Source organism: Diabrotica undecimpunctata, chromosome 3, assembly GCF_040954645.1.
Source record: "Diabrotica undecimpunctata isolate CICGRU chromosome 3, icDiaUnde3, whole genome shotgun sequence".
Taxonomy (NCBI): Eukaryota; Metazoa; Arthropoda; class Insecta; order Coleoptera; family Chrysomelidae; genus Diabrotica; species Diabrotica undecimpunctata.
This window is the reverse complement of record NC_092805.1, coordinates 165,039,164-165,615,879: the sequence shown is the minus strand read 5'-3', so window position 1 is coordinate 165,615,879 and position 576,716 is coordinate 165,039,164. Positions and strand designations below refer to the sequence as shown.

At 33.4% G+C, this 576,716-nt stretch overlaps 12 protein-coding genes across 21 annotated transcripts; 5 read left to right on the top strand and 7 right to left on the bottom strand.

The window, feature by feature from the left end:
• The first annotated feature begins 36,291 nt into the window (after nucleotides 1–36,291).
• Ldh (Lactate dehydrogenase) lies at nucleotides 36,292–86,324 on the top strand. Of its 5 annotated transcripts, none has more exons than XM_072527453.1 (6): nucleotides 36,292–36,647; nucleotides 61,229–61,358; nucleotides 61,722–61,839; nucleotides 62,158–62,505; nucleotides 65,768–66,009; nucleotides 75,327–75,863. In XM_072527453.1, the coding sequence occupies exons 2-6, from the start codon at nucleotides 61,236–61,238 to the stop codon at nucleotides 75,489–75,491; spliced, it is 996 nt and encodes a 331-aa protein (XP_072383554.1). In that variant the 5' UTR covers nucleotides 36,292–36,647; nucleotides 61,229–61,235; the 3' UTR covers nucleotides 75,492–75,863. The 5 variants fall into 5 exon arrangements, with proteins under 5 accessions (XP_072383554.1, XP_072383553.1, XP_072383551.1 ...); XM_072527452.1 differs by lacking the exons at nucleotides 36,292–36,647; nucleotides 75,327–75,863 and adding exons at nucleotides 49,648–49,799; nucleotides 83,142–86,324; XM_072527450.1 differs by lacking the exon at nucleotides 36,292–36,647 and adding an exon at nucleotides 49,648–49,799 and having other exon boundaries at nucleotides 75,327–75,873.
• A 14,241-nt stretch (nucleotides 86,325–100,565) lies between these two features.
• Best2 (bestrophin 2) lies at nucleotides 100,566–216,436 on the top strand. Of its 2 annotated transcripts, none has more exons than XM_072527447.1 (12): nucleotides 100,566–100,733; nucleotides 163,992–164,102; nucleotides 169,126–169,297; nucleotides 175,578–175,707; nucleotides 190,889–191,127; nucleotides 195,980–196,114; nucleotides 201,405–201,512; nucleotides 205,183–205,425; nucleotides 206,641–206,896; nucleotides 212,203–212,399; nucleotides 212,500–212,754; nucleotides 215,644–216,436. In XM_072527447.1, exons 1-12 carry the CDS (start codon nucleotides 100,663–100,665, stop codon nucleotides 216,100–216,102), a joined length of 2,376 nt encoding a protein of 791 aa, XP_072383548.1. In that variant the 5' UTR covers nucleotides 100,566–100,662; the 3' UTR covers nucleotides 216,103–216,436. The 2 variants fall into 2 exon arrangements, with proteins under 2 accessions (XP_072383548.1, XP_072383547.1); XM_072527446.1 differs by lacking the exon at nucleotides 100,566–100,733 and adding an exon at nucleotides 101,893–102,103.
• A 7,808-nt stretch (nucleotides 216,437–224,244) lies between these two features.
• LOC140436125 (zinc finger BED domain-containing protein 5-like) lies at nucleotides 224,245–224,742 on the top strand. The gene has a single exon (XM_072524833.1). It carries the CDS (start codon nucleotides 224,245–224,247, stop codon nucleotides 224,740–224,742), a length of 498 nt encoding a protein of 165 aa, XP_072380934.1.
• Nucleotides 224,743–227,808: 3,066 nt separating this feature from the next.
• LOC140437750 (rho GTPase-activating protein 1-like) lies at nucleotides 227,809–262,544 on the bottom strand. 2 transcript variants are annotated; one of them, XM_072527448.1, is made up of 8 exons: nucleotides 262,254–262,544; nucleotides 262,067–262,192; nucleotides 246,024–246,315; nucleotides 241,361–241,678; nucleotides 231,880–232,058; nucleotides 231,159–231,356; nucleotides 230,879–230,985; nucleotides 227,809–228,304 (listed from the first exon to the last, which is right to left on the bottom strand). In XM_072527448.1, the coding sequence occupies exons 1-8, from the start codon at nucleotides 262,291–262,293 to the stop codon at nucleotides 228,134–228,136; spliced, it is 1,431 nt and encodes a 476-aa protein (XP_072383549.1). In that variant the 5' UTR covers nucleotides 262,294–262,544; the 3' UTR covers nucleotides 227,809–228,133. The 2 variants fall into 2 exon arrangements, with proteins under 2 accessions (XP_072383549.1, XP_072383550.1); XM_072527449.1 differs by lacking the exons at nucleotides 262,067–262,192; nucleotides 262,254–262,544 and adding an exon at nucleotides 249,217–249,505.
• Nucleotides 262,545–272,734: 10,190 nt separating this feature from the next.
• Nucleotides 272,735–282,891, top strand: LOC140437748 (armadillo repeat-containing protein 8-like). The gene is made up of 8 exons (XM_072527445.1): nucleotides 272,735–272,950; nucleotides 273,011–273,829; nucleotides 275,656–275,822; nucleotides 275,936–276,156; nucleotides 276,529–276,800; nucleotides 278,545–278,811; nucleotides 280,292–280,434; nucleotides 282,610–282,891. The coding sequence occupies exons 1-8, from the start codon at nucleotides 272,915–272,917 to the stop codon at nucleotides 282,644–282,646; spliced, it is 1,962 nt and encodes a 653-aa protein (XP_072383546.1). The 5' UTR covers nucleotides 272,735–272,914; the 3' UTR covers nucleotides 282,647–282,891.
• Nucleotides 282,892–287,852: 4,961 nt separating this feature from the next.
• On the bottom strand, nucleotides 287,853–290,824 carry ICA69 (islet cell autoantigen 1-like protein). The gene is made up of 3 exons (XM_072527443.1): nucleotides 290,476–290,824; nucleotides 289,009–289,644; nucleotides 287,853–288,744 (listed from the first exon to the last, which is right to left on the bottom strand). Exons 1-3 carry the CDS (start codon nucleotides 290,685–290,687, stop codon nucleotides 288,363–288,365), a joined length of 1,230 nt encoding a protein of 409 aa, XP_072383544.1. The 5' UTR covers nucleotides 290,688–290,824; the 3' UTR covers nucleotides 287,853–288,362.
• A 1,494-nt stretch (nucleotides 290,825–292,318) lies between these two features.
• LOC140437747 (adenosine 5'-monophosphoramidase HINT3-like) lies at nucleotides 292,319–298,052 on the bottom strand. The gene is made up of 3 exons (XM_072527444.1): nucleotides 297,619–298,052; nucleotides 295,914–296,101; nucleotides 292,319–292,712 (listed from the first exon to the last, which is right to left on the bottom strand). The coding sequence occupies exons 1-3, from the start codon at nucleotides 297,803–297,805 to the stop codon at nucleotides 292,677–292,679; spliced, it is 411 nt and encodes a 136-aa protein (XP_072383545.1). The 5' UTR covers nucleotides 297,806–298,052; the 3' UTR covers nucleotides 292,319–292,676.
• Nucleotides 298,053–302,076: 4,024 nt separating this feature from the next.
• LOC140436284 (adenosine 5'-monophosphoramidase HINT3-like) lies at nucleotides 302,077–303,550 on the bottom strand. Its single transcript, XM_072524991.1, has 3 exons — nucleotides 303,129–303,550; nucleotides 302,833–303,026; nucleotides 302,077–302,303 (listed from the first exon to the last, which is right to left on the bottom strand). Exons 1-3 carry the CDS (start codon nucleotides 303,319–303,321, stop codon nucleotides 302,268–302,270), a joined length of 423 nt encoding a protein of 140 aa, XP_072381092.1. The 5' UTR covers nucleotides 303,322–303,550; the 3' UTR covers nucleotides 302,077–302,267.
• Nucleotides 303,551–304,734: 1,184 nt separating this feature from the next.
• LOC140437745 (bridge-like lipid transfer protein family member 3B) lies at nucleotides 304,735–354,514 on the top strand. The gene is made up of 20 exons (XM_072527442.1): nucleotides 304,735–304,932; nucleotides 305,941–306,142; nucleotides 314,642–314,833; nucleotides 319,023–319,248; nucleotides 322,395–322,561; nucleotides 322,915–323,062; nucleotides 325,997–326,095; nucleotides 326,331–326,479; nucleotides 331,020–331,206; nucleotides 338,585–338,677; nucleotides 339,995–340,176; nucleotides 340,278–340,574; nucleotides 340,838–341,206; nucleotides 341,413–341,569; nucleotides 343,283–343,501; nucleotides 343,558–343,853; nucleotides 344,691–344,825; nucleotides 346,306–346,581; nucleotides 351,070–351,244; nucleotides 351,485–354,514. Exons 1-20 carry the CDS (start codon nucleotides 304,889–304,891, stop codon nucleotides 351,748–351,750), a joined length of 3,879 nt encoding a protein of 1,292 aa, XP_072383543.1. The 5' UTR covers nucleotides 304,735–304,888; the 3' UTR covers nucleotides 351,751–354,514.
• Nucleotides 354,515–364,784: 10,270 nt separating this feature from the next.
• Nucleotides 364,785–371,096, bottom strand: LOC140436283 (uncharacterized). The gene is made up of 3 exons (XM_072524989.1): nucleotides 371,014–371,096; nucleotides 367,570–367,738; nucleotides 364,785–365,012 (listed from the first exon to the last, which is right to left on the bottom strand). Exons 2-3 carry the CDS (start codon nucleotides 367,736–367,738, stop codon nucleotides 364,810–364,812), a joined length of 372 nt encoding a protein of 123 aa, XP_072381090.1. The 5' UTR covers nucleotides 371,014–371,096; the 3' UTR covers nucleotides 364,785–364,809.
• Nucleotides 371,097–371,839: 743 nt separating this feature from the next.
• Nucleotides 371,840–476,060, bottom strand: LOC140437744 (fatty acid synthase-like). 2 transcript variants are annotated; one of them, XM_072527439.1, is made up of 29 exons: nucleotides 475,907–476,060; nucleotides 453,943–454,085; nucleotides 451,522–451,692; nucleotides 449,907–450,114; nucleotides 443,092–443,295; nucleotides 440,518–440,798; nucleotides 432,203–432,345; nucleotides 431,598–431,739; nucleotides 428,648–428,861; nucleotides 425,535–425,723; nucleotides 416,699–416,996; nucleotides 415,432–415,528; nucleotides 412,300–412,576; nucleotides 411,278–411,513; nucleotides 407,755–408,100; nucleotides 406,258–406,524; nucleotides 403,476–403,881; nucleotides 397,066–397,811; nucleotides 394,126–394,282; nucleotides 393,801–393,966; nucleotides 389,749–390,220; nucleotides 387,280–387,435; nucleotides 386,625–386,876; nucleotides 381,398–381,551; nucleotides 380,307–380,511; nucleotides 380,074–380,224; nucleotides 376,007–376,307; nucleotides 374,522–374,782; nucleotides 371,840–372,200 (listed from the first exon to the last, which is right to left on the bottom strand). In XM_072527439.1, exons 2-29 carry the CDS (start codon nucleotides 454,067–454,069, stop codon nucleotides 371,847–371,849), a joined length of 6,981 nt encoding a protein of 2,326 aa, XP_072383540.1. In that variant the 5' UTR covers nucleotides 454,070–454,085; nucleotides 475,907–476,060; the 3' UTR covers nucleotides 371,840–371,846. The 2 variants fall into 2 exon arrangements, with proteins under 2 accessions (XP_072383540.1, XP_072383541.1); XM_072527440.1 differs by having other exon boundaries at nucleotides 453,943–454,070; nucleotides 475,907–476,033.
• Nucleotides 476,061–489,129: 13,069 nt separating this feature from the next.
• LOC140437742 (fatty acid synthase-like) lies at nucleotides 489,130–574,732 on the bottom strand. Of its 3 annotated transcripts, none has more exons than XM_072527436.1 (29): nucleotides 574,605–574,732; nucleotides 572,117–572,251; nucleotides 570,374–570,544; nucleotides 568,334–568,541; nucleotides 565,530–565,733; nucleotides 562,225–562,505; nucleotides 557,826–557,968; nucleotides 557,062–557,203; nucleotides 554,827–555,040; nucleotides 551,377–551,565; nucleotides 550,975–551,269; nucleotides 550,346–550,442; nucleotides 547,784–548,048; nucleotides 543,974–544,209; nucleotides 539,996–540,344; nucleotides 535,466–535,732; nucleotides 532,563–532,965; nucleotides 531,246–531,991; nucleotides 523,775–523,931; nucleotides 522,876–523,041; nucleotides 517,894–518,365; nucleotides 513,861–514,016; nucleotides 510,873–511,124; nucleotides 507,908–508,061; nucleotides 503,524–503,731; nucleotides 499,076–499,226; nucleotides 495,355–495,664; nucleotides 491,855–492,115; nucleotides 489,130–489,538 (listed from the first exon to the last, which is right to left on the bottom strand). In XM_072527436.1, exons 2-29 carry the CDS (start codon nucleotides 572,241–572,243, stop codon nucleotides 489,185–489,187), a joined length of 6,978 nt encoding a protein of 2,325 aa, XP_072383537.1. In that variant the 5' UTR covers nucleotides 572,244–572,251; nucleotides 574,605–574,732; the 3' UTR covers nucleotides 489,130–489,184. The 3 variants fall into 3 exon arrangements, with proteins under 3 accessions (XP_072383537.1, XP_072383538.1, XP_072383539.1); XM_072527437.1 differs by having other exon boundaries at nucleotides 574,613–574,732; XM_072527438.1 differs by having other exon boundaries at nucleotides 574,601–574,694.
• Between the last annotated feature and the right edge of the window lie 1,984 nt (nucleotides 574,733–576,716).

The following is a 576,716-nucleotide window of genomic DNA, read 5'->3' as shown; positions in this document are numbered from 1 at the left end:
TTACGAGTATATCGAACTCTTAGAAAATGTAGTAAGTTATTATAACTCAAGGTGTTCTCATAAAAGTGTGGTTTACGTCATTTTAAATCATAATCCTTATTTTTTTATTTTTATTAATTTCAAATAAAAACAGATACAAATGTGTGTTTACTTTAAATAAAATGTAGCAAACTAAGCCAATACCATTTAAACAACGTTATAGTTAACATTTTTAGGAATAATTAAAATAAAATAACTAAATAATAAGTTTAAACCTTGGCTTTCTTTTTTTGATTTTTGTTATTGTCTTTGGTAATTAAGTCTTCGTGAGGCAGCGTATCATAGAAGTAATGCACATCTGCAGGTAATAAAGACTTTAGATCTTGAAGGTCCTTCCATTTCTTTGTGGTTATTTTTAATCTATTCGAATAAAGTTGATCGTAAACCAAATCGTGATTGACGGTGTTCTTTCTCTGAGGAAGGAGTTCATATTTTTGATCATGGGCCACTTTGTATAATATATCCCCATTTGGTAGGTATTTTAAGCCTCTAAGATCTGTTACCTTCAAATCTCCTTTTGATTTACCTGGACGAATTGAGCTGTAGCAAAAGTTTTTAGAGTTATTGTAGTTTAGAAAAAAAGTGTGGGTGAGATAGGATACTTCCAAAGGTGCAGGATTCTTCCTGGCTTCTGATATTACCGAAATATAGTCTGAGGGTAGGAATATTTGCCGATTTTTTAGTCTTCGTTCAATTAGACTGTGGTTAGAGTCACACTCCGTCTGAGTGTGGCCTCTTTCTAGAAATTTTTGCTCAATCTCGACTTCATACTTGGAAGCTAAAACCGATAAACTGTTCGAAAGGACGACATTCCTATTCTGATAACCACAGCCGTCTGAAAATATTATAACATTTTTCTTTTCAAAGGTCAAATATTGTTCTAGATGTTTTATTAAACACGTAGTGAATACAGATGAATCAATGTCTGCCTCAGTCTCATTCCAAACGAAATTCATGCTGCGATGGTTTTCCAAGTTATATACTGTAAAGTTATGTACTTGTAACTTTGTTTTATAGTACAAAAAACTAGCCTGTAACACTGGACACAATTTGATTGCCTGCACGTCAACGACAAAACAGTAAATTTCTTTATGGATGGCTCTGGTTTTATCGGTTTCTTTTTCGACGCGTGCTAGGTCTTTTGCTCTAATGTGGGATGCGTATTATTCATCTGTAACCTGTTTCATCTTGTAAGATGAACATATATCACATTGGTCCTTGCGTGGTTTAAACAATGCTAAATTCATTTCGTCAAATTCTGTAGAGAATTTACAATTTGATAATGGTACCTCCCTGTCTTTACATTGTTCTTTATAAAGATTATATACTTCAGTTTTCGATTTGAAATTATGTTCCAGGTATAACTTTTCAGTAGACTTGCGGCAATAGTGGCTCTCTATTTTAGGCAGCCTGTTCAGAAACTCTCGTAAATTCTGTACTCGCAAAAAGTCCTGTTTTGCTTTTGGTGTAGACTCTCTTTTTTCTTTGATCCTTGTTTGCATCATGTCACAACTTTCTAGAAATCCATCTTTTCGTGCCGCACTTACCCAGTTCTGTACCATCTTTTCTCCTACTCCTAGTGTGTTAATGAACATCAATTTGCAGACTTGTAATTTATCGCCTTTTATTGCCAGAAAGTATTCGTAGGTACCACTTCGCCTGGAAGGTCCATCTACATAACATCTTTTTTTCTCCTTGTATGTAACCATATGAGCGAAGAACATCCTTTTTTGTTCCCAGGACATTTTCCAATATTTTAAAAATATTTCTTTTCTTAAGTTTTCTGATATTGTTTGGCAAAAGCGAGTCGGCGCGGTAGCGCAAAACTTCGAGACACAGGCTGGCTTCATTTTACGTTCAGGGCGTAGAATATCATGTTTCACAATGTTTTGTAGCCTTGTATAACCAGTATATTCCCTTCCTAACATTCTTGACTGTTTTGTCTTGTTTTTATCCCAGTTCTCCGGATTCGCAACTTTGCGCCTTTTCATTAATCGGACTTCTTGATCTGCTGAATCTTCGATGTTTTCTTTGAGCCTCTCACTTTCTAAGTCAATATCTTCGGGTTCTTGTACATTTCTTTGACCGCCCAGCTCTGCGTCATTAGTTTCTTCTGATCCTTTATCTTATAAGTGTTCGTTGTTGATTTCTATCTCGTGTTGTTCGTTGTCTAAATTTTCATTGTCAGTTTTTCTTTTGGATCCTTGATCTTCATTTTTATATTGGGGTTTTTATTCTATTTTACGATATGCAGACAATACACTTATTTTAACGTTTGCGCAAAGAAAATCAATGACTTACCTATTTTATAGCTGATTTATAAACTAATTTTAAAGGTCAAACGAATTACTACCAACACGCTTTGCCATTCTGTGGGATACCCAATGGGCTACACCGTGGGATAAGATGAGTTGGAAGTAAACAAACAACGCGAGCGGGTTAGGACTTGTTAGAAATCGCGGGAATGGCCACCTAACTATTTTATTTAGGTTACGAGAATTTAACAGCATATAGGGATGCACGGTTGGTTGCATTTGACACAAAAATATGAACTTTCAATTTTTTGTGGGTTACGATCTGTCAGCATTAGGCTATCGATAAGTAGAATTATTCAAAATAATACAAGATATAAATAATATTTTTTTTTAGTTATATTGCATAACTAAAGGTTTGTCCAGCTGACTTTAAATTTAAAAAATAAAATTCAACAATTTGTTGATAAAAAATATAAACTATCAAAATATTAAATTGATCAATGTAATATCAATGTTTATATGAATACTTTCAAGTTGTCTGGACAATAAGGTATAAAATAACCGAAGTGCTGCTTCAATTGCTGGGCATGCTGCCACGCTGATAATTTATTGGAGGACATATCCAAAAGGTCAGTCTCAGGATAGGTTCTCATCGGACTAACAATTAAAAAATGTCCAGGGGTAAGGGAAAGAAGGCTATTTGGGTTAGACGACAAAAGAAAAATGGGACGAGAATTTAATATCGCCTCTATTTCAGTAAGATAAGTTTCTAATTATTTGTATGTTCCTATTCTATACATTCCAAGGAAAGTGCTTAATTAGCTAAGATTTACCATCTCCAATAATTCAAGTTTCATCATGGTTGTTGAAACACGTATATGTCTTCCTTTTAAACATTCTACTAAAGAGTATTTAGTCCAACTTGAATTTGGTATTTTTGGTATGAAGGGTAACATGTTGGCCTAGAATGAACAAGAAAAAGTTTAAAGACGCTAGTGATATTTCAGTAGGCTATGGCAAACTATATTTTGACACAAACCTTCACTAAACATTCTGTATACACGAGTTCTAATAACATGTTCATAGTTATTGGTTAATGAACGGCAGAAACTGGTAATAAAGTTGTCCCAGCCTTTTTTTCTAATTGAAAATAATTTAATAATTTTAATATTAGTCTTTGTTTCTTCTCGGTATATCTCGGCATATTTAAAATACTTTTATGACAATAAATACAAAATTTAATTTTCACTCTAAAATGTCTGAAAATACTAACCTGGAATGACAATTATCATTTTATCAGTTGACATTGTGAAAGTATTGTCAAGATCGAGAACTTCTGCGTCAAATTATATTTATGCGTATCATTGATTGGATATCTATTTAGCGTATTATAAACTCCAACCAATTATACATCCGTAAGTAGAATTCGCTTTAATATACAAATACCCGTAAACGATACATAATTTTTTAAGTTCTATGTATAATAATCACAGACTCACTTTTTTTTCTATCACTTCTAGCTTAATGCGTTAGAGAGAATTTGATCAACTATGACGCACTGAAAGAAGGGTTTGGGACGAACTATATATCCTACAGTGCGAATTAAATGGTTCTTAAAGGACTTAACCGCGGCTTCCGAAATTGGAGACATTTGGGCGGTAAAAAATGCCAAGCGAACCTTTCAACATCCGAATATTTTTTACTGGCATTTTGATAATCTGACGAGTTAAATAATACGTGCAACTCGCGACTTGCTCCCACGAAATTGGTAGCATTATCCGAATATATTTCTGCACATTTTCCTCGCCTAGCACAAACACGACGAAAGCTAGCTAAAAAGGTTTCGGTAGTTAAGTCGTTTACTAGTTCTAAATGAACGGCCCTTGTAGACATACACACATACACTGCGACGTCTACCTTTAATCGTCTACGATTGCGGAACCTTTTCTCCTTGATAAACAAAGGACCGCAATAGTCAACCCCAGTTTTATGAATAATATTATTATTCAACAAAACTTGCATACAATTTATTACTTCAGGCCTTACTAATTTTAATTCAGGAACTTCGATCGAATCCATAATACTTTTCGGCTATGAAGATTGGGTTCGCGATAACCAAGACGGACCGATTTGCCAAATATTATTTTCTAACAATTCTGAGGGAAGCTGACGGCTCAATAAAGAACCTGCCGCGTTGTCCAACGAGGAAACGTGCTGCCAATGACTCCGACCAGTTAATATTTATATTTCTGCAACCCGGCTAGCGACAAATATGCGAAGAAGATACGGCTAAGTATTTATCCAGCTCGAAGGACCATGTTTTAACTCACTATTAGTTTACCGTGAGGTAGAGTTGCTATAAAATATTATTTTATCAAATTAAAATAATATAAGACGACAATTTTCATAGAACTATTTATTCCTTACTATAAGAGTTTACAGAGCTTAGTTTCGCTGGCTACTAACTACAAAAATACATTAAAGTTACAAAAATGCATAACAGAAGTCTCTAATAAAGGGGAGGTCGTTTCTAAAAACTGTAAAATTTTACCTTGGGGAAAAACGTAAATTACACAAAATCGTTCATATTGTCCTTCTCAGAAACACATAAATATTTATTGAACAATAAACGCTGGATTCAACTAACTGTGAATGCTAAAATACCTACTTTCTAAAGATAGTGATTATAATAGAAAATTTTTCCCAGAAATATGTAAGGGTGAATGTATTTCAATCTTTTAAGAGATTTCCGGAAACTAATTCACACAAACTTAAAGAATTACCGATATAAATTTAAAATAATAAAATAAAATCAAAAACAAAATGAACTAAATTGTAAGGAGACGGAACAACCGTGGTGATACAATTGTGGTGTTATTATCCTTGTGGTGCTACACTGCCCATTTGTATTATTTTCTTTCTCATTTTATAAAAATAATAATTCCTAAACTGGCCTAATAAGAAAGTAAATCTAATCCATATATTCGGTTATACCTATAAAATATTTTCCGGTCCGCCCATTCTAATATTTTGGTTGGATAGAAATGTATCCATTATATAAGTATAAGTAAACATTATGTATAGTTTTATGAACGTCGGAGCAGAAACGTTGCATAATTTTAAGAGATATTCCTTTCTTCTGTTTAAAAAGAAATTTGTAAAAGCTGAATGTTTTCATTGTTAATTGTTTAATTAATAAATTAGTTCTGCATTGCTGGTAGGTACCTATTGGTTTTGTAATAAATAGGAAAATTGTTAATGTTTCAACTGTCACTTGTATTAAGTTTATGCTTAGAAATAATAGAAATACATAGTTGATTCCTAATTCTTTGTGCTAGAGGCCATGATAAATCTTCCTCTTTATAAAGAAAGCCACATTAGTGTGATATGACGCCTTTAGTTTTTGAGGTTAAATGGTTTGCAAATCAAACAAATATCCTATTGTCACAACAATTAATTTTAAAACATTTTACTCGTTTAGGAATATATCATTAATATTAATGCTCTCTCTGAAGAAAATAATGAGCTGGTTGATTACAAAGTATCTTGTAGTTATTTCTGAAGTGGTAACAATGTAGAGATAAATAACAAAGAAATCATATTGACTAAAAAATAAGAAATGGACAATCGTTAAAATCAGCAAACAAGATTTCTGCTGAGCAAGGAACTACAATAAACAAAAAATATACAACTTATTTATAAGAATTTTTATTTATAAATAATTTATATTTATATTTATTATATAACTTTATTTATAAGAACTTTATTACAACCCTGACATTGTCATCCTTAAGACCGACAAAGGTAATGTCACCGTCATTCTCAACTCTTCTAATTATTTCGACAAAATGTTCGAACTTCTTACTTCAACAGAATACAAAAGCGTCCCAAACGATTTCACCACATATCTTGTACCCTCTTTATGGACCCAGGAAATGGCTCTCGGGCTTCAGTCTGGTAGAGGTATCTTGGTCGGGGTTCTTTGCAGCTCAAATGCAAGAGATACAAGAGTGAGGTACGGAAGAGAAAGAGCAGAAAAAAGAATTTTGGGCGCCACCCTATCTGCGGATAGGGAATAGAGAAAGTTAACAGACACGAGAGAGATAAGAAAAGACAACGAGAATAATACGAAAAAGACTTCCAAAAATCCATAAGCCCGATGTTTCCTTAAGACCCATCGTCAGTGCATACAAGTGCCCCACTCAGAAATTGACAAAACATCTCGCATTATTCTTACAACCATTTGCCGAAAACCCTTTGTCAAAAACTGTTTTCATTTCATTGATCTTCTGAAAAACATTTCTATTTTACCCTCAGATATACTAGTTAGTTTTGACATTGTTTTTTTATTCACCAACATTCCCATCGATGAAACCATTTCCATCTTGGACTCTAAACATCTTATCCCCAAGACACATTATCTCTCATAAACCACTGCATGTTTAATACATATTTTTCATTCCAAAATCATTTCTATCGTCAAATCAAAGTTGCCCCAATGGGATCCCCCTCCCTCCCTTAATAGCTGATATCTACATGGAACATTTCGAAACAGCAGCCCTGCCCTCATCAAATCTCAAACTCACCTGCTGGTTAAGGTACGTTGATGGCACCTTTGTCATTTGGTCCCATGGTAAAGACACATTAGATCTCTTCCTCTCATATCTGAATGGAATACATCCCAGTATTCAATTCACGATAGAAATTGAGTCTGAAGCGTCTTTGCCATTCCTTGATGTTCTTATTCAGAAAAACCCACCTCACAGTTTTTCCTATTCCGTGTACATAAAGCCCACTAACACAAACCGTTATCTCAATGCCCAGTCACATCGTCACCCCGCCCAATTCAATTTAGTTATCAACACTCTTATTTCCAATTCCATAAGACTTAGCGACAAAAATCACGGGTCATCCGAAATCAATTCAATAAGGCAAACACTCTTACAAAACTCAATAGGAGCATTCAAAGACATCTACACCCCATTCTATCCAAATAAGAAACCTTGCCGCTTTAACCCAAAATCTTTCTATCCAGGTGTCACTGACAAGATCAGTAGAACTCTTATCCCTCTAAACGTCAAAAGAATCTTTACTACTCACTCCAAGTTGTCCAATCTCGTCAGATCCGTATAAGACCTAATTCTCAATGAAGACCATGGTGTCTACGAGATACCTTATTCCCGTTGCTCACGTAGATACATAGGACAGACAAACCGACAAATCCATAACGGTATTTACGAACATCCTTTATCAGTCAAGTATCCCTCTTCAGAATGGCTCCAAAATGAGTCCATGAGTATATGAATATTTGTCTGTCTGTCCTTTATAGAATATCGTAAACTATGCATTTGATCATCTGATGATTATGATCTTTAGCAAAGTTGTTGTGCATGAATCAACCAAGGTTTCTAAGTTGGTACGACCAATTTTCGACAGATGGCGCCATTGTCATTGCCAATGAATTTCGTATATTGCCGTGACAGTTCATGCCGATTTGAATGGACACCTAAGCTCTGACGTCACAGTGGACGAGGAATTTAAAATTCTTTTCAAACATTTCTAATTTTTGTGTATTTGTCCCATAAGAAATTGGAAATATTTTGTTTTTTTAATTGTTTGAAGAATAAATAAAGACTTTTGGCTTCTTTTGAGTTTGAGAATTCTGTGAGATTGGTATTATTTGTTGTTTGTGAATTTGTGAGGTAAGAATATCAAAGGATTAAGATATTTACTATAAATGTTCCTATTTTAAGATTATGTTATTGTTTGATTAAAACTTAAATTATTTTTTACTACATTACTGTACTGTCCTTTTTTACTGTAATACTGTACTATATAACAGAGTTTGACATACTTCTATAATGTTAAATCTCTGCTTCATTCAATGTGCTTATTTTTATACATAAAGAGATATAAGAGAAGGATCTTTCTGTTGTATTTTAATAACAATTCTTTGCTTAGATATTCTCTTGTATAGGTACTTCGGTGGCATTTTTAAGCTTCTACATGTAAATTATTCATTGGAGTTGATTTAATAGCACCTAAACAAACCCGTAGAACTGTATTTTGTAACTATTCTTCTTAGGATTCAATCAGATGCAGAACCATATAGTATAGAACCCTAATCTATGATTGATCTATATTAATTTTAAAGAAAAGTAAAGATATACATTTTATTTAATATACATAATAATATAGATAAAAATATATATTTTATTTATTATAAAAAATGTTGGTTATATTGCTCCCTAGAAACTTACCAATTTATGCATTTAAACTTTCTACGGTGCATCGTGCAGAACTATTGTACATAAGCTAATTATAAAAACATTAACCCTTTTCCTCGACCGCGTATCTAGCTCTCGGCTTTCGTGACCGGTAAACCTAAAACGACTTCAATGCAAATTAGCCTCACTGAGAGGTTACTAGTAACAAAAAATCATTTTCAAATCTCTACAAACTTTCCATTTTTGATTTTTCTTTGCTGGAACATAAATTATAACTATTATATTGAGGTCTGTCGGTAATAGTCGTTTAGATTGAGTGATAAAGTAGTTATTAACCGCCATTAAGATACAGCTACAAACAATGTATTGAAAATGTTAATAAAAGCTAGAGAAGCGAATAAACAAGTAGTGTTTAGGGTTGGGACATTGTCCGTTGATTACTTGTTTCGTCTTAACTTCTATTTTAGCCTACTTCTTTAGCCTACTTTTTTAGCCCACCATTATTAGGGGAAAGTCGGTGAATTGTGCGCACTTAAGAAAAAATGTTGATACTTTTTAAATATAATGTATATAATTCTAGTTTAGTTCAATGCATAGCTCGAATTAATCAAATATTACATAAAAAATACGTTTTCTGATATATACATTATCTTACTTGTATCGAAATATGTAAAAATTATAGTAGGAGAGACCGGGACTTGTTGCGCAACCGTAGTAAGCAGGGGTAAGCAACTGCAGTAGTTAGTGACATTGTGTGGGTTGATTGGCATGTCGGCGATTGTATCATCAGTCAGTTCAATTTGCTAATCTTGCATAACCACTCGTTGAGGTCTTTATCATTTATCGACAGTTCCGTTGGTAACTAATTAGCGAGGTCTACCATTTCAGCAATACAGTTATTGTTAACTTTTCTATCACTTTTCGCTTCAATTTGAAAAAGCTTTCGCCATGACTTTTGCAAAGTTGTTACTCTCACATCATCCCACGCTAAAGCTACCCAGTAAGACATATCCTTAACGGTGATCTTGTTAAGGACTGCTGTCACAGTCATTCCCTCATCCAACTAGGTCAACAACACTTGGAGAAGCCTTCGACGATACTTCCGTTTAATAGCCTCTAAAACTCCTTGGCCCAGAGGTTGGATGAGAGATGTGACGTTTGGTGGCCAGAAAACAGCTTTAATGTCACTGCTAGCCAACGAACTTGCATCTAAATGAGATGGCGCTTTGTCCCAAAGAAGAATAGCTTTTCTTAGTAGGTTTTTCTTTTTTTAGTAGGCCTCAACAACCCAAATAAACTGTATTGAGTAATATAGTTTTCACTGAGTTGCTGAAAAATAGTTTCTAAGCCAGAATCTCTTCTGGTGTATTTGAAGCGTGAGCCTTTGGACCTGGTAGACGAAGCACTATGTTTTTTTTTGAACCGTGCGAGTGTTCTTTGAGATAAACGGAGTTTTATACCACTTAAAACCCTTTTTTCCATATATTATTTTTTTCTTTTGATCGCTATCTTTCTGCGAATCTTCACTCTCCTGTTCACTAACCTCTGATTCTGCTAAAATGGTATCAGAATGTTCACTTACACTAAGCTCTTTGTCTTCATCCTCAATTAAACATTCAGATTCTGTATTATTTAAAGGGCACTTTATGACATCTTCATCACTCATCAGACTCACCAGACTCATAAGCACGCAAAATTTCTTCTTACTCAGCCTGAGTCAACGCTTTGCTTGTTAACGCCATTTACTTCTATATTGAAAATTATAACGAAAATTGTACTGTGGTGTCGCACCGATAAATATTTTACAATAGCTAAACAATAGATAAACAGTTACGGTTACAGATGATTTGAAACTAAAAGAGGTAAAGGTACTAAGAATCTAAGTACTAATTCGGTGTCTTGAGTTGCTGGTACTGACAATCGCTGTTGCCCCCCACCAGGCAGGGATAGGAAATAGATAATTTTTATGATGCTATATAATGATGCCCTTATCATTTCTTCTGAAAATGGAACATTCCGCTGTGTTAACCGCTGTGTTAACCGCTCACATAAATACATGGCGCAAATTACAGAATTTGCAAAAATATACAATCGATATCAAGTGAGGAAATATTATTAGCAACCTTTTGAAAGAAAAATCTTTTGACCTATATACAAATGCACAATAGAAAATAAAATTTGGCGAAGAAGATACAACTTTGAACTATACAAAATATACCAGGATCCGGATCTCATAACATTCATTAAAATAGGACCGCTGCGGTGGATGGAACATGTGGAAACAATGGAAGAATGCGAAATATCAAACAAAATAAGCAATCAAGTGCCAGTAGAAAAATAAACAGAAGAAAGACCAAAGAACAAAGCTGAGATACATAGAACAAATAGAAAATGATATAACAACCTTAGAAATAAAAAATATAGAGAAAAAATCACGAATGAGTTCAAAATGGAGAAGAATCCTGGAACAGGCAAAGGATAGTTTCTAGAAAATTTTCATAATCTTTAACCAGACATATGATACTGAAGAATGAAAGACATAAAAGCCTCAATTTTAATATTTAAACAGACAACTAATTAATATAAAAACCACGATAGGTTGTTTAACATTAACATAAATTTAGTCTAATTTAAATTCCTCTCAAACATTCATCAGTAGTTACGTCAATGGTCCGCAACGTAACAAATGATCTTGACGCGCTTTTTTAAGAAAAAAAAATGATTTAGCGTTGTCAAGATACATACATGAGAGATCAGAGTACATGTTAGAGACTAAGAACACGTTTCGTATATAAATGTCATAATTTTTATGATTTGTAGTTCGAGAGGGTTTTGCGATCTTGACTTTCACAAAATTGCTAAAACAGTCAACTATAATTTTATTACTTTATTTAATTTCTACATTTGATTGTTTATATTACATAACAAAGTATTAATCGTCAATGTTCATTCCTAATATTTTCTACATTTTAAGCAAACAGGTCTATGTGTTACTATTTAAACGCAAAGGGAAAGAATCTACAAAACACAGAAAAATTTAGTTTTTGTTGACTACTTTTAAAATAATGTCAGGTTTTTCGGTTGGCTCCATCTGCAGTGGCGACGGGTCAGGGTCGGCAGGGTCGGCAGTGCCGACCCACAGATATTATAGATTTTTTTAATATGTAGTTTAATCAGTATTTCAATAACTAATTATCGCGGGGAATATGTTGATGTCATTTGTTTCTTTGAAATAAAAAGAAAATATCTGTGAGATAATACAGACTATATTCTATTCATCCGAGATCAAAGTCATGCATCCGACTGGTGAATTCTTATACAGACAGACCCGTTTCGGCAAGCCGATCCCAAACTTGATGATTTGCATGTAAAAATCAATGAAATATTAGTCGATAGGCAAACAAATATACATTTCTCTCCGTACGTATTTAAACAGTAGGTACGGCAGAATTGAATTTTCCGATGCTTCATTGGTATTGACCGCAAATGAAATGTTATTTTGGGATAAGTACAGTGAAAGTGCACTGACTGACTTTTCTGAGATCTTATCGATTGATTCGTTTTGTATTGATTTGTTTTAATTTTTTAAAGTAATACTGTGATAAGTTATCGTTTAAAATTACGCCAAAGAATATCCAAGGGAAGGTTAATTAAAAATTATCCATCACTTTTTTAATAAAATAAAATTAGAAAATGAATTAAAAGTTTTATATGCTGATCCAAATATTTTCGGAAGGTGGGATAAGTTACAAGATATGTATAATTGTATATACTGTAATTCATCACAACAAACTGTTGTCGAAATCAATAAATTATCAATTCTTGCCTCAAAAGAGTCAAAACGTATTGTCCAAACACCATGAAACAAGAGAGAATGTCAAGCTTGTCTCAAATGTCAATAGAAAAAAAAAATCTCTCAAAAACTCTAATAAATTTTACGATGACGTTATAATCCATTTCGCTACTTCCAACCAACGTAGACTACAGTTAATTTATAAACATGGTTAGGTTCTAAATTTATAACAAAAAACCAAAAACAAAAAAAAACAAAAAATCTCCTATGATGATTGAACCTTTTTATTAGACGGGATACCTATCTGAAGGGACAAAAAAAACCTTGCCGATCCTGTCTCTAAAGCCACGAGAATATCAGCAGAAGAAGGTTCAAAATCAGGGTTCCGAAGATATCCCAGAAATCTCCTTGGACGAAATTTACAAGGCTCTAAAAAAGATGAAGAATAACAAAGCTCCGGGGGAGGACGGTGTCGTCACGGAAGCGATAAAGATAGGAGACTCAGTACTGATATCCAAAATTCAAAAGCTCTTCAATCTATGCCTATGAAATCAAAATATCCCAACAAAGTGGAATAATTCAATAACTGTACTCTTACACAAGAAGGGAGATATAGCAGACCTGGAAAGATACAGACCAATCAGTCTCCTTAACCATCTTTATAAATTATACACCCGAATAATAACGAACAGATTAGAGACAAAGCTGGATTTTTACCAACCTCGGGAACCAATGACATACTACAAGAAACTGGGCTGGAGATAAATTTCGAGAAAACCAAAATGATGACCAATATGGTTCCCAGCGAAGAGATACAGATCAATAACAACAAGGTAGAATTAATCGATAAATACACATACTTGGGTCATGAAATTAGAATAACTAGAGACAACCAAACCTGCAAGCTAAATAGACGAATCACGTTGGGGTGGGCGGCATATGAAAGGATGAGAGACATTTTTAAAACAAATATCCCAATTCACCTGAAAAGGACCAATGCATCTTACCAGTCTTGACCTACGGAGCCGAGACCCCTAGAAAGCTACTGCCGAAAAACTGAGAGTAACACAAAGGCGAATGGAGAGATCAATGCTGGGCCTGACATTGAAAGATCGCGTGAGAAATGAGGAGATACGCCGACGAACTGGCGTAGAAGATATTATACTACGAATCAATAAACAAAAGTGGAAGTGGGCTGAAAATGTTGCTAGAATGGAAGACGGAAGATGGACGAAGAGATTATTGGAGTGGAGACCAAGAGCCGACAAGCGAAGTCGAGGCAGACCACCCACCCGATGGACCGACGACCTAAGGAGAATAGAAACAAACTGGATTGCAGCAGCTAGAGATAGAGAGAACTGGAGAAGTTTGGAGATTCCACTTCCACTCGAACATCGACAAGAAACAGACCATCCAGAGAGACTTGAAAATGGCAAGTGAGATCTTGCCGAAACGTCGTCAAAATGGTTTTTATCAAAACCAACAACATTTAACGCGGAGTCAAACCCGGAATACCATTGATATAATATATATATATATATATATATATATATATATATATATACACATGCAACTCCATCTCAAAATTAATATTGTGTTTTATATAGCAAACATTTGAAAGTTCAAGAATTCTTACTTTTGTTAATGTACACTTGAATGTCATCCCTTGGACGGTGAACGTGACTTTCGTCTCATCGGCATCAGTCTAACGTAATCTTCTGCATCCTTAATTAGAAAAAAAAATGATCAAGGCTATTCCAGTTTGTCTCTAACAGTTGTTCGATAGCTACTTAACATTTATATCGCTTTGTATTTCCTAAGAATATGATGTATCTTTTAAAGAACACCGGCGAGATAGCCTTCGATTAAAGGAGATAAAATGATTTCAATTGGAATTACAAAGATTTTTTATTTGTGATTTCAAATATGTGCAAAATAATAACTACGCTCGTTACGGTGCAATGCATTGTTCCTTTAAATAGAATACATTTAAAATATCATGACCTCTTCTGCTAGTAATATAGGAGTATAAAAATTAATATTATTTTAAATTTATGTTCTAGTTATAAACAAGGGAGTAAATAGAATCTTTAATAATTTGTAGAAAAAAATATTCAGCCATTTGTTAAATTGAAATGGAAAATATGATCGATAAATGAATCTATTGATGAATAAAGGTAAACTCAAAAATAAAATTGCAGATAGCATATACACTTGAGTGAAAAAAAAATGATGACTTTTTCAGAATTTACATAAATGTCGTAAATTAATTAATCATGAGATTTGATTAGATCAGCTGAGGTGGGAAGAAAAATTCTAATCATTTAGATTTATTAAAATACGTTACGCATATATTATTATATAACTTAATATAGGGGTCCAGTTTTAGAATTATATATGTTATTAAACTTTGTTTTTTATTATTCAAGGATATTTGGTTCATAAATTGAGTTGAGATGCAAAAAATTCAAATACAAAAAATGACTAATTTAATTTGGTTGATTTCAATAGAATTTTGTTTCTAATTTGAATAATACCAAGTATTAATATTCGATTAATTTATTATAATAATTAACAATGCATGTGATAAAATTAACGACGTTTATTTATTTATTTATTTAGCGAATGGCATACAATGAAATTACATAATTGAACAATTAGACCAGGGAAGTAACGATTTTTCCGAGACACTCTTTAATTTAGGTTTTTATAGTTTATTTTTATGAACGAGAGAGTAATTAGCATAATTTTAACTGGTAGCTCCGACCACTCCATGGGCGTGCTCAAGATTAATTGAAAAATTACTTTGAATAATTGTAAAAAATAAATGAATTATTTCAGTGTTATAAAGTGTTATGTGTATGTAAACAAAAGTGACCTCTTTTATCACACACTATATTAGAACTGACTGGCCTACATTAAAAAGGGTTTTAAAAAATTCACATTTTTTTTAATTTTTAAAAATTACAAAAGAGAAAAAGAGTTTTTAAAACCGTCTAAGGTATGTTAAATAGATGAATAAAAATATTAATATAAAACTTACAGCTACTTGTTACAAATCCAAATCAGATTCAGAAGATGAACTTTCAGAACCAAGATTTATAATAACTGGCTCGATCATTTTATCAGTAATATTGTCCAGCTTCCACATTTTTTCCTCTTCTTTAATAGTGTGATTTACTGCCTTTTCCCAGTTTTCAGGTTTTACATTATTTACGGCCTCCAAAAACAACTGTTTAACATCATGAATTTTAAAAGTGGTATTTTTTCTTGAAACTTCACTCTTTATCTGTGCCCATACCAGTTCAATCGGGTTTAATTCACAATGATATGGTGGGGATCTAAGTACTGTCATTCCACGATTTTTGGCAATTTCATCAATTTCGTATTTTTTAAATTTTTCTTTATGAAGGGCACACAACGAATAAAGTTCCTTTCTTATAGATCCGGGATGGTACGTAATATTTTTTGAACTCAGCCAATTCTGCAAGTCTTTTTTTAACCACTTGGTTGTGGGCAGTCCTTCTATAAGTCTGGAGTGATAACTTGCATTATCCATTACTATTACACAGTTCTTAGGAAGAAGATCTATCATTTGTTCGAACCATTCTTGAAAGACATCAGCGTTCATGTCTTCATGGTAGTCACCGGTACGAGTTGATTCAAAAGTTAATAAACCACCTTCAACAAAACCGTCTGAACTACCAATGTGTACTATTATCAGCCTGCGTCCCTTTCCTGATAGTGGGTTTAAACCAGTAGATAAGTTATTTAGAAAAGCGTGCCTTTGACTTGTAACAGTTTCATCCTGCCAAAATTTATTTGGTATATGACCCTCGTTGATCCATGTTTCATCAAGATTAAATATTTTTCTTTTTTGGTTTCTCATTTCCTTTATGGTTCTTAGAAAATGTCTTCTCCATATGACAATATCGCTTCTTTCTAATAAAATAGACTTTCTGGGATTCTTTTTCCAGCGGAAGCCTATTTCTTTTAAAAGTTTCCATAACGTACTTCGACTCATTTCTGGGTAATCTTTATCATCTCGAACTGAGACAAGAACTTTATCCAATGTTGGAAATTCTTGTCTAAAGAAGAATTCATGCACTTTCCGTCGAAGTCCTTCTTTAAAATGATATTCTATTTGAAATTTTGGTTTCCCTGGAGCATTACGTGGCATTTGAAAACTACCACATTTCTCTTCTTTAATAACTCTGTAAATCGTAGATTTCCCAACACCAAGTGTACTGCTAACTAACTCAACGGTCTCATCAACACTTTCACATAAACGTTTGTCTGTAAATGATTTAAAACAATTAAATATTAATGTTTTTTCATTAACTGTTAGAGGACCAATTTTTCGGCGTTTACACGGCACTTCCAAATTTTCCATAACACTAGTATACACAATAAACTGCACCTTGCAACTGAAGTACCTACTTTTAGTGAACTGTTAAGAATTTTGAATACGCCACTTGGACCTTCCTATATACAAAATGGAAAAACCCACTATCACATTTTCTGTGGAATAAGTTTGGAAGGTAATTATCTAGTGAATTACTGTCGTAGATTCCTGGAATTAAAGAATTAAATGTTTAATTGTTGAAACCCTTACTTCGTGGAATGCACTCATTTCAGATAAAATAAAACGTTTTATTTTATCTAAAGAATTAAACTTTATTTTGCAAATAGGCAAAGAATTAAACTTTATTTTGCAAATAGATAAAATAAAACGTTTTATTTTATCTAAAGAATTAAACTTTATTTTGCAAATAGGTAGGTACTTATTAAACTTTTATTTGTTATATATAACCAATAAAATAAACATCTTACATTTCTTGCAAATTCATTAGTACCTGTTAACCTCCATCACTCCGACACTGGCAACCTTATTTAGGGATTAGTAACCCTCAAAACTATTGTATTCTATTCTGCTCCAACCTTTATACCTGGTGGTCATACTCAATTTAAAATTGTTTTCCTATATACTTCTGTAAACTTGTTGACAAATATCTGTTTTTCATTGAGTCACCCGTATCAACAGTTTAGGGATTTGCATACATAATTTATTGTTTTATTACTCTCTCATACATAAAAATACACTATAACAACTGCTTCGATAAACTTGATGATAACAATATGTAATAAACAAAATATTCAAAAGATTAGAGTCATTTTTTACTAATAAACAATATATAAACAATGTAAGATGGCTAAGTATTTGATTTTAAATATTAAACGTGAAGACCGGTAAATTATATGAAAAAGTAACAAAATTTTACTGAAAAACATAGAAAATCCCTTAAAATGAGAGTTTGTAAATTTATTTTGGAAAAATACTACTTTTAAAATAATAACTTTTCTAAAAACGTACAAAAAAACTTTGATTTGAATTGAAGCGAAACTTCCTCCACGTCCTCTAGACTTTCTTCCATGATAATTGCCGAATAATTCATAAGCGAAGATACTTCCGAAGACTAAATGACTTTCAGTTTTTTGGCTGGAGTTATGAAGGAAAACTGTGATTTTGTACAAATCATAACTGTTTACAATACTAGTATCATCGAGAAAGTAATAAAATAACTTCAGCCTCCACCTTCGTGACTTCCAAGCTAAATTATAACAGGAATGGAATTGGACAAAGAGGTCAACTCCACCCACATGTTTGTTGTATTCCGCAATTGCTCTTGGACATTATATTACCATCGTGACACCCTCTTTAATTTTACACATCACATTACTCGTTTCTGAAATTTTCTAAGATTTTGAAAAAAATGTTTTACATTGTGCAGCAGCTTACAGTGTTTCGGGACAAGTTGTCGCAGTGTCGGAGCACGTTGCCACAAACCGTTTTTTTTAATTTAATAGATTTATTTTAAATTATTTTTATTTGTTAATAAAAAGTACAAAAATAATATACTATTTAATAAACACCAAGTTATTTATCGTTATCTATTACTAATTACGCTCCTCATTTAAGCAATTAGTATATGAAAAATCACTTTAATCTTCACCAGCGCATTCACAATGTGCACAGATGTATCTTCTTCACCAAATTCCATTTTCTTTTGTCTCTTTATATATCTGTCGCAATATTTTTCCTTCCAAGATGGCTAATAATCTTTCTTTACTTTGACAAAAAGATTATATTGGGTTGTATATTATGTACATCATTATGTATGATGATATCGATTGATTATTTTTGAAAATTTTGTAATTTGCACCGTGTATTTATGTGCGAAATATATACCATATCACAATGTCCAAAGTTCAAAAATATCTCACCATGGAGTGTAGAAAGGAAATGAAAGAGTGTTTAACACAACGGGACGTTCCATTTTCAGAAGAAATGATAAGGGCAGCATTATAGCATAATAAAAATTATCTATTTGCTATCCCTGCCTGGTGAAGGAATGTAACAGCGAATGCTAGTACCAGCTCAAGGCGCAGAGGAAATGGGCGCTTGAAACTGGACTACCACAAATATGACTGGAGCAGTTTGAATGGTTGTAGTACTGCGATGGGAAACGCAACGGGAAAACGACCATATTATATTTTCAAAAAAACTAAACGGCAGACGAAAAAAAAATTGCCCTCAGTCCGGGGCATTTCTTAAATGAAGAGATGGTGCGAATAACTGCTCATTGAGATTCAAGGAAGTGAAGAGAGAATCCAAATATATGACGGGATAGTACGCATTGCCTTCTAGAATGTATATATATATATATATATATATATATATATATATATATATATATATATATATATATATATATATATATATATTTAGGGATTCTACAGTATTCACTGCCTTCCCTCGCTCAACCGTTTCCATCTCTCTCTGTTGTTCCATTCTCCATCGTTTAGTCCTCTCTTACTCATGGCGTCGTCTACTTCGTTCCTCCAGGATTTTCGGGGTCGTCCTCTTTTCCTCCTTCCTATGGGGCTCCATTCGGTTATTCTCTTTATCCATCTGCTGTCGCTAGTTCTTCTTACATGTCCATACCACTTTAGTCTTTTTTGTTCTATATATGTTAGTATGTCTGTTTCTATTGATGTTCTTTGCTTTATTTCGTCATTACTTCTCCTATCCATTCTTGTTACTCTGCAGCATCTTCGCAGGCATTCCATCTCTGTTGCTACTATCTTACTGCTGTTTTTCTTGTTTATGATCCAATTTTCAGCCCCATATGTCATAATACTTCGCAGTAATGTTTTATAAATCTGCGTTTTTGTCTTCATATTTAGGTGTCTATCCCACCATACTGAGTTAAGTTGTCGGATTGCTGTTCTTGTTTGTCCTAATCTTTGTGTAATTTCTTCTAGAATGTACGCAGCTTATTCATGCCACGCCACAAAACGCAGAAGATGGATACGTCTATTATTCAGGGGGAATCGACGCGGAGTAAACATCAATATGGAATGGCTATAGTAGTATCGGACAAAATGTTGCAGTCAGACACAGACTTCATCACTCGAAATGATAGAATAGCAATGTTTAAATTACGAACAATCCGAAGAAACTTGAGTATCATTCAGGTCTATGCTCCAAGAAGTGACAATTCAGAGCAAAAAACCGAAAAATTTTATAACAACATAGATAAAATAATGCAACTGACAAAAAGAGTTAAGATAACAATGACCATGGGTGACTTAACCGTCAAAATTAGTCGTTATGTTGAAGAACTAACATAGGAGAAAAAGTTGTCGGTACCAGAAACAATAGGGTAGATAGACTTGTATCTTTACAAATCTATCTTAAAGAAGAACCAGTAAATAGCCAATATCTTCTTCAAACAATATCCCAGAAGGAATATTCCCACTTGAAAATAACCTGCAGACATGGGAGATTGAATTTTTAGGAATCAAATTGACTTAATTTTAATCGATTACAAATTTAAGAAGCCCATAAAATCTACAAAACATACCCTGGAACTGACATTTATAGCGACCACAAAAGCAAGTTATATGGATTTTAGTCTAAAAGGGGTTCTGACAATTTTCATCAGGAACTTTGTTTAATTCTCTTGCGACCAATTGAAACTCACAAATTTCCGCAACCAGACGATGTGGAAAACAATAAACAAAACATAATTCACGATTGCGTTGCATCCTATGTTCTCGTATTATGAAGTCAACAGACGGGCGCTAAATTGCACTAAATAAAACAACACGTTTAAAGTAGCACTGTTCTTCATGTACAAAACCTTACTGTATTCCTTGTTTTTTTGTTGAGCGTAATGTTAGCAAAAAAATCGAATAAAAAGTTTTGACTAAGAGTGATGAATGCTGACCATTTCGTGGTGGAGGCGCCACATCGTGGTACCTGTCCATCAGCGACCATGAACGCGACATTCGACGTAAAATGTCACGCCCTGCGTCGAATGTCACGTCATTCACGTTATTTCACGTAACATTTCACGTCGAATGTCGCGTTCTGCGTCGACTGTCACGTTCTGCGTCGAATGTCTATGGCGTAAAGAAGAAGAAGAGATCAGGCGATAAGCGACCACTTCTTACGACCCTCTGGTCATTGCCGATCGCTTCTTTTACTTCTTATACATCACGATGAGTCATAAGCCGTTTAGGCACTATGACGTAAAGAAGAAGAAGAGATTAAGCGACAAGTGAGCACTTCTTACGACCCTCTATACAGCGTTCCACGTTAAGAAAATAACATTGCGGAGATAGGGCCATGTATTTCTTATGGACGATAGAAGCACAGTGATGCCACGATGAACGCAAGCACGATTCAGGGTTGTATAATTTGTATTTTCGTTTTCACAGACATGAATTAAATTAACGTTTTTTAACGTAATTGACCAAAAGTGCTCATTCGAAACAAGAGATGAAAAGCAGGGAAAATGATTTTAATTAAATAAATAGTATTTACAAACGATAATTTTATTTTATCTTATTTTAATTATAGTAACGACAGTTTATTTGGTTTTCGGTAAGAATATCATATACCATGAATCATAGAAATCGGTAGAAAATATTGCTTAGTTAAATCATGCACTTTGCCGGCTATTAAAGATTTAAAAGCAAATAAACGGACCGCTTGGAATGCATATATCTAATTACTAATTGCAACTTAAAATAATACGGTGTGCGTATGTCAGCGATTTTATGTCGTTCTCTGAGACTACATAATGATAATAAGGCTTTGTGGTTCTTCAGTTGTTATTCTGACTTTAAAGTTAAATGTTAATTGAAAATGGAAATTCGAAAAATATATCGACAATCTAGTAAACCGCATTCCTGAGAGTTTTGGCAACACTGATCTCCATAAGCCTAATGTTATTTTCTTAACATGAAACGCTATATAGTCATTGCCGATCTCTTTTTTTACTTCTTGTACGTTCAACGAGCCATCGACACGTTTCCATCGAGACCCTGATGGACAGGTACCACGATGTGGCGAGTCCACCACAAAATGGTCGGAAACCGGCCCTATACATCTACTACTTACCACCAATGCGACATAATATGTGTAAGTACCATGGTACAATGAATACACATGTAAGTACCACGTCACCCAAAGAGCAAGATTAGGTGCGACACGCGCATTATACCTCATGGGGCTTAACGTGTTTTAATAAAAAAATCAAAAAGTTCAACATCTGTTACTCATTATCAAAGAATTGCCTTTTATCCTACTTTCAACTTCCTTCGTTCATTGATGCTGTGAATTGTGGATCTTTAATAAACTGTCTTATTTGAAGAGCGTGGAATATTCCAGATTTCAGTTTTTCTTTGGTTATTTCAGGAAATTTACGTTAAAAGAAAAAAGGCTATTAAAATAACCATATGTTTGACTAATTTTAGTAATGGATAACTCCACAATCAAAAAACCGACAGCACACATTTATAGCGCTAGTTGAACACAAAACGATAAATATAAAAACTCTCCTACATATTTACAAAACGACCCATTATTAAATAACATGTTCCACTGTACTTACTACCTAAGCGAGTACAAAGCTGTTAACACCATCAACATACACTGCACCTTTCCGAGCTAAACCAACCAGGCTAGAAGAAAACCAAGAGCTACAATTCAGGATCCTCGACCTATTAATGAACGTAAATATCCCATTATTCCCTGAAGAGGCTACAGACGCCTAAAACAAGGACCTCACCCCGGAAGAGCACTCCTCATATCGTAAATGAATACAGACGCATTTAAATGATAATGTATATGATTTATTCACATCAATCTAACTACTGGCATATATTAATGATTATTAAGTAGTTTAAACGAATACGCATCACGCACTTTCAGAACCAAGTTTCTACTTAATGATATGTCATGATTTGCTTTCATTTTCAATATAGTTATGAATATTAAGTGCATAATGATCGTTAAATGAACAAAATAAAGTTCTAGTAGTTCCTAGAAGTGTGTATGTGCAAAAGGTTATCATTTATGTCACTCGTGCGTATTATTTTGGTTGTAATATCTCTGACCCAGTTAGTTGTCATTACACTATTAGATAATACGCATACAAAACATATTCATATTATGTCTTTTACGTCGTTTTTGTTTTTATAACAATTGTACTTTTCATAGCGTAACAGTGGTTCTTTCTCTTTTCGTACCTTCTCTTTTTATGAGGGTTTGAGATCAATGTTTTACAAGTTTTTTCTTCTGGTTGCATATTTTTTTTTGGGCAAACAATTTACCCTTTATCTTCTACAAGTCCTCCGTGCACAACGACTTATAAAAAGTAATTGTCTTTGTTAGAGATAAAATGAGATTTTGAGAATCTGTGCATTTTATAACCCACAATCAAAATAAAATTCCATTTAGTTAGCTGTATATCATAATTACGCTTATAAATCAACTTTGTTTATCATTTAAATTATTTTAATTAAATATTCTTTTACTCCAGAACAGAATATTCAATTAAGATACTTGCTTTGAACCCATAAATTTACCTCAAAAAATTTGAAGGGTTTAGTTGATTTTTTAAAAGATATTTTGAGATTCTGTGCATTTTATAACCCACAATCAAAATAAAATTCCATTTAGTTAGCTGTATATCATAATATATCAAAAGTTTTATTTAAAAATCCTTTTTAAAAGGTATATAATTAAAAATACCCTTTTGGGCTACATCATAACAGAACGTTTTCGGACTAACTATTCCCTCAACAGTGCATATAGTGATAAGGCCCTTAAATTAACATTTGCTACTTAAAAATTAAAGGGAAGATATGTGAGACAAATTTTTGGGTTTGATAATAATATAAATTTTTGTGTAAAATGAAACTGAAATTAAGTTACCAGTTCCAAATAAGGCCAAATATTCAAGATTTATTTAATGTTACAATTTAATATTTATTTATTTATTTATTTATTTATTAAGTATTTGATTCTTAAATTCGGTAGGTAACATGTTAGGAATAAGTATACAAGACTTTCCCCCACTTATTGTTACTGAATAAAATATTACAGAATTTATAACTTAACGTGGTTTTATTTGGCGTCCTTACCACTCCTTACCTTTAGTATATTGAACGTAACATAACCTCAAAAACTAAAATCGGATATTTTAGTAAAACCATTGTTTAAGCAAAGAATATAAGCGTCTATATTCTTTGGTTTAAGTGAAACATTTCAGCTCGTTTGATGAATGTGCCTGATTTTGTCGCAAAAACCCATTATAATACTTCTTGTTTGTCTACTTTTTATAAGGAAAAAACAAAGAAAAAGGGGGCTCAGCATGTGAAAACACTAAAAATTTTACTAATTATCTTAACAAAATTAAAAGGATTTAAATCCATTACTGCCCTGACATATCCTGCCTAAGCGTCTCCCCCAGGCCTTTTTAAGTCTTCCTCTACTACTCCTACCAGAAACCTGGTAAGATGAACATTATTAGATAATTAAAAGAAAGGACTAAAATTGAATAATATAAAAAAGAAGTATTTGTAAGTCAAAGAGATATGAATGAAGGAAGTGAAATAAAAGGAATCCTGGATTTCATTCATACCAATAAAGAACAATGGCTTCAATAATATTAAAAAATAATGTAATAATTATACAAAAAAAATGTGGGGACACAGATTAATTAATTAATTAATTAATCTATCATCAAATTTCTCTATCAAGATGAAGGAACGAAGCGGCGAAGTCAACAATCGCCTCGCGGTTTCCAGCGATTCCAAAATATCAGGAAACCAGAAATTTCAGAAGACAACAGTACATTCCTTTCTGAGTTGCGAACAATTCTACAAGTAGCGCCACATGTTGAGAATCCAAAGTTAAAAAGAACTGTATTTTCAAACTGTTGACATACCATATTATAATAATAACGGATAGATGGCAGTAAATCCGCTGGGAATTACGATATTTTAAAATTATATTTATAATAATTATGAAGAACTCACCAGCGTCGAAGGATGTGGCCAAAGCAGTAAAACAGATCAGACAGCGATTGGGAATTAGAAATGACGACGGTGGATTTATTCAGAGCAGCTGTCGACAAAATTAAATGTGGAACGAAGTGATGTGTGAACGAAGGTTTATAATTAAATTAACTAGATGGCAGCACGATCTAAGAATTACTTGATTTTAAAATCACTTAAAATTATTTATATTGGTAATTTCAAATTTTCATATTGTAAGTTGTTATTCATAACTATATACAAAAATAATAACAGTTAAATTTATCTATTTTGAATTTATCGGAAAGAGTAATTTTTAACTACTCTATTTTAGATTACTTTACCTAGATGGCAGAACAGTCATCTGGTAGACGCCATAATTGATAAAAAATTTAAAATACAAAATGACGCATATTATACGTCTACATTCGTTGATGAAAGTCAGTGATATAATAAACTATAAATAAGATATATACAGTTATTATCTTTGTATTATCTTTATGGTTTACAAAAGAAATATTATCGCTCATTTATTAAAAAGTACCTAGATATTTTAGAATTTTTTTTAGAAGATTTTTCCAGTAATTAATACCGCTAGAGAAGACCTGTGCAATTTTCTATTAGAGAAACTATTACCCAGTCTTTAACTCTAAGATAAATTTATACGAGGTCCGGGCTACGACAATTGATTGAACATGAAAGGGAAACATTTAGGGCTTCAGAAGCAGATTCTTGATATCATACGAGATCATCATACCAAGGTTTGTTTGATATAATACGAGAGGTATATAATTATTTTTCTGTGTCCCCATATCGATAGGATTAACTAAAAGAGCACGTGAAAAATCTAACTTTAAAACCGTTTAGTGAAACAATAGATACTATTATACCTATAAAAAAAGACCTTAAGAACATTATTACTAGGCATTCAATGCGTTAATTGAAGACCCCACCAGAGAAACGAAAACAAAAATGGATGCTAAATCAATAACTAAATGTATAGAAATATTCAAATTTTTGTGTTCAGTTGCAATTTCGCATGATTTATTATCAATAATTGATATATTAAATAAAATCTAAAATTCAAAATTCTAAATTAAATATAACGAAATGCATTCAAGGCTTAGATAATCTTAAAAAAATTTTGGAATTCCAACGATCTGACGATAATTTGAAAATACTAGTCTAATCGGCAACGATACTTGCTAGGGATTTAGGTATTGATCATGAATTTTCTATCTCGAAGCTTAGGAAAAAGGTCTGTTTATTTAATTACGAGGGCAGTAATGAACGAGTTTCAAATTCCGTCTATTTAGGGCACATACTTAGAAATGATAAGTACGAGTTTTTGCAGCTGCTTATGAAGGGTAAAATCGAAGGAAAAAGGTGTCCTGGTATGTATACGACAAATATCCTGGCTGAAAAACATTCGCGACTGGACCGGGTTAAATACACAGACGCTCTTAAGAAAAGCAGAAGATAGAGACGAATTTGCAATGGTTATAGCCAACCTTCATTAGTGGAGACGTGACTAGAAGAAGAAGAAGTGTGTACAATAATAGTATATTGTTTTGTTAGGAGTAAAAATTATACTTTTTGTGGTGATATTGTACGTTTGTACATTAAACCGAGAGACAAAAAGTCATTTTTACTCCGAATGGAACAGACTATATTTTTTCAACATCGCTGTTGAGCTTTTGACTTTTACACTTTTTTGCCTAGGCTTAAAAGTGCTGCACTAAAAATTTTTATTCTTAGACGGGTAAATGCGTTTTTGTGATCTTTACCTCTTTCTTTTCCCTCCTGACGGATCTTTTCCTTCTGTAAATATCCAACATCAAATTGATCTGATTTAGTACATTTTACTTTTTTTTTTTCAATTATGTGAACCTGTATTATCGGAAGATTATAATAAGAATAAATATCAGCGCCTGTGTTGATTTTATACAACGTCCATATCTTTAATTTATTAAAAAGTAATTTTTCTGATTTCTAATCAGTCTCGCTTTATTATTTTATTGGGATTTCCAGTTCCAGAATTAATTGTGGTTTATTCTCAAAAATATAAAATATTCAGAGTAAATTTTTAAACTGATTGACGTTTGATATGTGAAATAATTTTATATTTAGCGTTTTCAGAAAATGCATAGCTGGAATCACGAGTATACAAACGATATAAAAATATCTCCCGCATGACAAAGGTCACGTACCTGCCACATGTTTTAAGTTGCGATATAAATACCAGACGACCACCGGACCACCTGTTACATACTCCGATATAAATCAGTGTACCCTACTTACAGAAAAAAAGCTTATACATTTCAGTGTAACAATTTAATTCCAGGTTAAAATTTTGAAGTAATTAGTATGTTCAGTAGATTAAATTGTATAAAAATATATTGCTTTGCTTAATACTAAAAATTTTAACAGAATCTCCTGATTCCTGTTACTATCACACGAAACTGATTACTCTAGCTAGAGACATCTCTATCTCTCTTATTATCCAAGAACATCCATATTAAGACATAAACCTCTACATATTTCTTCCATCATTATTTATCCTGGGCTATTTGCATTTATCTCGGTGCAGTAGGTTACTTCGTTGTATTTTCGCTGTGTTTCTATATCATCTTTATAGGCTATTGATTATGTATTTTAGAAAGGAACTACAATGTTAAAGAGGTTCTGTTGCTTCATATGGTCAACGGACCACCAAATATGAAAAAACCGCGAAATTAAGAGTACGTTTTTGAGAAAGGTGTGAATTGGTCCCTACGCATTAGGTGCATAATGAATTCTATGCACTTTTCGTACATGCATCCTCTCTGACGTCTTCTTAAGGGCTATCGAGGTCTCAGTCTCCCGAGCCCCCAGACACTACTACACTGATCACCTGATCACTAATCAATGCATTGATGAATGATAAATGCATTGATTAGTGATCAGTGCAGTAGTTTTTCATATTTGCGGGTCTTTTGAACATTTAAAAAAAGTCCTTTTAGAAACGTTTTTCCTTCTGTTTTGGATATAATCAATAGTCTATTATAATCTATTTATTATAGTAGACATCATGTTTGGCAGCTTTATGTAAAAACTCTTAGTACACACTGATTGAAGACCATTTTATAATATTGTTACGAACATGCTTTCGGCATGGCCCATGTAACGGTTGCATCTCGAAAAAGGCATCAATACTTGGGAATTCCAAGTTTGGCCAAATCCAAGTTTCTAATTGATTCGATGCAGGGAAATTCCACTTTCGCTACGTAAAACAAAGAATTTGTTTTACATAAAAGCAGGTAGATTTTCTCTCATCAATCAGTCGAGCTTGCCTCTTCTACTGTAGACCTAGTCGGTGCTATTATTGTTCCTACTAAGTTATTGTTTTATTTCTGATTTTTTTTTATATACCATTTTATTTTAGCATTATTGTATATTCAGACCTTTTCAGGTTAGAATAATACATTGATCTATATTTGTTCATGTACTGATTGTTTGATATTTTATTTGAATATTTTGATTGTTTATTTTTCTTGTATTTTGTGTCTAAGTTGTTCTTCCGTAAGTTAAGAACACTTAGAAATATTTATCTTGCTTTTTCTATTTTATATTTTGATTTGTACTTTGTCTAAGTAGTTCTTTCCGGTAAGTCAAAGAACTCTTAGAAATATTTCTCTGAATATTTGACTTGTTATTTTAATTGTGCGTTAGAAATATTTTCATAATCATTGTTGCATTATTATTTCCGATATTTTATCTAAGATATTTTCTTCCTTAAGTTCAGAAAATACTTAATACATTTGTCTCTTTCATTTTCTATTTTATGCTAAGTTGTCTCTTCCGTAAGTCAAGAAACACTTAGCAATATTTCCACATCTTCTCTGTATTTGATTTTTCGTATTTGTAAGTCGTTTCTTCCGTAAGTCAAGAAACACTTATAAGTATTTGTATTCTTATTTTTCCATATTTGATTTTCTTGTTTGTTTTCACTCTAATTTGTTTCTTCCATAAGTCAAGAAACACTTAGAAATATTTCCATACCTTGTTTCCTATTTACATATTTCATTTATCTGTATTTCTGTCCTAAGTTGTTTCTTCCGTAAGACAAGAAACACTTAGGAACATTTCTGCACTTTTCTATTCTTTTATCTTGTGTATTTTACTTTTCATTCTAAGTTGTTTCTTCCGTAAGTCAAGAAACACTTAGAAACATTTTTTTTGCATTGTACTTTTATACCATTTTATTTTTCTTGTTTACTAAGTTATTCCTTCCGTAAGTCAAGGAATACTTAGACTATTTTACCTGTTCTGTTTTCTATTTTTGATCTGTTATTTTGTAACTGCTCCTTGGAACTGTTACCTATAACAGATACTTGTCACGGTAACCGTTATTTTATACCAGTAGAAGTATTAAACCATTTTATCAGTGACAAGCAAAGATGGTCAACACCCGGTCTAATTCCGAGGACAGGAAGAAGTCCGTAGAGCCGGCGATGGGTCCTACAGGCCCAAATGCCCCCTCTCGGCAACAAAGGCTGTGATTAGCAAGAATGAAGACGATGAATGAAGATGAATCTTCTTAAATCACTAGTTCATTATAGTTGGGGAGCACTACTAAAAATATATCGAGCTCTTATTCGCTCCAAACTTGACTATGGTAGTGTTCTCTACATGTCATCAAGTTCTAGTGAACTAGAACGTTCTCTACATGTCATCAAGTTCTAGTGAACTACGTTCACTAAATGTAGTCCAAAATACTTCCCGTCGACTCTGTTTAGGAGCATTCCGATCCAGTCCGGTGGAAAGCATTCATGTAGAATGTTTCGAACCTTCGCTTCATCTAAGACGACAACAACTTCTACTGCTCTATTTCGCTAGAGTTTCAGCAAATCCCACAAAAAACCTCATCTGTAATAGACAATTACCAGTTACTAATAATACTAGAATGGCACTGTCCACTATAGAGATGTTAATTCCTTATTTAGATATCAATCTGTCGACCAGCCCTTTCACGGTCCCTCAAACTCCTCCATGGATATGTAAACTTCCAAATTTCAATATCGAATTATCCAAATATAATAAGAATGAAATATTACCTTCCGTTATCAAACAAAGATTCTATGATGATGCATCTAAGACTGAAGAAGGTGTTGGCTGTGCTTTTACAACGACTACAACCACCGTCAACTTGTTTCGACTCTCCAGCAATTGCAGTATTTATACTGCTGAACTATATGGAATACTACAAGCGGTGAAAACTCCACTCAACGATGATAAAACTATAGCAATCTGTACGGACTCTCTGTCCTCCATGCAGTCCATAAGAAACGTACATTCTATCCACCCAATAGTTCAATAAATCCAGAGTATATGTAATCGTCTTCAAACTAATGGAATTACAGTAACAATATTGTGGGTCCCATCACACGTTGGTATTCCAGGTAACGAAAAAGCCGATCAAGCAGCAAAACAAGCATGTTCTCTTAACGTAACAACAGACTTTCAAACATCATCAGATTTAAAAAGAACAATCAAACATAAAATAATGGACCTTTGGAATGATCATTGGAAAAGAAGCAATACCAAGTTAAGCGTTCTACAACCAAACATTTTCTACCACCAGCTCCCACCAATGAAAAGAAAGGACAAATCTATCATTCGAAGATTGAGAATAGGGCACACACGTCTTACACATGGACACCTAATGAATTCCAGTAATCAGATTTTGTGCCAGTACTGCAACAGCACGACTTCCGTAACACATGTACTTCTTGACTGTCAACACTACCTAGCGGCCAGAAGAAAATACAATCTTGGTAACAACCTAAAAGACATACTTATCTCAAACAGCAGCAACCTCGAAAATGTATTAAACTTTTTAAAAAACCCAAAGTTATACAATTTAATTTAAAACAAAATGTTCTATAAAAAATGTGTTATAACTAATTTGTACCCAATGTAAAGTATTAACCATGTAAACATGAATGTAAATTGTACCTGTGTCAATGACCATTAGCTGTCGAGACACATATTTTCGAAATAAAAAAAAAATTCTACTTAACCGGTGCCCTGAAGATGACATTTTATGACATTTATTTCTACAACTTTGTTTAACATGGACTCATATGGGCAACCAATTCATTGTTATTTTTTATTTATTTATAAATATGCACTAACTCAATTAATATTCCTATAACCTATAATATAGAGGAAGTTTTGGTATTCTCAGCATATTCTAATATGGATCTTGTAGTGTAAAAACTAATTCTGACCAATCTGTGCTGTTATATTAAAATAAAATAAAATTGACTATGTAATAAATACAATTATCGAATGTCGAATGTTCTATTGCTTTAAAAAATTTAACCATGAGTGGTTAAATGAATATGACCTTACATTATGGTAAAATATCAGATAAAATATAAATGAACTTTACTATAATACACTATCTTGCCTGTCTGTAGACACGACTACCAAATTTATCTGGAATTTAGATATTCTTATGACTCACAAAGTGCAATAAAATATTTTTGTTAAAAAATTTTGCCAATATTTCTCCGAAATATTATTTATAGCGCGTGAAAAGATTTTATTTAGTTATCATAAGATAATCTTTATCGTCGTACTTTTATACCACGAGCATATCCGTTGCAACATTTTATCATTTTTATAACTTATTTCGACATCTTGATAGGAAATTAAAATCAAAGATTGTCTAGAAAAGATAAACAAAACACAAAACATAAAGAAAACAAAATATTTCAATGCACAGGATTAGGTCTTCTTCTCATTGGCGATCCAACTGGCAATTGTAGTTTTGGAAACTGTTGCGCAAAAGATTTCTGCGGATGAGCGGTCGAACCATCTCCTCAGGTCTTTCATCCACGAGTTCTGGCGTCTTCCTACTGATCTTTTATCGTCTATCGTCGTCAAAAAGAGGTTGTATGTATTCTTTCCATCTCTCTAGTTTGTGTTTTGTACCTATAATTATTTCGTTATTATCATTTTTTAATATTATTGCTTGTCTCTTTTTGTGTCTACCTGTCATTTCTTTTACTTTTTTATGAATATTAAAGGTGTCGAGTTGTTCGAGTCCTAGGCATTTTGTTGCCAGCCAGTTTTCTTTCGCCTCCCTGCACTTTTTCTGATGATTTTGTTGATTCGCTTGTATTCTATTGGGCTTGTTTTATGTTTTCGTCTTGTCCATGAGGTCCATGATCTCTTTCGTTATCTATTCTTGTTTTTTGTTGTGTTTTATGAACCCGACGTCTTCTTCTTGTATCTTTGTTATTTTTGTTTTTAGAGCAGTCCATGTTACTTCAATGTCTGTCTGTATCAAGTTTTCGATCGTTTTTATTTTTTCCTCAAACTTGATACTTATTTCTTTTTTCTGTTTATGGTTCTTCAGTTGTGAGATGTCTATTTTTCTTGTCACTGTTTTCTTTTTGACTTTGAGAAATATTTTTAATCTAAAATCCATTATAACTGGACTGTGATCGCTATGTATATCAGCTCCAGGGTATGTTTTCGTAGATTGTATGTACTTCTTAAAGGTGTGATTGTGCAAATTGAAGTCAATTTGATTTCTAACAATTCTGTCTTTTCTGTCTGCAGGTGATTTCCATGTGTATAGCCTTCTAGATTAGGTCTATTGGAGATATAAAAACAATATATTAGAGGTGGGAAAATGAGTAAAAGTAAATGTATGCTATGGAAAGGTGTCATTAGTGAATCTAATAATTGTGAAATTATTTTTAATAATCTTCAACGTAGTATATATTTCCATAACTTATTGGCTGAATATTTAGTTCCATACACCATAGTTAGTTGGCCTTAGGTAAATTTATAGAATTTGCTTTGCAGTTTCATTGGAATCTTTCTGTCGAAACATACGTCTGTCATTGTCATATGTTTTTGTTGTTTACTTGTGAGAGAAATCAGAGGATTCAGCCAAGTTTTGTCGAAAGTGTATCAGATCTACGACGTGTTTTATCGGAACGCAGTTTTTTTATAATCTAGCATTGAGTTGATTACTGCCACATCTAAGGTATGTGAAATAAGCTGAACTATCAATTTTTTGATCTGATAAACGATCTGTGAAGAGAGATAAGAAAATCACACTTATCGACTCCTCCTATTCTTTGATTATACAGTGACACTACCTTTGGGCTTGGTACTTCTATATATATTGTCTATTCTTGTCCCATCTCTGACACGTATTATGTAGAGTAACGTCAACAAAATTTCTACCAAGAGTCACCACACTACTGTCTACCCATTTCGTCAAAACAGCACCAGAATTTTGACACTTGACATTTACCTTAAAGCCTCTTTCTAACTTTTAATTATTATTTATTACTTGTAAACTGAGAAGCTGGAAAAACTGGATTGTGGATGATATTTCATAAATTACTTTTATCCACTTCATATCTTTTTCTGAGATTCTGAGAATTCAAATACCCCGTCGCAAACTGATGGGTGATCTGGCAAGATGCAACGTCTGATTCTTTGCGCGTTGCTCTTGAACTAGTAACGGTTTGAATTGTTAAAATATCTTCTATTTCCTCAGGAACAGGACGATTGAGCGCAGCAAACAGTTCATCTGAAAATAAATAGAGTTGCATTAAAATTGTATGTAATGCAGTACTATTTGAGTTATTTTTCCTCTTGTGAGAATAACCTACTTCGTCCGAGCCATTAACTTCTTCAGACATTTCCATTTTCTTTCCGTCAGTAACTTCTTTCAGTACGTGCCAATCATCGTCGTGTTGTTCAGTTTTATGGTATGTCCCTCTTGAGACATGTGCAAGGAACGACGTTTTTTCTCTCCTGTGGATGGCATTCCGATATTTTTTCCGTCTAACATGGATTCTTTGACTGGTCTGTTCGATGTACGATTTCTCACAATCCCAACATGGAATCTCATATACTTCTTGATTTTCTAACGATATTGTTGTTTTTGCAGATGGTAAAATAGTTAAGATGTTTCTGTCGATATTGAATATAATTTCTATGTTGTGTTTTCTTAGCACTTTTCCTATTTTCTCTGTTGTACCCTTTACATGTGTTAGAATGGTTTTTACAATCTGTTTTTCGTCTTCTGTTTGGCCCTTAATTATTCTTTGAGCAATCTGGGCCAGTTTGATAGACGTTTTTTCTTAATACCACTTTCATATTATGCATTTAATTTTTGTTCTTCGTCTGTCAGTCTTTCAGATCTTGTAATCAGGGTTCTGACCACTGAATGTAATTGTGCAGGATGGTGATTTGAATAATCGTGTAATTATCTGTCGGTATATGTGGAATTTCGGTATACTCCTTTATTATTAACACATCTAAAAAAGATAATTGTTATATATGAAGTTGTTCATTATCTTCCAGTTACACAGTAAACTGAATTTTATGGCGGATATTATTGATGTGTTCTAATAGTAACTTCTTGTTGTTCTTCACCATGTGTCGGGAGGATAAAAGTGTCAAGCCAAAGTTTGGGTTTGTGTTGTCTGTTCCTATTGCTCGCTGTTCTATTTCTTGCATAAATAGGTTTGCTATTAGCGGTGACAGTGGTACTCCTTCAACTTGTGTTATTTAAGCAATGTTTTGTGAGATTTAGAGTATGCTGTGGTATTGGATATTTTTTCTAAATATTTCTAATACAGCAACATTCGTAAAAAGTGAAACCATATCGAAGCTGACTAACAAATGTCCGTGCTCAAGAGTTACATCTTTTATATGCTCGATGAAGGGGCTTGCATTCTTGATGTAAGTATCCGCCTTTTCTACGTATAGTTGTAGCTGTTCAGTCAGAAATTTTGCCAGTGATTGTAGAGGAGAACCGATAGAACTAACTATTGGCTGCAATGGTAATCTTTCTTATGGACATTGGACAGACCACAGGCCGTAAAGTTTTGGATATCTTGACGACTTCTCTCTAGGTATGAGATAAAATTGTGTTCTTTCTTGATGCCTGAGGCTTTAATCTTGGCTTTTTTTTTTATTTTCTCTAAATATCTTTTGAGGATTAGGGTTCAATGAGATTCTTTTATAGGCTATATTAAAATATGTCTTTTATTTTTGCTTCGTAGTATTGAATATTCATTACTACCGTAGCGTTGTCTTTGTCAGCTGGGAGGACGATTATTTCTTTGTTTTTCTTCAAAGAGCTAAAGAGGCCGAAATACGTATAAGCGGCTTGTCGCTGTCCTGTATCGAAACAAAAATCTAATACCGTCATGTTTTATTACTTTAACCAGCAACTGAATTCACTACGAATTTTGACTATGATGAACGGCATGTGGAATGCAATTTTTAGATTCCCTTTGCCGAGTAATTTATGGAGCTGTTTTCTTTGCAAGTTTTAGAAGGCACAGTGGTAAAAATGTGAATTCGGTTTCGCCAGGTAGAAATCGTTTGATTTCTCTTTTTGTTTTTAGATGGCGTAGTTACGTCCGTATATAGTTTGATAACTATTGTCTAGGACGGGAAAGATTTTTGTTTGTATTCAGAGCACTGGCGATACCGCTCTGAAGAGACCTAAAGAGGTCGAAATACGTATAAGCGGCTTGTCGCTGCCCTGTATCGAAACAAAAATCTAATACCGTCATTATGTAATATATATATATATATATATATATATATATATATATATATATATATATATATATATATATATATATATATTTTAAACTGGACCAAGAAAGTACTATCTTTTTCTTGTAGTGACTATCCGTTTCGGATGTTGGCGATGGCGACCATCATGGCAATCTACACTTTGCACGCTGCTGCTCTGAAAAGATTTGTGCTTGTTGTGTTAAACCAGGTACATAGATTCTTCAGCCAGGAAATCCTTCACCTTCCTGGGCCTCGTTTTTCCACTACTTTTTCCATGCAAAATTAGTTGCAGCAATTCATATTTTTCGCTGTTCCTCATGATGTACACCGAGATATTCGATTTTGACTGTTTTTATTGTGGTTAAGAGCTCTTTTTCTTCTTGCATTCTTAATGAAACGTCCTTATTAGTAACGTGGTCAATTTTCTCGATTGTTTAAATTTTCTTGTAGGTAGCGTCTGTGAGAGTCCACAGCTCAACTCCATACAACAGTATGGGAAAGATATAACATCTTAGTAACCCGATTTTTATGGGCATTGTTAAATCATGACATTTGAATATTTTAGTCATTTTTTGAAATGCAGATTTTGCTTTCTGTCTCCTACATTTGATTTCTAGGGAATGTTTGAATTGAATTGACGTTACTACTTGACTCTAAAACACGTTTTAATATAGATCTTGTTACTATGTCTTTTTATAAGTTTATAAGATAATTTTTTTGTACACATATCCACCAATAACAAACAATTATTATAATCAATTTTACTAATCGTAAAATATTGGGATGTAAAATATTTCATTGTATACAAATTTTAACTACATCCTGTAGATAATATAGTACGAAGAGCACATGCGTAAAAAGTCCGTTAAAAAGTGAACGAACGGGAGAACGCGTACATGCCGAAACACACGATCGCTTTGCCTTGTATTCTGAATTTCACATTGAAAGCAAACATGACATCATATAAAATGCAACGGTACATTCGTGTAAATGCAAGATATATTGTGCAATCTTCTATTATGAAAGGTATTGTTAAATTGACAAAGAAATTAAATCTTCGTACCATAGGAACCTAATAGACAAGCAGATGTTTTCGACAACTTCATAATATTTTCGCGCTTTTCTTTTACACAATCTTGCGCGTTGTGTGAGTCATCCGCTCTAGGGAGTTCCAGCATTTCATGGAAAGCGAAAGTGGAGACCGGCGCATGCGTTCAGTGTACCACCGATATTTTAAATGAAGTAAAGGTCACCTTGATTCCAGTAAAAGTTCAAAGCTTTTGCGGGATAACATTGTCAGTGTTGTGCTCGTGTTTTTTGAGTTTGCCGGTAAGTTTGAGCTTTCGTTTATATTTACTTTTTGGCGATAAAGAGGAAGTTGATAAATTTAATCATGTATTGCTAATGAGAAAGTTAATTTGAAGATAATTTCTTTTAAATGGGAATATGCAGATAAATATTAAGTTGTTATAGAAATATAAATGATACAGCTGCTATATTTTTTTATAAAATGATCTAAACATTTTTTTGGTTTAGAAATAATTAAAATGTACACTGTTTCTACTTTCTGTTTTGCTTGAGTAGGTACCTATATTTTATAATACAAGTATTTATATACAATTTGAACCTATATTTTATATTTGCTAGATTTTAAATAAATAAGGCGGAAAAATATTTAAGGAAAATATTAGAAGCTTGTTTTTAATTTTAATTTTTAAAATAGTTAATAACAGTATCAATCTATTGCGGTTAGTTTAATTTGTATCATTAATTTCGGTTTCTTCCTGTATCTGCCTACAAATTACTCTCATCCATATTTTTATTGTGTATGACTGTAGGTACCAACTACATAAGTTTATGGCTCCGTAAGTTGTGAATTATTAACATTTCCCTTATTTTTGTAAATATATTCTAATATAGTCCAGTCTTCAGAGAGTTGACCCCTAAAAATCATACGAACAAGCTGAATTTTGCAAAGAATATTAATTTTGGGACCCCAAAAAACTCGGCTTCCCTCTTAAACCCCCCTCGCAGTGGGGTAAAAACGTGAAAAAATCGATTTACCAAGAATCTGTACACCGTAGAAAAAAATGTTTCAAATAAAAAATGTAGCTGAGATAATTTTAAAGAACAATGTTCCTAAGCATTTTTGTGTAGAATGAACCGTTTTCTTAGAAACAACTCTTGAAGCGACCGTCGATTTTGCCTGTCAGTTATGTACGTGCGCGAAATCAATGTTTAATAATATTTGTATCAGCTGGACGATAAAAATTCGATATCTTTTGATCCAAATGTCCTATCGACAAAAATCAAGATGCGTTTTAAAGGCAAAGAGTGCAGCTTTCTTACTATAAACTTGATCACTTTCATTGACCAGTTGTAGTAAACTTTTCATGTTTAGAGTTCAATCTTTAAAACATATGACATGAAATTTCAATTTTAAGTTGTGGTAACAAATATGAGGCATTTGAAATATGAATAAAAAACGCAGAATTTAATGTTTTACATTACAAACGATCACATGTCACGAAAAATGCATTAAGGAAGACTTTTTTGGGTGTAGATTATTGCAGTAGTTTTGTTCTTTTGAAAAACGTACTAATGTAATTGAATTAATTGAAAATTATTTGAAAAATAATTAATTGAAAAAAAAGTTTTAAATGTTTTAGATCGTTTGTTTCGTGAAAGTTTAAATCCAACTTTTTTTTTAAGCATATTTCAAATGCCTCACATTTGTTGTTAAAACGCAAAACTAAAATTTCATGCTATAGCTTTTAAAGGTATAAAAGTAATCAAAACTTCATCCTCATTCAAATTCGACGTGCAGTAAAAGTAAACAAAACCAGGCTATGCTACGTAAGACTCCATAGGCGTGCGGTTTTGCTTTCATATTTCCTATCAAATTAATAAAACAGTATGTACAATTAAAGATTTGTTTACTATGAACAACGAAGATAAAATATACAATGTTAGTATTATTTTCAAGGAAATTCAAAATTAGCTTCACTACTGTAAAATAAAAAGAAACTTATGGTTTGACAAAAATAATAAAGCAGTAATTGCAACGTTGTTTTGACACTTAAACGATAGAAATCGAAACATCAAATACACTTATTTTTTAAAGTAAATTGTGTGTTAGTTCGCCTCAAAAGAAGTAACTTATTATTATGTTTTCAGTTTTTATTTGAAAAACAATAGAACTCACGTGATCCAGATTACAAATGTTACCAGAAATTGAAATCTCATTTTATATAAATTTCGTAAATTTGAATACAGATATACCTTAACTTAAAATGTTTTCATAAACGAAAATTTTGTATTAAAAAAAAATAAGGCGCACTTGGAGAAGTGCCGCCAGAAGTAAAAACTTCTTAAATTGCGTTGAAATTATGAGTATTATTATCTAAGAGCTTCCGGTTTAAACGGGGCTGCCAGTCATGAACTGAGCTCTTAATCGCACCCCATTCGTTTTTTAAGGAAAACTAAGTTTCAAACAAAAACCTATGCAAATGTCCGAGAAAATCATTCGTCAAAAATAAAAACATTCTACATATCTGACTAATAAATAAAACAAAAAACTCACAGTGTAAATTAATATTTTATTCATAATCAGAGTCTGACGTGCTGCTCTCATTAACTACGTTAATTATCAGTGGTTCAACTTGAGTCTCAATGATATTGTCAAGATCCCAAATATTTTGTTTGACTTTCTGCTGAACATGCTGTATACATTTAATAATTTAATACGAAAGCAAAACCGTATGCCAAATTTTGATTTATTGACTAAGAAGGCTTCTGGCTGAGTACAAAATAAACAACTGATCAAGTCCTATCACGCGATATAGAAAATGAAAGGGAAAGATATAACGAATATATTAAGATAGAACATCAATTACATATCTTAATAGATTCGTTATATCGTCCCTTTTCATTTGCTATGTCGCAAGTTAGGTTTCGATCAGTTGTTTATTTTGAACTTAGCCAGAGGCCTTCCTTAAGTCAATAAATCAAAATTTGTCTATAGTAAATTTATTTTCATTCATAGTGCCCTATGATATCTCCTGTGTAGTGCCATTTTGGTAGTCGCCATGTTTTTTTCTATCTTAATATATTCGTTATATACTCCCCGTTTAATAAATATCGACAACCGAGTTGAAGAAAGCGGATATTCAAAAGTGGCTGCGATCAAAAGTTTTGACAATTCAGTTCTAAAAGTCGAGCTTTTGACTATTGTGAATAAACATAAAAAAAATACACTATTGTTAGCATATTGTAGATGAAATGGGTAAAGAAAAAAGAAGGTATTCACAGGCACTCGAGGTAGATTCTGAGTAAAATATTACCTAAGTTACACTTTGAGTTTTTTGTTTTATTTATTACTCAGATATGTTGAATGTTTTTATTTTTGACAAGATTTTTCTGACCTTTGCATAGGTTTTTGCTTTGAAATTTCGTTTTCCTTAAACCAACGAATGGAGTGCCATTAAGAGCTCAGTTCACGAGTGGCAACTCCGTTTCAACCTTAAATATTACGTTAAAAACATTTTTACACATTTAATGTAATTGTATTTTAATTCCGTGCATTACAATAACGGATTCACGTTATTATGTTGTTGGAAAACCTCATTCTAACATGTTTATTCAGTTATTTTCAGTTCTGTTATTCCTGTGAACGACTTATGCTACGATGTCTACTTTATATTTTCATATGTATTTCATAATACAGGAAAATATAGGTTTATACATTGTTAAAATCATGATGTGGGAGTGCCCCTCGTAACAATCATACTGTTGACGGTTTATTTATACTTACCGCAGCTCTATCTTGTATTTAGTGTAGATATGTTTAGAAAGGTTTTCGAAGCCCCGCCCATTGTAATGTCAGAGGTGAGGTAGTCCATTAATAAACACAACTGACCGTTTCCACTAAACAGACTCGAGTTTCAAAAACTCGGGACTCTAAAAACAAAACGAACTGTTTCAAAACACGCCAGTCTTTAGTAAAGTTTGTGAAAAGTTGCTATTTTGTTTTATTGGATACGAGTTTGTGTTTTGTTTTGTTTTTATTTTGTCCGTTTGGTGGGAAACCGCCATTAGATATTACATTTAATTTTAAAACAATTTTTAGATATTTAATTTAATTTTATTAATTCAATGCATTACAATAACGAATTCGCATATTATGTTGTTGGAAAACCTCATTCTAACATTTATTAATTTAATTTTATCTTTGTTATTCTTCTGATCATAAAATATAAATGATATCATTTATTATAAATATAAATGAATAAATTCAAGCAATGTAATTCCCTGACGCACGCCCTGGGTAATGTATTATCACTAGAACAACAGTGGTCCAATTAAGTTATAGCAATTCTTCCGCGTACAAGGACTACTAAATGATATGGTATGCTGAGTTTCGTATACGATGTCTATTTATATAGTTTATGAGGTGGATATTATGTACGTTTATACATTGTAAATCGTGATTTGGGAGTGCTCCTCGTAATATTCATAATGTTGATAACGTGTGTTGATTTGTTTACTGCTACTGCATCTTTAAGATAAATTTGGTTGTAGTTACCAGTAAATGAAAGGGATAGATTGTATTGATCTCGTGAGAATCATAAAAAATGGCAGTCGCGCCACGTTTATTTATTTAATACCGGTACAAAATCTGAGTTTATTTGCGGAAAAATACAAAAACTGCATATAAAAGCTCTTTACCTTTAAAACTCATCTTGATTTTTGTCGATAGGTCACTTGAATCAGAAGATATCGAATTTTTACCGTCGAGCTGATACACATTTTATTAAACATTGATTTCGCGCGCGTAACTGACATGCAAAATCGACGGTCGCTTGAAGCGTTGTTTCTAAGAGAACGGTTCATTCTACACAAAGAATTCATATGAAAATTTTTGTTTAAAATTATCTCAGTTACATTTTTTATTTGAAACATTTTTTTCTACGGTGTACAGATTCTGTGTAAATCGATTTTTTTGCGTTTTTACCTCCCTGCGGGCGGGGTTTTCAGTGGCATTTTCGTCTCTGGCGACTGGAGTAAATATACTGCTTCTCCAGTACACTGACATTTGTCCTTTTTCCATAATTCTATAAAACAAACTTGTAAGCTTATTCTGTCCACACTTCCCCAGATATTTATTTATTTTATTTATTAAAACTTACAAACACCACCTAGGTAGTAATTACATGTAAGAGTGCTCATTACTTGGTATAAAAATATACACACAAAAAATACAATATACACACAAGTACAAAATAAAAACACAGAAAGTAAAACACATTAAAAAAAAGACACAAGTTAATAAAATTTTAAAATTCAGTCCATTACTTATCTATTCATAACATTTTTTAATATCCCTTATACTACAGGTAAAGAGGTCTATATCACAAATCTTTACACTGATATTGCATATAGTTTATTATTGCACAAGAATTATATGGACTACAAGAAAATAGGTCATTACTGTTTACCCTTAGGTTGACCTTTGGCACATGAAACCTAATAAAGTTGATCAAATCAAACCACATGTCTTATATTTAACATTGTTCATGATATTATGAATAAACACAACACAATGCATGTTTCTTCTTTGCCCTAATGACTGCAAGCCAAATATTTGAAGCAACTCTTTTGATGGCGTAAGGTGAGTATACACATTGTATTTCTTAAGGTATAAATACCTTATAAATCTTTTTTGTACCTTTTCTATATGATTAATATGAACTTTGGCTTCAGGAGTCCATACCACCGATGCATATTCCAAGTTTGGTCTGACTAAAGCGTTATATAGTCTAATGGTTGTGTTTATACTAAAGTGTTTGGAATTTCTTATTACAAATCCCAATACTTTGTAGGCCTTATTAACAATATTTATTTAGTGTTCATTAAATTTCATGTTAGCCTGTAAGTATATTCTCAGATCTTTACATTTGGTTTTCCTAGATACTACACAATTGTCAATTCTATAATTATTTTGAATGTAGTCGATTTTGCGAGTAAAAGATATGACTCTACACTTCTTAATATTCAAGATCATATTGTTGTCCCTTAACCATTCCACAACTGAGGTCAGGTCCTGCTGAAGTAACTGACAATCATTTGAAGTATGTATAGTCTTAAAAAGCTTAAAATCATCAGCATAGATCAAACTAGAAGAAAATTTAAGAGATTGTGGTAGTGAGTTGACAAAAATTAAGAAAAACAAAGGCCCTAAGTTGCTCCCTTGGGGGACACCAGATGTAGCCTGAAATTTATCTGATAAACACCTACCAATTTTGACTCGTTGAAACCTTGAATCCACACACGATTTTGTAAATGTACAAGCATCATGCGAAAAACCAAACTCATTCAATCTCGATAAAAGAATGCCATGGTCAACCATATCAAAGGCCTTTGAGCAGTCAGTCATTATTAAATCTAATTGGAGTTTATTATTTATTGCCTCACTAGCAAAATTAGACAGAATGCACAGATTACTAGTTGTGGATAACCCAGGCAAGAAACCATGTTATTCTGGAGAAAATTCATTTTCAAAATTTTTCAGTATATTCATATAGAGAATAGATTCAAATATTTTAGCCAGGGAATTAAGGATACTTATAGGACGATAGTCTTCTATATTGTTTCTATTACCTGATTTAAAAACTGGAGTAATGGTAGCCTCTTTGAGTTTGTCTGGAAAGGTGTTAGTTTTAAGAGATAGATTAAATAGATGTTATAATGGCTTTTGAAATATATCAAAACATCCTTTAAAGATATAGGCAGGGATATTATCACTACCTGTGGCCTTTTTTGGCTTTAATTTTTTTATACTAACCTTCACATCTTCTTCACTAATAACTGAAAAGTTAAAAGATCGCTGTGAACTACCCTGATGTGTGGATGATACCTGATAAATTGAGCTAAAATGATGAGAGAAAGCCATGGCAATATCCTGAGGGCCTGTATATGTATGATCATTTAAAGACATCTCGTGAGGAAAACCGCTGGTTTGTCTCCTACTTCTTATGAATGTCCAAAAACTATTTGGGTCATAGAAAATGTTATCTTCAATAGCTTTCCTTATTTTTATATGTTTGCTTAATTTTTTTTTTGTCTGATTTTTTTAATAAGGTCTATACTAAAATAAGCTGGATATTTCTGTTTTTGTCTATTTTTAATAATTTTTTTTTGGGATGGCTTGATCAATGCAGTCATACAATTTATCGTAAAATTGATTAATGCAATCTGTAGCAGTTATACAATTATACATATCTGACCAGTCAGTGTCCCTTATTAATTGATACAGAAGATTAAAGTCCCCCCTGGCATAATCATACCTATAAGACTGTTGTATATTACTCTCAGTGTATGAATTATCTTTATATTCTAGTAACATTTCTAGTGCCGGGTGATAATAATCTTCAGGTACCAAAGGAGACCCAGACCTAGTTAGATTGGTTATGGATATGTTTGACAATATAAGATCAAGCAGTTTATTTTTACAATTTGAAATTGTATTATATTGATTTAAATTGTTTAGATTTTGAAATTCTTTAAGCAAGCTGCTCTTTTCACAACTTAAGTTAATAAATCCAGGAATATTAAAATCTCCAAATATGATAATATTAACATTTTCTGACAATACTTGGTTGTTATAAAGTTCTAAAAGTTCTTCATAAATATCTAACCTTATACCAGGAGGTATATATACACAGGAGACATAAAATGAATATGTTTTAAACCTTACCTTAAGTAACAAGCACTCAACAATTATATTACAATTAATTTTAATACTTTCAGATGCTCCAACTACCCGAGGTTTCTTTATTCTTAACTTTTTTTCTGGGATGTTTACAAATATTTCAATTGCAGGATATGTAATATCACTAGCCATATTTCCCAAATTATACTAGGACTTTCTTCACTAGCTCATTTTTTATACTATTTTTGGCCTGAACAATTATTCCCATCTTTTAGCTCATCCACAATTTGATTTTTTGCATTGATACACAAATACAAAAATAGAAAAGAACCTGGAGCCTAAAATACATCTTCCCGAAAGCATGCCCAAAAGGGAATGCCATATTTTACATTATTAAAAGCTAAGAAATGAATAGTAGAGCAGAATTTCCAAACTAAAACCAAGTTTTTGATTAATTCTGATTGTTCAATCTTTAAAAAAATTCTTTTAAAATAGATCTTTATATTGCAGTAAGTACATAAATCGCAATGAATAATACTTATTATAATAATACAAAATTATAATAAAATTATTAACACAGCCCAATCCGCGAGTTAAAAAAAACTTCGATTGTCACCAATGGTTGGTTTACTTCTAATATTAGAATCGTGTATTTTTATATTTTTTAAATTGATACATCAGTGAAACTGTTATAAATTTCTAAATATATCCCTTGAAACAAGTTTTTTTTTTAAATAAGATGCATAGTTTTAATTCCTGTTATTTGGAACACAAAACACAAATACCATTGTTAGTAAGAGTAGTTTTTATTTTTTTGGAATAATGATAATTCACTCGGTTCAACCCGAAAGACTGTTGAGTTTAATACTAATTCTTGTAATAATACTATTTGATTCCCATCCTTAAGAGTAAACACCTGATCTTTGGTCGATCTAGTTTTGCTGAATCTGGCCTTGTATTCCCCTACAAAATTTTCTACTAAAGGTTTAGTCTACTTAATAGGCTATTCGCTAAGATTTTGTACGTCCAGATTAAGCAGGGAGATTCCTCTGCATAAAGTTGGAACACTTGGTTTTGTTTCCTTTTTTATGAATAATGATTATTACTTTTGTGCCATTTTGTTGATATTTTCTATAAGTGTTTGTGTAATTGTCTATGTAAAGTCTCCCCTGCGTTCTTACTCAACCGGTATATTCTCGGAGCCTGCAGCTTTTTCCGTTTTTCAACTTTGTTAGTTAGCATGTCAATTTTTCAGCATGATCGGCTTTATTTTTTAATATTTTTTTTATTTTAACCAATAAGATGAATCTTCAAGCTGAGTCTCAATAGACCACAGCGTGGAAACTGCTCTACCAGAATTCCGAGTTCCAACAACAAAAAATTATCATACTCATGTTCTTCCGTTCTAAGATCTGGTCCACTCGCAAGAATCAATAAATAAATAATTTTAACAGAAATAAAGGGTCGTGACGAGTCATCGCTTAGTGGGAGATACTTAAACAAGACATGTTTGTGAAGGGGATTGTTATTGGTATGACCCAGTCCCAAATTATTTTCATTTATTTTGTTTCCAGTACTTTTTGGTTTTTGTCGTTGTGTGTAGTTATCGTTATCAACTACACTGACCGGCAAAAAAAGTGGCCACTCTATATACAAATTTCCAAAAATAACAATTCATTGTAAGTTTTATGCACTGTTTCATACTGTATATTCAACATCTTTCGTTTTTAAAACAAACAATGGCCATTACTGCTTGATTCCTAGGATGCGTTGTTCAATACAAGCACGGTTTTCTTGAGCATTCACTTTTCTTGAAGCCATTTTGTAAAGTTGTCGTTGTTTAAAGTATGTTAATAAGGTCTCAATTAAACTACTGTATTGGCTGAACATATATTAATCATATTCATACATTACAACATGATCATGTCGCCCATTGTCCCCGTTGGGAAGTGGTGTTGAATTGACATTGACATATTTGACATAGTTACCAGGTTTACGTTAAGCCTATCTTACATTAATGTCAAACACCTTCCCCTTAAAGATTAAGGCATACCCTAGGTTTAATTGTACGTCCGAATTTTGAAACATTACATTTCTTACTATCATTATTTTTTGAGCAGCTATAATGAGGACTTACAATATCAGTATTCCTATGTTCATTAAACAAATTTGTTAAATCATTATCCTGAATACATACATTATTTAAATCATTGTTATCATTATCCTTATAACTATTTGGGTTTGTGTGTGGATACAACTCAGGTTCAAGATACATGTCTGCTACATCTGATTTTGTATGTGATGGTCTTATGTGTCTTGTGTTTCTTCTAACTATCCTATTTCTTTTTCTCTATCTTCTGTGTATGATTAATATTTCCTGTGTTATATTGAAACTGTAAATTTTGAGACCTACTTTGCTCACTTGTTCTGCAGAATTCTATAGCTTTATTTAAACTTAATTTGTCTATTCGCAGGAGGGCTTCTCGTGTGGTCGGATCCCTAATTCCCATAACAATTTTGTCTCTTAATGCCTTGTCTTCACATGACTCATCGGGATCTAGGGCATTGTAATTGCAACTTCTAACCAAATGTCTGCACTCTGTCAAAAAATGTTCAAATGTCTCCCCATCTTCTTGTACTCGTTTTATAAAGTTGTACCTCTCAAAGCATTCGTTAACTCTTGGGTTCACATACTTATCTAACAGCTGCATTGTGAATTCATACTTATTTAGTTCTTCATCAGGGATAACAAAAGTAGCCATAATCCGTGCTGATTCATGGCCAATAATATTTCGCAGGATGGATAATTTCACCTGATCTACAGCGTCGTGTTGTCCTGTTGCTACTAAATAATCTTCGAATGAAATTTTCCAAAATTTCCATTCAGAAGCGGCACTCTGACCCTGGAGGTCGAAATCTTGGGGTAACTTAACATAACCTATTTCATTGACCATGCTTGCCATTTTGGGAACACTTAAATTTTTCTTTTTAATAAACTTAGCACTTAACTTTATCCTTGGACACGTAGATTCCATAAATTGACTGCGCCATGTTTAAAGTATGTTAATAAGGTCTCAAATAAACTACTGTATTGGCTGAACATATATTAATAATATTCATACATTACAACATGATCATGTCGCCCATTGTCCCCGTTGGGAAGTGGTGTTGACTTGACATTGACATATTTGACATAGTTACCAGGTTTACGTTAAGCCTATCTTACATTAATGTCAAACAGTCGTGGATCATATCGTTGTGATAATCTCCAGTACGCTGACCAGATTTGAAGATTAGGAGACAATTTGGAACAAAACCCTTTTTCCTACTGGATGTACAATAATTAATCTCTGACCTTTGGTAACAGGAGCCTTTAAATAGTTGTTTGAACCATCATCCTATGAATTAGATGTAAAACTGCTGTGGAGATATATTTCATTAGTATAGATAGTATCATAACCCTCTGCTTTATATTTTTTTTATTTTTCTTAGATAGTCTGTTCTTTTGCCTCGAATATCCATTTTTTCCATCAGTATTTTTCTGCTGTCCTTGGTTTTTGCCATTTAAAACCTAATTTCTTGACCACTTTTCTGAACGACGATAATTTTCCTTGGAATCATCATTGATATCATCCTTAACATCGTTGTAAACAGCTGACATTGTAGACCTACTCTAATCGTTGTGTGTTTCTTATAATTTCTTCCTCATAAACATCGACATTTGCTTTTGGCTTTGGCTGATTGATTTTTTTTTCTGGCGATTTAAAGAGGTTTCGCGAACTGCCTGAAGGAGATGAAAAATCTGAAACTCTCTTTTCTTCTTTAATAATTCTTTGGACGCTGCTTTTAGAAACTTCAGTGGCTTAATAACCATATTCAAAACAGAAGATTACGTGTTTGTTTTTTTTCTTGCTCCTTTTTCAAAAATTGATACACTTTATATATAGATAATCTATCGGCCCTGACGTTTTATCGCTGCCTGCTGAGGCCTAAATGTAGAGTGAAACCTGTGGTAAAAGAACACTTTTTATAAAGGAAGAACTTTCATGCTTTCTTCCATACCTTTCCATCTAAAATACTAAGTACCTATTTATTACCTAAAAAATAAAAGGATTTTCATATAAAAAATTTTTAGAAAAAAGTTGCTTAAATGATTTTATCATCTTATTTTATTTTTGATGTACGTTTGTTGTACGTTTAATGTTAACATTAGGTTTTCCGATTATGCATCGATCTGAAATGACAGAATAACTTTGCTTTTTAATAGAAATTTTTTATAAACAAATTTACCAAGAGATAAAAAATACTAAATATTATATTATAAACTGGTAAAGTCACGATTACTAACGAGAAAAAATCGTTCCATCATAATTATTATGTGATTAAAAAATATGTGATCAATAAAATTTACTAAACAAATTACTATGCGAACAAGGTAGGTCTTTAATTCATGATTTTGTTTTTCTTTATTACTATAACAGTCGACTTCCCTACTGGTCGATTCTTATCGTCATCAAAAAGTATACTCATGTTTTGGCATGTCTTTTTTCAATCTGGCTTCCATTGTATCCATTTTGCCTATTTTGTTCTTCTGCTTCCATTTTGTTGTATTCAGTTTCATTTTGTGCCATACGGACTGTCAGAGTTTTCATTTGGTCTGCCCATCGTGTTGGAGATCTTCCTCTTGGTCTTCGGCCGACTATCTTTCCTTTTACTATAAATAGTTTCATAGTTCCCTTTCTTCAGACTATTTGGCCGAAGTAATTTAGGTATGATCGGTTTATTTTTTTTTAATAGCCTATTTCTTAGACTAAGCTCTTCAGAATTGACAGATTGATGCTATGTTCTGTCCAAGACACGCGTAGACTGACATTTCGAAGGCTTCGATCTTACTTCTATCGATTTTTTTAAGAGTCCATGTTTCAGCTGCGTATGTAGCAATGGGAAAATAAGGGCATTGACCTACCTCAGCTTAGTATTTCTTGTTGTTGTTCGGTCCTTCCATATTTTAATTAATTTACTTGTTGCAGTTTTCGTCATTGCTAGTCTAAGCTTGATTTCTGAGGAGCTATCACCATTGTTGGTTATTAGGGAGCCCAAGTACTCGTATATAAATCTGTCTACTACTTCGAAATCTAAATTTGGTGTATGTGCGGTAGATTATTTGATTGTTTATGATCATTATTTCTGTTTTTCGGTTGTTGATCTGAAGTCCTAATACTTGATGATTTTTTTTATCATTTTTGGGTTCCTTTTATCAAATAGCTGTAGCTTCCTTCCCAAATCACCTACCTCTTATAGTTAGTATCTTTCTAGTTATTAGTGGTCTGTGACTTCCTTTGTGAAAGTTAGTTGTTGCTCCCGAAATGAGGGACTTTTGACATTATTGCAGCTTTTTCTTTTTATTTTTGTTCACGTACAAAATATTATATTGTAGTTATTGTGTTATTCATAAATCGATATTATCAAAGTTCTACTTGTAATCAACAAAAACAAATATAGAGAAGGAGATAAAATGAATAATTTTTTATTTCTGTTTAAGAGTCTGTTATGTATTGACTTTGTTGATTGGCTGCTTAGAGACTTTTATTGACATATGCAACATATGTCAATCAAAATGTTTTATTGGTACATTTTTATGCTTTTATCAGTTCATTATCAGCAGTGATACATTTACCGCTAAAACCAAATTTGTTGTGGAAAATACATAATAACATGTATATACGCAAATTGATTTTTGCAAATAAGAAGTTGGTGTGGCGTGGTTTGTGGTTAGTTATATTCTTAAACGGTAAATTATGTTTTATCTGCTTTAGTTCCAACTAGAATTTTACCTACATCGTTTAAGTAACACTTTTAGATGACTTGTTACCTTTTATGTGCCTACGTAGCCCACAGCTTTACCGCTTAGCTATTTATTGTTAATACTTACAAAAAACTTAAAATTTATGAGGTCTAACCTTGTACAGTATTATATTTTAAGATTTTTAAAATGTTCGTAGTTCAAGTAGTTTTGTAATATTTTGCGATACCAAAGGGTTTTTTTCTTTATCAACTTATTAGTACCTATACCAGAATACATTTCATTCTTAAGGTTTTATTTTTCAATAGAGACCAGAGGATTTTAAATTTTATGCCATTACTTTTTCTGTATTTTCTTCTTTCATTATTCTTCTTCTTAAAGTGCTCCTTGCCCAATGGAGGTTGGCTACCACAATTGAAAACTCTTCTTTGTCTTCAGCTGTTCTTATTAGCTGTTCAAAATTTAGCCCTTTCCATTGTCGGATGTTTCTTAGCTTCGATAGTCTTTTCCTTCCTAGTCATTTCTTTCCCTCGATCGTTCTTAAGCTTCCCTTTTTTTGCTGCATATATATGTTGTCCTCTTTAATCCTGTTTTGTGTCCATAATTTTTTGTAAAGTATGACTTCTACAGTCTTTAGGTTTTCTCTTATAGACACAACAACAGTGTTGAGGTTGGAGGATATATCTGAGTAATTTAGTAACGAGACTAGACAAACCATGTTCTAGAGCATGAAAAGCGACGAAACTGTTCTTTGATTAGAATTATCATATAATGAAATTATAAGTAGACTACTCAAACAATAAAAATCTTAAGTTTACACAGAAACCTGACTATTTTGATCTCCATATACATGACTACTAAATACTTTGATTGGGATCATTATTTAATACTGCTACTACAGTTATACCTTTTTGGTATACTTGAAACCCTAATACATATCGATATTAATATAGTCGCGGTACATATATTGTTAAATGCTTTAAATGCGGCAAAGTTTCATCCCATTTTTTTTACAATCGACCGGGTGCATGTGCGAAGTATTTTAGTTGGGAAGCAGTTCGTTAATAGAGTGTAGAGTGTTGTTTGCCGTAATTTAACTATTTTGAATAGTGATGTGACGCCGTGGGACAATGTGGTTAAAAATATTGCGTAAAGTTGATGAATATTATAAGAAGATGAGGCACTTCCACATTAATTGTGGAAATTATTGAATTGAATGATGATAGTGACGCAAAAAATGCGGAAGAAGTAGAAAATGAATTAAGTGTACAAGTTTTTAAGTGATTCCTTGTTAATTGTTGTGTTGTGTAATTAATATTCCGTCAAATTAGAAGTGTAATAATGAGAAGGCTTTCATTTAAAAAAAAGTTGCTATATTTTAAGGTTTCTATATTTGTTAAATAAACTTTGATCTGTATACTTCGTTAATTTTAGATTTAACTCCGTTTTTATAAAAATCTTTTAGTATCAATAATTCTAACAATAACAATAGTAATTACAAAAGCTATTCTACATCGGTTATCAATGCAAGCAGGCGATAAGAGGGAGGGTCCCCGGAAAGGGAAAATGTAAAAAATAGTCAAAATTAATTTTAGCACAAACGATAAGTATGTCCTGTTTTAACGGTATATAATACCTAAGTAAAATACAAATATTTCTAATTAAATATGATAATTACAAGCACAACCAGCTACTGCACTATATTAAATCAGAAATATCAAAGTACTATCAAAACCTACAAATCCGAGCAGTCTACTACATTTTTTCTTATGGCAACTTTAAGCAATCACTCGCTTTAGAGATACTTATTGATTTTAATTTACGAATTGTTTTGAAAAAATTTTAAATATTGTAAAATATTTCAAATTTTATAAACTAATAAGCCAAACATATAGGAAGTATCGAAAATATGTTGACTTTTGTTACAATATTATTTATCACGATTTTCCTTTTTGTTCTACAATTTATTGGCTATTTATTTTAATTAGCAGATATTTTTGACGTTTTTGGAATGTTTCTTACTATTTATTTTTCATTTTATTTTTTTTGTTTTTTCTATAAATTGCTACATTATTTAGGATTCTATAGCGAAATTGTTTTTTAATTACTTTAATAATAACCAATCGAAGTGGAAATTTAGGTGACGGCTAAGATGTCTACCTACTTATATGCTGGTTTCTTTTATCAGCTTTTTTAATAGTCGGAAAATTTTATGACCCCTGGGTCATTTATTTATTGATCAATTTGTTAAATGCGAAACAGATAGTTATTATTAATAATAATATAATTTGTAACTACGAGTATATAAGCCACAAAAAATGGCCTAATCTTTTAAAGTGTTTTAAACAGGTAATCAGATAATTTTTATACTAAGTAATTTTAATTGAAAATATCCAAAATGAGGAATGTTTCTTATAGAATTTCCTTTCCTTGTCTTAATATGTTTGTATTTTATATTTAAAATTGTTTTGGAGACTGCAAATTTTCAATCTTGTATGTTTTCCTTCTTTCTTTGTACGTGCTGTGGAGCTCATTGACTACCTTATCCCCTCCATTTGTTTTTTTCTTTCTCCCTTTTGTCTTCCTGTAAGTGTCAATTTGAGCATCCATACATACTGCTTTCATTGTATGTCATCCAGTATTGTGCCTTATATTCCTATGCGTTTCTTGATTTCTAATTCTCTCCCTTCTCGAAGTCCTTAGTGTTCACTTCATTATATCTATATGTTCCATATCTTTTGCTACTAAACGCTTGTTTTTAATTCCCTGTATATTTCATGTTCCTAACTACGCAATACGTTTTCGCTGCCAATTTTGCTTACTGTTTATTCCATCTTTTGTAATGATTTGATTATGTTTACTAGTAAGTGCTACTTTCTGTAGGGAGTGGATTACTACTTCATTCTCCTGATCTCCAACCTGCAGCACTAGGTGATTTTACTTCAGTGTTTGTTTCTCTATATTAGGTCATCCAAGATTATATAGCTCAGTATAACCTTCCATTTTTGAGTCTGTTCTTCAGCTCCTCCAACCATGTCCTGTAATCTGAGACAGAATTCATGTTCTTCTGTAACCTGAGACAGTATCTAGAGTACGTTTTTACCTATGTATTTAGTGGCTTTTAACATGTACATTCAGATAGCATTGATGATGGAGTATTAATTCCGAAACCGTTCTGTGATGTAGCCTGATAGGGTTTTTAATATTATATCTTTTATAAAGAAATTTTTAAATATATTTTTTGTGATACATGGTATACAGCCAACTACAGGAATTATTTAGTTTCCTTGTGGATCTTCGTTATGTGTATTAAAATTTTATTTGACTGGGCTATTATGTCGGTTTCTCCAACAAGACAAACCAACAGTTTGTGTTCAAATTTTCGAGGGTTGTTACGCTATAATAGTGACCGGTCTGTTACCACTTAAGTTTACTTTCTTTACTATGTTTTCTATGTGTTTGCTCAACGAACTATGAAAAAGGCTATTCTGAAAGTCAATATAAAAATATAACGAAAATAATATTTCAATATTTATTTTCATTATACAGTATAGCCCGAAATAAACAGTACTGAAACTGAAACATAGGTCTATCTTTGAGCGCGCTGATATACCCAAATTAACTAGTATATACCTGTCAAGTAATCCTGAAACAATTCATTAGTAAGGACTAATTGTTAAAAATGGTGTTAAGTAAAGAGGAGAAAGCGTTTTTGGTGGAATATTATTTTAGCTCATACGGAATCGGCCGACGTAATGGTCCGATACGTGTGTGATCAATGCTCACAACGGTTTAATAAACATTCTCCAAGTAATGCTGTAATTTTGAAGGTTATTGAAAATCTCAGAAATATGGATAATGTATTGTGCCAACGAAAAGAAAACTCAAGAGTCCCATAACAATAACCATGAACATGCTTTTGGCTGAATCTTGGAAAATTCAAAAGCTAGCCAGACAAGAACAACTTTACATCGTGATTCAGGTACATCAACAATTTCATTCTCAAAATATCGCGATAGAGTACAATATTGCGCCAGAATTCTTTCGATACGGTATGAAAATCCTGAATTTTTGAAAAATGTATGGTTTTCAGATGAAGCACATTTTCATTTGTCGGGCCATGTAAATCTTCGCACAAACCGATTTCTGGACTTTGCCAGACCAGATGAAGTTCAAGAAGTTTCTTTACATAGTACAAAAGTGAGTGTCTTGTGTGCAGTTTCGGGACACGAAATCACTGGTCCCTACTCTATCTAAGAAAATGGTAGGCAAATCATACTTAATCGACAGAGATACATACAAATTTTAAAGTGCTTTATACCTGATCTACATCAATTCAATTTCAAAACCAATTTTTTCAGCAGGACGGGACAACTTGCCATACTACTGATATGACAGATTTAGTTCACGATTTACTGACTTTCCTTACCCTTCATATTCTCCAGATTTCACATCTCCAGACGCATACATTTGTGACAGTGCTAAAGCTGCCGTTTTTAAACAAGCGCCACAAACCATCGAGGAATTAAAGGATACAGTTAGATCCTTCTTCGAGGACGTGAGACAACCCTTATTCCATTATATGACGAAAAACTTGGAACATCGGTAGAAAGTCTGTCTTGAGCGAGGAGGAGTACGTTTAGAACATGTAATAAAGTGTCAATAATATGTATTTCTTAAAACAGTAAAATAATTACGGGTTCAGTACTGTGTAATGTAAACATAGCAAGGAAGTAAAGAAGGAAAAATTAAGAGATAAGTAGCCTAGTAAAGAGTAATAATTATTTAAGTAATTATTATATATTCCAAATTAATAAAGAATAAATTCGACACAGTTTAACGTATACATTTCAAATTAAAAACAAAACAATTGACCCAGTTTAACACAAGCCTGAATGTTTAAAAAATTACGACACTTAGACCTTGTTGGAAATTAATACAAGGTACGAATTGTTAAACAAGTGATAAGAATTGAGCTGACTAAGAAGTTTTACATAGCGTGATCCAGTTTAACACATGGAATAGATGGCATAATCAGCGAAAACGTAGAAACAAATCTCCACTTCGGGCGTGACAAAAAGAATCTAAGGTACGAGTTGGCAATAGATAAAAACGGAACGAAGCGGGCCAGCGGGCACTAAGAGCGCGGCGCCCGAGAGTGGCCCCACGCCAGCGGGGACTAGTGGGAAGTTGGCACTCTACAGCGCTCCACGCCAGAAGTGTGGAGATCGGACGATACGCAGCCAGTGAACGCGCTATTTAACTCGACGGGATAGTGTGACGTATAAGTGCCGGCAACTGGAGATTCGAAAGTTCGCGATCTCGAATCCGTGTAGGACTGGAGGCGTATTCATTAGCTAGAGCCTAAATACGCTAAGGTAACTAAGATCTATATACTAACCCAAGGTATATCTAATGATACGGAATTGTCCGACCTTTAATTCCTTGCTTTGTCTCTTCTCGTCTCCCTTCGCGCCTGATCGAACATTATTGGTCATAACTGATATTTTGTAGTGTACAGTCTATTTAATACATTGTAAACTCGAAATTTTTTTTTGTTATTCCTGGCCGTTACAGGTAGAGACTAGAAGAGATACACATTTCGCTTATGCAGTGCTCCGGCTTCTAACGTAAGCCCATAGCCTCTCACTCTTTACAGGACCTGAGACCGAGAAGTCCTTAATCCCCTTCCTTCCAAAAATTTCCCTACCCTCTTGTAAATCCGCGAGGGCGGAACCAGTCAGTCCAGACTAGTGGAACCAGTAAGCCTTGCCCCGCTCGCGGGGATAAGTATCCCCTAAGAATTGTAGATGCATTGATAAGGATATTGAGACAGACGTCTTCTACAATGGTGACAGTCTTTATTAGAGTGGAGACAATTCATTAGAGGGGATTATTAGATTTATTTACAGCTTCAATCCTAAATTATTACAGCTAGCCACCCCAATTTACTACAACTGTTTATTTTGGGCTATACTGTATTTACTTACATTTTCTTCCTGTTTTTATTGTTTACTTTACATTTTGCTCCCCATATATTATTATTAATATTAATAATATAATTAACAGGAATTTTTATTGCATATCATATTTTTTAGTATTTTGATGATAATGTCAATGCATTTTTAGATATGCACAGTAAGAATATTTGTTTTCGTATTAACTGATATTGCATATTATAATCATTTAATCCAAAAATTTGATTAAACTTTATCTATGTTATACTAGAACTATATAATACTGTTAATACGTAGGACACGCGGATAATAAATTGTTTACAACAAAATTATTTGTGTCAATAAATACACTGAGAAACAAAGATCAAATAACCTTTTTAGATTGTAGATCTATTGTTTTCTGCATATGCGATGTCGTCTATATAACATAATTATAAGGACATCACATTTCCTCTCCTTTGACTCTCCTTTAACCGATTGCTCGGTTATTAAAATAAAAAAAGAGTTCAAAATCACATACACAGTTAATTCTAACTTATTAATTTCTACAAAATTATAATTAAATATAAAATATTTATTTCAAGTTAAGAATATTAACAAAGATGGTTTTACAAAGCGATAATTAACCAACAGAATATTCTATGGTCAATAAAGAAAAGGTAAGATTTTCAGTTACACATAAAAATCATGGAAATATAAGACTGTTAATAAATGTTTAAAATGTTTGGATAAATTAATTATCCATAAAAGCCCAATTAATTAATCAGCGATAAACATACGAATAATAATTAAATTAACATTATTCATAAAAGCAAATCAAAAATAGAATCAGTGATATATGTATACGAATAATAATGAAATTGGTACGATTATTAATGGAAGCACATCAAAATAAAATCATTGATACATATTTGAATAATAGTGAAATTAGAAAAATTTAATAGACACGATAAAGTTAATACTTGGTAAATAAACGCAAGATGTTCTCAAACGATTAGAATGTTCAAAAAACGCTACACAATATAATGAACAGTTCAGAAACAAATAATTGTAAACTTATTCGCTCCGTGCGTGACCATGGTAGGGGTACCTTGAAACGATGCCAGCGTGCGTAGCGGCGAAATATGACAAAATTGGACACTATCTTTTTACGCATAAATTTTATCAAAAATGTGCAAATACATGTTGCGTATTTAGTTGTGCTAATAATAGCAAAAATAGTAAGTGTAGTTTTTATAGGTTCCCAAAGATTACATATAAATTAGAGAAAAGAAAAAGATATATCCGTGCTATTAATATGAAAAAGGAAATATCACGTAACCTCATTTTTATCCAATTGAAATATTTAAATAATTTACCTTAAATGATATTTTATAAGGCTTCAAGCTAACTGCAGACTGCCTGATGACTTTAGCTTTTATATCATAACTTTTACTATTACTGTTTTTAATTATATGCTCTTTCACGTGAAAAACTTGATTTGCCAGTACTAGATTTTTAACTTTCCTTTTCCGTTTGGGCTTAAAAAGATATATTATGATGAATTTTGAGAAACCCAGCTTTTAATACTACATTTATTTTGTACATAAACTGAAAAAATATAATTAAAAAGTTAATTATTAATAATTGTCAATTTCGCCTGTATTTAACAATGTCAAACATATGTCATTAATGTCATATGTTTAACCTGAAAATTGGTAGGTCCAAAACTGTCAGATGAAGGCGGTAGGTGTCGCGTCAGTCACGCACGCAGCGAATAACGCATAATTGTATAATAATATAACAATTTTACACTAGTACTTGTGTATAGAAACAATATAATGTATATAACTTTGTACTTTACTATGGGGATGGCTTTTGGCCGCGAAGAATTGTGAACACCTCACTTGTGGCTTGTGGTAGCTTCAGAAGCCAGATCATGATTCTCTTTCCGGTGTTGACACATCACGGCCGTAAAAGGAGATGGAAATTGCGATAGTGATGCTAATATCGCTTAATTCGTCCATTTAGTGGCATTTCCATCCCTTTGATTTGTACCTCCCGCATTTAAATGGAGTTGTGGGACGACGTAGAAATAATTCTCATTTAATAGTCCATGAAAAGTTGCGGAACTACAACAAGATCACCAAGGCACATTAAGAGTAAGAGGAATTTTAAAAAACACAAAAAAAAACACCTCATTTTAATTTATATAACAAATGCACTTTATATTGCAGTTTCGCAATTGTAAATAAACATTGTTAAAATATTAACAGACTTTTTGTTACTTTTGATTCTCCCCGTATAGTTAGCCAAGAGTCCATTTACAAAAACAGGAGACACTATTGAACAATTAGACGGTTGTTAATACATTGTTGCAAACAAAAGACTTTTATTTCATACAGTGTTGTTAACAAAGAAGCACAGAAAAATTAGTGGATTTCGTTAAAGTTGCATATCGCTTGTGTAATAATACACACCCAATCAAAGTTTTGCAGTCAGTAAGAGTTAGAGTCGTTTCATTGTGATCTTGCGGTTTCTCTTACGTAAAATTGTTGCATTTACAGGGTATTTTATAGATGCAGTTCTTTGATAAGTTTTGTGTGTTGTTGCGTTTGGTTTTGGATAGGATAGATCTCAGTGTGTTAGCTGTTTTCAATGTTTTTGTAATGTTGTACTTATTTCTTATCAGTTTTAATTTTTCTCATAAGCACTTTACATATGGCATTGTGGTCATCTTGAATCCGTTCTTATGAGTGTAATTTAAATATCTGTTGGTGTGGGTTGGTTTTCTGTAAACTTTGGTTGCATATTCTGTGTCCTCTTTTGTGATTAACATATCCAAAAAGTGAAGTGAATTGTTGCTTTCATTTTCCATGGTGAATTTGATTGATTCTTCTTTATTTTTAATGCCCATCAGAAATTTATCCAATGCTTCTGGTCCGTGAGGCCAAATTAGAAATACATTATCTACATATCTCCACCATATTGTGGGTTGTTTGTCTCATTTGTTTACAATATTTTGTTCGAAATCCTTCTCTTTTAATAATGGAGATAAATTTTATTTGTAAAAATCGTTATCTAGTTGGAAATAAATATGTTGTGTGTGCAAAGTATTAGAATCTGCATGAAAGCTGATACAATCAGATTGCGTGAATACTAATTTACCTCTTAATGTTTAAAGTTTTTTCCAATGGTATATTAGTGAAAAGACTGGTAGGAATAAATAATTGTATCGAAATTTAAAAGAGACATTAATTACATAAGACCTAGCACGTTTAACCAAAAAAAATATTAAAAACAAATTTTCATAGTAATTTTGACAGTATTTGTTCTATTTTGGAGCAAAAATGATTTCATATTCTTGTTCAGTGACTTAAAAAAAACAAGAAACTCCCAAAGTTACATTTTAGAACAACGTTGTCACAATTTGCTTCGTCTAAGTGACTTTTTCGGATCTACCTACTACGTAGGCATTAATACCTCTATGGAAGATTATCACTACATTTTTGCGCGGTCGTCCGATACTTCTTCTGCCGATTTGTGACTTATCCCTTCCTATTTTGACGACACGGGTCTCCTCCATTCTGCTTGTGTGGTTACTCCATTCTTTTTTCTATTTTGTCTCCATTCATTTGTACACTGTACGTTACATTTTCTTCTAATGTCTTCACTTCTCTTTTGATCTCTCAGCGTATTCCATGTAATTCTTCTCAGTACTCTCATCTCTGCCGTTTCAAGTAGCCTTTGCATTGTGACTGTGTCGGATCTTGTTTCTGAGACATATGTCATTATTAACATCCAGTCTATTTGCTTTTTGTACTTGATCTCTCACTTCTTTGTCCAGGTCTCCATAGCCTGACAGTGTAATTCCCAGGTATTTTGTTTCCATTACTTGTTCAATACTGATGCCATCAATTTCTATTTTACATCTGGTTGGTTCTTTTCTAACTACTATTATTTTCATTTTCTGAGATGAGATTGTCATATTAAATTCTTGTGCTTTTATGTTAAATCTCTGGACCAGTTTTGCATAATATCTTCATCTTTCTTTTTTAAGTGCCATCTCCGCGACGAATGTTGGCAATCATCATGGCTATTCTGACCTTCGAGGCAGCTGCTCTGAACAATTGCCTTGAGCTGCAACCAAACCACTCTCTCAGGTTCTTCAACCAGGAAACGCGTCTTCTTCCTACGCTTCTGCTACCATCTAATTTTGCTTGAATTATGAGTCTTAAGATGTTGTATCTTTCGCCTCTCATCACATGTCAGAGATATTGCAATTTCCTTTCTTTTATTGTATTTTTCATTTACCTCTCTCGCCCATTCTCCTTAACACTTCTTAAGGAACTTAACAATAATACTTACGTCTCCTAACAATAATTAGCCTTATTCTGAGGGCCATCTTCGTCTTGTGCTATCAATATTGCGTCGTCTGCGTAACAGTATTTTTCTTTCTTTGTTTCTCATTCTGTATCCTTTTCCTTTGTTAACGATAATTTCATCCATAATTAAATTGAAGAGTATAGGACTCAATGCCTACTCTTGTATTATTCCGCTGCCTATTTCTATAGGTTCTGTAAGTTGTAGATCTATTCTGACTTCCATTTTATTGTTTTGGTAGATGTTTTCTATAGTTTTTATAATATTTAGGGGAACTTCTCTATTATACAGAAGATGGATTACATTTTTGAATCTACTCTGTCAAACGCTTTCAGACACAGACATGCTGGTCTATTATACTAATAATTTCTCAGTAATTTGCTTTATAACGAATATTGCATCTGTACACGATCTTCCACTACGAAAACCCTGTTGTTCATCTGCTAAACTTATTCTTTCATTTATTAGTATTTGTAAAATTTTTAGTTGTAAGTTTTAGGATAGTATTTAACAAGTTTATACCTCTGTAGTTTTCTGGCTGTTTTTATCTCCTTTTTTTAATAATAGAATTAGTTCGCTCGTTCTCCATTCTGCTGTTATTTTATCGTGCTGCTCCACAATATTTAAGTAATTCGTTTGGTATCCCGTCTTTACCTGTTGCTTTTCTGTTTTTCAGCTTTTCAAGTATTCTACGAACTTTGTTTTTTTCCCATGTTTTTCTTCCATTTAAAAAACATCTTTATGACAAAATAATTCCTAAGCAAAAAATTTCTAAAATTTTTCGTCACATATTATTTTTTGCTTCATTATTTTGTCAATGCATAAATATCCTGTATTAAAATATTTTATACTAACTGAAATAAATTTAACTAAATCACGTACCAAGGTAAAAGTTATACGACCTCATTACCTAAAGCAAAACTCGACTAAAATTAATTATAATCGGTATAGTACTCACACCGTTCTGTCGTGTAAACACCCAAACGTCAAACCATGTTTTAAATTATTTACATAAAAGTCAAACTTTGCGGATTAAATTATTTTATATAAAATTTTTATTTTCGTTTTTTATTTTCAGCACCAAAATGAGTGTCAAAGAAGGTCTGTTTACCCCTGTGGGGGAATCCATTGAGAAGACTTCCAGTAGGGTCACAGTTGTTGGTACAGGAGCAGTAGGAATGGCTACTGTTGTGAGTTTGCTGATGCAGGTAAGCATTTTTTGTATTTATATTTTTGTGTTATATTTAGTTATGTTATTTATAGACTAGTTAAGCCATACTACTTCTGAATTGTCTGCAGGAGTATTTGTCAGAAGTATTTGGTTCCTATCCCTTTTTTAGTTCTTTTTTCGTTAAGATTTCCTCAGGTTTATCTAGTAAATTATTGGTTTGTATATCATTCAAAATCTTAACATTCAAAATAAAGGCCTAAGTTATCTTTTTTTCGAATCCATGGAAATTAAAAACTACAGACATAATTCTGAATGACCAACTTAAGACAAACAATTCTCCTCTTCAACTTATTCAGTTAAAGACTATAAAGTGTATTTTTTATTTTTTTTTTATTTTTAGGGTATAACCCATGATGTTGTCTTAATGGATGTAATGGAAGACAAGCTAAAAGGTGAATTAATGGATCTTCAACATGGAGCTTTGTTTTTGAAAAATCCCAAAATTGTTGCGAGCAAAGGTAAACATTTTAAAATTAATTTAATTTTTGAAATAATTTTTTAAAGCATTTAAGAATATTTAATTTGAAATTTAAAAAGTAATCGATATAATGTTGGTAAATTAGATCACTCATTGCTTGTAAGTAATGCTAGGCAATCATTTTCATGACGGTCCTAAAAACTTTATCTTCGAAACATACGCATAAAATACAAAAAATATGCTATGAACTTTGACTGGGACTAATTTCCTTTTTGGAGACATATATTTACGAATGAGGCAATGTCAGCTATAACTAAATACCTTTTCCTTGCTAATAAAAATATTTGTTTGCTTTTAGATTACAAAGATTCAGCAGGTTCAAAGATTTGCATCGTCACTGCCGGAGCCAGACAACAAGAAGGTGAATCACGTCTAGATTTAGTCCAAAGAAACACCGACATCTTCAAACATATCATCCCACCTCTAGTGCAGTATTCCCCCGACACGATTTTAATGATCGTCAGCAATCCGTGTGATATTTTGACGTACGTGGCTTGGAAATTGTCAGGGCTGCCACAACACAAGGTGTTTGGTTCCGGAACCAACCTCGATACGTCCAGATTTAGGTTTTTAATTTCTGAGAGGTTGGGCTGCAGCTCCAACAGTGTTCACGGATGGATTATTGGAGAACACGGTGATACTAGTGGTAAGTGCAGATGTATTCCAATTTTTTTACATTGTTTTAGTTTCTATATTCTATGGTCCTCCTTACTAATATAATTTTAACTTATATCAGTATCCATATTTAAGTCATACGGCTCAGCTAAGTTAAGGAGAAAATTCAATCATCTCAGATATCTACGGTATCAAGGGATTAACATCTGGTGGAGTTCTTTTCGTGTTATTGAGTTCTAGATGATCTGGTATGCTGGAATATCTCCTAAAAATTTTCTTACCGATCTGTTGTGGGCGTTGCTACAAATACTGTTTTTGATGTTCTCTAGGGGGTCTGTGAAATGACACTTTTAGTAGAATGGGAATCGTAGTCCAAATTTCATTTTAGGATAAAGGTCGCCACTAAATGAGGAGTAACTTAGATTCCCAATCGGATAAAGGTCGCATCAAAAATGGAAGAAACTTGGATTCTCAAGGGATAAACTTCGATTGCTACTGGAACAAACTTGGATTCCTAAAGAGAGCCCAATCGGATGAGAAAATGCAAAGCTGAATAAATGTGAAGCTGAAATTAGCTGAAGCTTACCGACCTATATCATTATTATCATGTATATTGAAGACTCTCGAACGCATGATTAGGCTGGATTGGTTACTAAGGGATCAAAATCTTTTACCCGATAATATGGCTTTAAGAAAGGTTATGGAACAACTATTTAGATTCCTCAACAACTGTTGTAGACATTCAGACAAGTTTTTCCAGGACCAGTTATGTACCCGCTTTATTTTTAGACATCAAAGGTGCTTACGACTCGGTCTCTCTTACAATTCTCCAAGAAAAAAGATTAATTTTTTTCATATTCCAGCACAGTTCGCTTCTACCATTGTGAACCTGTATACAAATAGGATAATTTATTTAAAAGATAATTATACTCTTATGGGAGCTAAACATTAATACCCACAAAACGAAACAAATGATTATCAGCAAGGAGAATATAAATGGGGCTCATCTTTACATTAATGGGACGCAGATAGAGCGAGTAAAACAGTATTGCTTCCTGGGAACTATTATAAACGAACAGTGGAGCAATGTACAGGAAATAAAGTGCCGCATAGGAAAGGCAAGAACGGTCTTTAACAAAATGAGCGCCATCTTCAAAAGTCACAACATATCCCTAGATACAAAAATGGGACATTTGAGATGCTATGTTTTCTCTATGTTGTTGTACGGGGCGGAGGCATGGACGCTTACAGACACCACTATTAAAAAACTTGAAGCATTTGAGATGTGGCTTTATAGAAGAATGCTGAGAATATCATGGACAGCAAGGATCACGAACAAGGAAGTTCTAGAAAAAATGAAGAAGGAACCAGAGATTGTGTTTACGATCAAACGCATAAAATTGCAATATCTGGGACACGTTATGAGAAATCAGCACTGTTACTCCCTGCTGCAGTCTATATTGCAAGGTAAAGTCAAAGGTAAGCGAGGACCCGGTAGAAGGAGAATATCATGGCTGCGGAATTTAAGAACATGGTTTAAGAAAACCTCAACGGAGCTGTTTCGAGCCGCAGCGAGCAAGGTCATGATTGCCAATATGATTTCCAACATCCGAAACGGATAGGAACCAGAAGAAGAAGAAGGGAGCTAGACTTAATAATAAAGGATTACCTCAGGGCTCCGTTTTGAGCGCTATTTTGTTTAATATTTAGGTAAACATTACATCTACACAACATAACTATTACTAATATTACATTTATTACTGTACAATATGCAGATGATTTCTGTTTGCACACAGAACACAAGAAATATCAGCAATCCATTGAAAACTTGAATAGTGTCTGTGGTCTCCTTCAAAAATGTTTTATAGAACATGGTTTTAAACTATCTTGCAGTAAATCACAAGTTTGTTTATTTACCAGACATAAATTTCCTAATGTTAGTATAATCAACATAGGTGGACACCAATTTTCCTTTAAAAATTAAATTAAATATCGGTATCGTTAGCGACTTTTGTAAAATAGATTACAACGTGTATATGAGCGTCCCTGGGTGGTATAGAGGCAATTTTAGCATGGCCAATAATTCTCTTAAGAACCTTTACAGAAATTAAACGTATACTGAGTGTGAGGAAGAACCAAGGTGATGAGAGCCAGACTAAAATGGAGATGGGTAGGACATATACCTAGAATGACGACTGGGTAATGGGCAAAGAGGTTATTGGGATGACGACCAAGAGAAGACAAGAGAAGCGTCGGTTGACACCTATACGATGGGCAGACGATTTAAGAAGACAAAATAAAAACTTAATAAGAGTGGCGCAAGACAGATGGGGTTGGAAACACGAGGAAGAGGCCTATGTTCAGCAGTGGACTTTTAGGGCTGGATGATGATGCCTGACTGTTTTTAGAAAATTTAATGAAATAAACTAAATACAATTTCCTTCTAATATTATTATAATATGAGAATCTCCTGTCATTACTTTTCTTAGTTTTTCATCAATTATATTTTTTTTCTACTTGTATCATTCGTAAGAATCTCCTCTGCTCTATTGGTAATTTTATGTTATTTACAAGCTATACATTTCTAAATAATTCGTAGCTGTTCTAACTTTTTAGATCCATTTGCCGTGATGGATTAGTCTACTAGTTTTTTACATTTGGTACATCTACTTACAAGTCCTAACAATTCCTGGCCTTGTTAACCAGTTGCTTCGAAGCTACTCTATCCAGCAGTGTCTGTGTCCTTAAATCTAATCTGGATTTTCAGTGTTCTTAAATCTCTTGCAACGTGGTCCTGCCATCGTGTCTTTGGTCTCCCTTTTGGTCTTCCTTCTTCTGGTTAATCTTTAGTAATATTTCGCTGTAATAATAGGATGTGATAATCATTTATTATTTGCTTCAATTACTAACTTATTTAATTTTCATCTTTTCTCTGCACATTTCTTATATGCTTTACATTACTCTTTTGTAATTAGAATTACAAAAGAGGAATTAGGAGGAGGAAGAATTAGGAATTACACACAATAGAGCATTTTGCCACTTTGTAGATTGTCAAGATGATAATATATCATGAACTTTTCCTCAAGAACTTTCTAACCATCGATGTACCTAAAAGTTTTTCAGATTGAAATAGTTATCTCTCTCATCTCTGCGTAATATAAGGACCACTCTTTCATCTAAAGGCGCCAGTTTTTAACAACAACCACTGAAAAATTTGGACTGTAGAAACACTGGTTGTTAATTTTCATACAGCAAAATCATTCTTTTGGGTTTAATTTTTTTTTTATTTTTAGTTCCTGTCTGGTCTGGAGTCAACGTCGCTGGAGTACGTTTGAAAGACGTTCAACCCAGGGTTGGTACAGATGACGATCCAGAAGAATGGAAAAAGCTTCATTCACAAGTAGTAAATTCAGCATACGAAATTATCAAACTAAAAGGATATACCAATTGGGCTATAGGTCTTAGTGCAGCCTCGTTGACCAATACAATTTTAAAAAATCTTCATCACGTCCATGCAGTATCTGTCATGGTTAAGGTAAGAAATACGTAGATATTTGTACATGCACTAAATTAAAATTATCACAAGGTATGGCTAAGCAGTTTAGTATTGAATTGTTTTTACTGTGATAGAAAGATATGTGCTAGAAAATATTAGCCAAACACGAGTTCAGTGTTTTCGATGGTACAGTATTGAGAAAAAAATACAATTAACAAAATTAACAACAAAAAAAGTAATTGACTTAAACAAAAATATTCTCTAATGGTCTATCTGTATTAATTATTCCTCTATCATATTCGAAGGTCATTTTGAATCAAAAATTCACATCCTCGAAATTATGTAGTAAAACACACTACTTATAGGCAAATAAAAAAATAGTAACAAGATGGACCCCATTGTAAAAAACGAAAATATAACAAAAAATTATAATTGGTTTCAAATGAGTGTAGAGTAATAAATCATGAAGTGTCATAAAATTTGCCTGAATTTCGGTGTCGTCATGGGCGTAGGCAAATGGACGGATGTCAACTTCGTCGTCAAAAATTGATGTACCTCAAAATATCATATTTTGGATATTTTGTGATAACCAATTTTATTTAATTTTTCGATTAACTTATTCTTCAAACTCGTATTCCATTATATGGTCATTAAAGCTAATTACATTTTTATTTATAAAAACAAGTTCACTTCCTTACTGAACGAATAAAAGCATTAGAAGAAACTGATAAGGGTATGACGCACCTCCTAATATTACTAAGAACTAAAATAAATCAACATGAAGACTAATAACGCGTAATGAGGTTTTACTTACACTTTCATTATAATCCCTCTTTTATTTTATTATTATCATTCGACATTCGACATTCGAGTTAGTAATTGTTGCTACACCAATTAAACGTACAGTAATATTGTGATATAGAAATAGTGAAAAAGTTATAAAATGGCGACATTTACTCCAAAGAAAAGAGGTGTAAAAAATTCTCCGCTATCTGTTAGTGAAAAAGTTATAATTTTAAATGTATATGATTGCATAAAACACGATCACCCTAGTTTGTCTGTGCAAGAAAGTGTTGAGCGATGTGCCCGAATGACTGGAATTGGACAGTCCACGATTTTTAAATTATTGCGAGAAAGAAAGATATCAGGCCAGTTAAGTCCATGCAAGAGAAAATCAGGAAGACCAATAAAAATCTTAGGTGAAGACACCAAACGTGACATTCGAAGAAAAGTTCATTCGTTTTATTTTAAAAAGGAAATACCCACCCTTGACAAAATACTAATGGAGATAAGCCAAGATAACGATATTCCTTTGATATCCAGAAAACTTTTATGGAAAACTTTAAAAAGTATGAATTTTTCCTGGGAAAAGCACAATCGAAAGGCACTATTACTGGAAAGTGATGAAATCATTTGCTGGAGACGAAAATATTTGAGAACTATAAAACAGTACCGCAGAGAGCACAAGAAAATTTTTTATCTTGATGAGACGTGGATAAACGAAGGTTATATAGTCCAAAAAATGTGGCAAGATAAAAATGTAACAAGTGCTCGCCAAGCTTTCATAGAAGGCCTTTCGACGGGTATTACTTCCAGCTGATTCGGTCGTGGTTATGGATAATGCAAGCTACCATTCAAGGCGCATAGAGAAGGTACCAACTTCAGCTTGGAGAAAGCAAGAAATTATTAACTGGCTGTCAAATAAAGGTATTCAGTTTGAGACGAATTCAATAAAGAAGGAACTACTAGCCGTAGTAAAACAACATAAATCTCGCTTCATAAAATATGCCGTAGAAGATGTAGCAGAAAAGTATAAAGTAACTGTGCTACGCCTACCGCCATATCATTGCGAATTAAATCCCATAGAACTTATATGGGCACAAGTTAAAGGATATGTTGCAAGGCACAATACCACATTTAAAATGAAAGATGTCAAGGTATTGTTTGATCAAGCCATTATGGAAATCACATCAGAAAACTGGCAAAAAGCAATCCAGCATGTTTTAAAAGAGGAAGATAAAATGTGGGAACTGGACAACTTGGTCGATCAGGTGGTTGACCCTATAATTATAACACCAGGGGATGATGACAGTTCTTCGGATGAAGACTATAGTGATGTAGAATTGTAATAACGTATCCAGTAAAGTTTTTGTAGTTTTTGTGAATAAATTGATTTAAACTCCCCACAAGTGTTTCAATATGTAAAGTTCATTCGTGTGTGTTTGTGAGTATTTCCCGATTTCGGTTCGTATATATTTTATTGTTACATTTTATATTTTTTTAATAACACTGTTCTGCTGTATTACATTTTTATTTCCTTTAATATGATTTTTAAGAATGCATATTCTTTTGTCAATTAACCCACTAGCGCGCCTCTGGCTCAGTGTTTATCTGTCGATAACAATGGACTAATCCCTTAAAACAGGGTGATACCTACCTGCTCTTTATGAAACGACAGAATTTTGCAATGCGGACGGAATTTATTGACGGATTATTGACGGATTACCCTGTAGCGCTTTTGAATACTTCATGAGATTTTATTACTCTACACTCATTAGAAATAGATTATAAAGAAAAATAATTTATGGGCGATCTGAGGTGGGGAAGTGGAAGGGGGTGAGTTTTTAAAGGGTAAAACGGGCTGATTACGATTTCCGGCAAAACTAAAAGTCCAATGGAAAAAAGTTAAATAACAAAATTGTAGGTAATAAAAAGATCTATAGTCAGTCCATTTCCATCATATTGATAGCACATTATGTATGCAAATCCCTAAACTATTGATACGGGTGACTCAATGAAAAATAGATATTTGTCAACAAGTTTACAGAAGTATATAGGAAAACAATTTTAAATTGAGTATGACCACCAGGTATAAAGGTTGAAGCAGAATAGAATACAATAGTTTTGAGGGTTACTAATCCCTAAATAAAGTTGCCAGTGTCGGAGTGATGGAGATTAACAGATACTAATGAATTTGCAAGAAATGTAAGATGTTTATTTTATTGGTTATATATAAAATAATTTGTGGCCGTAACAGGGGCCGATTTGTAAAAAAATGAATATTATTTTAATCAAATTCCATTTAGATTCACTGCTTTCTTCAAAATCTAAGGAATCTTCAACTTCAATGTTAATTATTACCGGTTCCAGCATTGCATCAGTCATATTATCCAAATTCCACATTTTATTTTCTTCCTTGTGAGCATGACTAACAGCATTTTTCCGGAGTTACTTTTGATAAGGAATGTTCTAATAATTGTTGTAAGTCTTCTAATTTAAAAGTTTTGTTGTTGCGTCCGACTTCACCCTTTACTTGAGACCATATATTTTCTATCGGATTCAGATCACAGTGGTATGGGGGTAAACGTAAAATAATTACATCACGGTTTAATGCCATTTCATCAATTATATATTTTTTATAAGCTGCTTTATGTTGCCTTACAATAGGTAATAATTCCTTTTTTGTCGAATTCTCCTTGTACTCAATTGCGTGTTTATCCAACCATTCGATTATCTCTTCTTTTTTCCATGCCGTTGTTGGCAATTTTTCTGCTAGTCTTGAATGGTAACTAGCATTATCCATGACTATAACAGATTCCCTTATATTTTCCCTTCTTTTCGGTACTTTTTAATAGTTCTTAGATAATCTCGTCTCCAACATACAATGTAATCTTTTTCAATTAGAACGGATTTTCTTCTATTCTTTTGTCAACGAAATCCCATCTCTCTCAATAGTTCCCATAATTTCTTGTTGCTTATGATTGGTAACTGGTTCGTTTTCTCTAATTAATGTTTGGATTTTGTCCAATGTTGGAAATTCTTTGTTAAAAAAAAATGAGTGGACGCTGCGTCTTATCATGTTTTTATGTATTTCTTCAATTTCCAAGGGTTTACTCCCTCCACTCTTCTTGGGAGATGAAACAGTTCCTCCTTTTCTTTCTTTTAGGAATCTATAAATTGTTGCTTCTCCAACCCCTGTCATATTTGAACACATGTTAACGATTTCACGAACATTATTTAAAGGGCGTTGATGTACAAGTGCATCGTGTACATTTAATATTATATTTTTCTCTCTTAGACTGAAGGCACCTTTAAAACTACACTTAATCGGGATAAAACCTGTTGTCGACGTCATTTTTAAATGCAAATAACAAAATATCGACACCAAAAACGTAGGTAGGTAAGACATGAACAATGTACATCTACAAACTAAATGGAAGATGCAAACAATTTCTAATTTATATTATTGGCATAAGCTGTAATGTGGCATAAAAACTACTTAAACTATCATTAGTGAAGCGTTATCAGTAATTCCAGGTAGACGTTCAAAGAAGGTATTCTTTTTGTGTCAGGCGGTAACTTGTATAGAAAACAATAATCACCTTTAAATTACTGTTTACATTAATTTATTTCGTGAAACATTGAATTCTCTCGTTAATCACCCGTGTATAATTAACAATAATCGTGTGGCATATATACCCACGTTTTTTACGGACAAAAAAGGTATAGTGAGATTAGTGGACACTTATTTTACAGAAGATTTTTTAAAAGAAAATGAATTGTTGACGGCATCTTAAAATATTAATTTTTTTTATTTATTTCAAAACAAGTATAGGGTGACGCCTATGGTTTTTTGACCTATTGAGGATTTGCATACATAATGTGCTATCAATATGATGGAAAAGGACTATACAACTTTTGCATTTAGGTACACTTTTTCACATAAACTCAAATTTTATGCGAGAAATTCGAGTTTTGGTGTTTTTATTTTTATCTTCCACAAAAAAATTTTTTTTCACGAAATTTGGTTAAAACTTAACCAAATTTTTAAGTATCCCCAACAGACTGTAATTTTTTCTTATTTAAAATGTTTATTTAATTTGTCGGAAAAGCACCCTAATCTTCAATCGAAAATTCTCACCTCAAAATATCTACTATTTTTAAAAAGTTATTGCGTTTTTTGTTCGTTGAAATCTCTACTTTTTGATGGTATAAAAAAGTATACATTACTACGGCGAATTTTCTCAGAAAATGCAAAAAACGAAAAAATTTTAATTCGAAAAATTTAACTTTTTTTCCATTGAACTTGTAGTTTTGCTGGAAATCGTAATAAACCGTTTTTTACTCCTAAAAATTCACACTCTTTCACTTTCCGACCTCAGATCGAATATAAATTACTTTTTCCTTAATTTTTTTTATATTTTTTTCTTTTTACAATTGATTACATTTTCTTACTTTTTTTTTGTTTCAAAAATTATCGGTTATGGCCTACTAGGGTAAAGGCGTTTAACGCCACAGGGTAGATTTTGGATCATTTCAGATATCCTGGCTACTATTTTAAATAATTTAAGAACCTGAATTAACGTATTTTGTCCCCTAGGGTTTTCATGATCTGGAATACGAAGTATTTTTATCCCTTCCGACTGTACTTGGTGCCAATGGTGTTGAATACGTTGTGAAACAACAATTGGCGAGTAATGAACGCTGTTCTTTGAAATTCTCCGCTGCTAAGATGTCAGAAATTCAAAGAGACATCAAGTTTTAAAATCAAAATTCAGGAAACTTATTTTAACTATGATTTTCCATATATACAAATATATTTTCTACCAAGTATATTATTTAGTGTTTAAATGTTTTTAATAATAAAAGTGCGTTTTGAAACAAACTCTTAAAGAAATGGGATAATCGTAAATGATAATAAATAATAGTCAATCACAAACGAATGTTAAAATGGAGGAAGATATGACAGGATTTAATCTAAAGTAATCGGGTGTCCTCAGCAAGCAATTTAATCAGTTAATAGTTTTACCTTAATACCGGATCACTAGACAAGATAGGGATGAATAAACAACAGTTCCTTTCGAAACCAAACTTATTAGAAGATTTATTATCTGACATATGTAATAAACAAAAATATGATATTTTATTGTTCTAAAAAACTCATTAACTTATTAAAAAGCACAGGTTTAAGGTGAAAAAATGTGAGAACTCTCCCTGAAAGACCTCACGATCAGTATGGAATTACAATTTCTCGAACCAGACATCGCAAATACTGCTATTCTAATATTCTCATCGTTGAGATGTACGATACTATATGTGTACAAACCACTATACCAAATTTGTATTCCGAGAGCCAATCAACTATAATAACTTAAAATAAAATGTCACAGCACTACGTGAGTTTATAGAGACGGACCAGAATGAGGAGGACCTGAGGAAATGGACAGAAATACTTTCAGTTAATTCACAACACAAAGTTGCTACACTCTTTTAATAGTGGGAGATAATTTAGGTGTTAGCGTAAGAATAGCAGAATTAACAAATATAATTCGATCTTAAAAACACAACACACTCAACGTTTTTAAGGTATAAGCTGCGATAAACCCCGAAAGACTTCCTTATAAGAGAAAATTTAATTTCAAAAAGGCAAAGTGGAGCAATTTATCAAAAGTAAAGCCAATACCAGAAATTTTGTTGAACTCATTAAAATGGCATCCACTGGAGAAGGAGTTCATGTGGAGGCCAAACCACGTCACCATCGACGGTATAAATGAACCGTATGCTGTTCCCCCTTCCCACTAGCAGTAGTGATTGATTAGTGATCAGTGTAGTAGTGTCTGGGAGATCGGGAGACTTAGACCTCGAACGCCCCGAAGAAGATATCATGAGAGGATGTCAAAAGCTCAGCGCAGTAAGAATTGACGCGGTTCAACCCGGAAACCTTGTTAATAATAATTTTTGTAATAGTATTAATCTTAGCTTTAGGTTAAATTGTACTAACCACCATCTTGTCCGCAATCTTCTGTTTTCAGTTTTAGACTTTTGTTGACGATTTTGCAGTATGCTTAACATCGGTAATAAAATAAGTTGTTGATTATCTATAGTAGTGACTTCCTCATTTTCTAGAAATATTATTTCTTTTAATTTTGGGCAAGATCTGTACTTAAATACTTTTCGTCGCTTTAAACTCCTGAGCTGAGATTAGTGCACCATTTAGTGTTTGGTCGTGTTTTAATCGAAGAGGTTGTTGTATTTCAACATTCTGTAGTCGATCTATGAATGCTTGTACACCAATTCGTTCCAGAAAATCTTTAAGTGCCTGTGGGTACGCCAAAGGCAATAATCTTTTAATATCAGATTCATATTCTTGCAAGCTTTCGTTATGCTTTTGATATCGAACTTTCAGCTGACTTTGAAAAACTTGTTTTAGATGCTGTTAACCATATCTTGTTAAGCTTGAACGAGAGAGGTATAACTAGGTCCAACTGGGGAAAGAAATTCAAGACGGTTGCTGCCTTTCCTCGAAGCTACACTATCAATGAAGCTGCCATTTCTTTCTCAGTCCAGGCATTTACTATAGCTGCAACTTTGAATTGAAAGCGATAAGTTTTGCATGCTATTTGGCCATCGACTGTGGGTGGTTTTAAAATGTGGCTAGTTCTAGTTGTGTCTGATTCAACTATGGGGGATGATGAAGCTGTTTGTTCTGAAACAATATTAGATAAAGAAACTTGGGTATTAATTTTCCTTTAAAACTCAACTATTTGTCTTTCTAAATTAAATTTAAAATCTGTTTGATGTTGTACCTACTATTTTATTTTCTAATTCGTTTTGTTGCTGTATTATTTTATTTTTCTATTCTACTCTTTCTAATTTGTCTATTCTACTAGTAATTTGACTTTTCGTGAATTTGAGATAAACCATTCATGAATTCTACCTCTACTTTTCCACACCTCTCTTTTTCTTCTTGTCTACTCTTCTCCTTCACCTCCCTACGCTTCTCTTTTTGCTCTTTCTCTTCTTGTTTTATTTTAAAAACCATGAAGGTGGTCCAGAGGTACCCATTTCTTTATCAAATTTAGTAGATCTTGTAATAAACATAAACAATTACTTAACTCTCTTTTATCCCACCGCTGTCACCAATGTTACACTTCTTTAAAATTATTTTATTCTAACACCAAATTATTTAGAATACTTCAACAGAATGACAACTAAAAACTTCAAAATCTCAATTACAACTCCTAACATCTGTTTATATATATTTTTTTCTGACGTTCCAGACTTCACTAGACATTTCAGCATTTTTCGTTGACATCTCGAATATTCTAGCCTTGTTTTTCCTCAAGGGACTTTTTATATCTGGGATAAATCTTAAAGAACTTTCATAACGATATATATATAGAACCTAATCATATGATTAATCAAGTCTAGTATGTGAGCAAGATGGCAGAAGGATGGTAAAAGGACATCTCAACAAATTGCCGAAAAATAAACAATCTACGTTTTGCAGACGACACAGCTCTTCTTGCAAATAGCCAAAAAGAGTTAATTGGTCTCATACCACTTGTTGAAAATGAAGGTCAAATATTTGGTCTTCAGTTAAACAGATCAAAGACAAAGATCATGACAGTGGATAGACTACATAACAATCATCCACACATAACCGCGATTGACTGTTTTAAATTGGTGAGCTCTTATTTATATCTGGGATCATTGATCACAAACACGGGGTCACTACAGGAAGAAATAAATATGGAAGGACTCTCAAATTTCACGACCTCTAAAAATGAGGTTAACCGACTGCTTAAAATTCCCAATACGGATATAAATCTTGGACCCTACGATAAGCGGAAAGAAGACAGATAGATGCCACTGAAATGTTCTGTTGGAGAAGAATGTTAATAATTTCGTCACGGAATCCGTTAAGGACCGACCACAGGACAAATATTTCAATTTTAAAAGAGCTAAAAGTCAGCAAAGTCCATTTCCAACAATTTAAATACATTGGACATTTTATGCGAGCAGATACAGAAAACATGGAAAGACTTATTATCCAAGGAAAGGTAGAAAGCCGAAAATCACGAGGAAGATCTCCAACAAGTTGGATCGATCAAACTACAGGCATATGCAAAAGACCTATGCATAAGTTAAAAGAAATGATCAGAGACAGAGATCTTTGGCGACGGAAATTACACGACATCATGATGACCACTATGCTCGCTCCCGGGGGCCAGGATTGAAGAGAGAGAGATGTGAGCAAGAAACCTATTTGGCTTGTACGGCTGCTTTTAATTATAATTCTTAGAGTAAAATGCACATTGTACTGTTTTACATTAATTTAGTTTGTCAATTACCATATACTGAACTTTTAGTTTTAATATCTAAAGTAAAGTTTTCTTCTATCGATTTGGTCTACATAATAAATAGTAAGTATGCCGTAGTGTGTGAGATTTATAAGAGCGATGTGATATAATATATGCTTTAGCGATACCACATATCTATTTTTTATATACATATTCTGCTTTTGAATGATAATTTTTTAATGTACACCAATATTAACACCTTATTTTATGCAGGGATTCCATGACATCAAATCCGAAGTATACTTATCTTTACCTGTAATGCTGAATTCAAACGGCGTTAGTCATGTCATTCAACAACATCTTACAGACGAAGAAACAAAGGCTCTTCAGAAATCTGCCGCAGTGCTGGAAGAGGTGCAAAGTGGAATAAAACTGTAATTTTGGTTCCTCTATGTGTGATATACCTTTAATCTTATTTAATTTTAATTTATTTGCTGAATGTGTAGTATTATTTTTGAGGATAGACTGTATAGTTTAAGCTTATTTTGAAGTATTTTTAGAATTTTACTATGCTTAAATAATTTATTACAATTCGCGAATATTCGCGTTTGTTTAGGTGATCATTTGCTGTATTATTTTTATATATAATTCTCTCTGTTTCCTATTTTGACTGTCTTACCAAAATGAGTTTGACTGGACAAAAAGTACTAAGTTGAAATAGTACAATTTCTTAGCCCAATTTCCTACTTCACTACTTTTTTCTTTCGTTTATAATAGGTACGAAAAATTAACTTTTTAAATCAGTAAATTAAATCTTATTTATCTATTTTTTATTATATTGTTAGTTGTTTCGGTTTTGACAACTTTTATATTAAACTTTATTTATTTTAGTTTAATTTTGTAATTCCATATAGCTGCCACGTCATGTATTATTTAGACTGATTTTTATTGTAATAAATTATATTTTTGTATGATTCCTTTGGAAAAAACTATTTTATTTTAAATTTACACTGTGACTGGAATTTACATATATTTATTGGAATTTTTTTAATCCAAAATAAATAATTATATTAAAAAAACTGTATTTATCCATTGGTACTATGAACACAGACTAAAAAGCAATCAGAAGATAAACTTGCAGTAGATAAAATGCTGCCTTTTGTATTTCTAGCACAAGGTCAATTGGACAGAGGAAATGCTCTCGAAAGAAGAGCCAGAATTGTATTGTTATAAATTTTGTTATTAGATAGATCATTATTTTGATGATTTCTTAAAACAAAATATTTTTCGGTACCCCAAACACAGAAGGCTGATATGATTATACATATGTATTTAATAGATCATCATTATACAGCCTGTAACTGCTGAACTAAGCCTCCTTCAAATGCTTTCTCGTAGTCCACAAAGATTAAGGCCAGTGGTTTGTTGTAGTGCACTGTTTTTTCTTTAAATGTTTTTTCTGTTCTTTATGTCGATGGAAATCTAGTTTGGGAATTAATCGTCTTGTTAGTATCTTTATGAACAGTTTGTACATATGGGAGAGAAGACTAATCAGGCGCCCCCGAGAGGAGACAAATTCGGTGGATCTGTCGGATCTCATTTATCTAAATCTTCGTATCTTCGAATATGAACATTATTAACTACCGAGTTTGTGTGTTTTTTGTTTTTCTTTTTTAAGTTAGTTTTAAATGTTGAGTAAATTTTACAGTACATATATAACATCTATAATAAACTACATATCGAGTTGTAAGTTATGGACTATAAAGACCTGTATAGACTTTCTTATAAACTCTTTGTCATCTTTTGTATTTTAGAGAACTAATGAAGCTTTAGAAATATAAAGCGAAACGTCTTTGATTAAACTAATGAAGTACCGCTTTCATCTCTCTGTTGTCCCATTCTCCATTGTTTAGGCCATTCTTACTCATGGCGTCGTCTACTTCGTTCCTCCAGGATCTTCGGGGTCGTCCTCTTTTTCTCCTTCCTATGGGGCTCCATTCGTTTATTCTCTTTATACATCTGCTGTCGCTAGTTCTTCTTACATGTCCATACCACTTTAGTCTTTGTTGTTCTATATATGTTAGTATGTCTGTTTCTATTGATGTTCTTTGCTTTATTTCGTCATTAGTTCTCCTATCCATTCTTGTTACTCTGCAGCATCTTCTCAGGCATTCCATCTCTGTTGCTACTATCTTACTGCTGTTTTTCTTGTTTATACCAATTTTCAGCCCCATATGTCATAATACTTCGCACTAATGTTTTATAAATCTGTGTTTTTGTCTTCATATTTAGGTGTGTATCCCACCATACTGAGTTAAGTTGTCGGATTGCTGTTCTCGTTTGTCCTAATCTTTGCTTAATTTCTTCCTCTGTTGTTGCCTTTTTCGTGATTATAAACACCAGGTGTTTGAATTTATCCTTTCCTTTGATTGTTACGTTGTCAATCTGTAGATCTTCTGTGTCTTCTTCACTTGTAGATAGGTACTCTGTTTTCGCGAGATTAATATCTAGGCCAGCCTTGGTATATTCTTCTTGTAGTTTCTTCATCATGTAACTGAGGTCTTCTTGGTCTTGTGCAATCACTACTTGATCTTCTGCAAAGCTTAACGTATATAGGTATTCGTTTCGTACCGATACTTCCATGTCTTCACATTTTCTTTTCCATGTTCTTGTTGCGATTTTAAAGGACACTTTATTTTCTTTATACAGAGCTCTTGTAGCTTCTATGAGTTCCGTCTGTATTTCTAATTTGTACATTACCTCCCATAGTTGTGACCTTCTCAGGTCCACAAATGCCAAATGTATATCTCTATATTTTGCTTTTTTCTTTTCCAACAGTTGTTTCATTGTGTATATGTGGTCTATGCATGATCTTTCAGCCGTGAAGCCTGCCTGGTCCTCCCCGATTTTGCCTTTTATCGCTTGCTCTATCTTTTCTCGCAGTATATTTCCATATAATTTTCCTATTGATGATATTACGCTTATTCCTCTGTAGTTTTCGCATCGTTTTCTATCTCCTTTCTTAAATGTAGATGTCATATAATTTCTCCGTCCATTACTTTGGAGCTATTCTCCATTTAGGGCTTTCTGAAATATCCATTTTATCATCCGGTGTAATTTTTTTGAGCCGTACTTTATAAGCTCAGATGAGATGCCTCCAGGTCCCGGTGCTTTTTTATTTTTGATTACTTTTATGGCCGTTCTCATTTCAATATCTGTTATTTCTATTTCTTGTTGTGGGTATCTGCTTCGTCTTCGCCTGTTTTCTTTTCCAATGAATTGTGATCTTTGTTCTGTTAACAGTTCCCTGTAATAGTCCTTGCACTCCTTGTCCTGTATATTTCCCAATTTAATTTTTTCTTTTGAGTTTTGATTTAATCCTTTCAGTACTTTTTATGACTCCGAAGTTCTTGCACGTCCTATGTATGTTTCAATATTTAAGCAGGTTCTTTCCCATTCTTCACTCTTTTGTTGTGTTATTTGTTTTTCACTTCTCTATCTTTTTCTCTATATTCTTTATAAACTTTCTTAGCGTTGTTTGTAGTCAGCCATTTTCTGTATAGTTGCTTTTTTTCTTCAATTATCCTTTTTGTTGGTTAATTTATTTCATAATAGTGCTGTTTATTTGTTATATGTTCTTTCTCTCCAAGGGCTTCGAATGCTGCCTGTTTTATACTCGCCTTTATATGCTCGTATATTTCTTCGATGTTGCCGTATCTGAACTCTATTAATTTTTGGTCTAGACATTGTATAGTTCTCTTATTGATTGTTCTTGGAGTAGTTCTATATTGTATTGTTTTTCTCTTATAGTGTTTAACGGTTTTTCTGTAGAGGGTGTCTTGTTATGTTTCCAATGAATACCCATTTTTGCTGTCAGTAGTTTATGGTCCGTTCCACATTCTGCTCCTCTTCTCACATCTTTTATCTTTATTGTGGTATCTTGTTTGACTATTACGTAGTCTATTATCGATTTCAGCTTTCGTATTTCTTGCGTCCATGTATATTTATGAATATTTTTATGTCTGAAGAATCCGTTGGTGATTTTTAGGTTGTTTAGTTCGCATAATTCAATCAGACGTTCTCCGTTATCGTTCTGTTTATCCTCTCCAAATCTCCTCACTACTTTATCGTTTTCTTTCCTCCCGGTTCTGCCGTTAAGTTCTCCTGTTATAATTATCTCCACGTTCTTCTTGATTAGCTCTATTTGGTGTTAAAGTTGTTCCGTGAAATTTTCTTTTTCTACTCTCGGGGAATCGTCTGTTGGTGCATATACTCCGAGTATCACTGTCTCTTTATCGTATATGTCTATATCCATTTTAATTATCCTCTCGTTGATTGATCCAGAAAATTAATTACTAAATTTATTAGACAGTTAGAACTGTTCTTAACGAACAGAGTCTGTTTTAGCTCCGGGATTTTTAACACCCTCCGTTCTTTACCTTATCCAAAATAACCTTGGGCTTCGAAACTGCTGGAGGCTAAAGATCCTATTTTTCTATCTTAAAAACCCATTCAGGGAAATTGGTCGATATCCTACCACGAGGACCTAGGCGGATTGGTAGGTGGTAGACATGAAGAGAAGGAGTTTGAGATTTGGATAAAATAATTGTGGGATTTGGACTTGGTTTCCTCGGTTTATGAGTAGAAAGAAAAATTCAGTAGCTCGGGAGGGTAGGGGAACTAATTCCTGAAGTACATCTATTCTCTATCGGGCTCATATACCGCTTAATTATCACATATATACTTTACAAAAAAAAAATAAAACTAACGGAATATATTCTATTAAACTTTTAGTAATTAACACAACAAAAATTGATATTATTTATTTGTTTAATGTTATATTTTGTACAATACAAATAAAAAATACACAAAACAAAATTCTTTTTAATTTGTTATATACAGTGTGACAAGAAATATACCTGAAACCCACTTATACTCTTCATATTCACTCTGGGTAAAGCAACAATCAAAGCAAGAGCAGGTGGAGGCTGTCCACAAGAAGAAAGAATTCTATCATTTCTACTTTGAGCAACCTTAGTAATAATCTTTTCATCAAAAATCTGTCCTCAAAAGACTTTTGCTGTCTAGGATACGCTGACGGTATTGCAATAGTCGTCAGGGGAAAATTCGCCTAGATATCTCCCAACTGGGAGAATGCAGGTAGCCCTAAATATAGTTGATACCTGGTGTAAACAAGTATGACGGGCAGTCAATGCTCAAAAAACACCAATCGTCAACTTTACAAATAAGACAGAATAACAAGGCCTAATACCACCAGTGCTAGCAGAAACATAGATTCCACGTGCCAAAGAAACAAAATACATAGCGTATACTTTGATCACAGACTTATATGTAATACTCATATACTGATAATCACACAGAAAGCTACTATGTCCTTGGGCAGATGAGGAAGAATGTAGTAAAATGACCCTTAGGTCATACACAAAGGTTATTAGACCAAATGGGTCTGTGATGTGGTGGATAAAGAGGCAGCAAGTGGGAGCAATAAGGTTGTTAAGTAATACACAAAGGCTAGCAAATATGTATATTACATGGGTCATAAAAACAACTTCTACAGCAGCGTTGGAAATTCTGCTGAATCTTTCACCACTTCATATCCTTATACAGGGTGAAGTCAGATCTGTGATGCACAGATTAATACATAGTCATATAGACAATAGAAAGCTAACGAGGAACTAAAAGCAGATACCTTTATAGGGTAACCCATCGATACAACAGCTATGAGATATAGCTTTTACAATAAATTCAAAATTAATATACCAGGCAGGGAAGACTGGAAGGAAGGTGTACCCATAAAAGAAGAAGCCTCCTATTACAATGATGGCTCAAAATTATCTAAGAGTGTAGGAGCCGGTATAGTAGGGACAAAGCAAGTGATACATTTTCCGAGAAGTCTAAGGATGACACAATTTTTCAGACGGAAATAACGGCATTCCACTACTGCGTGGAAGAAATAGAAAGTCAGAAAAGAATGCACCCGCCCAATTGCCATCTTCACAGATAGCCAGGCAGCGCTTCTTCTTCACTTGTCCGTTCCGAACGTTGGCAATCAACATGGCTATTCTGACTTTGTTTACGGCAGATCTGAATAGTTCAGCAGATGACAATCCGAACCATTGCCGCAAGTTTTGGAGCCACGAGTGTCTTCTCCCTGGACCCCTTCTGCTGTCTATTTTCCCTTGAACGATCAGCTGTAGTACTCTATATTTATTATGTCTCATAACGTGACCCAAGTATTCCAACTTCTTTTCTTTATACTTATTCCTACCTCTCTCTCTTTACCTATCCGGCGTAGTACCTCTTCGTTGGTCACGTGCTCAGTCCAGGATATACGTAATATACGTCGGTAAGCCCACATTTCGAAGGCCTCTCCTTTTTTCATCAATGTTGCGGTCATTGTCCACGCCTCCACTCCATATAACAAAACCGGGAGTACATAACATTTCAGAAGTCGAATTTTGAGAGTAGGGTGAGGCTTTTAGAGGTGAAAATTTGCTTCATGCTAGTGAACGATGCTCTTGCCTTTTCTACTCTTATACGTATTTCCTTCGCTTGATCCCAATTTGAGTTAACTGTTGTTCCCAAGTAGATGTACGAATCCACGTGTTCAATTCTTTCATTGTCTAATATCAGTTGCTGTGGTGGTTGTTGGGTTTTGCTTACTAACATCCATTTGGTTTTTGTGATATTTAGTCTGAGTCCGTATTGTGCACTTGTTTTTTGTATCTTACTCATTAGGCAACTCAGTTCCTCCATGCTACTTGCTCGCAGTGTCATCAGCATACCTTATGTTATTAATTATTTCTCCATTTATCTTTATGCCTTCTGTGCTTTCCTTCAGCGCCGTCTTAAATACTTCTTCTGAGTATATATTAAAGACAATAGGAGACAAGATACAGCCCTGTCGTACCCCTTTCTTGATCTCAATTTTATTGGTCAATGTAGATCCTACTTTCACTTTAGCTGTTTGGCCCCAATAGAGACTCGCTATTGTTCGAATGTCTCTGTAGTCGACTCCGATCTTATGGAGAACTTCAATTATCTTTTCGTGCTTTACGTTATCGAATGCTTTTGCGTAGTCTATAAAGCATATGTACACGCCTTGTTCATATCTCTGCAGTGCTGGATGAGTACCTGTAGACTAAAAAGTGCTTCTCTTATCCCAAGAGAATTCCGAAACCCAAACTGCGAATCTCCAATGTTATCCTCGCATTTTTTGCTTATTCTGTTGTAAATAACCTTGGTGTATGCCTTCGAAATGTGGGTAATTAGACTTGTCATCCGATGTTGATCACAAGACTTTGCTTTTGGTTTTTTCGGTATGGCAACAAAAGTTGACTCTAGCCAGTCTTCAGGAATCTCCCCGTTGTTATAAATATTGTTAAAGAGTCTGACGAGTGAGTCTAGAAATTGACTGTTTGTTTCGCACAGCATTTTCAATACTTCCCCGTATACGTTATCGTATATAGGCAGCGCTTAATAGATTCAATTCTGTTGAGGTCAATTCTAAGCTAGTATGGGATTATGTGCCCTAAATAAACTAGGAGACCGTAGCAAGTTTACGGTGACCTGGGTACCAGGAAATGGGGTCATAAGAGCAACGAAAAAACAGATGAAATAGCCAAATAAAATAAACCTCATTAATGCCATTTATTGGACTGGAACCCTTCTTTATAAGAACAGCTACAAGAATGTGGATAGCACACAAATGTCTGGAATGGTGAAGGAATTCGCTAGGACAAAGACAAGCGAAACAGTTCATTATATAACATTCACCAAAATTTACAGCAGACCTATTAGGTAGTTAGTAAAGACACGAAAACAGTCAAAGCCATAGTAGGTCCGCTAACAGGGCACTGTAAGTTGAATAGGCCGTTGAAACTGATGAAAACAGTAGAACACATTTTGATACAGCTTTTACGCATCCCGAATTTCGATCTCCTGGACATAATTTGTTTTTTTTTTAAAGTTTTGTCTCATACATCAAAGTGAATTTGGACAAAAATTTATTTTAATTTATTTTTAGTTAAACTATGGTTGATAGATAATAAAGTATTTCTTTTTTAGGGTCTTCACGGTGTAACCGACGAAGTTTACCTCTCTCTTCCAGCTATGTTGGGCGAAACCGGTGTTGTCAGCATTGTCAACCAGAACTTAAATCCAGAAGAAGACGGGGCCCTCCAAAAATCTGCTAGAACGTTAGCAGAATGCCAAGCAGATTTAAAACTTTAAACGCCAAAAAGTATACTCGTAAAAAAATAAGTACGCACTAAAACTAAAAATTATTTATAGAAAATAGACAATTGTATTTTACTACAGTCATCAAATATTTTTTAATTTTACAGTATTAGAAAAGCAAAATATGTATGCAACACGTTTGTTTATTCTACTTAATAGACGTAATGTGTTTAAAGTAATTAGTATATTAACACGTTTAATAAAAATACCAAAGAATATTTAAAATATTATATAAAGTGTCTAGATTTCGCTCCGTGCGTGACTGACGCCACATGTACCGCCTTCATCTGACAGTTTTGGACCTCCCAATTTGAGGTTAAACATTAAATACATACGAAATTGGCGAGTATTAATAATTACTTTTTTAATTATATTTTTTCAGTTTATGTACACAATAAATTTAGTATTAAAGACTGGGTTTCTAAAAATTCATCAACTTTATCTTTTCAACCCCAAACGGAAAAGAAAGGGAAAAATCTAGTACTGGCAAATCAAGTTTTTGCATGTGGAAGAACATGTAATTAAAAACAATAATAGTAAAAATTATGATATAAAAGCTAAAGTCATCTCGCAGGCTGCAGTTAGCTTGAAGCCTTATGAAATATCAGTTAAGGTAAATTATTTAAATTTTTCCTATTTCAATTGCATAAAAATGAAATTATGTGATATTTACTTTTTCATATTAATAGCACGAATCCATCTTTTTCTTTTCTCTAATTTATATGTTATCTTTGGAAACCTATAAAAACTACACTCACTATTTTTCCTATTATTAGCACAATTAAATACGCAACATGTATTTGCACCCATTTTTGATAAAATTTATGCGTAAAAAGGTCCAATTTTGTCATATTTAGCCGCTATGCACGCTGGCATCGTTTCAAGGTATCCCTACCATGGTCACGCACGGAGCGTGAATATACCCAGTTAATGAAGCATATACTTTTTTTTTGTTATCTTCTATTGATCTACACTTTGTATATAATCAGTATCTAGTCAGTTGTGTCCGCTACTGGAAATAGAGTTCCTTTAAACGTTTTCAAATTTTTCTATAATGTGCAGTTGCTATCCAGTTTTTCATTAATATCTTCATTGCATCTCCCCATGTGGTATTTCAGTTTTTGCAACTTCCCTATGAAAAACATTCAGAAGTAAACATGGGCAGACTACTTTTGATACATATTTACTAAAAGTAACTATAATGAACCACCAACATCAGAAATGACGACAAACGAAGAAATAAATATTAAGAAGGAAAAGATAAAGGAAGTATTAAGGACATAAAAAAATTAAAAAATCACCATGAGAAGACAGAATAACGAATGGACTATAAATCCAAAAAATATTAGAATAAAATAAAATATCACAAGAATGGAGATCAAGCATCCTAATACCTCTCTTCAAAAAAGGAGACAAATCGGACTCGGAGAATTGCAGAGGAATTAGTTTATTAAATACAACACTAAAATTAAAAGTGAAACTGGAACAAACCATGAAGTGGAGATATCCAGGAGTGGCTAGTATACCTGTTGAATACAAAGCACGTGGTGTTCGTGTGTATTAAGGTATAAAAAATGCTTATTAAAAGCTTAAAATTTTTATTTTAAAGAAGATCTTTTCGGAATTGAATCATTCCATCATCAGTTTAATAAAAAGTTGTTAAAAACATTGTATGGCCACATAAAAACATTGGAAGGACAACCATTTAATACTGATGTCTCATCTGGTCAATACTATCAAAATTAGAAAGACGTCATATCTAGGACACATAATGCGCCATAGGGAATTTGAGCAGCTCCAGGTAATATTAGAAGGCAAGATTGAAGGTAAAAGGGGCATAGGACGAAAGAAAAAATCTTGGCTATGAAACATCAGAGATTGGACCCACACAAGAGGAAATGAATTAATTCATCAAGCCCAGAACAGAAATTTGCCATATTGATCACCAACATCAACAGAGAAGGCACTTACAAGGAGGAGGTACTTATATCCTATATCATTTATTCTTATCTATTTTTTTCCTTCTTTGTACTGCGAGACTGCGAGAACTGAACCCATTTATCAATTCTTATCTATACTTCACAAATTAAGATTAAAATGACAAGTAGTAGTAAAAATTAAAAATAATGCATTACTCCAGTCTAGATTTTATTTCTTTATAAATTCAACTACTACAAAAAACAAAAAATGTATAGGCCAAACCTTCAAAATGCTCACGACCAATAAATTCTTGGTGAATCATAAGGTTGTAACTTTTTTACAAAATGTGTCAAATCTCATCTACAAATAAAAAGCAAGTACTTAAAATTCAATTAGTAACAAATCAGTTCCGCCTTCTTTACATTCACGAATTAAAATAATAGTACAGTACTTCTGGTGGGATGATACTATTAGTACCGCCTTTATTTTTGATTTCGTCTATTACTGCCAAGTTAGAAATATAGAAATCACAAATTTAATATCTTAAACAACTGGAAATCACACTAATCATCCAGAACTATGTTAGCAGATGAGTATTACAACGGAACTAAAAGTCTCTCGTAGTATACGCAGAGAACAACCCAACACAGTTGTGTCTCTGTTATTCTAGGGTATACGGGTGATATGCACAATTGTTTATCTAAAATTAGTTTTTTTTTTCTGAGAAGTTACTCTATGTCTATGTTACTTTTGAAATATAGTATAAATATATCTACACTCGATGAATTACATAAGTCCCGATGCTCAATGATATAATCCAATTAAATACCTAGTAAGATGTATATTTTTAAAGAGTTTTATTTAAGATACCAAAAATGACACCAAACAAAAAATGACACCAAACAAATACCTGTGAAGATAAAAACCATTTTAAGTAAAGTAAAAATAGAATCTATACAAAATACAGTAAGTAATGTTTGGCCACCGCGATCACCACCACGGGATTGTCAAAAATGTTTTTTATGTGGGCCATGTAAATAAAATATATTTTTGACATGATCACTCAATTGCGGAAATGGTTTTAAATCTTTGTTTTCAAAGATTGACTGTTATAAATACTGCCATAAATATTTCTATTTCTTAGAACATTTAGATAAATTTTGATGACCATAGTAATCACCAATATAGTATTAACGTGGATGTTGTCAACACATTTGCTTAAATTGATTTTACTGATGTAATCAGTGTATACACTCCTTTGTTCAAACTAGGAGGTACTAGATGAAAATGTAAGTGATATACAGTATGAGAACCGTTTACTTTATAAATTCTAAAATTGCCAATGAAATTGGCAAAAAGTGAATTAATAAAATGATTTAAGTATTAATAATGTAGAATTTGGCATTATTTATAAATATATTGGACGTTGCTTAATTTAGTCATTAAAGTAAGAATATCTGACAGAAAAAATAGGAATGATGGTGCATACAGTCTAAAAGAATTAACTATGGATTGAAAAATATAACTAAATACATATATACAATCACACTGATAGACTGTTTAATGATTGAAACGGAGATATCATCATTCATTTTACTTTGATTCATATACAGAGAAGGCTTTCCTGATTACATTTTTCCGTAAGTGGGTTATTATAATGTTTATCTATCCCCGTCACAGACATGTTCTCCCTAAGCATCTCCCACTAAGTCTTTCTTGATCTCCCTTTTCTACTCCTTCTAGAAATATTAGTAAATTAACATCTCGATGTTAAACATCGATTAAACGATGTTAACTATCTTCGCCTATGCTTTCTCATTTTGTAGTTAATTAATGCCATCTAGTTTTTACCTTCCTCCTCTATGAAGTGCAGATATACGACGTAGATGCAAGGTGTAGAACATCAAGAACTGGGTAAGAAATAGAAGAGTAGAATGGAACGATCATATAAGCCGAGTGACAACAAATAGAGTAGTAAAGACGGGAAGAGACTGTTCCCCGACAACTTACTGGAGGCACATTGAAAAACAGACAGAGTCATGTCTACACAAACAGAAGCAGAAGAAGAAGAGTTTCTGTCCCTCTACTCATTTATCTAAACATTCTCATTTTCGTCACACTAATTCATTGTTACACTTTTTTTAATTGCCCAACATTCAGTTCTGTACACCATAGCTAATCTTAAGGCAGTTAACAATATTTTCGGTTTGAATATTTATTGCTATTAATATTTACATCATCATAGTCATTATCATCTTAGCAGTGGTTCATCATTGAGCTTCAACAGCTCGGATCGTTTGATTAATAATAATTCTCCACTCCATCGCTGTAGAAATCTACCACTTTGGCGTTGACTCTGAGGCCTTCCTTGAACCACTAACCGCTCCATTTTGTGGTCACTTCGATAAATATGACTAAAGAACTTTAAAATTCTAGAGTAGACAATACTAGAGAGACGCTAATTGGATTTTATTTCATCTAGAACCTAGATATTCGTCCTTCAAGCCGTCCATGGAATTCGAAGCAGACGTCTTCATATCCACACTTCAAAAGGGTCTGTGGGTCTATCTGGTTTTTGACTGTATATGGAAAAGAGCTGCTTTTACTCGTTATATGCGTCTTCGAATTTCGAGTTCACAACTGCCTGTGTTGTTAACTAGAGCTCCAAGATATATCAAAGACGAGACTACGTGGCATTCCCGCAATAGTTCGGGTTTCAGGAAACTGTTCTTGGCGATCAATAACCATGATTTTGGTTTTATTTGTAGATAACCATGAGTCCAAACTTATCACTTTATACCTCGAGTTTTTTTAATTAAATTAGTAATTTCTTCTGGAATAGACGGTAGAAGTGTAGTTTGAAGTGTAATAGATATCTTCACCCAGCCTAGGTTTACTCCTCCCTCCTAACCATCCAAAACTCTGCGCATTATGAATTCTGAAGATGTTAAATAATAAGGCAGTCAGATAGGCATCCGTCCATTCTTGTATATGCCGGGTTATCTCGATACAGTTTGCTAATAAGGTGAATCAAGTGTTTAGGTAAAAATTGTCTTTAGTATGTTCCATAGTTTGTCCCATCTAACAAAACATATAAATATCGGGATCTGATATTCTCTGACTTTTTCTATAACGTTTCTTACATTAAGGATTTGTTTTTTCTCTATATAGAGTTCTTATAGTACCTCTACCCTTCACAAATCCTTCCTGCTCAGGTGCCATTTGCCAACTTATGAAGTTTTCTATACGATGTTGCAGGATGTAGATGATCACCTTACCATATTATATTAAATCATATTAAATCTAGTAATCTATAGTTATTACAATTATTTGTTGTACCTTTCTCATGTAGAATATTAATTGTTGGACCTTTCTTACAATCGATGTAATATTCTCACGCCACATACCGGAAGATGCCCAAAAACATCAGCGGCAATGAAATCATAGCCTGCTGCTTTATTTCATTTAAGTCTTTTTAGAGCAAATTCCACCTTACAAAAAAGTATGTCAGGTTCAGATTCAATTCAGTATTTGCATACTCCAACACATTACATCGATTTATTTACATTGATTATGATGATTTATGATGTTTTAATTGTTAAAAGAAAACAACAAAACATGTAAATAAGCACTATATAAAAAAGTTATATTTTTATTTCTGTTCAATATACCATATTGATATATTCTCAATAGTCAACAATGAGGACATTTGCCAATGGACTGATTTGTTTTTTGCGATGTTCACGGCTGTGAATAATAATATTTATTACTCATGGATAATTGTTATTATATAAAGAAAATTATTTATAATTTATTATCTACGGATCATGGAAAAAAATTATTTTTGTTATCAATGTTTCGAGTTGTGTTATGTGAATCTTTTTGTGCAATTGTAAGCAAATAAAATAAATGGTGCTTAAATCTAAAATGTGTTGTCTATTCACTTCCAATCACCAGTGAGTGTAACCAAAACAAAAAAAGAAATAATATTAAGAACTAAAATTAATATATTATGTAGGTATATAAGAGGATATGTATTCAAGATACAAAGAAATATTTATACAAGAGTGGGGGGACCAAGAGATATTTTGGAATTAGATTTATGGTGCCGGAGAAAGTAAACAAAGCAGTTGTAGATTTTCAACCAATATCAGACCGAATATGTCACTTGAGAGTAAGAGGAAAGTATAGGAAGATCAGTATTATTATTGCACATGAGCTCACTGAAGATAAAGAATTAGAAAGCAAAACAGAGTTCTACGAAAAATTAAGCACCCTAATAGGGAATATACAGAAATATGATCTGTGATATGATGTGTTCTCGGTCTTACTTTATAATAGTCGAGTCTTGGAGCGTGAATAAAAATTATCTAAATCGCCTTGAAGCTTTCGAAATGTGGTATTATACAAGAATTTTAAAAGTTTCTTGTGCGGGGAAGATTTGAAACTCCACAATCCTAAAACGTCTCAGCAAGACTACTGAGATTATCAAAAGCATCAAGAAGAGAAAGCTGGAGTACTTCAAACATGTAATGAGAAGTCCCAAATATAGAATGCTACAAAATATTATGCAAGGGAAAATAGCAGATTGCTACTAGAAGAAGAATGCTCCTAGCCTTTTAACTGGAAACATAATACCCTTAGGGATATACCTAAAAACAATAGGAATTTGCTCGTGGCGAGTGACATTAGAAGCCCCGTCTGCAATCACATAAAGAGGCTGACATTTCATTTCCTTCTGAAGATACTTTAGAATTACATTTTTGAGAAAACGTAAAATATCATTTTGAAGGTAGTTGTTAAGATAAGTGCAGTTTTTTGGGGTCAATTCCAAGTATGCCTTAAATTTAAGGTCATATTGTTTAAAAATTTGTACAATTTTGAGAAACAATATTTTTTAATTGCTCTCTTCCGTATCATTATGACCACGAAAATATTTTCCACCTTTTGCTACAACTATAATTATATCAATTAGTTTTTCTATATAACTTTATTTTTTTTTGGATTAGAAAATTGACGGACTTATTCACGTAAGAACTCTTCAAAGTTTCTGTACTAAATTCATGCTAATTTGTATTTTGATTTAAATCGTTTTGTAAATTTATTTTATGATCAAAATCCACTAGAACTAAAGCAGCCTCTATCAATCCAGGCTTAATTTTGTCGTTCATACCAAAACATCTGCAAGAAAAACAGAAAGAAAGTTACATCTTTTGTTGGACTATATTCCAACGATTTGGAATACCGTGGGTAAAAAAGACCGACTTCTCATGTTTTTTCCTTTTTCTGCTATTTTAGCTGGAAATTATTCTCGTTTTGGTTGGTAAGGAACTTATTAGATCGATCTAGCGTTTTTACCTTGTTCAGTCTGACGCCTCTTCAAGGAAGTGATACTCCTTTTTTGTGGAGTAAGGGGGGTGTGGTAGACGTGATGATGAATGCTTGTGGAGATGTAGTGGATTGCTAAAAAGCTGGGGTTCAGAAGGTGGCGTGTGTGTGTGGACGACACACACGCCGCCTTCTGAACCCCAGATTGCTAAAAAGCTGGGGTTCAGAAGGTGGCGTATGTTATAATGAAGCGCACAAGAAGAATTATTGGTGAAGAAGACCAAACAAGTCGAAGGAGGTACTTCAGGGGTTATCAGCCATACTAGGAACGGTTCTTTCAGCGTTTTTGATATGCAGTTGTTAGCTGCTATATTTGATGGGGAATGATTCTAGAATATCAAAATACTTATCAGGAAGTTCGTGTCCAGTGTTGTGTAGAAGTTTAGTTGGAGGGAACGGAACTTTTCTTTTAGGAACCCTGGTGAGTATTTGCCCTCGGCGATTGCATGGCGTCTTTAATGTTTATTTGGCTCGGTTGTTCGAGCCTGTGATGGTTCGAAGGACATACCTCCTGCTGAGGGATAGGATTCTGTCCTTAAACGGTGTTAGATTAGCTACCTGATATATGTGTGTTGATGGATAATGACTGCATTTCCTCATGCAGAATCTAAGGATTTTCCTTTCGGTGGTCATACTGGTGTTAATTTGGTAGCTGTTAAGAGATGCGTAGACGTATGCCTTGTATTCGATTATCGGTCTTATAAAAGTTTTGTAGGTGTGCAATAATGTTTTAGATGGCGTCCTGCCCATTTTACCGGCTAGCACTGCCAGGAGTTTAAACCTCTTTCTCACCCTCTCTAGGGTTTATTGAGAATGTCAATTTTCTAGTTGAGAGTCCTGCTAAAATGAACTCCCAAATAGGAAACCGAGTTTCTGAGAATAAGGTCCTCTCCTAACAGAGTTATCCGGCCATGAACATCGCGACAATTGGAGGATTTGAATAAGATTACTCTTCATTTATTGCAACACCTAATAACTCGGTGTAAGTAGTTTTGTGCTCTTCGAATACAGACAATTGTCCACGCTCTCTGTGTGGCCCTGACGTGAGGAGTGTAGTGTCATCCGCATACAGAAGAAGGGTTTTCGATCTACGCTGTGGGCGGGGAATGTCACTATTGTAGACTGTGTATAATATTGGAGCAAGAATTGACCCCTGGGGTACTCCAGCTTGTGGAGTAAAGGGTGTGGATAAAATGTCGCCAACATTGATCCTGATCGTCCAATTGGAGAGATAGGAATTTATTATTTTACCAAAAGGTGTAGGCAATCCAGCAAGGTGGAGTTTTTCGATCAGGCCTGTGTGCCAAACTTGATCGAACGCCTTCTGGACGTCTAGGAATATGCCTATGGCGTGTTTGCTTTCGTTAAGTGATTGTGAAATGAAAGTTGTTGCTTCAACCAATGCATTTTGCGTGGAATGTCCAGCCCTGAATCCGAATTGGTAATCTGGAATGGCGAGAAGAGCGTCTAGGAATTCTACGAGTCTTTCCTTTAAGGATCCTCTCGTAGACTTTACCTAGGATGACCAGTAGAGAAATGGGTCTAAATGATTGAGAGTTGGTTAGGGATCTCCCTTGTTTGGGAATCATAACTGTCCTGGCCACTTTCTATGAAATTGAAAAATAGGTCAGCGTAAGACATGCATTGGTTATCTTGGGGATAATATTCTCTGGAAGATTTTTAAGGCATCTTCTATGAACGCCATCTGGGCCAGGAGATGTGTTTTTTCGAATGTTACACATCTATCCTCAGTTACAGGGTCATCATCGAGTGAGGATGAGGTCCTAAGTGTGTCTGAGGGTAATAAAATATATCTTCCACTCTCCGTTCGGCTTCCCTTTTGGATCTTTCATTAAAATTGGGATTATTAGGGGAATCGAGTGCGGCCTGGAGTGTATTTTTGAAGGCTTCGGCGTTGTCTTGTGGATTACTAGAACTTATTCGATATATACTGCAAAAAAGAAACCACAATACAACTCTTTTAGATAAAAATGGAAATACTATGATAACGACTGACGAAAAACTAAAACGATGGGAAGAGTATATGGAAGAGCTCTTCGACGACGAAAGAGGAAACCCACAAGACTTGTCTTTTGAGGACAGAGAAACAAGTGCAGAAATTACAAAGGAAGAAATAATGTATGCACTAAAGAACACCAGAAATGGAAAAAGCCCGGGGCCAGATCAACTGCCTATTGATATCCTTAAAATAATAGAAAATGAGTACATTGATGTCCTCTTAAAGCTTTTTAATAAAATTTATCAATCGGGTGACATACCCAACGAATGGTTGACCTCAACATTCATTTGTCTCCCAAAAAAGAAAAATGCTAGAGAATGCACCGACCACCGTACCATAAGCCTGATGTCTCACACACTTAAATTGTTTTTAAAGATCATTCATAAACGCATTTACAAAACACTTGATATGGATATTGAAGAAACTCAATTTGGATTCCGTAATGGCGTAGGTACCCGTGAAGCTCTATTTGCATTCAACGTACTAATCCAGAGATGCTTGGATGTGAACCAAGATATGTACGTCTGTTTCATAGACTACAACAAAGCTTTCGACAAAGTCCGCCACAAAGAGCTAATGGACATCCTCAAAGCAAAACAAATACAACACAATGACCTTCGAATTATAACAAATCTATATTATAAACAGCAGGCACACGTACGCATTAATGAACACACATCAGAAGAGTTCGAAGTTAAAAGAGGAGTGCGACAGGGGTGTGTATTGTCACCACTACTCTTCTTCTTCTTAAAGTGCCTATCCGTTCCGGACGTTGGCGATCATCACGGCTATCTTCACTTTGCTTATTGCAGCGCGGAACAGTTCAGTGGTAGTCGTGTTATACCACTTTCGCAAATTTTGAAGCCAGGAAATGCGTCTTCTTCCCGGTCCTCTCTTACCATTTACTTTCCCTTGGAGAATTAGCTGGAGAAGGCCGTAACGTTCTTGATTTCTCATTACATGACCTAGATATTCCAACTTTTTAGTTTTGACGGTCATGAGAATTTCACATTCTTTCCCCATTCTACGCAGGACCTCCACATTAGTAACTCTGTCAACCCAGGATATACGTAAGATGCGCCTATAACACCACATTTCGAAAGCTTCGAGCCGATTCATAGATGTAACAGTCAGTGTCCATGCTTCCATTCCGTAGAGCAGAACTGTGAATATGTAGCAGTTCAATAGACGGCATTTTGTTTTTAATGATATGTCTCGACTGTTGAAAATAGTTCTCATTCTAACGAATGCTACGCACCACTACTACGCACCACTACTATTCAATGCATACTCTGAAGAAATTATGAAAAGAGCTCTTGAGGGAGAAACAGCGGGAATCAAGGTCAATGGAACACCAATTAACAACATTAGATATGCGGACGATACTATCATTATAACAGACAACCTCCGAGACCTCCAAAAGCTAATGAACAAGATAGTTGAGTATGGAGAGGAATATGGATTATCAATAAACACCAAGAAAACCAAATTTATGAGGATATCAAAAACCCAAAATAATGGTGAAAGCCTGACAATTAACGGTAGTGCTTTAGAATAAGTTGAAAACTACCACTATCTTGGCACAATAATTAATCACACAAACGATTACTCCAAAGAAATCAAAGTTCGAATAGAGAAAGCACGTACAAACTTCAATAAAATGAGAAAGGTACTTTGTGCAAGAGAACTGAAATTGGACTTGAGAGTTAGGCTGGCAAGGTGCTATATTTTCTCGACTCTGCTTTATGGGATAGAAGCATGGACACTTAACGCGTCGACTGCTAAAAAGTTGGAAGCATTTGAAATGTGGGTGTATAGAAGAATCTTGAAGATATCATGGACCGAGCATGTAACAAACAACGAAGTCATGAGAAGAATCAACAAAAGAATGGAAGTATTGGAAACCATCAAGACACGAAAGCTGCAATACCTGGGGCATGTTATGCGTAATGAGAGATACAACCTACTTCAATTGATTATACAAGGGAAAATCCAGGGCAAGAGAAGTGTAGGAAGAAGAAGAATCTCATGGTTGCGTAACTTGAGGGAATGGTACGGATGCACATCAATTGAACTATTCAGAGCAGCAGCATCTAAGATCAGAATAGCCATGATGATTGCCAACCTCCGTCGCGGAGATGGCACGTGAAGAAGAAGATTCGATATATCTACCTTATTTATACCCTACCACGAAGCCCGTTGTGGTCACGTCTATGTAACTATCATAATGACAACTGCAGAAACTAAAAGATATTTCTCTATTTTGAAATTGATCAAGAAGTTTACAAGGAATACGAGATGTCGGAAGAAAGGCGCTTGATATGTCCATGCCCATCGCAAAAATTTAGTTGGAGATTTCTGAATTCAGCAAAAAGGTGATAAGGGGATTAACTTCTACAAAAACAAAAAGATTAAGTTTCATTTTAAGAAGTAGGCTTTTGGTAAGTACCTATTTATTTTTTCTTATTCCCGAATCAGCGCTCCCCTGAACAAAATTATCACCAGGTGTCCCTGCTCTTATATAACATAATTTTCCTCGTTCTAGCAACTCGGAAAAATCATTAGAAAAATATTTAAATTATGAAACACATGCAAAAATATTCGATTATTCAGAAAAATGTTTGCTTAAATACGCATATAAATAGTTATTGCCTCAACAATATTAGTCAACATGAATAACCGAAGATAAATAATGTCGTTATTTTATCGCTGTTAGTTATGTTTGTTAGTATGCATTGTTTAATATTATTTTATTAACGTTTTTGAAATAGTTTACTGATTTGTCTATTGTTTTTTAATTTTACGATATTGGCGACAAAAGTTCATAAAACGATGAATATTGACGACGTATATTTAGAAAGGATAACTTACCTCAACAAAAAAGTTTTTGCTTAAATTTAATTTAATAGTTTTAGTTAACAAAGAACAACATTATTGTTTATTTTAACTTTAACGGAATAATATAAAATTATAGACAAAAGTAGTTAGATTTTATATATTTAGGTAAACATAAATTTAGTTTCAGATATGGATTAAAAGCATTAATAATGTGGTATATTTAGTATTATCCGTTTTGTATGGTACTCTATACCATTAAAACCAGAGACTAAAGGAAATCATCATCATCATCAATGTTGCTACAGCCCTAGTTGAGCCTTGACCATCCCAGTCTATTTCGCCACTAGTTTTTGTTCATCACCAACTGTTGCCAGTTTGTTGCGCTGATCTTCCTCGCCTCCTCGTCCACAGCATCCCTCTATCTCAGTTTTGGTCACTTCTACTCCTATTTCCTACTGGTACCGCTAGTAGGGGTGATCTGAGTAGGTGATTTTCATTTGCTTTTGACACATGTCCAGCCCATCTAAACCTACCTATTTTTATGAAAGATATTACATCTTTACCATTAACTATTTCTTTATACTTCTCGTACAATTCTGCGTACAATTGCGTACAACTCTTTATTCTGCGTAGTATCTTCAAATAATAATAAATATCTCCTGCCAAAAATAGATGAAATATTAGAAAATTTAGACAACGTACTTCACGAGTTTTAAAAAACTTCTTTGTTGTAGTAAAAAAAAACAATGTAAAAAACAATTTTTACATTGAATCACTTTAAATTTTTACGTATATCTTTTGATCTACCAATAGTCCAGCAACAATCGAAAGGATCTTCTTCTTCTTTATCTATATAAGCAATTCTGCTTGTTCATTGGCGGATTAATACCTCTATGAAAAGTTGTCAGTCCATCTTTTGCGATGTCGTCCGATACTTCTGCCGATTGGTGACTTATCTCCTCAATTCTGCTTATGTGGCTATTCTATACTTTTTTTCTATTTTGTGTCCATTCATTTATTCACTGTACGTTACATTTTCTTCTAATGTCTTCACTTCTCTTTCGATCTCTCAGCATATTTCCTGCAATTCTTCTTAGTACTCTCATCTCTTTCGTTTCCAGTAGCCTTTGCTTTGTGGCTGTGTCGGGTCTTGTTTCTGAGGCATATGTCATTATTGATCTTACATTGGCTTTTTAAATTCTTGATTTCATCTCAGTGTTAATGTGTCCATTTCGCCAGATATTGTTATTAAGGCATCCTGCCAGTCTATTTGCTTTTTGTACTTGATCTCTCATTTCTTTCTCCAGGTCTCTATAGCTAGACAGTGTAATTTCCAGATATTTTATTTCCATTACTTGTTCAATGCTGTTGCCATCAATTTCTATTTTACATCTGGTTGGTTCTTTGCTGACTAGTATTGTTTTAGTTTGCTGAGATGAGATTGTCATATTAAATTCTTTTGCTCTTATGTTAAATCTGTGGACCCGTCTTTGCAGACTATTTTCATCTTGGGCTATCAATATTGTGTCATCTGTATAACAGAGTATTTTGATTTTTTTGTTTCCCATTCTGTATCCTTATATAGGTTTTCATCCACGCTGATTTGTATATGGAGGCTTAAAACCATTCGATAGCTTTTCTTGTGTTCAAAAAGAACAGCGACTAACAGCTTCCATTACAGATAGTGTTTTTTTAGTCCATCATATTCCTTCCAGATAATTTGTTTTTCCTCTTGTGAATGGGGTCTACTACGCGACGTAACAAGGTCACAACATAAGAAGAGCCCGAAGATGTTGCCAACTAACGTAATCAAATGCGTTTTGATAATCCACGAAACATATAATTGGTACTGTTTTTTAAAGTATTTATCCTTATATGTTTTGCTAACATATTTAATATTACTGAGAAACAACCAGTTTTGTATTGCCAATACGACTTTATTTTTAAAATCACCGCCGGCTTCATGTAATCATTGAAGATAATTGACATCAATAATTTTCTTGGTTTTCAAAATCAATTTTTTATTTTATGTTCCTTTTCTATCTAAACTTTGTTTGTGCTTCGGATTTCAGAAGATAAAACGCTTGCAATAGCAGATTATAAAACTACGGTTAATGGGTTAAAAATATAGATTTGGAAATCGCCAGATAAAAGTATTGCCTTGATTTATAAAAACAAAGGAATAGCGAGCTTGAAATTAATTATAGCGGAATTACATGACCAAGTCACGCACTGCGAATAGATTAAGTGAAAGTTCTTTTAACAGAAAAGTACTATCAATTTATAATTCCTTTCAATTAATATTAATAAGAGTGGATATTATCAATCGATACAGTAAAAGCTATATCGAAAAACTATTGTATTTATTTACATTAACGCATTTTTTAAGGTAGTCGAAATAGTTATTCGGCATTACGTATTTATTTCCAACCGCGAATGCTCGTCAACCATAACATCTGCTTCCTTCCAATTTTTCTGCGGCCCTCGATTTTACTTTTTATTATAAGCTGAAGGATTTTGTATAGGTCCCCTCCAAGAACATGTTCTAGGTATGATATTTTTCTTATTTATACTTTTAAATAATTCACGAAATATTTGCTCTATTTAATACTGATTCGTTGGTCTGCATAGCTGTCCAGTGTATTCGGAACGTTCTTCTCTGCAACCACAACACAACGTTTCTATGTGATTGATCGTATAAAGGCTTGGACGTACCTATCATACAGCCTTCCGATCCTATTCGTAGACTAGCGTAGACTATTTGTGTTCTTGCTGTGGAACGATTGTCATTTGATGTTTGCAAGGTGTTGTTTTCTAAAAACTGAGATTAGGATACCATGATAATAAATTCCTTTTCTCTTTAGAAAATTTCTTTTTATTTAGTACCTACACCTTGAATGTTTAAAATTAGTTCAAATTTAATAGAATAAAATTTGATGTGGAAGCAACTTTTTTTATGGAAGATTTTATATGGAAATACTAATTTAAGGGCTTTCTTATCCACCACCAGAGAAAAAACCCAGTACCTTCTGCTGACTAGAAAAAACCCAGTACCTTACATATACAGGCAAGATATTAAGAACAATAGCCAAACACATAAAAAAGAAAGGAATAACACCAGCTTTCAGAACAACAACAACTTGAGCCAAAATAAAAAGCACTTACACAGTGGTGTATACAAACTTAAATGTGGCGACTGCCCAAAAACTTACATCGGCCAAAGTGGTAGAACTTTTAATAAACGGATAGAAAAGCACAAAAGGGCTTTTAGTAATAGAAAAACAGATTATACGTACGCACTTCACCTTCTGACACATTTCAAATAAATGTAGCTTATTTATGTGTTCTTGCTTCAGTGTCCAGCTTTCAAGTGCATATTGTAGTATCGAAAACACGCAACTTCTCAGAATTCTTACTCTCAGTTCTAATCTAAGGTCTTAATTGCAGCGAATTGTTTTTATTTTTACAAACATGTTTCTTGCTATTTCTATCCTTTCTTTTTATTTTGAAAATAACCACATTAATCACGAAGGTCTTTAGCGGAATAAAGAAAATACAATAGGTGTACAATGTATGAATTTAGATTACATTATAAGTAATGTAATCTAAATGATTCCTCCATTTTTCCTTTCATAAATTGAGGGTCATTGATTTTAATAATTACGAAGACTATATAATATTTCTTTGTTAGAAATATGGCTATATTGTTGTTCGTGAAGGTTTACTGTATAAGTCTCAGTGAATTGAGTCAGATACTATTAAAGAATATTTGGTTTGTGCTAAGAAAATGTATTTTAATGCTTGTAATATGATATTAAGTTCTCCATTTAAGATATCAAATAAATATTTGGTATCGTTTTTCAATAATACTGCGGCTTCTACACCTTGGGAAGACTTATATGAAGCAGTGAAGATGTAGGTGTATTGTAATTCGAGACTATTTGATAGAAGATTGGTATCATATTTATTATATTATATTGATAATCTATGGAGAAATACTGTGTCCATTCTTTGACCATGTTCTGGAAAAATTTTGGAGATTTAGAGTTGATATGTAGCCGTGATCTCTAATATAAAAAGGTGGTGTGGAGGTGCTATTTTGAAAAATTGATTTAAAACGATTGCAAAAGGTGTTTTGGTGAGCAGGAATTGATGCGAGCGATGTTAGTCTTGAGGCATGTGATAAACTGAGAATTTGTCGTCTGAAAAATAGTGATGGTTCGCAATATAGGCTTTGTACAAACGTTGTTCTGTAAGCTCATAGATTTATTCTTATTGCGGTGTTGCGTATAGTATCTAGGCATTTTAATACTAAAGGGGGAGCAGATGTATATGCAATACATCTGTAATTTTGGAGCGAATAAGATTTCTGTATATTTTTAGTAGCATCAGACCATTAGATCCCCAAGACTTATTTGCTAAGCATCTTAATAAATTTAAGCTTTTTTGACATGAAAGAGTTAGCCTTTCGATGTGATTTTTCCATGATAGACGTTTGTCGAATATCATACCCAGAAAATTTAAAACGTTTTGGTACGTCTTAAATTTTATTTCCCCCCCCCCCCTAATATTTTATTTTCATTGGACCGTTATGATCGCTATATCTTTTGTATATTCTGGATCTCATTCTCATTCAAGACTTCCTTTCTTCCTGTTCTTGCATTAGAGTTTCCCATTACTCTTATTTCTTTTTAATTGTTTACGTTTTCTAGTATTTTTGTATAATTTAGTATTTACTATCTTATTATAATCAATCAAAAATAGTTGCAAATTATAACCAGATAATCAGATAACCAGATGGGAATCAAATAGGAGGGCCATAGAACTAAATGAATTGCTAACAAATCTTATTTGATAAACAAAAAAAAATCGATATAGCTCCAAGATCTTCCGCTGAAATCAGACATATGTTAGAGCAAGAACGAGCATTTCCTCAATCCACACGCCAAACCTTTAGCCAATAATAAAATGGTACCAATATGCACGTTGCCCAGCAACCAGTACCCCACTATGCACGTGTATTTACCTACACCGTTGATTAACAACCCACTTGCTTGCTAGTTAGTCTACGTAGAACAACGGAGGTGATCTACGGAGGAGTCTACGGTACCATTTGTTGAATCATTGTTACATCGTGTTTGTGAAGTGAGAGGAAAAGGGCTAAGCCCAGTGTGATAAATTAATATGACTGTCACGTATGGGGAGCAAGTAGCAAACGGTAGTACCTTCGGATGTTTCTGGAAAGTTCTAGGAAGGTAAGTTTTTCATTGTTTGTATGCATTGTAGGAATTGTTAGAAAAATAAAAAGGAGACCAATACTATTGATAAATCGTTGAATATTTAAAATTCTTTAGAACATTTTCAATTTTCTCTTTTAAACAATCGACTGACTTAAATAATTGGGTGTTTACATGTGGGGTTTTGATAATCCATGGAGGAATGCTGTGTCCATTTATAAACGATGTTCTGGGAAAATGGTGGAGATTTAATGTTGATATGTACGGGTGAACTCTAATACAAACAGGTGGTGTGGAGGTGCTATTTTGAAAAGTTGATTCAAAGCGATTGCAAAAAGTATTTTTGTGAGCAGAAATTGATGCAATCGATGTTACTCTTAGACCATGTGATAAACTGAGAATTTTTCGTCTGAAACATGGTGATGGTTTTCCCACTTCGCAGTATAGGCTTTCGTATAGCAGTGTTGTGTATAGGATCTAGGCATTTTAATATTGGAGGACGAGCAGGTGTACATGCAATACATCCGTGATCAATTTTTGAACAAACAAGACTTCTGTATATTTTTAGTAGCATATTTGCTAAGCATCTTAATAAATTTAAGCTCTTTTGACATAAAAGAGTTAGCCTTTCGATACGATTTTTCCTTCATCGAATATCATACCCAGAAAATTTAAAACGTTCTGTCTAAAACATTTTCCATTTTCTTTTGTATATTCAGAATCTCATTCTAATTCAAGACATATTTTTTTCCAGTTCTTGCATTAAGATCTTACATCAATATAGTTTCTTTTTGATTGTTTACGTTTTCTAGTGTTTCTTGTATAATTAAGTATTTACTATGATCTCATAATCAATCAAAATCAGTTGCAAATTGATGGAGCAAACTGTAGAAATAATGATCTGCAATAATCGATAACCAGATGGGAATCAAATAGGAAGGCGATAGAACTAAATAAATTGCTAAAGAATCTTCTTTGATTAACAAAAAAATCGATGTAGCTCTAGTTCTTCCGGTGAAATCAGACATATGTTAGAGCAAAAACAAGCACTTCCTCAGTCCATACGCCAAACATTTATTCAATAATAAAATGGTACCAATATGCACGTTGCCCAGCAACCAGTACCCCACTATGCACCTGTGTTCACCTACACCGTTGATTAACAACCCGCTTGCTTGCTAGTTAGTCTATGTACAACAACGGAGGTGATATCGCGCTTCTTCTCGATGTCCGTCTACGGTACCATTTGTTGGATCGTTGTTACATGGTGTTTGTGAAGTGAGTGCAAAAGGGCTAAGCCCATTGTGATAAATTAAAATGACCGTCACGTATGGGGGGCGAGTGCCAAACGGTAGTACCTTCGGATGTTTCTGGAAAGTTCTAGGAATGTAAGTTTTTCATTGATTGTATGCATTGCACGAATTGTTAGAAAAAGTAAACCAGTACTACCGATAAATCGTTAAATATTTAAAATTCTTTACAATATTTTAAAATTTCTCTTTTAAATAATCGACTGCAATAACAAATACTTTAAATATTCTTGCTCACCTAATATAAATATTAAATAGATTGCAACAAGTTGATACCACCATAAAACCCTGTTTAACATAGTTTGGGTTACTGAAATTGTTCGGTGTCTAGCTTAGTCAAATGAGCAAAAAAATGTAAATTTGTTCATTTTAATGAAATTATTTCAATTATATATTTAATTTTTATATTTCAAATATTTCAGATATTTCAAAAAAATAAAATATTAGAGACGGCTACTTTAAAAATTTCTACCAAATTTCGACAGCAGTTTGGATGTTAAAACACTTCATCATAGCATCTATACTCACAGCGGAGTAATTGCTGCCCTCTTTGGGCTCTTCCTATTCATTTGTCATGGAGAATCAGTCCCTATTAATATTTTGAATTTACAATAATTGGTTGTGTGACTTGGCGTCTTCTACAATATTACTCCGTTCTTTCCTCTTTTTGCTTATGATTTTCCATTTTCTAACTCCCATTTTCTTAAGGTCTGCAATTATCTGGTTCTCCCATCTCCTTTTCAGTCTTCCTCGTGGTCTGTCTGATACTGGTACCCATTTGGTGATTTTCTTGATAGTGCTTCTGTATTTCTCCTTCCTAGATGTCCTATTCATCTGAGACTCTATGCCTTGATAAATCTGGCGGTGTCTTCTCGTTTCAAAAGTTCTCTTACTTCGTAGTTAATCAGTTTTATAAATTCATTATTACCTAAACTTAATAAGGGATAATTCCCGGCAGTTAGCTGTATACCATATAGTTAAAAAGCTCGATTATAAGTAAAACTCTTTTTTATTTATAAAGCGTTTGTCTGAGTCTTTCTTTCTTTTCTCATACTCTTCTAAATCTTCTTCTCTACCTGTCTTTAGCCATTTCTTTCGTGATAGCTTTTTTTCCTGGTCGCTGTTTCGCAGTCTTCGCCGTAATATTGTTTTTATTGTTTTATTCAGTTTTTTTATTTATGTAAAACCCTACTCCATTCTTGCCTTGTTTGTCATCTCCACTGTATATAAATACAATGCTTTCTATTGTGATTTCTCCTTTTTTTTTCATCTTACTTCTTGTATCGCCGTGATGTCTATGTTGTGTTTTTTGAACTCTCTTGCTACTTCTTCCATCTGTCCAGTCCATGTTGCTGTTATACTAACATTGCTAAATAATGTCTTAATATTCTATGTTGCTATTTTTAGATATTATTATTTTTGCTTCCTTTGTATTTTCTCTTTTTTGTTCCCTGATCTTTGGGCGTTATGTTATCTTTTGTTGTTTTTTTCTTGCTGTCGTTATCAAGTTTTATCTTATCCTTATTCTTTGCTAAATTCGTTGCCGTTGTGTGAGTTCTATTTATGTTTTTTGCTAGTGTTTGCACCCGTGTTCATCGCTATTTTGTCTTCTTCAATTTCCACAAGTTTATGATCTTTCTGACTCCATTTCCATACTGTCTCATCTACTATCAAGTTCCTGTATGCTGTTTTTACTCGTTTACCTTCGGATCTAAAATTGTTTGGTTCTTGTCTAATTTTCATCTGAATTTCTATAAATTTTCTTCAAAGTTTTCCATCTCTATAATGCCCTTTTGTGGTCCTATTTTCGTTATTTCTTTAATTTTGCCATCTACTTTCAGTTTAGAATTTGGTCACCCCATCTTTTATATCTTTACTACTCCGAATTTAGGTGATAGCCAGGTATAATCAGATTGTTCTTAATTATTTCGTTCTCTAATTTCGCTACTCTATTGGTTAAGTCCAAATTTCTTCTCGTTTCTTTTTCCATTTTATCAATCCTCTCCTCCATTTCGTCCATTTTCTGTTTAAGTACCTTATTTTCCTTTTTTCTATCTTCGTTTTCTTTTCTTAGTTCTTTAATCTCCTGTCTATACTGCTTCTGTTCATCTTTGATTTCTTGGACATCTGTAGTTAGTTTTGTTATATTATCAGTAAGTTTTTCTAACATTTTTAGTGCTAGATCCAATTTATTTTCCTTTAGATTTTTTCCACTTTCACCCCTCCTCCTTTTTTGGCTATTATCCGTATCATATTCGTTATTGTCACTAACACATTATTGGTTTCCGTTCGTTCTAGTTCCTGTAGTTTCTACAGCCCCGCGAAAGCGACAAAAGGCCAGTCTTCCTGTCGGATATTTATTCGTTATCGAGGCTTTAATTACTACTCTCTTTTTATTTCGATTTCCGAATTAAATATAATTTACTTGAATGCCGGCAACGTCGCAAATAATTTTAGGCTAGGCTACTTGCTTATATCAGCTGACCCTAATTAGATTTATCAGTGTAATATTTACCTGGTTCTTTCAGTTTACAACATTATGGATTTCAGCTGAAATGCTATGGATTCATAGCTGAATTCAGTTAAAAAGGGAATTTTTATCACTCTACCATAGTTACTACATAGGTAATTTGTATCTCGCGAAAATCGATATTCTTACGGACAGAAACTATAACAAGTTAATATTCATTCAACCAATGTTGCGGCTTCTTTACTACATTAAGTTGCCTTTAATCTTATAAAACTTACTTGTAATTTCTCTATTCTGTCTCTGTTCTCGGCAGAGTAGTCGGTATTTTTAGTTAGAGTTCCCAAATAAACACAGTTTTTTACTCTTTCGATATAGATTTGCCCCCAAAGCTTAAAGTTTCATATGTCAACTTTGTCTTTTTAATGTTGAGGAACAATCCGTACTCCCCACTATATTTTGTATTTTGCCCATCAATATAAATATCCAGATCATTTAGACTGTCGCTAATTATTACTGTATAATCTAGGTATCAAATATTGTTGATCGGGATCCTGTTGACTTTAACGCCAGTCACCATCTTCCAAAGCTTTTTTCATAATTTTTGTATTTTTATTTTTTATTTCGCACCATATTCGTACTTTAATTTCTACTATACCTATCTTATTGGTTATAATAAAAAGTTAAAATTAACCTGATATCGCCAAGGACAATTTGTAATTAATATTTTAATATAAAATTCATAAAAAAATGATGCAATAAAGTTTGATCTCTGTACAAAGACAAAAGATGTAAAATTCAATTATTTTTATTAAAAAACCTGCATCAGCTTTAAATTAGCAAAATTACTGTTGCGGTGTAAACCCAACTCTGGTCGAGAGAATGCATGCACCTTTCACTGGTGGCGCTAAGGTCATAAAAATTTTTGTTGTGTATTCGATTATAAATAATTAAAAGGTGAGTTAGGTAAAAACTAATACTTTGGGACATGCTGGTAAATTTAGATTTGGAAGGCCATTGCATTCATATTTAGATATTAAGCAGAAAATTTCTCTGCTGTGGGAGAATGAGTATGATATTCTAAGCGTATTATTACTTCAATCATCAGAAAGAAGATTACTTAATTATGACATCTATAAAAGTAGCATAATATATTTGTCGTCAATAATTTTTATTAATACGAACTAATTTTCTGTGTTTTATCAATTTTGCTCATTTCTTTATGAATACATAACTTTAGAACCACCCTATATTTTTCTGATATTTGGTACACATATATCTCATTTAGGACAAAGAACAAAAATAAGATATAAAGTAATTGTGACCTTGAAACAACACCGTGTATATTGAAATTTTCAAAAAATCCATTTGCATATTTGAAAAGAGCACAACAAATTTACTGCATTGACTGTAGCTGCACGCACATCATTAAAAATTAGAATTTAATATAACATAAATAAAAAATATACCAACTATAACAATTGCTCAAAATGGCCTGTATTTTGATCTATACAATTCGAAACGAGTATTAATTTCGGAAGAATACACTTGTGATTTTAAATTACTCCAGATATATAATAATCTACTGGATTAAAATCAGGGGATATTGTAGGCCAGTTGTGAGGATTGATCCATGCATTACCAAAATTATCATTTAGAAAGTCTCAGACAATGAGCCTGTAATGGTGCCTGAGATGATGCACCATTGAGGTCTCAATCTGCCTACTAAGTGTCGAGTGACGGCCGGTCTAGTAAAATAAAAATAAAAACGTTTATTACCCTTATTAATATAATTAACATTTCACATCTAAGATACTTCAACTTAAGATATCGTAGCCTTCTTTCTTGAAGTCCCGCTTCCGCACCGTCTACTCGTTGGACAGCTTCCTCTCAGATCTTGAATTTTTTCCTCCTGGACTCCTTGGCTTTTTTTCTGTAGGCACTTGTTTTCGGCATCATACCTACTTTCCTGATTGGCTCTTCGGCAACCACCATGCTAGACCCTGATCATATGTTCGATCGGTCTTTGTTTTGATCTGAACATCCTCTGGATCCGATTCTTGGCGAGGATGTCTCTGATCTTAAGGAGACTTCTTGTGGCTTGGTGGAAGAAGTATCTTGTCCCTTTCTTAGCCACCCTCCTCAGTCGTGTATACTGGAGCCTCTCTTTGATGGTTGCATTTGTTATACTTTCTTCACATATTCATTCATTGATGATCCTGTAGCATGACATTTCTGTAGCTTCTAGTTTCTTCCAGTTGGTTTCCGATGTGGAGCTCCATACTGAGGCAGCCTATAGCATTACCGATCTAACGTAGGGGTATAACTGGATCTTCTTGGCCTTCGTTAGTGGACTGAACCTAAAAGTATACGGAAGTATTAGTTTTTTAGCAGCATTTGCTTGATTTGTTAAGTGTTCTTCGTGAACTTGAGTTTCCTGTCGAGATGGACTCCAAGATACTTAAATGAATCTTCTGATTGGATTCTGTTTTCTCCCATTGTTATTTCTACTGTTGGTGGACTTGTCTCCTGAGTGAACATGATGAATTGCGTCTTTTGGGTGTTCATTTTGATTTTCCATTTTTCAGTGTATTCTGTGATTCTTCCGAGGTGATTTTCTATGGTTTAGACTATTCTTCTGTCATCCTTTCCTGTTGCATATATTGCCGTGTCGTCTGCATAGAGGACTGTACTTGCTTTTCGATCTGTTGGTAGGTCTGAAACAAAAATGTATAAAATGGGCGAGAGTATACTGCTCTGAGGCGTTCCTTCTTGGATTTCTTGAATTCTGGACGTCTGGCTGAAACTTGAATGGTTCGATTAGTAAGATATGTGTCGCATATGTTAACTAAGTAATGAGGTAATCTAGCTCTGTCTATCTTGTAGATTAGTGCCTTCTTCCAGACCGTCTCATATGCCTTCTCGATGTCTAGGATGACCATTCCTGTCTTCTGTTTCCTGTTGAATCTGATCTTCGTGTCGCTGATGACTCTTGCTAGTTGGAGTTCGCAGTTTCTTCAGCCTTCTGTAGATGATTTTCTCCAGGATTATTCCTGTTGTTTCCAGTAGTGAGATTGGTCTGTAGCTTTCCGGTCTTCTTCCGTCTTTCATTGGTTTTAGTAAACGACCGGTCTTACCCTGTGTAGCTGTTTTTATACTTTAAGTATACGCGGAAACGGTATGCGCGGAAACTATCTGAGCGGGATGGGTTGGGACGGGGGGTTGCTGAAGCCGGCAGCCTTGTAGAGTCATCGCGCGTGTTTAAGCTGTTAGGCGGATGACGCTTAAATCACTCTACACTACAGTCCAAGTTACAAAAAGAAATTTTGCATAATGTCTGTAACGGATTAAGTAAGCCATACTTTTGATTTCTGGTTACAATTTACTAGAAATTCAGAGTCAATATTGAAGAGTCCACGACTTAAGCTAGCTTTAAGTTTTAAAGAGGCGAGACTGTTCGGTTTCTGGCTTTATCGGCTTCTACTTTTACACTCATAGCCTAATCTTTTGTACAACATACAACCGACGAAGCGGCGTTTTTTACAGTTTTTTTTTATATTCAACTTAAGCAAGTATTTACCAATTCAGTACTAGTGTCAAGGATATTAAATGTTTGCACAAAAAAGTTATTTTTGCAAACGCTTTAACACCTAAAATAAGTAACTAGAGGATTTGCGTGTTAGTTATGAAGATATTACTATTGACAGTCAATAAATAAAGTAATTAAATTTATTGTTTCATTTTTTAATAATATACTATGAGAAGTAGATGCCTGAAGGTTATTATTTAAGACTAAACGCAATTATCATGAGAAGATTTTTATTTTTAAATGTTTGTTTTTGATCTAACAATTTACATTTTTTATGATAAGGTGTTCTTTCGCGAGCTTATATTACCATAAGTTAAAAATATGTTTTAAATAGTGTATTACAGACTTTTATAGGTCTTTTCAATTTAATTATTATTCACACATGCACCGCATTTTCTGGAACCGCTTTATACAAAATTTTACTTTCGAAACTTTGTCTGGTCCCTAGATCTACTGTCATCCAAAAACTACCCCATCATCCCCTAGCGCAAAAGTCACCCATGTGAAAATCGAGATATCATCAAAAATGTTGAAACTTGGTTAAGATTTTGTTTAAATAATCTTTTCAAACAAATTTTAAAAATTAAGACTTATTCTGAAGAAGAACGGTAAGTAGTAACTTTTTTCAAAGATAATAGTGATCGAGTTGGAGTTAAAGCGGCCATTTTCAAAGCTCTGGAACTCAGTAAAAATTCATTATTTCAAGTTAGAAACTACTTAAAGTAAAGTTTAAATATATATGTAAAGATACATGTACAGATTTACAAGATTCTGATGTGTTTTTCAAAATTATTTTATTGCAAAACCTCTGTTGCAATAAAATAATTCGTTAGTCAAGCAATCGTTGTCAGGGGCAGGTTTGTTCAGGTAGTGTCTGAGACAATGCACAGCCCTAAATATAGTTGATGACTGGCGTAAACAAGAGAGACTGATAGTCAATGCTCAGAAAACACAAATCGTCAACTTTACCAAAAAAACAGCACTACAAGGCCTAAAACCACCGATGCTGGGAAGAACAGAGATTTCATTTGCCAAAGAAACAAAATACCTTGGGGTATATTTTGATCATAGGCTTACATGGAATACTCACATTCTGAAAACCACACAGAGAGCTACTATGTCCCTGGGGAGGATCATAATAACCATTGGCTCGGTGTTGTGATGGACAAAGACGTAGCAAGTCCTATATGGGCCCTATAGTCCTTTTCAATGCCTGGATATAGCTATGGCTACTTAGTTTTACAATTAAGTTAGCATAAACATTGTTTCTCGGAAACGGTTGCAGCAATAAATTGTTTCTTGCCGAAAAACTTCAGTAATAAATTTGCAAATTAATTCATTGCGGTTTACTTTTCTAGTTTCATCGTTTTTGGTCGATATCTCGATTTTTCTGAAGATGATGGTGTAGTTTTTGGGGATTGGTCAATGTACCAATCAACAGCAATTAATTAACAATAAAATATGCCTCCAAAATGGGCCCTGTAGCCTTTTTCCTTGAAGAGATTCAAGTATATCTATGGCTTTGCTGGCTTTACCGTAAAGTTAGCATAACCATTGTTTCTAGGAAACAGCTACAGGAATAAATATTCCCTTTCCGTAATAAGTTAGCAATAAATTATAGTCTTGATCTGAATTCGGCCTTATACAATGGATATTTATTTTTCTGGACTAAATTCCTAAATCGTCAATATATGTTATACTTACATATAAATATAAGTGTGTTCATAAAGTATACAAAATGCAAAAAATATTGATTTTCTTAATTACTTTACTTGTATATTCAAGGCCACATCCAACACTTGTGGTAAAATAAATTGAAAATTATTAAAAATTATATACGCTTATATATATATGTTGATTTATTATTGATTTTTTATTGAATGGCCGTCACCAAAATAATGAAATAATTATTGATGATGTGATACGCTCCACACACACATGGAAACTAGGAAATTACCTATTAAACAAAGAAGATAAAAGGATTTATCGAATTACCTTTATTCCGTTGGATTTGTATGGACTAGTTTACAAGCATTGTTATAGAAATTGTGACAGCGGACTTTGTGGTGTCCTGTGGACTACCCATCTAACATCAATCTCTTTCTTCAATATATCTTCTTCTTTCGTGATTCATGAGAGTATTTTTCACTTTCTGTTGCCGCTCGTACATTGACTACAGACTGTATGGCTATGACAGCATGCAAAAGTAAGGAGATGCATATCTTCTCATAGAAATTGGAGCCCATCCACCGTGAAACATAATTTTCAATATTATTCTTACTAAAATGACTGGAAGGAAATTAAGACATTAATAAAACCATGGTTTTGTAAAGAGACGCCAGCTGGAATACTTTGATCGCATTATGAGACACCCTGAAAAATATGAACTTTTACATCTGATCACTCAGGGAAAGATCCAAGGTAAACGTGGTCTCGGTAGAAAAAAAAACAGCACCACGTAAGACCATGGACTACATCATTATTTAGAGCTGCTGTCACGGTAGCGAATATGGTAGTCAACATGATTTCCAACGATCGATAACATTCATGGAACTAGAAGAAGCAGTTGTTAGCAGCAACAAAAATAATGTTGCAAATAACTGGAAACTCTTCTGTTTGCTGGGGTTTTCTTTCTGTTGAGGTTTTCGGTGCTTCTGTAATAGTTTTTTTTTCAAAAGTCTATAAATTGTTGCTTCTCCAACTCCAGTCATTGTTAAACACTTGTTTTAGAAAACTATACTACAAACAGTAGTAGTGGGGAGTTCATATGCAATCCGGTATCTATTGCTGATTTGTTATTATTTATTAATGCAACTGTCTAGTACTTTCTGTATACACTATATGGAATAAGGAATTTCGGAATAACATTTTATGGCTCATATAAATTTTATCGAGAGTTACTGTTGAAGTGTTATCGACAGAAAATCCTGTGATGTTTCCAATCTAAATACTCAGCCTATTTAAAAAAAAAATTTAAGAAGTTACCAAATAGTTAAAGGCGTTGACTTGTTTTACTTAACCAATGAAGAAATGAATCAACATATGTATATTTAGTTTTTTTAACGATTCCATTATATACCTCCACAACTGCTAGGTACAGCCTTGAACGTGCGACTAGTACTGAATAAAAAATGCAAAAAAATTATACTTTCCAATAATCACGTTGTTATAATATGATGTTGAAATATTTCTAAATCGCACTTAAAACTTTAAAGAAAGCTATAACTAATTAGCAATCAAGGTAACTGTTTCACATTGTGTATTGTTATTGCCTAATTACATGGCGACATTTTTGGAACAAAAACGAAATAACAGAAATAGTTAAAATAAAACCTACTCTGACATTTATATCATAAAATAAACCATTATTTACTTTATTTGCTTGTTGATTGTTTTATAATTTTCGCGAATGAATGAATTGTTCAAACTCCCACTTAAAAATCATTTCCAATAATGCTTATTATTCCTTGTTAAAAAACTAATAAACACATTTAGGGGAATGCCGGGTAAAATGGTCCCCTTGGGTAAAATGTTCGATTGTAGGTTACCTCAGCTGCCAGAGCTGGAGGCAGTAGCTAAATTATTTCCCTTTTAAATGAAATACAAAATAAAAATAACATCAATCCTGTGAGAATATATAATAAGGATGAGTCTGGTATCTAAGACGGTCCCTAGCAAGTTGCCCAAAATTTTACCACATAAAGGGCGAAACAGGCTGGTGACCTAACAATCGCTGAAGGAGGTTAAAATATCACCGTTGTTCTCTGTGTCATTGCTGGGGGTCATTCATTCCTCTAGCAATAATATTTCCCCGCAAACAAAGGAATGAATTATTTTTTCAAGGTGTTCAATATGGAACAGTTCTGACATCTTCATTCTCTTTTTAAAGCATTTTTAACAACATACACAGTGCTCAGTTGAAAATTCTTCTTCTTTAAGTTCCATCTTCTATCGAAGGTTGGAAATCATCATGGCTATGCGGACTCTGTTGACTGCTGCTCTAAAAAGTTCTGCACTGCTGCATTCAAACCATTCCCCTAAGTTCTTAAGCCAGTATATTCTTGGTCTTCCCACATTTCGCTTTCCTCGGATTTTGCCTTGCATAATAAGTTGCAATAATGCGTATTTTTGCCCTCTCATCACATGTCAGTTGAAAATAGGGTCGTATTATTGCTTAATGATCATTTAAGCCACAAGTCTGCCGAAGCTATAGGATACTGTAGTGAAAAATGCCAATATTATGTTGTCGTTTCCTCCACATTGCACGCACGAGATGAAGGCATTGGAGTATTTTCACCTCAAATTGCGTATTTTAATAAAGAAGTTATTTTATGGCTTATACAAACGGAAAAGTCGTAACTATGTATAATATATCTAGATTGTTTGGAAAATCATATCGAAGAGCTGCCAGCCCTAACAACTGACTCAATGGATGCGAGACAACAGGTATATGTCGTTTTAATCCGAACATATTTACAAATTGGAAATTTAAACCATCATTTCGATTTAGATTATATCAGCTTTTTGGAAATAGTCTGGGGGGATTATCGGAAAATGAAACTTTATTTATTGCAGCTTCAAATCCTGAATTTGTTGCTTCAAACCATAAAGTTGACATTACAAGCTCGGTAGTTGATAACTCAAGCCTAATTTTCGAAGTTCAGAACAGTAAGGTGGCGTTAAAAGGAATGAAATTCCATCATCGCTGGGGGCTGGTTTATAACTGCATATGATATATATCCACTACCCAAGGACCTCCTAAGGCAAGTAGTTCAACACCTTTGGAAAGATCAACTGTTTTCACCTCTACACCCAATTTTCTGTTGACAAAAGGTAATTTGGCATCAAGCAGCTAGAAAAACTGTAAGCAGAAAGGTGTTTAGAAAAAAGAAAGAAAACAAGAGATTTGATGATGATGAAGACGACGCCTCCTGTATATTTTGCTTGGAATTATTCAGTAAATCGCAGACGAAGGAGTTTTGGATTAAGTGCAACTTGTGCAATAAATGGTGTCATTTATGGTATGCGTGTGTAACTGGAAAGCAGTATTTTTGCGATTTTTGTAAATAGAAATGCTTTATTACCTTTTCAATACAAAAGAAATATAGGGGAACATTTAATCTCATGGACAGGGTCCTTTTACTCTAACTATGGTGTAAAACGGTTACTTTAGAGCTTTTAAAAAATAATGTTATTTTTCTTTTAACTGCATTCTTAAATATAATTTTTTCAAAGAAATATGTTCTGATATGCCCCTCTTATTGTTTGATTAAATTATACGTAATTATTGCATTTTTTTGTTATTTTAGCCTAAAAATGTTACAGGGGCTATTTTGTCCCACTCTCCCCTATATTCTGTCAAAATGAAGATTTAGTTGTAACAAACACATTACCAAATTACCAAAACGAAGATTATAGGTATACAGGAAAACATCCTGCTGATGTAGCTAATGATAAGATAGCTAGAAATCAAATAGATTCATTTTTAAAACGTAACCAGAAGCTGATTCTTTCGTAAGATTATAATCCAGTATTAGCTAAAATTTTAGCTTAGATATCAGCTTCTGGGTACCTTTTAAAAATGAAGTCTATTTGATTTCTAACTATTATATCATTAGTTCCATTAGCAAAATGAGTTCATGTATAAAGAAAACAATGATTCCAAACCACCAATTTGGCTTTAGAAATAAACATTCTGCCATTGATCAGGTACACAGAATTACCAACGTAATTCATATCTGATAGATATTCCAGAATTAAGTAAGAAGACGTGTACACAGATCTAAAAGAAATCAAATGAGGAGTCCCTCAAGGAAGCGTATTAGGTCCGGTCCTTTACCTGTTATATACATACGAAATATCCAAAACTAGAAAATGATACTATAGCCACATTTGCAGATGATACTGCTGTCTTATCATTATGTGATACCAGCGAAGAAACAGCAGAAAAATTACAGTTTTCTATAAATAAAATTCATAATTGGACTAAAACATGGAAAATCAAATTAAATGAATCTAAATCAATTCACGTTAATTTTACAAATAAAAAATCTAAAGAAATGATGCGTAAATACCATACTCATATCCGCAAAATACTTAGGTATCACACTTGATGCCAGACTTCGCTGGAAAGTCCATATTAAAACGAAGAGGGAAGAACTGGGTATCCGTTACAAAAAAATGTATTTGCTAATGGGAAGAAATTCTGTATAAACAAATACTGAGACCAGTATGAATGATGGTTGCCAACTCTGGGGATGTGCTAAGACAAGTAATATCCGGATCATCTAGAGATTCCAGAATAAAGTTTTAAGGAACATCGTTGATGCTCCTTGGTACATCAAAAATGTCGAGCTCCACAATGACCTTGAGATGGAAGATGTAGATAAAGTTTTCAGGAAGACAAACAAAAGCTTCATAGTCATGTAAACATCGAGGTCATCCAGCTACTCGATAATACTGGGTTAGAAAGAAGATTTAAACGAAGAAAACCTTTTGAGTTACTGTAAAATGTAGTGTAAAAGCAGAGCAGAGCAGATGTTTTTGTTAACTATAGTGGATACTTGTTAGACAAAATAAAATAACATCATAGGTTCAGCTCTTAGAATTTATGTATGATTTAGTATTTTAACTTAAAGAAGATTTGATAATTGGTCAAATGTGACCAAATTTCAGTGGTATAAACACAGCTTTGGTTTTTAATAAAAAAATGTATATAATCTTTGTTTTGGTAATCTGAACTATATGTTTGATACAATTTAATCTTCATCTTGACAATAATAATTAATATTGGCAATGAATTTTAAATGGTACTAGAGCAATTTATAGATTTGGAAAAAAGTCACAAAACAATCAACAAGGTAATAAAACAAATATAATTTATTTTATGATGTAAATCTCACAGTAGAAGGTTGTAGGATTTACAAGCAGAAACCTGAAGCCAATAAGAATATGAGTTTTTGAATAAATCAAATTAATATGTATATTTAAGTACTTTATGCAAAAAAATCATCGGAAGCTTTGTTAATAAACGTTCTAATTTTTGCGGGGTCAGTGTGGAAGAATTTTTTTCCTAGAAATCCTTCAGATTTTCTAATATATTTAATCATTGAGTAGAATGATCATAATGAAAATGGTTTGTATTTTGCATTTAATTCAGAGAAATTTCTACTGTTTTGAGGACAACATTCGTTAAAGGTTGCTAAGTTTTGTGATAAATGGACTAATCTTTCCAGTACCAAGGTAGATTTTGTTGGTGTAGACAGTTTTTGACGTGTAGACATAAAAAACTCCTCATTTTCATTTATCTAAATGCTGCATTCCTCTAGAAATACTACATTCTATGCGTGTGATACTTCGACTTTTTTAATTTTGTTTCCATGATAATATTTAATTTGAGAAGTTTGGTTACTGAATTGCAATCGGATATAAGTATAATTAATACCTCAAAGTACCCCCTAAAAAAATAATATATGGCATTATAATGCAAAAACTACAAGTATATTTACCAGAACATTTAAATATATTTTAATGAGATATGTTTCATAAGAAGATTTTATGAATTTACTAATTTTATTATCCATAAATACATGCCAACCATGAATGATTTTAATCTTTATGTGTTACTATGTGGGTATTTCTTATTATCTGTAACTGCACTCGGTTCACAATTTGTTGATAGCTCACTACAAGTTTAACCCTAATTAGAAAACTGAAATACAGAGAGGATAGGTAATACGATATAATAGTAAAAACCAACCTAAAACTGACGGTTTAAGACGTTTTCGACTAACCCACCTTATATCTGAAGGAATACAATACCTTATAATCCTATTACGGGGGTATTTTGAATGGTTAGAGATGAACGACCAGTGTCGTAGAGTATATGATTGAAACATTTATTTGAACTAAATAAATATATTTTTTAAATTGTACTTATGTAAATTGTATTTTTTAATAAAACTTATTTATTTTATTCAAAAATAAAAAGTTTCTTGCCATTTGTAAAAGATACATTTATTTAATTAAGGAAAAAGGCGCCAAATGTCGCCTGGCATAATTTCCATTGTGTTTTAAATGTATCAATTATTTTCGAATCCGTAGAAAACTAATAAATATTTTTGAAAAATTTAAAAGCAGAATGAAAGATTACATTATTACTGAGGGCAGAAAGTCCCTGAAAACTTCTACAATGTTTATTTTAATATGTTATGTAACAGGGGTGAAAATAAAAGAGAAAATCTAGTATAATTTTTAATTGAAAATATTGCATGCAAAAGAAACTTTTTATTTATTCTAATAAATATTTCACTCTGCCTTTAAATTTTTCAAAAATGCTGTTTAGTTTTCTCAGCATTTGAAAAAAAAATGGATACATTTAAAACACATTGAACATTTTGACAGGCGACATTTTGTGCCTTTCCCCTTTAATACCTTACGATTACAACTATTATTACTTACCTTATATAATTACGATTAGAAAACTATTCAAATTCAAAATAAATAGGATCAACTTCGGAATCCGAGTCATCTTGAGGGTTAATAATTAGCGGTTGTGTCTCTACGGTCGCATCAATTATGTTATCAAGATCCCACATTTTTTGTTCTTCTTCTATTACATGCCTTACTGCATCTTTTCAGTTTTGTTCTGTAATATGTTGTAAAGACTCGTATAACAATTCACGTACAGCTTGTATTTTATATAACGTATTTTTTCTAGCCACATAACTTTTCATTTGTGCCCAAATGAGTTCAATTGGATTTATTTCGCAGTGGTAGGGTGTAAGTCTCAGGACTGTAATGTTTCGCCTTTCCGCCATTTTGTCAACTACGTATTCCTTGAACTTAGATTTGTGTTGCCGGGCAATTTTTAGAAGTTCTGCTTTTACCATTCCATCTTCGTAAGGCAGATACTTATTCCGCAGCCAGTCAAGAATATCCTGTTTCTTCCACGCAGTCGTTGGAAGTCTTTCTACTAGTCGTGAATGATAAGATGCATTATCTAATACTATCATTGAATTTGGTGGTATGTGTTCAATCATCTGCTCAAAATACTCTTCGAAAACGAAAACATCAGCTGTCATCTCCTCGTGATAGTCTTTTGTGCTTTTGGACTGAAATTCCAACAAACCATGCTTAACAAATCCTTTTTCACTGCCAATGTGAGAAAGTATTAATCTACTGCCTTTACCAGAAGGTGGGGAGATACCAGTAGACCAACCTTCCATAAAGGCTTGCCTGGAGCTTAATATATTTTTATCTGACCAAATTTTTTTTAGAGTATGACCTGAGTTTACCCACGTTTCATCCTTTTAGAAGATGGGTCTTCCTTCAGCCCGGAATTTTCGTATGGATCTTAGTTAATTTCTTCTCCAACATATTATCTCCTCCCGGTCAATCAAAAGTGATTTTCGGTCTGATTTCTCCCACCGGAAATTTAATTCTTTTAAAACTTGCCACAATTTAGTTCGTGCGATATGAGGCAAATCCGGGTCGTCTCTAACTTCTTGTAAAATTTTGTTTAGGTTTGGTATTTCTTTTTTGAAAAAAAAATCCATGAATTTTCCTTCGAATACCATTTTTGGCAAATTCATCAATTTCAATAGGCTTTTTCCCTCTCTTTAAGTGTTCGTTTGTGTTTGGGTTAGCTATACCGTGTTTTTTTCTTTCTGATAGGAACCTATATATAGTTGACTCTCCTACGCCAGTCATGTTGGCACAACTTTCGACTATGTTGCGAACAGTGTTTGTGGGATTCTGAGAAACCAGAGCATCGTGAACATTCAGGACAATAGTCTTCTCTTTTGGTGAATAGACAGACTTACTGACTGTACGCAACAGTGCCGGTGTAAAACTTGATGATATTGATGATGAAGCCATCACAAACAATCCAACAAAACGAGCACGAGCGAAAGGGACGTATATGTTCGTAGGTATATGGAATAAAAAATCACTCACGCACTGCATATAATTCGCAAAAGAAATATTCGAGACGCTAATTACTGCCGTAGACGCGGACACACCGACGAGCCGTAAATTACATGCGATCAAAAACGTACTAAACAAAAAAATTGTTTTCGTTCGTAATAACTTCACCCTTTTAAGTTAAGTTTCGAATATAAACTGAACAAACGAGGCACGTGGCCAAAGCATACCCATTATATTATTAAAAATCTGGGGAATTCCATCCTAATTATCTTGCAACGAATAGTACCTTCGGATATGAATTCCAGGTTTTTGTAGTAAAGTGATTAAACGCGAAGATTAGTATTGAAATATCCACAAAGATAAGGTATTCTTATTTACAAAATTGTTAATGGTTAAATTCTTATTTTTATTAATATAATATAATTACATAACATTAGCCGTGAAAGTTTTAATTGCTTTTTTTGCTAAATATATTAGTATTAAAATATTATTAATATTATATATAACAGTATTAAAAAATATTATAATATTATTTAATGAATAAACACCTCAGGAACGCCTATGGTTTACGACCGTTTTATGAGTTTGAGGCACATTTCGTGCTCTCAACAATTTATGAACGGAGAATAACACAGTATCATCTTTATTAAGTAACTCTTAGCAATTTAAATAAAGGAGTTAAATTGATGTTTTCTCATTGGGTTTCATGTTAAACCTTTCGAATAGATAGAGGGGCAGAATGATTGGCTGTTACTGTGGCAAAGTTACTCAAAGGTCAATATTGTCTTATATTGTGTCCGGTAAATCTCCATTTCAATTTTGCAACTTCTTGTCTAACATCCCTCACTTTTGTTTTCTCTCTTATCCACTCGTTTCTCTTTTTATCCATTAGTCTTATGTGCAACATTTGTCTTTCCATTGCTCTTTGGGTTTTTATGATTTTGTCCATGTTTGCTTTTCTAAATGTCCACGTTTGGGAACCATAAGTGAGAACAGGGAGTACGCATTGATTGTATACTTTGGTCTTAAGATGCTGTGGATATCTTTTGTTTTTAACAATGTAGCTTAGTTTGCTAAATGCCACCCATGCCAGTCTAATGTTTTATGTAAATAGATCGATCTCAATTTAATAAAAATACATTGTGAACTATGGATACTTCTCATCATGTATCTAAAAATATGTTAAGTATATACACAGATAACACTTTTTTTGTTTTCCACCCAAGTCACAACATGGGAAGAAAGAATATCCAATGCAACCATCAAGGAAAGGCTACAGTACACACCACTGAGGGGGGTGGCCGAGAAAAGGACCAGGTACTTCTTCCACCAGGCCACAAGAAGACTCCGTAAGACCAGAGACATCCTCGAGAAAAACAGGGTCCAGAAGATGTTCAGAAATACCCATAAGCTGATCGACCACCTGATCACAAACTAGCCGGATAGATGCCAAAGAACAGCCAACCAGGAAAGTAGGTACGATGCCACAAAAAGTACTTACAGAAGAAGAAGCCAGGAAGCCAACAGCAGAAGCCCAGGAATCCGAGAGGAAGAACCATCTACATCAGGCGGTGCAAGAGCGGGACGTCGGGAAGAAAATAAGATACTTAACAGTTTAAAATGTATTTTATAATGGCAATAGACGTTTTTATTTTTGATTTTTTTTATTTTTATTTTAATATACCCAAGTCACTGAGTTTTTTGCTATAATTTGGGTAAGTGTTTTATTATTTTTATGCTTAGTTTCCACCTGTTCATTGTTTGTTCTCTTGTCTGTTTGTAGTTTACTCTGATGATGTTAATAATCATTGACGAAAGCTTAGACTATTAATTAAAAAGCATTTCTAACGAAGCACCCGAGTTTTATTTTGCTTCCTCAGGGATAAAAGGGTATCTCCCAGCATTATCTCCTTTTCACTATATATATATATATATATATATATATATATATATATATATATATATATATATATATATATATACATTTATGTATATATTATTACTATTACAGCAATTAATATTAAACTTAACAATCTTCCCGGTTGAACCGCGTCTATTATCACTGCGCCGAGCTTTCGACATCCTCTTTGATATCTTCTTCAGGGCTTTCGAGGTCTCAGTCTTCCGAGCCCCCAGCCACTACTACACTGATCACTAATCAATGCAGTGATCAGCAAACCTTTAGAATTAGTGTAAAACTTTTGAGTTAGTCCAAATAGTTTGTGTCTAACACTTCTGTGCCTATTAAGTGCTATGTTTAAGCAGGTTAAAAAAATTGAGGAATACCATTGGGAGGAACTCAACAAACATTAGTTTTAAAATTGTTAATGGAGAAAATTTGCTCGTAAGTCAAATCTTTTGTGACTAGTTGTAAATAACGAAGGCACCGCTTAGGTGTTCTTTAAATAAAAAAAAACAAGCGAATCAACCAACTATTTAATAAAACCGTTATAAACATCTCAAGCCGCTACTGCTTTTCATTATTACTGACAATACAATCCTGGTATTGACAGAGAAAGTGGCATACCGAATTTACCGCGATATACGCGAAATATTCCTTTTGTTATTTTACTCTTTCTCCAACTATTGTCACGTATAACATTTGCGCCGCCACAACACCTTCTAGCATGCCATCTAGGCGTGCCATGGATCGAAATTCTTTGCACGTCATTAACCTATTTTAATAAAGAAAGGCAGATAGGCTACGAATTAAAAATTATTGATTAATGTTAATATTTATTAATACTTAATAAAGCTTTTATCTTTTGACATGCTATAAATTTTCATCAAGATAATTTGCGAAATTGCACCTATTGGCATGGGCACTATATTCATTGATAAAGACCTTGCAGACGATTCTTTAAAGGCAAACACGTGTGTTCATGGCCGAATTCGGAACAATTATTCACAAGACAAATCCTAAAGATAATTTAAGAATGAAAGGTTCCGCATATAGCATAAAAATGCATTTTTATATGTCTCAGTATTGAATGGTGACCAATTATAGTATAATGGTTCAAACAAGGGGTGTGTCAATTATATTGTATTTAAATAATTACTTTAAAAAATAATTTACCAGTTTCCTTACCAAAGCAAGTTTTTAGAATAATATATTTTGCATCAAGCCTTTCTGAGCATGTGGGTCTTAACTCGCCAGAACTTCACGCAAAACAGGCTGAATGAAGTATTTCTAATCCTCACAGTGCGTTTCAAAAGTTAATAGGGATGTAATATGGATGTATATCAGATATATCCTATGGATATATCTCTGGAGGTAGGGGTTTCTCAAGGGAACATATTGGTCAAATTATAGAAAAACCTCGAGAATACAGAAACATACTTGTTTATTTGTTGACTACTCCAAGTCCTTCGATAACGTAAAATGGGATAAAATGTGGCATATACTTACCGCTAATGGAAGAGTTAATAATGTGACAGAGAAAGTAAGGTAGAAGGCTCCTTGGTCAATGCTTTTTGCTGATAATATCTTGTTAGTAGAGGAAAGCAAAGAAATGTTGGAGAAGGTCTATTGAAGAGGGAGCACTTAAGGTTAGCAGGTCGAAAACTGAGTAAATGTGGTTGGGAGAAATAGGTTGCGGACATAAAATTGCTTGGAGAAAAACTAGGACGAGTAGGAGAAAATGGGACACTAGATCGAGAAACTGCCTACAGGATACAGGCTGGTTGGTTTAAGTGAAAGCAAATAAGCGGGGTACTTTGTGAACAAAAAATAGTGGAAGGGCAGAAAGAAAGGATATACAAGAATGTGGTGACATCTGCGTTGGTGTACGGCGGTGAAGTGTGGCCTGTAAAGAAGATTCAGGAAAGGAAGATGAAGGTAGCTGAAATGAAAATGTTACGATAGATGTTGGGGACAGCATCAGAAACGACTTGATTAGGAACAGCCAACTTGACTACAGTCTCAAAAAAGATTGCAATGGATTGGCCATGTCGTAGGGATAAAACTATATGGGACGACGGATAGAGCTGTTAGAAGTTGAGGGAATTCGAGGTAGAGGAAAACCGAAGAGAAGATGGAAGGACTGTGTGGTAGAGAACTTAAGAGAGAAAGGTTTAGGTGAAGAAGAAGATCCGATGGACAGAAATGAGTGGCGACGGAGAGTAAGGTATAGCGGCCCCTGAAAAGAGAAAAGCTGAAGAAAAAGAAGAAGATACCTAGCTGGAGAACAAAAATAGTAAATAGCAAGGAATGGAGTTTAATCACCAATTGGGCAAAATCACACAAACTTGTGAAGAAAGACGTCACAGAACAAGAAAACAATAAAAAGATAGAGTGTTCCCCCGCGAAAAACTGATCAGAAGAGCTCAAATAATGGGGGCTTATACTCTTGTCGAAGTTGCTCTTAAAGACCATCAAGGATATTTTACTTTTATATGTGGGGATTTTAACGCCAAAGCAGGAATTAAATCCAGCCCTATAGAAACACTACTGGGAAACTTTGACTTGGATTGTAGAAATGAACGTGGCGACATACTGTTAATAAACAGTTTTTTTTTTCAAAAATAAACCACAGAGAAGATGAACATGGCAAAGTCCAAATGAAAAAACTACTACTACTATCGGTTTACAGCGTTCTCCGGCGCCTTCCGACTCCTAACCGCCATTCTTCTCTATTCAGCCATAGGCCTGGAGGGATTTCTCTTTCCTCTAGTTCTTTTTCAATTCCCTCTCTCCAGCTTTTTCTCGGCCTTCCTCTTTTCCTTCTCCCTTGTGGTGTCCACGTCAAAATCTGTTTTGGAATCCTGTCATCTGGCATTCTCTGTACATGGCCAAATGAAAAAACTCAAAACGAAATAGATTTTATTATCACGGACAAAAACACACACCGTTAAAGACATCACGATTCTAAACAGATTTGTTACCAGTAGCAATCATAGAATGGTACAAGGTAAAATAGAAATAAGAAGAACGCAACTATGTCGGTGAAACTATATAAAAACACGGATCATATCCCAATCGGCAGAGGAGTCCGACAGGGTGATATCTTATGGCCTAAACTGTTTACCGCAGTACTAGAATATTCTTGTAATAAACTTAACTCGAAAGAGAAAGGCCTGAACGTTGACGGTAGAAGATTATCAAATTTAAAATTCGCAGACGACATAGTTTTGTTCTTGGACAACCTCAAGGGGATATGTACAATGCTACATAAACTTCAGTTAGTGTGTGCTAGTGTGGGTCTTAAAATAAACATCTCCAGAACAAAATTCATGACAAACCTAGTCATGAATATCTAACGGAAATATCAATATTGGAGACAACGAAGTAGAGCTGGTGGGAAAATACATATACCTTGGACACGAAATAAAGATTACAAGATACAACCAAATATGCGAACTACGAAGAAAAATAAACCTAGCATGGGCAGCCTATGGAAAACTCAAAGACATCTATAAAAGCGATATACCAATTTCTTTAAAACGTAAAACATTTGACAAATGTTTGTTGCTTGTGATGACCTATAGTGCCGAAACTTTTACATTGACAGCAAAACTTCAAAAAACTGCAAATAGCTCAGAGGAAAATGGAAAGGTCAATGCTGAGTATATCGCTTCGTGACCGAGTTAGAAATGAAGACTTAAGACGAAGAACACGAGTTACCGATGTAATTTCCCGAATTGCCACACTGAAATGAAACTGAGAGAGACACGTCGCCCGAATCAGTAATAAAGGGTGGACGAAGAGATTGCTTGAGTGGCGGCTTTGAGGTTAGACAAAAGAAGTAAAGGAATACCCCCTACTCTTTGGACTGACGATTTCAAGAAAATGTCAAGAAATTGGATGAAAAGTGCTCAAGATAGAGCACAATGGACAAAAATGAGGGAGGCCTATGTCCAGCAGTGGACTTAAAGGGATGGGTGATGATACTCCTGTCAATATATGTACAGGCCCGTATATATATGAAAATTACTAAATTCTCGGGAAGCACCGCATTGAGATTTTAACAACTCGACGTTTCGGCACCCATTTAGTTCGGGTCTCAATATGCCTGCTCCCCTCACTCGTGACGTACCAGTATCTTGTTTTGTAAAAATACAGGAACCGTCAAACGGCACTTAGGTCTCAATCTGCCTCACCTCATTTACCTAATCGCGGAAATTTTTCCGACCATGAATTCTATAATATTGATACTAAAACAAAATGTAAATGTTTCTTTTTCAAAATTAGCGATTCATTGCAACAAAAGTCAATGAGATTAATCAGAAATCACGCCGTCATTATGTATTGTAGATGCATTTTACTTTTATTCTACGAAGTAAAAGACAGTTTAATGTAATATCGATTTCTAACGCAAATTTCACTCTCCAATCGGAATTCTGTATCGACTATTGATCATTAATTAAGCGACTTTCATCAACATGTAAATGTAAAACAGACAAAATCAGAACACTGATAGTTTATTATTTTTGAATTGCAAAGGAAGTTTGGCAATAACATTTTATTACGTAAATATTCCAGTTTGTATAAATCGTAGAACTCTGTATTATGCGGCAATTATAAAATAAATTGTGGTTTTATTTTATTTCAGTAAGCGATTCTCGAGACATCGTCAATTAAGTTATTTAAAGATAATTATAGTGAATCGTATTAAATGTTTGAATTGAAAATAGTTTATTCTAGGATAGGTCTTATTTAACACAATGCCAGTATTGGGAGAAGCATAACATGAACAAAAAAACAGTCTTTACTCCACCCTTTTGAGCATATAGAATATAATAGAAATATGCTTTATTGTCACTGAAAATTGTACAATATTGTACTAAGAACCCTAGCCGTGCAGTTGTTAATATAAAATCAATGTTTTCAAAAGTTAAATTAAAAAAATTAATATAAAATTACTTAAATTGGGAATCTTCCGGCGTTCTGTGTTTCTGTGTTTTTGCTGATGTATTTTGATGTTTCTTCACAATAATAACATTTTAATGCTACAGATCTATTAAAGGTAAGATCATTTACTTAATTGTTTTTCATATTAGATGTATGGCTAATAACACTCTTTTAGATGAACTGATAATGCTCATTGAACAGTGGGCGAAACGTCTTCAATAAATAGATAAAGTAGCACAACTCTTGTCTTTTTTATCTCCAAATTGACCGAAAACATCCCATTCACTTACGAGTACTCTTTATATATATATATATATATATATATATATATATATATATATATATATATATATATATATATATATATAATGACTAACTTCGTAAAAATGTTTTTAGTAAAAACTTCGTAAAAAATTATTTTGAGAATTATCTTGAATTATTTATTAAACACAATATTGCTATTATTTATTGGAATGTGATTTGGAAATTCTAGAAGCAATTATCAACTTGATAATTGGAATGTTCATCTAATAATATAGTTTATCAGTTCCAAGAGATCCCAGAATATCAAAAATGGAGGTATAATATCATTATTATTATTGGTCATAATAACTTCCTTTTATTTATTTAATTTATTCGCGATTGACTATTGTTATTTGGAATTGATTATAGTGTAGTTGATTAGGAATTTTTTATCTAATAAGCTACTGCATGCATTATTTACTAAATGTATATATTATCATAAAAAACTAATTATATATCTGTCTTATCACATAAACTCGAACTGAAACAAAAAAGTGATTATTTTGTATATTGATAAAGTTTTGTGTCTATTTTCCCTTTTTTAAAGACTGGAAGAGACTTTTTTTTATAATCTATTTCTAATGAGTGTAGAGTAATAAAATCTCATGAAGTATTCAAAAGCGCTACAGGGTAATCCGTCAATAATCCGTCAATAAATTCCGTCCGCATTGCAAAATTCTGTCGTTTCATAAAGAGCAGGTAGGTATCACCCTGTTTTAAGGGATTAGTCCATTGTTATCGACAGATAAACACTGAGCCAGAGGCGCGCTAGTGGGTTAATTGACAAAAGAATATGCATTCTTAAAAATCATATTAAAGGAAATAAAAATGTAATACAGCAGAACAGTGTTATGAAAAAAATATAAAATGTAACAATAAAATATATACGAACCGAAATCGGGAAATACTCACAAACACACACGAATGAACTTTACATATTGAAACACTTGTGGGGAGTTTAAATCAATTTATTCACAAAAACTACAAAAACTTTACTGGATACGTTATTACAATTCTACATCACTATAGTCTTCATCCGAAGAACTGTCATCATCCCCTGGTGTTATAATTATAGGGTCAACCACCTGATCGACCAAGTTGTCCAGTTCCCACATTTTATCTTCCTCTTTTAAAACATGCTGGATTGCTTTTTGCCAGTTTTCTGATGTGATTTCCATAATGGCTTGATCAAACAATACCTTGACATCTTTCATTTTAAATGTGGTATTGTGCCTTGCAACATATCCTTTAACTTGTGCCCATATAAGTTCTATGGGATTTAATTCGCAATGATATGGCGGTAGGCGTAGCACAGTTACTTTATACTTTTCTGCTACATCTTCTACGGCATATTTTATGAAGCGAGATTTATGTTGTTTTACTACGGCTAGTAGTTCCTTCTTTATTGAATTCGTCTCAAACTGAATACCTTTATTTGACAGCCAGTTAATAATTTCTTGCTTTCTCCAAGCTGAAGTTGGTACCTTCTCTATGCGCCTTGAATGGTAGCTTGCATTATCCATAACCACGACCGAATCAGCTGGAAGAAATTTTAACATTTCCCCGAAGTAGTCTTCGAAGACATCCGAATTCATGTCCTCATGATAATCTCCCGTCCGACACGACTCAAAGCTTAACAAACCTTCTTTTAAAAATCCTTCTTCGCTTCCAATGTGAGCAATTATAAGCCTCTTCCCTTTTCCCGAAGGCACTTTAATACCCGTCGAAAGGCTTTCTATGAAAGCTTGGCGAGCACTTGTTACATTTTTATCTTGCCACATTTTTTGGACTATATAACCTTCGTTTATCCACGTCTCATCAAGATAAAAAATTTTCTTGTGCTCTCTGCGGTACTGTTTTATAGTTCTCAAATATTTTCGTCTCCAGCAAATGATTTCATCACTTTCCAGTAATAGTGCCTTTCGATTGTGCTTTTCCCAGGAAAAATTCATACTTTTTAAAGTTTTCCATAAAAGTTTTCTGGATATCAAAGGAATATCGTTATCTTGGCTTATCTCCATTAGTATTTTGTCAAGGGTGGGTATTTCCTTTTTAAAATAAAACGAATGAACTTTTCTTCGAATGTCACGTTTGGTGTCTTCACCTAAGATTTTTATTGGTCTTCCTGATTTTCTCTTGCATGGACTTAACTGGCCTGATATCTTTCTTTCTCGCAATAATTTAAAAATCGTGGACTGTCCAATTCCAGTCATTCGGGCACATCGCTCAACACTTTCTTGCACAGACAAACTAGGGTGATCGTGTTTTATGCAATCATATACATTTAAAATTATAACTTTTTCACTAACAGATAGCGGAGAATTTTTTACACCTCTTTTCTTTGGAGTAAATGTCGCCATTTTATAACTTTTTCACTATTTCTATATCACAATATTACTGTACGTTTAATTGGTGTAGTAACAATTACTAACTCGAATGTCGAATGTCGAATGATAATAATAAAATAAAAGAGGGATTATAATGAAAGTGTAAGTAAAACCTCATTACGCGTTATTAGTCTTCATGTTGAATTATTTTAGTTCTTAGTAATATTAGGAGGTGCGTCATACCCTTATCAGTTTCTTCTAATGCTTTTATTCGTTCAGTAAGGAAGTGAATTTGTTTTTATAAATAAAAATGTAATTAGCTTTAATGACCATATAATGGAATACGAGTTTGAAGAATAAGTTAATCGAAAAATTAAATAAAATTGGTTATCACAAAATATCCAAAATATGATATTTTGAGGTACATCAATTTTTGACGACGAAGTTGACATCCGTCCATTTGCCTACGCCCATGACGACACCGAAATTCAGGCAAATTTTATGACACTTCATGATTTATTACTCTACACTCATTTGAAACCAATTATAAGATTCCAAAATAGGTTTTAAGACTTAAAATATTTTAAATAGTCTCTTGATCTTTTCTAAATCCATTTGCAATTAACATAATTCAAGGTGAGTGTTTCATATCCGATATATTTATGAGCCGAAAATCTTCTGGATAATTAGTATAACCTGAATGCGCAACATCAAGGATTGGACAGGATTAGAAATCCAAACCTCAAAAAGCACAGGAAAAAAAGCACAGGATAGCGATGAACTTGCACTTGTGTGAAATGCCATAATAGATGAACGATATATCAATCAAATTCTTGCGGGCTCATGGTTTTTGCCCCTAAATATCTTGCTCCCTGGGAACTATGTCACGACCCATAAAATTCCTATCTACACTTTATTTCCCCCTCCACATCCTACCCAACAAAAATATGGATAAAACCAGATGAAAATCCGTAAGTTAAGGTGGAGGCTATCGTGCTCAAAACAGAATGGTCGCACGTCACGTGGCCTCTAACGAAAAATAGAAATTAACAAACCAAGGAACAGAGTTGGAGAAAAAACTACGAAAGGAAATGAAATATTAACAATAGTCGAAGAGTTCTATGCAGAGCTATATATATCAAGAGAAAAAGATAAGAATACGCAATCTCCAATTACAGTAAAAACTGGAGTACTAAACCAAGGATCAAATTCAACGTCCGATATAACAAAATCAGAAATCAAAGAGGAAGAAACTGAAAAATAATCGAACCCCAGGCGAAGATGGAATAGTGTCAGAAGCATTAATGGTGGGCAAGAAGTAGAACTTGTAGATAAATATAAATACGTAGGACATGAAATTATGGTTGGCAAGGATAATCAGACCCATGAACTGGAGAGACGAATTGGTCTTGGGTGGGCAGTATATAGAAAACTAAGAGAAACTTTTAAAAGTGAGCTACCCACATGCCTGTAGAGAAAAGTATTTGATCAATGCGTCATCGCAGTGTTGATAAACAAAGCAGGAACACTTACTTTAACAAAAGTCTCGGCTACCGAACTAAGAGACACACAAAATCTGGATGAGAGTGACGCAAGATAAACGGAGTTGGAAACAAGAGAAAGATGACTATCTTCAGCAGTGGACAGAGATATAGAATTAGATTATAACAACCTGGGTATAACTAGAGACGAACTATTGGAAGATGCTTATCTGAGATGTGTGAATGATGTAGATATTTGGTATACCCCGTGATAAAAACTCATGGAGAAATGTAGTTAGGGAGGTTAACCAAAGATAGAGATAAAGTCAAAGATAATGATGAAATAATGTTTCTTTCTACCATTTTCTGGTGCATAATAGCCTATATCTAAATTCTTGTGTCAGCTGCGATGTATCTTCATTTATTGATTATTATTTTTTGTTCTACAATTACGAGACAGTACATAAAAATTAAAAATTATCAAATAAACTAATTATGTTGTTATGCTATCACTAAAAATGCTCCTAACTTTAACAGCAAAGTGAAATAATATTAATAACTTTTATGTAGAAACTTTACGTCAATACTCTAATTATTATGTATGATTAATAGCTTTTGTATATGACTAACTACCACGTAAATTAAAAATTAAACGTGACAACAACACATTTTTATTCTGTAACTACTTAAAATGCCTATAAATATAAAGCAATAATACTTCCTATTTTATTCGTTTAGCTACAACTATTGACTTATTTCAAACAATATTTAACATGTTTTAATAAATATTTTAAACATTTGAAAATTTGTTTTTTTTTTAATCAAACCGGAAAACCTTTTCAAAGAGCGGGCAGAGCCCGAATGGAAAAACTAGGAACGGTCTGAACCACTTTTCAACAGCTAGTAGTAATTACAGAATGGTAACATCGTCGATAGAAATAGACTATAGGAAAAAAAGATACCGCATGATCAAAAAGTAGTCTACAGCTACCTGAACAGAGCCTAATAATATAAATCCATTTGAAGAAGACAGTATTCCTGTACACCTTGAATGACATGACAAAAGAAGCTATAGAGGAAATCCAGAAGATACGCTGACAAAATAAATCATATAACGAAAGAATCTAAGTCCCCAAACATAAGCATTAATGGAAGAGAGGAGAAAAATGCAAAGTAGTAGGAGCAAAAAACATGATAAAATTAGACAGATAATTATATTTTAAATAAAAGGCTGACTTTACTGTTTGCGGTCCAGTATTGGCCTACGTCTAACTCCTCCTGTTTTTTCAGGTCGTGGAGGTCGTAGGTAATAGAGCAGTTTGGGCAGCTCAGTATACGTTCCATGTTCTGTAAGGCGGCACATTCGCATTTATTCTCTGTTTCGTGTCCCACTTTATTTGACTGGTTAAAAAATAAATAACTTTATGGGATTTATAACAAAAAGAGGTCAGAGGGTAATGAAACCTACTAATTTCGTTTGAAAGTTGTATAAACAAATACTACAACCAGAGGAACCAGTAACGCTCTATCACCCCAACCCTAGTTATATACATATACCATTGATTTAAAAATAGTTACTTTATTCGTATATTTACAAAAAATAAAAATTCAACGTTTATATATCAAAGAGAGTAAACGGCTCTAGGTGAAAACCTACCGGAAGTAGATTGGCAGTCAACGTGTTAATCAAATCTTTGTAAAATATAATGATTTTTACACGATAGATATATTAAAGAGAAGCTTCTGTACTGGCGTTGTATAACTTTTTCTCTATTCGCGATAGCCAATTCCTACAGGGGGCGTTCAAGATTTCAAAGATGGACGATAATTTCGGGAAAACAAATCATTTTGTCATTTGATCTCGAAGCTATAAAACGTTTAATATAAATCATTTACAAGTGTGTTTTGCCAAAGTAAAAGTTGGAGTACGTTCTTCAAAGTTTATTTGTTTGTGATTCGTGTTTGTACATGCGGCAATTGTCTCCCAAACCTGAATAAAAATAAAATTAAATGTTTGTTTTTTTACAGTATGTCTGAAACACGGAAAGTAAAATTTACATTATCTCAATTATTTTTCTGGTTGCAAGGACGGCAGAGACCTTTAGTTGAGGGTGAGGCAGTTTTTGGAGCTGGCCACGTTATATTTTGTAAATTACGCCTTACGTTTTCTACTAATAACTTCATGAGACCTTTGGGGCAATTTAGCTGATGGAACAGCATTTTTCAGTCTTCTCAATTTAGTTTCAGGTGTTACTATAAAGTAAATTAGATATCAATATATTAAAATATAAATAATATTTTATTCAACACTTATTTGGAAAGTAATCGTTCTCAGTAAAATGTACACTGCACAGTCATGTACTTGGTTATAGGTCTGCCAAATTATTCTCATATTCTCGTCCAGCGGAAACTTATATATAGAATTCTTTTTGTGAATTATAATAGGATGAACATTGAGAAACACTGCAATAGATTTTTGAAGTCAAAGTCATTGTTAATTACAATATATACCGGTCGCTAATATGTATACAAATTAATGACAATTTCAATGATTTTCCGAAGTGGATGCTTTTGAAATCTACCACCAGGCGTCGCCCACATGGCGGTTCCTTGCGAATAGTAAAATGCCGAGGCAAGCGTCGCGGAATTAGCGCCAGGAAATAGTTGGATTTACGCGACGAGGGACTCACTCGTATTATACAACATGTAAACTTTTTCAATTTTATTAAAATCTATAACAATGATATTAACTAACAGCGTCTTTATGTACTTTCGAATGTACAAAAAATTGTTAAAATAAATAAATTAATTTTGTAAACCGATGATTGTAAAAAAATCGCAAATAAATAAATAATAAAAATTAGTTTATTAAATTTTATAAGTATAATATTAAAAATTAAAAAAAGTGGAACAGTAGGCGGTACTGCTACTTTTTATTAGTTATTTTTTCATGCAATTCATAATTTAAACCTGGTTAAAGTAAATTTTTGATGACTAGAAATGAATTGATCGAGAGTAGTGAATCGATGTAAAGAACCGCATATTTGGGAATCTACCCGTGACGACGCCATCTTGTGGCGCTAGTTCCGTGACGCACGCCTCAGCATTTTACTGTAACACTTTTTTTCTTAACACAGTTCTTTAATTTAATTATTTTATTGGTTTAAATTAAAGTTTTCAATAAATATTTTTTGACTCGTACACTTACTTGGTTAGATTTTTAGCTCAACAAATATGACTTGTTAAATCTAATTATTTATACATTTTAAACACACGACAAAACGTCGGTTTTGAGATGAAATGTATCGATAAGCTCGAAAAGAATTCTAACGGTCCACCTGTCTAGGCGACCTTCACATTGGGTAACACAAAAATTATATTCAAACGTACATCCACAGTAACTCAATGTCTACCTCTGAATATTAAAACTGATTGCATTTAAATTAAAATTAGAGTGATCGTATCTCTGTATTCGAGGTGAAGTAAATGAAATCCTGACAAACAGGTTCTAATGTAGTGCAGAAGCAATAATAAATAAGGAAGTTTGTCTAGATAATAATTATCTCTGCGTCACAATCTGTACAGAATACAGAGTGAAGCTAGGAAGGGTCTAATTATTTCGGAAACAATTTAGACGATATTTATACAATTTTTTTGTACGGATTATACATTATAGTCACCATCAAGGACATATCACAAGATAGCAAAGACATATCATTTATAATTTCTTCTCCGGCAACAAACTTTGCTCAATCTTTTCATGGAAAGCCTCACACTTATTTCTTTCGGTTTGTAATTTTTTTTAGTTTGTCGATTTTTGTCAATTTGTCTAAAAAAATAATAAAAGTTAGTGTATAAAGTAAATTCATCATTATATTAGACAGACTCATCAGTATTTACATTGGACATAAGGAAAAAACCAAACACTATTCCTTTAATTTTAATAAAATACAGATTTTAGAAGAAATGTCAAGCTATAATAAAAGATGACTGTTAAATCTATATACATTATAATTTACTTAATGAATTCTCAACACCTACCAAAACAATAAAATGGAAGTCAGAATAGATGGACAACTTACAGAACCTATAGAAATAGGCAGCGGAATAAGACAAGGGGATTCATTGAGCTACACGCTCTTTAATTTGATCATGGATGAAATCATCAAAAGCGTTAACAAAGGAAGAGGATACAGAATGGGAAACAAAGAAATAAAAATACTCTGTTAAGCACACGCCGCAATATTGATAGCCCAAGATGAAGATAGTCTGCAAAGACTGATCCACAGATTTAACATAAGAGCAAAAGAATTTAATATGACAATCTCATTTCAGAAAACTAAAACAATAGTAATCGGCAAGGAATCAACCAGATGTCAAATAGAAATTGTTGGCATCAGTATTAAGCAGGTAATGGAAATAAAATACCTGATAATTACACTGTCTAGCTATAGAGACATGGACAAATAAATGAGAGATCAAGTACAAAAAGCAAATAGACTGGCAGGATGCCTTAATAACACTATATGACAAAACAGACAAGTTAACACTGAGATAAAGTCAAAAATTTATAAAGCCAGTGTAAGACCAATAATGATATATGCCTCAGAAACAAGACCCGACACAGCCACATAGCAAAGGTTACTGGAAACTGCAGAGATGAGAGTACTGAGAAGAATTACAGGAAATACGCTGAGAGATCAAAAAAGAAGTGAAGACAGAAGAAAATGTAACATACAGTGTATAAAAGAATACACACAAAATAGAAAAAAAGAATGGAATAACCACATAATCAGAATGGAGGAGACCTGTGTCGTCAAATAGCAAGAGACAAGTCACCAATCAGCAGAAGTATCGGACGACCGCGCAAAAGATGGAATAACAATCTTCCATAGAGGTATTAATCCGTCAATGAACAAGCAGAATTGCTTATAAAGAGGAAGAAGAAGAATTACCAACACATTTGCTACGACACTAGCACAGCTTACAACTTTAAATGCACAAATCTACCTACCACTACCCTTCGTTATTAAGAAATTTATTTGCCTCCTTCTTTATTATTTTAGTTATATCAAAAACAGTATACTAATAGCGGCAGAGCAGGTAATAGGAGAACGGGAAAAGCATTGAAACTCAGAGTGGTTTGATGCTGAATCTAAACTGAATTGTAAGGCAAATAAACGATGCGAGGATAAAATATTTACAACTAGGAACAAAAAGTAACAAGGAAGAGTACAACAACAAAAAAGGGAGGCAATCAAAGTATGCACAAAAGAAAGAATAAGAGAGAAATACAATTTAAAAATAAAAGAGATATGGATGAGCAATTAAAAAAAAAACGTACAGAAAATTCTATAGAGATGCGAGACAACTTTCAAAGTTAAATCTAGGGAAAGTTTTTGTAAGAATAATGATGAAAATACAGAACGAAAAGAAATAAAGAAGGAAGGAAATAATATTTTCATGACCTACTAAATCACGAGGATACATAAGAGGTGAAAAAGAGGTATGGTGGTGAACCAGCAATGTGAAAAAAAATACATGGTTAAATATGAGATGATGAAACAATCCGTGAAGAAGGGAAATGGGGCCTTATACACCAATATAAGAATTATGTTTTACTTGTAACTTGTATGATATTAGACATATCATACAAAGTGTTTTACAAACCTATCTACTAATGATCAAATACAAATACTGAGGCAAGTGTTAGAAAAGAGCCACGAATATAACATCGACATAACCAATTTATTTACTGATTTAGCAGAAAAAACTTTATAAGTCTGGTGCTTATGGATATACTGAAAAAACTATTCAGATTGGTACAGTTTACTCTTGCTGACACGAAAGTAGGTAATAATACAAAATATGACGACTGGCAATGAGATCAATAACGGTTTAAGACAAGGAGACGTTTCAAGAGACAAGGAGCCATATCTAAAGTTGACATCTGAGGGAATATTATATGAATCTTAATGAGCGAGCATTAAAGGAGACTTTTAAAAGTCTTGAGAAAGGGACGCGACATGTAGGATCGAGGATAAATCAGAATAAAACCAATTATATGTTTACATCAAGGGCAAGACGAAACAATAGAAACTTCTTCGAAAAAGGTCTCAACAGCTTTGAAAAGTAAAGCCATTAAAAAACTGCTAACTTTTAAAATGATAAGACAAAATTCGAAGACGCAATTGTACAAAACACTAATAAGACCCATCGTGAACTGTGGTTGTAAAACATGGACCCTGCTGAAGACATAGATGCCGTGAAAAGTTTTGAAAGGAAAGTGCAGAGGAAGATTTTTGGACCTGTCCGGGAGCAAAATGGGTGTTACAGAATCCGCATGAACTTTGAGCTTGAGTTAATTAAACACGCTGATATAATAAAGTTTCTTAATCTCATAGAATTCGTTGGCTTGGCCACTTGTTTCGAATGAGCAATAAAATAAATACAAAAAATATCACCGAATGGGAGCCGGCGGGAAATAGACAACGAGGCGTTCTAGAAAGCGTTGATTAGAAAGTGTCGAGAATGATCTAAGGATTAGGGAAGTATGGAATTTGCAAGGGGCATCAATGACAAAAGGGAATTAAAAGCAATTGTGGAACAGGAAAAAACCTATAGTGGATTGTTGCGCTAGAGTAAGATGATTAAATACCAGAATAATTATTAACACATAATATTATATTATAACCAACATAATATATCTTGTTTATAGTGTTAATAATAATGTGCAATATTACAGCAAAAATTTTATTTAATTTCCGACCCATTAGACTAATTAGAACGATTAAAATAACCAGGTGACTGCCCTGAAATCATGTATTTACTATTTACCAACGTCACACCATAACTGTTTTCTTTCGATAGTTATGTCGACTATGCAGTAATATCCATACATTCTGATTGAGTTTATCCACATTACCTCTTTGATTTTTGCAGAGATAGAGATAGAATTTGCATATTTATTACCTTAGTTACATTATAAATTCCATTAACGAGAAAATATAATGAACGGCGTAGTATATACGTAAATCATTAATTGAAAATGAAACATTTAAAAAATTAAGGACGTTATTAACATGCTGTTTGTACCATACATTATTAAGATTATTCATAATGTAATTATGCTCTATCGTTATTAAATGTATAAGGTACCATCATCGGCTTTTATCTACTTCCTTTATAAACAAACAATCATCATTATTAGCACGGCAATTTTATGCTTCCAGTTGTTGATTTTTAAGGTTTTTAGGTCTTGTTCTTCCTGTTCCATATATCTAAACCTGGCTCTTTCTTTTAGTTTCTTCCCATTGGTACCTGCCTTATAATTTTCTAAGGAGCTAGGCCTTCCTGGATCCGTTCTGCGTGACCCATCCACGAAGTCTTTCAATATGGATTGTACAATTCAAAGTTGTATCCCCTTCACCATACCTTGTTTTCTCGCAACCCCTTATGTATATATCAACCGCGTCGATTATCACTGCGCCGAGCTTTCGACATCCTCTCTGATGTCTTCTTTTCGCGCAGAAGTAGCATACTGCTTATGCCATATTGGGGCCTCCAACGAATCGAAGAAAAAAGAACGTTCAAGTGAAGTAGAAAAATCAATTCAAGCTAAAAAAGATAGCTCAGCTACTACATCTTACATTCCGCCAAAAGAAGTAAGAACTGATTCATTTGCACCCTGGCCAATGTATATGCATGCCCAACCGAGATGTAAATTACCATCATGTAAATAATTTTCTTTCATTAAGTGCTCTAAGTGCGGTTTACATTTGTGTTTAAACAAAACTAATAACTGTTTCGTAACAGTTCATTCTACGTAATTCTTTAAACTTACAAATTTAATTTTTAGTGCCCAATGTAGCATATCTGATACAACCCGTTTTTTTTTGTTATTGTTTATTATAGTATATATTAACCAAAAATTTTTTTTAAATATTTTTCCCATATTCTGTACCTTCTAAAGATATAGGAAACTTTTTCTTTTCACAAAAAAAAAAATTGGACAGTGTAGGTTAAAACAACGTCAGAGTATCTGTGCCGAAGAACTTTGATCATATGATCATATTATTGTGGTTCGGTTTTATTATACATTTATCCCCTAAATTTGTTTCGGCGCCTCATTAAGTTCCGCATATTTAATTTAAATTATACTAAAGATTCATCAAGTACAAAACTAATGTCGTTCCTTTTGACTGAATTGTATCTATCTACACAGCTAAAGTTTTTATAATATTTGGTCCCAAGGTTGACCAAGGTTCGAATTTTACAATGATAACAGGAATTAATGTTTAATTGTTCTGACCAGGTAACTTTATGACCAGATGCTTGTTTGATTTCAATTCGTATACCACATTGATGTGTGGGAATAGTTTGTTCATTATTTCAGTTAAATACAATATGTGAGCCAAGCTTTTCGCTCACCTCCTTGAATTGTTAAATATTTATGATACAATCAAATAATTACAATTAAATAATAATTAATAAATAATTACTTTTTCCTGATATGGTACAAGGATATGAACAACAATTGATTAAGGTATATCCATTTTTATAATATAATATGTTTCATATACTGGTTTTACATGACGGTAAAAATCTTAAGGGGAGTGAGACAGGGGTGCATAATTTCACCACTGATATTCAATCTGTACTCGGAGTACATTTTTGAAGAGGCTCTAAAAGATATTGATGAAGGCGTCTCAATAAATGGAGTGAAGCTCAATAACCTGCGGTATACAGATGATACAATAGTGTTTTCGAATACCATAGAAGGGCTGCAAAACTTAATGAAGAAAATAACGGAAACAAGTAGAAAATATGGACTGGATATAAACACCACCAAACGAAGCTAATGATCATCAGCAAGGAAAACATAACTGAAGCAAATCTGTATGTAAACCAAATGAGAATTGAACGTGTCTCACAATACAACTACTTGGGAACTAATCATTGAGTTGTGGGACAATACCCAAGAGATTAAATGTCGCATTCTTCTTCTTCATGTGCCTTGTCCGTTCCGAACGTTGGCAATCAACATGGCTATTCTGACTTTGTTTACGGCAGATCTGAATAGTTCAGCAGATGACAATCCGAACCATTGCCGCAAGTTTTGGAGCCACGAGTGTCTTCTCCTCCCTGGACCCCTTCTGCTGTCTATTTTCCCTTCAACGATCAGTTGTAGTACTCTATATTTATTATGTCTCATAACGTGACCCAAGTATTCCAACTTTCTTTTCTTTATACTTATTCCTACCTCTCTCTCTTTACCTATCCGGCGTAGTACCTCTTCGTTGGTCACGTGCTCAGTCCAGGATATACGTAATATACGTCGGTAAGCCCACATTTCGAAGGCCTCTACTTTTTTCATCAATGTTGCGGTCATTGTCCACACCTCCATTCCATATAACAAAACCGGGAATACATAACATTTCAGAAGTCGAATTTTGAGAGGTAGGGTGAGGCTTTTAGAGGTGAAAATTTGCTTCATGCTAGTGAACGATGCTCTTGCCTGTTCTACTCTTATACGTATTTCCTTCGCTTGATCCCAATTTGAGTTAACTGTTGTTCCCAAGTAGATGTACGAATCCACGTGTTCAATTCTTTCATTGTCTAATATCAGTTGCTGTGGTGGTTGTTGGGTTTTGCTTACTAACATCCATTTGGTTTTTGTGATATTTAGTCTGAGTCCGTATTGTGCACTTATTTTTTGTATCTTACTCATTAGGCAACTCAGTTCCTCCATGCTACTTGCTAGAAATGTCGCATTGGAAAGGCAAAAAGTGCATTCTTGACTATGAGTTCTGTGTTCAAGAGCCATGACCTCACCCTAGAAACAAAAATAAGGCTCCTTGAATGTTATCTGTACTCAGTGCTTCTGTACGGAGTAGAAACTTGGACATTGAAGGCGGAAACTCTATCAAAACTTTAGGATTTTGAGCTATGGTCATACAGAAGGATCCTGAAGATACCATGGACAGAAAAAGCCACCAATGAAGAAGTACTGCAAAGGATGAACACAACTGCGGATTTGGTCAACATCGTGAAGAGCCGTAAGCTGCAGTACTTGGGACATATAATGAGAAATCAAGGCAGATTCAATGCATTTTGCAAGGTAAAATTGAAGGAAAAAGGGCCCCAGGACGTAAAAGAATATCCTGGCTTGCTAACCTGAGAGCATGGTATAGAAAGACCTCAGCACAGCTATTCCGTATTTAGTATTCCGTAAGAAGAAGAAGAAGAAAAAGAAGAAGAAGAGGAACATGACGGTAACTTCCTTCCATCTGCTGTACCAGCATGAACACCCTAATCACTAACATCTATTCAGGTAACTATGTCATAAAAGTTACATACATTACTTTGATTTTAATAATCTTTTATATAACAACTCACAAAGTGCTCACAATACTCCAGTCGTCAGAGACGAAAACGCGACTGAACCTCTAAAAATCATACGAACAAGCTTAATTTTGCCGAAAATATTAATTTTGGGACTAAAAAAGATGCAAAAAAGTTTACCCTCGGGCTTCTCCCTAAAACCCCCCTCGCATAGGAGTAAAAACCCAAAAAAATCGATTTACCACGAATCTGTACACCGTAGAAACGATCTGTACAACGTAAGTAAAAAATGTAGCTGGGATAATTTTAAACAAAAATGTTTATAAGCATTTTTTGTGTAGAATGAACCGTTGTCTTAGAAACAACGGTTGAAGCGAACGTCGATTTTGCATGTCAGTTACGAGCGCGAAATCAATGCTCAATAAAATTTGTATAAGCTCGACGGTAAAAATTCGATATCTTTTGATTCAAGTGACCTATCGACACAAAACAAGATGCGTTTTAAAGGTAAAGAGTTCGGCTTTTGTATGCAGTTTTTGTATTTTGCCGCAAACAAACTGAGATTTTATACAGGTGTTAAATAAACGTGGCGCGACTTTTGCCATTTTTTATGATTCTCACGAAATCAATACAATCTATTCCTTTCATTGACTGAATACTATGAAGTTTCGATAACTAGAGCCTAACCTTTAAAACCTATAGTATGAAATTTTAGTTTTGAGTTTTGGCAACACATATGAGGCATTTGAAATATTCTTAAAAAAACGGTGGATATAACATAAACTTTAATACAACAAACGATCTAAAACATTAAACATTTAAAACTTTTTTTTCAATTACACTAGTACGTTCTTTAAAAGAACAAAACTTCTGCAATAATCTATAATCAAAACAGCCTTCTTAAATGCATTTCCCGTGACGTGTGATCGTTTGTAGTAAAACATTAAATTCTTCGTTTTTTAATCATATTTCAAATGCCTCATATTTGTTATCACAACTCAAAATTGAAATTTTATATCATTCGTTTTAAAGGTTGCTCTCTAAAAATGAAAAGTTTACTACAAGTGGTCAATGAAAGTGATCAATTTTATTGATCTCACGAGAATCGTAAAAAATGGCAAAAATCGCGCCACGTTAATTTATTTAACACTTTTATAAAAACTGAGTTTCTTCTGGGCAAAACACAAAAATTGCATACGAAAACTGCACTCTTTGCATCTAAAACACATCTTGAATTTTGTCGATAGGACATTTGGATAAAAAAATATCGAATTTTTATCGTCGAGCTGATACAAATTTTATTGAACATCGATTTCGCTCGCGTAACTGACATCCAAAATCGACGGTCAATTCAAGCGTTTTTTCTCATTGTTTCTAAGGGAAGGGTTCACTCTACACAAAATGCTTATAGACATTTTTGTTTAAAATTATCTCAGCTACATTTTTATAACTTTTATGCATCTTTTTTGGGTCTTTTCAGAGCAGCAGTTTGCAAATACAGATTGCCGTGATGCTCGCCAACAGCCGAAACGGATAGGCACTACAAGAAGAAGATATTACGACGTGTCTCATCTTATTTTCACATTTCATTTGTCCTCTTCCAATGGTTTCTGATTAAAATCTCATTCTAACTTAAGCCATACTTGTCGCATGTAGTATAAAATTAGAATAGTTAGTATATCTTCTTCGTTTCGGCTTCGTTGTACGTGTACAATAAGGAGAAATAACGCTCTCAACTATCAGCCAAATGCTCTTAATGTGGGGGTCCTGGATAATAGAACTCCAACATAGTTTTCTAACCGAATCAAATTCAGGACAGCGCATTGTTGCTATAATCCCGTTATCATAATGTGGCTTATTCGCGAACTAAAATTGCTTACTTGGGCCTCAAGTCTCCCTAGGCTCAGTTCATAGGCTTGGTGCTCAAGAGGTTGGGCCCTACGTGCCCGGGTTTTTTGTGGTTTTTGTTAATTTTTTGATGGCTTGCGCCGGTTTTTTGTTAGTATTTTTCGTTTTTTGTTTTTTTTTTTTTTTGGATAAGTACCTGAAACAATAATCATAATTAGTGTATGTTTATACTATATATTATGTATTATATATGTATAATGATATTCAACTTAAAAGCAACTGGGCCCACGCGATTGTCCACGAGTTTTTCGAGCTACGAACTATCTTCTTTGTGTGGTGTTATGTTATTTGTTGTAATGTTTTCTCGCTGGTGTTTTGTTTTGTGTCTGGTATTTTTATTATATTTTTTTTATTATATTTTATTCTACTATTTGTTGTTTGGGTCTTTTGTGCTTCCATCTGTCGAAAGCGTCGTACCTCATTATCTCTCGCATTATGTGACTTTGATGGTTCTCTATCTGTGCGAACTTTGTCCTTGCTTTGTCTTTAATTATTTCAGTCACTCTAATTTGCTGCAATTCTCTAAAGAGGAACCTTTCTGCAACGTATCTCGGTAAGTTGGCTGCTTCTCTTAGGTAGCTGTTGTGTGCCGCTTGTATTTTCTTTTTTGATAAATTGAATATGTGTCCCCATGCGAGAGATGAATATGTTAGTATAGGAAGAATTATACTATTTATTAATCTTACCTTCGTTTTGATTCTTAGTTTGCTTTTTCTTTCTGCTAGGCCTCTTATTGGCGCTTTAGCCATGTTGTCTTTTTATATCGTGGCGTCTACGTGTTTGCTAAACGTTAAACTTTTGTCCATAATTACTCCGAGGTATTTCGCTTCGTTTTTCCACTCGATAGGGTTGTTTTGCAGTCACTTGTTCTTCTGGTTATTGGTGCCTCTTTTTGAAAAGTACAGCCTGCATATTTTCGGAGTTTAAAGCTATTTTCCATTTTAAACTCCATCTTCTATATTATCTAACGCTGTTTGTAGGTTGTTTACCACTATGTCAACATTTCTGTTTGGCCGCAATCGTTGTCTCTTCGGCATATAGACTTAGTAATGTACCTGGTGTCTTAGGTATGTCTGCTACGTATATGGTGTACAGTAGAGGTGACAGTACCGCTCCCTGTGGCACTCCGGCCTCCGGGTTCCCGAGTTTGGACAGGACTTGTCCTATTCGAACTCTGAAACTACGATTGCTTAAGTACGACGAGATTAGTCTTGTCTTTGCCCCGCTGTAACCGTAACTTCTCATTTTGTAAATCAGAGCTTTATGCCAGACTCTGTCGAAAGCTTTGCTTACTTCTAGGAAGGTAGCTGCTGTATACTGTTTTTCATTAAATCCAGCAGAGTACTTGTAGCTCACTGGAGTGCTCTGATCTGAAACCGAATTGTGTTTCGGGTATAATGTCTAGTCCATTTGTTTCAGCTTGGAGTCTGCTGAGTATTACTCTCTCTACAATCTAGCTGATTGCAGGTAGTAAGCTTATTGGCCTGTAATTTTGCGGGACTGTGCTGTCTTCTCCTGGCTTTGATAACATTATGACATGGGCCTCTTTCCATCTGTTTGGGAATTTCTTAAATCTTAGCATCGCAGTTATACTATTTGTTAAATATATACTATGGCTCTCGCTGGTAGATATTTTAGAACCCTGTTCGTTATTTGATCTGGACCAGGTGCTTTTTTCGGTGAGCTATTTTTAATTAACTCGTTTAACTCCGGTGATGTAGAAGGGATAATTTCGTTACGATTCTCGGGTCTTTCTCTTTGTCTTTCGACTTCTTCTATGACGTCGATGTCCTCGTCTGGATGGTAATTTAATGTACACTCTCTCGAGAGTACTCCTCATTACCTCGGAATAATGCTCTTCACTCGTTTCCAATCCATTTCTATATCCAAACTGACTAGTATTTTGCTGAAAATAACCAACTTATTGTGCATTACTGTACATCGCCCACATCCAGGAATATTTATTATTATTAATTATTGTTACGTTTATGATGTCATAATTCATGATCATTAACTCAGTGAAAAGGAATTACTTGGAATAAAGTGAAATAACATTATAAAAATAGGTAACCAGTTATTACCGATAATAATAAATATATTTTATTGTAAAATAAATTCGTAATATTCACTGGTTATTTAATATCCTTGACAATGCAGGTGCGCTGAACTCCATTGATGGATTAACCACGTAAATAATTTTTCCAAAGAATTCTTAGGAATAACCCAAATTGTCTAGCTAGAGGATGGTGAAATAATAATTCGTTGAATTGTTTTTTCAAAGAGTAGGTAAAACATAATTCGTAGATATGTATACGCTTGGGTTTTAAGAAATAGAATCAGGAGCGACCCGGTTTCGCAGTATTTTCTTGTTGGATGCTTCACTTGAATATTTCATATCATTTGTTCAATAAACCACAATAATTGTAATTAAAATTAAAAGATGATTAAACAATATAAAATAATATAAAAATAAATAATATAATTTGTAAAACGTACATCCATGTAATACAGTTCTTGAAAGTTGTTTTTTATTCTCGATTATAATAAAGAAAAAAATAATAAAACAGCTACGGAACAGACCAATTAGCGGAAGTTCCAAAAAGAAGACCAAATTCTATGGAAGTTACATGTTTCTTGCTACATTTTTAGGAATGCTAAATATAAATGAGTGTTGGTTGAAAAGGACGACCGTAACAATTGTAGAAACTGAGAGATATGAGTCTATTAAATACGATTTGTGAAAAGACAGGTCAGTTAATGACAATATTTTTGTTACTAAAGAAATTATCGAAGAATGAAGAGAATTTAATCTAGAAACGCATATGACATTGATAGATCTTTGAAGGATGCCAAACTATTTGAAATTTGAAAGGAGGAGGATAACCAACAGCTAATTCAATAAATTTAAAAAGTATATATATATATATATATATATATATATATATATATATATATATATATGAGTACAAATGTCACAATTAGAACGCAATCAACCGAAATAAAACATATTATTTTATATGGCATTAAATCACAATCATAATTGACATTTTCTCTTTCAAACCCTGAAAATCTAAACGAATACTTTATTAATGTGAGTAAAAATATAACATCAACTATTTTGTCACAACAAGATCCTAATTTCTATGTCCACAATTCAAAAAGGGTCTCGAATTCATTCTTTATAAGGCCAGTTAATAAATCTGAACTGATCCAAACAATCAGTAGTATCAAAAGCAAATCTTCCTGTAGTACTGATGGACTTTCTATAAAAATTTTCTTAAATCTCCTAAAAAATGTGATGGAAGTCCTGGTCTCACTAATTAACGATTCCTTTGAAAAAGGTATATTTCCAAAGTGCCTAAAGAATTACTACCGGTCCTATACAAAATTATTGAGAAACTTGAATAGGAACAGAATAAATAATGATAAAAAGGCAGCAGCAGTTAACAATTTTTTTTGCTTCTTAACAGTTGCTTCTGTATATTTATTATGTCGTCTTCTTTTGTTTCAGTACCACAGAAATGCCCTTGATCTAAAAATTGCACCCATATTCGTATCGGTATTGTGCTACCAATATAAATTAAATTATTTTGCATCGTAAGTATCAAAGGTCGTTCACTATCGCAAAAACTAGATTGGTAGTGGCAGTTTAATGGGTGGAAATGTACTCTCTGTTTTAAATATTAATTGTACCTCTCGTGGGTTATGTTGCAATTTTTAATACTGCCTATTACGTTATTTGCATGCATTAATAATAAATCTGTATTAGTCACGATTTAAATGTTGCATTAGACTGAATCAGTATCTGCTTATTTGTCGTCCTAGGGTTCGATAATGTTCGTAAACCAACTAATGGACATGTGAACTCTTTTATATTTACACACTATATTTTTTGTGCAACAAAAAAGCTTATTTGATATAAAATACCAACTGCATTTGATTTATTCTATCTATGGTTCTGTAACTATTATTTTTCTTGTGCCATTTCTATATTATCTACAATATTTAATGAGAATTAAAGTTCGCATAATTCCCTTTGTCTCTATGTTTCTGTCTTGGATCATATCACTATTAATCTCATTTACCGGTATGCCTTCAACGTTTTTATCCCACTAAGTTCTAAACCTCTTCCGAGTCATAACCCTGTCACTATTGTTTTGTATTTATTGAAGCACAGACTAACACAACATAACTATTTATTTACTTATAAAACGGTTACATTTAATTCAATTAATCATAGCAGCGTGGAGATTCAGAGCTGCTCCTCGACATAACATAACCTCACCCAAGCCTGTCTAATTTTTCCGAAGTGTATACTGTTTCGATGCAGGATTAATATTTATAACATCTCCTCCCTCGTTAGAGATCAAGCTTAATGGGAGCTTTTACTAATCTTCCGGAGCGGTATTCATTGTTTATTTTGTTATTAATATAAAAATACAATACAATACACTGCAACATAATTCAATATAATAATACAATAGCAAATTAAATTAAAATGCAATATTCATAAGTATTTAAAAATGTCAATAATATACATAACTTTTCTACTTAAGCATTTGTTTAATTTACCATGTAATAATATTAATAAAAAAGTCCTCCCCGACTGGGAATCGAACCTCGGTCTCCTGCGTGACAGGCTGGGATACTGACTACTATACTACCGAGGACATGACACAAACGTATTTCAAAATTGACAGTTCTGGGTCATACAGTGATTTATTGAGATTATTATTTTGAAATACAAAAGACTAATATATAATAATATTTAATAAATAATACAAAACATATCACATAAATAATAATATTAATAAATATTTTATTATATATATATATATATTATATATATATATATATATATATATATATATATATAATATATATAAAATAATAAATATATATACAAAAGGAACATTTTTATATTCGAGAGAGGAAGAGAGAGAAAATATATCTTCTGTTTCTCTCTTACCAATTATCTTACATATGTAATGATTTCACAGATTCACTCCCATACAAATTTCCAACGTGGAGCGCGCGTATAGAAGTATAACTTCAAAAACTTTTTTCAGCCCCTTTTATCCTACTAAATCACCCTCGAAACTTTTCAGCTATTTAATTTATATTTTTATTTTGTGTATTATACACATACCTACCACTTTCCTTCATAAAGCTTTAGATAAGATTTTCTTCAAATTTTTTGCTAATTATACTGGTGTATTAGGTTTTTAAATATTGTGTATGTTCTTCTTTCTGTACCATGCTCATTACTGAACGTTAGTTTTTGTATTGGCTATCATAATTTTATTCACCGCAGCTCTGAAGATTGACTACGAAGATTGATTAAATCAGTCATGTAGGTAACCAAGCCATGATATTTTTTTTTCGACCGATATATTTTGCCCCAAATAAAAATATGGAGGACTCCATAACGTTCTCGGTGTCACCTGACATCGGCAAAATACTCCAATTTTCGTATTTTTAGAGTTTTCACTACTTGAAAACTGTAAAAAGAATGTTCTTGTAAACGTTCTAACTAATACCTCTTCATTTCTCACTCTGTCAACCGGGAATATGCTTAGCAGCCTTCGATAAACCCACATTTCGAAAGTTTGGTCGTCAAAATGTTAAATGTCGACATTATTTTAGGGAGTTGAAAGCTGGACGCACCCTAATTATATCGTTATTAAATATTGTGTATAACAAGATATATAGGTATTATATACTATAGGTAAATATAAATACAATCAGACTACAGCTGGACATATAGATGAAGAAAAAAAGAATGCGAAAAGTGAAAAAGTGTGCATATATTTTAAATGATTGAAACATTTAATTTTTAAATATTTTTATCCTTTGTTGTATAACTTTACCCAATAACGCATCTATATAAAAAGTTTTGGTTTAGTTTATTTCTGTTTATACTTTATTAAACTTATACATATAGGACAATAAAGAATAGAAACAATCACACTCAGATAAAGGTTGACAATTAGAATTTAAAGCTGATTAAAATAGTTTAATTGTTTGATCAAGGTATGTGGTCTATTTGGATGAACAAGCGAATCTTTGTCCATGATTCGCTATCTAATAATTCTGATATGAACAGGGCTGTTTGATTTTATAATAATCCACATCCTTAAACTTAAATACTTAACATTGCATGTTTTGCAATCAATTATGATAATAGTAGAAATATTTGTGTTTGATTCACTACCTAATAATTCTGATATGAACAGGGCTCTCTGATTTAATAATAATTCTCATTCTTTAACTTACGTACTTACCATTCCATGTTTTGCAACAAATTATGATAATAATGGTAGAAATATTTATGCTTGATTCACTTCCTAATAATTCTGATATGAACAGGGCTGTCTGATGATAATAATTCACATTCTTAAACTTACATACCTAACATTCCATGTTTTGCAATAAATTATTATAATAATGGTAGAAATATTTGTGCTTGATAAAGCCATTGTGATTGGAAAAAAATGTAGTTTACTCTAAAGTCTGAAGTGATTACTGGATTCGAAGCAGTAAAACAAACAATATTTTACTATTTATTGAATACTTTTAATAATAAGAATCTTAATAGCCAACGGCTATTACAATACAATAACAAACAACATCAAGTGAACTCTACTGACTTATTCTATACCTAGTTACAATCTGACGTGACATACGTCCCTTTTAAAATCAAGACTGGTACAATATTGTGGTATTTTAACACCTCCCCTCAATTCCGCCAAACTTAAAACTAATTATTAAACAATAGTATCAGATAAGTATCAATCACTATTAGAAGTAATACTACAGATACCTATACAGTCTTTAAATTTTTGGAACTTAACACAAGATAAGGCTTTTGTCATCATATTAGCACTCTTATGTCCGCTGGGTACATATACCAGTTTAATTTTATTCTCAAAAACACAATCTAATAAAGTCATGACGAACATTTATGTGTTTAGATCGTTTTATTTCTAAAGTGCAAGCAATCTTTATGCATGACTGATTGTCTTCAAATATCAATATTGGATCAACAATTTTACAAATCATGTCCTCTAGTAACTGTTTAAGAAAGAGACCCTCAGTTATACCGTTTGACAAAGCAACACATTCTGCCTCAGTACTAGAAATTGCTAAAACTGTTTCTTTGATTTCCAGAAAATAATATTACTATTAAAATTCAAAACAAATCCTCTTACACTTTTCCGATCATTAATATTGTAAGCAAAATCAGAGTCTACAAAAGCATTAATATTTATGATAGTATTATTAGATGTTACATCATATAAGTATTATTACATATAAGTGATCCAATAAGTTGTTTATAAGGCACAATAGAGAGATCATTCTCATTTTTAATTAAATTTAATTTTGGTTGAATAAGCAGATCCAAGGGTTTACAATAATTCATATTAAAATGGTTTAAAACTTTTCCAATTAAATTCTTCTGTGAAATTAATAAAAAATAACCTTTCTTTTCAATTTCAATACACAAAAACACATTTTTATTTTAATTATTAGTTAAATCTTTCATTTCAAATTCTGATGATAATTGCTCTTTTATGTTATTTATATCAATGACATTATTAGATATTATCATCAAATCATCTACCCAAATTAGCAAGTAAGTATTACATTTTATATATACACAGGGATCTACAGTAGTGGGAATTGTGGTATTTTAACAAAGTCCAACCACAGAGTTATATTAAATTTTATTAACCTAGAGATCGAACTCCCTATGATCTTATTAAGGTAGAATTGATGCCGGCTAGAGGGCGCTATTATTCGACGGAAAAAAAATAAGTTGGCAAGAATTTAAAAATTAAACTTGACTAAAAATAAGAATATTTTGAAATATCTCGCTTATGTTACCGGTATTTATGATTTTTCTCATTAAATAATGATTTTAATGATTCCTTCTTTCAACATTTTGTCTACTTGTTTATTGATTTCTGTTTTCTGTCCGTATGGTAGTCTATACTGTTTTTTGTAGTTACTACTCTAACTGTTAACTCTAACTCTAATGTTAAGGTCTCTGTTTGTAGTTTGTTTTAAAGTCGTTCGACTCTGTCTACCGTTTATTTTGTTTCCCCCATGTAAAAAATATTGAACTTATCTAAATTCTGTATTTTAGGTCTAAAATTTCTAATTCTTATTTCTGTATTGTTTACATTTATCATTCCTACAGGTAGCATACCGTTAACTGGCTTAGCTATCAATCCTGCGGTAAGAACTCCTTCGCAATCTTTTTGTGGCATCACAACGTATTCTCCTGTTTCTGTTCCTACATTAAAATAGTGTATTGATACTAAAGTTTATTGTCGTTGATTGAGAATTCATGTCCTAATGTAATGATGTCTTCCGATTTTTGTAATAATTCCTTATTACACCATAGTGTCCCCATCGTGATCGTACTTCCCGATACTCCATTTAATTTGATCTGTTTATTCTTATTTATGTCTTCGTCATTATCCAAAGATTCGCTGAAAAATATACTAACAGCTGAGCCGGTATCAATTAATAGTCGTATGTCCTTTCCTATGCAGGAAGATGCGTGCACTGATGGTATATTCGTTCTGCAGCAGGTAATTGAAAAACGGAAGGCAAGGAATCTATCTACCCACCTATTGTTTGTAGATTTAGAGAAGGTTACGGTATCTTTAAAAAACTGTTTCAAACATTGACGAAAGTAGGTCTCAGTAGAGAGTATGTGGATACTATCGCAAATATATACAAAAATGCAAGAAGTGTCGTTAAAGAAGGAAACTTTATATCTGAATCATTTCCAATAACAAAGGGGCTTAAACAAGGATGTTGTCTATCTCCGACCTTATTTAAAATATATATTCAATCATCGCTAGAGCAGTGGAGGAAACAAGTATCCGGAATGGGAATAGACATAGACGGTGGTAAATGTCTAATAACTGTATTTTTCGCAGATGATCAGGTAGTCGTAACGAATGATGAGGAAGACATGGACTACATGTTTAGAAAACTAAAGAAAGAATATGAAAAATGGGGCCTCAATATGAATATGTCAAAGACTGAGTACCTATCTTAAAATAGGAGATGATGAAGAAGATCCAGAGTTAGAAATTAGAAACACAAAAGCATGTAATGAATATAAATATCTCGGATCTATAATATCTAAAGAAGGCACTACCAAAAGAGACATCGAAAACAGAACGCAGCAGGGAAAAAAAGCGGTAAACATTCTAAACTCTCTATTATGGTCTAAAGATATTAGACAAGAAACGAAATTGACAATATATCGAACCTTGGTAGAGCCTATTATGACTTATGGGGCAAAATTTTGGCACATCACGAAAAAAGATAGAAAAAAATAGAAGTAGTAGAAATGGATTTTTTAAGGAGAGCGTGTGGTGTATCCAAAAAAGATCATATCAGGAATGAAGATATTGGAAGGAAGACAAATACTGTATATTCCAGTGTAGACAGAATTGAAACGAGACAACTAGTGTGGTATGGTCACGTGAAGCGAATGCATGAAGATAAATGGCCAAAGAAAGCTTTAAATTACATACCACAACAAAGAAGAAGAAGGGGAAGGCCTTCAGTTGCCTGGGAAGAAAATGTACGGCACATAATGAGAGATAGAGCCATCAAAGAAGACGAATGGAGGGACAGAAAACGATGGCGGGCGAAATGCGAGAAACGGCGGAGGTTGTAGGAACCTCGCTTACACACACATGTCCTTTGCTTTGAAATATGTCGTTATGTAGTTCAATCCATTTATTTCGAATTGGTTAGCTGGTTAGTCACGAAATAAATCTACTTCGGGTAGTGTATTTTTTCTTTGTTCACTCGTCGCGAAATATGTTCCTGCTGCACTACCTCCTCAATATATCCTGTTTGTTGTGTCCCTTGGTTGTTTGTCACACTAATATTTTAGCTAAGGAACAAGTTTACAACATTGATGTACTTTCGTGTTCCTATGTAGGTAAATATATCAATTAAATCTATTAAACTATTCTTACACTTATTAATGAGAGTAAGGGTTGGTTTCCCGTACTCTACAAATTATTCTAAACCACAAACACAAATATTAACCAAATTATAGTACAAAATCTATGTCTTATCTAATTATGACATTTTGACCAGTAGATTATCTTCCTTTAAACTTTAAAAACCACTCTCACTTAATTCCATGTAAATATCACAGAAACAAGTGAAATTTTAAACCTTCTTTATATTTTTTGCCGCTTTATTTGTTTCATCTATCGGACAACATGCGCACTAAACTGTAAAAAATCGACTTTTCATTTATTTTCCCCCCTATTTCTATATCTCACTTATTATTACTTCATCCTCATAGTCCTTATTTCATTATTTTTTTTAGGATTGAATTATTTTATTAGAAATTAATTTCTTTCATTAGAAATCAATTTTGATGTATCTGTATGTACCTTTCTCATTCCTTGAATGACTTGCTTCCTCAGCTTTGGCTTGGCTTAATATTATAGGACTAATGATTGCCATCTACAGTCACTCCACTAAATTTTTTCTGACTTCTTCTCCCTCCCTTCCTTCCTATTTAAGGCTAGGATGTAAACAAAATCATATTTTAGTCTTTTGTACAACTTTCATAATAAATAAGTTACTTTTAGTGGGTTAACACGGGAAGATGAGGCAGCCAATTAAGTACGAGAAGGTTTATGTGACGTATCTTCCATTGAACTCCTTTTATATCTTTTTAGAATCAATTTCTAAATTATAATCACTAGATTAAACTGCACTGCTTTCTTAATCAAAATGACTGTAACAAATGGAAATATTTCTACCACCATTATCAAACCGCAAAATGTTAATTATATTAGTTTAAGAATATGCATTATTAAATTAGAAAACCCCGTCCATTGAAATAACTCAATTGATGAATCATGAAAAATTTTATGGGAAGTTTAAATATTGCTACGGTTATTCAACTACAGAGATCCCCATTCGTTCTTTTGGGAATCCCTTCTTCTCGTTTGTGCAAATCTTTATCTACCTATATAAGTTTTAGCGGTAATCTGCTTTTCATTATATAGGTTGGCTACTACAATTATTGCAAACTCGTCTCTGCCTTCAGCTGTTCTTATTAGCTCTTCAAAATTTAGCCCTGTGCATTGTTAAATATTTCTTAGCCACGATAGTCTTTTTCTTCCTAGACCTCTCTTTCCCCTGATATTTCCTTTTACTATTAGTTGAGCATATTGGTACTTAAAATTTCTCAGTATGTGGGCTAGGTATCATGTTTTTCTAACTTCCACTGTATTGAAAAGCTCTCGTTTCTTGCCTATTTTATGCAGCACTTCTTCGTTTTAAGTATGCAATGTGCATGAAATCTTGAGGATTCTCCGGTAGATCCACCTTTCAATGGCCTCCAATTTATTTCCGGTTGATGTTTTAAGGGTTCACGTTCCAGCTGCATAGAGAAGAGTCGACCAGACTCTTAGCATTATGATAAACGTAGTCGAATTCCGAGTTTTATTCGAGAATCACATAGCAGTCTTTTCATTATTTCGAAAGATTTTCTGACCTGTTCTATTCTCGATTTTATTTCTAGATCAGGATTAAAGCTGCTATCGATCCAATATCCCAGGTAATTGAACGTGTTGACCTATTCTAAAATGTGACCGTTTATTGTGCAAAATTGAGGTACATTTTGATTTTTTCGGATTGTCACCACTTTGGTTTTCTTAATGTTTATTTTCGTACCAAATTGCTCACAGACCGAGCTGGTCATGTCGATGAGTCCCTTGTCACTGTAGATCCAAGTCGGAATTCACAATCAACACCGTATTATCTGCATATTTGAGGCTGTTGATATTCACGTCATTCACCTTGACACCATCCTTGGAATCCTCCAATACTTCTTTGTCCACCAAGAGAATCTTTGTCCATGATTCACTACCTAATAATTCTGATATGAACAGGACTGTCTGATTGAATAATAATTCATATCCTTAAACTTATATATGTACTTCACATTCCATGTTTTGCAATATATTATGATAATAATGGTAGAAATATTTGTGCTTGATGAAGCCATTGTGATTGAAAAACAACGCAATTCTCGAGGATTCTCCGGTAGATCCACATTTCAAAGGTCTCCAATTTATGAACTACTTAAGATCAAGATGCACTTCTTCGTTTGAAGAATGCGATGTTCATGAAATCTTGAGGATTCTCCCGTAGATCCACATTTCAAAGGTCTCCAATTTATGAACAACCTAAGATCAAGATGCATACCAGACCACTGGAATGCAGCAAACAAAATTCTCCTTCATATGAAAGGTAGGAGATAGGATCTCAGCTTTATGCTCAGAAAACTAGAAGAAGAATATAAAAACAACGGAATGGAAATAAACTTAGAGAAAACCGAATACCTAACAACAGAAAACAAGGATATGAGAAACCTAGAGATAGACGAGGGAAGACAAATAAATGGAACAGATAAATTCAAGTATTTAGGAACCATAATATCGAACCAGGGAACAACAGAAGAAGATATAAACAACAGACTGAGACAAACAAGAAACTGTATAAGACAACTAAACTCAGTGTTGTGGGATAAGAACATTACGATAAAGACAAAAAAGAGAATATATAATACCCTGACAAGAAGTATCCTGACATATGGGTCCGAAAACTGGACAACAAACAAGAGAAATAGAGGTAGAATAAGAGCAGTAGAAATGGAGTTCCTGAGGAGAAGCTGTAGACTTACAAAAAGAGACAGAATTGAAAACGCAGAGATTAAGCGGAGAATGGGAGTGCAATCAGACATAATCGACTATATAGAGGAGAAGAGACTATCCTGGTACGGCCACGTCAGAAGAGCGGACAGAGGACGCTGGATAAATAAAATCACAGAATGGAGCCCGATTGGAAGAAGAAAGAGAGGAAGACCCCGAAGGTCATTCAGAGATATAATCGACGAGGCTATGGAGAAAAGAACTCTGCGAGATGTAGACTGGAATGACAGGGAAAATTGGAGAAAACGGTTGAGTGAAGGAAGACAGTGAAAACTGTGGAAATCCTTAGTAGTAGTATGAAAGGTAGCAAAGAGAATATCAGAAACTACAGACCTACTACTAGTCATATACAAGATATTCACAAAGCTGGTATCAGAAGTGGATTCAGTAGCCTAGATCATATCCATACGCTTCGAGAACTAATGAGTAGAGCTAATATAAATAATATAGATTTTTGAGCGTAATACTCTTTTTTTTGAAAAGGCTAAAATAAAAACCAGAATGCTAATAACAATATTAATATTTGTGCTCCCTTTCTGTCTTAAAAGAAATTTCGTTTAGCTTGCAAATTATCGCACGTTATTTGAATTAATTTACAACACTTTTGTTATATCATCTACAATTACCAAATTACTTTTGTAATGGCAATTCAGCACTGACCAAAAATTAAATAAGCGGGTCTTCGAAACTCGGCTTAGACATCACGTGGAATGGTAAGAACAATGTTAAAATGTAATCAGGTATGTCCAACACGAATAATAACTACATGAACACACATTATGCATATAGAAACTTTTTCTGAGAATATTAATCATTGGCAGACGGGAATTCAAGACGTGTTCTTTGAACGGGAAGCTTTAACAAGTACTTACAACTTGTTTTTTAACCACAGGTATTGTTATGGATGTAGTATTGTTTGCTTCTTTTATTTATTTTAAAAGGAAATATGAGAGTAAGTTATTATTTTATTGGTTTACAAAATAAGTAGGAAGACATTTGCAATGGATGACTACCAAGCGTCACATATGTTAATGTGTCCGTAATTCCTGTTCTTAATGTAACAGCTTTTATATTAATACAAAAGCGTGTTTCACAATTTAAAGACTAAAACGTCTCCCAATTTTGCGTGTTTATTCGCATTATGTGGGAATTTCCAATAGGAACAAAAACAACCAAAGTCTTAGCACTGAACGCACGAATTTAAGAAAAACTTGCTTAGAAATTACCCCATTAAAATATTTGTGAAGTATTTATCTCAAAATATGCAAAATACAAGGTTTTGCGATTGAGATTTTCAACATCTGTTTATTAGTGTATCTAATTACACGCCAAACGTGTTTTTATATCATGCAAATTTCAAGTTTATATCGATTAATTAAAAGATAAGTGTTTTACTTTTGTTAAATATAATTACTACATTATTATACAAGTACATCAGATATTCATTATTAATAATCAGGATTTTATATTATTCTTAATTCAGTAACATTATAAAAAACAATGGGAAACCTTCCAATTTGCATCCTACTTCTTCTTATTCGCCTTTTTTTTCTTCCGTATATATTAGATACTTTCAGGGGCGCCTGCAGCGGGGTGCAAGTGATGCAATTGCACCCCCTGGCCGGAAAGAAAGTACATAGCTCTACATTATAGTTATATCTTTTATATTAGTTAATGGTATGTGTAGATGCAAATTCACTCACCTGAAAAGCAGATGCACCCCCTGAAAATAATCCTGACGGCGGTCACGGATACTGTGGCCTATTTCTATTTATTTAGTTTTTGTTATAGTTTATTTTTATGAACGAGAGAGTAATTAGCATAATTTTAACTGGTAGCTCCGACCACTCCATGGGCGTGCTCAAGATTAATTGAAATTACTTTGAATAATTGTAAAAAATAAATGAATTATTTCAGTGTTATAAAGTGTTATGTGTATGTAAACAAAATTGACCTCTTTTATCACACACTATATTAGAACTGACTGGCCTACATTAAAAAGGGTTTTAAAAAATTCACATTTTTTTTAATTTTTAAAAATTACAAAAGAGAAAAAGAATTTTTAAAACCGTCTAAGGTATGTTAAATAGATGAATAAAAATATTAATATAAAACTTACAGCTACTTGTTACAAATCCAAATCAGATTCAGAAGATGAACTTTCAGAACCAAGATTTATAATAACTGGCTCGATCATTTTATCAGTAATATTGTCCAGCTTCCACATTTTTTCCTCTTCTTTAATAGTGTGATTTACTGCCTTTTCCCAGTTTTCAGGTTTTACATTATTTACGGCCTCCAAAAACAACTGTTTAACATCATGAATTTTAAAAGTGGTATTTTTTCTTGAAACTTCACTCTTTATCTGTGCCCATACCAGTTCAATCGGGTTTAATTCACAATGATATGGTGGGGATCTAAGTACTGTCATTCCACGATTTTTGGCAATTTCATCAATTTCGTATTTTTTAAATTTTTCTTTATGAAGGGCACACAACGAATAAAGTTCCTTTCTTATAGATCCGGGATGGTACGTAATATTTTTTGAACTCAGCCAATTCTGCAAGTCTTTTTTTAACCACTTGGTTGTGGGCAGTCCTTCTATAAGTCTGGAGTGATAACTTGCATTATCCATTACTATTACACAGTTCTTAGGAAGAAGATCTATCATTTGTTCGAACCATTCTTGAAAGACATCAGCGTTCATGTCTTCATGGTAGTCACCGGTACGAGTTGATTCAAAAGTTAATAAACCACCTTCAATAAAACCGTCTGAACTGCCAATGTGTACTATTATCAGCCTGCGTCCCTTTCCTGATGGTGGGTTTAAACCAGTAGATAAGTTATTTACAAAAGCGTGCCTTTGACTTATAACAGTTTCATCCTGCCAAAATTTATTTGGTGTATGACCCTCGTTGATCCATGTTTCATCAAGATAAAATATTTTTCTTTTTTGGTTTCTCATTTCCTTTATGGTTCTTAGAAAATGTCTTCTCCATATGACAATATCGCTTCTTTCTAATAAAATAGACTTTCTGGGATTCTTTTTCCAGCGGAAGCCTATTTCTTTTAAAAGTTTCCATAACGTACTTCGACTCATTTCTGGGTAATCCTTATCATCTCGAACTGAGACAAGAACTTTATCCAATGTTGGAAATTCTTGTCTAAAGAAGAATTCATGCACTTTCCGTCCTTCTTTAAAATGATATTCTATTTGAAATTTTGGTTTCCCTGGAGCATTACGTGGCATTTGAAAACTACCACATTTCTCTTCTTTAATAACTCTGTAAATCGTAGATTTCCCAACACCAAGTGTACTGCTAACTAACTCAACGGTCTCATCAACACTTTCACATAAACGTTTGTCTGTAAATGATTTAAAACAATTAAATATTAATATTTTTTCATTAACTGTTAGAGGACCAATTTTTCGGCGTTTACACTGCACTTCCAAATTTTCCATAACACTAGTATACACAATAAACTGCACCTTGCAACTGAAGTACCTACTTTTAGTGAACTGTTAAGAATTTTGAATACGCCACTTGGACCTTCCTATATACAAAATGGAAAAACCCACTATCACATTTTCTGTGGAATAAGTTTAGAAGGTAATTATCTAGTCAATTACTGTCGTAGATTCCTGGAATTAAAGAATTAAATGTTTGATTGTTGAAACCCTTACTTCGTGGAATGCACTCATTTCAGATAAAATAAAACGTTTGCAAATAGGCAAAGAATTAAACTTTATTTTGCAAATAGATAAAATAAAACGTTTTATTTTATCTAAAGAATTAAACTTTATTTTGCAAATAGGTAGGTACTTATTAAACTTTTATTGGTTATATATAACCAATAAAATAAACATCTTACATTTCTTGCAAATTCATTAGTACCTGTTAACCTCCATCACTCCGACACTGGCAACCTTATTTAGGGATTAGTAAACCTCACAACTATTGTATTCTATTCTGCTCCAACCTTTATACCTGGTGGTCATACTCAATTTAAAATTGTTTTTCATTGAGTCACCCGTATCAACAGTTTAGGGATTTGCATACATAATTTATTGTTTTATTACTCTCTCATACATAAAAATACACTATAGGCAGTATTATGATTATACATCATAATGTCCTGTTAGATCATAAGTACTTAAAATGTTCTATTTTTTCTATAGGACGACTCATCATCATTCTCTTTGCCTTTATCCATATGCGAAGTCGGCTTCTCCAATTGCATTTCTCCATAAGTGTCTATCTTTGGTCATATCAATATTAATACCATTTACCGAGATGTTCTGCGTATTCTAGGTTTTCTTTGGTCTTCCTCTCCTACTTCTCCCAGGGACTTGAGCAAATCAGCAATTCTTTATATTGGGTGATTAACGTCTCGCCATTGAACATGTTCGAATCATCTTGTTCTGTGCTCTCTTATTCTGGTGTCAAATGGTGCCACTCTATTTCTAATTGTAACCTTTTGTCACTAGAATTATCCATAAAAGTACTCCTAACTCCGCTATATGCATTCGTTGTTCCTCTTTCTTTTTAACTGCCCAACATGCAGTTCCTTACATCATAGATGGTCTTAAGGTAGCTTTATATAATTTTCCTTCCACTTTCATTGAAATCTTTCTGTCACATAACACACCAGTCGGTTCCTTTCACTTCATTCAATCCCCCATGGTTCTACTGCATGCATTTCCATCTATGTCCCCATTGTAACACTGTAACACCGATCACAGGTACTTAAAAATATTACTTTTCACAATATTTCACCATCCAAAGATATCATTTTATTTGTAGTAACTCCATCTTTAAATGAACATCCCAAATTTTTTTTTGCCTTATAAAATTTTACATTTTCATCCTTTTTTCTATTATTTTAACTGTATCCATTTCAACTGCCTACAGTTGTTGACAGTTGAAGGTAGTCGAACAGGTCAGTTGGCAGTTGGCAGTATACCAGGAACCTGATATCGTAATAAAACATATTAAGATAGTACGTCTGAGGTGGATAGGGCATGTAATGTGGATGGAACAAAATGACCCAGCTAGAAAAACGCTCCTTGATAGACCCATTGGTCAGAGAAGAAGGGAAGACCCAGAACAAGGTTCCTTGATAACATCGATGAAGACATGAGAAATATGGGAATACGTGCTTGGAGAAGGAAGGCGATGGATAGAGACGACTAGAGAAAAAATCTTGAGGAGGCTAGTTGGGGAATGATGTTGATGATGATGACATTTCAATTTCTGCTGACTACTCTCACTTTTTGCACGTTGACCACATTAGACTATATTTTTTTTCATTGCACCGATTTCCTAGCACAACTATCGTCCTAGTAATTTATCATTCAAATGCTACAAATTACAGCATCTACAACTTTTTTACGACAAAAACAACTTTTTTCTGTAGAGTACCTACATTTTTGCAATATTTACTTTAACTTAACCTCCCCTTTCATCCTACTTCCTATTTTCGAATAGCTTGGTGCACTTCGAGTCAGAAAGTTGTCATTTAGTATATTATATGATCATGAATAAAATTTCTAGTTTTAAATATCCAGAACAGCAGATAATTCGTAAATTTTCTGTTATTTATTTAGCGTATGGACTTTCTCAGTACGATAAATATACAAATACAATAATATTTACATATATATTAAATATATTATTTAAACACTAAAGATGACAGAATGAATGACACTAAATATTAATGTCCAATTTACATAGCCATTCAATTGCTTCTGGGGAACAGTCCGCAAAGTCCTGGAGGTTTCCACGGTAGGCACGATTCAAGCAGTCTGAAACACAATGGCTTATAGTCTGTCTAGATTTTCCGCAATCGCACTGTGGACTTTCTGCACAACCCCACCTGAACAGCGAATCAACACATTTATCATATCCGGTACGTATACGATTAAGCCTTGCCCAAGTGGACCGGGGCAGATTTGATCCGATGAAACCCTGAGTTGGGGTGGATATCTTAATATAGTCCGATTCTACTGTTGGCATCCATCTTGTTGTCCATTGCCTATGTATATCATAGGAATTACCAATTTTTCGGGCAGATCGTATTGGAGGATTTCTAGATCTCAGTCGCTGGTGCTCTTTTGAGATGTCTGGGATATCTTGATGTATTGGTAATTGTACGTTGGCTATAATTTTCTGGTACTCTCTCACTAATGCTGCTGTACGGCGTAGATCTGGTGGAGCAATATTGCTCAGAGTAGGCAGCCATCTCACTGGCGTTGGTTTTATTGTCCCAGTGATTATTCTCATGGTTTGGTTAAGTTGGACATCGATTTTGCTTGTAAATTTTCTGTAAAGGATAAACTTAAAGTAATAATCTTTCGTTAGTTTTATAATGGCCAGACGAAGATTATTATGTAAGAAATAATACATAATAAATACATAAGAAATATTTATATTTTTATATTAAATAAACATTTAATCACAGGCCACAAACTTTATAGACCATAATAACAACATACTAAAATAATAATTTAACCAATATAGGAAGAAGCTTTGGATCGATAATAATGTGTTTACCTGCTAGTGATTCGATTAATTTTTTCAATTCTAATACCAAAGTCGTGAGATCGATGTGGTTTTTCAAAACAGTAAATATTTGTATAATTAAACATATTAGCATTTGTTTAAGCCCGAGGATAACGATGTAATTGAGAAAAATATAGACAAGACGTGCCTAATTACCATAGGTTGAATCGTCCTTCGTAAGAATTTACGTATTAGAAATATTTAATTAATAAATGCTGCGAATTTCGTTATATATTTTTGTATTAATTGCGGTGTTTTAATTTTTAAGAAGCTATTTAGCAGAGGCGGCTTTACAAATATTTTTATGAATATAAATTTTTTAACAACCAACTTGCCAGTCAATTTGTTTTGAGTTTTCTCTTTACAAAAGATAGGGTTGGTACTTATCTACATTTAATACTATTGTATTGTATTTTCTATTTAACAGTTAGTACAGCAAATATTAAAATCAGAAATTTTTTTCTGTTGTTTTTATTTTTTTATTGCTTTTTTAAAAATTTTATTGTGGTTTAGCCATATGGCTCTCACTTCCTTTAAGGGCAAAATCACTCATCCTAAATACCTACGGTATCAAAAGGATTGAGCTCTGGTGGGACTCTTTCCGTGTTATCGAGCCGTAGGTGACTTTATATGCTGGAGTGTCTCCCAAAAATTTTCTTAAGCATCTTTCGTACGTTGAGGGCAGTACAGCTTTCTGCATGGGCATATAGAGATGTTCATTCTCCAGTTTCCCATTTAAAAAACCGGTTTTTTATTATTTTATATATTTTAAGAGGTTCTTTGGAATGATCCAGTAGTTGAAAGAATAATAGGTATTATCTGCGTACTTTCCATTCCCCATTGTCTTCGTATTTGAATTTCCAGATCTCTATACTTAACGATCTTTCTCATGGTGACAATAACTCTTCGTTATATTTAACACGCAGATAATTGTTGTTAAGTCTGCTCCCAGTCATTTCAAAGGTAAGACATTGAAAAATTTTGTTGAGAAAAATCAAACCTATATTGGACAAAAAAGGTCTCATACCTGACCATCAATTTGGATTTCGTAACCAACGCGCTACAATAGAACAAGTTGACAGCTTATACACAACAATAAGTACTAGTCTGGAAAACAAGCAATACTGCACTGAAGCCTATTTAGATGCCTCCCAAGCTGTTGACAAAGTGTGGCACACGGGACTTCTGGAAAAGTTAAAGAAAAACCTACCTTACAATTACTTCTTCTTCTAGTGGTGCCTATCCGTTACGGATGTTGGCTAATAGCATGACCATTCTATCTTTATTGACCGCAGCTCAAAATAGTCCTGAAGTGGTCAAGGAACACCATTTTCGTAAGTTCTGGAGCCAAGATATTCTTCTTCTTCCTGATCCCCTCTTTCCGTAGACCCTTCCCTGTAATATAAGTTGCAGCAGATTCTATCTATGATCGTTTCGCATTATATGTCCAGAATATTCTAGCTTGCGTTGTTTCACAATTACTTCAAACTGCTTAAATCATACTTTACAGAAAGGAGATATCCAGTAAGGTATAGTGAAGCCTATACAAAACTCTATCCCATCCCATCTGGTGTACCTCAGGGTAGTGTACTCGGACCGATCCTGTACCTGATATATACCGCTGAATTACCAACAAGCAATAATTTAACGCTTGCAACATTTGCAGATCATACTGTTTTCCTAACATCTCATAGTAATCCAGCAGTAGCATCAGATATACTGCAACTACATCTAAACAAAACTAATGAATGGTTTAAACTCTGAAGATAAAAAGTAAACCCCTTAAAATCTACACATTTTACATTTACTCTAAGAATACGTATATGTCCCCAATTTATCTGGACAAATGATTAACATGGACCAAACATATATGGACGAAAAGACTACAAACTAATAATAAAACCCGTTTGGTCATATGGTTCGCAACTCTGGGGATCAGCTAGCAAATCAAATGTTATGAAAATACAAAGATTTCAATCTAAAACTTTAAGAACAATCGCCAATGCCCCTTGGTATATCCAGATGGATGCCTTAGATAGAAATCTGCAGGTAATAACAGTCTCTGAAAAGTGCAAAAGAATTTGTGAACAATATCAAAACAGGTGGGGTGTGCATTTTAACACCCTGGCATAAAATCTTCTTAACAACTAACAAGCGAAGAGATTGAAGCGGCCCTTGGACCTACCAAACCGATCCTGACAATGCCTACAGTACTGGAAGCTACGCCTTCAACAGCGCTCAGCCATTGTGATCTGTGCCGCTTTTAGTATTCGTGTTCGCTTATCTGTGTATGTGCACATCCCACCGGTAAATAAGCCACTATTTGTGTTCTGATGCTTTGGTCAGTAGACCTTACATCTCTCTGACATTCTAAAGTTTTACTTATTGGTTTTATTGTGAAACAGATTGTAAAAATCTTGGATGTTATTACAAAAAAAAACAAAAAAAATCGGTTGCCTGTAAAGTCGGTTTTACGGGCGAAGATTTTACGTGACAACGTCTTTTTCTTGGTAGAATATTTACTGATATGAATATTATTAAATTGCACAATAGGAACAAGGAATTGAATAAAAATAAGAATTGCACAAATTTTAACTATAGAAATATATTTTGTTCACTAAAACATTGTACATGTAAACTTAAACTTAACTAATTTCTATTTGAGTGATTTTGTTAAGGATAGGACGATGATAGGAGAAATATGAAATGAAAGGAAGTGTTTCTGCTGTAATGTGTAATCCAACGCCAATAACGCTCGAGAAAGACAGAGACACAAGCACGCACCGATTCAACGCGCCTAATTCTCTAGTCCTGCGCGCGCAGCGGACCGATCATGTTTGAGTGGGAGAGAGACGCAAGGCATTCGCCGGTCCGGCGGGCCTCTCTCTCGTTCGGTGACTCATCGTAACAGACGTGAGCGGGCGTTACACTTTTTCATGAGTGACTCCGAGCCACAACCTAATTTAAGACGTTGTCACGTCAAAAAAAATTCCGAAGTGGAAATCGCAACGTCAAATAAACAATTTTAAAGTAACATTTCCAACAAAAATAGTAAATTTCATTAAGATACCACAAGAAAAGTATCTTTATAACAATATTATATTTACAGAATCGTAAAATCAATGTGTTAAACATGACAAACAAAAATAGTTTAAAAATCGCTAAAAATTTGTCAGAAGATCAAGGAAAAAGCAATAGAAAATTTCAGTTTGTTTCCTTTTTCTTTTACTTACATAAATAATCTGCGTTTACATTTCCCACGGTCAAGGTTTTAACCTATTATATAATTTATAATATTCATAACTAAACTTTTGTTTTGTTCGAATAACCTATTATGCAATATTGTGCAAAGCAGATTCTTCTCCAATAACTATATTTTACTTTAATTGCAATTTGAAACAAACACTAATTGAATTTTTTCTTTGTTGCAGATGGAGAGGAAGTGTGTACAAATTAGTGTGGAGAGAACTTTTAGCCTATTTATTTTTATATTATGTGATAAACTTAATTTATAGGTTTGCATTAACTCCTCCTCAACAGAGGTAAGTAAATTTCATATGTATTTGAATTATTGTACAGTAAAGAACTGCAAAATGATTGAATCCCTTCATATTTAAATATCAAAACATTCAAAAAAATCTTCATCTTTCTCTATTTTATCTTGATTATTATCTTTGGCTTTATACGTATGCCAGGAGAAATGTAATTATCTAATTACATTTCTCTAAAAGTGTCTAACAAACAAACAAATCAAAGAATTAAAGAGGGTTAGGGGATATAATTATGTGAAGAAGTAAAAGACCTTTGCGTTGGAGAATTATCTCTGTCTTTTGCGACATGCAAAATGTCCGGTTTAACTCAAATTTTCTTGCCGCTTAGCTCTTCCAGCTTTCCAAACATTCTTGTGTGGATAATGCGAAGAAATACTTTAAGGGAATGTCTCATTAAAACTGAGTAGTCTGTGGTTTTTGCATTTTACCGTTTTTTGTAATTTAGAGATCATTATAAAGGTTGAATTAAGCTAACCCTTTGGAATGTGGCCAGTGTTATTTATGACATTGAAAATTGTTACCAGCATATCGATGTTGTCATCTTCCTATGTCTTCCGTAGTAACCCCATTCGATCCTGGGGCCTTGCGCAGTTTTGCTACTTTTATAGTGCACTCCACCTCGGTAAATGGGAGGGCTGGATAAATTTTCCGTGGGTAAGTTTAGTAGTTGGTAGATGCGGTCTATTATCCATAAATAGGGACGAAGCATAGTCTGTCCAGATTTTAGCTAGTTCTTCCCGGGTATGTCCGTAGTCTCCGTGATCATTCTTCAGGCGAATCTCATGGTGTTTCTTGTATACACTCGAAATTTCTTTAACCTTTTTATGTAGTACAAAGCTGTCTGCCTGTGCTTGTATTTTTGTTGGTTTTGATGTATTTTGTACTCTCTGTGCTGCTCCATTCGGTCAAGTATCTCTTCCGTCATTCACTCGTTTTTGTGATTTTTTCTTATTGCGATTGCTTCGTGAGTATTGGCTATAGCCATTTTTATTTCCTCGATGCAATTTACTTGTATGTTTCTCAAGTTCTCGTTGATTTGCTTACTGTATGTAGTTCTAAGGTCTTTATCTCACATTAATTCTCTTGTGTTTATGAATTCTATCCATCTCTACATGCGTCTTCATCTCTGTCGATGTCTTCTCTCCAGCTTTTTCTTGGTTTTCTTACAGAAACACAGTGTATGTAAGGTGTTAAATGCCCATTCCTTCAAATTTCCTTTTCCACATCTCTAATGCCTTTTCAAGGAATATTTAAAAAGCATTGGTGAGATGCAACAACCCTGTTTTAGATCTTTGTTTATTTTGATGTTTTCTGAAAGTTTATTCCCTATTTTTATAATTGTGAATATTCAAAATAATTTTATATTTATTGAAAGTTATAATCCTTTCTCAGAAACTTGGGTACTTCTTAATTATAATATTCTATACCTAAACAGATTATGTAAGTAAAGAGGATTCACAAATATACTGCCTTCATTATCCTAACGGAATCTTAAAACTGATGGTAAAGTAATAAAATTAATCTTCCCTTATAAATCTTCTATTGTTGAAAATTTGTAAGTTATCAAGACCGACTTAAATCCTAATTAAATAATTCTGAAAATTTTTAAGATTCTAAATTCTAAGAATTTGAATTTGGTTAATTAGGTACTTAAAATTTATAATCTTCAATACCTTGTTATTAGGGTTAATTTGAGGATTTTCAAGGAATTAGTGTTTAAAAATTAATCCTTAAGTTTATCTGTTGTATATCTTAAAATATATTACAATACATGAAGAAAAAGAATTGCCAAATAGTTTACTGAAAGCAAATAATTTACTATATGTAACATATAAAGTAATGACTGGCATATTAGAGACAGACTAACAGAACAAAGCATAGGGGATTACTAGTACAATTTTAGAAAAGGAAGATTCACGATAGACGCTATACATACGCTAAAAAAAGTGATAGAGAAAACATACGAGTACGACGGAGAAATACATATACTTTTCCTACACTTTAAACAGGCGTTTGACAGACTACTAAATAGAAGAAAAATGATCCAAGACTTAAAATAGAGTAATATACCAAATAAAATTATAAGAATGATAGAAATGGCAATGCGAGATTCCCAAGTAATAATAGACACCGGAAGAGAAACAACAGAAATTATAAAAATAAAAAATGGAGTAAGACCAGGAGATGCGCTCTCAACGGTAGGGGAGAGTCCTACAGTACCGTCACCTTAAGGTTTATCAACAAAAAAATCAAAATGCTAAAAAGTACATGTTTAATACTTCCTGTCATGTATGAAATGACTATTATGCTGTCAATGAAAGTAATAAACAATCATAATGTTTCAAAATAATCACTTTATTAATGAAAATTAAAGATAAGGAAAAATCAAACTTTATAAAATTGGCCTCCAGTACCGGCCAGTAAATATATTACCAATTAAACAATACAGAAATCACAAATATATTGTTTGGATAGCTCTGATATGTTCGCACAAGCCTCATGAACCCAAATATTACAGTTTCCACACTGTATCCAATCCTCTTCATGAGATTCAGTGCACAAAGGACAAACTGTCTCTTCTTCAACCGGTCTGCTAGGAGGAGGTAGGTTTTCATCTTTATTTTTCCTACTTTTCTTACTAACATATCTTCCTGACAACAAGCTTTTACCTTTCTGAACATATTTTCCTGAGACCTTATTTTTTTTGTTAACGTCATTTTCCACAAGTAAATTCTTCCCTCGTTTAAGTGATTCGACGCTTGTTTTGCCTGCTTTTTTCTCTTCCAGCATTTTTTTGTATGAAGAACCAGTTATAATTTCGCTTTTTTCAGCTTTACGACTCCGGGCAGTTGCTCTTCTTTTAGAAGCATCAGGAACCGGTGAGAGTTCTGTAAGTGCAGCTTTAAAATTGTCTGTGGATAGGTCAATTGTAGCTTCTTCTTGAGATTCTAATTGCCGCAAAAAAGCAATTTGTGATTCTCCATTAGCAAGAGTAGTTTGGTTGTCGGAATGCACAGAATTTGTAATATGGGCTACGAGATCAGGAGCAGGAGTAGTAGATGTTGGTTCTAGCAGTTGGGAAGATAAAGGCAACGGTTCTGATGTTGAAGGTGTTGCTTCTAGCAGTTGGGAAGATGAAGGCAATGATTCTGACGTTGATTGTTGTTCTGTAATGTTGGTTATTTTAGAACAAATAAAGATTTCCATTCGAGAAACTCGATTAAAAGCTGAAGCACCTAAGCCAGCAATCTCGTATTCACTGATTCTAATACCGGGATTTAATCTCATCCACAAGTCACATGCATTATTATAAGCAGATTTAAATGGCTTCATGAACGTACGATCTAGTGGCTGTAGCTTATGGGTCGTATGTGGTGGGGTGCTAAGCATATGGATGTTATTTTTTCGGGCAAATTCAATAACATCTAAGTCCTTATGACTCGCATGTCCATCTAAAATCAGGAGAACTGGATTCTCTGCTATAGGATTAGAATACTGCACAAAATGATGCATCCATTTGAAAAATAATTCGGCATTCATCCAGCCGTTTGGCTGAGCTTCGCCTACGCTCTCATTTGGGGCGTTAACCATTAGTCTTTCATTCATTCGGACTCGTGGAAATATAAAATATGGTGGAACAAATTGACCTCCAGCGCTCATTGCAAAAAGCACCGTCACGTTCTTTCCACGTTCTGCTGAAGTCAGTTTTCCTACTTGTTTTTGGTTTTTAGTAGCTAAAACTTTGGCATGTTTTTGGACAATGCTGACACCAGTCTCGTCGCAATTCCATATTTTATAAGGAGTGAATTTAAACCTCTGTATCAAAGTCTCTAAACCATCAAAGAAACGCTCAATCTGAGGTCTGTTAAATCCTACTGCTCTCATTAAGCTCGTTGATTCAGCACTCCGCAATGATAAATCACTATGTCTTTTCATAAAAGAATAATAATAGTTTTTCCCTGCCATTTCTTTTTCTTTATTAAACTGGTGAGGTAACTTCAACTTCTCTGCCAGTTGAAAAGCAAGACGTAAAAATTCTTGCCTGTTTAAAGGCATTAGTCTATTGGCCAAGTCTTTAACATGTGTCGCCAATGTTTCTTCATGTTCAGGTGAAAAAGTATTGTGAAAACGACCCATAACTGGCTCAATGGATATCTCTTTATTATTTTTAATAGCACTTACTCTATCATTCAATGTAGTTCGTGACGTGGTATCTGATAGCCTTCGGCAGCTTGGCGTGCACTCATCTCATTATTCAGTACCTTTTCCACGGCTTTTCGCATGTTCGCAGGATCCCAGCTGCCCTTTTTTGCCTCACATGAACATTATTTTTATCACTTGGCATTTTTGCGTACCTGTAAGTAAAAGAAATCTTTTAAAAACGAACTTTATTATTGGCCGGTACTGCAGGACAATGCAGTGGTCGGTACTGGAGGAAACGAAAAAAAAAATAAGTTTGTTTACAGGTAAAAACAAACGCACAAATATTGATTTAAAGTATACTTTTTTATAGTTATATAAGTACACTATACATACCAGGAGTTATTTGTTTTAAACTGGATCTTAAAATGTTGAAAATCACCAATTATAATACCAATAATCATCACCGTACCATCTATTATAGGTTTGTAGAACTTTCAACTGGCCGGTACTGTATGCCGGCCGGTACTGTGGGACTCTCCCCTACAACGGTACTATTTTTTATTCTATCACTTGTATATATATATATATATATATATATATATATATATATATATAATAAAATTTTATATATATTGTATATTTATGTGCAGAACGTTTTTATAAAAATTAATGATGATTTTCTACTCTAATTTTTTATGCTGAATACGCTGTGTTCAAGAAGGCACTATATTTTTGAATGTACCCTACTAACACGTTTAAAATTCGTCGTCACTGTTTTATGGCATTACGTTTGGGATTATCCGCAGTCATAAAAATTTTACTATTATCATTTTCAAACGGAGTGTAACAAATATTTCCTCTTTGTTTTCAGGATATTTGAAAAAATTCGGCTTTATTTTGGTCAACAAAGTGAGATGATACCAATGTCTTTCGTATTAGGTTTTTATGTATCTTTAGTGGTAGGCAGGTGGTGGGACCAGTACAAATTGCTGCCTTGGCCTGATACTCTTGCCTTGTTCCTCAACGCGGGCATTCCAGGCGCGGTAAGTACGTATTGGTTTTATTCATACCTTGCAAAATATACCATAAAACTGAAATAAGATGTAGAATTAAACTGCAAAAGTTATGTATTTTTTATTGCATATTTACTATTATTATATTTAATATTTAAAATCTCTAAAACCTCCTCGATTAATCCTCCTAGGGATTATTATCCCCAGGTAGTTCAAATCCAAGGTAGTATCCCCACAAAAATGTTCAAAACGAAAATGAAGAACTGATGATCGGGTAGACACGAATTGAGGACCAAAATGAAATTTTAAGTAAGGGTTTACTTTTATACCTGAAAAAATCGCACGAATTGAGAACCAAGGAAGGTATAAAATATTATTAAAAGTACGAATCCCAATAATCGTAGATGTTTCTTTTCGGGAAGTTGTATTATCTACACCTAGCGTAAACAATTTTGCGTTACATTTATTCACCGTACATGTCCAAAACTTTTCACCACTTTTAAGCACTATTTTTTCACGATACTTGTAATCATCCAATACAAGTAACGAGTTTCTCTTTTCACTTGAGATCATTTTAATTTCACTCATTTTGACTACCTTTCAAGACAGCTCAAAATAAACTAAATCTAAAATAATACAGTATTGCCCAAAATAAACAGTCTTGATAATAAATAAACTGAAACTGAAACATAGATGTCTCTTTGTGCGCGCTGTCATATTCAAATTACCTAGTATAGACCTGTCAAGTAATCCTTAAACAATTAACATAGGTGTAATTTTATCTATGAACAATTAATTATTAAGGTCTAATTGTTAAAAATGGTGTTAAGTTCAGAGGAGAAAGTGTTTCTTGTGGAGCATTATTTTCTCTCATACGGAATCGGTCGATATAATAGTGCAAGTCTGCAATACTTCACACAACGGCACACAATCAATTCACACAACGGTTTAATAAACATTCTCCAAGTAATGCTGTAATGTTGAAGGTTGTTGAAAAGTTTAGAAATACAGGTAATGTATGGTGCCAACGAAAAGGGAACTCAGAGCGTCCCAGGACAGTTAATAACATCGATAACCATGAACGTGTTTTTGAGCGAAAATCCGAAAGCCGGCCAGACAAGAACAGCGTTGCATCTTGGCTTAAAACGAACTTCCTTGCAAAGAATCCTGAAGGAGCTGGGTGCATTTTCGTTTGTGATTCAAGTACATCAACAATTACATCCCAGGGATTATCACAGTAGAGTGGAATATTGTGCCAGAATTCTTGAATTACAGTATGAAAATCCTGAATTTTTGAAAAATGTATGGTCTTCAGACGAAGCATATTTTCATTTGTCAGGCCAGGTAACTCGTCGCACAAATCGATTTCTGGGCTTTGCCAGACCAAATGAAGTTCAAGAAGTTCCTTTACATAGCGCAAAAGTGAGTGTCCGGCTTGCAGTTTCGGAACACGGAATCATTGGTCCATACTTTATCGAAGAAAATGGTAGGCAAGTAACACTTAATCAACAGAGGTATATACAAATTTTAACACGCTTTATCCCTGATCTACGTAAATTTTTTCGTACACGTAATTTGGTATTTCGAGACCAATTTTTCCAGCAGGATGGGGCAACTTGCCATTCTGCTGTCGCAGTTCGTCAATTTCTTCAGGAACATTTTCCAAATAAATTCATTTCACGATTTACTGACTTCCCCTATCCTGCATATTCTCCAGATTTAACATCTCCAGACGCATACATTTGGGGCATGACTAAAACTGCCGTTCTTAAACGGGCACCAAAAATCATCAATGAGTTAAAGGATGATAAACCTTTATTTCATAACATTACGAGAAATCTGGAATATCGGTATTCCAGATATTAATAGTAAATAAGTCTCCCTTGAGAGAGAAGAAGCTCATTTAGAACATGTTATAAAGTGTCAATATTACGTATTTTTTAAAACAATTAAATAATTACGATATAGTTATAGTGGGCAGAAGTATGAGAGACATGGTGCAGTGTTTTACAAGGCTTGCGGACGCAGCAAGTGAATTAGGACTTGTGGTAAACGAGGAAAAAACCAAATATATGTTGGTTTCTAAAAACCCTCGAAATATCCAACAAAGAATTCAAATTAACAACCATACCTTTAAGCAAGTCAAAGAATTTACATATCTTGGATCGCTAGTAAACGCAACAAACACGACAAGCGACGAAATAAAAAGACGCATAGCAATAGCAAACAGAACTGTTCACGGCCTTCAGAGACATTTAAAAAATAAAAATATAAAACGTGCACTAAAGCTTAATATATACAGGACCTTAATAAGACCAGTTTTGATATATGGGGCTGAAACGTGGATCTTATCTCAAAATGATAAAAGACTTCTTGGTATTTTTGAGAGAAAAATTCTTAGAAAGATTTTTGGGGCCGTAAATGAAAATGGGCTATGGCGTCGAAGATACAACTTTGAACTGTATCAGTTATACACCGATCCAGATATTGTGAAATTCGTTAAAGTGCAGAGACTTAGATGGGCTGGACACATTGCTAGGATGTCAGATCACGAATACACGAAGAGATTAACATTTTCAAAACCAGAGGGCACAAGAAGCAGAGGACGACCACGAATGAGATGGATTGATGGTGTGGAAGAAGACCTACAGATTCTAGGGGTTAGAAGATGGAGGGAAGTTGCCAGGAATCGACAGGAGTGGCGACTTCTTTGTGAGCAGGCCAAGATCTACAACGGATTGTCGAGCCACTTATGATGATGAATTACAAGTTCAGTACTGTTTATTTTGGGCTATACTGTATTTTATTCTTAAATATTTCCTTACTCATTAAAATCTCGTTCGGTCCGTAATTCGGTGCACTTATTTTGGCTTTTCAGGTAGCGGTCCTCAATTCGAGAACACCGTGATGATCAACTCTGTACGAATAACGAACTTTGACCTTAACTCACACCTAAACCCACATTTCGAAAGTTTCGATTTTACTTCTATCGATTTTTTTTGAGAGTCGATGTTTATGGGAATGGGAAAAATAAGGGTATTGATCAACCTGAGCTTAGTCTTTCTAGTGTTAGGTTAGTGTTAGGTCTTTCCATATTTTAATTAATTTAGCTAATGTGGTTCCACTCCCGGCGATAGTTCCCGAGGTACTTTAAAATGCCCTTTCGTCGCCGAGTCTACGTCGAACACCTACCTGCTAAACCAGACCCTCTTCTGTCATCCAGCGATCACTTCCGAAGCGCTACCTTGATCCACAGACTGTCAGCAAGGAGGCTCCCGTCTTGTTCCAGGTAGCGCGTGAAACAGGCTTCCTCACAATCTAACTCACACAGTCTACCTCATACAGTCTGACTCACTTTTCTACCTTCAACTTCCAGCATCTTTCCTTTTTATCTTTGCCGTTGGTCTAGCTGTCTTTCTTTCCCTTCTTTCATCTTGATCACTGCATGGATATAGTTGTGTACGCTAGTCTGACTGTGCTTTATTTTTAATCATCCTCTCGGTCATTTCTCTCACTGTAACAAAATTCACACCTGTCTCTCTTTCCATTCTGTTCCTTTCTACTACCCATCTGTTACACTCATTATATGTGTCACAGTCTCCGAGTGTCCACAGTATAGGCATTCATCTGTGTCAGCCTTTCCGAACCTAGAGAGATAGGCCTTAAAACACCCGTGTCCTGTGAGCACCTGCGTTAGGAAATAATCCAGTCGCCTGTGGCCACAGTCCACCCAATCTCTTATGTTCGGGATCAGCATCTTTGTCCACTGTGCCACATCCTCCGTGCTGTTCCATTCTTCTTGCCGTCATTCAATTGACCTTTCCCTTTAGTGTCTTCTCTCGGCCATAGTAAGGTTTGGGTCTCTTTTCATAGAGCTCTTTTCTTTCCACCCCCAAAACATCCAACGGAACACATCCAGTGGTGCTGCTGCAGACACAGTCCTGTAGACGCATGCCACTTGCAACAGACTTGTGCTGTCCACTCATACTATGAGCCTCCTATAGGCTGTTATCTCTACCGCCCCGCTCCAGACTGGTGCCGCGTAGAGGACGATGGACTGCACAACATCGTGTAAAGTGCTCCTCCTTTCGGATTTGGGTCCCCTAATATTGGGCAACACCCTCCCAACGCACCACACTATGTGCAGATTTCCGGGTCACCTCCATTCTGGTGCAACGTCACTCCTAGGTACTTAATTTGTTTCTCGAGTGTTAGACATGCCCCCGCACATTGTAGTTCCACACTTTGCCTGTTCCTTTTCCCTTAAGAATGATGGCTTCGGTTTTCTCTGCCGCAAGTTTCAATCCGTGCTGCGGTATAAATTTCTTTACTACGCAGCCTGCGTTCCAAACCCGGTATTTGAGATCTGGTTCATCCCGGGCCACTACCAGTACAGCGAGGTCATCCGCGAATGCGAAGGGGATTGTATCCTATCCGTATTTACAGTTCATAACCCCGTCTTATGCTAAGTAATAGCATCGGGCCTAGAGGAGCCCGGCCGTCAGGTCGACCTTCTCCAGCATAATCCTTCTCACGATACTCCGCCACCACATTCATCAGGTAACCAGGACATTCTCTCCTCCATTACCTTCATTACCTCGTTCCACTTCAGCGTATTGAATGTATTCTTAACATCGAACGACAGTAGGGCCGCCCAGCGATGTTCATCCCTCTGTTGTGCAGTGCTTCGAGTACACTCGCGATTAAAGTCCTAGAACTCGAAACCGGTAGCTTGTATTAAAAAAGTTTATATAAAATATTACCATTATTTTAACTCGCCGTATACGCTCACAACTATTTCACATTAGTCCTGGGACATGCTGTATTTAAAAATCACGACGAAATATTCACTTTAACCAGAGATTATTCTATTATAGTTATTTTTAGTCAGATCCAGTAAATCGGCAACAGCCGCAAAGTAACCAGTTCTTTAGTTATGCAGAACACGTTTTTGCGATGTACGATTTAGAAACAATAACCTTCTTGGCGCTGAGGGTATTGCACTACTTTTCCTAGTTGTTTTGATACTAAAATATGTGTCAATCAGCTTAATCGTTTATTTAATGTTTACATCATATGTCATTGATTTAGTACGTAAATGAAAATTTGGTACTTAGTATTTTAGATTAATTCATTTGATAATATAATCACTTTTACTAACCTTTTTTTCATCATTCATACCAGAATGTTTAACATCATTCATCGGAACGACTTCTACTTTTTCTTTTTGTTTTTCTTGTTCTACTTTCTTCTTATTGTAGCATTTGTTGTGCTTTACGTAGATCTTTGGTAATAAGTACTATATCATCGGCAAAACGCAGATGATTGAGCATTTCCCACTTCATTTTAAAGGCGTATTCGAGGACCGTTATAAATAATTTAACCAAGAGAGTGCCGCACTGTCTCAGTCTCAGCTTTATATGAATTTCTCTGGTGGTATCATGTAGTTTTACACGCATTGTGGCGTTTTGGTAGAATGTTTGTACCAACTTTGTAAGCCGGTAATCTATTCTACTAATTGTTCAGAGCAGTTATAAGGCTGTCTAATTCCACGGTATCGAAGTCTTTGTGAAAGTCTACGAAGATAAGTACCAGTGATCTGTTATATTCTATCGATTTTTCTATTAAGGTTTGATTCCATTTGACAGATATTGATTCACTTTCCGTGATAGGACTATCCAATAGAATCCAAGGGACTCTAAAATAGTTCCTATCGCTACCCGTATCTTCAATAAGTCTAAAAATGAACATCAGTAAGACCAAATTTATGACAAATTTGGTTCTAAGCGAACACCTAACCATCCGAAATCAAGTGGTAAAATTGACAGAAAAGTACATATATCTCGGTCATGAAATCAGAATAAGCAAAGATAATCAGACTTGTGAATTTCAACTACAAATAACACTTGCTTGGGCGGTGTATGGTTCACTAAGAGACATCTTTGAAGGCAACATCCCGATAGCTATGAAACAGAAGACATTTGACCAATGTGTTATGGAAACAATATCCAAGAAATGGCAGCAAGATGCACAGAACCGTGAAAAGTAGCGAAAAATGGGAGAGACCTATGTCATTTGTCCCCCTAATCTGTGGTCTTCCCTTGGGTCGTTTTGATTCCCAAGTTCTTCCCATATGTAGCTTATTTTGTATTTCTATTGTGATTTTCTCTAAGGTGTTATTAATTGTTGTTAACTCCTGGTTCATTTTATAGTGTCATATATAGCATAAGAAAACTTCTCTGCTAGGTTAGGAATCTTTTAGATTTAGCATGATTTAATTATAATATCTTCTCAATATTTTTTATTGCAGAATGAAAGACAAAGACTGATGAGAAGAACTATAGTAAGGTACGCTGTTTTAGCTTATGTTATAACATTACAAAGGATATCGCTCAGGGTGAAGAAGAGGTTTCCAACTTGGCAGCATGTTGTAGATTCAGGTCAGTAATCCAATATCCAAATTTATGTATTTTGATTTATGTCAATGTTTATGTAAAACAAAGGTAATGAAATACCAGGATTCTCAGGAAGCCTTAGAGAGCATACAAGGTGGTACAAAAGTTTAATTAATCTCACCAATTTAAAGGCGATAGTAACAAAAAATATGATACAAATTATAATTTTAAATGACGATCGATGTGATACACAGTATCACTCAAATTTAATGTATATTTTATTATTAATTATTTTTGTGGGAATTATTCGAATTAAAATGTAGTTATTGTAGCCGTGTTCATGTACATGAAATGGTGTGTAAGCCTTTATCAACACGAACCCATATATTTTCGGCAATTGAAACTATGTTATAATTGAAAAACATTAGTTCCACTAGCACCTATGCGGGATTTCATCTGAAACATTAGCGTTTTTTGCAATTTTTTGCAACGTGATTCGTCAACTATCGAACGCGCGACGTACTGATGCTTGAAAGAGAGCAATTCAACCGGATTTACACCAACTTAGATAATGACGGTAATAATGATAGATTTTCCCCAACGGAAATCAACCGTATTTAGAATCCAAATGAATGCATCCTGCTCGTCGGCAATTATTTTCATTAAAATATAAATCGTATTGTAATTTATTTATTGTTTTCTTGTTAAACTGGTAGGTAAGCAGTTAAATAATCAATGTGGAGATCTTCATCGCCGATCTTAGATAAAAATAATACGTAATCTGAGAATATACTTGACTTCGAGGTAATTGATTATAGCGTGGCACAGAGTTATTCACATTTATAATTTTATTTGACCATCATTTATAGAACCAAAGCAGCTATTAATTCACTTTATGCAGATAATCAACAAAGAAATGTAGGGGAAAGGTGTACAACATGACACAGTGGGGTATAATGGCATATGGCGCTTATATATACCGCATTCATTGTTCAGGAGTGCTCTCAGAATCTCAGAAACGAATATCTAATTGTTGCGTGGGTACCAGTCATGCTAGTTTGCGTATGGTTTGCGTTTCAGTCGGTTCCGCTTCATCGGTCAGAGTGGGAGCAGGTTCGATTATTTTATTTTTGGCATCGAAAAGTTTTTGGCGCGAAATATTAAAATCTGCTGTATGCTGCATAAGTTATTGTTTTGTCAAAAATTGTATTTCTTTAAATTAAGTTCATGTGGGGTAAAATGGTATATTGGCGTAGAGGGTAAAATGGCGTAGTATGTATTTCTGGTGAAATCCATGCCATGTCTTTATATGGGAAGCATGTGGAAGTTATAACCGTGTTTTTACTGGTGGCAAAATTTATCAAAAATTCCCCATTCTCGCTTGTTTCATTGTGCAGTGGATATTTTCCTGTTGTGCCATAGAACTGCGGCTCCTTGCCTATTTTAGCATTCATATCACCCATTTTTGGGCGCATTGCCATATACTATCTCCAGCTGTTGGTAGAAGCTTTTTTTGTATGTTGTTCCTGTTCTTCTGTTGGGCAGTGACTGTTTATCATTGTTATAGTTTATTTTTATGAACGAGAGAGTAATTAGCATAATTTTAACTGGTAGCTCCGACCACTCCATGGGCGTGCTCAAGATTAATTGAAAAATTACTTTAAATAATTGTAAAAAATAAATGAATTATTTCAGTGTTATAAAGTGTTATGTGTATGTAAACAAAAGTGACCTCTTTTATCACACACTATATTAGAACTGACTGGCCTACATTAAAAAGGGTTTTAAAAAATTCACATTTTTTTTAATTTTTAAAAATTACAAAAGAGCAAAAGAGTTTTTAAAACCGTCTAAGGTATGTTAAATAGATGAATAAAAATATTAATATAAAACTTACGGCTACTTGTTACAAATCCAAATCAGATTCAGAAGATGAACTTTCAGAACCAAGATTTATAATAACTGGCTCGATCATTTTATCAGTAATATTGTCCAGCTTCCACATTTTTTCCTCTTCTTTAATAGTGTGATTTACTGCCTTTTCCCAGTTTTCAGGTTTTACATTATTTACGGCCTCCAAAAACAACTGTTTAACATCATGAATTTTAAAAGTGGTATTTTTTCTTGAAACTTCACTCTTTATCTGTGCCCATACCAGTTCAATCGGGTTTAATTCACAATGATATGGTGGGGATCTAAGTACTGTCATTCCACGATTTTTGGCAATTTCATCAATTTCGTATTTTTTAAATTTTTCTTTATGAAGGGCACACAACGAATAAAGTTCCTTTCTTATAGATCCGGGATGGTACGTAATATTTTTTGAACTCAGCCAATTCTGCAAGTCTTTTTTTAACCACTTGGTTGTGGGCAGTCCTTCTATAAGTCTGGAGTGATAACTTGCATTATCCATTACTATTACACAGTTCTTAGGAAGAAGATCTATCATTTGTTCGAACCATTCTTGAAAGACATCAGCGTTCATGTCTTCATGGTAGTCACCGGTACGAGTTGATTCAAAAGTTAATAAACCACCTTCAACAAAACCGTCTGAACTGCCAATGTGTACTATTATCAGCCTGCGTCCCTTTCCTGATGGTGGGTTTAAACCAGTAGATAAGTTATTTACAAAAGCGTGCCTTTGACTTGTAACAGTTTCATCCTGCCAAAATTTATTTGGTGTATGACCCTCGTTGATCCATGTTTCATCAAGATAAAATATTTTTCTTTTTTGGTTTCTCATTTCCTTTATGGTTCTTAGAAAATGTCTTCTCCATATGACAATATCGCTTCTTTCTAATAAAATAGTCTTTCTGGGATTCTTTTTCCAGCGGAAGCCTATTTCTTTTAAAAGTTTCCATAACGTACTTCGACTCATTTCTGGGTAATTCTTATCATCTCGAACTGAGACAAGAACTTTATCCAATATTGGAAATTCTTGTCTAAAGAAGAATTCATGCACTTTCCGTCGAAGTCCTTCTTTAAAATGATATTCTATTTGAAATTTTGGTTTCCCTGGAGCATTACGTGGCATTTGAAAACTACCACATTTCTCTTCTTTAATAACTCTGTAAATCGTAGATTTCCCAACACCAAGTGTACTGCTAACTAACTCAACGGTCTCATCAACACTTTCACATAAACGTTTGTCTGTAAATGATTTAAAACAATTAAATATTAATGTTTTTTCATTAACTGTTAGAGGACCAATTTTTCGGCGTTTACACGGCACTTCCAAATTTTCCATAACACTAGTATACACAATAAACTGCACCTTGCAACTGAAGTACCTACTTTTAGTGAACTGTTAAGAATTTTGAATACGCCACTTGGACCTTCCTACAAAATGGAAAACCCCACTATCACATTTTCTGTGGAATAAGTTTAGAAGGTAATTATCTAGTCAATTACTGTCGTAGATTCCTGGAATTGAAGAATTAAATGTTTGATTGTTGAAACCCTTACTTCGTGGAATGCACTCATTTCAGATAAAATAAAACGTTTTATTTTATCTAAAGAATTAAACTTTATTTTGCAAATAGGTAGGTATTTATTAAACTTTTATTGGTTATATATAACCAATAAAATAAACATCTTACATTTCTTGCAAATTCATTAGTACCTGTTAATCTCCATCACTCCGACACTGGCAACCTTATTTAGGGATTAGTAACCCTCACAACTATTGTATTCTATTCTGCTCCAACCTTTATACCTGGTGGTCATACTCAATTTAAAATTGTTTTCCTATATACTTCTGTAAACTTGTTGACAAATATCTGTTTTTCATTGAGTCGCCCGTATCAACAGTTTAGGGATTTGCATACATAATTTATTGTTTTATTACTCTCTTATACATAAAAATACACTATAGGTTGAAGAAGTGGGTGCAAATTTTTATCTTGCATATCCTTTCACTGACTGCCTGGAAGTCTATGATTGTTGACTTAGAATCATTATCAACCACAAATGCAACTCCACATTCTTTGCTTCCTTGTTCCTTCCCACTATATAGAATTGTGTGCGTTTTAGTTTCTCTGACACCTTTCCCCAGCCATTTTGTATCCTGAAGAGCAGTAATCATGAGCTTATATCTTTTAGTTCTTGCAGAAGTGCGGTTTGAGCTCCTGGTTTATTTAGTGACCTCATTTTCCAGTTTCCAAATATATAGTCCATGTTTCGTAGCTTGAGTAGTGGCAGTAGTGACTCCTGAGCTACTCGATCCACCCATTTGTTACCACAGGCGGATTCAGCATTAACAACGTTACTAAATAATTGTAATGTGCAAAGTTAAATATTTATATCTATTTTATTAGTGATCATTAGACTTCGGCAAATATGCATATTGCATATTTTGCATGTTGTGCATATTTTATGCAAATATTTCATATTTTGGCATATTTGTATAAAAGTTTGCATAAAGTGCATAAAAGTTCAGATTTTTATACTGTATTTGAAAATTTTTAAACATACCAATTTATTTCAATTCTTGTATAAAATTTTGTAGTCATTTTCAAGAAATGATCTAAGTACGTAATCTCTACAGGTACAAAACATTTACAATTTCAAAGAAGATCAATTTAAGTAGCCCTCAACATTCTTAGAAAGTCTCGGTCACTGAGGCATTCAGTTATTGGATAATCGCTAAGGGTTCGCTCATTTGCATTTTATGATCTAATCCCCAAATCTATCTACAATTTATTGTATCTTAACAGCAGGTAAACGGCTAATAGTTTTGTTCCTAATTTAGGGATTTTCCAAAATCTCCCAGTTTATTGAATTAGGTACCTAAACATTTCTAATTTGATGCTCAGATTTGTAAATCATTTTTGTTTTGATATTCAAAGCGTAAACACTCGTTGTGCGTAACAAAAAGGAAGATTGTGATTTTATAATGCCTAAAACAACCAGTGCTTCAACTTGGATTAAACCTTATAAAGAGCTGTCTATGGATATGGGAAAATCTACTGTTCAGTCTGTGGCAAAATTGTAAGTATCTAATATTTTCTATTAAATATCTAATATTTAATACATACAGGGTGTTTCCAAATGACACTTACAACGTTTGACTGTAGATACTTCTCGAAAAATTGAACAAAACGATATAGTTAATGAGGGGTCAAACTTATTTACTTTTCGAGATACAGAGTGTTAAAATTAAAAAAAAATTAAATTCTTTTAGTTAATAACAACAATAACTTTAAAACCAATAAACGTATTTACTTGAAATTTAGTACTCGTAGGTTGTTTTTAAATGAAAAATAGCTTCCTTTAGTGAGAAAAAATTGTCCATGGTACAATACAATGGTGTGTATTTAGAAAAAATTTTCACCTTTACTTTTTTTTATGAAGTCAGCTATTCTAAAACACAATTATTTTTATTGTAATTGAATTAACAAAAAAAAACTTTTGTTGAATTTTAAAATAAGTTATATGATGTACTAATGGTTAGTAACAAAAACTAATTTGTGGAATAATACTGCATTTAAAACACTTAGCGAGTGTTTTTTTTCCAAACCAATTATTTGATTAACCAAAAACACCTTGTATATTTTTATATTTTAAAGGTTGGGTTAAAATAAAGGTTTTTATTTTTATTTATAGATAGCATGTGAGAAGAAATTTCAGATAGATCAACATGTGAGAACTGCTTCACACATTGCAAAAAAAGGAAAAATAGGAGGAAAACATCAAACTTCAATGGCTAAATGTTTCCAATCTACTTCAAAAAAATTAGATGAGCAAGAAACTTTTAATGAAGACTTGTGTCGCGCATTAGTGTCTGCAAACATACCGCTTTCAAAATTAGCAAATGTAAATTTTAGTTCGTTTCTAAAAAAATATTGCAAACTTAATGTTCCAAGTGATCGGTCTCTAAGAAGAAATAATGTGAACGGGCTATACTCGTCGGTGTTAATTAATATTAAGGAAGAAATTGCAGATAATTATTTTTACATATCTGTAGACGAAACCACTGATTCCTCAGGAAAGTATATTGCTCATTTATTGATTGGTGTTCTTAAAGAAGATACCTTACCAAAATCTCATCTTATTTCATGCCAGCAACTTGAGAAAACAAATGCTTTAACAATTTCGCGTTTTATACAAGAAACATTAGCAATTTTTTTTCTTCCGACAACTATTCCTTCTAATAAATTACTGCTTATTTTATCGGATGCTGCTCCTTATATGGTGAAAGCAGGACAAAATTTAAAAATATTTTTCCCAGATTTAATACATGTTACTTGTGTAGCGCATGGATTAAACAGAGTTGCAGAGGAAATACGAAAAAAGTTTCCTCTTGTAAATACCATGATATCCAGTATCAAAAAAGTATTTCTTAAATCTCCTATAAGAATTCAACTTTATAAACAAATGCTACCTAACATTCCTCTTCCACCACAACCTATTTTAACGCGATGGGGAACATGGTTAGAAGCAGCTAATTTTTATGCAGATCATTTTGTTAAAATAAAGAACATAATTGATACGTTAACAGATGAAAGTTCCCAATCTCTTTTGGATTCTAAACAAACTTTTCAGAGTAACTTGCTTCAACAAGAACTTTCATTTATAAAATCAAATTTTAGTTTTGTTCAAAAAACAATTACTCAGTTAGAATCACCAAAACTGTCATTGTTCGAAAGTACAGCATTAATAAAAGAATTTGCGTCATGTTGCCGGAACGTTAGAGGTAATATTGGAAAAGATATTTTAAAAAAATTTGAAGCTACTATGGAAAAAAATAAAGGTTACCATATTCTTTCTGAAGTAGTCAGTGTTCTAGCTGGAAATATTTCGGAAACAATTAATTTAGAACCAAATGTTTTGGTTAATTTGAAAAATGCTCCCGTTACATCAGTTGATGTTAAACGAAGTTTTTCCATATATAAATATATGTACTCAGACAGAAGCCACAAGTTTTTGTTAAAAAATTTTGAACACCACTTGGTCATTTATTGTTACCATAATTCTAAATAAGTTTATTCATACTTAAAAATGATGTAGTTACTTAAAATAAATGTAAATCTTAATGAATAGTAGGAAATATTTAGTTATGTACACTTTTTTTTTTTAAATAAAATTGTTACTATTTTACGATTTTTTTATTTATTTGTATGCATATTTTGTAAAATATTTGCATATTTTCGGGTAAACACGTGCATATTTATGCGCATATTTTCTACATTTTTATTTGCATATTTGCCGAAGTCTAGTGATCATTAATGATTATTTATAAGCAGGACTCATAATCACCCTTTCACCAAGCAATAAAATAGATTACACTAATCTATAGATCTCTATGGCTATTATTCCTAAATTGATAATAAAATGTGCGTAGAAAGCTGTGTTGCAGTTAAGCATCTGTGACGCATGTAATAAAATATCAGATGTATTCTACAACTTCATTGTCTTGGTGGTAATTGAGTGAGTAATTGAACATGACTCTTTCTTCTGTTCAACTAGAGATAAATGTGGTACATGCAATTTATTTAATTATATATTATGTAAATATGCGCCGGTTAATTGCCAACAGGGAAGCTCAGAGATTTTAATATAGTTTTATCGTTGTATATGTCGGTATAATATGAATGGAAAAAATGTTAAATAATTGAAATATTGCCCATATTTCTTCTGTCTATTTTACAATGTGCCTCCAAGTAAATTGCCGTTCCATCGTTTTCGTGGTATTCTCACTGATCGTCTTGCTATTGGGGAACCGTCTCTCACTGATTAAATCGGTGGACCACCAGTTACACCAGCTGATTGTAGAAGAGACCAGTGGTTCTCAAACTTTTTTAGTCGCGGCACCCTTGTAGGGCTAAAAATATTTCAAGGCACACCAACCTTTGAAGCGATTTGGGAAACACAAAAAATAAAACAAATACAATTCTGAGTGAATACAATGAAACTGTTTCGATAATATTTTCATTATATCCTTTATAATTATGAGAATCTTTGCAAGTTTGACCCTCAAATCCCTTGATGCTTGAAGTTTGTTTCTGTATTTGTTTTTAATGTAAGCATATGCGGAGAAAGAAGACTCACAGAGATAAATCAATGTGAAACACACAAGTTTTTTCACTGCAACCTTGCCAACAAGATTATATTCTGAATATTCCTGCATCCAGAACTCTTGGCTTTCTTCACGGTATTTGAGTTTTAAACTATTATCTTCGCTAATCTCAAGTAGATTTTGAAAAACTTCATTTGTCATTCCGACCGGTTTATTTTTTGGGTCGCATGAAAACGGATCCATCATCCAGGTATATAAGTCATCTGAATCAATGTCAGGAAAATAGTTTACAATACTTTCTTTCAAACCTTGCAAATGAGCAATAACAATTTTAAAAGAAGATCGTTTGAGGATTGATTTCATTCGTTATAACAAATTCCTGTTATCGACAGAAATTTGTGAGCTCCTTTTTTCAACACATGCTTTGAACAATATAACTTTTTTACGCAAGGCTTTGATTTTATCTAATTATGCTCCTCCTTTGCCTTGAAGAGAAGTAGTGGTTTTATTTATTATTTCGAAGATGTCTGACAGGTATCCTAATTTTAGCAGAGAATTGACATCTTTTAATTCTTGGATGAAAGACTCCTCTGTAAATGTGATAATCAGTGGATCTTTTACTTCAAATAGTCTCTCTAAAATTGTTCCCTCGATAGCCACCAGACCTCTGTGTGGAGGAAAAGATTGAAGTGATCCATACCCATTTCTTCAGCGGTGAGCTTTAAAAGGTGTGCTTGAAGCGGACGGCTCTTCACATGGTTTACTATTTTCACAGAATCATCCAATACGTCTTTTAAATCTTGCGTCATCTTTTTAGTTGCCAAAGAATGCTGGATGCATTTTCTGTCAGTGCCACGCTCCTCTAATTTTACCAACCATTGCAGCCGCTCCATCACTGCAAATATCCACACATTTACTCCATTCTATATCATTTTTTCTTATATACTCGTGGATAGCCTTGAAAATTTCCTCACCAATGGCATAACTTTTAAGCTCATAAGAAACTTTTAACGCATAAGGAGTTCTTCTTCTATTTTCATCCCGAATGGAAACCTCACAAACACAAGCAGAACAGCAAGTCCAGCAACTTCAGTACTTTCATCAAGCTGTAAACTGAAGAATTCACAAGTTTTTAACTATTTATAAGCTCTCTCTATACAAAGTCTGAAATAGTGTTAATTCTCTTGCTTATAGTGCTGTTTAACATCTGCACATTATCAATCTTCTTGGTCATATCTGGACCTAACACGCATTGTACGACATCTTTCACGCAAGGTTTAATCAGTTCCTCAGCAATGGCTGAGCCATTTCCAGCTTTTTCAATGTGCAAACCAACAATAAATAATGCTTCATTGACGTTTTCGTTTTCATTTTTGCAGACTCTTTCCATCATGCATGACCCTGCCTGAAGAGATGAAGCACGACGTTCGAAGGTTTCTTCGGCCTTATCGGCTAAATCAGGATGATTACTTGCCAAATTGTCTTTTTAATTTAAATGGAATCAAGCACCCATTAGCAACAATTTTGTGACAATTAACGCATTGGCCTTCTGGTGCCTGTTTGTTGCAAACTTGAATAAAGCCATATGACGTGAGATAGCTAGGATCATACATTTTTACTTACTTTATGAACTGGTGCATTCGTTTCTTGAACGGATACGAATGTTTTATTGGACAGTCTAAAAACAGACTACTCTTGTCCGCATTATAGACTTGGTCAGGAAGAAGACCCAGTTATTCTACTTTGTCTTTAAAATGTTGGATAAATGGCTGCACTGAGGATTTGTTGTTTGACAATTTTTCATCCGCTGTAGATAAGAGACGGATAGTAAATCGCTTTTAAATTTATCCAGCAACGCAAGTGTCAGAATAGGCCTGGATATTTCTGAATCAATAGAAATTCTTCATGGGCTTAGATAGGGGTACATCTTATCAACACAGCTTTTTAATTTGTACCCCGAGCATATTCTTAAAGAGGCATTTGCCAGAATTTGTGTCGGTATCAAGGTCAACGGAATTAAGATCAGTGATCTATGATATGCGGATAACACTGTGTTGCTTGCGAGTTCTGTGGAAGAACTGCAGTTATTAATTGACAGTGTTACTGGAAAAGAAGATGTTGGAAAAACACCGATGAACGACTACATAATTACAGCATAAGGTATTGAAATAAAAAAAAAATGAAAATATCATTTATCTCTGTTCAAATAGAAAACAGAAATAAAAATCCGCATTGAAAATATCAGAGCAATGTTCTTTCCAATGAAAAAAGTATTATGTGGATGGAGAATAACTTTAAATAAGACCCATTAAATGTTACATGTCATATTCTCCACATTGTAAGGAGTCGAAAGCTGGACACTTTCTAAATCTCTATTAAATGAACTTCAAACTTTAGAAATGTGGATATATCGAAGGCTGTTACGCGTACTGGGCTGGTAGATTGACACATGAAGAGGTTTTACAACGTCTAAAAAACCAACCCGACGTAGTTAAAATTGCAAAAAGACCCCAAAATTGGAATATTTTGCCAATCTCAGGCGACACCGAGAAAGATATGGAGTCCTTGCTCTTATTACTCAGGCAAAATATGTGGAGGTCCCAGTCAAAGAAAAGCATCATGGCTTCGTAATTCACGTGAGTGTTCTTCGTCGTCACTTTTCAGAGCTGCGGTGAATAAAATTATGATAGTAATGGATATGGTATGAAGGAACGATTATGACAAACTTACGTTTCTAGTCGCACGATCACTATCAATAAATGATGCGAAAATCGAATACTGAATTGATTAAATAGTTATTGATTAATTTCTTCTCTGTTTTAGTTGTCTGACTGATTGTTAACCAGTCGGATAATAGGTATGAATTCAGTGGAATATTTCTATTGGTTTTCAAAGAAATTTTTATCAATTTTTTATTTTACAGACAATTTAACTAATAAACTTGATGCTTATTTTATACATAATTTTGCTAATAATTAATAACTACTGTAAGGAAGTGGAAACGTTGGTAATTATAAATAAAATAAATGATATAATTTTACGAGGCAATTGCAAAATCAATTATATTTGCACATACGAGCAAATAAAACAACCAACAACATAATTATAGGACTACTTGAGTTACAATTGATATAAATATACTATTGGCAAAAACTTTCGTCTCGTTACCCGTTTATTATCCACAATTTTGTATTTACGGACGGGTCCAACTAAAAACTTAATTGAATGGTTTCATAATGCGGAACAATATTCAATCAAAAAGATATAAATCATTATGCGGTAGTTAATACTGATTGCTCTTTATTATAGAGTATGGTGATATTTTATATTTCTGTTAAAATCAAATTCCTAATTATGAAAAAGTTTAACACGTTTAGTGCCGTATCGTTCTATTATAAAGAGCCATTGAAAAAAGCGTATCATCATCATCATTCTCTTTGTCTTTGTTCCACATGTACATTACAATCACCTCCTATTTTGACTTTCTCCTCTGATGGAATATCACTATCAGCAATTATATAAACTCCATTTCCAGTGTTACTTTTCCCTACATTCCACAATTTGTATCCTACGCTTAGTTGTTTCGCCCTTTGTCCTTTTCACCTAATCTCTTGAATACAAGTAATTTGTACTCTACTTCTTTAAGACTCTATCCGAATTTTTCTAACCTGTAATGTTGTCCCCCCTGAAATAGTCATCATCCGGAAATCTGAACGAAAGCTCAGTTTGCTTCATGAACATTTTACCTCAGGGGACGCCATCATTTCAGTACTTATCCATTTAGTAAATATTGTACTATTCATTTCACCATGATAATCTGCAGTCAAGGATTTAGATCAAAATTAAAAATTGGTTTCTGAAATAAAACTTTTGCTGAACCGGCATGAACCACAATAAATCTTTTTCGATCATAACCACCTGGTTTACGTACATTTCTGCTGCTGTCATCCTGCCACGACATCATTTTATTTCCCCTACAAAAAATCCATGTTTCCTCTAAAAATACAACTTCTCATGGATATGTACTATTTCTCTTTTCCATGTATTTACGTAAGAAACACGCTCGTTGTGCTGCGATATGAGTTCTTTCCAATTAAAGCTCTTCGATGATCACCCTTTTAAATTTAAAGACCAAATCTTTTAATATTCTCCTCAAGGATGTTTTACTTGTAAAACAATTTATTTAGTCAATGTCTTTAGTAAAAAAAGTTGTTTATTTTAATATATTACTATAACATGTTAAGTCCTACTCGCAATTCTCAACAGAAAGTTGGTTTACTTACTATCCTGGTACATATTACGAGTATATATTGTATTTCGAATTGTCATTTTATTGTCCTCAGGTAAATCAGTAGTTTTCGTTTTTAAACGAGGTCTGCTTTTTCCCGGAGAAGATAAAACATAATTTTTTCTTTTTTTTTTTCGTATATTGTATACTGTTTTCGCGGAAAACATAAACAAAATTAATGGAAAAATAAAATACACTTACCATAATATTTTAAACTCCAATATAAAATTAGTTGTGAAAACAACTGTTTGTGTAATATAAACAACTTCCAAATGCAAAAACAGGACAAAAAACAGCAAAAAATTCAACAAACTGACAGACACAAGGAAACAAACCAGAAAAAAAACATCACAAATTGTACTTAAAATCTGAAAACGTTCTCAAACGTTTTTTTGTACATTTCTTTTCTATGTACTGAGTCTATAGCGTTCCTAAAAATAACATGTGTCTTTACTAGGCGGTAGCGGTTTGTCTTTAGTTTCATGCGTGAAAGGCAATGATGCTAGATAAAAGTATGTGTTTTACCTCGACGGGTATTAATGACGCACGGGTAAAGAACAATGGGCTCAACTGTATATCATTTTATTGGATAATTTATCAAAACATTTGTAATCAAACCGATATATCATACAAATAACTGTAATGAACTGTTTGTTCTGCGTTATTTAAAATGAACAACGGATGATCTCCAGGATCTGGCAATATAGCTGTAGAGTTACTTAAAGCAGGAATTCCACTCCTAATAGAACGAATAACTTTTCTAATGAATCAATGCTGCCAACAAATTAAAGTACCATCTGAATAAAAAACCCCTCACCAAGTGTCCATCTTTAAAAAGGGCAATCGAAAAGATCCTAACTGCTCTTCTTCTTCTTCTTTAGATGCAAATCCACTAATGGATGTTAGCGATCACATTTTCCATTAATTCTCTATTTCTTGCAATATGTATCAGAGATTGTATGTCGTTAATCCCTGTCCATTGCCTTATGTTTCGGAGCCAGGACATTTTCTTGCGTCCCATTCCTCTCTTGCCTTCAATTTTACCCTCGATTATAAGTTGGAGGAACTGGTATTTGTCATTTCGCATGATGTGACCTAGATACGCCGTTTTCCTTTTCTTGATGGTTTCGAAAAGTTGGCGTTCTTGGTTTATTCTTTTAAGGACACCTAACTGCTACAGAAGATTAAGTGTCCTACCTACTTTCGGGAGATTGTTTGAAAAGATAATAAATGGAAAAATACAAGATGATGTAGGACATCTAATTAGCGAAGACCAAAGTGGATTTACGCCTGGTAGATCTTGCACTGATAACTTGTTTATACTCCAACAATTAATAGAAAAAAGAATAGCGGTTGGTACCGAAGTACATCTAGCCTTCATCGACCTAGAAAAGGCTTATGATACAGTTCCAAGACTTAAATTGTGGCTTAAATTACAACAACTCGGCATTAGTCCATACCTTTTAGAAATAAACACAGAAGTATACAGGGATAATACTACTTACCTAAAAATCGGAAATAGACTATCAGATCCAATAAAAGTAACTAAAGGACTAAGACAAGAATGCAGTATGTCACCCTTACTGTTTAATTTATATGTTGAGGCAGCCCTCCAAAATTGGAAAAACCACTGCCAGAGAATGGTAATCCCTATAGGAAATTACGTACTGTTCTCCCTGAACTTTGAGGATTACCAAGTCGTCCTAGCTCAAGATTCTTATGAACTAGAATTTATGATAAAGCGTCTACACAGAGAATATGTAAAATGGGGGTTACAAGTCAGCATGAAGAAAACAGAATATTTAGTTATCAATTCAGATGCAAAGTTTGAAGTGTTGATAGACGAGGACGTGGAAATCAAACAAGTGGAAAAATTTAAATATTTGGGTGCACTCATTGATAAGAACGGCTTGGGAGAAAACGAAATTAAACACCGAATTAATCAGGGACGTAAAATTGTGGGATGTCTGAACTCCTTATGGTGGGATCTCAACATTTCCAAAAGGAACAGAAAAAGAATATGGCAAACCATGGTTGAATCAGTTCTTTGTTATGGCTCTGAAGTATGGACAATTAATACAGACCTAAAGAGAAGATTGTCGGCAGTTGAAATGGATTATTTGAGAAGAAGTGCTAAAACATCAAGGCTGGAAAGGAAGACCAACGAATCTTTAAGAAATAACATGAATGCTACAGAAATGGTCATTGACAGAATAGAAAGAAGAGGTTTAAAATTGTTTGGACACCTATTGAGAATCCTGACAAACGTTGGCCCCAAAAATTTCCAGATGGAAGCCCCCTAGAAGAAGAAAAAGAGGTAGACCTCAACGCTCATGGAATGAAGGAATTAGAAGAGCGATGGAATCAAGAGGTTTGGAGGAGGAGCATGCCTTGGACCGCGAGGATTTGCGGAGGAGAACGGGAATACGGCGATAGCCGTCTCCAAAATGTGTTTGTTAATATATTCGCTTGTTAAATTATCATTTCTAATGTGCGTATAAGACTGCATTGTATAAAATAGTTTCTAATACGCGTATTTGCTCCTTTATGAAACTGGGAAACAATGAGACTGCCTTACAACCTCGTTTCAAATCTGGTGGTTAGAAATTGTCGAAAATAATTCTTATCAATTCTTCGTATGTCCCTATGACTATATAATTACGATTTTAAAGATAAAACAATAGTTGTAAAAACAAATTTCATTGTCGCAAAATATTGTTAGTAAATAATTGTTTTGTTTGTATCCCTATTATTTTTATCTCCATCGCTTGGTGCCAGGGTTTACGGCGTTTTTAACAAATTCATTTCAATTGAAGGTGTATTTATGTAGTAGGAAAATAATATTTTGTTGAAAACTTTGGAGTTTTCACCAACAAAACTTAGTACTTAATAATGTCTTATGAATAATATTTCTTTTGTAGGTTTGATGATGGAAAGCGAAAAGAAAATTTTCGAACTGATGGACGGTAGAACGCCAATGTCAAAATACTGGATGCCGCTTGTGTGGGCTACGAATATCATCAACAGAGCTAGAAAGGAGTCGATAATAGGGAGTGACCATATAGTACAAACGCTTTTAATGGAACTGTCTGATATAAGAAGGAGGCTGGGAGGTTTGATAGGATATGATACTGTTAATGTCCCGTTAGTTTATTCACAAGTAAGTTTCTTATTAATTACATTGCGTTATCAAGTAAAAGTCCATCAAAATTGTTTTGAAAATTATTATTTTTATAAATAAACACGTTGTTTATTTGTTTTTGCGTGCAAATGGTATGCACCTGAGGGATTACGTAATTAAACTGATAATTAACAAATAAACGTTTAATGAAGATGTTAGCTATTTTAATTCATAATAGGGTATATTAAAGGAGCTCTTTTATAATGCTTGTCTTTTTTAACCATACTAAGTATACCTGGAATGCGATATTTAAAAATATTGTTGCATTCCATGAAGAGTTCGGTAGTAGAAGTTAATTTTTTTTATTAGTAACCAGAATTAGTAAACAAAACATTTAGTAAATTCAAGACAATCACATTTAAGAACACAAAATTTCCCATTAGATAAATTTTTTTAGATAAAGAGAGTAAAATTTTGACACACAAAGTAAAACATTTAACGTTATTTGACTCAAGAGTGAAATTATAACGTTAAAATTTTACTCTAGAGTAAACATTTAACCGAGTAAAAATTTAACATTACACCGTAACTGAATATAGGATAAATTAAGGCGCCTACAATTAGAGGCATTTGTGGCTACTCCTATTCTCCTACGTATTTCACTTGCATAAGAGCCTGCATTACTAATGTAGGATCCTAGATCATTGAGCTCCTGAACCATTTCAAACTAGCCCTAGGCTAAGTTGTTGGCAGTGAGTTTCAATAATCGACCATCATAATTTTTGTTTTTTGTTTATTGATCTTGAGACCACATCTATTGCCTTCGGTTTCCACTAGCTGTAGCAGGATTGACATTTCTTCTTCAGATAAAGTTATTAGATAGAGATGTCGCGATTCCATTTGTCAAATGCTTTTCTAATTATACATTTTCGATAGAGTTGAAGAGACTTGGAAATAGGATACATACTTGACGAACTCCCACACTGACTTTAAAAGGTTTGGACTTACAGTTATGGACCAATTATTATTCTCGTATAGACTCTTGACCAGAGCTGACATATGATCAGGAACTACCATCTGGTGTAGAATTTTCCACAACACTTCCCAGCTGCAGTATATTTTGCAGTTGCACCTTTCTTATAAATTGGAGTAAATAGTAGAGTGGGCCATTTGCCGATTCTGCATATCTGATTGCACAGTTCTAACATTAGTTGGAAACTACATCGCCATTCTTTGGGAACTAAAAAGATGCCGCAAGATTTGAAAGACGTATTGGATGGTTCTGTGAAAATAATAAACCATGTGAAGTGCCGTCCGCTTCAAGCACGCCTTTTAAAGCTCAGCGCTGAAGATATGGGTATGGATCACTTTAATCTTTTGCTCTAGACACAGGTCCGATGGCTATGGAGGGGAACAATTTCAGGGAGACTGTTTGAACTAAAAGATCCACTGATTATCACATTTACAGAGAAGTCTTTCATCCAAGAATTAAAAGATGTCAATTGTCTGCTAAAATTCTAATACCTTTCAGACATCTTCGAAATAATAAATAAAACCACCACTTCGCTTCAAGGAAAAGGAGGAGCACAATTAGATAAAATCAAATCCTTGCGTAAAACGTTACATTTGTCAAAGTATGTGTTGAAAAGAGGAACCTCACAAATTTCTCTCGATTACAGGAGTTTGTTATAACAAATGAAATCGATCATCAAACGAACTTTGGGAAGGTTTGGAAGAAAGTATTGTAAACTATTTTCCTGACATTGTTTGACTTCCTGACCCGTTTTCGTGCGACCCAAAAATGAACCTAATTATTATTTAAATGGGAATAAGCCACAATTAAAGGTTAAAGTAAATTTATTGACGTTTCAATTTCCACTTCGGAAATCGTTTTCAAAAACGATTTCAGAAGTGGAAATTGAAACGTCAATAAATTTACTTTAACCTTTAATTGTGGCTTATTCCCATTTAAATCATAATTACTTTAAAATGCCACAAGAAAATAGCTTCAGAACAATATTAAAAAATATAGAATGACAAATGAAGTTTTTCAAAATCTACTTGAGATCAACGAAGATAGCAGTTTAAAACTTAAATTCCGTGAAGGAAGCCAAGAAGAGTTCTGGATGTAGGTATATTCAGAAAATAATGTTGTTGGCAACGTTGCAGTGAAAAAACTTGTGTTTTTCAGTTTCATATCGACTTACCTCTGTGAGTCTTCTTTCTCCGCATATGCTTACTTTAAAAACAAATACCGAAGCAAACTTTAAGCATCAAGGGATTTGAGGGTCAAACTTACAAAGATTCCCATAATTATAAAGGATATAATGAAAACATCATCGAAACAGTTTCATTCATCACATTAAGTAAGGATATTTGAATATCAAATGTAGGTACTGCACATATTTTATTGATCTGAAATAAAGTTTATATTGAAATCAAATGAGGCTCAGAATTGTAATTATTTCATTTTTGCCGTTTCCCAAATCGCTTCAAGGGTTGGTGTTTCTCGAAATATTTTTAGCCCTACAAGGGTGCCGCGAATAGAAAAGTTTGAGAACCACTGATCTATAGCATAGTTTCTGGGTTTCAATTCTCAAGCAAGCTTCACTTTCTGAAAGAGATCACTTCTTTCATTTCTATGTACGTGGATTTATATTTCCTGGCAGATTTTATAAACATATTCATCTTTATCTTTGTGATATCACCACTGTATTTCTCTCGACAAGTTTTATAATGATAGACAAAAGTATAAACGTGAAAGTAATTTCCAAAGAAATCACATCAATGAATAACAAATACAAGATACAGACTTGTATAATTTTTAGTTTATTCTTCCACGTACAGAAATAGGAAATAGTGAATAAAATTGAATGCCTGTGAATAAGTTTCACAAGCTAATTACAATTACCGAACAAAAGACTGATTCATCGATATGTTGGTCAATAAAATGATAAAAGCAAATAACAGACGACCTTGATTTTATTATCCACAGCCTCCGTTACCGGTTTGATATTTGCGAATTCCAAGAAAATAAAAACAAAAATTTACTTGTCAAACTACTTGTTTTTCAATGTGTATTTACTTTAATAAATCATTAATTATTTATAAAATGCGGATGAAGTGTTTGAACAGGAAGAAAGGCATAAATCTGATGCGTTTTTAAACTGTTTGTACTTTAGATTATTCAACTTTCAGACATAGGCTTTGTAGACCTGTAGAGAAAAAAACGTGCATTAATTGGTGAATTATTGAAAACAGCACAGCGTTACAAAGGGCAATGCCTGAAGTAACTTCCAAATGTTTGCAACTCCAAACTGTTGGTTATAATTTTTTTATGGCACTTTGAAGGTACAAAAAACGGTGTTTTTTGATTATTGTTATTATATCAAATTCAAATTCAAATCGTCAAAGCGATTTTGTTTAAACCTGACATTTTATAAATACAGATTTTGTTTAACAATCTTAAAGTTAATAACAATCTTTTCATTGCATTTTCTTTGCGTGTACACCAGGGTAATAATTTCTATTAACAACATACTATAATCTTAGTGTTGCACCTTAATAACCATTCAGTATTATTATTCATGCATTTAGAAGATACTTGTTTTACGTTGTTGCCTTTTGCGTAAGTTAAGTACGAATATATAAATATGCAAATATGTAAATACTAATAAAAATCAATTAAAGCATAAATCTTAGTACTAAGAGTTACAAATGATTTTTCTTTATAGACTCTAAACGTCCGAACCAGCATATTTATTGAAATAAACAACATTTAACGTTAAATTGTCTGACGATATGCAATCAACTTTTGAAACCAGTTACAATTGTAATTATCTTCATCTCTCGAGATATGAAAAATACTCAATGTCAGTAATTTTTTCACAAAATTACTTTAAATTGTTCAGTGAGTTATGATACAGGGCGTCCTAGACATGCTTGGCCCATTTTTGATGGAATACGTCTGAATATGGTTTATCGTTTTGTTTAATGGCGTTGAAACTTATGATATCTCCATTATTTTGCGAAATTTCTAAATAAGCTTGAAAAATGACAATTGACAAATGACAAATGACAATTGTACCACCAAAAGTGCCTTACAAGCATAGACGTAATATATTAAAATAGACTGAGCAATAAATAAAGCAAAGTGACGACGATCATCTTAGATTTCGTTGTTCCGTCATTTTCGTCTTACATCAAGTAAGCATAGCAGAGTCTCTTTTTGGTGGAAATAGAGCCAGTGGGGAGTTTCAATGCTCTAGAGAGAGACAGATCGAACAACGACGAAAGAGGTTGTCGTCACTGTTTGTTGCTTGCATGCTCAGTCCATGTTAATATATTACCAAAGAATATAGACGCATATGCGTAGACACCAAATACAAGTATGTATCTGTATAAAAAAATGAAGAAAATATTCAAAAATGTTTAAACTATAAGGCCATATCTATAGATTTTCGGTCTATACACCGACATTTATACAAAAATGAGCAGCATCACTGCAGATGATTTAGGGATTTCATCGATGAAAATTGTCGATCGAAAATTACCGAACACATATGTCTTTGACTATGGTGGATTACGTTCAACTACTAGGCATAGTTTTTTTCTCTTAAACAATTTTGCTTTTCGCAGATACGATATTTTGCATTAAGGTGTTCGCTATATGACTTTATGAAATCTATATAAATATTATACGACCGAGAGTAAAGTCTTTTTATTTTTCTTTCATAAATAGATATTTGCATAGTCTCTTTTATGCAAATATCCATTTTACTTTTCTTTTAGGTTATGTTCAAGTGAATCTTGTTTATACCCGTATAAATGTTTCTGATATTTCAATATTAAAATATTAATTCACTATTTTTTTTTACTTCTTCTGTTTTAGGTAGTCTCACTGGCATTATATGTATATTTCCTGGCAGCTTTATTTGGACGACAATTCGTTCCATATGCAGAGAAAGAAGACTTGGGAAAATGGGATCACGTCGACATGTACTTTCCATTCTTTACAGCCATTCAGGTAAAGTGCCAATTTCTCAAAATACCACTATCAGTAACTTTGAAAACCTAAATAGGGACCCACATTTTTGAAGTTATACTTCTATAAGCCCGCTCCACGTTGGAAATTTGTACGGGAGTGAATCGGTGAAATCATTACATATGTAAGATAATGAGTACGAGAGAAACAGAAGATATATTTTCTCTCTCTTCCTCTCTCGAGAATAAAAATGTTCCTTTTGTATATATATCATCGAGTTAGAATATATGGAGAAGCTATGAGCATAATAACGTGTGTATTAATAACAGCGTAGGTAGGCGTGGCTAACGATGATACCAATATGGCGGTGGGATCATGGCCGGACTCAATAATATTAAAACTACTATAAAAATATGACTAGTTATTCAGAAGATTTAATCATAATCTAAAAAAGTGCAATACATTTTTAATAAACTATGATTTATTTATCCCGCGGTAAACACTAAAAACACGATATATTATACATAAAGATAAATTAATACAGTCAAATACTATTAATTTATTCTCTAAAGTAAGGGCCATTACTTTGTTTACATATTTGTATACTAACCTGTAGAACGTTATTCCTGAAGATTTTTTATTAACATTGGTTCTGCTACTGCAACTACGTTGAGAACGAGAAACCATTATTATGCACTATCACAATATATTATTACATTTTCTATAAAAGTATTATAAAACTAAAAATATTCGAAAAACAACAAACGTAAACAAACATATACGATCTGTCAAAAGTGTCAAAACAATCTTAACGATATGGCCGAAGTGAGGTCGTTTTTAGTCACGTGATGCCCTCTCCATAGATTCTAACTCGATGATATATATTTAATATCATAGGCATTTTCTTGACATCCATATTTCTTTCGCCTCCCTGCACTTTTTTCTAATGATTTATTTAGACGCCTCCTTTATTTTAACGCCTCCCGTTATCTCCCGTAGTGGTAATTGCCAATATCTTTATGGAAGACTTCGAGACACGAGCACTATCCACATTAATGACCAAACCACATGTTGCCTACGATATATTGACGATACATTCGTCATTTGGCCCCATGGCAGGGATGCTTTGGTGGCTTTTCAAATCCATCTGAATAGTATACATTCTAGTATCCGGTTCACGATGAAGGTAGAAATTGATTATTTCTACCGTTTCTCTCGACGTTATTATAAAGAAAAACCAATCCCAAAGTTTTCATCACTCTGTTTATCGAAAATCCACCCATACCAATCGTTACTTGCATGCTAACTCTCATCATCCACCTTTACAAATTATTTCAGTCATCCAAACAAGCCCTCATCCAAAACGGCTACCGCGAAAATCACATCAATAGGAGCATCCACAGATATCAATCTCCCACTCAATCTCAAACAAAAGATTCAGACCCACATCATACAAAGCTTTTCGTCCTTACATCAATGGTGTCTGACAAAATCGACAAAATTCTTAAATCAAGAAGAATAAAGATACTATTTGCCCCTCAACAAAAACTTTCCTCTTTTGTCCGATCAATCAAAGACGACATTCCAAATGAACAAACACGAAGTATATAAAATTCCTTGTTCAGACTGCGCCCGATCCTATATAGGCCAAACAAATTGTAGAATCCAAAATAGGATTTATGAACATTCCATTTCTGTTCGCAATTCCGATTCAATTTTAGCTCTAGGTCAACATCATCTTTATACAGGTCACAAACTTAATTTTAAAATCTCCAGAACCATAGCCCCCATCCGCTTCTATAAATCCGAGAAACCATAAAGATATTTACTTGATTCCATACTTTATAACAACTCTGTATTTAATTAATAGTAATTACTACTAGCTTTATTGAATTCCACTCAGTACCCGAAAACCACCAAAAATATTCCGAATCGAAGGGATTATGTCGTATTTAAGCAAAATTTCTGTGGAATCAAAAGAATGAGAGAATACAATGGTATTTTATGTCCAGACAACCATATTATTAAAAATTATCCCTTGGGTACCTTAACACCTGTCACGTACTTTGTACTGATCTATTTTGTAAACAATTTACATTGAAAAATATCCGATGTACATATTGTGCTTAATTCTGTTAGTCTGTTGTCTTTACTTGTCTGTTTATTGTATGTAATCAAACAATCTTGCGACTGTTTTACTCCATGTATTTACTTGGATGTTCTGTTACATCGTATTCTCTTGAAGCGTTCTCTTTAGCCACAACTTTTAAAGTAACTATAGTGTATTTTTATGTATGAGAGAGTAATAAAACAATAAATTATGTATGCAAATCCCTAAACTGTTGATACGGGTGACTCAATGAAAAACAGATATTTGTCAACAAGTTTACAGAAGTATATAGGAAAACAATTTTAAATTGAGTATGACCACCAGGTATAAAGGTTGGAGCAGAATAGAATACAATAGTTGTGAGGGTTACTAATCCCTAAATAAGGTTGCCAGCGTCGGAGTGATGGAGGTTAACAGGTACTAATGAATTTGCAAGAAATGTAAGATGTTTATTTTATTGGTTATATATAACCAATAAAAGTTTAATAAGTACCTACCTATTTGCAAAATAAAGTTTAATTCTTTAGATAAAATAAAACGTTTTATTTTACCTATTTGCAAAATAAAGTTTAATTCTTTAGATAAAATAAAACGTTTTATTTTATCTGAAATGAGTGCATTCCACGAAGTAAGGGTTTCAACAATCAAACATTTAATTCTTTAATTCCAGGAATCTACGACAGTGATTGACTAGATAATTACCTTCTAAACTTATTCCACAGAAAATGTGATAGTGGGTTTTTCCATTTTGTAGGAAGGTCCAAGTGGCGTATTCAAAATTCTTAACAGTTCACTAAAAGTAGGTACTTCAGTTGCAAGGTGCAGTTTATTGTGTATACTAGTGTTATGGAAAATTTGGAAGTGCCTTATAAACGCCGAAAAATTGGTCCTCTAACAGTTAATGAAAAAACATTAATATTTAATTGTTTTAAATCATTTACAGACAAACGTTTATGTGAAAGTGTTGATGAGACCGTTGAGTTAGTTAGCAGTACACTTGGTGTTGGGAAATCTACGATTTACAGAGTTATTAAAGAAGAGAAATGTGGTAGTTTTCAAATGCCACGTAATGCTCCATGGAAACCAAAATTTCAAATAGAATATCATTTTAAAGAAGGACTTCGACGGAAAGTGCATAAATTCTTCTTTAGACAAGAATTTCCAACATTGGATAAAGTTTTTGTCTCAGTTCGAGATGATAAGGATTACCCAGAAATGAGTCGAAGTACGTTATGGAAACTTTTAAAAGAAATAGGCTTCCGCTGGAAAAAGAATCCCAGAAAGTCTATTTTATTAGAAAGAAGCGATATTGTCATATGGAGAAGACATTTTCTAAGAACCATAAAGGAAATGAGAAACCAAAAAAGAAAAATATTTTATCTTGATGAAACATGGATCAACGAGGGTCATACACCAAATAAATGTTGGCAGGATGAAACTGTTACAAGTCAAAGGCACGCTTTTGTAAATAACTTATCTACTGGTTTAAACCCACCATCAGGAAAGGGACGCAGGCTGATAATAGTACACATTGGCAGTTCAGACGGTTTTGTTGAAGGTGGTTTATTAACTTTTGAATCAACTCGTACCGGTGACTGCCATGAAGACATGAACGCTGATGTCTTTCAAGAATGGTTCGAACAAATGATAGATCTTCTTCCTAAGAACTGTGTAATAGTAATGGATAATGGAAGTTATCACTCCAGACTTAAAGAAGGACTGCCCACAACCAAGTGGTTAAAAAAAGACTTGCAGAATTGGCTGAGTTCAAAAAATATTACGTACCATCCCGGATCTATAAGAAAGGAACTTTATTCGTTGTGTGCCCTTCATAAAGAAAAATTTAAAAAATACGAAATTGATGAAATTGCCAAAAATCGTGGAATGACAGTACTTAGATCCCCACCATATCATTGTGAATTAAACCCGATTGAACTGGTATGGGCACAGATAAAGAGTGAAGTTTCAAGAAAAAATACCACTTTTAAAATTCATGATGTTAAACAGTTGTTTTTGGAGGCCGTAAATAATGTAAAACCTGAAAACTGGGAAAAGGCAGTAAATCACACTATTAAAGAAGAGGAAAAAATGTGGAAGCTGGACAATGTTACTGATAAAATGATCGAGCCAGTTATTATAAATCTTGGTTCTGAAAGTTCATCTTCTGAATCTGATTTGGATTTGTAACAAGTAGCTGTAAGTTTTATATTAATATTTTTATTCATCTATTTAACATACCTTAGACGGTTTTAAAAACTCTTTTTCTCTTTTGTAATTTTTAAAAATTAAAAAAAATGTGAATTTTTTAAAACCCTTTTTAATGTAGGCCAGTCAGTTCTAATATAGTGTGTGATAAAAGAGGTCACTTTTGTTTACATACACATAACACTTTATAACACTGAAATAATTCATTTATTTTTTACAATTATTCAAAGTAATTTTTCAATTAATCTTGAGCACGCCCATGGAGTGGTCGGAGCTACCAGTTAAAATTATGCTAATTACTCTCTCGTTCATAAAAATAAACTATAGATTCTGAGGACAGCGGTGTGTATCTAGATCTTGGTTAGGTCTCACATTGCTGGTATTGGAAACTATGAAATCCGGTATTACTAAAAACATTTAATTATCTGCAGTGCGTTCTTATAGCAATACAGAGTCAAACTAATTTTTGCATTGGTAAAATGGTTAATTATTGTTTTTCTGCTAACAGTCGTTTTTAATACTTTATATTGAATTTAGTATGAAGTATGTTTTTAGGATTCATTTTTTTTTTCGGACATGCCTATTTCCAAGGTTCCTCTAGTTTGAAACATCCCTACTAGGCTAATAAACGTGGTTCAGCTTAGTTGAGTCTTCTGAAGTGTCGAGAACTGGCCTATTACTGATTTAGTCCGGATAGTGAGGTATTTTAAGGGCTCAGAAATCGAACCTATTCACCGGTATAACCCTAAACATTGCCCTTGCTTTCAATAGGCACTTTATCTTTTAATTTAATATAGTCAGCAGGACTTTCCTCTGAGCCTAATGACTACTTGCATCTGTGTTATGTCAATAAAAGGACTTGTTGATGTTTAATAGATTTATAAGATAATCATGGCCAAAAGTATCAAATTTGTCCACTTTATCCTAGTTGACATAGTATTAATATTTATGTGTTTCAAGATCATGTCAGTTTTTTCTAATAATTTTACCATATTACATTTTAATTTTGTTTTTTAGTTTTGCTTCTACGTAGGATGGTTAAAAGTAGCCGAAGTATTGATCAATCCCTTTGGCGAGGACGACGACGATATCGAACTAAATTGGCTCATCGATAGGCATATCAAGGTAAGAAGATAAATATGTTTACGCATTAGTGTTTATAAAAATGCCAACGCAAATTTATTGAAGTAATAATAATACGTTGTGTTGTTTGTTTGGCTATTGTTTTTATTTTTAACTGTTTGTGTGACCGAAAGACGATTTTTCGTTCTTTTTATTTATTTATTCATTCATTACATTTTTTACGTTGCCATGATCCTGATGCAGCATCGGCTTCCATAATTACATTTCTTCATAAGTTTCTACTATCTTCGTCTTTAGCCTGTTTGCATCCACTCCTGGACAAAGGCCTCCTCAGAATTTATCCATTCTTCTCTGTTTTGTGCTATTAGGTGCTCGTTTCACCCCACTTTTGCTTTGATGTCGTCTCGCCACCGTTTTTTGTGGTCTTGCTCTACTATGACTGTGCTCGCGTGGTCCCAAATGTACAATGTATATATATAAATTAGGGATCACTCGAATAGTGGTAGGTTTTTCGGTCAAAAGGTTTAGAAAAAAGACAAAGACGGTGGCTACTTCATCTATTTATTTGAAGACGTTTCGCTATCTAATCAGAAAGCATCATCAGTTCATCTAAAAAGAATAATATATATATATATATATATATATATATATATATATATATATATATATATATATAGACATTGTGTTGTGAAATCTCATTCCAATGTTTTTCAACACTACTTATGATTAAATCTAGAGGCAAATTAGTAAAAAGAGATGTTACATCAAAACTAACTAAAACATAATTTTGTGGTAATTGGAAATTATTAATGAAAGAACTAAAATCAAATGAATCTTTAATGTAAAAATTGTTGTTTAAATTATAAGCATTAGTTAAGATGTCAGTGAGGAGTTGTGCTATTGGTCCATTAGGAGGGCATAAAGATGAAACAATTGGTCTCATAGATAAAGTTGGTTTATGTATTTTTGGCAGAGCATAAAACCGTGGAGCAATAGAATTATAAATTTTGAGCTCTTTTGCTTTTTTTATTATCAATAAATTTCTTTATGTTTAATTAAGATACTAGACAATTTGCTTTTTTTTTGCAAAGTACAAACAGGACCCCTTCTAAGTGTAGTGTAATACTTAGTATCATTTAAGAGTTCTCCAGTTTTTTGTAGATAATCCTCTTTGTACATTACAACAGTTACGTTACCTTTATCGCTTTTGACAATGTAAATTTCAGGATGGTTTTTAAGAAAAAGTTTAGTAGGACCTTTTTGGAAATGGTTTGTATTAGCAAAAGTGATAATAGTTTAAACAAAAGATCAGAAATTCAAAATTTAAGCAAAATTTATAATTATATTCTTTCTTTATGATTTATATATAAAACTTGTAAAATGTCATATTTAATTCTCCATATATCTGTTACATTCTTTCAGACATCTGTCAACGGTGAATAAATCTTCTTCTTTTTGTTACTAAACAAAAAAGAATGTTTAAACGAAATTTTACTTTTGGCAATATAATTGTCAAAAATAAAAATTTTATGTTGGCATTTATGACATTGAGGCTATTTGTAATTGGTTGCTATTTGAACTTATTGATAAATTCAATTATTTTTGTATTAAAAAAAATGTTTTCAAAATTATAAAATTTTCGGAGAAACATTTATTGGATTAAAACATTTTTATATTAAATATTTTGAAGATGTATTAGCAGTAATTTTTTACTTACTAAACTAATTTTTATTTGGTAAGTTAACAAAAATTGTTTTTTCTTTTTAGTTCAACCTTGTAAGTATTTTGTCTTTTTTAGCTCTTGATAATAATTGTAAACACAATTGAAAGCTCGAGAATAAAAAAAATAGTTAACCAATAGCCCTTTTATTGACTCCAACCCATCCAAAACAGTTATATATTTGTTCCAAACGAGTCACAAGTACTTCTTTTTTCTTATTCTTATATATATATATATATATATATATATATATATATATATATATATATATATATATATATATATATATATATATTCGGCGATTCTACAGTATTCACTGCCTTCCCTCGCTCAACGGTTTCCATCTCTCTCTGTTGTCCCATTCTCCATCGTTTAGGCCTCTCTTACTCATGACCTCGTCTACTTCGTTCCTCCAGGATCTTCGGGGTCGTCTTCTTTTCCTCCTTCCTATGGGGCTCCATTTGGTTATTCTCTTTATCCATCTGCTGTCGCTAGTTCTTCTTACATGCCCATACCACTTTAATCTTTTTTGTTCTATATATGTTAGTATGTCTGTTTCTATTGATGTTCTTTGCTTTATTTCGTCATTACTTGTCCTATCCATTCTTGTTACTCTGCAGCATCTTCCATTTCTGTTGCTGCTATCTTACTGCTGTTTTTCTTGTTTATAATCCACTTTTCAGTCCCATATGTCATAATACTTCGCACTAATGTTGTATAAATCTGTGTTTTTGTCTTCATATTTAGGTGTCTATCCCACCATACTGAATTAAGTTGTCGGATTGCTGTTCTTGTTTGTTCTAATCTTTGCTTAATTTCCTCCTCTGTTGTTGCCTTTGTCGTGATAACACTCATGAAAACCATTTAAATTATATTTTTCGGAAACTAAACGCTATGTGCTGGAAACGCAACGTGCACGATAATATGCCACGACCTTTAAAGCTAGTTCTCCAGACCTTAGTCCGACAGTTTTTAGTTTATGTCCAAAGAGTGTAGTGCATTCAATTGAACGATTATGGCATACATATTGTTTTGATTTTGTTTTCAAGAAGAAATTCCGTACAACTTCTAAATGTGTTTACCTTGAGCTTTGCATTAGTTAAACTTGTATTAGATTTACCTAAATAATCATAAAATTAATATTCTACTGAAACATTTACATAATGTATGATTCTTAAAGACCGATGTAAAAGTTCAGTGAAGTCGCTCGACTACATCTCTCAAACAAGATCGAAGAGTACGAACATAAAGACACGGAGGATTGACCTCGAATGGCACTATCGTTACCAGATATTTTTTATAGGCGGCGTTGTGTAAATCTTTATTTTTGTTTCAAATGTTTAATCCTTCCCTCAGGTGTTGCTGCACACTTTCGATTCGTTATTGTTTACAGAGCCACGTGCTTATACTAACTCACAAATCAGTATCAATAACAATGTTTATGTATTGTTTTTGTTTTTAATTAATGTTTACGTGTTTATTATATTTTGAAAATAGAACTATAATTATTAGGTTTTTAACGTTGTCTCGCATTGTTGTTGAAATTAAATATTTATGTGCTTTCGGTTTGCCACTAAATCTTGAACTTGTGTTTTCGCTCATCATAGTGACAAGTCAATTGTATGTCACGAATTTGCGACTTACTTGGACTATCACTAGACACTCGACAGCCAATGGTCCACTCTACAAGTAAATTGCTCTACTAATGAAAATATGAAACAAGTAATTTCTAAATTGATTTAAAATTAATTAAACTGTATTAATTTTTATCACTGCACTATTTATGACTTTCATGGTGAATTTAATACCAGCATCGACTACAGTTTTACTTAAGTTGGCACTGTAACCGGTGGTGTTAGTTTTGGCTTTTGATTTTTTTTTTCTGATTGCTTTTTCTGCTATAGTCAAATATGTATAACGGTTTGTGGGTTTTTTTCAATTAGATAAAGGGGATTCATAATTTCATTAAGGCTAATTCCTATGTTGTTTCAGGCTTCCTACATGATTGTTGACGAAATGCATGAAGAACATCCTGAATTACTGAAGGACCAATACTGGGACGATATAATTCCGAAAGAACTTCCTTACACAGTAGCTTCTGAGCATTATCGACGAGAAGAACCCAAAGGTTCTGCAGAAAATTACAAGATTAAGGCTCAAGATGCTGTTTATGCCAACGTAATGAGTCCGACCCCGAAGAAATCTCTAATTCCGGAGGACGTGTATGCCGATTATGTAAGTACAAAAATTTTCGTGCGTTTTGTTTACTCCCTTCGTCCTTTTAGAATAAAGATTATTCTAGAAGATTTAAAATTTTCCCCTAATTTTTAATTTTATTTTAGTTACTGAAAAGCACAAAATATGTGGTTTTTATAAGATGGCGCTTCAGTGTATAACATTACAATTTTCGGATAGTATTGTGGATGTAGGATTAGAAGTGATGGTCCAGCTCTTAATCCTATTACTTTTTGTCCCTAGAGTTTTATGAAAAAGTGCATGAATTCTGTAGAAATTATAAACGAACAAAAATTGAGGAATGAAAACATTGGAGTTCCAAATTAATTTCGTCAGAAGCCAATAACTTTCGAGAACATTAGAGTTTCCCTTTTTTGCGTTCCTATATATATATATATATATATATATATATATTATTTGAATTCAGCACGTGGAGGCTCTGTCCTGGCAGCTTTGCCGCGTCGGGCTGAGGAGTAGTAGACTCTCTCGGTCGACGGTCAAAAAGCAAGCCAGCAATTCTTCTTCGGGGTGTTTTCTTCAAGGTGCGGGTTGGAACTGTTGTTGCGTCAATGTCGCTTATTTTCTGAACTTGATGATGGTCTCCTCGTATTATAAAATACTAGGTTCATCACTCACATTACTTAAACTGTCGTCATCAATTGTATTGAAAAATCACAACCGGAAAATACTAAATAACTGCCTTAGGAATGAACGAATAGTTGCGTAAGTCTGATTTGCACAACTATTTCCCCCACTACTACAGAGATTTCGTTTGACTGTTGTGCTGCTATCTGTGAGCAAATAGAAGAGGTATGACTTACACCACTGTTGCTTCTGATAGATTTGAATATGGAGATTTTGAATATGCACTTATCTCTATTTTATAAAAAAAGTGACTTACACCACTTTTCCTTTCACCGCCTCATTTGTAAAATATTCTACAGATTTATAAATAGATAAATAATTAAGACTCAATAATGTTAGTTGCACAGGGAAAAATGTGTCAATATAACATGAAAAAGAAACTGTATCTTGATAAAAACTAACTTTTTAAAGAACAGGGAGGCAAAGATATTTCAAGAAGACGATGTTAAATTAATGGTGATCAAGAGGTCCAGTATATTCCCAAAATAGTAACAATATCTTCTTCGTTTTTTGTAATTTATTTACACTCTCAAATTTTCAGAAAATAATTAACTTTTATTTTTGCAATAGGAAAGTGTTGATACGCCCATAGTTGAAAGAAGAAAGAGCAACTGGTTTTCTAGACAAATATCCAGAACAGGCATGGGCTCGATTAGATCTGCTTCAACAGCTTATTCTTCAGGAGGTCTTTTTGGCCGACATAGGTACTCTGTGGATGTTAATCCTGAAAATGGTCAGCTGCCGGGAATGCCACCGCCTAAAATGTCAATCGCCGACAGATTTGTGGGAAGAAAAAGCGGAAGGACCAGGAATTTGAAACCAATAAGTAAGTATGTGGGATAAAGTGATTTAAATGAAGGACTGAAAAATTTTGACTTAACCACTGATATAAGAATGGATATGTTCATCATCCCATCTAAACCAACAAGCTGTATCTGAGCTAAAAATGAGCGAAATAGGCATAATACAGTGGCAGGTAGACGAGATGTGAATATTCTGTTCGTATATTATATTGTAGCGTGTTTAAATAAAACGAGCGGTTCTAATTTATGTCAATATATTTATTTATAAGTTTACAGCGCGATAATATCTTATCAACTAAACTAACTAATATCAGCGCTGCTTATATATACAACTTATTATGTACTAGAATAATCTGGAATAGCCCACCTCTATTTCGCTTGCAGTAGCACCTCGGACCTACCCGCCAGTCAATAGACCATGAACATTCTGGAACACAGATCATCATTTTGAGATGCAACCGTTACATGGGGTACGTCGAAATAAGCTCGTTCGTTACAATATGTACATTATTTTTTACTTCGTAGCAGAAAGTTTTAAATTATTTCTACATGACATTTCTACATGAGTGTTCTTAGACATTTTATGAAAAATACCAGGTACCATCTAGTGCCCTTTGAGAAAAATGAAGAGAAGGAACAGATAATATTACTGTAGTAGGTTTTCTTTATACAATCGCGATTTCAAGGTTATTTTTATCATCAGTCAAGCTCACATTGTGTAAAAACTTAAATCCAAAAACCAGTAAGATCTGCATATGTTCCCACTTAAGTAGTAGAGTACAAAGGTACCGCCTACTCTGATGGCCATAAAAGAAAACAATTTAATAATAATTTTTTCTGTCCAGAACCGCTTTCTGTAGCTTGAATGTATGTAAGACAGTATACACCACTTGTCCATAGTCTATATTGTTGGCTGATAGTCAGGGTTATGTTTTGATACATTTTGTACGAGTTTAACGAGTTGTAGGGGTCCGTACAATGATAATTTATTAAGTCAAAATATATTTTGGCGTCCCAAACACAGGAAGGTCATACGATTAAACATAATTTATAAAACACAAAATAAAACTTACGAAATTTATTCTAATACACATTTATTAATTAATCCAGTCACAAATTACAATTTAAGTTGGTAACGTGTATAAAAAAACAAAAATATATTATTTATACACGTCTCCAAAATATAACTGAGGCCACTTGTACTCTTTATTTTGATTATAACATTTATACACAACTTACTTACTTTATCGTGTCCGGACATGTCATTCATAAAATTTCGGTCCAGTATCGGGCTACGTCGGTTCCATCTTTGATGGCGAGCCACAAATCTTCGAGGGTACATCGATGAGGACAGTTTCTGCATGTAAGAAGATATTCCATATTCTGTGTTTCTCCACAGTCACAGTTGATTTTACTGGAGCGACCCCCGTTCTTATCCTATTCATAGTTTTCCACGTTTTAAAGTCTAGGGACTGGCCGGTCCATTGAACCTGGGCAAGAGAAAAATACTCAGGCGGTTCATCCTGCACTGTTCCAAGGAAGCTTTATTTAGATTTTAGTCGCTTTCGTGGTGTTCGAGCTTTGTATAGGGCATGCCGCTCTTCCACGATCTGTTTAATTTTCTCTATGTGCTCTGCAACGCCTCTGCGTGTTGAGGGTTCTGCAAAACCAGCTGCTTTGTATAGATTTGAGAGTGGCGTTGGTTTCATGCACCCCGTTACAATTTCCTGCATGTCTCATTTAGCGTAGTATCAACTTGTTTGGTGTGGGCAGATCTGCCCCAAACGGGGCACGCATATTCAGCAGTTGAGAAACACAGTGTCTGTGCCGTTGTTCTTAAAACGCCAGGACGTGCGCCCCATTTACGTCCCGTTAGCTTTCTGAGTATGCTGTTCCTAGTTGTTACTTTCCCTCTCGTTTTTATGCAATGTTATCTGTAGGTGAGGGATCGGTCCAGAGTTGCTCCAAGATATCGTCACCGTTAATGTGAAGAGAGCTAACCAACAAAAGTCAGTTTCGAGATAATGAGCATTTTAGATTACCATGTCCAGGAAAAAATACATTTTAGCTTATAACTTTCCTGCTCATTGAACTATTCCTAAAATTTTTTAAGGATTTATCAAACAAATTGTTACCTACTTTGTACTGAACCAAACACTAATAAAACATTGATTTATATGAGAGTAGAAGGGTTTCGTTCACTTAGCTCCATTCACCACTAGATAACTTTTCACGAGTCATACTGGTTTTTTGTTGTGTGAAAAGATCTAAGTCTACGAAATTAAGTAATACAAGGTGATATTATGCTTAAAATGTTTAATTTTGGATACAAAAATAACACAAAAGTATAATAAATTTAATTTAGATTTTAGTCTTTAACATTGAATATTATTTAACAGTGAATATACAGAAATCTTATTATTTTATCGCTACTTGGATTCCGAATCGTCTGCAGCGATTCTCTCTATTGGTTTTAAAAGTCGGAGGTAGTAATCATGGTAGGTGGTTGGGATAGTACTTGACCTACAAAGATCTTGTAGATCTTTTAGTTTCTTAGGCTCTATTCCTAAAGCAGAAGGATAAAGTTTCGGAACCTCACTGAAAACATTGTTGTCAACTCGAGTGTTTCAACGAATGCACAATTGTTTGAAGTCTACCTGACTAAGTTGTGTTTTATAGAAGATTATATCAAGGTGTTCTTTTCTATATTGCAGCCATTTGATATTTAGCCACTTCATAACATCGCCATCGACTGTCTTTGTTTTATTAATAATTAATTTTTCGCTGTAAGTTTTAAAATCTATAAAATGACTGTAATCTAATTCCTTAAAGACGTGTACAGGGTGATTTACTTTGGCTGTTCTTGCCACTGTGTACCAGCCGTCAGGCACATATATATTTATTTTTTATCCCCTACTTTCAATCGCAGAATGAACGCTGTCGCATTCCATTTTGGAATGTCCGGATTCCATGAATTTTTGATTAATAATTTGCAAATTATCAAAAGAAGACAAAGCTTTTATAAACATTGCAGATAAAATGAAATTTCTATTTTGACCTATTACAGTATCAGAATAAAATGTTACTTCACTCACTTCAGATGGTAGCTCAGAAAGCATGTTCCATAAGCATGTAGCTACTTCTGATGATCCTTTTGTACCATTCAATGCATGCCACATGTAGTTAATAGCAACAGTAGTTTTGAGATTATACACCGTAAAATTATAGGTATTTAGTTTCCGTTTATAATATAATTGCCCCACATCTAATTGGGAAGATAAAAATATTATCAATTTTAGCACGATCTTTGTCAATTTTCTTATGCTCTCTAGCCTCCTTCTTTCGAAGTTGATGTAAATTGTATTCATCTTGATGTTTTTCTTTTTCGTCTTCGGTTTTTTTGTGAATGGCGTGCAAAAGCTACATTGGTCTTTTTTTGGTTTATGGAAACCATAGTTAAATTCGGTGCTGAATATATGTTTATAATAATAAAACGACACTAAATCATCTTCCTGATACTCTTCGCAGTATTTTAAATAATCCTGGTAAAGTCGTTTTCAGATAAACCAGAAGGTAAGTATTTCCTTTTGGTTGAACTTTGACAATAGTGAGAATCAATCAACGGTAGTGATTTAATGTGATTACGTACTACCTCCTTTTGATTATCTGGGATTTTATTATTTTATTATTACTATTTGTGATAAATACGACATTGTACGTTTTTAATTTGATTAAACTTTTCTTTGCAACAAGATTTTACACTTAAATCAATTAAAATAAATTTAATAATTGTTACAATCGAGTATACCATGAGATTATTTACCATGAGATTTTGCTTTAACAGCAAACCCCAGCTAACGATAAGGTGACTAATCGACTATCGTAATAATTTATCTGTCTGTTGTTATTTGCACACTAAGCTCAAGCGTCTGATAGCTCTGTTCACCACTGACAATATTTTCAGTACCCGGTGGTGGTAAGTGGCATAGATCACTTCACTTCAAAAAATAAGGATTGTGAATTCACTTAGCGTCCTTTCACACTTTAGAATATAAACCATTTGAAACAACATATTCACTTAGATCTCTTCACTACATTATACAATCTTTCTTTCTGATTGCGATGCTGCAGTTAGCTCATTTTTAAGAAAATGTGGGTTAGCTCTCTTCACATCCACGACGACGATATATAGGTTGGTTTGTGTATTCTAATGTATTACCATTCCATGCAATTTGGAGTTCTCGCTTGGCTTCCTTTGCGCGAAGGTGAAAAGCGCAGACTTGGGTTTTAGAGGGATTGGGTCTCAGGGAATTCTGCAGATAGTACGCTGTCATTGTTTTTAAGGCAGTTTCAAGCTCTCCTCCACTTCTTCCAAACTATTTCCTTGAGCACATATTGCAAGATCGTCAGCATAGAGGAAGTGCTTGGTTTCGGTCGGCGTAGGTTGGTCGTTTGTGTATATATTGAAGGGCATTGGTGCTAAAACACTTCCCTGTGGGAGGCCATTTTTTTGAACCCTCCACCTACTTTCCTTACCCTCCAGTATAACGAAAAAACGTCTGTTTTGCAATAAGGAATATACGACCTTACCCAGATGGAGGTCATTGAGAGTGTCGTATAATTTGCGGAGCAATGTTTTGTGCCTTACTGTGTCACAAGCTGCTGTCAAATCTACGAAAGCAGCCACTGTTATAAGTTTTTCTTCAAATCCTTCTTCAATGTGTTCTGTTAGTACGAGGACTTACCGGTGCAAGATTTGCTGGGTCTGAATCCTCCTTGTTGTGGGATGAGGTGGGATGAGTATGAGTCTCTCGTATAGTTTAAAAAAGTGACACAACAGCGAGATAGGTCTGTAGCTACTGGGGTTTTCTGGGTCCTTTCCTGTTTTAACAAGGCTATTACTTTAGATTTTCTCCATGATTTGGCCTAGATGCTTTATTTGTTCACTGCATATATACACAACTGAAATGAGAGGCTACAGATATTCGACTAAAATAAACATAAATTACAAAAAAACTAACATAGACAGGGCTAAGTAGACCTATATATATTAGAAGAAAGAACGATATTGAAGCATTAGAAAGTTGGCACGACGTGAAGTTGAATTAAATACAGAGGAAATAGAGAAAGTAAAAGTTTGAATAGGCATACTAGGGCAACAATCAAGGACAAAAAATCCCATCCCCTTGATCCAAATGTCGCTTCCAACTCGTGCATAAACAATCAAATATACGGAAATACCTTTGAATATATTTAAAACAAATATATTCAAAGTACTTAAATATATTTTGTAGAAATTTGACATAACATATTTTATTTTTATGTTTAGAAACTACAGGAATACCTGTTAAGAATCGACCTCGAATTCCTACTCCCGACGTAACGAAAGAAGTTTTAGAGCGAGAAAATAAACTAACACAAAGCGCAAGTAACATCCAAAATCAAATGTCTGGACTGACACTAATGTCACAACAGTTGCCAGCAGGGTATCCTTCCTACCCTTCCGTTGATGTTCCGCTTGTACAGGTAAAGCAACTAATTATCAAATCTATTTTAAATTTCATTAGACTAGAGAATTACTATGAATTGCTAATATCTTAACGTCACATGTTTGTGTTCATATTAGGTGGTTCTATCACCAATCCAAGAACTCGACGGCACTGGTTCGGTGAACAACACGTTGCACCCGAATCAACCCGGCACTGCTGCACTAGCACAAGCTATACTTTCCCCTGGCCTCGGCCCGGTCCTTACCACACCAGTTAGTGTACCTATGACTGTTTCACAGCTTACATCTCTCCAGTTGGCGTCGCATCCCAACAGTCCGTTACTGGCGAGAGCATTCGATCAACAAACTCTTAGGAGTCCTGCTTTTATACAGGTAAGTAAAACAGTTAAATATTAAAGTAAACGATATTAAAATGCGACAAGAAAATTGTGACGTTTTTTTTAACTGTATATTTTCTGCCTTCATATGTCACAGTTCTAGTGCAGTTTGGCTTTCCCCCACGATAGACTCATTTTTACTACTTAAGAAAGACATACGCTACTCGATACTCTGAAATTTCTGCTGACTTTTTGCACGTTGACCCAATTTTAACGCATTTCTCGTGATAGTAGTTTCTTATGCAAATGCTACAAGCCGTGCATCTACAACATCGAGTTAGAATCTATGGAGAAGCTATGAGCATATTAACGTGTGCATTAAAAACGGCGTAGGTAGGCGTGTCTAACGATGATACCAATATGGCGGTGGGATCAGGGCCGAACTCAATAATATTAAAACTACTATAAAAATATTCAGAAGTTATTCAGAAGATTTAATCATAATCTAAAAAAGTGCAATACATTTTTAATAAACTATGATTTATTTATCCCGCAGTAAACACTAAAAACACGATATATTATACACAAAGATAAATTAATACAGTCAAATACTATTAATTTATTCTCCGAAGTACGGGCCATTACTTTATTTACATATTTGTATACTAACCTGTAGAACGTTATTCCTGAAAATTTTTTATTAACATTGCTTCTGCTATTGCAACTACGTTGAGAACAAGAAACCATTATTATGCACTATCACAATATATTATTACTTTACTTTACTTACTTAATCAGTAGACCCATTTGTACCTTTCGGTGTTGGGCCGTTTAAAATACAATTCATTACATTACACTATTTGACAGTCTTCTGAGGTGTCCTAGCTCTTAACGAACTTTCTCCATTCCTTCCTATTGGATGCCATCTGTGTTGCTTCCTGCCAAGTCTTACCCTTACTCTGTAGTATCTGCGAGATGTCACTGTTCCATTCTTTAATGGGTCTTCCTCTTCTGTTCTTCCCTATTGGTTTGGCGTCCCACACTCTTTTAACTTGTCTATTATTGTCCATCCGGGTTAGATGTCCGAACCATGCCAATTTTTTCTCTTTGATTGACTCGAGTATCGGTTTGATTTTGAGTCTTTCTCTTATTTCTTCATTTCTGATTCTATCAGTTCTTTTTACTCCTATCGTTCTTCTGAGGTATTTCATCTCTGCTGCCTGAATTCTGCTCTGATGTCTTTTGTTTAATATCCAATTTTCTGCTCCATATGTCACTGTAGGTCTATATATTGTTTTGTATATTGTCATACATATATATTATTACAATTTCTATAAAAGTATTATAAAACTAAAAATATTCGAAAAACACAAACGTAAACAAACAATCGAAACAAACCAAACAAACATATACGATCTGTCAAAAGTGTCAAAACAATCTTAACAATATGGCCGAAGTGAGGCCGTTTTTAGTCACGTGATGCCCTCTTCATAGATTCTAACTCAATTATCTACAATATTATGTATTTTGCAATGTTTACTATAACCTATTCTCTTTTACTATAACTTCCTTTTTTAATCATTCTAAATGATTGTTCTTCAAATAATAAGTGTGATAGAAAATATTTGTCAATGTATTTAATAATAATTAAAACTATATAATGCCAATTTTTAATGTATAAGAGTTCTTCTTCTTCTAATGGCGCTACAACCCTTTGTGAGTCTTGGCCTGCTTAAGAATGTTCTTCCATTCTGCCCTGTCGGATACTTTCCTTCGCCACTGCCTGATGTTCATGGTTTTAAGATACCTCTCTACGTCGTCTATCCATCTTTTACGGGGCCTTCCTCTTGTTCTCTTTCCTTGGGGCTTCCACGTCTGGACTACTTTTACAGCTCGATTATCTGGCATTATTTCTAGGTGACCAAGCCAGTTTAGTCTTTGTGACTTTAAAAATCTAACAATATATGCGCTCTGCATTAGTTCATCCAGCTCGTGGTTCATTTTAATTCTCCACGAACCATCGCTGCATTGGGTTGGTCCAAATATCTTCCTTAGTATTTTGCGCTCAAATATTCTCAGTTGATTTTCATCAGTGGTTGACAGGGTCCATGTTTTACATCGATATGTGACCACTGGTCTAATTACTGTTTTGTAAATTCTAAGCTTAGACTCACGATTCAGTAACTTACTTTTCATTAAGTCTTTGTATGCATGAAAGCACTTATTACCGCTAAGAATCCGTGCTTGTATTTCTTGACTGATGTTGTTATTGTCATTTATTGTTGAGCCTAGGTAGGTAAAAGTGGAGGCATATTTGTAGGTATGATTGTCTACCTTCAGATTCTCATGTTCATTCGATTTTGTACACTCCATATATTTTGTTTTGCTTTCAGTCATATATAGACCAAACGTAGCAGCTTCTCGTTTCAGTTCTATAACTTTTTCGATTAATATCCTTTTGTTGCGGCTTATTATGGCAACATCATCCGCATATGCGCATATTTGCATTGATGTTGTATTAATACAGCCGTTTATATCCAGTTTTCTAACAACAGCTTCTAAAGTTAGATTAAAAAGTGTGGTTGATAAGGCATCAACTTGTCTAACTCCATTTTCAATATCAAAGGCCTGCGTCATATCTCCATCTATTCTCACCATAGCTTTGGAACCGTCCAGACTCATTCGTATAAGTTTAACCAACTTATTGGGTATCTCTAACATAGATAGTTGTTTTAACATCTTTTGTCGATCTACTTTATCAAACGCCTGTTTGAAATCGATATACAAGTTGTAAATAGGTATGTTATATTCAACACATTTTTCATGTATACCTCTTAACATATGTATTTGGTCTATGTATAAGAGTTACTAAACCTTTATTTAAAGAATAGTTGCGTCTTTTTAGATTAAAATCCATTTAATAATGTTTGGTAATTCATTTTAGGCTTTCGAAGCACCTGTTAAATCACCAGTGACACCACACCAACCCCTCACGCTCACAGAAGTACAATCGGAAGAAGAAATACCGACGATTAATAGGAGAAACAATGATTCCCCAGCATCAGACGCATCCCACGCTTCAAAGGGGTCGATAGCTTCTAACACAACAGCTTCAGTTACCTCCAACAAGTCTTTAGATCTACCCTCAGCCGAAACTGATACAGATACAGTTGCTCTGAGCAATTTCGATGGGTTGCCCAACCTATCAACACCAGTAGCTCAAAGAAAAACTGATACTCAAAGCTCCGCTAGTTCTAAGGAAGAAAATTCCTTGAGTCCCAGTGCTTCAGCGCCAAATTCCCTTGCATCTCTCGGCGCCACCCTAACAGCTGACAGAATAAGAAAAATATCCTCACAGAGTGTTGTCGAGAACGCTTCGAAAAAGAGAGAAGTTTATGTATGAGGATATACACGAATTAGTGCACAGACTGTAACTAAAAAGGTGCTATTGGTAGGAAAAATTATTTTGTACAAAATGTGTTACTGTAAGCACGTACTGTAAAAACCTTGTGGTCTTCTATGTCAAATATATCTAGGTAAGACATATAATCCTCTAGCAACACTAATCAAATATTTATTATCTACTGGTTGTTTTATCTATTATTATTCTTTATCTCGCTCCAATAAGGGAAAACTTATTAATATTCATTATATTCTACATGAAGCTGTTTCCCTGCCTATCTACTGTAATATTTCTATTTTTATTTTTTTATATCTATAATATATGTTTGATTTTATATAGGATTTCAATTATTTATCAATATATAAATATTCAAAAATTACTTAATCATTTCAATACGATTTTAGATATTTTATGAAGTTTTTTGTTCTATTATGGTTATACAACACACATTACACATTATACACACATTACTGGGCCGTAATACGAAATTGTGCCATACTGAAGCATTTTAAATACATTTATAAACATTATTTACTGTGGAAATAAATATATCGTGGGACGTATAAGTTCCAACGATATCGAACTATTGAAGGGTCTAAACAATAACCACGTTGCTAACACCCGACTCTCTCTCTTTCGCTCTCTCTGGTATTAATTTAATTCACAAAGTTTCTTGAAGATTTTAGAAATATTTACTATTCTGTAATTACTCACCGATAAGTTTTCAAGACCACATCGTTTATAATTACTTGCCTTAGGTGCGAAATTTTAAAAATATTTTGTATTAAGTATCAGATCCTTCCTTGACAGTTTTTCTTAGAAAAAAACATCTACATATGTTCAACCTATACAGACATACCCATTTAATGTGCCAGCTATAGTTGTATTTCGTCTTTTAACCATGTAACATAGATTGTTTATTTGTGGCCATAAAGTATTGTGACACAATCATGACCGAATTCATAACAAAAGGCCCAGTTTTATAATTAAACAAAATGATTAGCAGTTGGATATTATATTGTGAAAATAAAAATTAGAAATAAACAATAAATATAATCGAATGTTTTCGTTCTTCGTATTGTTAAAAAAAATCAACTTTCCAACAAACAGCAAAAAGTGGTGGTATGTTTCTTCTACCTTAGGCGTCCCCATAGTTATAATTTTATTGAATTATAAAAATTAAGCCTAAAAACAAGCCAGTGGCACGTAACTGAGAATATAATGAATGTTACAATCTAGCGATCTCAGTCCTGTTTCTAGTATTTTCCTTAAGTGCCAGCTTCTCTTAGAAAGTTTGAAGCATTATAAAAATCCGCATCTTGATACTACCGCCCTGAACAAGTCATCGAAATATTATCGAAACTAGGCTCTCAAGTTATTGAACCATTAAATGCATCTCCTTCCTCCATATCTTCTTCCCTGTAAATTCAACGTTGTGTATGAATGTTGTTGGTAACAGATAATGTATTTGAATTTTTCATATTTTTTTTTATTAAGGTACTTTTTAACATGTTATTTATCTGATCTGGATGATTTTTTATTACAACAATGTTAGCTGTGAATTAGCAACGCGAAGATTTCAATACATTCTGGCCCGTACGAAGGATTTCGATTTGATATAAAAATTTAGATCATCTAAAGATTTAGAAGATCTTCAAAGCGGTCCAGTTTCTGATATCACGCAGCTAAGACAATTTGTTCTTTCAATAACTCTATTTTACCCATAATCATTAATTGAGGCGGAAGCTAGAAGAAGGGTCTATATGCTAAAAGTGTATTTTGAGAAACAAAACGTAATATCGTAGAAAAAATTAATAGACTGACAGGAGAACAACATAAAGAGTTTAATTCGGTGTTCTCCGAAAGAAGGGCCCATAGGTCTATAAGCCCTTATTCGAGCCACCGCCTCAATTGAGGAATATAGTTTTTTCGTTACGTATCAAATAACCCAAATAACTGGTTTTTAATCGTCCTTAATAATTGTTTTTCTGTATTTGGTTTTATTTATTCAGACTATTGTTATTATTTAACTTATTCAGACTCCAGAACTATTCAGTCTTCGTTTAGACTCCATAGAGAACAACAGACCAAGCAAACAAGTTTCAAATGGTCAACGTCGTATGGTAGTTCAGTCACACAATATATCACTGGTTTTCTTCCACTTCATCCATCGCAGCCTAATTCAAACCTTGACAAAGAAATGAAAAGAACCAAAATTAATCAAATGATTGCATTAACAACAAAAAACTAGGGAAGAATCTATGAAGGAAAACAATTTAAATGCTCTTTAGAACAAAAATTCCTAAAAGACTAACAAAATAAAAATCGGAGATCGAAACAAGAAAGAAAAAAACTGAGCTGAGAAAAATAAAGCTAATACAATCTACAACTTTCTTTTAATGTAGGGGAAAGTGACTTGTGACCACCCCCTTTATTCTTTGATGATAAAAAAAAACAAACTTTGGTGAAAAAATATGTTATATCTTATTTACATTGCTACATAATAATAAACTTTATTAGGCACTTACTTTTGTTCAGAGTAAAACATCAAAATATTTTTAAAAAATGAAGAGGCCGTCATAGGCACACGTTATTTAATGATTTTAAATTGAATTTAAAAATTGTTAAAAGGTCTGATTTTATAAACAAAATTACTTTAAATTAAAATATAGTTAAATTAAAAAAAAAACTTATATTTACTAAATACTTTTCTTTTATAATGAAAAAAATATTTAAACATTACAAAATAAACAGCTAATGTTTTTCTGGTTGGCAAATATCACAAATGAAAGTCTTTGATGACCTAGTGATACTAGCCGTTGCAGTTCTGCCACTTTTCAGAATTGGCAAATGCTTCTGTATTCATCCAGCAATTGTCTTGGCAAAATGCTACACTACGTACAGGTGCACTCGGCTTCCTATGGCGTTCATACAAAACAGCTGTATAATTTTATCCACGTTCAGCGCTGCTAATAATTCTAATTTTGTTTCTTTCCTTTGGTTGCGAGAATTTTGGAAGGTTTTGTAGGGACTGTGCTTATACCAGTTTCGTCTACATTGTAGATACTTTCAGGAGAAAACTGATATTTTTCCATAACTTATATAATAGAACTGAAAAACATCCTAATGTTCTTAGTATTGAAAGCCTGAGCTCTTACGATAGATGTCTGCTCAGGAGTTCTGACAGTTATCTTTAGGTTCCTTGCGAGAAACCCGTTCAGCCACTTTTTACCTGTAATGAATTTTTGTTTGTTAAATCGGTGGTTAATTTTATGTTTCTCCGCTATTTGAAAAATAAGCTTTCTTTATTCTGTATTGGTATTGGCGGCTTAATTCTGTACTGGTTTCTAAATTAACAACATGCTTTGCTATTTCGGCTTCAAAATCTACAAAAAATGTCAAGTGTAACACAAAAACACTAAAACCTTTTCATTTTTTCATATGAGAATGAGAACATAACCTTATAACACGACTACCGTATGTACATTTTTTTTATAGCAGCCACATTAGACACTGATATTTCAACAAAATTCGTTTAGAAACTAAACGGCCCATATCGAAAGCATACAGTGAACAAAATAGGCAACCAGAGATACATGCCTGGAAATAAAGGATGAGGGCTAACCATCGAGCAAAAAGACTTTTTGCTCGATGGGGCTAACACAACTCACTTTCCCCTATAATAAAATGTATTAAACATTGATGGTTGCCAAACTATTTGCACAACAGTTAAAAGTGAGAATATAACTAGTTCGTTGTATTAGAAAAAATAATTTTCCCTGTTGTGTTGCTAGAGAAACTGCTAATAAAGCATGGAATATGTGATATTTTTAGACTTTACGACTTGTAAAAGATTAGTCCATGCTACAAATAAAATGTTATTGAAGGTTATGTATTTGTAGTGTATAAATTTTTAACATTTTATTCAGTGAGTTTATCACACAAAGATATCATAAATAAATGCCATTTGTTTTATCATTTTATCCATATTTATGTATTAAATATTGTTTTAGATGTAAAATACCAACTATTGTATTTTTGAAACATTGCTGATACTCATTTATTTTGTTTATCTTTGCTTTGTAACACATTTAAATATGTAATTATGTAAATCGATAATGAATTTTGTATTTAAATAAATGTAATTTTATAAATACCTTGCTGTATAAGTCATATCATCGACGTTTTAAAATATGACATGAACATAAATGTACATATTTATATATTACCAGTGGGAATAAAAGTTGGTTTAAATCTAAAGAATTTTTCATTATACGTCCACAACATAGTACAAAAATCAAATGTCAATAAAATCTATGGACGATATTAAGTTTTGAATGTGAAAAATGTCATTAAGGCCAATATTTAGATATGATGTTCAAATTATCATGGAAGTCTATAGTCAAACATCACTTATAAAGTAAAAAATGGCGAATAAATAATTTTAAGATTGTAAAAATTAGCGTTAGAGATTCTGAAGTAATTAAAAAATACTGTGCATAATAATTGTTCTCGCAGGTAAATCGTTACAATGGTTTCCCTGAAATTGAAGTGGACTCATCTGTCGTCGCAGACTCCTCCGCAGTCCATGCTTTTGAAACGATAACCTGACAATCCTATTAAATTTTGAGTATAGTTTATAACATGCATATATAGGAAGTGGTTGACACAGATATCTTGTGATAACAATCGCTATTTCATACGTAGAATATACGCTATTTCATATTTTCTTAGTAGAAAGCAGTTAAAATTCACCGTCAGATAGGTTACGAACAAAACATTATGAAGGATGGAGTGGAGTAAATAAGAGCTCCGTCAAACAGAGGAAAGAATTTCATGACGAGGAAAAGCGCGAGCGACCCTCAATGATCACTGACGATTTGATGCAAAAGGTCGGTGCAAAACTTGGTGATTTGATGCAAAACGTCGGTATCTACGAAATCTTTAAAACTACAATTCTACAGAACTGTATCTTACTCATCATGATCTGTAACAATTTCATAGATACAGAAATCATAAGATCACGTAGATAGATAACACAAATTTAGTAAAACAACAATCCGTGGAATGACGCCGTCCAATATCGTCCTAGAAAGTTTAACCAGTTTTATATTATATATTCAAAACATAATTTGAACATGCGGAGTAAAGAAATCGTTTTACTGTACAGCCCCGATTTAGCACTCAATGACTATACTTTCCAAATTTCTATGACGACTGTTAGCAACGAGTAATTCTGTTTTTGATACACATTCCCGTACAAAAAGTATGCCCCTGGCAAAATGGAAACTTGTAGACGCGCCAATTTTGCTCAACACTTTGAAAAACACTGAAGCACTCCCGCCTGAGCTTTTATATATTAAATAAACTAATTTAAAATAGTTTATGCAAAAGTAAAAAGTGGGTAGTATAGTGGAGTGAAGAGAAACTAACAATGACTAATTTTAGTAACATAAGTTCCTTTTATTTGGAGTGTTTTAATCACAATATTGATACTATCAAAAATAATAAATAGGTTCGTTAATAGATACATATAAATTGTATATTAAAATTTGTTCATAAATATAAGAAAAAATGCAACAAAATCACAGTACACTGATAAAAATACTACGACGATGAAAGTAAGGGAAAGGAGCACTTAAATAATTTGCATTTCGTTTTTTAAATATTGCTACTATCAAATGAAAAGTAAACACAGACTGTAAGATCTTAAAACCTTATTAAATATGATATAAAAAGTATACACAAGGTGTCCCAACAACATTGGCTACCGGCTATATCTTGGCTAACTACAATTATTGAGTGGCGGGAAAAAATTTCGTATTTAAGTCAAGGAAGACAAATTTATATAAATTGTTTTGGAGTTTCAAATATGATCGTTAGCCGGCGCAAATAATATTACTGAATTTACTAATAATATACTTATTTACTTTTAATATAATATCATGAATAATATGGAACTTAGTATTCATTCATAACAGGCATTTTTTTGTGTCAGTAGTAACAAGTTGTCAACTCCATGGACTTTTTATGACTCTTAGCGACTTCTTTCTCTGAAATTTGATTAAAATTTAAAATTATGGGATTTTAACCAGAGGGTGCTTTTCGTTACAAATCTGACTTTGCCAACTTATAGCAGTGGCGCACCGAGGGGGGGGGTTGGGGGTTAAAACCCCCCAGGACCCTATTCCGACACTGTTACTTACACATTTTAAGGACTCAAAATGGAGGTAACATTATAAAAAAAAATTTGGTGACCAACCAAAACCCCCTCCACCAGAGGCAAATTCTAGGTGCGCTACTGACTTATAGTACACGTGATTTTATATAGATGTTAGCACTTAACTCAATTATAGAAAAAATATAGACTTAGCAACTTTTTACACTGACCCCTTTAATTATAGCAGAAGGTTTATTACTAAAGACATTAGACTTTTAAAGTGTATTTGGTACCATAACATTTGCGAACAATCGTTAGGTTTTGGATGTCGGTAAATACTATTTAAAGGCTTTGAAAAGACGTTTTATACAAATCAGCGTGTGTTTAATCGACCATGCTGCTAAAACATCTTACCGTGAAGCAGTTACGTAAGCAGTTAGAGATTTGAGTGGTTGCAAAAAGATCATTCAAGAATAATTTAAGGAAGTGCTCATCACCAATGGAGAAGACCCAGACCCATTTAAATTTCAGTCGGCAGATTATTTGGGAGATTTGTTTTTTCTCCTAAATTTACTGACCCAAGTTAACACTTTGAAAATGCATACAAGAAACCAACAGTTACGTTGTTGTTAATGTTCTTTTTTATTACGGAGTTATAATGAATGAGCTGTCTGTAATCTAGTCAAAAAATCGATTTGTTGTTATTTAGTAGTAGGGGTAAGTGGGAAATTATAATTAAATGCACTTTTTTCTAATATCTTCAAGATAAATAAAGATATCAATACAAAATCTTCACCGTCACCTTAAACTAATTTAAATCTTCAAAAGGATCATAGAAACATATCACCTATCATTTAAGTTGTTAACAAAATGTAGAAAAATCAATAGATGTGAAGATAACTCCCTCTAGTAGTTGCCACACAGTCAATTGAGATAAAAAAATTCCATCTGTATAATTTCGGCAAGATTTAGAGCGCCCTCTAGAATTATAAGTTAAGAGTGTAACAAAAAAAAGCTTAAGGCAGCATGGTAATCATAAATTAAGCTTTGAAAATATGTATTCTGCGCTCCCTAAATTGTGCGTTATATTTGGAACTCCAAGCTGTGATTTATTTATTTACCGAGCTCAACGGGCCTTGGGATTACATTACAAATACAAATTAAATTACATTTTCATCCAAATAGACTATGTATTTCATTTCTACCGTCCTTGCACAGCTTTCAACTTTCACTTGCACATCTTGAATATTATCTTTCCATTTTTCGCGGTCTTACTTTTCTCTTTTTCTGTAAGAACTCCAAAATAATGTCTATAAATTTGTCTTGATTTACTTAGTCACAAATTGGAACATCCTGTATAAATAAAAGATGTGAAGCTAATCACGAAGTAGATAAAAATACCAAGAAGAATACATAAGGGAATTATCAACATAAAACTGAAAGAAAGTAATATCGAATAGAACAAAAAAAGTATAGTGCATGAGGAAAACACACACCAATCGTTGTGAACATACAATGCGGTGAGAAATATAATAGCCTATAAATAATGTACCGAAGCCGGACCCGTGGCGGCTTTCAGGGAAGAAGGTCGCATGAATGACCTGACATTTCGGTATGAAACATACAATATCGTACACTGGCGATACTTCGCTACTTCAGTCGAATTATCCAGAACGCCTTTTATATGACTCTTAACAGATTTTCTATTGTCAACTAGGTCAGAGGTTCTCAAAGTGGGAGACGCGGCACCTTGGGGTACCTCAAACATTTGCCAAGGGTGACGTGGAAGATTTAAGAAAAATCGAATAACCGGCCACTGTAAAACAGCACTATAAGCAAGAGAATTCACACTATTTGAGACTTTGTAGAGGGAGAGCTTATAAATAGATTAAAAACTTGTATTCTTCAGTTTACAGCTTGATGAAAATACCGACGTTGCTGGACTTGCTGTTCTGCTTGTGTTTGTGAGGTTTCCATTCGGGATGAAAATAGAAGAACTCCTTATGTGTGAAGAGCTTAAAAGTTATGCCACTGGTGAAGAAATTTTCAAGGCTATCCACGAGTATATAAGAAGAAATGATATAGAGTGGAGTAAATGTGTGGATATTTGCAGTGATGGAGCGGCTGCAATGGTTGGTAAAATTAGAGGGGCAGTGTCTAGAATAACGGTAGTGGCAGAAAATGCCTCCCGCAGTCATTGTATCTTACATCGCCATTCTTTGGAAACTAAAAAGATGCCGCAAGATTTAAAAGACGTATTGGATGGTTCTGTGAAAATAATAAACCATGTGAAGAGCCGTCCGCTTCAAGCACGCCTTTTAAAGCTCACCGCTGAAGATATGGGTATGGATCACTTCAATTTTTTGCTCCACACAGAGGTCGGGTGGCTATCGAGGAGAACAATTTTAGGGAGACTGTTTGAACTGAAAGATCCACTGATTATCACATTTCCAAACAGTTTCATTCATCACATTAAGTAAGGACATTTGCATATCAAATGTACTATATTTTATTGATCTGAAAAAGTTTATATTAAAATCAAATGAGCCTCAGAATTGTATTTTTTTTTCATTTTTTGTCGTTTCCCAAATCGCTTCAAGGGTGGGTGTGTCTCTAAATATTTTTAGCCCTACAAAAGTGCCGCGACTAAGAAAGTTTGAGAACTACTGAACTAAGTTATCTCGAATATTATTGGATACATACATAAAGACCGATTATTGTTATGGGAGTCGATCTTACGCTATATTTTTACCGTTACAATAGTCCTAGTTTTGTAATATTTTTACACTGACTGGTTTCTGAACCTTCCATTTAGGTGAAAATCTGTTGGTTATGTAATGTAAAATCGTTACGAACGAAATTTGATATATGATTAAATTTATGCACGTAAATAATTTCTCTTAAGGATAAATCAAAATACAAATTTGTTTAACAACACATATTTTTTTAATAAATAGTTTTTAATTTGAATATTATAATTTTTAACTTTATAAAATGTTATCACATATTAGGATTTACAAAAATAATAAAGATTCATACTAAGACATATTTTGTCAAAATAAAGATACACTGTAAGGACATTACAAACAGTTCATTTTGCTACAGGTACTGATTATCATTTCTGAACTTATCATTATGCTTGTGTCTAGTTTTAGTTGAATAAACAGGTTATTGAATAAATTAAAAAACGGTTTGTTCCTGTTTTAGATAAACGTTAATTTCGTTATCACACAAAAATATGTTACAAATATTTTAAATAACACCAGCACTGTTTAAGAAATATTAAATAATAAACTATTTACACCTATTGACTATAATTCATTGCTCAAAAATAGCATTTTTCATTTAGATACAATATTTTGTATTTAATCCTTTCACGAACACGTCGATCCTGTGATTCAGCATCTAAGATTTTAGGTCGAATTGGGACCAGATTGTCAGAACCGACATTATTTAAATAATTGACAATTGCCTGTATTTAATTATGGTGTCTTCCCATAATAAAATTGCTTGTTTTGTGGGGTTTGACTTCACATTGATCTTAAAGATACAAAAAAGATTTCAATATCCAAGTATCAAGAGACACAATCAATGTTCGTTATTACGAAACGGCGGATTACAGCTTTCAAAGAATCCCGTTACATTGACCTAAAATGTATTGATATAAGATAAGGCTGCAAGAGAACGACCTCAAAGTTCAAGGTTCATTCTGATCATTTTTGGTACTTTTTGTAGTGGAAATAGAATGGTTAGTTGGATCGTGACGTATGAGGTGTCATGTGAGAAGGTTTAACGAATAGAATTCGATGACAAAGAAAAATTAAACATGGCAGCATGCCAAAGGAGCTTTAGACGCTTTTCTTTGCTACTATTGAACCAATCATGACTTGAGAGGTATCATATAACAAGATTTAGCAAATAGAATATGATGGCAAATAAAAATTAAACATGGCCCATGCCAAAGGGGCTTTAGACAGGTATCTTTGCTACTACCGGACAAATCATGACGTGCGAGGTATTATATGACAAGAATTAGCGAATAGAATACAATGGCAAAGAAAAATCAAACATAGCGGTATGCCATAAAGATCTTAAGCTTATATCACCTAAACCCATTAACGTACAAATAGGTACGAGATGTCATATGACATGATTGTCATACGACGACAAAGAAAAACTAAACATGGCGGTATGCCATAAAGATCTTAAGCTTGTATCACCTAAACCAATTAATGTACAGATAGGTACGAGATGTCATATGTCAGGATTGTCATACGATGACAAAGAAAAATTAAACATGACAGTATACCAAAGGCGCTTTAGACACATATCATAAAGACCTTAAGCCTATATCGCCTAAACGTCCGGACAAAAATCTTTTGAACAGAAAGTAAAGCCATTACCTTTCGTCTGTCAAGTCTTCTTCTTTTCATCCTGCAGCGTTTCCACTTATTCTTTTCGTCTCATGGCGTTTTGTATTCTTCTTTTCGTCGACTTATGTGATATGTCAGCTTCTTCTCAATGGGGGTTAAACAAAATCATTAGGAATAGGGTTAAGCAACATTATTAGGGGTGGGGCTAAGCAAAATTATTAGGGATGGGGTTTATGTAATATTATTTTTAAAAGCGTCATAAGCATGAATAACACAGCTCGTTGTTAAGTCATTTAACGTCCACTGCTCGACATATGCTTTACATAAAACATCCACCGCACACGTCACGATCCAACTAGCCGTCCCACCCTCACTACAAAAGAGCCAAAAATAATCAGAATTGACCTAAATTTTTGGTGGATGCGCAATGCTAATTATTATCGGCGCATTCACCAAATCTCACATTTTGATGCCTTCTCTTGCAGCCTATTTACTACAGTAAATGGTTCAGAAAATATTTGACCGTCGTACTAGGACGCACCCTATATATGTTACTAGTAGTTTATAAACAATATATATATATATGAGCTTTATCTAATTGGTTCGAATTTAAATACTTTATCTTCCATAGTATCACTGAAAGCAAAGTTCATTTAGGACGACACCATGTTCTAACAAATATGCAAGTAAATACTTCTGTTTATCTGCGGTAATAAATATTTAAACAGTGCCAGCTCTGATTGTCTTATTTGACGACAATGAAAAGTATTCCACGGTCACTAATATTTTGTCCGTGAAAGGGTTAATCAGATCTCTTTTTCGAACTAAATGAAAATTTTTTTCTTCAGTTGTATAGAAAATCGTCACCAAAATTAACAGATAATTGCCACCAACTCACAAATTGAATGAATAGTTGGGTATACTGCAAAAATTCAGAAAACTGAATGTTTTAATAGGTAAAAGTGGTGGCAAATAGTTATCGAAAATTGTCCCGATCCATCTAGAAATCTTGTACAAAATTCGTAAGATAATTTGTCTGATAATAAAATTAAATTGATACAATTCCTCCTTTTAAACGCTAAAAATTGCACTGTGGAGACGCTTTTGATCGAATCGATCACCATTGGAATGTGGAATGATTTCATATTCTATGAAAAAATGGCAAAACACAAATCAAATTTTACAGTTTATTTGTACTAAAAAATAATGTTGCTAGAAAGTAGAAGATAAATAGAATAAGGAAAATATATTTAAAAAACTCGGCTGCAACATAATAAACAAAAGATTCTGTACATTCATCACTTATTTACCTTCAGAATATGGTGCACCACAGTTAAAGTGTTACAGTCAGTACCTTGCTTTTCAAGCAGTCTAATTCCTATATACAAAAACATAAAATGTTTACAATTATCCATTGCCTTCCTCTCCCTTACTATTATCTCGCAAATATTTTCACACAGGGTCGCAAGTACAAAAATTACATTGATAAACGTTTACTCTAAATCATAAATATCTCGTTCTGATGCACTAATAAGAACTGCGTAAACATGTTAATGGGACCTATGGCAGCTAGTGACATCGAAACTGAATCGGACCACACTAGGTTTGGTCCAAAGACTACAGCTAGGTTTTGTGCATTCATTTTGTTTAAGTCAGACCTTTCCATTACCTAAAACCCAGGAAAATATATTAGTATTAATCAAAAATTTATTTTACAATGTGCTTCAGAAAAATATTTTTTTTTTTTCTATTTCTTCAAATTTTAAATGTGTCTATAGGAATTAAGGAACAATCTAAGAAACTTCACCTGTTTGCAGCAGTTAAGGCAACAACAAAGGAAGAAAGTAAGCAAAGATTAGGACAAACAAGAACAGCAATCCGACAACTTAATTCAGTATGGTGGGATAGACACCTAAATATGAAGACAAAAACACAGATTTATAAAACATTAGTGCGAATTATTATGACATATGGGGCTGAAAATTGGATTATAAACAAGAAAAACAGCAGTATAATAGTAGCAACAGAGATGGAATGCCTGCGAAGATGCTGCAGAGTAACAACAATGGATAGGACAAGTAATGACGAAATAAAGCAAAGAACATCAATAGAAACAGACTAAAGTGGTATTGACATGTAAGAAGAACTAGCGACAGCAGATGGATAAAGAAAATAACCGAATGGAGTCCCATAGGAAGGAGGAAAAGAGGACGACCCCGAAGATCCTGGAGGAACGAAGTAGACGACGCCATGAGTAAGAGAGGCCTAAACGATGGAGAATGGGACAACAGAGAGAGATAAAACGGTTGACCGAGGGAAGGCTTTGAATACTGTAGAATCCCTGAATATATATAGTAAAATAGCGGGTAAAGCGATCATAATGCGAACATCAGGTGGCAGGGTTTTGGTTTCCCTGGGTAAGTAGTACAAGATGTCTCAGCCACCCTATTTAACAGATTTAGACTCCTGCAACTTTTTCCTTTTCTCAAAAATGAAAGGGTAGAGGTTAGCCACAAAAGCCGCCTAGCTAGAAGAGTTCAAGGCCACACCAAAAAGTGCATATCAGAAGTACTTCCAGGATTACAAAAAAGTGCTACTTCGAAGGGAACAAAATAGTTGTTGATGAATAAATAAATTTTTTGCGGGTAAAATAAAAATTAACTTTTTTTAACACATCTCGTATCGTGTTATTAGTGAGTTTGCAGGTAGAAATGGCAAAAAACAACCACAAATTGCTTAGGAACATTCCACTGTATTTTACAGATCTGACTCCTAGCGAGTACCAGCTCAGATTGCATACTTTAAAAAATGCTAAAGGTAAAAGGATTGTGATCAAATGAAAGTAAAGTTATTGAGAAAACTTAAGCATATTTAGTCATCAAAGATATATCGTTGTACAAAATTCACTGTATGCCTATAGGTTAAGTATACCTGCTCAGAGCTGTAAGAGAGAGACGACGAGAAAAAGACGAAGTTGAGTTTCAAGCTGGTGAACGTATGCGAAGCATTGCTCACACAGCTGCTGGTGTAACCAGCCGCATGAGATGTGTCACCGAAAAAATGTACAATTTTTATATAAATTTTGAAATCAGTAGGCGACTATATTGACGAAAAATTTCGAATTTTGGCTACAAGGTATTGTCTTGCTAGACACAAACTGTTGTTTCAACTCTATAAATAACCAAGGAGTTTCCCTAATAGTTTCCCAGTTCATGCACACGTATACATTCTAATAAAGTATCTGAAGAGTTTTTTTATAGTCCAAGATCCCAGAGCGATCAGACATAACTTATTTTCACACAGATGAAACCTTAGAGTCTCAGTATCGTCTCGCGTGTTTTGAATACCTGCGTATTTATGAAACTTGCTGAGTGACACCTGGGCAGATACCAGGTCAGAAAGTTAACTAAAAATAAGAGCTATTTAACTTAAATTTACATAACTGATTTTTATACAAATTTAGTAGAATATTATTTTGAAAATACTGTAATAAGTGTCAGACACTTGTCATGGACCAGAACTTTTGTCAGACGCATTAAAGCTCCACTAAAATTAAATGAACTTTACTTACTTTTACATGTCTGATTTTTAAATATGTTATTAATGGAACTATAATAAAGTTATATTTAATCAGTCAGACAAAATAAATGACCAAACACCCCTCAAACACAAAAATTAGTTAACCAGAAGTATGAGCGCGAGAGTGCTGTGCGCATGAGCCTCGGAGTAAAAAATTCAAATACATTAAGAATACTTACTGTTTTCGATCCGATTAAATATTTTTGCATCTCTATTTAAAAATCAGACATGTAAAAGTAAGTAAAGTTCATTTAATTTTAGTGGAGCTTTAAAGCGTCTGACAAAAGTTCTGGTCCATGACAAGTGTCTGACACTTATTACAGTATTTTCAAAATAATATTCTACAAAATATGTATAAAAATCAGTTATTTAAATTTAAGTTAAATAGCTCTTATTTTTAGTTACCTTTCTCACCTGGTACCTGCCCAGGTGTCACTCAGCAAGTTTCATAAATACGCAGGTATTCAAAGCACACGAGACGCTACTCAGACTCTAAGGTTTCATCTGTGTGAAAATAAGTTATGTCTGATCGCTCTGGGATCTTACTCTATTACAGAGAGGAGCTATTTTTTGACTCTATATTCTAGCAATATAGAGATGTCTACATATTAGTAGGAGCATTCGCTTCAAAGTTGAATATTTTAAACAAAATTATTCTACTTACCCTGGATAAAAATCTAATGATATATTTTAAGACCTTGTAGTTGTCTTCTGGTAGCTTTTCCATTACAAGTATGGACACCAGCCTCAGCCTTTCATCATTATTCCAACCTAAAACACAAAGGAACATTACATAATCTTACAATCCTAATTAATTACATAGAGTGACAAATTCCACGTAAGGAACAACTGTTAATGTATTCGTTTAGAAAGACTTTAGAAAACTATTTTGATATTTAATGTAAATTGTGTTTTTATATAGTAATAAATATACAAATACTTACTTTGAAATTGTACAATTTCATCATACAATTCATAAGTCAACAGAGGTTCTTTAAGTTCTCTCAAAAACTTTTTCAGTAATACAGCAGCTTCATGAGGATCATCGAAAGGTACCTTTTGGCCAGTATTTGCGATTTCTTTCAGACTTTTAACTTTGTTAGCGTTGGCGGACCTTCTAAATATACCCTCCGTTTCTAATGCTAGAAATTAATAAAAAAATGTAACATTGTAAGTAAATCATAAATTCTATTGACTGTAATCATTATTAAGTCTGTTTAAACGGTGAAAATTAACGATAATAGTATTTAAAGAAGAAGAGAGTAAATACGAAATTTTAGATCGGCGCTTTCTTAACACGTTTCTCCATTGATTGGTGCGAAAAAGATCACAATTACACGATTGCATCCCCGCTCAAATTGAATGGTAGACAGGATGAATCGAACGATGGGCAAAAATCTTTACAGAAATTGTATCCTAACATTGTAACATTCATAGTGAAGTAAATTACCAAGACGTAAGCTTAGAACACGTATACACTTTGTGACTCAACGGCACCGGTGATCAGTTCTGATGGATTATAGGCGTGGTCATTCTTAGAGGTGGGAAACACAAGAAAGGATAGATACAAAACAACAAAACAGAACAGAGAAAGAAATAATTCTTCAAAAAAATGGCGCCATTCTTCATCGGAAAATTATTAAAATTGAAGTAAAAAATGCTTACCGTCAGGCTGATCTAAGTATTCTATACATTGTTTCACAATAGGCGGAATGATTACATTGTACTGATCCCTAATATACTGCAGAGTAACTCCGAATTGTTGGGTAGGGCACGTCGGCTCAAAAACAGAGTCGGGGGACGTTCTCGATACTGGAACCTCCCCTCCAAGTTTCTTATCGTGTCTAAAATTAAAAAGAAGAACAAATATTATATATTATACTGTAGATGAATTTTGTAGTACAATCTACAATATTCTGCAAAATGCTTACACACCAAAGGACACAAAAAGAATAAGGCGAAGGTAAATATAAATTTCTGTTAATTATTGTCGTACGCCACTGGTACCTAGGAATTTTTTGTAGAATTTTTAATACCTCCCTTTTAATGATTGGATCTCAAGAGAATACTAGAGATTTGGAATTGTATTTTGCAGAATTAAACAATTAGCTACATGATCTTCTTCCACTCGAGACATATTTTTGTACATAACAAAAACCTCTGTATGGAACCAACATTCAAAATATATCCTTAATAAAAACAGTTTTATTTTCATTTATACATAAATACACATTTTCTGGTTTTACAGCCGGAACCATTTCCATCTTTTAAATTCTACGCCATTGACGAAATTCCAATTCTGGTGAGTACATACTTTAAATTACTGACTATTCTTTACGATAGTAGCGATAAAATAATGATTTTTCAAGAAATGTGACGTTAAAAGTAGTGTTGCTGATTAATATGTTTTTAATTGTTAAATTATTAACAATTATCGATATCATTTGTGGTGAGTCTTAGAGTCTTCTTCTTGCAGTACCGTCTCCTATCGGATGTTGGCTACCATCACAGCAATCTTCACTTTGTTGGCTGCAGCTCTGAACAACTGTATTGAACTGCACCCATACCACTCCCTTAAATTTCGCAACCAGGAAATCCTCCTACGTCCCACATTTCTCTTTCCCGAGATTTTTCCTTGGATTATGAGTCTAAGCAGAGAGTACTTTTCTCCTCCCATTATGTGGCCCAGATATTCCAGTTTTTTCGTTTGTATGGTTTTTATGGCTTCGCATTCCTTCCTCATCTTCAGCAGAACATCTTAATTTGTTACTCTTTCCGTCCATGGTATTTTTCACCTTCTCCTGTAACACCACATCTCGAATGCCTCAATGTTTTTGATGTTTATCTTTTTCAGTGTCCAGGCTTCCATGCCGTACAGCAGAACGGAGAAAACATAGCACCTTAACATTCTCGTTCTTAAGTTTATATTTATGTCCCGGCTGCATAGGAACTTTTTCATTTTGACAAAGAGTCTTAGAGTAATTATTATTTCAATGGGAATAAGCCACAATTTACAAAAAATAATAATTACTTTAAAATGCCACAAGAAAATAGCTTTAGAACAATAGTGAGTCTTAGATATTTCCAACACATTGTTGCAAATTATAGAAAAAAAAAGACTTTCTTGGTAATAACAGAGCCTTAGGGAGGAGACACAGAAGAGGTATCTATTTGTACACTCAAATGCAAAAAAACGCAAAGGAGAAAATTTTGGACAAATTCAAAGTATTTCAGTTTTTTTTTATTTTTAGCCCTATTTCGATGATCTTTTTGGCACACTGTAAAAATTTATAAATTTTAATTTAGTATGGTGAGTTTTTTAATAAAATTTTGTATTTGACTTATTATAGGGGGTTTATCGAAAGGTGGTTTTTTATCCTAACATCCTTTTAAAACATTCTGTGGAATAATTCCGTTAGCGGATTTTCGTAAAACCTCGTTTTTCGGTTGCAACCATGTTTTCTAAGTATTATGTTTTTTGTTTCATGAGAAAATATGGATTGGTATATTTTTAAGAGCGAAATGACTTTGCCACCCACAATTTACGACTTTTCCTATTATTATCATTACATTTTGTATTCATTTGTAATACGACGATGAAGGCTTTAGTGACTGATATCGAAGGAATGTCATATCGATATCCCAGAAGCACTGTGTTTAAATAATGATTAAAAGCAACGACATGATCTTGGTTTTAATGAACAATGATAACAATAACAAAACATAAAAAAAACAACTTAAATGTAACTTAACCTAAGTACGCAAATAACAAAGAAAAACTACTAAAAAATAACTTAATACTTTGTATTGCCGCCCCTAGCCTCTATAACTGCCTGTCCACGTCAGCTCATATTGTCTATGAGGTTGCGAATATCATCTTGCTGGATGTTTTGCCATTTGTCTTTTAGAGCCAAGCGAAGTTCGTTAATTCAGGCTGGTGCGACTTCGCGACCTCTAATATTTCTACCAAGCATGTCCCAAACGTGCTCTATTGGGTTCAGATCTGGCGAGCACGCTGGCCAGTTCATTTTATTAATACCAACTTCCTCTGAATATTGCGTGATACATATTGCAGAGCGGGGTCGCGCATTATCTTGCATTAATAGAAAATCATCGCCGATATATTGAGAAAAGGGCACTACGTGATTGACTAAAATTTCCTCAATATACCGGTGTGCAGTCAACAAACCCTCAACAAATACCAATTTAGTGTGCACCTCTCGGGATATTCCTACCCATACCATCACCGAACCCCCTCCATGGCTAACGCGGAAGCTGAAAAACTGAGCGCACTCCTCAAATCTCTCTCTAGTTCGACGCCATACTCGTTCTCTCCCATCTGATGAGTGAAGACAGTATCTCGACTCATCCGTAAAAATAACATTACTCCATTGTCCTAAATTCCAATGTAACTGTTCCCTGGAAAATTGTAGTCTAGCCACTCTGTGCCGTGGAAGTAATTTGGGCCCAGTTGCTGGTCTGCAACTTTGCAAACCAAATTCGTGTAATCTTCGACGAACTGTAAATAGATTTACATTATTGCCTCGAACCTCTTGAAGCTGATTTCTTGTTTGCACCACTGTTAAATAACGATCTCATAAAGCGTTGACTTGTATAAAACGTTCATCTAAAGCGGTAGTTTTGCACTTCCTGCCACTTCCGCTTTACGCTAGTTTGTTCCAGTTCGTATAAAACTTTCCACTACCCTTGGGATGGCAGAGCGATGAGTGTGTAGTACTCTAGCCACATATTCATAATTTCGCCCATCTTCAACTAGAACAACGGCTTTCGCACAATCTTTGACACTAAGAACCATGATCAATCATGTGTTAACAAAATGTGTCAATACGACATGATGATAACAGTCACCATCTCGTCGTATTACAAAATAACTCCAAAATAATCAAAATTAAAAAAGTCCTAAAGTGTGAGTGGTAAATTCATTTGGCTCTAAAAAATGAACCAATGCATATTTTGACATGAAACAAAAAACACAATGGTTAGGAGACATGGTTGCAACCTAAAAATAAGGTTGTACGAAAATTCGCAAACGGAGTTATTCCACAGGATGTTTCAAAATTAGGATAATAAAACCACGTTTTAATTAACCCCATACAATAAGTCAAATATAAAATGTTATCAAAAAACTGACTATACCAAATTAAAATTTATAAATTTATACAGTGTGCTAAAAAAATCATCAAAATAGGGCTAAAAATAAAATAACTCAAATACTTTGAATTTGACCAAAATTTTCTCCGTTGCGTTTTTTGCATCTGAGTGTATATTCTACGCCACTGGCGGAATCGTCATTTTAGTACCATTTATCCATTCCACAATACTTTTTAAGTACTTTGAACGTAGTCGTTGGATTTCGATATATTCAAAGATAAAAATATAATAAACATATTGTGTTCAATGTGTTTATTATGTTAAAGATTTTTTCAAACATTCATTACGTAAATTAAACCTAGTTATTTTTTTTTAAATGCTTATAACTGAATTAAAAAAAAAAAATTTAAGATACGATTCAGACTTGAATGCAGAAAATATAATAAAATACGTCAAGTGGTTTTATGGAAGAACTAATAATGAATCTAAGAGACCGTACATGATGGCATGATATGTTTGTAGATGATAAATATAAATAATGGAGATGAAACCAACAGATAGTTGCAATGTATCTTTCAAATAAAACCCTCCTAACTATTGGAAATGGTACGTTGAAGTGAATAAGAGTTTTGTGAACAGATACATCAAACAAAACCAACATGCAACATATTCCCATAAACACGTGGAAATGACACTGCACAAAGACAAGATAAAGAACTCCAAGAAAATAGAGAAATAAATTCATGAAAAACAACATGAGTTATTTAAAAAGCTATATAAACGGTGAAGTAATTCCAAAAAAACCAGAAAGAAGTATGGATTACGCTCATTTACAAAAAAGGTACTACAGATGTAGCTCAGTAGCCTTAGTGGACAATACGGAAAAATTTTAATAAACTTGGTAGAAAAACTACAACTACATACAAAAGAAACACTAAAAAAAATTATAGCAAGTCTTGCAAAACTTTCCAATAAATAATACAATCATTGCAGTAGTATAGTAACTGTACAAAGAAGCCGTCACCTTCAATACTGTCTTCCAATGTATTGAAAAATAAAACATCTCTAACTTAGTCTTTAAAAAAATTGTACAGTATCAATACGAAGCATGGCTTCTTTTTCATGCCCTTTCAGAACGTTGGTTAACATTATAGCTATCTTCATTGTATTCACTGCTTCCCTAAATAGCATGTTTGTATCAATACGAAGCAGGGTAGATAAAGAAATCACGAGAATATCGCCTATTTTCATTAGAAAATTATGCGGAAAATTAAATCGACTTTGCGACGTGCCATAAACATATCGTTACAAATGATTAATTGCAACTTCAAGAACCAAAAGATACCCAACAAAATAATGCACGTCTGGATACAAAGTTGAAAGTCACAGCAACGATATAAAAGTTTATATACTCTAGCAAAAGCTCGCTGTCGCTTACGATACACATTTTGTATAGCGTAAAAGACAGAAAACAATATTAATTAATAGTTTTCGTTCGTGGCCATCAAAGTAGATGACACCTTTGTAAGCTAGCACTTCAGTGGGGAAGAATTACTTTTATCTATACTTCCCAAAATTATTATCCAAAAATCAGTATGACTTTCAAAAAAATATGATCTTTGGTTCAATTCAAAGCTTATGATGTAGCTAAATGTAGAAAAATTTAACAGGGTATTAAAAAAATAAGACTCTTACAAAATGTGTTCAGCATCGCCTTGAGGCATATTTCTGATTTCAGTTAAACTATGATCACATATTTGCGTATAAAATTAAAAACCACTTTATTTTTAACTATTTTCTATGACCGGAATCATATTTGATAAATCCTCAATTTTTAGACCATTTAAAAAAATACACAACACCAACACAGAAACGAGACGAGTTAATATAACTTTATCAAAAATATTAATTCAATAGTTGCACTCAATTAAAGTGTACGATTTAGAACTAACTTCCCTCTCCACTTCCCTCTGTAAAGATAAATAACACAAGTGCCGCAACAGGAAGCACCTTAATGCTTAGGAATATGGGTGGACAGGAAATTGACTTTTAAGGTACTATCTCGATCGCAATTTTGCAGTCTTGAAAATATTCTATTAAAAGTTGTAAAAAAGGTGTATTACCAATCTTTAGAAACAAAATAAAATTAAAAAGTTCATCTAATACATATATAAATATAAGATATATAAATATAAGATATATAAATATAAGATATATATATATATATATATATATATATATATATATATATATATATATATATATATATATCGAGGGGTTCGAGCGAAAACCCGATAAATGACAAAATTATGAAATCCGGTATTTTTATTTCTTCTGTATTAAAAACACGTCTTCTATCACTGAAAAAATTTTTAAATTGATATTAACATTTTTAAGCACAATAATTGATAAAAACCAAACATGGTAAAAACCGTTAACTCATATTTTTAAATAACACCAACCCGATAATATAACTTTACTAATAAAAATACTTTGAAGTAAACATATTTATAATATGAGAATCCGGTAGAATCATTTATCTTCTTTTCCTGTGTAAAGTTACTAATTTTATTTTAAATATTTCTGAGTTAAAAACAGATAATTAATTTTATCGGAAATTGAAATTCATAATAAATGTCTGAACTATAAAATCAGTTCTAGGAAAAATAAGCTAGAACAACTTAACTGCTTTCTTTTTAAAAGAAATTCACAAGTTAAGATTTTAAAAATATATAAATACATTTATCGGATATGAAGATTACAAAGCTGTTAATTTTAACAAAATATATTCATGCGAAAATCCAATAAAGAATTTTATACTATGATACTTTATTAAATTTCAGCACATTTTTGTCCTGCGAAAACCCAGTAAATCAATTTTAGGTTACACGAAGTACAATGATTTACCTTTTTGGGTCGATAGTTCTGATTAGTTCACTCATGTCTGGACATGATTTCGGACGTTGCGTTCTCTAACAAAAGTATAGTTTGATTTAAGTTGACGATACTACTTCTTTATTTGGAGGTGATTATTCTGACGTGGATCCAAACTACTGCACAGAGTCATTTTTGGATTCTGAAGATATTGGTGTATCTGAAAATGATCTCGTAAACCAAAAAAAGTTCAACGTAAGAAAATTTTATACTCTGAGACGTCTACATATTTAGTGACATTAATAATTGAAGGAATTTTAGAAACAGTACTGCGTAAGGTAACAAAGCCAAAAAGGTGGCGTAAAAATAATCCCGCTGAACGGAAATTGAATATTGCGAAAAAAAGACGGTCAGAAGGGAGTATATAACGAAAAACAAAATCAGAGCTCCCAAGGTACCCCAGCAAGTCAATTGTGATAAATGTAAATTTAAGTGTACTGAAAAGTTTTCTGAAGATTACAGAAACAAACTCTGTAGAAATTACTGGAGTCTAGATTTTAAATATAGAAAAAATTTTATTTTGCACAATATAACTGTAAAACAAAATTAGGACTAGACTTGTCCTTAAAACTTCCAAAAGAAAGGAACGAAAATTTAGCAAGAAATGTTTCTTTCCACCAATAACAACGAACGAAACAGGAACCAGTTATCAAAACAAAGGCTGAAGATGTTCTATTTGTTAAAAGTCATATTGAATCCTTTCCGGTTATGGAATCTCATTATACCCGAAAGGATACCATTAGAAAATACTTTAGAGATCCCACTCTAAATATCAAAAAAATGTACCAGCTTTACTTAGATATCTCCATCGAAAATAATAGAGACCCTGTTGCTTTACGTAAATATCGATCTATTTTTTGTGAAGAGTATAATCTAAGTTTTTTCACGCCCAAAAAAGACCAGTGTCTTATCTGTGCCAAATATGCTAAGGCTGATCTAGAGCAGAGAAAAAAACTTGAAATAATCTACGAAGAACATAAAAAAAGAAACGAAATTTGTCAGGCCGCTAAAAGAATAGATAAAGACAAAGCAAATAAAGACAAGACATTTATGTCTGTAACATTGGATTCACAACCAATTTTACAAATACCCAAAGGATCTATTAGTCAATTATACTATCGTAGAAAATTGGTAGTATACAATCTTACTATTTGGGAATCACCGTTACCCAATAACGCATATTGCTTGTGCTGGAATGAAATCAATGGCAAAAAGGGTAGTTCTGAAATCGGAACTTGTATGTATTACTATTTAAGTGAATGCTTAAGACCTGAGGTTAAGCATGTAAAAATTTTTTCAGATACTTGTGGCGGTCAAAACCGTAATCAGTTTATAGCCGTACTGCTGTTGTGGATCGTACAAAATATTGACCAATTGGAAATTATAGAACAAAAGTTCTTAGAAGCAGGACACACTTACATGGAAGTGGATTCTATGCACTCGGCAATAGAATATGCAAGTAAACATGTAAATGTAACTTGCATGAATGACTGGAAAAATATATTTCAAACAGCAAGAAAACAGAAAATGAAGACAGTAGACAATGTGAAACACAATATAGGTCCATACAAGGTAAAAGAAATAAAATATAATGAATTTTTAGATTTAAAGTCACTTGCAGCAAATATATTGCAAAACAGAACACAGATTCTAACGGTAATACTCTGCAGTGGTTAAAAATCAAGAGACTAAAATATATTAAAGGTGAAAGAAGCAAAATTTTTTTCAACTACGATCTCGCAGAAGAATTAAAGTGTTTAAACATGTCAGAAGATATTGGTTTGAATCCCCAAAAAACTTCCTACTCCACGGTCTAAAAGGCCAAAACAAATTTTATCCCAAAAAGCAACCCTAGACTTACCAACTCCGGGTAATTTACCAAAGTTATACAAAAGTACTCATCCAATAAGCGAACCAAAAAAAAAGGATTTAATGAAGATGTGCCAAGAAAACATTTTTCCGGAAGAGCTGCATACTTGGATATCAAGTTTAAAAATAGGGAATAATGTCGTAGATCGAATTCCAGACATAATGTTGGGAGAAGAATCGGAAGAAGAAGATATTACCTTTTAATTTCCTAAAAAGAATGTAGATTATTATTTGTTTTATTTGAATAAAATACAGTTTATTTTTGTTTTATAATTAACAAAATTAAAAATAAAAACCAATAAAATCAAATGTTGTACTCACTCAGCGAGGAAAAACCCGATAAATATCATGTTTTATTTTTTTTTTGTAAATACCTTTTAATAAGATAAACTAAAAATTAATTATTCTAACTAAACATTAAATTCTCTACTGTTTGGCTTTAACTAATATTTGAAACAACTTCCTATGACGATTTTAAAGCCTCTTCAATGTTACGAAAATCTTTAATCGCGATTATCTCCGAACAATGATTTTGTTAGTTATCGGGTTTTCGCTCGAACCCCTCGATATATACATATCTCAAATTGTCATTACAACTTACTAGTCGTTGAGATTATTTTTCTAAAGCTACGACACTCAACATTAAAAACACACATATAAAATATAACATTTAAAATAATGGACAAAATACATTTTAAAATTTAGGTGGAAAGGAAAATAGTGTGATTATAAAGTAATTAGGAGTTCTTGCTATTATATTAATGGAAGTAGTATCTTAAACCTGTCTTGATAGTATGCAACATGTTTTGTATGCAGGTGTATTACGGTGTGTATATGTAAAAGTAAATCTTTATTTTATTTTTGATGTTTTGTCAGTAAGTAACAATAAATGTTGCTCAATTTATCTATGTCTGACTTTTTATTTATACAAGACGTATTAGATTTTATGAAACACTTTTCCAAGAAAACACGTTTTGAATGGTTTTTTTCCTTAGCCAGAATACAGGAATTTCCTGTATTTGTCAGTAAATAGCAGCGTTACACAAATACATCATATATTTAGAATGCATGATTGCAGTATATGTTCAATCTGTTCATACTGTGTACACATAACAAAACTTTAGATCGAATAGAAAAGACAGACTATCCATTGCCGACAATGTCTTAGGGGGTAAAAATAAACTAAAGATATGGTTGTAAAACCTAAATATAATTATCTTTCTATACTCACTCTATCACTTCATTGGGTATATCCAATTTTTCTATCGGTATAAATTCGTTTAACTCCTTCAGCCTGTGAATATAGTTCAATTTCTTTCCAAACTTGGCACTGATAAGGGGCCTAAACAGTTGCGAAACGAATTTAAGAAAGCTCGTTGGATGGACTAGATATAACGCTTTCAGATTCTTTTTATAATTTCTGTCGAAGGCTTTATAAGCTTGCACCAACCATCCTATCGACGGTTTGTTTTTACTCGTCAGTCCGTGGTGAAAATAAATTAAACTGTAATCTTGCTTTACATAACTTTCTAAGGTGTATTTCAAATAACTGAAAGAAAAAAAAATATGATTACGAATAAGATAGCTTTTTTATTTCAAAAGTATAAATTGATTACGATATACAACTTAGAACCTGAGGTAATCCCAAACTTGTGGTTCGTGAATCTAACCTTTTTTCGTTTACTTCAAGGTTAATTATTCGATTACAGTATAATTTTATGATTTTTTTAGAAAATTCACAACTAAATCCAATTCAACAATACATACAAAAGGATACGTGGATTGACTACCTAAAAAGCTATATGCAGAGGAAGAACAAACGACGCTACAACCGGAAACACCAGAAATTACCACAATTGAAGAACTTAATATAAATGTACAGGAAGTTCGGAAAAACTTGAAAACCTGAAGAATAGAAAAGCAGCAGGTAAAGACGGGATACCAAACAAATTACTGAAATATTGTGGAGCAGCAATAACAGAACAATTAACAACATTATAAAAAATTATAAAACACAATAAAATACCGGAAGAATGGAGCACGAGCGAACTAATTCTACTATTCAAAAAAGGAGATAAAAACAGCAAGAAAACTACAGAGGTATAAACTTGTTAAATACTACGCTAAAACTTACAACTAAAATTTTACAAGTGCTAATAAATCAGAGGATAAGTTTAGCAGATGAACAACAGGGTTTTCGTAGTAGAAGATCGTGTACATATGCAACATTCGTTATAAAACAAATTACTGAGAAATCACTAGAGAATAATAGACCAGCATTTCTGTGTCTGATTGACCTAAAGAAAGCGTTTGACAGAGTAAGACTCAAAGATATAATCCATCTTCTGTATAATAGAGAAGTTCCCCTAAATATTATAAAAACTATCGATAATATCTACCAAAATAACAAAATAGAAGTCATAATAGATGGACAACTTACAGAATCTATAGAAATTGGCTTTTCAATTTGATCATGGATAAAATCATTCAAACCGTTAACAAAGGAAGAGGATACAGAATGGGAAACAAAGAAATCAAAATACTCTGTTACGCAGACGACGCAATATTGATAGCCCAAGATGAAGATAGTTTTGCAAAGACTGGTCCACAGATTTAACATAAGAACAAAAGAATTTAATATGACAATCTCATCTCAGAAGACTAAAACACTAGTAGATAAGAAAGAACCAACCAGATGTAAAATAGAAATTGATGGCATCAGTATTGAACAAGTAATGGAAATAAAATACCTGGAAATTACACTGTCTAGCTATGGAGACCTGGACAAAGAAGTGAAAGATCAAGTACAAAAAGCAAATAGACTGGCAGGATTCCTTAATAACACTGTATGGCAAAACAAAGATGTCTACCTCACCTTCATCGACTACGAGAAGGCATTTGACAATGTTAAACATGATATCATGATGGAACTACTACATAGGGCCAACATTGGCCAGAAGGAGATCAGAATTATTCAGAATCTATACTGGAACCAAATGGCAAAGGTGAGGATTGATCAAGACCAATATACGGATGAATTTGAAATCCGGAAAGGTGTCCGCCAAGGCTGCATACTCTCTCCGATGCTTTTTAATTTATATGTTGAAAATATATTTGCGGAAGCATTAGAAGACACGGAATTAGGCATTAAGGTGAATGGCATACCAATTAGCAACCTACGTTATGCGGACGACACAGTGATTATAACTGATAATTTGGAAGATCAGCAGTTATTACTTGATAGGGTGAATAGCATAGGTAAAAAATATGGCCTCAAAATCAACATTTTGAAAACGAAATATATGGTCATTAGCAGAAACCCTCCAGAAAACCCGATAATATGCATAGGTGACGATAGCATAAAACGCGTAAAAACTTTTAAATACCTTGGCACCACAATCAAAGACCAATCGGATCCACAACAAGAGATAAAAACCCGAATACAAATGGCAAGACAAGCTTTTGTGAAATTCAGACCGCTCCTATGTAATCAAAACCTAAATTTCGAAATACGCTACAGAATGGTCAAGTGCTACATATGGTCCGTCTTGCTTTATGGCATGGAAACGTGGACTTTAAAAAAAACATCTATCAACAAACTTGAAGCATTTGAAATGTGGTCATTAAGAAGAATGATGCGCATACCTTGGGTGGATAGAGAGCCGGCGTGGAAAGAGAACTCTTTAAATTAATTAAAAAACGCAAGATTGGTTACCTTATGTGATATTGGTTACCATATATTACTATATGGCTGTGAGACCTGGACATTAAAACAGTATGACGTCAACAAATTAAATTCATTTGAAATGTGGATGTACTGCCGAATGCTTAGAATAAGCTGGACCAGCAGATCTACGAATGAAGAAGTACTGAGAGCAATGAACACACGTCTTCATCTGGTCAATACTATCAAAATTAGAAAGACGCCATATCTAGGACACATTAAACGCCATAGGGAATTTGAGCAGCTCCAGGTAATATTAGACGACAAGATTGAAGGTAAAAGGGGAATAGGACGAAAGAAAAAATCTTGGCTACGAAACATCAGAGATTGGACCCACACAAGAGGAAATGAATTAATTCATCAAGCCCAGAACATAGAGAAATCTGCCATATTGATCGCCAACCTCAACAGAGAAGGCACTTAGGAGGAGGAGGATATTAAATCCTTGAGGATTCTTTTTCTTCTAAATAGTGAATGATTTTCCTTATGTTATATTTATTATATCTAACAAGGTTGTTTTGCAGGACAAGTAAATTTCTTTAATAGACTGTCCATTCCAATTTAATTGATATTTTAAATACATATATGAAAATTGGAATCATTGAAATAAAAATGTAGTATTCGTAACAGTTTTTTCACAGAACAAAAGTTTCTAAATTTATTTGTACGAGGCATGTTTTTTAAATAAGTACCGTTTTGCGATTCCGCCGCTGCAGCGCTACGGTCGGCGTTCCGCGCATGATCGCTGGTTAACTACATCTCTTGTCTACGCACTGACGCCATTAGTCTGATTCTTCATTGTATACTTGTTTACTCCAGTGTTTAAGATGCCTCCAACAATTGTGAGTCACGCTGATTGTGAAGTACGGGCTGTTATACGATTTCTTAGTGCTAAAGGCGTAAAACCGATCGATATTCATCGTGAGATCGTTGAAGTTTACGGACAAAACATTATGAGTGATGAAATGGTAAGGAAATGGGTGAGAGCATTTAAAGATGGCCGCACAAATGTGCATGATGAAGAACGGAGTGGGCGTCCTTCGGTCGTTAATGAAAATTTGGCGCAGAAAGTGGACGAAAAGGTGAGAGAAAACAGACGCTTTACAATTTCATCATTGTCCGACTACTTTCCTCAGTATTCTCGTAGTGTTTTGTATCGCATTGTTACCGAGAACTTGAATTACCTCGGAACCCAACGTGTAATTGTGTTCCAAAAAATGTTGACAGATTTGCACAAAACCCAACGTTTAGGCAGTGCATTGGCTTTCCTTGAGGGGTACCACAGTGAAGGTGAAGATTTTTTAGACCAAATTGTTACTGGTGACGGTGTTCCAAAAAATGTTGACAGATTTGCACAAAACCCAACGTTTAGGCAGTGCATTGACTTTCCTTAAGCGGTACCACAGTGAAGGTGAAGATTTTTTAGACCAAATTGTTACTGGTGACGAAACGTGGGTGGCCTACATCACACCAGAACCGAAACAACAATCCATGGAATGGCGACATTCAGCATCACCCAAAAGAGTGAAGTTTAAGCAAACAATTTCTGCCCAGAAAATCATGTGCACAGTTTTTTGGGACAGAAAAGGAGTATTGCTAGTGGAGTTTCTGGCTCGTAATGAGACAATCAATGCAGCGTCTTATTGTGAGACATTGAAAAATTTGCAGTAAGGGTAATTGTTTGTTGAGGGTTGTTGAGTAAGGGTATCGTTTTGCTGCATGGCAATGCCCGTCCACATATGGCTAATCAGACCAAAGATCTCATTAAATCATTTAAATGGGAAACTCTAGATCATCCTCCATACTCAGCCCTGATCTGGCGCCCAGGGACTACCATTTGTTGCAGCACTTGAAGAAACATCTGGGCGGTCAGCGTCTTCAAGACGATAACGAAGTCAAAACATTTGTGATGCAGTGGTTAACAAGTCAGGCGGTAGAATATTATCAGGAGGGTATTCAAAAACTGGTGCCACGTTATGACAAGTGCCTCAATATTCACGGAAATTATGTAGAAAAGTAGATTAAGGTACAGGCTTTCATGTAAAAATAAAATTATTGCCAAATCGTTGCACGTCTTTTTTTAATTCCAAAACGGTACTTACTTAAAAAACACGCCTCGTATATATGTTTATTGTTACAAAAAATTGTATCAATATATTCTATAACCTACCTTAACAACAATCCATGATCAATCTCCTTAATTTGAGGCAACTTACAAGCGTAAACGACAATAATTTTTCTCCCGTCCGAATCGTCTCCCTTGACATCGACGATCCCGTATCTCGAAATTTCGGAAAACTTTTCGGGAGCCGTATCTCCAACTTCCGGATAAGAAGTCGAACAAAACATTAGACTGTCCAAGTTTTCCTCGCAGGCTTCCGCTAGTTCCTCTTCGAAGTTATCGTCCGTGAAGTCCGATATCGGAGAGCCCATGCTATTAGATTCGGCCTGGATCATATCAACTGTAAAGAAAGACAGACGTTACTTCCATATTTTAGATGTAGAAGAAGCAAATGGTAATGGACATAGTGTAATATTATAGTGACAATTTGAAAATTGTCTACCCCCAGTAGCTTTATTTTCGTAAATAATATAAAAATTCGGAAAGACAAGTCAATTTTGTCAAAAAGAGACTTACAGAGAATATTTTTAGCCCTAAAGCAACACCCTTACAATTTTATATAGTAAGATGAACAAGTGGCAGACGATCTTAAATAGAATTTAACAGACCCGATTCAAAGCCTTGGCAGGAACCTCTTCATAATTTTTTTTTGCTTTATTTTTATTTTTTTTATATTTTATTTTACCTTTTCTTTTTTTGTTTATTTTTTTTTTTGTAATTAAAGACATAGGTAGGTTCTAAATCTAATAACAGGCACACTGTATTATCAGACAAACAGCTCCAAAGACTAGAGAGTATCAAACAGTCAAATATTTTCTTTTCATTCAGTGGCAGTAGAAAGGGAATATTAACAGAGTGTGGGATATACTTTTTTATCACTCTTTAAATTATGCTATTGGTTGGTCGCTTATACGTTTGGAGTTCAAAAAATACGTAATTTAAGGTACGTACCTAAATGTGTCACCAGGATTAAAACTACCGACTTGGCTAAAGTTCTACCTGAAGTATCACACATAAATTGATCTCCGAGAACAGGTACATAAAGTAAACGTCCGCAAACAAATATTTGTTTTCGTTGGACCAGAAATAGAAGCAATAGATGAAGATTTTTTAGGTACAGATATTTACACTTATAAATCCCACCGTTTTAATAAGTAGCCATTTTTAATTAGGTTCAGTCACAGTATATTATTCTTTATAAAGCAAGCTTTACTTACTGTGGTTCAGTATTTATTTATTTTTCATCTAACCCTTTCATATGCGGTGGGAAAATAAATTCCCACCGCCGATATTATTAAATATTGTTAAAGTGTTCTGCAATACACTACATATTAAGAGATCTGGAAGTGGCGGTTAGGATTTTTTCATCAATTTGCTGTTTGTTTTGTGCAGTTTTGTGAGATTTAAATTCGTAGATTAAGAATTAGGTAAATAATAAGGTTTATTTCGTATACATTACGTAATATAACGGTTATTTATCATGACTATTTGTTTATCAAATCTATTTAGTTATTTTAAGAAGTTTTATAATGGGATATATTAGTGGGAAACATACTTCCCACTGCCCAAAATATTCATGTGTAATTTCAAAGTGTAAGTATTCTAATATATTTTTCACTGTAACTGTTTCTGTAATTAACTGATCAGCAAATGTCTTGCAATAATGTGGAATTTGGATATTTCTCAACATGTGGAGGCTGCTATAAAACTACTTGTATATCCTACCCGACAATGAAACCATTTCCGATCGAGACTGTGATGATGATCAACAAACTCTAAAAACAATAGAAGCTGTTGCACAATAAAATTGTATAGCCTAATTGACTTGAAGAGGAGACAATACAGAGCATATATGGAGTCACACATCGGAAAAGTCTAGGGATCTTTAAAAAAAGAAACATAATTTCTTCTTTAATTATTTTTCATAAATAATAATCGATTTGTGTTGATTAGTAGTATTTAATATACAACAAAATTTGTTGAAATGTCAAAAATGACGAATATAACTTTAAGTACAATTATACAATAATTTAAAAAAATTAGGTCATCACCAAATACGGTCGAAATAAAAAGAAACGAAAGTATGGCGTCCACACTGGTTTATTACGGCTCTACATCTGTCGTTCATAAATAAATGAGATTGTCGTATTATGTTAAGGTAAATTTACCCATTTTTCTATCAGACGCTCCCGGAAACGAAACGGCATTCATATGTTACCCATACTCTTCGTTGAAGCCTGTCAAATACAGTCTCGATAGAATTCAGGTCGGGGGATTGTGCTGGTCAAGGCAACACATCAATACCTTCGTTGACCAATCAAGACCATAAGACCAATAGTAGTATATGCTGCAGAAACATTTACATTAACAGCAAGAGAAGAAGAGCAATTGAATATTTTTGAGAGGACGATTATGAGAAAAATACTGGGACCAAAGAGGGAAACGAAGAGGATGCAAGACAATGGATGAATCTATGACGAATGGATGAATCTATGACGAATGGATGAATCTATGACGAATGGATGAATCCATAACATAATTAGAGCAATAAAAACACGGAGAATTATATAGTATGGACACATAATGAGAAGAAAGAAGAGCAATCCGTTAAGAGTTATAACGAAATAAATAACACCAGGTAAACGAACCAGAGGCAGACCTAAACTGGGATGGAGACAACAAGTGGAAGAAGACTTAATGAGCATGGAAATTAAAAATATAGACATTCAAAGAAGGAGAAGAATGGAGAAAAATAGTGAAAACAGCGAAGTCACACCAGAAACTGTAAAACCAAACCCAGATTTGGATGATCCCCCACACAAAAAGGATCTTCAAGCGAAAACAGCTTCAGCTTCTTTGGCAGTGTATAGCTTGTGTGTATGTCAATGAACATTTACTGTAAATGAAACTTATTAGTATTATTAGTTATTATTTTAGTAAATCTTACATTTTATGCAGCCTATTATAATATCTTAAAATATTCAATAGAATACAATTTTTTTATTTTGACTGTACTAATCAAGTTAACCTCCGAAATTTACAGCGTGTGTCAAATTAGCGTGGCTTGTTATGTCGAATTGATCAACGAGTTAACAAGCTAGTGATACAGGACATTTAAGATTACTGATAAACTTTTCACGCCATATAAATTGAAAATAATTTATTCTATACCGAAAAATTGTGCCCTACCATGCTTAATTAAATATTCTTTCGATAAAGGTTTGATAAAAGCTTTGCTTACATTATATCTTTGTGTTATCCTCACCATATTATAAACCGAATTAACAATATAAAAATTTATTTAAATTTTACTTTGCAGGTAATCGACTGCACTTAAAAACTATTTAACGTGCACTTTTAGTAGCACGACACACAATACAGTTAAAATCGAACAATGCCTTTATGCTGACACCGCTCTGTTTTAAAATAGTTTATCGTTTTGCACAATGCACTGTCACGTCTACACAAACACTGACTTTTTAGGATCGTTGATTATTTCCGATCGTTAATTCTATTAAAACGCTACCAAGTTTCAACTGCCACTTTTATCATTGTTTATCTACCGTTTTTTAAGTACATACTTACAACACTTTACAACAATATAGCGGTACTATCTATAAAATTTACGAAACAAAAAAATCCACATACTTTCTCTTATCTACCTGTATATTGTAGGCCAGTATGTATAACTTCTAATGAAAAAAGAGGCATCTTCTTCGGAGAAGTGCTTTAGAATCGTTGTATCGACAACTAATTTGCTTATAACATTATAACAACTAAGAAGAGAATCATCAAATCATTATTAGACCAGAGAAATTTTCAAATAAAAAGCCTTTTTCGCGACACTCTTTGATACAGGTATTTAATAACTATTTTTGATCAATTTCGTGATAACATGTAGTAAACAAAATATACAATAGATGAAACGTCATTTTTTACCCATAAACAATATATATATATATATATATATATATATATATATATATATTACAGTAATGCATTGATTAATGATCAGTGTAGTAATGTCTGAGGGCTCGGAAGACTGAGACCTCGGAAGCCCTGAAGAAGACATCGAAGAGGATGTCGAAAGCTCGGTGCAATGATAATCGACGCGATTCAACCCGGAAGACTGTTGAGTTTAATATTAATTCCTGTAATAGTATTAATCTTAGCTGTACGTTTAATTGTACTAAACGTGGAAACCTTTCGGAATACAGTGTGTCAATTTTAAAACTTACAATGGGCTATATCTCACGAACAAAAGCTGATGTCGAAAAATTCTTGAAACCATTTCTAGGATAGTAAGGGGGAACTAAAATGACATGAAAGAGAACTCACCCCCATCGACCCCCTAAGCCCCACCCACCATAACAAAAAAGTTTAAATTGCAAACCCCTACTTGTGATTCATCATTGAAAAGACCATAAAAAATGCTATCCAATGATATAAAATAATATTTATACAGGGTGAAGTAATAATTGTGAAACTTTGACTTATGGAAAATTTAATGAGGTTTTTGTTGAACTACAAATTTGTTAAAAATGTCAATTAAGTAAATGTTCAAAGTGGGTTCCGTTGTTTTGTAAACAATAATACAGCCTATTTTCAAAGCACGAACTTTGGCAAATGTTTAATAGCGCAACATGCTTGCGTAATTCTTTCTTGCAATTCCCCAAGTGACGCAGGTTGAGTTTTATAAACAACTGACTTGAGGTAACCCCATAGAAAAAAGAGGTGGCGGTAAGTCTGGTGATCTGGGTGGCCACTCAATAGGACCTCTTCTTCTAATCCATTTGTTCGGATAATTAGTATCCAGCCAGTGCCTAACTGGAGCTGCATAGTGAGAAGTTGCTCCATTTGTTGGAAGTGCAGCAAATCTTCGTCGAGAGCTAGGTTGCCTTGATCGTCCCTTTGGTTCTCTAATTCATGCACAATTAAAGGTTCGATGGTGTTTTCCAGCATATCGCGATAAATGTCGCCACTTAAATTGCCTGGTATGAACAAGGGGCCAATTATAGCATCGCCTAATATTCCTGCCCAAACATTCGGTTTTTCAGGATATTGAGTGTGACCTTCTCTGAATCGATGCGGGTTCGCATCACTCCAGTAACGACAGTTTTGTTTATTTACATTACCATTCAGCATAAAAGTACATTCATCAGTGAAACAAATATTTTTTAACATTCTCGGTTCAACGCAAATTCTTTCAGTCATTTCACAAAACTCAATTCATCGGTCTGGATCATCATCGGCTAGTTTTTGATGAATTTGTGTTTTGTACGAGTGAAACTTACGTAATTTCAACACCTTTCTAACCGACTCATGTGAAAGTCTTGTCATAGCCGATACTTGACGTGTCGATGCAGTAGGCTATCTAAGGACCTCAATTTGGGATGCTTCATTCAGTAATCTTGGGGCATCCTTTTTTTATTTTGCACTGATTTCGTTTCTCTAAACTTCTCAACTAAATCGCGGACGTACACGTGACTTACATTTTTGTCCGGATATAATAATGTTGTATATTCATAATGTTTATGGGCTTGCTTCCATCCAGAGTTCCATATAGTATAACTCTAGGGGTAGTTTACCCCCTGCCTGGGGTTGATTAACTCGAACTTATTGGTTCTCTAAGTACAATAATAGAGAGAATACCCAGTTGACGGATGACAACACCAGCTTCGACTGTTCACTCTTAATTCTTAATAATAATGATCTACTCCCGTTATTTTCCAGCTATTTAACTCAAGTGTGTTTGTTTATATAATAATATTTTACTAATATAATTTGTACACATTATTTAATAAGCTTTTGATTACGTTGCAAATTTCACTAGGTCAGCGCGTGTTTTAGTTACACCGAGATTTTCAATGTCATAAACAAACAATCGCATTTAGCAATAAGCAATGAATAATATTATTGAAAGGATTTTAAATTTTAAACTGAATTGGGTTACTTAGATCTGATTTCTGGATGCTTGATTACCTAAATCCCGTTACACGGATGCCTTTCATGAAATATTTGAGCTGTTCGTAGATAACACTGGTTCTGGGAGGCAAATGTGAAAATGATCTCCACGCGTTCAAGTAAACTGTAAACCATCGTGACAACTACAGCTGAATGACAGTGCCGATCGTACAAATAATAAAAACTAATGACATTTATGTCATTAGGACATGTAATGAGAAATCCAGAACGTTACGGCCTTCTCCAGCTGATTCTCCAAGGGAAAGTAAATGGTAAGAGAGGACCGGGAAGAAGACGCATTTCCTGGCTTCAAAATTTACGAAAGTGGTATAACACGACTACCACTGAACTGTTCCGCGCTGCAATAAATAAAGTAAAGATAGCCGTGATGATCGCCAACATCCGGAACGGATAGGCTCTTTAAGAAGAAGACATTTAAAATTCTCAAATAAACCAACCAAGTGGATTTTAGAAAAGCATTTGACAATGTCAATCATGAACAATTGATAGATATTCTGCGAAAGACAGGTATTGACGACAAGGACATTCGAATTGTGGCAAACCTATACTGGGGTCAAACAGCAAGAGCAAAAATTGGCAACGAACTCACTAAAAGTGTGCAGATCAAAAGAGGTGTCCGTCAGGGTTGTATATTATCCCCACTCCTATTCAATATTTATTCCGAAGAAATATTTAATAAATGTATGGAAAATGCAAATGAGGGCATAAAAATAAACGGCGAGTTAACAAACAATATAAGATATGCCGACGACACGGTGATCCTTGCCAGTACCATAGACGAATTACAGCAGGTAATGGAAAGAGTTTATTTAGTTAGTGAGGAATACGGCCTGAGCCTCAACTTCAAGAAGACAAAGTGGATGCTGATAAGCAGGAAGCAACAGCCTGCTCGACAGTTACGGATAAGTAACATACTAATTGACCATGTAGAATCTTATGTGTACCTTGGCACCAACGTAAATGCAAAATGGAAACAGGCCACAGAAATTAAGGCGAGAATAGAACGAGCTAGAGCAGCATTTAGCAATATGAAAAAGCTCCTCATAAGCAGGGATTTGTCTCTTCCCCTAAAACTACGACTAGTTAAATGCTACATTTTTCCGATCTTACTGTATGGTGTGGAGGCCTGGACGCTGACGGAGACGCTCACGAGAAAACTAGAAGCATTCGAAATGTGGGTGTACCGACGCATTCTTCGTATATCCTGGACCGAACATGTCACCAACATAGAGGTAATCCAAAGAATCGGAAAGGAGAAAGAAATCGTGAATACAATTAAACAAAGAAAGCTTGAATATCTAGGCCACATATTGAGACACGATAAGTACCGTCTACTGCAATTGATTGTCCAGGGAAAAATAGACAGTAAGCGAGGGCCAGGCAGGAGAAGACACTCGTGGCTCCAAAATCTGAGGAAGTGGTTCGGGCTCACATCGGTCGAACTATTCAGAAGCGCCGCAAATAAGATCAGAATTGCCATGTTAATAGCCAACGTTCGCAACGGACAGGGCACTTGAAGAAGAAGAAATAAACCAAAAATTATTGAATCTGACAAACCCAAAAAACAGATGTTTTCAACTTATTTTGAAAAAACGGCAAATTAAGTTTTTATTTAACAAAAAAATCCGACGAGACATCATTAAAAATAATAGTCCGGGAGATAGCATTACAAATACAAAATTCATAGTAAGTCGGCTGATATTAACACCCTTTATAATTGTTAAACAATAATTATACAGGGTCATCAACAGAATCAACAAAAACCTTATTAAATTTAAGGCCAAAGTTTCACAATTATTGCTTCACCCTGTATAATTATTATTTATATATTTATTATATTCTATTATTATATAATTATTCTAATCTAAAAATATTTACTATAATATAAAAATAAAGGTTATCTCATTGCACACATTGCCTAATTGGAATGACATGAGGCTACCTTCGATGTGGTCAGGATATTCTGCCAATTTACAATTGATAAAACACACATCCTGTTTTCATTGATAAAAATTCGTTAATACTTCTATTTCAATTATAATATAACGGTTTGTAAAATCATTATAAATACTTAAATTATCCAAAAAATGAAGAATTACCACAGGAAAAAAACAATATCGATTCATCTATATTTACTGAATATGATTAAGACTATACAGCGTTCCACGTTAAGAAAATAACATTGCGGAGATAGGGCCATGTATTTCTTATGGACGATAGAAGCGCAGCGATGCCACGATGAACACAAGCACGATTCAGGGTTGTATAATTTTGTTTTCACAGACATGAATTAAATAATTGTTTTTTAACGTAATTGACCAAAAGTGTCCATTCGAAACAAGAGATGAAAAGTAGGGAAAATGATTTTAATTAAATAAATAGTATTTACAAAATATAATTTTATTTTATCTTATTTTAATTATAGTAATGACAGTTTATTTGTTGTTCGGTAAGAATATCATATACCATGAATCATAGAAATCAGTAGAAAATATTGCTTAGTTAAATCATGCACTCTGCCGACTATTAAAGATTTAAAAGCAAATAAACGGACCGCTTGGAATGCGTATATCTAATTACTAATTGCAACTTAAAATAATACGGTGTGCGTATGTCAGCAATTTTATGTCGTTCTCTGAGACTACATAATGATAATAAAGCTTTGTGGTTCTTCAGTTGTTATTCTGACTTTACAGTTAAATATTAATTGAAAATGGAAATTCGAAAAATATATCGACAATCTAGTAAACCGCATGCCTGAGAGTTTTGGCAACACTGATCTCCATAAGCCTAATGTTATTTTCTTAACGTGAAACGCTCTATAGAATATTTACATAAGTGTGTGATTAACTGTATTTATATTTGTATGTATCAACAGTAACAGTAAACATTGCAGGTGTCTGAATCTCTATTAGGCCAGGAACTTGTGTAAATTGTATAAGTTTTAATACTGATTTTACTTCACAATAGATTATTAGTACATATACTGAGTGACGAAAAAGGTAAACATCTACAATATGTTTATTAGAATTCATTAATTTTTTAGATCCAGACTTATCTTACCATAAACAACCAGTCATAAAATCTTCAGGTTTATCTGTTAAGTTTTTGTGGTGGGTGCGTAAATTGGAAAATGTCTACATAATCTAATTGTAGTTTTTACACAAAGTATGTGTGGGGTCGTGCAAGTAGTACGTAACGCAATTAGGGGAAGGGTTTCTAAAACGTACGGTGCCTTACAGGGGAGGAAGGGGTGTTCGAACAACGAATTATGAAATATTGTTTTTTTACTTAAAGAAAAAAACTATGGAATTAAAATCTCTTAAGTTAGCAATCCTTTTTGTTTATATTTTACGAGGAATCCCTCGATTGTATTGTACAATATTGTTATTTTTGTTCCTTTTGTTTATGTTTTACGGGAAATCCTTCGATTGTAAAGAGTAAAATGCTGTTTGGTTCATCTTGATAAACGCAATATAGTTTCGAAATACGAGTGACGCAAAGTTGAAAAAGCGTGGTTTAGAGAAAAGCCCATTAAAGTAAACAGCTGCCATCACCCGGGCCGCTTGAATGGCTGGATTAACAGCTTGGAGCGCTCCGCTCTTACCTCTTCTCTATCTACTTCAAGGTAGCTCGGACTTTCGGGGTCCATTCTATACTATTCATTCCTAAGAGTATTTTCTACCAATTTTTGAAAAAAAAATTCGATTTTTTGAAAAGTCATTCGACAAATAGTTCTGTTTGTTTAAGTATAAGCTTCACTACTTCAACTGGTATACTGCGTGGGCTAACTGCTTTTCTGTTTTTGCTAGTTTCAAGTCATATTTGCTGATATCTGGTTATAGGGTCCAGTTATCAGTAGGCCCAGATCAGATACCCATTGAGCTAATTAAATACATTGACGAAGAAACACTGCATATACTTTTAGATCTGTTCAACAAAGTATATACAACAGGAGGAATACCCGAAGATTGGTTGCTATCCACGTTTGTAACACTACCAAAGTCAGTACATGCGACAGAATGCTCCCAGTACAGAAAAATTTCCTTAATAAGCCACACACTTAAGATATTTCTCAAAATAATACATGGAAGACTATACAAAAAAATAGAAGAAGATATAGATGACACCCAGTTTGGATTCAGAGGAGGACTAGGAATGAGAGAGGCTCTGTTCGCTTTTAACGTTCTCGCGCAAAGACGACTAGATATGAACCAGGATCTCTATGTCTGCTTTATAGATTATCAAAAGGATTTTGATAGAGTACGACATCAGAAACTCGTAAAACTGTTAAGAAAAGAATGTGGATAGTCGAGATATACGGGTTATTGTCAATCTGTACTAGAATCAAAAAGCAACGAATCGAAAATGTCGATACAGAAACTATAGAAATCAAAAGAGGTATTAGACAGGGTTGCGTACTGACCCCATTGTTATTCAATCTGTACAAAGAAGATATTTTTAAGGAAGCAATATCAGAGAAACAACGAGGTATATCAATAAACGGAAAAATCTTAAACAACATAAGATTCGCAGACGACACCGCTGTTTTTGCAAACAGTCTAGAAGCACTGCAAAGCTTAGTAAATAGATCAGGTAGTATAAAATATGGACTACAAATGAACGTTAAGAAAACCAAGTGCATGATTATTTCTAAGCAACATACTTACAGTAGGAAGGCTACATATCGAGGGAAAACAAGTAGAAAGAGTAAATAACTACAAATATCTGGGAACCTGGGTAAATGAAAACAATGACCAAGGTAGAGAAATAAGGACACGCATTAAAATTGCAATACAAACATTTATAAAAATGAAAACAATGTTTGTTAATCGAGCCTTCCTCTGGAGCTGAGGATAAGAGCCTTAAAATGCTATGTGTTCTCGACTTTGTTGTATGGAATGGAAAGCTGTACACTACAGTGGATAATATAAAGAAGTTGGAATCATTTGAGATGTGATGCTATAGAAGGATTTTGAAAATACCATGGACCCAACGAGTTACAAATGCAGAAGTGTTGAGAAGGCTACAAAAGGATTGCGAGGTCATAAAGCACATCAAAATAAGAAAGCTGGAATATTTAGGCCACATTACCAGCGGTACAAAATATGAGATATTAAGGCTCATAATGCAAGGTAAAGTCAAGGGTAAAATACCCATAGGAAGACGAAGAATTTCCTCGCTAAGAACCCTAAGAGAGTGGTATAGTTGCAGTTCAGTAGATCTTTTCAGAGCAGCCGCCAATAAGGTACGGATAGCTATGATAATAGCCAACCTCCGATAGGAGAAGGAACTGCAAGAAGAAGAAGGTTATAGGGACCCGTTATCTTTATTATACACATCCTCCAGTCTGTTATCTTCAAAAGTATCTTTAAAAGTGTCTTGTATATACTTTGTCCATTTATCACACTGCACCAATATCTGTGCGCCGACCTTGTTGTACTTTCTCATTAAAGTCTCCTCATTTTACTAGGTTTGCAAGAGGTATAGATGAACAATCAAAATTTCAAATAGTAATATAATGTTCGGTCTTCTTTTTTACATATTCTTAATTAAAAAAAAAAGATTTGAAAGTAGAAAAAGAAAAAGTAGTAAGAAAAATAAACCTTGCACCACTACAATTCTCGATTTTTGTTGTAGTAAAATATTTTAAAAGAAATGGAAGAAATATTTAGAAAAATTTTATCTAGCTGGAACCAATTCTACTAATTCCTAACGAATTCTAAATAGGTATTAGGTACAGTTAAATCTTGTAATTGACATACGTTGTAATCTTCAACAACCCTAAACATCTTAAAGCCATCAGCAAACATTCAACATGAAAATTTGTGAGAGTTAGACAGGTCATTCATAGAACAAACAAATTAGTAGTTTGCTGCACTGATAAACTTCCAAAATTAATAAATATTCCTCAGATAAGACATTAAACGAATTTTTAAACGTAAAATTTTATAGAGTAGGCAACAGTGCGCGGGCAGTTGTCCCGTGGAGTGAACAGCAACAATACTCTAGTCGTCAGAGACGAAAATGCCACTGAACCTCTAAAAATCATACGAACAAGCTGAATTTTGCAGAGAATATTAATTTTGAGACCCCAAAAATGATGCAAAAAAGTTAACCACTTTTATCCCCGGGCTTTACCCTAAAACCCTCCTCGTAGGGAGGGTAAAAACGCAAAAAAATCGATTTACCAATAATCTGTACGACGTAGAAAAAAATGTTTCAAATAAAAAATGTAGCTATGTATAAATAAACAGATTAAAAATATAGACGAAGCTTGTATTGCCAATAGAAGGAGCTGTAAGACATAAAAAGAATTCAGAGTTATGAAAAAAAAAATGCTTTGACCGACTATTTGAACAGTGACTATTTGAATTGTTGATTATAGGTAAAAAAAAATAAATACGGCTATTTTATTCTATAAAATTTCACGTGTATAACGTGTTTTTCTCGACATCACATTTTTCAAAGCTGGGAGATGTTTTTTAATCTAATACAACTACACCAATCTCAGTAAATCAATAAAAAACCATTATTAATACTAAAAATATTTTTCAAATGAATTATACTCTTTTATTTACGCCCACCAAGCGGCCTCAGCAACCTTTCTTTTAGTTTACGAATTTTAACAAATTTCCACAATGTTAATTATGCCTATAAAAAGCTTAATTCAATTTTTATAAGGTGTGATAGGAATTTTTGTGTTGTATGTTTCTGATAATATCTCTATCAAAATTTTCCCAAGCTGAGTGAACTTACTATTTATAATTTTATAACAAGAATTCTACTCAATATCAAGGTTTGGCACTCAGTACTCCACTAGAATTAAATATATCCAGTAGATCTTTATTTTTACCAAAACTTACAAAATAATAAATAATATATTTAATTGCCATTAATAAAATATTTTTATACATCGATATCAAATCGTGTTAATTTTCTGAAAAGGCTTTATCTTTTAAAATTAAAAGTGAAACTGGAACAAACCATGAAGTGGAGATATCCAGGAGTGGCTAGTATACCTGTTGAATACAAAGCACGTGGTGTTCGTGTGTATTAAGGTATAAAAAAAGTGCTTATTACAAGCTTAAATTTTTATTTTAAGAAGATCTTTTGGGAATTAAATCATTCCATCATCAGTTAAATAAAAAGTTGTTAAAAAAACATTGTATGGCCACTTAAAAAACTTTCGAAGGACATCCGTATTAAAATATAATCCTCATGTTATTTATCAAGGTAAATGCAATAGACTTAACTTATTGATTATTAAAAACTGAAAATGGGGGCATCTTAAATGACCCCCTGTAGCTGGTGAGGTTTTTTCGACTTACATTACCTCTGATCTGTTCTGGAGTCTAGGGCTAACTGATATAAAGATGGTATGAAAAATCAGTTAGTACCCATCAATGTCAAGTGGAATGATCATTCCACTTGACATTCCACTTGACATTGATGGGTACTAACTGATTTTTCACTGGTAATGTAAGATATGTGATTCTGTTAGAATTTTTAATAAGTTAAAGCAAGCAGTCATGTATATTGCTGAATCTGATAACAGACCTTTAACTTGTGAATAATCAATTTCAAAGTCTTTTAATGTATCTATAATTGAATTGCCTGTGAACGCGTTGATGCATTGGCAGTATCAAGGAAGTTAACACTTGCTAAAAAACATTCTTGATGTAGTACAGAATCTATAGTTCTGAAGAGAATATCTTCCTTGTCCATCCAAGGTTTCGTCTGCTACTATTACAATGGGCTTGTCTTTCAGTTGTTGATTTGTATTGGCTTTTTCAGACAGCCTACACCGTGGCACTACCTTTCTTCTTAAAGTGTCCGCACATGGAAAAGCACCCGACCCCGGCACATATTTAGCAATATATTCACGCACATCTGGATGATCCAATTTATGAAGTGGAATATTGGCTTTCAGACACATACTAACTGTATCCTCAAACAAAAGTTTCATTTTCTTCTTAATTCTCAATACTTACACATCACAATATTTGTGTCACACAGATATAGGCCATCTGTTGCAAATTCTTTGGCTCGATTACTCAAAATTATTTTAGGGCGACTAATTTATATGTTTAGAAAATAAGAATTAGCCAACTTTTATCCCTACTTAGGTTTTTACCAATACAAAAGACTGAAATGCAGATAACAACAGTCAGCTTATTTATATTTCTCAAAGAATCAACATTGAAAAATATCAATTCCTTATCTTATCTTCATCTATTTGATGATGAATAATGAAAGATCAACACATGAAACAACAATAAACAATCCTTTCAAAAATTACAATAGAAAACTTTCCATAAAATATTTCCATACCTTCGTAACTATCTACTTATTTAGGGGTAAGTTGAGCAGATATTTCGCATAAATAAACAAAAACTCCATATTTCGCATTTATGTTCAAAATTTCGCCGAAATTCGCATCTACTTCATAAAAACGAACATTCCGTACCCCTAACTATAATATGATCTAATTTAATGGTATATTCTAACGACTTTGCTTTAAAATATATTGTTTCCTGTTATTCAGTAAAATCTCATGGTTAAAACACATTTAGTTTGTTCAAAGAATTTGACTTTCTTTTGGAAATTATGTCGCCATTCAAAAGCACATTACAATAGCGTTAATTTATGGGATGTACTTGTCCCATGAACCACCTAGCGGTCAGAGGGTTCTTTCTGACCATCTCAAAAGGACACTTGCTACCGAGGCAGCATACAGTAAGCATGGGACGTCCCTTCTTTGGCGCCTCGGATGGCGTCGCGACAGTCAACACTACAACGCTAATCCACTGGCTACTAATACATCAATATTTCAAAAGGTAGGTCGATTTTTTGTACAGATAACGGTAATGAGTAAAGCTAGTTAATTCTCGTAATTTATTCACAATTGATAGTTGTCATTTTTCGCTAATGTGATAATATTTCAAATATTTTAATCTCTGTATACTGGCTGGTGGGATATGATTTGGCAGTGGTTTTCTCTCTTTCCAAAGACAAGGAAAATGTGATGACTACATTGAAGAATAATTATTAAAAATATATCACTTAGGTTAAAGATATTAAATGAAATTAAACAAAAGATAAAAACAATATCTAATCATTATATATCTAAGCCTAGTGCTTTTAAAAACATACTGCTATTTGTTTTCTGAAGAAGTATCTAGAGACTAGCAAATTAGAAATCAACAAAAAACAAGAATCTAGTGACATTTTTAATAACTTTTTTGATGTAAATCAAGCTTTAAAAAAATGATTAAGTTTAAATAAGCCAAGCTGTAATTTATAGTTTCAAACGGAAAACATTCTACCATTTATAATGTGTGAAATTAACTAACACAAACCAGAAATGTTAAATATTTTTTATTTACCCCTCCATTATTAATTCCAATAGACAAATCCAAATTATATTAGTTAAGACAAAATTGTTTCCTTTTACAATTTTTACTTTCCTTTGATTTTTACATTAATAATACAGGTATTCTTTGTAACAAAGGTTGAGCTTGTACATATATATGTATAACCTATGAAGCTAATTATAATTTTAAAATATTTAACAAATAATCACTAGTTTTATTTTTAGACTTGTAAATTAATGTGGTCAATGTCAAGAGATAAGCTCATGAAAACTAATATTTTACGCTATCACCAAAAGTTTTAAATATTTTGAAGTAATAATGAAATTAAATAATACAAATTAATTATGAATCAATGTAGCTAAGGTCACTCAAATAAGTTGACCACATTTTTCACTCCTATTGCATTGAACTTGGAATACCATCCACTTAATATGCAAGAGGTAATACTTCAATATGCTAATTTGAGAATTAGGAGTGGTTGATAAAATTGTTAAAAATCATTCATATTAAATACAAATATTTCTAATATGGATGTAAACCTCTCTAAGCAGTGAAGGTATGCCTACTTATTGCTTTCTAATCTCTCACTTCTCAAGTAAATGAACATTTGTGCTGAACCTGTATTTCCATATCCACCTACTTCATTCAAAAATTCTTATCTGTTTTATATCAAATATAATGATAAACTCATCATCATTTTGTTTATTTATTTAGTGGTTGTATACTTGCCTGTGTGGGCTAGAACAGTTGTTGAATGTTGCAGTTCAGAGTCATCAAACTCAAGATTTGGCTCATAATCATGATAATCTGAGAGACTTGGGTAGGGTTCATCGTTGTCAGTCCCAAAATTATTCACTGTAAAATATTTTACACGTAAATAACATTCAAAAACATTAAAATTCACCCATTGTCTTACCAGGAGTTCCTTTACTGGGACTAAATTGAGGTTTATCCATGATTGTTTTTGAAAATATAATTCACAATTAGGAAAACATGACTAGAACCAGAAATAATTATTTGCTCATTTATTAAATCACTAATCACACAATTTTTTACTTTACTGCACAAAAAACATCTTTGATAGAAAACATAAACTGAGACTGACAAATCTCGCAGATAAAGCTGTTATCACAAAACAAAATTTAGTAAAGACATAGATCAACTTGTGTTTGATTGGCTATAGTCTTCATTTTTTAAATCAATTTGGCAAATGGGTGCTCGCTGGGACTGGATGCTAAGAGACTTATATTTTTTTAGCTGTTAGTTTTGTTAGGAGACATCTTCTAACCAATCGAAAATAAGCACTTCATGACAATCATGACATTTAAATATTAGCAGGGCTGGACTGAAGTTGGACTTAAAACATTACATATTTGAGCATAATATTCCAAATTTAAATTGAAGTTTCTACGGTATAGGTTACTTTTTAAATATTTTTGATTAATTATTGCATTGGGAGTAAATCACAATTCAAAAACAAATCCTTTCTTTGACATATTATAACTCGACAAAATATAACATTAACCAGGATCAAACAAAATTTTAGACAAGAGTTATAACTTTATTATATTACATATTAAAAGCATACTTGGATTTGCTTGATATGCACTTCGCTTGTGCCGCTGGTTAATAATCAAACTCCGTGCGAAAACAAAACTGATTTTATTTTGAATTACACAATACAATATATAAACGCTTATTAAGTATTATGTCCGCTCGCTCTGAATGCTGTATCACCGTATCCCGTCTCGTACTTGAGTGCTGTCTTCTTTGGGGTGCCTTAAGGGACTCGCCTTATCTTCACATATGGCACAATATATCTCCCTACATCACTATGTTGCCGGATTGTAAAAATGCATACAATAAACTTGAATTAGATAGAGGCGTGAACATGGCCCCCGCCTTGGCAAACACTGCCAACAAAATCGTCTGCTAACGCTAAATGTTCAAATGTTTAAACTACACTTAGTCTGAAACGGGTAGCGGACACACCTTGGAAAAAGAACGAGTTATGATACCATTGTCTGTCTTTATCCTAAAAACTCTGGCTACACCATCACTGCCGCGTAAAAGTTCGATCACGCGACCTAACTTCCACCTTAATGGAGGTAAATTGTCCTCTTTTATGAGCACTAACGTGTTTTCCGCAACTTCACCGTTAGTAGTAGTCCATTTCGTGCGTTTTTGTAGTTCGGAGATGTATTCTTTGTTCCATCGTTCCCATATATGCTGAGAAAGCTGCTGAATATGCTGGAATTTTGAGAGCCGATTAACTGGAACATGACGCAAATCTGGATCTGGATTGGTAATAAGTGGTCTTCCGATGAGAAAATGTGCAGGAGTTAATGGGGAGAGATCATTTGGATCACAGGATAAAGGATGAATGGGTCGGGAATTTATTATAGCTTCAATCTGCACAAGCAACGAATAAAATTCCTCGAACGTTAAGTGCGCGTTTCCCAAAACCCTATGCAAATGATGCTTAACTGTTTTTACTCCGCTTTCCCACAGTTCGCCAAAATGTGGAGAATAGGGAGGTATGAAGGACCACGAAATATTATTCTTTAGCAAGGATTCTCTTATCGCGGGAGTGTGCTGCTCTAAAAATTTGCTTAACAATTTTAACTCCGAACTAGCTGCTATAAAATTGGTTCCATTGTCGGAGACCATCTTTTGAGGCTTGCCTCTTCGCGCAATAAATCTTTTAAAGGCCAACAGAAATGATTCCTTAGACAGTTCTGTAACTAATTCTAAATGTATGGCCTTCGTACAAAAACAAATAAAAAGACACATGTAACTCTTTATTAGTTTACAACCTCGACCCTTTCTATCGCGAATTAAGAAAGGGCCCGCATAATCTACACCTGTTACAATAAACGGTGGGCCACCTGCGAGACGGTGGGCAGGTAGGTCACCCATTATTGGCTGAATGGATTTAGATTTTAATCTAAAACATTTTACACATTTGTGTACGGTACGTCGCGCTAAATTTCTTCCTGATAACGGCCAGAAAGTTTCTCTTATAGTTGCAAGTAAAAGCTGAGGACCAGCATGCATAAGATCCTTGTGAAAATGATTAAATATTAACGATGTAACTATATGATCTGCCGCTAAAATGATGGGATGTTTTTTGTCATACGTAAACTCGGAATGCTTTAAACGCCCGCCTACTCTCATGATGCCCTGATCATCAAGAAATGGAGATAAATTTATAAGTTTGCTGTTTTTATCTAAAGATCCCTTTTGGTTCAAATGCTTTATTTCATTAGAAAATGACTGTGATTGACACAGCTTTAGAATACGATTAAATGCAGAATGTATTTCATCCAAAGAAAGGGGTTCAGAAGTTCTTTCCTTATTTTTACACATGCGGATGAATCTGAACACATATGCAGCGGTTCTTTTTAAACGTAAAATATTAGAGAAGCGCTCAAATGAAAATACTTCCGTATTCTGTGTTTCATCAAGTTTATTCGTAAAAACCTTTATGTTTTTCCTCGTTTCGCTTGTTTCAGTGGGGACAACTTGTAAATTTGGCCATTTATCTGAATCTTGCATGATCCACTCCGGTACATGCCACCATAAGTTGCACTCCATTATTTTATCTGGTTCCACGCCTCTGGACACTAGATCTGCAGGATTATCCTTGCCTGGCACATGACGCCACTGCGCAAACGAAGTGGTTTCCTGGATCTCTGCTACGCGGTTACTAACAAACGTCTTCAATGCATTGGCTGCTGTTTTCAACCAACTAAGTACTATCGATGAATCTGTCCAGAGGTAACACGTATCGAATTGCACATTTAATGAATTTTTGACCTTATTGGTCAAACGCGATAAAATTACTGCTCCACAGAGCTCTAAACGCGGCAAGGTAACTGGCTTTAAGGGCGCAACCTTGCTTTTTGCACATAATAAGAATGAATACGACCTGCCTAACGAATCGGTAGATTTAATGAATATGCAAGCACCGTACGCCTTTTCTGAGGAGTCGCAAAATCCATGAAGTTCTAGTTTGACTTTACTAAAACATATAACATGCCGAGGTATTTTTAAATTGTTTAAGCTTCCTAATTTATTCCTAAACTGTAAATAATTATTTGCTAAATGCTCCGGTATGGGATCATCCCATGAAAGACGCTCGAGCCATAGTTGTTGTAACATAATTTTCGCTATGATGGTACACGCACTTAATAGACCCAAGGGATCAAAAATTTGAGCTATGTCCGATAATAAAGTTCGCTTTGTGATTATATGGCCTAGAGATGAACTTATGCTATAAAACATAGTATCTGATTGCGGTGAGTACAATAATCCCAAAGTTTTCGCCTTCTCGTTTTCACCGAATTGAATAACGGAACCCGTAGTTGAATTATCCGGTATATCTCTCAATATTTCAGGATCATTTGAATAGAATTTACGCAATGTAAATCCTCCGCCTTTGAGGACCTCAAAAAGTTGTTTACATGCTTCGCGCGCTTTCTGTTTTGAATCAAAACCTGTCAAAAGGTCGTCCACATAAAAATCGGATTTAATAATGCTAGCAATGTTAGGATTTTTGGCTTCTTGCTCCTCTGCCAATGTCATTAGACATTTAATCGCTAAGTAAGAAGAGCATTTCATACCGTACGTAACTGTTTGTAACTGAAATATTTCAATCGGTTCTTCCGGATTATTTCGCCATAAGATACATTGTAAGGATTTTTGATCATCTGCAACCAATACCTGACGGTACATTTTTTCTATATCCGCACTAACTACATATAAGTGTGTTCTAAAACGTAATAAAATGGAGAGTAAATCATTTTGTAAGGTTGGTCCGGCCATTTGAATACTATTTAATGAAATGCCGTTTGTAGTTGGCGCACTACAATCGAACACAACGCGCAAACGTGTCGTCAAAGAATTTTCTTTTAAAACTGGATGATGTGGCATAAAATAAAATGTAGTATTTACCCTAAAGTCTGTTGCCGCTTCCGTAATTCTGGATAAACCTTTCATATGTCCTAACTCTATATATTCCTGGATGAATTCGCTATAAAGAGTTTTAAGATTGGCATCTTTATTCAACTTACGCTCGAGATTTAAAAATCTATTTTTTGCTTGACGAAATGAATCACCGAGTGAACTTATCGGTTCCTTGAATGGCAATGATACTATGAATTTGCCTGTCGCGTCGCGTTTCACCGTATCTTCGAAATGTTTTTCGCATGCAATTTCTTCGCCCGAGAGTGCAGGTTTTCCATTGAAAACCTCTTCAAGTTCCCAGAACTTACTTAGCTGTTCTGTAACTTCGATTGTGTTTGTGAAATTACACTTAGTTATTCGCTTTTCTGATGCTTTGTTTTGGCTGATATACGGCCCTGCTATGATCCAGCCAAACATTGTTTCTTGCATGAATGGTTTATTTTTACCTAAACTAATTCTGTTTGCGCCCAGTATTTGCCAAAATAGATCACTTCCTATCAACAATTCGACCTTTTGTGGTTTATGAAAATGATTATCCGCTAATTTTAAATGTTTAGGTATCTGCAAATCGCTAATGTTTATTTCAGATGCCGGCACGCACCCCGTAATTTCTGGTATTACGAAACAATTTAAAGTTTTATGAAAAGTTATATCGCTACGCGACTGTATATTTATTTCGCATTTGAATCGAACGGGAGATGCAGTATTATTTATGCCCATGACGGATATGTTCGCGCTTGTCGTTTTTAATCTAAGTTTATCGCATAAATTTTCGGTTATGAATGAGCTTTGTGAACCGCAATCTAACAAAGCTCGCACTATGTATGCCTTACCTTGGCCGTCAAAAATATTAACTAATACTGTGGACAGTATAGTTTGATCTGCAGCGCTAACTGCCGAAACTGACAAATTGGTAGTGTTTAAACTACCTTGTATATTATCTGCAGATCGTATATCGCTCGCGTTTTCTACCGGTTGATGAACTAAAGCTGCGTTCTGTTCGCTTGACCTATCTGGATGCAATAACGTATGGTGTTTTGACGCACATTTCTTGCATGTTGATTGTCTACACCGCTTATAGAAATGTCCAGGTTTAAGACAATTCGTGCAAAGATTGACCTGTCTTACTTTATCAAACCTGTCCCTAGATGAAAGTTTTGAAAATTCGTCGCATTGATAAATGGTGTGTTCCCTTTTGCAAATAGGGCAACACTGTGTATTATCCGATTTATTTAAAGTTCCCTGTGATGAATATAGACCGCGAATGTTATGTGAATATTTCGTATTCCGTGAATACGCGCCCGCCTGAGAAATATTTCGTGTATTTTGCTTTTCAGCTTGATTTACCTCAAGAGATTCTAAGAGGTCCGCCCTTGATTTTAAAAACGTTTTAAAATCATCAAAACTAGGAATTTCATTATGTGTTTTGCTATTCTCCCATGCGCGTAAAGTCGATGTATCGAACTTACAAGAAATAATATGAATAAGGAGTATGTCCCACGAATCAGTAGGTAGCCCTAGCTGCTTTAACGCGTATAAATGCTTCGAAAAAATGTCAACTAATTGCCGCAATCTATTAGATGACTCTTTATGTATTGGCTCTATATTAAATAAGGCATTAACATGATTGGAAATTAATAATCTCTTATTATCGTACCTTTCCCTAATTAATTTCCACGCAACTGCATAGTTTTCGGCGGTAAACTCTAATGTTCGTATGACCTGCGCCGCACCGCCCTGTAATGAACTTCGTAAATAATGAAAACGCCTTATATTGTCTAAGTACTCATTTCTGTTAACTAAAGATTCAAAAAGATCTGCAAAATCTAACCAATTATTATAATTACCATCAAATTTTGGTAACTCGATAGGTTTAAGCTCAATACAATGCCCTGTATATGAATTCTTAGAGCGCTCACTTGCTTTATCGCTTTCTATACAAGCTACTTGTTGATTATCGCGAATGATTTTTCGCGCGACCGCTAATTGTGAATAATATTTGTTATAGAATTCTTCGCGCTCCGTATATTCATCCTCTAATAATTCAAATTGAACCGTATTTTCTATTTGCCCTTGAACTTCATCGAATTCGCCCTGTAAATGTTCTATATTATTTACCATTTCAATAGCCTGTAATACTTCTAAATCTGAAATCGTTTCACCCTTAGTTATTTTATCATTTAACGCTAATATAAATTTCGAAAATATTGTGAGTTTGCATTTAAAACCGCCCCTTTTTCGCTTTAAATTCTCCATAATTTTATGATGAATTAAACAGTAAACAGAAACAGATTATAAATCGCTTGATATTCGACCCTAACGTTCTCAGAATTATCACATGTGCAGAATAAAGGTACAAAGACTGATAAATAAGGGAATGTGAAATGGATAATGCTCACCAAAATATTGTATGTTTATTCTAACAGCCCTAGCCTCCTGGCGCCAAGGATATGCCTCAGGTCTTCACAGATTTTAAACCCACAGTTGTCCAATTATGTAACTGTCTTAAGAACAACGTTCGACAGTCTATAACGCGCTCGGGCCACTATGAATGCACTATTTCGCCCGCTAATGTGATGACACAAATATGAGTTCGGAATTCGGTGAATTTACACTGTTTCAACACAAGAATTTGATGATTCGGCTCGAATAGACCATGGATTTGCTTGATATGCACTTCGCTTGTGCCGCTGGTTAATAATCAAACTCCGTGCGAAAACAAAACTGATTTTATTTTGAATTACACAATACAATATATAAACGCTTATTAAGTATTATGTCCGCTCGCTCTGAATGCTGTATCACCGTATCCCGTCTCGTACTTGAGTGCTGTCTTCTTTGGGGTGCCTTAAGGGACTCGCCTTATCTTCACATATGGCACAATATATCTCCCTACATCACTATGTTGCCGGATTGTAAAAATGCATACAATAAACTTGAATTAGATAGAGGCGTGAACAATACTAAAGCAGATTTCTTATACCTCATTACAGAAGAATGTCATATTTTTGTAGTACTTTTCATTGTGTACATGTACATTTATACCAATAAATATGAGATGGACTATTAAAAATCTACTATTTAAGTTCCCTGGTATCTAATAAAACTTTCCTACATAAGGGACAGAATATGCTTTTAGCGCATCTAAGTAAAATCTCCAATGCGATTTCAAAACCTTGAAAGAGATTTTGAAATTCCTTTGGCATTACAAAAGTAGAGGGTTACTTAGAACAAAAGGTGGTAAAACAAGTCATTGCAGTCTGAGAAAGTTAATATAATAATAGTAGTAAGGATATATCAAGAAATAAAAGCAGATGCCGTTTTAGTAGTGCCAATGAACCGAGAATTGTTTGCAGATAATACGTAAGTTAATATTTCTTGTAAAATTACAATACCTAGAAGAGACGACTGAGAAACCAACTACCAGTAAGTAAGCCAGCAAGTCAAGTTTAGGTGACCCGGATTCGATTTCCGGCACAGATACTGGACGTTTTACAATGTTTAATTTAACTGAGCCGCCATCGTGCTTCGGAGGACACAAAAGCCATCGATAACAAGTTAGGTATACAGACAATTCCAAAACTGACATAATTACAGAAGCTGGTATAGAACCTAAGATAGAGAAAAATATAGTTGTAGTCCACTCTGAGCAACAGCCTTAAAAATATTCAGTCCTTGCAGGTTGATTCAAATCTTATGTGTAACAGGTTAAATCGTCGTGTCGTGGAAAATCAGGCAAAAGCTTCTTACTATTTAGTACCCTTCTGACTAGTACCTACAATCTTTATTGAGCTATGCTGTTATATCAATTTAATTTTATATACGTCTCTATTTATTAATACCAAAGAACCTCTCTAACGCAAGTTTTTTTTCTAAAATTAATTTACAAAACTCTTTTTCTATTTATTTTATGTTACTTATTATATTCACTGGGGAACAATTTAAAACACAACGTTTGTTGAGTTTGACTTTTGAGCTTTGAAGAATATTATCCCTCGGTTAGTGTTCTGGGGTATACCATACTCCAGAATACTCCTCCTCTTATTTCTATAAAATCGAAAGTAGATTAAATAGCACCTTCTAGCGCCTAGTAGCTGTAGTTTATACATGTTTTCTCACGATGACCTTGTTACCAGATGTACATACAATTTCAGTTTGAATTAGGAGTTGGCCAAAGACGGTTGGGGTGTCTGATACCCCGGTACACTACTGTTGTAACTTTTAGTTGTTTTGTGTTCTAGAGGTAAATTTACATGATATTTTTGATATTTTTTCGAGATGTATCATGATTTTTATTTTTCCTTCAGCGATACTGAATTATAGAATAATTATGTCTTACGAACAAGAGCAGGAAAGGTTAAAACGTTTATGGGTGGAGTTTGGCAGTATTTCTGATGATGATTAATCGTTCATTGATAGTGAATCTGAGGAAGAACAAACCGCATTAGAAAGTCAAGAGACAATTATATTGGAAGAAGGAGAGGATCAAGGAGAGACAGCACACAAAAGGGAGGACTCGCAAGAAGTGGAGGCTGAAGAAGATAGTGAATTTTCAAGTGATTCAGGAAGTGGTAGTGAGAATAATGGTAAGAAATACTTTTTAGATAAAAACAAATCAAAGTGGTTCAAGCTTCCAAAAAACAAACAAGTGGGAACAAGGTTGGACACTCTAATTACATATTTACCTGGTGTAAAAGAATAGCACGAGAAAAGCAGAGTGTTTCCTTATTGTTGGTTGTTATTCTTTACAGAAGAAATGTTAGATACCATTGTTGACTATACAAATGTAAAATTAGCGACGAAAGCCCCACGGTACGATGCACGACATCAGTATTTAGTCAAAGAGACTGACAAAATAGAAGTCAAACCGACAAAATATTTCAGATCTTTGGGATACTGATTGCAGCGGTATTGATGTCATTCGAACAACAATGTCACAACAAAGATATTCCATTTTCTTGCAATGTTTGCGATTTGACAATGTGCAAAATAAAATTGGCAGCAATTCGAGGTATATTTGATCAACTCATTGTCAACTGTAAGACAGACTATATACCAAGTCAAAATCTTACAATAGACGAAAAACTGGAATCGTTCAGGGGACGTGTGTCATTTCTTCAATACATACTGAATAAGACAGCGAAACATGGCTTAAAAGTATTTGCGCTAGTGGATGCCAAAACTTACTACTGTCTAAACATGGAAGTTATCGGCATACAGCCTGAAGGAGCTTTCCAACAAAGTAACAATCCGCAAAACAACGTTTGATTGGGCCAGTTTGTGGTACTAAACGTAATATTACTTTCAATAACTGGTTTACCAGTTATTCGCTCATGATCAATCTACTTCAAACTCATCATCTTACATCGGTTGACACAGTTAGGAAGAACAAAAGGCAAATTCCAACAGCACTTCTGAACACACGAGGAAGAGAAATTCGCAGTTTAAAATTTGCCTTCGAAGAAGATATAACGGCTGTCTCATATGTGCTAAAAAAGTCAAAAAATGTAATCCGCTTTTCTACATTGCATCATGATGATACTATAATTGAAGAAACTGGTGAAAAGAAATTACCTGAAATTATCGACTTTTACAATTCAACCAAAGGCAGTGTAGATACTTGGATGAGCTATCTGCTAATTACAGCGTATCAAGAAATAGTCGTCGTTGGACTTTGACACTATTTTTTTTCGTTTTTTAATACAGCTGGAGTGAATGCTCAAGTTATATATAAAACAAATCCAAAAAACGATAAATTAAAAAGACAATTTTTTTTGAAAGAACTGGGTGTGCAGCTGCTTTCTGAGTTTCGAAACCAACGAACACAAAATCCTTCCTTGCGTCGACCACTACGTGATAATCAGCAACCAGAGGTACATCAGTTGGGACCTAAGCGACGTAGGACATATGGCTCTAGCAGTAGATGTTCTGTTTGTCCAAGACATAAAGATAGGAAGACTAAGATAAGAAGAAAATTTTTATAATATCTGAGTGTATTATTGTTAACTCGTGTTTTTTAAATAGCATAATTGGAATATGTTGGATAAATGATGTTTACCATTTAAATATAAGACTTTTACAGTACCATATTTAATTTATTTAAATCATAAATAAGTAAAAAATCAAGATTAACCATTTGAAATGATTAAATTTAAAAATTTTAACTTCCTGCTTTAGTTTAGTTTGGGGTATGACATACCCCGGAACACCTCTGGTGCTAATTTATCTAGGCACACTAACGCAGGGTTAGACTTTATGTGTAGTAATTAAAAAAGGTAAAATTTCATTACAAAATATGAATAGTTTTTCGAAAGGAAGCTTTCCGCTAGTTACGAACCTGTTAAAATCGGAACTGACCTGTCCAGGTCATTTAAAGCCCACAAATTTATTTTCCATAACATAAGTGTCGGATTTTTGAACACTCAGAGTCGGCTTCCGGCAAGGCGATGTCGGCTACAATGACAATTCTTGTCAAAATACTGAATTTGCGTTTGTCAGGAATTTAAGTTGCAAAAATAATTCTTAAATAATTAAGTTATATATGTTAATGTGTGTTATATTGAATACCGAAGGGTATTACGCTTTTTAAAGTATTAATGTGTACGTGCGATGCTAACAGAAATGCAAGTTTTCACAGCATTTATGGTAAGAGGTAATCCTAACCTACATACCTGGGAAAAACTAATTTTATCCACTTTCTTTCAGAATGTTGAGTGTACTCGGTCGTATATCGATGACTTGTACTCAAAGGATCCTTCCAAGTGTCTCGCATCTATTGTTTGTATTAAAAATTCAGTGATCGGCTCAAACCGCCAAAAGGAAAGTGTTATAGCCCAAGGTATAGTACCAAGGCTTTTATTTCTCTTGCGAGACAAAGGCACGAAAACAAATGTGCGTATTGAAGCAGCTGTAACAATTGGATCTCTTGCCAAAGGTACTGAGGACCATGTAGAACTTCTTATCAATTCTGGAACTAGTCAAATTCTTTTGGAAGTACTTGATGAAAATGAGCCGAGATTAATAGATGCCTGCCTGTGTTGTCTACGTACATTGTCCCAGCATTCCATTTCGTGCGATGTCAAATATAATGTAAAAAATTTACAGAAGTTATTAAGTTTTGCTGGTCCCAAAGATACCCTACAGCGTCAATCATGTGTTGCCAATATTATAACTTCTGCATGCAGAGGACCTGCTGAACAAAATATTTTATGCTCAATAGGAGCTCCTGCAACTTTAGCATCTTTACTGTCTGTCCAAAACTATTCTGTTACTATACCTATTGTAACTTGTTTAGCTACTATGTGTTTTAATAATTCTGTGGTAGCTGGTGTTATAGTGAATACTAGTTGCAAGGGGATTAGAATTCCTGATTATCTTGAAATACTCATATCTAGAGATAGACCCATTGATATGCAGTTGGGAGCTGCTAAATGTCTTACAAATTTATATCGAGCTGGGGCCATATCAGCATATGATCCAATCATTACCTATAGAACCCTTCCATGTCTAGTACGATTGTGCCAGGTAAGTTATATAAGTATATACAACTAACTAACAAACTATGTAAGAGGTTTTATAAATAATTTTTCAATAACATACACTGATGGCCAAAAATAAATGCAACATTTTGTATAGGGATATTTATTTGGATCAAAAGTATTTCTTTGTAAGTTTTATCTAAAAATATAGGTATATATGTGATAAAGTTTTGAAAGGAAGCTATAATTTAACTTAGCTTTACCCCACTATCTTTTCTTTAATTGATGTTTTTTTCTTTTTTTTTTCGCAAAAACAAAAAAGATAAAATTTATTTCTGTGTATATATCTTTAGTTTATTTGTAATTTTTAGTCATTGTAGGCATGAAAGAGGCCAGTTTCGGTTTATGGGAAAATTCACGAAGAGTTAAAGCTAATCCATCAACAGTGTTAAGAGTTTGGAGGAGGTGGTCCAATGATAAGACTTATTGACATCATGGAGGGTCTGGACATCCTAGAATATTGCATGGCTGTAATTTGCATTATCTTACACTTCTTGCTCTCAGAAATAGATGGAGCAGTGTACATCAAGATGATTTAGTTGCAGCTACAGAAAGGGTAGTCTTAAGAAGAACAGTTAATCAAAGATTACTTAGAATGCGACTGAGAGCTTACCATACATTTTTGGTGTTACCTTTGATACCACAGCATAAGATTTGACACTTACGATGGTACAGAGCTCGGCAAAACTAGAGTGGCCAATGGAATTTTGTGTGTTTCAGTGATGAATCTAGATTTGTTTGGATGGCTCTGATGGCCTCATAATGGTAAGATGTTTTTGAGGAGAGAGACGAAATATAGACTTAATTGTTGAACTTCATACAGCAAGACAACCAATCATTATGGCATGAAGTGCTATATGTTTGTTAAGCAGATCACCTCTAGCTCTTTCTCATTTTTTTCATAAATTGTTTAATAAAAAATTTAGCCTACCTTTTGAAGTATAGGCATAGTTAAATTATCATTCCAAATAATATTTCAAAACAAATTAACCAAAGAACTAGGATTATATACAATTTACCCAGCCCAAAACATATACCACCTTGGAATGTGGTCAGAATGAATATAGTCAGATGAAGTCAGAACTAATTTGTTCAATTTTAATCGTAACAAATCAAGATAGTTTATCTAATTTTTTTGGCCATCAGTATATATACTATATTTTTTCGAAGTTATTGTGAAGTGGTGGTTACAATGTATTATTGGTTGCATAATTAATAGGAACCATTTTGCAAATAATTTGAAGCATTGTATTTTTGAAATTTAATCTAATATCTAAGATTAACATCTAACATATAGAGGTAAAACATTTATAATGAACTTTGCTTAAAATTTATTGTAATAAATATTTAGAAACATCTTAATAAAGCCACACAGCTAGCTATAAATTATCTGATATGTATAAAAATACAGAATGAGAATGAGTTTAAAGTGTGGAACACTTCAATTATCTAAGAAACAGATTGCATGATTTATATAACTTTTAGTTTTTGAAGAGTTTTATAATACGGCTAATCTTTTTTTGTAGAAATTGTGACATTTTCTGAAAATGTAATGAACTTTATTATTTCATATGGATCACCCATTACCCTGCTGGTAATATAAGGACCCTTATATTACCAATAGAACTGGAGATATAAATTTTGTTTTAAATAATAAAAAAAATCAAATGTAAATGTTAAGCCTTCAAATTTTTGATAGCTTTGAAATATAGTATCAATCTTTATACCCTGAAAACTAAAATAGAAGTTTAAGCATAATTGAACTTCCAGAGTGTTTCAAAGCAAAGGTACAGAACATAATATATATTTTAGATTGAACACCAAGAAACTCATCGAGCTGCAGCAGCAGATACTTTGGCTTATTTGACAGAGGTTGACAGCAATCTGCAGCAGGTGGCAGCTATCAGTAATCAATTAGTTAGTGCTCTAGTCGATCTATTGAAATGTCCCAGTGTTGCTGCTCGTGGAGCTTCTTTCAGGTATAAACATTTATTCCTATACAAAAAGAAACAGTTGTATGCTTGTATTGTTATGTATTGATAATGTTGAGACATGCTTAGATTGACCATATACTAATTATTTTTGCATATAGGGCTTTTGCCTCATTGGGAGCCAATGATGAAGACATCAGAAAACGAATCATTGATACCAAATGTTTGATGGATCGTGTTGTGGATGGATTAGGAGATGAGAATAAAGAAATAAGGTTAGCTGCTGTAAGATGTTTACACTCTTTGAGCAGGTCAGTCCAGCAGTTGAGGACAACTTTTCAAGATCATTCAGTGTGGAGACCATTAATGACTTTACTAACAGGTAAATATTTCACATTTGATATTCTACAGCTGAATTATTAAGTAAAAAGTGTTTTACTATGAATTTTTTACCTTATTTTTATGTCTTATGTAATTACCAACAAATCATCACAAAAATTAATTAATTTGTTGATAAGTTGGGGCAAATACAACCAGTCACTAATTTATCAGTTATGTTTATTGTTAAAAGAATGTTATATCTGGGTAGGTATGGAGAGAATCATTAATACATTTTTGATTTTATTTTTTTATCCCTTATGTTTGTCAAGAGTGTTTTAAAATGAAATCTGCCTCAATAAAGAAAAGTCCTAAGAATACGAGAAAAAAAGAAGCATATGATATATGTTGATGATGATATCATATTATTTTCCAGATTCTCCATGCAATGAACTCTTGACAGCTGCTTCGTCTGCTCTCTGTAATTTACTGCTGGAATTTTCACCTGCCAAAGAACCTATGATTCAACAAGGAGTCGTCCAATTACTAGCCACTATTACCTCACAGTCGGACCCAAGCCTTCGGCTGAATGGTGTTTGGGCATTGATGAATCTTGCATTTCAAGCAGAACAGAGGCTAAAATCACAAATTTTACAAACATTGGGGACTGATCAAATTTTTAGGTTGCTAGCTGATCCTGATACAAAGGTAAATCAATTTCTTTTTATTGTGGGCTTTATTTGTTTCTTATTGATGAATGATTTATTCATTTTATAATATACCCTGGTGTCTTTTTTTTGTACTATTTATTTTTCTTACCCAAATGCTGATATATTTTCACCCCTAAATATTGTACTAGATATATAGATAGATAGATTTAGAGAGGTGGTCTTTTGGCCAATTCCGCTGCGACCTTTTAAGATCTATTGTGGTCCTCTAGTCCTAGATAACATTCTCTAGCCTGACCCTTTTTAAAAAATCTAATAGCTTCGAGACTGTACCTTCCATGTAGCTAGTTGCCGGTGGATTTTTTTCTCCTAATACAAAGAACCGCACATGACTTGTGCCAGACTGTCACACTGACTTAGAATGTGCTCTGCTGTTTCTTCTTCAAGTTGACAGAATCTGCACAGGTCATCATCTGATATTGTTATCAGCTTCAAGTGCCTATTCAGCTTACAGTGCCCTGTTAGGTGACCTACTATGGCTTTGACAGTTTTCCTGTCTTTGCTTATTAGGTCTGCCGTAAATTTTGGCGAATGTTCTGTAATGAACTGTTTCGCCTGTCTTTGTCCTGGTGAATTCCTCCACCCAGAGATTTGTGAACTACCCACTTCCTTGTAGCGGTTCTTGTTACTGACTTTGCAACGCCGCAGAAAGCTTTCGGTCCAATGAATGGCATTGATGATCCTTGTTTGACCATTTCATCTGCATTTTCATTGCTCTTATGACCCTCGTAATAAAGCCCCGGTACCCAGGCTGCTGTAACCTTGCTACAGTCTCCTAGTTTATTTAGGGCACACACACAGTCCCATACTAGCTTAGGATTGACCTCTACCTGAACATTCTTTCCTGCCTTTTTATTTCTTCCACGCAGTGATGGGTTGCCATTATTTCCGCCTGGAAAACTGTCACATCCTTAGATAGACTTACCGGGACATGTATCTCTTGATTTGTCCCTACTATGCCGGCTCCCGCACCCTCCGATGTTTTTGAGCCTTCCGTGTACCAGGTAGCTGCAACCTTTATTCCAGTTTTCTCTCTCTGGTATCCTAATTGTGAACTTACTGTTAAAATTATATCTCGTAGCTGTTGCATCGATATGTTGTCCCATATCAATACCGGCTTTTAGCTCCTCGATTAGCTTTCTGTTGTCAGCACCATGCATCTGGCTTATATGTCTCTGACTATGGATTAATCTGTGCATCACTGATCTGGCTTCGCCCTGTATAAAGATATGAAGTGGTGGTAGATTCAGTAGGACTTCCAACGATGCAGTAGGAGTTGTTTTTATGGCCCCCGTAATACATAGGCATGCTAGCCTTTGTGAATTACCTAGCAGCCTTATTGCTCCCACTTGCTGAGTCTTTGTCTACCACGTCACCGAGCCATAGGTTATCATTGGTCTAATAACCCTTGTGTATAACCATAGAGGCGTTTTGGGGTTAAGTCCCCAATCCTTACTGCACATTCTTCTACATCTGCCCAGGGACATAGTAGCTTTCTTTGTGGTTTTCAGAATGTATTCCAGAATATTCCATGTAAGCCTATGATCAAAATACACCCCAAGGTGTTTTGTTTCTTTGGCAAATGAAATGTCTGTTCCTCCCAGCACCAGTGGTTTTAGGCCTTGTAGTGCTGTTTTTTTTTTTGTGAAGATTTATCTTTCTCCTCTCTTTTTTTATAACCATTATTTTTGCATAGAGTAAACTAAAAAAAGTGACTTTTGTAGGTATTAATGAAAACTTTGGGACTTTTAAGAAATTTGGTATCTCCCCGTACCCATACAGATATGATGATGGCATTGCACGGTCCACAGATAATGCAAGGTGTCGTTTTGGTTTTGGAAGGTCCTCATCCACCCGACGTCAAAGAACAAGCTCTCTGTATTCTAGGAAACATCGCAGACGGGGAAAGAGCCAGAGAACATATTATGTCTAATGAGGATGTACTCAAAAAGTTAATCGATTATATGATCCATCCAGCACCATGTTTACAGGTAAAAAAATTTCTTTTATTGGGTCGTTAGTCAATTCGATATATTAACTAATCTAATATTTATGTTTTCTTCTTTGTTATCAATTATATAGTTGTGCATAAACTACAATTATTACAAACAAATAAGTTATTTTTGAATGTGTCGTCGAACAGAGTATAATTTGTAAAAGGTTTCCTATCAGAAACACATAATATTAATTGTAGCGAATTAATTTAAAGCCACTTCCATTTGGTAAAAGAAGAAAGTCGTTTCATTATATTTTCGTTAAAAAGATTTGACAACGCCATATTCGCTACGTGCGTGACTGACGCGACACCTACCGCCTTCATCTGACAGTTTTGGACCTCCCAATTTGAGGTTAAACATATAATAAATATATACGAAATTGAAAATTAATAAAAATTAGTTTTATAATTATATTTTTCCAGTTTATTCAGTGCTATTCTTGAGTATACTCAAATATCTTCATCCTAAATATCTTAAAATTTCTTATTAACTACTGCAACATAATTATTTTTATTTCTACACAGTATTTCCATTGTGATATTCGGTAGATATTCAATTTTCTTTTTTTAATAACAACTTTTAAAACTTTAATGTAAATAAATTTTTAAGTGTCAGTTAATTTGTAGTTATTAAATATATAAGTTGTAAAACGAACGTATTTCTTTTATTTCACACCGTATATTCATTTAACCCTTTAAACTATTATTTATATTATTATCTCTTTCAGATACAACTTGTTATTTGACTGTATTAATTTATCTTTATGTATAATATGTCGTGTTTTTAGTGTTTACCGCGGGATAAATAAATCATAGTTTATTAGAAATGTATGGCACTTTTTTAGATTATGATTAAATCTTCTAAATAACTAATTAGTCATATTTGTATAGTAGTTTTAATATTATTGAGTCAGGCCCTGATCCCACCGCCATATTGGTATGATCGTTAGCCACACGTACTGACGCTGTTTTTAATACACACGTTAATATGCTCAGAGCTTCTCCATCGATTCTAACTCGATGAGATATATACACTGCATATAAATGAGGTTATGTGATATTTACTATTTCATATTAATAGCACGAATCCATCTTCTTTTTTTCTCTAATTTATATGTAATCTTTGGAAACCTATAAAAACTACACTCACTATTTTTGCTATTATTACCACAATTAAATACGCAATAATTATTTGCATTCATTTTTGATAAAATTTATGCGTAAAAAGATATGTCCAATTTTGTCATATTTTGCCGCTAGACACGCTGGCCTGGCATGTTTACTATAGTTACGCACGGAGCGAATATTCAATGCTGTTAGTGTATAAAGTCATTTTCTATATTTTGCTGTTGTTTCAAATCTAAATATTAAGTTTTCGCTTGACAGCTGACAGCATTATAAGCAATGCTCATTTGTAATTTTATAAATTTCTCCATTCTACACTAAAATACATATGTTTTTTAATATTTTTACAGGAATCTGCCGTTTTTTGTATAAACAATTTAACGAGGAGGGGCGAACCAAACGCCCTGGAAAGACAAAACCGCTTGAAAGAACTTGGAGTGGTCAATATTTTGCAGCAGTTATTAAGTACAACTGATACGATACTATTTAATAGGTAAATGTTTATTTATAAGGTTTTGTTCAATTTAAATTCGTCTTTTACACATTTTATTAAAAGATATATATGTAACGGAATTGTAACTAGTATTTCAAAAGAATTTCAAAATTTAGATCTAATTTAACCTAATCTAACCTAAAATGTCGTATGAAAGTTGGCCGTCTGGATCAATGGAGGAAAAATAGCAAAAATGACATTAGGATAAGTATTATTTAAACAATAAGAAGAATAGATATGGCCACAATCATTAACGCTGAGATCTATTGGTTATTAGCTGGGCAAATTATCCCCTGGGATATTACCCAATAAAGGAAGAAGAAGAAGATCTATTGGTTCCTTATATATTTTTTTGTAATTTATTTCTTGGACGTTTTAGTTTTATTGCTTTATACAACACATATACAAAAGCATCTGCCGAAAAAGATACATTGTGAATTATAACAAACATAGCAGTACAAGGATATTACAACATCCATAAAAACGGCACGGCTGCGGTGGATGGGACATGTAGAAAGCATGGAAGAAGATGAAATACTGACCAAAATAAGCCTGTATAATCAAAACCCTGAGGATATAGAGGAGAAAATCAAGTTGGATACGAGGAGGAGGAGGAGAAAAACAAGGGGAAAACCAAAGGTGATACGAGAAACAAATAGAAAAAAAGCAAAGCGCGAAGTAGATTTCAATGGAGAAGAATTCTTGAACCTACCAGGACCCAAAAAAGGTTGTCGACCTATTTATGATGATGAATCAAGGGCATGTGCTTAGTCAAGCAAGTCTAATGTATAGTATATTTTCTTTTGAAGTTCATGTGACTTTTTCATGCAATTATACTTAAATCTGAGTACATATGCACAACTTTTCAATTTATCTAAACCAAAGTATTTGTAGATAAAATATTTTCTTCTTTGAATTTGAACAGACAGATTCTTAGTTCATTTGTAGCAGATACTTTAGACCATTTTTGATTTCATTCTCCAACAAGAATGTTGGGTCATTCCATAATTCCACAAAAAAAATATTGGCCAATGTAGAAGGTTTTACAGCCATAGAAACTAAATCGATTGCATTTTTATTGGATGGGACATAGCGTCAAGAAATAGAAACGGTTGTTTTGAATTTGAGCAACACGATTACTATATTTTTAACCGATTTGGTAAATAGTTGAGCTAATTCAACACAATGCAATGGTTGAATCTCTGACCACAAAACCACTGCTACACATTATCTCTCACGATTACAAGCTATTCGACCGTGTGGACCACGTTATGTTGCTATGCGTAGGTATAAAGGGTTTTTTCTAGGCCACTTTCCAAGATGGTCGCCATCAGAATTCAAGATAAAGTATTCTCTTGCCTCAAGACCACGTTCCTGAAGTGTGGTGGTATGGCTACGCCCCTGGTCCAATGACGTAACGTAATTTGCTGTTACGCTAGCAACGCCCAATGACCTAGCATAGCCAAAAATGGTAAATGGCAACATCTGACCAATAGCGGCATAGCAAAGCTCGTATTGGTCAACGGCTAACCAATGAGAGTCACGTGAAAATGCCCAAGCGTGCAAGCTGCTTTTGGTCAAAGCTAATGGTCACAAGAAAAATATAAACGTCAAGAGTAAGAGTTTCAAAAAAACGATAAACAGAAAAACAGTCAAAGAATGACAAGAAGAAGAGTGGATATAAGTTGACTTAATGTGGTCTTTCAATCGATATGTCAAGAACGATGGGAAGAGTGCCAAGAACGATAAGCAGAAGAGACGATACAAGAACACCTAGAATTGGCCTAAAACCAAACAAAAAATAGTCGTCTACTATTAGCTACTCTGAAGTGGCCTAGAATGAACTCTATATATCTACTGCCCTGTATCTACAGCCCTATAAAAAAGCCTCGACCTTCTCAAGTCTATTACGCCAGTCAGTTCTATCCATTGCCAACTGTTGCCAGTTTGCTACGCCTATTATCTACTGCTATGTACTACATAAAGTAGGAGGGAACGAGTCCTAACAAGGAATGAAAAACTCTCCAAATGGTTTTCCAAAGAAAATTCTTGACTTTTGTGCTCATGCCTGTTGAAGGGGATAAGCTTAAAAATTTCGTTACAAAAAATAATTTAAACAATTAAAATCTGAGCTGTTTATATTAAAAAATCTAATTAATATTTTTTGTTTTTCAGAGTCAAAGCTGCTCTAACCCAGTTTGCAGACGTGTGATTTCCCTAATTTAAAATTCTCTCTTGCACATAAAAACCCTTTACGTAATTTATTGTGATTTTAATGTAGACTGAGTATGTATTTAAATAAAAAAATGTATGTACTTTAAGTCCTACAATTCATAATTTAAAAAAAAAGAGTACCTTATTATTGTTTCAGTTATTTTGTGTTACAGTTTTAATGCACACAAATTATATTGTGTTAACACTAGATCTGAATTTTATTAAACGACTCTTATAAAGAGATTTATTTGTTTTTTTTTTCTATTAGTTTTTTACCGGTGTTGGTCAGAGTTTCCCAAAATGGCGCCCATCCGTTTTTAGGAAAATACCTATTTTATTGCAGGAAAATGAAGAGGTTTATACCCCACAGACATCTCGAGGTGTCTTGCCAACTCCAGAAAAGAAGGCGCCTTCTAGATGGAGACACAAGAATACCCAACGACATAAAAAAATAAAGCTCAAGACTAAAAGAAATCTAGGTTGTGAATATATAAATACAAAAGGAGAGAAAATAGAACCAAAAAAATTAGGTGCACCTTTCGGTTGTACAAAACAGAGGAGACAGCTTTTGGCGGGCAAGGAAAATGATATATTTAATGCCTTTTGGAACCTGGATAATTATGACAAGCAAAATATTTGCCTATTCTCAACTATGAAAGTAATTCCAAAGAAGAGAAGTTACCCAAACAAAATAAAACAAGTTCATTCATCCAGAAACGTTTCAGTTAAATATAGAGTCAAAATAAATGGAGATGAGGTTGAAATTTGTAAGAAAGAGTTTCTTGCCATACACAACATTTAAAAAAAAACGTATTGAAAGACTGGTTGACCAAAACAAAGCAGGTGCTTCTACTCCAAAGTCAGATAGAAGAGGTAGGCATGACAACAAGAAAATACCAGAAGAACACTGTGAGAATGTTATGACAGCATATTAATTTAACACCAAAATACAAAAGTCATTACAGCAGGCAAAAAAACCCAACAAAAGTCCACCTAGATTCCTATCTGTCAATTTCCAGTTTATACTATGATTATTATTTTGAGTGGTGCCGCCAAAATAATTTTCTGACAGTGGCCCAAGATAAATATATGGGCAAATTCTGCTCCGAGTTTAATATAGGCTTTAAGTTACCTAAGAGCGGTACCTGTAAAGGATGTGATGCAATGAATATAAAAATTAATAATGAAGCTGACAAAGAAATTGCAAAGACATTGAAAATTTATTACATTAAAGATGTGCCCAGGCCATGCAGGATCTAATGAAACAGGACACAGAGGAGGCTAAAGCTACGGGAAATGCAATGGTTATTTTGACCTACAACAAGCTATGCCAGTGCCAAATTTAACAGTGGGAGCAGCGTTCTATTCAAGAAAGGCATGGGTTTATAACCTCGGCATCCATGACTGTATTAGTGGAAAGGCCTACATGTACATGTGGTCAAAAAATATTGCCAAGCGAGGTAGGATGAAATTTTCAGCATTTTATATAAACATTTTCGAACTATAATAGACTCACTGCTGATAAGCTTATAGTGTACAGGGATAACTGCAGCGGCCAAAACAAAAATTGGTCTCTAATTTGTTTATGGCAAAAGCTTACTATAGAAGGCATTTTCACTTCTATTGAGCACAAATACTTGGTAGTAGGACATACAAGATTACCATGTGACCGTAATTTCGCAGCACTTGAAAAGTATATGTATACTCCAGACGATTGGTACGAAGCAGTAAAAATGTAAAAGAAAAAACTGCTTTGAGGTGATTGTATTGAAACAATCTGATTTTTTTTATTAAAGAATTACAAAGCGAGATTACGAAAAAAGCCATACAGATTACAAAGAAAAGTTAAATTTTCCAAAACATAATGTATATCAAACATTTTGTAAATGACGGCTATAAGGCAGTTAATATTGGGAAGAAAGGTTTGAGGAAGTCAATTTTACTTTCCAGAGATTTGAAATCAAAATACAGTGGGCCTATTCTGGTCCCAAGGTCTTCAACTATACTTTGACTTGGTGCCACATATGCTCAATAAGGTTAAATACACTATGGTACAGAGGAAGACTGACTGTATGCCCCATTTGCTTTGCTAAATGATGTAGTTGTTCTTTGTTATAACCTGTTTCAAAATATGTAAATATCACTTTTTAAGAAATACTCACGAATTTCAGATTTAATACTTGATCTGTGTGGCGCTTTTCTAGCTTTCAACTGCGGTAGCTTGCGTTATCCATGACGATTACACTATTTTCAGGAATATTTTTCAAAAGAGAATTTCGAAACCAATTTTCAAAAAGGTTGGCACTTGTATCTTCATGACAGTCTAAGCTAGAATTTTTGATATTCTTCGCAGATAAGAGCAAACAGTTTGGAACCCACCCATCTTTCAAACCGGCGTGAATTATTGTTATGCGTTTTTACTTTTTACAGTTTTTACTAGAATCGACTCATCCTTTGTATACTGTATAATGAGTATCAAACCATGTTTCATCCAGATATATGATAGAAATGTTTTCTAACCTCTACTTCCTAATTTCAGAGAGATACTCACTTCTTCAAGTGCGCAGTCTGTGATTCCATTATTGCTGCTTTCTTGTCTATCTTACGATACTTAAAACCCATTTTAGAAATGACTTTATGGAGGGTGGCACGACTTATATCTATGTATATTTCTTTCTTCTTCCTCTAACTTCAATTTATCTAACGTAGGAACTGTCTGATTTTCATAAAGGGAATATATTGTTCTCATAATATCTTGTTGAGTACTGTCCAAATTATGAGACTGAAAATCACTACATGAAGAAGAAGAAACCTACAGGAAGGGGACTGGCTAAACAGGAAAAATTGGAGAAAACGGTTGAGTGAAGGAACACAGTGAAAACTGTGGAAATCCTTGTATATACGAGGCATGTTTTTTAAGTAAGTACCGTTTTGCGATTCCGCCGCCGCAGCGCTACGGTCGGCGTTCCGCGCATGAGCGCTGGTTACCTACATCTCTTGTCTACGCACTGACGCCATTACAGTCTGATTCTTCATTGTATACTTGTTTACTCCAGTGTTTAAGATGCCTCCAACAATCGTGAGTAACGCTGATTGTGAAGTACGGGCTGTTATACGATTTCTTAGTGCTAAAGGCGTAAAACCGATCGATATTCATCGTGAGATCGTTGAAGTTTACGGAGAAAACATTATGAGTGATGGAATGGTAAGGAAATGGGTGAGAGCATTTAAAGATGGCCGCACAAATGTGCATGATGAAGAACGGAGTGGGCGTCCTTCGGTCGTTAATGAAAATTTGGTGCAGAAAGTGGACGAAAAAGTGAGAGAAAACAGACGCTTTACAATTTCATCATTGTCCGACTGCTTTCCTCAGTATTCTCGTAGTGTTTTGTATCGCATTGTTACCGAGAACTTGAATTACCGGAAATTGTGTTCACGTTGGGTTCCAAAAATGTTGACGGATTTGCACAAAACCCAACGTTTAGGCAGTGCATTGACTTTCCTTGAGCGGTAACACAGTGAAGGTGAAGATTTTTTAGACCAAATTGTTACTGGTGACGAAACGTGGGTGGCCTACGTCACACCAGAATCGAAACAACAATCCATGGAATGGCGACATTCATCATCACCCAAAAGAGTGAAGTTTAAGCAAACAATTTCTGCCCGGAAAATCATGTGCACAGTTTTTTGGGATAGAAAAGGAGTATTGCTAGTGGAGTTTCTGCCTCGTAATGAGACAATCAATGCAGCGTCTTATTGTGAGACATTGAAAAATCTGCGTCGTGCAATCCAGAACAAAAGACGTGGCAAGTTGAGTAAGGGTATCGTTTTGCTGCATGACAATGCCCGTCCACATGTGGCTAATCAGACCAAAGATCTCATCAAATCATTTAAATGGGAAACTCTAGATCATCCTCCATACAGCCCTGATCTGGCGCGCAGCGACTACCATTTGTTCCAGCACTTGAAGAAACACCTGGGCGGTCAGCGTCTTCAAGACGATAACGAAGTCAAAACATTTGTGATGCAGTGGTTAACAAGTCAGGCGGCAGAATTTTATCAGGAGGGTATTCAAAAACTGGTGCCACGTTATGACAAGTGCCTCAATATTCACGGAAATTATGTAGAAAAGTAGATTAGGGTACAGGCTTTCATGTAAAAATAAAATTATTGCCATATCTTTGCGCGTCTTTTTTTAATTCCAAAATGGTACTTACGCTCCAAAAAAACACGCCTCGTATATAAAATCACTACATTTTTTCGTTCTGTCAATGGTTCTTTGCTTACAATATCCTTTATCGATGATATTAGTGTTTGTGTAAGTAAACCTGTTTCTTTCACAGCATCTTGTTTGATTAGGCTTCTATATATTAAAATTTTACAAACAAACTTCACTAATATACTATACACAGCAGCAAGTACAGATTCTTAATGACTGATACTACCTATTAATTCCTGATTCAACCCTGATCGGTCAAGTAGAAATTTAAAACGTGTTTATCTATTAATAATGGCAATAATAACTTTTTTTTTTATTTAATTATTTAATTTAATTAATAAACCTGTGCTCGATATCTGCCTTTATTTTTCAAAGTTTAAAACAATATTAATTATTAAACTAAAATCACAGACAATAATGATGAAGATGAATAGAAAGACCTTTGTAATCCCTCCAAGTAGAAATATAAATATTTTCAATTGAAAATGCATAAACTTTAAACAACTAACAGGGCAAGGATCAGGTAAATTTGATAAAATATGCAAATAAATGCCCAAATTGTTAAAAAAATGCAAATTATATGAATTCACAAAAAAAATGTATTAAAAGTCAAGTTGCCTATTATCCACCCTTTACTTATGAACAATTTTAAACACTCTCAAAAATAGTCAACATCCTTATTATTAAATTGGATACCCTAAAAATAGAAAGAACATTTTCATAAGCTCTTAAGTGCAGAAAACAAGTATCAATGAATGGTATAATGCATCACAAGTGTATTATAGATACACTAAAGAAAATCTGTTCTACATATATGTTAAAACAGCTGAGAGAAGTCAGATCCAGCCCTACCTCACCCCCTTACTTATTTCTACTTGTTCTATATATAACACTTATTACATTTTGATTTGTATGCATTGTATTATCTGTGCCTATAAGGAATGTAGTAAATAATATATTCATAGTGTTAAAAAAAAGTCAAACGACAATTCTGTAGGCATATATTTATTTAATGATTACAATCATAAATTGATAATCTATAGAGGAATGTATAAGATAAAATTGGGTAAAATTAAGTACAATTTGCATTCATAAAAATAGTTTCTTTGGTATTCGTAGCAGATCCATAAGCTTCCCAATTTGATTATTTTTAGAAATCTTCACCAAAATGATGTATACATAAAAATTTACATAACACATAAACTGACTAGTGTTTTTTAAATAATATGTGTAAGAGTTAAAAATGAAATACATTTTGGTGCAAAACTGTGGATGAGAACATCATCATAAAATGTGTTGTTCACAACCTACTGAGATTCCTAATCATATTTAGTAAACACTACAATAAAATAATATTTGATAAAATACTTTAAAAATTCAAATAAAAATAAATAACTAATTTTTCAAATCGTCAAAAGTCTTTAGCATGTCTTTGGAATGTTTAAATATATAAAATAGGATAACAAAACCTCTAAGTGGAAACCTAGTGGCAAACTTATGCTCTGTCTGATGCAGTTGTGTTGTTTTCTACAACTGGATTTGCAAGAGGATCTAGTTCAGCAAAAAGACTAAGCCAAGAAACTTTATTTTCATTTGTAGCATTATTCTCTCCAGTTTTGTCTAGAAGTTGACCAAAATTGTTTAGGTTTTGCTGTGCTGGATCTGTGGGTATGTTGAAGAATCCTTCTTGCAATAACTTTGAAGGCATAAAGTCACCTGACATGAAGTCAGCATTTGAGCTCCAGTTCAGATCTAGCAATTCAGAGCTTGGCTTTGTGTTGGCATTTTCAGTAGTAATTGGTTGTTCTATTGGGGGTGGATTAAGAAAATCAGCATTTAATAGATCAGCTACTTCAGCTATATGGGATTCTTCATTACTGAAAAAATTAAACATTTGCATTACTCAAAACCTGTTTATATAGCATATTACATTTTTAATACAAAATAAAACCTCATTTACCAAGAAACATTATTTTTTATTAAGATTTCAACTTTCATTGTGAAAGAGGCCAAATATAATTACCATTGGGGTGTTAGGACGGTATCATTATGATCTATCCTCATCACATTAAAAAAATATTAATGTAGCAGATAAACATCACGATGAAAGTATGAGTAACAAGAAAAACTAAAATACTTACTTCACATCTTTACTTTCCTCTTCATCTTTTTTCTGACTTTTGGGTGGATCATCAGAATAATCAGAATTAAAGAAGGTCTTTTTAGATTTGTCTGTATCGAAGGGACTAAACAACTCCATAATGGTTGTATTATCGGTTGGTTTAATTATATCCAATTTGCCTGCAGCTGTACTTAAAGTTTCAGAAGACTTTGTGGAAAAATTCAAAATTGCACTTTGGTATGGTACTAAGCTATGGGAAAACATATTGCATCTTGCTGCAGCTAATAAATCAACTTTCTGTAAACAAGCTAAAGTCAATCTATCAAATTTTGTTTTGGTTTTCTTAACATAAGACTGGGCTTTTCTAAATTTTTCAAGACCATGTCCAGTATCAGGATCTAATTCTGATGACACTGACTTCATCCAACTCAGAGCTGCTCTGTACTCTGTCCTGGTTTTTTCCATTTCTGATATTGTGGCTCTTGTATCAGTTATAGCTCTATTACGGAATGTTTCCAATTCATGGTGCAACCTTACTAGAGATGGTCTAATAGTTAATCTTTGGTGTCCAGTGTAAGCCAATGCTTTTCCAGCAATTGACATAATTTGTCCTGCAGATGTATTTTTTTCATTTTTTCCACAGTCTCTTAAATACCTAAAACCATTAAAGCATTGAACATTTTTAAATATAAGTGTAGATATCCAACTAAGCTATGTTTTCTTGTTTTTATAGTGGTCAAAAAATGTCTAATTTGAATCTCTAAAACTATTTGCTTTGAATCCAAAACAAGTATCAACTTGATGTGCAAAGTCAATGCATATAAAATTTTGTATTGGATGATATATTGTGAACTGATTTAAAGTATAGTACAAGAACATTTGCAATGTTACCACAATTTGTGTAAATATTATTATCAAACTTAACTTCTGATGGTAAACCCACAGAACAACTGGATTTTACAAATGATCAAAAACTATTATGGTAAAAATCAGATAGGTCTATATTTTGTTCAATAGTCTGGTATTACCTATATTCAAATCTTGTTTGCATTTAATAGACTTTGCTAAATAATTGTACTCATTTATAATTTTTAACATGTTTATCCCACACTTGTTTGTGCAGTTTATTTTACTCATTAGATAGTAATATAAATACTTTTCACATCTTGTTAGGATTTTTTCTTCTATATTTCTCCAGACATGTCAATAGATGAATATAAAAGTTTAGAACAATGAAAGTAACAATTAATACAATATAATAATAATTATTAAAATGACAAGAACTGCAAAATATAATTTTTGATAACTAGAAAGGCATGCATTCCAATGATAAGTAAAATCTTTACAGAAACACACTTTAAATGATAGTGCCAATAAAACGCGTTTTTGTTTTTCTTTTAGTTATAATTGGTTAATTAAAACAAAATCAAATGAGTGCAAGCATACCAGATTTTATATTGTTATTCCAAAGAATACACATTTTTACCTGCCAAGAACATTCTCCTCTTGTGCCAAGTAACATAATCGTTCTTGATATAAGTCAATAACGCGTTGTAATTGAGCACAACTATCGTTAATTGATTTAAATAATTCCAATTTGGCGTCCAACTCTGCATCAGAAGAAACAATACACTCATCTTCCTTTCCACCTAATTTTCTGAGCACGCTTTTCTTGGTAACCCAATATTGATGCTGCATTTTAATAAATTTTCTTTAAACGGGTTTCTGGCATTGATCTGTTAATAAATTTTATCTTCCGGATGTTTCATTTCAGTTACAACTTTAACATTTTTGTTTATCTCTACAACACAACGTCACTCTGTTAAAGTCAAATGTCAAATGTTACCGTCAAATCAAAGTTATTTTGCGGCAAATGTTAATATAGCGGACAGTTTTAAATTTTCTTTCTCTTGCTATTATTGATTTGTAAATTGGACGATGAAATAAGTTAATTTATTTTAAATACTGCAACAATTAAAAGATTCATAACATTTAACCAAAGGAAACTCTACTTTCTCATCTTTCTGGACTGTCTATCATATTATTAATCCACTCATTAGCATATTATTAATTATACATGAAATGTTTGTCTTGGTATTTATGTACTTAAATCTATATTATAAGATCTATTGCAGATAACTTTAATACAATTATGCCATATTGAAACGTGTAGGGATGTATTATTAATTTTCCATGAGATATCCCAACTGCAAGTAGTACATTTAGATTTATATTTCTTGGCGTAGTTTATTGCCACTTTAGTGTACGATCTTTTTGTACTCTTAACTATTCCTTATTAAAATGTTTTTTATGTAGATCATTCTATAATTTATTTCAATAATCCAATCAAATACTTTATTTTAAAAGTATTTAGTTATCTCATCTTTAAATCTTATAGCACTTATAGGATCATAAATTATCTCACCATCCATGGGTTAAAACATAAAGTCCGTCTTTATATTCTGAATGGGTTCTGAAATTATTTTTTGTGGTATGTTTAAGTTAAATATTGTATTTAAAAAATGCGTTAAAAGATTTCGTCTCACAAGTTATTTTTTCACTCTATCGATCAATTATTTACCACCACGATTAATCAATTTTTGGTCAACAATTTAAACATAACAATTTGGTCTGCGCGTCTCCAATAACTCAGCAAATTGGCCACTGGAACACAGCTTCGTGTTTCTCAACATTCTTCTGGTTCGCTGTACTAGGCTCTGATGAGTTGAAACACGCACACATGCACTAATAGGAACTTCTGCTTTTTTTTTAGTTAATTGATGATTTAAAATTGAAATTGTTCAGATTTACCACCGAATCCGGCCCTAAGGACCAAATTGTTATGTTTAAATTGTTGACTAAAATTGATTGGTCGCTAGTTAATCGTGGTGGTAAATAATTGAATGATAGGGTGAAGAAATAACTTGTTAGACGAAATCCTTTCAAACGTTCTTTATTGTGCTCTTACGGCAATATATGGAAACATACTGTCTGTATACAATTGTAATGGTAAATTAAAACTTATAGCTAAGAATCTACATAGTAATACCTTAGAATAAATTTTTTTTAAACAAGAATTACTATCTTTGATTTCTGGTTATCTTGTCTAGAGACTATTAAAAAAACCTTTCATTTCACCTCCAAGTTCTTTCTGGTAGTCATTTTTCCTTGCTATTGTGTTTCTGTTGTGTGTTTCAGATTGCTGGTCTCACCTTCGAATCCTCTCCTTTATCCGTCCTTTGGACTGGATGTCCTTTTGTTGTGCTACCATCGTGGGCGTCGACAGCGGGGTATAATTGCACCACCTGCCCCAAAAGAAACCACATGCATAGTAATATATTTTTTATTGGTTAATAGTATGTAGATGCACCCTCTGAGAAGTCTATGCGCCCCACTGAAAATAATACTGGCACCCATGGCTACCATCCACCTAACAGCAGCATAAGTAGACATGTGGCCGCATGTAATTCAAAAGTTGAAAATTTATACACCTCAAATATTCAAAAATATAATTTTTATTATATTGTAATATATCAGACATGTTTTCATCATCATATTTATAAATTTAAATATACTTATTGCATTATACAGAAATAAATAAAGCTATATGTTTGTATAATTCTTTTACTGAAGCACCTGTGGTCTTTTTCACCAAATAATTCGGCAGTATTGTTTATTCTATTATATTTATTGTTTACTAAGTTGCGATATAACGTCCTCCACCTAAAAAGTAAAAGAACTTATAGAAAAATAAATAAATATACATTTTAGTCCTAGTTAAACTTTTAAGTATTACTGTTATTATATATTATTCCTCAAAAATTTCTTTTGATTCAATTATCCTGGAAACCGTAATTCTACAGTTTGTGCTTTTGCCAAATATCTACAAACCTCTTAATCGAACTAATCAACATACCAATTGTTCAAGCGTTATGATCATACACGTACATAAATACACAAAATACACGTACTAAATACAGGCAAAAAAGTGGCCACCCTACAAAGTTTTATGCATTCTTTCAGATTGCGTCTCAATTTAAATATTTATTGCGATCATATATGCTTGTTTTTGATATTTTTGACGTTTATGTTGTTGTTTTCTATAGTCACTGTTTATCTCTAAGTTGAAAGCATTCAATTAAATAGAAATTTAGCTTTTCACACGTGGATTTCGACTAAGTGAATAATTAAGATATGGTGTTATCTATACTAGATGTTGCTCGAATTATTACATTGCTACAAGACGGAAGAAGTCAAGTTTATATATCCAAAACTTTAGTTATTCCGAGAACTACAATGCGGAGAGCTTTCCATTGCTTTATAGAGACTGCTACATACTCACGTCGACCTGGTTCCGGTCGTAGAAGAGTTACCTCGCAAAGAGATTGTTGTTTTATTGTGATCGAACTTTTAAAAAATGGCCATTCCACTGCAATTGCTGCAAGAAACCGTCTGCAGGAGGTTCGAAATGTGAATGTAAGTGAGATAATGGTTAAAAGACCCTTCAATAAAAGAGGACTAATGGCAAAAAGGCCGGCTATTGTTTCCGAATTACAACCCAGACACTAATACCTAATCGATTAAATTTTGCTCGACAATATCAACACTGGAATATAGAGGATTGGAGTCGAATTCTCTTAACTGATGAATCGCGGTTCTGTTTGAAGTCTGGCGATGGCGGAGAGAGCGTTTGAAAACGGAGATATGGAAGATATACCCAAGCTTATATGTCCCAGAGAAGAAAGTTTGGCGGTGGTGGTGTCATGGTTTGGACTGGAATCTGATTTAAAGCTTGAACTGAACTTATTTTCATCAACGGTCCCCTGAATGCTCACCGGTATTTAGAGAATGTTTTGGTAGAAGCAGTAGTTCCATTTGGTCCATTTATTGGGAACAATTTCGTCTTTATGCATGATGACGGCCGCATACTGCAAGAATCGTAACAAATTACTTGAGGGAAGTACGAATTAATACTCTAGAATGGCCAGCCTGCAGCCCTGACTTTGAATATCATCGAATATCTTTAAGATGAACTTTTTTGGTAGGTTTAGAAGTCAACCAGGCCAGCTAGAAAGTCTTGCAGAACTTCAATACAAAACATTGAATGAACTTACAATGAATTTTTATTATTTAAAATTTATATGGTGGCCACTTTTTTTGCCGGTCAGTGTATATAATAACATTTATATATGTTAATATATACGTTAGATATGTTAATATATATATATATATATATATCTCTATGATTACTACACATCAATGGCATCTTTGTATTACAATTCTGTATTGGATCTTTTTAGTATTAAAGGTTGGCACTTGTGCATCACAAGTGTGTAAGCAGGTCATGTTGTAACCAGGCACAGAGATGTGTAAGACATATCTCTGAACCAGGCATTATTGTTATAGTAAAAAGTTTATATTTTTTGTCAATGTATTCTTGGTAATATTCTATCTAAGTAGATACTTTCACACCACGCATCTCTAGAATACCAAATAAAAGTTCTCGTAAAAATAAATTACTTTCTTCCATTTACATTTTATTTTGAAAACAATTATCTTTTAGATCAGGTAGGTATATCATTTTCTAAAACGAAAGGATTATTACGCAAGGTGGTTAGAGTTAACCATTCACATCTCACACCGTAAGCCTGTCTGTGGTAAACGTGATGACGAATGCTTGTGGAGATGTAGGTGGATTGCTAAAAAGCTGGGTTTCAGAAGGTGGTGTGTGTGATATGGACGATATGCTATGATGAAGTGCACAAGAAGAATTGTTGGTAAAGAAGGCCAAACAAGTCGAAAGAGGTACTTCGGGGGTTACCAGCCATACTAGCAATGGCTCTTTATTAGCCTGCAGGTTTTATAACTTTAGCTAGAGGGAATGAAACTTTTCTTTTAGGAACTCTGGTGAGTATTTTCCCTCGGTGATTTCATGGCGTCTTAAATGTTTGTTTGGCTCTCTTTTTCGAGCCTGTAGTGGTTCGAAGGACATACCTTCTGCTGAGGGATAGGATTCTGTCCTGGAATGTATGTGTGCTGATGGATAATGACTGCACTTCCTCATTCAGAATCTAAGGATTTTCCTTTCGGTGGCCATAATGATGTTAATTTGGCGGCTGTTAAGTGATGCGTAGACGCATGCCTTGTATTCTATTAGCGGTCTTATAAAGGTTTTGTAGGTGTGCAATAATGTTTTAGATGGCGTCCTGTTCATTTTACCGGACAGCGTTGCCAGGAGTTTAAACCTCTTTCTCACCTGTCTAGGGTATCTTGAATGTCGGTTTTCTAGTTGAGAGTCCTGCTAAAATGAACTCCCAAATAGGAAACCGAGGTTCTGATAGTAAGATCCTCTCCTAACAATGTTGTCCGGGCATGAACATCGCGACAATTGGAGGATTTGAATAAGATAAGTTGTGGTTTGGAGACGTTTATGGTCACTCTCCATTTACTGCACCACCTAATAACTCGATCTAAGTAGTTTTGTGCTCTTTCGAATACAGACAATTGTCTACGCTCTCTGTGTGGCACTGACATGAGGAGTGCAGTGTCATCCGCATAGAGAAGAAGGGTTTCCGATCTATGATGCGGTCAGATGTCACTATTGTAGACTGTGTAGAATATTGGAGTAGGAATTGAGCCCTGGGGTACTCCAGCTTGTGGAGTAAAGGGTGTGGATAAAATGTCGTCAACTTTTCCTGATCCTGATCGTTCGATTGGAGAAATAGGAATTTATTAGCTTAACCGAGGTGATTTTGCCGAGTTACGAAATTTAGTTTCGAGCTATATTGGTGCATTCCGTTGCCGGCCGGTTCGGTAAAGTGCGCATGTACCTTTACTCCACTGATTACAAAATGATGTAATATGTAATGGTGTTTCTCCTAAACTAGATAAATTAAAATATAGTTTTATTTAAATAGATCTTACCAATTTAAATTTAGGAGATTCAAATCTGCTTCGTTGATAGGCACCCATTTTAGATTCGGGAGATATTACATGGAGATGTAGATGGTTTACGCTTGTATATGGTGGACAATGAAAACCTATTCTAGCATCATTACAGTCTCCTCCATTAAGTTCAAGAATGTATCTGCTGAGTACGAACATTTCTTCCACTAAAAGAATATTTAAATCGTCAGTGCTGATTGAAAATCGGGACATTTCGACATCACATATGTATCTGCATCTGCAACATATGTAACTCACAAGATAAAAGCGAGGGGGCGTTAGTGAACAGTTGAGAGTAATATCGAATTTTGAATTTAATGACTCGACAGTTTTTCAAAATGTAAATAAACTTTATCAGTCTATAAACTTAATATGTATGCAGTATCTAATGTATGGTGCTAAATGATTTGGGATCAATTCCAGCTACAAAAATTAAAATGTATTGCTTAGGTCGTCACTTATAAAGTCCTACATGAAGACGTATATCTGTATACACTTCGTAATACATAAAAAAATATATACAAAGCAGATATCTACGCTCAAAATTTGGATATGGTACATGAACCCTATTATTATACGAGCGCTAATGTCGTGTTAGCAGCGTCGCGTTAGCATCGGCTCAACCAAACAATGGCAATACCATGGAGTAAATTATACGACCGACATTGCCGTCGGTGAGTCCGCGGTATCCCGATGTAAAGCGTTGGTAGCGTTGTGCGCAATTTACGCGTGGCACAGAGTGCGCATTAAGTTATACGTAACGTTGACAACGTGGTCAAAGTGATCTCAACGTCAACGCGACACAACTAGAACTAGAGTCACATATAAATGAGCGTTGTCATGCTACGTATAACTTGACGCACGAGACCTGCGACCTATAATGGATTGGTCGTGCTAACAACGCTTGATTTCGGGATAACGCGGACTCGCCGACGGCAATGTCGTTCGTATAATTTACTAATTATTGATTTGGAACAATGATTACAACGATTTTTACAAAGTTACACTAGTAAGACAATTATTAAACGGATTTTATATGATTTTTTGAATTATTAACCACTATTTTACTACATTGTTGACAAAACCACTTGTTGACCACTTTTATACATCTTATCACACTTTTTAACAAATTTACACACTTCTTTACAAGTTTTATATCTACTAATTTACGCAATTAAATTTACACATTTTATACATTTGATGCAATTTGCACAATTTTGCACATTTTATAACAATTTTCAGACAATTTGACACGTTTTACATACTTGTTATACATTTTACACAATTTTACCCACTTCTTACACATATTATACACTTTGTAAAGTATTTTACACATTTACTTTACTTTTTACAAATTTTTTTAGATCTAGAGAAGGTCTTTTTATTATTCTGTAAATATTGTAGGACATTTTTGATACCTGAGTGCCTTTTTTATCAGCATTAGGTCCAGCACGATTTGGCCAACACAGTACCGATGTATCCAAAATATAGTAAAGTTAAATTCAATTTCCGGTATAACCGGAAGTGGTAGGTAGCTCTAAATATTTTAGATTAATTAGGCATATCCAAAATAAAATAATATCAATGCACCGCCATCCATAGTTATGAGTTACACAGACAGAACCGCTATTGTTATTAGATAACCATTAATATTATTATTAGATAACAAGTTTATGTGACTTACCAAAATCTTTATCCTTAGGTTTCAAATAATGAATATTACGTATATGTTTCTTAGGTACGACTTGCAAATGATATTTAGAAGCTGGTTTTATATCCTTGAAAATGATGATCTCGTTACTTTCAAATAACACGGTCGCTTCTGCTTGTCCAGAAATAATTTCACAAAATACACAATCTGCATCTGCCATTGCAGCAGCAAATACATAATAGATAAGATTAAACTCAGTAAACGTTTAATAAAAATTAAATAATCTATAAGTATACGCCTATGTTATCAAAATGTATATGCATTGCGATTTCATAGATTACCTATATGTATACTATAGCACAGCATTATACCTACCTCTTATGGTATATTATGCTGTAATTATTATTAGACATTTTTATCTTAATTACAGATGCTACGATTCAAGCGTGATATGATATTGTAACCTGTTGATTTCCTTTCATAATTATTACTACTGGATTTTCCATTATTTACAGTTTCAATGTCACCACTATCAACCAAACATTTAATTGTTAGGCAAGTCATTGATAAGCGGTTACATATCGTTGCATTTTTATAAAACGAAAATTAATTGGCTTTAAAATTTCTAAGTAAAATGTTGGGAACAAATAATAATCTAAAATAGGAAAAATCCAAACGTTAAATACACGTACTGACTTTAACTTAATAGTATTTGAATTAAAGAACACAAAGATCATAAAAAAGCATATTCAATCATCCAGCCTTTAATAGATGAAATATTTATAAGTATATGCAGATAATAATTTATTTCTACAGATTTTCAAGACGCCTTAAAAACCACAGACGGCGTTACTTCTGCGTTTTGATCACCTGAATTAATAGTCCAGGACATGAGGGTAGAAATACCTAATAGAAAACCACTGATTTTTTTTTTTTATACAAATAACGACATTGCTTTGTTGACCATAGGAATTAAGATTTATTGCAAAACCATCTCTAGAGTATATTTATTATAATGCTCTAAAACTATTTTTTTGGTTATTTTTTAGCCTTAATAGCAATACAAAATCAATAAGTAATATGCTTTATTGACACTGAAAATTGTACAAATTTTATGTACAAAGCTTATAACAATAAAACACGAAAGAAGAAAAAAACTCAGAATAAGAATCGTTTGTACGTTTAAATAAAAAAAAAATATTAAAATTCTTCCAAACTTAAACATAAAAAATACTACCTAATTAAGAACCTACAAACTTAGTAAAATGTACCTAACAAAAAATAAAAATTAGGAAAGCAGATTAATGAATTAAGGGCTCAAATATTCCACCTCCTTGTGCTAAACAGTAACCAAATATGTCATATAGATTTCTCCTCATATTTTGGAGTAGGGCTGGTGTAATGCTTGCAGAGAAATGAAGTATTTTTGCCCGTAATTCGACTAGATTAGCCCTTTCAAACTGATGCCTATAAATGGTTTCTTTGAGAAACCCCCCTCCCCAAAAAATCGATAGGCGCTAAGTCACAGGATCTAGCGGGCCCTTTAATTGTATCACATGTACTTATCAGTCGATCAGGAAACGTTTGATTGAGGAAGTTAATAGTTGCTCTAGAGTTGTGAGAAGAACACCCATCCTCTTGGAAATAAACCTCCTGAAAATTAACGGGAAGACGTCGAACTGCCGGAATGATTTCATTCTGTAAAAGTTGTAAATATTTGGGCCAGTTTAGGTTTCCATCGATAAAAAATGGACCGACAATATGGTCGTCTAACATCTCAGTCAAAACATTTAACTTTTGCGGATGCTGCGTTCGCACTGCAACACTGAGGTGCTTATTTTTCCGAGAATAATACCTTACAACGGATGGATTATGTTTTTTATGTAATGAAAATGAAGATTCGTCAGAAAATAAAATATTTTTTAAAAAGTGTACATTTTCATTCTGTTTACCTAATATAATTTCACAAAACTCCATCCGCCTAAAGTTATCTTCCGGAAATAGTTCTTGTGTTGGTTGTATCTTAAAACAGTGATACCCATTCCTTTTGAGAACACGCTGGACAGTTCGAGCATTCACGTTAACTTCCCTAGCAATTTGTACACTATTGCAGGGTTCACTAACTTCCACAAAAGCACAAATATCAATATCCCTATTTTGACGCTCTTCATCGATAGGTCTAACACATTACCTTCATTACACTTTTTACAACTGTTTACACACCCCGAAGTTTAAAAATGTTTAATGGTATTTTTAGCTGTTGTAACACTTGGTGGGGGTCTATTTTCGAAGGCAACAATAAATAAATCAATTATTTCGTGTATCGAATGACATTATCGTATACATTTTATTAATTATGTGTTTATTCTTTCAGAACTTCGTTTGAAATTTATGTCAATGTGACAATTATGACAATTCATACCTACTGTGAAATGAATATAGAGGTGGAAACGTGTAACATGTCACAGCGATTGCCATTGTGTTGTATGGTCAATAAAACAATTTCGTTGATTTCTATGAATGTCGTGAAGGAATAGGTGGATAGAAGAAGTAATAAACGATGCTAGAGGTAAATACTGAGGATGGATAACTGGAGGAAACTGATGCTGGGGGAGGCCAGAGCCTCATTTGAGCTGTAGCGTCATTTGAAAGAGAACTGGATATCATACATTCTTAAAGATTATCTTATTTCAGATCTATCAAGGATTAAGGATTCATATAGATGAAACATCGAGAAAAGAGAGATCCAGCAGTAACCAAGAAAATAACCAATTGGAAAACAGTGACGGGTGGACTTAGAGGAAGACACAAAATGAAATGTGAGGACCAAATAATACGGATATTGGGAAGCTCAGACTCAGAAGCTAGAAAGCCATATGCAGTGATAGTTGGAAGATTGTAGAAGGCTCAAGCCACTCAACTTCAGAATATTTTGCGGAATACTGTTTTTCTCAATATGTCGATCAGTTAGCCCCAAGGGTTCAAAGATCATAGAAATTTGGCTCAGGAGCTCTCAATTGATGCAGTATATGTTGAACTGGTTAGATCCTAGCTTCCACATGGATGTTATCTGGACAATGCCAAACTTTTTAAAATGTCCAGTAAATTCTTTTTAATATTATTTATATGAAAACAAATACTTCAACTGGGAATTTTATTTCATTGCATGCTATGATATAATACAAAGTCCAGGGAGGACATTAGCTATTAACTTATTTTTAAACCAGATTAATCAGAATATTGTTGTTAGTTTTCCTCCATTAGAATTCGCTTTTGTTGTGTTAGATTTACTATTATCTACCCAACCTTTAGATAGTTACCAAGAGTGTCGAACCTCGGATCATCCAAATAACTAATACATCTGTTCGCTCGACGATATTGTATATATTTTTTAAATTTTGCTTTCGCCATATCCGTAAATGATAGGATTCCATAAGTACTTGTCTTTTGTTTAATTTTTTTTGGATCTAAACCTTATATATCCCCACACTCCCAAACATTTCACTTATTTTTAGTGTGGTCCATGTGAAGCCTGTCAACTAAAATATCTAGTTTCAATATAATTTGTTCTTCATATAAGACATACACTTTGAGATAAAAAACCGTATTCATCTGCACAATCTAAATTCCAAGAAATAGCGTTATCCCTTCTTGTTAATCTTGGTCTGATCAAAGTTGCTGTTTCATGTAAGGCTTCATTTTTTTTTGACGAGAGTTTAGCTCAAATGAGGTCACCTCCTTGGTGATTTTAGTCATGTTCATTAACTTGCTCTATTATCCTCTTGACACTATTATAGTTAGATACAATAAATGTAAATTTTACTTAACACATGAATTCAATGGCAAGTCTACACTCCCTAAAGTTAAAAAAAGGCCCATTCTAGATCAGTTATATGGTCCTCATCATACAACTGTTGAACAGATTGAAAGGGGCCAAAATAAATTTTTGGGGATATCAACTGTTAGTAATGGATACTGGAGAGAGGGCTATGACTATCAGTAGGTAAGAGATAGTATTGATTTAACAAGACTTGAGTCAAGGAGGATATTGTTAGATTTATGTTTCCTGCACAAAATCCTTAATGCTATGATAGAATCTCCTCAATTGTTATCATTCATTAGTCTCAAAGTACCCAGTAGAAACAACAGACAATCAGAAATCTTTTCAGTGCCATTTCACCACACTAATTATGGTATTAATGAACCAACTACACGATTGGTCCGGACTGCTAATAGCCTTCCAAGACAAATAAATATTTTTGACTCCAAAATTAGTTTACTTAAAAAACAACAAAAAGGTATCTTATAATAACTGGTTTCTTTTACATGTCAATACTAGTCTACCCTTGACAGCTGTATTAAAGTTTGTTATAGTTTATTATTCTGGGATGTTTGATATTTTAAAAATTTAGGGATAAGTGAATTTTCCCCTTAGATGAAGTGTGAACTATATGGCTTAAATTTGGAAATTAATAATTTAATAGATAAAAATAAATAAATAACTATTTATTTATTGATTTAATATTCATACATACATATAACAAACATACATACATATTTTTACATCACTACATTTTAAATTAAACTAAAAAATAATAAACATTGTGCCTAAAATTGCCCAAATTACCTAATCACCCAAATTTTCTTATATAAGTATCGATAATAGACTATTATTAATTCCACTATAGCTTGCTCAACCTCAGTAAAGTGTCATCAACCTAAAATACATGTAATAATATTATTTTATATACAAAAAATATATTCAATAATTTTAATGTTAATTATTTAATTGCACATAACTCAGAGAGGAACAGCAAATAAGAGTCGCATTCTACCAGTAAAGAAAAACTGATTTAGAAATTCAGTAGGGAATAGTGCAGTGGTATCAATGAAACAACAGATTTTTTTCTACCAATCAGAGAGGAATTATTTTCTACCTAAAAGGTAACTATTAATTCATAAACCATGAATAGATTTCATACATACATTCTTCTTCTTCCTCAGCTTTTCCCCTTTTCCAGGAGTCTCTGTTCCTTACTCTTCATTGCCACTCATTTCCGTCCATCAGGTCTACTTCACCTAAACCTTTCTCTCTCAAGTCTTCTGCCACACAATCATTCCATCTTCTCCTGGGATTTCCTCGACTTCTCCTTCCAACAACTTCTAACAGCTCTATCCTTCGTCCCACATATCCTTCGTACATACATTCACACAGATAAAAGCAAAGTTGAAATAAAGTTCACTTACAGATTGAAACCACCATGTATTTGGTCTAAACACCTGTCTTTTAATGAATCCCATTTCAGATACTGGGGAAATCACATGCAAATGTAAATGGTTTATGGAATTAAAAGGTGGGCAATGGAATCCTAATCTTGCATCGTCTAAATCGCCATTGTGTTCTGCTAAAATCTTCTTACCGATTTCCACCATCCTTTCAACTAAAAATGTAGTTATTGGCCATTAGGTATAAAAAACTTATTTAAGATGAACAATTTTTTTAAAGAAGTTGGAGAATTTATAAAATCATTTAAATAACCTACCTAAAAGCCTGTCCTCATTTGTTTGTAAACTATTTACATTTAGAACATGTTTTTTAGGCACAACTAGGAAGTGATGTTTAGATTCTGGTTTAATATCTCTAAATACAATTAACTCTTCATTTTGGAACAATATATCCGACGGAGCATTTCCTGATATGATTTTGCAAAAAATGCAGTTAGGATCTGTTGTCATTGTTAATAAAAAATAACAAAATGTTATATAGAAATAAATGTTTGCAGATTTTAAGGAACAGACAAGTTGTTTAAATTTATAATAGAAATGAAAACTTGAGAAATGAAACACAAGATCAAAAATCAAATGAACTTAATATTGAGTATTGAGTAGCTTTTGTACAATAATATCAAACATTTAAATATAATAGACCTTTGACCATTTGAACTTTTTAAAAATAATGAGAGGTTATGTTCTTCTTTATAAATAATAATAAACAGAAGAGGATTATGTTATTTCTGCTCCGCTCTACAAGGCTCTATAGCTAGGAATAGGAATATATTCTTTGATAATACCAATTAAGCGTCTATATTCTTTGCCAATACCTCTCTTTCTTTAACTTAATTATTAATGGGTTCATAGTGATAAAGAAAAAAAAACAGAAATCCTTTCGAAATCGTTTCCAGTATGAACAATATTTCACCCCATTAAAAAAGATTGTTTAAATACTTAAAAGGCATTTGGTAGAAATTAAGCGATCTCTATAACGTAAAAAGCCTAGGAGAAGCCATTAACTTGTATACAATGAAATCATGAAATATGTTGACTATAATATTTTGATTATAATATTAATTTATAGTGCAGGTGAATATATTTTTACCACCCAATGTGTTTTTTGGTATCTTCATGGTATATTTTTTTAAGAACTTAACATGCATTACTCTTTGTATTGGGTGATCTCCATTAGACGTTGAAGGTGCACTATAATCTATTTAGGAACCTTAAAGGACTGATTTCTTGTAAGTATATATAGCTAACTGATAAATTGATTTGTTAACATCCAATTACCTGTAATTAACAATATTATCATAATATATCAGTTATTATACATATTCATAAATATTGTAACCGGTATGAAAAATAAGTACCTACAGTTAAATCAGCAATAATATTACTGTTAAATTGTAGATTCTATTATCAAGTATACCTTTATCTAATACTCTTCCTTTAAATTAAAATGCTTCTAAAGCATTTAAACACAGCAATAAAGGAAAATTACTTATTATGAGTTATATAGTTTATTGTCATATTCAAAGGGTTCTTGAAACTATTTTCTTGTGGCAAGTGTAAGTTAAATATTATATTTTGATATCATTTCACTTTAAAATTCTGTCATCTTTTTTATTACAATCAATTTGTGGCGTAATCAGATATAAATATACAATTTAATTATCATATTCACCGACGAAAATTAATAACTGATATTTAAAGAAATAATTAAATTTTCTTTAAGTTGAAATTGATTGATGTTTTAAATTAGTATGCAATTTTTAAATAACTCCGTCTATGTTTTAGTTCATATGTACTGTAAGCGAATCATTCCATATTAATCCCCTAAAAACGTACCAGCACTGATCAGTTGTCAAGATCAGCTTTTGATATGTCACTGTCACTTTCAGTAAAATTCATCAATTTTATTTTAACATTCCTGTTTTTAGATTTATTTATTTGTTTATAAAGTGAATATACAATGACATGTTAAAAAGAAAAATAGTGTTAGTCTTCTCGGTTGTTTAAAGTGTTAATCATGGTGTCTATTATCAAGAACCAACTGTTAAAACATCTATCCAGGTATTTTTTGTTCATATAGATTTTTCTGTATTTGCATATTAAAATAATAATACAATGTATTCAGAGTGATATAGTTGAGTAAGTTTATTATTTAATAATCATTTGTGTTCAAGGTGTGACCCACCAATTTTTGTACTGACCTACCCTCAACTGTTGATTCTCCCTTAATGTCATTAAATCAAGGACATTATATTCCAAGGGAAATTAACTTAATGGTTTATTGATATTATGTATCTAAAACGGTTTACGGGTATCAGAAGAATAGTAATATTGTGTATTGATTTGTTTTTATTGTATATTTGAACACCTCCTTCATACACATGCTTTGCTCATGTGATAAAAGTAAAGTATTTGTTTTATGATGTTTTTGCCATCTTCTAAAGCAAAATTGAAAAATATGTATAAGAAAAAAAAAATAAGAACATGCACAAAAATATTAATATTTGCTGATATACATATGAGGATGAATACAAATAAAGTATCAAAATAATAACATTACTCCATCATAAAATTATATTTTGGGAAAAACATCTTCAATTTCTTTTTGCGCCTATTTTTTCGAAAGCATTTTATTGTTTTGGTCTGATTCTTGGAACCTTAAGCTCCTTACATTATCTAAATTGTATTTTTTTATTTTGAAATCAGTTTCGTTATATACAAACTATGAATTAAAAGAAAAATATACCTAAAAAGTGTGATGTCCCTTTATTCTAATAGAACATTACAACATAATTCACAACGGAGATTTTAAAATATTAGGATTTACACCTATTAAACACTGCTACTACATAAGCAGACTCATATTTTGCGTTACCAGAAATATACAATAATTTTCTAGCTTTCATTTCTTGACAGTATAAAAAATAGTAATGACTGGAGGGTTGACTTCCATTACATTCTAGCTATATATAACTAAAAATTGATGTTTATGTTTGATGAATAATTAACGTTTCCAACATCAAAAATATCTAAAAATTGTTTATTTTTGATTATAATTTTCTTTCACAGGTTCACCAAGAATCTGTCAGCTGACAAGATTAACCTAAGCACATTCAAAGGTGAAGGTGAACTCTCTAACCTAGAACTCAATGAAGTGGTTCTTATGGACCTACTGGAATTGCCATCATGGCTATGTTTAAAGCAAGCTTGGTGTAACAAAGTTACCTTCAGGATACCATGGACAAAACTTAAAAGTGTCCCTATATGTTTGGTAAGTGGGAATAATTTTTTTTTAGTGTTCTGTATTAGATTTAGCATTTTATATTATTAATTTGTAATCCAATTAATATACATTTTTTTAATAAATCATTTACAATAATAAGTATCTCTTATAATCTACACTACATGATGAAGCTTATGGGATTCAAGGGTTGTAAATTAAATAACAATATTTATAGTTACAAAAGTAGTAAAATTTTATTATTTATAGTTTACTTTTTCTCCCTCTATTCTAATTTTTCTGTGCAATTTTTTAGTACCAACTTTTCACATGCATGCATTGCTTTCGTCCTTATTACTTTTGGTAAATTCTTTCTTTTGTTTTCCTTTACACTAATTTGGATTTTATTAGTGAGATCAAGATGTAATTGTTTTTTCTGTTTCCTGCTTTTCATCAGTCTAACTCCTATACATGTTCATTCTTGGATTTTTTCTTGTTTGTTCTTCCTTCATTGGTATACGAGCCCTAACAACTATATAATGGGACAAACTAAAATACATGCAAAATTCAGATAGTCAACAGTTTATTTTTTTCTAATCATGTTTAATGTTTTACTGTATAATTAGTTAATTACCAATTGTGGCTGCTCGAATTTAGGCCGCTTTGAAAGAATAATACGTAGGCACATATATAAGGAGGAGTACAAGAAAGCGGGATATGGCACAGGCGCTACAATTTTGAGTTGTATCAATGCTATGAAAAATGCAACATTGTCCGGTCTATTAAAATTAATAGACTAAGGTGGCTAGGACACCTTGAAAGAATGGACACTGGAGACCCTCAAAGACAGATATTATATCAAGAGCCAGTAGGAACCAGGAAGAGAGGCAGGCGAAGATCTAGATTTAAAACTCAGGTCGAAGATGACTTTAGGAATCTAGGGGTCAGAATATGGAAAGCCAGGGTGGAAGATAGGGGGGAATGGAGACTAATTCTTGAATAGGCCAAGACCCACACAGGGTTGTAGAGCCAAAGATGATGATGATGATGTCTGTTTCATTTTATGCTGTACTGTTTCAATAACATTTAGGTCAGGATTGTTAGAAGGCCAAGAAAGGCCATTTTATGTTGTGTTATTTTATGTTATTACTGGATTTTTCTTTGCCTAGAAGAAAATATGTTAAAATATATTAAACTACAAATACACTTTTAAGTTTTTACCTGTAATTCATCCTTATAAAACTTTAATCCAGTTTCATGATTCCATTCAGCTGTAACATGCCTTAGAGTATTTGTTTGACCATTTGTTGCAAACTTTTACTAATATTGTCCAATTCCTATCAGAAACTAGTTTTTGATGACCCAGGCGTTTCATTTTTTTGTTTTCATGTAGATACCTCATATTTCCTCATGATGCTTAATTATATTCCATACTGTAGTTTTTTAGAATTTCATCCGCCACTTCAAGAATTATTTTAAAGTGACAATAATTTTTAATCACCTACTCACGAATTTTTGAATTTGTAGATGTACCAGGCACCATTTTTTTTTTAAATAATACAGTCATTCACTCAACTTGACAAAAACTTAATTGTAGAATATTAATAGATGATTGTTAGTGTCCGGCTGTATTGTTTTTGCAGCCTAATTGTCTTATCTTGTGTGGTTTTTAGCAGTTACTTCAGTTTTCAATAGAAAGGGCTTTCAATAATAAAAACACAGATTCTACATAAGCACTTCACCTTCTCGATCATAATCATTCTTTTAATGACGAATTTCAAATTCTTCACATCCAAAATAAAGGCCTTAAGCTATCTTTCTATCGAACAAACAGTGCTCCTCTCCTCAACCTCCCAACCAAATACCAAAAATAGATCACTTGAGAAGGGCACTCTACCGAAACAACTGTAGTCATAAGATATTATAATAAATTTTGTGGAAGTTTTGAAAACAAAGTGTTTTATTGTTATATAAAATGAATTTCCATCAAGTAACGGTTGAATCCATCACATATCATGATTTTTCTTATTCATTTCTATAGATTACTTGTTTCATAAGTCCTTTTCATATTTCAAGTCCCCACATTTTTCTCATTTGCGTTTATCTTAGCTTTTTTCGTCGCCAAGTTAAATTTATTTTTTTCTCAGTGACCTTTCCCAGTTTGTTCTTTCTGAAGCTTTCTGTATTTCCCATAATTATCTATTTATATTTTGCTTTATTTTACTCAAATTTATTGCAAATTGGCTGTTTGTATTTTCTTTTTTGAGTGAATATGAGAGAAACCTAGATATAAAAAAATATACAGGTTGTCCTATTAAAAAAAATTTATGTTTGCTTTACCACATACTTATTAATGACCCTGTAGAATTCAGCATATTTTCCAAGCCTGGAGAATATGATTGCCTATTTTTTTTCTAAATAACTTTTTTGGATATTCTGTATCATAATGGAATTATCGAACAATGTCACACTAAAAACTCACACTGTACATGTATATTAGTTTCTTGCATTTTCTAAATTTTTAATTTCTTCCAATTCTGTTTCTCCATTAATCGGTATACTTCTGAAACCAATTTTGATCTAGTTTGCTTTTACTTTTTCTTCATATGCCTTTCACCATATTTTCTTGTGCATATTTTTTGCTCTTTTACGCATATCCTGGTTTATTTAAAGTTGTCCTTTACTGAATATATTTGTGATTTACTTATTGAGTCTTAATTGCTTTTTTTGTTTTATTCTCCATATTCATTTTCTAATTGTTGTTGCCTGTAGTCAGCCGATAACAAAATAGTTATGCAATAGTATACATATTTAAAAGTTTTTATTTGCCTAATTAGTTTTGCTAAAGTAATTGCGATTGCATAATAAACTACATTAAATAATATTAAGTACCATGTTTTAGACTTTCCTGATAAGACCACCTACATATTTTCGTTTATTTATAGTACCAATATGATAATCTACAGCGACATACTGTACTTTTGGAATTATAAAAATGTATAATTACACAAAATGGGCCAGTTTCCATGGCCTAATTTCACTAATTTGTAAAATTCTTAATAGTAATATGACTTTAGGCGTTTTGAGAAGTTGCAAACATTATTATTGCATCATCTATACGATCGGCTATAAGTACGATGTCATCTGTAAATCTCAAATGACTGAGTTTCTCTCCATTTGTGTTGATACCCTGCTTGTTCAGATGTGCCTTCTTACAAGTATGTTCTAAAAGCGTCGTCGTGAATATTTGTTTCTTTATTTCTTCATCATCTTTATTTGTTTCTTGTTCAGATAGTCTTACGCTAGCTGTGGCATTTTGATAAATACATTTGATTATGTTAGTGTAACGTTGGTCTATTCTGCATTCTGTCAATGCTGGTATATGATATCGAATGCTTTCTCGTAGTCGACAAATATCAGTGCCAATGATATTACTATTATAGTATGTATTATTTGTTTTTGTCTTGAAAAATAAAGTTAAATTTGCCAGGCAATACAATTATTATATTTTAAACAATGTATTGACTTTCTGAATTACAGCTCTTTTCCAAAATACATTTTTTTTTGTCAAAAACGTATCTTAGGAAAGTCAGTTACTACTCTCATTTTCTATGTTAAATTTTAGTTTCTCTAGATTATTTATCAAATTTTCGTATCACCTAGAAAATTAGCCAGTCTTTGCAGTTACATATTGTGGTGTCTCTTCGTGCAAAGGATTTTAATTTATTTTTGGTTGATATAAATTCTTCTATAGTTGTGTATGAAAATTGTAGACACTAAATTCTAAGAAATTATAATTAAGTTTTAATGACAACACTCTTGCTAGATTGTGATTATAGGTAATTTATCGACTTCTATAGTAATAATTCACTATAGTCAAATAGTCATAGAATAACGTACTTGTTGAAGTATGCTATAAAACATGACAACGCTGACCAGTGGAAAAGAACAGTATATAATCGAAGCCGCAAGTTACAGAGAGATATATCTTCTTATTCTTCACTGGCTTTACAACTCGGGGTGAGTCTTCGCCGCATCCACTATCGCCCTCCATCCTTTACGATCTTGCGCTTCTATTTCCCATTGTGGTACCCCAATTCTAGATAAATCGGCTTCAATCCTTCCATCTTTTTTTCGGTCGGCCTACTGATTTTCTACCATCTGGTCTTTCAAGAAACACTTTAACACTCTGTCATCCTCTGATCGTACCACGTGACCTGCACATCTGATTCGGTTTGCCTTGATATGTCTATGTTTTCAGTTCCATACAGTCACCAATTCAGCATTGCGGCGTCTTCTCCAATCCCCCATGAATTCATCCCTTTGAGGGCCAAATATTATTCCGAGAACCTTTCTTTCAAATACTAGAAGCTTATTGATTTCCCGCTGGTTAAGAGTCCATGTTTCATTGTCATATGTTATAATTGGGCGAATAATCGACTTGTACAGTGTTAATTTAGATTTTCTCTTTAGCAGCTTCGATCTTAATAATGTTGAAAGGGAGTATAATGCTCTATTTCCCGCAGCTATCCTTGCTGAGACCTCTTTATCTGAGAGAGATATATCACTCAGTCTGAAAGTTCACTGTACAAACAGTAGCCTGTCGTTTATGTTGTTAAATGAATTTTAAACAGTTATATGTACTAAAAAAGATTTTTACAAAATTTATGTTTTTGTATGTATTTGAAACATAATTACTGAACCTTATTTAGCTTTTAAAAATTAGTATTATGTGTAAGAGTTATAGAAGACGTATTTTAATTTGGCATGTATGTCAACAAAATTAACTTAGCTGTTATATGACGCAATATTGACAAAGTAGACACAAAACGTCAAAATATTAACTACCGTCTGAAGAAAATTCGCCAGATAATGTCCGTCTGATCTCTTACTCGTACAAAAAAAATTTGTACGCCACTGAAAGACCAAAAATAACTCAGAATGGTCATCACCATTTCCTGGAATTTATTTTATCTACAATTTCGAAACTGTATTATGTATTTTCTTTTTTACTGTTTACTAGACAATTCTTCCTTCTTGATGCGCATTTATTAATTTTATAATACTCAATTTACATTCATTTATAAACCAACGATATTGACTGCATGTATCAATATTTAATTTAACTGACCTCAATATTTAAAAACAAACCCATTTATTTTTACTGATAAAAATTATCAATGTTACAAAGAAAAATGAGTTATTTGTGGAAAAATGCTTTTTGAATAAAATTAGATGCCAATTCAAGTTCATTCAGGTTCATGAAGTTGATTGAAAGATGTTTGTTATTTTGCATAAAAGATAAACATATGTTATATCAGTTCCTAGTAGATATAAATTAATATGCATCATTAACAAAATTAACACACTGGATTAGAACATACTCTAGCTATTTTATCTAAAATCTGGCAAATATTAAATGAAACTATAAATCAAAAAACACGCGCTGTAAGTGGTCAAATGTAGCCGAAATCACGTACTCTTCATGAATTCTCGGAAATTTTGAATTCGATCATTGGCGGCGCGTATGAAAATGTGTTTTCTTGCGGTCAGTTAACATTGTAACAGTAGAATATTATATTTCTGCTTGTAATAATAAAAATAATACATTAGATCTAGTTTACAGAATAAGTTCTCATTCACGTTATTAATGTGTAGACTGAGAGGATGTGCGGAACTCAACTATATACCCAAAGATGTAAGATACTCAAATTACTATATTCTTTTAATTTCAGAACGATATTCAATTATTTAGTTTATCAATAGAAAAAGTACTAGCAACCGCAGATGCTTGTTTTGGTCTGTATATACATAATGTGTTTTAAAAACATGTCAAAACGTGTTTATTTGGAAGAAGTTATACATCGACAAGAAGTTATACATCGACAAGAAGTTATGCATGTATTGTGTTGACGGCAGTAAACAGAACGAAACGCAATTATCAAGATTCGAAGTTTATTTCTGAGAAAAATTTAATTCTCTACATTCATATCCTCATGGTAATCACCGGTTTTTTTATAAAAAAAATAAACCACTGTCTTTTAGAAAGCCGCAGTCACTACCAATATGTGCCTTTACCTTTACCTTTCGGTCCTCGGAATCCTTCAGATAGACCTTCAACAAAAGCTTGCCGACCTCGTAGATGTGTCTGTAGAACCTGAACTACACACGAGCGTTGTTTTTGACGACAATCCTGTAAACAGTGGATGACGATACTCCTGTCCTACATTCACAACAACTTATTGCCTTCGCCTGAGACAATGTTTTTCTCAAATACTCGTACACATTGTAACGAAATATTTTGCCTACCATAGGGTAAGATTATAAGGTGTAGAATATTTGGGATAGAAATTACTGGGGGCGAAGATAGAGCAAGCAAAACAAATCGAAACTTATGCGGACGGCACTCAGGGTTTAATTGGAGAGCTGGGTCGTGGATAAGTTGAATAACAAGGGGTCGGATTTGGGCAACTACCAAAAAATGAAACAAAGGGATACTTGCATTAATCTCCTGGACAACTGGGCAAATGGGGACAACAAGAAAAAGACTTCTAGCTATTTGAAAGGAGGACGCCGCTTCGAAGAATCCTAAACTTACTGGATTTAGGAAAAATATCCCTAAAATAAAAAACACATCAAAGGGTTAGGAGATTCTTCTAAAATAAAGCAAACAAAATAGTTCAGAGAAATGAAATAAACATTTATTTCTGTCTCAAACAAACAGTTACATATACAGATAAGCAGAAGTAATTATGATATTTATAATTAACTTTGAACTGCAGAATATCTACAAGCATACGTTTGGTGGTAAAGATATTACCACTATAATTAAGCGAAACCGCCTGCAGTGGGCAGGACATGTAGGCCGGGCCCCTGAGTCAAACATGATAAAAAAGATTCTAACAGCGCAACCCGTGGGAATGAGAAGACGGGGTAGACCAAAGCTGAGGTGGATGGACGGGGTAACACAAGATGCCGAGAAGATCGGAGTCGGCAACTGGAAAATGCAAGCGAGGGACAGAATAGAATGGCGTAGAAAGCTTGAGAACTTACATGTATCCTATCTGTTTACAAACTCACAAGTGCGAATTGCTACAAAACTTACAAAACTGTTATTAGGTTATTTATAACTGGCAGAAATAGATTATCAAAATTAAAGATATCTTTTTAAAATGAAAATCCCATAAAGGTTAACCTTTTCTACAAACAAACAAAAAAATAAAAAATGTCACAACAAATTAAAGGCTAGCTACCATATGTCAACATTTAATTTTGATAACAAAGAACAATTAGACTGACAGCATAACCACACCCTAATATTTTATTATTAAAAATTTAACTTGTTATAAAAGCAATTATTTCTTTAGCAAAAAAATGTCTTTCTTTACTTTAAAATTTAATCACTTAAAAAGTTACCTGAATTTCACGGTTTAACTTTAAATTTCTGAAACCATAACTGGAAATATAACTGGGGTTGAACTCTCTGCCACACGATCAAATACAACTCCAAACTTTGGGCTGGGCTTCTTAAAAATCAGGAATATATAAAACTGGACACAACGACAACATGTGTTTATCTTTCGAAATTGTTGCAGCAAGTACCCTTAGGTAATTAAAAAATTAGAAATAGTGATGACTCTTTTCTAAACTGACATATTACATAGACTATATTTCACTATTTTCGACAAATTTTTGCCGGTCTCTTTACCGACACACTAAAACGTCTGCCCACTCTAGTTACCCATTTCAACCTCATTAACTGCACTTAAAACTCCACACTGCTACTATACTGCACATTTTCCCATGACAAAAGACGAAAAACGAAAAAAAAAAAACGTTACAAATTAAAAGAAAAATTCGGACTAACACTTAGCATAAACAAAACATATAAACTGGAATATTTATTATATATGTTATATATATATATATATATATATATATATATATATATTAAACATATAAACTATAATATTTACCGGTTTCGATCAAAGAAAAATATCAAAGAATTTGCGTCCGTGATATAAACAACTCTAAAAATGGTTTATTTTACTCGGCGACCCTAAGATGAATTGGAAGAATTCGCTGTTTTAATACGTACGAAAGTAAAGAGAAATTCACTAAGATTATTCTTTGATATTTCTTTAAATACAAGGGGATTTCAATACATATCCAAAGAATTTCCAAATGCTACAACATTAGACACTATTTTTCTAGCTTAAGTCCTAACTGTTTGCGAGATCTATTCACATTTGTACTCTCTCTGCTAGTACTAGGTTCTTCCATTTTTATTTAATTGAACAATATTTAACAAAAGCAATATATCGTTAAACATAAAGGCGCCTGTGTACTTCTAACATATAATGTACTTATAACTCTGCTTGCTTAACTAGCTTCGTTGTTTTTCGTATACGCCCTACCAGATCAGGAGAGGTGTAAGACAGAGAGATACTATTTCAAAAAAGTTGTTCATTACTGCATTTGAGCATTCTTTGTCTTTCATTATGAAAAAATACCATATCGCTTACTTAATTTTATAAAAATATGTTTTAGAATTTGGAAGAAGTTGAAATAGTGGTTGAAACTTGCGCAGATTTAAGGATACCTCCAATGCAACAGGGAAACTCCAACGCGGGCGTTCCGGGAAAGTACAGTTTTATCCACAAAGTTATCGATGGAATTACTGTACATGTCAATACGGTCAACATTCTCTTTACCAGTCCAGCATTCTCTGCGTCGGTACAGGTATGTATATATGACTTGACAACAACTAGAAGAATTAGTAATTCATTTCTAGAAGAATTGCAAATTGATTTTTTTGTAGTCACGGTGTACGTAATACAATATATATACAATAGCACTAAAGGCCTTAGAGGCCCATGGCTTAAAAAGTTTGTTCTTTCTTCATTTTCGCTTTTCTTTATGTACTGAGATCTTCTCTGGCTCGATATGTGATTTTTCTCCATTCCTTCTTGTTATTCATTTTTCTTTTCTGGCCTTGTAGTCCAATTTCTTCCATATCTTTTTCTACCTCCTGATTCCATCTATTTTTTGGTCTTCCTTTTCTCTTTTTTAAAGTTATTGTGTAGTTCATTACCCTTTTTGAAGTCCTCGTGTTCGGCATCCTTTCTAGGTGACCTCGCCATCTTAGTCTCTGTGCCTTTATGACTCCTATTATGTTAGGTTGATTATATAATTTCCTTAACTCATCATTTGATCTTCTTATCCATAAACCGTCCCTTATTATTCCTCCATATATCTTCCTCAGGATTTTCCTTTCCCATATCTCCAGTAAATTTTGTTCATTTTTTGTCATTGTCCATGTCTCACTGCAGTACGTTACTATTGGTTGTATAGTTGTTTTGTATAACTGTATTTTTGCCTTTCTTGATAAAAACTTGCTTTTCAACATTCCACTAAGAGCATGTACACTTCTATTGCCTGCCATTATTCTAGCTTGTATTTCTTCTTTAATGTTAGGTTTGCGTGATATTATTGTACCTAGGTATGTAAATCTTTCTACCATTTCGAATTCGTATGATAATCTTTCTTCTACTTCTACTTTAAACTTTTGTCCATCCCTGAACTGATCATCTGTCCACTGCATACATTTTGTTTAGTTTCATTTATGTAAAGTCCCATTTTCTTTGCTGCTTTTACTATCTCTGTACTATCTCCTGTAGCTCTTTTTTTCCTCTTGCCAGCAACACTATATCATCCGCAAATGCCAAAACTTGGTGTCTTTTATGATATAGGAGTCCTTCTCTATTGATTTTCGCTTCTCGCATTATTTTTTCTAGGCATAAATTGAAGAGTAATGATGACAAAGGATCGCCCTGCCTTAATCCTTCGTTTACTATAAATTTGTCCGATACATGATTGTTTACTTTGACTCTGTTTTCTGTATTCTCTAAAGTAAGATGTATCATGTTACGCAACTTTCTGCTAACTCCCAGTTCCTCAAGGGTCTCTTTTAATTCCTTCCTTTTTATTCTATCGTATGCTTGCTGGAAGTCGATGAATAGCGCTATCGTTGGTAAGTTGTGTTCATAGCTTTCTGCTTGTAATTCTCTGATTATGAATACTTGGTCCGTTGTGCTTCTCCCTCGTCTAAATCCGCACTGGTATTCGCCTATTATATTTTCAACTTCTTTTTCTAGTTTATCTTTTATGGATTTTGATAGGATTTTATATACGGTATTTAGTAACGCTACTCCTCTGTAATTACTGCATTCTGTTTTGTCTCCTTTTTTGTGTAATGGGCAAATAATGGCTTCCTTCCAATCTTCGGGTATTCGTTCTTTTATCCATATCTCCTTTATGATCTTGTATATCCAATTATTTAGCAGTTTTCCACCATATTTCATCATCTCTGCTGTTATGTTATCGCTTCCAGGGGATTTGTTGTTTTTCAGATTTTTTATGATTTCCTCGATTTGTTCTTTGCTGGGTGAATTATCTTCTATGTCTTCTAAGTGTTCGATTCTTGCTTCTGTTTCCACGCATTCTCTTTGGTTTGACTTATTATTGCCATTTAGTAATTCATCAAAATACTCTTTCCATCTTTCGGCAATTTCTGTTTCCCCGCTTATATTATCTCCTGCTTTGTTTTTGACGAATATGGGTTTTTGTTGGAAACCTTTTTTTTCATTTCTAGCACCTTGATATAGGTTTTTTATTTTTTTTATTTCTGTAATTCTCTTCTATTTCTTTTAGCTTATTTTCTATGTGTTTTCTCTTCTTTTCTCTCAGCACTCTCTTTACTTTTTGTCTTTGCTCCCTATATCTATTCTTTGTCTCTGTTGTTTCTTTCGTGATCATTTCAATCCTTAATGATTTTCTTATTTCTATTTCTTTTTGGCACTCTATGTCGAACCAGTCTTTCCTCTTTTTATTCTCTTGTTTGTTACATTCTTTTGCTGCTTTGTTCATTATTTGCTTTATGTTTTCCCATTTGTTCTCAGTTTGCTCTTCTATTTGTATCTTTTTTAGTTCTCTTTCCATTGTTTTCTCGTATATTTCTTGCTCTTTCTTTGTTGCTAATCGAATTGGGTTATGTATACATTTCTTTTTTTTTATTTTGTTTTTGTTTTCTGGTATCAGTTGCTTAATTTTGATGCCCACCGTGTAATGATCTGAGTCGGCGTCTGGTCCTCTGTATGTTCTTATCTTCTTTATACATTGCTGTTCTTCTTTTTCGATGAGCACGTGGTCTATTTGGTTTTTAGTCTTTCTATCTGGCGATATCCAAGTTTCCTTGTGTATTTCTTTTCGTTCGAAATATGTGCTCATTATGATCATATTTTTTTCTCTTGCGAAATCTATCAGGAATTGTCCGTTCTCATTAGTTTCATTGTGTTTACTATATTTTCCTATTGTCGGTCTAAATACTTCTTCCTTCCCTATTTTGGCATTTGCGTCGCCTAGAATAATTTTCATATCATATCTGGGTATATTTTCGATTGTTCTGTTTAATTCATTGTAGAAACATTCTTTGACATCATTATCTTTTTCTTCTGAAGGCGTGTGAATATTTATGAGGGTGATTTTTTGGTATTTTCCCTTGAACCTGATACTACATATGCGGTCTGACACTGGTTTAAACTCTACTAGTGCTTCTTTTAGCTCTTTTCTTATCATAAAACCTGTGCCTAACGTTCGATTCTTTCCACCGCTGTTAAAAAACATTGTATCTTCTATTTCTAATATATCATTTCCCAGTTGTTTCGTCTCCTGTAAAGCTACTATGTCAAAATGGAACTTTTCGATTTCTCTCGCTAAGTGTTTAAGTTTGCCTTCTCCATATGTGCCTCTTACATTCCATGTTCCCAAAAGTAAGTGTTCTTTTCGTAATGTTTTCTTGTGTTTTGGTCCCGTTATCATTTTTTTCCTCTTTTTTCCTTTTTTCGTATTATCGCTAACCTTGTTCTGTGCTTGTTTCGTCAACTTTATTCCAGTAGTACATTTAGTTGCTAGTTTTTTGATGTTTTTTTACATATTGCGCCTTCTTTGTCATTCCACTTCCATTCGCTGTTATTTACCCATATTTTTTTTACTCCAATCTTGACTTCATTTCCTTTATTTCTTTCTTCTTGAGCAATGTTTCTAATTGTTTTCTGTATTTCTCGTTCTTTTGTGGTTGCATCTTCGTTGATATATATTTTGTACTCTTTAATTTCTTTTAACTTGTGCTTTTTTTCCATTATTTTTCTTTTTTCTTCCTGGTTTTCCAATTCAATTAGGCATGTTTTTTCGCCTAACTTGTGAGCATTCCTTATTTTAACCTCTACTCCTATATGTTGTTTGATGAAATTATTGATTGTTCCTTTTAACCCTGCTTGCTCATATGTGTCTATCTTTAGGCCGTACATAACTATGTTATTTATTCGTCGGTGTTTTTCCATAACTTCCATGTTTTTTGTTATTTCTCTGAGTTCCTCCTTGATCTCTATATTTTCTTGTTTTAGTTCTGAATTTTCTTTTCTCAGCTCTCTGTTTTCCATTATGAGCTTTTCTATCGTTTCCTTGCATTCTTGTTGATTTCTTTTTATTTGCTTAATATCATCGGTGAGGTGGCTCACCATTATTAGTAATTGATCAATTTTTGTTGCCTCATTTTTTTTCTCTGGAGTTTTTGTTGGTGTACGTAATAATGTATTATTTTACAGAACCATCATGTATATGGAACAACTTTAATATTTTTGCCACAAAATGTCATGCATTTTTTATCACGTACCCAAATTTTAGGGAACCATATGTATGATTACTTATTAAGTTTAAGTTCCAGATAACTTCGTTCTTTCAATCTTTTTATTGTTAGTATACGCATAGGAATCATACACAAATAGCAGTTGAACGGCTTCTCAATGACACTAGATACATATTCCTATGTCTCTTTACTAAAACAATCGAGTAACTAAGAAAATATTTTTAGATATCAAGAATAGTAGTGGATTCGAAAAATCACAAATTTCAACCCTCCGACTTAAGAATGACGCGTCTGAAGAATCAAGCAAAGGGACAGGTATTGATATTTAAAGAACTGAAATGGGACACTGTGAGAATTGAAGCTAAATCTACCAAAGATAAAAATTTAACCCCTTTGAGACTTATTATCAATGAAGCTAGGTGTAGGATTGTGATAAAAAAGAGATTATCAGGTAAGCATTTTTTTTAATGTTTCAAGATTATTTTTTATAATAGCGTATTACTTTTTTTTTTCTGAAAAATGGCTTTGGCAGAGCCAATTAGCCAGACTTGTTTGTGTTTATTATTAAAATTGACTGAATTTTAATTATTATCGATTGCAGATTCATAGTCAAAATTTTCTTGTTATCAGTTATCAATGTTAGTATTATTGTTTTCTTTTTTTTTGTTTTGGTGTTTTTTTTTGTTTTTTGCTTTTTTTTGTTCTTTTTTTGGATTTATTTTTTTGTTTTTGTTCTATTTATATTTTCTTAATTCTTTTGTTTTTTTTTTAATTTGTGGTATACTTTTTTTTTTGTTTTTTTTTTTCAAACCATATTAACAGATTATGCCTGTATACTATTTACAACTTATTTTTACATATTTTAACATGTTTGTAAATGCGATGCAAAATTTCCATATTATTTGAAAATATTAAAAGATTAAAAGATTGTTGGAAAACTACACTTACAATTTATTAATTCCTTATAAAGTTCGTTTATATTAATAATTTGTAAATCACATTCTAATATAATATGTGTTAGATCGCCCATTTTGCCACAAGTACAATTGGGAGTATTTGATAAGCCGATTCCATGCATGTAAGATGGCGTAAGAGCATGATTTGCTCTCAGCCGATTAATGGTCTTTATAAAATGTCGATTAGATTCGAGTCGAGATACATAAGCCAGTCTTACATTCTCTGTAATGTAATTTCTGTTTACTTTTTCTCCAAGCATATAATATGCTGATTTAGCCAAATTGTCAATGATCTCATTGCCTTTTATTCCCGAATGGCCCTTGATCCATGTAATTATTACATTTAATCCTAATTGTATAGTTTCATAAACAATTTGAAGAATTTTCAGTTCAATGTGGTTTATGTGTTTGACTGTTTGAATGTTGTTAAATCTGTCGACCACGCTTTTACTGTCATTAAATATAACATAGTTGCTAGTCGGATTCAGTACTACATACTGAAGAGCAAACAATATTGCCATCATTTCTGCTGTGTATATTGAGCATTCACTGGGTAAGCTATATTGGTGATGTTAATTTTTATTTTCGTGGAACATTGCACAGTTTTAAATTCCATTTGCATCTTTTGACCCATCAGTAAAAATATATTGATAATTTGTCCATTTTTCTTTAATAATTATGTATATCAAACATATTTGGGAGTAAATGTGAGTTTAAGTAACATATCCTAACCTTTCTAGAAAATAGTGTTTTTGCCATTTCACCGTAGTAGGGCGGAATTTGGCTTTTATAGAGAATATCGTTATATTTTACCGTACTTAGATAGCTTTCTACCAAAGGTATAGATTTTTTATTTCTCCAGTACCTATGGGTGAGGTCTAAAACTGATAGCTCATTAAGATCTTGAAGGTATTTACAATTTTTGGACATAATTCGGACTGTGAATTTGTCGCTAAGGAATTGGCGGCGTAAATGCAATGGAGGTTCCACCGCTTCATTTTCCATTATTTGGACTGGAGTGGATTTTAAATAACCTAGACATAATCTCAGGCATTTATTTTTTTGAATTTTAAGTTTGTTTAGATGTGTATTGGACGCTGATCCAAATAAATGACAGTTATAATCGAAAATCGGCCTGATCATGTTACGGTAAAACATCAAAGCAATATTTGGGTCTGCTCCCCAATTTGTTTTACAGAAAGCTCTTAAAATGTTTATTGAGTTTTCTGATTTTTTAACAATTTGATGAATGTGATCTTTCCATAACAATTTCCTGTCTAGATAGGTAAATATTACAATTAGATTGTGTGAAATCATAGCTTTTAAATATGGTAATGATACTTTAACCCACATTTGTCCAGCATTATTCGCTTGGGAATCCCGTGCTATTACATGGCGATCATAATGTCATTTTTAAGTAGCTATTGTCAGTCGTAAAGTATACAGTTCGCAGTTAAGTAAAGAAATAAGAATACAAGTAAATAAGAAAAAGGAAAAAAGCCAATCATACTGTCTGTCCCTGGGTAGCAAAGCCCGTTATTAATTCTGAGTGTTTTACTGTATATTCCAAAACGATTCCAAAAAGAAATAATAGGGAGAGACGATCTCCTTTTTTTTAGACCAGTCTTTATTTGGAATTCATTTGATTTGGTTCTCGGTGAATTTTTATTACATACGTTAAATTTAACTTGGCGTATACTTCATCCTTATAAAGCCAGTGCAACTGAATGGCGGCATTATTTAATTTCAGAATGCATGACTGATTTTCGTGAATAGCATCCAGAAATAGTGTTTGTTTACTACAATGGTTCTTTGAAATTTTTTCACAAAATGCACGGAAATAAATAAATAGAAAAATGTAAAATTATTTCTAAAGCCCCGCCACTCACGTTCCAACACCGCAGTACGATTTTGTCGAATGCAGAAAAACAAGTCAGTCTGCAGCAGTTCGACAGTTTGTTGGGTCCTAAATTTTATCGTGTATATTGTGACAACGATAGAATCGTACGACTGCAAAAAAATGATTTTGGTTGCTAAATTTCAAGAAGTGAAAGCGGATACTAATGAAGAGTTGGTAAAAAAAAAATTAATAATTTTCGAACATGTTACAAAAGGGAATTAAACTTATCTGGATATAATCGCAATTCTTCTAATAAATATACGTCATAGTATGTATGTCTTTTCAGCAACCAATCTTTGCACCACCACCTACGTTTCTTGTATTTTTTTCGTTTATACAAAGAGCAAGAGCCTCTAAAAGTATATCGTTATCTGACATGTTTCTGATTTGAAAGTAAAACTCATACTGCAAAATCGATACGTGTGTGTTCCCATTCGATTTTCAACATTATTATACCGCGCCGTTGGAACGTGAGTGGCGGGATTAACAATTATTCAATTAATATATTAAATATATTATTGTATCACTGTGTATTAACGATGCTTTACTTTAGTATGAAACTAACGGTTCTGAGTGAAACTGTTCACAGAGAATACGCTTAACATGCTAGTTTGTTTCCTTACATAGATTTAACCATAAATAACCAATTCAGAAATAACCATCACAATCACAAATCGGAATTATATATTCTCAACCTAATCAAGTGGATTCGTGTTTATATACAGATATTTCGTATTTCAGACTCATTCATTTTGGGTTCAAGACTGGCAATTATTTTAAATGACTTAATGTGGTTTTTTACTGATTCCCAACTTAAAGCAGCTTTGTATTTCATCGACTCTCTTACTGATCTAATACAGAAATCAACTCAAATTACCAGGCGAACCAAAGCTGCTAGAAAATTAGAGGTAAGTCACTACAATCGTAAATACGAGGATTTATCTAATTAACGACAATTAAGATCCATGTGACTATGGAATGAGGCACAAGTCAGTACTACACACCAATTTAATTTTTTGGTCCTCATCATCATCTACCAGAGGGATCCCATAGCTAATAGGGAAGTTCTTTGGGTATACACGACATTAATATGACATATGAGCTACAATTATGTCAGAATAAGTGATAATAATATAATATAGAGGTGTTGTAGATTGGAGGAGAATAATATAGTTTCAAATTTTGTTTGCTTCTGTCATGGGCTAAGAATTATAATAAAAATATTTTTATAAAATATAATTTATATTTATTTCTTCATTAGGAACTTCCAGAATATCAAGCACAACTGTCACAAGAAGAATCCGAAGTGGTAGACAAATATAAACTATTCGCTGCTCACGATGTCATCGAAACTTCTTACCATTTGATATCTCATCAAATAATGTTACATTTAAGCGACGATGAAGGAGGTGAGTTAATATTATTCAATATTTTTTATTGATGTATCGATAGTGTAAAAGAAATATTAGTGAAATTAGTCTTTGTTTTTAATGAAATATTTCCAGTCAGATATTAGTTTTTGCTTTATTTTTTTATCAAAGTTATAAGTAATGTTCTATAAAGACTATGGAGTTTACACTACCTGTAGCTGAAACTTGACAATAATACAAAAATAGAATATACACCTCTTCTCTTGGTGCTACAATCCTTTATGTCTATAAAACGCTGATTAATTCATAGATAATACACATCTACAGTTATTTATTAGAGCTAGGGTTATTCCATCTGTGCTATTTTATATTACGTTCAAATTTCCCTCCAAAACTCCAATACATCTCACGTGACCACTGTAACGTCAAATGTTATTAACATTGGTAAACAGTTAATGTGACAGTTAATACATTTTTTTCGCAATTTTTGTTATAAAAGATGAATTCTAATTTCTATAGGTATTGTCTGGTGCCTTAGTATGCAAGCACTACCAATAAAACAACTGAAAAATTATTTAATTATTTTTTACATTGAAGAATAATACGAAAAAGTGGCTTCAACTAGCCCGCGGAGATCTTGTGTTTGTTTATAATAAATCTACTTTATCCATTATAGTATATCTTCTTAAAATCGTTTCAGGGTTTCAAAGGTTTTAATCGTTAGTAGACAAATTTTATAATTATTCGACTATAATTTTAGCCGAATAACAAATCTTGTAGCTTTAGAAAGAGCTACTGTTTATGAACAAGTGACGTCATATAATTTGATTTTATATTCTTGGCACGTGATTTGAGAGTGAATTATATCAATTTTAATCATTAAATAAATTTTTTTAAAGTAATAAATATATAAAGATATTCATAAATACACTTAGCAACGACGGCTCCGACAGAAGTCGATCATAGATTATATAATAATGAGACAGAAATCAAAATTTAGGTGCCAAGACTGCAGAGTAAAAAGGGGATCTAACTGTGGGAGAGATCACTACTTTCTTTTGTGCCCCTTTAAACAATACTACAAACAGAACACCGAAAGTGAGAGAAACAATACTACACAGTACAAAACGGAGAGATATAAATTGCACGTTTTGTTCCAACCAACTATTAAACATCTTTTTCAATCTAGACTAGAAAAGGAACTAAATGAGATGGAAAGAAATATGGATGTAGAACAAGAATACAACAACTTCAAAACGATAATAAAAAAATTGCTTATGGAGTATTAGGAACAGAGAACAACGACAAAAAACACCCCAAACTACCATGGATGACAGAAAACGTAAAAGAAATGATACAAGAAAAAAAAACAGAATATATAAGAAATGACTTACAAATAAAACATCTAGCAATAGAGTAACATATCAAAGGAAAAACGGAGAAGTACGCAATCAATTAAAAGGAGCAAAAAAACAATTTCTGGGAACAAAAATGTGTCCAAGTTGAAAATTTAATTGGTGGTTCTCAGACTACGGAAGCATGGAGAACTATCACCAGTCTAAAGAAAAACACCTTAAGCAACTTAATTCCTATAGAAAAGTGGGAAAATCACTATATAAATTTACTGCAAGAGTCCAGATTGGAATATATGGGAGAGGAATACAGTATGGAGAGACAAACAAATAGTAACATTAATACTACTAACAACGACGTCCGTACTGCGTTAATAAAAATGAAAAACGGGCGATCTAAAGGACCTGGCAATATAGCTGTAGAGTTACTTAAAGCAGGAGGTCCACTTCTAATAGAACGAATAACTTTTGAAGGAACTAATGAATCATTGCTGCCAACAAATTGAAAGTACCATCTGAAGGGAAAACCGCTCACCAAGTGTCCATCTTTAAAAATCGAAAAGATCCTAACTGCTACAAAGGATTAAGTGTTATACCTACTTTCGGGAGATTGTTTGGAAAGATAATAAATGGAAGAAGAGATACAAAATTAGGTAGGACATCTAATTAGCGAAGACCAAATTGGATTTACAGAATAGAAAGAAGAGCTTTAAAATGGTTTGGACACCTATTGAGAATGCCTGACGAACGTTGGCCCCAAAAACTTTACAGATGGAAGCTCCCTGGAAGAAGAAAAAGAGGTAGACCTCGACGCTCATGGAATGAAGAAATTATAAGAGCGATGGAGTCGAGAGGTTTGGAGGAGGAGCATGCCTTGGACCGGGAGGATTGGCGGAGGAGAACGGGAATACGGCGATAGCCGTCTCGAAAATGTATTGTATTTACAAGTTAGATCCTGTAATATATATATATATATATATATATATATATATATATATAAATTAAATTTCTTAACAATCAAGAAAAGCATTGTGTTCATCAACAGTATATATTGTAATGTTTTTATTATCTTTTAATTTATTATTGCAATGTTCTTAACACTTATTTTAATTTATTTCTACTATCACTATTTAGATTAAAACAATTTATATAATACCATGTGTATTTTTCCTAAAACCGTACAATATTTCAGACTAAAGCTTACGTTTACATTTCGCTTATTTATATACATATTTAATCTTTCTTCTCGTTAGACCCCGCGTGGCTTTTAGTCTACTTAATAACATGCCTCATTATTACTTTTCTAATCACTGTTTTTTAACAGTTCTAGGAATTCTGCATCTGTATATTTACGTAAACGGTTCCTTTTTGGTCTAGAAGGTCCTACCGTAGTATTGTGACTTTGCGTTATTATAATATATATCAAAACCGTAGAAACTATAATCACACGTGCACTTTTACGTCGCAAATACTCGACTGCAGCCACTTAGCACTTAGCATACTTAAAGCGACTGCGCCAGTTATCAGCCGACACTTATTAGCGACAGTAAAGGCTTAGCCATCAACGTAAAATTTCATCGATAACGTACACAATTTTCTATACCATATATTTTTTGTTTAGCTGGCCGTTCATCTCATCCGAATCTAAAAAATGGAGACGCTCTACACATTAGCCTAAAGAAATTTCACGTAGATTACTATCCATATCATTTAGCCAAAGGTAAGTCTATAATAGCGAATCACCGAGAAAAATCGTAATTAGAGTATGTTGTGGAATGACTCTGGTTGGCAATTCAACCATTTGAGTGACTTGATTTGTCTTTGCCGAAATACAGATACTGTAAACCCTATCATTTCGGTAAAATTTAAAACGACAACATTTATTGCACACTCTACTCTAATTAAGATTGTTGTATTATATGTATTATTTATATTGTATATATTAATAATTTTAGGTAACAGAAAACATTGGTTGAAATACAACACGAGCTTTGTGCCACACTCATTATGGCAAGAACAGGCGCTGAATTCATTCAAGACCAAACTCTTAAATTTGATCGATCAACACAAACCACTACATACTCCTTTAAATCGTCCAATGAAGGTAAGATGTTAGCATTTTTAACTAATGTTTGACGGTTTGATTTCCATTCCGGAAATCGTTTTCAAAAAAGATTATTTTAAAAAATTCTGGGAAAATGTATAACCAAAATGTGGAGGCCAAATGATGGCCTCTTAGTCTCGATCTTGTGAGAAATGTAGGATATAAGGAAGGGGTTATCTGGAAGGGGAAAATGTATACCGGATAGGCCATAAATTTTTACACTTTTGAAACCATCTTGAAAAACAAATGTAGTAGCTAAATGTTTATTTAAAAGATCAAATACAAATGGCCCAGGTGTCCATCATCTCTCCTTTAATATTCTTTAAACCTGCTCCTTACATTTTGAAAACTGTACGATATAAAGTGTTGGGTATGTTAGCTATTTATTGACGAATGTTCTTTAATTTTGGTATTATTGGTATTTACGTAGATTCGACTTTTAAGCAAACCCCATAAAAAGAAATCCCCCGGAATTAGTTTCAGGCTGTGATGAGGCCATGGGATATATCTTCTCTGCGAGATCAGTTTATTGGGGAACGTTTACTTACCCACGGCAAAATTCTCGTTGGATGTATTTCATCATCATCAATGCATTTTCATCATTATCATCAACTAGCCTCTAACGTCCACTACTGAACATAGGCCTCTCGCATGCTTTTCCACTTAGTCCGATTTTGCGCCATCTGAATCCAATTTGTAGTCACTCTTTTTATGTCATCAGTCTGTCTCGTTGGGGGTCGACCTCTATTTCTGTTAGCTTGTATTCGGGGTCTCCATTCCAAAATTCTTTTTGTCCACCGGTCATCAACTCATCCTGCTACATGACCTGCCCAGTTCCACTTTAGTGTTGTTATCCTTTCAATCACGTCTGCTACTCCTGATCTTTTGGGTATAGTAGCATTGGGTATTCTATCACGTAGAGAAATCCCTAACATTATTCTCTCCATTGCCCTTTCCGCAACTTGTAGTTTACTCACTGTTGTTCTTGTGAGTGTTAGGATTTCTGCGCCGTAGGTCATCATTGGCAAAATACACTGATTAAATACTTTTCTTTTCAGACACATTGGAATCTTAGACCTAAAAATATCCTTCATCTTTCCAAATGCAGCCCAAGCAAGGTTTACTCTTCTTTTCAGCTGGATTGTTTGGTTATCTGGACTTATTCTGATCTCATGGCCCAAGTATTTATAGGAGTCAACTGGCTCAATATCTTTGTCTTCTTCTGAGATGGACTAAATTTGTCATAAAGTGTGTTTTTGAAAAAATTATTTTAAGACGAACTCTTTTTGTGGCAGTACGGAGTTCTTGGAGCATTATCTGTGCCTGATCAAAGCTGTCTGCAATAAGAACGATATCATCTGCTAATTTAAGGTTATTTAAAAATTTTCCATCTACATTGATGCCCTTTTCGTTCCAATCTATTGTTTTACAAACGTATTCTAGCAAAGTTGTAAATAATTTAGGAGACTGTCTCCTTGCCGAACGCCTCTTTCAATACGAAAGGTCCCAGTATCTTCATTAAGTCTTACACAGGCTGTAGCATGCTGATAGATGTATCTGATGAGGGATATGTATCGGTGATCTATTCTACATTGTGTTAGATCTTGGAGCATTTCACTTTGATTGACCGTATCAAATGCTTTTTCAAAGTCAACAAAGACAAGTATCAGGGGTCTATCAACGACCTACATTCTGTATTTTACTACATACAAATTATTTTTTGTAATCCTCAAAATACTACAACTGGGGTTAATAAAGTGACCTTTTACCTGAAACAGAAGCCGTATTTATAGTAAAAAATTATTATGAGAAGGATCTGGGGAACCTGGTCTCACAGTCCAGACTATTCGACGGCCTTCTAAAGTCAGGTGAGGACTTGTAAGCAAGAATTGTAAGAATATTCTTGAAAATTAACAGTCACACAATTACCGCGTACAGTTTCAAAAAAGTACGGGCCGATAATGCCATTTAAAAATATGTCCATCCAAACTGTACCTTTTGGAGAATGAAAAGGTCATTGGTGCTCTAATTTAGTGTTTTAATCTTCAATTTAGTTGCATGCACATTTACATACATACAGATTTGGAATCTATTTCGCGGAACATAGTAGCTTTATAACTATACAATGATTAGCTGATCTGCAATTTACCAGTGTAAATTTCAATATAACGTCGCGATGTTTTATAATTAATTCATTTGTTCGACTGGACTCCCACTCCAGTCGATATTTTTCGACTGCTGCGCCTGCTGCAGGTTCGTACTGGAATATTTAAGTGCTTATTATGCCGAGACCAATATCGTACGATAGAAGGATTATGTTTCCGATGTAACGAAAATGTCGATTCATCGGTAAACAAAATGTTTTTTAAAAAATGTTCATTATCATTTTGTTTGTTCATCATCAGTTCACAAAATTCCATACGTTTGAAATTGTCCTCGGCTAATAACTCTTGAGTTGTTAAAACTTTAAAACAACGGTAACCATTCCGTTTCAAAATATTCCTGACAGTCCTATCATTCATGTCAACTTCTTCAGCAATACTTTTGCTTGAACAAGGATCACTAGTTTCAGCAACACTACAAACATCAATTTCCCTATTTTGCCGAACTTCGTTGATTATTTTCTCCCGTGGTAGATCCGTACATTTTCGACATTTTTGTACACAACCAAACGATTCAAATTTTTTAATAATACGACTAATAGTTGATTGTGTCGGTATTGGCCTATCTTCATAGGCACAAGTAAATAAATTTATAATGTCACGGTACGAGTTGCCCCCAAAATACCATTTTAAAATTTGTACTTTTTCTTCGTTTGTATACATAGTTTATGGTTAGAAACACTACTTTAATTTCAGCTTATGGCGTTATAATGAGAAGCAAAGGGCAAAGGTATTTGATTTGCTCGGCCAGTGATGTTCCTTGGGACTGTTGCCAAATCGGTAGATATCTTCGGCAAAAATCTGTGGATTTCGATATATCATATACATCCTTTTAAATTTTAAATTATCAACAATATTTGGAATAATAAATGTATTAAACTATACATTAACCAATTCAAATAAAACCTAATGAACACAAAAAAAATTGTTATTAATAAAACATTATTATTATCTGCACAAAAACTCAGAAAATCGGTAGACAATGATACAACACTGTCGGTCGGTCGACGTACGCCTTCCGAATACGCTACTGCTACTACAAATCGCGAAGGAGCAGCAATCCAGTGGAACAAACATATTATTTATAAAAAAAAATCGGTTGCCTGTAAAGTCGGTTTTACGGGCGAAGATTTTACGTGACAACGTCTTTTTCTCGGTAGAATATTTATTGATATGAATATTATTAAATTGCACAATAGTTGTTTGCAGTTGAAACGCGCTGTTTCTTCTCAATCGACTGAATTACGATTGATTGCAGAGTGATTTAAACTAATAATTTACTTAACACTATCAACATTTGTCAATAGTATGACATAACCTATAAACTCAGTTTCTCAACTTTTGTGTCAATCTAACAATTAATCAATCAATCATAGTTTACGATAATGAAATATTAGTGTACAATTATTTACCTTTATTGTTGTAGTTGTTGTAAATGACGAATCTAAGTACTCCACATTTTCACTACAGACACAGCTGACGATACTTTAACCACACGTGTGAACTTGTATTATGACGCTTTCTCGGTTTTCCAACGCCAAGAACGCTCGAGAAAGACAGAGACACAAGCACGCACCGATTCAACGCGCCTAATTCTCTAGTGCTGCGCGCGCAGCGGACCGATCATGTTTGAGTGGGAGAGAGACGCAAGGCATTCGCCGGTCCGGCGGGCCTCTCTCTCGTTCGGTGACTCATCGTAACAGACGTGAGCGGGCGTTACACTTTTTCATGAGTGACTCCGAGCCACAACCTAATTTAAGACGTTGTCACGTCAACATCGCGACGTTTTATTGAAATTTACACTGGGTAATTGCACATCAGGAGATCTTAGTAAGTACATTGAATATCCCTATGTTCCGTTGAAAACTTTCCAAATGTGTATACATTTATGTGCAAGTCGACTCACTCAAAGAAGAAAATATTGTCAAAGTTGTCGGACCGCTCGAAAATTGCATCGATGAATGATTTTCTTAAAATTAAATCATTTTCGTTTAATTCTTGCTTCAACTGTATCCTAAAGGGATGCAGTTTTAGTCAAATTTCAATATTCGGTAAAAATACGTTCGGTATCGACAAAGCATCTAAATTCTTATCTGTGGACATCCTCGAGTCATCTCTTACAGACATTTGGACTTAATTTGGTAACTCCCTAGTCCTAATTAGATAATCTAAATAATATAATTAAAAAGTACAATTCCTTCATAGATTTTAATCCAATTACAAATTACTTTGAGAAAAAAGTACGTGGCGCTTAACGTGTTAAAGACAATTACAATTACACGAACAAAAGTAATTGTAATTATGAATTATTTTTTATATTGAAATTACCCAGCTCTGCTAATTGTACTACTTTGATTGCCATGAATCATATATTGCAGAATCCAGATAGCACACCTCAAAGTCCAGAATCAAAACCACAACCAAACAGCGATCCACGAAATAAGAAAAAAATTGAAGCTAAAATAGCTAAACTTATGACAAGTTGTATAGTGTTGCGGATAGAGGATTTTACAATATACAAAGTGTCTTCTTCCCAGAAAAAAGGACTGAAAGAATTCATTTTTGGTACGTAAATTTATTTTTTATGTATGCTTGAATAAACATTTTAAACTTTCTAATTCTTAAAACCTTTATAATTTAACCATTTACGATATGCTTTTATAGAAAAATTAACATGATACTATATCTATAAATGTTTATAACTATAATATAATTGTTAGTTTTTCCTGCTTCAATATGATATGTATTTGCTTTATTTGACTGTCTTTAACATTAAAAATGGTTTTTAAGTGCTAACATATTTCTTGCGTTGATCTGGTAAGATCTTTTGTTGACAATTCTACCTTTAAAATTAGCATCCAGGAGCCTGAAATTATCAGAAATAACAGACTTATCTTAATATTATAAATAAGTCTCGAAATTCATTTAAAAATAAGTATAAAAGTTACTTATAGAGTGAAACATTTGAAACAAGGTATAATAGCTTCCCGGGTAATTGGTAGTTTTAAAAAAGTTAAACGTGGATAGTCGTAAGAAATAAAGGCATTAGTAAAAGACAGAACAAAACTACGGGAACAATTGTTATCAAAGACTTGCAGTTAAGAAATAGTTTCTGAGAGAAAAAGTGTGAGAGACCTTAGTCCAACAAATTCTTACCCAACTCTTACTTACTTACTTACTCTGACCTTACTCAAACCTTCTGACATGCAAGTCCCGTCACATTACTTGCTTATCCTCTCTATCGTATTGGGAACCAGTTGTAATGTACTTTACGGACGTATCTAGTTATATCAAATCAAATCTGGTCTATTCAATAAAAAGTGGTCCGGGCAACTGTAATATTTGCACGCAAAATGTCTAGCTGGGTGCAAAGTTTTTCCAACAGAGAGCAGATAGTTATATGTGCCTACCCTTGAAGTGCGCCACATTCACATTGGGTATCGAACACAGAAGATAACAGTCCATGTTGGTTTTACACTTAAACACTACGACCCTTAGACCATTGAGAGTTTCTACATGTGATAGAAAAGGTCACCATCAGGTGAGATTTCTTCCCGAGGATCTAGATGTTGAGGAATAGCTTCTTTTATTTGCTAAAACCAGTTCTTTCTGGTAGATCTTTTTCACAGAAAATTTTTTCTCATAAACCAATAGTTTTCGATATAAATGAGAAAATGTTTGGAAAAGCGTAGTTTTCGCCCATTTAAAAAAGAGTTGTAAAAAGAAATATGTTATTTACAAGATTATCTCATTAATGTCTTAGATATGAGCAATAAAATTGCAATACAAATATCTTTATACCTATTCCAGGTTCTCAGTTATTGTCCTATTAATATTTAATTCATACGCGTTTTTTTTATATTTTTTTGTTTCTGAAGTGGTTAATTATTTTTATTTTATTCAATAGCTCAGCATAAAAGGAAGGATAAATGTTATTATACAGGTATCTATTCCTAAAGACCAGGTAGTTTGAAGTAAGAGTAGTTAAAAATGCATACTGCTTTTAGAAAGTGAATGGTTTGATCATTATCGTTTCTAATTACCTAAGAAATTTAACACTTGTATTAGTTTACATTTTACCAAAAATCCTGCAGCACCCTATCATTATTGATGGCATAAATATATACTTAACACATAATCACACATTTTTGATTCTATGCATAGGTTAAACTTTTTAGGTAATTTAATTGATCATCGTAAAGATAATAAAAAGGTTATGTTAATCGTTTACCTGTATCACATATATTTGTGTTATCATACTCTTGTTGAATATAAAATTATCCTTCAATCACTTTATATTACTGTTTTCATTTTGAGTTATCTACTTATAATTTAATCCAGGTGGCGGAGCTCTAATATAAATACTAAAACATACCCAGGGAAAGATTGGCACAGATATCACCAATTCCTTGCTGTCCAATTACGTGTAAAATTAGACAAACCCAAGACATCTAAATAAGTCACCAACCTATGGGAGTTCAAATATAATGACAGCTTTGAAATAACAGCTACATATTGACACACTTAAATCAGAAGAACAACCAAATGACATTGATTCTCTGTGGATTAAGACAAGGTCTGTTATAAAAAATATAGCAACATAACAAAGAAACACTAAGAGTAAGCCCAATAAGAGTTGGATCTCCTAGAACACATGGTGTAAAATCAAAACCCAAAAAAATCTTAAATATGAAGGGCTCAAAACACCTGAAGCACGCTCAAAATACTCAGATGTTAGTAAATAAATAAAGCTGTGATGTAGGAACGATCAAAATGAATATCTAAATGATCTGTGTAACACAATCGAATAGCATACACATAAAAACGAAGCAAGATATATGCAGATATAACAAAATAAAACTAATTACTTGTAACTTTTCTTCAATATGCTTAGCGATATGACGGGAAGATGGCACTCTGATAACCGATAAAATACAGAAAGGAAAGAAAACTGTGAAAATTTAATGAAAGATAACACAGCTCTGGGAACTCATTTGCAACTTGAATACCTAGAACTGGAACCACCGATAATGAGAGAAGTTGGCTGCTGCACTAAGAAAGCTGAAAACTCACAAATTTCTAGCAGCAGAAAACATTGTCACGGAAATGATTGCCGCGATTGGGGATGCAGGCACTGACGTTTTTCATAAAATATTTCACCTAATCTGGAGCAACCTATCTGGAGCACTCTATCCACAAAAAAGACCCGAAAGACTTATGCCAAAAAAATCGCACCATAGAGCTCATTTCACGTGCCAGCAAAGTGATACTGTAGATTATATCAGAATGTCTCAATCAAATATTACATCATACCTGGCAGAGAAGGTATTTAGCACTAGAGAACATATTTTAAACATAAAACAAATTGTAGAAAAGCCAGGAATTCAACATACCAACTTATTTATGCTGTATTGACTACACCAAAGCGTTCGACTGCGTGCGTTTGCAGTAACTATGGAACATCCTCGAAGTAAAGGGTATGCCCCATAATTTGATATACCTAATAAAAAAATCTGTACGACAATACCGGCCAGATTAAGGTGGAAAGTGAAATTACTGAGTATTTTCCTGACAGCAAGGGTGTGCGACAGATGTGCACATTGAGCTCCCCAGCTCTTTAATATATACGGCAAGTGGATTATGAGGCATGCTTTAAGAAACTGGGAAGTAGGAATCGCCATCAATGGCACCAAAATTAATAACCTTTGGTACGCTGATCATACCACCTTCATCGCTGCATCTAAAGAAGAACTAGAAGAACTCATACAACGAGTTACAGAAAAAAGTTTGGAAGTCGGTTTACTGATTAATAAACAGAAAACCACAATAATGGTAGTAATCAAATAATTTAAATATAAAGAAAATCTATAACATTGAAATGATTAACACTTTCAACTTCTCTGGGCTCCTTAATAACAAACTAAGGGGGATACAGTGAATAAATTAGAAGAATTGTACAAATAAGCCATGACAAAACTTACAAAGATTTGGAAAAGTCTTAACACCAAAATACGAATAGTTAAAAGCCTGGTATTTCCGATATTTCTATACACATTTGAATTAAAACAAATAGAAAAACAGAAAATAGTTGCCTTTGAGATGTATTGTTGGCGTCGAATCTAAGAGTATCTTTAACTGAGAAAAAAATTAATTTATCAATCCTCCAACAGATCTATGTAAAGAAGAGGATACATACCGTAGTAGGTTAAAATATTGCCACTTTTCGGCCACTTGGGGCCTTGGGGCCCCATGGAAAAAGAAGTCGAGGAAGATCGCCAACGAGATGTACGGATTTTATTACGGAACTCTTAGGTAAAACTATACCAGAATCAATAAAAATAACGGAAGATCAAGGTTAATGGAAACTAACAGTACAAGAGATTTTATGAAATCACGATGCTTGAAAACAAGCTACCGACTAGGAAGAAGAAAAAGAATTTTATTTTTTCTTAATTATTTTATACCACGCGTCAAAAAATATTTACCATAAAAGCATCTTTGTCGTTTAGCACTTAACCTTCTCTCCCTCTTTTTGTGCATGGAATTTTCTTCAAAATTTTATCACCATGTGCACTTCCATAATAGATCGATTCCAATATTTTTTACACCGCCTACCATCTGCAACCATAAAATATTCTGATGATACCTCTTTAGTTGAAATGATATCGTGTTCTATATATGTGGGAATCATGTTTCTTTTCATGTGCTTTTTGGACGTTGTGCTAAGGTATTGAGCTACATGTATAATTGTTTTAACATAAGATGAGAAGTTTTAATATTTTTCAGGGACATTTTAATACAAAAAATTAAATAAAAATCGAGAATTTATTCAAGGATTTTGGTATTTTAATATTATTTATTTTACATCTTTTTAAAATATAATTTTAAAATATTTATTTACATTTGAATGTTTATTAAAAAAATTTTTAATAAAATATATTTTTTTTTAGTATTGAAAAACTAAATGAAAGAGGAAACTGGCTAAAGCAGTTTTGAATGAGCTTTTAGAACATTAACCAATTTAAATATGATATATATTTTTGAACACACAATTTTGTTCTAAATGGTTTCACTGTTTTCACTCTTTCTTCTGTAATGGGCTTTATTGTTTCGTCTGTCCAAGTAATAAAAGATTTATTATCGGGAAATATATTAGTGAAGCCCATACTATATGTATTATTACTTTATTATTTTACCTTATGCTCTTTGTGGTGTATGATATTAATGTATGAGTGTTCAGATAAGCCTCTGTGGTTAGTACAATTAAACCTATAGTTAAGATTAATATTATTAGAAAACTTAATATTAAACTTATTTTGGGGTTGAACTTTCGTTACAATTGATCTTTTGACTTTCTCCCTGAAGTCTTCATCAGTCTATTCAGCCCCCAGATGACTTTACTAGTAGACTGTTCACTATACTACTGCTATTTATCATCGAGACGGTCAGACCAATGGAATAATTCAAAATAGCATCTAACATTTAATTCGATTTCTAAAGGTGCCTATCTTCTGATACCAGAAGACCGCCAACATCGCCTGATGTTGGCGATCACATTGACCCATCTTATTCTACTCACAGTAGCTCGAAATAGATCAATTGTCGTTAGACCAGTCCATTTTCTAAGATTACGATATTATACCAAGTGTTAAATAAGTAAACTAGAAAGAGGCCTAAATTCCGCACAAAGTTGTTCAAGTACTTTTTTTAAATTTTTTCAAATAAAGGGTGGGCGAGAGTGGGAAAGTATTTGTGGATAAATACTAACTTTGGTTTGGATCAACCGATTTTAACGAAATTAGTGTCATTAGAGTGTGGATGAATTAATTTACATCTACTATAAAATAATTGTATTTAGTTTTAATTGTCATAGGTAGAGGGTACTTTGAATAGAAAAAATTAAAATTTGTTTTTCTTCAAAATGTTTAATGGAAACACCTATTTATTGTAAATTATAATGGAACTGGATTAAATTCGTAACAAAATGGCGCAAACCGCATGTTGATAGCTTTTGTCGAACTCGAGATATGAATAAAAACGCATAAAGATAAGTAAGTATAGTATTGACTCACCCTGTATTATAAATTAAATTAAAGTCAGTAGGTACTTTCAAATTATTTTTTGATAGCAGAAGAATCTTAATGTTGATACCTATATTGACCATTGTTATTTCATATGATTAAAAATAGTTTTTTCGAAACTAAGTAGGCTACGACAATCAATTTGACGGGGAGTTCATATTGTTTATTTATTGACAGCAGTCAAAACATTGTTAAAAAGTGTTATATTATAATTCGAATTGAAGATTGCAATTTTTTCAATAGATATTAATATTGGTAATATTAATAATTAATTATCAGTACTAATAATTCGTGATGAGTATATCAAATGCAGGATTGTATGATATGATTGGAGTTTATTTCGAATCTCACCAAAATACCGCTATTGCACTAATTTCATTAAAATCGGTTGATCCAAACCAAAGTTATAGGTATTTATCCACAAATACCTCCCACTCTCTCCCACCCTTTATTTGAAATAATAAAAAAAAAGTACTTGAACAACTTTGTGCAGAATTTAAGCCTCTTTTTAGTTTACTTATTTAACACTTGGTATAATTGGGCATATTTCCCAAAAAACTGGTTTTGAAAGTTTTCTTCACAGGTTACGCCCCCTAGCGGTTAACCCAGAAACTTGAAAGTTATTTCCAGCGATTTCTCTTGGCCACTTTTACTAAGGAATTTTTTCTCCTAAAGTTATAACATGAATAGTTTCTGATATATAGCCGAGAGATCGACTTATTGGACCACCCGGTACATACTACGATTTAAGTATGTCATCTTAACTTTTAATAATTTTAAAAACTTTTTGCACAAATATGTTGTAAAAAACTTACCTGTGCGCATTAGCTAATCTCCATGCCAATAATATTGCCATGTACAACATCTCCGATGTTTATGTCCATATGTAAAGGATGATTTATGTAAGATTTGTGTCTTCAGAGCATATTTTATTTCATTTTTGGACGTCAAGCGAAGAATTTAAATGAAATGGTAGCTTAAAAATAGTATAGGTCTAAAAAGGTGTAAGTATATATTATCTTATCAGCAAAAGTACTCATTTTGTATTCTGATTAGGTATACAAACAACAACAACGTTCACAGAACTGATGTCGATGATGTTTGCATCGGAGTGATTGATACCAGCAGAATTTAGTGAACGGCACCATAACTTAGTAAATTCCCTTCACTGTAACAATACGAAACACAAGCGCTGGCCTTTTAAAATATTATTATACTATATTTTCGTCTTAATATTGTTCTCTACCCATTCGTAAAGGAAACTATACAGTTTCCGTAGATAAAATAGAACGTAGCTACTTCGGCAAACTTTGGCCTTCCATTTCCCCTCGTTTTGTCACGACCCACGCGTCCTGATGATCTGAAACGTAATATTTAACGTGAAATATGACATTTAACGTCAAACGTGACTTTTAACGTCAAATGTCACATTCTACGTTAAAAGCCATGCCAGAGATCACATTTCATGTCAAATGTTACATTTCACATAGAATATCACGTTAAATGTTACGTTTAACAGTATCAGTGTGCTCGTATCGTGGCAGAGCGATGCCTTTTTACTTGGTTACAAGTATAACGTCTAGGTACTAGCTTAGCTTATTAGATCATATATTAGTCTAGATCTAGATTCAACTCAGAATAATAAATTAACAGTTTTTTTATTCTTTATTGTAAACCCAATACTGCATGTCTATTACATTAGAACTTTGGTTAATTTATGGATAATATCTACATTGTAAGTATTGTTTTTTATTATTCTGAGTTACTTTAATTATATATGAAACACAATTATTTGAAATAATTAAACCAACTTTACCCATTTAACTAGAACGTAGTTGAAAATAAATGTTCTTTTTTTTCAGGTGACCGAACACAATTATCTCTTCCAGTAGACTCCAACATGGTTCACGCAGAATTTACGTATTACTACTATCCAAGCGATGTACCTTTTCCTTGTAAGTATTATAACGTATCTAAATCTGTTGGTCATTGTAATATACTCTTTAGTTAGTCTTTATATTTGTTGTTTAGGGACAAAAGGACGAAAGTTTATTGTTTCGGCATGAAATATATAATCTCTATTTTACTCCATCTTTCCCTTTTTTTATCACAATGTCACATTTAATAATTTTTGTACTTCTTCTGTTATCCTCTCGTTTTGCAATATGTCCCGCAAACTCCCACTTTATTTATTTTATATTTGACTAATTTCGTACCCAATATTTTCTTTTTTGTTCATAAAAAGAATGTTTTTATTCAAAAAGGATTATAAGTGGTGACGAAACACGGATATATTATTATGGCGTCTAAACCAAAGTGCAATCATCCATAAAAAAGTTACCAGAAGAGACAAGACAGAAAAAAAACAAGTCATCATCAAAAATGAATGGTTTTGCTGACTGTTTTCTTCTCTTTTATGGCGTGTTACAACATGAGGTCTTGCCTAGAAGGACGTACATGCAATAAAAACATAAAAGCGCTGTTTTAGTGTAGTCCAGGACGCCGCCTGACTGACGTTAGTGCAGGATTCGTTCCTCGGAGTCCCAGCGATAGTTTCCGAGATATTTTAAAACACCCTCTCGTCGTCGAGTCTACGCCGAAGTCCTATCTGCTAAACCAGACCCTCCCTTGTCATCCAGCGATTCGGAAGCGGAATGGCCGCTTTAAGACCGAGCATTAACTTCCGAAGCACTACCTCCATTATCCACGGACGGTTAGCAAGGAGCTCCTTTTTTTGGTCAAAAAAACTTTGAGCTCCTAGTACGCCTAGAACTCACTTTCACTCAACTATTCACTCAACTTACGGCAACTTTGCTCATTGATCTTTCTGAGCAGATTGCAGTGTAAAAGACATCTCTTAAGGGATATGTTATTAATAAAAACAAAAAAAAACAGCATATTTCTCTCTTCTGCTCTGCAAACCTCTGTAAAACTAATTATAGAAATTTTGTTTCCAGAAGATAGAGGTATTTCCAGCGGCCCCTACGTAATTCAGAGGTACACAGTGGTGTCTATTTTCTGTCATCTCAAGTAGATGACGCTGCGTAGTAATACAATTCTATTAAGTGGAAAATTTTTTTAAAGCTCCTGTCTTTGGCAGGTGTGTGAACGAAGATAGACAGAGAAAAAGACAAGTTCCAAGGCTGCATATTCTGGTGTAGAATATCAAAAATTGTTTCGTTTTTAATAGCAAAAAATGTTTCTTCATTTTTTTTGGAACAACAACATATAACAATATATTTAACAAATTCTAATTGTTTTTTAATTTTTAGTACCTCCTCCAAAGTTTTACGTCCAACTTAATCCCATTTCTGTGATGTTTGACGTGGATACCTGTCTGTGGATTAACTCTTTTGGTTTGAATCTCTTCCAGTCTTTAGCTAGTGCCAAAAGTGAAGTACCAGTATCGACTTATACGTACATGGATATTAAAATTGAAGCAATTCTTCCAAGAGTAAGCATCTCATAACCTAACAACGATTACAACACATTTAACGCGTTCTTAAAAATTGTTTTAATAAATAATTATTTCATATTTTTTATTTCTCATTTCAGATAAATTTTGAAAGTCCATTAGAGCATCCTAATCAAAAGGATAGACCAAAATGTTTAAGTTTCCAAGTGACGAGAGCAACTATAACTAATATCAGAAGTTTGGAGCAATCTTCCAGAGCCGACTTGGCAAAATGCGTGGATTCTTTCCATATGGGCTCATTATTTTTCGGATCGGAATTTCCATCCCAACAGAACGATTTTTATGTCGTGACTCAGAAGTTTATCGATCACATATCAACTGTGGATAATATTAGAAATATGCCTTCACAAATCGACTCCTCGATTTCGGACGATTGGGTAAGTCTTCACATTTAAAGTTTTAGCAAATGTGTTTACTGATATGTTACTGATTTGGTTATATTTTTACACTGAAATACCTAAATCCACTGTACTTTTTAATAAGTACCTTCTGATACTAGTCTTTACAACACATACCCTACACCTTCTTTTATGCTTAGTTACCTGATTTCTTCCATTCTCTGTCCATATATATCTGCAATAAAATAAACAAATAATAATGTTAGGTTAGAATATTTAAAAATTGTAATTGAATATTTTAGATGGCGAATTTTAGTAGAGAAATGTTGTGGACCGACGCCAAGGATGTATGGTGCATAAATCTCGATCCTGTTTGGGCTGATTTTAATGGTGCCAGAGCCATAGGAATTGCTAAATCGGTTCCGTTTTTGGACGCTTTGCCGGTTACCATTTGGTTACATACTCACATGGATCCCAATTCAACTGTCAAACCAACTGGTGACTGTCAAGAAAATTCCCAAGCAGATGCAGATATTCATGCTCTAGTTTATATCACTAATCTAGTTAGTATTCAAATCAATCATTACCAGTATTTGTTTCTGTTAAGATTAGCGGAAGATGCGGCACTTTTGGCTACTTATCTGGCTATAGATGCTGAGAGAATATTAAAGGTTTGTGGTTTTACTAATATTATAGGAATCTGGATATATAATTTGATAGATCCTTCTGCAATGAGCACTCTTGCTACTGACTGACTTGTATCTTAATATTTCGTTAATTTGGATCTTCTTAGATGTATATCTCTGTAAAATTCTAGATAATTACTCTTTATGTTTTCTTCTCTTTCTTAGTTATACAACATACTTTATATTTTTAGGTTGAAAGCAATAGTACCATAGCGATGGGAGTACTCATACCTCAATTGGAAGTAACATTTGTAATGCCATCGAATTCTCCCGGAAAAGAATCATCAGGAGGTGACATTGAGTCAGTTGTACCAGACACGTCAAGTTTAGCAGATGATATTTTTATCGGTAAGTGTAAATGTTTTAATTTTATATGCAAATGTATAAACTGTATATAAACTTCGAGATATAATTCACACATTACTAAGCCATATTTAGAGTAACTGATTAAATAATAAAAATCCTGATGAACTACAAAAATAGAATCCCTTATAGTGCATTAGAGTCTGTTACAGATCCGGCTTATACAACACTTCATCTTTGTTTAACTCTGATCGTAGCGATAAAAAATTCTCTGCGTTTTTTCTTGGTGATTAAAAGCGACACATATTTACAGCTCTTCACAAACCTTAAAGAAAAGAGTAAAAACCCATTATCTCTGAAGGATATGACCCTTTTGGTGGCCAATCTCTCGGACAATCACTTCTATCATTCCGCCCACGATCTTTCAATCCAAGTTTTTCAACCCAAGGCATATGTTTATAGTCGTAGTCCATTCTTTAGGAACACACTGTTCTACCAAAGTTCTTCTACTCAATTTGATAGAATCTGCTTTAAGTTCACGATTGATAGGAACGACGTCTCGTTCTTAAGAGAACTCTTTCGAGAAATTTACCGTTAAAAACTTGTTCACTGATCGTTCACATCTTCAACCATACTTAGACTCCTCTCTTTATATAATCTATTAAGTCTAGTCATTAGAATTTTCTGTCTTTTCTCTTATTCGTCTCTTCACCGCCGACCTTCATCTTTAATATCTATTTCAGTCCAAACCATTAGCGAATGTGTTTACCTATATATTCTCCAAAATATTGTTAGATCCTTCTGTAGCACCGTCAGCTTCAAATCCCTACAGTCTCGCTTGCACGATGTATTATACTTCGCTATTGTCGAGCATCTCTATAGAGTTTTTTCAGTCGATTGTTGAAGGTAAAAATAGATCGTAAAAATCACTTCGTAAAGCCGCAGTCAAGGGAACAGTCTTTTCTTTTTCTATTTTCCAGACTTTCCCAGCAAACGATGGCAATTTAAATCTCATATGATTTGTCAATTCTTCTTTTGTCCATTCTTCTTTCACTATTGGACCTGCGTTTACTGAATCTGTTTCTAACTCTTCTTGGTGATAGATCTGTCCTTGGGACATCACGTGTTATCATAATTTGTGTTTGTTTAATTTTGTCTTCTAGATTATCTACATTTTTTTTTATTTTTTCATTCGTTTTAGAAGTTTCTTCGATAATTTTATAAACCTGTACAAATTTTTGGGAAATATTTCAAAATTGCTTGAGTTTTGTAGAGACATAATTTCTTCTCACTTTTTTCAATTTCTCGTCATTGTTTCTAGAAATGTCTGGAGACCAACGTGTCTGGGGAAAGTTGAGGCTGCTGCTTTACAGCGCCTGACTGTGGCGTAGTTTACAACATGAATTTTTACGGAGTTTGCCAAAAAAATTTAATATTTTTATTTTTCAATAAGTCTCTTCAGTCATTTGGAACATTTGATTTAATAAAATATCTTTCCTATATCATGTATCTTTAATATTTTGCGATTTTCTTCGTAGGCTATTGTAAAAGATATCCTCAAATATTTCATAAAGTGATTAGAGAAGGATAGCTACACCCCACACCGTTGAATTTGTCTCCGAAAGGCGTATTCATGTATTCAATTAAATATAGGGTTCTATTTAAAAAAAGTCGATAACATCATAACTTCTATACAAATACATATACAAATATATATTTTTTTATCGAGGAATAAAATTTTCCTAACTTTGATTTTAGGCTCAAACCCTTCGGTGTGGCAGAATAGTTCCTTGTCCATAACCCAAATTGGTGTTAGCAAGAAACCCATAGCAAACGGATCTTCAAATCAACTGGACTTACGTACTAGTAATTCTTCCGATTATCTTCAGACGAGTCCGAATAGAATCAGTCACGAAGATCACAGTTTTTTACTTCAGCAGAAGGGAAACTTGAATTTACAAACGAACCTCAACATGGGTAATATATTAATTATAGTAGCAAGTACATTTTTATCATTGAAATTTTTTTATTAGGTTTTACTTCCCTTAAAAAAGGTTTTACTAGTCTCAAGTCGTCTATCGACAGTGCCCTCAAAGCTAGTCCTGATGACCTCAGTGATACGATGTCGATCAGAAGTGATGCGTCGAGTGATTCAGAAAAATTTGTCCATATTAATTGTGATTTAGATATTGCTGGTGCCGAGATAATTTTCATAGTAGTAGAATTCTCAGAGAGAGTGGAGGAAGCGTCGGAAGTGTTGGAGGAAGATAATACTGTTACAAGTACCAGCGAACATTCTGTGACAAGTACCAGTCGTAGGAAAGATTTAGTAAGTATTTATATATATATCTTATATACTAAAACGCTAAGCCCTTTTCTTGTCCACCACTTTACTCAAAAACCATATTAGATAATTAAAATATTTTTTCGGAATATTATTAGTATTACGTATGAGATTGTCAAGATATACTTTTGGTACAAAAATTCACTTCCGGTTATGAGATGACCGGAAGTTAAAATTTACTTTAAGTTTTAGACCCCACAATGTATATATGGATCGAAAGGTCTCGTCGAGACGAATCTAAATATGTACTTCCGGTTGCGATCCGACACCGGAAGTGACCCGAAACGCGCATAAAACGTCAAGATTTATCTTCCAAATCCTGTTTTTTCCCATGGACAGCTATATGTGGCAATGTATCGATCCCGCTCATTTGATGGCGTAAAAGTTTACATAACTCCCGGTGCCAAGCAAAAGTTTTCAGAAAATGGAGACATTGTAACAAAAAACATTGTTTTCGACGAAATATTTCGTGATATTTAATACACTTTTTACTTGCATTAAAATTGATGAATGTTATGTATATTCTTGCTTATATTGTTTGTATTGATCTCTTAATTTTTCTCGCAAAATAAAAATTATATTTAAAAAACTCGATGTCGAGTTGGTCCGCTAGTATTATATTCTATATATATATATATATATATATATATATATATATATATATATATATATATATATATATATATATATATATAGAGCAATGGGCAAATATATGTGAAACAAATTAGGCTTACTTGGATGAACGTGTTAACACAAGACACAAAATAGATGATCTCAAGTTTTTGACTTAAGTCTCTAATATTTCTTTGTTTTTGTTTTTAGGTGTCTGTGTCAACATTTAAACTTAATAAAATAGAATTCGTATATCAGTCTTTAGGTTTCCAATCTTCGCTAAAGATACAACTCACCAACTTAGTGTGTGATGATTGTTCTTGCATATCTTGGGATGAACTGCAGGTAAGTGAGTTAGCAAATAAATTTTTAAATTACTATTCAAAATACATAAATTAAAAAACCATTTTCAATGCTCTTCTGTCGTAGGTTGTTGCCGCTTCTATGTTCCTTGCTTCATTGATATCGTTACGTCAACTTATTTTTTTTTCTCACGGAAAATCCATTCTTAAGTTCTCTTTACGTGTCCTAATCATGTCAACTGTCTTTTCTCAATCTCATTGCCTATATATATTGATACAAGCATGCTATTTAGGGTGGCAATGAATAAAATTAAGTTAGCTATGATGGTAACCAAAGTTCTGAAAGGACATGATTCACGAAGAAGAAGAATTACCTATATTACGATCTACCTTCATTTTTTTTTCAGTCTTTTGTTTAAAATTGTTTTATTATTTGTTCGTTGTACCCATCAATCACTCAATTAATGAGTTTATAACGTTCTACGCCGTCTACGCAGTTTATCTCGGTCGTCCCAAATGTTTTCTTTAACTCCCCTCTCCCTTAAGTCTTTATCGATTCCTTCTCTCCAACTTAATCTCGGTCTACCTTGCTTTCTTCTTCCATGCGGTGTCCAATTTAATACTTTCTTTGGTATTATGTGTTCATCCATTCTTTGGACGTGTACATACCATCTTAGTTGATTTATTCTGATGTCATCTGTTATATTGTGCTTAACACCCATAATTTCTCGTATTCTTTCGTTTATAACTCTGTCTAATCTTGATTTTCCAGCCGCTCTTCTCCAGACGTTCATTTCTATTGCTTCTAAGGCCTTTAAATCCTTTCACTGGTCATACCTCACTTCCATATGTAACAATGCTTTTTATAATGCTGTTATAGATTTTGTGTTTGTTTTCTTTGGAGATTGTTTTGTCCCACAGTACACTGTTTAATTGTCTAAAGGCTTGTCTTCCTTGGTTATTTGTATTTTTGACAGTGATTTATTTCTCGCTGTATTTTTTCCAAGATTAGATTTTGATGAATTCCCCCAATACACATGTATTCAGTTTTCTTGACATTTACTTCTAGCCCCCATAGTTCGTATTCTTCGATAAGTTTACGGGTCATATATTCGAGGTCTTCATAGTCTTGGGCCATCACTATCTGGTCGTCTGCAAAACTCAATGTGTTCAATATTGCGTTTTAGAGGAATTCCCATGTTTCTGCATTTTCTTTTCCACCTTTTCATCGCTTTCTCCGAGTAGATCTTAAACAAAGTAGGAGACACGCAGCATCCTTGTTCGAGTCCTGTGCTGATAGTGAAACCCTTGCATACCTATTGACCTTTCGTTATTTTACTTGTGTTGTTCTTATAGAGGTCTTGAACAGCCTTGATTAAGGTTACAATGGAAAACTTCCCTGTAAGGGTAAAGCATTATATGTTTAAAACTATAGACATATGGACCTCCTGGAATAGATTAAAATTAAATACTATAACACTATAAAACTTCTGTCATACCATTCATGTTTTTTTTTCTTTCAGAGTAAGTTTGGAACACGATCTCGTGTTTGGACTTGCAATCCTCCAAGTGATTTTACGTCGCCAAAAGTAAAATTGCGCTTAGATCATAACTTAGTGGTTAGTAAAGCTTCAGTCTCAGAAACGGATTTGACAAATAGGGATAGTTTCGCAAAACTTTTTTCGGATTTGATTACTATTCAAGTAAAGGATTTGATGTTGAATTTGAATATGAGTACTGTCACTGGCTTAGCCGATTTAGTGGAAGATGAAGTAATGCCGACTCCGTTCCCTATCAAGGTAAGTTTTTAATACACATTAAAGTAATAATAAAATCCACAAGGAAAATAAATTTCTGCAGCTGGCTGTACATGTATCACAAAAAAGAGGTTTAATTCTTTGTAAGTAGGTATATTTAAAAAACCCTTAAAAGAGCTACATTAAAATAACAAACGTTTTCGGAATAATAATTCCATCATCAGGTTAAAAGCAGGTTAACATGCCTGAGCCACCAAAATATTAGGGTAAAACCTTTTACATGAGTTAAAGTTGCCAAAAATGCAAATGTTGTTGTTAAAAGTGAAGGATGTTTAAGATTATATTAGATTTAACTTCAGGCAACATATAACCATGCCTCACGTTAGTACCAGCGTCCGGAGGGTAGACCTCTTCAAACGGACGTCAGCTGGCAACTGTTTCGTTCAAATATGCCAAGAAGCAAACACATGCAAACGAAAGGATAATAGTCAATGGAGAAGTTATCAATAACATTCGATATGCTGACGATACTGTGATAATGGCAAGAACAGCGGAATATCTACAACATCTAGTTGAAAGTATGAATGAGATATGTAATAACTACGGCATAAGGATGAAAAAATCAAATATATGACCTTCAGTAAGAATCCAATACATGACACTAGTATCGCAATAAACGGTACCCAACTCGAAAAAGTAAACGAATACAAATACTTGGGAACCCCCATCAATGAAACCAATGAAGATGACCAAAATCACGAGATAAAAAGACGTATTGAAATTGCCAGGTCTACCTTTATAAAAATGAAAAAATTATTTTGTAATCGTGATATTAGTATTCAGCTACGAACTAGAATGTTAAAATGCTATGTATTCAGTACTTTGCTTTACGGTGTTGAGGCATGGACTCTTAACAGAGGAATGTTTAAAATCTTGAAAGCTTTGAGATGTGGTGCTACCGCCGTATACAAAAAATAGGTTGGGTGGATAAAATTACAAATGAAGAGGTAATACGCAGAATAAATAACGTTCCAGAAGTTATACTGAATATAATAAAGAGAAAACTTGAATACTTAGGCCACCTGATGAGAGGACAAAAGTACACATTCCTACAAAATATAACGTAAGGAAAAATCCAAGGACGCAGAAATCCAGGTCGTAGCAGAATGTCCTGAATGAGAGTGGTTTGGCTGTACCACTAACGAATTATTCAAAACAGCAGTAAATAAAATTAGAATCGCCCTAATGATATCCAATCTCCGATAGGAGAGGCAGTCAAAGAAGAAAGAATGCTTTCTTCTAGTTTCTTATCATCATTTGTATCTATTTTTAAGAGTCTTGTAATTAAAATCGGTAAGATAGTTTCGAAACAAAATCGTTTTTCTATCAGATGTCGCTATTGCGTCCATAACGAAGCCATGTTATTGTTGCTTCCTTATAAGACAGAGAAGATTATTTTTCACGTTAAGAACGGCTATGAATAACTATTCTGATGAGACTTATTAAGTCGAAATACGTATCAATAGATACATAGACGCTTTGAACGTGAAATCAAATCTTTTCTGTCTTTTTCATTTCATAGTCTTGTAATTGTTTATTTTCCATTTGTTCTTTTCTTATTTGCTTTATTTCATTCATCATTTCTTCATTTTTTTCCATTAGTTGTTGCATCATTTTAATCATGATATCCTCTTTCTCTTCCTTTCTTTCCGTTTCACTTTTAGAAGGTGTACGGTTTGTCATTTTACTTCTTCTAAAATATTCATCCTAGTCTCTTCTCTCGCGTTTCGTTTCTTCATCTGTATCTTTTTCACTTCCCGTTCCTTTGTCACTTCTATTCATTTTTCTATATTAATTAAACTTTTTTATTACAATAACAATTAATATTTATTATTTTAATTTAATTTAATTTTAATCTAATTTATTCTAAGGCCGGATCTGGATTTTTGTAATAAAATTATGTGGCTTTTTTTTCATATTTAATTTTTTGTCGGCACTAATTACTTCCTTATCTGCCAAAACACCAAAAAACGCGTAGGAATGCCTAAGCGGATCCATCCCTCGGATTTAAAACATTCAACAAAAACCAGTTTTTTAATCTTTCACAAAATTATTTATTTACTCAAAACTTATTAAAATTATTAAAATAGTTCTAACTCATGGTACAATGAATACACAAGGTATGATACATAATGTTCCAAAATCGGTTCGCTTTCGCGCATGACGTAGTCAAGATCGCTTATTCCCGCAACATTTGAATGTAGTTGTATAGGAAAGACTTTTAATTTTAAGTTTTTTTATATAATTTGGCTAATTTAATTATAGTAATTATAAAGAGATGATAAAATGATGTTATTATAATATTTATCCTTTATAAAACATAGATATCCTTTATAAGACAAGTTTTAATTATCTTTTATTACACGTAGGTACAGGTTAATTAACTTATACTCCAGAGTTCGATATTTCAGATGTTTAAAAAGATACAGAAAAGTGGTAATGGAGGTACACAAAATTTGTACGTATATATACCTACTGAACTAAACACAAAATCAAAATAAATAATGAAATAATTTATTTATATCGAATGAGCTAGCTGGCCATCGAATATGAGTGTAGTGAGGGCACACAATATTGCACAACATTTAAAATGACATTTTTGTAATATTCACACATAAAATTATCTTGGTATTGTTTATAATAATGATAACATTGTATATTTTAATAATGATAACATGATTTAACAAAGAAAAATATGATATTTTGGAAGATGCTAAATTGATTTCCTCCGAAACAATTCTTATTGCAAATTGCATAGCAGGCTGAGGCTAATTTCTTACTTAACAAATCGATATAAAAAAACCATTTAAGGTTTCATGACTGATAATTAATAAAAATAAAGATTTAGACTTACGTCGTTGACCTAGAAGTAGTAAGAAGCTGCTCAACATACTTTTTGGACTCTCTGTGTTCGCCTCCTTGTACGCGTTTCTTTTGGTTGGTTAAAAGGGTAGCCGATGTTGATTTAGGCAAATAAAGACTAGGTACTGCCTCAGGTTCGAGTTTTAGACCCTTTTTAGAAACGTAATTTAAAAGTTCCTGTTGTAGATTTCTTTGGTAATCTTCAGTTTTAAAATGTGTATAACAAATTCTTGCAGTATTACAATTAAAATTATCCTATCTACAACAAGATATAATCCACAGTTTTCTGGTCACGCTACCTTTAGGAAATGTATGAAACCTAAAGATTTTATCTTCATTGTCACTATTGCAACAAGCAATTGCACAGCGTACTTTGAAAAAGGTACAAAACCAGATATACAATGGCAAATAAAAACTTTCAGTTTTACAAAAAAATACTATACAGTATAAATAAATAGTAACTAAACACCATTTGTATAAAGACACATATATAAGCATATATCTAAATTATTTTTCTATTATAAAATAGATGAGTCAGTCAGTATTGAGATACTTTAAAATATATTTATTATCTCATAACTTGCAATTTGCAATAGTCACCATTGATAACCGATAATATTGTTGAACTTTTGTTTTTATACAAGCTTTCTGTCTTGCCGGTGTAAAGTCGTCTGAAGTCGATATTTATTGTGTTTTGCGTTTGAACTAATTCGTGTCTTATTTTCATATTATTATATTGTTTGATAAGTAAATTTTGCATATAATAATCGGTAGGTTATAGTAATGTGTATATTTTTTATTTTACTAAATTGCATTATAACTCATCTAAAATACCATATTGAATTGTAAAACAGATTTTTCTCTATTGTACTCTATTTTGTTTTTATTTCAGTAAAACTGCTTGGAAGTGAGTGACACTGAATCAGAATAAGCAAATCTACTACTATTTACCTATTCACAGTATTTCATCTGCAGAAAATTTTTAAATTTCAAGGGATTTGCATACAAAAACAGTACTTATATTATTAGTATATGTATGAAAACAAAAATAAATATTTTGCCTGAATCTCTAGGAAAAGTAAAGGTTTTACGCTACTGAAAATATATTTTTTATTCAATTATAACCAAAACAAAACATTTAAAAAAAAATTAGATCACTTTTTAACCATAATTTCAAAATTAATGTGTACGTTAAGCTGTAATAATGGGTTCGAGGTGGTTCAGGCGATCTTAACTACGTCACACTCCTGGGCCAGCTGTCAAATGTCATGCGCAATATCATACCTTGTGTATTCATTGTACCATGGTTCTAACTTACTTTCTGATGTCTGATGGTATTTCCTTTATTCACTACTATCACCTGTATGCACTTAACTTTTGACACCTATTTTTGAACTCTGTTGAATTTTCTAACTTGTAATTCCTCAATTATTTGAAGTTTAATTCGAAGCGAAAATCAACGAAACTACTGTTGTTCTTTTCAACTAATTTAATATTTTGTCTTAGAAGTTACAAAGAATTGTGCTCGAATGTGACAAAAGTAATTATAACTTTCTTGCAGTAAGTAATTAGATATACTTCTAAAAAGTATTTTTTTTTGGATTTTAGATGACTGTAGATAACGTAAAAGTCCATTTAAACGAAGATCGACCACCTGTTAATATTACTTCACCAGGACCGATACCAATAGATTTAAATGTTACTCATATGTATATAACTCGAACGGAAGATGGCGTGTTTAACCTGTTTCCATGTAGCAAATCAAAAACCAATAGTACTAATGGTAAGTGAAGTTTATTATTAAACGGAAAACATGATGTCATGCTAGTTTTTTTGTCGCTGCTAACTAAACATATTAGAAATAAATAGGGTACTGAAAAAAGACCTTGAAAAGACAGAGATTCTTTGTTACAGAATATTTTTTATTTGTTACATTTATAAGCATTGTAGTCCAATGTTTATGATTTTTTTTTAATTCAAATCCTTCCCTATAGTACACCGATTTATATTATTAATGTTGTAGGTCAATCAGCAAAGAAAGAGTTAGTGAAAGTAGATAGCGTATCTCTAAATAACGACGACCTGAGAAGACTGATGACATTCGAAAGAATATCCGAAGAGAATCGCCTTCTACGAAAAACAAAGGAAGAAAGTGATAAAGAAAAAGATGTCTTACGAGAATACCTGAAAAAGTCGCAGGACGAAGTAACGCGACTGTTAAACGAGAAACAGAATTTACTAGACGAAATAAGACGTTTGCAGCACCACTGGAATAGTTCTAAAAGATAGCAATGTTGTTTCGATTGTACAAAGTGTTTTTGTAAGGATAATCCCTCTACTACTCAGTAGTTTTATGTAGCAGACTGCTAAAATTGGCTGGATTAATCAAAAATGACGTTTAACTCAGGTTATTCAGATGCTGGTGATTGAATTTTAAGCTTTTAAAAGATACAGATGAGTTTTATATTCCTTATAGGAATCGTTAAATGTTATTGCACTTAAATATTAATAATCAGATAGATATAATCTTTCTTACCAACCCAAATTCTTGGTAAAATATTTTTTGTATTTGTTTTGTTATTTGTTTTATTTTTTTGTTGGCGAATACGTTGCACATACACTTGAAACTCTCCATCTTCTGACTGTTGTCTCTTTTAGGATATCTGTACTTTTTAATTCCGAGTATAATTAATTTAATATTTAGGTTATGTACAATCTAGAAGAGGTAGAAAAATATTGTAGAACTATAGAGAAATACATTGTTCAATCTCAAAATAGACAGAAAAGTGTAGGACACAAAAATAACACGGTCATCGTGCTGTAAAAGCAGAGGAATCTCTCTCTCTTGTCGTTTCCTCATTGCTGAGGATCGTGATTTCCTACAATGCGGGCTGTCAATTCTCTCCATCTCTTGCGATTTTGGGCTGCTCTCATGGACTCGGAAAACGTCTCTCCAGTGGCTTTCTGTACTTGATCTGACCATTGGATAGGTGAGCGTCCTCTGCCTCTACGTCCTTCTACGTTTCCGCACACAATTAGTCTTTCTAAGTTGTCATTGTCTCTTCTCGCAATGTGGCCAAAAAACTTTAAAACATTTGCAAGACACTGAGAGGAGAGTCTGGTCTGAATGTTTAGCTCTTCGAGAATCGACTGATTGGATCTGTGCTCCGTCCACGAGACGCGTAGCATTCGTCTCCAGCACCACATTTCGAATGCGTCAATCCTTTTCCTATCCTCTGATTTTATTGTCCATGTTTCGGCACCGTAACTGAAGCTTGAAAAAATGAGTGTCCGTACCAGTCTCATTTTGAGTTTTTTGGATAAAGAGCGGTCCTTCCATATTTTTGACAGTCGACTCATCGCGTTCTTGGCCATTTCATTTAGGGCGCCTGTTGTTTGGAGGATATTCGCGTGGTATAGCAGAGGAATACGAACAGGAAATAATCGAGATAAAATAACAGTTGAACGATAACTGTATCTACATATACATACCTAGAAATAACTTAAAAATCAATGCGGTACCGTTGCATATTTTTTTAGAAATTTTATGCCACGGTGGATCTAGAGTTATAAAAAACAATTGCTTTGTAATAGGTCCGCTATATTCCTCAGTTAGTTTCACTACACTTCCGAGCGTATGTGGCTGCTACAGACGGAGCCTAAATCTACAGTAGTTGATCCCATCGAGGGATAAGACTGAAGAAGTAGAGGGTACCAAGAGGTATGGTAAAATCAACTACAGATACGAGTTAATTAAATTATATTAGATTTTAATTATCCTCATATTACAAAACACGATAAATAACTTCAAAATTTTCCAGTATTCAACAAGTTTTTTTTCTGAACAGGTTACAATCAGTCTTTCCAATGGCACTAGGACTCTTATAGTGATCGGTCCTACACATTTAGGTCATATTAAAAATGGCTAACGGGCACCATTTTGTAAAATAATTTTAAATGGGAGCATATTATGGAAGTAACACGTTATTTGTAGAATTAGTTGTAGAATTTAGTTTGACGTTTGTTAGAGTGTCCGGCTGCATTTTTTTTGGCAACCTCATTGTTTTATCTTGTGTAGTTCTTAGCAATTACTTCAGACTGTCCCATTATTTAGTTGTTACTAATTTTGACATATTTTGATGATCCTTATGACATTAATAGGTTATGTGGGTTGTACAAAAAAAAGTGTTAATTACGTTTCATGTTTAATTACGATTATATATCATTTAAAATATTGCTTATTTAGAATTGTTATCATAACTATTAAAAAAATAATAAATTAACAGCCAACCGCCTGATTTAACCCTTATATAGTTGTTAGGGCTCGTAATAGTTGTATTTCCCAGTATATCCATATCATTGGCGACAGCTAGCTCAATGCAAGTATCTTGCTTTCTAAAGAGAACAGTTCTTGATTTTGATTCTCGTTCGATGCTTTAATAAGCGAAGTTAGAGCACTGAAAATAGGGCATCTCCTTGTTTGAGGTCAATATGTATTCTAAAGAAGGTCTACAGTTTACTGCACTTCTTGATCCTTCTATTCAAGCTTTTGTGAGATTAATTAATTTCTTCGGTATGCTTAGTTCCGTCATGACATTTTACACCTCCACTCGTATGATGTTATATGCTTTCTGTGTTTGAACCATCATATATTTGAACTAGTATTGAACGTAAAAACTATAAAACTATAATATATATATATATATATATATATATATATATATATATATATATATATATATATACATACGGAGATATTGAGTTTGTGAGACACAATTAGAATTTCACAATTCCTCTATAAGTATTTAATGCTTTCCTAATCATCATGAGGACCTTGTGAGACTAGAATTAAAAACCAATGTCCAACTGTCCAACTGACAATCGTCATACAATGTACCAGTGTACTCTTGTAGAGACCTCTATAAGAAGAAACACGAGTTCACACGACTTTTCTTCGATGGTGATTTAAGTAAACTACAAAATGCGAGCTTTCGAAAGCTACAATACGATTTTATGAATACCTTTATTCCGACAATACATACATAACCAAACAGTTAGCCACGAAATCAAACTTGTTAAGCAATGTAAAAAACTTGTTATCCTCGTAAAAATTTGTTAAGCAACGCATGCTTACCCAATATATGTTCCGACGAAATAAAATTACTTTTTCAGAACTATCGAACAAAAGTGCGACCTACCCTCTTATCCCTTTCGATTTTTTAACTCTCTCTTTTGATATTTTCCACATTCTTTTGTTTTACTTGCACTATTTGGTTTAATAATCCAAGCGAAGTTTTGTAAATTGGCCCTGAATTTTTACCAAGTGTTGCCAGTACAATATACTGTCCTAGGTTCATGTTATAATAATTTAACACATTTAAGTTATATACAGGTACCATAAGATTTTGTGTTTGCAAAGATAAACATTTTATGCTTTTCCATACTGCTTAAAAAGCTCTAAAAAAGCACAATACCTAAAAGTGCACAATACAAGGAACCTATAATCAACAATGCTTAATTGCTTCATATTTATATTACATGTGATCAGTGTGTTCTGCTTTATGTTAAGTGTGGTATGCAATATGGAAGAGCATTTAATGTTAAGATTTAAATATTTATCAATAATAGTACTTCTAAAAGATAAAGTCAAAATGTAACATTAAAACTCATTTGATGACTTAAAAAGCTTGAAATAAATCGAACTACTTGCACCAGGGAGAGAGGCTACTTTTGCAAATCATAAAACAAACTTTTTGTCGGTCCCTTTAACATAAAAGGTAAATTGATATTTTTGATATGTTTGTTTTTCAGGTAGACTTGTGGTTAATTACCATTAAATGTAGTAGATAATCCCGAAAATGTTCTTTAGAAAATTCGTTACAATTCCAGCTTAATGAAATTATATCCCATTTTATTGTCAGTTTCTTATATTATTGACAGTTTCAGTCGCTGAATAATAATTCTAAATACAGTAGACTGACTCTGTAACGAGAACTGAAATGGTAGACTAATTACCTCGTTATAAGCCGATCTCGTTATATCAGACAACAATAATACTGTGCATACATATGAGTATGTAGTTTTCGAAAACATTAACTTCCTATAGTGAACTCATTCGGGGCAATATAAGATGCTAAATATTGTTTGAATGGTGTTTTTGAAAAACAGTTGTTTACTTTTATTGTCAATGATATACGTTAAAACAAAAAATCAGTACTTACATTTTTTTCCAACTGCATAATGTATAAAGCGTATTTTCAAGGATAACATAAACTATTTCTTCTGCAATTGGAAGAAGTCTGTCATTTTTGACTGCTTTACATTGCCTAGTATCATTGTATCTACCATATTTTCTAAAGATGTGAAACAGTTGTATGCAATTGCGTTTAAAGCACTTTCCACATCTTGTCTATTAGGACTTTCTTGCGTAGATTCACCGAGATTGTCTTCACCATCTTCATCACTTTCGCCACTGACGATAACGCGCTCCGCCGGTGGATTTATTACTTCTGCTGAGATTCATCTTCTTCGTTTTCTACCTGTCTCTGTCCAACCCGCATGACCGAAACATTTTCTGATTGTGTTTTTATCTACGAAATTTATGGCATCTAATAAGTTAACAGGGGATTCACTACGGTTTTACACATTATTCAGATTCCACTTAACTAAAAGTTTTCTGTAGTGAACTTTAAGGGACCTTATGATGCCCTGATCCATCGGTTGCAGAATAGATGTGCAATTTGGGGGTAAAAAAAGAACTTGAATGTTTCTTAAACCGGTAACTTTCGGATGGGCTGTACAATTGTCAACAATTAAATGAATCTTTCGATGTCCCAACTATCTTTCCCACTTGAAAAGTTCTCCACTAAAAATTTCTGCTGTGATCCACGATTTTTTATTAAATTTATATGTGACAGGAAGCTGATTCTGAAACATCGTGGTTTTTGAGATTTCCCAATGACGACTAAGTTCCTTTTTTCGGAACCGGACATTTTGGCACACGCGAGTACAGTTACCCTTTCTTTTGATAACTCGCCACCTATACAACGTTCATTTTTGAATTTGAGGGTCTTATCTGGAGTAAGTTTAAAAAAAGTCCCAGCTCGTCTGCATTGAAAACATTATCGTCACTGTAATTGTGTCTTATTGTAGGCCATGACTTCAACCAGTTGTAGGTGACTTCTTTGGAAACACTCATCGCTTCACCGCAAATTTTTCCACACGTAATTTCGTGCCTGGCCTTAAAACGGCCCATCCACCCACACGATGCTTTAAAATTCTCATCACCACCAGCGCCCGCGAAAACTGTGTTGCTTTTTCTTGAAGCAGTGGTTCACTTATTGGAACATTCGCAGCCCTGTTTACGGTAAACCATTTGATCATTGCAGTATCGAGTTCTTTATTAGTTGCCGCACGTAGTATTTTCGATTTCCTGGAATAAGACAAACCTGCTTCGAAAATCTTGTGTTTATTGACGTGACAACGTCTTAAATTAGGTTGTGGCTCGAAGTTATTTAAGAAAAAGTGTAACGCCCACTCACGTCTGTTACAGTGAGTCGCCGAACGAGAGAGAGGCCCGCCGGACCGGCGAATGCCTTGCGTCTCTCTCCCACTCAAACATGATCGGTCCGCCGCGCGCGGCACTAGAGAATTAGGCGCGTTGAATCGCTAAAGTTGAAAATCGTTGAAAGTATCGTCAGCTGTGTCTGTAGTGAAAATGTGGAGTGCTTAGATTCGTCATTTACAACAACTACAACAATAAAGGTAAATAATTGTACACTAATATTTCATTATCGCAAACTATGATTGATTGATTAATTGTTAGATTGACACAAAAGTTGAGAAACTGAGTTTATAGGTTATGTCATACTATTGACAAATGTTGATAGTGTTAAGTAAATTATTAGTTTAAATCACTCTGCAATCAATCGTAATTCAGTCGATTGAGAAGAAACAGCGCGTATTGCTAGTCAAACATTTAAAATAACAAATTATAACTTCTAACCTGTCAAAACAGGGCGACCAAACAAACGAACTAAACCGACCAATCACCACGCGCGGAGTTAGAATTTAACTGTGTTTAGCAAGAATTTCAAATTCCAATTTTAGTAAATGTTTTAATTTTCAACTTTACCATTTACATTTACAAATTTTAATTAATTTCAAATTTATTTAGCAAAAATTTGAACCTTCGATCTGAATAAGTGTTTTGATTTTCAAATTGATTCTTTAAAATTAAAAATATTAAAATATATATAATCAGAAGTGAACGTCACATAACATTATCTGTACTTATTATTATTTAATATGTAGGCAAATACATGTGACCATACTTGGTAGACACAATTGGAAATAGTAATTTTTTATAACTGAAAAAAATAAATATATAAAATACTGGTAGCAAACAATAACTTCAATGATCGATATCTCCGCAACTAATTGATATATCGAAAAAATTTTCAAATAAATTTTGTAGAAAATAATAAGATCAATAATATAATATAAAATAAATAATATATAAAATAATATATAAAAATATAATATATAAAATATAAATAATACCTAATAAATCGGTAATGCAATTCTTATTTTCATTCAATTCCTTGTTCCTATTGTGCAATTTAATAATATTCATATCAATAAATATTCTACCGAGAAAAAGACGTTGTCACGTAAAATCTTCGCCCGTAAAACCGACTTTACAGGCAACCGATTTTTTTTTGAGCATAGTAGATAGAGTGGGACTTAAAATTCCTCTGTTACGACTAACTTCTGCCTTCTTCTTACCGTTTTCAACATCTTTACGGATGTTAATTTTTTTTCTAAAGTAAATGCTTTTCTTTTCATATTGTGTAATCTATGTGACTATGTAATCTACAAGAGAACTTTCAAAACGCGAAAGCACAATCAGGAAACAAATGATAAGCATCTACAACAAAAACAACTGTGAAATGAAGTTCTGGTGAAATTTGTTTTATTTGTCATGTCTTTAAGCCTCGTTACGTAGTTTATTAGGTGCGAATGGTCAAACACCTACACTGACACTTGTGAATCATGAATTGTAAATTTCCGACAACATAATATCGGTCTGGTCGATCGGATAGCCAAGCGGGCTGGGCGGCTGGCTTCTCCTTCGCTTCAATGCGAGAGATGTCAGTTCAAATCCCCGGCTCGGTGAATAGCAAACAAAAAGGCTAACGCAGTAGTTTAAAATTCTAAAATGAATCTGCGGCTTAGTCTAGAATATGCTGGTATCTGATCGGCCTATGGTGGAGCAGTACGGCAAGAGATAAGGGCTTGCGGCTAGGTGATACTCCTCCATAGATCCCTACCGGAAGGGCGTGGAACGCCTAAATACCGGGTATATATATATATATATATATATATATATATATATATATATATATATATATATATATATATATATATATATAATATCGGTCTGTAGATTAAACAGAAGTTTATTGCGGTCGGCAGTTGTAACGAATTATTTTGCCTACCATAGGGGTATTACTATTAGGGGTAGAAGACGGGGGATAGAAATTCTTGGGGCGAAGATAGGGTAAGCAAAATAAACGCTACTTGTGCAAACGGGCACTCAGGTTTTAGTAGGAGAGCTGGGGTCGTGGATAAGTAAAAGACAAGGGAGTTTGGATTGAGGCAACTACAGAAAAATAAAATAAAGGGTCATAAATCTCTTAGAACAAACAAAAACAAAACGAAACAGGAAACACCTCAAGAAATTTAATATAGGGCGCCACTTGAGGTGCCTAATTATACCTATTACAACCAACTAGTTGTAACTGGAGATATAATTATCAGAGATGCAAAACATTCAAAGTCTTTTTCAAATTAAACTCAAAAAGGGTTAGTTAAAAAAATAAACAAAATGTTGAAAAACAAAATTTAACATTTATTTTTGTGTCACCACAAACAGTTACAAAACATCGAGAACACAAAAATTCTCAAAAAAAGACAATACAAAATTATAATGACAATAGCTGCAAAATACAAAAATACAAAAAAAGACTTATGTTATGTGTCATCTGTTTACAATTTCCAGGAGTTGGAGATACTACAAAACTTACAATTGTTAATGGGCGACAATTTGTAGCAGAAAATAAATTACAAATTACAAATAAAAAAAAAATATCTTTTTAAGTGTTGTATGAAAGCAATTATTACTTTTTTTTAAAAAATGTCTGCTTTACTTTTAAAATCTGATCACAAGAAAAGTTACCTGAGTTTCACTGTATAACTTTCAATAACTGGAACAAAAAACTACATCTTCAAACTGTAAAAAAAATATCCCTAAACGGCTGCTTAGGACATTGAGGTTTGAGGTGGAAACTGGCACATTGGACACGCCATGTAAACGCGTCTTAAAAACTGGACAATGGAAATGTTGATATCTTTATAAACATATTACTTGAGTAAAATACCACTTCTCTAACATATTTGTCGGTTTTCTTTTTGACCGACCTCTAAAACGTCTTCATTCTTCCATTATCTCTGTCAACCTCATCAACTGCACTTAAAACTCAACACTGCTACTATACTGCATATTTTCGCATGACAAAGGACGAAAAAACAAAAAAAAAAACATTACGAATTAAAAGAAAAATTCGGACTAACACCGAAACCACTGCCTCTAACAGCGGCTCCACTGAGAGTGACGAAATTATCCAAAAAAATTGCTCACATCAGTTAGAATAAACAAACCACTTTGGGTATAAACAAAACACAACGGAAATTAAGACGTAGATTAATTTAAAAACGCAATATCGGGCGGTTTGAACAAAGAAATATCGAAGAATTTGCGCCTGTGACATAAATAAACAATAAAATGATTCATTATCGGCGGCGGCGACCTAAAGAAAGAACGAAAGATTATATGGGTTTTAAACTGAAGGATACGAACTAAGAAACATTGAAAAAATTCTTCGTTATTTTGATGCATATTAAAGGGGATTTCAATTAACACATATACGAGGGGATTCCAATAAATTTCAAATGCTACACAGTTAAGTTTATTGCGGGCGGCAGTTAATAAGGGTATTTATTTATAGCTACGGTCGGGCCAAAAACGTAAAAAACACGTTTTTTATACCTATTTTCTATAGTTATATTCAAATTTGCCTCGGTACAGAGGGTTATAGTTCAACAGAAATTTCACGAGACATCTAATGTACTTCGTTATAAGCGAAACCTTGTAAGAACCGTGTTGGTTATAGAGGGAGTATACTGTATAATGACGTGTAAAATTTAATTGGGATTATGCTCTCCATTATTATCATAGAAAGCGATATAAGTTCTATTTTTAATATATTTTCATAAGAAAAGCTAACCTACATTATAATTTTAATATTTTAAGAATTGTTAATCGTACCTTCTTTTTGGATATTAATTATTTTATTATTTGTATACTCAAAAAGGTTTAAGTGAAAAACAGGTATTTGGAAAAAACACCATTGCCACATTTCGTGTACATAATTTCCCGTTTTCAAAGGAATTTTTGTATCTTTCGTCTAAATGAAGCATTTTTGATATTTAGTGTTATTTGCAATTGTGTGAATAATTTTGATGTTGGATCTGTGTATAGTAAGTATGTATGTGTACATTAGTTTAGTTTGAAAATACAGTAACTTGGAATCAAGTTGCCTAGACTCAACTATAAAGTAGCCTATTTAAAAATCAATTAAAACCTAATAAATAATGTATTTCATAAAACCAGTACATATCTATAAAAAATGTATTTAATACTTGTGAATAAAAATATATCAAACGATATTCACAACATAATCTTAAATACCGCAGGAACGGAACCGGCGAAGAATGACTCTACTACTCTTCTACTGAACTAATCTTATTTTTTTTCCTATTCACTGTCACCGCCAGCTAACATTAAAAGCTTTTGCTTCAAAAATAAATTTTATGTCTGGCGTGATCCTATTTGATTATTTTAATCACATTGGAATATATTTTTATTGACGTTGACAATATTTTTGATTGGTCCAGCCATGTTTTATATTAGTACTAGACTGTTTTGTTTAGGTAATTTTTTACGAAATAATTATTTTGAGACTTGTTTACAATTTAAGTTTCCAGGGTGCACATAATTTGCATGAAGGGAGCTATGCTAAGCAATATCTTCAACAATTGGTGCCTGTTTGTAATATAGTGTAAATAAAATTTATATTTTATAGAGAATTATAAGTTATTAGGATCATTTTTCTCTCTAAATTTGTTAGAAGTAGTGAAATGCAGTGATTTAAGTTGAGGGGTGTGTTTTTTGTTTTGAGGTTAAGATTTCGAATAAGAGAAGTCTACATTAAATATTTTCTTAAAATCTTAATTTTCTAATACTTGTTTCTGTTTATATTAGAAAGCAGTACCGTCAACTCATAATACATTAGACTAACAAACATATTTAACTTTATTTTTACTTTTTGTTAATACACAATTTATTGTATTATGGTATGTACTGCTCTTATAGTAATTTTTATATTTTTTTATTTAGTTTGAATAACACAGTGCACAGCTTTTTTTACAAATTGCTTTCTTCTTTGTTTAAGTCCTTTTTACGAGTTACTTAGAGATATTTAATAACTTCTTTTCTTCTTTGTGTGTAGACATGTCTGTTTTTTAATGTGCCTCCAATAAGTTGTATTTCCATCGTTTTCATGGTCTTCCCACTGCATCGACTTCCTATTGGGAAACCGTTTTTTACGTTTTACTACTCTCTTTATTGTCATTTGGGTTATCTGATCGTTCCATTATACTCTCCTTCTTACACAGTCATCGATGTTCTCCACTTTAATCTGCCGTCGTATATCTGTACTTCTAGCTCTGTCCCACCGTGTGTACACGGTACTCTAAAGATTCCTGACCTTATCGCTGGAACTATTTGCATGACAGCTCTAATCGTTGGAGCTCTCGGAACATGGTGTCAGTCGAATTCTCGTATCCTGAGAATTTTTAACCCTCAAGGTTCGACGTCCGCAATTTTATTACCAAGGTTATTCAAGGTAGCATTCATATTCATAGTCATTTTATAAGGTCTTAGCATAAGTGACTTATGGCTTATTTACTTCCAGTGCAGGTACCGGCTTCTTTCTATCACGGGATCTACGTTTTTCAAGTTAGGCTATTTTAACACTTTGACATAGAATAAGTAGATGTTTGTGAATATCGTTTTTATGTTCTGTGAATGTCCCATTTTTCTACATTTTTGTATATATTACTACTTTTTTCTGCATCAATTTTGCGAGCCCACGACATTGGGCGTGCGATGCTAGTAATAACAGGGGGAGATGGTGAATCTCGTGTGATCAATAATATTGGTGAAATAGCGCACCTTAAATTACCATATGCTACTGGTCTGTTACTTTCCGGATCGGAACGGAGAGGAACAGACCAGTAGGACTAGGCCGGTTTTCGAATGACGAGGGTTTGGTTAAATGATAAACGTAGCCACCACCAGCCTTTCACTTTTTTCCAGATATTTTTATTTCTCCATATTGTTTTATTCAGGCATCCTGTCTTGTACAGTAGTGCTATGCCACGTGTTTTTTATCACAAGACTTTAGGCCTACTCCTTGCGGCATAATTAGACCCAATTCCAATTAAATTAAAGAAAACCCAGAAGAGTTAGACGAAATTACCTTGTCACCATAATTTCGAACGTAAACCTGAAAACGCCATATTTAGTGAATATTATACTAGTCAAATGTCCAAATACAGATTTGTGTTGATTAATCTCAACTTAGGCAACCAACTGATATTACTGTACATTATTATTCTTTGTATTATAGTATTTTATCATTTTATGTTTAACTCAATTATATAAAATGTATTACTAAATATCACCAGAGCTTTAGAAGATAATAAAACAGTCATTATCATAATAATAACCTTACATTTTCATTATTAAATAATTCCCTACATTCCTTACTATTTTGATAATACGTCAACATCGCAAAGATGTATTTTCTGTAACTTCTCTTATTCTTTTTTATATAGTGATGGTTATGTGATGCCCTTTTGATATATATTTTTTATTGTCAATGTTAGTGTTTAAATTTTTTGCTTATATGGAACAAATGTGAACCATGATCTGCTTTCTATTGACTAATTTGATATCTCTGTGCGGAAATTCTAAAATAAATTTTTATTTTACGTGTCCAATGTAAAAAATTACCTTGTTATAATTATTTTTTATATTCTTATTTTATGAGATGTAATATATATAAATTTATTATAAAATTTATCTAGAATCTTAAGCTTAGAGTGATGACATTTTGAATTGAAATAAATATTGTTAAACTGTACCTGTTTTGTGTTTTTCTAACGTCCATTTAAAAAAAAAAGTGATGGCTAATTCTGTATATTTTTGAAACAATAATTTATTGGATTTAAGAAAAAATTGATTGAGAACAGAAAACGAAAATGAAATTCTGTCAACGGCAATATGTATCACTATTGCACTAAAGTTAGTTGTGTTTGATATCTTCTTCTTCTTTGTGTGCCGTGCTTGTATTCAAGCGTTGGCTATCGTCATATTGACAAGCTGATGAAATGATTCTCGGTCGGCAGCTAGATGAAACAGTTTCTCGACCGTTCGTGTTTGATATACAAGATGTTAAAAGTAAGTATGTAAATAGTTGGACAGTTTCAAGAAACTATGTTTAATTTTTAACAACAGAAATAAAAGAATTGGCTATTTAAATAATTTTTTTTTTTAAAAAAGATGATCAAATTGTGATTCCTTCACTTCTTGGCAACAAGCCAACCTTACAAGTGAACATATTAATATAAATGCCAGACAATCCACATGTAAGTTCTATAAGTTTACTCTACAGCTTTATTATATTATTCAAGCAAAGATTCACTTCAGAAACTTCTGTGAAAATCAGTAACAATGTAAGAATAACCCTCAATTATAACTTAAAAAATTAATACAAACATATCTTTCTTAATCTTCTCTGGAAGTAATCTGTTCTACAACAGTCGTACTTCGTACGCTTATTGTATATCTTCCATTAACTATTACATAAGTCTTCGGGACTTCAGAAAACAGAGTGAGCTGCGTTACTGCGAAGAAAGTTCACCGTGAAGATCTTCATTGGAATCATTGAGACCTATTTGGGGTGACTTGTATCATTTCTATATAATAATTCTGTACGCCCTGTGTTGGAGATGAGACTTCCACACAGAATCTGCCCTTATTAAATATAAGAATTTATTAAAGATCCTGCGTTATATCTTTTTATTATTTGCTTAATTTTTTGGGTTGTAATAAGAATAAAATAAAATGATTGTTTTAGTATTAACTGTTAATTTTTATTTTTAATTATTTACATCTACAATAGTTCCATCAGGTAATTTGATTTTTCCGTCATTTGGATTTTTGTATTTTCTTTCACCCTTACAAAAGGCTTGTATATCAGCTTTGTTACATTCTTGTTCGCAACATTTTTTAACAACACCATAGGTTCGTTTAGGTTTTTCTGGTTGTTCTTCGACATTATTTGGATTATTTTCAACCTGTGCTGTAAAAACCATAATAATGTATTAACCTCATAGATAGCAATTTTATATTTGACTTATTATACGGGGTTAATTAAAATGTGGTTTTAATATCCTAACTTTGAAACATCCTGTGGAATAATTCCGTTTGCGAATTTTCGTAAAAAGTTATTTTTCGGTTGCAACTATGTCTCCTAAGTATTGTGTTTTTTGTTTCATGTCAAAATATGCTTTAGATCATTTTTTAGAGTGATAATGAAGGCAAAATGAATTTGCCACCCACAACTTAGGACTTTTTAAATTATTATTGTTTTGGAGTTATTTTGTAATGCAACGAAGTGACTTTGGTGACTTATCATTATGTCATATTGACACTTACATTTTGTTTACCTATGATTGATCATGGGTCTTAGTGTCGAAGATTGTGCGAAACCCGTTGGTCTGGTTGAAGATGGGCGAAATTATGAATATGTGGCCAGAGTACTACACACTCATCGCTCTACCATCCAAAGGGTAGTGGAACGTTTTATACGAACTGGAACAAACAAGCGTAAAGCGGGAAGTGACAGGAAGCGCAAAACTACCGGTTTAGATGATTGTTTTATACGAGTCAACGCTTTCGGTGATGGTATGGGCAGGAATATCCCGACAGGCGCACATTGAATTGGTATTGAGGGTTTGTTGACTGCACACCGGTATATTGAAGATATTTTAGCGAATCACGTCAATATATCGACGATGATTTTCTATTAATGCAAGATAATGCACGACCCCGCTCTGCAATGTGTGTCACGCAATATTTAGAGGATGTTGCTAATGATAAAATGAACTGACCAGCGTCTTCTCCAGATCTGAACCCAATAGACCACGTTTGGGACATTCTTGGTAGAAATATTAGAGGTCGCGAAGTCACACTAGCCTCAATTAACAAACTTTGCTTAGTTCTAGAAGAGGAATGGCAAAACATCCAGCAAGATGATATTCCCAACCTCATAGATAGCATGAGCCGACGTGTACAGGCAGTTATAGAGGCAAGGGGAGGCAATACAAAGTATTAAGTTATTTTTTAGTAGTTTTTCTTTGTTATTTGCGTACTTAGGTTAAGTTTCATTTAAGTTGTTTTTTTTTATGTTTTGTTATTGTTATCATTGTTCATTAACACCAAGATCATGTCGTTGCTTTTAATCATTATTTAAATACAATGCTTCTGGGATGTCGATATGACATTCCTTCAATATCAGTCACCAAAGCTCCCATTGTCGTATTACATATTAATACAAAAGATTATGGTAATAATAGGAAAAGTCGTGAACTGTGGGTGGCAAAGTCATTTCGCTCCTAAAAATGAATTATTCCATAATTTCACATGAAACAAAAAACATAATACTTAGAAGACATGGTTGCAACCGAAAAACAAGGTTTTACGAAAATCAGTCAACGGAATTATTCCACAGAATGTTTCAAAGTTAGGATACAAAATCACCTTTTGATTAACCCTGTATAACAAGTTAAATACAAAATTTTATTAAAAAACTCACTATACCCAATTAAGGTATATAAATTTTTACACAGTGTGCTAAAAAAATCATCAAAATAGGGCTAAAATTAAAAAAAACTGAAATACTTTGAATTTGACAACAATTTTCTCCGTTGCGTTTTTTTTGCATCTGAGTGTATGTTCAGATACATTTCCGTGATCAGGTAAATGAAAATTACTAAGTTCTTAGGAAAAATCGCGTTGACAAGTTAAAAGTCGACGTTTTGGCACCCATTTTGTAGCCATAATCAAGAGGGACATGGTTCCTTTCGAGTTAGGGGTCTCAATCTGCCTATTCACCTCACTCGTGACGTACCCGTATCTTGTTCTGTAGAAACAAAAGAACCGTTAAACGACACTGAGGTCTCAATCTACCTACTCCTCACCGTCACTCGACACTGATTAATATCTCCACATTATACGAGGTAAGAAATAGACAGGCAAATGATAAATATTGTTGTTTTTTTGTTATTTTTGTTCATTTTTCTAATGATTACTTCAGAGGTGTACAAAAAAATTAGTTTTTTACTTTAGTTCCCTTGGAATAAAAGTTTTCCAATAAATTGGTTTTAAATGCCAAAACATACTTTAAATTCACTTATACAGAAGGACCAAGAACTGCTTAAACATTTTGAGTGAAAAATCCTAAGAAGAATATACGGAGAACTAGAAGAGCAATGTTTGTGGCGCAGGCGTTGCAACTTTGAGTTGTACAGAAGTTTTGGGGAACCTGACGTTGTAAAATTCATTATGATAGAATTTTAGCCTTAGATGGATAGTGCATGTATGCAGACCAGAGGAAGAGCAACAATCAAAAAAGTTTTTGATCGAAGAGGGCCGATGGGACAACGAGCCAGAGAAAAATCGATTTAAAATCTATTGGAGTATAAAGAAGAGTTGCCAGGTTCAGAGGTAAATAGACGATTGTTCTGAAGAAAACTTTGCCTCATAACGAGCTGTGGTATCACTGATGATGGTGATAATTAATTGCCTGAAAAACTTTGCAGTAAGAACAATACCTACAATATTTTAATTTTACTAACGTATTTCTGGTGGAGATTTGACACCATATACTTCTGCGCAGACTGTACGAACAACTTGAACTAATTGGTCATCACAATATTTCCTTGGTGTGTCATCAACTTGTACGTCTTGAGAATTAATCTCGACGAAGATGAGCACGAACAAAAATATTTGGAATTTTAGGTTCATCTGAAAAATAATATGTATTGTTAATTGGGAGTTTATATGAAATATATAAAGGCATGTATTTTGATGTATAAGTACGTACAGTTTGTATTAAATAAATATACACGATTTAGTGTGACAGCCATTAAAATTGGCAGTTACGATTTAAATGAATATAAAGTGAAGCTGCTTGCTTCGGAATTTAAACCCAGAAACTATGCTATAGAAAGGATAGTTTACTTTAAGATTAAACTAGATGTCAAAGTGTATTGTTGTAAGTACTACTAATGTTGTGGTCCTTAAGACCTTAGTTAGCGTGTACCGATTCAAAAATATTTTATTATTTCTTTTAAATTCCATTTCATTCAGAAAGTAGTAACTTTTATGCGACCCTGTATAGGATTGAATTCTGCTTCTTCCACTTATATTTTCGAACGTTAGTTTATAATAATTAACGAAAATAACATAGCGTCTCTTGAAATATAATAAACATTAAATGTTTGATTTACTCAGCACAAATTGCGTATGTCGGAGTTTTCCATTAATAACAGCGTGAGAATCGAAGTAATTAGCGTGACGATCAAATTTTTCGAGTTGAAGTGAAAATCAAATTTGCCGGCTTGAGAATTTTATTAAGATCAGTGGGAATCTAGCCTTTGGCGAGTCTAGGTCTGGAGTTTTGCCACTCAAATGGTTCATATATACCAGAATTAAATCTAGAGGAATCATGTTGAATCGATACTGCTTCAGTTGAACTAAGTATGATAAGACAAGAGGATAATTTTCTGTCAAAATTGAACCGCGATCTAAGAAAGTTTGGGAAACACTGCTGTAAAGAATTAGCTAACAAAAACACATACAAGTTTTAATCTCAATATTATTCAGAAACTGTTTACTTGTCACATATTAACCCAGCAACTGTGTTTTGGGGTGAAAATCACCCACGTCGTTCATTAGCGCTTGTTAAAATAGTGGCAACATCGCCAGATTCATCTGGCGCCACGAATGGGGCCTTCCCATAATACAACAGATCTTGTATTGCATCATAAATTTCAGTATATAAATAAGATTTGAACGAGTGGTGTCGCGTTTTTTGGACTTTTGGGTGATTTAATCCCACCACACAGTTGAAGTGTAGTAATATTTAGTTTTTGGGTAATTTTAACCCCACAACAGCGGTTAATTATTAACAGGTAAGTTCTTATACTAGCACAATTTATCTTTATTTTTTTAACAGAAACATAATTTAATTGGTAGGAATATTGAAAATTGATTAAATATTCTTAATTTCAGACATATAGAAATATGTGTAGTTGGGAGAAAGAACAAGAAGCTCTCTTGAAGCTTTGGCAGGATGAATTAACTGGATCAGAGTTAGGATCAGAAAGCGAATCTGAAAATGAAAGTTAGCAGGTTAGCCTTCGTCCCAGTGAGGATATTTTAGAAAACCAACTTCAATTAGTGTAAAATCGTCAGCCTGGAAGTTCTAATCAGGAAAATAAATCATCGTCGGAAGATTCTTTCCCAAGACAACAATAAGTTTGAAGACAATAAAGTAAGACAATCGGAGTTTTTTATCGGACAGGATGAGAAAACAAAATGGGCAAAGAACTGTCCTAATAAATCGGTTAGAACACGACAAGAAAATTTAATAACTTTACTTCCCGGTGTTCGAAATAATGCAAAACATTGCAAGTCGCCCATTTCTTGCTGGGAATTATTCATGGATAATATTATTGTAGAAGATATTGTCCAATCCACTAATAAAAAAATCAGTTTAGTCGCTCAGATTATAATGACCAACATAAAAAAAAACCAAAACCAAAAACCATATATCACCAAGTCTACGGACGCAGAAGGAATTCGTGCAGTTTTCGGATTATTATATCTATCAGGCGTTTATAAAGCCAATAGGTTAAATCTGGAGGCTTTGTGGGCTACAGATGGACCAGGAATTGGCATTTTCAGGCTAACAATGTCCCTGCAAAGATTTATATTACTTTTAAAGTGCCTACGATTCGATAATATCGAAAATAGAAAAAAACAAAAAAGAGTAGATAAACTGGCAGCTATACGAGCTGTTTTTGCTCAATTTGTATCCAATTGTCAATAATATTTTATTCCTAGTCGATACTTGACGATCGATGAAAAATTAGAATCTAGGGGACGTTGTTCCTTTCGGCAATATATCCCCAATAAGCCGCCCATATGGCATTAAAATATTTACGTTAGTGGATGCCAAAACATTCTACACTTTAAATTTAGAGGTATATGTTGGCTCACAGCCTGAAGGATCTTTTCAATTTAGTAATAGACCGTTAGATGTAGTAAACAGGCTTGTAAATCCAATCCGTGGTACTAACCGCAACATTACATTCTACAACTGGTTTACCGGCATACCGCTAATAGAACATTTGCTTAATGATCATCGGTTAACATCCGTTGGAAATATTCGTAAAAACAAGAGGGAAATACCGACAATCTTTTTGAATTCCAAAAACAGAGCTGAAAACCACGCAATTTTCGGATTTAAAAAAGACATTTCTTTGGTGTTCTTTCTCCCGAAGAAAAATAAAATAGTGTTAGTAGCTTCTTTACTTCATCATGATACAGAATTTGACCACAAATCAAATAAACCTAAGATTATAGACTTTTATAATCACACAAAAGGTGGCGTAGATATGGTTGACGAAATGTCTGCGTTATATAATGTGTCTCGTAATAGCAAGCGATGGCCTCTAACAATTTTTTTTATAATGCAGAAATAAATAGTTATGTTATTTATCAAGATAACAAGCCAACTGAAAAACTAAAACGCAGATCTTTTTAAAAGAACTTGGTTTGGCACTAATTAAACCTTATATTGAAAAAAGAGATAACAATCAAAGAATACCATCAGACATAAGAGCGAAACTAAAAAGAAATGATAGCGGAGAGGACTCTCAAGGACCTCCAAACAAGAAACAAAGAAACAACATCCAGATGTGGAGTGTGTCCCTGTGGAAAGGACAGAAAGTGCTAAAAAAAAATGTGTGAAATGTGACATTTTTCTTTGTCTTGAACATTGTGTATATTTTTGTTCTACATACTATTTAAACAAAAGTTCATAGTTACTTTTTATAAAATTTGTATTTTTTTTATTCTATATATTGGAACATTTCGAGTTCCAATTTGTAAATGATCTTGAAGAAAATAAAATATGTGTAAAAACTCTTATAATTATTATTTCGTGCATATTAGACCCAAGTAATACAAACTTAAACTTCTAAAAATAACTTAAAAAATAGTTTTATTCTTACCTTGAAGCACACGGTAAAGTGATAATAAATTTTAGGTGTCTATATGAATGTTGATTGCAAATGTAGGTATACTTTAATTATTTACCTAAATTAATTTTAGGATATAAACAATCTAAACAATAGCAATACATATAAAACACTCATAAAATCACTTTAATATGACCAATAAACAATTACACACAATTCAAATAAATAATCGATAAAACAAATACGATTGATCCTATAGTTAATGCCATTTCTGGACTTAGGCCTCTTCCACTTCATTCCACTGATTTCTATCCTGTTTTTTTCTAGTCTATCGTTGTTCTGTGTATCTTACTTTATGATCCTACTTACTTCTATTTACTTAACTTCTCTGTTCTTTCAATTTTCTTGTTGCAGATTCTATTTAGGGAGAACTAGAGCATTCGCATTCGATAGCTCTTTGTGTTGTTTTGGCGTTATACTTGATGTATTTTATTAGTGTCACGGTGACACTAATAAAGACAAGGTGCTAACTAGTAGAATACAAGTATTATACATTTTGTTTTTAATATGTATGAGTAGGTCTTTATTTTTAAGTATATAGCTTATATTACTGAATGGCACCCATGCTACACGTCTTGCAATTTCTGTTTTTTGATTTTCCTTTCCCAACTTGATTTTGCTTCAGTCCTGACTATTCTACCGCATAATTTCTATTCATTTCATATATCCCAAGATCTTTAAAATAATAATCAAACCCTAGAGATCTTATCTTCTAATGTTTGTTAATTATAAGTACTATAAAAATATGGAAACAAATTTAACAAAAATTATAATTAAAAGGTTATAAATAACTCGTATATACATTCTTAATTTTTATTGAAAATGGAGTTAACAATTTCTCCTATCTCTTCATTTTCTAATACAGTAACATGGTTTCCTTTGGCCGTTATGATGCCCACTTCGCTTGCAGCAATACTTGATAATCCGCGATCAGCTTCAATATCCTTGATTATTGACTCTTCTGGCGCGATAAGGGTTATTTTTGATTTGATCTTTTTAAATGACTGCTCATAGTTCATGGCAAGTTTCGCGTGATTGTAAAATCCGTTGGCTAGGTGCCTTTTGAAGGCTATGGACTCTTCAGAAATGTCATTTTGTTTAAAGATTTCTTCACCTAAATCAAGTCTTTCATTCCAGGTACTGCATTTTACCATTTTTTCCTAAAAAATACATTAATAGTTAAAATTGTTGTTATACTCTTTGTAAAAGCACGGAAACACTTGAGTGTTCGGTAGCTGTGTTTGCCTTAGTTTTATATTCAAGACAAAGGTAAAAAATAATTAAAATTAGATATTTTTGCGAAAATTAAAAATTGCCTACGCGAGCTCCTAGACTTTTCTCCAAAGCTCAAGGGAAAACAGATAAAAATCCCATTATTAACCTATCCAAACCTTAAACTCCTTCTGTACATTCTACAATGTCTAGATAACATTAATAATTGGGACAGTGTATCCGTAATGGGCGATTTTAATTCAAGAATTAGGAATACCATACCACAAATTTTGCAGAAATTTAACGAAGAACAAACAAAAAAAAAAGAAGAAGAAGCAGCTCTTGAGTCAGAAGTAACAACATTTGTAGTAAAGCAGAGGTTGGGTCGATTGAATCTCAATAGCATTGTACCACTCCTCCTCCGCATGCGCAGTAGCGACTATAATATTTTACATTGTTATGAAGCTATTTTCTTGTGACATCTTAAAGCAATCTTTATTTTAATGGGAATAAGCCACAATTTAAGTTTTAAATAAGTTTATTGATGTTTTAATTTCCACTTATCGTTCTCTGGATATCGTTCTCAAAATACAAACAGTAATAAATGAAACAAATTTTGTTTTTTGTTACTTTGTGAAAAATTCTTCTAATAATATAATTTTATCCAACACAATTATATTGACAATTCAGACATATATTATACATTTTAAAGTAGAGGACTTTAAAATAATATTGCCCATTTTGCTGAGTTGCGTTCCTGGGACGACTTTATTGTAAGAGAGTTCATTCGATTACATGAAATCAACTTTAACTTAGAATAATATCATCAGAAAAATTAGAGCATGTGATTCGTCTTTAAAACGGCAATCACATGCCACGAGGACAGTAAAAGTCTACCGTTAGTGATTCCATAATAAATCATGAAAAAAAAAATCAGAAAAAAAAAACCTGACAGTATTTGGTTTTACATTTAGTTTACTTGTTACGTTATTTAAAAAACATAAATTATACTTATTTCTTCGGTATTTTCTTTTTATTAACTTCCTCCTTTAATATGGGTAACCAGATCCTACTGCATTCTGCCGAGGAATTTGCGACACAATTAGTATCATATAGCATAACTAGAGCCGCTTTTTGATTTTTCTCTGACAAATAACAAAATTTGTTTAATTCGTATTATTTGTATTTTAAGAACGATTTCCGAAGTGATAGTTGAAACGTCAATAAACTTATTTTAAATTAAACTTTAACTTGTGGCATATTCCCATTAAAATAATAATTACTATATTTTAATCGTTGATTAAAAATGGCGATCGTATTATTATATTTTCGAGGACTTGGCGCCACTTGTCAAATGTCCTCTGTCACTTCTTAAACCGTCAAAGCTTCTGTCAACGTAAAATGTCAACTGTTAATTCTTCTTCTTTTCCACAATTCTGCTTTTTCTAGTGCCTAAATAACTTAACATATAGGACAGTGCCATATGCCATATGACAGTATTTAGCGAATAGAATAGAATGATATAATAGAACAATTAAACATTGCCAAATAATAGCATATCTTATCTTCGTTGTTATTGTTCCGGTTGGACTGTGTGATGTGTTAAATGAAAGGGGATTGGACATCGATAAATTTTTAAGAATAAAAACAAACATTGCGGTGTAACAGCTAAACCATCGACATATTTCTTCTTCTTCTTGTCGCTGTTTAACGATTTTGAATCCAGACTCTAACAATGTACGTATAATAAACCTATAACGTTACAATTCAGGAATTTAACCCCAACGAGTTTTATACTATATTTTATCTACGACGAACAAGTAATTTAGTGTTTTGAAGTTGGTATTGTATATATTGTACGTGTATATATTGTATAGTTGAAATATATGTTGGTCATAGACGGTTCTTCAATAGCCATCAGGCAACAATTCTGCGATTCTTCATGTTTTGTGTCTACGTGGCAGAAGTTCATAATACGATCAGAAGGCACGTTTGTCAGAAACCTAGGAATTTAGAAAATGTTTCCAATATTATTTCAAACGCAAAGTGTCATATTGTCATATCTAATTTATCTACAATTTTATTGTAAGTATACAATATAAATGTGCCTAAATTGATAAAAAATCTAACTAACGTATTTGCCTTGTTTGAACTGAAAGATTTTGTAATTACTCCGTGTAGATTTATATAACTTATTAAAGATTACGTAAGATCAAGGTAAATTAGTATATGTTCAGTTATGAATTCATGAATAGTTAAATCGTCTTACCTGATGTTTGGAAATAATATCACTGGACAAATTGAATGACATTAAATGGCAGATAATAGATGTTTCAAATTCGGCTTCTGAAAGCGTACTGAAGGGTTGTGTCAACTTCTTTACAAATGACGGTCCACCATCTACTACTACTACGTCTCCTATATATCCTTTGTTTTCTAGCAAATGTACAACCTCTAGAGCTATTGCGGCACCAAAAGAATATGCTAGTATTTTAAACTTTTCAGTTTCCTTTACACGTTCTTCTACTTTCTAAAAAAAACATTTGTGAGAGTTTAATTCGCATTCTTTATATTAATATTAATTTCTTAACTTAGTATAATTTAATACATATTTCCTAACGGCGAGAAAGTTGCAACAATACGCTGACTAACAGGACAATCCTTAAAATAGCCAATCATGGTCTGTACATAAAAAAATAAGCGATAATATTGCACTTCGGTTAGTAATATATTGTTAGCAAAAATTTAGCAAAAATTTTAGTAGCAATATTTACTTAAAACGTACATTTTGAATTTTCCGCCAAATATTTTAGTTCATGGCCCGAACACGTATAGCGCTAGAAACTCTCTCCTTGCTATGACTATATAGTTCAGGCGGGATCTGTTTTGATAGTTATGCTTAGAAAACTGGAAGAGGAGTTAACTACAATTAATACACAAAAAACCAAGTATTTAGCTACAGGAGAAAAACCAGAAAGCTTACAAATTGAAATGGGAACTATAAAATTAACTGAAAACGTAATATGATCGGTCCATGGTATCTTCAAAATTCTCCTAACAAGCCACATCTCGAAAGCTTCCAGTTTTCTCATTAACTCAACATTAACAGTTCAGGTCCAGTCCTTCTTCGACACCATAAAGAAGAATAGAGTAGATATAACATTTTACCATCAAGCTATCTCTTTGTATATAACAGATCACGAATCTTTAAATAATTTAGCACCAGCACAGGTATTTCCTGCATCTCCGAAACGATTTCAGATGTTGTAAGAAATACCTAGAGAAGAAAGAGACTACAAATAGAAAACCACATTGATTGAAAATGAGATTTTCACTAGAAAATAAGCTTAAAAAACGGTTAAAATTCGATAAAATTGACAAATATATGGTTGGCATGTTTCTTGATCCGCGATTTAAAACTATTTTCCTGGGATTAGTTTAATCGGAAAGAGCAAGACCGAAAATTCTTTTAGAAGCTATGAAAATAAGTTATGACGAGTCAATCAGTAGATGTGATGATTCTTCTCTACTTCGTAAGAACAGAAATACCAATGAAACTGATATGTTCTGTGGAAGTCGCTACAGGTAACATGCAAAATGATAAGGATACACAGAACAGTTTTTTTCCGGATCTAAAATTCAAGCCTGAAAAGGAATAGATTAACAAATGCAAGGACGGCATTTATATAGTCTTCTATCAGTTAAAAATTAACTTCATTTAACTGATTTATAATAAAATTATATTATTACTTACGGGTAATAGTGTCTCCGCCAATACTTGGACATTTGGGTAGTCCACACTGTCCCAATATTGATACGAGATGGCATGCGCTTCTAACCGAGACGCTAAGGTAGTAAACCTGCTACCAAGACCTTCAATACCAGGGAAAAGAAGTATTGTATCGTTCTTTTCATCTTCTTTGGCTTTTGAGGGCAGAGATAGTTCAACTTTTTTGACGTCGGTTTCTTCTCCTACATCGGTAAATATTATGGCGAAGTCGGTTAATTGATCAGATTCCAAAGCCATGTTTTTATTTTCTTGTATTTCTTTTAATCTAAAAATTAAATACCGTTTTTTAATATTGTTATATCTTTCACAAATATAGTAGTATAAATCTAAAACTATTCCATAATAATTAGCTAATAGCTAATAACAGTTTAGCCAATTTTTATTTATTTTTTTTTTAACTTACAGCGAAGTGAAAAATTTCTAGTGTAAAATGGTATATATTTAGAAAATATTTTTATTGATTTATAAATTGAAAATTTTCAAACGAATTAAAATTACAGAATGTTTTCGGTCTTATCATCATCGCCATAAAAATTAAAATTAAAGCCACGTAAAGTCGATATTAAAAGATTTCACTTTAAGGGAACGTACTGATCCCTACTGGAAACATGAATTACATTTATGTCCTAGGAAAGATTCCAGCCAACTGAGTCAGTCTATTTTTTATTTATTGTTATTATATTATTATTGTTATTATATTTACATCTTTACTCAATAAATAGGTAGAATCCTTCGGAAATATGATTTAAAAGGAAGAGCTTGAAACACCAATTAATGTTTCACTGTAAATCTCTTAAGATTTCTTCTTATACTCTTTTAAGTCTTCTTACTGATTGGTCAATGGTTCTCTTAATGGAGGATTTTTGGCACGATCTCCATTGAAATGTCGATATTTATTTGTTCTAAGTGTTATCACTTCAATATATGGTATGCTTAGATTATTAGGTAGAGTTTCGTTTGAAACATACCAAGGGGTACCAGTTATCAGTCTGAACATTTTTAATTAATAGAGAAAAGTAACCAAATATGGAATAGTATCCTAATATGGCACACCTTAATTTCTCCTAAAATATAAGTTTGGAAAGCAATGCACGACCATCTTCTACTCTCGACTCGCTCTTTTTACTATCGCACTTACACCATTGTGTTAGTTGCGTGAACTATAGCGTGTGGCAGGCGTGTTTTGTTTTGTCGCGTCAAAAATTTTAAAAAATATGTATTAATCAAGTATTAACGGTTATTATATATAAACACATACTTGTTATACACATACTTTATTCTTTTTTGGGACAAAAAGATGAATAGTCTCCAGAAGAGGCAACAGCCACCAAATTATAATGACATACATTATTGGGCTTTCCACTCTAAGGCCAGCTGGTAGATTATATATTGATGATGTAGAGCAAATTTTACGGTTTGACAAGAACAATCTTCACAGTATGGCGTATATGCTAGCAAAGAGAAACAATTTGTACAACCCCTTTACTCAATCAGGTATGGCCGGAAAAAGTGGTTGAAGTTATTTTTAAATCGTCATAAAGAGACAATTTCCATATGAAGACCAACTAGTACATCTTTTACCACAGCATTTGGACCTGATAAGGAAAAAGTGGACGCTTTTTCCAATCTTGTTGAAGATATTTATACTAAAAATAACTATCCACCAAATCGTATTTACAACGTGGATGAATCTGGTCTTATAATAGTACAGAGTAAAATACCCCACATTATCGGTCACAGAAAGAAACGCCAGATAGCTGCACTTGTTCAAGAGGATCCCTTAGGACAATCGTTGTTTTCATAATTGCTACAGGTCATTTTATACCACCGTTTATTATTTTCCCCAAAAAAAAATATGAGTGCTCAGCTAATGAGAAACTTTCGCCAGGATCAGTCGGAGTTGCACATCCATCAGGGAGGATTCACATTAACATCTTCACAGACTGATTCAAGCACTTCATTCAACACACCAATACGACTCCTGAATTGAAAGTTTTACTGATTCTAGATGGACATAATATGGATATAATAGATATGGGTAGGGAAAAAACGTGAACATCGATTCTTTACCTCCACATACTGCAGGAGTTAGACAAGACTTTTATAGAGCCGTTAAAAACATTCTACAGTGATGAAATATGCATGTAGATTAGAAACAATAATAGACCTCTAAGTACATATGATATCGTGAAACTGTTTAAAAAATCCTGTTTGAAAATACAAATAGGCAAGATTGTAGCCAACGGTTTTAAGGTCACTGGATTATGTCCTTTAAATAAAAATGTGTTCAGTAATGTGGATTTTATTGCTGCGCAAAAAATGCTGTAAGAGACGGTTGTCCAACTAACATCACTACACTGGAATCAAGATCTAAACCTGGTCAAGCCCTGACAGAAATACCTGCACCAGAAACATGTGTCTAGTACAACCTGAACCTGTACCTTTGACTTCCGGGCTTAATCGGATCACTCTAGGTCAGGTTTGTCAGTGTACTGTAAGACCAGTGCCAGAGAAACTAACAAAAGTATCTAATAGAGGAAAAAAGCATAACATCCTTAATCTACAAGAATGATTTAGTAAATCATAATTTGGAGAGATAAGAAAAAGAAAATAAATTAGCCAAGACAAAGAATAAAAGAAAACTAGGAAGAGAAACAAAAGGATAAAATAAAATACGACTAATTCTGAAGAAGAAGACTCTAAGGAACAGGATATTATCCAGTTTGATGCAGACAGTGAACCCGATGAGTTGTTGGGCAAAGAATCTCGTGATTCTGCTGATGCTGAATGTATGTTTTGTCGAATACTTTTTTCCACGGATAACAGTAGAGAAAACTGGATTAAATGCATAATGTGTGGGCTTTGGGCTCATTAGGATTGTGATGCTACAGAGTTTGTTACATGGATTTGTGACATCTGCAAGTGTACAAAACAAAGTGGTATTCCATAATTGGTGACTTTCTTCTAACTTTTAAAGGATTTTTGTATATCATAGTTTACTGCGTCTCGATACTTCTATGCCATCTATCTCCAACCTTTTTTCAGATTGGTTTCTGTATGGTCTTATACATGATTCTTTTATTGTCTATTAATAATCGCGATCTTGTATTTATTAGTCAGTTCTTGCTTTCAATTTTAAACTCAAGTTGATGTCTTTTATACTTTACATGCAATTTCTATAAACTTCTCATTCTTAAAAGTATAAAACGCCGTGAACAATGATAGAGATCTAAGTTTGATCCGAAGTATTGATCTGGTAAGAGCTTCTATACTGGGTATCTTAATGCTGATCAGAGGCCACTGTCCTTTTCCCCATACTTGCGATCGAGCATTGATTGATCACTTCCGTTTCTCGCCTGGGTTGAGTGTTTGCCACGGTCTTTGGGTATTGACTGAAGATCGTCCTTTGTCTTACCCATCCAAACGCCCCTTGTTGTCAGTTCACTGGTATCGACATCGCACCACAGCCCGTCGATTTTATTTATGAGGATTCAAAGGAAACCGACAGCACACACACACACACACACACACACACACACATATATTTTTATTTGTATTGTACATATTGTATAGGAGTAAATTTTATTTTTGTTATTTATATGAATATTCTTTTATTTAAATAAACTTGAGTTTTACTGATTGCGTTTTTCGAGTGTTTTATAGAGCTACCCGTCAGACATTCTACCATGTTATAATGATTGAAGTATGATCTGATTGTAGATCTTAGTCCGATACAATAGTAATTTAAATATCGAATATATCATTAGTTATGAATCTTGACTGGCATCAGGTGGATGCCAGTAAGTCGGATTTTCTATGGACAAATAGATCAAGTTGTTTTTATGTATAACGCTTAGCAGATTTATATATTTGGCTGTTGCACAAAAACAAATACAATAATGCAATAAGAATACAATAACGCATATAAATATATTTCTTATTGTTTTACCGTAAGTTGCATTAAAATAAACCTTTCGTGACTAATAAATTGTTTTAAAGAGATACAATAATTAAAATAGAATTGTACTTACTTGTGTAGAGTCATTGTCTTCATGTCTTTCGGTGTAAGGAAAATCTCGAATTCCCTCTCTAACGTTTGTTTAATTTCCACTCCCGTCATCGAATCCATACCCAATTCAGGTAACGTCGCATGATGGCTGATTAACTTTGCATCAGTAAGACCTAAAATTATCACAAATGCAACAAAACAAATATGGCCGAAGATATTATTACTTAAGCATTACCAATAATTTTACAGACTTACCTAAAATATTTATTACGGTGTCCACTACACTGTTTGATCCTGCTCCTCCTCGTTTTTCGGCAACTACCATACTTGAGACTACTGTGGCTTGTTTCTGTCTTAAAAATGTATTCAAAACGTTAAGACAATTTGAGATCTTTTGCTGCAGAGTTCCACCAATCTCTAGCTGCACGTGACTTTCTTGTAATTCTGCCACTAATCCTACCTAATTGGTATAAAAAAACATTAAATTAAAATGTTTTACTAGTTATAAAAAATCCCTATTACCAACTATGAAATTTAAACATACATCACAGCAGAAAATATTAATATTAATTGAATATAAATTTTGTCCACCCTTTCTTATTTCTTGCCAAAGATCTTGTGTCCGCCCATGTTGTTCCTCTCCTTTCGATGATACTGCCAAGTCTTTTATCTCACATTTGTCGTGGTCCTCCTGGTCCATTGGTCGTAATAATTTCCTTAACAGCCCTAAATTCTCCTTGTATTTGTATTTTCTAATTTTTGGGTGACTGCTGTCTTAATTCTGTGTAATGTTTATATTTTTTAGTCTATAGAATCTGATAGTTTCATATTCAAATAGATTTTCTAGAATATGATAGTTTCATATTCAAATAGATTTTCTAGTTTTTTTTAGTTATATTTGAGTTGTTTTTCTTTTAATTCTATTCTACTAAATAGTGAACATTTCTGCACCTCTTCATACTTTTGTGACTGTTACCAATTTTTATGTTTTTCTTTTCTGTTAAAACATAATCAATTATTTATCTGACTCCTATGCTTTTAACAGTGGCGGCTCGTGGTAATTTAAAACGGGTGATTAATTAAGGAATTTAATTATAGAAACGGTGAATAAGCGCCTCAGGCAATTGTAGGCGAAAAAAAAAACATTTTTTTTGTGTTTCTCTGAAAATGCTGTGAAATGTGAACATACCTTGTGAACGATGTAGTGTTCAAAGTACACTAATATTTAAATACAATTTTGTGATTTAAATTCATAAAAAATTATGAAAAATAAATATATAAAATTTTGTATATTTTAAATATTATCTTAAAAAAGGATTAAAAAATAATTTTAATGTAAAACTTACGTCTCCAATAGCTCCCCATTGAATACCTAATGCTGGATATCCTTCCTTTTTCCTTAACTCACATATTCTTTCCATAATAGAATTGGACATTCCATAATTAGTTTGTCCAGCGTTGCCTCTACCACATGAGACCGATGAGAAAACCACGAAGTCTCTGTAAATGCCAAAAAAATAGAAAAACACTAAGAATTAGTCGATCTCCATAGAATTTAGCATAAAACAATATTGGTCTTCAACACAATAAAATAAATTTTATTTGGATTTAATTAAAAATTTAAAAGCAAATTACACATAGGTGCCCTACGTTGGGTGTCAATACTATATTTTTCAATGAAAAGTGAATTAAATATTGAATAATATGTTTTACTGTAACAAAATAGTCAATAATAGTCACCACGTACATTAAAAGGACATTTAAATTATTGTGACATTTAAAAAAATTAATTTTAATTGTTTTAATTATTATCCGCCTTTATAAAATAACAAGAAATATCTTTTTTTCTCAATATATTGTACGTAACATTTTTATTAAATTATTGTTTTAAATTTAAACAATAGAATATTACTTTATGAGGTGGAGAAGCATGACTTTTCTTGACGCGCCGAACGAAGTGAGGCGCGTAATAGAGGGCAAGTCAAGAAAAGTCGCTTCTTTGCCGAATAAAGTACCGTAGAATGGGGTGACTTTGATTCTATAAGGTGACTTTGATAAAACATGAATATTTTGTTTCAAGAGAGTATACAACCCAAATGTTTCGTCCGTTATGGTGGTTGTCTGAACTTGATTTCAGTGCACATGTTGATTCACTATAGCAGAAGGTGTTTGTGGCCAATATCAAAAGTATACGGTTGTAAATTCACCATTGAAGTTTTTGTTTGAATTTGAAGATTTTATATTGAGTTACTAAATTTAAACATACAGCTCTTACAATAGAATTGCAGGTAATTTTGTGTATGTTGCCTTAATGTAGGTCTAGTTGTCACTATTTTAAAATATTTAACCTAACTTATTTCCGTAACTACTCCATGAAATTGAATGATTTCTTATCCGGGGTCACTTTGATACATTTTTCGGGGTGACTTTGATACTTTATTTCTTTTTATAGTTTGCTTAATGAAACTTCAAACCGTTAATTATTTTCAGGATTTCGTCATTATCTGCATGAAACGAAAAAATGCCGCGAGTTTATAAACGAAAGTTGGGATCAAGAAGCTACAAGAACTTCTCTGACGAAACTCTTGAACATGCTCTGCTTCAAATAGTAAACGGAAACTTGTCTGTTAAAGCCGCTTCAGAAAGATTTAAAATTCCGTATGGTACTTTATATAATAAATACAAAGGGAAGCATGTGAAGAAGCCAGGGGGCCAAACTGCGTTGACGGAGCTGGAGGAAAAATCAATCGTGTCCTGCATTGTCAAATGTGCAGATTGGGGATTTCCATTATCGACGCTAGATGTACAACTTTTCACTAAGAGTTATTTAGAAAGAACTGGAAGAATTATCTCTAAATTTAAAAACGGGGTAAGTCCTGGTAACGACTGGGTAAAACTTTTTTTAGAGAGACATAGTCAGCAAATCTCTGAACGACTTGCGTCTAACATTACTAGAGCTCGGGTAGGTGTCACAAAAGAAACGATAGAATCATATTTCAATAATTTAAGAACAACTCTCTCAAATTGCCCTCCATCACACGTTTTCAATTACGATGAAACCAACGTTAGTGATGATCCGGGGAAAAGAAGATTGCTTTATAGAAGAGGGACCAAATATCCAGAACAAATCACTAATCATAGTAAAGCCGCCACATCAATAATGATGTGCGGTGCTGCTGATGGTACACTACTCCCTCCTTATATAATATATCGCAGCGAACATATGTGGGATGCATGGACATTAGGAGGTCCACAGGGCTCTCCTTGTTGTAGTAGTGGATGTTGCGCAAGAGGAGCTAGATATAACCGAACAAAAAATGGGTGGATGGAGGTAACTTGTTTTACAGACTGGTTTGAGACCATATTATTACCCCACGCAAGACGACTGGAAGGTAAAAAAGTTATGATCGGCGACAACTTGGCGTCTCACTTTTCAGATCATGTTTTAGAATTGTGTGAATTGCACAATATTGAATTTGCGTGCCTTCCCAGTAATTCAACACACATATGCCAGCCTTTGGATGTGTCTTTTTTTAAACCCATGAAAGTCTCTTGGTGAAAAGTTTTGACGGAATTTAAATTGCGACACCCAAAAATTACTGATGTACCTAAAGATCAATTTCCGTCGTTATTAAAAAAATACTTGGAATTAATGGATCAGACAATTGCAAAAACTGAGTACAAATGTGGAGATTGTGAAAAAAGTGCAATTAAGAGAGTTTTGAAGAATGGGTTCGAGGCTTGTGGCATGGTCCCTTTCGATCCAAATAAAGTCTTGAGTAAGATTACACCAATCAACCATGATGTTGATTATGTAGAACCTCTGATTAACGACAGCCTCACAGACTATCTGATGAATAAGAAGTCCGAGATAGAAGTTACTAAACGGCAAAGTAAAACGAAACTTCATATCCAACCTGGTAAAAGTGTAAGTCGACATATAACGGCAGATGACAGCTCCTCCGATAGCGAGTTAAACAGCTATAATAGTGAAAGCGAAAATGAAATTGAAAATGAAGATTCTGTGGAGGACCAATCATATGAAGATGAGATGAATACAAAACCCTCCCTTGCTGAATTGAATGTTGGAACTTACGTGCTTGTAAAAATTATGTCAGGTAAACAAAAATGTAAAAATTACGTATATGCCGGAAGGATACAAGAGAAATTACCTTTTGACGAATACGAACTCATTGGACTTAAATCACTGGATGGGACCCATAAACATTTTAAAGTTGTGGAGACCGACGTTTTTAACGCTCCTTTCGATGATATCTTAGCAATTCTGAAGACCCCATCGGTTGAAACAAATGAAACAGCAACTACATGTACATTTTCTGGCAGAGTTGATGTTAAAGAAAAATAACTTTGATTTTGTTTCCGTTCAAAATACATTCTTTTAGCTTTTTTTACTATTTTATACTGTTTTACTAATTTACTAAAATGTTTTTTATCTGAATAAAGTATTAGCTACCTGTAAAATTATTTATTATATACTAATTATTGTGCCTATAGCAGCTGTCAAAGTCACCCCAAAAATTAAAATTGAAATATCTAAAAATTGGCTTGATCGATTTAAAAATGGGTTGACATTGACACCATTACAGCTTTTATGCATCGTCCAAGCTATTTTAAAATAGGGTATCAAAGTGACCCCACATCAATGGGTGATTTTGATATACCATTACTTATTTTTTTTTGAGAAAATCCTCAATTTAAAGATATATATATATATATATATATATATATATATATATATATATATATATATATATATACTAACAGTATAAATTACATAAACATAAGATGCATCCCAATGGACATTTTTCCACATTTTTGGGATCACCCATTCAAAAGTTACGTAAGAAAATATAAAAAAAATTAACAAAGTCACCCCGTTCTACGGTATACTATTTTTTCTACGCTATTTTTACTCGAAATTAACTGTGACAACTATCAAAGTCGTCTAGATGTTAGAAATTAAAATAATTAAGTCGTCGGTGGGATTTGCGTCTCCCTGGTTACAGTTGTTTGACAGTTGTTTGCAATTATTAAAATCAGCTTATTGTTGTTGCAACCGCAAGCGCAAATTTAGTGCGAAAATGGAAAACCTAAACGAAATTGAGTCCGCGGCTAATGATGCAGTAGCACGTTGGAATGATTGCTGAAAGTTGTTCTCGACCATCAGTATCATCAACAATTACCAATGCGTATCAAGAGTCGGGAACATTTTTGCACGGTTTCAATTTTGAAAATGCCTCATTAACTAATTGTACTTTTAATACAGTATACTCCCTCTATAACGAACACGGTTATTACGAGGTTTCGCTTATAACGAGGTACATTAGATGTTCCTGTAAAATTTATATTGAACTATAACCCTCTATAGCGAGGCAAATTTGGTTATAACGAGAGAAAATAAAATTGAAAAACGCGTTTTTTTACGTTTTTGGCCCGGACATGGCTATAAATAAATACCTTTTTATACGGCCCCGCAATAAATATAACTGCCGACCGCAATAAACTTCTTTACAATAAATACAACTGTTTCACATATTTAGAAAATGTGATAGATAGAATAATACTGAACAATTTAAAGCAGTCAAAAATGAGAGAATTCTTGTAATTGCAGAAGCAGTAGGTTATCCTTGAAAATGGGCTTTTATGTAGTTGGGAAAAATGCAAGTACAGATTTTTTGTTTTAACCTATATCATTGACAATAAAAAAAACTCTTTTTTGTTTTAATGTATTTCATTGACAATAAAAGTAAACAACTTTTTTTCAAAAACGCCTTTCAAACAATATTTATTAGCATCTTATATTGCTCCGAATGGTTTTACTATAGGAAGTTAATGTTTTAGAAAACTACATATTCATATGTATGCACAGTATTATTGTTTTCTGATATAACGAGATCGGCTTATAACGAGGTAATTAGTCTGCCATTTCAGTTCTCGTTATAGAGGGAGTCTACTGTATTACTATAAATAAAAATGATGTTTAATTGTTGTTAATGACATTTGTATTGTTGCTTTGTGACATGTTTCATATTGTTGCCATGACAACATTTTTCCCTCCGCCGTAAAGAAATGGGAAAAAAAACTGCTGCCGGCGGAGACATCAAACTTTGACAGGATCAAGTTAGATAAGTAATGTCATCATTATTTGACGTTTGAAGAAAAACATTTTTATGCGCCGCGCGCCTGTATCGCCGCAACCGCTATTAACACTTAGAAGTAGACTACTCGAAAGGCATATTCGAAATATTTGGGTCCATGTTTTCAGCAATATAGACATCATTTATACTTATCAAAATATTCTTACTTGTACTTAAAGTTTTAAAGATTACAAAGCTTTTTGTAGAATTGCAGTTCAGTTAGTAGTTTTTTAGAAAAAAAAATTCAAAAATCACTAATTAGAACTAAATCACTAAATTTGTTGCATTAGAAATTAAAAAAAAAATCGGTATATACCGTTCCTTTTCCTTTTTAATGGAAACCGGTCGCCTATATTCATTTTTATCATTTTCGAAAATTAAAATTCTATGTAAGAATGTAATAATAAATACTTACTCTAATTTCGGACACATCACCCTTGATAATTTGTCTAGATGTTGTGTTGCAACAGCTTTTGGACCAAATGATGTTTTGAACGTTTCTATTGTTTGGTTTTCAAAAACCGCATCGGCCAAAACAACACCTAAGTTAAATATTGAGTGGACGTCTCCCAAACGATTAGCCGTTTGAAGCAGTTTTCTGCAACCTTCTTCAGTACAAACGTCATCTTGAGATATATGTACAATTGTACCGTACGATTCCCAGAGTCTAAAAGAAAAATATCGCTGTATTTATATGTTATGATGGAAATAAATATTCACAGGTCGTATCTACTGAGCGTAAAACTCAGTAGTAGTAGTAGTGAGTTAAACTCCGACCGAGATGAGAAATTTTACCGCAAGTTAAAGTGAGGTTTAAAAAACTTGGAGGAGGAAGAATTCGAGCAATGAGAAAGAAAAATAGAAAGAGATAGAAACCATCTATAATAAATATTAACTAACATCATACATAAAAGCTTAGAGACTAAGATGGTTCGGATACATAGAGGAAAATTAAAGCAACTATACCTAAACATAATATTTGTAAATTTAGTATTTTGTAAATATAAAATTGTAATAAATTCCTAACGTAGCTCTAGCTCTACTTGGTCTTTACCAATAAAATATCTTACCTAATTCTTAAGCTTTGATATCCTGTAGTAACACCTTTTCTTGAAACAAGTACAATATTTTTGGCTCCTCTTAACACTAACCAATCAGCCAACTCTAATCCAAAGCCTCCTAGGCCACCGACGATTATATAGGTTTTATCTGGGTAGCAATAATATCTAAAAGAAATTTAAATGAAATTCAAAACCTTTTTTAAGTATAGCTGGTTCCTAAAAAAACAGATACAACTCTTAAAGCGTATTTTGTAGAAAATTGAGCAGTGTATTTTGAAGAATAAATACTTACTGTCACTGCCAAATCTTTAAATTTGTCAAATAACTTATTCTCTTTAACCTCAAAAAATGGCTCCATATGCTAGCAAAGAACTAAAAGCAAGAATTTTAACAACTAAGAAGAATAGCGAACCATTTTAACGTAAACAGAACAACAGTTTTTAATATTAATAAAAGATGGAGAGAACAAGCAACTCTCGAAAGAAAGAAAGGTTCTGGAAGACCAAAAATCTCTACCGCTCATGAAGATCGTACGCTTTTAGAGATATTAGAAGAGAATCCTCTTGAAGATGCGAAAACTGCAAGAATTATGTCACAGTTTCCGGAGAGAAAGACAAAACAAATAAAACAACTTGGCGCAGAATTAAAGCATCGCGTCTTATGTACCAAACCGCAGCAAAAAAAGCTCTTACACCACAACAGAAGCAATCAAGACTTATATTTGCTTTAAACCATGAGCTACAAAATCAAGATTTTTGGAACAGGGTAATATTTACAGATGAGAAAATTTTTTAAATTTTGCAAAATTGGGATGTATAGACCAGATAATAATAGATTTAATCCTCTATATGTTGATAGATATCGAGCAGCTGGCCATTTTAGTGCCAATGTATGGGAATGGATTTCATCTAGACGAATGGGAATGGTAGGGCGTAGTGATGGCAGGTTTGTTGGACAGACTTATCTAAATATTCTAGAAAACATCATGTTTCCCAGTGTAAAACAGTTGCATTCAGAAAATAATTTTATCCTCCAACAAGATAATTATCCTGTTCACACTGCAAATTTAATAAACCAGTGGATCCAGAATAACAACATCGAAACCTTACCATGGCCCCGCTACAGTCCAGATTTAAACCCAATCGAGAATGTGTGGGGGGTTATTGTAATACGGTTGTATTGTCGTAATTTTATACCTCAAAATGCTGAAGAGTTGTGGCACGAAATACAACAGGTTTGGGACGACTCTCTGAAGAAGACAATTTTATAGTTCCTTTCACGCAGATATACCGAAGACTACAAGCTGTCATCAATGCTGATGAAGATATTACAAAATAATAATTTTATTTTTACATACCTAAATTTAGTATAGTGTTGCTCTACCAGACTCTCGCGTTCTTAAGAGACTTTCTTGTTCCCTCAATTTTTTATTAATAAAAAAACTGTGGTTCTTCTTCTTCTTCTTAACATGCCATACACCAAAGTGCGTAGGCGACTATCTCATTACTAGAATTCTGTTCTTGGCGGCGTGACACAGCTCGCCTGTATTGTGTATTCCTGTCCATTCTTTAATATTCCTTAACCAGGATAATTGTTTGCGGCCGGCTCCTCTCCTACCTTCGATCTTCCCTTGTAGGATTAACTGTGGTATTTCATATTTTGCTCCTCTCAATATGTGCCCAAGGTAACCAATCTTGCGTTTTTTAATTAATTCAAAGAGTTCTCTTTCCACGCCGGCTCTCTTAAGTACGTCATCGTTTCGAACTCTATCCACCCAAGGTATGCGCATCATTCTTCTCAATGACCACATTTCAAATGCTTCAAGTTTGTTGATAGATGTTTTTTTCAAAGTCCACGTTTCCATGTCATAAAGCAAGATGGACAGATTAACATATGTAGTACTTGACCATTCTGTAGCGTATTTCGAAATTTAGGTTTTGATTACATAGGAGCGGTCTGAATTTCACAAAAGCTTGTCTTGCCATTTGTATTCGGGTGGTTCTGCTTATGTTTAAATGTTTTGCTGCCTCTGATAGTGACCAGTTATCTTTTCATTTGGTTAAAATTCTTGCTTAAATATATTTTTGAGCTAAGTCGTTTGTTTTATTGCTTAATAATAATAGAAAATAATAACAACAATCCTATTTTATGTAAAAACTATCATTTACATACTCCTTATAAAATGCAGGAATTCAAAATAATATCAAAATTCAGACCTTAATAATTATTAAAATTTATGAATTAACATATGTAATTAACTGTTTGTTGTTTGTTTATATATTTTGTTAATTTTCTGTCATAATAAATATAATATAATGTCAGACCAATCAAGTACACTGCTCAAAATGATCAAATCTGACTAAGAGTCTTATCAGTTTTTTTAGGAACCAGCTGTACATATTGCTTATATCTTTATACTGTAAACTACTGAAAAATAAAAGGTGTTAACTAAATATATATCAAATTTTTTTATCTTACCTGGGTATTCCTATAAACTTTTCAGGAACTGGTTGAGGCGGTTGCTCGACCTCTCGTATTTTCATCATAACTTTTCCCATGTGTTTACCGGTAGCCATGTATCTAAATGCTTCTTCCAACTGATCGTATCTAAAGCAAGTCACTGGTAGAGGAACTATAAAGTTACCAACATTTTCTTCAAACATTTTTGCTATTTCCCTTTTTGTCTTCGGAGTTTCAGTAAAAATTTGATCCAACATGACTCCATGGAAACTACATTCTTTTTGCAAAAGTAAAAGATTTATTTCGTTATTGTTAGCCAAATCGAATTTTCCTATTTCTACGAAACTACCACCGGGTGCCAAACATCGAATCGAAGCTTGAAGTTTTTCTTCCGCTAGTGAATTGAGAACCACATCTACACCTCTGCCAGCCGTATATTTCTTTACCATGATTTCAAAGGATATATCACGTGAATTTCCTATCTGGTTGGCTAAAATAAAAAAACAATATTACATATCCCTTCAATAATTACTTTTTTTTTACACACACTCACACACACACACATACACACACCATTTGTAACTTTAACAGGTGTACATTCCAAAAGAACCAGGTGAGATTGAACGAGCTGAGCCCGTATGCACCTCTTTTGGCCAACACCACCATTAGTATTCTCCAATACTTAGGGATGCAATAAGATAGTGAAGGTAGCCACTCCTATTCAAATGTCAATCTCACCTGCTCGTATGATGATCTAGATCATAGTTTTCTGGTACATCTTGCTAGATAACTAACGAAGCTCTGACGTCCGACTGTTTGCCGGGATAAGCAATCCACCATTTACTGGCCAACGGCTTAGGGCGGATGAGCTACTAAGTGGAAGGACACTCTGTTGTCCTAAGACTGAGAAATTGGTCTCGAAGGCAAAAGAACCAAGAAAGTGGTCAACGGCATCAGAATGCAGAAGGCAACGTAAAACCACTGCATTAAAGGTCCCTGATGACATCTCTAGTATAAATTATAATGGCTAGTACTATTTGCACAAGAGACATTATTGATTATGGTAATCGGAGACCAAAATCCGGCAAGGAAGGACAACCATCAGAGCACCTCGGTCGTCAACATGCGAAACTATTGCACAAAAAACTAAAAAAAATACTCAACCCTCTCAGATAAAAATAGCTACCTGGAATGTAAGACGTATGTATCAGCCTGGAAAATTACATCATGTTATTAAAGAAAAAGAGAGGCTAAATATAGATATACTTGGGGTTAGCGATGTACAATGGTCAGGAAATGGAGAGATATCAATAAATAACCACAATACTTATTACACTGGAAGAGACAAAACTGATCATCGATACGGAGTAGCTTTCATCATAAGCAACACTATTAGAAAATAGAAAATAGAAAATAGAAAAAAATAATAATGCTAAAAATTCAAGCACAGAAGTGTAATATTAATATAATCCAAGTATACGCTCCCACAGCTGATAAGACCGAAGATGGGATCGAAAAGTTTTATTCAGAATTGCACAATAAAATCAAGTTAACAAAATTTAGAGATATTACTTACATTTTAGGAGACTTTAATGAAAAAATTGGAGTAGGTACTGTTGAAAATATAGTTGGACAGTTCGGATTAGAAACTAGAAGCGAGAGAGGAGAAAGGCTCATAGAATTCTGCCAAGAAAAAAATATGGTAATTGCCAATACTTGGTTTCAGCTTCCTAAGAGAAGACTATATACATGGACATCTCCTTCACATACAGAAAACCACATTGTCAAAAATCAGATAGACTTTAAACTCGTAAATAGCAGATATAAAAACTCTATAACCTCAGTTAAAACTTATCCTGGAGCAGATGTTAACTCAGACCACAATCCGTTAGTTGCTAACGTGAAAATAAAATTAAAAAGAATTGAACTCAGAAAACAACAATTAAAAATTAATGTAAGAATGCTAAAAACGAAGAAATAATAAACGAATTAAAAAATAATATGAATGTTAATCTGCAAAAAACACTGACAACAAACAAATTATTCATGTAAATAAAAAGTGGTATAATATAAAAAATATATTACTGAAACCAGCTCAAGAAAGAAGAAATAAAAAACGAATTAAAAAATAATATGAATGTTAATATGCAAAAAACACTGACAACAAACAAATTATTCATGTAAATAAAAAGTGGTATAATATAAAAAATATATTACTGAAACCAGCTCAAGAAAGTTTGATACAACATAGGTCAGAGGCTAAAAAACAGTGGATGACGTGGATGACAGAAGAAATACTATTACAGATGGAAGAAAGAAGGAAATACAAAGGAAAAGATGTACAGAAGTATAAAGAAATACAACGAATAATTAAGGAAAAAATTAAAACAGCTAAGGAAATCTATTTGATGAAACAATGTAAAGAGATAGAAGAACTAGAAACAAAGTATGATATGAGAAATATGCACAAAAAAATAAGAGAAGTGACCGGAATGGGTCAAAATAGACAGCAAGGACACATAAAAGACAAAAAAAGAGTACTGCTAATAGATTTACCAGAGAAATTAAGACGATGGGAGGAGTACGTTAGAGAACTTTTCCAAGATGAAAGGGGTGATTCAAGGAAGAAGATCTGTTGGCTGAAGGCAGAACTCATGGTTGAAGAATCTACTTGATTGGTATCAATGCAGATCGATTGATTTATTTAGAGCAGCAAGTTCAAAATTAAAAATAGCCATTATGATTGTCAACCTCCGTAGGGAAACGGCACTCTAAGAAGAAGAATTCTTAGTTCAACGTTGACAAATTTTGTAATATCTTGAGGATTAATTGTTTCAACATTAATTTGTCTCAAATATTGTGGGTCCATGTAAGTGGTCATAAAGGCCTTTTTACATTTCGCTCTGCAAATTTCTGATAACTAGCTTATTGCTTTGAAATAATTTCTTTTGTCCACAAGTCCACAAATTTTGGTAAAATCCATTCGAAAAATAAGTAAAAAATTTCCATTCCAATTCATGCACTAATGAGAAATGTTTGTTTTCATTTCCTCGTTTGTATTTCTTGCGACACATCCACGGAAGTGATAAATTTTAGTGATCTCACGAGAATCGTAAAAATGGTAATAATCACGCAATGTTTATTTATTTAACAATTTTATAGAAACTGACTTCGTTAGCGGCAAAATGCAAAAATTGTATATGAAAGCTGCTCTCTTCACTTTTAAAAACCATTTAAATTTTTGTCCATAGGACACTGAGATCAAAAGATATGTAATTTTTACTGTTGAGTTGATACAAATTTTATATCAAAAATTGATTTCGCGCGCGTAACTTTAAGATTTAAATTGGCGCTCGCTCAAGCGTTGTTTCTTAGAAAATGGTTCATTCTACACAAAAAGTGCTAATTAACATTTTTGTTCAAAATTATCTGAACTACATTTCTTGTTTGAAACAGTTTTTTCTACGGGCGGCGTACAGATTCTTGGTAAATCGATGTTTTCGGTTCCCCCCGTGGTTTTTAGGGAGAAGCCATGGGGTAGGAATGGAAAACTTTTTCGTATCTTTTTTGGGGATCAAAATTGACATTCCCAACAAAATTCAGCTTATTATTCGTACAATTTTCAGAAGTCAAACCAATAAAGACTAATATGTGAACATTTAATGATACAAGCTTGTCATATCTCGAGAATTATCGTATCTGGAGAATATCTCAAGATCATCTGATGACCCTCAAGTAACCACCACAGGAGAGTTCAATATTTCTGTTATCAGATTGTGGGCTGGAATTTATACAGGTGGCTTTCTTTGTTAGTATTGCGTTGATAGCATCGCATGAATTTAAATAAGAAACTTGATAATAATCCATACGGCGCATGACCACTTTGGTGATTCGATAGGGAGAAAAGCGATTATCGGACTCTGCTCGTTCATCAGACTACGAAAAGCCGCGTATTTTTGTATTGTGGGGAGTAAAAAGTACCTTAAAGATAAAGTGTTCGCCAGCAGTACTCAAATATAGTATAGATAAACCGATCGTAGTAAAAACTTTGAACGTGTTAACGTACTTACGTTTAATTTGTGGGAATGTTTTTAGTAAGTACTCTCGTTTTTCCTTCGTCCCTACTGTGACGAATATATTACAGTTATAATGTAACGCCAATCTTATAGCCGCTTGGCCAACACCACCTGTTCCAGAGTGGATTAGTATGCTGCAACCTCTTCTCAAATTTACCCTCTAAAATAAAAATGTATGTGTTAACATATGTTTAGTTTTTATTGAAGATCTTTGTAGCATATTTATACTTGCACCTGGAATTCTCTCTCTTTCTTTTTAATCCCCCACTTCCCATCCAGACAAGTATCGTTACAATATTAATATAAATAATATACTAACCGTTATCAATCCGTATATAACAGTAGAATACACTGTTGGAAGAGATGCTGCATCTTTTAAGGAAACATAGTCAGGTACCTCAAATAGTAAATAATCATCAGCCAACATCAAGGTAGACATAGCGCCATGCGTTACCAATCCCATAACTCTTCTACCTCTATAAAAAATATGTATATTTAAAAAACTATAGTATTGTACTAGTAGTACATACTAGTACAATATTGTACTAGTAGTACATACGTAGTACATACAAGTGTACGCGCCAACAGCAGACAAAAATGACGAGATTGTAGAAGAATTTTACCAACAACCTGATGAGAATGACCAAGAAAAGCGAAGTGACATTAATAATGGGCGACTTCAATGCAAAGGTCGGCAGAGGTAAGGTGTCAAACGTTGTGGGCGGTCACGAATTAGGAACTAGAAACGAGAGAGGGGAACGTCTCATACGCTTCTGTCAGGAACAAAAACTATTGATAACTAATACTTTTTTTAAACTGCCCCCTCGCAGACTTTACACCTGGAAGTCGCCAGCAGACTCGAAAAAAAAAAAAAAAAAAAATGTAAGAAACCCGATCGACTTCATTGCCATACCAGAAAGATTCAGAAACTCAATCACATCAGTGAAAACCTATCCCGGGGCTGACGCTCAATCGGATCACAACCCAGTGGTGGGTAAACTGGGAATCAAACTAAAACGTATAGAAGGGAAGCCTAACAAAACCAAGATAAACATTAGGAAATTAAAGGATCCCAACATTAAACAACAAGTACAGGAATCCTTAAGAAGAAACATTGGAAACTTGAGTGAACCTGCACAAGACGCAGTTGCTAAATGGGAAGAAATAAAAAGAGCTGTTGAAATGACAAACAAGATACTTCTGTTACAGGAGCGCGTAAAGAAGAAATAATGGATGACGGATGAAATCCTTGATATGATGGAAGAAAGAAGACAACACAAATGCAAAAATCAAGTGAAGTATCAAGAAACAAGTCACAATATAAAAACAAAGATAAAGGAAGCGAAGGAACGCTGGCTGAAGGAGAAATGCGATGAAATCGAAGAGTGCGACAGAAGATATGACTACCACAACATGCACAAAAAGATCAAAGAATTAGCAACTAAAAATAAAACCAAAAATCCCCACCCGACACTAATAGACGCAGACGGTAACCTTATATCAGACGACTTGAAGCTCATTGACACATGGAAAGATTACGTAGAACGACTTTTTAACGATAAACGCAGAGCGACAGTGGACCAAGATGACGACATGACTGGACCCGAAATACTAAGGTCTGAAGTGGAAAAAGCCATTTCATCGCTAAAAAACGACAAAACACCAGGTCCCGACAACATACAGGGCTAGATCATAAAACTCCTATGCGAAACAGATGACCACTTCCTCGATTTTCTGACAGGCCTTTTTAACACCTTTTACGACAAAGGGGAGATTCCGGAGGAATGGCTTCGATCGACCTTTGTAGCCATACCTAAAACACCAAGTGCAAAACACTGTGATCAACACCGCTTAATAAGCTTGATAAATCACATTACCAAAGTTTTCACCAAAATCATACACAATTGAATATATAACAAATACGAAACACATATATCGGAGTCATAGTTCGGATTCCGAAGCGCATTGGGCACAAGAGAGGCGATCTTCAGTCTGCAAGTTTTAATTCAAAGATGCAGAGACATGCACAAGAAAGTCCACTTGTGCTTCATCGACTTCTCCAAGACGTTTGACAAGGTCAAACATGATAAACTCATGGAAATGCTCAGGAAGATGCATATTGATGGCAAGGATCTGCGCATAATGACCAGTCTCTATTGGAACCAAAGTGCTGAGATAAAGATGGGCAACTTACACAGTGGGAAGATAGATATTAAAAAGGGTGTACGACAGGGATGCGTCCTTTCGCCGCTTCTGTTCAATATATACTCTGAACAAATCTTCAGAGAAGCACTGGGAGAAGTTTCGGAGGGTATCAAAATAAACGGAGAGGTAATCAATAATATTAGATATGCTGACGACACAGTTATTATCGCAAATGACTGCAACGAGCTTCAAAGACTCATGCAAAGCATACACACAACAAGTTTAGAACTCAATACAACCAAAACTAACTGCATGCTCATCAGCAGAACACAACAACCTCCGATGTAATTGACATTAAACAACCTAAAAATAGAACAAGTGGAGACATACACATACCTTGGAACCACAGTCAATACAAAATGGGACCAGTCAACAGAAATAAGATCACGAATTGAAAAAGCGCGAAACGCGTTCAACAATATGAAAAAGTGGTTCACAAGCAAAATCTCAATGGAACTAAAATTAAGACTGGTCAAGTGTTATGTCTTCCCGGTCTTGTTCTATGGAGCAGAGGCATGGACCACAACGGAAGCCACCCTGAAGAAAATAGAATCCTTTGAGCTGTGGATATATCGCCGTATTCTTCGGATATCCTGGACAGACCACATCACTAACGTGGAAGTAATGCAGAGAATAGGCAAAAACAAAGAAATAATCTTCACCGTAAAGAAACGGAAGCTTGAGTACTTCGGACATGTCATGAGGCATACTAAGTACCGGCTGCTACATTTACTAATCCAAGGAAGAATCGACAGTAGGAGGGGACCGGGAAGAAGACGACACTCATGGATGCATAACCTGCGACAATGGTTCGGACTAACATCGACCGAATTGTTCAGAGGTGCCGTAAACAAAGTCAAAATAGCCTTGTTAATAGCCAACGTCCGAAACGGATAGGGCAAAGGAAGAAGAAGAAGATTGTACTAGTATCTACAGTAAACAACGGTAAGAACTAACATTTAAAACAAATTACAAACCCAAATACACTAAGGTATTAAAAACATGCATTAAAAACCAATTCAAAAATGAATTCAAATACAGATTGGCTACTTACTGTGCAGTGTATCCTGAAAACTCAAATCCTTGAACACATTCCTGTTCAATCCTATCTTGAGTTATCACATCAGCGTTAATTCTTCCAGAAGCTGTCATTACATCTCTAAAGTTCAGAGAAGCATAGTGAATGTACACTAATTGCTTCTCAGTAGGTACAATCATGTTGAATTTGTAATTGCTCTCTATCCATCGTAGACTGGAAAGATCGCCTCGAACGGTAATATTTGCATAACAGTGTTCAGATTCAACGTTGTCTAGATTTTTTAAAACGAGATGTCTGTAAGTACCCCATTGATTATCTTTCCAGATATTTACTGCCATTTGTTTACTCAATTGAGTTTTATAAAATGGGTTATCTTTATCAAACGGTTGATCTGTATCGAACATATAGAGGTATCTCATGTAATTAGTTTCAGGTTCCCGTTTTAAACAGTTAAACAATCCCATAATTCCACTTAAAGGTTTATTTTGAGCGTAAATTAGGACATTATCACTCTTTTTTGATTTAATAATTTCCTTTAATTCCTCAATCCACGATAAATCGTCTGATTTTTCTACGTCAACGGTAACTAGTTCCTTGTTTTTGAAATTTTTCTTAAGAAGAACCAGTGTTTCTAAAGGCGTTTTGTGTACCGTAAATACTGTAAAATCTTCTACTTCAGTTAAGGAAGTATCGAAATTTATGTCTTCTCGAGATATAAGAAAACCATGATCCTTTAAACATTTGGTTGCAGTTTTTAAAACCTAAAATAAATTAAAGACTACAAATATAAATATTGAGATGAGATAAAAATTATGTTAACGCCTTAACCAATTAATATCTACCTCATAAAATTACGAATAAACTATTAGAACTTAAAACAGCTGACGTAAATGGGATTGTACTTATTTGATACTCTGTTAGTATCATTAAATTTGTCTAAAGGCGCGTACTAATATAAGCAAATACGTACGCTGTGCGCGCACACACACGTCGTGCGACTGATTTTGATTTACCGTAATTTATTGCACGCATAGGTGTGTTTCGGTTGTGCGTCGGTTTAGTTTTATATAAGATGTCAACATGTCGCCAAGGTAACCAATCACGACAAAGATTGTTACTTTGGCCGGCCAATTCACATCTTCCGATCGGGATCCAGTCGTCATACACTACTAGCCCTGTTAGACCTTGTTGGCCTGGTGTGCTACCACGCTACTTTGAGTTTTATTATTCATCCAATAACCTGATATCGTCGAAGACGTCAAATACAAGAAGATTTCATCCAATTTAGAAGTGAAATTATCAAGAGTATGAGAACCGGCGTGTCGACTACAAAACGCTTCCTGGCAGTAGAACACGACTTTCTGAGATAGAAAAAAAATTGGTCTTAGAACTATTTCAAATTGTGTCGAACTGACCACAGCGTTATTTGAGCCTGTCACGGTAAAGAGCGAATGAAAGCCCCGACGGGGACTTGTAATTGCTTTTCCGATCAGGTCGAGCTGCAATAACACTTCGTCGCCAGAAACTTTATGCAAATAGTAACTATAGGAATTACTGTTAGCGAAAGGTAGCAATACGAACCGACAGGCAGCAGGAAGAGTCGACATTGCCGGCATTCTTGTGCCTCTCTCGAGGAGAGGGAAAACGGCTACACGAAGTGAGAAGGCAGACATCTCTGTGGAATTTGAGACATACACCACGCATCAGAATTCTAACACAAATATTAAGTCATTGTAAGAATATTGTCTGTAAGAAAGCTCGAACTGTTAGAGAATTCTGATTGCCGGTGTCCCCTCACCTACCATAGAGGCTCGGCGGAGCTTCTCACCTGTAGAGGCCGGAATCCCAATTTAACTCCACGAAACGAAGATGGACTCTCGAAACTTGAGATCCTCTTCAAGAGCGGCGGTCGTAGATCGTCCAGAAACCCCTGAAAACCAGAAGGACGCTACGGCCGTACGACAAACAAGGACAGAGATCATAATAGCAAGTGCAGCCTACGTAGTAATTCATAGTATATTTAAACAGAAAAGAAAGGCGGGATAAGCGATGGTTGATAACACAGTTGTATAGAAGCAGGCAGATATATAATGGATCTGCTTTGTTAAGAGATTTAAAATTTCGAGGAACCAGTGAACAATTTTAAAATTTTGTTCGTACAGAACCGCTATTCTAGAACATAGAGCTGAATTTAAGTCGGAATTGCGAACAGAAATGGAATGTTCATAAATCCTCTTTTGGATTATAGAATTCTTCATTCCATTCCGTTAGAATTCATTCCATGTCTGTTCGCCGACTATATTTCAGCTCTAGGTCAACACCATCTTCATACAGGTTACAAAATTTATTTTAAAAACTCCAGAACCATAGCCCCAATCCGGTTTTATAATCCAAGCATTATCCGAGAAGCCATAGAAAATGAAAAAAGACCAAATTGTCTCAATAAAAGAGATACGGTTACCTTCGACTTGGAGATCTCTCATAAAGTAAATACCGTCCGCTCCACCCGTCAATCATAATCCTACAGTCAGAAATGTTCGCGCCAACCCCCGTGCCAATACACACGCTAGCACCCTCGCCAACCTCTACCCAAGCTACGTTACCTTCGACGGTATAACTGACCCGGCCTCTATTCTCATTCTCAGCACCAGCAATGCTTTGATTAGTGATCAGTGTAGTAGTATCTGGAGACCTCGGAAGGTCTCAGGAAGAAGACATTGAATAGGATGTCGCAAGCTCGGCGCATTGATAATCGACGTGGTTCAACCCGGAAGACTGGTAAGTTTATTATTAATTAATATAATAGTATTATTATTAGCTCTAGGTTTAATTGTACTAACCGCGAAAACCTTTCGGAATATATATACAGTAGACTCCCTCTATAACGAGAACTGAAATGGCCGACTAATTACCTCCTTATAAGCGGATTTCGTTATATCCAACAACAATAATATTGTGCATACATATGAATATGTAGTTTTCTAAAACATTAACTTTCTATAGTGAAGCCATTCGGAGCAATATAAGATTCTAATAAATATTGTTTGAATGGCGTTTTTAAAACAAAGTTGTTTACTTTTATTGTCAATGAAATGCATTAAAACAAAAAAGAGTTGTTTACTTTTACTGTCAAGGATATACGTTAAAACAAAAAATCTGTATTCTGTAAATATGTATAAAGCGTATAAAGTTATTTTGTCAGTTTTGACTGCTTTAAATTGTCCAGTATTCTATCTATCATATTTTCTAAAGATGTGAAACAGTTTTATGCTTCTTCATTTGCGTTTTGTCCTTGGATAAAGTTTCTGACAACCTTTAAAACACTTTCCACATCTTGTCTATTAGGACCCATATTATTAGGTGTAAATGGTCAACCCAATACAATGACACTTGTGAATCATAAATTTTACATTTCCGACTAAGAATCATAAATTGTAAGAAGTTTATTGCCCGCAGTTAAAAAGGGGATTTATTTATGAAGTTAAATACCGTCTTCGTGTATTTATTTATAGCTACGGCCGGGCCAAAACGTAAAAAATACGGTTTTTAATCTTATTTTCTCTTGTTATAAGCAAATTTACCTCGCTATAAAGGGTTATAGTTCAATAGAAATTTCACGGGACATCTAATGTACCTCGTTATAAGCGAAACCTCGTAATAACCGTGTTCGTTATAAAGGGAGTATACTGTATATATATATATCAGTAAAATTTAGTAGCATTCTATAAAACTACCGTAACACCAGCTATGATGAACGGAACTAAATTTTGGGAAGTTAAAGCGAAATATTTACAACGCACGCATGTGGCGGGAAAGAAAATGCTTATATGGATGAATGGAGTTCCAAAAAGATCAAATTAAGAATGAGGAAGTTTAGGGGTGGCACCAGTTGATGCCAAAATGAGAGAGCATAGGTTAAGATGGGTCGGGTGTGTTCAATGTCCTGACTTTAATCATCCAATACGAAGAATTTGCTGATTTGCAAGTTTTTGGAAGGAAATGATAGACAGGAAAATTAGTCATATAACATCTTACTAAAATACTAATACTCCAGTCGTCAGAGACGAAAATGAACCTCTTAAAATAATACGAACAAACACTTATATCCATTGGCTTTTTCATGAAACCCCCTCTCGTAGGTGGAAAACCGAAAAAACCGATTTACCAAGAATCTATACGCTGTAGAAAAACATGTTTAAAATAAAAATGCAGTTTTAAAAAATTTTTGTCGATAGCGCTACACTCATTATGCAGTGAAAAATCATGGTACCATGATGGGTACCATGATGAAAAATGCGGCGCAAAGCTACATTTAGTGTGAGTTTGTCGGTCGGCCTGTGTGTACGTGTTCTGATTTTGCGCGCTTTTTGTAACGGCAGATGTTTTATCGCGCATCGGATTTAATTTAGTTTGACTTTGCACTTTTTTTTTAAAAGAAATAACACGCCAGATATTATGGTTTCAGAAGTTGACTCTGTGCATATTGACTCAACAGAGAGTGAAATCTCGGATACATGTAGCGATGACAGTAGCGTTATTGCGCATCGTAGAAGATGCTAAGAGTAGGAAGCGAATCTTCTGACTCTTCTACTTCTTCCGAAATATAGGCAACGCTAAAATTTACGGATATTCCTACAACAAAAGTGTTTTCCCAAGGAACAAATAATTTTTTCGACACACTAGGCGTAGACGTACTCCTTCTCCTGATGCCAATCCCATAACATATTTCAATTGACATTTTAAAATGACGGGTATTACGAGGAGACCTGCAATTTACAGTTATTAGAAAAAGGATTCCAGAACTATTTCATGGTTTAGAACAATGTTTGCAATCCATAGGTTTAAATTGCTTATGAAGTTTTTTCATTTGACCGATAAAAATTTATTGTTTGAACCAGTACATCCAAAATATGACCCATGTGCCAGGTTTGATATGCTTCTTAAGCATGAAAATGATGACAAGTCGTTGGTTGGTACTCAATGCCATTTTTCTATAAGGCAGTATTTCCGTTACTACGTTTTTTCTGTTACAAACCATTTAGATGATAAAGCTTTAGTCGAAAAACATGATCTTGGGTTTGTATTAATGTAGAAATTGTTATCGACAGGAAATTATCTAAACAAAGGCTACTATTTATTCACTGATAATTTCTACACAAGCTTGAGCTTAGCCAACGCTCTTTTACAACAAAATACTTACCTTACTGGAAGAATACGACGCAACAGAAAAGAGATTCCCAAAGAAGCAAAGAAAGCAAATATAGGAGAAACCAAATATCTTTTGAGAAATATTTTGATCTATTCTTTTAGGGACAAAAAATCCAAAACAATCTAGTGATACTGATTTCATTAAATGCGGGTACTAGTAATGTCACTAGTAAAATCAAGAAAAAGTAAGGAATTTTGAGTACGAAAAGGTGAAACCTAGTGCAATTCACGATTTCACTAAAAATATGGTAGGAGTTGACGAATCTGACAAAATGTTGTAAGTTTACTTGGAGTAGCGAAGAAAACTAAAATACTGGAAAAAGCTGGTTTTTAACATTTTTAATAAAATGGTTTTGATGTCATATATTTTATACACTTACAGTAAACAAAATGGTAATACAGTTTACATCGAAAATTATAGAAGATATCGAAATAGAGTGGATAGGTCAAAAAAGTAGCGTGTCGATACCATCTTCATCCAATAAAACATTTTCACTAGAAAAATTACCAGGACGAAATTTACCAGTGTGTGGTTTGTAGCAACAAATGGATTGCGATAAAGCGCTCCAAAAAGGGACTTCATGAGATTTGTGCTGGAAAACATAGTTGTTGAGATTTTTTTTATGAATTTAATTTTTTGCAAGGGCATCTATTATATTCCTGTAGTTAAATTTTTCATGTGTAGTATGCAAAAATAATTATTCAAATTGGTTGATATTTGTCCAAGAAAGAGAATTTTTTCGACACCACTTTTAATTTTAGAATTTTTCAAAATATGGTTAGCAATTTAGACGAAAAAAAAACAGCATATATAAAAATTTGTCTTAACTCGACGGTAAGGAGAAGAGTTCAGCAAGATCTCCAGTTGCTTCAAATGTTGTTTCAAGAAAATGGTACATTCTACGCAAAAAGTGCTAATAAATATTTTTTGTTCAAAATTATCTCAGCTAGGTACTTTTTTATTAGAAACATTTTTTTATACGGCTTGTAGATTCTTGGTAAATCGATTTTTTGCGTTTTTCTCCCTTCCTACTGCGGGGTTTTAGGGGAGAGTCAGAAGGTAGGAGTGGTTAACATTTATGCATCTTATTTGGGTTTAAAAAATTAACATTTTTAGCAGAATTCAGCTTCTTTGTCTCGTTTTTAGAGGTCAAATTTCTGACGACTAGATTATAGGGAAATCCTAATAGTTGAAACTAGATCTAGAAAACTCTTACGTCTTTTCTCTCGGTAAGCTTGAAACCAATAATAATATGGCAATCAGTTTCAGTAGCCAGTTCTTTATCTTCTACTTCAATCGTTTCTTCTGGAACATACTCAGGTCGAGTTTTTGCTAATATTTTAACAATCGCTTGCAGGAGTGGTTGGTCCCCAAAGGCAGTTTGAACTAAAGGAATTAAAATACTTTCTTGTGTCACATATTCATCAATGAGTTCGATAACTTTGGATTTCCTTGCTAATGCATTTTCGCAAATAATTTGAAGATTGACCCTAATGGATTCTTCTAGTCCCAATTCGGTTATATTTGGAACAAATGTATGATATTCCAAAACTGGTATACCCAAATCTTTTCTTCTGGCAATTGAACTTGCTATAAGACCTTGAATTACAATATTTCCGCATCTGAAATTAATACAAGATAAATATTAGTCAAAATTGAGATAAATAAAAGATCGCAGAATAGTAGACCAATTGTTTATTTAGTTTACTCCGTGTTATCGTTTAGTTAAGTACTCACGTGGAAATTATATATAAGTTTCGACTTTTTTTTTGATATTTTTGTTATTGATTATAATTATTATTAACAGGCAATTAAAATAACGCAAGTAATTGTTATTTAATTATAACAAGTCATTGTAGGTAAAACATAATAAGAGCAGGCCTTGAAATAAGCCTTCCACCTTTCTGAGGGTTAGTTAGTCCCAGGCAAGAAATTCGTAATCAACGTAAGTAGATATTGCACAACCTAACTGGCATACACCAGATTATCTGAGTTGTTTAACATATAATTTTTTAATAAAATAAAATACGTTTCAAACATTTTGGTTACGTTTGTAACATATATAGTAGAGTTTTTTGTCAGTAATATTATAAAATTGATAAACAAGTTCATTCAAAGTCAACTTTTATTTGACTATCCAAAGCATTCTCTGCGTAAAGGAAAGAATACTTGAAGAAGGGCACTTTAAGGAGAGTACTTGAAGAATTTTAAGAAGAATTGTTTATTTACAATCTACTCGATACATTCTGAGTATTAAATAGATTTGTTAATAATGTGGATATTGCCGGCATGCTCCGGTTCACCTTGATTCATCTGACCACTGCCTCTTCAGTTTTCTAATTCTTGCTGGAGCAATGACAAGGCAGTTGATTGTTTCATTGTCGTGGAGTAGCTCAAGGAGCATTTGTCGTCATCCTCAGCACTTTGCACTGATTGTTTGTAAGATTAAAGTTAATATTTCGTCGAGTTACTCTGGTTTACAAACAAAGGTTCTACGATTTCTAGAACCAGAGATATTGTAAATTTTCCAGTGCATTTCAATTTGAAGTCCCAATCCCAAAATCTGACGGACTCCAAGCTTCTTCCACTACCACTTAGCTACTACTTATTTTATATTACATAAATTGCATACTAATCAATTGTGTCATTAAATTTAGGTATTCATTGACAATCAGCGAAAATTCTAACTCTCATTATTTATAAACAAAGGATATATGACCAAAAAAAATTACTAACTTAGCCTCTATTGGTCATAGTAGGATCTTTTTTTAAATGTTTGGTTTCCAACCAGTTTTCCGGTACACCTAATTAGAAGATAGTTCCCGTCATATAAAATTGGTACACTTTTTTTTCCTAATGTAAACCTGTGTTCAGACTTGACACAATGGTTTTTGAATCAATTAGTTGTTGCCATCACAGATAACGGAATTGCACTAAATATAAATAAAAAAAGAACGTTTAGAAATGTTTAAAGTTTTTATATAGTTATTATTATTATCATTAACAACAAAAAACGGTATTTAATAAATTTAATAACCAGAGACAGGGTTGAGTTAATGCCCAAAATCTTTAAAGGATCTTTAAAAGTAGGGTATTGGCACAGGGAATATTGGAATGCATCTACTGTAATTGTATACTGTGTCATCGTTAAGTGACTGAAAGAGATTTAGAAGCTCTAAGCACCTCATTGGGCAACGTAAGCAATATTTTAACCGACGTATTGGGTTTCAGAAACCTGTTTTATGAATGGATGCCGCAATTGTTAACATTGAACAGCAAGGCATTGGAATGAGATTTTTTCAGCATTATTTATTTTAAAAAGAAAAAATGAATTTTGTGCGTAAATTAATTACTATGGATGAGAATGAGTCTATCACCATGATTGTGAATCAAAATAATGTCTAAAGAATGGTGTGAACCTGGTTCATCGGCTACAAAACGAGTTCGTGTCAACACCAAGAAGGTGTTTGAATTTTGTTTTTACAGTACTTGCAAACTAGTAAAACAATAAATTCTGAATATTATTGTAACTTTTTAGACTAGCTGAAGGAAACAATTTGTGAAAAAGACCCAATTTGTAGAAAAAAAAATATGACCGATCTGATGGTACTTTGATACGAATTTTTTATGAACTATGTACCAACTATGACTTGAATTTTTCATATACCTGTAATATTTTTTTTCACCAATTTCGTTTTTTAAGCTTTTAAAAATTAATTAACCAACCACAAGCTGCGACGTCACGACACATCAATCGATGGGTGTGATCTTTTATTTCATTAACGGATGGTACACTTTTGTTTCGATTTTTGTAAATAATGAATAAAAATGAATATCTTTTTGTGTCAAGGTTAAATAAATTTCTTTTTGGTTTGTTTATTCCCACTATAATGTTGTATATAATTTTTTTAACTTAAATCTAGCATAGTATATTTCATTTTTTATTATTCTTCTATCAATATCCGCATCATATTTATTTTAATACCAATAATTCCTACCTTATTTCAGATGTATCGTCGTTAATGTAAACCGGTAAAATTGGCTCTACTTGCTTCTGCAGATAGCTTCTGTTGACCCATTCAAGTACTGATTTTGCTGGTACTTTCAGCTTAGAAATATAGGTTGGTACATAAAGTAACCTGGTGTCAGTGGTAAGAATTTTCATTTGAAGCATGTTGTCCAGAAATGATATCCAGTTGTCAGTCCACTTAATAAGACCCGTGTTGTCGGATGGATTAAATGCTTGGATATTTTGGAACTCACCACTAAAATTAATAATTGCATATATTGTTTAAACATAAAATCGTGATGGGAAATATATATGTATTTATAAATAATACATTATTTATTACACCAAGTGCAATAAAATTGTATTTACTGTTTATGCAAGGTGATAAATTTATACTAATTTGATGTTTTCATGACGGGGAAGTCCAGAAAAAGTTTTATAGAAAAATCATCCAAAGATTGGACAGGATTAAACTTTCAAAGTTTAATAAGGAAAGCCCAAAATAGGGAAGACTTTGCAGAGGTCATCGCCAATCTTCGCTAAGAAGACAGCACCTAAAGAAGAAGAAGAACTATATTTTCTTCTCGCTGTGTTTCTCTATCAGCTGCTTCAAACCAAACAATACATTCGCTGTCCTCCTTCTTGGCATAAACCCAAACTCTTCTTGTCCTATTGATGTCTCTTTCCGTAACCTTCAATCTATAGCTTTCTTAAAATTTTTCACTGTGAGCCACATTTACTTTATCCCTCTATAGTACTTGCAATCCTGAAGGTCTCCTTTATATATATACAGTGATACCATTACGCTCTACATTCATACATTGGGCATTCTTCCTTCCTTATATATCCTACTTAGTATTTGTCATATTATTGAACCAAATTATTTTTTTAATATACAGGAATTTTGCTGATAACAATTTACCTGTTGGTTTCTTTGTTAGATTTCTCTGGTCTTGAATACTGCCCAGGTGTTCATTTTTATTCGAGGAGTAGATAAAGGCTAAAAGTTTATGAAAAACTTCTTGATATTGATAATATAGACAAAAATATTACTAGAAATTTTTAAGAAAGTTGCAAATGCCATTAATAAATAGAAGGAAAAACTTAAAATTCCTTACAAGTAATTGAACCAAAAACATGTGATAGAAATAAAGGAGTCGTAACAAAATTATTAGTCCCTCATTGTATCATTCACTAACAATTTTTATGCTGAAGATGGTTGGACATGGTTGAAGTTGGAAAGACACTTAAATCCACTTGGCTGATTCACCGATAATTATACGGAGTTTATTGAAAAGACAGAAAAAAATACTTAAGGAACTAAAAGTTGCTCGTTTATTGGCAAAATGTTTTTTATCTTGTAACAATTTGGACTTGGATCTATAATATATATATATATATATATATATATATATATATATATATATATATATATATATATATATATATATATATATATATATATATATATATATATAATACTCACCTATAATTGTAGCCTCGCAAACGCAACTCTTTATAGACATCTTTCCTCGTTAAACCATTTTTATGCTTATCAATTGAATCAACCCCATAATAAGCAGCAGTATCTATGCTGCTTGAGACTTTTCCTGACACTACCGTAGCTCCACCTTCCACGATTTCAAATCGACCAGAGAAAATATTAATAAATATAGTAAATTTCACCATTCCTGTTTTAGGCACGGTAGTAGCTCTTAAAAATTTAACGTCCTCAAATATGATGTGTTTGACAGTAACCGGAACATCTTCTATAATAGCAAGAGTTTCCCAAATTAAATATAGATATCCTGTCGCTGGAAAGAGGTTTCTTCCTGAAACGAAATACAATTTAAACAGTTTAAATAAAATTCCCAAAACATTAAATATAGTCCAGTCGTCATAGATTTGACCTCTAAAAATTGTACGAATAAGTTAAATTTTGCTGAGAATGTCAATTTTGGAAACACAAAAAATATCTATCTACCTCCAGGGTGGCCATTAAAATCCCGCTGCGTAGGGGGGAAAATGGAAAAAATCGATTTACGAAGAACCTGTACTCCATAGAAAAAATGTTTTGAATAAAAAATGTAGCTAAGATAATTTTTAACAAAAACGTTCATTAGCATTTTTTGTATAGAATGAACCGTTCTCTCAGAAACAACGATTGAAGCGACCGGTGATGTTGAATGCTAGTTACACGCGAAATCAATTTGTATCAACTCGACCGCAAAAATTTGATATCTTTTAATGAGAGTGCCTTATCGACAAAAATCAAAATGCTTTTTAAATGTGGAGAGTACAGTTTTTGTATGCAATTTTTGTATTCTGTATCCTTCGCAGAAGTTATTTCTGCCTTTAAAACACATTTTTATTTTTGCCGATAAGACGCTATGATCATAGGATATAGACTTTTTACCCTTGAGTTGCTATAAATTTTATTTAAAATTGATTTCGCGAGCGTAACTGACATTCAAAATCACCGGTCGCTTCAAGTGTTATTTCTGAGAGAACGGTTCATTCTACACAAAAGTGTTAATAAACATTTTCGTTCAAAATTATCTCAGCTACATTTTTATTAGAAAAACTTTTTTCCCCGGTGTACAGATTCTTGATAAATAGTTTTTTTTCGTTTTCCTCCCCGACGAGAGATACTTTAGTAGGAAGCCGGGAGGTAGGACTGGTAAACTTTTTTGCATACTTTTGGGGTCACAAAATGACATTCTCAGCAAAATTCCGCTTGTTCGTATGATTTTTAGAGGTTCAATCACGTTTCGTCTTCGACGACTGAAGTAATAATTGAAGCTTACTCTGAAACAACGATCTACGAACAACGATTGTGTTATTTTTGGCTACTCTTAAAGTGAAAATTATCAACCTTTGTTGAAATCATTTTAATTGTTGCATGATTGGAAATAGGTCTATTGGGATATCTTACGTTAAATAAAGAAATAACAACTTATTATTACAATATTGACCATTCAAATATTTTTAATATTTAACTTCATTTTGACCAAACGCAACCAGTTATACACATTCTGTACTACGTGTGACTTAAATTTTACAAGAATTTTGGAAGTGTTTGGTTCGTAGAACAATTTTAGCAGTTGTTTTCAATACAGATTTCAGTCCTCTACGAATAAATAGCTTCTCACGACTTTTAAAGTAAAATAATTAGGCAAGCAAGAATTTAACAGTTTAAAATTTCGCATTGAGTTTTCTCTGGTCCGTTTGACCATTTACCACTCGGTATAGCGCTACAAACCATAGCGTTTAGTAATAATAATAATAAGATTATATTACACCAGCAATATTTATATTAGGCCACCATCAAGAGAAGAAAGTTGGAATATCTTGGTCATGTGATGAGAGGAAAAAAGTACCGATTGCTCCACTTAATTATCCAAGGAAAGATTCAGGGCAAACGAAGCGTGGGGAGACGACGTATATCTTGGCTGCGCAATTTAAGAGACTGGTCCCAGTGCACATCTAACCAATTATTTAGAGCAACAACTTCAAAGATACGAATAGCAATGATGATTGCCAAACTCCGTAGCGGAGAGGGCACTTGAAGAAGAAGAAAAATATTTATTTGTTCCATTAAAAATATACACATAACATTGGTATCGATGCACTCTGGTGGCGAGGAAAATGAATTCTCTATTTCAGTTGAATATATGGACCAATTTACTTTATTTATACACCATTTAGATAATTAGTTTGGTGCTTGATTGGTCTGGGAATAGTTATTAAGCTTAATAATGATTAAATATTGATCCGATTTAAGTTTAAGACATACCCAGCCGATTTTTTTTTTGAGTTAGGATGATAAATTACACCGTTTGTCCAGTAAGGTAACTACGCCATCTAGGAAAGAAATTTTAACTACCAACATCTGACATTTCAATCATATGATATTTCAATCAATCTTAAAACGATAAAATTAATTAATAACACTAATAATATTAATCACATTTTAATATAATTAATAATTCGATTAATTTTTTCGCAAAATTGCCAAGAATGTTGTTTTGCAATAATTTTAAAATAATTTCTCAATCTTCCTGATGTAAATCTGGAGAATGTTTGGTTCCATCAAGACGGCTGTTCAGTTCACAACGCTCAAATAATTAGGGAGTACTTAAAAAATACTTTTCCCGAATCGAGTTATCAGTGGAACATACGATATTAAGTGGCCAGCGCGATCTCCAGATCTTACACCCATGGACTTCTTTTTTTGAGAACATTTAGAAAGCATCATCTACGATCATTTTGAGGCTAGAGCCCAAAATTTGGATGGATTAAAAAGCCGAATAAGAGCAGTCTCCAATTCTGTTACAGCAAAAACTATTTTATCTGTCCGCAGAAATTTTTATGACAGATTGGGATAGCGTTAAGCCGCAGGTAAAATATTTGAATTATTTGTGTAGGACATAAAGAATTATATCTTATTTTATTAGAAATTATTTTTTATTTTCAATAAGAGTATATTTTTTGTTTTACCTTTTTAAAGAAATCCGTTTTTATTTTTAATTGAACTACAAAAAATTGTTCACATTATTGAAAACCGATACAAATGCTCCGACTTATAAAGGTAAGTGTATTTTTATCGAGTTTATGTTATAAGCAATGAACCAGGTGTATGTAATGAAAACAAAAATCGACGGACGGAGATGTATATCCCATGCATTGTTACATGTTATTAAATGGTTTTTTCGCTTTCTGTCTAGGTATCAGACGGGATCAGAGAATTACAATTAAGTAGATCGGAGAGACAATGTTGCCGATTTTAGCGCTGTATGTAGTGTGCAATATATAATCCAAAACTTAACGTACTGTAGCACTTAATTGATGAGAGAAATACATAAATATTTTCCGGCTTTTGTCCAAACTTGAACACTGGTTCTGCACAAAAGCTAGTATTATATTCTCTTTTAATAGATCCGAGAAACTATGCATTAACGTATGTATATAAGTAACATTAAAAAATTATAAACCAATGATAAAATTACCGTCAATAACATGCCCTTTAACAAAAGTCCATTGTTGGTCAGTCAATTGAACATTGACGGATCTTGCACCATGTTGACATTTCTTAGACATTTCTAAATTATAAGAAGGAACAAACCAATCACGAGTATGTTCCCATTTAATAAATGGTGAAATCATCCTTGTGCCTCTACTTACAGGGAATGACACATCCGGGTAAAATTTAGCCAACTGAGGATCGTATCCATTAACATAAAAACTAAAAAAAAATGGTTACAATATTAAATTATTAAATGCATTGTTGAGATTTTAAAAATTAAAGAAAATTAAACAAGAAACAAAATTGTAAAAATTGGTAAGAAGGCTTCTTTTTTTATTGTAATTTTAGCTCAAATAATCTTTATCTGTTGAGTAGTGTTTTTCCAGCTATTGATTTGTTGATCTTTAAAACTATATAAACTTACACAAGTAACAATATTTTTCTTTTCTAGCTGATGTTAATGAGATTTTAGTAACTGACGAAATGCCTCACGTAGAAGTTGAATTCATAGATTTAATGGAAGAACAAAGTAACAAGGATATTTTATATGTAAATGGACATGGTCAACTAACTACACCAAAAGACATCTTGGACTCAAAGATAACTGGTCTGTTGATTATTTGAAATTATTGTTAATATAAACTTATATAATCAACAGTATTTTTTCTTTTCTAGACGTTAATGAAATTTTAGTACCTAACGAAGGAGAATTCGTTTTTTCTGAGCTTGGACAATATTAATTATCTTACATATAAAAATTATTTTAGCAGTATTTTGTACATGTCATCTCAAGTCAACTTGAGATGACATTAAAATTCCTAGCAAAATTTAGCTTGTTCGTATGATTTTTAGAGGTTCAGAGGCATTTATGCCGCTGCCGACTGCAGTATTGGTACTGATACATGGGTGTTAAATTAGACAGGATACTATCGTTCAAACGATATTGAGTATAAATGTATTTGCGTTAAACAAACTATATACTTATTTATTCTACTGTGTACTTACTTTCCCAAAATCTTCAAAAACTCGATTAAGTAATTATCTGCATGTTCAGGAACTAACGGAATAACTTTAACGTTATCAATGGCAACATCTAAACTTGGGATCGCGCCAAACCTTAGCACTACTGAATTCTTCTCAATATAATCTAGTTTATTGGAAGTACCATTCATCAAAGCCCTTATGAAATAATCTGCGGATCCAAACTTTTCCAAGTCTTTCTTAGATGCTATGTTTGAGTGGTTTTGCAAGATGTTGGATAGGTTGGCTGCTAATTCTTTTTCTAAAAAATGTTGAAAATATTAAAGCACTAGTTAAAAATTTATATCTTATAATAACCTTATAGAATATAATAAAAACATTAGGGTAACGTTTCGTTAATATTTTAAATTAAAGAATGTGCTCAGAGCCAATCATAAAGTCAAATATTCTAGTTTTTTAATAGTAGAGAGCTACGTTGGATAATATGGCGGCGCTCTTCCTATATAATGTTTGTTTGATGCGCGAAGCATTACATAAAAAAAATTTGAATCATGCTGTTATTCCTCCCGTGTCCTGCTTGATTATAGTGCGTTTACTATCAAATTTGCTATACTAATTTTGTTAACGGAAACTTGAAAAAGGGGTGTAGAGGATCTATTAAGTACTCAGTTTACAACTATGGTTTATAAGCCATACTGTTCTTCTTTGATCTGGCCCCTTCCTTTATCTATCTTGCCTTATTATTATTAAATAAAGTATATTATATCTTTATGGGTGACGCATAATATGACCAAAATGTTCCAGTTTGCGATTTTTAACGGTTCTGACCACTTCTGTAACTTTTCCGTTGCAAAACAACCTCGTTACGAACTCTATCTACCCAACTTATTCGCAGAACTCTTCGATACACTCAGATTTTAAAAGCAACAAGTTTTCTTAGAAGTGTATCCATTAAAGTCTAACCTTTGATACCATATCAAAGAATAATATAACATCTTACTAATCTAATTTTCAGTCTCAAAGTAATGTTCTTTCCACATAAGATTTTTTTGATCTTAAAAAATGTATCACTGGCTTTCTCTATACATATTCTAATTTCTTTGCTTACAGCCCAGTTCTCATAGACTACAACCAAGATAAGTGATACTATTGGTTTCCTCTTGTTGTTCTCCATAAGCTGTTACCACTTCTTGTTGTATTGGCGTTTTACTGACAACCATCACCTTTGATTTGTGATGTTTAACTTCAGTCCATATTCATCACACGTTGTGGTAATCCTATTGAAGTTGAAGTTTTTTGTAACTATTTGCAATTAAAATTGTGTTATCTGCGTACTTCAAATTATTAACATTGATGCCATTAATTTTGATGCCATATTGAACACTATCCAATGCTTTATTAAAAACGAACTCCGAATAAGTGTTAAATATTAGTGGCGACAAAATGCAATTCTGTCTTACTTCTCTTCGTATTTGAAGCCCTTCAGAATTATCCTGATTAATCCTGATGTTTACACGTTGATGCCATCAATATCTTCTTGCTGTTTGTGGTGAGGTATTTAACATCAATACTTACTTGCTAAATAATGGTTATGAGTTCAGTATGTTCTATCTACACGATTAAAGGCCTTCTCAAAATCAATGAAACACATATAAACTAGATGGCCGACATCCTGCATCTCTGAACCATAACCTGAATACTAAATAGTGCTGCTCTGGTTCCAAGGTTATATTGCGGAACCCAAACTGCGTATCACTAAGTTGTTCTTCTATTTTTTGGTACATCCTTAAGTGCAAAATTTGAAGAAATATTTTTAAAACATTGCTCATCAAGCTGATGGTTTGGTAGTTACTAAATATTTTCGCATTTGTTTTTTTATGTATAGTCACAAAAGCCGACAACAGGCAATCCGTTGGTATATAGCCATACATTTTCAAAGAGCTTTATTATTCCACTCACCTTTTTATTCACATAAAGAGTTGGTGATCACATCAAATCATAGATTAGTAACGGAATAACTACAAGGTAATGCGCATACAGTAGAATGAAATTTAAAAGCTGAAAGATACAGAAAATAGGAGTAAATACCAAAAAGAAATAATTGAGGAATTCACAAGACTAGACAGTTACAAAGATGGATGGATACTGTAAGAAAGATGGGAAACATTTAGGTAAATATTATTAAAAAGTCAGACAAGATATGTAAAGGACAAAAGTACAATCGAAAATTAAAGTGAACGAAATTTTGGAACAGGGAAATTAAAGAGTTTGAAAAGAAAAATAAACAAGCATGGAAAACATACATCTATACTGCAGATTCAAGAGATAGAGAAGAATACAACAATAGAAGAAAGAAAGTGAAACAAGCAATGAAGATAGGCGAAAAGAAAGAGTTGGAAAAAATTTGGAAAGGAAATAACTTAGGACTGTAGGATTGATAGCAGAAAATTCTGGACAAGAATTAAAAGACTTAATGTGATAAAAAGCAAGAAATAAGAGCAACGAGAGATAGTCAAAACCAACTAAAGGCTGACAATAAGGAAATTGAAGTAGAAGTATAAACAAAATTTCCAATACTATGACAATACCAATTATAGCACGGGCTAGTGAAAACTGGATACTTAACAAGAAACAGGAAATAAAGGTAAATGCAATAAAAATAAAGCATGTTAGGAAAATAGCAGGTAAGACTAAGTGGAACAGAGTGAGAAGTAAAGATATAATACATAGCATTAGTCAAGCACCAATATTGGCAAAAATCAAAAAGGAAGAAATAAATTGGTTCGGTCATGTGGCAAGAATGGTTCAAACTCGAATGTTGAAGAGAATAATGGAAATGAAAAAGTCAACGAAAATAAGTAGAGGCAAACCAAGAAAGAAGTGGCTTGGCCAAATAGAAGAATATGGAAGGGAACGAGGAAAAACCGTAGAGGGGATGAAAGAATGAGCACATAATAAAAGAAAGTGGAAAGATGGATAAATGATAAACCGGAATCACACTCCGACACTTGAAACATTATAGGGAACAGAAGAAGAAGAAAAAGACTTTTGGAAAAATTTTTTTTCATATATCCAAAAATATACAATTTTCTTGGTTTCATCAAAATATCTACGTCTTATAGTTATTGTAACCATAGTTTTTAGAAATATACTTACTTATTGAAGAACATTCGACGGATCTAAACTTTGCTCTAAAGTTGTCCAATAATGAAGATACACTGACCGTTGCATGGTTGTTAGTTATATTGTTTGCCTGAAAATAAGACATTTTATATAAAAATCTATAGCTAAATGTAATGTGAACATATTCGGGACTTCTAAAAAATCATGGAGAAACTAACAAAAAGTTAAAAAACTAGCAAATAGCAACTTGTTTAGTCCAATTTTTAATTTCTAGTAGTAGAAATGGAAATAAAGAGAGGATTCAGGCAAGGCTGCATACTATCACCTCTATTATTTAACGCTTATTCTGAAGAGGTAATTCGAGAAACTCTGGAAGATGAACAGTCGGCATAAGAGTAAATGGAGTCTTAGTTAACAACATCAGATATGCAGATGATACAGTAATAATAGCCGATAGTTTACAAGACCTGGAAAGACTCATAAGTAAAATAGTAATGTGTAGTAGGGAGTACGGACTCTCGCTCAAAATCAAAAAGACGAAGTTTATAAAAATTTGTAAAAACAACCATAATACTAACGAAATCTTGATAGTAGAAGGCCAGCAGGTCGAAAGAGTAAAAAAGTATACTTACCTAGGAACACTTATAACAGAAAACAATGACTACACTGCAGAAATCAAAGTCAGAATCGAAAAAGCACGTTCTAATTTTATGAAAATGAAAAAGGTCCTATGTGGCAAAGATTTAACATTAGCTCTTAAAGTACGCCTAACAAAATGTTATGTATACAGTGTACTATACTATGGAGTGGAATCATGGACGTTAAATCTAGACACAATGAGACGACTTAACGCCTTTGAAATGTGGACCTATAGAAGAATTATGAGGGTTTCCTGAGTAGATAGAGTTACGAACAATGAAGTACTGAGAAGAATAGGTAAAGAGAAGGAAGTTGAACTACCAATTAAAGAAAGAAAGCTACAGTATCTCGGACATGTGATGCGGGGCGATCTAGCGACTCATAATGCAAGGAAAGATAGATGGCAGAAGAAGCATCGGAAGAAGACGAATTTCATGGCTCAAGAACCTGAGAAAATGGTTTGGATGCAGCTCAAAACAACTTTTTAGAGCTACTGCCTCAAACATTAAAATAAATATGATGATTGCCAACCTCCGTAGCGGAGATGGTACCTGAAGAAGAAGTATATGTTGATTATTTAGTTTAATGTCATTTAATTCAATATAAGTTGGCAATATTGACATTGTGTTAAAATAATTTAACTAAATATAAGAATACTTACCATATTTATTTCTTTTCCTTTACAAACAGCATTTATTTTCTCTACGACGTCGTTAATGGTAGAGGCGCATTCGACCGTTTGTTTAAAAGTCAGTATTTCGTCGAAGTATGCAGCTAATAGTTCGCCGAAAGAATAACCAAAATAGTTCGTTGGTTTAATTTCCAACATCTTGAAAATATCTATTACACCCAGTTGAACTAATATACTTCCTAATATTTGATTTTTAGGGTTACCCACATCGTGTGCTTCAAAAGCATCATTGAGATTAATTCCTTTAGGAAGCAGGATTCGCTGTGCTCTGAAAATATAGAACGATTTAATCTACAAAGTATATACGAGGCGTGTTTTTTAAGTAAGTACCGTTTTGGAATTAAAAAAAGACGTGCAAAGATATGGCAATAATTTTATTTTTACATGAAAGCCTGTACCTTAATCTACTTTTCTACATAATTTCCGTGAATATTGAGGCACTTGTCATAACGTGGCACCAGTTTTTGAATACCCTCCTGATAAAATTCTGCCGCCTGACTTGTTAACCACTGCATTACAAATGTTTTGACTTCGTTATCGTCTTGAAGACGCTGACCGCCCAGGTGTTTCTTCAAGTGCTGGAACAAATGGTAGTCGCTGGGCGCCAGATCAGGGCTGTATGGAGGATGATCTAGAGTTTCCCATTTAAATGATTTGATGAGATCTTTGGTCTGATTAGCCACATGTGAACGGGCATTGTCATGCAGCAAAACGATACCCTTACTCAACTTGCCACGTCTTTTGTTCTGGATTGGACGAAGCAGATTTTTCAATGTCTCACAATAAGACGCTGCATTAACTGTCTCATTACGAGGCAGAAACTCCACTAGCAATACTCCTTTTCTGTCCCAAAAAACTGTGCACATGATTTTCCGGGCAGAAATTGTTTGCTTAAACTTCACTCTTTTGGGTGATGATGAATGTCGCCATTCTATGGATTGTTGTTTCGATTAACAATTTGGTCTAAAAAATCTTCACCTTCACTGTGGTACCGCTCAAGGAAAGTCAATGCACTGCCTAAACGTTGAGTTTTGTGCAAATCCGTCAACATTTTTGGAACCTCATAATGTTTTGTCTGTAAACTTCAACGATCTCACGATGAATATCGATCGGTTTTAAGCCTTTAGCACTAAGAAATCGTATAACAGCCCGTACTTCACAATCAGCGTGACTCACGATTGTTGGAGGTATCTTAAACACTGGAGTAAACAAGTATACAATGAAGAATCAGACTGTAATGGCGTCAGTGCGTAGACAAGAGATGTAGGTAACCAGCGCTCATGCGCGGAACGCTGACCGTAGCGCTGCGGCGGCGGAATCGCAAAACGGTACTTACTTAAAAAACATGCCTCGTATAAACGCATTTAAAATCAAAAACTTCCTTTTGATTATATTATCGTCAAATATATCTCTGTAAACCTTAAAGCTAACTCTAAAGAACAGAAACCTTGATTTTAGTTTACACATTGACGCTCAACGTTTATTGTAACTTATAAATTTTCGGTTCATGGAATATAGGTTCCAATTTATTCCATATAATTATTTCTGTTATGTTAAAATTCCTTTTAAAGTTATTCCAATCTGTTTGTATATGTATTATTTAATTTTTATTATGTTTATACAGGGTGAGTCATGAGGAACTTTACATACTTCTACCATATGTAGAGTCCCTCAGGGAGCATATCATGTGGCCACTAAAAAATGTCAACTCCTCTTCTTTATTAATTAACAGGGTGATTTGTGTAATTGACCATTTATTTCATTATACTGTAGTGTTTACACGGCTCATTTGATTTTTTAAATTTTTGCATGATACAGTACACTACTATCAAGCATTCGACTGGTATTAGCTAAACTAAAAAATTCCAGGACTGGCTTTGGAAAAATTAATTTAGGGATTCGTATTAAATATTACACCCTGTATATATTTTTTTTTTAAAATGCAATAAGTGATTTTCAAACTACATAAATAGCCAATGAAAACGACATATGCGACAATGTTGTCGCACTTTTATTAAATTTTTAGTGAACGATCAAATCTTACCAAAAATAGAACAACCATAATGAAGTATCAAATTATAAGGTAATTAATTTAAACAAATGTTATAAATTTCAAACATTTTAATTGAAATGATAAACTGAGTCACTGCACAACAAAAAACAGTAACTACTAACAATAACGAAGAACAATTTAAAAAAAAAAACTAAAAATATGTACATAGTTATGATAAACCCATAAATTAGAACTGGAAAAGATACAATAATGGTAACAAAATAAAAATAATTCAAAATAGATTTTCGAAATGGAACCCTGCAGCCTGTACACATTTTTGTTGCCGAATTGTTAATTGACGTATTGAATTACGGATACTCTGGGGATCGTTTCTAATAGTATTACAACAATGTATAATTCTATCAATTAATTGTTGTCGGTTATTAATATTCACTGCGTAAACTAGTTGCTTCAATCGTCCCCAAATATGGTAATCAACGGGATTGAAATCAGGGGATCTTGAAGGCCACGAAATAGGACCTGCACGTCCTATCCACCTGTTGCCATAAACATTATTGAGATGTTGTCTCACTGCCAGTAAAAAGTGTGGGGGTGCCCCATCATGCTGAAAATACATCCCTCGGATAGCAACGTTCGCGTTGGCAAGCAAATTCGGCAAAATATTTTGTAGAAAGTTCAAATAGACCTGCCCTGTTAAAGGACCATCAAAAAAGTGAGGACCTACTAATTGGTTATTTATGACACCAATCCACACGTTAACCGAAAACCTTAACTGAGAACGACGTTCTCGAATAGCATGGGGATTTTCTTCTGCCCACACATGTGAATTTTGTGAATTATTTATCCCGTCTCTGGTAAATTGGGCTTCATCTGTAAATAGTGTCCTGTCTAGCGTTGGTCGATTATTGTTAATCCATCTACAAAATTCCAACCTATCGATCTCATCTCCAGCATGTAGTCGCTGAACCATTTGAATGTGATATGGGTATAGATTATTTTTTTGTAAGACTCTACTTACTTTTGATTGAGTAACATTGAGTTCTCGACTTACTTGTCTAGTGCTTATTGTAGGGTTCATAGTAACGGCGTCCATAATGTCATCTTCCTGCGCTTCATCTACATGTCGCTCTGTTGTTTCACTAGGAAAAGTGCCATTTTCTCGCAAATAATTAAAAACTGACCCAAATGTTGGATGACTGGGAGTTCGACGATTAGGAAATCTCCTGCGATATTCTCTACTAGCAGCCCTACCATTCCCATTACAGAATCCATAAACAAATATTATGTCTGCATATTCTGTGGTCAAAAACTGATGTGGCATTTTGAACGAAAGTAACAAAAGCTCTACCAAAACTAACACAATGTACTTAACGTAGATATGACAGAAGAAATATGTATTCTTGTACACATAAATAACAATTGATAATGACAATAATGACAATGGGTCATTATTGTCCCATTTCATTGTATAAAATATCAAGAAACGTCAAACGGTCAACGCCAACCTTCATTTTAAACTTTTTTAGATTTATTTTTATTTAGTACAGTTGATGCAATGTATTATTATTTGACATAAAATTTTAATCATTTACAATCAACAAAAACTAACACATACAAGAGGTTTGACTTTTTAATCAATTTAATTTATTATTTATCGAAAATAATGCCCCAATACGATCTATGAGTAAAACTTTAAAATTGAAAAACAATTGATTCTATTGTAGAGATAATACAAAGTGACAGTAAAGATGTTAATTTTCTACGTATTAGATTATGTTGTAGGAACTCATTTTAATTAAAATGTTTGAAATTTATAACATTTTTTTAAATTAATTACCTTATAATTTGATACTTCATTATGGTTGTTCTATTTTTGGTAAGATTTGATCGTTCACTAAAAATTTAATAAAAGTGCGACAACATTGTCGCATATGTCGTTTTCATTGGCTATTTATGTAGTTTGAAAATCACTTATTGCATTTTAAAAAAATATATACAGGGTGTAATATTTAATACGAATCCCTAAATTAATGTTTCCAAAGCCAGTCCTGGAATTTTTTAGTTTAGCTAATACCAGTCGAATGCTTGATAGTAGTGTACTGTATCATGTAAAAATTAAAAAAATCAAATGAGCCGTATAGACACAACAGTAAAATGAAATAAATGGCCAATTACACAAATCACCCTGTTAATTAATAAAGAAGAGGAGTTGACATTTTTTAGTGGCCACATGATATGCTCCCTGAGGGACTCTACATATGGTAGAAGTATGTAAAGTTCCTCATGACTCACCCTGTATTATATTATATTCATATAATTACATTCATAATTGTGAGCTTCTTGGCCTTTTCCAGACAATATATTCAAATACTATAAAGAAAACTGCAACAAGCTGAATTCCTCAAAAACACAAGTAAGCGTTTCCTATTTAAATAAGATGCAATGCTAACAGGATATTGAAATACGTTGTTAGCAGGGCAGAGGAGAGGAAACCTACGATCGAAGATCTATGGTCGGTAAGTGATGCTGCAATATACGTGGTTTGTTACTGTGTAACGATAACGTTGTAATAGCTTGTCAAGAGCCCTCTTCCTATGTGTCCACATTCCCAGAAAAAACCTATCAATGCGCGCAGGATTTGCAATGCCGGACAAAAAGATAAAATGCCGCGAAGAACAAGGAGAACCAAGTTCGATCTGGGTATTGATCTGGCATGATCTTTTACTTCGGTCTCTGAGTACTGACCAGAGTCTATCGTCCTTTTACATCTGTGCGATAGAGTATTGATCAACCACATCCCTATCACACCTCGTTTAGGCCGAGTATTGGCCTCCATGGTAATCGATAATCGCTCTCTGATCTGTGGGTATTGACTAAGGATCTTCCTTTGTCCTACACATCCGAAGGCCGCTAGCATTTATTTTCCGTTCACCAACATCAACGTCAGGGATCGCAGTCCATGTTTTACTTACGAGGGTTCGCCTTTTTATTTTACGTATCGTATGGAAGTAAATTTTATTTTTTTTTGTTTTTTATTTGATATTTTTATTTATGAAACTCGCATTTTACCAAGTTTGGTGTTTAATAGAGCTATAACTAATATCGTGGTGATTTACAAATAAGTAAACTTTATTCACAATTACAAGAATTTACTTTTGCAGAATTTAAAAGTATCCAGCTGATAAAGTCGAAGCCATAAAGGGATTTGCCTCTTCAGGTAAATAGTAAAAAGGGCCGACTTAACGAATTTTATATTTTATTTGTCATTTACATTACATATTTAATTTAAATAAATATCTAGATAATTAAGGGAAAAAATTTTTTTAACACAAAATGTTGGTTAGTTCTTTTAGTTCTTTTGATGTAGAATAAACCGTTTATCAAAAAAATCGGTTGCCTGTAAAGTCGGTTTTATGGGCGAATATTTTACGTGACAACGTCTTTTTCTCGGTAGAATATTTATTGATATGAATATTATTAAATTGCACAATAGGAACAAGGAATTGAATGAAAATAAGAATTGCACAAATTTTAACTATAGAAATATATTTTGTTTACTAAAACATTGTACATGTAAACTTAAACTTAACTAATTTCTATTTGAGTGATTTTGTTGAGGATAGGACGATGATAGGAGAAATATGAAATGAAAGGAAGTGTTTCTGCTGTAATGTGTCTTGAACGCCAAGAACGCTCGAGAAAGACAGAAACACAAGCACGGAAGCACGCACCGATTCAACGCGCCCAATTCTCTAGTGCTGCGCGCGCGGCGGACCGATCATGTTTGAGTGGGAGAGAGACGCAAGGCAATCGCCGGTCCGGCGGGCCTCTCTCTCGTTCGGTGACTCACTGTAACAGACGTGAGCGGGCGTTACACTTTTTCATGAATGACTCCGAGCCACAACCTAATTTAAGACGTTGTCACGTCAAAAATATATAAACTGATGGAATATTAGAATTAATTAATTATTATATTTTCTGTGTCGATTCTTTACTAAATATACTAAGTGACATAAAAATCCGAACACCCAGTTTAAATGATTTTATTTCAATAAAATTTGGTGTAATTTATTTATCTTACTGAAAAAAACAAGTGATAAAGTTTTTAGCCTTATCAGTTGGAGATTCCGGTTTTTATACTTTTTGTTTTTAAATTCACTAACAATCTAAAAATGAATATTTCAGCCGCAGTAAAGATCCAAAGTTGGCGGATTGTGGTTCTTGACATTCTTTACGATTGGTTACGATGCCTAGAGTACGGAGACCTGTACGATTTCGTCAACTTAGTGAGTTTGATAGGGGCCGTATAATGGGACTTCGGGAAGCTGGACTTTCTTTTCGGGAAGTTGCAGTTAGAGTGCAAAGAAGTGTAGACACCGTGGTTAGGTGGTGTCAGGTATGGCTTCAAGAAGGCCGTACGCAAAGAGCAAGGGGCACTGGACGCCGCCGTAGAACAACAGACCGTGAAGATCGCCGCCTAAGATTATTGGCCTTAAGAGACCGTTTCTCCACTACCAGCTCCATTGCAAATGAATGGTTTGCAGAACATGGAAGACCTATTGACATGCGAAGTGTTTTCCGACGAATGAGAAGTTTTGACCTGTTTTCATACCGACCACACTGGGTCCTCCCTTTAACTCCAGAACACCGCCGTAATCGCCTTCAGTGGTGCAGAGAACGGTCACTCTTGAATCAGGAATGGAACAGTATTGTCTTTAGTGACGAGTCTCGATTTTATTTAGGCATGCACGATGGTCGAGCGAGGGTTAGAAGGCGACGTGGTGAAAGGAGGAATCCACAGTTTTTTGTTGAAAGACATGTTCATCACACTGTTGGAGTTATGGTTTGGAATGCTATAGCTTATGGTTCCAGGTCACCTTTAATCTTCATAAGAGGTAACATAAACGCGCAGCGTTATATCCAAGAAGTTCTAGAACCCCACTTTTTACCCTATCTTGACACCCTGGCAAATCCAAAGTTCCAACAAGATAATGTCCGACCACATGTTGCAAGAGTCACAATAGACTTCTTTCAACGCAATGATGTCACATTGTTAGCATGACCACCAAGATCTCCCGACTTATCCCCAATTGAGCACGTGTTGGATATGATGGGTAGGAGATCGCTCAATTTGCAACGTCCTCCTCAGACTCTACAACCACTTCGAGAGGAGTTGGTGGTTGCCTGGAATGAGATACCACAAGAGGACATTGACCTCCTGATCAGAAGCATGCCTAGGCGCGTTGAAGAATGCGTAACACATCGGGGTGCATCCACACATTATTAAAGGTAAAAGTGCTTTAAAGCAATGCAATCATTTTGAAATTTCAATCATTTACTTATTATGCTTCATTAAGTACTTATACAAAATTTTATTAAAATAAAATTATTTAAACTGGGTGTTCAGATTTCTATGTCACTTAGTATATATCCAAATTTTGAAAGTAATTAAACAAATTGCAAGTGAAAATTAAAATGAATTAATGTAGGTATATACATATAGCTAAATATGATTATATTTTATACTTCATGTAAGGGAAGAAGTTTTTCAATTTTTAGTAAGGTATAAAGTATGTCTGAAAAATTTGGCAACAAATGGGAAATTTCTTTATTATTAATTTCATGAAAAAAACTATTCTTCATAAACATTTCTGCATTGCATAGAAATCAATAATCAATAATCAAATTTATAAAATTTTAAGTGGTATACAGCGAAAATCAAAAATATTGATTTATGCTTTTAAATTTAGGTGCAGCATAAAATGTTATTTTAACTTGGTTGTAGGAATTAAAAATTATTTTTAAATTTAGATTCATGGCCTTTTAATGATGTATCAGTTGGTGCATTAATTTTTAATTTTATTTCTAATTTACCTTATTCAATATACAAAATCAACAAATGCAAAAGTATTTTTTTATTTACTTTTTACTTTAAATGTATAATTTAATTATTAGAAGGCCATGAATCTAAACTTGGACATAATTTTTAATACCTACAAACATTTTAAAATGACATTTTCTTGCATATCTAAATTTAAAATCACTTTCCTCTTCAGTATTAATTAATAATTTTGATTTTCCCTATCTACCACTTAATATTTTATAAGATTATCGATTAATGATTTCTATGTGATGCATAACCTTTAATGAAGAATAATTTTTTTTCGTAAAATTTATAATAAAGAAATTTCCCATTTTTTGCCAACTTTTTCAGACATGAAACGGAAAACTTAAACATAACAACATGAAAAGTCAACATGAATAAATATGAACCTTTTATAACGAGTAAATCGGTACTCACTGAAGGGACCTCAGACGTTCAGATACAATTAGCGTCTGTTTGTAAAGACAATGAAGTCGACTTTACTAAAGTAACAAGACATTTACTCAACACAGACACTACATATTACTCCCCTGAGTTAGTGATAAGTTATAGTCTAAAAAAATCATTAAGAAATTGACTGGCCAGTGTGAAAACCAGTGCCAATAAAACACAAAACACACACACACAAAACATTTTCTTCGTTGAGACTTAAAATAATGATTAATAACAATAATTATGGGAAATTTGTATGTTTATAAAAAGAGTTTTTTGACATTATGCTTGAATGATAATATTTGATCTGATTATATGTACCTATATACAGTTGTGCTATGCTTGGCTATTATGCCGGTCCTGGCAGCTTTGGTAGCTGTGATAATTATACAACAATAGAGTATTTACAAGTGATTATTCGGTTTTACAGCTGTTATTAAAATAACTTTTATAATTTCTGGATACAGTATACTTACTTTTCTAAAGTAGCAGCGAAAGCAGGTATCACTTTAAGACATTTTCCAAACTCATACCATTCATTTACTTCACCAAAAGCAAAGTATAACGGTGTTTTATTACCAAGAAAATATTCGACGAATCTGCATATTTCTCCAGATTTTCCTACTATAGAATAACCTCTGTAGAGATGGTTTGGAATTTGTTTTCTAAAATAAAAAGATATTAAAATAGAATAACTTTTAGGTTGTGATATTTAAGTTGATTATAATTTAGCAGAACTTAAGGAAAGTGATCTGAAAGCCATTGTTAACAAGTTATGTCATTTCATTTCATCATTTCATCAGAATACAAACTTGATCTATAAAAAAGTAATCATTATGTAATATATATTCAGCATTTAATATACAGTATCGATTAGCTACAGGTTCTCTAACTAGAGCTAGTATGTGCCCATTAATCATGAGACCACATGGAGAATAAATACATCCTCTACATATCTCCATCCTCCATCATAGTGCGTATTTTACATTTTGTTTCACGATTCTCTAATTTAGACTTAATTGTTTTTATCTGTTGATACTTTTGTTAATGAATTCGATATCGGAGTAGACATCGATGATAAAGAAGAATTTACCATGAAAAAGGATATAAAATCAAGGGCTTCCAATAATAGTTATCAAATATGTTGATAATGTATTGTCTTTAAGGTAAAATGATTCTATTTAAATCTATCTATTAAGTTTTTGTGATATCGGGTTTATGTTACTTTATTTACATTTCTTATTGTGATGTTTATTCGCCCAACGTCGGAATTTTAATACAAATAAAATGAATTAATACTTTATACAGTACGTTAAGTTTTAAATTAGATATACACACTATAAATGGCAACACTGCGCACCGTCGACTTTCCACGAACCTCCGTTGCCGATCGCAAATATTTTGTTATTATATAGTCGTTGTTTAAAGCAATAACAGCGTAGATTTTTAATTTATTTTTGTAAGCTACATGTCTATTTATACGTCCGCAGAAATAATAAAGTTGTTTTATGGCGGTACTTTTGGACAACAGTGTTAGATTTATTTTCTGTGTTTTTTGAGGGGAGAACAATTCCTTGCGTACAGTCAGTTTATAATATTGTTAAAAATTTTGAGAATTAATGTCACGCTTAAGAAGTGTCACCACAAAAAGTTAAGAAAAGAGAATACCGGGATACACAAATTTGTGCAACAATCGAGGTAGATTGGTCGAAGTAGAAGCATTGATAGAGAGTTAGATGTTAGCAATGTTATTGTAACGAAAGTGTGGAAAAAGTACGGTTACAAGAATTTTAAATATTTAAAAACGCAGCAGCTTTATCCAGACGACTATTTTTGAAGAATGGAGTTTTGTGAAACTCTAATAACAAAGGCTAATGATGGACCCAATTTTACCAAAAACATTTTGTTTACTGTTTTTACTGATAAATCTTCTGTTCTGTTAGTAGGGAGACACACTCCTTCCATTACGAGGTATTGGGCGCAGGAAGCACAGAAGTGTTATTTACGGAACTCGACGTCCTCAAAAAGTTAACATCTGGACTGGCATTTTAGGAGACCGCTTAATAGGTCCATTTTTTATTGAGGGCAACTTAAATAGTAGAGTATACCTCGATTTGTTACAGAATTATGATCATTCCGCTATTCTCAATCTTCCTGATGTAAATCTGGTGAATGTTTGGTTCCATCAAGATGGCTGTTCAGTTCACAATACTCGAATGATTAGGAAGTACTTAAACAATACTTTTTCGAATCGAGTTATCAGTGGAACAGGCGATATTAAGTGGCCTTCGCGATCTCTAGATCTTACACGCATGGACTTCTTTTTTCGGGGACATCTGTTACAGCAGAAACTCTTACATCTGGCCGCAGAAGATTTTTTCACATATTGAGATACTGTTCAGCCTTAGAAGGTCAAATATTTGTGAAGTCAGTGTATTTTTATCGAGTTATATGCGTTGTTATGTGTTACTAAATGGTTATCGTTTTCTCGTTTTCTGTCTAAGGGTTTAAGGCTAAGGTGTCGGAGGGATCAGAGAATTACAATCAACTCGTACGAGGCAATATTGCCGATTTTAGGCTTTAGGTAGCTTGCAATATCTAATCCAAAACTTAACGTACTGCATAGGGTTTTCCTTCGTGAGTTTCACTGCTACACGATATACAGAACTATATGGCGATTATGATTTTTAAATTCGTAACAAGTTACGTATCTACGTCACTTGGGAACTAATTATTATTATAATAACTTACTCTTCATCTAATTTACGAGTATATACCGTTGCACGTCATCGGCGTCATAGCCTGTGACGTCACTTGATACCCACACGAAATATTTAAGCGGTAGGTGTGTTCTTTTTTAGAATCACTTTGCCGAGTACACTGGCATTACAGCCACTATACATATTTTATTATATACGCGTAGAAATAATATTTAACGATTTCTATTAATGTTAATTTAAAGAAATACACAATAATATGTTTTATTTAATTTGTATAAATGCATTATAAATCGTTTTTATGAAGAACATTTGTTCGGAACACACTGTAACTGTAATCGAACGAAGGTGAAATTTTGGCATACACTGGTAACGCTCATTTGACAGTTGTGGTGTTGACACTTTAGTTTGGATTTTATTATTTACTATTAATTAAACTGTGTTGTTTTTTAAACAAGCGGCTCAAATTGTTTTTAACAAGATTATTTTTTAACTCTTGTTTTGTTTCTGTTTATATTTACATTAAATATTAATTTATTTTGTTGTATAATCCACTTTTGCAATAATTATGGCACCTATTTGATTTAAAATGGATTCAGGAGTTTTTTATACTTTGTGCAACGGTCTGTAAATTAGATTGACTGTATTTGATAATTCAAGCTTCTTAAAAAATTTCTTTTTGTTTAATAATGTTTACTAAGGTTCTATTTTTATTTTTGTGGACTTAAAAATGCAGTACGGTATCAGGTTAATAATAAATCTCAACTTCAATACCGGATTGTGCTGTTGTTGCTCGTATAAATACAAAAGAAAAACAAATAAAAGTTATTGTTAAATGTATTATTTTGTTAATCGTGATATATATCACTTACCTGAATACATCATGCAGGAGTCTAACGTATTCAGCATCCAATGAATGTGACTTAATCTCATCAAAAATCGTCAAAAGTGCTTCAGATGTTCTACCACTGACGCATATTACTCGTGGTATATCGTCCTGTGGAAGACCATTGTTAATTTTTTCTTTACGATTAGCTCTTAACAGTACGTGACAATTGCCTCCGCCAAAACCAAAATTATTAACACCTTAAAAAGATTAAGAAACATCAAACAAGTATAATTATTTTAAACTTTTTTGCATTCCAATTATAGTTTTAATTCACATATTTCAAATTTCATTTTGTATAAGAATTTAATATACGTATTACAAATCTTTGAAGGAAAAACACTTGAATTTCAAACGAGAAAACATATTATGAGTGTTTATACAGTCTTAATTGCACCTAATAACGTTTTAAGAACTGTGTCTAATAAGTAAGCACAATAAACGTCTGTTTACAAATTGCCAAATGCCTCATACTGTCCAACGAATCGCCTGCGAGGTATAAATCAGGAGATCGCGCGCCGATGCGGCTGTAGATCCAAGGTTGTGTAAATTATCATCGTAGAGACGAATTTTTGAATTTATTTCCACTTGAGATCTTAAGGAATTAGGTTAAATTCAACGGCGTACCACTGTACCGGCGATTCGCCGGTATGAGAGATGTCTGAGAGTCAAGTAAAAGTTTTCGTCTTTGTTCACTCGCCAGAAATAGGAGTGAACGTATAAGTTTTTTTGGAACTTTACTGTTGAGTTCTGCTTCTATTGAAAGAACCCTCAAAGTCTACAGTCAAAGAAAGTATAGTGAAACAAAGAAATTCATAGTAAGTTTTTACCATTTTTATTCAGCAAATCATTACTAAACTGTTATATACTTGTTATAGATTGAAATATATCTGTCATCGTCTAACGTCGATGTCTACAGTCCCATCCACCAAAATGTCGTCCAGTGGACCTATTTTTGCTGTGTTGTATCCATGTACGGATAAATTTTTGAAAAAGTCGTGATGAATGGGCGGTAAAAATGAAAAAAGATCTTCTATATCCTTCTTTTTCTTAGTAGTAACTGGTATTGGAGCTTCATACAGTTTTGAAAATTCAATATTTTGGCAATACGTCCTTTTTGTACAGGTTGCAAGTTAATGGCATCAAAAGGAAACTCTTTATCTAGTGCTTCTTTATAAAATATTTTATAAGGGTCCATTCGGGAGAAAGGAATGTCCGGATACCATAAACGAATGGTCTACTATTTCTAAATTATCGGAATCTGCAATCAGTTTCACCAAAACAAGCACTGTTTTAAGTTCCTATCCTATCCCCCACATGCATCACTAAATGCGATGATGTGTCTTGCGTTCTTTGCGTGTTCTAGAACATGCTTTCCAATACAAGATCCTATTTCCTGTGCTCTTCGAGAGGCTGTAGTTTCATCTCGGGCATAGAGAAACATCGTGTCTTCGTCGCTAAACTCGTGAATACCCAAATTGTACACATACATGTTTCTTTTATAGAAGGCTACGGAGCAAGTCAAAGTTGGAAAGGGTAAGGCCTTTTTCAAATCAAACGTTAATCCATACACTCTCCCTTTTTTACGCATGCTTGTAATTTTAGCTTCTTTCAAAGCCTCTCTAGCCTTTTCACTACTCCTTAAATGCAGTTCGTGTTGTTATTGAAGCACTTTCTTTGTATTTTCGTCTTTTTCCTGGCTCACCTGATTTTTGTATGTATCACACTTAACACATGTATCTCGTAAAGGTACGTGAAAGTGAAGATTAAAGTCGAAAAATTTGTCTGTATATATTTTCTGACACAGGAAGAGTGTTGTCTGCTGCATATTTCTCTTTATACAAGTTATACATTATACGTACATTGAGCTGTGGATCTAAAAACTTTCTATTAGGATTATGAGCTCGTGTATAATGAGATTTATACGAGGGAAAGCTATTTATGTGATCGCGTACTAACTGTATATTTCCTTCAACAGTTTTATTGCTAGGTATGTGTTTGCCTCGTAGATCTTCACCAGGAAATGATATCTGTCCCTTTTTTTAAGGCACATTAGTATTTAGAACATAAGTGTAGGTTACTGCTTTTTTCTGGTTTGTACCATTTCTTAGACGGTAAGAGGCTGGTGTAGGCAATTTTACAATACCACATAGAAAAGCATTTTGTTGAAAAATAAGCTATGTTCCAGATATTTGTAAACATAGCTTTCCTTTCTTCCTGAGAAAATTTTTGACTGCATTTGCCCTGACATGTACACTCCCTATTATGAAACTCTTTCGCCTTTATCAACTTTTTGGATGTAGCAACATATTGTTCTCCATAGCTTTTTTTTGTTTTCGAACATTCTTGATGTGTCTACTTGGCTCTCTATTTCGCTTTCTGCCATCATGCTTGGTAGTTGATCCCAATACCAACTTCGGACGTTTGTCAGCTGAAACAAACGTGCAAATAAAATATTGCTATTCACGCATTTGAGGTTATGAAAGGGAATAAAAAAAATTTAAACTTACCGCTATCAGAACTAGATTTTGTTGAATCGTCGTCATTTTCTGGCTCGTACTCGTTATCACTAGCACTAAATGGTTCTTTTACTGATTCACTAGAGCTCATTTTAACACAAGCAGACGTGACACTTATAACAAACTCGTGACAGAATTTCTGGCAGAATGGTCTAAGTCAGACTTGGACCATTTTGCCTTAGAACGGCAACCTTCATAGCATTTGACATTTATCACAGTATCGTCGTCTGTGCGTGAACGGATGCACTAATATTTTTCAAATTTTGTAGCAAAATAGAACACTAACATAATTATATACCGAGAAAGCACGTATTCTTGAGTTAGACCACTCAGGTTTTCAACGGTTCAATTATTCCGAATATGACAAAAATCTCAGGCGTAACAAATATTATTCTACTAGTTATGTTATATACGTACCAATCAATCCTCTATTGTCTTTAAATGGTCTGTTCTCAGTAACAACAACCATTCTACCTTCAACTATTCCTAGAATTTCATCTCTTGGAGTGGAGAAGTGAATATTTGGTGGAATTAAACCAGTTTCAGTAGCTATTATGCACTAAAATAAACAAATCAGTCTTTGTATAAATAAAGTATTGCAACACAAAAATTCTTTAAACTAAAAAATTGTAATATATTCAGTTCTAGAAAGCGTAAAATATTCATTTTTTTAAGCCGGTAACTAGATGACAACAGCTGCACGGAAAATTGACAATTTTTATTTTTAAAAATTTGTCATTGATTAATCGACGAAATTCCTCCTAAGTTTGTGAGTTTCATAATTGTACATTTATGAAGTATATACTTTATACTGATGTCTTAAAAATCTTGAAAATTATGTACCAAGGGAAAAAATATTTCCGAAAAATCGATAGCTTACAGGGAAAAAATTATTTCGTATTTAAAATCAAAAACCTTAGATTAATTAAGAACAAGTATTTGTATAAATGCAACAAATTTCTTATTCCCAGTGTTACTTACTTAGTGTTACACTATGGAAACAAGCTATTTTTAAAACTTACTTTTGTTACTGAACATAAACCAGAAGCAGGTTCAGAATGTCCGATGTTCGATTTAACCGAACCAACAAGGAGGGTGTCTTTTCTGCATTTGGCAAGAACATCGTCAATTGCTCCACATTCTTCTGGATCACCAACAAAAGTACCTAAAATACAATTAAACCAAATATATCTAAACTATGTCATTATAACAACGTGTCAGTAATACTATTTAGATTGATAGTTTTTTTTTTTTTTTTTTTTTTTATGGCCTTGGCATAGCCAATTGACCAGACTATTTTGTAATTTGTATTCACAGAACAACAATCAGAGTTCGAGTTAGTACTAAATGTGAGTTTTAATTTTTCTTTTTATTTTTATTTATTTTTTATTTTTATTTTTATTATTTTTTTTTATTTTTTTTTTTATTTTTTCTTTTTATTTTCTTATTTTTCTTTATATATATTTTTTATTTTGTTTTGGTCATCCTTTGTAATAATTTTGTTTTACATTTTTTTTTTGTTTTTTTTTTTATATATATTTTTTTTTATTTTTTTTATTTTTTTTTTTTTTTTCGTATTAAAAGGTTTATTACATGATTGGAGTTCGCAAATTGCTTACAAGTTTCATCTTAATTCTATGGTTAGTAAATTATATTGTTTAAAGTTTATATTTACAATTTCTTATTAACTGATAAATACAATTATAGATTTCTACGTTTCCAGAGAAAATTAATTCATTTATGTGAAATGGGAAACAGACATTTAGTTTTCGTAAATTTTCATATAAACACGTAATATTTCCTTGTTGGTTTACACATTCTAACAGGATATGTGTTAAATCTCCATATTTACCACAAGTACAGTTTGGAGTGTCTACTAAATTCATTTTGCACATTCTTGAAGGTGTTAGAGCATGATTTGACCTTAGTCTATTAATAGTTTTAATAAAACTTCTGTTGGACTCTGAATGAAACCACCTTTTTTTAAGAAGTGTGGGTTGCCAATATTTAAATGATGACTGACTTTCGGATTCCGTATAATTGGCTTGCCATTTTAATTTAAGCCGATGTTTATTATATACATCTATATCTGATACCGGTAAAATATTGTTGTCTATGGTTTCTCCGCTTGATAATGCTTCTTTTGCCAGAGCATCTGCTATTATATTACCCATTATCCCAGAATGGCCTTTGATCCATGCGATAACAACTTCTCCTCCGAGCTTTGAAACCTCGTAGTACAATTTTAAAATCTCTATATCTAGATGAGTCAATTGCTTGGATTTATTTGTTATACCTAATCTTTCTACTGCACTTTTACTGTCTGTAAATATTACACAGTTCTTCATTTCGTTTGTCAAAGCGTGAGAAAGAGCAAACTTTAAACCCAGCATTTCGGATGTGTAGATGGTGGCTTCATAGATTGATAGTTATGACTAAATAAAAACATAGTGCAACTATCAATCAGCCATTCACAGATATAAATTTATTAACGGTAATAAACATAATACAGTGTACATGCAGACACTATTTCCTACAATAATTTTCCTATATACAAATGCAAAATTCTGCAAAATGGGGTGAGCTGTAGATGTACTCTCAGCATTCACTAAAAAAGCGGTATAAGCAAGATCATGTATTATTGAAGAGGAAGTAGGTATATAAAACATCTGAAAATTATTAGAAGTTACAGAGGAGCTGAGGCCTCTAACGGCGACTATCAAAAGAGAAAGTAAAATTTAAAACTCTTAAAGCTGATAAAACAATTAAAAGTAAGTGTATATATCAGCGTTTCCCGTGGCCCGGTTATTTTTGTGTTTATCTTTCATGACTTACTTAATAAAGAATCATAACTGAAACAAAAATGTAATAAAACAAAATAAAATTCAAATACTTTTTTAATGAGAGTATGCAGTTGTTTTTGGTTAAGTAAAAACTTCACGTTTGGAGGAAAAGATATTAATTTTCGCCTTAGGTCCGGTTCGAGATCCAAACGGTTCTTATATTTATTTTTGAGGAAAACCAGTTTTAAAAACCCCGCCTCACACTTATAGGTCGTAACAAAACGAATAATTTAAGAAACTTTATCGCCTTTTCTGCTAAATTCTCTGAAAAATCTATCAGTAGTATTTTGTCAAATATGTCTTTGAGTGCCCTATCACACGATAGTTCAATTACGGACTTAATTTCTAAATCCGGAAGTCCTGTCTCGGTTTCTACGTCCATTGCAAATGGATTTCTTATCCATACTTTGTTGCTGTGGATGGGGGGAAAATATTCCTTCAGATTTGCCTCCAGTCCTAGCAGATCTTCCTTGAAAGCAATAAATTCACGTTATACTATTTTTGTATTTCTGTTAGTTTTGTAAAAGTTTTGTAATTTCCTGCTTCCGCGCGACGTATCCACAAATTAAGTTTTATTATTGCAGCTTGTACCTTCAATTGTACTTTAAATACAGTTACATTGCTACCTTGTAATGTCATATTTAAATTGTTCAAGGAGTCAAAAATATCACAAAGATAGGCTACCTTAATTAAACAATGGATATCCCTAGCCGTTGGTGGACGTTGTTCTAAGAATATTGAAATTGCTTTCTTCAATTCAATAAGCCTTTTTAAAACATTCCCTTTTCATAGCCAACGCAATTCACAGTGTAAAAGAAGATGTTCATGTTCATTTCCCATTTATTTGCACAAAGCAGGGAATACTCTTCAGTTCAGTGGGTGAGAAGTTTATAAATTTTACACACTCTTGCAAAGATTCGTTTAATAGCAGTGGCATTTTTTGACAACTAAAGCCTCTCTGTGGATGCTACAATGCACCCAAACACATTTTAGTGCTATGGCTTTGATCCTCGGAAAAAGTCCAGTACGAGCGCCTGTCGTTGCCCGTGCTTCATCGCTACTTAGTCCGACACATTTATTCCATTCAATTCCATTGTCATTAATGTAGCTATCAATCAGATACAATATTTATTCAGCTGTTGTTCTTGCTGACAGAGATTTACAAAATAGAAATTCTTTGTGAATAGTATTTTCAAAGTCATATCTTATAAAACACATTAGATTAGCATTATCTGGTATGTCTGCACTTTCATCAATTTGCAAGGAAAAATAGTAACACTTCTTTAAGTGACCTTCATCACAGAAGAAATAAAAACTAGAATTGGAAAGGCTCGAGCTGTTTTTGTTAATATGAAGGACATTCTGGGAAGTCATGACATTAACTTAAACCTGAAAATGAGATTGGTTAGATGCTACATCTTCTCGATACTGCTGTACGAAGTAGAGACTTGGACTTTAAACAAGAGCAATACCGATAAACTAGAGGCCTTCGAAATGTGGATATACAGAAGATTTTTGAAAATACCTTAGACAGACAAAGTAACAAATAGTGTAGTTCTTCGAAGAATGAACAAAGAACGGGAGCTGTTGATTACCATCAAGAGAAGAAAGTTGGAATATATTGGTCATGTGATGAGAGGGAAAAAGTACCGATTGCTCCAATTAATTATCCAAGGAAAGATTCAGGGCAAACGAAGCGTGGGGAGACGACATATATCTTGGCTGCGCAATTTAAGAGACTGGTTCCAGTGCACATCTAACCAATTATTTAGAGCAACAGCTTCAAAGATACGAATAGCAATGATGATTATCAAACTCCGTAGCGGAGAGGGCACTTGAAGAAGAAGAAGAAGTGACCTATAATAGTTTCTTCAATATTATCTGCCATCTCCACAGTCCTACGCTTCACTTTGTTATTTAATAGAGCTAGCGAATTCATTTGCTTTTATTGCTTTTTATCACATATCCAAAATGCTACTATTTTTATTGCTGGAACTATTAATTTCTTGGCAAGTTTCAGCAATTAATTTTGATATTTCATAAGAAGCCAGTACAAGGTTTTCAGATTAAACGTTCTGAGAACAATTCAAAGACATAGTCTTTTGTTACCTATTAATTCTCTTTTTTTATTTATAAAAAAATCTATTGGCTTACTTCTGTATTCCTGGTGCTTTAAGTGCCTCTTCAATTTTAAAGGTTTCATGGACTAATTTGAAAGTGCAGCATAACAAATAACACATAATGGTTTGTCGTCAGTATCCTTTATAAAACTGAACTGCAAGTAATCTTCAGAATATTGTCGGATCCAGGACTCCTTCTTCTTTTTTGTGACAGTTGTTGACTGCGCATCGAGCGGCCGTTTGTAATTGCCACTCGTACTCGTACCTACCTCTGGATGGACATTACTCGACTGTCTATTAGTATTGCCGTTCTTAGAACTTGTACCCGACTGCAGATCACTCGACGGTCTGTTTGTGCCAGTCTTAAAACTTGTTTTATAACAAATTTATCCATCTTCAAATTCAACGTAATCAATTTGCACGAAAAATATACGCTCTCTGACTTGGCACTAAACTTAAATTGAATGGAATAAAAGAAGCAGCGGTTCAGCAGACGAAAATTTGTAATTTTGTGGAGTAGTAAGAGGTTAAAATAAATGTGGTGGCGTCAGTCAGAGCGCGGCCTTAAAAAGCAAGCTGGAAAACGGCGAGTCGACGCGACCCGGCATTTTGTTTTTGTGGCCCGGTACCGGTCGCGACCCACCATTTGGGAAACTCTGATATAAACTATGACCAGAAAAAGCTGAAAGATACTTAAACCATAGATACAATGAAACTATAAGAGACTCTTTTGAAAAAACAAAGCCTGAGGAAAATGTGCACAAATAGTAAAAAGTTTAGATATAAGCCAAAATCAGAAAAATTGGTTCGACCAATAGTGCGAATATTAGAAAAAACTGGAGATTAAAGCCACAATAATCTGCTGAAGCAAAATAGTAGATAGAATAAAGATATCTTACAAGAACTAAAGCAGAAGGTGAAAGCAACGAACAAAGATTTATTTAAAAGAATTGAAGACAATTTTAATAACAAATAATAAATTAATTAAAAACATATTAAATATCAACGTTTTCGATATAACAGAAAATTTATAGCATACTCAAATTCTAGTTAAAAACAACCTTTATTTAGAGAGAGATAGATATGTTTACTACCGGCCATGATGTTGTGAGAAACCAGGCACGCCATGGAAACTCTGAGTCTGGAATAAACATAAAAATATGGAGCACCCTCAAAATTGGTACGTGGAATGTTCGAGGATTGCTGAAACCCGGAAAATTGGATGTAGTGGAAAACGAAATACACAATTATGCCATTGTAGGTCTATCTGAAACCCACTGGAAGGATAAAGGACATTATACGTCAAAAAATGGCAATGATATTTATTTCTCCGGCAATGATAAACAATCTCGGAATGGCGTGGCAGTGATAGTAAATAATGCCATTAAAACCTCCGTAAAAGAATACATAACCGTCAGCGATCGGATAATAATTGTTGTCAGAATGAATGCCAGTCCAGTTAATCTTAATGTAGTACAAACATATGCCCCAACAAGCGAAGCTCACGATGAAGAGATCGAAACATTTTATAGTACGTTGGAGCAGACGCTTAGGAAGCTTCCAAATAGAGAAATCACAGCAGTCGTAGGCGATTTCAACGCTAAAATTGGTGTAACTACAGAAGACCATTACTTGCGAGAGACCGTCGGATTATATGGACTTGGCCAAAGAAATGACAGAGGAGAACGCTTGCTACACTTTTGTATAGACAACAACCTGTTTGTTACTAATACAGGCTTTCAACATCACCCAAGACGACTATACACTTGGATATCACCAGGAAATAGATACAGAAATCAGATAGATTTTATACTGGTAAAAACCCGTTGGAGGAGCGCTGTTAAGGATGTTAAGACCTATCCAGGACAAGATTGTAATAGCGACCATCAATTTTTATCAGCTGAATTCCGCATGAAGTTAAGAAACAGTCCAAAAACAGGAAATACAACAACTAAATGGCATCTAAGATATAACGATCCGTACAAAAAAGCCGCAACGCAAAAGCTATGTGACCTCAAACAATCATTAAATCCAGAAGAGTCCTCAAATAGCATATGGACAAAAACAAAATCCATATTGCATAATGCTGCGAAAAACATTAAGAGTGATAGAGAAGAAAGAAGGAAACAATGGATAACAGACTCCACGTGGACTAAAATACAGGAGAGGAAGTGCTTAAAAGCCACAGGACTGAACAGTGAAAGTGATAAAGAGGCCTATAAAGCACTGAACGGTCAAATAAAACGACTCTGCAAAAAGGACAAGAACACACACTTGAACAAAATCTGCATGGAAATAGAAGGGCATAAAACCAAAACTGAGACCAGAGACATGTTTAAAAAAATAAAGCAGATAACGCGTTCCTTTAAACCAAACTACCTTGCTATCAAAGATGATAACGGAACTCTACTCACTTCTAAAAAAGATATTTTACACAGATGGAAAGAATACTGTGGACGACTGATGATGGAGGAAAGCACAGACGCCCCATCACAACAAGAAGATGCCAGTTTGGTGACGGAACCTGACGTACTCAAAAGTGAAGTTGAAGCAGCAATTATGAGGCAAAAAAGTCAGAAAGCTGCCGGTCCAGATAACATACCTATTGAAATGATTTGGGCCCTAGATGACGTTGGAGTGGATATAATACATCAAATTTGTCAAAGAGTGTGGGAGACAGGTAAATGGCCTGAGGACTGGACACAATCACTATATATTCCCATACATAAAAAGGGAGCGAAAGATTTATGTAGTAACTATCGCACAATTGCTCTAATTGCGCATTGCAGTAAGATACTCTTACACATAATTCTCGAGAGGATAAAGCCCTTTTTACTACCTAACATTGCGGAGGAACAAGCAGGTTTCGTTCCCGGACGTGGTACTAGAGAACAAATTTTAAACGTACGGCAGATTGTAGAAAAATCCAGAGAATTTAACATCACAACATATTTGTGCTTCATAGATTATATTAAAGCTTTCGATTTGGTCAACTGGAGTAAAATGTGGCAGGTTTTGTCTGAAATGGGAGTCCCCAATCATCTGATACTGTTAATTAAAAGCCTGTACAATAACAATTATGCCAAAGTTAGAATAAATGGGGACCGATAGTTTCAGGGTCACAAAGGGCGTGAGACAAGGCTGCATACTAAGCCCAATTCTATTTAACATCTGTGGTCAATGGATAATGTGGAAAGCTACTGAGGACTGGAACGGTGGCATCACCATTGGCGGGAAGAAGATTTGCAACTTGAGATATGCGATGATACTACTATCCTCGCTAGTTCTGAAGCTGAATTGATTCACCTGCTACAACGGATAGAAGACGTAAGCTTAACGATGGGCCTTAGAATAAACAGAGATAAAACGAGAATCATGATAATTGACAGAGCTAACAACAATCAAAATCATCTGGTCATGATAAACAATATCGCTGTTGTAGATAAATTTGTGTATCTGGGCTCATTAATAACCAACAAAGGAGGCTGTACTGAAGAAATAAAGCGGCGGTCAGCAATCGCAAAAATCGCTATGGCAAAATTAACAAAAATTTGGAAAAGCCATGAAATAACTACCGATACAAAAATGAGACTAGTAAGAAGTCTAGTTTTTCCAGTTTTTACTTATGCATCGGAATGCTGGACCCTTACTGAGAAAGACAAAAAGAACATAGATGTATTTGAGATGTACTGCTGGAGACGAATGCTGAGAATACCATGGGTGGCCCGAAGAACAAATGAATCCATACTGGACCAGCTAAACATAAAGAAAAGACTAAGAATACAAATATCAGAACAAATAATAAGCTATTTTGGACATGTCCTTCGAAGAAATGGTCTTAAAAAACTTACCATCCAGGGAAAAGTAGAAGGCAAAAGAAATAGAGATAGATCTCCCACACGATACACGGACCATATTGTTGCTACCATTGGCGCTCCATTGTCAGAATGTGCTAGAATGGCAGAAGATAGAAAAACGTGGAGGAACATTGGGAAATTTAGTTAATAGCTTCATGATATCACGATACCTGCATCAGGTTAACGACTAAGAAGAAGAAGAAGATATGTTTACAAAAATCTAAGATCCCAGTTATTACAACAAACCCTAAATAGCTGGACTAACTCTGATTAACGCATTTTTATAAGACTTTTTTAAGCTTTTCGTTATTGATATTTTATGGACTTTACGGTCATAAAATTTATATGTTTAAGGTATTGCTCATGTTGTAACTGGCTGATTGACACCTAGTCTATGCCAATAACAAAAAAAAAAGACTTTTTTAGTAATTAAAAGCAAAGAAATGTAAAATTTTGACATTGAAGTGTAATTGATTATAATAAAGAAAAAATAATAAGTGAAATATTTAACCCTTACCCGTTCCGTGCGCTTCAAGGAAACTCAGATCAGCTGGATTAGTTCCAGAGTCATTATAAACCTCTCTCATTAATTGCCGTTGTAATTCACCAGATGGATATGTTATCCCAGCTTCCTTATATCCATCGCAATTTGTTTTGATGTAAACAACATCCGCGTATTTTCTTTTAGCCACCTTACTCTTCTGGAGGATTACCACACACACAGTCTCAGCTCTAGCATATCCGTCTCCAGATTTGTCAAACACTTTACAAGATCCATCTAAACTTAAAACTCCCAATCTGAAAATAGTTTTAAAATACTGTTAAGAAAATAATGTTATAGTATTTCCATTTAATTGGATATATATCTGTACCTCGGAGGGATACAACACTGATATATATATATATATATATATATATATATATATATATATATATATATATATATATATATATATATTTATATATATATATTTATATATATATATATATATATATATATATATATATATATATATATATATATATATATATATATATATATATATATATATATATATATATATATGTTACGAGCAATGTCCGAAATTGGACAATCCTCGCATTGTACGGAAAATCTTGTCCGCTTCTAGCATTGTACCCCTTTACTGTACAATCTCCGAAATAGACATAATCGTCGGACTTTGTATAAAAGAATTGCTGTACAATGTTCGAATTTCAATAAGTAGCCATTCGTCAAAGTTTGGGAGAATATGACAGATATCGATTCACAAACATCTTCCCTATATTATAGTATAGTGATGTACCTATCTCTTGAAGCTTTATAATGTTTCACTCACATTATTACTCTATTGCAGAACAAATTCTTATTATTTATATTTTAGTTTGACACAGCCTTTTATCACATTGACAATTTGAAAAAGAAGAACTCTATACATAAATAGAAAATATAAAAATATCAAATAATTAATAAGAAATGTTCGATTTTTGATTTGGTGTGTCACTTGTCAATAATAATCAAGACGAATCGTTGGGCGTTTCAATAATCATTTTTAATTTTGATCATTTCGGACATTGTACAGTTTGGGGGTACAATGCTAGAAGTGGACAATAATTTCCGTACAATGCTAGAATTGTCCAATTTCGGGCTTTGCTCGCAACATATGTTTATATATATATATATATATATATATATATATATATATATATATATATATATATATATATATTGTTATGATTGTTTATTTTGACTTTAATCTTAGTTTATTGAGCCAATAAAAAAAATTATAACTTATTTGTTATCAAAAGTAAAATAATCCTTATATTACCTGTGTTCGATGGATTCAAAAGATTTTCTAGTTGTCTTTTATCGGGATAGAGCAGAAAAGGATAAGAATACAAATATATTATATTACAAAGATTTACGTTTCTTTATTTTATATGAAAGAATAAAACAATTATTAAATTCTGTCGTTATCTTATCAATCAGCATACAAGAAAATAAATCAATTTTTATAATAATAAGATTATAAAGCTACATACATTTATATTACGTGAAAACCAATTTTACTTAAAATTTTCTTTACTTGAAAAAAAAAGAAACAACAAAACTTTAAACTTTTGATTAGCCTAACAAAACCTCAGTTCTTAAATTTGAATGCTAATGACCATGATGTCAAACCGATCCTTCACAGATATAAAATTCAATTGTACAAACACTTACAGCTTATTTTCTTCTTGAGTTGTATGTTGGAACATACCCAGAAAAGTCCAGTCTCCTCAACGATTTGATCTCTCCTCTTTGGCACCTCGGCTCCTTCTTAACGTCTCTGCACCTCCTGCAGACTACACAAAAAACACCTGATTCACTTCTCCAAACTCAGCTACTTATTTATGACACCAGGACCTCCTTTTGTCAACTTGATGCCGTAAGAATACTTTCACATATACTTTATAAAATGCCCACGGTAGATACAAGGACCTCTTTTAATCTACTTGTTATCTCCTTCTGCAAACTATTAACTTCTTTTCGTTACGCCGGTATCCAAACTCACGAACCAACACCCTATCTTGAGACAAACGACTGTTTCCTTTCGATGACCAAAATATCACTATATTCTCCTGTCTCATGATCGACTCACAAATTCCCCTTTAAAAACGACCGTCCAATCAAAAGCTCAAATTGTGTTTACCATGATTTTGGAAAAGCCTAATTTCGGTTTCAGAGAAAAACTAAATAGCTTACTTTAAAATTGGTTTTGTCAATAAATAATAATTTATACATATTTTAAAAGATTAGAATATGGTCATTTAATACTCGACTACACAAAAAATGAAAAGATTAACTTACAGGTAAAATGTCTTCTAATTCTAAACAAAGGTTTTTTTGATAATTTTGTTTGAAACGGAACAAGGTCGTTTGCCAAACAAATTTCTATTCTTATTGATATCTTAAAATTTTATTCCGATGGATATTTTTATATATTTTTCTTTGGTTGGGAAAGAAAAAGTATGACAATATATATATATAGTTTTTCAAATAAAAGTTAGATGTTTTATGGTAAAAAAAAAGTTTAAAATGGTTTTTAGTTACCTCGAAAATTGAAGGGAAATGAACGGATGGATAACCATGTTGGCTCCACACACAATAGCACTATCTATTATACCATTCCTCAAATCTCTGTAAGCATTTTCTAAAGCAAACAACGAACTGCTACATGCTGTATCTGCTATAATTGAAGGACCTTTAAGCTTCAGGAAATAACTTATTCTTTGAGAGACCGCCGATCGGATACACCTAGAACATATTATATTGTTATATTAAAAAAAATAAGACATTGGAATGAATATATCGATCATATTTGTAGTAATATAAGTACACCACTTTTGAAAACTGAAAAATACGGAATAATAAATCACTACAATTTTTATTTAACATTTGATATTCAAATCTAAAAAGTACCAAATGCAATATTTTATTTTTATATTGTTACGATAAATATTATGAGTCATATTAAACACCCGTAACATTTTGTTTATTCTCACTTTTGTTCTAGTATTTTCTCCGACCCGCTAGAAACCGGTCTGGCGTTCGAGACAATTCAAAGGTCAACGCAGCTGCGAGCCGCTATAAAACCAGTCTTGGTTCCATGGTATTCGAGAAGAGTCAACATCCACCTGCTTCGAAGGGATTCCAGAAGTAACGTCTGTTTGATATAAATAGCGGAATTTTCATTATGCGAGGCAGTCTGAAGATAATATAGCGTCGAGTTTCTAATTGTAATGCGGAAATAAATATTGTAAATAAATTATATAAATTAAAGTAGTTGTGATAAGTGTAAGAATACTCTATCATTCTAGGCATCTTCTTCTATACCTCAATCTCTTAAAACTTTATTTACTCCGCTTTTCCAACGTTATTGATGTCTTTCGCGTTTTATTTTTCCATCTGATTTGCATTCTATAATTTGTTTGGGTAGTCTTGTATCGGGTATTTTTTGTATATGGCAAACCAGAGTTCTATCAAATATAGTCTATTGTAGTTAATGAATAATATAAGCAAGCAATCCAACAAGAAAATATTATAAATCAGCTTACACTGCTACATATTCTTCACATTGCTATATAGCATGGAGATCTGGATTCTTAGAGAGACACTAATTAAAAAATAGGAGGTCTTTGATATGTGGATCTACCGACGAATATTACGGATAAGTTAGATTGAATAAATAAATCTTAAATAGTTTTACACCAAATGAAATAACGAAAACAATAAAAATTCGAAAGCTACAATATTTTAGCCTTGTAATAAGACATCCAGGGATGTATAACTTTCTACACCTCATAATAGAGGGCCAGATTGCCGAAAGAAGAGGCCCAGTCCGAAAAAGAACATCCTGACTTCGAATTCTCCGAAACTAGTATCAAGAGATATCCGTTAATACGTTTCAAGGTTCTGTAAGCAAGTTTTGATTGTCAATATGATTGTGAACTTTCGACAATTGGACAGGATAATCAAAGAAGAAGAAGAAGATTATGGCATGTAATTAAATATACATACTAGAAAAAAACGAAGTTTTTATACTTTCTTTTTAGTCCGAGAACTTTGGGTACAAAAGGGGGACGCCTATGTCCAGCTGTGAATTTAGTAGAGGTTGATGAGGATGATGATATTGTTTACAAATTTCTCTAGAATTAATAAAAGTTATTGATAAAAAAACTAATATATCTACATAAAATAATTCATATTAGTAGAGAATACGCTTATACCTTCTTAACCTTGAGAGATAAAGTACAATATACGCGCGATTATCCTAAACTCTATCCACCGAGAAGCGATAGTGCCAGTAAACAACGAAATATACGCGTGTAGGGTTATAAACGTTTTAATTGGCTGGCGTTTAGATTTCTCTCCGCCTATTTCAGATCTGTATTACGAAAATTAAGTGATATTTATGAATATATATATTTTTAAATAATAGAACATTTTTGATTCAATGCACATACAAAGTCGGCAATAAATGTTTTTCTCATCCCATATGTCATAAACTTGGGAATAGATATTCATTATACAATTTTTTGTTTGTATTTTTAAATTAAATACTAATACTAAATCAACTGACAACACTGTACACCGCTGTACTGCTGTAACTTCCATTAAATTAGTATTTGAAGAGAAGTCGAACGATAAAGATGCATCCCTAAGCCACAGTTAGACGATACTTCTGTTATTGCGCTGTTGCCAATTTGTTATATTTTATTGTGCTACATAGATTTTAAATCCATTTGTTGACAATTATGAAAAATGAGCACATACATTTTGCAATGCATATGGAATGACATTTAAAATAACTTTTTTTTTCAAACCCTTTATATTTTGTGCACTTATTTCTATTTCCGTTAATCAGTCTGGTAAAATTATAATAAATCAAACTTGAGGAAAATGTATGTTATGCATTATTCTTATAAAAAAGATTTACAAATAATAATTGAGATTAGTGGGATAATTATGAAAATAAATACAAAAAACGAGGCTTACATGCCAAAAAAATCGTTCGCCTTCCGTTTTATAGCTAACTCGGGAAAAAAAACGTGGCTACTAAGATGGCTTACCTTGTTGTCGTTAAAAACAATTAGGAAAAACTTGAACTATCACTATCACCATTACTACCAATTTCTATAATTAACGGTTCAACCATGACCTCAATAATATGATCAAGTTCCCAGAACTTTTTTTCTACTGTATTCTGCACATGCTTCACACAGTTTTTCCATTTCTCCTGGGTAATGTTGTTAAGGGCACCATTTAAAAGGATTTTGACATCTGCAAATTTGAAAGTCTTGTTGTTGGCAGCAACAAAATTTTTAGCATCAGCCCAAATCAGCTCAATAGGATTAAGCTCACAATGGTAGGGTGGCAAACGTAAAACGGTTTTATTTTGAGCTTTTGCGAGTTCATCGATAACATATTTGTTATATTTAGCCTTACGCGGTGCCACTAATTGTAAGAGTTCAACTTTAAGCATGTCCTCATGGAAGTCGATATTTTTTGATCGTAACCAGTCTTTTATTTTTTGCTTTATCCATGCTGTAGTCGGTACTTTCTCACTTTTTCGCGAATGGTAAGGAACATTATCGAGAACTATGACACAGTTGTCTTCTAAAAGGGGCAAAATATTGGCAAACCACTTTTCAAAACCGTCTGAGTTCATTTCCTCGTGATAGTCGCCACTCTTTTTTGATTCAAACGTCCATAGGCCACCTTCTACAAAACCTGTTTCAATCCCAATATGTGTAAGAATCAGTCTTTTTCCTTTGCCAGATGGATTTTTGAGACCTGCTAAGAGACCTGACAAAAACGCCTGCCTGGAAGATTTCACCGTTTCATCAACCCACACATGAGATTTTGTATGTCCTGCATTTACCCACGTTTCATCTAAATAATAAATTTTCCTGTTTTCCTCCCGAAATTTTTTAATGGATTTTAAAAAATTTCGCCTCCATAAAATAATCTCTTCTCGTTCTAATAAAGCACTGTTTCTACCCCTACGTACTTATTTAAAATCTAATGATTTTAGAAATTTATGGAAAGTACTGCGTTTAAAATTTGGCAAGCTTTCGTCGTCGTTAACAGCTGCAAGAACTTTGTCTATAGTTGGTATTTCGTTGCGAAAAAAAAAAATTGATGTACAATTCGACGAATAGCAGTTTTATCAAAATCGTCTATTTTGTGAAGTATGGTTTTTCTGAGTTTGTTCTTTTTCGGTGAAGAAAATCCTCCTGTACTTTTCTGTTCCCTAATAATTCTGTACACAGAAGCTTCACCTACTCCGCTGGTAGAAGCAGTTTGTTTAACTATTTCCGATATTAAAGCTTTAGGACGCGATTCCGTTGTCGATTTATAAATATTGTATATAACGCTTTTTTCCGTACTACTAAATGCACGTAATTTTGAACGCTTTTTTGGAGTTAATTCCTCGGCAGAATCTGTAGAACTCGACATTGTTTGTAAAACTGAAAATTAGACAGCAAACTGTAAACAGTGTAAAAAAATAAATATAAAAGCAAACAATAGAAAGCATAAATAAACACCCACTAAGTTCGATTAAACGCGCCGAAATGTACAATTATTACCACGAAAGCTATTTTATCAACTGAACTTATAGCGAGTTTATACACGCAAGAATTTGCTGACGATAGTATTTGTTGGTTCAAACAAAATCAAACAGTAACTGATTATGGCAGTGTTAACAGTGGCGGTGTTTTATTTCATTGTAAATAGAAGCGTGTTACAAATTGCTATTTATTTTTAAAATGGAAAAATTTCTTTTGCATAAAACCAACAAGATGAATCCAGATAAGTACAACATATTATTAATTTTGGATTTCCGATTTACCAAAAAAATATGTTTAAAAAAGTATGTATTAGCAAACGTTAAATCCGGACCTGGCAAATTTGGCAACGCCTTGTTGTTTTGGCGCACTATCTCTTCTCGTTGGATAGAGTTTAGTCTAGGTTATCCGAGCCCCTCGGTTAACCGGGGCAAAATTTTGCCTCGGTTTTACTTTTATAGTCGTACTTGTTGAATCACAATATCGAGTAATAAAAAAAGGGTCGATGGTCACAAGTTATATCGGCAGCTGTTATATGGGCAATCCATTGAAAATTGTGGATTATTGATAAGAAGAGAATTGTGTGTAAGGTATGCTTTAAGTCAAGCTGATGTCGAGTCGGTATTCTCAGAAATTGGTCACCGCCTTATTTCCAGAAATTTCTGTGTCGTGTTTTGTCTACAACTTCCTGTTCCTTTCTATGTTAATCAGTGTAAATTGAACTACCGATTTGTTTGCTATCGTTCAGATCGTTAAATTAAGTTAATGTACGGTAAAATTTTTCCTTTTATGTACTGTTTTGTGTATTTATTCGAGTTTATTAGTTTCGGTTTCAGAATTAATTTTTCATAAGTTGATTTTTGTGAGTGTAAGAGAGCATCTTTCTGTGCAATATGTGTGGAAAGCGGAAGAGAGTAGTTGTATCTTTGGAAACAAAAGTGAGTGCAATTTAGATGTTGGACAAGGGTGAATCAATAAAGAAGGTTGCTTCAGATTTAGATTTAACTGTTAGAGATTGAAAGCGTAAGCGGAATGAAATCGAACAGTGGGTCAACCAAAGTGTGAGTGGTGGTAGTGGATTGGCCCAGAAGACCATGAACAAACTTCTGAGGCGTTGTTCTTGTGGTTTTCACAATTGAGAGATTGGGCAGCCCGATAAGTGGTCCAATACTCCAAGCAAAAGCTATTGAACTCCAGAAGAAGTTTATGGATGGAGGAGAAAACTTTTGTGCTAGTGAAGGATAAATTGACTTATGGAAGAAGAAATATGGCATCCGACAATTGAATATTTGTGGCGAAAAACTTTCTGCTGACTCAACTAAAATTGGAACATTTTATATAAAATTACAAGACATTATCCTTAAAGATGAAATAACTTCAGACTAAATATTTAATTGTGATGAGATAGGCCTTAAGTTTAAAATGCTTTCATCAAAAATACTAGCTGCTAAAAATGAAGGAACCTCACCAGATTACAAAAAAAGCAAAGAGAGAGTCACAATCATGATTTGCAACAATGCTTCTGGTTCATTAAAATTAAAACCTCTTTTAATTGGAAAATCCAGAAATCCAAGGGCATTCAAAAATGTCCAAATAGATTGCTTACCTACAATCTATAGCAACCAACGCATGGATGGACTGTAACACTTTTAAGGACTGGTTTTTTAATGACTTCGTGCCAGTCATTGACGCCTACCTAATAAACAGAAATCTGCCCCGGAAAGCTTTGTTGTTGTTGGAAAACGCACGATCCCACCCAGATGCGAGTGAATTTATTAGTGGTGACATACGAGCTGTGTTCCTTCCACCCAATGTGACGTCTCTCATCCAACCCCTAGACCAAGGCGTTATAGAAGCAATGAAGAGGAATTATCGGCGGAAGCTTGTTCAGGTACTGCTAACTAAGCTGGATGAAAAGCCGACTGTAACTGAGGCATTGAAGAAGATCACGGTTAAAGATGTTTGCTATTGGATTGCCTCTGCTTGGGACGATGTAAAAGTGTCCACTATTCAGAAGTCGTGGAAAAAATTATTTAAGATAGCCCACAAAACACAAGACGTTCAAGATGAAACTGATGACTGTGAAGTTGATTCTTTAGCCAACCTAGCCAATCAATTACCAGTAGAACAAACAATCGGAAACCAAGACATCATCGATTGGATGAATCTAGACGAAGAAATGGAACTGACAGATGATGCAGTTGCCAATCTAGTTCTAAATGTCACCCACAAAGAAGAACAAGAAGATACAGATGAGATAACTCAAAAGATTTCTCATTGCAATGGATTGAAGTCCCTTGAAGCAGCTCTCGCATACATCGAGCAACATGAAGAATCGACACCATTAGACAACCTCCATTTTCAACGTTGGCACAACATCGCCGCCTCAAAAAGAGGAATGAAGTTAAAACAAAAATCAATCAAAAACTTTTTTAAACAATTTAAAACATTTATAAGGTAAATTTTTTTATCTTTTATACTACTTTTATATTAGTTTTTAGTTATTAAAATAAACACATTAATCATTATTTACGTAGGTACACATTTTTCTATCAGAATAATCAATCTCAGTGTTAACAGAATTTTTTCGGTATCCGAGGTAGTCACGGTCCCAATTACCTCGGATAATCGCGAGTCTACTGTATGAGGAATAAGAAATCTAGAAAGTCAACACATATTCCGATTAAGATATCTTATATATAAATTCAGTTATAGTTTAACAGCATCAAGAGAGCGTCATAATTTCCTAGTTTTCTGAAAAACAAAATCCAAAGAGAAATTCATATTATAACATACCCAGTAAAACCTTTTTTTGGATCTGGTCCAATATGGTCAACCAGTATACTTTTCTCAGTTTCATTGAAACAAGTACCAACATACACGCCTGTATTGGTTCCTTCAAAGTCTTCCAAATTCATACCTGCATCAAAAATAGCTTCAACGGTTTTTTCAAGAAGCATTCGGCCTATGGAATCTTGAGATTCGCCTTGTTGTCGATGTATACCTAAAATAAAATTTTTATAACAATTAAAGAAATAAGACTGAATCTTTTTAGTGAATATAAAACTGAATTTATAAATATAGTGATATGGAACATAACTGAGTAGATTAGAGTACCATTCGAGTCGTCAGAGACGAAAATGCCATAAAATCTCAAAAAATAATACGAACAAGCTGAATTTTGCTGATAATTTTGGCAATTTTGGGACACCAAAAAAGATGTAGGAAAGTTTGCCACTCCTATCTCCGGGTTTCCCTCTAAAACCCCCATCGTAGGAAAGAGGGGCGCTGTAGAATGAACCGTTCTAACAACGCTTGAAGCGATCGGCGATTTTAAAAATAAGTTACGCACATGAAATCATTTTTTTAAATAAAAACTTGTATCAACTTTACGGTAAAAATTTGATATCTTTTGATAAGAGTGTCCTATCAACAATATAAAATTTCGATTTTGATTTATGGCAACAAATATGAGGCATTTGAATTACGCCTATGTATAAACTGAAGAAGCAGCTATAACTGGCATTGATGAAGTAGATAGCAAAAGTATTGAGTAAATAACAAGAGGGATTTGCACTTGGGAAAGATTAAAAATATCACATCGAAGGGATGTCAGAGCACATCAGGAGAAATGTTTAATCTCCTGCGAAGAGTTGAGTACGAAAGCAATAAAGTTGGTCTGAAAATCAATAAAGCTAAGACAAAATAATGGTGGTCGACAGATTCCACACTAATCAACTGACTATCATGTTACAGGAATACCAGATAGTGGACAGTTTTCTCTATCTCAGAAGTTCGGAGACGTATTGGTATGGCAAAAAATAAGACGAGTCGCCTTTAAAGTTTAAAAAGACGGATCTTTTTCTCAATATATTAAAATGAGACAGGTGAATGCCCTTGTATTCTCAATATTTCTATACGGGGCAGAGACTTGGACTCTTCGCAGACGCGAGTGCCAAAAAATTGATGCCTTTAAGATGATAAGACAGCTCAAAGGACAAACGTTTCCATTTTAAATCAACTCAAGATTAAAAAAAGCTTGTCCACAATATGTCTGTAACATATTCTACAATTTTTCGGTCACGTGGTTCTTAAAGGTGAGGATAGTTTGGAGAGATTAATTGTTTCTGGAAACGTTTCGTGGAGATCAAGAGGACGATCACCAACTAAATGGTCCAACCAAATTAAGAATTTAGCTGGAAACTCATTCTGTGAAGCTCTGAGAGCAGCTAAAGATAGGGACCAATGGAGAAAAATTGTTACGAATATTGGAAGAAATCACGACCCTTAGTAAGAGAGGGGAAGATGCCAATTATATACAGTTGTTCATATCCACGATACCCCCATCTTTTTTAGGAACTTACAAACCCTCCCCCCTCAAATATTATCAAAACTATATAAAAAAACTTACCAAAAAATCCGCCATCGTACTTATTGATGATGGGAAGGGTACCTGAACAAAGCGGTACTTCCGGATGCTTATAATCCCATCGCCTGTTAGGTAATACCATGTTCACTTTATTAAATAAATTATATTGAAAGTGATAGATATCGGTAGAATTTGGAAACGTCCCGGACATACCTAAAATTTTAAGTTACATCGTAGTAAATACAGTAAATATAGTATAAAGGTTGTCAACAAGTGCTGATCCAGCTTCAAGACTGTCCTGATTGAGCTTAAGTTAAAATATTAATATTATAATTGAACATCAGGACGCTAGCAACGAGGAAGCGTATGGACTTTTACTTTCCATTTCGCAGGATGGGAGGTCAGGTCGAATTCTACTTTCGAAGGTGTAGAAGCCTCACTTGCTTGAGCACACCTGTCAATGTAGCTATTTTTTGAGAAGTTTTTGTGTAACCTATGATGGTTTTTTAAGTTTCTGGTTTGTTTCTTGTTATTAAGTTGATAAAACATTTCGAGATGACACAGTATCCCTCTTCGATGGTTTCCTACTGTAACTTGAGTCCAAGCTTTAGTTTGGAACCTCTGGAAAGCAGTTTATCCATTTATTCGTCATCAAAGTGTATAGTAAAGATAACCGTAACTCACTGTAAGTCATTTTTATTATTTTTGTTCTCTGCTAAAGAAGGTTAACATAAGCTGAAATTTTCTTAACGTACCCTTCTACAGCATCCATTTTTCTGGTATAGTGCCTTTAAAAAGGGAGGCATTATAAAGAGTTTTTAAAGCTTTTATGACCCATTCGCCTTCTAGTTTCATTATTTCACTTAAAATACCATCTTCTCCAGGTATTTTGTTGTTCTTTATACCTTTTAACGCTGATTTAATTTGCTCTTCGGTTATATCTGGAAGTTTCTCTGATCCTTGATTTTGTATTGTTGGGATTTCTACCTCTGGAATGTAAGGTTAGCAATGATCACTGGTATTCTAACTTTTGACTCTACAGCCCGAAAGAGTTTAGTTAAGCTGCATCCAAACCATTCTCTGATGTTTCTCAGCCAGGACATTCTTCCTCTAACCATGCTGCGCTTTTTTTGAATCTTTCCCTGCATTATTAGTGTTAGGAATTCATATCTGTCACCACGTTTTATATGACCCAGATATTGTAGTCTTCTTATTTTGATGGAATCCAGTGTCTCCCTACTGTTCTGTATTCTTCTTAGTACTTCTTCATTGGTTATCCTGTCTGTCAATGAGATTCTCAGCATTCTTCGATATGTCCACATTTCAAATGCTTCCAATTTATTGGGACATTGTTTATTTAAAGTCCATGACTCCACACCATACAAAAGAACAGAAAATACATAGCACTTTAGTACTCGTTTTTTAAGATTTAGGCTGAGGTCTCTACAACATAATATTTGTTTCGTGATATTGAATGCACTTCTAGCCTTTTTTATTCTAATTCTAATTTCTTTGGTATAATCGTTTGTTTCATTAATTTTGAAATTATAAATATTCCTAGTTCCTGTCTTAAACTTTCTTTTTAAAACTTTTAGGCTTTTGTTTTGTTGTATGGTATTAGTTATTTCTTTAGTGTTAAAGTACAATGTTCGTTGTATGCTTATTTTTCATTTTCATTCTTTTTTGCATTAGGTTTCTCGAGTTTTCTGTGAGTTTTTCATTTTTCCTTGTTTGCTTGACTTGTTCTTCTGTGCCTTATTTAGGACGTCGACCAACGTTTCAATAAGCTGCTCAATATTCTTTTCATTTTGTACACCTTTCTGTAGGTTACTTTCTATTTATTCCTAGTATACCGTTGTGTAATTAATCGCAGTGTATGTGACATTTTTCGAACTTGTTACCATATTTCTTCTTTTTTCTTTACGTTCAAGACAATCTTCTAACCTGTTGGTAACTAAAAAGTCCATTTCGTTTTGGTTTAAGTCATTTGGTGACTGCTAAGTCCACTTTTTGTGAGGGCTTTCTTAAAAATGAGCGTTCATGACATATAGCCTATGTTGCAGAAAGAAATTCTATAACAGTTGGACCCCTTTCATTTCTCTGATTCATCTTACTTGTGGTCTATTTTGGCGTTTAGGTCTTCCATCAGTATAGTATAGCTGGTGGTTACCTCTTGTATTGCAGTGTTAACGTAATTGTAGAACCATTCAACTTCTTCATCTGTGTAAGCACTGGTAGGTGCCTATACTTGCGTGTCCTTTAATGAAATGTTTTTGTTTACTTTAAAGATAAGATATGTGACTTTATCATGATATCATGACACTTATGCTTTTAATTGTGAGTATATTCTTTGTGGATTTTTTATTTACCATAGATAAACTTAATATCAAGCAGAAAATACATTACTTGTCTATAACATTTCTCTAATCTTCGATTACCTTTCACAAAAAAAAAGATACTTACCTGAAATAACGATTTCTTCTCCAGGAGGAGCATTTGAAAATAATTTTCCCTGTATATAATTATAGTCCACATTTTCAGTCGGATTTTTTTGATCCAAATTGAGATTTTCTTCATTTTCCACACTCATTCTAAAATATTATATTCTAAAATAAAAAAAAAGGATGATACAGTAGTCTGTATAGTAGAGTAGCGCGAAGCTTACATACTATATTTTCTCTTTTTAAAATTTAAATAATATTTTTCAAATTAAATAAAGTAACTTTTAGCAAAGTTAGTAAAGTGAAGCAACTGTGATCACAGATCACAGTTGTAAGGTGACCACATTTAAGTGATAAAACACAAAAATGTCGAATCACTTTTCGTGTAGAATGTACCGTTATCTCAGAAGCAACGCTTGAAGCGACCGGCGATTTTGAATGTCAGTTAAGGGCGCAAAATCAAACTTTATATAAAATTTTTCTCAACTCCACATAAAAATTCGATTAATTACTATTTAAATGGGAATAAGCCACAATTAAAGGTTAAAATACGTTTATTGACGTTTTAATTTCCACTTCGGAAATCGTTATCAAAATACAAACATTAGTAAATTAAACACATTTTGTTTTTTGTTACTTAGTGAAAAATCCTTCTAATAATTTAATTTTATCTGATTCATCTATATTGACAATTCAGACATACATTATACATTTTAAAGTAGACGACTTTAAAATGATATTGCCAATATTGTTGAGTTGCGTTCCTGGGACGACTTTACTTATACATTCGATTACATAAAATCTACTTTAACTTGAGAATATCCGTCAGAAAAGATCATAACATGTAATTCGTCTTTAAAAAGACAAATACATGCCATGATGACAGTATAATTTTCCTGTTAGTGATTCCATAGTAAATTATGAGGGGAAAACCAGGAAAAAACCTCATAATACTATCCCGACATGGTAAGTATTTGATCTTGCATTTAGTTTACCTTCAATAAACACCAAATTCCGATTTTATATGTTTGTTATTTAAAAAACATAAATGATGTATTCTCTATATGTTACTGACTTACCAATACTGGTATTTTCCTTTTAATAACTTCCTCTTTCAATATGGGTAACCAGATCCTACTACATTCTGCCGATGAATTCGCGACACAATTGGTCTCATTTAGCATAATTAGAGCCGCTTCTTTGATTTTTCTCTTTTTACCATCCGTTGCTTTTAGGACTATATTTGAATCATTCCATTGAACCCTATGTTCATTATCCCATGCGTGTTTACATATTTGAGATCTATCAAATTCTCTATTTTTAATATAGGATTGATGTTCACTTATTCTAATATTTAATGGCCTTGATGTTTCACCTAAATAAAACTGATTATAAATAACGAATTTTCAACAATCGATCGAATAGAACAAAACAACTTAGAACGAGATCCAACAGCATATACAAGGAATAATACGAGGAAAATAACAATACCATACATAAAAGGGTTATCGGAAAAGCTTAAAAGGATAGGAAATAAATTCAACATTTCAACAACATTCAAAACAACAAACACGTTGAGATCTATTTTGTCCAAAACCAAACCTAAGAATGAACAAGAAAGGACAAGGAATTGCATTTATAAAATACCTTGTGAATGCGATAAGTTTTATTTAGGTGAAACATCCAGGCCATTAAATGTTAGAATAAGTGAACATCAATCCTATATTAAAAATAGAGACTTTGATAGATCTCAAATATGTAAACACGCATGGGATAATGAACATAGGGTTTAATGGAATGATTCAAATATAGTCCTAAAAGAAACGGACGCTAAAAAGAGAAAAATCAAAGAAGCGGCTCTATGCTAAATGAGACCAATTGTGTCGCGAATTCCTCGGCAGAATGTAGTAGGATCTAATTACTCATATTGAAAGAGGAAGTTATTAAAAGGAAAATACCAGTATTGGTAAGTCAGTAACATATAGAGAATACATCATTTATGTTTTTTAAATAACAAACATATAAAATCGGAATTTGGTGTTTATTGAAGGTAAACTAAATGCACGATCAAATACTTACCATGTCGGGATAGTACTATGAGGTTTTTTCCTGGTTTTTCCCTCATGTATTTGTCTTTTTAAAGACGAATTACATGTTATGATCTTTTCTGACGGATATTCTCAAGTTAAAGTTGATTACATGTAATCGAATGAACTATCTTATAAGTAAAGTCGTCCCAGGAACGCAACTCAACAATATTGGCAAAATCATTTTAAAGTTGTCTACTTTAAAATGTATAATGTATGTCTGAATTGTCAATATAGATGAGTCAGATAAAATTAAATTATTAGAAGAATTTTTCACTAAGTAACAAAAAACAAAATTTGTTTCATTTACTAATGTTTGTATTTTGAGAACGATTTCCGAAGTGGAAATTGAAACGTCAATAAACGTATTTTAACCTTTAATTGTGGCTTATTCCCATTTAAATAGTAATTATTTAAAATCCCACAAGAAAATAGCTTCAGAACAATATTAAAAATTCGATATCATTTTGACCAAAGTGTTCTATCGATAAATATCAAAATGCATTTTAAAGTTGAACTGTGCAACTTTCGTATGTATTTTTTGTACTTTGTCGTAAAACATTAATTATTCATTAATGTTTTGTATTTTAAGAACGATTTCCGAGGTGGAAATCAAAACGTCAAGTAAACTTAATTTTAAAGTAAAATTGTGGCTTATTTTCAACAAAAATAGTAAATTAAACTTTCATATTTCAAACTGTCGCACGTCACGGGAGATGCAATCACGTAGATGGTATTGGGTGGAATTTGTAGCTCAAGCTGTATAGTTTCGAAAAACATATTTGCGTAATTAAAAAGAGATTAAATATGTTAGATCGTTTGTAATGTGAAAGTTTAAATTCAGCGTTTTTTAGAAATGTTTCAAATGGTTTACATTTGTTGCCAAAACTCAAAATCGAAATTTCATGCCATAGGTTTTAAATATTCTTCTTCTTCTACGGCACTACAGTCCAAATTGAGCCTTGACCTCCTTTATTTTTTGCCTCCACCCTTCCTTGTCTGTGGCTGATCTTCTCCATACACGGACTCCTAAAAGGTCTTGTGCGTCGCTGTTTACTGTGTCTTCCCAGCGCTTTCTTGGCTTTCTAACCGGTCTCTTTTCCTGCATTCTAGCATTCAGTGCTTTTTTTGGTAACCTATCTTCTCCCATTCTTATCACATGTCCGGCACATTGCAATCTTGGTATTCTAATGAAGTCTGACAGTGGTGCTTCCTTATAAAGTTAATAAAGCTCGTTGTTGTATCGACTTCTAAAGATTACGTTTTCCCTCACAGATCCAAGTATTCTCCTCAGTACTTTTTTTTCGATTGTGTCGAGTTTGCTTTTGGATGTTTCTTTCAGAACCCATACTTCACTGCCATAGCATGCTATTGGTCGAATTAAGGTTTTATAGATTCTCATCTTTGTATTTCAGTGGATATTTTTAGACCGAAATATATGGAAGGGTCTTCTGATCCGTCGGTATATATTTTTACTCCCAGATATGTAAACTTTCCAACCGTTTCAATGTCATCTTTATGTATAATGTTTTGTGGGAGTATATTTCTTCTCACGTGTATCATTATTTTTGTTTTTTCTGTGTTAATTTCCAGACCTAGCCGTTTTGTTTGCGTTCTTAACTCTGCGTATGTTTTCTGTGTTCCTGTTTATGTTCTACTCATAATATTAATATGATCGTCCTAAGTAGCCAGTTGAATCGTTCGGTTGCCAGTGTCAGCTTAAACAAAGTTGGGGCCAGCCCATCTCCCTGCTTTAATCTCTGCGTCATTTTGAAAAAGTCTGTCCGATGGTTTTGTATTCGTACAGATGAATAAGTTTCATCCATTGTGGCTTTAATGAGTCTAATTAGCTTGTGTGGTGTTACCAGGTTTTGAAGATTCGGCTGTAATAATGGAAAATCCATATTAACCGGTCAATGAAAGTCAATATTAATCTCATGATAATTATAAAAAATTTGAAAAATCGCGCAACGTTTATATATTTAATACCTTTAGAAACTGACTTTCCTTTCAGCAAAATGTAAAAAATGTATACGAAAGCCGCACTCTTTACATTTAACATGCATTTTGATTTTTTTCGATAGGTCACCATGCTCAACAGATATTTTTACCGTCCAGTTGATACAAATTTTATTTAAAATTGATTTAGCGTGCACGTAACTAACAAATAAACATTTCAACATGGTAAATAAACATTTTACTAAAAATTATCTCAGCACATTTTTTATTTGAAACCTCTTTTTCTACGGCGTACTGATTCTTGTCAAATCGATTTTTTTCGTTTTAGAGGTAGAGGGAGGGAGTAGAAGTGGTAACCTTCTTTTGCATAGTTTTGGGGTAGCAAAGTTGATATTCTCTACAAAATTCAGCTTGTTAACATGATTTTTAGGGGTTCACTTGCATTTTCGTCTCTGAAGACTGGAGTAAAGATCAAAATTCAAACGTCTATTAAAATTTACACTAATTTCAAAACAAAGGTACGCTGTTTCTATACTCAGCTGCAAAAAAAACGCAACGGAGAAAATTTTGATGATTTTTTTAGCACAGTATGTATAAATTTATAAATTTTAATTAGGTATAGTGAGTTTTTTAATAAAATTTTATATTTGACTTATTATACGGGGTTAATAAAAACGTGGTTTTATTATCCTTCTTCTTCTTGCAGTACCGTCTCCTATCGGAGGTTGGCTACCATCACAGCAATCTTTACTTTGTTGGCTGCAGCTCTGAACAACTGTATTGAACTTCACCCATACCACTCCCTTAAATTTCGCAACCAGGAAATCCTCCTACGCCCCACATTTCTCTTTCCCGAGATTTTTCCTTGGATTACGAGTCTAAGCAGAGAGTACTTTTCTCCTTTCATTATGTGGCCCAGATATTCCAGTTTTTTCGTTTGTATGGTTGTTATGACTTCGCATTCCTTCCCCATCTTCAGCAGAACATCTTGATTTGTTACTCTTTTTGTCTATGGTATTTTCCACATTCTCCTGTAACACCACATCTCGAATGCCTCAATGTTTTTGATGTTTATCTTTTTCAGTGTCCAGGCTTCCATGCCGTACAGCAGAATGGAGAAAACATAGCACCTTAACATTCATTTATTATCCTAACTTAGGCGAAATTTCGTAAAACCTTATTTTTTAGTTGCAACCATATCTCCTAAGTATTGTGTTTTTTATTTCATGTCAAAATATGCCTTGGTTTATTTTTTAGAGCCAAATGAATTTGCCACTCACAATTTAGGACTTTTAATTATAATTATTTTGGAGTTATTTTGTAATACGATGAGGTGGTGACTGTTATCATCGTGTCATATTGACACTTACATTTTGTTTACCTATGATTGATCATGGTTCTTAGGGTTAAAAATTGTGCGAAAGTCGTTGCTCTGGTTGAAGATGGGCGAAATTATGAATATGTGGCTAGAGTACTACACACTCATCGCTCTACCATCCAAAGGGTAGTGACACTTTTTAAGCGGCACTATATTACTCGCGAAGTTAATCGAAATTCAGCTAGTACGAGAGTGTAGACAGGTATAGGTAATGGATTTTGACAAGAGCTATGACCTTGTAAATAACAGGTAAACTTGTGTACTCAATCGGCATGACTTATAGCTCTTGTCAAAATCCATTACCTCTACTTCATGCGACTTCGCTTCGCCTCGTTTTAGATGATCGTTTTATACAAGTCAACGCTTTGCGGGATCGTCATTTAACAGCGGTGCTAACAAGAAATCAGCGTCAAGAGGTTCGAGGCAATAATTTAAGTGTATTTACAGTTCGTCGAAGATTACATGAATTTTAGAGAGTTGCTAGACTACAATTTTCGAGCATCGAACTGGAGATTTGCGGAGTGCGTTTTCAGTCCCCGCGTTAACCATGGAGGGGTTCGGTGATGGTATGGGCAGGAATATTCCTAGAGGCGCACACTGAATTGGTATTTATTGAGAGTTCGTTGACTGTACACCGGTATATTGAGGAAATTTTAGCGAATAACGTACCCTTTTCTCAATGTATAGGCGATGATTTTCTATTAACGCAAGATAATGCGCGACCCCACTCTGCAATGTGTGTCACGCAATATTTAGAGGAAGTTGGTATTAATAAAATGAAGTGGCCAGCGTGTTCGCCAGATCTGAACCCAATAGAGCACGTTTGGAACATGCTTGGTAGAAATATTAGAGGTCGCGAAGTCGCACCAGCATCAATTAATGAACTTCACTTGGCTCTAGAAGAGGAATGGCAAAACATCCAGCAAGATAATATTCGCAACCTCGTAGACAGCATGAGCTGACGCGTACAAGCAGTTATAGAGGCTAGGGGAGGCAATACAAAGTATTAAGTTATTTTTTAGTAGTTTTTCTTTGTTATTTGCGTACTTAGGTTAAGTTACATTTAAGTTGTTTTTTTTATGTTTTGTTAGTGTTATCCTTGTTCATTAAAATCAAAATCCTGTCACTCTTAATCATTATTTAAGTACAGTGCTTCTGGGATGTCGATATGACATTCTTTTGCATATCAGTCACCACAGCCCCATGCGTCGTATTACAAATTAATACAAAAGATAATGGTAATATTGGGAAAAGTCGTAAATTGTGGGTGGCAAAGTCATTTCGCTCCTAAAAATGAATTATTCCATATTTTCACATGAAAAAAAAAACATAATACTCAAAAGACATGGTTGCAACCGAAAAACAAGGTTTTACGAGAATCCGCTTACGGAATTATTCCACAGGATGTTTCACAGTTAGGATAAAAAACCGCCTTTTGATTTACCCGGTATAATAAGTCAAATACAAAATTCAATTAAAAAAACTCACTATACCAAATTAAAATTTATAAATTTTTACACAATGTGCTTAAAAATCATCAAAATAGGGCTAAAAATAAAAAAATTGAAGTACTTTGAATTTGACCAAAATTTGTCTGTTGCGTTTTTTTGCATCTGAATGTAGAATCCCGTGTAGTAATGTTTAAAAAGGAACATGTCTACAATTACGGGGTAAATGAATAAAAATATTTAAAAATTTATTATACTGCGTTTAAAACGCGATTATTTTAGGACATTGTATCTTAAATATAACGTATTCAAACTCCAATAACCCCATATTTTCATAATGAAATCCATTGCGATTGTTAAAGTACTAAAATTATTAATATTTCTTATGATTTTACCTCACGGAATTTATATGAGTAAACAGAATTTTACATTGAATGAATTAATTGGGCACAAACGTTACTATTTATTGTATTGTAATGAGTTATAAGGCTTCTGTAACTTTATACACGTTATTAGCATTTTTATATTTCAATTTATACAGCAATGCCACCTTTGAACGTTTAGTAAACAATGTCAAACCGTGATAATGAAAATTATGAATTCAGTTACACATTTAATCAAAATACATTTGTTTCAAAAAGTGTTTTTTCTAGTCGTAATATAGTAAGAAGTCCATAATGAAACTGTGGATTCCATAAGTAAATATTTAGATATATTATATATATAATAATAATAATATATATATATATATATATATATATATATATATATATATATATAACGTGATTATTTCGACCAAAAAACAATTTATAAATATGTTGGAAATATCGGGTATGTGGTCTATATTAAATAAAAAAAGTTTTTTCTAAAGCTCAATATTTCGCCATTTATTTGATGGCTTCATCGGGAGTAACTGTAAAAAACAAACATTTCAAAACACTGACGTACACTTAGATTTACAATACTTACAGAAATTAAAAGATTATACACATGTGTATAATCTTTGTATCGGGTATGTAGTCTATATAATAATATAAACCACATACCCGATATTTCCAACATATATATATATATATATATATATATATATATATATATATATATATATACAATACTTAAAATAAAAAAATTCTACTAGCATATAAAAGCTACTAGCTGGCATGTAAAAATCATCAAAATATTACTAAATATACTGGGGTGCAAAATTAACCGGACACTCAATTTTTTTTGTTTTTTGTTGGTGTTTAGATCGAAACTTGTTTAATTTGTTTGAAATTGTGTTTTATGCCTTATTAGCGACAAGTTGTTTTCTTGTTTAAACTTATTTAGATGTTTTTTGCGAACAAAAACACTTTTACACATACGTTTTGTTATTAATGTGCAATATTGGCTTAGTGTTAATTTAAGTTTATTGTGATAGTGTACCTGATTATAAGTTTGGCTGTAGGTTTTTGATTGTCTCCTGTTTAAAACTTGCATTAAAAAAATTATGACACCAGAAGAAGTAGCACAAGCTATTGCTTTACAGGATGATGGGCGGAGCATTCGTTACATCGCAAATGCTTTAGGAATTTCTCGAAGTACAGTGTTTGATGCAATACAAAGATTTCGGGAAACAGGACAATACACTAGGAGACCAGGTCAAGGTAGACAAAGAACCACAAGTCAAGTTGAAGATCGCTTTCTTAGGTTACAAGCATTACGCGATCGTACATTATCAGCACCAGTACTTGTTCAACGATTAAATGATGTCTATAGAAACACAGTTTCCGTTTATACCGTTCGAAGACGCTTAAATGAATATGGATTAAGGTCCAGAATACCTGTCACGGGACCTTTATTAACAGCAGATCATCGGAGGCAACTTTTACACTTCGCTCGCGAACATCTTAATTGAAGTGTTGACGATTGGAGTGCTGTGCTTTTCACGGATGAATCAAGATTCAACAGATACTCATCGGATGGACGGCATAGGATATGGAGAAGAACTGGTGAACGTTATCAGCAATGTTGTTTTGCTTCGAGAGTTCAATTTGGTGGAGGTGGTATAATTGTGTGGGCAGGCATTTCCCTAGAGGCTCATACAGAACTTGCTACAATTCAAGGGGCAGTTTGAACGATCAACGGTATATTCAGCAATGTTTGGAAGATCATGTAGTGCCATTTGCCCCATTTATTGGAGAAAACTTTCGTCTAATGCAAGATAATGCTCTTCCGCACATCACAAGAATAACACGGGATTACTTGGATGAAGTTGGAATTCGTTTATTACCATGGCCGCCAAGAAGTGCAGACTTAAATCCAATAGAGCATGCATGAGATATTCTGGGACAACGTATTCGATGTAACCATGGTGAGTTTGAAACCATGAATGATTTGGAGCAAGCAGTTCGTGACGAATGGGAGCAAATCCCTCAAGCAGACTTTGGTACCTTGATCCGAAGTATGCCTGATCGAATAAGGGCCGTAATTAGGGCTCGTGGAGGTAATACACTCTACTAAACATTGTTTTCATAAAAATTGTTTATATTAAAATAAAAAATAATATTTTTTTCTTTGCGGATTTTAAATTTTTTTGAATTGTTTATTGTTTTTTCTGAGTAACATTCTTGAGTTGTAATAAATTTGACTTTTAAATTTTGTCTATTATTAAATACTTAATTGGGAACATCTTAAACTCTTTTAAACTCCAGTTTTTAGGAAAAATCATATGTGTCCGGTTAATTTTGCACCCCAGTGTATTTTGAGACTCTCAATTCAATGTTTGGAGATTTTGAATTACATTCGTATTCACAGTTAGTGCTATTAAAATGCATCGCTACGTCTTTCAGTTCTTAAAATAACAACGTCATAAAACTGTATATGGTACAAAACAGTCTTCTTCTTTTTGTGTAGACATGCCTGTCTATTTTTTAATGTGCTTTTAGTAGGATATCGTTCCATCGTTTTCGTTGTCTTCCTACTAATCGTCTTCCTTTGGGGAACTGTCTCTCGTCGTCTTTACTACTCTATTTGTTGTCATTCGGCTTCTATGATCGTTCCATTCTACTATTTTTTTACCCACTTCTTGATGTCCCATAATGTCTTACCATAGCTTATTCTAAGGATTTTCATCTCTACTTTCATTTACATTTCTCTGCTCTTGCTAGCATTATTTTGGTTCTCTCTGCGTCGGGCCGCTTTTCTGCTGCGTATCTCATTATTGGTCTGATGAATTCTGCCTTTCATTTCTTTTCCGATATTTTTATTTCATTCATATTGTTTCATTCAGGTAACCTGTGGCTCTGTTTGCTCTATTCACTTGATCTTCCACTTCAGTTTCGGGCTTTCCGTAGCTAGATAATGTGATACCTAGATATTTAAACTCCATCACTTGTTCTGTCATCTGATCTTCCAGCTCCAATTTACATCTTAGTAAATTTGCTGTTATAACCATTCATTATGTCTTTTGTAAAAGATTTTCTATTATTTTATACATTTGTGTCAAAAACCGCTTTTTTTAGAATATTTTTTTTATTTATATATAATTTATACACACAATTTTTACTTTTAAAGAGGGTGTAAAGCTAGTTCGCGTCCGCAGTACTGCACGTGCATCCTTCTTCTTCTTCTTCTTGATGTGCCTATGTGTTACGAATGTTGGCGATCATCATGGCAACCTTTATCTTATCTGCAGCAGCGCGGAAAAGCTGCACAGATGTTGTATTGAACCAGATTCTGAGGTTCTTTGGCCAAGATGTTCTTCTTCTTCCTGGACCTCCTTTCCAAATATTTTTCCTTGCAGATTGGCTTGAAGGAGAGCATATTTGGATTCTTTTCGCATAATATGTCCGAAGAACTATAACATTCGAGATTTGATGGTGGTCAGTACATCTCGGTTCTTATTTATTCTTCTGGGGACCTCCTCATTTGTAACTCGGTCAGTCCACGGGATCTTAAGCATTTTCCGATATAGTCACATTTCAAATGCTTTTAGTTTTCTGCACATATCTTCGTTCAAGGTCCACGATTCAACACCATAAATAATGACAGAGAAGACGTAGCATCGCAGCATTCTTACTTTTGTATCATGAGAGAGGTTGTGACTCTTGAAGAAGGCCCCCATTCGATTAAAGGTGGATCTAGCTTTTTCAATGCGTGCTCTAATCTCCTGGTTGTTGGTCCATACTTCATTTGTTATGGTGCCGAGGTAGTTGTAGTGCGTCATTCTTTCTACAGGGGATTGGTTGGCGTAGAGTTGACCTTCTGTTATCCTTTTCTTGCTAATTATCATAAGCTTTGTCTTCTTAACGTTTATATTGCGTTCATATTGTTGACTAATACGTGATTTAGTTCATTAGAACTTGTAGTTCTAAGTTGTCCGCAAATACTATGTTGCATCCTGGATAATCTAAATAAACTAGCACAAAAGGCGCCAGAAAATCTGTCACAGGATCTTCTGGTAGAAAGAAATCACATTTTTTTAAGTTATTAAAGTTGACCTAACCCATTAAAGATGGCCAACAAATAGACCTTTTATAGACCAAATGATAAAAGAACTAAGACCCACTGTACGATATAAAAGACATAAGTAAAGCAAAATTCCAAGTCCTGCACAAATTACTAAAAGAAAACGACATTGACATTGACAAATTGACATTGACAAAAAACATCATCCACGAGATGACTGTAAAAACCGGTAATATCACAATAGCTAATATTTATAAGCCCCCTGCTTCTACCCGGTCTACACGTGTCCTTAATCAGTACGAACACCCAGCCTTATACGTAGGGGATTTTAACAGTCACTATGAGATGTGGAAGTATTCCGACAATGACAAAAATGGCTCGTTCCATTTGGAGTGGTCAAAAGAACATGGTATCTACCTACTTTTCGACGCCAAAGTTAGAGGCACATTTAGATCTGCAGCTTGAAAGAGGGATATAACCCTAATCTGTATTTTCTTACCACTGATGACAAAGGGCAACCTCTACCAGCATCAAGAAAGACCATGTTTGATTTTCCTGATAGCCAATATTGCTCCATTTTCATCAAAATCTGTATTAGCACTCCAATTATAAAATCGTTTTTACGTACTAGATGGAATTTTAGGAAAGCTAACTGATCTGCTTTCTCTAGTAGTCTTGATAAATGCTAAGGTTGGATCTCACCAAAAAGCATAAACTACGAGAGATTCTCAGGAGCAATAATAATATTAGCAAAAACAACTTTCCAAGCAATTCCTAGAGCGTACCGCAAAGAGTATATTTCTGAAACTATATGAAAAATTCTGTAAATACGGAAGGCAGAAAATTGCACACGAATTACTCCACAGCACGGATTATACAGTATTTGTCTTCCTTCATTCCTAATATGATCTTTTTGGATATACCACACGCTCTCCTTAAAAAATCCATTTCTACTACTTCTATTCTTTTTCTATCTTTTTTTGTGATCTGCCAAACTTCTGCCCCATAAGTCACAATAGGCTCTACCAAGGTTCGATAGATTATCAATTTCGTTTCTTGTCTAATATCTTGAGACCATAATAGAGAGTTTAGAATGTTTACCGCTTTTTTTCCCTGCTGCGTTCTCTTTTCGATGTCTCTTTTGGTAGTGCCTTCTTTAGATATTATAGATCCGAGATATTTATATCCATTGCATGTTGTTGTGTTTCTAATTACTCTGTATCTTCTTCATCATCTCCTATTTTAAGATACTCTGTCTTTGACATATTCATATTCAGGCCCCATTTTTCATATTCTTTCTTTAGTTTTCTAAACACGTAGTCCATGTCTTCCTCATCGTTTGCTATGACTACTTGATCATCTGCGAAAAATAAAGTTGTTAGCCATTTACCACCGCCTATGTCTATACCTGTTTCCTCCACTGCTCTAGCGATGATTGAATATATATTTTAAATAAGGTCGGGGATAGACAACATCCTTGTTTAAGGCCCTTTGTTATTGGAAATGATTTGGATATAAAGTTTCCTTCTTGAACGACACTTCTTGTATTTTTGTATATATTTGCGATAGCATGCACATATTCTCTTCTGAGACCTACTTTCGTCAATGTTTGAAACAGTTTTTTTAAAGGTACCGTATCGTATGCCTTCTCTAAATCTACAAACAATAGGTGGGTAGATAGATTCTGTCGGAAGGTGCCTTCCGTTTTTCGATTACCTGCTGCAGAACGAATATACTATCAGTGCACGATTTTCCTGCACGAAATCCATTTTGTTCTTCTATGTCTTCGTATTCTGACTCTATTCTTTCTTTTATTATTCGACCGTACAACCTCCCTACTGAGGTCCCCATTAAGTCTATCTACTACTTCTTCTTCTTCTTCTTGTGCAACTCCTATCGGAGATTAGAAATCATCAAGGCTATCCTGACCTTGTTTACAGCTGACCTAAAGAGTTCATTAGTGGTACAGCCAAACCGCTCTCTCAAATTACGCAACCATGACATTCTTCTACGGCCTGGATTCCGTTTTCTTCTTTTCTCTGAGCTTTCTTCTGATCAAAGTTTTCTATTACTGAGCTGGAATCTATCTTTGTGGCAATTTCAGATCTATACACAGAATAGACAAAGCGTTCTATTTACTTCATTAATGGTTGTTTTCAAATAATTTTTCACCCTCTTTGAGCAAGAAAAATTTATTTCAACAGAGCAGTTTGTATCCGATATCGAGACACATTCGTAATACTATATCGATATTCGAGAGATCTAAATTACTTTAGAGATTTAAAAGCCACACTTTTAGTTCAGTTTATCACTTTGGTTGTTAATTTTAGTGTTTCAGTGTTTTATATGTAGATTGATTCTTCTGTAGTTTTTAGGGTCTACTTTGTCCTCTTTTTGAAGAGAGGTATTAGGATGCCTAAGCTGAATTCTTGTAGTAATCTGTTTTGTTTTAATTTGGTTCTCCGTACTTTATGAGTTTATTTTTTAATTTCCTTAATATTTTCTTACGTCTTCCTTCTCAATGTAGTCTTTTTTTTTGTTTGTAGTCACTTCTTTGTTAGTGGTTAATTATCGTCCCTTTTAGCAAATAGGGATCAAAAGTAGTCTGTTGACGTTTCCTTCTGAATGAGTCTCCATTTTATTAGTTCGCTCATCTCTGTTCTTTGGCCTTGAATCATTATCTATATTTTTATTATCATTATTATTTGTACGTTTGTTGCGTTTGTTGTGTTCTGTATAGTAAAAAGGGTTTCTTCCTCACATCATATTTTGTCTTCACTTTCTCTCTAAATCATGAGATTTTCTTTTTTGATATATTAGTGTTCCGAGTTTTCCCAGATTTCTTCGATGTTATCGTTTTCTAATATGTCCACTCGCAGTAGTGCGAGTACTTGAAGCCTATGAAACCGATCTTCCATGGCGTTTGCTGCCCTTGGTCTTCCATATCTAGGCCTTTTTGAGTAAGAAACAGTTTCTCGAAATCTTTGTAAAATATCGAATATTGTACTTCGCTAAACGCCAAGCATTTCTTCGACATACCCAATGCCCGTCATACGGGCATACCATTCGGAAAAATACGGCTCCAACTACTCAACAATAAAGAAATTAGATAAAGATATCCACCGGCCAATCCGAAAAGACGTAAAAGAAAATAATATAAGGGAAATACCGAAAATAACTTAAGAAGAAGTTTAAACGTTTTGAGGCGAAATACGAACAACATATTCAACAACAATATGTACAAAATAAAAAAAAAGATGAAAACATTACTACTGATAGGACCAAAATCCTTGAGGTTGTCGAATCCTTTTATCGTGAAATGTATAAGAGCACCGACGAAAGACAAGATCAGCCCCTGCCCAATATCACAAACCAGGGATCAGAATTAATGCCAGAAATAACTCGATACAAAATAAAAACAGCAATTTTAGAAATGAAAAATAATAAATCCCCTGGCGATGACGGAGTAATGATCGAAGAGATCAAACTAGGTAGAAATAAAATTATCCAAGCTTTGGCCAAGCTTTTCATCGAATGCATCTACCAAGGAAAAACTCCTTCTCAATGGAACAATAAAGTTATTATTTTATTACACAAGCAAGGACACATAACAGATCTAAAATACTACCGTCCTATCAGTTCGTTTTCACACATATATAAACTTTTCACAAAAATTATCAAAAAAAGACTGGACGCTAAATTAGACTTCTATCAGCCCAGAGAACAGGGTGGATTTAGATCGGGATACAGCACTAACGACCACTTATTCGTGATAAAGAACCTGATAGAGAAGTCTGCAGAATACAACAAACCATTATCCCTGATATTTGTCGACTACGAGAAAGTATTCGATATCATAAGCCATCAGAAAATGTTAAAAGCATTCACGGAATGCCGAATAGACCACCGCTACACTAACATAATCAAATATATTTAACAAAATGCCGCAGCTAGCGTAAGACTATCTGAACAAGAAACAAATAAATTCTGTATACAGAGAGGAGTACGGCAAGGAGACACAGTCTCTCCAAAGCTCTTCACGACGCTCTTAGAACATACTTGTAATGAGGCACATCTAAACGAGCATGCTATCAACATAAATGAAAAAAAACTCAGTCATTTAAGATTCGCAGATGACATCGTCCTTATAGCCGATCGTATGGATGATGCCATAATAATGTTTGAAAAATTATATTACGCTTCCTTAGAGGTCGGACTAAAGATTAATATGACAAAGACGCAAATAATGACTTATCTGGTGCTAAATCGAAATATTGCTGTTGATGGAAGGGATATTGAACAGACTGGATCGTATAAGTACTTAGGACATGAAATTCGGTTGGGCAGAGACAACCAGACATGTGAGCTCCCATGTCGCATAGGATTAGCCTATGCTATAAAATCTTTAAAGAAACAAGAAAATTGAGGTCTATTATTGATTATGTTATAGTAAACCACGAAAGCTCGATAAAAATAAAAGACGTGAGAGTAAAGCGAGGCGCAGAATGCGGCACAGATCACAAACTAGTAATCGCTTGGATGGAATTCCCCTTCATATGGACCCAACAGAAACCGACCCAGGGAGAGTCTGACCAAGTTACGGCTCCGGCTACACCTGTCAATACGTGCTCAACACAAGAAAAGAAATTCAAAATCAATTTATTAAAAGAAGACTCAATAAAAGACCTATATAAGCGAAGATTGGACCAAAAGCTAGAAGAGTTTCGGTATGAATCATTAGAACAAACATACGAACACATAAAAACCTGCATGAAGACAGTAGCCCTAGAAGCTCTTGGAGAAGCGGACCAAAAATACACCCACCAAACTACGAAATTAACCGAAGACACACTAACATGCATAAAAGAGAAAAAAGAACTTCATATAAAATACCTGAACACAAAAAACTATGAGGACTTGGAACTATACAGAAAAAAAAATAAAGAAGTGAAAAGAAAAGTAGCAAATGAAAAAAATGAAAGATGGGAAAAAACATGCACAGAGATAGAACAGCACATAGGAGGAACGAGAAATTCAGAGTCATGGCGCATCTTAAAATCGCTCCAAAGAAATAAGACAGAGAAAATCAAGATCGGTCAAATCAAAGAAAACGAATGGCAAGAATACTATAAAAAATTGCTAACCGAAGACCGCCCCGAATTTAAACAATCAGAAATAGACGGAATAGAAATCTACACACATGACGAAATCGAATTAAGCCTAGCAGAGGTAAAAAGAACGATCAAAACTCTAAAGAACAAAAAAGCAGAAGGTCCCGGCGGAATACCAAATGAATTGATAAAAAAACGGATCGGAAAAGTTATTCCGTATGATACATAAAATGTTTGAGAGAGCACTGAATGGAGAAGACTTACCGGCAGAATGGACCCAAGCATATATGACATCAATATACAAGAAAGGAAATAGAAAAAACTGCGAAAACTATCGGGGAATCAGCATTATATCGTCTATAGGCAGACTGTATGGAAAGACCATAAAGGAAAAATTAGAAATATATGTACAAGATAAAATCGGAGAAGACCAGGCAGGTTTCACAGCGGGGAAAGCATGCTTAGATCACATTTACACGGTCAAACAACTAATAGAAAAAAGAATGGCCAAAAATAGATCCGTCCATCTGGCTTTTGTTGATCTTAAGAAGGCATATGACTCAATACCTAGAACCAAGCTATGGGAAGCAATGGAAAACATCGAAGTTCCACGAAGATTAATAAACGCGGTAAAAGCACTCTACAAGAATAACGAAGTAGCTATCAAAACGGGCAATAGAATATGCAGTCCATTTAAGACGACAAAGGGACTACTACAGGGTTGCTCCACATCCCCCACCCTGTTCAAAATATTCCTGGAAAAAACCCTGAAACCATGGAAAAGAAAGTGCGAAGGAATGGGTATACCAGTAAGGAACGAATATCTATATACGCTAAGTTTTGCTGACGACCAAATAGTGATCGCACAAGACGAGGATGACCTTAGTTTTATGATGAGAAAACTGGAGCAGGAATATACAAAGAATGGGATGGAAATAAACCTAAAGAAAACTGAATACCTAACAACGGAGAATACAGAAATAAAACAGCTGGAAATGGACGAAGGTAAACAAATCAAAGGAACAGACAAGTATAAGTATTTAGGTTTCATAATATCAAACAAAGGAACAACGGAGGAAGATATAAAAAATAGACTAGGACAAACAAGAGACTGCATACGAAAATTGAACCCGGTACTATGGGATAAGAACATCAGCATGAAAACAAAGAAAAAAATATATAATACCATGACAAGAAGTATCCTCACCTATGGGTGTGAAAATTGGACAATAAATAAGAAAACCAAAAACAAAATAAGAGCAACAGAGATGTAATTTCTAAGGAGAAGCTGTAGAGTAACAAGAAGAGATAGGATAAATAACATGGAGATTAAGAGGAGAATGGGCATGAACTCCGACATAATAGACTACATCTAACAGAAGAGGTTAACCTGGTACGGACATGTCAGAAGAGCAGACCAAAATCGGTGGATAAATAGAATAACAGAGTGGAGCCCGATAGGAAGAAGAAAGAGAGGCAGACCCCGAAGATCTTTCAGAGATGAGGTGGACGAAGCAATGAGTAGAAGAAACCTACAGGAAGGGGACTGGCTAAACAGGAAAAATTGGAGAAAACGGTTGAGTGAAGGAATACAGTGAAAACTGTGGAAATCCTTGTATATATATATATATATATATATATATATATATATATATATATATATATATATATATATATATATATATAAAATCTTTGATCAATGCGTGTTACCTGTACTCGCTTATGGAGCGGAAACATTACCACTCACAAAAAAGGTAGTGAATAAGATTCGCGTGACTTAGAGGACTATGGAGCGCAGATGTTGTGTGTCTCTCTGTGGGACCGAATCCCAAACGAAGAAATCGCGGTAAAACGGAATTAGGCAGGACACGTCGCCAGATTATCAGACAGCGATGGACAAAACGTATTGTCAAGTGGACCAAGGCAAGAAGCAATACGAAGCAGAGGATGTCCACCAACCATATGGATTGACGACCTGAAGCGTGTTAGCAATAACTAGATGCAAGCCGTACAAGACACAGACTGATGGAAAGAGCTGAGGGAGATCTATGTCCACCAGTGGACGCATGCAGGTTGTTGTTGTTGATGATGATGATGATGATGCCCGTTATTATGCAGAGCAACAGCTTGCTTTTCTTGATCTGCCAATCATTGTAAATTATTCTTTGTTATTAAATAATTCTTAAAAACAATTATTTGATAAGTAAACTTATCGAGAGCACCTCAACAATAACTTTCTTTTTAGCTTCAAAAAATGACAAACTTTTAAAACTAATGCAGTTTTTATTTTGATAAATACATTTAATTATTATACCAGTCAATTCAACAAAACTTAAAAGAGAAAACTTTGGAATTTCACGTGTCACAGTGACAGTGTATTATTGAAATAAATTCTTCTTCTTCTTAACATGCCATACACCAAAGTGCGTAGGCGACTATCTCATTACTAGAATTCTGTTCTTGGCGGCGTGACACAGCTCGCCTGTATTGTGTATTCCTGTCCATTCTTTAATATTCCTTAACCAGGATAATTGTTTGCGGCCGACTCCTCTCCTACCTTAGATCTTCCCTTGTAGGATTAACTGTGGTATTTCATATTTTGCTCCTCTCAATATGTGCCCAAGGTAACCAATCTTGCGTTTTTTAATTAATTCAAAGAGTTCTCTTTCCACGTCGGCTCTCTTAAGGACGTCATCGTTTCGAACTCTATCCACCCAAGGTATGCGCATCATTCTTCTCAATGACCACATTTCAAATGCTTCAAGTTTGTTGATAGATGTTTTTTTCAAAGCAAGATGGACCATATGTAGCACTTGACCATTCTGTAGCGTATTTCGAAATTTAGGTTTTGATTACATAGGAGCGGTCTGAATTTCACAAAAGCTTGTCTTGTCATTTGTATTCGGGTTTTTATCTCTTGTTGTGGATCCGATTGGTCATTGATTGTGGTGCCAAGGTATTTAAAAGTTTTCACGCGTTTTATGCGATCGTCACCTATGCATATTATCGGGTTTTCTGGAGGGTTTCTGCTAATGACCATATATTTCGTTTTCAAAATGTTGATTTTGAGGCCATATTTTTTACCTATGCTATTCACCCTATCAAGTAATAACTGCTGATCTTCCAAATTATCAGTTATAATCACTGTGTCGTCCGCATAGCGTAGGTTGCTAATTGGTATGCCGTTCACCTTAATGCCTAATTCCGTGTCTTCTACTGCTTCCGCAAATATATTTTCAACATATAAATTAAAAAGCATCGGAGAGAGTATGCAGCCTTGGCGGACACCTTTCCGGATTTAAAATTCATCCGTATATTGGTCTTGATCAATCCTCACCTTTGCTATTTGGTTCCAGTATAGAATGAAATAAATGGAAAGGACAAAAACAACTAAAATATAATACCACTTATTAATAAATTAATCAACGAGAATGAAAAAACGTCAAAAAACTGTCAAAGTGTTTAGACGCATTTCAAAGTTTCTCTTAAAAATTTAAATATTTAAACGATTATTTCTTCAGTTCTGAACATGTAAATAGTGAATTATATTAAAATCAAAATCATGTTCGAGTCTAATCTACTTAAGAAAAGTAATTAAGTATAAAAGTGAAAGTGATTTGTATACTGAATATTGGAATCGTGATTAGATAAAATATACTTTTTTCATCTATTTGGATTTATATATTTAAGTAAACAACTGCAATCAGTTATAACTATTATCCAATTTACATGAACTGGTATCACAACGAAAGCTGTAAAACAGCACCGGTTTTAGTCGGATTTTAAAATCCATTTAAAAGATGTCATCTTCCAATCAGCTACCACAAAATGCATCATACTCAAAAGCAGTTAGTCAACCACGTAGTATATTAATCCCAAGCAGAGATCAAGCCATTTTGTTTAACACTCTAGAGAATTGTACAATTAATGACTATCTTGAAGGATTGAGTCAGCATATAGAACCGAAAAATATAATTTTCGCATCCCGTATATCAAACGGTAGAATATGCATATATCTATCATCCAAAAACCTAGTAGATAAATTATAGCAGAAACAAAGAAAATAATAGTAAATGGAAATATACTAGAAGCGAGAAGATTAATAACTCCATCAGTCCGCTTAATTCTGTCCAATGTATGTCCAAGCATACCTTCTAACATAATAACGAATTAATAAAACTAGGTTTAAATCCTCTCTCAGACATATCATATCTACGGATAGGAGCAACCAATCCTGCCTTTAGTCATATTCTAAGCTTCCGAAGACAAATTTTCGTTTCACCTTTTCCAGACAACTTTGTACTACCTGAATCTTTTATTATCGAGTTGGAACAAACATCATACCGCATATTTATAGCCCAAAACGAAAACTGTTTCAAATGCAAATTAACTGGACACCAGGCAGCTAATTGTCCAAATATTTCACCTTCTAACCATCCTCACAATGATAGTGCAATGCAAACAGAAATAAGAAAAAATTCATCAATAAATCATACTCAACAAGATAATCTACAAAATACTCCCGCAATCTCAAATACCACTCCCTCCACACTTACTACGTCTTCTCAAACCACATTACAAAGAGTAGCAATCCCAAATTTATCAATAAACCAAACCCAACAGTGCTCACTACAAAATACATCCATACATTTGACCACTTCTTCAGTTAACACTACAATCGCAACACCTACATCGTCTGAGTCATCCTCTAATACCCAAAAACATAAATCAACCTTACACGAAACAAGTCAACACTTACCTCCAAATAAAAATACACATTTGAACTCTTACGAACCCCAAGTAACTTCGAACAAAGCAACGGGAAAAAGAACCCTAGAAGATGCAATCACGCCACCCTCCGAAGAAAACTTTGAAAAACCTAAGCTTCAATTAAAGAAAAAAACCAAAACTGATGACAAAAACTTAAGAAATGATATACCAAATCTCCAAACATTATTGGAACCAGTTAGAGAATATGTAGAAAGGGAAAAGCAATTGTTAAGCTTCGATCAAGTAGTGGATCTATTCGAAAATATACAAGGATCAAAAGACATAATCAGCGTAACAAAATTGTACTCAGAAGACTCTTATGTACTTATAAAGTTTCTAACGGAATTACATTCATACTACATCGACAAAAGAATGAAAACCATAAGCACCAAATTAATACGAAAACTTGGCAAACACATAGGTTTACTCTCTACAGTGAAAACTTCATTATCGGAAGAAGATTCCGACTCATCGGTAAATAATTCCTCTAAAGAATAATAATATCACTGTTGACTTCATGTCTGTTCCATCACAAGTCTTAGGAAAAAACATGAATATTAAAAAACACAATAAGTTATCTTAAAGACTCAGAACTGTATCAATTATTGTAATTTTTTCTACTTTTACCTGTATTATATTTTTTAGGTCGCTAATAACCCTTGTGGTTGCAGCGTAAATAAATAAAAAAAAATCAACGAAAATCACAATAAAAATATGGAACATAAAGAGAATAAAAATATAAAGTAGTGTAATCTTAATATTTTAAAAAGAAAATTACTGGTACCTGCTTTATGAACTGTTGGAGAGCTGTTAAGTTTTTCGATTAACGTTTCACCTTAAAAAGCACAATATTTGGAGTTAAACCACGACACTAATAACACACAACAAAAACTGAATATTAAACTTTTTGAAAATGTATAAATTACGGTATATATACTGCCAAAGTTCAGTCACTTACTCAGATATTAACCTCTAACAAATATGAACCTTTGATTTACATATCTCATTGTTACATTCTTTTTAATTTCCGCCCAAATAAACAGGGTTGTCATTTTACATTTCTCTTTCCCATAATTTAAATTTAAAAATATAATCATTTCATTGATAAGTCAATCATAATACCTGATTAAGGTACACGATTTTAAGTAATACAGAAAGAAACAAACAAGTCAAGGAATTGTAGAGGATTACGGTCAGAGAACAAGAAATAAACTTTTTTTTTCTGGTTCCATCTGAATGATCATATGCAAATATTTATATTTCAGGGTGTCTTATAATGTCATCGAAGAATTCCAGCTTGCGTCTCTTTATTATATTGATCAGTTGTGGTGTTTGGTTCAGCCGTCCAAAGACCTCTTCATTTTTAATTTTGTTGACCCAGCTTATTTGCAGTAGTCGTCTATATTACCACATCTCAAGGGCTTCCAAACGTTTAAGTATGACCTAACTTAGAGTTCACGCTTCCACTCCATACAGTAGCACCAGAAAATATAGCAATATGTCATTCCAACGCGAAGATTAATTCTAAGATCATGGCGTCAAAGTACGTTCCTCATTTTCACAAATGTAGCTCGGACTTGCTTTATTCGGCTTTAAATTTCTAAGATTGTATCCCAGCTCTCTTTAATATTACTGCAGAGATACACGAGTTTCTCTACTCTGTCCAGTACGGCATTTTCGACTTTATACCTTAATAAATCATTCTGTATATAATTTTGTTTGCTGTCTATAATATATTTAGTTTTCTTACCATTCAGTTATAATCGATATTGACCACAGATCTAGTTTATTCTGTTCATTAGATTTTGAATGAATTCTTTGCAATTATTTAGCGCTAATGTTTCGTCGGCATATCTAATATTGTTAATGGTTAAACCATTTACAATATTACATTCTGTTTTCTTCATTAAAGCTACCAAAAATATTTTCTCTGACTACAAAGAGTAAAGGCGAGAGTATACAGCCTTGTCTCACTCCTCTTTTTATATTTATTTAATCCGACAGTTCTTGTACAACTTTTATTCTTACTACTTGATGCCAGTATAGATTTTTAGTTATTTGTAAATCTTTATCCAATTCAGCTGTTTTCAATATTTCTGGTATTTTGCTATGTCGAACTCTGTAAAAAGTGTTCTAAAAATATCGTTTAGACATATGTATATTATACAATATTTCTGCATATATGTTTCAATATTTGGATACTGAAGAAGGCTTCCCTCGTACCAAAACCACTCCTAAATCCGTATTGAGTATTGCTGATTCTCTCTTCTAATATAGTGTATATCCTGCTACGTATTACTCACAGGAAGATCTTCAAAACGTGACTCATCAGAGTTATTGTCCGATCTAATAAACCACTGCATTTCTTTGCACAATGTCCCGAAATCCACTCGATAAGACACAGCTAAATAGACTAACACCATTCCTCCAATAAGAAAACCTGATAAAAGTTGAGCGCAGACTGACAATGAAAAAGCTAATGTATTTACAGAATATTTACAAAATAAATTTACTCCAAATTTGGGTCAAAACATAAATAATGATGTAGTTAGCGAATATCTAGATGCACACTGCCCACTATCACCTCCAATAAAAGTATTCTCCCAATTCGAGGTTTGCAGAACAATACTGAGTACTAACTCTCACAAAGTCCCAGGATATGATTTAATCTATGGGAAAATCCTAAAATATCTACCCAGGAAAGCAGTTCTCATGGAAATATGCTGATATTTGAATGACTGGAAAGCCAGGTACAAAACCTTGTTACTATCTTCCGATAAACTTGTTACCACTGATGTCCAAGATATTTGAAAGACTCCAGCTAAATAGAATAAGCGAAATTGTACCACTCGAGAACATATTACCAGAACATCAGTTTGATTTCCGTCAAAAATATTCAACAATCTAATAGTGTCATAGATATATAATAGTAAATAAAATCAAGAAAGGTTTATAAGAAAAGACTAGGTGTACCTCAGTATTTCTCGATATTCAGCAGGCTTAAAGTCCTAAATTAACGAACGTTCGTTCCAAGTAAAATTCAATAATTATTTCTCAACCTATCACTGAATACAATCCGAAGTTCTTCAGGGAAGTATCCTATGTCCCTTCCTGTATATACAAAATGGAAAATTAAAGTCAATAACGAAAAATAAAAGTAGTAGTAAGACTTTTTAATTCAATATATAACACCGGAGTGATTCCCACAGATTGGCTCAAATCCATCTTTCTGGCAATACCTAAAAAACACAATGCGAGAAAATGGTCAGAATATCGATTAATTAGCCTAATGAGCCACACTCTTAAAATTTTCCTAAGAATACTTCACAAAAGAATTAGACGCAAATGCGAAGAAGATCTCGAAGATACCCAATTTGGTTTTAGAAATGCTATGGGAACCAGGGAGGCACTTTTTGCGCTTAACATCCTATTACAAAAATGCCGTGACCAAAGAAAAGATGTATTTGCATGTTTCGTGCACTTCGAAAAGGCATTCGATAAAGTACAGCATGTAAAATTAATGCAAATACTGAAAAATATCGGAATAGATGACAAGGATATTTAAAAAAAAATTGCCATTACAAATTTGTACTGGAATCAAACTGCTATCGTAAAAATTGGAGATAACTACACCGATGAAATCTCCATAAAATGAGAAGTCAGACAAGGTTGCATTTTTTCGCCAACATTGTTCAATGTTTATTCGGACCAGTTATTTAAAAAGGCACTTGAGAGACAACCATATGGAATAAAAATCAACGGGGAACTACTTAATGTGATTAGATATGCAGACTATACAGTAATTCTGTTAGATAATATTTAAGGTCTCCAAATTTTGCTTGATCGTATTCACGAGGTAGGAGAGGAAATGGGCATTAAAATGAACTCAAATAAAACCAAATTTTTAGTGTTTAGTCGTGACCCACATCCCGATGTAAAGCTTCAATTAAACCAAAGTCCAAGTTGAGAAAGTCCACAAAATGACATATTTGAGAACTGTGGTAACGGATCAACTAGATCCAGACATAGAAATTAAACGTAGAATAGCAATAACTAAAACTACTTTTACGAAAATGAAATTATTCAATAATCATCTCAGTTTAGAACTAAGACAAAGTTAATGGTTAATGGTCAATGGTTAAGTGATATGTTTGGTCCGTACTTTTGTATAGTGCAAAAGTGTGGAAGCTAAAAGTATCGATCATAAACAAAATTGAAGCATTGGAAATGATGGTTCATAAACGAATGCTGAAGATACCTTGGACAGCAAGGAAAACTAATGAAGAAGTACTAAGGAGCGTTAACAAAGATAGAGAACTGCTAAAGACTGTTAAACATCGAAAAATGTCTTATCTGGGATATATAGTAAGGGTAAGTCGATATAAAATATTACAACTGATCCTTAAAGGCAAAATAGATGGCCGTAGAGGTGTACGAAGAAAACAAGTTTCTTGGTTAAAAAATATTCGTGAATGGACTTGGATATCAAATGCAGGACAATTATTCCATATTGCAGAAGATCGAGAAGCCTTCGCAATGGTGATCGCCAACGTCGGATAATTCTAATATGGCACGCGAAGAAGAAGAAGAAGAACGAAAAATCAGCCCAAACACATTTACAACAAGAAGATGTACTTGTCCACAAGTTAGTCTAAACAATGCCCCGATTCCTGCTAGAGACGTTGTGAAATATCTTGGGTTGCATTTGGACCGAAAGCTCACCTGCAAGCAACACGTTAACGCCAAAAAAACTCACCGCAATATAAAATTAAAACAAATGAATTGGTTACTTTGCAGAAAGTCACAACTGTCATAGCAGAAGAAAATATTGCTTTACAAAGTCATACTAAAACCAATATGGACTTATGGCGTAGAACTTTGGGGCTGAAGCAAGCCTTTAAACACAAAAATTTTGCAGACCTTCCAATCAGTAACACTGGGTACGATAGCTAACGCGCCTTGGTATATAAGTAATGCCACCATCCACAATGACCTAGGAGTACCAACCGTAAAAGATGTTATATCACTTCAAGCCAACAAATCCAAATTTTTAATTCAACCCACCACAGCCAAATTATCAGTGAATTATATCAGCCACCAATGGAGGAACGAAGACTGAAGAGGACGGTACCCAAATCAAGTCAATATTGTCATCACATTTACTAATTATTCAATGTACTGTTTATGAGTAGATTGTAAATATGCATTAAAAAAATTCTTTGCACGATTTTTTTTAGTATTTTGTCATACATTCTAAAACGACCACAATGCTTTAATTCCATTTTCTCCCAAAAATATTAGTATTTCAGCACTCACTTTATAGGGGCTAAATCTTATTTCATTTTTTGCCGCTAGTATTGCCCATATAATCTTACTTTCTGCTATAGCTGCATCCGTTATAGAACGAAATAAATGACGAAATAGAAAACTAGAAAATCGTAAGATGAACATAGTCACCATAACTAAAACAAAAAAGAAACTGAGAAACTAAAAATGTGGACGATTATTATACAATGAATCGATTACACATGGACGGTTATATAATGGATTATACAAAGAGTGGACCAAATTAAAGAACTCACTGACTATTAATAAACAAACAGCAAAATTGTTCTTCTTCTTTAAGTATCGTTTCCCAATCGGAGGTGGGATATCATGATCACTATATTTACTCTATCTATCGCTGTCCGGGAAAATTATATTTAACTACATTTAAACCAGTTTCTTTAATGTTTCAAGCTGGACACTCTCCTTCGTCCGGTACTTCTCTTATCTTTCCCTGTATTATCAATCTTAGCATTTCATATCGGTTACATATCCCAGATATTGTTACTTTCTTATTCTTATTGTATGTATTATTTTGTATTATTTGTATTTTCTGTAATATTGTAACATTTTTTTTATAATTAAAATATTAAATAATTTTTAATCCTTTTACCACTGTTGCTGAGACGCCGATGGCCGTATTTGCAAATAATATATACGTGGTTGGTCGTGTTGACCATTAGGAAATTTTATTGGAATTTACGGACTATGTCGAAAAGACGGAAGGCCCGACTTATTATCCTCGTTAATCCTCGGTTAACTATTTCCGGTTTCAGGCGATTTCTTTTTGATAAATTTGGTAAATATCGTCGAAGGCACGTTATAGTAATTTTCTGAGAGAACTTAATCCGAAAGGATCCACCCTCTTATAAATCCATCCAGACTGGCCTGTCATTTTTAAGTGGGGGATATCACACCTTATTTTTGGGGAGAGTTTGTGAAATTTTGAGAGGAACATTACTTCTGGCGGGACAGTCTTTGCGTAAGGACGTTCTACATATCTTACCGTTGCTGTTCTCTGTGCATTTTCTTTCTAAGTGTGTATACACTTCTATATTTGAGTTCTTTTAATCTAATATCATATTAGATTAAATATTGGTATAAAGTACCTTTTAATTTAAATAACTTCAGTGCTTGATACAAGTATATTATATAGCTTCAGTGCAGTGTAGCAGTCATCAAGATTTACTCTAAGTAATCATAGTATCTTCAATTATCTGGGCGAATAATATGGTATGGTTATGGTATCATATTATCTTCAATTATCTGGGCAAATCTACGTTCATCCATGTCTTCACCTGTAGTTAAAAGTAACTATTGATTTTTTGCATTCAATTTAAAGAACATTCAATATTTTCTTACAAACTTTTCATCAGCTACTAAGAAATTCTAATAAATAATAATTACGAACATTTAATTCTCCGATAATCATTAAACAACAGTGCGAACAGATAATTAACTTAACCAGTGCGGGTTGGTTAAATTTTTATTTCTGTAATCTTGTCGTATTCTTTGAATGTAACTTTAACTAACTTTGTGTTCTTTCTTATTCATTTTTTTATTTACTGTACCCGGTATCTCGAGATATGCTCATTAAAGAGCAGAGAGAGACTTTCTTTAATAAACTTTAGTTGAAATTTTTATCTAGCATCAGACTCTCTTCGCTGATAATTTAATTTGTGTATGATTCCATTATATTGTATTTGTAAAGGTATTTATCAATCATAATACTGTTAATTTTTTATATGTATACCACCATTTAATAATTGATGGTGTATTTTTATTACTTGAGTGTACATTCAGCCGCCTATATCATTGTGTTAATATATTGTTTTTGTTTTATGTATGAATTTTATTTGTCGACTCCTAACAAGCTTCCTGATAACATAATAACTCTGAATATTTGCTTATTATATTAAATTATTATTATACTTTCGACCAGAAGAAAGATCAGGCTGATTAAGTTTCGTAGGTAAGTAGGTGTACCACCAAACATATTTATTATTTGTTTATATAGTGTGTTGACCAAATTTATTTAATAATTAACTGTTGGTATCTTTCTTTGGATTTGGTCTCAGAACCAAAATATCTTTCCTTATCTCTTTTCTTTTCTAAGTTTCTGTTCCTATCTTATCTTATCTTTGGTAATTTTACCCATCTATCTTTTTGTTTATTTCGGTATCTTTTCTAATACGTCTTATCCTGTCATATCTTTACTTATTTCGTCCGTTGGACCCATTCCCGGTTAGAAAAGCTAGTTTCGAACCCACGACTCGCTCTCCACCAACCATCTGGCTGCCGTCCGCAGTGTCTCCATTGGTGGCCTTTCTAGCACCATCCAAAAAAGGTTTCCGAGGTTACAATATCACATTTCAAATAACTGTCCCTTATCTATGTATTATTCCTTAAGTATTCAGCTATTAAGACCATATTGTAGTATCTAAAACTTGTAACATCTCAAAGCTCTTACCCTCATTTCTAATCTAAGATCTTTCCTGAAACCTTGGTATTTATATTTTTGACTCTTTCCTATAAACACATCCCCTAAATCTCTGTTTATATATTTGTTTTCGTTGTTATTCTCATATACTTAGTGTTTTTGATATTCATTTTTGTTCATATAGTTCAGCAGAGCATAATTACGGTGTCATCTACATATCTTACGTTGCTGATAGCTGTTCCGTTAATTATTATTTCATCACTTTCAGATAACAGCGCTTCTTTAAAAATGAATTCACTTAATATATTAAATAGTAATGGGAATATAATAATATATCCTTACCCCAATTTCTCCTGATTTCAATTTCTGAATTGGGTTTGTTATGTATTACAGTAATTAGTGTTTGTGATTTCAGTAAGAATTTGTTATTATTCTAAAGTTCGTTTTATCCAAGTTATTTGTCTTTAGAATTTGGGCCAATTTTTCGTTTTTAACGTGTAGAATGCTTTCTGAAGATCGATGTAACAAAAAGGCACGTCCACATTCATATCCATGCACCTTTGAGCTATCACGTTAAAACCAACAACGCCTCTCTGGCTCCTAAAATTATTCCTATTCGGTCTTACAGTTTTTTATTTATGCGATTATGTATGATATTCAACAACAATTTGAAAATATAAGTTTTTAATGATATTGCATGAACGTTCTCTGCAATCCTTAGCGGTTATATTAGGGTTAGTGAAATGTGGAGAACAAGCCATTATTTCTGTATAATGTCTTAAACAATATTTAGGACAATGTTGTGTATATTGTCTTAAACCCGACATAAGTTTACCAGTTTGTCTAAGTTTGCGACATTTATGTATTTTAACGTTTCTTCTGAGATTGGACTAGACTGAAAAAACAAAAATAATGATAGTAGACTGTAATAATGTTCAATACGGACTGTTGTACACCTTTATTATTATTACTTTTAGTAATACAGTAGCATCATAATGTCCCATGTCATAGTCCTGCCAGGACTTTACATTCATGAGCTATTCAGTCTAATGATATCTTTTTATTCCAATAAAACATAGAACTTACAACAATTAACTAAGAATAAAAACATTCTAAAATAAAAACTAATAACAATACTGATTGCAAAAATAGTACATCTCGAAATAATTTTTATTGTCTTTCTTTTCGGCCTTGTCACTAGCCAAGAGATAAATTTCAAATAACTGTTTAAATCGCCGAAAGTTTTCAACCACGTTACTTTCAAATGACAATGGTTGAGGTATTCCAAACTCCATATTGTTCTAATTGTAACAATTTCTTGTTTTCATTTATTTTGGAAGCAGCAGGCGTCCCTGCTGCTTCCAAATGGACCCCGTGTCTCTTTTGCCATCAGGAGAGCCATACCTCACTAACTGAGAATGCCCCGTCTGGTTGAAGCTTGTAGCATTTTTAAAATTCCTCCTTCCTTCCTAGAATTCTTTCAATTCATCTTAGCGTCACAGGTCGAAAATAAACCATTTTAGAGTTTGTTTATTATTTCACAGATGTGTATTTTCTCGACATTCTTTGATCGTTTAACCACTCGATATTGCGTTTTAAATAAATATTCCCGTTTAGTGTTTTGTTTATACCAAGTTAAGCGAATGAATTTAAAAGATAATTGATCACTCTCGCTGAGGCGTGGTCAAATGCGGTAGGCTTCAGCGTTTAGTCCGAATTTTCTTCAGATTCGTAAATGTTTTTTTATTGTTTCCTTGTTATGGAGATCTAGTGTTTTGTGGCAGAATAGTAGCAGTTCAATATGTAGTTGCAGTCTGAGTGAAATTTTGAAGATAACCACAGGTTGCCATTGTATTCAGTTGTACCTGTTCCAGTCTTTTAAGAAGACGAGTTTTCCAAGGTTTGTGTTCTAGTACCCCAACTTTCCTTTTGTTCGCGTGTCAGAGATTTCCAGCCATTGTTGAGTTTTTGAGAAGTCCAGTTTACAACTCAAGTGTAATTTAGTGAAAATCAAGGTAACTTTTTTGTGTTTTAATTTTAAAGTAAAGATAGACATTTTTTTAATAAAAATGATTAATATTGTACTATCTAATCCTATTTGACATTAGTTTGCTTTGTTTTGGTTTCTTAAAGGTTAACCTCCATGCAGTAACAATTTATTGTAAGTTTTGTAGCATCTCTCACTTGTAAACAGAGTTTTTAAACGAATTGGACATATGTAAGTTTTTTTTCAAGTTACCTAACAGACGACTGTACACATGGAAATCTCCGAGTGACACCAAAGGTAGAGTAGTCAGAAATCAAATTGACTTTGTCCTTGTTAGACAAAGATTCCGCAACTCTATACTCTCAGCTAAAACCTACCCAGGAGCAGATATAGGCTCGGATCAAAATCCTCTAGTAGTCACATTAAGAATAAAACTAAAGATCATTCAAAAACACATACAGAAACAAATTGACGTGAGAAGACTGAGTGAACAACATATAAAAGAGAAAACAATAGTGAACATCAAAGAAAATTTACAAAATATAGAGAAACTGAATAGAAATACTGATAACATAGACCAAAAATGGGAGAATATTAAACATGCCGTAATGCTGGCAGGGAGAGAAAATTTAACACCGAAAGAAAGGAAACATAAAGAATGGATGAATGAGGAAATACTACAGTTGATGTGTGAAAGAAGGGTACACAAAACAAATAATCCGATAAGATACAAAGAAACAGATAAACTGATAAAAAAGAAAATAAGAGAAGCTAGAGAAAGATGGCTAAGTGAGCAATGCCAGGAGTTGGAACAACTGGAGCGAAAATATGACTTTTTTAATGTACACAAAAAGATTAAAGAAATGACAGGAAGGAGAAGAACAACACAGACAGGACAGATCAAAGATACAGATGGTTTACTCATAACAGATTTACAACAAAAAATGAATCGATGGACAGAATACATATCACAACTTTTTGATGACAAAGATAGACAAGAAATCTCAAACGAATATACAGATGATACAGGGCCTGATATAATCAGAGAAGAAATAGATTATGCAATCAAACAAGCGAAAAGTGGTAAGGTTCCCGGTCCTGATGAAATTCCCGTAGAACTGCTCAAACTTATGGACGATGAATCTATTAAAATACTCCTAGATCTATTTAACACAATATATAGAACTGGAATAATACCTAGGGAATGGCTCCGTTCGACCTTTATACTACTGCCAAAAAAGGCAAATACAAGGGAATGCAGCGAATATCGTACGATAGCTTTGATGAGTCATGCTCTAAAATTGTTCCTGAAAATAATCCATTATAGGATCTATAGGAAATTAGACGTAGACATCAGTAACACTCAGATGGGATTCAGAAAAGGGCTGGGTACAAGGGAGGCTCTGTTTGCAATGAACGTTCTCTCACAGAGATGCTTAGAAATGAACCAAGAAATTTACACCTGCTTTATTGATTTCGAAAAGGCCTTTGACAAAGTACAACATGAACCACTAAGACAAATTCTAATAAAGAAAAATATAGACAGTCGAAATATTCGAATTATATGCAACCTATATTGGAATCAAACAGCAAATGTGAAGGTTGAGGGTAGGCTAACAGAAGAAATTCAAATCCGTCGAGGAGTCCGGCAGGAATGCATCTTGTCGCCACTTTTATTTAATCTGTATAGTGAAGCTATTTGTGAACAAGCACTCGAGGAAGAAGATCTTGGTCTGATAATAAATGGTGAGACGATCAACAATATAAGATATGCTGACGATACGGTTCTCCTAACGGGAACGCTAGTAGAACTACAACATCTCGTTCAAAGTCTCAATATATACTGTAACAGTTACGGCTTGAAAATTAATTTGAAAAAAACTAAATTTATGGTAATCACGAAATCAAAGAACATCAGAGCTAATCTTGTAATAGACAATACAACGATTGAGCGTGTGTCCTGTTATAAATATCTAGGTGCTTGGATCACAGACGATACTGATCAAACAAAAGAGATTAGATGTAGAATAGAAATCGCTAGATCAGTCTTTAATAGAATGCGCAAACTCTTTTGCAATCGTGATATCAATATAAAGTTACGAATACGAATGCTGCGGTGTTATGTCTTTTCTACCCTGTTGTATGGAGTAGAGGCTTGGAAACTAAAACAGTTGACCACAAAAAACATCGAAGCTTTCGAGATGTGGTGCTATAGGCGCATTCTCAGAATATCATGGATGGACCGCGTCACTAACACGCAAGTACTCCAAACTTTAGATAAAAGATGCGAAATTCTAAATGAGATAAAAACTAGAAAGATGGAATACTTGGGGCACATTGTGAGAGGTGAAAAGTACGAACTTTTAAGAAATATCATGCAGGGCAAAATTAAGGGCAAAAGAAGTGTGGGAAGAAGAAAAATATCGTGGCTTCGTAATCTACGTGAATGGTTCGGGTGTAGTTCGATTGAACTTTTTAGGCGCGCTGCTAACAAAGTCGCAGTGGCCATGATGATTTCCAATCTCCGCTAGGAGTGGCACGAGAAGAAGAAGAAGTTTTTTTTATTGTTTTGGTATAAATCCCTGTAACTATTTATATCGTAAGTATTTTTGTATTGTCTATTTTTGTAACTGTTTGTGGTGGGACAACAATAAATGTTTTTTTCTAAACCATTTTGTTTACTTCTCTTAACTAACTTTCTAACCCCTTTTTTGAGTTTTATTTAAAAATATATATTTTTCATTTCTAATAATTATTATACAAACATTAGTAAATTAAACAAATTTTTTTTTTTTTTTTATTTCAATAGTTACAACTAGTTTTTGTAATCGTTATAATTTGGCACCTCGAAGCTGCGTCTATTTTAAATTGCTAGAGGTTTTTCTTGTGTTTTGTTTTGTTTGTTCCAAGAGACTTATGTAAGTACCCCTTTGTTTAATTTTTGTAGTAGCCCCAATCCAACCCCCTTGCCATTAAACTTATTCACGACCCAGCTACTCCAAATAAACCCTGAGTCCCGTTCGCATAAGTTTCGTTTATTATGCTTGCCCTATCTTTAACCTCAATAATTTCTGTCCCTAATTTTCAACCCCTTATAATAATACCCTATGTGGTAGGCAAAATATTACGTTAGAAGCTTTGAGTGCAAAATCATAGCCTTCTCTTTTAGGATTGGTCCACTTAACGGGGTTTCTCGTCTTAGTTCTTGAACGAACCACTACCACAGAGCATCTTCTGCCAATTCGTGTTTTGGTTTTCTCAGTGTGCAATGCTTTTGTAGAACTTTTTCAATTTCAATCTGTGTAAAAAAGCCTTTCTCTTTCTACAATTTTTCTACAATTTCTTAAAAGTTTTTCTATTGCGTCGCCAGTCGTTAATTGTACTTTTGTACACGTTTAAATCTCTGCAAATACTTTGCACGGATTCTCCTTTGTCCAATCTTTCCAGAGTTAGTCTCTGTTTCATTGACTTGTACTTACGTTTACGAGTTTCACTCATTTTAAAGCAGTTTAATGCATGACGCGAAGTAGTTATTGACCACACACACAACAAGTATACTATCTATATAAACAATAAAAATCGCAAGTGAAACAAGAATCACTGTCTGTAGGCCTACCGTAAAGATGAGCGCTTTACCTGCTCTCATCTGGCTGGCGCTCGCCAAGTGTGTAACTGATGTGTGTAACTCAGAGAGCCGGCCGGACTGACCGGAAACCGAACTAACCGAGGCCGAACTTACGGGAGTCTACAGTATTGTATCAGAGAACAACCGAACACACAACTGTGTTCGGTTTTTCTATGATTGTATTTCCCTACGGAATATGGGTCATGCTGGTGCTTAAGGTAATAATTCTCTAGGTTTTTACTAAGCTCCTGCTCGTTGTCACTATCATATGATCTTTCCTCAATGTTGTCAACTTCACTTTGTTCATCGTCATTATCATAATTTGCATCGACACTTAAAACTTTCTCTATCAATTTTAACAAACAAGCCTGCTCTTTTTCATAATCCAAGTTTTTCGACATAAATATTAAAGAAAACTAGCAATAGCTATATGCGCTATTCCGTTTCCAGCCGGTCTCCTGCACCTTGCACGAGTACTTCAAAGATAATTAGTCTTTTTATGCAACCCAGTTCCATACCACCACTATCATTGTTCTTACTTAGGCTCTTATCTTATAAAGTATGTTTCTTTGTTGTAAATATGTGTACTAAAAAAATTGTGTACTAATAAATTAAATAAATTAAAGGAAACACATTTAACAAAAATTATAATTAAACGTTTTTAATTAACTCTTATGTACATTATTTAATTTTTATTTAAAATTGAATTAACAATTGTTCCTATCTCTTCGCTTTCTAATACAGAAACGTGGTTTCCCTTGGCCTGTATTATGTCCACTTCATTTACAGCAATGGTTGATACTCCGCGGTCAGTTTCAATATCCGGTATTATTGTCTCTTCTGGCACGATAAGAGTTATTTTTGATTTAATTTTTGTAAACGACTGCACATAGTTCATAGCCATTTGTGTTTTATTGTAAATTCCGTTTACTAGGAACCTTTTGAAGGCTATCGATTCTTCGGAAAAATTATTTTGTTTCAAAATATCTAAACAAAAATCAAGTTTTTCATTCCACGTACTGCATTTTATTATGTTTTCCTAGAAAAGATAAATATAATAAATTTATAGAATAAAAATTCAGACTATCACCATACTATTTTTTAAAATGGCGTGGATATATCAAGAAAAACAGCACTTTAATTCTACCAAAACGTAACTAAACAATTAACAATTATTTTGTTATTATTTATTGATATTTGAGAAATATCAAATAGAATGCCACTCTTTAAAAAAATAGGCTATTAGAGAATTATAGAGAGGACTATTCTTCTTCTTCAAGTGCCCTGTCCGTTGCGAACGTTGGCTATCAACATGGCAATGCTGATCTTGTTTGCGGCGCTTCTGAATAGTTCGACCGATGTGAGCCCGAACCACTTCCGCAGATTTTGGAGCCACGAGTGTCTTCTCCTGCCTGGCCCTCGCTTACTGTCTATTTTCCCCTGGACAATCAATTGCAGTAGACGGTACTTATCGTGTCTCAATATGTGGCCTAGATATTCAATCTTAGTAAGATCGGAAAAATGTAGCATTTAACTAGACGTAGTTTTAGGGGACGAGACAAATCCTTGCTTATGAGGAGCTTTTTCATATTATTAAATGCTCCTCTAGCTCGTTCTATTCTCGCATTAATTACTGTGGCCTGTTCCCATTTTACATTTACGTTGGTGCCAAGGTACACATAAGATTCTACATGGTCAATTAGTATGTTACTTATCCGTAATTGTCGAGCAGGTTGTTGCTTTTTGCTTATCAGCATCCACTTTGTCTTCTTGAAGTTGAGGCTCAAGCCGTATTCCTCACTAACTGAATAAACTCTTTCCATTACCTTTCCATTACTTTTCCAGTACTATTACCAGAGAGCTATTGCAGAGAGTTAACAGGATGAATTTGCTGTTTGCTCGCGTGTGAGGCGATGGGAGTAATTATTGAGATTTCTTTTATATGTACTAGAAATATTAAATACTAAATAGTAAGTACGCAAAACCAATTTGATACGCTAAAGAAAACACCTACGGTTGGTACAGTGTGAATCCCGATGTACGCCATCCGCGTCATAGTAAATGACATCAATGATACAAACACAAAATATTTAAGTCGCAGGTCTGTTGATGAAATATTGAAATATTTGACGATACATTCGTCATTTGGCCCCATGGCAGGGATGCGTTGGTGTCTTTTCAAACCCATCTGAATGGTATACATCCTAGTATCCAGTTCACGATGGAGGCGAAAACTGATTCATCTTTATCGTTTTTCGACGTTATCATAAAGAAAAACCATTCCCAAGGTTTTCATCACTCTGTTTATCAAAAATCCACCCACACCAAACGTAACTTGCATGCTAACTCTCATTATCCCCCTTCACAAATTAATTCGCTTGTCTCCAGATTAGTACGCCTTTGCGATGATGCAAGTAGACCTGCTGAGCTCTCTAGTTTAAAACAAGCCCTCATCCAAAACGGTTACCGCGAAAATCACATCAATAGGAGCATCCACAGATATCAATCTCCTACTTAATCTCAACCCAAAGACTCAGATCCTCATCATACGAAAGTTTTTCTTCCTTACAACAAAGGTGTCACTGACAAAAATCGACAAAATTCTAAAATCAACAAGAGGAATAAAAATAATATTATTATGAACTTATGAACATTCTATTTCTGTTCGCAATTCCGATTCAATTTCCACTTTAGGTCAACACCATCTTCATACAGGTCACAAACCTGATTTTGAAAACTCCCGAACCATAGCCACCATCCGCTTCTATAAACCAAGAATTGTCCGAGAAGCCTTAGAAATTGAAAAAAGGCCAAATTGTCTCAATAACAGAGATGACGACATACGGTTACTTTCGACTTGGAGACCTTTCATAAAGAAAATACCGTCCTCTCCACCCATTAAAATCCTAGTGTCAGAAATCTTCGCGCCAACCCTCCCACGCTAAACCCCACGCCAACCTCCACCCAAACCACGCCATAATCGACGGTATATATTACCCGTCCTCTATTCTCAGCACAAGTAATGCATTGGTTAGTGATAAGTGTCGTAGTGTCTGGGGGTTCTGCAGACTGAGACCTCCGGAAGCCCTGAAGAAGACATCGAAGAGGATGTCGAAAGCTCAATGCGATGATAATCGACGCGGTTCAACCCGGAATACTCTTGAGTAATATTAATTTCTGTTATAGTATTAATCTTAGCTCTAGGTTTAATTGTACTAACCGCGGAAACCTCGGAAACCACGCATATATATATATATATATATATATATATATATATATATATATATATATATATATATATATATATATATATTATATTGATATCGGAGATGATGGTTAACTAAATCATTTTTACCTGTTGTTTTAAAATAATATCGCTGGTTACAGACGCTGTTAGTAAATAGCACATAAGAGATGTTTGAAATTCGCCGTCTGAAAGCATCTTAAAAGGTTGTGTTATCTTGTTTGTAAATGTCGGGCCACCATCTATTATTATTACATCTCCTATATATCCTTTGTTTTCTAGTAAATGTACAACCTCTAGGGCTATTGCGGAACCAAAAGAATAAGCTATTATTTTAAACTTTTTATTTTTGTTTATGCGATCTTCTACTTTCTAAAAAAAAAACAATGTGTTAGTCAATTTATATTATAGAAGTGTCTTAAAGGGTTAGATTAAAGGTTCGTGATGTAAATCAGTATACCTTTCATTGTTATGGAAATAAGGAAAAAAAAATTAATTTGCAATCTCATAGTCTCAATCTTAAAAGTCACATAAGATTAAGCGTTATTACTGGTTGTATATTGCATAAAAATGAGTTCCAACATTGATTGCTTAAAAAGTAAAGCAGAATCGCAGTTAATATCGAAAACATTGAAAGACGCTAATAACAAAGGATACCACAAGTTCATTAAATGGATGGAACAGCAAAAGTTAACAGATACAGATGAACGAGTTATGCTTGCTTACCTTCAGAAATTGTCGGAACAGTACAAGCCGTCGACTATGTAGGCTATCTATTCGAAATTGCAAAGTACGTTGGGAATAAACAAAGGGGTCGATTTAAAATCATTTGTGAAAGAGCATGCATTCATGAAGGCAATTAGCAAGAATGAAATGGCCAAGAAGGCGTATGTATTCAAGGAAGACGATTTGCGGAAGTTTTTTACAGATGCTCCGGACATTACGAAGTTTATTTTTGAAGATGGTAGCCATTTGCCGTATCTTTGGCTCTCGCAGAAGCTGTGAATTATGCGATTTACGCTTACATAACATTAAGGAAGAAGGAAGCGTATTGCTTATTACTATCTGACCATCTAAGACTGTGCTAACTCGACGTTTTAGTTGCTGATAGCTATGAATGAAGCTAGGCTGAATTAGTATTCTAATAAACGGAATAAAATTACTACCCCATAAATTTAAATATCTCTGTACAATTGAAAAAAATTTGGTATCAAACAAGTGGTGTCCTCGATTTTTTTCGGATATTCTGAAATATTAGTTTTTTGGACTTGGTCTAATGATGCATCACATAATAAACTTATATTTCGTACATGTTATGTACATTAAAATTAAATTGTATCCGATAATAAATATTTTATTTGCATACGCAGATGACATTGACATAATAGGGCGAAAGAGAGAAGATAAAACCAAATCCACAATGGTTACTAGGGACATGAATGCAAAAATAGGACGAGAGCGAGTTTTCATCCCTACGATAGGAAAGCATAGCCTACACATCAGTAGCGATAATGGATTACGACTGATAAACTTAGCAGCAGCACTCAATATAACAGTTGCTAGCACCTATCCTAGCACCCATGCTAGGACATACACAAGATAACCTAGACCTCTCCTGATGGAAAACAACGAGTCAGATTGATCACATCTTAATAGATTAAAGGCATGAAACCGACGTAATAAACTGCGGAAGTTATATCTAACAGTCTATATAACATAGACTCAGATCATTGCCTAGTGATCTTAATATTAAGGGCTAGAATTTCAAAAGAAAAATGAAGCCTACAGATAGATGCTTACCCGACGAACTAGAATAACTGTAAAGAATTACCAGACAAAAAGAAGAGAAGAAAAGAGGATACACAAAAGAAAGAAACGTAACCACCTAAATACGGAACTTAAATATATAAAAAACGTTATCAGAGAGAAAGAATTAAGAGCATTCTACTAGAAAGTTAACATCAACAGAAAATAATTCAAGGCAAACGCAAGACAATGCAGAAGTCAGAATGGCGACCTATTAACAACAAGGAAAGATGTATATAAAACGAGAGGGAAGAGGAACCACCAACGATTCTTGAAGTTAAAGATGCAGTTAAAAATCTAGCAAGAAACAAATCACCCAGAATAGATAATCTCCCAGCTGAACTATATAAAGAAGGAGGTCATATTGCCATTATGGCATTACAGCAGCTTATAAAAGCAATATGGATACAAAAATCCCTCCCAAATGATTGGAATACTAGAATACTTTGCACCATATACAAAAAGTAGATATCTTTGAATGCTCTAACCAGAGAGGAATTACGCTTCTAAATGCAGCGTATAAAATATTTTCCACGATACTATGTAGCCGTATGGCACCATATGCAGAACAGATAGTAGGAAAATACCAGGCTGGTTTCAGAGGTGGTAAATCTACAATTCATCAGATTGCAACCCTGAACCAAATTTTGGAAAATACACTGGAATATGTCATTGATACTCATGACATATTTATAGACTACAAAGCAGCCTACATCTCTGTGAATAGAAGAGAAATGTTGAAATCAATGAATGAGCTTGGAATACCAAACCAGTTGGTAAATTTAACAAAACTAACTCGTGATAAAGTTGAATGTAGAGTACGAATTCAGGGGGAACTGTCTGAACCTTTTAAAACAAATAATGGGCTGCACCAGGGAGACCCTCTCTTCTGTATACTGTTCCATCTGGCTCTGGTAAAAGTAATAAGTATGTCACAAATCACAAATACTGGTTTAATATGTAATAAATCAGTGCAAATCTTGACCTATGCTGATGGTATCAATATTGATGGGAGAACGGAAAACGCTGTAAGAGAGGCGTATGTAGCATTAAAAGAATCAGCTACAAAAATGGGTTTAATAATAAACACCAACAAAACGAAGTATACAAAAATAAGCACGCAACCACAAATCCTACGACCACTCGTTATAGAAAACGACGTCATCGAAGCAGTGAACGAATTTTTATACCTGGGAGCGCTCCTTAACACTGAAAATAATACTACCGCAGAGATAAACCGCAGAATTTGCACGGCCAACAGATGCTATTTTGGGCTCAATTTCCTTCTTAAATCCACAATTATATCGAGAAATACAAAAATAAAACTCTACAAAACAATAATACGCCCAGTCCTAACATATGGTTCAGAGACCTGGACTCTAACAAAAAATAATGAAAAAATGTTGGGATGTTTCGAAAGAAAAGTACTAAGGCGAATCTGTGTAGCAGTGAATGAAACTGGACCGTGGAGAAGACGATACAACTTCGAACTTTATAGAATATACCAGGAACCTGATATCGTAAAACATATTAAGATAGGACGTCTGAGGTAGATAGGGCATGTAATACGGATGGAACAAAATGACCCAGCTAGAAAAACACTCCTTGATATTGGTCAGAGAAGAAAAGGAAGACCAGAACAAGGTTCCTTGATAACATCGATGAAGACATGAGAAATATGGGAATACGGGCTTCGCGGAGAAAAGCGATGGATAGGGACGACTGGAGAAAAATTCTGGAGGAGGTTAGGACCCATGCAGGGCTGTAAAGCCAGAATAGTGATGATGATGATATAGTCAACTTACCGGTAATAATGATTCGGCCAATACTTGAACATTTGCGTAATCCACACAATCCCAATATTGATAGGAGATGGCTGGCGCTGTTAGTCGAGATGCCAAGGTATTAAAGGTTTTAGCAAACCCATCAATACCAGGGAAAAGAAGAACTGTGTCGTTCTTTCCATTTTCTTCCGACATTGTAGGTAGTACACGTTCAATATCGTTTATATACGTTTCGTCTTCTTCGGTCAAATTATTAAATAATATTGCATTAAAATCACTAAATTTGTCAGCTTCTGACGTTACGGTATTTGTTTGTTGTATTTCTTTTAATCTGAAAAGTAAGTAATTGCAATTTTTAATAATTTTATTGTTTTGAGATTCAACTAAACATTAAACATTTAAGACACTATATATACACAGTTATCAAATGATTGAAACTAATATAATCACTTAATAAACAAATAGCAATCAGACTTAAAAAAAATTAACAGCAGAAGGTCCAAAATTGGACCATTCCAGCATTCTACGGAAATTATTGTCTACTTCTAGCATTGTACTCCTAAACTGTACAATGTTCGAAATGAACAAAATTCAAAATGATTATCGAAAGTCTCATAGATTCGAATCGATTATTATTGACAAGCAATAGACCAACATTTATTGTTAATTTTATTGGATATGTTTATATTTTCTATCTTCATAGTTCTACGCAGTGCTAGTCAAACATCCGTTATCCCCCTCGTATCTTTTGAACGGTTATTGTTATAATAGTGAAATTTGGAAGGAGGTAATAAACAGACTTAGGCTTCTCAACTAGTCATAAAAGGTGACGTAATAGTGACAGATGACGTTACAGCGCTAGTGTGACAGATAATTTTAAATAGGATCTTATGGCAAGTGATACCTCTTTTGAAAGATATTAAAAATACCTATTCAGTCATAATAATTATGTTTGAGTTTAAGCTCATTTTGATGAATAAATTAAATAAATACTAAAATTGTAGCTTCTTATTTAATTAATAAATATATTTAACAACCAGTTCTTATAGTAAGTGTTCAAAATCTCCTCCTTCTACTTCCTGACAGTAATTCATCCTATTTCTAAACTCTTGCCGTACTCGTTAAAAAGTGTCGGTGGAAATTGCCCTGCATTATTCAACAATTCGTTGTTTCAAAATGTCAATATTGTCGGCTGCTGTAGCGTACACTTTAGATTTCAAGTATCCCTACAGAAAAAAATCTAATGGTGTAAAGTCCGGTGACCGAGCTGGCGATTCTATCGTACCTCGTCGTCCAATCCATCTACCACGATATTCCTCATCTAGGTAATGTCTTACTGCACTATAATGGTGTGCAGGAGCACCGTCTTGTTGAAACGTTATTTCCAAGTTGCCGAATTCATCTGGATTATCTCCCAGAATTTTAATTGCATTTTGTAACATCTCCAAATACACTTCACCGGCCAAGTAAGAATTGAGAAAAACAGGCCCAACTATGTAGTTTCCCAAAATATCTGCCCAAACATTTATTTTTTTTGGAAAATGAGTATGTGTTTCACAAAAGACGTGAGGATTTGTGTCACTCCAATATCTTACATTGTGTGTGTTAACATTTCCATTGAGAGTAAAACTACTTTCGTCACTAAAACAAACTGTTTTTATGTAATTGGGCTGTTGGTTAATTTTATTGAACATATTTTCACATTAATTCTAGTCTTCGGTCGGGGTCATTATCTGAAAGTTGGTGCCCAATTTTAAATTTGTATGGATGAAATTTGTTTTCAGCCAACACTCGGTGTACTGTATTTTGACTGATTCCATAGATAGCTGCAACTTGGGCTGTAGAAGAAGTAGAGTTCACTACCATTTCTGAAATTATGTCAATTATTTTGTCATCACTAATTGTTGGTCGACCAGATCGTTTGACATCTTGAACAGTACCTATTTGTTTAAACTTCGAAAGAAGTGTCCTCAATTAAGCCCTAGATGTAGGGCGATCGGGGAACTTCTCATTAAAAAGACGTTCTGCTGAATGGAAATTATTGCAACATTTATCGATTATTAACACAGCTGCTACTTTGTCGGCTACAGTATGTACCATTCTGCCTTTGTAAAAATTTAAACGTCTCGTTTAACAATAATACTTAAACTAAATATTAACTAAGAACAAATAACTAAAAACAACTTGACTAAACTTAAATTGACTAAACTAAGCGGAAACAGAAACTAAATATTCAGGTTAAAACGCATTTGCAAACGAAAAATAACTAGAAAATTGACTAAAGTAAGCAGAAACAGAAACTAAATATTAAGCTCTAATACACTCTTTGTAAAATATCTTCAGTTGTTCAGATTTTCAAGAGATGTGTATGATAATTTAAAATAAGTTAATCCTACAATCCAGAAGCAAAAACCCTGATTAATTATGGATTTATAACCTCATTGAAGTTTGTTTATTTTAATAACAAATGGGGAGTAATCATAAACATCGATATTAGGATGTGAAATTTTTGAAAAAATAAAAAGAAAATGTTCAAACAAAAAAATCAAATCACTGACTATTGAAATCGCAACACTCTATACAGAGTAATATTAAGTTTGTTTAATATAAACTAGGTTTGAGGGATATCAAGTGTGTTTCAGAATTAGTGAATCATAATTATGTAAAGACAAAGGGGACATTCACGGGGAAAAGAACAATAGCAGTTTTTCGACCATTTATTCAGACAAGAATTTTGTCTGCATAAATGAAAAACAAAACAAAAAAATTGAATAAAATGTTAAGATGCCTTTGTATTCTAAATCGTACCACGAACGATAAGAAAATGTATAAACCCACAGGATTAGTGAATTTGTTTAGACATATTTTTACTTACCTATCTTTTTATTCTTAGAAAATGAACAAATTTTTAAGACCCTTTATTAAGCAATATTTGATTGATGTAGTTTTGGTGGAAGTGGGTTTTTGTGACAACATTCAAATTTGATCGGTAGAAAACGGCTGGAATGAGAGGGATATTTGTGCATTTTGATTGGTTTAGAACATATAGAGAGAGGTTTGAGGGGTCGATGTGAGTCCTGTCAGGAGAAGAAATACTTATTGTGGTTTGAACACCCGGAGTTTTTCTGATACGACGGTGCTAATCAGCAGAGTTTTCAAAAAGTAAATTTTGTAAAAAGGTGTGTTTTGTGTTTTGTGAAAGGAGTTCCAACTGTGTTGGAGGTAAAAGAAGTTGAAGAAATAGATGATATACTGTAAGTAAAAAACAGATGTATAGTTTATATTTGATCAAGTCGATCAGTTGAGATACTCTTATGACTGAAGAGAAGGAGTTGCTCCTGGAGTTAGGAGTTTGAGTGAGGAGTTGGGCAAAGATTAATGCAGTTGTAGAATTGTTTTATCGAAAATGATAGAAAGAGGAGAGAGCAAGCGTATTTGGAGAAACTGGGAACTAAGACCGAGATGGACTGGTCACAATCGAAGGAGAATTAATTCAACCAATCTCTGACACATAGAGAAATGTCACACGCGACAATTTTGTTTACATCATTTCCGTCGTTTCTCCCATACTCAAATCGGAAAGACTATAAATAAATCAAAATATATAATCTTTGCTATGGCGTCAGCGTAAGCAATCATACAAGTTAAAGAAGCAAGCATCTTATCAACAGTCAGAGCAACAGTCAGTTTTTTTGTATGGTAATTTTTTTATACGAAAAAAAAATAATTAAGATTTTTTTACTTGTGTAAAGTCATTGTCTTCAGATCCTTCGGTGAAAGGAAAATCTCAAACTCCCTCTCTAATGTTTGTTTAATTTCCACCCCCGTAACTGAATCCATACCCAATTCAGGTAACGTTGCGTGATGACTTACTACCTTCGAATCGGTAAGACCTAAAAAATAATAAAATAAATAAAAAACATGTAACGTGTATAATTAACGTGTGTAAAAATATTAACGGGCTGGTTAGCCCAGGCGATGTGTCTGAGTTCAACGCAGAATCCCGGAGATCGAGCACCGGCGATCTTCTTCTAAGTGCGCCTATCTTCTAGAGATGTTGGCGACCACATTGACCCATCTTATTCTATTCACAGCAGCTCGAAATAGATCAGTTGACATTAGACCAGTTCACTTCCTAAGGTTGGCCAGCCAGGATGTACGTCTACGTCCAGGACCTCTCTTACTCTCAATCTTGCCTTGTAGAATCAACTGTAGAAGTCGGTATTTATTATTACGCATGATATGATAAGCCAATTTTCTGTTTTTTATGGTGTTAATAATTCCTTTGTCTTTTCTTAGCCTCTGGAGAATAGTTATGTTACTTGTGTGGTGTATATATGAGACTCTCTCAACATACGTCGGTAACACCAAATTTCAAATGCCTCTAATCGTTTTATGGCATCTTCTGTAAGGCTCCAGCTTTCTACTCCATTGAAGGAGGACAATAAAGACGTAACATCTAAGAATTCTTATGCGTATATTGATACTTAAAGATAAGTTGCAGATAATCTTTCTAAGGCTGTTGAAAGAGCTTCTGGGTTTTTTAAATACGAGTTTTTATTTCGTAGCTGTGATACCAAGTATCCTTAATATTGAAACCCAAATAGCATATTTTTTCCACTCTTTCTAACGGTGTATCGTCTATTGTAATTTGGGCGTTTATGTTGGTTTTCTTACTAATGCTCACTATTTTTGTCTTCTTGCAATTTAGTTTTAGGCCGTATTTGTTACATGCTTCTTCAACTTAATTACTATTTAAATGGGAATAAGCCACAATTAAAGGTTAAAATACGTTTATTGACGTTTCAATTTCCACTTCGGAAATCGTTCTTAAAATACAAACATTAGTAAATTAAACAAATTTTGTTTTTTGTTACTTAGTGAAAAATTCTTCTAATTTAATTTTATCTGACTCATCTATATTGACAATTCAGACATACATTATACATTTTAAAGTAGACGACTTTAAAATGATACTGCCAATATTGTTGAGTTGCGTTCCTGGGACGACTTTACTTATAAGATAGTTCATTCGATTACATGAAATCAACTTTAACTTGAGAATATCCGTTAGAAAAGATTATAACATGTAATTCGTCTTTAAAAAGACAAATACATGCCACGATGACAGTAAAATTCTCCTGTCAGTGATTTCATAGTAAATTATGAGGGAAAAACCAGGAAAAAACCTCATAATACTATCCTGACATGGTAAGTATTTGATCGTGCATTTAGTTTACCTTCAATAAACACCAAATTCCGATTTTATATGTTTGTTATTTAAAAAACATAAATGATGTATTCTCTATATGTTACTGACTTACCAATACTGGTATTTTCCTTTTAATAACTTCCTCTTTCAATATGGGTAACCAGATCCTACTACAGTCTGCCGAGGAATTCGCGACACAATTGGTCTCATTTAGCATAATTAGAGCAGCTTCTTTGATTTTTCTCTTTTTAGCATCCGTTTCTTTTAGGACTATATTTGAATCATTCCATTGAACTCTATGTTCATTATCCCATGCGTGTTTACATATTTGAGATCTATCAAATTCTCTATTTTTAATATAGGATTGATGTTAACTGATTCTAACATTTAATGGCCTTGATGTTTTACCTAAATTAAACTCATTTTTATGGAGTACCAAAAGTTCATAAAACGAATATATCACTTAGACCCATTTGTAGTACCATGAATTCTTCTTGTAGTGAACTATCAAAATTTTTATTAAATATTTTAAAACCAATTGCAAATAAAAATGACACATTTATAAAAAATACACAACATTTTTTAAAAAAATTATCAAATATTGAATTTAATTCAAATAATACTTTAGTAAGTTTTGACATAAATAGTTTATTTACGAATGTGCCATTAGATACGACTTTAAATATAGTCAAGACAAAATTAGAGAGTGATGATACATTGGCAACTAGAACAAGACTAAATATATCAGCTATAATGGAGTTAATAACATTATGTACTGATAATACATATTTTCAACTAAATAATGAATTCTATAAACAAAGTTTTGGACTAGCAATGGGCTCTAGTTTATCTCCATTATTAGCCGATATATTTATGGAAGATTTTGAAACAAATATTATTTCTAAACAAAATTTAAAACCCTCAGTATGGTGGAGATATGTAGATGATGTATTCTCAATATGGCCTCATGGATCAGAGTTGTTGGACACATTCCTAAATGATATAAAGAAGAGACAATAACATTTACCATGGAAAAGGAATATAATAACACATTACCTTTTCTGGATGTTTTAATCTCTAAGAACGATACTGGATACGAAACTTAGGTGTATAGAAAACCAACACACACCAACAGATATTTAAATTTCAAATCAAATCACAATATTAATATTAAAAAGGGAATCATTAAATCCTTATACGATAGAGCCAAAATTACTTGTTCTAACAAAAATTCGTTCTTGGAGGAAAAACATTTGTTAACATCTGTTTTATTAAAAAATGATTATCCTTTATCGTTTATAAATAAGGAATTTTCAACAATCGATCGAATAGAACAAAACAACTTAGAATGAGATCCTACAGCATCTACAAGGAATAATACGAGGAAAGTAACAATACCATACTTAAAAGGATTACCGGAAAAGCTTAAAAGGATAGGAAATAAATTCAACATTTCAACAACATTCAAAACAACAAACACGTTGAGATCTATTTTGTCCAAAACCAAACCTAACAGTGAACAAGAAAGGACAAGGAATTGCATTTATAAAATACCTTGTGAATGCGATCAGTTTTATTTAGGTGAAACATCAAGACCATTAAATGTTAGAATAAGTGAACATCAATCCTATATTAAAAATAGAGAATTTGATAGATCTCAAATATGTAAACACGCATGGGATAATGAACATAGGGTTCAATGGAATGATTCAAATATAGTCCTAAAAGAAACGGATGGTAAAAAGAGAAAAATCAAAGAAGCGGCTCTAATTATGCTAAATGAGACCAATTGTGTCGCGAATTCCTCGGCAGAATGTAGTAGGATCTGGTTACCGATATTGAAAGGGGAAGTTATTAAAAGGAAAATACCAGTATTGGTAAGTCAGTAACATATAGAGAATGCATCATTTATGTTTTTTAAATAACAAACATATAAAATCGGAATTTGGCGTTTATTGAAGGTAAACTAAATGCACGATCAAATACTTACCATGTCGGGATAGTATTATGAGGTTTTTTCCTGGTTTTTCCCTCATAATTTACTATGGAATCACTAACAGAAGAATTTTACTGTCATCATGGCATGTATTTGTCTTTTTAAAGACGAATTACATGCTATGATTTTTTCTGATGGATATTCTCAAGTTAAAGTTGATTTCATGTAATCGAATGAACTATCTTATAAGTAAAGTCGTCCCAGGAACGCAACTCAACAATATTGGCAATATCATTTTAAAGTCGTCTACTTTAAAATGTATAATGTATGTCTGAATTGTCAATATAGATGAGTCAGATAAAATTAAATTATTAGAAGAATTTTTCACTAAGTAACAAAAAACAAAATTTGTTTAATTTACTAATGTTTGTATTTTGAGAACGATTTCCGAAGTGGAAATTGAAACGTCAATAAACGTATTTTAACCTTTAATTGTGGCTTATTTCCATTTAAATAGTAATTAATTTAAAATGCCACAAGAAAATAGCTTCAGAACAATATGCTTCTTCAACGTTATCCATCATCCTTTGGATCCCTCGCACACTATCTGCCAGCAACACTGTATCGTCTGCATATCTAATATTGTTTATCAGTTGGGAATTTACAGCAATCCCATCTTTTGATTCGTCCAAGGCCTCTTTAAAGATGTTTTTAGAGTATATGTTAAATAATGCCGGTGACAATATGCAACCCTGTCTAACTCCTTTTTAGACTGTAAAGATCTCGGACAGTTCATTTTCTAATCGTACTCTTGCTTTTTGTACCGGCGGCGATAACATCCAGATATTTTAAAATATCTGCAGGCTCCAGGTTGATTCAGCCTAAATAAAATGAGTATCTCGGGTAAATAGACGGTTGAAGCATAGCACTGGTAGACCACCCTGCTATAATCCCAGAGCCGCTCTAGCGATATAAAAGGAGACTATTACTATAATAAAAAATATAAGATACTTAAACCATATCCATAAGTTTTAAGACTTACCTAAAATATTAGTTACGATGTCGACAAGGTTATCAGACGAACCTACTCCACTAAGTTTTTCGGCAACTACCATACTCGAAACTACTGTGGCCTCTTTTTGTCTTAACAATGTATTTAAAACATTTAGACAATTTGAAATCTTTTGCTGTAGAGTTCCACCAATCTCTAGCTGCGTGTGATTTGCTTGTAATTCTGCTACTAGTCCAACCTAGCGTAATGTAATAAAAATAATTATTAAAATTGTTATATCTATAAAAAAGATTAATTAGTATGAAATATTATTTAATATTTAACTATGTCAAGATTGTCTATTGTGTAATATGTAATATGGTGTAGTTTAATTGTTTTGTAAACGGGAATTCGACATGGAAGTGTCTTAATTTTGGACGCGAGTGCTATGTGGGCAGCTCGTATGTAACATTTCTACATTTGATTAAGAAACAGAAGTTAAGAACTATAGTGTATTGTTATGTATGAGAGAGTAATAAAACAATAAATTATGTATGCAAATCCCTAAACTGTTGATACGGGTGACTCAATGAAAAACAGATATTTGTCAACAAGTTTACAGAAGTATATAGGAAAACAATTTTAAATTGAGTATGACCACCAGGTATAAAGGTTGGAGCAGAATGGAATACAATAGTTGTGAGGGTTACTAATCCCTAAATAAGGTTGCCAGTGTCGGAGTGATGGAGGTTAACAGGTACTAATGAATTTGCAAGAAATGTAAGATGTTTATTTTATTGGTTATATATAACCAATAAAAGTTTAATAAGTACCTACCTATTTGCAAAATAAAGTTTAATTCTTTAGATAAAATAAAACGTTTTATTTTATCTATTTGCAAAATAAAGTTTAATTCTTTGCCTATTTGCAAAATAAAGTTTAATTCTTTAGATAAAATAAAACGTTTTATTTTATCTGAAATGAGTGCATTCCACGAAGTAAGGGTTTCAACAATCAAACATTTAATTCTTTAATTCCAGGAATCTACGACAGTAATTGACTAGATAATTACCTTCTAAACTTATTCCACAGAAAATGTGATAGTGGGTTTTTCCATTTTGTATATAGGAAGGTCCAAGTGGCGTATTCAAAATTCTTAATAGTTCACTAAAAGTAGGTACTTCAGTTGCAAGGTGCAGTTTATTGTGTATACTAGTGTTATGGAAAATTTGGAAGTGCCGTGTAAACGCCGAAAAATTGGTCCTCTAACAGTTAATGAAAAAACATTAATATTTAATTGTTTTAAATCATTTACAGACAAACGTTTATGTGAAAGTGTTGATGAGACCGTTGAGTTAGTTAGCAGTACACTTGGTATTGGGAAATCTACGATTTACAGAGTTATTAAAGAAGAGAAATGTGGTAGTTTTCAAATGCCACGTAATGCTCCAGGGAAACCAAAATTTCAAATAGAATATCATTTTAAAGAAGGACTTCGACGGAAAGTGCATGAATTCTTCTTTAGACAAGAATTTCCAACATTGGATAAAGTTCTTGTCTCAGTTCGAGATGATAAGGATTACCCAGAAATGAGTCGAAGTACGTTATGGAAACTCTTAAAAGAAATAGGCTTCCGCTGGAAAAAGAATCCCAGAAAGTCTATTTTATTATAAAGAAGCGATATTGTCATATGGAGAAGACATTTTCTAAGAACCATAAAGGAAATGAGAAACCAAAAAAGAAAAATATTTTATCTTGATGAAACATGGATCAACGAGGGTCATACACCAAATAAATTTTGGCAGGATGAAACTGTTACAAGTCAAAGGCACGCTTTTGTAAATAACTTATCTACTGGTTTAAACCCACCATCAGGAAAGGGACGCAGGCTGATAATAGTACACATTGGCAGTTCAGACGGTTTTGTTGAAGGTGGTTTATTAACTTTTGAATCAACTCACCGGTGACTACCATGAAGACATGAACGCTGATGTCTTTCAAGAATGGTTCGAACAAATGATAGATCTTCTTCCTAAGAACTGTGTAATAGTAATGGATAATGCAAGTTATCACTCCAGACTTATAGAAGGACTGCCCACAACCAAGTGGTTAAAAAAAGACTTGCAGAATTGGCTGAGTTCAAAAAATATTACGTACCATCCCGGATCTATAAGAAAGGAACTTTATTCGTTGTGTGCCCTTCATAAAGAAAAATTTAAAAAATACGAAATTAATGAAATTGCCAAAAATCGTGGAATGACAGTACTTAGATCCCCACCATATCATTGTGAATTAAACCCGATTGAACTGGTATGGGCACAGATAAAGAGTGAAGTTTCAAGAAATAATACCACTTTTAAAATTCATGATGTTAAACAGTTGTTTTTGGAGACCGTAAATAATGTAAAACCTGAAAACTGGGAAAAGGCAGTAAATCACAGTATTAAAGAAGAGGAAAAAATGTGGAAGCTGGACAATATTACTGATAAAATGATCGAGCCAGTTATTATAAATCTTGGTTCTGAAAGTTCATCTTCTGAATCTGATTTGGATTTGTAACAAGTAGCTGTAAGTTTTATATTATTATTTTTATTCATCTATTTAACATACCTTAGACGGTTTTAAAAACTCTTTTTCTCTTTTGTAATTTTTAAAAATTAAAAAAAATGTGAATTTTTTAAAACCCTTTTTAATGTAGGCCAGTCAGTTCTAATATAGTGTGTGATAAAAGAGGTCACTTTTGTTTACATACATATAACACTTTATAACACTGAAATAATTCATTTATTTTTTACAATTATTCAAAGTAATTTTTCAATTAATCTTGAGCACGCCCATGGAGTGGTCGGAGCTACCAGTTAAAATTATGCTAATTACTCTCTCGTTTATAAAAATAAACTATAGAACAAACTGGGCCTCCGTTTAGCAAAGATGTGTTTAATTCAACTCTAGCTACTTATAATTAATAATAACCTATTACAGAAAATCCTACATGGCGATCCTGTGGTCTGTGTTAGATATATAGTTATTGTAAGTAGTTAATTGTACAGTCAGTATACAGTGTGTCAATTTTTAAACTTACAATGGGCTATATCTCACGAACAAAAGTTGATACCGAAAAATGCTTGAAACCGTTTCTAGGATAGTAAGGGGGAACTAAAATGACATGAAAGAGAACTCAACCCCTAGGCCCCACCCACCACAACCAAAAAAATTTAAATTAAAACGTTTAAAACAAAAAAAAGTTTAAAAGTATAAATAATAATTATACAGGGTCAAGCAATAATTGCGAAACTTTGGCTTAAATGAAATATTTAATGAGGTTTAATTGAAGCTTTGCATCGGGATGTGGGTCACGAGTAAACACTAGAAATTTGATTTTGTTTGAGTTTATTTTAATGCCCTTTTCCTCTCCTATCTCGTGAATACGATCAAGCAGAATTTGGAGACCTTCAAATTATCTGACAGAATTACTATATCGTCTGCATATCTAATCACATTAAGTAGTTCCCCGTTTATTTTTATTCCATATGGTTGTCTCTCAAGTGCCTTTTTAAATAACTGGTCCAAGTAAACATTGAACAATGTTGGCGACAAAATGCAACCTTGTCTGACTCCTCGTTGTATGGTGATTTCATCGGTGTAGTTATCTTTGCGGTGTAGTTATCTTAGTCAATTTTTACGATAGCAGTTTGATTCCAGTACCAATTTTTAATGGCACGAATATACTTGTCATCTATTCCGATATATTTCAGTATTTCTGTTAATTTTACATGCTGTACTTTATCGAATGCCTTTTCGAAGTTCACGACATGAAAATAAATCTTTTCTTTGGCCACGGCATTTTTGTAATAGGATGTTAAGCGCAAAAAGTGCCTCCCTGGTTCCCATAGCATTTCTAAAACCAAATTGAGTATCTTCGAGATCTTCTTCGCATTTGCGTCTAATTCTGTTGTGAAGTATTCTTAGGAAAATTTTAAGAGTGTGGTTCAAGTGTTTTTTAGGTATTGCGACAAAGATGGATTTGAGCCAATCTGTGGGAATCACTCCGGTGTTATATATTGAATTAAAAAGTCTTACTACTAGTTTTATGTGATCATCCTCTATTAGTTTCAGCAACTCAGTTGGTGTATTATCTGGACCACAAGCTTTTCTAATTTTTGCAATATTTATAGCGTGTTCTACCTCGCATTTCATAATTTCTGGGCCGTCAGTACAGTTTTGGTTGAATTCGGCAATAATATTCCTGTCATCTCCAAACAACTCTGATATATACAGCTGCAATTCTTTTTTTATTTCATGCTTATTTACAATAATTTTGTTATTATTACGAATACGAATACGAATAACGAATATAGAGGGAGTAAGGCATTGTACCTAATGAAATTATAAATTATGACGATTCAATTAAAAATTAGGAAATATTTTAACTTACGTCTCCAATAGCTCCCCATTGAATAGCTAATGCTGGATACCCTTCCTTTTTCCTTAATTCGCATATTCTTTCCATAATAGAATTTGCCATTCCGTAATTAGTTTGTCCAGCGTTTCCTCTACCACATGAAACCGATGAGAAAACCACAAAGTCTCTATAAATTACAAAAGGAAATAACAGTTACACAATGCTAGTGATTGGTCGTATAGTATTGTTTTAAAAACTTACTATAGAGTAAAAACTTTCTGTTTAAAATGGTATAAATTTAATATAAATTTAAAAAAACATCCAAAATTAATTTTTAAAGTTTCAGAACATTTTCAGCCCTATCAGTAGTTGAAACTAGTGACATAACGAGGTCAGACGACCCTTAAATTAAATAATTAAAGTAATTTTATAGTAGATGAATCAGTTTCCACCTCCATCGTAAACTGGATACTAGAATGTATACCATTCAGATGGTCTTGAAAAGATACCAAAGCATCCCTGCAATGAAGCCAAATGACGAATGTATCGTCAAAATATCGTAGCCAACATGTAGGTTTGAGCATTGATGTGGATAGTGCTCGGGTCTCGAAGTATTCCATAAAGATATTGGCAATTACTGGATATAGTCGTGAGCTTATTGGGCTCTCAATCACATTAACAGGAGCATCCAAAGACATCAATCTCCCACTCAATTTAAACCCAAAGACTCAGACCCTCATCATACGAAAGCTTTTCTTTCTTATATCAAAGGTGTAAATCCACAAAGTTCTTAAATCAAGAGAAATGAAGACAATATTCACTCCCCAACAAAAACTTTCATCTCTTGTCCGATCAATAAGAAAACATTCCAAATGAACAACACGAAGTTTATAAAATTTCTTGTGCAAACTGCTCCCAACCTGACATAGGCCAAACAAATCGTAGAATGCAAAATAGGATTTATGAACATTCCATTTCTGTTCGCAATTCCGACTTAATTTCAGCTCTAGGTCAACAGGTCCATACAGGTCACAAAATTAATTTTGAAAACTCCAGAACCATAACTCTATCCGCTTCTATAAGCCAAGAATTGTCCGAGAAGCCATAGAAATAGAAAAAAGACCCAATTGTCTCAATAACAGTTAGTTTGAGTGAAGTTTTGGGAGACATACGTTGGAATTTCCGAGTTTGAATTTGTATCAGGCCAAGTGTCTGATGAGGCTGGGATAGGCCGAAATGATTCATAACACTTTATTGATCCCGATTCGAGCACGGGAAGTTTATCGAATTTGTCCTCCTAGGCCATATATTTGGCCATTTAATTCAACAAAGCAATAGCAGCTTTTGCTAGAAGATTTAATCTTTTACACATTTCGCATAGTCCAGAGGACAAAAAACGACATTATCATATCGTTATCGTTCATGGCCGCCAAAGCAGGTGGTGTCTCTGTACGCTAACTACTGCTGTAGTGAAGTTTTAAGAGACATTTGTTGGACTTTCCCAGTTTGGATTTGAATCAGCCCGAGTGTCTGATGAGGCTGGGATAGGCCGAAATGATTCATAACACTTTATTGATACCAATTCGAGCACGGGAAGTTTAACGAATTTTGGCCACACACATATATATATATATATATATATATATATATATATATATATATATATATATATATATATATATTGCAAACTGTGCCCTTTTTTGCTGTTTTTTATACAAACTTTAAATTTTGCACAAGGCTTTAATTTTCCAAGACAACTAAAAATTGTTTTAATTAATTAATAATCTTAGGGCTAATTTTTTTATCTCTAATTACTCTACGTAGGTTCCAAGTAATGTCGATGATGTGTCCTTCGAGAAGAAAATGAACAAATGGTAAGATAAATGAAATTCAATAAGTTTATGATAATAAATTATCATACCATTTATTAAATTACCAAATCAAATATAAATTTTAATTAAAACATAAACATATACCCTATGCTCTACTACATTCGATTAAATCTAAAATTCTTTACTGTTTATACTCCAATTATCAATATTAATTTTTATTCGTACACAAAAGAAGATCTCAGAAATTAATTTTATATCTGTTCTGCAAAAACCCCGTTCTTCTGAGCTGTTTGAAAGTCTCTCACATCCACACTAACGCCCCTACAGTATCTCCAACACCTCCTGGATAATCCTATACCATAAGACACACTTCCTTACTAATTGAAAGGACTTTCACTCTCCCAATTAGCGTTACACATCTACGGTACACCGGTTTATAATTTTTCAGGCTGTAACTTCCCTGTGACCTATTATGGACTTCTTGCGGCACGTTCGACAGACATTTTAAAACAATATACACAATTATTATTATCAATCACAAGTAAACTTTTTTTCTTGTTACTGCAGGTTATGGCTGCCCAACTTTTAACCCACTCGTTCCACTCTTCAGAACACAATGTCGCTAATATGCCAGCAGAACTCTCTCGGCATCTCTCAGGTCCCACTCTTTCACTTTTGTCCAATCATCACCTAGCATCATTTACACCACGCCAGTATTTTCAATTAATCACATTATTTAGTAGACAACTTTTTAAACATCAATTATATCATTAGTAATTTCCCATTCCCATAAACAAATCTCCATTTTCGTGTACATCCTTATCAAATAAAAGAATCTAAAAATCGATATGGTTTATCCACCTCAACGTTTCCGTATAATCTATTGTCTTGAATGTTAAATTTTTGTATACAAAGATTTCTACTTAGGCAATAAAAAAATTTACCCATAATCTCTCTGCCTTTTAATATTTTCAACAAAAACTATTACTGATTTTATTTATATTGTGTTTTTAACAAGACAACTTATTCTATTCATATTTTAAAAGTTTGAATTCGTCGATAAAATTTAATCATATTCTGATATTATTTTAAATATTTTCGACCAAGTCCAAACTGCAACATATATATTCTACCAAGATTTAATAATTTTAAAAACAAATACTTACTCTAATTTCGGACACATCTCTCTTGATAGCCTATCCAGATATTGTGTCGCAACGGCTTTTGGACCAAGTGACGTTTTAAAAGTCTCTATAGTTTGGTTTTCAAAAACTGAATCCGCCAAAACAACACCTAAATTAAAGATTGAATGGACGTCTCCTAATAGATTGGCTGTTTGCAGTAGATTTCTGCAACCTTCTTCAGTACAAACGTCGTCCTGAGATATATGGACATATGTACCATACGATTTCCAGAGACTTGAAAGTAATTATCGCTAATTAACATGGTAAAAATAATTTACAACAGAAATAAAAGAATATATGCCATAATGTATTCTATAAAATGAATTACAGTATTTTGGTTGTGAAACATAGGGAGAGGTTCTTTCATAATTATTATCATTCATTTGCCTCTTAGCTTCTGCCCAGGTCCTCTTTGTTTTTCCTCTACTACTCCCCCCAGGAACTTATAAATCAATAATGTTTCGTATTGGTAAATAACATCGCGACGTTGAACATGCCCGAACCATATTCACCTATGTTTCTATCATTTTGACATCAATTGATGCTACACTTAGACTTTCCCTAATATACTTCTTAATTTTCCTCCTTTTGTGTCACTCCACTCATCTATCTCAGAATTCTAATTTTCGGCTATGCATTTGTTGTCCCCTTTCATTTTAACTCTTCAACATTCAGTTTTATACGTATTAGCTAGTCTTATGGTAGTTTTATAAAATTTTCCTTTCAGTTTCATTGAAATTTTTCTAGCACACAACAAACAATTCGCTTTCTTGTACTTCATCCATTTTACTCTAAGTCTACTGCATGTATTTCCATCTATGTATTTTCCCATAACTCTGTAATACCAATCCTAGGTACTTAAAAATATTACTTTCCACAATCATTTCACCATACAAATTTATCATTTTATTTGAAGTAACTCTCTCTATTAACTATTCATATGCTCTATTTTTATTCTACTAAAGTTTTTTTTCCTAAGAGCTTGTATTCACTGGCCAGGATTTTTGTTCTAAATCCTGGTGTAAATTCGGTGTTCCTACTAACACAACATCATTAGAATACATTGAGCACTAGAGAAAAGTACCCCGTAGTTTAACTGTTACCGGATGAAACATTAATGAGAATAAATTAGGACTAAGTACCGAGCTCTAATGTAACCCTACTTCCAAATCAAATTTATAAGTCTCTCATATAGCTGTCTTAACACTAGTTGTAACTCTCTTATACATTTTCTTCACAATATTTAGGGAAATTCCTTTCTTATAGAGCGCCCACCAAAGAATCTCCTGGGGAACTGTGTCATATACTTTCTTAAGATCAATAATTACCATATCAGCTGCCTTATAATGATTAATACATCTGTTGTTGATCTGCTTTGCATAAAATCAAGCTAATATTAAGGTTGCTTTACGTATCCGTCTACCAATTAGTTTTATGAACCTGCATATATACTTCTTTCTCATTCGTTTGGCATTTGTATCACTTACATAATTCAAATAAACAAACCTGTTAGCCAACTTGTTCGTGTCTTTCCTAGAGCTGTCCACAGTTCTAGAGGGATGTCATCTGATCCAACCACTTTACCTTCCTCCATTTTTTAAACTTTTAAACTCCTTTTTCTCCATTTTTGACAACGTTTGTTATTTTTGTGACCATTGGTAACTTTTTCCGATAGCTCAACTAAGTTTTTGTCAAATTTTCCATTTAATAAACTGTCATAGTACTTTTTCAAACCCGTTTTGACATCTTTTTATTGACCTAGTATTTTATTATTTTTATCTCAGATACATCTAATCTGTATTTGGCTGTTTTATATATCTTTGCTTCACCATCCCTGGTATCAAGTAGATCGTAAAGATTTATATATGCTTCTGCTTTACCTTTTTCTTTTTGGTGACCTTATAGTTTTGAAGATCTGTGTTCAACCTCTTCTCTTGCCACTGTTTATATAGTTTTTTTCTCCTTTATTTTTTCTTGAACTTAGTTTGACCACCCCCAGGTCTCTTTATTCTAAAACTTCTTTCTTTAGATTTTCAATAGTATTAACTCTAATAATACTAACCTTCAAATTGTACTAGAACTTCTTTTTACATTTTAGCACATCTTATTTACTATTTTTACCTGAATAAGCCTCCTGTTTAATCTTTTAATATTCAACACTTAATTTTTTGTGATCGCCCACGATATTTGGGTATAGTTACTCTTTACTTTTCGATAAACAACTTATATTGTTGGCTCATCGTTTCACTATTTACTCCAATGAGCATTTACCAACTCCATACTCTAACTGTAACACTTTCAAGATGCCAAGACCCCATTCTGATTTTTATAAGCTATATTGGCATTTTCTATGAAATAGTCCTTGCCCAGAAATCTGAACAGAGGCTCAGTTTGCTTTCAGAATATTTTATTTCAAGAGATGCCATAATTTTATTATAATTTTTGTTATATTGGAGAAGGTCATTGAAGGCCTAAATTAATTTTTTAACAGCATGATGTCCTGCAAAATTTAGCCAACATACTACCAATGCAACTAAAAGTATTATCCCACTTTTTTTAGGAAGCCATCGGTTGTCGTAATTGGTCGTAGTGCTGCCAATTGGCTTATTCTATATCTTTCAGTCGTGTTTCTTTCTGGCTGAGATGTAAGTGTTATTCTAACAACTTACTTACTTACGTAGCCGATACCGACATCATTACATGTCCTCCTAAACACGGTGGCAGTTCAGTTAAATCAAAAATTAAAAAGTTTCAGGTGCCCACACAAACTTACGGTTTCCTGTATCTTTCGAAACTTCTAATATAAAGCATAGCAGTAGTTATAGTTGAGTTATGTAAATCCAAAATATAATTTTGAAACCACCATGAAAGTAATCTAATATATTTATTTTTTTAATGAGTATTAAATGGTTTGACCATACAGAAAATAGCTTGTGTAGTTTACCGATACTAAGTTATAATTAAGATTACCTGATTCTTAAACTTTGATATCCTGTAGTGACACCTTTTCTTGAGACAAGTACCAAATTTTTGGCTCCTCTTAGTACTAACCAGTCAGCTAACTCTAATCCAAATCCGCCTAGACCACCGATGATTATATAACTTTTCTCTGGATGACAGAAATATCTAAAAGAAATTTACAATTGTTCACAAAATAAATTTTTCCTTTTGTGTATTGCTCAAACGGTAATTTAAACACGGCTTGCATTGTAATTATACATTGAAACGACTTTTATAGATTTTGGTGTATCAGGTTCTTGTGATGCAACCAACATTATGGGCTTTTGGAAGTATTTAAGAAATATTAATTATTTTTCATGTAATGTTCCCTGTACCTAAATGCCATAATTTCGGAGCTATTGCTACATTTTCATTATCTTCGCCGCAATTAAAATATTCAATATCTTTAATAATTAAAAGAAGGAAAAAGAAAAGTATTTTTGAAGTGAGTAAACATTTAAATCCGAGCGGAGCACTTTCTCTCAGAGCACACTTTGGTGTAGGGGAAGGGTGTACAAAATGACATACATTTTTAAAAAGCCAAATATTTTAATTTAATAAAACATTAAAAAAACTTGGATAGAACACAAACCAAATTATTTGAAACACTTTAGACCAGTTTTTAACAAAGTAGAAGAAAATATAAACTTTTAGCCAAACATATAAAAATGAACAAGAAAAATTCATTTTACCTCACCTGGCGGGCAAAATGACAAATTAATAGCGATTAATATTCTTCAGTCGGTACAAAGCTCGCAAACAAATATTTTTGTTTTCTTGTCTAGTCCGGCACACTCAGCATGTGCTTACTTTTGACACGAACAACAGGATAGCCACAGCTCACCTTTTTTAGACAACTTGTGCAGTTCTGTACGGTAAATGCAAGCAGCATCATTATTTTCTTCATCAGCAGAAAAAGGTTATCTTTCGTTTTCCGACTCTTATTCTATAAAAACATTCCTTTTTACCGCTCCTTTTATTTTTGGAGGGATCTTCGTTTTCGGTTTGCTTTTTTCTTTTGTCTCCACTAAATTTTTAGTTGAGTTAATTATAGAAGTGCCTTAACGTTTCCTTGCCTTTGTTTTTCCCTGGCCGGAAACAAATGGTCCTACTGGAATTGGACTTAAATCTGCCGTAGTGACCACTCGTAAAATGCCACTTGTTGGATTTTGCAATTTTGACTGAGATGTCATCACATTAGGGACTTCTATGGTAGAAGAGGAAGGTCCAAGTTCTTCATTATTATCATAAACGTTTACAGCAGGTTTGATACTATCTACTACAATATTTGTAGTTTCAGATAATTGAAACATGTAGTCGGGGAATACATCGAGGTTTATCGGGTAGATACCAGTTTTGGAAAATCCATGAGCAGCATTCTGGACATTAGCTACTTTTCGATAGGCTAACAGACCAAAAAATTTGGAATTGAGTCACAACTCGACAAGGATGAGCTTTGAGCCATTTGGTTATTTCTTGGTCATAATAGGTTTTGAGTGGATCAAAGAATGCTACATCGAGAAGTTGCATCCGATGTGTACAGTGAGTCGGCAAACAGAAAAGTACAATGCCATTTTCTTTGGCGTACAGAAGAGCGTGAAGATTTTTATGACTTGAATGTCCATCTACAATTAACAAAACCTTCTCGGTGGAAGATGCCTTGGCATATTTTTGGAAATGCTGCAACCATTGTAAAAACTCTGGACCCGTCATTCAACCAGTCTCTAGGGGAATACATAAAGTTCCTGCTGGTGTATGGTCACATTTTCATATTTCTTTCTTTGCTTTCTTGACAGCTTTTTTCTTCCAATTAAGACTAGTAAGTTTATCTTCTAGTTTTATTTTTGGAACATTTAAAAGTTTCATGGACGATTTCGGTTTAACCTTTCCCAATTTTATTCTTACTTGTTTTATCTGTTTCTGCGCTAACTGTAGCTGTTTAGCTAATTCTAACTTATTTTTATAGTGACTTTCAAAACCATTACCTTTTGTAAAAATTTAAGTAAAAATCTTTTATAAAAGGTATATAAATTAAAAACCCAAACGGGCTATGTCATGAAGACAAAACGTTTTCGGAAACCATGTTCCATCATCAGTGTCTAGGTGGACATGTTTTGAGCCACTAAATATCAGGGTAAAAACCTGTTAAAATTTATCTGTTACAATTTGGTTTACATTATTTGGTATTATATTTTAAGATGTTAGAGTTACCAGTGGATATGATAACATGGCGACGTATGACTCCATATTGGCTATACCAGTAATTGACTAGGTGGAATATGCTTCTTACTGATGACTATGTACTTTGTTTTTTTGATATTAAAAGTAAGCCCGTATTCTTGGTGTCGTCTGCATACCGATGTTATTCAGGCGCTGACCATTTATGAGAATGCCCTCTTCGATATGCTCTAAGGCCTGGCTCATGACGTTTTCCGAATAGACGTTAAATAATAGGGAAGAGAGTGTTCAGCCCTGTCGTGGTCCTCTCTTTATAGCAACTACTTCTGTTAAATGGTCTTTCACCAGAATGGTTGCTCATTGGTTGTAGTATATGTTCTTGATTACTCGAAGGTCTTTGTTATCTAGATCAATTACCTAGTATATCCATGAGCTTATCGTGCTTGATTCTGTCAAAAGCTTTCTGGTAGTCGATAAAGTATACATAAATATCGCAGTTGATGTCTCTGTACTTTTGAAATAATACCTAAACCGCAAACATAGCTTCTCTTGTATCTAAAGTATCCCTGAATCCAAACTGCATTCGTGAGATCTGTGACTCACATTTCTGATAAATTCTTCTGTGATCTTTAAAAAGGTCTTAAGAATGTCGCTCATTAGACCGATGCTCTTCGCATTTCTTTGCATTAGGTTTTTTAGGTATAGCAATAAATGTAGATTTTAATCAGCTCTCTGGGATTTTTCCCGAGTCATAGATTTTATTGAACTTTGTCGTAAGCCATTTTAGTTCTTCGTCTCCCGTGATTTTTAGAAATTTTGAATGAAAGTTGTCGGTTTTGGTGCTTTACCTGATTTGGTTGTTTTAATTGCGGCTTTGACTTCGTCTTGAGTGATTGGTAGTCCTGTGTCGTATTCCATAATTACCTGGTTATTATCTCTGTCGTCATCGAATGTCTTCTCAACTTATCTCTTCCATATATTCTTTGTTTGTTTAATGTCTATTACCGGATCGCCATGATCATCAGTCATATGATCTGAGGCAGAAAGACTTGGTTTATTTAAATTCAGACAATTAAAGATATTTCTATTACGTAGGTGTTCAGACAATTTAAATTGATAAACATTATCAAAAAGAGAAAGATGCAATAGTTCAGTCATATAATGAGACGATCTAAAAATCGCTTACTCCGGTTGATCATTCATGTTAAAATCAAAGGAAAACGCGTAAGAAGAAACATTTCATCAGCCTGTTGATACGACGATAGCCAACACTTAAAAACAAGTACGGCACACAAAAAAGAAGAAGGTATTACCATGCTTATTTAAGAGTCTGCTTCCTAATCTGCTGCCTATCACCGTGATACTCTCGACAGTTTACAATTGATTCTTAAGGGCCAACAATAGAATCATATCTCATTTAATAAACTACAGTAAGTATTCAAAACTTAATTGCTCGTAGTGTGGTAATCCTATGGAGAAGCGTATGACAAACTATAAGATGACAAAGAGTCAAACTTCACAAGGCCTTGGAGTTCAAACCATTGAAGAAGGATAAGAACAAAACGAGGAACATTTGGAAGAAATAAAACGTTCAACGTTCGACTTTTCTGTAAGAAGTATATTTCCAACATTAGAGCTATCTCACTTTAGGGCTGTAAATAGTCACCGATATTGAGGAAAATGGGGGAATGGTAAAGGACGAAAAGCTGGAAAGATTTTATCGGAAAATAAAACAGATTAAAAACAATCTGTAATTTCTGTTTTTATGCTTACAATATAAAACATGTTAGCTAAATCATTCTCGAAAATCATATTATTATTTTACCTGGGTATTCCTGTAAATTTTTCGGGGACTGGTTGAGGTGGCTGCTCGTATTCTCGTATTTGTATCACAACTTTTCCCATGTGTTTACCACTGCCCATATATCTAAAGGCTTCCTCCAGTTGATCATATTTAAAACAAGTTACTGGTAAAGGAAGAATAAAGTTACCAACATTTTCTTCAAATAGCTTAGCCAATTCCTTTTTTGCCTTCGGAGTTTCAGTAAAAATTTGATCCAACATGACTCCGTGAAAACTACACTCTTTTTGCAAAAGTAAAAGATTTATTTTGTTATTGTTAGCCAAATCGAATTTTCCTATTTCTACGAAACTACCACCGGGTGCCAAACATCGAATCGATGCTTGAAGTTTTTCTTCCGCTAGTGAATTGAGAACCACATCTACACCTCTGCCACCCGTATATTTTTTTACCATTGCTTCAAAGGAAACATCACGTGAATTTCCTATTTGGTGTGCTAAAATACAGAAATATATTGAATATTAAAGAAGCTGTTAGATTTTGCGTTTGAGATGGCTGAAATTAATCTAGGACTTAACATGAATAATGAAACTTAACAAAGCAATATTTAAATTAAAAAGTCTCTAAGGTTGAAAGCAATACCGAATATAATTAGAAATATATCCGTATTTATATATTATATATGCAAGAAGAATACAAATTAAAATCTGAAACTTGTCAGCCTTTTTTTAATATTGTAGCATTTGCAAATTCTTTGAAATATATATTGAAATATATTGAAATTCCCGCGTACGTATTAAAAAACGAAGTAATTTCTTTAATTCCTCTTAGCGTCGCCGAGTAAAATAAACCATTTTTAGAGTTTGTCTATATTTTACAGATGCGTTTTTCCTTGGTATTTTCTTTGATTGAAATCGCTTTTAGGATATTCTGCATTTCAAATAAATATTCCAGTTTACATGTTTTGTTTATGCTAAGGTAAGCGAATGAATTTAAAAGATTATATAAAAGATCACTCTCGCTAAGGCGGCTGTTTGTTAAAGTCGCTTATAGTGTTAGTCAAAAATGTTTCTTCGAATTTGTATTGTTTTCTCGTTCTTCGTCCTCTTTTTATGGAAAAATGTGTTATGAATAGTTTATAATTAATAATTTATAATTAATAATTTTACAATTAATTTATGAATTCTTCTTCTTAAAGTGCCCTCTCCTCAATGGAGGTTGGCTACTACAATTTTAAACTCTTCTCTATCTTCAGCAGTTCTTATTAGCTGTTAAAATTTTAGCCCTGTCCATTGTCGGATGTTTCTGAGCCACGATAGTTTTTTCCTTCCTAGGCCTCTCTTTCCCTCGATTTTTCCTTTCACTATAAGTTGGGCATATTGGTACTTATTATTTCTCAGTATGTGGCCTAGGTATGATGTTTTTCTAACTTTTACTGTGTTAAAAAGTTCTCTTTCCTTGCCTATTCTATGAAGCACTTCTTCGTTTTAAGTATGCAATGTCCATGAAATCTTGAGGATTCTCCGGTAGATCCACCTTTGAATGGCCCCCAATTTATTTCCGGTTAATGTTTTAAGGGTTCACGTTCCAACTGCATAGAGAAGAGTAGACCAGACTCTTAGCATTACGATAAACGTAGTCGAATTTCGAGTTTTATTCGAGATCACAAAGCAGTTTTTTTATTTTTTCGAAAGATTTTCTGGCCTGTTCTATTCTTGATCTTATTTCTAGATCAGGATTTAGGCTGCTATCGATCCAACATCCCAGGTACTTAAATCTGTTGACCTGTTCTAAAATGTGCCCATTTATTGTGCAAGGTTGAGGTACGTTTTGGTTTTTTCGGATTGGCATCACTTTGTTTTTTTTTAATATTTATTTTCATACCAAATTGCTCACAGATCGAGCTGGTCTTGTCGATGAGTCGTTGTAGACCTAAGTCGGAATCCGCAATTAACACTGTATCATCGGCGTATCTGATACTGTTGATATTTACGCCATTCACATTGACTCCATCCTTGGAATCCTCCAATGCTTCTTTAAATAGAAACTCGGAGTAAAGATTAAACAGCAGAGGCGACACAACACATCATTGTCTCACTCCCCTCCTAATTTCTACTTCTGCGGATGTGGAACCTTCGATCATAACTCTGGCGTTTTAGTTTCAGTACAAGATTTTTAAGAATTTGATGTCTTTTCCATCTAAACCGACTTCTTGCAAACGTTCTAATAGTAGGTAGTGTCTTACTCTATCAAATGCTTTTTCGAAGTCTATAAAGGATATAAATATATCTTTCTGTTGGTCGTAGCATTTTTGGGCGAGAACTAGTAAACTGAACAGGGCTTCTCTCGTTCCCATGCCAGCTCTGAATCCAAACTGATCGTCTCCGATGATTGTTTCGCACTTTCTATAGATACGATTATGTACGATTTTTGCTAGGACTTTTACTGCATGACTCATAAGGCTTATCAGATGGAACGTATTGTTGTGTTGTGGGTTTGGCTTTTTTGGAAGTGGGATGAATATTGACTCCAGCCAATCTTGGGGTATTTTACCTGTATCATAAATGCGATTGAATAAAAGGACAAATATTTCGATATTTTCTTCGCTGATTAATTTTAACGTTTCTGGGCATATTCCGTCTGGACCTGGGCTTTTATTTGTTTTAAGATGATTAATTGCATTTATGATTTCAGATTTCAGAATTGTTGGCCCTTCGAATGAATAGTTTTAATTAAAAAGATAATTTTTATTTGTAATGATTTACTTTTGCCACAGTTTATATCCAGTAACATTTGTAAGCTTTTGTAGCATCTCCTGAGTTTGTAAAAGGATAATGACATGTAAGTTTTCTTTGTTATTTTTGTTATAAATCCCTGTAACTATTTATATAGTATTTTTTTGTGCCATCTGTAAATATGTAACTGTTTGTGGTGACACAACAATAAATGTTTGATCTATTTCTCTGAACCATTTTGTCTTTTTATTTTAAAAAAGTCTCCTAACCATTTTTGTATTTCTAATAATTATTTCAATAGTTACAACTAGTTGTTGTAATCGTTATAATTTGACACTTCGAAGCGGCGTCCTTTTTAAATTGCTAGAGATCCTTCCTGTTGTTTTGTTTGTTCTAAGAGACTCATGTAAGTACCCCTTTGTTTCATTTTTGTAGTTGCCCCAATCCAACCCCACTGCCATTCAACTTATCCACGACCCAGCCCTCCAAACAAACCCTGAGTACCGTTCACACAGTTTCGTTTATTTTGCTTGCACTATCTCCACCCCCAGTAGTTTCTGTCCCCAGTTTTCAAATCCGCTATAATTATACCCTACGTGGTAGGTAAAATATTTCGTTACAATATTTTTTTGAAAATTTAAAGCATAGAATTTGGCTATAGCCATTTTGGTTATTGGTTTATTGAATTTTCTTTTGCAAGGACAGTTACTTTAGGTAGTCACAGTAAATCCCAAGAAAATACTTAAAAACCGGCTAAAGCATTAAATTCTGAGTTTTTTATTCATATTTCAAATGTTGCCATTCTTTGTTGCCACAACTCAAAACTGAAATTGCATGTCATATGGTATAAGGATTGATCTTTAAACATAGAAATTTTTCTACGACTGGTCAATGAAAGTGATCAATTTTATTGATCTCATGATAATCTTAAAAAATGGCAAAATTAGCGCCACCTTTACTTATTTAACATTATTCCCGGCAAAATACAAAAACTGCATACGAAAGCTATTTTATCTTTAAAACGCATCTTGATTTTTGTCGATAGGACACTTAAATGAAAAGATATCGAATTTTTACCGTCGAGCTGATACAAATTTTATTGAACGTGCACGCAACTGACATTTCAAAATCGATGGTCTCTTCAAGCGTTATTTTTGAGAGATTTATCTCAGTTCGTCTCAGTTTATTAAAACATGTTTTTCTACGACGTGCATATTCTTGATAAATCAATTTTTTGCGTTTTTACCCCCCAACGAGGTGGGTTTTAGGAGGAAGCTCGGGGGTAAAAGTGGTAAACTTTTTTGCATCTTTTTTGGGGTTTAAAAATTACCATTCTTAGCAAAATTCAGCGTGTTCTTATGATTTTTAGAGGTTTAGTGGTATTTTCGCCTCTTGGAGTAAAATATTCGACTTGTATCTCCAAATCTTCTAACAAGAATAAACAAAATTTAAATGTTTATTTACTCAGTCCAAATTGTCTTAGGTAAATCGATTTATAAATTAATTTTAAATTTAAGGACTTAAAAATAATGACTCATGTGTGCGATTCATGACTTTAAGGGCCGGTTGTTCGAACGCTAATCAAACCTTGATTGTAATCAAATATTTAATTACAAGCAAATACGTCACAGCAGCTGTTAAAATTATTAAAAATTGCTTATTATTAATATTGATTTTTAAATAAAAACATGAAATTAACGTCAGAAAGAGTTTAATTATGGTTAATTTTAAATTAAAACGCAAAATAATAAAATTTAATAAAATAAATCAGTCAACATAACCTAAAAATGTGACATATTTGATTTTAATTAAATATTTGATTACAATCAAGTTTTGAATAGCGTTCGAACAACCTGCCCTAACAGTATTGTAACAAAAATTATACTTGGCAACCCTGCCACCCATTTTGACGTAGGATGCTGTCAACGGCTGTCATATCGACATCCGCATTTATCATTGTCTCTTCAGCAATCAACGTGTGTGTACGTCCATATTAGACTGCATAATGTAGTTTTTAATAATTTAGTCTATTGTTCTATTTCATTTGCGTTACACCGCATCTAGTAATGTGTTTTATCATTGTTTACCTCAACCTGTGCGTTGCAACCTATTTACAGTGAAGTAATTACGAAATGAAACCTTATTCTCGAGAATCCTACTTTCCACCCAATATCCCCTTATAGTATGACTTTGTAATTAATCAAATATGTATGTCAAAATAAGAGAAACAACTTAAATGAGGGGATAGTATTAAAAAATATATATATTTACGTTTGATTTGTGGAAAGGTTTTTAGTAAGTACTCTCGTTTTTCTTGTGTCCCTACTGTAACGAAAATATTACAGTCGTAGTATAATGCCACTCTGATAGCTGATTGGCCTACCCCACCTGTTCCAGAGTGAATTAGAATGCTAGAACCTCTTTTTATGTTTATTCTCTAAAACAAAAAATATGCTTTATAATAAAATGTAATTTTCATTGTACTAAACAGTGTTTTTATTAACGAAAAGGAACTAAAATTTCTCATAAAATGATCCCAATAAAAATTCAAAAAAAAAAAAAAATTAAAGACGTTAACATATACATAAAGTACACAAAGTGGGGCATGGAAGGCAGAAAATCGGCATGCTGTGTAAACCAAGGGTCTGAGTTAGAGAGAGAATTTTTATTCAAAACAAATGTATAAATTATTATTTATTTGTCGTAAAATATCCTTATTTGGCTATTTAAATACAAACATTTAGATCAAATTTACTTGATAATCTCTAAATACAGTTTGTTTACGCTAATTGTATCGATAAAGGCGAGTGTAGCTAATAAGTTTTTTAATAAGTGAGAAGTATTTATCTTAAAAAGTACAATTGAATCACCAGTTAGAAGAAGGAAATAAACGCCAAAATATGGCGAAACGACTTTTTAACAAAAATATACCTTTTAAGGCAAGACCCATCTGTCCGCGCTAAGTAGGGAATAAACACCACATAAGTTACGATACGAAGATCGCACACTAGCCTTTCTAGATACAATTAGCGTAAACACAGTTATAGATTCCAAAACAAGAGCTTCACGGCTTCGCTTAAGAAACAACCTTGTAGACACAGAAAACATTATAATTGAAAGAAACTTCAAGAAAACCGACCATTATCTCTCATATAAATAAATATACTTACATTTATCAATCCATACATAACAGTAATATATACAGCTGGAAGAGATGCTGCTTCTTTTAAAGAAATATTATCAGGTACATCAAATAGTAAATAATCATCACTCAACATCAAGGTAGACATAGCGCCGTGTGTTACCAATCCCATAACTCTTTTACCTCTGTAACAAAATATATATTGTAAGAAAAAAATTACGAGAAATATAGTTATATAATAGAAAATATATTTTCTGCTTGTATTCGCATATGATTACTTTGCTTTGTTATCGCATCGATATTATTAATTTAATATTTTTGAGTCAACTTCTCCCACTCAAGATGGGGATTGGACAACATGACGTCAAACAAGGTATTTATGGGTTAATTCGAAAGAAAATAAAGTTTATCTTGTCATGGAATATAATCAAGAAATTATATGGAATAGAAACTTAAAGAATAACAGCGAAAAGTCGAAAAAAGGTCGAAGTAGTGGAGACGGATGTAACTAAAAGATAACTGCGGATATCCAGAAGAGGTAAAATAGGAAATAAAGGCGTTACAAATTATATAAGAATAAAAAACAATCATGAAAGATGTAGAACACAATTGTTGTCTGGAGTGGCAAACTCCTGAATATAGGAAGAGAGAAAGACTGCAAGCTAATTGGACAACTGGCTTCTACACGGCGATTAGCGCAAAGGAGCTTCGGGATGATGATGATGATAAATTGAGAATGGGAATCATCAGAATAATGGACTCGCATATGTATATGGTTTATGAATATAAATTAGGAAAGTAAAATTAAACTTAATCAATAATATACATGTAGTTTCATACATAATTTTCATACCTAATACAATCTACAATATCGGTTAAAATATCCTGGAGCAGGTGTTAACTCAGACCATAGTCCGTTAGTTGCTGTTGTGAAAACAAAATTAAAAAGAATTAAACGCAGAAGATAAGAACCAAAAATTAATATAAGAATAATAAAAAACGAAGAAATAAAAAACGAATTAAAAAATAATGTGAATGTTAATATGAATAAACACAAACTGACAACAAACAAATTATGGATGTAAATAAAAAGTTACTGAAACCAATTCAAGAAAGTTTGGCACAATATGGGTCAAAGGCTAAAAACCAATGGATGGCAGAAGAAATACTACTACAGATGGAAACAAGAAGGAAAAATAAAGGAAAAGATCTACAAAAGTATAAAGAAATACAACGAATAATTAAGGAAAAAATCAAAACAGCTAAGGAAATGTATTTGAAAAAATAATGTAAAGAGATAGAAGAGTTAGAAACAAAATATGATATGAGAAATACGCACAAAAATAAGAGAAATAATCGGAATGGGCCGAAAAAGAAACCAAGGACACATAAAGAATAAGTAAAAAGTACTGCTAATAGATTTACTTAAGAAATTAAGAATATGAGAGGAGTACGTTAGACAACTTTTTAGAGAAAAGATGAAAGGGATAGAACTGTTAAATCTAGTGTAAGGGGATATCTTGAAAGTATTGGCAGATTTTTTCAAAACTGAGTACGACGCGCGAATAATACCGCAAAAGTGGATGAAGTCAGCGATTATAACCATCCCTAAAAAACAAGCAGCGAAGGAGTGCTCTGACTATCGAACATTGAGCCCCAAAAGTAATTCTTTAAAAGTACTCCTTAACGTAATACATAAGAGAATCTATGAAAAGTTAAAAGAGGATATTAGTGAGACGCAGTTTGTAACGATATATTTTGCCTACCACACGGGGCATTAATACAAGGGGTAGAAAATTGGGGGAAGAAACTACTGGGGGTGGAGAAGAGCAAGCAAAATAATCGAAACATATGCGAACGGCACTCAGGCTTTGGTAGGAGAGCTGGGGACGTGGATAAGTAAAAGACAAGGAGGTTTGGATTGAGGCAACTACAGAATAATGAAATAAAGGGTCATAAATCTCTTGGGACAAACAAAATGAAAATCAACCGGAAACACCTCAAGAAATTTAATGTAGAGCGCCACTTGAGGTGCCTAATTATACCTATTACAACCAGCTAGTTGTAACTGGAGATATAATTATTAATCATAAAAAACATATCTTTTTCAAATAAAACTCAAAAAGGGTTAGTTAAAAAGGATAAAAAAATGTTAAGAAACAAAATTTAACATTTATTTTTGTGTCACCACAAAAAGTTACAAAACATAGAGAACACCAGAATGCTCAAAAAAGACAATACTAAATATTACCACAATAGTCGCAAAATACAAAAAACCTACATGCGTTCTACTGATTTACAAATTCAGGAGATGCTACAAAAACTTACTAATGATACTGACGTATAAACTGTGGTAAATATAAAACATTTTACAAATAAAAAAAATTATCCATTTAAACAATGAAAGCAACTATTACTTTAGCAAAAAAATGTCTGTCTTTACTTTAAAATTTAAAACATTAAATGTTACCTTGATTTTTCACTAGCAATTTTGCACTGAAACTTCTGAAAATCAAACAGGAACTTACTGGAACAACAGGAAATCATTTTCATAATCTGGAACGAAGATCTGACGTAGATGGAGTTGGATCAAACAGGAAAATGACAACAAAACTGGTGCGACATACTATATACTGCTTCAAAATTTCATCAGTGTACTGCACAAATCCCCCAACTATTAGGATACACTAACCACTTAAGGCTTCACTGCTACATACTTCTACACAAAGGGGCCAAAAACAGGAAAACACAAATTCGACGGTGAATTTGCGGATCCATACTTGTGATCCACACAGCGAACCAAGTAAGAATTTGATCTACACTTGCACCTACAGCGACCCAAGCATGAATGACGATATGACGAATTTAAAAATTCGTTCATATAAGTTGAAAATAAACAAACACTTGACAGGAATTAAAACGCAGAAGATTCCATTTCTACGACGTACCAAAATTATAAGGCGACTTCGAATAAAACATTAAAAGAGAATGCTGACAAAGTACACATCTTTAAAATAATAAACAACTCTAAAATGGTTTGTATCACTTATACGAGGGGTCTTCAATATAAAATGCTACAAGTTCGGGTCCCCAAATGGAATCAAGAAGGACTATGTGCTATCGACATACTAATTTAAGGATGTCGGAATGTAAACGTTGACCCAAACTTGTGCTTTGTTGACTACGAAAAAGCTTTCGAAAGAGAAAGACATGAAAAACTAGTATCAATCCTTATCAATGAACACATTGACAGTAAAATCATAAAGATAATCTAATCATTAAATTGGAACCAAAGTGCCATTGTTTAAATTGATGGGCAACCGTCAACAGAAATGAAGATCTGTTAGAGGAGTTACAGAGAGATGCGTTTTATCGCCACTCTTGTTTACCTTATATTCTGAAGAAACTTTCAAAAATGCGCTCAATAATATCAAAGTGGGAGTTATCGTTAATGGAAAATTAAATAACAACTTACGAAATGCAGATGTGCACACTGTGATCATTGCTACGAGTATAGAAGATCTACAACATCTTATCGAAAGCTTAAGTATGAATAGTGCTGAGATGGGAATTCCTATAAACGCTAAAAAACGAAGTATATGCTAATTACAAAAATACTACAAAATATACAACACATATTAATGGAAATTTCTATAAACGCTAAAAAGAAAAACGAAATATATGCTAATTACAAAAAGACCACAAAATTCCTTTCTTACACAAAAAGAAGAAGAAGACCACCTTTTTCTTCTTTTGTGAGTGTTCAGGGTTCAACTCCATAGTATATATAACATCGTAGGAGCTTTACTTTTATCTCCAGATTAAAGTTGTGGCTTTTAAAGAGTTTGGCCATGTTGTTGAATGCACTCGTAGCCTTCTCTATTCTACATTTTAATTCTTGTGAGCAATCCCATTGTTCACTTACTATTGTTCCAAGGTAAGTAAACTATTTTACCCGGTCCACTGGTGTATTCTTGATAAGCAAGTGGACGTCTCTAATTTTATTTTTGCTGATTACCATAAATTTAGTTTTTGATATGTTTACTTGTAGTCCAAATCTTTCACTTACTTCATTTATTTTGTTTATCAGTTGCTGTAAACTGTTTAAACTGTCTGCAAAAATAACGGTGTCATCTGCATAGCGGATGTTGTTTAGGCGTTCTCCATTTAAAAGGATTTCATGTTCGTAATTTGTCAAGGCTTTACTAAATATTTCCTCTAAATATAGGTTGAATAATATAGGTGAAAGTATACATTCTTGTCTAACGCCTCGTAGAATCTGGATCGCTTCCGTCGGTTCATCTGCAAGATTTGCTCTTATTGTGGCTGATTGGTTCCAGTATAAATTTTTTATTATACGCCGGTCTTTATCATCTATTTGGACTTTTGTTAGAACATCCATCATTTTTCGGCATTGAACTGTGTAAAATGCTGTTTGGTAGTCCACAAAGCAGGTGCAGATAACGCAAGTCATATCTCTGCAATTAGATATAGTCAATTTGATATTAATGTCTCCTTAAACCACGACTTAAAATATGCGGCATCCATTTCATCGTGATAGTCGCCATCATTTTTCTTTGCCAGAAAAACACACTGTGTGCCAGGAAGGAAACCTCCTGAAAATGGCGGCAAATTTTTCATGAAAAATTCGCAATGAACAATTCTCCGTAGAATACTTCTTACACCCTCGTCATATGTGAATATTCTAGAATTTGAATGACACACTCGTTTTTTACGTTTTTTGGCGATTTCAATGTTCCACTCTGTACTTTTTCTTTTTTGAAATTGTAAATGCTTCTTTCGCTAACACCAGTCATCAACGAAGTACGTCTTACAGCAGCACTTACATTAAGTTGTTCCGTATTTTGTAAAAAACACAACACATTTAACACTACGAGTTTAGCGCAACCGTTAAATAATTCACCGGATTTAAACTTATGGGACTCCATGCTCTCTGTTGAAACTCGGACTAAATTTTGAAGTGTAGTTTCGTTTTCCAAAAGCACTTTCACCCCCTACCCATCCTTAGGGTGGGTAGGGGTTGAAATAGGGAAAGCTTGGAGTTTATCAAATACTAATTATGACAAACAAGTTTATGGCCATATTTAGGTGATTATGTTAATGATGGTAATTTGTAGCAGAAGTTTTACAAAAGAAATGAAGACCTATTTATAGAAACAACATAACTGTATTTTTAATATTTTACATACAATAGAAAAAATCTAATTTCTATGAAAGAATTGGAAATTTGAATATTATATATAATATCTATAAATAATATCATTTCCAAGTTTCCAAATTCTTTCCTAGACATTATGTAGGTTTTTTCTATTTTATGTAAAACATTAAAACTACAGTTATTGTATGTTGTTCTTGTAAAGAGGTGTTCAAATGTTACTCTTATGAATATGATTCAATTGTATATCTCATGTTGACATTTTATATGCAAAACTCATAGTTTTCGTTGTCAATAACTCATCAATGCCTTTTTATTCTACTGTATACGTATACATGATATAAAATATTTTACTCGTACTGCCGGCAGATGCATTTTATCCAAGCCGGTCCTGTCAGACAATAAGCAATCAACAGCTGGAAAAAACCGACAACCCTGCGCGTTTATTCTCCATAAGAAAAGCATTGCCGTATCTTACCCGTACTGCACTCTCAGTGTGACATTTTCTATAGGTGGTAGTTTGTAAAATGTGTTTAGCACGATTAAGTTATGTTCAGCTGCAAAGATACTCATTGTTTCTCCTCGTTGACTTCACTCTCCTAATCCATAAGGACCAATATGTTGCCCTTCTTTTCCGTTATCTATTTTAGCAATGAATACTTCCATGACTATAAGGAGCTCATGTCTCGGTATATCTCTTATAAGGTTGCTTATTTGTTTGTAAAATTCTGATATTTTAATATTTCAAAATGTATACCACATATTGATAATTAATGATAACGTGATAGAACAAGTAGCAAAATATCAGTACTTGGGAACTTTGATCAATGAAACTAATGATCATACTGAAATAAACAGACGAATAGAGATTGCCAGAACAGCATTTATACTAATGAAGCCACTCCTATCGTATATATTTTCAATATTAACGTATGGTCCTAAAGTTTTGAGAAAAATTTCACCTGGTCTGATTGAGAAGCAAAATGCATTTAACAAAGAAGGCCATGGAATTGAAATGTCATCAGTTATTGACATTTAATAAACAAAGCAGAATATTTTGGTTTGTGCTCTGCAAAATGTCTTATAAAATTGATATTCGTCGAGGTGTTTATAATATGGTTGGGCGAATGTCGAAACGAGATATTGTTAATATTTATCGAGATCAAAACATAAGCAAATCGACAATTTATCGCACAATCAGAGAATGTGAAGAAGGGATACCATGTGTTAACTTGCGTAAAAGTGGCCGACCGCGGATTTTGAACCTTATAAGAGAGGCAAGACTGATTGAAGCAGCTAAGAACAAAAATTGGGTTCTCACAGCGAAAACTGGCCAGAAGATTTCATGTTGGAAAGACTACAGTATACAGGACCCTATCGAGTAACAATATTATCTATCGGAAAAGAAGGAAAGCTCCAAAATACACAGCTGATCAATTAGAGAGAATTCCGAGATGTTGCCGCGCGTTAATACGAGCATTTCGTCAACAAGTCGAAACTTTAATTTACCTTTGTACCGAAAGCAGACAATCCCCCAACCTACCTCAGGCTCGTCCAATTAAAGAGTTCTGGGCAATATTAAGTCGGAAAGTCTATAATAACGGATGGGAAGCACAAAATCAGGAACAGTTAAGACGCCGAATATATACAAAAATTAGAGAAATTGACGCCGAGGTCGTCCAAAGGATGATGGAAGGATGGTGTCAGGGGAATTATTAGGCAAATCGAAAATAATGGTCCCTTGTCTGTCATTTGAATTTTGATTTATAATAAGGATAGTTAAGTTAAATTGTTGAATAATTTAATAAAAATATAAGATTATTGTTATACAGAGTTATATGCTTTTGAAATTTTTCCCAAAACTTTAGGACCATACGTTATTATATGGAGCTGTGACTTGGGCATTAAAAAAATGCAATTTAAAAAGAATCGAGGCTCTCGAACTCTGATTATACCGCAGCGTATTCAAAATATCACGGACTGATAGAATTACAAATAAAGAAGTACTGGAGAGGTTTGGTAAAGAAACAGAACTAATCAAAACTATACAAACAAGAAAACTTTATTACCTAGGCCACATAAAGAAAGGACCAAAATGTAAAATTTTGAGAATTATAATACAGGGAAAGATTCGAGGGAGATCTGTTGGCTAGAGGCAGAATTCTTGGTTGAAGGATCTACGTGATTGGTATCAATGCACATCGATTGATTTGTTTAGAGCAGCAAGTTAAAAAAAATAGCCATTATGATTGCTAACTTCCGTAGCGAGACGGTACTCTAAGAAGAAAAATACAATTTAATAAAATAGAGATTAGCTACTTACTTTGCAGTGTATCCTGAAAACTCAAATCCTTGAACACATTCTTGTTCAATCCTATCTCGAGTTATTACATCGGCATTGATTTTTCCCGTAGCTGTCATTACATCTCTAAAGTTTAGAGAAGCATAGTGAATGTATACCAATTGCTTTTCAGTAGGTACAATCATGTCGTATTTGTAACTGCTCTCAATCCATCTTAAACTGGATAAATCTCCTCGAACGGTGAGATTTGCATAGCAGTGTTCTGATTCAGTAGTGTCTAGGTTTTTTAAGGGTATATGTCTGTACGTACCCCACTTGTTATCTTTCCAGATATTGACTGCCATATTTTTATCTAATTGAGTTTTATAAAATTGATCATCCTTGTCGAAATGCTTATCGATGTCAAACATAAAGAGGCATCGTATATAATTACTATCAGCTTCCTGCTTTAAACAATTAAATAATCCCATAATTCCACTCAAAGGTTTATTTTGAGCATAGATTAGTACATTATCACTCTTTTTTGATTTAATAATTTCCTTTAATTCCTCAATCCACGATAAATCGTCTGATTTTTCTACGTCAACGGTAATGAGTTCTTTGTTTTTGAAATTTTTCTTAAGAAGAACCAACGTTTCTAAAGGAGTTTTGTGCACGGTAAATACTGTAAAATCTTCTACTTCAGTAATGGAACTATCAAAGTTGAGGTCTTCTCGAGATATAAGAAAACCATGATCCTTTAAGGAATTGATCGCACTTGTTAAAACCTAAAATAAATTAAACACTGCAAGTATATACATTACAACAAACTACTGTATAAAAGATTAGTGAATAATGTGTTTACTCCATGCTGTAGGGACACAAATATATGATTTTGAGCATTAATTACTGAATTTTTAAAACCAGCACAATGTTATGAAGGGCAATGCCTGGAGTAACCTCCACGTGTTTCCAACTCCAAATTGTCCGTTATAATTTTTTTATGGCCTTTAAGGGTGCAAAAAACAGTGTTTTTTTTTATTTTTATTATAAAATATGAAAATTTTAGGATAAAAGGAGTACAATATTATGAAGATACATATAAAAAACTTTAATTTGAGCTATGCTACATTAAATTTCACCCAATACTTTATGCAAAATACATGATTGAAGGTTTAAAGCTCTATTTTTAGTTCTTAAAATACTTTTTGTAAAAATTCTTTTTTTACGCAAAAATCGTTATATTTTAGCTATTTTAATTATAAATTGAATGAAACTTGAAAATTGAATAAATCTTTTGAAAATTTAGAAACGACAACAGGAGTATTCGAATTTTAAAGGTATTATAAGAAATCTTACATCTTTTCTTTTAATCAGCTTGGATCCAATAACTAAATGGCATTCAGTTTCAGTCTCCAGTTCTTTATCTTCTACTTCAATGGTTTCTGGAACATATTCAGGTCGACTTTTCGCTAATATTTTAACAATTGCTTGTAGGAGTGGTTGGTCTCCTAAAGCTGTTTCTACTAGAGGAATTAAAGTACATTCTTGTGTAACAAATTCGTCTATGAGTTCGATACATTTATACTTTCTTGCTGCTAAATTTTCGTAGACAATTTGAAGATTAACTCTCATGGATTCTTCTAGTCCCAATTCTGTTATGTTCGGAACAAATATATGAGATTCCAGAACTGGTATTCCCACATCTTTCTTTCTGGCAATTGAACTTGCTATTAGACCTTGAAGTACTATAGTTCCGCATCTAAAACAAATTTAAGGAAAACAGTCAAAACGGCGTTTTACTAGATAAAAAGTTCGAAAAGTCATAAAAACTAAAAATAAAATATATCTTGACCAACTTTTTTGTTACTAATACTTGATTAGTGTTCCTTCTTACTAGTAAAGGAAAATAAGCAAAAAAGACCCTGTTCGGGACTGTGACAAATCCAGGTATCTGAATTTTTTTTTAATTATTATAGGTCTATATAACGTAATCCTATATGTTTGCTGCAGAAATTTCGTCGTATTTTTTTAATTATTAATTAATTATTATTTATTTTTTACTTACCATTAAAAAGCTTTATTTATTTTTTACTTACCATTTGAGGTAAAATTACAAAACTTTATTTTTTAAAACATAAAAAAAGCTTTAAAATGGCGATTGCTAAAAGTTGTAAAATTAATGTGTTGCTTAAGAAACTGCAAAGTAAGCCACAATCGTTAATTGTAAATAACTATTATTGCAAAAATTAACCAAGATATTTGTTATTCTGCCCAAATGACCTTCCAGTGGCCAAAAAGCGTAAAGTTGCTACAAGGCGTTGTTCAGTACTGACACATTCACACATGACGGATCTTTTTTGGAAATGAGTAGACCAACTTTTTCCATCAACAGCGTAATTAGTATTCACAGAATACTATTATTACAGAATAGTATTATATCTTCATTATTTTCTAATTAATGTTATTAAAAAAAAGTAAATATCTAGGTTGATTTTTTACAATATTTATAAACAATGAACGATTTTGTTTTATTTTTGCTAATATTATTGCTAAGCAAAAAATTCATTTTATAACTTTTAGCAATCGCCATTTTAAAGCTTTTTTATGCTTTAAAAGATGAAGTTTTGTAATTTAAGCTGCAATATTCAATGAAAAATATGAAAAATATATAAGTATTTCGACTTAATAAGTCTCATCAAAACAGTTATTCATAGCCGTTCTTAACGTGAAAAATAATCTTCTCTGTCTTATTAGGAAGCAACAATAAAATGGCTTCGTTATGGACGCAATAGCGACATCTGATAAAAAAATCGGTAAGATAGTTTCGAAACAAATTCAGATTTCTGCTTTAATCTGGAGCCTTCTAAAAATTGCAAGGCATAGCCAGACGTTGATAAAGATGTTAATAGAGACATGAAGAATCTAAAATTTGCATTCCACGACATGTCTCCTCAACTAAGCAGAAATCCTTAACGAATTTGTTTCTTGTACTCATACAGAGTAGATCCGAATAAAATGAAAAAGACAGAAAAGATTTGATTTCACGTTCAAAGCGTCTATGTATCTGTTGATAAGTATTTCGACTTAGTAAGTCTCATCAGAACAGTTATTCATAGCCGTTCTTAACGTGAAAAATAATCTTCTCTGTCTTATTAGGAAGCAAAAATAAAATGGCTTCGTTATGGACGCAATAGCGACATCTGATAGAAAAATCGGTAAGATAGTTTCGAAACTATCCTTTATATGCGCCTATAATAACTATAAAATTTTTCATATGTACCATCTTTCAAAGGAAAAACGTTGCACGACACAATTTATATAAAGTGACGTCACTTATATTTAAAATTTCCAGAACGTCAACCTTAGAGTTCAAATTTTCCTAACACAGCTAATAATATGAAACCCATGCGGAACTGCTTGATCTTTCATAGGTGTCAACATAGTATAATAATCAGAAAAATGTAATCTTCATTATATTGGAAATTTTAGAATTATACTGATTTGAATAACCAAAAACATTTGTTAATATTATAAATTATATTTATATTTAATATTATTAATATTATAAATTTTATAAAATAAATCTATGTCTAATATTCCGCAAAATAATAACTTTAATTAAATAGATTAGACAATTATTCGCAACTTATACGGGAGTACTTCAAATTTTAATGACAGTTCAGCGTGTGGCAAAATTGTTTAAAGTGTTGCCGCTTTTTTAGTAAGAAGAGTAAGAATTTTGTTTATGTTTTGATTTCTTACACAATTTGATCATAATATGTTATATATTAATAGAGTGTATTTGTAAATACATATTAAATTTAGATTAATATCTTTAAAAACTAATTATTATTGTGTATTGTGATTGTGATTGTGAAAATTTAGAATATATAATTTTGTATTGAAATATTTTCCTATGCATTTTAGTGTATTGCAGTAGTCTTAAAACTAAGTGAATTTACTGTTAATATAACATTTTGACAAATAGTTGACCTTTTAAAAATTTCTCACTTACTAACTATTCTGATGTTTTGGTAACGCTGTTGGGGTTCTGACGTCGTAAATCTTGAATTACGTGCAATCATTTTTATATGAAAAATTCTATACCTGGATTTGTCACAGTCCCGAGAGAAATCCTATTTTCCGGAGCTATATCTTTTATAAAGTGTTTTAACCAAAACTTGGAATAAAAAATCATTGGTCCATCAGACTTTTATCATCACGCATGTCCTAATAATTTTATTATCGAGTATACATACTTTATTTCAGAGGTATCCTCGTTAATGTAAACTGGTAAAATTGGCTCTAGTTGCTTCTGCAAATAACTTGTATTGATCCATTCAAGTACTGCTTTAGCTGGTACTTTTAGCCTGGAAATATACGTTGGTACATAAAGTAACCTGGTGTCAGTAGTAAGAATTTTCAACTGAAGCATGTTGTCCAGAAATGATATCCAGTTTTCGGTCCACTTAATAAGACCTGTGTTGTCCGACGGATTAAATGCTTGTATATTTTGGAACTCGCCACTAAAATGAATAGTTTTATATATTATTTAAAAATAAGATGGTAATATAATATTAGGTAATATATTTTGTCTAACAGAACTAATGGAAAAATCACTAGTAGATGGCAGCTAATTACACCTTAACACGTTGAGTGCGGCGGTTAAATACTTAATATACTAGTTCTTGCGTTACATGCCCCCGGAGATATGGTCTATTCTGTGTTGCGTCACATGCCTCCTATGGCATGTGTGTACATGTAAGTACTTCATGCCCTCTAGTACACAGAAGTATAACTTTTGCATATATTACATACAGAAAACTATTATAATCTATAATATTAATCCTAATTAATTAATATTAATTATTATAATCATTAATATTATTATTAATAATAATATAATATTACTCTACTTTCCTCTTAAACAGGACATGCCGCCAACATCCGGTGTAGCACAGACAGCTAAACAAATTTTCTCTTGGAGGTAATTGCATAAAATTAAAGGTGTTTATAAAAACAAAATAGTATATTTTAAAATAAACAGAACAAACGCATTTTAAAATTGATTGGTAATTTCTGCTTCTTCTTATTAATTATGTGCCTTATTAAAACAGGCAAACAGTATTAGACAAGGAGATACCTTCTCTCCTAAGCTATTCACCGCTTTGTTGCAGAGTGTTATGGGAAAGAATAATTGGGAGAATATTGGAGTCAACATAAATGGAGAATTTCTGAACAACTTGAGATTTGCAGACGACATAGTTCTTATTGCAAACCTGGTAGATCATGCATGCCAGCTTCTTCAAGACCTTCATAGCTCGTGTACACGAGTTGGACTTAAAATTAATTCTCCAAAACACAATATATGACCAACCTAGTACTGGCGAAAAACATCTTAACTAACGGCACCCCAATTGAACAGGTGTATAGCTATAAATATCTGGGCCACGAGATTAAATTAGGAAGAGATAATCAAACAACGGAGCTAAACAGGAGAATAGGACTGGCATGGGCGGCTTACGGAAAACTGACAGAAGTCTTTAGATCAGATATTTCCATGTGCTTGAAAAGGAAGGTCTTTGATCAATGTATACTCCCAGTTCTAACGTAAGGAGCAGAACCATTGATCCTTACCAGAAAAGTAATCAATAAAATACAAGTGGCACAGAGAGCGATGGAGAGGTCAATGCTGAATATATCCCTCAGAGACAGAGTATCAAATACAATAATTAGGAGAAAAACTGTTGTTACTGACTCAGTTCAAAGGATTATAACATTGAAATGGAACTAGGCGGGGCATGTTGCCAGATTAAAAGATGGAATGGACACCTAGACACGATGCTTATCGTAATCGAGGACGTCCTCCAACAAGGTGGTCAGATGACATCAAGCGCATTCAGCGCAACTGGATTCAGGGTGCTCAAGATAGAATGCATTGGAATTATTTACGGGAGGACTATGTCCAGCAGTGGACTCAAAACGGCTGATGATGATGATTCATGAATAAAAGTTATCAGCAAATAATATTTTGGCAGCTTTATTTGTGATACACAGAAGTAATTTTACAAGAACTACTTCAGAGTTTGCTGCACTAACTCATTGTTGTTAATTTTTTTCTCTGTAAATACTTACATTGAAAGTATATCCTTTAGGAGAACAGAGTTTGTATAGTTTCACTCCATATTTATGAGTCTTATTGGGGATGTACTAAAAAACGACACTTCGAAAAAGATTTACTTTTTTTATTATAATTGTTTAAACAACCCACCACTGCACAATACATTATGGCAACCCAATAATTAGTCTTCTTTATAAAGCAGCTACAGGTTTTCACCACAAAATTTATATAACAATATAATATAAAAAGTCTTTACTACATCAATGAATAAATAAAAATCTCATTCACTAGGTTTTGAAGTACACAGGAAAGCAACAGATAGAGCACTTAACATCATTAAAGTTGTCTCGGGCTTACGTCACAGGTGTGCGAGAGAGATGCAAGAACATGCGCGTTGACTTATCTTGTTAGTTATAGTATCATGGTCAGACACCAACAAGATGAAACGAATGGCAATGACACATGCCTCCCGGGGTCTGTGATGCATAGTAACAATACATTTTTATTTATTTGCGGCACGTGTCTCCGGGGGAATGTCTTATATTACCGACATCAGTAACGAGAATTAAAAATTTGCTATCGATAGCTATTTGTTACACTTAAAACGACGTACAAATACCATTTTAATCGCTACCGCAAGATGCGACTGTTTGACCAATTTTACTACGGCACAGTTGAAAAATTATGCACATACCCCTGGATACGTGACGCAGTCAAGATGTTAAGTTAATACATGTTGATCAGCTCATATTCGAAGTTCAATTCCCCAGTACAGTTGAGCACAGAAAAACATGAATTTGTAGCAAATCGTATAGGTTGTACATTACTCTAATGGAATGGTAGCACTGCTTCTTCATAGGGCTTGGAGTAGTTTAGTGTCTAAGGCTGATATACCCTTTTTGGCTAAAGTAACAGTGTATAAGTCGTAAGATCAATTTTGACTTATAGGTCTCAGGTATGGGGTCTTTTTGAGTACGATGCGGTGGAAATAATCAAAAGGTTTTATATAAAAAAAATGTTTTCTTGTCCAAGGTATTGTCCTAACTTTATGTTAGATTTGGAGACAGATATTGCTAGAGTCATCCTGTTCGGGAATCCCTATTTTTTAATTTATATTGAATATTATTATAATACCTAATTTATTTCGGGCAGAATAAGTTTTAGATCTTTGATAATTATATTTCCTTGAAATGATGCAGAATAACCTTATGTGCTTATTGGTCGCATTTCATTCAAAGCGCGATATAATATGATTTTACTTCGACGCACACAAATCGCTCATACATCCAAATAGGCATGCTCCAGTGAGTAGATTTTAACCGAAAAGGTACGACTTCGCTTCCAGCCTTCAACGAAAACGGTTAAGAATTCGGAACGTTACATAACTGGCGGTACCGTCTCGCGTCCAACAGGAATTTCATGGAAGGAATCCATTGAAGGGATTGAGCAGTTATGAATTGAGTAGTCACATTTGGGTCTGCATAATTAACAAAATCCTAAAGAACGCCAATTTAAGGTAAGCGATTTTGTGCATAATTTGTAGAACCATTTTATTTGAAATTAAATCTTAAATTTACCAATTCGTTTTCATATTTCCTACAATTACTATTTACAACCTATATACAATGAATTTACATAAAAAATATATTGAAAAAAGTCTAGGATATTCGAATGATAGGTTGCCAAAATTTCTTTTGAAAGAAATGCTGACAGTGTCACTGTTGGAAAGATTGAATGAGCATGGGAGAAAAATTTGGTATTGAGGTAAGGTATGAATGGGAATGGAGAGATAGCTGGATAGTTGATTGAGAGTATAATAGAAAAAAAAAAGAAGAAGGAGATACAGAGTCGAGCTGAGAATAGGGCGCTCGAATCTAATTTTTGTGGACACTACAAAGAACTGCGGGAAGAAGGAGTAAACATACATTATAAATTGGAAATGGAAAATTTTGGGGACATTCGATGGCTATTCTAATTAAGATGTGGAGTTGATGGCAAGATGGCTTTGCTCAATGTGTAACATGAAGGAAAGAGAAAATGTAATACATGTTTTGGGAAAATGTTCGGTGTTGAGACAGATTAGGTTAAAGTGGTTGGGTAGAAATAAAATTAGTAGAGTGAAAGTAGATTATAATGAGACAGGGACGAGCTGGGGCGAGTTAGTAGGGTTTTTTAGGGAGGCATGGTCGTATAGGTATGAGTTAGTGAGGCTATTTAATACTAAATCGATTAGCATGGTGTTGGTTGAGTAGGATGCAAATATTAAAATTAGCATTATTAATTTGTTTGCGTATAGCTATTTTCTTTTTATCTGTCTTTTCTATCTTAACTATCTTATTAGGTATTATTATACAAAAAGCTTTTACCTTAAGGTGATAAGAAACACAATAAAACGATTTATAAAAACTTTTTAGCTGACTAGACGCGCGCGGAAATTATGACCTTTGCGCTGTCCTAATCTTCTAATCAACAAACCTCTTGCTACTCTGCTTTAGTACTGAGGCTCCTTGTGTCGAATGAGTAATCTAATGAAGGCCGTGGTTGCCAAATGTAATTTTTTTCCGAAATATTAGCAATTTTTATTACGTGCGGTCTTTTTGACCATGTAGCGACTAGTTAAGGGTTAAACACAGTGGCGAAACTGCAACAATAATAAAAAAATACTCACCTGTAATTGTAGCCTCGTAAACGTAACTCTTTATAGACATCTTTTCCCGTTAAACTATTAGAATGCTCGGCAATTGTATCTAGACCGTAACAAGTAGCATCATCTTCGTCGTTTGAAAATATTTTTCCTGTTACTATCGAAACTCCACCTTCCACAATTTCAAACTGACCAGATATAATATTCAGATAAACTGTAAATGTTACCTTTCCCGTTTTAGGCACGGTAGTAGCTCTCATAAATTTAACGTCCTCAAATATGATTTGTTTAAAATTAACTGGAATACCTTCTATTCGGGAAAGGCTTTCCCAAACTAAAAATAGATATCCAGTAGCTGGAAAAAGTGCTCTTCCTAAAACGAAATAAGATTTTAGCACTTTAAATAAAATTGTAATAATTAGAGATGGGTAGTGAATGTTAAAGGCAGTGTAAGTTGTCTGTAAGCAACAGTACTCTCAGCAACATCCACGAATTCACATGAATAATTTAAAGGTTCTAGAAATATAATCTAGCCCTCCTAATAAATCCTACCCTCATGACCCGAAGCTTTAGTGCCACATATCCAGCGGCAGAGACAAACGTTTTGCAGGGAGATGTTGGACTATCGAAGTTTTCGTATTATAAACTACTGCTAAGGACATTATAGTCCGAAATTTTTTAAAAAAGTTATAACAGAATAAACGATAGACAGTGTTTGAGGTACACCAAATGAAAGGCGGCCTCGTTGCTCAGAGTCGGAGATGTGGGTGTGGTTTTTACGACATTTTTCCTTTCACATAAACAAAAAACATATAAAGAGAGACACAATCGATGTTAGCTACTAGAGCTAAACCAGAAATATTCAATAAACAATACAAAGAAAAATTACAGACAATTTGCCACCAAATTCTTTTTTATAGATTCTTATAATCGGAGAAAAGAAGACGAGATATGTAAAAGATAAAATTATTAAACATAGCGCATTTAGTAGCAAAATTCATATATAAATTTTCATGCACCCTGCAAAATATGTTTTTTTAAATCATTAGATCCAAAGGGCATTTCGATGGATTGGTATATAGGTATCAAATTCGGTAGACCTACCGAAATATCGATAGACGGAACATAACTGAATGATACCAAACAAAACAAATCCAGTCCTGAGACTATAGACTACACCTCTTTGTTTACATGAACTATCGATCACGGCTCGATAACAATATTATAGGATCGGTATTGCCGAGTATTACGGCTCTGTAAATATTCTCATTACCACAAAAAAATTAAGTTTTCTTAAATATCTTATTACATCATAAATCAAAATCGTTTGTATATATTTCAAGAAATAATTTTTACATAATACCCGAGGTAATATTAAAACTAGAGCAAAACTCATTTGATTATTCTAAAAGGAAATAAAAACGATCTTTCTACACAATTGCTTTATTTATCGTTATATTTCACGACTTCTTATTAAATGATTTTTTTAATAGCCGCTAGTAATAGTATATTACATAACGAGAGTTGTAAGAAGCTTATTACATGTGATTAAAAAAGAGCCGCGTAGCGGCGAGCGCAGTAATTTTACAAGCATGTAATAAGCTTAGAACTCAAGTTGTGTACTATACTTTTTCTACGATTATTTTCATTTATAAAAATAAAAAGTATAGTAAGTAACTTTTATTTATTTAACAAAATCCGGAACAATTTAAATTAAATATTTATTTATAAACTTTGATCAAATTATCCGAGCATTCAACCTTATATTTATTTATTTATAATAATTAATTGTAAAATTTTGGCAATTATTTACAACCATACCCTTATCCGAGCTTGGCGGTTGTTCAATAATACGTGGTGAATGGTGAGATGACGTAAACTGTACGGTGTGTTTTTTTGAACATTAGTATTTTCAGTGTATGTAAAGGTCTGTAAATTACTTTCAATTGAATTTATAATTCTATTGACTGTTGACGTCTTATTATTTATTGACTAATCGACATATCCTTTGGCCGTTGTTGAAGATTTCCATCCGCCATGTCGTTTAAGAGCCATTAAATCACCACCGGCATCTACCAAAATAGTGGCAGAAGTTCGTCTTAAACAGTGACCTGTGTACATTTTGGGATCTGGTAACTTTAAATATTCGGCGATTTATTTAGGAACACCGCCTATTTTGTTTAATCCTACCACCTGTTTCGTACATTTACCTCTTTGATAATTAAGAAAAAATTAATTTATTTGCGAATCGCTAATCTGTAGTCGAATTTATATATATTGTTTGCAAATTTTATAGAAATTTCCGGAAATAACGAAAGACCTACATATTTTGGTTTTCGTATCAGGAATTTTAACCAATAACATGGTACTTAAATCATCAATGTCACAAATTTTAAGATTTTAAGATTTCAAGCTCCACATATTCCAATAATTGCAACAACCTTAAAATAAAAGTATTATAAGTAGGCACATATATGTTATACTTTTAAATAACATATCTTTATTAACAAGTGCTGTACATCAGGAGCTGCATTTAAAAAAAGTTTTATTTCATCAGGATGTAAAATTTTAGATTTTTTGTTTTTAAAACCTTCTAATTGCCTTTTTAGATAAGCTCGAATTTTCGAGTAATTTTCAATATTAACATTATTTTTCAAAGTTATAACACTTCTTAGAATAGAATATATTGCCCATAATGAGGATCGTTTAAATTTCTTAGTGATTTCACCAAAATAAGCCAAGTACGTTTTCAGAAAATAAATTTACATTATTTGTTGTACGCCAATCCATAAATTGCTGATATACCTTTTCATATTTTCCCCTAATAATTTTTAATCTGTCAAAATAACGTCTGTTAATCCATGGTAACTCGACCAACTGACTTACAAGGCTTATGTGATATTACACATTTTTATAGAGCTTAAGCGTAATTTTTTTATTACGTGCTAGTCATTACGTGTCAGTATCTGTTTTGATGTATTTGCTTAGCATCCAAACAGTAGGTAATATACAATTTACTAGTAAGAGAGTAGAAAAAACATTTTAATGCTTTTCGAATTAACAAAACTGGAAAGCCATAAAAAAAGTCGTAAAATTTCCTCTCGTCTAAAAGTCACTATTAAATCAGCCCACAATATGAAATAACAATTTAATAACAAAAGTGTTAGTAAAATCATTTAAAATAAAATATTAAATTGAAATTTATTATTTCTTTAGCATCGAACTATAATTTGCTTCGACATAGAAGTTTGGTTCTCTCCTATGCTGTAGGAAAAAAATAACTCCACAACACAGAGTAGTGATGAAATAGATAAAGATGAATACAATAGAATTATGGGGGAATGGATGAAATGAAAAGAAGCGAGTGGTGAATTGTATGACAAAAAGATCTCGATGAAACTGAAGGAATTTTTTTTACAAAACTGCTATGATGTACGGAACTGAATGTTAGGCAGTTAAAAAGAAAGAGGAACAAGGAATGGATGTGGTGGAAATGAGAATATTTAGATAGATGAGTGAAGTGATAAAAAAGGATAACTTAGGAATAAGTATATTAGGGGAAGCATAGGGGTCGTACCAATTGATGCCAAAATGAGATAGCATAAGTTAAGATGGGTCGGGCATGTTCAACGTCGAGACGTTAATCACTCAATACGGAGTAGCAGAGGAAGACTTGGGAGGAGACGCTTGGACAAGACATGTCGGTAAAGGGGATTGATGTTGATATGATACAAGATAAAGACTTATATATATTTAGTGTTACAGTTTTAATCTATCTTTTTAAATAAGAGGTGGGGGGCAGTAGGAAACTTATTATAGGAAAATGCCTATAACTCAGGTTCTACTTAGCTAGCCTGTGTCGTTTTGGCCCTAATAAAAACGGACTCCGTATTATTTTTAATTGTAAAAAGCGATATTTTCCATGTGAATTTTGTTTTAAGAGCCACGGTTCTTCTTTTTGGGCATTACTTTAGAAAAAAATAACACAATAAAAAATCTTACCGTCAACTACATGTCCTTGCACAAAACTCCACTCTTGATCGGCGAACTGAACAGTTACCGATCTTGAACTACATTGAACGGCATTATTCAAATCTACCTCATACGATGGTACAAACCATTCACGTTTATGTTGCCATCTAATAAACGGTGAAATCATTCTTGTACCTCTACTTACAGGAAATGACACTTCTGGGTATAATTTAGCCAACTGAGGATTGTAACCATTAACATATAAACTAGAAAGAAAAACAATTACTATATTAATATTATCTGCACTTCATTTTAATATACTCCAGGTTTAATTAAAGTGGAACACTAAATATAGGGTACAAGTATAAGAAGATTATATTTAGGTTTCACAAATTTCTGCTATAAAAGGACTAAAACTAAAAAATAAATTATTAAAAAGAATGAAGATTGTTTCTCTAAGATGTAACGATGGTATCACCAGTGAGGGTCGCCGGCTTGCCATCCCTCTGTACGCACGCACTATTCTTCTTCATCCATCCATCTCCTCTAAGAAGGTTGGCAACCATCATGGCAATTCGCACTTTCGATACCGCTGCTGTAAAGAGGTCAGCAGTGTAGCATTTTATTTTGAAGTCCCCTCGTATATGTGTTAATTGAAATTCCCTTATATATGCATTATAATAACCAAGAATGTTTTCAATGTTTCTTAGTTCGTATCCTTCAAGTTATAATCTTTTTCGCTCTTTTTAGGTCGCCGCCGTCGATCATAAATCGTTTTATTGTTTATTTATGTCACGTTTTGTATTTATATTTATGTATTTATATCAACGATATTGCGTTTTCAAATTAATTTACGTCTTAATTTCCGTTGTGTTTAGTATATACCCTAAGTGCTTTGTTTGTTCTAACTTATGCGAGCAATTTTTAAAGATAATTTCGTCACTTTCGTTGGAGCCGTGGTGAAGAGCGGTGATCTGATCTCCAGCGTCATGTCCAAATTCAATTTGTGGTTTTCTGTTTTTGTCCCTTTTCAGGGAAATCTTCGTCTTACGTTATGGAAATCAATTTTAGTAGCAGTTAATCGTCTAATTCCACCTGTTCCGGTTGTTTAAGAGGCAGAGTCATAAGTTTTGTGCTCAGTGCCGGCTTCGGCCTCAAATGGTCGATCCAATTTGCAGTGTGAGATCCAGTCCCTTTTGTTCGTGAGTTCGTGTCCAGGATTCAACTCCATCCACGTCAGATTTTCGTTCCAGATTATGGAAATGGTTTCCCTTTGTTCCAGAGTTTCGTTCTTGCAGTTTCAGTCCAGAGATGTAACAAGTTTCAGAGTTATGTGCGAAATAGTGAAATCCAGGTAACATTTTTTTATGTAAATTTAAAGTAAAGCAGTCATTTTTTAAAAAAAGTAATAATTGCTTTCATACAAAAAAGAATTTGTAATATTTAAAGTAGTAAATTTTATGGTTTGACTTTAGCTGTCAATTTATTTATTCAGTTTTGTTTTAAATTTAATGTTAATTTATGACAGCCCGTTTTAGCATTTTTGATTCGTTTTTTTTTTAATGAAAGGTTAACTTTCATGTAAATTTTGTAAGTTTTTGTAGTATCTCCAACTCCTGGAAATTGTAAACAGATGACACATGTAAGTTTTTTTTGTATTTTTGTATTTTGCAGCTATTGTTATAATATTTTGTATTGTCTTTTTTGAGCATTTTTGTGTTCTCGATGTTTTGTAACTATTTGTGGTGACACAAAAATAAACGTTAAATTTTGTTTCTTAACATTTGTTTATTTTTTTAACTAACCCTTTTTTTTGAGTTTCCATTTGGAAAAGATATGTTTTTTTATGTTTCATAATTATATCTCCAGTTACAACTAGCTGGTTGTAATAGGTATAATTAGGCACCTTAAGTGGCGCCCTATATTAAATTTCTTGAGGTGTTTCCGGTTTATTTTCATTCTGTTTGTCCCAAGAGATGTATGACCCTTTATTTCATTTTTCTGTATTTGCCCCAATCCAAACCCCCTTGTCTTTTACTTATCCACGACCCCAGCTCTCCAACTTACCCCTGAGTGCCCGTTTGCACAAGTAACGTTTATTTTGCTTACTCTATCTCCACCCCCACAGTTTCTATTCCCCAATCTTCTACCCCCATAATCTTACCCTATGGTAGGCAAAAAGCAGAAATGCAGTTAAACCAAGCTCTCAAATTGTTTAACCAGGAGATGCGTCTTCTTCCGCGACTCCTTCTACCCTGTATTCTTGCTTGTATTAATAATTGCAGCAAGTTATAACGCTCGCCCCTCATCACATGTCCCAGATATTGCAGTTTTCTGACTTTAATTGTATTTAAAACCTCTTTAGCTTTTCCCATTCTTCTCAACACCTTGATATTCGTGACTCTATCCACCCAACTTATTCTTAATGTTATTCTGTAGGCCCACAACTCAAAGGCTTCTAATCTGTCCGAAACATCTTTCTTTAATGTCCAAGCCTCCAACCCATAAAATAACACGGAGAACACGTAGCATCTCAGAAGTCTTATCTTTAAAGAAATTGAAATGTCCCTGCTGCTGAGTTCTTTTTTCGGTTTCAAGAATTTCTTGCCTGTCCTATTTTTGCCTTAATCTCTCTCGTCTGTGTACTCATTATTTTCGTTAATTATTGTACCCAGATATTTATATTTTTCAATTTTTTAATTTGTTCTCCATGTATTGTTATGTTTTCTTGGCGCTGTTGGGCTTTTCTAATTACCATAAATTGTGTCTTTTTTGTGTTTAGGGACAGTCCGTTTTCTTCACTGACTTCTACCACTCTGTCGACCATTTGTTGTAAATCCTCAAGACATTCCGCCAATAAAATAGTGTCGTCGGCAAACCGTATATTATTGATTGGTCGGCCGTTTACTTTTATTCCCATAGTTAGTTCTTCTAGTGCTTCCTGGATTATTTCCTCTAAATAGAAATTGAACAAAGTAGGAAAAAGGACACGGCAGTGCCTGACGCCCCTCTCAATCTGTATTTCATTTGAAAAGACGGTGTTTGTTCTCTTTTACCACAGCGATCTGATTATTATAATAGATAGCGCTAATGATCCTGATGTCTCTCATATCTAAGTTTTTCTTTTCAAGTAATTCGATAAGACGGTTATGTCTGACCTTATCGAAGGCTTTGTTGTAATCCAAGAAAAACATATATACTGGCTGATTAACATCCATGCACTTTGCACAAGTACATTCACAGCGAACAGGGCTTCCCTCGTTCCCAGTGCATTTCTAAATCCAAATTGTGTGTCACTTATGTCCTGCTCAAGTTTGTCGTGTATTCTCCGGTGTATAATTTTTAAAAATATTTTGAGCATATGACTCATTAAACTTATTATCCAGCGGTCTTGGCATTCTTTTACATTTGGTTTTTTTGGTAATGTTATGAATGTTGACATCAGCCAATCTCTGGAAATGATTTCTGTACTGTATATTGTATTGAATAAGTCGACCAATATTCCAATTTGCTGTTCTTCTATTAACCGTATTATGTCTATCACACGCACTATCACCGACACTTGGAAGTCAGCGCCAACCGTCTTGGAAGTTCAAGTTATAGTACTGATCTGGTAAGAGCTTCTAACCGTGTCAGAAAGAATTATTGTTGTTATTCAGACTTACTTGGCCTCTGTCTTGAATGCATCAGCCATGTTTGCTGCAACATTTTTCTCTTAAACAAGGAAGTTCCACTAGCTGGTTTTAAAAATATTATAATTCTCTTTTGATTGTCGTTAACTATTACAGTTTTATTGTCGTTAAATAACATTCGTACTTTTTTACTTTAACATATACCTACTTTCCCAAAATTTTTAAAAATCCGGTTAAATAGTTGTCCTCGTGTTTAGACACCAACGGAATAACTTCAGCATCATCAATAGCAACATCCAATATTGAAATTGAACCAAAACTTAGCACTAGTGAATTACTTTTCATATGCTCCAATTTATTGGAAATGCCGTTAACCAAAGGTTTGATGAAGTAATCGGCTGTTTTAAAGTTCTTAGAGTTTCCGTTGGAAGGATTTTCCAAAATTTCTGATAAGTTGGCCGCTAATTCTTTTTCTAAAAAATTATTAAACTATTAAAGTAACGATTACTAAATGTAAGTTTTACAATATTCAAAGAATATAGTAAATAAAATTGGAATAAGTTTTCCCTCAACATTTTTCAAACTTTTCTCAGAATTATCCATACACGAATTTACAAGAAGTGCGAGTTCCATATGAGCGACACTCAATTCGGATTTCGAAACGGATTGGGAACACGAGAGGCTTTTTTTGCTTTAAATGTGTTAACGCAACGATGCAGAGACCTGAATGTAGATGTATATGCATGTTTTATTGACTATCGAAAAGCATTTGACTGCGTTAACCATCATCAAAAGATGATCGAAATTCTGAGAACAACTGGAGTTGACGAACAAGACTTGCGAATTATCTCAGAACTATACTGGCACCAAACGGCAACAATTGAAATAGAGCACACAACATCCGAAGACATACAAATCCGACGAGGAGTGAGACAGGGTTGCGTCTTATCACCGCTACTTTTTAATTTGTATTCGGAGTCTATATTCAGAGAAGCATTAGACGAGGTCCAAGGCGGAATTAAGATTAACGGAATCAGCATAGACAACATCAGATATGCTGATGATACCGTCTTAATAGCAAGCAACGCACAAGAACTACAAAATATAATAAATGCGGTAGTTCACCACAGCGAAATGTTCGGTTTACATCTAAACGTTTCCAAAACTAAAACTTTAGTATTTTCAAAGACACCAATAAACGTACCAGGTAAATTCCATAAAATATTTGGGAACAAATATCAATAGTCAGTGTAATCCAAAAAAAGAAATCCTATCAAGAATCGAACAAGCAAGGAAAACATTCATGGGCATTAAAACATTTTTTACAAGATCAGACCTTAGTCTACAGCTTAGAATCCGAATGATCAGATGTTACGTTTTTTCTGTCTTACTGTATGGCTGTGAAAGTTGGACAATGGACTCTGAAATAGAAAAAAGAATAGATGCCTTTGAGATGTATATATACAGAAGAATGTTGAGGATTCCATGGGTACAAAGAGTTACTAATGTTGAGGTACTTCGTCGCATGTGTAAACAAAAATAATTATTACTAAGAATAATCAAAGAGAGGAAAATGTAGTGCTTGGGTCATGTGCTGAGAGGCGAAAGATATGAATTACTTCAAGTTATACTGGAAGGAAAAGTACAGGGCAAAAGATCAGTAGGAAGACGCCAGAACTCGTGGCTGAAAGACCTGAGGAGATTGTTCGACCGCTCATCCGCAGAGATCTTTCACGCAGCAGTTTCCAAAACTACAATTGCCATTTGGATCGCCAACCTTCGAAAGGAGAAGGCGCAATGAGAAGAAGAAAGAAATAGAGACAATTGAGTGCTTAAATTTTCTTATAATGTACTTAATTATTTAATATTATACATCAAAGCAAAAAGTGTGTGTTGGGAAAGTAAATGCGAATAGCTCAACAAATCTATATGTTTAATAAGATCAAGAAGAGCATGGAAAACGGTAAAAAAACCTGAGAGCAAACAGAAAAGAAATGAGTAGAATAGATTTAATAGAAGAAAGATCTTGGATAGAACATTGCTCACAACTTCTAACTGAAACAAGACCGCAATTCACGAACAGCATTACAACAAAGTATGAAGTGGAATACGATGAAGACGCTGAAATAACAGAACAGGAAGTCGAAGATGCAATAAGAATCCTAAAAATCGAAAAGCAATCGGACCACAAGGTATACCAAACAAATTATTAAAACACATCCCACAAGTATTGCAGGAATTAATGGCGTAGGTCTTTACTTTGTTCTATAACAGACATATTAAGCCAATAGAAATCGATAATTGGAGTGGATGTTGCCGACACAATAAACTTGATAGGGTGGGAAACGTAGACAGTAGATAAATGAAAAATGATCTAGACATAATAGATACTATCGAAGCCAAAAGACTAAACAGGTATGGAAATCTGTAGAGAATGACTGAAAATAGGTGGCCAAAAAACAAAGATAAATGGACCCTGCCCACAAGAAGAAAACGAGGTAGACCAAGACAGTCACGGAGAGAAGATGTCGAAGATGCAATGACCGGCAGAGATTTAAAAACTGAAGATTGTTTCGAAAGAAAACGCTGGAAATTAGGATGCGAGAAACGGCGCCAGCTTTAGAAGACTTGCCTATTATATATACATCAAATATCATTAATCATGTGAAATAATGTCGTTCTTATTATATTTAATAGCATATCATTGTTTTTTTAAAATACTTTTCAAATCAAAAAAAATGAACAAGACCATATATAATAATATACCTACTTATTGAAGAAGATTCCACTGATCCAAAGTTTGCTCTAAATTTATCCAATAAAGCGGATACATTACTGGTTCCATGGTTGTTGACTATATTGTTAGCCTGCAATTAACACTTTTTTTAAAGAAGGTACACACATTTAAAGTGTTTGGAATAGAAATTAGATATTTATATTTCCGAACTAGAAAATGGCACACATTTTTCAAGTTTTCAACATCTCTGGACCAATCAAATTTTTAACGTTAGTTCTTTAATAAATCGTGAAGCTCAATTTCCAATATTTTAAAAACTAATGAGCTCCAATTCGCAATCGTCAAACAGTTACAAATCTGATTTGGTCAGAGCGTATTGTCTATAGGGCCGTACTGATCAATTCTGCAATTAAAGAGAATTGGCGTGCAAGGTAAAAGTGCATTGGACCGTGTTTAAACCTGCATGGCAGTTACGTGTCTAAATATAATTAAATCGATGCCTAAGATTGCATAGATGCTCTATATCTACAAAAGTACACATGTAAGCATATGTTTTTTATTGCATCAACGAGCTGGTACTTTTGAAAACATAGTTTTCAATGTTTTATTGTTACATAATAGTAAATCGTTAAAAAAACATGAATAAAAATAACGATACTTACAATATTTATTTCTTTTCCTTTACAAGTAGCATTTATTCTCTCAACGACGTCATTAATAGTACAGGCGCATTCGAGAGTTTGTTTAAAAGTTAATATGTTGTTAAAGTATGCAGCCAGTAGTTCCCCAAAAGAGTATCCAAAACAGTTTATCGGCTGAACTTCCAAAGTTTTGAAAATATCTATTACACCAAGTTGAACTAATATACTTCCTAATATTTGATTTTTACTACTTGGTTCATGTGCTTCGAGAGCATCATTAATATTAATTCCTTTGGGAAGCAAAATTTTATGTGCCCTAAAAATGTTAAAATGTATATAACATTCACAACACATTAATTAACCATTTCAAGAAAATAATTAATCAAAGAAATTCCACTATGAACAATAAAAATACAAACTTACTTTTCTAAAGTAATCGCAAAAGCAGGTATCAATTTGAGACATTTTCCTAGCTCAAACCATTCATTTAGTTCACCAAAAGCAAAGTATAAGTGTGGCGTGTTTATAGAGGAATAACCTGTAAATCTATATAATTCTCCAGATTTTCCTACTATAGAATAACCCCTACAGCGATGGTTTAAAATTTGTTTTCTGAAATAAAAAGAAATTAAAATAAAAAAGGATAACATGGTACAGCTAAAAAGTCGAAACTATTTTGTATATGCATGAAAGGATGGATTCTCAAAGAAAATAAAACTAACTCAAGCAGAAAGACGTTTGAGATTTAATATCAATGCAGGGCTCCTACCAACCGCTTATACGTATTTCGACCTTATTAGGTCTCCTCATAGTAGAAATCCAAAGATTTCTTACTTGGTAAAACTAAAATTCAGATATTTGGCTACTGTGTTTTCTACAATATACAAAACAGACATATTGATGAATTAGCCGACAAGGAGAATCTACAATTTGCATTCCACGATCTGTCTATCTACCACGACAAAAATCCTAGTACTCACGAACTTGAGTAACTAAATAAAGCATAAAGACGTTTGAGATTTAATTATAATGCGGGGCCCCTGCCATCCGCTTATACGTATTTCAAGCTTTTAAGGTCTCCTTAGTGACTTATACAGAAGTAGCCCAGTCGGTTATACAAAAATCATCGATTTCACGGCAAAATGTTTCGCAGATATCTGAAGCTTTTAAGACATAGGTGGGGGTTACTAGATGACGAATAGATAAAAAGATACTCCTATTTTTACCTTGCGTTTTTTTTAAACAATAATTTATGGTCAGAATTTGGTTTTTTATCTATAAGTTTTTTCCCTTATAATTTAAATAAACAATATTTAAACCATTTTTTTATATCAAGAATATCTTTATTTTCCCGATTTTTCAATTAAATTTGATGAATAATTTACGGAGATATATGCAAAAAAGCAGTTTTTTTGCACTAATTTATAAATTTAATCAATTTATTTATTAACAAAATAAAATGTTATTAATACATTTCAACATTGAGGAACTACCGTCCTTTAAATTTGTGCGAAATTTCCCCCCGATAGGTCAAATAGTTTAAAAGTTATTCAATTTGTTTATCCCTGGGACTAATTATTTAAACCATTGAACTTGCCCTATGAATGATGCTAGACACATTTAACAAATTTCATAGAATTCTTTAAGACTAATACTATCTCAGAAGTTAAATGAATATTGAGTTTTCATTGAAATTATTTACAAAATAAACGTTTGAAAAAGGGGTATGTTTTTTACTTATAAACAATTGTAATAACTTCTATATTTTTTAAGCTACAGACTTGTACGTACAACCATTCGATAGCTGGTAAAAAAACTCACATTTAACAAAACAAATAAACCTTTTACGAATAATAGGAACGAAGTTAGCGACAATTATTTTGTTAATTATATCTCCATTGTTCATAAACATTAGAAGAAGTAAAATTTGCTAGGAACCACCCGAAAGTGGGAAAAACCCCAAAGCTAAAACTGGGTACTTGGAACGTTAAAAGTCTTTATACCGCCAGTAAACTAGACAACATAATACAAGAAATGGAATGATGCGACCTAGGCATAGACATAGGAGTTAGCGAAATCAGATGGCCTAACAGTGGTACATGTACTAAAGAAAAAGCGACACTATATTACTCAGGAAATAACCTATCTCATCATTATAACGGAGTTGGATTTCTAGTTAACACAGCCTCAAACAAATTAGTAAAGAACTTCATAGCATACTCAGATAGGGCAGCACTACTACAAGTCCAAGCCGATCATGTTGACCTTAACATTATACAAATCTATACATCAATCTTGGTCAAGCCTGAAAATAAAGGAAAACAATTGTACAGAGAGATCAAGGAGTTACTGAAACTGATCAAGAAGAACCAGACACTTATAATTATGGGAGATTTCAATGCGAAGGTAGGGCGAGGATGTGTTGAAGATAGCGTGGATGACTTTGGTTTAGGAGACCGAAGCGAGAGAGGTGATATGCTAATGATTATGAGTTCTATTAAGAAGAAAAATTAGTCATTACGAATACCTGATACAAACTGTTACCTCGGAGACTCTACATCTGACAGTCTTCACAACATACGCATGACAACATCATAAAAAAATCAAATTTTTTTTTTATTGATTAGTAGTAGGAAAATTGACAATTAAGCTTAAAAAAATCCATAAAAAAACTGATATAAACAGCTTAAAACAACGTTAAACTAAAAGTCACAGAAAAATTAAATGAGGTAATAGCGGATATCACGGCAAGATCTAAATAGCCGGCCAGTATAGAAGACAAATGAAATTGTATTAAAAAGACTATCGTAACCACCACCAAGTCTCTGATCGCTTCGCAAAAATACAAAAAGAAGAATTGGATGACTGACGAAATATTATCAATGATGGACGACCGCAGATTATTTAAAAACAAAGACTGAACCAAACATCAGCAGATTAACCGACAAATACGAAAAGAGTGTCGCAAAGCTAAAGAACAGTGGCTGCTAGACAGGTATGCAAAAATGGAGGAATTGGAAGAAAAACATGACCACTTTAACATACATAAACTCGTTAAAGAAGTGACAGCTCATACAAAACCTTGCAGTTTTAACAGTATTGTGAAGGATAATGAATTAATTATTGATCCCAAGGATCTACTTCAACATTGGAGAAACTACACACAGCAACTACATTCAGATAATACTAGAAGAAACTTTGAAAGTGAATATAAAAGTGAACCCTCCCCCAAAATATTGAAGTCAGAAGTCGTAAGGGGAATCAAACAGAGCAAATGGGGAAAAGCACCAGGCCCAGACGACATATACATAGAGGTTCTAACAATGTTGAGTGAAGACAATATAGACGCCTTGGTAGATCTTTTTAATGATATTTATGGGTTTGGTCAAATACTACAGGATTGGCTTCAATCAACCTTTATACCAATCCCAAAAAAAGAAAAACGCTAATAGTTGCGACCAATTCCGAATGATCAGCTTATTGATCCAGGTCCTAAAACTCTTCTTACAGATAATTCACACAAGAATATACAACAGATGTGAAAGTGACATTAGCCCCACACAGTTCGGTTTTAGACAAGGATTTGGCACAAGAGAAGCACTTTATAGCTTAACTGTCCTACTTCAGAAATGCAGAGATCAGCAAAAATATGTCTTCCTATGCTTTATAGATTATCAGAAAGCGTTCGATTGTGTTAATCATTTAGAATTAATAAGATTGCTCCAGAAACGTTCGGGAGATGAGAATGACCTTAAAATCATAAAGAACCTTTATATGAATCAAGTGGCATATGTGAGAGTAAAACAGTCTAGAACATGCAGTTTCTAAAGAAGTACAAAAATATCAGTTGTTATTGTACCATATAACACTTACCTAAATACATTATGTAATAGTCGAACGTATTCAGCATCCAATGTATGTGACTTGATCTCATCGAAAATCGTTAAAAGTGCTTCAGACGTTCTACCACTGGCACATATTACTCTTGGTATATCGTCGTTTGGTAGACCGTGGTTAATTTTTTCTTTAGGATAACCTCTTAACAGTACATGACAATTGCCTCCGCCAAAACCAAAATTATTAATACCTTAAAAAATTAATAAAACTCTTAGTCTCAAACAAAAATAGGAAAAACCTAAAAGAAAAAATATTTCAATTAAATTTTTCCAAGGATCCCTTCATCAAGGTACTACAATGACGAGGACCACCACTATTTCGTAAAGACCTAAACAAACCTAAAGTTACCTGAAAAGAACCAAAATATGTGAAAACATAAATCAAACTAATGTTATTTAGGATTTATTTGTGAAAATACAGAGTACCTACACAAGAACATTATTAGTTTTAATTTTCACTCCTCAATTAATGAGATACGTTGAATTTAACCTTAGAATCCATTATTTCTGTAATGTTAGGTTCCAAACTTGAAACTTTGGTCAAAGTGGATGTCATAATAAAATTAGCGATAATCGTGTATAAAAATAATTGAGCACATAACGAAATTTCCTAAGTACAAGTCACATTACAGAAGAGAATACCTAACACAAGAAACAACATTAAGTAAAAGTATGAATTATATATTGAAGAAGCAGACCATGGTCCTGTTAAACTTTCGTTTCACAAAAAAATATTTTTAAAACGATTTAATCTTCAAAGAAAAAAGTTAAAAAAAGATACTTGTAGTAGATGTGAATGTTTCGAATTAGAAATTAAAAATTGCGCAGATAACGAAAAATTAAGCAAGTTAAAGGAAGAAAAAGATGTGCACTTAGAAGAAACTGAAAATGCACAATCTAGAAGAAAGCTAGACATGAAGATGAGCAACGATCAACCAGAAGTGGAAACCTTTTGTTTTGATTTGGAAAAAACTCTTCCCCTTCCGAGAATTCCAACAAATATCGTATATTATAAGCGTCAATTATGTATTTACAGCCTTGGTATTCATAGCGGCAAGGATAACAAAGGTCATTATTATGTTTGGATAGATGGTAAAGCTGGTCGGGGAGATCAGGAAGTAGGCAGTTATCTTAAGAAACACATTGAAGAAAATGTTACTTCTGCAAAACATGTAATTTTGTGGTCAGACTCTTGTGGCGGCCAAAACCGCAACATCAAAATAGTTTTGATTCTGAAAACGATTTTGGAAACTAAACCTACCATTGACAAAAATTACATTATGCTATCTCTTTCCTGGTCATAGTTTTTACCCAATGATAGTGGTTTTGGATAGAGAAATTGAAATAAGAAAGGATAAACCACTGAGTATTTTTATGAAAACTAATTTTAACACTAGTGAAGTCGAAGTACATCTTCACAAGAAATTTCAAAAAGGACGGCCCGTTACAATGCAATCCCTAAGTAACCAGTTTTTCCTCTTTGGTCCACAGGCAAGCCACTTTCTGTGTCTAAGCTTAAGGACTTTACATCTTTAATGCACCTAATACCAAATAATGCAAAACCTCTGTATCGCTCCCTTTTCGGTAACAATACAGTAGAAGATGACATTGACGGATTTGAAGACTTAGACTTTGGCATACAAGATAAGTAATGTTTATTTACTATTTTCATAATATTTACAAAATTGTTTTTTACCAACTGTTAACACTAAGTTCAAGTTTTTTTTATATTTTTGATTACGTAATATAAACTATTCAAAACAACGATTTTTATTGTCATACCCAAAAAGAAAAAATAGCTTGTGGCCTACTAATCATTTACTAAAAGTAATATTTTAGTTACGCATCACTAGACAAAACGACCTCCATGTCGCTTGGTCTATTGATGTATAACACAATTACACAATGTGGCGAAAATCGTAAGTCGACCAAAAGCATTTATATTTATTTTTCGTTTTTCTTTAACATTGGCAAAGTTACTATTTCGCACTTAGAGAAAACATAAAAAACTGTCTTCGAAAACAAAAAATTACGACAATTGTAACATATAGTGAATTTTAATAGAGTGAAAACTTTGAAGTCAAATATCTCAAAATCAATTTTTGGTGTTTGGTCTAGTGATGCATACCGTCGCGTCGTCCAATTGTAATGCTAGGTAAAGAAGCATCCGATTTCATTATAATATATGTTTAAATAGTATATATATACAAACCAATCAATCCTCTTTTGTCTTTAAATGGCCTCTTCTCGGTAACAACAATCATTCTTTTTTCTACTAGACCTAGAATTTCATCTCTTGGGCAAGTGAAGTTAATATTAGGTGGAATTAAACCAGTTTCATATGCTATTATGCTCTAAAATAAACAAATAAGTGATTGTCAATACTGATATAATTTATTCTTGTTTATTATACATATATATCTGGCAATGAGTTGAAGCTACAAAATTTTGATCGAAAATATTAAGTCATACAAAAACATATTTAATGTTACCAACCAAAATAATTACAAGATTGATGAAAGATGCTTTTAGACATATCAGTAAATCGATATTACGATTAAAGTAAATCTATTTTTAAGAAAAATATAATTAATATTACGTAAGCGTTGTAAAAGGGAATGCTAAAAAGATTTAAAAACCAAAAAATAGAGAAATATGAAGATAAATTAGCGTCTAACAATAGCACATTATTTATTCCAATATCTGGTGACTTGATAAATAACCTACTTCGCCGATAAGTTTGCCGATAAGTGCAAAAAACATTATTTCTAGAAAGTTGATTTCTAAAAAGAATCTAAAATTAAATATTTTACATTTACTTTTATTTACTACACTTACTTATGTGTATATATTTTTTTATTGATTACATTACGTGCGTGTACTCTATTTATTAAAAATATTATGTATAGAAATTTATGAATTTGAAGAGTTGGATTGAATATTATTATTAACGTAAACATTATAATTAGTACTTACTTTTGTTATTGAACATAAACCCGACGAAGGTTCAGAATGACCAAGGTTCGATTTAACAGAACCAATAAGAAGAGGATCTTTTCTGCATTTGGCAAGGACGTCGTCAATTGCTGCACTTTCTTCTGGATCACCAACAAAAGTACCTTAAAAGATTTTTAAATACAATAAAATTATTTATTTTAATTATTTATATTATGTATATATATATATATATATATATATATATATATATATATATATATATATATATATATATATATATATATATATATATTATTGTGATATTTAAAGTCTTGGTGAGCCAAGCAATAATTAGCTAATTAATTTTTGATTAATTAAAATTATTTAAATGATATGATTATGACTCTATCACAATTTTTAATTCTTTTATCTCAGGGTTAAATTCGTGCTTCAATATCTATGCTATTACATGTGAAAGGTAAGGTCCAGAGAATACCGGAATAATAAAAAACACATATGATCTAACACTATATATTGAAATAAAAATAATGAAATAATTCACACTCAAAAGTTTTCAATAAACAAATCTCATATAAGGATTCTCAAAATTTTGTTCTCCGTACGTGAACAATCAAAATTAATGGTACAAACAATATTAATTGAAAAACTCAAAATTCCAAACTATTCTAACTCTCCTAATCAAAATATTTATATCCTTTCTAAATTACGTGTAAAAATTGTGTTATCAATAAAAGAAAAAAAAAACTGCAGAAAACAAAAATATCTCTCTCTGATGATGAGTGGTCCAAATCCTTGTTCCTTGTAGACTGTATTATCTCCTCTCAACCGCTCCCTATGTAATCAGCAATCTTACAACAGATTGTTGCAAGTATATCGTCCTTAATGATCTCCTTCAAAAGCAACAATCATTCAAATTATGATAGCCTTTCTCCTCTCGATAAACTGAATCTCTCGTTGGCCCGAGTGAAAAATGACTCTTGGAATATCTTCTCTTTACGATAAACTGAATCTCTCGTTGGCCTGAACAGTGACTCTTGGAATATAAGTAGGAAAATATGACTTACAATATTTTGCTGCTTCAGCTTCTGTCAGATACACTAACTCCACAAAAACTCACTAACATTCAACACTACTGCTTGCTACATTTCGGAAACCGCCAGAGAACAATCACCGTTCGTCCTACAGACTTGGAAAACCAACTGATTATCCTTTCTCTCTCCTCAATCTCGCTAAACTTTTTCCTACATACTTATCCCACCTTTTTCAATCTCCGCCAATCAAAACTCGTCACAATTCCCAGATTTTTTCATTTCGATAACAAACAAATTTTTACCTATAATTATAAAATTTCCTAAAACTTATTTACAAATAATATTTTCTATAATTCTTAAAAACTAACAAAAACCTCTTTCTAAAATCTCTTCTATTTGTCTCTAATCACTGCATTAATGTATTTTGGAAAACCCGTTTCAATTGTCTTTGGATTTCACTTAAAATTATGCGGGTCACTCAAGTATAACAAAGAAATAATTTATGTATAGCTTACATTTTGTTTAGTACAGGTAATCCAAGAATTTAATAACTTTCCTTCTTTGAAATGTTTGTTGTTTATTATCTTACTTATCTGAATTATTTTAATGTTTTTGAACTTTGAAATATTTTAATCAACCCAATATTTTTCTCGATTTTGCATATCATAACAATATATATATATATATATATATATATATATATATATATATATATATATATATATATATATATATATATATATATAATATATATATATATATATATATATATATATTTATATATATAATAAATATGTTATTTATTATATATATAATTATTAATATAATTATTATATATATAATTACCAGATGTTCTCGTGGATGAGGTAGAGGCAGCTCTTAAGAGCATGAAGAACGGCAAGGCAGCCGGTAATGACGGTGTTACAGCCGAACTTCTAAAGATTGCTGGTCAAACAACTTGGAAAATCCTAGCAAAAATATACACAGACTGCCTAAAATCGAGACATATTCCAAAAAAGTGGAATTCAGCCAACATAATCCTTATTCACAAGAAAGGTAGCAAGGAAGACATTAGAAATTATAGACCGATCAGCTTGCTACCTGTGATATACAAGGTATTCACCAAAATCATTAACAACAGAATACAGAACACACTTGACGCTGCACAACCCCGAGAGCAAGCAGGCTTTAGAAGTGGCTTCAGCACAATGGATCATATTCAAACATTAAGGGAAGTAATGAGCAGAACAAAAGAATATGATCTACCACTGGCGCTAGCATTCATAGACTTCGAGAAAGCATTTGACTCCGTATACCCAAGAGCAGTCATAGAAGCTCTTGTCGACCAAGGAGTAGATAAACCATATGTCGAAACGCTAGCAAATATATACAAAGAGGCCACAGCTAGAGTAAGCATATATGAAAATACCCCAGAATTTCCCACTCAGAAAGGAGTCCGACAAGGAGACACCATATCCCCTAAGCTCTTCAATGCAACCTTAGAAAATATCTTCCGGAAATTAGACTGGAACAACCAAGGTCTATGTATAGATGGAGAATACCTAAACCATCTTAGATTCGCTGATGACATCATTCTAATTGCTAGAAGTCCTGAAGAATTACAACTGCAAATTAATGACCTTAATACAGCCAGCAATGAGGTAGGCCTAAAAATGAACCTAGCAAAGACTAAAATAATGTGCAATGATCTGATCGCCAACGTGGAAATAAAAATTAATGAAACCTCGCTAGAAGTAGTAGATGAATACATATACCTGGGACAGCTCATACATAAATCGGGATCACTACTTCCGGAAATCAACAGACGAATAAAACAAGCGTGGTCAGCATTCGGACGAAATTCCATAGTCTTCAAGTCCAAAATGCCACTATACCTCAAGAAGAGAGTATTTGATCAATGTATATTACCCGTCTTGACATATGGATGTGAAACTTGGATATTAAAGAGAGAAATAACGTCGAAACTCCAAGTAACTCAAAGAGCAATGGAAAGATGTATGCTAGGGATAACAAAGAGGGATCGTAAAAGAATTGAATGGATACGGAGGCAAACCCAGGTGACTGATGTAATCCAAAGAATAAAATCCCTGAAATGGCAATGGGCAGGACATATGGCAAGAAGAACAGATAACAGATGGACCACTAGAACAACTATGTGGTACCCCAGGAACGCTAAGAGACCAAAGGGGCGCCCAAATCTCAGATGGGATTATGATATTAGAAAATTAACAGGAACAACGTGGTCTCGAATAGCACAAGATAGAAAAATATGGGCGCAAATGAGCGCAAATTATTAGAACAACGTATAACTAAGACATCGTCGAATAATAATAAGAACATAAAATAACATTGAAATAAGGGAGGCTGCACCGTAATTGGAAACGGTTGATAAAGCTGCACATGATGATGATATATATATTTAAATTTTCAGTTTCAATATTTCCACTTCGAAGTGGATTTCCGAAGTGGAACTTGAAACGTCAATAAACTTATTTTAAGCTTCAATTGTTGCTTATTCCTATTAAAACAGTAATTACTTTAAGATGCCATAAGAAAATAGCTTCAGAACAATATTCGTTGCTAAAATATTTCCTACAAGGTTTTAACCCTAACGTAGAAGATTATGTCCTCGTAGAATTTCATCCACCAAGTTATATTTTGTGGGGAAAATATTACAGATAGAACAAGATGGAGAATATTGCATATCATTTTTAAGACTTAAGGATAATTATAGTGAATAGTTTGTTATGCCCATTGTTTCTGATATAGCTTCCGTCAACAAGAAAGATGTGAAATATATTTTGCCGAGACCAATACTACGTGGCAGCACAAAACGACAACAACGCTATTTTGCGTTTACAGTGTCTTTTTCTTTATTAAATGTCAGATAGGAATTATACCTATCTTCAGTTTTATTGTTCTTTTCAACTATTCTTGTGCTTTTAAACAATAAAAATTTGAAATCTTACTATAGTTTCTGTAAATCTAATTTTTATTAGCTATGTTTAAAATAAAGTAGTTTGGTTCAATGTGTACGCAGCACTAGTTCATTGTGTACCACCCGTGGGACACAATGAACCAAAGAGACTTAAAAGAAGAAAACCATATTAAGTCAAAAATATAAATCTTTATTAATAATTAAATTATGTGTAATATATTAAAAATATGTGTTTCTGATACTCGTACAATTTCGTGTTTCTAGGTTAACAGGGGACTGATCTAGACAATTTTAAATTTTGGATGGTTCATTGTTGAACACATGACCCTACGACTTTTTGTATTTTTATGTCCTAATATTTATGCACTCCCTATGCATGACACCAGTGGCGAAAACTGTTGAATGAGACTTTAACATTTAAACTTACCTGTTCCGTGCGCTTCAAGGAAGCTGACATCAGCTGGATTAATATTGCAGTCATTATAAACTTCTCTCATTAATTGCCGTTGTACTTCACCAGATGGATATGTTATTCCTGCTTCTTTATAACCATCGCAATTAGTTTTAATGTAAACAATGTCTGCATATCTTCTTTTAGCCACTTTACTTTTCTGGAGGATTATCACACATATAGTCTCAGCTCTAGCGTATCCGTTACCAGTTTTGTCAAAAACTTTACATAAGCCATCCGAACTTAAGACTCCTAACCTGGAAATAATTTTGAAATCTTGTTATAAAAGTATTATTGAAAGTTTCTTCAAAATTCGTACTAAAACCCATGAAACTTAAATAATGAAGTTTCTAAAATAGAATCACGTCTACCGACCTAAGTGCAGCGGTCATCATGATATCTCTACATATCAAAGATTCAAGATTCAAGATTTATTTAACTACGTTTACAAATTTTATATTTTTTTGATCAGATAAAAGGCATATATCGAGCACAGTTTAATTAAATCTTGCCCAAGTACTTTCGATCCCTAGATCATCTTCAGGGGCATCTGAAATAAGCCAAGAAACGTTTTTTTTATAACCAAAGAAATTGAATAACTTCGATAAAAACTCGAAGTTTTATGGTTGAGTTTTATGGTTCGAGTTTTTATCGAAGTTATTCAATTTCTTTGGTTATAAAAAAAAACGTTTCTTGGCTTATTTCAGATGCCCCTGAAGATGATCTAGGGATCGAAAGTACTTGGGCAAGATTTAATTAAACTGTGCTCGATATATGCCTTTTATCTGATCAAAGTTCATTTATTCGAGCATTCAACCTTATATTTAATTTTATATTTGTTTGTAGGAAGTCAATTATATGTATAAGTAAAAAAGATAATATATAACATACACAAAATACAATAGGAGATGAAAATACATTAATGTGCATAACATAAAATAAAACATAAAATATACAAAATAAGACATATACCAACATAGTGCGTACATCCATGTTCATGTTACTGCCTTGAAGTGATCAAAGTATTCACTAACAGATATAATAGTTATAATAATATATAATATTATTATAAATATTATTATTATATTATATTATATTATAATTATTTATTATAATATGTAATATTTAATTCTGTCTCAAAGTTGTATTTTGCCATCGGAATTTCTGTTAATCTATGTATCATACTATGATAGGCTGCCAGTTTATGTTGTGTGGGATGGGATGATGAATTGTGTATAGTCGTGTCAGTATGGGTAGGCTTATGAAATACGGAGAAGTCATCATCATCATTCAATCTTCGCTTATCCACTGCTGGACATAGATCTCCCTCATAATTTTCCATCTATTTCGATCTTGTGCCTCTTGCATCCAATTCCTATGACAACGTTTTAGATCGTCAGTCCAACGTGTTGGTGGACGACCTCTACTTCGGTAGGCATCATCTCTTGGTCTCCATTCCAGTATCCGCTTTGTCCATCTATTGTCTGTCATTCGAGCCACGTGACCTGCTCAGTTCCATTTTAGTGTTGCTACTCTCTCTACTGCATCAGCCACTCCTGTTCTTTGTCGTAGCTGGCGATTTGGGATCTTGTCTCGTAGTGAAACGCCCAACATAGCACGCTCCATCGCCCTTTGACACACACGGATCTTTTGAACTGTTCTCCTTGTCATGGTCAACGTTTCGGCACCGTAAGTTAACACTGGCAAAACACACTGATTAAACGTTTTTCTTTTAAGGCATATTGATATATCAGACGATTTGAAAATATGGTTCAGCTTGCTGAAGGCTGACCAAGTCAGTCTTATACGACGGAGAAGCTCAACGGTTTGGTTATCTTTTCCTATGCGAATCTCATGAACTAGGTATTTATAGGCCATTACCTGGTCTATGTATCTTGTTCCTACGCATATATCTTCGCTAACTACAAGATTTCGGAGATGTCATGTTTGTTTTTAAGTCTAAAAAATTTTTAAATCTTAAAAAATTATGGATTGGTTTTGTTCTGTTTCTATTGTAAATTCAATATGACTATGAAGTGAATTAATATACGATAAAAATTGGTCGAGTTGTCTGTTAGTTCCTGTGAAACATACTAGTACGTCGTCTATAAACTCGTCGTCAATATAAAAATGTTTGAATATGGAATGCTTTGAAATCTTTGTCTCTAGATGATCCATAAAAATATCTGATAGCAATGGGCTTAAAGGATTGCCAATAATTGTAAGTCCTGCACTGTTATTTGTATATATTTGACTATTAAATTCAAAGTAGTCCTGACTTATGAAAATTTCAAGAAGATGTAAAATTTCAGATGTAATAATTGTATTTGTACTATTTTGTTCTAAAAGTTTTTTTACTAGCATAAAAGTTTCTGTAGGAGGAATACTAGGAAAAAGATTTCTTACGTCAAATGAAATTAATCTGGAGTTGTTAGGTAATTGAAAATGTTGTATTTTATTAACTAGTTCTATTGCATTTTTTATGGTAAATTTTGGTGAAAATTTATTGTGTTCTAGAATAATCTCTAACAGTTTTTTTGAAAGTTTATATGACGAAGCTGTATAAATAGAAACTAGAGGTATTATTGGGTGATCCGGTTGGTGTAGTTTAATAAAAGAGTATAATTTAGGAGGCTGTGGGTTCATGATATTGAGGTATTTCTGTTCTCTTGGGTTTACTATTGATTTTGAATTTTCTTTATTCAATTTTAGATTTAGAAGACCTCGGTCCGTCTTTTGTGTAATATTTTAAGGCCCGTCCGGTAAAGGTTAAAATGGTTCAAGCTTGTAATTGGCTCATTGTTGACAATTAGTTGTATGAGACCAACGTCTTGTTTACTAACCACATAACTACATATTAATATAATACAAATAAACTTTAACTGAAATGTTTTATTAAAATCTCTCTAAAAGCTCTGAATAAAAAACCGAGTTTTTCCAGCGTTTAAATGACAGTTGGATCTAAAGATAATACTACAAAAAGAAAATTTTGATCCTATAGATTATGCTTGTCTGTTCGTCTGTCCGTCTGTCCAATCTTAGATCGAAAAAACAGTAATAAATACAGAAAATAACTAATAGCTTAATATAATTTTCCTTATCTAAAATTATTTTGGAATCAGATTAATGTATAATGTTTATTTGATAATTTTCTTGTTTTTAAAATTATAAGAAATTAATAATTTTTGTTTTACAAATTAAATATATTAGTAAAAGATTAAAAGAAACACGGAAGAGTTGCAGAAGAGTTATATAAAAATGTAAAAATGTGTTTTAGTTACCTTGAAAATTGTAGAGTAACATTAGGATGTAAAATCAAATTGGCTGCACACACAATAGCACTATCTACTAATCCCATTCTTAAATCTCTATATGCATTTTCTAAAGCAAACAACGAACTGCTACAAGCTGTATCTGCTACCATTGCAGGACCCTTAAGTTTTAAGAAATAACTTATCCTTTGAGCAAAAGACGTTCGCGTGCATCTAGAAAATAATATTTTTATAATAAAAGAATACCGAAAATAATAAAAATGAGATAGTTAAAAATTTTTTATAATGTAAGTATATTATCAACGTTTTTTAACTAAAATCTTTATATTAAAATATTCCTTACGTTCAAATTAGTAGTATAGTATAAATAATACACCAGTGGGCTCATACATTGCAATGTATTTGTGCCCTCCAAATTAAAAATCTGGCAGGACCCTGGGCTACCTGGCCTTTCGGCATACGCCCGTTAAAGAAACCTCTGCCCCCACGAGTCTAACACCAAAGTGAAGGTGCCACGCCACGTATACCAGAAACGTTTCGTGGGGCTCCACCTTCCCCGTAGTACCTGTGTTGCGAGTACCTTGCCTACTCGTTATTCCCACACCACGGGCGGGTAGGTTCGGCAGGCGGAGGAATTTCCACCTCGCGCGTAGACAGGTCGCCGCCGAGGATCTCTCCTCTACCACTCTTGGATCTCCCGGTGGGTACGTGCCGGGCCACCCACACCACGCCTGACACAAGGTCAGGAGAGGTATTTACGGGCCCAGCTCGTTCAACCTCACCAGGCTCTTTTGGAATGAGAGTAGAGTGGTCCTACGAGAGTCTCGTCTCGGATACTAGGAATGTAGACCGGTGACCGTGTCGCCGAAGCGACCGTGTGCGTTTCTACCAACCCGACACCTCAAGCGACGGCTCTCCACCTCCCGATTCCTACCCATTAGTCGCCTCTTACGACAGGCAGGGCTTTCTGACCCCGACCGTATTCTTATCTAAGCGAGAAGGGCCGAAAATGTGGGCTCATACAGGGGGAAACCGATTATGGAATAAGTTGCCAAATTAAAATTATGCTGGTTTGTGTATGTAGATCGATTTCATAAGATGACTTTCCGCAAAAGTTCAGCGATTCTTCAAAAACGACTTATTTGTTTTGAAAGTTATACAACAGACTAAAATATTATTTTGTTGTCGTCATAGCCTTAAATAGAAGGAAGCCAGAAGAAATTGAGTGGAGTGACTGTAAACGGCAATTGATTGGATCCCCCGTCACATGGTGATAGGCAAAATCACTAGTTATGTATAAACATACAATACAGAAACGCATAATACACAAACTTTTTCTTCTTCTTCTTCTAATGGCGCTACAACCCTTTGTGAGTCTTGGCCTGCTTAACAGTGTTCTTCCATTCTGCCCTGTCGGATACTTTCCATCGCCACTGCCTGATGTCCATGGTTTTAAGATCCCTCTCTACGTTGTCTAGCTATTTTTTACGGGGCCTTTCTCTTGTTCTGTTTCCTTGGGGCTTCCACCTCTGGACTACTTTTACAGCTCGATTATCTGGCATTCTTTCTAGGTGACCAAGCCAGTTTAGTCTTTGTGACTTTACAAATCTAACAATATCTGCGCTCTGCATTAGTTCATCCAGCTCGTGATTCATTTTAATTCTCCACGAACCATCGCTGCATTGGATTGGTCGAAATATCTTCCTTAGTATTTTGCGCTCAAATATTCTCAGTTGATTTTCATCATTGGTTGAGAGGGTCCACGTTTCACATCAATATGTAACCACTGGTCACATATACTGTTTTGTAGATTCTATGCTTAGACTGACGATTCAGTAACTTCAGTAACTAGGCTCACGAGCCTAGGTAGGGAAAAGTGGAGGCATATTTGTAGGATAATACAAAAACAAATATAACAAAACACAAAAAATAATCAGAATTGAATATTTTGAGGGCACTGACACCACCTTCAGATTTTTTTATCTAAGAGCATTGCAAATGCCTACAAGATCGACGAGAAGTGGGTAAATCGTCAGTTTTGAAAAACAAAATCCTCTTAACTTTTAAAGTTATACTTCTATACGCGCGCTCCACCTTGGAAATTTCTACGGGAGTGAATCGGTGAAAGCATTACATATGTAAGATAATGAGTAAGATAGATACAGAAGATATATTTTCTCTCTCTCTTCCTCTCTCGAGAATAAAAATGTTCCTTTTGTATATATATATTTAATATTATATATATATATATATATATATATATATACATATATATATATATATATATTATATATAATATCATATATATATATAATATTATATAATATTATATATATATATATATATATATATATATATATATAATATTATATAATATTATATATATCTTCTTCTTCTTCTTCGTCTAGCCATTTACGTCCACATCTGAACATAAGCCTCTTCAAGTCTTCCTTTCCATTGTTTTTTATTGTACAGGCAAACGCGTGTATAGAAGTATAACTTCCACCGGAGTCCCACTGAACTGCTACACCCGTTATTTTTTTTTTATTTATATTTTTTGCACAATTTTTAAAATAGTCTTTTTTGAAAACGATTTCCGATGTGGGAATTGATCGTTTTAGTTACATAAAAAAAAGTGTGAGTAAGCCTTTCTTCTATTTTCTTTTTAACTTTTGAAAATAGACTTACATTTGCCAAAAAAATTGCAATGTTTAAAGTTATGCTTAAATTCACATAAAAAAATTGCTAACTATGTATATTAGAAAAATTTTGACAGTATTAATAATGTAACATAATGTAGCATTGTAACATACCCAGTAAAACCTATCTTTGGATCTGGCCCAAGATGTTCAACTAATACACTTTGTTCGGTTTCATTGGTACAGGTACCAATATACACGCCTGTATTAGTTCCTTCAAAGTCTTCCAAATTCAAACCTGCATCAAAAATAGCTTCTACGGTTTTTTCAAGAAGAATTCTGCCTGAACAATCTTGAGCTTCGCCTTGTAGTGGATGTACACCTAAAATAGAAACGGTTTAAACAACGGTTTACAATGATAATTTTGAAAATAAGAAGTTAAATGTTATTTCGCCTGCTACAAACTCAACAGGAAATCTACGTGGGGAGCCTTAGAAAATGTAATATGTTCTAGTTTTCATTTTTGTTGCATTTATAAATTTTTGTTTATAAGTAGATTTTCTCAGTGGGGTGGTAAACTGTATTGAGCAGGTTTATGCTTATCTAGATACTAGTATATCACACCTATCGTATATCTACAGGTAGAATCATACATCCTGGATTTATGAATTTACAGAAATAAACGTTAATTTTGGACTCCATAAAATAAATTAAAGTAAGTATTGTGGGCGGATGGGATATTGTGACATTTGGAGAGAGGCTTTCGATAGTTGTCCTGTCCTCTCTATGGTACAACGAGCATGACCTCCCAATAGGTCCCAATTTGAGTTCTCATCCCCCTTCTTGGTTTAATTTCCTGACCGGAATAAGTAGATGAAAGGAGAGCCTGTACTGATCCCTCGAAGGAAGCTCACCTGATTCACGGATGGATTCAGAATAAACGAGCGGGCACGTACTGTAGTTATGGTAGCGGAATCGGATTTGAATCTAGCCAGGCTCTCGGTTCCCATGTATCAGTTTTTCAGGCCAAAATCTTTGCGATCCTTAAGAGATAATAGATAGCGCTTGCTCAGGCGGGACCATCTCTATCTGCTCTGACAGTAATGCAGCGCTAAGGGCTTTGGAAGCACCCAAAGTCAGCTCCAAGCTGGTTCTTTAGTGCAAGAGACAACAATAGGGTTAACTGAGTATGCCCTGGCAAGATAAAGCTCATCCACTATACCTGTGAGACTCTAACATTTTTCTTCTAACAACTCCTGCGAGGGTTCCAGGACTCCTGGGCCAGTTGTGGAGCTAAGAGACAGGCTAGGCTTCACAAAGTGGGGCCATCCAAAAGCCTTACAGCGCAGCTTTATATCCAAAAGCCTTACAGCGCAGCTTTATCTTCTAGATCGAAGAAGATGCTTTCTGGGGGTTAGTTTGCTTGTTGGCCACTGCAGACTCAGGTAATCCCTTCATCTGCTTGGATTGGCGGATGGCACACGGTGCCATCTGTATAATGAGGAGGAGGAAATATCCTCACATAGACGCTCGAAACGGCAAAAAGATTGGAAAAATTGGAGCCCCTGCACCCTGCATAAACGCCGAAGATTAGGTCCTATGAGCCTAGTCCATATGATAGGGATAATGCAATGGATCCGTCTTAGGGGGTCTAAGTGTCCGAAGAGCTCACAAATGGGCCCTGCCCCGATCTACCATAACCATAACCAAATTATTGTGAACTAATACTATAAATAGCTGAAGCAGGTATTAGGATCTGATCAGGTAAAAAACGCACCTTCTTAACTGAACAAAATTTTTATACTTAGAAATACAATTTAGAAATATCTTGTCAATATAACCAAAAGAAAATTCAACGCAATAAAGAACCTGATGTTTTCAAAGGGTATAAATTATACAGTAACACGCCCATTAATTCCTAAATGAGACATAATTAGTGCAGTTAAATAGTGCAAACGAGAACTAGAGAAAAGTACAAAATCAAAAGCACATGTTAGTAAAGAGGAACTGACAGCTGTTAAAGCTCTAAAAGAAGATGAGTACATAATAATATTAACAGCTGACAAGGGCAACGCAACCGTAATTATTAACATAAGTCCATAAGAAAACAAAAAGAACTTTAGGTGTGCAATGATGAGACCACTTCGGACAACTATGTTATTCAAGAATTGAACATTTTTAGATATTAACAAAAATGTAAAATTTAAGTCTTACCAAAAAATCCGCAATCATATTTATTAATGGTAAGAAGTGAACCAGAGCGCTCAGGAACTTCAGGATGCTTATAATTCCATCTTCTATTTGGCGATACCATGCTAATTTTGTTGAACAAATTATCTTGAAAATGATAGACATCGGTAGAATCTGGATATGTCCCCGATAAACCTAAAATTTAAAATTCTATGAAATAAAATATTTGCCTACATTAAAAATATGAATAATACCTATAGTAGTAGAGTAGATTAAAATACACCTAAAGATTGCATTAATTTTTGGCGATGTGTTAACTTTTTAAAAGAGGCCCTATTATATTTCTTTAGCGGCGAACCATATTTTTTTGTTAATACGGCTCTGATATTTCTTATATATTGCCTATTATATATATATATATATATATATATATATATATACCTATATATATATATACCTATATATATATATATATATATATATATATATATATATATATATATATATATATATATATATATATATATATATATATATATATATATATAATAGGCAAGTCTTCTACAGCTGGCGCCATTTCTGTTACCCTAATTCCAGCATTTTCTATTAAAGCCATCTTCAGTTTTTAAATATGGCGGTCATTGCATGTTCATATATTTCTTTATCGACAAATATAATTTAGCTCTATAATATATTTACTTTATCAAAAAGAATTTATTTTTCGCTAAATGTTTTTGTTTTTATTATCTTATAAGTCAGACCCTTTTGTATCTACTATTTACACAATATATGAGGTGCCCTTTTTATACGCACTTGCATTTTTTGTTGTTCTATTTTATGACCTCTCACTTAAAGGGGCTTTTAAAAGTTCATCATAAAACTTTTTATTGTTTTTTTTTTTAATTTACAAACTAGGGAAATATAAAAAAATCTCCCATCGCTTAAAAATCTCTGGAAAAGCTGGTTCTTTGCCCGCAATAATCAGAATATTATCTTGTCCTGAATAGGACAATTATATCTTGATGATCTCTACGAATCTTCTCGTCTTCCTTTAAGATAAACTTATCACATTCTACCGCTGCCTGTTAAAGTATCCAGAATAATCAATGACAGTTGATTAGATTAGCTCTAGACCAAATTATCTTCAGCGATAATGCCTATTTTTGGATGATTGAGTAGGTCATAAAATAGAATTGTTAAATTTGGGACGATACAAATCCAGATGAGATCCAAGAGCGTCCAAAGCATCCCGAAATAGTCACTGTGGAGTTTGGACTGGCGGCGTCCTCGGTCCATATTTACTTAAATCGACGTCGGTCAGGCCATCATCATCAACAGCGAGCACTATAGATAGATTATTACCAACTTATTTTGGTCTAAATTGGATGATATTGACACCAACGACATGTGGTTTAATCAGGACACACAGCTCATGTCGAATTGAAAGGTGGTGTACACGAGCGGTATTAGGTCATGCTCATCTCACACGGAAGTGGTTTGACTCTTTCTTGTAGATTTTCTAAATTTGCAGGTCTATGCGAATAACCCAAAAATTACAAACGGAAATAAAGATAAAGTGTAGGACTCCTCTTAAAAAACTGGCGAGTAACAAATAGACAAGAAATAATTAAAATCTGGAATAAAGAAGAAGAAATAACAGATGTGAAAAAAATGAAATGTCGTTGGGCTGGGTATATTGCAAGACAATCTGAAGTAGATGAAAATGGGTTGAAACAGAAGAAGACTTAGAAGACATATAATACATACCTGAAATAACAATTTCTTCCCCAGGAAGAACGGTTGACAATAAGTTTCCTTGAATATAATTGTAGTCTACATTGTCATTGGTATCTTCATTGTCCATATTAAGATTTTCTTTATTCTCCACAACCATGATGGATTCTAAAATAGACATGTTATTTATAAATGTATCCATAACTGTTTTTGATTTTATTTTTATTAAGTTTGTTTCGAAAAATGTGATGAAAGTTTTTGGACCTTAATAAGGAATTATTTGTCATATTTAAATAGGTATTTATTGTAACAAAATTTTTAACAGAAAAGTTTCATAAGAAAAAGTATAACTTTGATATATCACTCTGTTTTTGAGCATCCTGTATAATTTACATTATTTTTAGATTATAGTATTACAGTCCAATATACTTTTGCAAAGAAAAAACTTTGGATATTTTTCTTTTCAAAAACGAAAAAAAGTCGTTTTCGGTACAGAGACCGAGCCCTATAGGATTGGCCATCCTAAACCTGGATAAAAAAGAAGGGGTTTTATTGTGGGTAACGTAAAACTTAACCCAAGGGAAAGTTTTGTCTTTGAATATAAGTTGGATGAAAAATTCCAACTTCAAATGCGTCTAAAATGCAACCGACTCTCAGGTGTTTTAAAGGACTTAACAGCGAGCTTTGTAACGTGGGCCTACAGATCTCTAAAGCAAGTAAAAAAAGTAGAAAAAAATTGAAGTAAATAAAAAAAGAGCGCCACCTTATCTGTTATTTGAGGAACAAGGAATACTCGGAATCCTATATGTTAGAGGATTCATACACAAATAAAAAATATAAAAACAATAGAACAAATAGGTTAAATCTTTTTCTAAAATGTTCAAAGGAAAAAGAAGCAATCACGTTTACTTTATGTGGTCTTTATTAAAAATTATTAGCATTCTTTTGCTGCCAAAAAAAGAAGGTACGTTTAGTAGACGCAAAAACAACTCAGTTGTTGTTACCAACAGGTCCTCGAAGACATTTTGTCTCAGGACCAATTAACCGATGTAGAGCCATACGTTGCCATGTTACCAATTCCAACGGTAACTTAAACATCTTAATTTTAAATAACATATATAATGTAACATATTTGTAAATTTATAACATTTAAAGGGTTTTCACCCATATATTTTAGTGGCTCATAGCATGTGCACTTTGTTACACTGATGATGTAATTTACATTCCGAAAACGTTCTGTATTTGTGATATAGCCCGTTTGGTTATTTTATTTATACCTTTTACTAAAAATTTAAAATAAATTTTTTTTTGAAAATATTTTATTTAATTTAAATAAAATTAACAAAAATTTTACGAACAAAGGGCATCATATAAAAAAATTAAATTTCATAATTTGAGAACTTTTTGGGGATTTGAAAAATAACTATGAACAATTTATTTTCTCTTTGTAAAAATTCCTGAAAGACATGAAGATTCCTAAAATTCAGATCTCACAAGGGTTTGCCAACAGTTTGTTTTAAGATGGTCTAATTTCTTTGATAGCTCAAAATACAGCATTTTATGGTCTTTAGATTAAAAACTGATATCAAAAAATGATCATGGGGAAAGGCTTTATTCAATTTGCATTGATTCCATATGTAACAACACTTAAAGTGATGTATAGAATTGGAATTTCATGTTTCTCCTTAGCAAGACTTAAATTAACAGGTGAAATTAAAAATAATCGACAAGGAAAATAAATTCCCTTAGCTGGCTGTATACCATAAATCGCAAAATTTTTATTCAAAATTTTTTTTATAAAAGGTATATTAATATAAAAACCTATCGGACTACATTACACAACATTTTCGTCACGGCTATTCCATCATCAGTGTTTTTCAAAAATAAGTATTACCACTTTAATTAAAGCAAACTTAAACGTTAAAATTTGGACTAAAGTTATAACAAAAATGCGGTTCAATATTTACTAGATTTACATGTTTAAAGCCACTAAATACATGGGTCAAAACCCTTTAATATAAAATTTATTTTAAAGTACATTTTGATAATAAAATATTAGAAGGTTTAAGTTATAAACGAAATTAACTTCACGGCTACATAGGACTCCTAAAATAATATTCTAAAAACATGTGCAGCAGGTGCATTCCGTTTTTTTACATTTTGCGTCAAAAACAAATAACATTAATTATATTGATACACTACTACTACTATTATGCTTTTAAAATGGAATGGAACTGATTTTAAACCAAAAGTTTTTGAGCTTTTTCAGGAGTGAAAAAAATATCTTATTTTGCACTTTTTAGCGTCACGGTTGACTAACTTTTTTTCATCAGAAACAACACCGTTTGATGCCACTTAATGCAAATGAAAAAATCTCTTCTTTACCGTCAAGACAGAGATTAAATAAAAGTAAAAACGCACAGCATAAAAATTAGTAATCATTGCCGATCCAAGCAATATTTTAAATAAAAAATAAAATAATAAATATTAGGTATATAATTTAAAAACACTTGGTACTTGCTTAATAACCTCTTGTGGAGCTCTTAAGAATTTTTTGACAACGTGATTAAGTTGATGTTCCACCTTATAAGCACCCTATCACACAACTAAGACTAAAAATTAAACTTTTAGAAAATTTATAGATTATTGTATATGTACACGCAGATATTAACCTCTAACAACTTTCAATTAACATATTGCATTGTTACATACATTTTAATAAGTTTCCGTACAATTGCACAATGTTGTCAGTCATTTTAAATTTCTCTTTTTCAAATTTTATCTAATATTGGCATCAGAAAGCTAACTAGAAATGAAAACATACTAAAAAGAAGAAACGCAGGCGGTTAAGCAAATTTCGTGCTTAACAAGAGTGTGGTTTCGCTATGCTTTGAAGATATGCTTGGAACTACTTCAAAGATATTGCACGGCGATCCCGCCATCTTTATTGAGTAATTATTGAAAATAGTTGAGTGCCAAATTTAAGAACTCGCCATGGCAGTTAGTGACAAGCATCACCGTACTAATCATGGTTCTCGGATGCCAAGATTCGGCAGGGGGAGAAATAACAATGATTACAGGGCTCCTCAGGTCGTTAACCAACGAAAACCCCCGCGTACTAAAAATACAAAATACAACTTTTAAAATAGCGACAATGAATGTTAGAAGCATGTATGAGCCTGGTAAACTAAAGAACATAGAACAAGAAATGATGCGACTTAAGATCGACATATTGAGAATAAGTGACACAAGATGGCTCGACTCCGGCGAACTAAATACAACCAATGGTCGACTTTTCTACTCGAGTAGTACCGACAGTCAACATCGGTATGGAGTAGCAATTAATGTCAGTAAAAAAGTTGCAAAATCAGTTGTAGGCTTTATACCAATATCAGAAAGAATTATGCTAATACAAAATGATGACAACACATGGGAAATTAAACCTTATTCAGATTTATGCGCCAACCGCCAATAAAACAGAGGAAGAAATTTTACGATTACCTTCAAAAAACCCTACCAAATACAACATCTCGAGATATAACAGTAGTCATGGGTGATTTTAACGCCAAAGTTGGAGAAGTAAGTTGTGAGTCTACTATAGGACCATATTTTCAATCTTCTAAAAAGGCTAAAATTGGGATGTGTAGACCAGATAATATTAGATTTAATCCCCTATATGTTGATTGATATCGAGAAGCTGGTCATGTTAGTGCCAATGTATGAGGATGGATTTCAACTAGAGGAATGGGAATGGTATAGCGTATTGATGGCAGGTTTGTTGGGCAGACTTATCTGAATATTCTAGCAAACATCATGTTTCCCAGTGTAGAACAGTTGTATCCAGAAAATAATTTTATCCTCCAACAAGATAATTGTCCTGTTCACACTGCCAATATAATAAACCAGTGGCTCCAGAATAACAACATCGAAACCTTACCATGACCCAGCTACAGTCCAGGTTTAAACCCAATCGACAATATGTGGGGGGTTATTATAAAACGGTTGTATCGGCGTAATTTTATACCTTAAAATGCTGAAGAGTTGTGGCATTGTATACAACAGGTTTGGGAAAAGCTCTCTTAAGAAGATAATTTCATAGTTCGTTTCACGCAGATGGACCGAAGACTACAAGGTGTTATCAATACTGATGGAGATATTACAAAATAATAATTTTATTTTTACATACCTAAATTTAGTATAGTTTTGGTGTTCCAGACCCTCGCTTTCTTTCGAGAGTTTCTTGTTCACTCCATTTTTTATTAATAGAAAAACTGTGATTCTGTTTATGTTAAAATGTTTTGCTGCCTCTGATAGTGCCCAGTTATCTTTTAATTTGGTTACAATTCTTGTTTAAATATATTGTTGAATTAAGTCGTTTGTTTAATTCCTTAATAATAATAAAAATAATAACAACAACTTTATTTTATGTAAAAACTATCATTTATATACTCTTTATAAAATGCAAGAATTCAAAATAATATTAAAATTTATACCTTATTATTACACTTTATGAATTAACATATGTAATCAATTGTTTGTTGTTTGTTTGTGTATTTTATTATTTGACTGTCATAATAAATATATATAATGTCAGACCACTCAAATCAAATCAAAAACTGGCAATCTATTTTTC

Coding starts and splice junctions, on each gene's coding strand:
- Ldh (XM_072527452.1), top strand. CDS start 49,744: ATGTATATACGCAAATTGATTTTTGCAAATAAGAAGTTGGTGTGGCGT. Junction 49,800..61,228: donor TTGGTGTGGCGTGGTTTGTG/GTTAGTTATATT, acceptor TTTTATTTTCAG/CACCAAAATGAGTGTCAAAG. Junction 66,010..83,141: donor CAGTATCTGTCATGGTTAAG/GTAAGAAATACG, acceptor TTTCTTTTTTAG/GGTCTTCACGGTGTAACCGA.
- Best2 (XM_072527447.1), top strand. CDS start 100,663: ATGACTGTCACGTATGGGGAGCAAGTAGCAAACGGTAGTACCTTCGGA. Junction 205,426..206,640: donor AGGACGTGTATGCCGATTAT/GTAAGTACAAAA, acceptor TTTTTGCAATAG/GAAAGTGTTGATACGCCCAT. Junction 212,400..212,499: donor TTGATGTTCCGCTTGTACAG/GTAAAGCAACTA, acceptor TGTTCATATTAG/GTGGTTCTATCACCAATCCA.
- LOC140436125 (XM_072524833.1), top strand. CDS start 224,245: ATGAAAATAGAAGAACTCCTTATGTGTGAAGAGCTTAAAAGTTATGCC.
- LOC140437750 (XM_072527448.1), bottom strand. CDS start 262,293: ATGGATAAACCTCAATTTAGTCCCAGTAAAGGAACTCCTG. Junction 262,193..262,253: donor TCCCAGTAAAGGAACTCCTG/GTAAGACAATGG, acceptor AATATTTTACAG/TGAATAATTTTGGGACTGAC. Junction 230,986..231,158: donor TGAAATTGTACAATTTCAAA/GTAAGTATTTGT, acceptor TTTGTGTTTTAG/GTTGGAATAATGATGAAAGG.
- LOC140437748 (XM_072527445.1), top strand. CDS start 272,915: ATGCTAACAGAAATGCAAGTTTTCACAGCATTTATG. Junction 273,830..275,655: donor GTCTAGTACGATTGTGCCAG/GTAAGTTATATA, acceptor TATATATTTTAG/ATTGAACACCAAGAAACTCA. Junction 276,157..276,528: donor ATTAATGACTTTACTAACAG/GTAAATATTTCA, acceptor ATTATTTTCCAG/ATTCTCCATGCAATGAACTC.
- ICA69 (XM_072527443.1), bottom strand. CDS start 290,687: ATGCAGCATCAATATTGGGTTACCAAGAAAAGCGTGCTCAGAAAATTA. Junction 289,645..290,475: donor GAGGAGAATGTTCTTGGCAG/GTAAAAATGTGT, acceptor TAATGGTTTTAG/GTATTTAAGAGACTGTGGAA. Junction 288,745..289,008: donor GAGGAAAGTAAAGATGTGAA/GTAAGTATTTTA, acceptor TAATTTTTTCAG/TAATGAAGAATCCCATATAG.
- LOC140437747 (XM_072527444.1), bottom strand. CDS start 297,805: ATGGCAGATGCAGATTGTGTATTTTGTGAAATTATTTCTGGACAAGCA. Junction 296,102..297,618: donor ACCTAAGGATAAAGATTTTG/GTAAGTCACATA, acceptor ATATTCTTTTAG/TGGAAGAAATGTTCGTACTC. Junction 292,713..295,913: donor AATCTCCTAAATTTAAATTG/GTAAGATCTATT, acceptor TTTACTTTTTAG/GTGGAGGACGTTATATCGCA.
- LOC140436284 (XM_072524991.1), bottom strand. CDS start 303,321: ATGACAACAGATCCTAACTGCATTTTTTGCAAAATCATATCAGGAAAT. Junction 303,027..303,128: donor AAATGAGGACAGGCTTTTAG/GTAGGTTATTTA, acceptor CTACATTTTTAG/TTGAAAGGATGGTGGAAATC. Junction 302,304..302,832: donor ATACATGGTGGTTTCAATCT/GTAAGTGAACTT, acceptor CATGTATTTTAG/GTTGATGACACTTTACTGAG.
- LOC140437745 (XM_072527442.1), top strand. CDS start 304,889: ATGGTGTCTATTATCAAGAACCAACTGTTAAAACATCTATCCAG. Junction 322,562..322,914: donor AAGCTGCTAGAAAATTAGAG/GTAAGTCACTAC, acceptor TTTCTTCATTAG/GAACTTCCAGAATATCAAGC. Junction 323,063..325,996: donor TTTAAGCGACGATGAAGGAG/GTGAGTTAATAT, acceptor TTTTTTGTTTAG/CTGGCCGTTCATCTCATCCG.
- LOC140436283 (XM_072524989.1), bottom strand. CDS start 367,738: ATGAACCTAAAATTCCAAATATTTTTGTTCGTGCTCATCTTCGTCGAG. Junction 365,013..367,569: donor CAAATCTCCACCAGAAATAC/GTTAGTAAAATT, acceptor TGGTTTTTACAG/CACAGGTTGAAAATAATCCA.
- LOC140437744 (XM_072527439.1), bottom strand. CDS start 454,069: ATGAGTGTGGAAAATGAAGAAAATCTCAATTTGGATCAAAAAAATCCG. Junction 412,577..415,431: donor CGTCGAATGTTCTTCAATAA/GTAAGTATATTT, acceptor AACATTTTTTAG/AAAAAGAATTAGCAGCCAAC. Junction 393,967..394,125: donor TTATATACGGATTGATAACG/GTTAGTATATTA, acceptor TTTTTATTTTAG/AGGGTAAATTTGAGAAGAGG.
- LOC140437742 (XM_072527436.1), bottom strand. CDS start 572,243: ATGGTTGTGGAGAATAAAGAAAATCTTAATATGGACAATGAAGATACC. Junction 523,042..523,774: donor TTATGTATGGATTGATAAAT/GTAAGTATATTT, acceptor TTTTTGTTTTAG/AGAATAAACATAAAAAGAGG. Junction 495,665..499,075: donor AAGACAATGACTTTACACAA/GTAAAAAAATCT, acceptor CTTACTTTTCAG/ATTAAAAGAAATACAACAAA.